Source organism: Engystomops pustulosus, chromosome 4, assembly GCF_040894005.1.
Source record: "Engystomops pustulosus chromosome 4, aEngPut4.maternal, whole genome shotgun sequence".
Classification (NCBI taxonomy): domain Eukaryota; kingdom Metazoa; phylum Chordata; class Amphibia; order Anura; family Leptodactylidae; genus Engystomops; species Engystomops pustulosus.
Window position 1 is genome coordinate 20225993 of NC_092414.1, and position 576716 is coordinate 20802708.

At 42.7% G+C, this 576716-nt stretch overlaps 2 protein-coding genes across 4 annotated transcripts; both read left to right on the forward strand.

Moving 5' to 3' along the window:
* The first annotated feature begins 960 nt into the window (after window positions 1-960).
* LOC140126223 (tetraspanin-11-like) lies at window positions 961-45539 on the forward strand. The gene is made up of 8 exons (XM_072145430.1): window positions 961-1119; window positions 7764-7861; window positions 14946-15137; window positions 34242-34316; window positions 36180-36284; window positions 37167-37328; window positions 38142-38228; window positions 40997-45539. Exons 2-8 carry the CDS (start codon window positions 7775-7777, stop codon window positions 41081-41083), a joined length of 795 nt encoding a protein of 264 aa, XP_072001531.1. The 5' UTR covers window positions 961-1119; window positions 7764-7774; the 3' UTR covers window positions 41084-45539.
* A 69924-nt stretch (window positions 45540-115463) lies between these two features.
* TSPAN9 (tetraspanin 9) lies at window positions 115464-443527 on the forward strand. Of its 3 annotated transcripts, XM_072145432.1 has the most exons (12): window positions 115464-115684; window positions 164416-164472; window positions 190417-190455; window positions 224203-224285; window positions 263293-263345; window positions 284136-284215; window positions 407400-407591; window positions 408704-408778; window positions 423359-423460; window positions 423556-423687; window positions 424737-424820; window positions 434383-443527. In XM_072145432.1, exons 5-12 carry the CDS (start codon window positions 263318-263320, stop codon window positions 434452-434454), a joined length of 765 nt encoding a protein of 254 aa, XP_072001533.1. In that variant the 5' UTR covers window positions 115464-115684; window positions 164416-164472; window positions 190417-190455; window positions 224203-224285; window positions 263293-263317; the 3' UTR covers window positions 434455-443527. The 3 variants fall into 3 exon arrangements, with proteins under 3 accessions (XP_072001533.1, XP_072001534.1, XP_072001532.1); XM_072145433.1 differs by lacking the exon at window positions 263293-263345; XM_072145431.1 differs by lacking the exons at window positions 115464-115684; window positions 164416-164472; window positions 190417-190455; window positions 224203-224285; window positions 263293-263345 and having other exon boundaries at window positions 283474-284215.
* The last annotated feature ends 133189 nt before the right edge of the window (window positions 443528-576716 follow it).

Genomic DNA, 576716 nt, shown 5'->3' on the forward strand with positions numbered 1-576716 from the left:
TTGCGATCCAGCGGAGCGTTCTCTGCGGAGGATTCGGGTCAGGCCGGGATTCACTAAGGCAGTTCCTCCGACGTCCACCAGGTGTCGCTGCTGCGCTGAAGACCATCGGATTGCATCGGAGTTCACCGTCCTACCCTGGGTGCAGGTAAGTGCGTGTCGAGCGACACTTTTTTTTTTAAAATGCGACGGTTTCTCCGAATCCGTCGGGTTTTTGTTCGGCCACGCCCCCCGATTTCCGTCGCGTGCATGCGCAACAATCCGATCGTGTGCGCCAAAACCGCGGGGCAATTCAGGAAAAATCAACGCAAATCGGAAATATTCGGGTAAAGCACGAATCGGGCCCTTAGTAAATGACCCCCATAGAGTTGTAGTTGATGGAGATGATGGTAAAAGGTTCTCCTTAAAGGGATTCTATGATAAAATTACAGGTAAGGGGGCAGCAAAAATAATAAATCATTTCTTTCTGGTCCACCATTTGTGGACATTAATTGTCCTCACTGCACTCAAATTTATAGAGGTCTCTTGACGCTCCGAGAAGATCTCATTGAGGTGATCACTCAATCATCACTCTGACCAGTGTTCTCCTTTGAGGTCCCAATTTTTTTATATACCATATATACTTGAGTATAAGCCTAGTTTTTCAGCACAAAAAAATGTGCTGAAAACCCAAATTCGGCTTATACTCGAGTAAAAAGAATATAGGTTTTACCAGGTTTTTATGGTAAAATTAGGGCCCTCGGCTTATACTTGGGTCGGCTTATACTCGAGTATATACAGTAATTTTATTTTTCTATTTTATTTGGTGGCAAATATAGACATCCGTCAACAGATGGCAGCAGTCAACTACCATCCGGGCCTTGACTCTACTTGAAAAAGTTGGAGTGCACCCAAGTAAAAAGTTCAATTAACCTTCCCCTTGATTCTCTCGTAACGCAGGATCTGCCTCCGTCAGCCTAATGATGAGACGTCCTCGTTAAAAGCCACTGTCTCATGCTCAATAAAGCCGCTGGCTCTCGGAAAAAAAAAAAAAACCTACAACATTGATTACACCACGTTTAGCTCAGTTTTCCGCGGAGGACACATAAAATCCTCCACTTGGACGGTAAACACGAGAAGACGGTAAGTAAAGACGAGAGCGGGGGGGGGGGGGGGTCGTAGAAAACCGATGTTATGACATTGTAATACTGGTTAACTGGTTATATCATATGTGTGTGTGGTGTAGTATGTTATGTCATTGTAATACTGGTTATATCATGTGTGTGTGGTGTAGTATGTTTTGTCATTGTAATACTGGTTATATCATATGTGTGTGGTGTAGTATGTTATGTCATTGTAATACTGGTTATATCATGTGTGTGTGGTGTAGTATGTTATGTCATTGTAATACTGGTTATATCATGTGTGTGGTGTAGTATGTTATGTCATTGTAATACTGGTTATATCATATGTGTGTGGTGTAGTATGTTATGTCATTGTAATACTGGTTATATCATGTGTGTGTGGTGTAGTATGTTATGTCATTGTAATACTGGTTATATCATGTGTGTGGTGTAGTATGTTATGTCATTGTAATACTGGTTATATCATGTGTGTGTGGTGTAGTATGTTATGTCACTGTAATACTGGTTATATCATATGTGTGTGGTGTAGTATGTTATGTCATTGTAATACTGGTTATATCATGTGTGTGTGGTGTAGTATGTTATGTCATTGTAATACTGGTTATATCATGTGTGTGTGGTGTAGTATGTTATGTCATTGTAATACTGGTTATATCATGTGTGTGGTGTAGTATGTTATGTCATTGTAATACTGGTTATATCATATGTGTGTGGTGTAGTATGTTATGTCATTGTAATACTGGTTATATCATGTGTGTGTGGTGTAGTATGTTATGTCATTGTAATACTGGTTATATCATGTGTGTGTGGTGTAATATGTTATGTCATTGTAATACTGGTTATATCATGTGTGTGTGGTGTAGTATGTTATGTCACTGTAATACTGGTTATATCATGTGTGTGTGGTGTAGTATGTTATGTCACTTGTGTTATTAGTCGTACTATATATGGATGTAGCAAAGCTGAATGTGTCTACTCATATAGTGACCTGCAGTCCTATGTAAAACTGCAGACGTTGACCTTGTCGGAGATCATAATGCAAATTATGTTAATTTATACGATGGTTGGCCATTGAGAAAAGGTTTTTTTTTATTAGGGTAAGATGTTACGTAGAATAGTTTGTCTGTGTTAATTAAAGGGATATCCTGTTTCTCATTGCCTTTAATTGTCTTATCTCAATGCCTCTATGGAAATGTCTTTAGAGCTGAATTTGTCATTCATCATTTTGGGACTGCACCTCAGTTCTCTAAGTTAAGATACATGCAGTAGGTTGTAACTCTATGTGAAGTCCCATGTAACATGTGAACATGTTTCTGTTATTCATGTAATAATGCTTAGTAGATTTTGCTAAAATATGGGATTCTGAATAAGATGGAGACTTTAACTCTCTAAATGAAGTATCTGAGTCAACATAGTGTTGGCCAGGGGGCTTGATATGTGCCTTTCCGTTTTGTGTATACAGCTCCTATGCAGACCTATGTGTCTCCATGGTTACAGACTGCAAACTCTGTGTGTAGTCTTATCCTGCAGACATGTCTGATGGACAATGTTGGACTGGCTTAACTCCAGGTGAGGTTGACCCTACTTGCGTTGTCAACCTAGACATAAATACACTATGAAGTCTTAAAAAGGACCTTTCACCCCCTCACACACTTGTAGATGTGCATATAATTTTAGGGGCTGCTTCACAGATTCAGGGGCAGTTGAATTTTCTTTCTAGCCCCCCACAGTTCATAGTACAGATCATAGTTTATACGGTTAAAAAAAGACACTTGTCCATCAAGTTCAAGCAAGGAAGTTGCTAAGATATCAGTCCTGGTATCTGACCATTGGGGGTCATTTACTAAGGGCCCGAATTGCGTTTTCCCGACGTGTTACCCGAATATTTACGATTTGCAATGATTTTTGCTGAATTGCCCCGGGATTTTCGTGCACGCGATCGGATTGTGGCGCATTGGCGCCGGGATGCACGGGACGGAAATGGGGGGCGTGGCCGAACGAAAACCCGACGGATTCGGAAGAACCGACGCATTTTTTAAAAAAAAGTGTCACTGGACACGCGCTTAGCTGCACCCAGCAATGGATCGTGGACTCCGGCGGGCCTCGGCGGACTTCAGCGAAACAGCGACACCTGGTGGACGTCGGAGGAACTACCTTAGTGAATCGCCGGAAGACCCGAATCCACCGCAGAGAATGCGCCGCTGGATCACTAATGGACCGGGTAAGTAAATCTGCCCCAGTGTCTCCTGTGTCAGAGAGGAGGTGCTGGAGCAGAGGAGGGGGCGTGTGTTAATCTTCTCTCACATTGAGCTACCCGGAAGATTACCATAACAAACTCCTCTGTTCCATCACTTCCTTTCTGACAGTACAGAGGCTTATAATGATCTGATACCAGTCCTGATATCTCAGCAACCGTCGGGGCTAGAAAGAAAATTCAAAGTACCCCTGAATCCGTGCAGTAGACCCTACAGTATAAAATGTTCATATCCACATGTGTGAGGTGGTGGTAAAGTCTATCTCTATTGTATAGGTGGCAGTAGTCAGGGCAAATCAAATACCGAAATGTAACATGGATGTGGACAACCTAGACAGATTTGCCCAATATTGGTGACAATAGACCTAGATGTTTGACGAGTGTGAGTTTGGTCAACATAACATATGGTCTGGTCAACCAAGATGGATGTGTCCCATCGTTGATGGTAATGGACAATTAGGAGAGACCACTGGTATTGGCAATTTACCCACTGGTGGTGTCAACCTAAACAAGTCTACACAATGGTTTCTCAAGACCAGTCTCTTTCCAGGTTTGGAAGTAGTATTGCTACCGAACTGGTTTGACTGTGTGAGACGCCATGGATGTCTAGATTATGGAGATTGCCTTTGCAGGCTACCAGCTTCTTGAACGTTAGACAGTGCTATATCGAGAGCTGCCTTATTTAAGGTAGCACTGAAGGCATAATTTTCTCCAACCCTGGAGAACTTATTTACCCAGAGTCCCCAGGAGGTCATCCATGGTCTTTAAGATGGCCAGCAAAGGCAATCCCCATAAGGAGAACTAACCCGTTCTTGAAGCAGAGTGGACATCTATTGACTAGATCCTTCTCTCTACTGGAGCAAATCCCACATAAAAATCATTATGGGGCAAATTTACTTACCCGGTCCTGTCGCGACTCCCGATCTGGATGGTCCGACAAAGATGAAGTCTGGCGCGATTCACAAAGCTCGTGCGTCCGAGTTCCTGCATTCGTCGCTTCCCCACTGAGTTCCGCTGGAGTTCACCTTCTTCTTCCCGGTGCTTGTAAGTGCGTGTCTTGCTACACAATTTGAAATGTTAAATCCCGCGCGTAGTCCGAATAAGTCGGGTTGCCGAACGGCCCGCCCCCCGTTTTGTGTCACGTACAAGCCGGTGCCGATGCCCCAAAATCCGATCGCATGCACAAAAAGTCCCTCTTAAATGTGGCACAAAACGGAAATTGTCGGGAAACCCAATGTAAATGCGCTCCGCGGACCCTTAGTAAATGAGCCCCTATATGTGAAAAATATAAGTTAGTGGACTCTAAAAAAAAAAAGGTCTAAATTTTTCTAATAACTCGAGAAAATTAGTTCATTTTCAGCCAATAAATTGGAAATATTTCAGCACGTAACAAAGTTTTAGGCCAGCCGAGTCTCTCGTTTCGGATGTATTTCACCCACGCGAAAACACTTATTGAGTTCATGACTTATTGAAATTGCAATTCCCCATGAGGTGAGATGGAATTGCACACAGATCTGGTAATTTAAGTTAAAAAAAAAGAACCACCAATTGAACGTGTGATTTTCTTTCTGCCTGTTTGAGCCTCCTTTCACTGCCGGAGAATAGGTAATTTAGCGGCAGTAGGTATGGCCAATTCAGGTCAACAGAGGCTTTATTCTCTCATCGTGGATTAGAAATATAGATAATTACACAGGCAAAGAGTCTGTACAATTGAGTTGATGATTGGTTAAACTTTGCTGCACAAGAATGTGAATTTTTCTTCTTACCTGGACATAAGGGGATCACACCATTACACTTTGCTGTAGGACCTCAATATTCTCATTTCTATAGGCAACTGGTCCACCAGAAGAACATTTGATAGTCAGAGTCTGTACAATTGAGTTGATGGATGTTGAGCTTTGTTGCACGAAATGTACAGTTGACCTCTTACCTGTACAAAAGGGGATCACATAATTACGCTGTGTTGTAGGACTGTGTTCTCACTTTTATAGGTAAGTGGCCACCAGCTCAACAGAAGACCATTTGATGGTCTAAGAGTCTGTACAATCGAGTCGATGAATGGTCAAACCTTGTCGCACAAAAATATGAAGTTGACCTCTTACCTGTCACATCATGACACTGTGCTATAGGACTTGAATGTTCTCACTTCTACAGGTAAGTGGCCACCAGAGCAACAGAAGACCATTTGAGGGTCAACGAGTCTCTACAATTGAGTTGATGGATGGTTTAGACTTGTTGCACAAAAATGTGTAGTTGACCCCTTACCTGTAGAAAAGGGGATCACATCATTACGATTTGCTGTAGGACGTCAACATTGTCTCTTCTTTAATAAATGATCCACCAGAGCACCAGAAGACCATATGATGGCCAAATATTTCAAAAACACCTGCTTGATGTTGTGCCAGACCCCCTCATGCTGATAGTTTTGTCCGATAAATCTGAAGATGTCCTGTGATCTGGAAATTCTTAGCAGATTCTTCAACTTCTTTGAGGGCCTCAATGAATTTGATCAGGTATGTAACTTGAGTCCTGAATGAAAATTTGTACCAGTTCCCCTGCTGTCATAGTACTGGTCTCTTGGGACCACATGCAACTCCACAACTTACACTCTTGAGCATGACCCTGTCTAAAGAACACCCTTTGTCTCTCTTTGGACCATCTCTCTTTGGTAGGTCCTAACCACAACCCTACAATATTTCTTCAATTTTTCAGTATCTCACCCATTGGGCTAGCCATCAAATTTTGGCTCACAAAACGTTAGATTTGCTCATTTTTACATCAAAATCAAAAATGTACCAGTTATTTTCTGCTTAATATAGACCACCACTAATAGAAGTGTATCTCTTTGGACCATCTTTCTTTAGTAGGTTCTAACCATGACCCTACAACATTTTTTGAACTTTTCAGTATCTTACCCATTGGGCTAGCCATCAAATTTTGGCTCCAAAAACTTTAGGTTTGCTGATTTTTACATCAAAATCCAAAACTTACCAGTAATTTGCTGCTTAATATAGACCACCACTGATAGGAGCCAACGTGGGAAGATCATGGTCAGTGTTTTTCCTGGAATTTCAAGCTAAATTAATGAAGAAATTTCATCAGGACCATCTTTCCATAACAAAAGGTTCCTATGGTTGCAAAAGATCTTTACCATCTAATTTTGATGTTGACCAACCTAGAGAATTTTTGGTCAACTTTTTGAGAACCAGAGCATCCAACGTTTTTGATGTCACGGATTGTTTAAAACAACATGGTCATTTCCAATGGGAAGATCATGATCAAACCAAGAAATGCTTCACCCTTTTTATGGGATGTATTATTTCTAGTCCGACTGTTCATGACGGAGACTGGTTCGTAGCCAAAGAGGACTTGGGTATCTCGAAGCTCGAAGAAGGATTTGCAACGTCAACCTCCTACACAGTTGATAAAGTAGGTCTTGCCGATTGATGTCCAAACCAATAGAAATGTCTCATTTTGCCTTAATGTTTTTTTCTCCTAACCAATTCCTAATGAATATCTATTAAGCAGGTGTTTTTTTTTTATATTTTTGAAAAATACCCCCTACTATAGTCTCCAGACCAAGACCCCACGAAGAGAACTTGCTACGAGGTTGCATCTTGTCTCAATACATTTCTGGGATTTAAGGTCAAAGTTCTCATTATGGAGCCCTCCTTGGTTTTAAAAAAACAAAAATCTCCCCAATTTTTGGAGGATTCGAAGACTAAAATAGAACATTGTAGAACATCTCTTCTTGAAATAACCTTCTGCTTAGTCCATGGCTTCACGACAAGAAAAAAATCTGCATCGGTTCTCAGATATGTATCGATCGCCCTGATGAATTATATATCAGCTGAAATGGTCTTTGGATAATTCTCTTCCATCAAGCTACAATCTGGAACCAAATTTTTTTTTTTTAGGTAAAATGCCAAAATTAAGTCTATTATTAATCAGATATTTAACTCTTCGAACTGATAGTAACGGAGCTGATACAAGACTCAGGACCAGTTCAGCAGATTCAGGCAAAAACACTCATAAGGTGAAAGCCAATTGTATCGGGTGGGCCCCATGGAACTCCAGTCCGACGGTGGTTGTGACGATGTGCTGAGGCATCATGGGATTGATAACAGACAGCACAATTTATCAGTAAAGATTTTGTCCAGGGGATTTGGAGTTTGTCTATAGAAAGTATATGAGAAAATGAGTCACTTGTTTATAGTAAATGACAAGATAAGAATGAGTGGACAATCCCTTTAAGACATTATTGGTCTTGGTGTATTTATCCTGCAGAGAAAAGGAGAATCAATTGTTTACTAGATGCAAATATTCTCCGTGAAGCGTTTACGAGATTGCCGGAGCGGTTACTAAGTCATTGACGGTTTTATTTTTAGATCCGGCGGAGATGGGGCACGATCTGGATGAGCAGAAGGATGACAGGGGCACCGTCTGTGTCAAGTATCTGCTGTTTCTCTTCAATTTCTTCTTTTGGGTAAGTTCACCCCCTTGGACGGTTGTAGTCCGGGGCGAGAATTGTCACCATTGTTTCGAGAATAGAGAATATGAAATGTTGAATTTTTGCTTTTTCCTAATGTTTTGGTCACTCCAAGGCATCTGAGATAAAGAACGAGCCAAATCCGCAGATATTATTCGTGAAAAGATTATGCTGCTATATACAGCTGGGTATACAGCTACTCTTTAGATCTATGTTTCTCCATGGTAACAGACCACAATGCTGCCCTGTGTTGTCAGAATCAATAGCATTTAGGTGGAAAAATAAGTAAAAACATAGAGATAGAGGTTACTGCAGCTAGTAGTAAGTTTCTATACAACCCCAAGTGCTTTATTCAACAGTACAGGTAAGTACAGTACTCCTCTATAATGTTCTACATGGTCTTACTGATGCTTGTGATAGAGACATAGCATAGATAGAGGTTACTAGATATAGCAGTAAGTTTCTATCCAACCCCAAGTGCTTTATTCAACAGTACAGGTCAGTACAGTACTCCTCTATAATGTTCTACATGATCTTACTGATGCTTGTAAGAGAGACATAGGCACAGATAGAGGTTACTGCAGCTAGCAGTAAGTTTTTATACAACCCCAAGTGCTTTATTCTGTACAGGTCAGTACAGTTGACTCTTCTATAATGTTCTACATGGTCTTACTGATGCTTGTGATAGAGATATAGGCACAGATAGAGGTTACTGGAGCTAGCAGTCAGTTTCTATCCAACCCCAAGTGCTTTATTCAACAGTACAGGTCAGTACAGTACTCCTCTATAATGTTCTACATGATCTTACTGATGCTTGTGATAGAGACATAGGCACAAATAGAGGTTACTAGAGCTAGCAGTCAGTTTCTATCCAACCCCAAGTGCTTTATTCAACAGTACAGGTCAGTGCAGTACTCCTCTATAATGTTCTACATGATCTTACTGATGCTTGTGAGAGAGATATAGGCACAGATAGAGGTTACTGCAGCTAGTAGTATGATTCTATGCAAACCCACGTGCTTTATTCAACAGTACAGGTCAGTACAGTACTCCTCTATAATGTTCTACATGGTCTTACTGATGATTGTGATAGAGACATAGCATAGATAGAGGTTACTAGAGATTGCAGTAAGTTTCTATCCAACCCCAAGTGCTTTATTCAACAGTACAGGTCAGTACAGTACTCCTCTATAATGTTCTACATGGTCTTACTGATGATTGTGATAGAGACATAGCATAGGTAGAGGTTACTAGAGATAGCAGCAAGTTTCTATCCAACCCCAAGTGCTTTATTCAACAGTACAGGTCAGTACAGTACTCCTCTATAATGCTCTACATGATCTTACTGATGCTTGTAAGAGAGACATAGGCACAGATAGAGGTTACTGCAGCTAGCAGTAAGTTTTTATACAACCCCAAGTGCTTTATTCTGTACAGGTCAGTACAGTACTCTTCTATAATGTTCTACATGGTCTTACTGATGCTTGTGATAGAGACATAGGCACAAATAGAGGTTACTGGAGCTAGCAGTATGTTTCTATCCAACCCCAAGTGCTTTATTCAACAGTACAGGTCAGTACAGTACTCTTTTATATTGTTCTACATGATCTTACTGATGCTTGTGAGAGATACATAGGCACAGATAGAGGTTACTGGAGCTAGCAGTAGGTTTCTATCCAACCCCAAGTTGGCTTTATTCAACAGTACAGGTCAGTACAGTTCTCCTCTATAATGTTTTACATGATCTTAATCATGCTTGTGAGAGAGACATAGGCACAGATAGAGGTTATTGCAGCTAGCAGTAAGTTTTTATGCAACCCCAAGTGCTTTATTTTGTACAGATCAGTACAGTACTCTTCTATAATGTTCTACATGGTCTTACTGATGCTTGTGATAGAGACATAGGCACAACTAAAGGTTACTGGAGCTAGCAGTAGGTTTCTATCCAACCCCAAGTGCTTTATTTAACAGTACAGGTCAGTACAGTGCTCCTATATAATGTTCTACATGATCTTACTGATGCTTGTGAGAGAGATATAGGCACAGATAGAGGTTACTGGAGCCAGCAGTAAGTTTTTATACAACCCCAAGTGCTCTATTCAACAGTACAGGTCAGTAAAGTGCTCCTCTATAATGTTCTACATGATCTTACTGATGCTTGTGAGAGAGACCTAGGCACAGATAGAGGTTACTGCAGCTAGCAGTAAGTTTTTATACAACCCCAAGTGCTTTATTCTGTACAGGTCAGTACAGTACTCTTCTATAATGTTCTACATGGTCTTAGAGATGCTTGTGATAGAGACATAGGCACAAATAGAGGTTACTGGAGCTAGCAGTAGGTTTCTATCCAACCCCAAGTTCTTTATTCAACAGTACATGTCAGTACAGTGCTCCTATATAATGTTCTACATGGTCTTACTGATGATTGTGATAGTGACATAGCATAGATAGAGGTTACTAGAGATAGCAGTAAGTTCCTATCCAACCCCAAGTGCTTTATTCAACAGTACAGGTCAGTACTGTACTCCTCTATAATGTTTTACATGGTCTTACTGATGATTGTGATAGAGACATAGCATAGATAGAGGTTACTAGAGATAGCAGTAAGTTTCTATCCAACCCCAAGTGCTTTATTCAACAGTACAGGTCAGTACAGTACTCCTCTATAATGTTCTACATGATCTTACTGATGCTTGTAAGAGAGACATAGGCACAGATAGAGGTTACTGCAGCTAGCAGTAAGTTTTTATACAACCCCAAGTGCTTTATTCTGTACAGGTCAGTACAGTACTCCTCTATAATGTTCTACATGGTCTTACTGATGATTGTGATAGAGACATAGCATAGATAGAGGTTACTAGAGATAGCAGTAAGTTTCTATCCAACCCCAAGTGCTTTATTCAACAGTACAGGTCAGTACAGTACTCCTCTATAATGTTTTACATGGTCTTACTTATGATTGTGATAGAGACATAGCATAGATAGAGGTTACTAGAGATAGCAGTAAGTTTCTATCCAACCCCAAGTGCTTTATTCAACAGTACAGGTCAGTACAGTACTCCTGTATAATGTTCTACATTATCTTTCTGATGCATGTGTGTGTGTGTGTGTGTGTGTGTGTGAGAGAGAGATAGAGAGGGGCCTAGAGTGGAGCAATATGTTTCTATCCCATTCCAATTTCTTTGTTCACATTAGTGCAAGTCAGTACTTCTCTTCTATGTGGCCCTCTTCTAAACAAGAGAGAGAAAGATGGACTAATAGTAAGTTGCTATCTCACCCCAAGTGCTTTTTTCATACCAATAGAGGTCAGTACATCTCTATAATGTTCTACAAGATCCTTCATGTGCTACATCTCCTCTAAATGAGGAGACAGGGGAGAGACACAGCCTGGAGTGAAGTTGTCAGAGCTAATTATAAGTTGCTGTTTCACCTCCACTGCTTTATTTACATCTGAACAGGATAGAACTTCTCTATAATGTCCTATATGATCATTTTAAGCTTCTAAATGAGCAGCGAGAGAAACAGAAAGAGAGAGCAGAGATACAGATCTGTATTGAAGCTGCTGGAACTAATAGTAAGTTTCTATCTTACCCCAAGTGCTTTTTTCACTCCAGTGCAGGTCAGTACTTCTTGATTATGTCCTATATGATCCTCTAAAATGTCTATTTGAGTGGAATAGAGAGAGGATAGACACAGGTCCGGAATGAAGCTGCGTTCCTCTAAATGAAGAGACAAAGAGAGGAAGAGACACGGATCTGGAGTGAAGCTGTCAGAGATAATCATAAGTTCCTGTCTCACCTCCACTGCTTTATATGATAGTACTTCTCTATAATGTCCTATTTGATCATTTAAGGCTTCTAGATTGAGAGAGCAAAAGAGAAGCGAGAGACACAGGTCCAGACTGAAGTTGCTGGAACTAATAGGAAGTTCCTATCTCACCCCAAGTGCTTTATTCACACCGTGTTTCCCAGTACATTTCAGTATTGGGGTAGAGCGAGAAGAGAGACACATGTCTAGATTGAAGCTGCTGGAACTAAGAGTAGGTTACTATCTCACCCAAAATGCTTTATTCACACCACTACAGGTCAGTACTTCTCTATAATGCCCTATATGATCATTTTAAAACCTCTATCTCACCTCCACTGCTTTATTCATATCAGTACAATTGAGCACTTCTCTATAATGTTCTATATGAGCCTTTTAAACTTCAATTTGAGGAGGGAGAGAGAGACAAAGGTCCAGATAAAAGCTGCTGGAACTAATATTAAGTTGCTATCTCACCCTAAGTGCTTTATTCATACCAGTACTGGTGAGTTCTTCTCTATAACATCCTATATGATACTTTTAAACTTCAAAATGAGGAGTGAGAAAGAACAAGAGAGAGAGACAAAGGTCCAGATAAAAGCTGCTGGAACTAATATTAAGTTGCTATCTCACCCTAAGTGCTTTATTCATACCAGTACTGGAAAGTTCTTCTCTATAATGTTCTATATGAACATTTTAAAAGATAGAGAGAAAAGAGAGACAAAGAGAGAGGAGAGATAAATGTCTACATGGGTTTCTATCTCACCTCAAATGCTTTATTCACACCACTACAGGTCAGTACTTCTCTATAATGCCCTATATGATCATTTTAAAACCTCTATCTCACCTCCACTGCTTTATTCATATCAGTATAATTGAGCACTTCTTTATAATGTTCTATATGAACTTTTCAAAAGATAGAGAGAAAAGAAAGACAAAGAGAGAGGAGAGACAAATGTCTACATGGGTTTCTATCTCACCCCAAATGCTTTATTTACACCACTACGGGTCACTACTGCTCTATAATGTCTTATATGATCCTTTTAAACTGCTATTTGAACGGAGAGAGAGGGGATAGACACAGGCCTGGAATGAAGCTACTGGAGGTAATTATATGTTGCTATCTCGCCACCACTGCTTTATCCACATCAGTACCAGTCAGCATCCCTCTATGGGGCACATTTACTTACCCGGTCCAGTTGCTATCCCGCAGCGCGTTGTCCGGCGCTGATTTGGGTCTGCCGGGATTCACTAAGGATGTGCGCCCGATATCCACCAGGTGTCGCTGCTGCGCCGAGGTCCGCCGGAGTTCACCTTCTTCATCCCGGTGCATTTAAGTGCTGATCTTGCGACACAAATTCTATTTTAAATTCCGCATTTTTTCAGAATTCTTCAGGTTGTCCGATGGCCAAGCCCCGCCCGATTTCTGTCGCGTGAAATCCGATCAAGTGCGCCAAAATCCCAGGGCAATTTGGCGCAAAACGCAAATATTCGGGAAAACCAACGAAAGTGCGCCCGATGGACCCTTAGTAAATGAGCCCCATTGTGTCCTATAGGATCCTGCTGATGCTTTTGAGTGTAAGAAAAGGAATGGATAAAAGAAAAATTGAGTTTCAATAGAATTTTTTTTTACAAGAAAGGCCGCATTCTGTGGGAGTTGTGTATCGAGAGGCTCCGACAGACGACTGCGTAACCACATTTTCACTGTATTCAGACAGAATTTGATCTAATCATTGGATTATTACGCACTTCTAGTCAGCACTAGACGCCTTCACAGATTCCTCTTGCTCCAGGCTGAAGGTGAAATCTAGAAATGTTCCCAACGTCCCCTGTAATCCGGTTATGGTTGTTTACTGGATGATACATGACTGTGAGCGAGCCGCTGCGCTCACATGTCTCACGTAGATGTATATTTAATAGGCCTCGCGAAAGATACACCCTGAGGGACTGTAAATGAGGCTGATAGTAAACCACACGGTCCACAGGCCCGATCCTCGCCTCGTAGGCCTCTCTCTATCCGCCGGACGATTTTGTAAAGGTTGAAATTATTCCGGCTGGATAATTCCGAGATGTAAAAAAAATCTTAGGCAGGGATAGTAGCATTTTTTTCTTCCGTGTGGTAATGAAGACGCGGGGCCAGTTACTTCTGACTGCGTTTGTTTTCTGACCTACTTTATCTGGGATTCGGTTCAACGCATTAATTATTCCTCGAGTAGTTATGCAAATTTTTGTACCCTATTTATGGTAATATTAGCAGCTGATTGAGAAGAGGAACCCTGCTAAGTAATCACTCGAAATAAATTGACGCAAGAATAAGCACAAAAGGTCACTACTCAGAAGTGCTGCTTAAAGGGAACCTGTCACCAGAATTTTACCCCATTAAACTTGCAGCCCCCTCAGGTAGGGGATGAAATGTCCTTTCTAGAATTCCCTCCTTAATGTGAAATCTCACAAAAAAAAAATCTCCCCCAAAGTCGTGACAATGAGCAGAGAAGAGTCATATTTTGCCTGAGATGAGTCAAGTTTAGAGGCTGCAGGGGCAGTGACACTTCAGAAACACCTATCTTTTGGTGCTCACCGGGGAGCATAGTCACAATGGGGCAAGGTAAGTAGATTCTTTTAAGGTAGGTTTTCAGAAATTTATTCAAATTAAAGCAGATGAAGAAGAAGAGTTGCCTAAGAATGAAGGAAGTAGTAACTAAGTGAAGAGTTTTTCTTCATTATTAAGTAGTATAATTGGACATGGAGTTCCCTGGCTATGAGGCAGCTGGCTGCCGCAAGAGCTCATCCAACTTCGATTTCTTCCCACATCTTATGTGGATATTAGTAGTAGTCACAGTCACTATAAGATTTCAAAAAATCTTCTCTTCATTTTTAAAGAGGACCTGTCATTAAATACAAAACTCTGACATATCATGACACACCTCTTTTCATTGCCGCTGTTCCCCTTTTTAATTTGGTGCTTGTTTTTTAAAAATCCGTCCACCCATTCAGAAGATACGGCCCTCTGTATATTACATGAGACACGCCCCTGAGGAAATCAAAGGTCACCGCCCCCTTGGCTAGGATGCGCTAATTCACATATAAACTTCCAGGGGTCGTATCTTTTGAACGGATGGACGGATTTTTAAAAAATTAACACCAAATTAATCAGGGACACAGCGGAAATCACATGATCCATGTCAGTAAGAATTTAGTCATTAGTGAATTGCTCTCTTTTAGGTGGCTGCATAAGATGTAGGATACAATTTTGTAGTGTTTGTCATTCTCCTTGCAGATCGGCGGGGCTGCAGTCATCGCGATGGGTCTGTGGACCTTATTGGAGAAAAGCAGTTACATCTCGTTTCTAGCAAACAGCACCCTCTCAGTGTCGGCGTACATTCTACTTTTCGCTGGAGCGGTGGTCATGATCACCGGATTCCTGGGATGCTGCTCTTTGATTCGGGAACATAAAACCTGCCTTTCTATAGTAAGTATAACCTGTCAATGGTGTCTCTGGGATTCTGTAACCATCCATGTTGCATCTGGTCTTCATCTTTCTCTTTTGTTGTTTCTAATGTGTTCATAAAGTTAAAGGGTTCAAAGTTTTTTTATTATTTATTAAAAATGGCAGTAAAAACAAAGAAAGTAAAGCTGAACTCTATCCGATCCACTGTTGTCCCCATACTGACACTTCCTGGGTTCCCTCCGGTCTCTACTTCCTGTTACATCACAACATACAGGAAATGATTGCTTGGCCAATCACTGGCTGCAGGGGTGACTCACCTCATCATGTGATTGGCTGAGTTGTGTTTTCCAGTGTGTCCAATGGAACCAGCATCAGAAGAGGAATGGTCAGCAAATATGGCCAGACAACCCCTTCAATGGTTAAAGGGGTTGTGATATTTTTTAATTTCTTCAAAATCGTAACATTTTTGAAAAATCAAGATCCATCATGATAAACTAATAGATCCAGGCACTGTGACTGTGCTAATCTTCTTATATTTGTTGTCAATGGCCTCCTTTGTTCTGAAAGCAACTTTTAAAATTGTGCTAATGAACCAGAATGGTTCCTAGAGGTGTTATCAGAGCACCTCCGTGCTGTGGCTGCTACAATGTCTCCTCCTCTGCTCCCTCAGCACTTTCCCCAAACTTTGCCTTTGGTAATCTCACTCCAGCAGGAGGAAGTTTCAATAGATGGTAGGAGGGGGAAGTGCTCCTGCAGAATGTAACAACGATAGAATTTTCCACAAGAAGGGGCTTTGTAAACACCCTCATAGCCCTTCAGACTCATTAGCATAATTATAAAAGTTGCTTTTAGAAGGAAGGAGACCATGGATAACAAATATAAGAAGATTAGCACAGTCCCGGTGCATCTATGAGTAAGTGTCCCTGTTTTGTCATGATGGAATTTGATGGTAGTGGCCTGTCCACCAAAAGATCCAGGGTTGTCTCTGTATCATTCTTTCCCAGATCTTCGTACATAACAAACATACATGTGGCCTCTCAGGTCATCAGTATCAGGTGATTGGTCGTCCGACTTCTGAACTTAACACCATAGTTGCTCCAATGGTTCCAGAGGCTACTCAAGAGATCTTGGGGATCTATAGATCTGCTCAATGGTGAATGTTGATCAGTAAGAAGTTTGGGTTCTTGAAACCTCATAATTACTCACGGATACATCATCCACATCAAGGATGACCCCCCAGCAGGAAGAACCCTAAAGCTTGGACTGTTAAGCTACTACTCTAAGGGTAACTGACAATCCTGCACCTAAGGCGGCATCTACAACCTAAGGCGGCATCTACACCTAAGGCAGCATCTACAACCTAGGGTGGCATCTACAGCTCAAGGCGGTATCTACACCTAAGGCGGAATCTACAACCTAAGGCAGCATCTACACCTAAGGCGGCATCTACACCTAAGGCGGCATCTACACCTATGGCGGTATCTACACCTATGGCGGCATCTACACCTAAGGCAGCATCTACACCTAAGGCGGCATCTACACCTAAGGCGGCATCTACACCTAAGGCGGCATCTACAACCTAAGGCGGCATCTACACCTAAGGCAGCATCTACACCTAAGGCGGCATTTACAACCTAAGGCAGCATCTACACCTAAGGCAGCATCTACAACCTAAGGCAGCATCTACACCTAAGGCGGAATCTACAACCTAAGACAGCATCTACACCTATGGCGACATCTACACCTAAGGCGGCATCTACAACCTAAGGCAGCATCTACAACCTAAGGCAGCATCTACAACCTAGGGTGGCATCTACAACCTAAGGCAGCATCTACACCAAAGGCGGAATCTACAACCTAAGGCAGCATCTACACCTAAGGCGGCATCTACACCTAAGGCGGCATCTACACCTATGGCGGTATCTACACCTATGGCGACATCTATACCTAAGGCGGCATCTACAACCTAAGGTGGCATCTACAACCTAAGGCAGCATCTACACCTAAGGCAGCATCTACACCTATGGCGACATCTACACCTAAGGCGGCATCTACACCTAAGGCAGCATCTACACCTAAGGCAGCATCTACACCTAAGGCAGCATCTACACCTAAGGCAGCATCTACATCTAAGGCGGCATCTACACCTATGGCGGCATCTACACCTAAGGCGGCATCTACACCTAAGGCAGCATCTACACCTAAGGCAGCATCTACACCTAAGGCAGCATCTACATCTAAGGCGGCATCTACACCTATGGCGGCATCTACACCTAAGGCAGCATCTACATCTAAGGCGGCATCTACATCTAAGGCGGCATCTACACCTATGGCGGCATCTACACCTATGGCAGCATCTACACCTAAGGCAGCATCTACATCTAAGGCGGCATCTACACCTATGGCAGCATCTACACCTAAGGCAGCATCTACATCTAAGGCGGCATCTACACCTATGGTAGCATCTACACCTAAGGCGGCATCTACACCTAAGGCAGCATCTACACCTAAGGCGGCATCTACATCTAAGGCGGCATCTACACCTATGGCAGCATCTACACCTAAGGCGGCATCTACATCTAAAGCGGCATCTACACCTAAGGCAGCATCTTCACCTATGGCGGCATCTACACCTATGGCGGCATCTACACCAAAGGCGGCATCTACGCCTAAGGCGGCATCTACACCTATGGCGGCATCTACACCTATGGCGGCATCTACACCAAAGGCGGCATCTACACCAAAGGCGGCATCTACACCAAAGGCGGAATCTATACCTAAGGCGGCATCTACACCTAAGGCGGCATCTACATCTAAAGCGGCATCTACACCTAAGGTGGCATCTACACCTATGGCAGCATCTACACCTAAGGCGGCATCTACATCTAAAGCGGCATCTACACCTAAGGTGGCATCTACACCTATGGCGGCATCTACACCTAAGGCAGCATCTACACCTAAGGCAGCATCTACACCTAAGGCGGCATCTACACCTAAGGCGGCATCTACACCTAAGGCGGCATCTACACTTCAGGCGGCATCTACACCTATGGTGGCATCTCAGCCTTGATGCCCTGTGGCAGCTGCTGTAACTGTACACTCAGAAGTCATTGTGATGTCACAATCGGGCAGAGTCGTGTCCTAATGGACCATCGTGATGTCATAACGGGCATTGCAATGTCACAATTGGGCAGAGTGTGGCAGCTCCCGTAACTTTACACTCAGGAGTCCGGTTACAACCCCCAACATCTCCTACAATGAGATTTTTCTGCTCTGCGGGTTTCTACTATAATTGCAGAATAAGTAAGAGAACGGGGATGTTTTTCTTAAGATAAAAGTGCATTCAGGAGATGTCTTACTCCTCCTCGGGAAGCCGCGCTTGTGTCCTGGTCCAATTACACAGTGAATACACGCTGTTATGGAGACAAATGACACCGGCCGGGCTTTGATGTCCCCCGAAATAGAAACTGTCAGAAATTCTTGTTTATTACAGGCGAAAAACAAAAAAACTCTGTCGCCCCGCGGCCACCCCCTCCCGTCCTGACCCATAACTGAAGCAAGATAGATACTTGCCACAGATTTTCCGTACACACCCATCAGTCTTGTACCGGTGATATATACGGTGTCACAAAGTAGAACGTATACGGCGCCACGAAAATGGAGCATCTCCTTGTACGTAGGAAGATTACGTTTACCGTCCTAGATTTGGACACCACAGTCCTGTATAATCGTCCTGGCGCCCCCCTCTGGCACCCAGCGCAGTTCATTTCTGTGATCCGAGCTTTGTATAATGATGTTTTTGTGGGAGGAGCTGACACTTTTACCGATACCGATTCAGGAACGGTACAACTTTGGCGGAATTTGGCGGAATCGCAGTGATTGGGAAGTTTTTGTTCCGTTACAGCGTTCACCGTACGTGATCACTTCTTTTAGATTTTTATAGATGGTTTAATTTGTTTATTCATTTATATAGGAGTTATAGAGAAAGTCGGGGCGGGGGTGAATTTTTCTCTATTTTAAAGTTTTTCAAATATTTTTCAATTCTTTTAAAATGTTTGTAGCCTAGGGGGCTTCCATCTTCTATACTGTATACTAGTAGATTGTGAATATCTATCACAGCTGTAATAGAAAATTCGGAATCGTATTCCTGGGAATCTCATGGTATTCGCAAGTGGCTGAAAGTGGACAATCCCTTTAAGGGAGAGCCTTAAAAGGGTTGTCCACTTTCAGCAAATAATTGATATGGTTTGTGAGCCGTTATCAAATATTTGCTGAAAGTGGACAAACCCTTCAATGTCATCAATATGGGGGCACTCAAGTGCTGCTACTGTGTAGGTTGCGTTTCACCATAGCACCTAACAGATTAAAGGGAACCTGTCAGTCAAATTAAACCCCCAAAACGAAAATATTTTCAGAAACTGCCAATAGAAAGCCTTACAACTACATGGTCCTTGTCTGCGCCTGTAAACTTAAACCTTCAGTTCCCAAACCTGTAGGCAGATGACCTGAGGTGAGTCTGATCAGCGTCTTCCCTGAAGCTCCAGCTAATTTCATGAGGCCCCCTATTGGCGAGCTGGTGCAGCATATGTCCTGTGTCTGTTGGAGAACTTTTAAAGATGGATCTTGAACAGAGTCGGATGTCAAGTTCAACACGTTTGGTGCTGGATTTTGTTTGTCTACGTTGTTGCCCCTGGTCCAAGGGAAAGATTTTGGCACATCTTTTCAAACTGGTGAGCTGGTTTATCTACTATATGAGCGGCGTCACACCTCCGATTGCTCAATTTACAACCCATCTGAAGATCCGAGATGCAGAACTCCCTTCAGTTACTCCCCTGAAGTTCCTCCACGTGTAAGAGGAGCAGAGCTCCTGGCAGTATGTGCTGAGGGCTTCCTCAATTATCATGACTGGTCTTCTTACCCGACTTCTTGCTCAGCTCAAGGTTAAAGTGGGGACAATAAGTTCCACCTGGATGATCCAGAAGAGGCACAGGAGAAGGTTGTGTGGTCAGATGACACCAATGTAGATTTTTTTGGTATCAACTTCAAACAAGGTGATTGTTTGGAAGGAGAAGAAGGATGAGGACAACCCAAAGAACAACATCTCCTCTTGCATCATGGGGGTGGATATCTCCAACTTTGGTGGTGCTTTTTGTAATGGGGACAGGACATGGCAGGATGGATGGGGCCATTTATTGTGACCCTCAGTAAGAGCATTAAATATGGGTTGTGGTTGGGTCTTCAAGCGTGAGTGACCACAAATATACAACCAAGGCACCTCAGGAACTCCATAATAAACATTTCAAGGTCATGGAGTGGCCTAGTCAGTCTCCAGACCTGATGCCAATTGGAAATCTTTGGAGGGAGCTGACATTCAATGTTGTCCAGCCACATTCCTAAAACCTGAAAGATCTTGAGAAGATCTGTATGTAGGAGTATGTCTATGATGAAAAGGATGGACCTCTCCATTCTTCGTAGATTGGCCAACTTGCCAAACTTTCATTGTATCAAATACTTTATTTTTTCCCACTGTAGGTCCGGTCACTCGTAGGGGTGCATAATGTTGCTTTGGCGTTGGCACAAGTTGGAAGGAGCTTAGATGATTTCAATAGATGGAACATAAGCTTTATGTGGTAGGACCATGAGCTCCTAGATCTGCTCCTGGCTGTTGGGTAAGATGGTGGCCAACTTTGGCCAGTTGGCCGTATCATGAGGTGATAGCTCTCTTTTGGACCTGGGTGACCCATAATAATGTTTTAGCCTGGGAGACCAGGAGGATCCTCCTAAATCTTGATGGGTCGGTCCATTTTTGTATATAAGTTTTCATCGACACAGACGCCATAGTTGACCATATGTCTCCGCAAACTTTTTGGCCTCTTTCCAGTGGAGAATTCTCACTATCTATAATTAAGAGAAACATCTGCTCTCCCAAAAATTACATATTTAAATGAATTCAGTAAAATCCAGTATCTGTACCCGCACGCGGAATAATTCCGAGACGGAGAAATGTTTGATGTCAAGATTCTATCTGGCTGCAAAGCTAATTCTGTGAGAAGTAAAAATAGCTGGCGATTTGGTGAAGATTATGTTGGATGTAACTATAGAAATGTTGTCGAAAAACTCACACCTTGTGCGCCTCGTACTTAGCGTTATTTAATACAGGAATATTGAAGCAAAGTGGGACAAATATTCAGAATACATAACTCTGAGTAGTGGGGGGTAATCACAAGAACATGTCCAGTTTCTATCGGTAAAATTCCCGTTTTCAATCTCTTTTTCACAGAAATTTCTGTAGGGAAATGTTCCATAATTATGATTCTAGTGTTTTAGACTCTTTTAGGCCAATATGAGGAAAAGGGTGTGGCTTTATCAGGAGGGGAGTGTCATAGCTGGGAGAGGGTGTGGCCTAAGATGCAATACCATAAATCAAAGGATGCAACCAACTTAAAGGAAATCTACCATCAAACTGAAGCAAGATAAGCCAAGATCACTTACTCATAGATCCAGGCAGTGTTGCTATGATAATCTTGTTATATTTGTTATCCTGGGCCTCCTTCCTTCTAAAATCAACTTTTAAAAGTATGCTGATGAGCCAGAAGGACTATGGGGGTGTTACCAGAGCACCTCCGTGCTGCAGATTCACAGGTCGTTACACCGTGCAGGAGCACTATCCTACAGACTTTCTACTAGAAGGTTCTGGGTAAACAGCCAATCAGGATGACGCCCTACTACCACGTGACAGATATACAGAATTGTATAAAAATAAACTTGTAAATCAACCCAAAGCATCAGCGCACATAGGAATAGGGTGTCTACAATACACCACAGTAGCCACCGTTTGGGTCTAGTGGATCAATCATATGTTCTCCTTCACATAGGGCAGTGATGGCAAACCTTTTAGAGACCGAGTGCCCAAACTACAACAAAGACCCGCTTATTTATCGCAAAGTGCCAACACAGAAATTTCATTTGTGATTTATGCTCCCTTCTCTGTCACAGTTTTCATTGATAGCAGCACGCTGAGGACACCAATAAAGCAGAAAGTAGTCCCAGGTACAGCAGTCACTTTAAAATAGCTCTGTGCACAGCAAGTCCTGGGCTGTCTGGGGCTGCAGGAAGATACCTGGAGTCCTCTCTGGTGATGGCCTGAGTGCCCACAGAAAGGGCTCCGAGTGCCACCTCTGGCACCAGTGCCATAGGTTAGCCATCACTGACATAGGGGGTCATTTATCTTATTTCCCCCTTCTCTGCGCTCTTTTTGTGCCTGTTATGAGTCTATTTTTTGCACTTCATTTGTCTTTGTCGTTTTGGCTCAAATTTTTGGCTCAAAAAAGGCGCAATTTGTTCGACAAACCACACCATTTCCTTTCCTAAGCACGGTCAGGACTGGCGCGTTATTGTGCAAATATTTGCGCACATATAGGGGTAATAGTATAATAAATCGGGCGCAAAAAACCTGGAAAGAGGCGCAATGTAATGAAAATGATGAATGACCCCCATAGTATATGTATTGCATCATTTCCCTGCCCCCTTTGCCCCCTATGCCCCCTTTACCCTCCTTTGATCTATCTCGGCAGGTCTTGGAACACTGCGTTCCCATCACAAGATATTTTAGCCTCGCTTAAAGCCTTCCCCGCCGCTAGTATTATAGAAGAAGTAGGGCACGGAGAGGAGCGCAATGCAAATGCATCACTCAAAATAGTGCGGAACAGATCTGATCCCCCGACTGTAACCAACCGCACGTGTTATTGGCTTTAGGCTTCTGTCCACTGATAGGGTGGCTCTAAATTTGGTTAAAAATACCAAAGACCTCCAATATCTTAAGATGTTTAAAGAGAACCTGTCAAATGAAATATCTGCAGGCAGAATGTTATAGAGCAGGGTGAGCTGAGCAGATTGTACATAGTGTCCTATCTGCAGGCAGCCTGTTATAGAGCAGGAGGAGCTGAGCAGATTGTACATAGTGTCCTATCTGCAGGCAGCAAGTTATAGAGCAGGAGGAGCTGAGCAGATTATACATAGTGTCCTATCTGCAGGCAACATGTTATATAGCAGGAGAAGCTGACCAGATTGTACATAGTGTCCTATCTGCAGGCAGCATGTTATAGAGCAGGGTGAGCTGAGCAGATTGTACATATTGTCCTATCTGCAGGCAGCATGTTATAGAGCAGGAGGAGCTGAGCAGATTGTACATAGTGTCCTATCTGCAGGCAGCATTTTATAGAGCAGGAGGAGCTGAGCAGATTGTACAGTGTCCTATCTGCAGGCAGCATGTTATAGAGCAGCAGGAGCTGAGTAGATTGTACATAGTAACCTATCTGCAGGCAGCATGTTATAGAGCAGGAGGAGCTGAGCAGATTATACATAGTGTCCTATCTGCAGGAAGCATGTTATAGAGCAGCAGGAGCTGAGCAGATTATACATAGTGTCCTATCTGCAGGCAGCATGTTATAGAGCAGGAGCTGAGCAGATTGTACATAGCGTCCTATCTGCAGGCAGCATGTTATAGAGCAGGGTGAGCTGAGCAGATTGTACATAGTGTCCTATCTGCAGGCAGCATGTTATAGAGCAGGGTGAGCTGAGCAGATTGTATATAGTGTCCTATCTGCAGGCAGCATTTTATAGAGCAGGAGGAGCTGAGCAGATTGTACATAGTGTCCTATCTGCAGGCAGCATGTTATAGAGCAGGAGGAGCTGAGTAGATTGTACATAGTGTCCTCTCTGCCGGCAGCATGTTATAGAGCAGAAGGTGCTGAGCAAATTGTACATAGTGCTCTATCTGCAGGCAGCATGTTATAGAGCAGAAGGAGCTGAGCAGATTGTACATAGTGTCCTATCTGCAGACAGCATGTTATAGAGCAGGAGGAGCTGAACAAATTGTACTGAGGTTGTAAAGCTGCACTAAGCACCAGCAGCATGTTTCTCGGTCCTATAGAACAGACCATAGGGGCAACTGAAGTGACACTGCCCCTGCAGCAAATACAACTGACTCATCTTATGTAAAATATGACTCTTTTCTTCTCATTTTCACATGATTTGGGAGGAGATATTTATATATAGGTAAACAGGTGAGATTGCAGATAAAAAAATTCTAGAAAGGACATTTCATCCCCCATCATAGTTTAATGGGATAGTATCTGATGACACTTTCCCTTTAAATCAGTTCACAAGGAATGAGCACAGAACGGGATCGTATCCTCATGGACGCGGATCAGCTCGCGTGCCCCATGGCTAGGGATTAGTGGGATCCTGCTAGGTTCTCCTCTGCCATGAGCTGAGGATTTTCTGTAGCCCTGTGGGACTAATTTGTGTAGGTTTACGACGTGTTGATAAGTTATAAGTGGGCAGAAAGAAATATATTTACAGGTAACATGGGGACAAACCTCCAGAACAAAGACGCCTCTCACACCTCATGTGGATCCGGTACAGGATCCTGTGGTTGGGATTAACGCTCTGCCTTGGTTTTATTCGTAGATTAACAAAATATCTGAAACATGTTCCAAAATATCCCTCCTTAAAGGCAATTTTTGTTGTTTAAAGGGGGTGTAACCGCTCCCCGATCACCCTACAGGTAATAGCGCCATTGTGTAGGGCTCTTCATAAGGTTTTCAGAAACTTCTCTCTTATTTTCCAATCATCTGTCGTTTTAGAGAAATTACAGTTTTTATCTTTATGCAAATGAGCATCTGAGTGCAAGGGGTGGGGCTTCTTTTAATCATGCACCCAATTTGTTCATTTTAAATCATCCTGCTCTAAAACTTTATACAATTATTGGCGTCTCCCGTAGAAAGAAGACATAGAAAGGAAAAATAAGATAGTAAGCTCCGCCCCTAGTGCACTTAGGAATTAATTTCAATCAAATAAATATAAAAATTGCTAAAAACAAATACAAATTTCTTTTAAACTGGGACAATTTGCAATGCTTGTGAGGATCACTATACGATGTTGGTTTTTCTCATAAGGTGATTCAGGAGGAGTTTAACTCCCTTTTAGGGGTCATAATAATCAGAAGTCTCCTATCTGCAGGCAGCATGTTATAGAGCAGGAGCAGATGAGCAGAGTGTACATAGTGTCCTATCTGCAGCTAGCATGTTATAGAGCAGAAGGTGCTGAGCAGATTGTACATAGTATTCTAACTGCAGGCAGCATGTTATAGAGCAGGAGGAGCTGAGCAGATTGTACATAGTGTCCTATCTGCAGGAAGCATGTTATAAAGCAGGAGGAGCTGAGCTGATTGTACATAGTGTCCTATCTGCAGGCAGCATGTTATAGAGCAGGAGGAGCTGGGCAGATTGTACGCAGTGTCCTATCTGCAGGCAGCGTGTTATAGAGCAGGAGGAGCTGAGCAGATTGTACATAGTGTCCTATCTGCAGGCAGCATGTTATAGAGCAGGAGGAGCTGAGCACATTGTACATAGTGTCCTATCTGCAGGCAGCAAGTTATAGAGCAGGAGGAGCTGAGCAGATTGTACATAGTTTCCTATCTGCAGGCAACATGTTATAGAGCAGGAGGAGCTGAACTGATTGTACTTAGTGTCCTATCTGCAGGCAGCAAGTTATAGAGCAGGAGGAGCTGAGCAGATTGTACATAGTGTCCTATCTGCAGGCAGCATGTTATAGAGCAGGAGGAGCTGAACTGATTGTACTTAGTGTCCTATCTGCAGGCAGCATGTTATAGAGCAGGAGGAGCTGAACTGATTGTACTTAGTGTCCTATCTGCAGGCAGCATGTTATAGAGCAGGAGGAGCTGAACTGATTGTACTTAGTGTTCTATCTGCAGGCATCAAGTTATAGAGTAGGGAGAGCAGATGAGTAGAGAAAATTGCTCCAAAAAATAAAAGCTCCCTCCCAGTCTTAGAACAGCCCAGTGGGTGGAGCTTAAATAACCGATTTTATCGGAATCAATGTCGATAAATATTAATACATTCAGTTTGTGTTTCACATATTTTTTATAAGGACTTCACAGGATGTCATACCCAATGTTCCAAAATCTCACTGTCCCAAATGTCGGGTGGTCTCGTCTGTTTTGGGAGACTCTTAAATGTTCCATGAGAGTTTGGAAGTATAGGATAGGGTGGTCTCTTCACTCTCCCCCCACTGTTCTTAAAAGAAGCAGTTCTTGAGTTTCAAATTTGAAATTCTCCAAAGATCTATATTATTTGCTCTTGATGTGCTGTTATACTTACATTGACCTGCGGGGGTGCTGTAGCAAACACCTACATAGATTTCCCAGCTCAGTGGTATGTTAAGCTGATCCTAGGGACCTGTATACATGTCTTACATTGCTTTTGCTCTTTATAATACTTCACAATTAATTCCGATGTGACTTGTGACTCCTGAAGAAGGCTTCTACGACAACAAAAAACTTAATTAATTGATTTCCTAATTACCCCGGAAAAATATGACTGACAATAATGTCTCAAAATTGAACCTCTAATTATCCTCGATAAAATGCGCATTAAAGGGAACACTCATTCCCCAGGAGTGTAAAATGTTAATAATCGCCCCTTCCGAATCTCATCGACTCTTATCAAGGGGCCCGTTCCCCCGACTAGGCGCAATCTCTTTTTGGAAGAGACTAATATTGGAAGCCGTTCCGGTGACAAATAAACCTTATACGGCAATTAACATATTAAAATAATAAAAACTACAAGCAATTACGAAATCAAATTTAGAGGAATAATTTATTTTTCGTCATTTGCATACAATTTTCCCGTGGTTAAATTGCTATTAACTGTAACAAAGCCGTTGATTGTCTGGGACAAAAATACCATTCCCCGGGTTCCCCTTGTGTTGGTATCTTCAGCTACTTCCTACATCTATGGTGTCCCACAATTTAATATAGGATGTTTAAAGGGATAGTGATAGTATTTTCTTCATATCCAGTAGGATATGCCACCATTGGAACCTATCATCAGTGGCCATCCTTCATCAGATATCACCCTTCATGATAGACCACCCTTGATCAGATATCACCCTTCATCATAGACCACTCTTCATCAGAGGTCACCCTTCATCATAGACCACTCTTCATCAGAGATCACCCTTCATCATAGACCACTCTTCATCAGATATCACCCTTCATCATAGACCACCCTTGATCAGATATCACCCTTCATCATAGACCCCTCTTCATCAGAGGTCACCCTTTATCATAGACCACCCTTCATCAGAGGCTACTCTTCATTGACCACCCTTGATCAGAGGTCACCTTTCATCCAAGACTATCATTCATCCAAGACCATCAGTCATCAGAGACCATCCTTCACCAGAGGCCACCCTTCATCAGATATAACCCTTGATTCAACTTCACCCTGGATCATGGGCCACTCGATCAGACTTGATCACCCTTTATCAGAGGCCAACCACCCCAATCCACAGCCCTTGATCAGGATCCACCCTTCATCCTAGACCACCCACGAACAGAAGCTCCACCCTTCATAATTGATTGGCCTTCATCAGAGGACATGCTTGATCGTCCTTAATTTAAAGCTACCTGTCATCAGATACCACCCTTTATCAGAGGTTACCCTTTATCATACACCTCCCGTTATCACACACTACCCTTAATCAAAGTTCACCCTTCATCAGAAGCCATCCTTCACAGACCACCCTTGATCAGAGGTCACCTTTCATCCAAGACTATCATTCATCCAAGACCATCCTTCACCAGAGGCCACCCTTCATTAGAGAGCAACCTTCATCAGAGGCCACCCTTCATCAGATATAACCCTTTTATCAACTTCACCCTGGATCATGGGCCACTCGATCAGACTTGATCACCCTTTATCAGAGGCCACCCATCCCAATTCACAGCCCTTGATCAGGATCCACCCTTCATCCTAGACCACCCACGATCAAAAGCCCCACCCTTCATAATTAATTGGCCTTCATCAGAGGACATGCTTGATCATCCTTAATTTAAAGCTACCTGTCATCAGATACCACCCTTTATCAGAGGTTACCCTTTATCATAGACCTCCCGTTATCACACACTACCCTTAATCAAAGTTCACCCATTATCAGAAGCCATCCTTCATAGACCACCCTTGATCAGAGGTCACCTTTCATCCAAGACCATCAGTCATCAGAGACCATCCTTCACCAGAGGCCACCCTTCATTAGAGAGCAACCTTCATCAGAGGCCACCCTTCATCAGATATAACCCTTGATTCAACTTCACCCTGGATCATGGGCCACTCGATCAGACTTGATCACCCTTTATCAGAGGCCACCCATCCCGATCCACAGCCCTTGATCAGGATCCACCCTTCATCCTAAACCACCCACGATCAGAAGCCCCGCCCTTCATAATTGATTGGCCTTCATCAGAGGACATGCTTGATCATCCTTAATTTAAAGCTACCTGTCATCAGATACCACCCTTTATCAGAGGTTACCCTTTATCATACACCTCCCGTTATCACACACTACCCTTAATCAAAGTTCACTCCGAACCTTCAACGGAGACCACGTTTTATCAGAAGTTACACTTCATCAGAAGACACTCTTGATCAGAGGTTACCCTTTATCATAAATCTCCCGCTATCACACACTACCCTTAATCAAAGTTCACCCTTCATCAGAAGCCATCCATCATAGACCACCCTTCATCAGAGGCCACCTTTCATCCAAGACCATCATTCACCATAGACCACCCTTCATCAGAGGCCACCTTTCATCCAAGACCATCTTTCACCATAGACCACCCTTCATAAGAGGCCACCTTTCATCCAAGGCCATCATCCACCATAGACCACCCTTCATCAGAGGCCACCTTTCATCCAAGACCATCATTCACCATAGACCACCCTTCATCAGAGGCCACCTTTCATCCAAGACCATCATTCACCATAGACCACCCTTCATCAGAGGCCACCTTTAATCCAAAACCATCATTCACCATAGACCACCCTTCATCAGAGGCCACCTTTCATCCAAGACCATCATTCACCATAGACCACCCTTCATCAGAGGCCACCTTTCATCCAAGGCCATCATTCACCATAGACCACCCTTCATCAGAGGCCACCTTTCATCCAAAACCATCATTCACCATAGACCACCCTTCATCAGAGGCCACCTTTAATCCAAAACCATCATTCACCATAGACCACCCTTCATCAGAGGCCACCTTTCATCCAAGGCCATCATTCACCATAGACCACCCTTCATCAGAGGCCACCTTTCATCCAAGACCATCTTTCACCATAGACCACCCTTCATAAGAGGCCACCTTTCATCCAAGGCCATCATTCACCATAGACCACCCTTCATCAGAGGCCACCTTTCATCCAAGGCCATCTTTCACCATAGACCACCCTTCATCAGAGGCCACCTTTCATCCAAGACCATCTTTCACCATAGACCACCCTTCATCAGAGGCCACCTTTCATCCAAGGCCATCATTCACCATAGACCACCCTTCATCAGAGGCCACCTTTCATCCAAGACCATCTTTCACCATAGACCACCCTTCATAAGAGGCCACCTTTCATCCAAGGCCATCATTCACCATAGACCACCCTTCATCAGAGGCCACCTTTCATTCAAGGCCATCTTTCACCATAGACCACCCTTCATCAGAGGCCACCTTTCATCATAGAGCATCTTTCACCATAGACCACCCTTGATCAGAGGCCACCTTTTATCCAAGACCACCATTCATCATAGACCACCCTTGATCAGATGCCACCCCTGATCAAAGACTACGTTTCACCATAAAGTCGTAGTATACAATATCGTGAATAACGAGCCTAGAGGGATACAATTTCCTGTCTCAGTGATTTTTTTTCTTGTAGATTTCAATACGGAATTTTCTGTCCTGATTAACCATGTACATAATGTGCTATATATACCGCCAGCAGCACTTTTATCCCTGCGGGGGGCTCCGCAAAGAGCCCGCTCCTTGCCTCTTTGAAGCTGAGTCCTACTGTTAGTCTGATCCCACTCATTTTCTTGTAGAGTTTCCAATATTTCAGATTTCCTTCTAAGATGTCGGAGGCGTACAGCATGAAAGCCGCCGGAAATCGGATCCCATAATTTTCCTTGATTAGTATCGAATGATTCATCCGTCTCATGGTTAAGACTAGACGCCCTCCCCTTTAAATTGGCCATTAACCACGACCGGTCAGAATGTCACCCAACAATTAACACTGTTTCATTGTTACAATTTTTTCGGACTTCATCTGGACAACCTGCTGCCGGAGGGTTTTACTCGCTTTGGAACGGCCCAAAATTTTTGCAAAGTCGGTGAAAGCTGGAAAGTTAGACGCCATTATACTGGGTTCATCAGATAATGAAGGAAATTAGCACCAGGTGCCAGAATAACACCAATAATTTATTTACCAAATTTTGTAAAATTTTACACCATGAGCTGTAATCATAATTCTGCTTTGTACTGGAGATCAAAATTAGAGAACAATCAGTAGGGAGGGCACACGCCTTTGCTTTGAGTGACCTCAGCACCGGTCACAAGACATCACAGGTCTCCCTACCGGTCTCTTCCACAGTTCTGTGACTGTTGTGGGTTTCTTGGCCAGAACTTTGTCCTCAAGGATATTCCAGAGGTTTTATAGTGGATTTAGATCCAGATTCTGGGTTGGCCGTTTCATTTTTTCAATGTTTTCCGTTTTTCACCCATTTTGCTGTGTGTCGGGGGGCATGGTCCTACATGAAAATTGCTGGCTGATTGAGTTATGGACACAAGAAAAGAACCACGTGTGTTAAAAAACATTCTGGTACACACTTGCATTCACTCTGTCATGTAGATGTATGAGAAATCCAACTCCTGCTGCAGAAAACATTCCCCAAACCATGACACTTCCTCCACTACCTGTCACTGACTTCTCTGCACACTTTGAGTTCAGTCTTTCCCCAGTTTGTTGACAAACATGATGTTTCCCTTCAGGCCCAAAATTAAATTAAACTTGCTTTCAGCACTAAAATGAACTGTGTATCACTTCTCCAATGTCCACACTACATTATCCTCAGCAAAGTTGAGTCTAATCTTCTAAATCTTTCTGCTAATGAGAGGTTTGATCACTGCACAGTGGCCAAATTTCAATCCAAATGCTCTTAAACATCAAGACACTGTATGACGAGACAGATCCTTACCCTGTTCCAGCTGCAGTGATGAAGCGATTACCCATGGAGATTCTCTGCATGATCCTGTCCTCTCTTGCATTTGTCTTTTGAGGGTGACCAGCATCAATTGATGGGCTGTCTATGTAATACATAGAGGCAGAGACACTATTTCGTGATACTCTCCAGTCTGAATAATGGAGGTTTCCACTGAGCAACCCCTCACTATTGGCACAGAATGGTTTAACAAGATATTAGCAATGGGGGGGGGGGGTGTTCAAATCTGGATAAGTCTTTTAAGTGGCTTCTGGGACTAAAGAAAGGATAGGTCATCAATGTAACATTATGTCGTTGATTGCTCAGATGCTGGAAGATGAGTGCTGCAGTCTCTTCACCAAGAACAGCGCCGTACATTGTATAGTGGCTGTGCTCGGTACTGCATCTTGGAAATGAGGTACAACCAGACTATGTGATGCTATATGCATCTGACCGATGTGGATATAGGGTTTCAAACTTGCACCGATACAACATTGATGACTTGTCCTAAAGGGGGTCTGCAAAAGGCTTTAGCTGGGTTCTTCATTTTTGGCTCTTAGTGGGTGGTCCTTAGCCGAAATCATTGTGTGTGTGGATGGGGCAGAGGTGAGTTGTAACCACTTCCTACTAATGGAGGATCCTCTATTATCTGCAGTGGTCAATGTAATATCTGCCTATGCTGAAAAAAGCTGAATGAAAGCTGAAAAGTGATCTCAACAGATCAGGAAGTATCAGACTAAACTTGGAAAACATGTGAAAACTGCTACATTTTTTTAACAATAATTTAGGTAAAAACTTAGAAAAAACGTTATATTCCTGGGGTAAAAACACCTTTACATGGCTAGGACGCTGCGCAATTTTCAAAATGAACGTTCTCCCCCGCATTCTCTTCCTCTTTCAAGCGCTTCCCATTTGCCTTCCGTCAGCCTTTTTTCGCACAATCCAAGCCATCCAGCATTCATTCATATGGGCCGGAAAACCGGCGAGACTGAAAAGGGAGGTCTTATGTAGACCCAAAGACCGGGGGGGTCTTGCTCTTCCGGAAATCAGATCCTACCATCGGGCGGCACATTTAGTGAGAGTGATTGACTGGTGTCGCCACGCTAAAAGTAAATCCTGGGTACCCCTTGAACAGCACTCCTCAACGGTACCGCTATCTGCCACCCCGTGGCTCGACAAATCCTTGACACTCGGACTGCGCAACCACCCGACTATATGGCTTACTCTAAAAGTATGCCATTCAGATGTTGTTAGAGGCCCTCTCATCTCCGCTCACTCGTCCATGTCCCCTATTTTGGGGCACCCCAAATTCACTCCGGGGTTGGAAGACCTGGTCTTCCGCAATTGGAGGACAGCTGGCATATGTAATGTTTCACATTTCCGAGCAAACAACTCTTGGCGATCCCTTCTAAACATAGCAGAGTCCTCAGGGGTTTCGGTCCTCAGGAGTCCTTGGCGCACCTTCGCATTACAGACCTTCCTGCACACCTTACCCCCCCCCAGACTCTTACGACGATACTCTTACTCCCTTTGAAACTATATGCTCGGGCACCGGACAGTTGAGACATGGCCTCTCCATTACTTATAACATCTTACAATGTCCAGAAAACCAACCCCCTCCTCGCTTCATCTCCCAGTGGGAACAAGATCTCCAAGTGACGTTTACACCAGAGCAAAGGGAGCGAATTTTCTCTCTATCACACGAGTCATCTATCAGCTCACGCTTCCAAGAAGCTAACTACAAATTGCTATCCAGATGGTATCGGGTCCCGTCCGGACTCCATAGCCTGTTTCCGGACGCGGACCCAACATGCTGGAGGTGTGGGGCGGCGGAGGGCACGTTCCTTCACACTTTCTGGTCATGTCCCACTTTGACTCCCTTTTGGGACGCAGTCCAATCTACGATTAGGCAGATTGATGACTACTCTCTGCCCCTTGATGCGGCTCTATTCCTTCTTCAACATAGCGAGATCTCACTCCAGGTGTACAAGCGCTCGCTTCTCCCCTTCCTCGTTATGGCGGCAAGATCATGCATTCCCCTTTTGTGGCGACAAACGGTTACCCGGTCTGTGTCCTTCTGGCTTTCGAAGGTTAATGAAATAATGCTCATGGAAGAACTTAGTGCCTCAATTCATGACACATTTGAGAAATTCCACAAGACCTGGCTTCCCTGGACTCAGTTCAGGCAATCAACCGAGTACAGGTCCCTCCTGGCCACTGGCGAATAGTGAGCCCACCTACATGGACGCCCATCCAGTCCTGGCTGCCTGGAAATCCCATAACCCCCCAACCCCACCCCACCGGTCCCTGTCTGTGGCCGGGCTCCCCCTCCCCCTTCTTTTTTTTTTTTTTCTCTTTCTCCTTTCTTTCTTTTTTCTCCTTTCCCCACTCTTCTCTGTCCTCCCCCTTTATCCCTCCTTCCCTCCACCCCATTTCCCAACCTCCCCCCACGTCCTTTTTCTCTCTCCTCTTGGAAAACACCTTGTCCCCCCCTTCTTTCTGTATTTGGCCTTCCTGGGCTCACCAGCGAACGTTTAGCCGCCCAGCGTAGCTGACGGTGAAAACCTAAGCCTGACCGTGTTTCTGCGGTCATGTCACATATATGCATTCTTTTGTTCTATTTGTTGTCCTGTCTTGCCTATATGCATATTCTACTCCACTTACTGTTAAAAATTGTTATATAAATAAAGAATTTCAAAAAAAAAAAAAGAAAAAACTTTATAAAATTTTATATTTTCACCTGCGTAGGGTTTGATGATGATTTTGTCAGAAAAAAAAAATTCATAACAGAACAATTGAAACAATGGATCATTGTCTGATAATACAATCCCCGTTACCGGTGCCTCCGCGTGGTGTCACATTGTATTTACACAGCGCCACCTACTGGACAAACAGAATAGTTAATGATTTTTGCTGTGTTATACAAAAAATATTTAAAAAAATAACCCAAATAAAAAATGGCAGGTCTGAGTGACAGGTAACTGTCCACATTGTTCCTTTTTCCTGCAGTATTTGGCTATCCTGATCTCAGTGTATACGGCAGAGCTGGCGGCCGGGGTGCTCTCTTATATGTACTATGAAACAGTAAGTATCATCTTTAGCATTGTCCAAAAAGGAGGAGCTTCTAGTGGAGGCCACCACAGGGTCACTGAGATCTTCTGATGTCCACCCCTGACCCTGACCATAGGCTTCTTTAGGCCATAAAGAAATCATGAATTGATATTCTGTGTGCTAGTTAATTAAAACCTTGTGTGTTTTAGTAGCAGCAGGACTGTGATAAATTCATTTATATTCTAGTATTGGGGTCGTCTCCTCCTGCTGTGTATTTAGCTCTCTGCTCCGAGGATCGGTGGCTTGTCCTTACACTTCTGTGCACTTAGCTCTTTGTTCCCAGGATTGGGGGCGTATCCTCACACTGCTGTGCATTTAGCTCTCTGCTCCAAGTATTGGTAGCATGCCCTCACACCGCTGTGCACTTAGCTCTCTGCTCCCAGGATTTGGGGCGTATCCTCACAATGCTGTGCATTTAGCTCTCTTCTCCGAGGATTGGTGGCTTGTCCTTACACTTCTGTGCACTTAGCTCTTTGTTCCCCAGATTGGGGGCGTATCCTCACACTGCTGTGCATTTAGCTCTCTGCTCCCAGGATTCGGGTGTGTGTACTGACACTGCTGTGCATTTAGCTCTCTGTTCCAAGGATTGGTAGCATGTCCTCACACTGCTGTGCACTTAACTCTCTGCCCCCAGGATTGCGGTCGTATCCTCACACTGCTGTGCAATTCGCTCTCTGCCCTGAGAATTGGCGGCATGTCCTGACACTGTTGTGCACTTAGCTCTCTACCCCCAGGATTGAGGTTGTATCCTTACACTCCTTTGCATTTAGCTCTCTGCCCCCAGAATTGGTGGCATGTCCTCACACTGCTGTGCATTTAGCTCTCTGCTGCCAGAATTGGGGGTCATATCCTCACACTGCTGTGCACTTAGCTCTCTGCCCCCAAGATTGGGGGCGTGTCTGTCCTCACACTGCTGTGTATTTAAAACACTATAGGACAGCTATATGAGTGACTTCTGCAGTATTTTACCAGAAACCTGCTACCATTTTCACTTAGATTACAGGGAAGGGTCTATTGAGCAGCTCAATACAGAGAGCTAAGAGCACAGCAGTGTGAGGACAGACACCAAGTCAGGGGTTAACCTAAACTCTCTGCTGCATGAAGCAAACTATAAGACATTGCCTCCTCCACCCCATCCAGAAGTAATATTGTATGTTATTATTTCAGTAGGTGGGATCTCCATGCCGTCTCACATGGGTGTGAAGAGAAACTATTTTTGTAAGGTTCTGCTTTGTGCCCCTGATTCAGCCGCCCACCTTTCCGCAGCTAGTGCCGCCTGAGGCAAGAAACTCCACTCTTCTCATGGCTGGTGGACCCTTGCCCCTAATGCACTAGGAGCTACAAACATGGACATTTGATGCTACTCATACCAAACACAAAGGTATGATATTGGAGATCTCCAGAGAGAATACCTCACAGTGGCTGCAGAGAGCACAGAGCACAGTAGTGTGAGGACACACCCACAACACAATTAGAGAAGCTACAATCCCAGAATGTAAATCCATTTTCACAGTCCTGCTGCTACTAGTAACAAACAAGTATGTTTACAGCTGGAACTGGGGTCACGGCTGATATACTGTGTAATGTGGGGAAATATGCTCCGCCCCTGATGTCACCGCTGACGTGTCGGGAGATCGCTGACCACACCCATCAGCCGAATAATCGATTCTTAATGTTATTAGTGTAAATATTGGGATCTCCTCAATTTGGGGAAGTCTCTGATTTACTTTCCAAATGATATCTCAAGGCTCTGGAATGGGTCGGACATTAACTTGAGAATTATATCAGGTCTCTATATGGCAAAAATAATCCACAAATTTGAACTTTCTGTTATAGATAAGTGAGGAACTTAAGGAAAGTCTTAATGAAACCATCGCCCATAACTATGGTCAACCAGAGATGAAGGACGTCACTGGCGCCATTGACCACCTGCAGCAGGACGTAAGCTTTTATACTGTCCGGACAATAAGCCCCCTGTATATGTAGCTTTTAGCAACATTTATTTAGATTTCAGTGACTTTTTCCTCTCCTCCTGACCCAGACCACTGTGATGACTTCTCCTAATCTCCTAATGAGTTTTATCCTGGGATTGAGTCTTAATTTCTGCAGAATTTAAGTACCATTTTTTTAATATATTTTAGTGACTTTTTCCTCTCCTCCTGACCCAGACCACTATGATGACTTCTCCTAATCTCCCAATGAGTTTTATTCTGGGATTGATTCATAATGCCTGCAGCCTTTTCGTGACATTTTCTCAAATTTCAGAGACTTTTTCCTCTCCTCCTGACCCAGACCACTATGATGACTTCTCCTAATCTCCCAATGAGTTTTATTCTGGGATTGATTCATAATGCCTGCAGCCTTTTAGTGACATTTTCTCAAATTTCAGAGACTTTTTCCTCTTCTCCTGACCCAGACCACTGTGATGACTTCTCCTAATAAGTTTTCTAATGGGACGGATTCTCAATTTCAGCTGTACTTCTAGTAACAAGAATAAATTTAGCCTCCCATAATAAATTGCAACCCTACTTGAAACCCCTGACTAAATCTAAACCCCAATATTGAAACTTACACACTGACTTACTCAACAGCCCAAACTCCTAACCTCGCTGACACCTTGCTGACACCCCTCTAGATCTGAGTCTGTCCATCAGGACCCACACAGATCCTGATGGACAGACGTTAATACTAACAGGTCCTGAAAGCATTTGGTCAGGTGACCTTTCTCCACTCACTGGGGGTGGTCAGATCAGAGCCATCATTACCAACCTGCTGATGGTTTCCAGCAGAATTAGTGATCTATTAGATTACCTCTATCTGCAGTTTAGGTGTTGCGGCAGCACAAGTTACGAGGACTGGAGTTACAGTCTCTACATCAGCACGGCAGAGTATAGCGGTCATAGAAAGGTGCCCGACAGCTGCTGCAAAACCATGACTACCACCTGTGGAGAGCGGGACCACCCCTCCAACATCTACAAGACAGAGGTAAGAGGCACATTGGGGTTTATGTGTGACCCTATCATTTGTGGGGTCGGTCACACAGAGAACGAGGGGGGGACCAAGGGGGTCTCTGCCACCTATTGTTTCTGCCCACCAAAGCCTACAACTGGACTCGGAGAACAGGTTGGGTGTGTAATGGGTGCCATGCCAGGGTGACATTTTGCTTGTGGACTAACGGGTACTGGTTCCATGTGATGACATTTTTACACCCACCTCTTCCAGGCTACAGGGTGGGAGGACTTGGTCAAGGAATACAAGCGGTCCCCTACTTAAGGACACCCGACTTACAGACGACCCCTAGTTACAGATGGACCTCTCTGCCCACTGAAACCCGGGGACTGCTTGTATGGTTGTAGGAGGCCCCCTGGGTCAGTAGAGAGGGGCACAACCATCCGTAATAGGGGCTGATTGCTTGGGGTCCAACCTATTGGACCACCAGTTGTTCCGCAGGATGGGAGACCGATAGTCCCCCGGACTTCTCCTAAATAGAATGGACTTCCAGGACTGGCAGTCCCATAGAAGTGAATGGAGGTCAGGACTGAGTTCCGTCCACTTGGATGAAACCTCTGAGCCAGTACCATAATGTATTGGGCAAGTCAAGGTCAACATCAATCTCCAGTTTGGAAATCTCCACTGGTCCCATAGGTCTTACCCCCAGTCATTGGACTCAAAGGGATCAAATTTAGAATATTCAATACTATTTTTAGCTTGTTTGTTCTAGTTTTGTAATTTTTAGAGCATCCATGTAATTCATGGTTCTGCCCCGGTGTCCTGATATTTGCCCCCTTCCTATCACAGGGCGGGTGCATTACTATACTGGAGAAATTCATACAGGAGCACCTTCTACTCATAGGAGCCGTGTCTATAGGCATCGCCTGCTTCCAGGTAGGATCACCGCCATCATGAGATCCATGTATCACAGCCAGTAGATTGTATTATGGCAGAGCAAGGAAACAATAATTGTATCGTGTCCTTAGGAAGTCCATATAGTTATAAAGTATGCGGCAAACTCATGAGCTCCCCCTAGTGGAGACTGAAGGAAGCTGAAATTTTAATTTTTTATTTAACTGTATTCTACAGAACATTTGGAACTTTGTATATAAATATACTATAATATTTATACGTATATGATAAATTAAGAATTTCATCATGTAAAATTTTTGGAGTTCTGATTGAAAAAGGGATTTACTTCTAGAAACAGCTCCACCCTGTCTATGTGGTTATGTCAGGTATTACAGCACAGCTTCTTTTATGTGAATGGGGCTGAACTGCAATACCAAATATATCCTACGGACAGGGGTGGTGCAATTTCTGGAAGAAGGCAGCTATGTTTATTCTAATCCTGGACAACCCCTTTAAGGTACATTGGAATAAGCACATTCTACACACTGGATCAATATCCCTTTAAAGCCAGAGAATCTTCCATCTCATCTTCCTCTGTGGAACAGCCGGGTAATAAGGCAATGGAAATATTAGCTCATTTGTCTTTGTATTGTAACAGCCGGGCTCCACTTCATGTCACATCTTGACCCTCGTTAAAACAATACGTTTTAAATCTTCAATAAAAAATTGTATTAAAGTGCCCCTTCATCCGGCAGCTTCTGCACTCATGCGACATCAGAAGAAATAGCGATTTAGCAGATGTTGGGTAAAATTGAGAATTTACACAATTTGAACTCAATGGGGAAGAAGTTAAGGACAATGTCGCCATCTGCTGGACAAATTGTAATACTACAATCTGGCTGTTATAAAACTTTCTTACGCATACATAAAAGGTGTAAATTTTTCGGGGATTTTTCTGATCGAAAAGAAACAGCTTTTCTCCATGGGAAGAATAAAATGCAAATTAGATCCAATGTGATGTCCATAGGGGGTACAAGTAAATTTCCCTTAAAGGGGTAATACAGGGAAGATAAAAACTCATTGAATATTGAATAACTTTTCGACCTCTTTTGGTTTTAAAATAATTGATCTGGTCTGAGGGACCAGGAAGCAGTGCCTTTACTCTGCCTTGCAATGACACTCCAACTCAGCGACAGGTGGCTGGATCCATGCTGCTGTCCTGAAGAAATCCAGTACCCTCAGTCACAGCAGTGTGCAGTGAGTTTCCACAAATCTGGCAGCTAGTGTGACTGAGGGGGCTGGAGATCTTCAGTACAACTGCATGAAAGCAGTCCCCTTCCCCTGGTCACATGATGTAATGATACTTCAACTCTGGGTCACATTATCTCAGTGACATGCGGCTGGATCCATGATGCTGTCCTGAAGAAATCCAGTACCCTCAGTCACAGCAGTGTGCAGTAAGTTTTCAAAAATCTGGCAGCTAGTGTGACTGAGGGGGCTGGAGATCTTCAGTACAGCTCCATGAAAGCAGTCCTCCTCCCCTGGTCACATGATGCAATGACACATCAACTTTGGGTCACATTGTCTCAGTGACAGGTGGCAGGATCCATGCTGCTGTCCTGAAGAAATCCAGTACCCGCAGTGTGCAGTGTATTTCCACAAATCTGGCAGCTAATGTGACTGAGGGGGCTGGAGATCTTCAGTACAGCTGCATGAAAGCAATCCTTCTCCCCTGGTCACATGATGCAATGACACTCCAACTTTGGGTCTCATTGGGGGTCATTTACTAAGGGCCCGATTCGCGTTTTCCCGACGTGTTACCCGAATATTTCCGGTTTGCGCCGATTTTCCCTGAATTGCCCCGGGTTTTTGGAGCACGCGATCGGATTGTGGCGCATCGGCGCTGGCATGCACGCGACGGAAATCGGGGGGCGTGGTCGAACGAAAACCCGACGGATTCGGAAAAACCGCCGCATTTAAAAAACCGAAATTGTTGCGGAGCTTACACTTACCTTCATCCAGGATAGGCCGGTGTATTTGAGTCCGTTCCGATGCTACCTTAATGAATCCCGGCCGGACCCGAATCCACCGCAGAGAACGCGCCGCTGGATCGCGAACGGACCGGGTAAGTAAATCTGCCCCATTGTCAGTGACCGGTGGCTGGATCTATGCTGCTGTCCTGAAGAAATCCAGTACCCTCAGTCACAGCAGTGTGCAGTGAGTTTCCAAAAATCTGGCAGCTAATGTGACTGAGGGGCTGGAGATCTTCAGTACAGCTGCATGAAAGCAGTCCTCGTCCCCTGGTCACATGATGCAATGACACTCCATTTCGGGTCACATTGTCTCAGTGACAGGTGGCTGGATCTATGCTGCTGCCCTGAAGAAATCCAGGACCCTCAGTCACAGCAGTGTGCAGTGAGTTTCCAAAAATCTGGCAGCTAATGTGACTGAGGGGGCTGGACATCTTCAGTACAGCTGCATGTAAACAGCCATCCAGTCCTCTCAGAAATTACTCGTTCACTCTCAGGACCTTAGGAGGTCCTAAACGTTTGACCATCAATCTTTTGTAGAATCTGTAGGTAGTTCCAGATGTAGCAGAGCTAGATTTGTCCCATACACTCCTAAGCAAATCACAGTACACACATCAAGATTTCATTGTGATGACAAACTCAGCTCTGCTACATCTATACTTTTATTACATATTTGGATTAGGTGTAGTTGAGTTCTGTAAGTTCTCTTATCAGAATTCCTTCTCGTGATGTGTGGACTGACATATTAATGGGATTTCTGTATTTTGGGCTATTTTTCAGCTGGCCGGGGTGATGCTGAGCGCCTGCTTCCTGCACATCCTCTACAAGGAAGAAAAGGAGGCCTACAATGCTATATCAGCCACCTAAGGGGGTGATGGGGGTTCACCAAAAGCACAATGCTAAAAATTGCTTCTCAGAGCTGGAAGTTTGTTACAGTTGCATCCAGCAATCCTCTTTGTAGCATGGATCTCCCTCCAGACCAATGTATTAGATAAGGTATGACATAGGAGGCTGCGGTCCATGTGATTATTTTACTTTGGAATATCTGTACTGGATACATTGTAACAAACACAAAGCTGTGAGAAAAACAAAATAGTTTTTTGACCATGTTTCAAGATTAAAGGGATTTATCAGAGGTATTGACAATGCAGGGCTGCAACCAGTGTTAGGTAATGTCCCTGGAGATATTTGTAATCATACCTCACACTGCTGTGCTCTGTGCTCCCTGCAACAAGTGTTAGGTAATGTCCCTAGAGAGATATGTAATCATATCTCACACTGCTGTGCTCTGTGCTCCCTGCAACCAGTGTTAGGTAATGTCCCTGGAGAGATATGTAATCATACCTCACACTGCTGTGCTCTGTGCTCCCTGCAACCAGTGTTAGGCAATGTCCCTAGAGAGATATGTAATCATATCTCACACTGCTGTGCTCTGTGCTCCCTGCAACCAGTGTTAGGTAATGTCCCTGGAGAGATTTGTAATCATACCTCACACTGCTGTGCTCTGTGCTCCCTGCAATAAGTGTTAGGTAATGTCCTTGGAGAGATATGTAATCATACCTCACACTGATGTGCTCTGTGCTCCCTGCAACAAGTGTTAGGTAATGTCCCTGGAGAGATATGTAATCATACCTCACACTGCTGTGCTCTGTGCTCCCTGCAGTAAGTGTTATGTAATGTCCTTGGATAGATATGTAATCATACCTCACACTGCTGTGCTCTGTGCTCCCTGCAATAAGTGTTAGGTAATGTCCCTGGAGAGATATGTAATCATACCTCACACTGCTGTGCTCTGTGCTCCCTGCAACAAGTGTTAGCTAATGTCCCTGGAGAGATATGTAATCATACCTCACACTGCTGTGCTCTGTGCTCCTTGCAACCAGTGTTATGTATTGTCCCTGGAGGGATATGTAATCATACCTCACACTTCTGTGCTCTGTGCTCCCTGCAACAAGTGTTAGCTAATGTCCCTGGAGAGATATGTAATCATACCTCACACTGCTGTGCTCTGTGCTCCCTGCAATAAGTGTTAGGTAATGTCCTTGGAGAGATATGTAATCATACCTCACACTGATGTGCTCTGTGCTCCCTGCAACAAGTGTTAGGTAATGTCCCTGGAGAGATATGTAATCATACCTCACACTGCTGTGCTCTGTGCTCCCTGCAGTAAGTGTTATGTAGTGTCCTTGGATAGATATGTAATCATACCTCACACTGCTGTGCTCTGTGCTCCCTGCAATAAGTGTTAGGTAATGTCCTTGGAGGGATATGTAATCATACCTCACACTGATGTGCTCTGTGCTCCCTGCAACCAGTGTTAGGCAATGTCCCTAGAGAGATATGTAATCCTTATCTCACACTGCTGTGCTCTGTGCTCCCTGCAACAAGTGTTAGGTAATGTCCCTGGAGAGATTTGTAATCATACCTCACACTGCTGTGCTCTGTGCTCCCTGCAACAAGTGTTAGGTAATGTCCCTAGAGAGATATGTAATCATATCTCACATTGCTGTGCTCTGTGCTCCCTGCAACCAGTGTTAGGTAATGTCCCTGGAGAGATTTGTAATCATACCTCACACTGCTGTGCTCTGTGCTCCCTGCAGTAAGTGTTATGTAATGTCCTTGGATAGATATGTAATCATACCTCACACTGCTGTGCTCTGTGCTCCCTGCAGTAAGTGTTATGTAATGTCCTTGGATAGATATGTAATCATACCTCACACTGCTGTGCTCTGTGCTCCCTGCAATAAGTGTTAGGTAATGTCCCTGGAGAGATATGTAATCATACCTCACACTGCTGTGCTCTGTGCTCCCTGCAACAAGTGTTAGCTAATGTCCCTGGAGAGATATGTAATCGTACCTCACACTGCTGTGCTCTGTGCTCCCTGCAACAAGTGTTAGCTAATGTCCCTGGAGAGATATGTAATCATACCTCACATTGCTGTGCTCTGTGCTCCCTGCAACAAGTGTTAGCTAATGTCCCTGGAGAGATATGTAATCGTACCTCACACTGCTGTGCTCTGTGCTCCCTGCAACAAGTGTTAGCTAATGTCCCTGGAGAGATATGTAATCATACCTCACACTGCTGTGCTCTGTGCTCCCTGCAACAAGTGTTAGCTAATGTCCCTGGAGAGATATGTAATCATACCTCACACTGCTGTGCTCTGTGCTCCCTGCAACAAGTGTTAGCTAATGTCCCTGGAGAGATATGTAATCGTACCTCACACTGCTGTGCTCTGTGCTCCTTGCAACCAGTGTTATGTATTGTTCCTGGAGGGATATGTAATAACAGGTAATGTCCCTTGTGTAATCAGACCTTTGTGTATGTTGTTAGCAGCAACAGGACTGTGAAATATGGATTAATATTCCAGGATTGTACTGGGGGTGTATCCTCACACTGCTGTGTTCTGTCCTTTCGCCAGCCAGAATTAGGTATTGTCCATGGAAAGATGTGTGGTTTGTTAGTAGCAGCAGGACTGTGAAAAATTAATTTATATTACAGTACTGTAGCTTCTCCAAGTGCACTAGCGTTTGTCCTCACACTGTTGTGCTCTTAGCTCTCTGCAGCCAGGGATAGCTATTGGCCCTGTACATCTGTGTAACCATACCTTTGTCTATGTTGTTAGAAGCAGTAGGACTGTGAAATATGGATTTATATTCCAGAATTGTAGCACTAGGGGAGTGTCCTCACACTGCTGTGCTCTGTGCTCTCTGCAGCCAGTGCTATGTATTGTCCCTCAAGATTTGTTTAATCATACCTCTGTATATGTAACAGCAGGAATTTAAAACAATGGATTTATTTCAGATGGTTGTAACTTTTTCAAGTGCACTGGGAGTTTGTCCTCACACTGCTGTGTTCTGTGCTCTCTGCAGGCAATGTGATCTTTTGGCCCGGGAAAGTTATGTAATTATATCTTTGTGTATGTTGTTAGTAGCAGCAGGACTGTGAACAATAGCATTAATATTCCAGGATTGTAGCTACTTCAAGTTCACTGAGGAAAAATGGGTCCTCACACTGCTGTGCTGTCAGCTCTCTGCATTGAACTCCTCTCCATTTCCTACCATTTGTGCTGAATAAAGCTCAGCACAGACAGAAAGAGCACAGCAGTATAAGGGCACGTCCCCAAGTGCTACAAACCTGGAATATAAATCCATTTTCACAGTCCTGCTGTTACTGACGACATATACAAAGGTGTGATTACACATCTCTCCAGGGACAATACCTGACACAGTCAAACCTTTGGTAAATCCCCTTTAAAATTATGTAGGATTAAAGGCAAAATTGAGTTTAGAATAATTTTCCAATGTACAATCATCAAGTGACTTTTCATGGTCTCGTCCTTTCTGTTTGCCACTAGGTGGAGTTAGAAGTGATGAGAGCATTGACATACAGAGACCAAATAGGTTAGGAATAGCCACGCCCTAATGTAGTGATGTCATTCAGATGGAAGGTTCCGGAAGGGCAGCACCAAGGTCAGGAATGGCCACTCCCTCATGTAGTGATGTCATTCAGATGGAAGGTCCTGGAAAGGCAACATCAAGAACGATCCTCTGACATCTCTGCAGAAATCAGCAAAACTCACTGCCTCAACGACAATCACTTTGCTACCTGTGTATAACACTAAGAATGTAGACAATAAAAAAAAATTCAATCACATAAAGAGTTCAGAATGCTGAATGACACACGTCACTGGCCAATTTGCTGTTTGTTTTTTCAAAATCCATCCAGCCGTTCAAAAGATACAGCCCACGGAAGCAACCTTTTATCTCCTCGGGGGTGTGTCTATGTATGTAAAAAAGGTTACCGCCCCCTAGGATAGTAGAAGGTAATTCACCTATAAAATATTGGGGGTGATATCTTTTGAATGGGTGGACGGATTTTCATGAAACAAACACCAAATCGATCAGGGGCACGGCGACAATCACTTGAAGTATGTTATGTAGCATTTTATACTTGAGGACAGGTCCTTTTTAGTGAAATAAGTTTGTCACAAGGTGTAGGTAAAAAACTGCCATTCCCAATTACTTTTTATAGAGATCTACATAGATGCCCCATAAGCCCTCCAATGGAGCATATATCCACTTTATAACTGTATCAATGTATAGATTTGCCATTCAGGAGTACGGGAGAGCTGGGTCATGTCTTCAGGCAGCTGTAATGGTAGTCATATTAATAGTTTAGGTGGATACTGCATTCATGTAATATGTATATATGATTATGATGTAAATTGCTGGTCTCTATATATATATGTATAGTGCATGTGATATATATATATATATGTGTGTATATACATGATGTCATTAGTATACTGGAAAGATAACATAATAAAACCAAAGTAATTTAACTGTTCACTGGCACAAATTTCTCCTCCTTGTGTTGGTTTTCTGTTTTCTTCCATATGGGCCCGGATTATGGTGGTGGGATCACCACAGCTACTCAACCTCTCAGATGCTGTGGTCAATTATGACCATGGTATCCGAGTGGTAAAGGGAACAAGCTCCTTCTAGTGAACAAACTCTAGAAGTTCATAGCTACTGCCTTGACTTGATAAAGTAAAGGGAAGTGTAGCAGGACCTTACAGGGAACCTGTCACCAGATTTGACCCCATTAAGCTACCAGACCCTTCAGGAAGGGGATTAAATGTAATTTCTAGAATTTTGTCTTTCATGTGAAATCTCCACCGTTTACGTATAAAGAATCTCCTCCAAAGACATGTGACAATGAGCAGAGAAGAGTCATATTATATCTGAGAAGAGTCACGTTTAGAGGCTGGATGGGGAGTCACTTCAAATACCCCTATCATCAGTTCTATAGAAGCTAGAAATATGCTGCTGGTGTCATATTAAAGATCAGAATCTTATCTTCCAAATTGAGATTCTGTGATCTACGGAACTGGAGATACAGGAGGTTAAATAAGGCGGGAATTGGATTTTTATATGAAGTTCCTATTTCCAACTACAAATTTAACTGCCTGTCGCTACGATTCTGTAGATCAATTCACGAACCTTAAGTGGTCTTAAGTATAAGATTTTTACATTCATTTTGACACCAGTCTGTTTCTATATGCTATAGAACAGAAGATAGAGGCATCTGAAGTGACACCCCCCTGCAGCCTCTAAACTTGACTCCTCTTAGTAAAAAATGACTGTTTTCTGCTCATTATCACATGACTTTAGAGGAGATTTTTTATGGGTAAACAGGTGACATTACGAATAAAAGAGGGCATTTTAGAAAGGACATTTCATCCCCTACTTGACGGGGGGGGGGGGGGGGGGAGGGGGGGAGGGGGTAAAAGGGTTGGGGGGAAATTAGTTCAAAGGGGTAAAATCTGGTGATAGGTTCCTTTTAATAGACATACAGTGGGATTTCTACAGCACACAACTTAATCCAGTGATCACAGGTTGAAATCCCTAGTGAAGGGCTCCAAAATAAAACAAAAATTTCAAGATTAAAAAATAAAAATGTAAATACTTACATTTTTTTAAAATAAATAAATAAAAATAAATAATAAATAAATAAATTATAAATAAAATTAAAATAAAGAATTTTACTGCCAAATCTCAAATATCCAAACAACTTAAATTTCCAAAAACGTGTATAAAAAGTGATTAAAAACTAAAGCATACCATAAAATGGTAGCAAAAAATAAATAAAAACAAATAAAATAAAAAAAATCTCTGTAACGAGAAATGTAAACAAAAAAAATCGCGGGTGATTCATTTTCAATTCATTTTGTGTTAGATTTTTTTATTTGATGCTGTTTTGCACACTTTGTCCACAAGAGGTCCTCAGCGTCCTGCAAATATGGGATCTAATGACACACAGTGACAACCCCTCTGCTGCAGAAGAGAAGACCGCGGCGCCTTCTTCGTCCTTATCGATGACGCAAACCTTGGATATTCGGGGGTCTGTGAAATATTCTGTAACGTGTGACATGTTTTTTCGTTTAATAGGACGACTCCGGACTAATAAATGTACAAGGTGCCCTCAATGTGCCAAGGAGAGGAGCGCGGGCATCGGGATACAGGAAATTAATTGTTACTATGAGGGAGGCCAGAGTCTTAGACAGACACCAATTAAGGTGAAAATATGGAAAATACGGAATTTATTAATGCGGGAAACGTCGTGTAGACGCCTCCCCCCTCCTCAGCACGGGCAAAGGCGAGATTTATTGTGTTTAATTGGACAGATTTTACCATTTCTGTCTGTGCTGGCGTCACTAGATATCCCTTTAAAGTTGACCTCTAACCTCTCCGAAGTAAACAATTGTGTTGCCCGTGACATGAGATTTCTGGATGATTGTCTTAGAACTTTCCGTTGTGTTGTCCCTCTATTATTCCTATTGGTAATTTATGAATAAATAGACATCAAGGTGTTACCAGCTGGATGCACCTCCCTAAAAACACTGAGACACCTCTTAGACATGTTGAACTGTAACACTGAGTTGTCAATATAATTACACATTCTCTTGTGGAATAAGAGAATGTGAATGAGAGAAATAACAGGAACGACACACATAAGGGGAACCTGTCAACAGGTTTTACCCTACAAAACTACCTGTGACATGTCAATTGATTCCCGCTGCACCCCTGACCAATTTGGTGTTTGTCTTTTCAAAATCCATCCACCCGTTCAAAAGATACAGCCCACAGAAACAACCTTTGTCTCCTCGGGGGTGTGTCTCTGTATGTAAAAATGGTTACCGCCCCCTAGGATAGTAGAAGCTAATTCACCTATAAACTATTGGAGGTGATATCTCTTGAATGGATGGATGGATTTTCATGAAACAAACACCAAATCGATCAGGGGCACAGCGACAATCACTTGGGGTATGTTGCAATTTATACTTGATGGCAGGTCCCTTTTAGTGAAAAAAGTTTGTCTCAAAGTGTAGGTAGAAAACTGACATTCCCAATGACATTTTATAACCCTCTCAGGTAGGGGATGAAATGTCCTTTCTAGAATTCCATCTTCTATGTGTAATCCCACCGTTTACCTATATAATCTGCTCCACGTTCAGGCAAATATGACTCTTCTCACCTCATTTTCACATGAGTCAAATTTAGTGGTTACAGGAGTAGTGTCACTTCAGAAGTCCCTGTCTTCTGTTCTATAGCACCTAGAAACATACTGCTGGTGTCATATTAAACATAAGATTCTCATATTTAGATCACATAAGGATTATGGTTCTGTGAGCTACAGAACTGGATCTTTATCTGCAGCTTGCATTTCTGGCCTTGTATTTAGCTGCCTGTATTTGTAGTTCTGTAGCTTACAAAGCCATAATCCTGATGTGATCTGAAAGATGAAATCCTTATCTTAAATATGACACAGAAAGCTTGACCTAGGTGCTATAGAACGGAAGGTACAGGCTTCTGAAGTGACACTTCCCCGCCACTAAACTTGACTCATCTCATGTGAAAATGAGGTGAGAAGAGTCATATTTGCCTGACTTTGGAGGAGATATTTTATAGGTAAATGGGTGAGATATTACATAAAAGAGGGAACTCTAGAAAGGACATTTTGTGAGGGAATGTGGGGGAGTATATGATGTCACCCCAAGCACCCGCTAAATCTATTATGAGGCTCCAGTTTGCACCTTTGTATGGTGGGTCCGGTCTGGAGTTGAATTGCGCTGTAGCCTGTGCCAGCTGAATATAGGTATTGTGCAGGCATGAGGCAAGAACACCCTATGCCGTGCCACTCTATCACCGGCCATACCCCCTTTAAGCCCCTCCATACCCACTCGGTGGACCTGGCACAGGGTACAGCCAAAGCCCTGTGGACCCGATGGTCAGGTTTGGCTGTCTAACTCTGGCAATATGACTGGGTCAGGCAGCCCAACTCGAATGCCAAACCCGACCATTGGTTCCGTCCATCTCTAGCTATAGCTAGTGTGCAGGAGTGCCCCCCCCCCCATATGCGTACTCCATGGGCAAGCACCGCCCCCTCCTCGCCCAGGTGTTTGGCAGCACAGTGGCTCAGTGGTTAGCATTACAGCCTTGCAGCGCTGGGGTCCTGGGTTCAAGTCCCAGGATCAACATCTGCAAAGAGTTTATATGTTCTCTCCGTGTTTGCGTGGGTTTCCTCCGGGTCCTCCGGTTTCCTCCAACACTCCAAAACCTACTGGTAGGTGATTAGATTGTGAGCCCCATTGGGGACAGGGACTGATTTGGCAAGTTCTGTGCAGCGCTGCGGAACCTGTGTGCGCCATATAAGTAAATTAATTATTATAGGCAGGAAAATAATCACAATTCCTGGCTCTGCAACACAACTCTGACCAAGTCACGGCTTGAACTCCAATATTCAGACGTACAAGCTCAGATTATATAGGGGGCGCTATTCAACCACTTGCATCCTAACAATTTCCTACCGAACTTTCCCGATGCCGCGTGTAATGGCCGCCCTCGTGTCCGCGTCTCTCCTCCAGTGGACAACACCGGGCGTCTTCCGACAATCAGCTCCTGCAGATAAATGATTCCTAATTGTCTTGTAGATATCAGCGAGTGTTGACATCACATCTCACAACTAAATATATCACCTGATAATACCTCGCGGGTTCATGAGAGGAGCACAGTGATGGAATTATGTATAATTTGCCCCCACCCCGTTATTATCCTGAGTGATGGATCCGATAGCGCTTCTTCCAAGAAAGGAACGTTTCAGCGCTCCGGTCGCTTTTGTTATGGTTTTCTATTGTGTGAAGCTTTTTATTCCATGTAAATTACCTAAAGTGCTTCATAGAAGTGTGTATTTCTAGAAAAATATTCCACGAAGAAGCTTTGTCCGCAGAATAGCATCATTATTCATGTATTTTACTAAAGCTGAAACATTGGAACAAGTACTAAAAACAATGCCTTGTGTAATAATGTGGCATTTAGCAGAGAATCTCTTATAAATCACTGTGTCTGCTCCTCAGGGGCGGGGACAACTCACTGTGTTTTTGTACCCTTTCCTTGATGTTCTGCATTTTAGCCCTCGAAAAGATTTGATAATTATAAAATACAATGGGGCACATTTACTTACCTGGTCCGGAGGAGATCCCGAAAGTGCATTGTCCGACGATAATGCACTGTGCCGCGATTCACTAAGATTGTGCGCCCGATATCCTGCATGTGTCGCTTCCCCGCTCAGGTCCGCCGGAGTTCACCTTCTTCTTCCCGGTGCATGTAAGTGCATTGTCTTGTGACACAATTTTTAAGTTAAATCCCGCGGTTTGTCCGAATCCGTCGGATCATCCGAAGGCCCCCCCCCCCCCCGATTTGTGTTACATGGAAGCCGTCGCGATTGCGTCAAAATCCGATCATATGCAACACAATCGCCTGCTTAATACCTGTCTCGGCGGTGCAATCTCCGAAAACGCCGGAAAACTTGACGAAAATGCGGCCGCGGGACCCTAACTAAATAAGCCCCAATGTCTGCTCCTCGGGGGCAGGTCCAACTCACTTACTATAGTTTCACAATACCTCTCGTCATGGTCATGATCTTCTGCAATGTATCCAAAAGAGATTTAGTGACTCTTACACAGTAGGTACTTCCATTTTCCTCTATGCCCATCTCTTGGACTAGATAGCCACTCAAATACATACCTATAGGAAGGTACATATACATATCTCTCTGCTAGTACACCATATACCCGGCTTTAAACATCTGTTTCATTAACCTTTGACCTAGCCTCAAATGTTTATGCTGCTCCCCTCATACCAATTGCCGATCCCTGGTCTCCCTGACTTTTTCTTGCCATGAAATGTAGTTAAAGTTAATGTATCTTCAGGGTCAGACTACATATGGTTTCTTTGTAGTCTGTTGCCATGGAGACCCATAGCTCTGCATACAACTATAGAAACAAAGTGATCGGTATCAATCGAAATGCTTAAAAGGAACCTGTCAGCACAGTTTTACATGGTGACAGGTTTCCATAGAGCCCTTTATGTAATTTTCCCTGACATCAGAAGGGGAGTGTCCTGCTTGACAGTCTCCTCCACTCTACTCCTCTCCGTTTCCCATGCCTCTTCCAAGTATTCAGCACTTCATGTCATGTGACCAGGGTGATGTCATCTAAGGTCCTGTTACATCTACAACATCGACCCAATGTATGTATCTGATCACATGAAATCACTGCAGCCTCCATGCAGGATGCCGAGGTGTAGAAGTCCATTATGGCATGTGAAAATTTCATGTGATCAGATAGATACATGAGGTAGATGTTGTCTAATGGCCCTGCCACTGCAGCCATCACCAAATATTGCACTCCCTTCAGATTGGAAATGTCCATAGAGCCGGATCACCTTTGTGCACCATCTTCTGTCTATATCTGGTATTACAGCTGCACAACACCTGCCTGGGAAGGAACTCTTTATATATTGACCAATGATGTAATGTTTGATATTTTCTAATCTTCTAACAAGGTTTCTGGTTGGATAACTGAACTCTCCACACCCAGTGGAAGTTTATAAAACCCTGTGTGGCTGGAAAGTTCCAGAGAGATGTGACAGGACCTGAGATAACATCAGCGTGGTCACATGTCTTTAAGTGACCAATGATGTAACAGAGCTCTCTCTCACTGTTCCACACAGCAGCGTGTCCTAGCAGTGAGACCTGTCAATCAGAACCAAGGAGGTGGGGCAACGCAGTAAAACACACAGCAGCCTGTCCTAGCAGTGAGACCTGTCAATCAGAACCAAGGAGGCGGGGCAACCCAGTAACCACTGAATATGCAGGGCCTCATTGACAACTTATATATCCGATCGGTCATAACTGGACACTACAGAACTCCACAGATAATTGGGGCAAACCAAAAATTGATCACTAATGCAGACATACCCTTTAAGAGGTCTATAGAATAAGCGAATTTTGGTAGAGTGGATGGGCGTTATTGAGCGAATCATTCCCTCTTTGGTAATGTGGTTGGAGAGAGCGTCTGGCATCGCGCCTCACCGCCCTCTAGTGGCCTATTAACTGGTCAGGAAAAATATAGCGCCCCCTGGAGACCTAATACTTAAACACAGTTGCCTGGTGTCATAAAGTGTTTTACAAGGGAAGGAATCCATGTTTCTTAATAAGTCATTTTCCATGTGGTGGAAGCCCGCGCCACTTTTTCTCATTTTCGGAGTCATTATATTGTTCCACACAAATTACTTTTATTTTATCGTTGACTTTTCCCGCCCGGATGAGGTGGAGGGCCGTAAATTACTGGAGCGGCGGATTGTTAGCGGCTATCATTACTTTCTTACCGGAGGATTGATGTCACTGTATGAGTGTAACAGACGCCTCGTAACTTCTCTCCTCTCACTAGAAAAACACAATGTTCCGAAAATCAGAGGAAAGAGCCGTCTATCCATCTCCTATTCCAACGTCACATCCAATAGGAAACTTCTACTAAGCCTGTAGGAGGATGGATGGAGAAACACAGATCATCTATCTATCTCATATCTATCTATCTATCTATCTATCTATCTATCTATCTATCTATCTCATATCTATCTCACATCTATCTCACATCTATCTATCTCCTATCTATCTATCTATCTATCTATCTATCTATCTATCTCCTATCTATCTATCTCCTATCTATCTATCTCATATCTATCTATCTATCTATCTATCTATCTATCTATCTCATATCTATCTATCTATCTATCTATCTCATATCTATCTCATATCTATCTATCTATCTATCGATCTATCTCATATCTATCTATCTATCTATCTATCTCTCTATCTATCTATCTAATATCTATCTCATATCTATCTATCTCATATATATCTATCTATCTCCTATCTATCTATCTATCTATCTATCTATCTATCTATCTCCTATCTATCTATCTCCTATCTATCTATCTCATATCTATCTATCTATCTATCTATCTATCTATCTATCTATCTATCTCATATCTATCTATATATCTATCTCATATCTATCTATCTATCTATCTATCTATCTATCTATCTCATATCTATCTATCTATCTATCTATCTATCTCATATCTATCTATCTCATATCTATCTATCTCATATATATCTATCTATCTCATATCTATCTATCTATCATCTATCTATCTATCTATCTATCTATCTATCTATCTATCTATCTCATATCTATCTATCTATCTATCTATCTATCTATCTATCTATCTCATATCTATCTATCTATCTATCTATCTATCTATCTATCTCATATCTATCTATCTATCTATCTATCTATCTATCTATCTATCTCATATCTATCTATCTATCTATCTATCTATCTATCTATCTATCTATCTATCTATCTATCTCATATCTATCTATCTATCTCCTATCTATCTATCTCATATCTATCTATCTATCTCATATATATCTATCTATCTATCTCCTATCTATCTATCTATCTATCTATCTATCTATCTATCGCTCTCTCTCTCTGATCTCCTCTACTTCCCTTTAGCTTTGTGAATCCATTTATCGTGACCTTCCTGACCTTTATCTCTTGGCTCATCTTGTCTGCATTGTATAAAAAGATCACACTCAAAATAAAATAATAAAATAAAAGAATAAATTCTATTACCCATAAACAATCCAGCTTTTGGGTGATAAATATATGATCGCTGGGAGTCTGATCTGTAGGACGTCTACTGATCACAAGATGTGATTGGGTGACCTGTGTGATTAGCAGCGTGTGACCTCTGCACTATTTACTTCCATGCAATGACCTAGATATATGGTGTGACTGACCCCCAGTAACATATGTCCTGTATACAATACATGTAGAGACCATGTACAGAACAGAAGGCAGAACATCGCAGCTCAGCCCGGGTATTGTAACATTATCCCCATTCATGGATGACTGTGTTCTATCAGCACAAATATCTTTCCAAATATAGAAGTCTATGTCCTGGCAGCCATCATATCTGAAGAACAAGAGGTGTACATCATGGATCCTTGGCCCCACCAGATAATTTTTTTTGACCATCATCCCCTAAAATATGGACACCATTAGCCTCCAATTTGGATTGTTCTTTTGGTGTCCAGTATTGGGTTAGATCATGAGCCCACCGGAGGATCCTCCGATTCTCTGGTGGGCCAGTCCGACTCTGGATGAATGAGGTCTTTCTAGCGTGTCTATAGATCAGCACTTGGCAAATCTGGTCAGAACACCGATGATGTCATCATGGTGGGCGCTAGATATTAAGGATGGGGGGAAGGGGTACAGTCAGGAGCAGAATTATCCATATAACAACCCAAGTAATTAATTAAAGGTCACGTGGGCCAAACAATGACATCCTCAGGACTATAATACAGACCAGATGTATGGCGGAGTAGGGAGCGATAGACTCCTTGCTCTGCCATTTGGAGTGTAGTTATGCATTAGATATAACTTTGATATGGATCCTTCAGAAATATCAACTCCAACCCTGGCTCAAATATTGCTACATTGGGGCTCATTTACTAAGGGTCCAAACGCCGCACTTTCGTCGGGGTTTCCCGAATATTTCCGCTTTGTGCCTAATTGCCGAATTTTGGCACGTCGGCTTGCACCCGACAGAAATCGGGGACGTGGCCGTGGGACAACCCGACAGATTCGGGACAAACCGCGGAATTTACAAAAGGATTTGTGTAACAAGATCAAGCACTCACATGCACCAGGAAGAAGCAGGTGAACTCTGGCGGACCTCGAAGGGCAGTGACACAGGAAGGAACTCGGACGCACGATCTTAGTGAATCGTGCCGGACCCAAATCCATGTCGGACAACGCACCGCGGGATCGCGACAGGACCGGGAAAGTAAATCTGCCCCAATATGTTTTCCAATTCTGTCTACAGACTGTGTCGGGTACTGCAACCTAGCAAGTCAAATGAATAGAGAAATGAATGGGGTGAAACTGTAATACCAGATATGATCATTTTTCAATGGTGGTGCTGTTTCTTTTTTCCAAATTTCGCACCAGCCCTTTAAAACAATAGCTGTAAACTCCCACCACCGTTTCTGGCTGTGACAGACCTCTTATATGGTGTTACGGCCACAGCTGGGGTTACACATCTGTACTCATCAGGTCAGGTGTCAGTATAACCCCCGACCTCGGGGACCACAAGCTCTTAGTTATTGGACTCCTGAGTAGAGGAAATTTCTGTAGACTGTATAGTAATACAAAGAGCATCGATCCACGCTGTATATGTGCATTTCTTTTCTAAAAAAAAAATCCAAATTTTATTACGAAATTATAATAAACCCGTAACTGGAAACATTACTATGCTCCATCTGGAAAGAGAAGAATGCCACCCAAACTCTGGCCGTAAAACGATTAGATTCTGTGGTGGTCACGTGCTCCGCGAGGCTTAAATGTTATATGGAGCATGCACACCGTTTCCTGAGAGGATAACCCAGCCGACATGGAGAAATCACTGTCCGCACAATTTATTTTCTGCCTTAATTTAATAAAAGGAGATGACAGCTCAGGAATGTATGAGGCAGAGTGCAGGAAACCAGATTGCCGTTTCCAAGCTTCTGTGGGACCGCAAGTTTTTCCGATTAAAAATATATCATCTAAAGGCCCTAACCAACCAACAAATATAAAGTTGAATTTTATTACTTAGTAAATACAATTTTAGAGCAGTGGGCAAAGTTTGGTTGTTGTATGTGGCTTACTTGCTAAGATATCTGTAGTTTTCTATACCATGGTGGCGGCCATTTTGAACCAGCAGCAACAGGAAGTGCAGCCTTATTGGTAGTCACTTTTGGATTGTTTTCCTTCTTCCGATATGACCTGGATAAAACTGATCATGACTAAATTGTCAAATATGAGTTTTTACCTACTTTGTTCTGTTGGTACCTTTTACCACTGTCGACTGGTTCCTTTATCTGTACAACACTGGGTTCTAGCACCAGTGAGGTTGCAAGGGATACAGAAGTTCCCTAACTGCATCTAACCCTTGTCTCTACCACCTCATAATGTCCCATTTTTCATCTCCTCTAGTTTTTTTTCTGACTCCGAAGCTGTTTCGCCTGACTTTTGAATGAGTACTGCATTGACTCTTTGCTACCAGCTCTGACCCTCTACCTGCCCTGACCTCAGCTTATCCATGATAATGTCTTTGTCTAACTTACTTGTTCCATGTATTCTGACCTTTGACAAAGTTCTGCCCTGACACCTGTCTAGAATCTTGCTATGTACAAAGTCTGATTGCCCTGACCTCAGCTTGTCCACAGACTAGGGTAGGATATATCAGTGTTTGTCCACCAGAATTCTGGTGTAAAATCTTAAAATCTTAAAATAGGTGCAATTCCTTGCATATGCCAGCGTACGATGCAGTCACCTTTCTCCCTGCACTCACCAGATCTATCAAGACGCTCCAGCCTTCTGATAAATTTGGGTTGAGCTACCAAGTCCAGGCGTGGCATAAAATTGCACCTTAGCCTGTCCCAGGGAACGACCCATTCCACCACCTCCCTCATCACCAATTAAAACCCCATAAGCCCACTTGGCATGGAGGTGGCTTGTGGGGGGGCTGGGGAATCGACTTAATTCCTGGTCTTATTCTGGGAATCGCACCTATTTCAGAGCTTGCAAGCCAGAATTTTGGTGGTCAAGCTGAGGTCAGGACATTCTCACCTATGTCTCTATCTACTTTACCGAACTCGAATCCAGAATCGTTTCCAGCTGTCCTGACTTTTAACTAAGTGCTCTATTGAGTCTGTGCCACCTTTCCTGATCCCTGTCTAGATTCCTGTTATGCACAAACTCTACTTGCCCTGACCTCAGCTTATCCACCGATGCCCTGTCTGTCACTTTAGTGCCATGAATGGACGTTCCTCGACCCATTGTCCCTGAATAGAGACTTTTCCTAGAGGTGGCCGCTTTGTGGTTCCTAATTCCAGATATGATCCAACATGGTCCATGTTCCAACATGGTCCAACTCTCCAACACCCATTCAAAATATAGAAGAATGTCAGACAGAGACAATGAAGCCTTAAAACTCGGAACTGTCTTGGAGTTACAACTTCGATTGAAGATTGAGAACATCGCTTAAGGAAAACCCCCAGACCTGATAACTCTCTTGACATGAAATTCTTATTAGTAGACCCTACAATATTGATGAAGTGGGAGAACCTAAGGTTTTAATCGTTCTACTCAAAAAACACTCCTTGAAGGCTTTGTTTATGATGACAAAGCCACTTCTTCCCAGATTATGGTGAGATATTCAGTGTTTGGAATGACTGCATACTTCTTCTCCAGCTGCAAGGACTCCGACATTCCTGTATCCATAGCGTGCTCCGGAGCCATCATTCCAGGGCTTTGCTCCACCACCAGTAGAGCCACTCTTTAAACAAACATGACAGACTGTAGCTGTGCTTTACTATCTCACCCTCTCTCTGTTCTTCGTTCAAGGAGATAAAATCAACTTTGTGACCTATAGGACAAAAATATAGTGAAAAATTTTTGACAATAAATTTACTGGAACCAATGTTTATAGGAGACGACGAGGCTCATTTCAGGCTGAAAATAAAAACCTATCTCTGCTAAGAACTCTACTTCGCCATTTGTTCTTTTTACTGTGTCTTTTTGTAGTAGTTTGGTCCCGAAAGTAAAGTTTTGGTAGCCATCTTGGCAGCTATGGAGGCTAGTATCTGTCACTAGATCGGGGATTCTTTAAAGTAAATCAATGAGAGTGTTCACAATATGAAGAGGAGATGAAAGGCCACAAAATGAGGAAATGAGGGGGCACAATATGAGGAGGAAATGAGAGTGTCCACAATATGAGGGGGAGATGAGAGGACACAATATGAGTGGGGATAAGAGGGACCACAATATGAGGGGGAGATGAGAGGACACAATATGAGTGGGGTTGAGATGGACCACAATATGAAGGGGAGATGAGAGGACACAATATGAGTGGGGATAAGAGGGACCACAATGTGAGGGGGAGCTGAGAGGACACAATATGAGTGGGGATAAGAGGCACCACAATGTGAGGGGGAGATGAGAGGACACAATATGAGTGGGGATAAGAGGGACCACAATGTGAGGGGGAGCTGAGAGGACACAATATGAGTGGGGATAAGAGGGACCACAATATGAGGGGGAGATGAGAGGACACAATATGAGTGGGGATAAGAGGGACCACAATATGAAGGGGAGATGAGAGGACACAATATGAGTGGGGATAAGAGGGACCACAATGTGAGGGGGAGCTGAGAGGACACAATATGAGTGGGGATAAGAGGGACCACAATGTGAGGGGGAGCTGAGAGGACACCCGACGGATTTGTATAAACCGCAAAATTAAAAAAAGATCAGCACTCACATACACCAGGACGAAGAAGGTGAAGTCCGGCGGACCTCGGTGCAGCAGCGACACCTGGTGGATATCTGGCGCACGGACCTTAGTGAATTCCGGCAGACCCGAATCCTCGGCGGACAACGACTGGACCGGGTAAGTAAATGTGCCCCAATATGAGGGGGAGTTGAGAGTGTCCACACTTTGAGGATGAGATGAGAAGCTGCAATGTGAGAGTAGATGAAAGGGGTCAAAATATGATGGGAAGATGAAGGGCCACAATATAAGGGGGAGGTGAGAAGCCAAAATAAGAGCTGGCAGAGGTGCCAGAGGTCCTACCTAATAATGGACTTTACATCCATGTTGCGTCACATAAGTAGTAACAAGATTTTTTTTTTTTAACATGGCAAAACACGTTACTACTTACCGAACACAAACTTTTTGGTCTAAACAAATCTGCGGAGGCAAACAGACATGGTTCACGGTTTTGTTTTTTGTCCCTAAGTCCAGTGTCCCCATCACATATATATTCAATGGGGGATATTTACCAGGGCCACTGCGCCATGTCAGTCGTGGCAGAGGCCCACTCCCAGTGTTACCCAGTGTTACTGTCCTCACCGTTGCGTACTCGCTGCAGCTGGAAGACTTTTCATGTGTGTAAAATTCACGGGCTGTGTTAATTTCTACGCCCGGTGGCTTAATGGTTAGCATTACAGCCTTACAGCGCTGGGGTCCTGGGTTCCCTCCAGGACAACATCTGCAAAGAGTTTGCGTGGGTTTCCTCCGGGTCCTCCGGCTTCCTCCCACACTCCAAAACATACTGGTAGGTGATTAGATTGTGACCCCCGTTGGGGACAGGAACTGATCTGGCAAGTTTTGTGCAGCGCTGCGTAATCTGTGTGCGCTATATATAAATAAAGAATTATTATTATTAATTTACCAGCTACGAGGCACATGTTCACTCATCTATTTGAGAGCATCATGTGATACCTTATTTCTCCAGCAGGGGCAGCAAACTTTCCGCTTCCTCCGTGATCTGATCGCCAGAGATTTTCAGAATCCAGAACTTCTAGAACTTCTAGATCAGCTTGTTAGCAGCCATGATTTCAGCTCCTAGATGAGACGTTTGACTCGTCAGACGCTTTGCTCATTATCTGTGCGTGTTAAGAAGGATAATTGAATGTCAAATCGTTCCTAAGATTCGTGTTGTTTCTACCTTGAAAGTGAGATCAAAGGCTTCTCTCCAGCAACAGATCAAACATTTCCAGGGATTTATACTGATCCATCCCAAACAAACAGACCGATTTTCTACCCCCCCTACATGACTCAGCGGGTGCGCAGGCTACATGTGGTCGTGTCACGTACAAAGCGGCTGCGCTGAAATCTAAGCCCTTTATCGTTAATGGATGGTACTTAGCACAGGTTAGTGCTTAAAGTTGGAGGTGCCTTTAAGAAGCTTTTAAGAGTTGTCTCTACAGTAATTTTAAGAGCAGAATATATTACGTGAGAATATTGTAAAGCGGATCTTTCGGGAGATGGGAAATCATGTTGTCTGGTATAAGGAAACCCGAAGAATTTTAACACAGCTCTGGATGTGATTGTAGAAGACATCTTTATATGATACGTAATAAGTCTTAAAGAGGTGGTCTGGGATTTTTTTATTATTTTTTTTATTATTCTTGGCCTCAAGTCGGGTAAAAAACAAAAGAACTGATACTTATCTTTCTCCCCCACTGCAATCTAGTATTGTACAGTGTGGGGACCACTAAAAAAAGGGCATTAAACTATGTGGGGGTCAATGATTTTATATTGATTTTACCTAAATGGTATACGTGATTCCCCCTTTCAAATTTAACAGAGTGATGCCCATATTGTGCTGCTCGCCCTTCCAGAGTTATGGCATTATTCTGTTCTAAGCGACTTATCAGAAATCTTCCTCTGCAGCAGGGAAGTAGGTGAAGGTCTAATCTCTTCCTGTCTTTGCCCTAAAACTGAGTCAGTTATAAGCTGCACTTACGTCCCATTATGCTTTGTTTTCTCTTATTTATGGGAACCTGTCACAACTTTTTTCACAAATACAGCTAGTGGCAGGTTTCCATAGGGCCCTATTAACTAACTTACACCCTTCTGTTAACAAAATTTTTTTCCTTCACATCTTCATAAAATCAGAGTTATAAACTTGCCTGGTATCCAGGGGAATCTAGAGCGAGTTGGGGGGCATGGCCTAATGTCATGTGACCAGGATGACATCATGTCAGGTCCTTTATCCTCATAACATTAATAAACTGTACACCATGCACATATCTGACCACAAAAAATCAGAGCATGCCTGCATCGGTTTCTAATCCTCTCCATGCAGGCTACTGTGATTTGATGTGCTCATATATGTGCATGATGTACAGTTTGCTAATGTTAGGAGGCTAAAGGATCTGCAATGATGTGACACTGGTCACATGACATTACTGCTGCATGCTGAGAAATCATGGGAAGGAGCTGCTGGATTCATCCCAAGGAGGTCACGCCCACCTTGACTTGCTATAGATATCCCTAGATACCAGGTAAAATTATGAAATTGAATATTTTGGGATTTGAGGGAAACAATAAAAGCAGGGTGTTACTAGGTCTCTTGGGGAACCTGCCACTAGCTTTATTTGTGAAAAATGTGGTGACATTCCCTTTCAGTAATGTAGTAGCATATAAAGTGAGATTCCTACAAGTAAATCCACTGAGCTCTGCATAGTGTGAACATAGAGGACTGTATAATGACTAACCTGGCAGCTTCGATCACATGGAGGAGTATGTGGCATTTAAAAAGTAGTAGGGATCAGCAATGAAACTGTTACATGCTGTATGTGCTGTGTGAGCACTTAGAGATAACAGCTTCCCTGCTGTGAAGATAGTGTCAGACAGCAGAGGCTGAGGTGTTGCAGAGGAGTATGTGACAGAGTTTGAGGTGCAGAGAGAGACAAAGAAAGTTCTGCAGAATCACAAATGTTGCTATCCTGGGTGAATACAGATAACTTTTTACCATCCTTCTTTTTGCACTGTTGTGGTGGAAGGACTGGAAAACCTTCTACCTCACTTTGTAGAAGTCTTCTGGATCCACAGATCTGCACAGACACAACTATTCTGCTAGCTACAGAGAGAATCACAGGAACTCCCTCTCCATTTAGAGTGAGCAGTAAGCGGCAGCTACTCCTCTCCAGCAGTTCCAATACATCCAGTTTCTTGGGGTGACAGTTACTGCAGGAATAGGTTAAACTGAGGAGGATAGCAAAGAAACTGCTCGACATAGGTGATGAAAGTAATAAGCAAAGTTATCCTACTGTACAAGAGCTATCGATTTGTAAAACAAATAACTTTGCTCGGGGGCTCCAGGAATACCAAATCCACCTTGTGTAGTATAGAGCAGTAGAGTGGTCCTCTCGTTGTCACATTCTCAATTGGTCCCAGCGGTCAGATCCTGAGGATAAGGAATAATTACCTCTTATTATAAAACTTCTTTCTTCCATACTTCAATGTTCCAAAAATTACCTACACGGAAGCAAATCTGAAGATTTCTCTTACTGCCTCCTTGTAGATCTGAACACAATGTACCAATCAATGCCATCAACAATAAGCATTGATTACCCCAACACACCGGATTCTCCGGGAACGGCAGAGTGATGTCACGATAATTACATCTCCGACTAATTACACTCATTTCACAATAAAATCAGATGCGCGGCTTTCACTCTGCTCCATTTTTATGATAAATACCAGCAAACAAACAAGATGAAAGAAGGAATTCAGCTACGAGACATCGCGAGGAGATACATAGAAACCATCTCCTAATTAGAGAGCCGCAGCTGAAGAAGAAGAAAAATTCCCTGATTGCTCCGAACAAGCAAACAAACAAACACTCGGATTCTTAAAGGGAGTTTACAGGTTCCCAAACCACCCCACAAGTAAAAACGGCAACATATAGAGCACTTTATCATCTTTCCAGACATAACTTTACTGTTTCCGAGAAATCTTTGCTTTGAGAGGAAATTCCGTTTTTTATTTTTATGCAAATTAGGTTCTCAGTGCACCAGGGGGCGGGGACATTCTTGCTTGTGCACCCGTTTTCTTCTTTCTACAATTTTTTTCAATAGTCACCTTGATTGAATTGCACCCTACCGGTCAGTCTCCTGCAGCTCTGCTCCATTTCATCAATAGTTAACCTGCTGTTACTGGCTGAATCTCCCTTCACTCACATTACTCCCTTGCTGTCTGGATTTCACAGTTCTGCTCCATTCATCTAATGGACCGAGACTCTGACATCACATAAGAGGTGTGGCTTCCTTAGGTTATTTGCCTGCTATAGACTTAGTACTTAGTAAACTAGCTGTGCATCCTCTTCTTCTGTGTTCTGGTATCTTGACCCTTGGCTCGTATTGAGACTATCATTTTGCCTTGTGATTTGGTACAGTGTTTCCTCTTGGTTCCAACTGAGTTCTATGTTTTTATTGTCTTATCTTCATTTCTGTGTTTTGCACTTTAATGCAGGAAGAGGCCATTGACAAGTTGTCTCCAACCGCATTGAGTGAGCAAGGCAATCAGGCAGGGACAGGGTAGTTTTCGGAAAACTGTCTCTGTCTGTGTAACTTGTCTGTTTTAAGCTCCAGCATTACAAGTTTATGTCATGTCTTGTGTAAAGGGGCAGTGTTGGGTAGAACAGAATGAAGTAAAAGGCACAGCCCCGCCCCCAAAAGCTCATCTGCATAAATCAAAAAATGTTCTTATATCCTCTAAAATAACAGATAGATGGGAAACAGGAAATATATGTCTGGAAAGCTTAAAAGGTGTCCTCCACAACGTTGTTAGTACTTGTAGGTTGATTGAGGAGCTGGTAGACTCCCTTTAAGGAGAGTTTACACTGTCAGCTTTATGCCGGAGTAGATAGAAAATAAGATAAGTGCCATCTGTTCTTTATATGTTCTTCATTCTCCACACCTGGCTCTGGCTTCAGAAACTGTGCAGGAAAACGTGAACATTGAAAAACAACCTAACCAAGGAGACGTTAGAAATTATACAATAATGAGAGAGGTTTCTTGAGTTTAAAGGGAACCTGTCACCAGCTTTTCCACTAGTTCAGATAGTGATAGGTACCCATGGCAGCCTTGTAACCGAACATGTGCGGCTTCCCTGAGTACCAGGGCAGGATTAACCCCTTAAGGACGCAGCCATTTTACAGCTTAAGGCTCAGTCCCATTTTTTGGATTCTGACCTGCGTCTCTTTATATGGTAATAACTTTTGAACACTGTTACTTATCAAAGCGATTCTGAGACTGTTTTTTCCCCACATGTTGTACTTCATTTCATTGGTAAATTTTGGCTGATAAGTTTTGCGTTTATTTACAAAAAAAGGAAAAAAATGATGAATTTTTAGAAAAATTTGCCATTTTCGAAATTCAAAATCACAGCGTTTTCAGGCAGATAGATTTACCACCTAAATAACTTGGCGAATAACATTTTCCATTTGTCTACTTTACATTTTCATAATTTTTGAAATGTTTGGATAATTTATTCTGATGTCACGCGGCCTACAAATCGAATAGCGATTTTCCGTATTTTCAGAATTGACTATTTTGGGGATAAATACTGTTTGAAATTAAATTTTACATATTTAGCATCAAAAACCCCCTATATAACCAACCCAATTTCAAATCTGCACCCCACAAACTATCAGAAACAGCATTTACAAAGATTGTTAACCCCTTGAGATCTTCATAGTAATTGAATCAAAATGGCGGTGAAATTTAGAATGGTCGGTTATACATTCATTTAGCCCTAAAATTTACACATTTCCAAAAGATAAAAAGAGAAAACCCACCATAAAATTTGTTCTACAATTTCTCCTGAGTACAAAGACCCCCCACATGTGGCCGTTACTTGTGTTATGGGGGCACAGCGAGGCGCAGAAGGGAAGGAGCACCCTGCAGCTGCCAGGATTTTAGTTTCCTCATTGGCCCCTTTTGAAGGCTATAAAATTTTCGCTTTTGCGTTATTGGGGCCATGTGATGCCATTTTTTTTGCGCGATGAGATACTTTTTCCAGTGTTACCATTTTGGGGTTGGTATCGCCTATTGTTGAAAATTTAGGAACTTTTTTTGAGGTCATGAGTAGAAAAGCATCAATTCTGTACTGGATTTTTTACTTTTTTTTTTGGTGTTCACCGTATAGACTAATAATCATGTTATCTTTATTCTATGGGACGATACGATTACGGGGATACCAGACATGAATATTTTTTCTTATTTAATTTGCCAAATAAAAGCCTAATGTGGGGAAAAATCTATCATTTTTGCATCGCCGTCTTCCAAGTGGCATAACATTGTTACATTTTTGGCTACGGAGCTGGTTGATGGCTTGTTTTTTGCGGGACATGTTGTTCTTTGCAACAGTATCATTCTGGAGTACATATGTTTTGTTGATCACTTTTTATTGCATTTTTACGGCGTTCATCACATGGGTTCAATAGTTATTTAGTTTTATTCTATGGATTGTTACGGACGCGATGATACTATATATGTGGGGTTTGTGTTATGATTTAGACTTTTTTGAGCGTTATATGTCTCTTTATATGTTTTGGGGCTTATGGGCATTTTTAGTGATTTATAAAGTTATTTTTTATTGAAAAACATTTTTTTTTACATTTTTTACTTTTTTACCATGGGATATGAACAAACAATCATCTGATTGCTTGTTCTTGATAATACTCTGCAATACTCATGTATTGCAGGGTATTAGCAGTGCCAGCCTATGCAGATGCATAGGCTGACACTTTGCCTTTAAGATGACGTCACAGACGCCATCTTAAAGGCACCGCCTTCAGGCTTCTCTGGGGTCCCGATCGGACCCCAGAGGTGCTAAAACAGCAATCAGCCCCCCCGAAAACGGCGCAGGGGGGGGGGGGCGATCGTGGGGTAAAGACCCCCGGAAGGCATGTTAAATGCCGCGGCTGCTATGCAGCGCTGAATCGGCATCGTCTCTGCGCAGTAGCTGTACTGCGCTGAGCGCTATTCGCGGGACTCAGCGCAGTACAGCTGCGGCGCAGAGCGCTAAGGGGTTAAGGTTGGTGGGAGGCCCCTGGGCACAAAATTTGGTGGGGGCCCCCATTGAATGTAGTCCAGACAGGGAACAGCAATCGCTATATACCTCCCCCCAGCAATCACTGTATACTGCTCCCCAGCAATCACTATATACAACCCCCAGTAATCACTAAATACAGCCCTCAGACATCACTATATACAGCCCCCCCAGCAATCACTATATACAGCCCCCAGTAATCACTATATACAGCGCCCCTAGCAATCAGTATATACAGCCCCCCCAGCAATCAGTATATACAGCTCCCCCAGCAATCACTGTATACATCTCCCCCAGCAACCACTATATACAGCTCCCCCAGCAATCACTATATACAGCCCCCAGCAATCACTATATACAGCCCCCCCAGCAATCACTATATACAGCCCCCAGTAATCACTATATACAGCGCCCCTAGCAATCAGTATATACAGCCCCCCCAGCAATCAGTATATACAGCTCCCCCAGCAATCACTGTATACATCTCCCCCAGCAATCACTATATACAGCCCCCAGTAATCACTATATACAGCCCCCCCAGCAATCACTATATACAGCCCCCAGTAATAACTATATACAGCCCCCCCAGCAATCACTATATACAGCGCCCCTAGCAATCACTATATACAGCCCCCCAGCAATCACTATATACAGCCCCCCAGCAATCACTATATACAGCTCCCACAGTAATCACTATATACAGCTCCCCCAGCAATCTTTGTATACAGCTCCCCCAGCAATCACTGTATACAGCTCCCCCAGCAATCACTGTATACAGCTCCCCCAGCAATCACTATATACAGCCCCCAGTAATCACTATATACAGCCCCCCTAGCAATCACAATTTACAGCTCCCCCAGCAATCACTATATACAGCTCCCCCAGCAATCACTATATACAGCCCCCAGCAATCACTATATACAGCTCCCCCAGCAATCACTATATATAGCCCCCCTAGCAATCACTATATACAGCTCCCCCAGCAATCACTATATACAGCTCCCCCAGCAATCACTGTATACAGCTCCCCCAGCAATCACTGTATACAGCTCCCCCCGCAATCACTATATACAGCTCCCCCAGCAATCACTATATACAGCCCCTCTAGCAATCACAATATACAGCTCCCCCGGCCCTGCTGAGTACCACTCCCAGTGCTTAGTAGGTAAACAATTAGCAGTGCACAGAAAATCATAACCTGGAGGGAGGAGTAGGAGGGAGTGAGGAGGAGGAGAGGGGCAGCTTGATTAGGCAGAATTGTATATGCCCTGCCTGACTCGCTGTATGCAAGGAAAGATTATAAACTTTTCTGGGGATCAGCAGCGCTGGTTTATTAGCCAGAAATTAGGTGCAATTTATGGGAACCTGGCACTAGATGCAATATTGACAAAGCTGGTGACAGGTTCCATTTAAGTAGACATCACTACGGCAACATTGTCCTTAGGCCTAATATACTTCAAAGGCACTGAGGTGTGTATGGTGAAAGAGCTCCCCCTACTACAGAGATCCCAAATATACCCTCGCAGTGGTGCCACTGAGGTCAATCCTTCCTCTCTGGACCTTATTTCTCCGGCAAATATTGCGACTTTTTGGGTGCAGCACACATGTACTCTAGTCAGTATCCAACAGAAGATGCTTTGACGTCACTATGCAAAGACCTGGTCTCTTCACAAAGACAACTGGTCAAGGTAGAAGTTGTGGAGAATTAGTAGAGGGCTGGGTGATGCCGGAGAGTCGGAAGAGGATTATGGCATCAAGTCAATGCCCAAGAATCACCAATTAAGTCTTTTCAAAGGTGTGAGGGTGTGCTTAAGATCTGTGTATGGGACATCTCTCTCACCATGTTCATGGTTGATTATGGCTGTAGGAGGTGGAAGACTGCCTTTAACGGCAACACAAAAGTTTGAAAGTTCGGTGGCTACTAGAGTAGTAATATGGCACGCTTTCATATGAAAATGCCTACTCAGCCAATCATAGGCTGCATTGGGTAGGCTAATCTTTCACTGATCAGCTTGGCCGTGTTTGTTCATAAGTGGAAGATCAGGACAGACATGAGAACCAACCCTAACCTTAGCTCTTTAGAAAAGTAGAAGCCAAAACATGAGCATCTCCAACTACTTGAGTTGGTCGTTGACCAGACTAGAATGCGAGGCATCAGGAAAGATGAAGTGGCATATGATGACTGACTGGACCTGAGGATACCTCAAAATGAAATTGTCTTCTATTATACTTTGGGGGCTGGGAGCAGAGGAGCTTTCCAGAACTTTTCCACACAAGACCCAGTTGATAACCAATGATAAGAAGATCCATTGAATGTAGTCCCTACTTTTCTACAAGAGAATCTTAACCACCTCAAGACCCTCAAATCCATAAGGAATCTGTAGAAGGATTAACCTGCTATGTTGTCGGTCCTAACTATACAAGAGAGGATACTAAAGATGGGCCTTCATTTCCTGGCCATTGTGTATACAATTTCACTTGAAATTACCCAGTAACATTTTAAAGCCTTCGCTAATCCTCTGTGCAGAGATACAGATGCCTCGCTATAAGCCTCAACATATATGTCACAAGAAGCTGAGCAGATTATCCAGAATATAGTGTAGTGTTTCCTATTATAAACCTGCCAGAAAAAACAAACCTGAAATACACATAAAAGTCGATTCTATGATCCTCACTTGCCCCTCATCACCGAGACACAAAAGGGTTACAGAAGATCAGGCAGACCAACAATACTGAATTGTTAGAAAGAGTTACTAGTAGGTACATAATACTATGGAACATTCGCCCCAGGGCCCAACCGTTTCACAAAAATACTAATTTATGCATTCTGACCCATAAGGTTGTCCATAGACAGTATATCATTTATTAAAGGAGTTTTCCAGAGGTGGCAAAAAACACCCAAAAACTCATAGGGGGTCATTTACTAAGGGCCCGATTCGCGTTTTCCTGACTTGTTACCCGAATATTTCCGATTTGGGCCGATTTTCCCTGTATTACCCCGGGTTTTTGGCGCACTCGATCGTATTGTGGCGCATCGGCGCCGGCATGCGTCGGAAAAGCGGGGGGGCGTGGCCGAGTGATAACCCGACAGATTCGGAAAAAACGCTGCATTAAAAAAAAAAAAAAAGTGTCGCGGGATACACGCTTACCTTCACCAGGCATAGGATGGTGCATTCCGGCGGACCTCGGGGGAACTTCAGCGCAGCAGCGACATCTGGTGGACGTCGGAGGAACTGCCTTAGTGAATCGCCGGAAGACCCAAATCCACCGCAAAGAACGCGCCACTGGATCGCGAATGGGCCAGGTAAGTAAATCTGCCCCATAGGGGCACATTTACAAAGGGTCCGAACGACGGGTTTGGGTTTTCCGAATATTTCCGTTTTGCACCGTACCGGACCCGCATCCTCGTCAGACAACGCACCGCGGGATCACGACGGGACCGAGTAAGTAAATCTGCGCCATAGATACCCTTCTCCGGCTCCACATTGCCCTGGAACTTCCATCTTTTAGCACTGCACCCTTCTGCACATTCCAGGGGATCACAGGGCCCTTGACAAACAATGGTGGTCATTTCGGATCATGGGATATCAATTTCTCTAATCATGGGATGTCACTTTCTTTAACATCCCTAGTCTGAGGAGGCCACTGCTTGGCCAAAGTTGATCTCTTGACCCCTTGGGTTGGTTTATGGCCGAAAAACAGAAGTAACACGGTAACATGGGAACCAGGAGACAGAGCAGGGTGCACTTACTATTTTTTGCCACCACAGCCCCCTTGAGGTTGTGTAGAATTTTCTGGAATTCTCAAAAAACCCTTTTGATTTGAATTAGTATGTAATGTAGTTGAGATACCAGAACATGGGCCATCTCATGGACAAAAGGGGCATTGATTTACAACCAGGTAGACAAAAGGTGAGGGTGTAAAAAAAGTGGTCTTGTAGGCATGACCAAGACAGCAGATACAGTGAAGTGTTGGAGGTGACTACATGAGATTAAAGACACTCGGTAATGAAAGGTCCCACAAATAAACAAGCTAGAGTTTAACCAGACAAGAATTGCTAAATCACATCCAGGAAGAAGGCACAAATCCAGAAAACTGGACCAAGTAGATTTGAGTATCTAGAAAAGAGTTGAATCTCCGATGAAGCAAAGCTGGTCCAGTGTTGTAGCATAGGTAAAAGTCTCCAGTGCTGTATACTTTGGGTGAGAGTAGTATAGTGACTGTAGACCAACCAATAAACTGGCTAGGCTTGGGGCAACTCCTGATGCCAAGCCCAAGTTGCCAAGTCTCTTGGTTTTTATTCTTTAACTCTCAAGCTGGGATCTGAGCTTTACTGCAAGGAACCACCAGGTCACAACCTCTGGAGTAGTTCTAGTTTAGTGGCTGCTAGCCAAGAAGTATCAGGATACTACAATGCATAGCATTGACAGGTGGTGACACTGCAAGTCAAAAAGCTGTGGGCTGTACACACGAACCCCTGTGTAACGATACAATTTAGCCGGGATAAGAGTGGGAAGAACAAGTTGGAACTTTTTGCTCATGCACCTAACCAAGATGCATTAACCCAGATACTCATGCACCTAACCAAGATGAAGGATGCATTAAGCAAACCTTGGATGCTAGGGATTGGTTGGCCTTCAATGTGGCACACCTTCCAACCATCCCGTATTACCAATCCTGGATTACCAGTCAGTTTATCCCTCCTGGGTGGCAGAAGGTGTGTCCGGCCTTCAACTTTCCCTCCTATGGACACAGAGTTTACTTCAATGGCCATCGGCTCCCCACTTTACAACTAATACTCTGCTGCTTCAGAACTGAGCAAAGAGGTGGCCAGAAAGAGAAGAGGAGATCTGCTATGGGGAAAGGGGAGTGTATATTTTGGAAGTGGGGGAATGGGTAAATGGGAGGTAATATAAATGGATGTGCAACAGGGAAGGGAACATAAATCAAGGGGCTACATTAGATAGGTTTTATAAAACGTTAAAATCAGGTAAACTGTAAATGATTAGTGTATCTATATAAGGAGGACACAGAGGGGCACATTTACGTAACCGGTTCTGTCACAATCCTGAGTTGTCTGACAAGGATTCGGGTCCGGCGCGATTCAATAAGGTCGTGCGCCCAATTTCCTGCAGGTGTCGCTGCTGCGCCGAGGTCCGCCGGAGTTCACGTTCTTCTTCCTGGTGCATGTGAGTGCGTGATCTTGCGACACAAATTCTTTTTTAAATTCCGCGGTTTTTCCGAATCCGTCAGGTTGTCCGATGGCCCGCCCCCTAATTTCTGTCACGTGCAAGCCGGCGCGGATGCGCCACAATCCGATCACGTGCACCAAAAACCCGGTGCAATTCAGCAAATCGTAAATGTGCCCCAGAGTGTAGAAGTTAATTAATTTGATGCAATTCTAAATCTCCCCAGTAGTGGCCGCTGTAGGAAAAACAATCACCTGATAAGAACTTTCTTGTAAAATCAACTGATCGCCATGTAGAGTCTTTCTCTTTAAATTAGAAATCTTTGCAGGCTGAAGCTATGCCTCCACTTAATATACAATCTTGGGAGCGTCAGCCTCTATCAAAGCAATAAGAATGAGATGGGATTTTTTTTTCTTACATTATCTTTTCTCCACTATGAAAAAAAAAATGTCTTTGAAATAAAAAAAGATGATTAAATGAGCAATTCTGGATGTTTAAGTTTGAAAAGAATATCAGCCTTTGGAGCAATGGAACTGATGGCGGCACCATCTGTCGTAGCCGGGACGCGAGAATAACAAGCCAGACGGCTCAGTTTAGAGACTTCACAGGTGATCAAATTGTTTTAGAGACAACTCAGATGTTATTACATGAACAACATTGTTACCGAGAAAGTTCTGACTTGAGATAAAACAACATATGCATCAAAATATGTCGACTTGTATTAAGAAAAACTCAAGAACTTGGAGTCAAAAACTACAGGAAAATCTGTCTGGAAATCTTGAGACCTGTTCAGCCAAAGATTCTGGATACTTGGTGTGGTTTTGGCCAAAGTGGGGAAAGACTAGGCTCTCAGCCCCAGTCCGTTCACCAAAATGAAATAATGGGGCTCATTTATTAAGGGTCCGCGGACCGAGATTCCATCGGGTTTGCAGAACATTTTCTTTTTTAGCGCCGAATTGCCCCGGGTTTTTGGCTCATGCGATCGGATTGTGGCACATCGGCGTCGGCTTGCATGCTACAGAGATCGGGGGCGTGGCCATCGGACAACCCGACGGATTTGGAAAAACATCAGAATTTTAAAATGAAATTGCGTTGCAAGATCAAGCACTCACATGCACCAGGAAGAAGAAGGTGAAGCGACACATGCAGAAAATTGGACGCACGACCTTAGTGAATCGCGGCAGACCCGAATCCTCTTCGGACAATGCACCACGGATCGCGGCGGGACCTGATAAGTAAATCTGCCCCAATATTGTGATGGTTAGTTCAACGCAAATTTTTTGGTTGGGTACTGCCAGTTCTGTCCCGATGATCACTCTCTATGTAGCAATCCCCTCGTAGGAAGAGGTGTATAGAAGAGCCACATGTAGCTGTTACTCCAAGGTTTTTGTAACTCAACACTAAAGATGATTCTGTACAGTAAACCAACATCAGTCATATAAATGGCACATGGTAGCCATAATGACATCATCAGTATGGTGACTAGATTTATCACTTGTCAACTTGTCAACACCCACCAGTGTCAGACTTGCCCACCAGAGCACCAGAAGATCTTCTGGTGGGCCCTGACTTGAACCCAATACTAGATCTTAGACAATCAGGAGAAGACAACCTAATTTGGAGGTTCCAAAGGTCTATTTACTACTATTTACTAGATCCTGATGGATGTTGAGCCCCACAAAATAATTTTATCTGGTGGGTCCAACACTTACTATATCTCCCATCCATAGAGGATTAGGATCTAATCAAGGTTAAGGCTTCTGGATTTCCCAGTGATCACAAGGACTAGACCCGACTAGCACCCCATGGAAATTGAGTGGTGGTGCACCTGATTAACGTCAAATCCATTCCATTGTTTAGAAACACCAGAGATTGTCATCAGGAGTCCTTAGTGATTGGATTGGTGGTCGAGCATGCCCACCATAGTTCCATTCATATTGTACCTAAGGTTGCACTTATTAGCTACCAACTCCAAGTGGGAAATTAAGAAGATAACTTCCTATAACAGACACTTATCCTTTGGTTTGTGGGTAAATCCTTTTTCAAGGGCAAATGTCTTGAAGTCATTCCTCTGCATGGACACCTTGAGGCTTTCTCATAAATGGGTGTCTAACCTTACCAACAAACCACTAAAATTGTTTCTTGGACTTTTGGAGATTTTGAAGTAGTAAATAAAGCTTCAAATTGGGGACTGTGGTAAAAGAGCTTGTGTGCGCAAGATTTTATTGTGAGAATATCAAGTTTTCGGCTGAGAATTTGGCCTTTCAACTGGAAAAGGATGTTCATCCCTGGTTTGTAAGGACAATGTAGACACAAAATGGAATAAATTTACTTACCTGGTCCTGTCGCGATCCCTGATTGGGACAAAGATGAAGTCCGGCACGATTCACGAAGCTCGTGCGCCCAAGTTCCTGCATCCGTCGCTTTCCCTGTAGAGGTCCGCCGGAGTTCACCTTCTTCTTCCTGGTGCTTGAAAGTGCATGTCCTGCGACACAATTCTCAATGATAAATCCTGTGCGTAGCCTGAATTCGTTGGGTTGCCCGACGGCCCGCCCCCCCAATTTGTGTTGCGTGCAAGTCGGCGCCAATACACCAAAATCCGATCGCGTGCGACACAGTCCCCGGCGCGATGCAGCACAAAACAGAAATCGTCGGGAAACCCGACAAAAATGCGCTCCGCCGACCCTTAGTAAATGAGCTCCAATGTCTCCAATATGGCCACAAATTGGGGTGACATATCTAAGGAGTCCATGAAATACGGGACAGAAGCAAAGCCCCAAGAATCATCATTGTCGTAAGATGTTAACAGTCCCTCGTATGATCATCGGTGATCCTTCATGGAGAAAACTGTGGTCAACTTTGGTCATCGAGATCACCACCATTAACATTTGAATACTGTTAATGGTGGTGATTTCGATGACCAAAGTTGACCACAGTTTTCTCCAAGAAGGATCACCGATGATCATACGAGGGACTGTTAACATCTTACGACAATGATGATTCTTGGAGCTTTGCTTCTGTCCCGTATTTCATGGACTATCCCAACACTTTTCCAGTTTACAACCATGTGGATACTCCCTTACCTGATACAAAAGTAGAAAGCTCCCAAACTATTGTTTCAACGTAAATTTCGAGCTTTTGGAAAAATTTTTTTTTTTAGGAAATCAGCATTTAATGAGACTTACGCACTTCGGGACATTATTTCAGGCGTTGTAAATTACCCTGTTAATAGTGTAAACTGCGATCTCTAGTCGCCGGGTTTACAGCTGTGCTTAAACTTTCAATTCCCAGAATTAATTAATAATTAATGGCTTCCCTGCCGCTCGGGTTTTATTTTATACCTCTGTGAAGTATTTTCCTGTCACCCTCCGATGCATCCCACCGGGTCTCCATGTTGTCACCAAAATTACACAATTCCTGGCTGAGAAAACGTTCCTTCGCACCAGGAAGAATTTAACTCCGGCTTTCTAAATCAGGCCGCACTTTGCAGCGAGCACTTAAATAATGAAGAAAACACATTTATAAGGAGGTGTCAATGTAAACACCTTGGAGGGAAACTTCATTCGCACTTAAGGGAACATAAAAAGTCAATTGAAAACGTACAACATGAAATGAAGAACAGTGTTTTTTCGGAATAAAGGGAAATAAATTCTGCCCTCGGTGGCAGGACGTGAGGAAAATAAGTACAAAACTAGGCAATAAATAATGATTTGAATGGCAGTGAGTCTATGTGACCACACACAAGGCCTAGAAGAAGTGGATTTTTGGTGCGCCTGAGCTTTAAAAACGTTACTAACACTTTGGTTAAGATTGGCCAAGCACAATGATTTTGGCTGGATCAGTTGACTATCTAATAAGGTAGTCCACCAACTGCAGATCCTATCGGGATTTCAACATATTGGGGGTCATTTACTAAGGGCCCGATTCACGTTTTCCCGACGTGTTACCCGAATATTTCCGATTTGCTCCGATTTTCCATGAATTGCCCCGGGATTTTGGCGCACGCGATCGGATTGTGGCGCATCGGCGCTGGCATGCACGCGACGGAAATCGGGGGGCCTGGCTGAACGAAAACCCGACAGATTTGGAAACACCGCCGCATTTTTAAAAAAAAAGTGTAGCGGGACTCGCGCTTACCTTCACTTGGTCCGGCTTGGTGAAGATCAGTGCATTGCGGGGAACTTCAGCGCAGCAGCGCCACCTGGTGGACGTCGGAGGAACTGCCTTAGTGAATCCCGGCCGGACCCGAATCCACTGCAGAGAACACGCAGCTGGATCACGAATGGACCGGGTAAGTAAATCTGCCCCATTAATTTAATTTCTATTAAAGAGTAAGCGTCATTTAAAAAAAAAAACTTTTGATCTGTTCTAGGACATGTAATTTTAAGCCCTTCTGCAATGAGTCTCCCAATTCTTGCTCCTTGCTCTTCTATTCAGCAGTCTTCCCCCTGCTATCAGCCTCTGTCAGTGATCCCTCAGATGGACAGAAAGGACAAGAGAGGGAGAGCAGTGATAATGTGCTTTTCTTCCATGTGCTGTACTGCAGTTTTAGATAGGTAGATGGATAGATAGATAAATAGATAGATGGAGTAGATAGATATAACATGTAGATTAAAAAAACTAAATCCAGAGCAGCACTAAAAAAATAGCTTGCGATAGAACACTGCTTGCGATGATGTCACCTGCTGTCGGCTTCTTAGCTACACACAGCAAGAGCAGAGGAGAGAGGAGATGCTGCAGGGGAACAGGGTAAGGTGAGTATATGTGTTTATTATTTTAATGTGGGGTCCCAATACGAGGGGGAGCTGCTGGGGGTGAGAATAAGTGGGGGAGCTCCTGCTGGCACAATATGAGGGGAGCTGCTAGGGAGGCACAGTAAGAGGTGGTGCAATAAAAGGGGAGCTGCTGGAGGAGGCAAAATAAAAGGGGGAACTGCTGGGGGCACAATAAGATGGGGAGGCAAAATGAAAGGGGTAGCTTTTGGGAGAGACACAATGGGACACATCTACTTACCCATCCGGAGGAGTTCACCGAAAGTGCATTGTCCGTGTATAATGCGCTGTGCGGGGTGTCACTAAGATCGTGCACCCTATACCCTGTATGTGTCACTTCCCCGCTCAGGTCCGCCGGAGTTCACCTTCTTCTTCCTGGTGCATGTAAGTGCATTGTCTTGTGACACAATTTGAAAGTTAAATTGCGCGCTCAGTGCGAATCGGTCGTAACGTCCGATGGCGCCCCCCCCCGTTTTATGTCACATGAAAGCCGGGGCTGCCGCGTCACAATCTGATCGTGTGCGACAAAATCCCCTGTTAAATACATGTCACAGCCGTGCAAAACCCGAAAAACGTCAGAGAGTCCGATGAAAGTGCGTCCACTCACCCTTAGTAAATAAGATGGAGATGGAGGGCACTAAGGGGGAGGAGTAATTTTTTCATGACACGTATAGCGCTTTGCATCTTTTGTCCCTGTTTCTCTGCTATAAAAAAGTTGGGTGGCTTATGAACGATATGGGCAGGAAGTGTTGGCAGTCACATGATCACTGCAGCCAATGACTGGCCTCAGCAGTCAGAGGAGCGAAAACAGTCATGGGAAATCCCTTAAAGGTTACCACTTACAATAGATTCTGGCAACACTAATCTGCAAGAAAGAATAGAGATAAGATGGCCGTAGATAAGAGGGTACCAAGAAGTCAACAGGGAATGTGAGATATAGAAGGAACAACAATCTTCTACCTCCTGGAACCACTGCCGTGTCTGTCCTTCATGGTCCTTCAGCTTCTGCATCTTCTACCACCATCTCTTGTTTCCAAGAAGAGCAAAGATGCATTAAGATTTTATATCACATAGGAACCTAAGGGAAGGTGGAGGAGCGCGTCACAGCAGCTAGACCTCCACCCACCGGCACAGAGACAACCGCAAATCCTCAGAGACTGCCGAAGGAAATACTGTTGAAATATGTATATTACAAGTCACGTAATGACCAGAAATGGAGTCATATCTCCTATACACACACTAGACTGCTGATTTCTGGAGAGTTTGTAGAAAGGAGATAATTCTCCTCCGATTTCATAAGCCTCCTATCTGTAATGAAGATAGGAGAGAGGGAGAGATAATCCTGGTGGAAATGGTGGTCAACCAGGTTACGAAGCTGCTTCTGATCAAACAGATAAACACGACGTTATCACGGTACCGGCGCCAGAACAAGGCGATATTCTGTGGACCGCAGCCGAGAGACGACTCCTTACATGCAACGTGTAAATATCACACGTGTTTGAAGTCGAGAATTTAGCAGATGTTTGGTGAAAACTCAGTAAGATTCATATTTTATTTATTCCCGACTTCTGAAGTGCAACCGCGGAAGCCGCAGAGGCTCCATACATGACCGTGTAAACAAATCCGGGATCCTGCGAGGGGGGGGTATTAATAATTTACTGCCTGTAAATGTTCTACATGAGAAGTGACAGCTCAGTGTATCCATAGCGTATGACAAGGAGACCTACGGTAACAAAAGACTTCCCAGCAGGGAAAGGGAAGTTCTGGAATGTTGGTTCAATTATAACTCTTATTTCTCGTACATTTTCGTAGATAATTCCATCATCAGGGAATGATAACTCGCAAAGGATGTGTTTGTACCCAGGTCGAGAAGACTTAGAGGTCCCATCATATGTCTCCTCCTTATAGGATAAGATACGAGATATGCTAAAATTACATTGGGGCACACTTACTTACCCGGTCCGAGGAGTGCATTGTCAGATGATAATGCCCTGTGCCGCGATTCACTAAGATCGTGCACCCGATATCCTGCATGTGTCGCTTCCCCGCTCAGGTCCGACGGAGTTCACCTTCTTCTTCCCTGTGCATGTCAGTGCATTGTCTTGCGACACATTGGGGCAGATTTACTTACCCAGTCCATTCACGATCCAGCGGCGCGTTCTCTGCGGTGGATTCGGGTCTTCCGGCGATTCACTAAGGCAGTTCTTCCGAAGTCCACCAGGTGTCGCTGCTGCGCTGAAGTCCGCCAAGGTCTGCCGGAGTCCACAATCCATTGCTGGGTGAAGGTAAGCGCGTGTCCAGCGACACTTTTTTTTAAAAAATGCGTCAGTTTTTCCAAATCCGTTGGGTTTTCGTTCGGCCACGCCCCCCGATTTCCGTCACGTGCATGCCGGCGCCGATGCGCCACAATCCGATTGCGTGCGCCAAAAACCTGGGGCAATTAAGGAAAAATCGGCGCAAATCGGGAAAACGCAAATCGGGCCCTTAGTAAATGACCCCAATGTTATAGTTAAATCCCGCACGTCACCCAATTTCGGTTCCACGAAAGCCTGCAGCCCACAGCTGCTCCAAAATCCCATTGCATGCGACACAATGCTAGTGCAGAGCCCTGTTAAATACCGGTCACAGCCGTGCCCCAAACCCGAACAACCCGAAAATGTCGGAAAGTCCGACGAAGGACTGTGAGCAGACCCTTAGTAAATAAGGCCCAGGGGTTGTATAGAGTGTAGGTAGGTTTTGGATGGTGTGTTTGGCACTGTTTTATGGTATTGGGTATAACTACCCCAAAATTCACCAAATGGAAGTTGGTCAGTATTTGGTTGCCGTGTATTTTATGCCTGCAATCTACTGATAGATAAGTTCATGTTTCAGACAACCATGGAGGAACTAAGAACATGATGAAAATTCAACTCTTAAAGAGTTTCCCCATTTATTATATCCATGCAATCTTATAGAGGGTGAAACAAAGGGCTTTCTTTACCCGCCCCCCGATTTCTGTCACGTGCAAGCTGCGGCCGATGCACCAAAATCCGATTGCGTGCGCCAAAATCCCGGGGCAATTCGGCGCAAACGGAAATCGTCGGGAAGCCCGGCAACCATTGTTGTCACGGAAGGATCTCTGGGGCACTCTTGATGTCCATCATGGCACACGTTGGGGGCTTCAGCTTTTTTTAAGTAATGAACAATGTTGAAAGTGTGACCCTGGCCTAACGTTGACCTAGTGTAACATCTCGGAGCTTGGAGGGGGTATCCTTCTATTATAGGGACTTAGAAATGCTAAGTTGTCCCCTGTTTATACAGAAAGCTGGTGTCCTCTGTGATACAGACGACTTTGAGCCCTTTAGGAGCCCAAAACCAGGTGAGACTGGTTCCACTCGAAGAAGTTTGATTTTTAGTAACTTGATTAATCTTGGAAAAGTTGTTATTACCAGTCACTTAGCGACGTCGCTACAAGTCAAGAAATACGATCATCTGCAGCTCCGTGCAGCAAGCGTAAATTATGACTATTAATGCTCCAACAAAGCCTGACAGGTCTGATAACAGATTTAATACCACCAGTTTGGTTAGAAGAAGCACAACACAAGAGGCTGTGTAATCGGATAAGGAAAAGGGGAAACAATTAGATGTATACAGCGCAAATGCTACAAGTCTGGGGAGTCCCGAACAGGAACTTCAACTCCCAGAGAAGCTGGAAGATTTGAATATTGTTTCGATTTAAGACCCTTCAGGGTATTAGACCTTTGTGCATTTTTAATAATAGAAATCCTGTCTTTTATATATAACATATCCTCAAGTCTGAATGAACATGATCTCATCATGTAAATAAGTCAATGCAGCAGAATTTATTGACAGAGCTTGACGGGAAAAATATGATTAAGTCAAAAGGTTTGAAAAGTTTGGGTTTCTTGGCCTGAACGGGGGATTATTTATGGCTTTGTGCTACTGAGAATTTGGAGATGTGGAGACTAGTAAAGTTATATATTTCTTAAAAGGGTCGGTTGTGATTCAGAACGTTATAAGAGCCTCAATGATTGTCTTTTTTTTGTAAGGGGAGTCCTAAGGAGTAGCTTGAAAGGAGTGGCTCATAGGACATAGAAGATCTCATTCAAAGGTTCACAAATAAGTGGCACGACCAACTTAAATGGTCTTCTCCATAAAAGACCTCAACCTATAAGGGCAACCGTTCAAGCATGAGCGATTCCCACGTTGGAAGTCTTTACATTATGGTAGTGATATACATAGGTATAAGGTGTCTTCTCCCCATCCTTTTGGTTTCCTCCATCCTATATGAGATACCACTAAGTTGGAAAGGACCAAAAGGAACCTTAACTTCTTTGAGATTCCATCAAGTTGGATTGAGTCAAGCCTATCTTACCATAACTCTATCGGTTTTGGACTACCCAATAGTCACTGTGATTACTAAGCCAGTACCTTGCAGTAATCTCAACTTTCTTGGACCCAATCCAAATAGGAGCATTTTGCACATTTTTATACAGTTCCTGGAGAACAAATAAAAGTAAAAGAGTACAGTCTCTTTTTAGAATACTCCAAAATGTTTTTAGTTTCTTAGGAGTGTTCTGTGGATAGGCACCTGTACCCCACCAGTTCAAGTATGAGAAGTTCCCACGTTGGATGTCTTTAAGACTATGGTAGTGACATATATAGGTATAAGGTGTCTTCTCCCCATCCTTTTGGTTTCCTCCATCCTATATGAGATACCACTAAGTTGTAAAGGCCCAAAGGGAACCTTAACCTCATTGAGATCCCACCAAGTTGGGTTGAGTCAAGTCTATCCTACCATAACTCTATCGGTTTTGGCCTACCCAATACCATTACATGTAATAGTCACTGTGATTACTAAGTCAGTACCTTTCAGTAATCTCAACTTTCTTGGACCCAATCCAAATAGGAGCGTTTTGCACATTTTTATACAGTTCCTTTGGTTTCCTCCATCCTATACTCTTCTTAAACTACACCAAAGAGCACCATGGAACATCAATACTGTTTTACCTATGTCACTTTAATTTTGGGAAGACACATTGGGCTCTACCACCGGACTCTATGTTTCCTGAAAATTAGTTTATATCATGACTTACCAAATAAAAAATTAGGGCACCATTATGGAAACCATCATAAAAACTACAAGTAGAGGGTGTTTGGGATGAAAACACTGCTTATATGAAAGACATGGTAATATTCTGTATTCCTTCAGCCACCGTCGGGGCAGATCTACACATGTCTTAGAGCTTATTCTAATGGAGACTGCAACTTCACATCTACGTAATATAAATTAATCTACAATTCTCAGAAATCTTTAAAAAATGAACACATTTGATCAAACTGTATAAGCCTGTTTGTCACATCACGATGCGCTTTGTTGGTTCTTACTTGATTAGGTACAGCACTGCATATTGATCACCACCACCACCAGAACCACCAAAGCACCAGTGCCTATGGGGGTATGACCCAACAGCACCCCTGCTTTCAAGAGTCTCTGGGCTATGGGCTCACCGGAAGTCTGTTGAAGTCTATTGGCATGGTATTTTGCTGTATGTTGGCAGCAGTTATTATGGTGCCCGCTCTTTGAAGTGGTGAGGACTGGAGCCTTGGAGACTGGCATAGCAGTAGGTGTGCTGTTGGGCTGCTGGGTTTCTCCCGTTCTACGCACTGTGTGGTAGTGGTGGCTAGAGATGATTGGACCCATTGATCGCACTCAGATTCAGCCATGCAACCCGGACATATTGCCGGGTTGGCGACCGCACAGCTAATACGGCATATTGACACCCCTAGCAACTAGCTATGGCTGACCAGGGGAACACACACAGTCGAACCCTAAGTGCGAACATTGGGTCCGCTCATCTGTAGTGGTGACCATCATCATGCCACTCCACAGCTAGAAGGTATATACTGTAGTGAAGTGGCTAGGGGGCTTATACAATTTGAGCTTAGAAACTTGTATTTTCTTCTTAGAAGCATAGATCAATCTTTAATACTTGGATGTGTAGACACATTTTATTCAAAATACTGCAAATTTTTGTTATTTCTTTGTTGAATTTTACCATATTTGATGGGAAATTAAAGCTCCTAATTAGTGATGAGCGGATCCAAATTTCAGCAAAAAATAGGAGTTTGACTTACCACCACTTCCCCTGCCCGGTAAAATTACTGGTGTTAACTCTTTAAATGGTGTCACGTCTCAGGGTTAGTGAACCCCCTGGACCACTGCGGATAATGACACAAGCCGACACCTGGGACCGGAATTTATGTGGCACCTGGTCTTCACCAGAAGCGGGATGGTCTTGCTGCGGCGTGGTGCCACCACTGTCCACAGGTGCGACTTGCCCGTGCTGGCAGCCAAGGTCAAGGTACAGAAACGCTGGGCAGTCTCATGGTCAGGAACAGACAGATGGTAAAGGCAATGATGCGAGGTTGGGGAAGGAGCAGAAGGTCAAGGCTGGCAGTGAAGGAGAAAAGTCAGGATCAGGTCCGGGGTCACAACGGGAGGTCAGAAAGCAGGGAACAAACACAGAAGGAAGCTTTCTCAGTGGCTTGAAGCTCGAAGATCCGCCGGGGGTTGCTGTCAGAAGCTGGCTTATAAAGGAACCCTGAAATGACCAGCATGAATCGGCGGCCTTTATATCTGCCAGTGCCGGCGCGCGCACACGCCCTAGGGAGCGGGGACGCGCGCTCTGGCCAGCCGGGATGGGAGCAGGAACGTGGAGAGGTAAGTGAGTCAGGACCGGGGTGCCGCCACAGAGAGGGGCACAGGTGTGCCTGCGATCCGAGGTGTGAATTGCAGGGGCACCTGTGATGTCCGGCGTGTGCGCACTTCGGCCGGTTGTCCACAAGCGAGTTGGATACCCAAACGCTCTGCAACCGGATCTGAATTTAGTATGTCAGTTCAGTTCCGTTTTCAGAGACGTTCCAGCAAGCACACAATGCAAGTTTGATGTGAGTTGGAGACAAACATGCTTGTGGACAATAGGCCTATACTTTTAATAAAGGCTTTTACAGGGTAAGACCCGTGATTGGTACCAGCTCCGATCTAGGGTGTTACCAGTGGTGGCGAGAGTCCAGATTTGCCACCCAGACCCGAAACAGGACCTAACTGGAGTGAGTTAGCTCATCCCAACTCCTAACCTTTTATAAACATACATTATTTCTTAATTTTGTAAGACCGGGAAAGACCTCAAAAAGTAAATTTATGATTTCAAAACAGAAAAACCTGAATCATGGGACTTTGAAAATTCTCACTCCATTAAATACAATTATTTCAATTTTGGAATTAAGTTGAAGTCAAAGGAATCGAATAAAATTCTTCTATTTCCTTCAAAATACACAATCCTTGTTTTTTTTTTTTTATAAAGTTTTTTTTTTTTTTATAAAGACACAATTTACTTATTTGTTAAGTGAAATTTTGTTATTTTCTCTCTACCTTCGGAGGAAATCTGGCGGTTATTACATAATATATTCCTAGTAAGTGGCGTGCGGTTACCCTGCTCCTCTGAAGGTATCTGGTTACCTTTTATACAATCTATAATTTCCTTCCCGTGCTGCATGCCACGGCGTAGATCATTCTTATACAAGAGCCGCCTATTTCAAGGACTTCATTATTTCTCTATCTCTTACGTCCCGCCTGGAACTTTTTGGGCCGTTACGAGGGGAACCCATTCTATTTATCTGACCAACCCTCCTCTGTGCTTCATCCTCTCATCCTCGTATCTCATCAGAGGACGATATAAAGTGGATTGCAGGTCCCGTTTTATGGGGACCACCTCCTGGGTCATTCTGGATTTAAACAGCTTAACTAAATATTACTTTTCCACTGGCGAATTTTACAAGACTCCTCAGCCCGTGCTGCACTTACATTTTCATTTAATTCCGAGGCTGAAATATATGTTTTCAACTCAACGTTAGTCAATATATTTCGATAAAATTTACCTACTACTACAGGCTCAGTAGCAGAGAGCAAACATAAAGTAGTAGGGGGGTTGGGCTCATTATTATCATCGTTAAAAATTATTATTTGACATATTTTATCGTGTCAAAGCTCGGGGTTAGTGAACCCCCTGGACCACCGAGGACGATTACACAAGCCGACGCCTGGGATTTGAATCTAAGTGGCACCTGGTCTTCACCAGAGCCCGCTGCAAAGCGCGTTGGTCTTGCTGTGGCGTGGTACCAGCAGGTCGTTTCACAGGCGCGACTTGTCCACGGTGGCAGCCAAGGTCGAGGTACAAAGTCGTCAGGCAATCTTGTGGTCGGGGACAGGCAGGAGGTCAAGACAGGCGGGAAAGGTTCAGGGTCGGAGACGGAGCAGGAGGTAAGGGCGGGCAGTGGAGGAGCGTAATCAGGAACAGGTCTGGGGATACACAGGAATAACTCACAGGAAACAGCTTTCTCTTAGGCATGAGCACAAAGATCCGGCAGGGTGTGCAGGGAGAGGCAGGTTTGAGTAGCGGTGCGCTGACTTTTTAAATTCCCTGAAGCCAGCGCACAAGCCCTAGGAGACGGGGACATGCGCGCACGGGCCGCGTTTAGGAATCAGGAGCAGGGAGAGGTGAGCAGCATGGGTGCCGCACCAGCAAGCACAGAGGGGCATGTGTGAGCACCCGTGACATATTGGGGCTCATTTACTAAGGGCCCGAATCGCTCATTCCCGTCGGGTTTCCCGAAAATTACCAGTTTGCGCCGAATTGCCCCGGGTTTTTGGCGCACGCGATCGGATTGTGTCGCATCGGCGCCGGCATGCATGCGCCGATAATTGGGGGGCGTGGCCGTGAGAAAACCCGACGGATTCGGAAAAACTGCGGTATTTTAAAAAAAAAAATGTGTTGCTTGACACGCACTTACATGCACCAGGAATAGGATGGTGAACTCCGGCGGACCTTGGCGCAGCAGCGACACCTAGTGGACATCGGGCGCACGACCTTAGTGAATCACAGGAAGACCCAAATCCTCGTCGGAGAACGCGCCGCTGGATCGCGACAGGACCGGGTAAGTAAATATGCCCCATTCTTATAGAATTTTTTGTTTTGTATAATGTAGGAATATGTGCAATCAGACCCCTTAGGGTTCGAAAACTCTAGGGGCCCTAAAAATAAAATTTAAATGACAAAAAGAGTGAAAAAAAAAGTTAAAATTCAAATTGTACTAAAAAGGAAATAAGAAATCATTACAATGAATGATATTCCCAAACCCTCAAAGACCCATTATACCAAATATATTTATAATGATTCTCATTGGTGGATGGCATTAAAGGAAACCTACCACCACAAATCTACCTATAAAGGTAGATCGGGTGGTAGGTGAATCAATGGGACGTGAGGATAGCCCTTTTAAGGGCTAATCCTCACGTCCCCGCACTGTTTTATAAACTTTTATTACCCTAATATGTTAATTTACTTATGCGGCTACTGGGGCGTGGAGTAGCCGCATCTGAGGTTACACGAGGCGGCTACTCCACGCCCCGGTAGCCACATTACCCCTCCTACTCACCATGTTCGGCGCGCAGCTACGAGCAGCGCGCGCCCTCGTAGCTGCGCGCCCTCGTCCGCCGATACTGCCGTCTGCGCATGCGCAGAACAGCAGGCCCGCGCCTGCGCGGTCACTGCTCTGAAGCCGGGGCTGCGCAGGCGCGGGCCTGCTGTTCTGCACATGCGCAGACGGCAGGATCGGCGGACGAGGGCGCGCAGCTACGAGCAGCTGCGCGCCGAACATGGTGAGTAGGAGGGGTAATGTGGCTACCGGGGCGTGGAGTAGCCGCCTCGTGTAACCTCAGATGCGGCTACTCCACGCCCCAGTAGCCGCATAAGTAAATTAACATATTAGGGTAATAAAAGTTTATAAAACAGTGCGGGGACGTGAGGATTAGCCCTTAAAAGGGCTATCCTCACGTCCCATTGATTCACCTACCACCCGATCTACCTTTATAGGTAGATTTGTGGTGGTAGGTGCCCTTTAAGGAAAAAAATTTGAAAAATATCCAAATTGCAGCTTTTTACCTTTTTACCACCCATTAAAATGTTATTAAAAAGTGTTCAAAATGTCACACAATTCCAAAAATGGTATCGGTGAAAATGATAGCTGGTCCCACAAAAAAAGACATGTTACTCAACTCCATACATTGGAGAATAAAAATGTTATGGGTGTCAGAATATGACTACAGGCAGTCCCCGGGTTACGTACAAGATAGGTTCTGCAGGTTTGTTCTTAAGTTGAATTTGTATGCAAGTTGGAACTGTATATTTTATAATTGTAACCCTAGTCAAAATTATTTTGGCCTCTGTGACAATTGGATTTTAAAAATGTTGGGTTGTCATAAGAACCAGGAGTAACAATAAATCTTAATTACAGACACCTTTGATAAATGTTGCTTATTGTAGCCTAAGGCTAAAGTACAGTGAGGTCCGTTTGTAACTAGGGGTCGTCTGTAAGTTGGGGGTGTTCTTAAGTAGGGGACTGCCTGTACATGGAAATTTTTTTCCGAAAGAATTACATTAATTAACATTTTATCAAAGTGATAAAAATCTCAAACAGTTCCCAAAATAAAATCAATGAAAACATCAGCTCCTCCCACTAAAAAGACATCTTACACAGCTCTATACACCGTAGTATTGAAAAAAACGATGATATAGGGAAGTTATTGACGTTATTGGGAATTTTGCTTCTTAAGATAGAATAAAAATTGTATTAATGACTTATCAAAAGGTCATACAGTTCCTATAATAATATCAATGAAAACATCAGCTCCTCCCACTAAAAAGACATCTTACACAGCTGCATACTCCGGAGAATAAAAAATGTATGAGTGACAGAATATGGTGAGAACTTTCTTCCTTCAGATTCTCATTAATAAAAAAATGTATGAAAAAGTTATGAAAAGGTCATACAGTTCCCAAAATAATATCAATGAAAATATCGACTTGTCCCGCTAAAAAGACACCTGCACATTCTGAAGAATACTAAAGTTTTGGGCAGAATATGGTAATGTGAAGAATAAAATGTATATAAATTCGGCATCTCTGTGATTGTAATGACCCACAGGATAAAAGGGGACATAACAACAAAAAAAAAACACTAAGAAGAGCCGCAATTCCCATCACTACTGTCCCGACCTGAGTATTACCGCAGGACCTAGAGTGATGACAGAAGCATGTGATTGATCACATGCTTCCCGCATCACTCCAAGGTCCTTAAACCCTCTCATGCTGCCAGGGGATAAGGACCAGAGAAGAATTTGTGTCTGGGACTGGGTATGAGGGAGAGCTGTGTGTGTTAGTGTGAATGGATGTATGTAGCGGATATGAGGGAGTGGATGTACCAGGGGTGTGTGAGTTAATGGATGTAGCCATGCAGCCATGCTGTGTGTGAATGAATAGTTGTAGCAGAGATGCTTGAGTAAATGGATGTAAAAGAGCTGTGTGTCAGTGAATCGTTATAACAGAGCTGTGTGTGAGTAAATGGATGTAGCAGTGCTGTGTGAGTAAATGGATGTGTCAGAGCTGTGTGATTAAACAGATGTAGCAGAGCTGTGTGTGAGTGAATAGTTGTGGCAAAACTGTGTGAGTCAATGGATGAAGCAGAGCTGTGTGAGTAAATGGATGTAGCTGAGCTGTGTGAGTAAATGGATGTAGTAGTGCTGTGTGAGTTAATGGATGTAGCAGAGCTGTGTGTAAGTGAATAGTTATAGCAGGGCTGTGTGAGTTAATGGATGTAGCATGGCTGTGTGTGAGTGAATAGTTATAGCAGAGCTGTGTAAGTTAATGGATGTAGCATGACTGTGTGTGAGTGAATAGTTGTAGCAGAGCTGTGTGAGTAAATGGATGTAGCAGAGCTGTGTGTGAGTAAATGGATGTAGCAGAGCTGTGTGAGTAAATGGATGTAGCAGAGCTGTGTGTGAGTAAATGGATGTAGCAGTGCTGTGTGAGTAAATGGATATAGCAGGGCTGTGTGAGTTAATGGATGTAGCGGAGCCTGTGAGTAAATAGTTGTAGCAGTGCTGTTTAAGTAAATGAATGTAGCATAGCTGTGTGTGAGAGAATAGTTGTAGCAGAGCTGTGTCAGTAAATGGATGTAGCAGAGCTATGTGTGAGTGAATAGTTGTAGCAGAGCCGTGTGAGTAAATGGATGTAGCAGAGCTGTGTGTGAGTGAATAGTTGTAGCAGAGCTGTGTGATCAAATGGATGTAGCAGAGCTGTATGTGAGTGAATAGTTGCAGCAGAGCTGTGTGAGTGAATGGATGTAGCAGAGCTATATATGAGTAAATAGTTGCAGCAGAGCTGTGTGAGTAAATTGATGAAGCAGAGCTGTGTGTGAGTGAATAGTTGTAGCAGAGCTGTGTGAGTAAATGAATGTAACAGATCTGTGTGTGAGTGAATAGTTGTAGAAGAGCTGTGTGAGTAAATGGATGTAGCAGTGCTGTGTGAGTTAATGGAGGTAGCAGAGCTGTGTGTAAGTGAATAGTTATAGCAGGGCTGTGTGAGTTAATGGATGTAGCATGGCTGTGTGTGAGTGAATAGTTATAGCAGAGCTGTGTGAGTGAATGGATGTAGCATGGCTGTGTGTGAGTGAATAGTTATAGCAGAGCTGTGTGAGTGAATGGATGTAGCATGACTGTGTGTGAGTGAATAGTTGTAGCAGAGCTGTGTGAGTAAATGGATGTAGCAGAGCTGTGTGTAAGTAAATAGTTGCAGCAGAGCTGTGTGAGTAAATGGATGTAGCAGAGCTGTGTGTGAGTAAATGGATGTAGCAGTGCTGTGTGAGTAATTGGATATAGCAGGGCTGTGTGAGTTAATGGATGTAGCAGAGCCTGTGTGTAAATAGTTGTAGCAGTGCTGTTTAAGTAAATGAATGTAGCATAGCTGTGTGTGAGAGAATAGTTGTAGCAGAGCTGTGTCAATAAATGCATGTAGCAGAGCTGTGTGTCAGTGAATAGTTGTAGCAAAACCGTGTGAGTAAATGGATGTAGCAGAGCTGTGTGTGAGTGAATAGTTGTAGCAGAGCTGTGTGAGCAAATGGATGTAGCAGAGCTGTTTGTGAGTGAATAGTTGCAGCAGAGCTGTGTGAGTGAATGGATGTAGCATGGCTGTATATGAGTAAATAGTTGCAGCATAGCTGTGTGAGTAAATGGATGAAGCAGAGCTATATATGAGTAAATAGTTGCAGCAGAGCTGTGTGAGTAAATTGATGAAGCAGAGCTGTGTGTGAGTGAATAGTTGTAGCAGAGCTGTGTGAGTAAATGAATGTAACAGATCTGTGTGTGAGTGAATAGTTGTAGAAGAGCTGTGTGAGTAAATGGATGTAGCAGAGTTGTATGTGAGTGAATAGTTGTAGCAGAGACTGTGAGTAAATGGATGTAGTAGATCTGTGTGTGAGGGAATGGACGTAGCAGTGTTGTGTGTGCTGTGCTTGTGTGTGCTTTTGTGTTTTTTTATGACAAAATCTGGGGTGTGTCCTATAGTGAAGTGCTTCTTATAATCTGAAAAATATGGTATAATAATAAAATAATTCTACTAATAAAATAATGTTAATATTTCCTTGTATTAGTCTATGACCAGGATGAGTTGATCCCTTTGTGTTACGCTTAGTATTTTGCTATATGAGGCCACACGTGCTTCTCACGAGTCCCCCGGCGCCATCGTCTGGTAATTTACTATATTGTTATTCTGCGCTGAACAATCACCTTTAATTCGTCTCTAGTTAAGATTTGGCAGTGGAAGTGTTGTTACCTATCTATGGCCTTGTATAAGAATTACATAAGTGCCTGCGCTGAGCATTGTGTATACACTGGGACAATTACTTGTTCAGCTTATGAGTCTGCTGGCAACATCATTGCCTGTGGGGGTCCGATCCGTGAAAGTGCGTTCGCTTTTTAAGTCGGGGGATTTATTCACAAGTCCTTCCAGGGAACAGATGTTCACAGATATCCGTAATTGAGGTTATTGTGTTGTTATTAAGAAATTAATTGCTAAAGGAACGGCGCCCCTCTTCTCCATAGGCAGCGTCTGGTATTGCAGGCTGGGCCACACCTGTTGCTATGAAGGACCCAATAATTGATCCCAGCACAAATGAAGCTTCTGAGATCCAGCATAAAAAGATGGACATTATAGGATAACGGGAAGAAAAAACAGGATTTATTACCTCTTCTATATACCACACTGTTACATTCTGTGCTTTTCTCTTAGCCAAATTATTGAATCCCCCAAATGTTCTGTGTGGTCTATGTGAGTGGAAGACTGATCGAAGAGAGAGGCCGACATCTGTAAAATATAGGTTTATAACATTAGGGATTTCTGAGTTAAACCAATTAGGACTCCTGGGAGAGACAGTAATCAGGACTCTCACTGTCAATCACTGTGTGTGGGCGGAGTAATCAGGACTATCATAGTAAATCACTGTGTGTGGGCGGAGTAATCAGGACTCTCACTGTCAATCACAGTGTGTGGGTGGAGTAATCAGGACTATCATAGTAAATCACTGTGTGTGGGTGGAGTAATCAGGACTATCATAGTAAATCACTGTGTGTGGGCGGGGTAATCAGGACTCTCTCTGTCAATCACTGTGTGTGGGCGGAGTAATCAGGCCACTCACTGTCAGTCACTGTGTGTGGGCGGAGTAATCAGGACTTTCACTGTCAATCACTGTGTGTGGGCGGAGCAATCAGGACTTTCACTGTCAATCACTGTGTGTGGGTGGCATAATCAGGACTCTCACTGTCATTCACTGTGTGTGGGTGGAATAATCAGGACTCTCACTGTCAATCACTGTGTGTGGGCGGAGTAATCAGGACTCTCACTGTCAATCACTGTATGTGGGCAGGGTAATCAGGACTCTCACTGTCAATCACTGTGTGTGGGTGGAGTAATCAGGACTCTCACTGTCAATCACTGTGTGTGGGTGGAGTAATCAGGACTCTCCCTGCCAATTACTGTGTTTGGGACTAGTAATCAGGACTCTCACTGTCATTCACTGTGTGTGGGCGGAGAAATCAGGAATCTCACTGTCATTCACTGTGTGTGGGCGGAGTAATCAGGACTCTCATTGTCAATGACTGTGTGTGGGTGGAGTAATCAAGACTCTCACTGTCAATCACTGTGGGTGGGCGGAGTAATCAGGACTCTCAATGTCAATCACTGTGTGTGGGCGGAGTAACCAGGACTCTCACTGACAATCACCGTGTGTGGAGTAATCAGGACTCTCACTGTATGTGGGCGGAGTAATTAGGACTCAAACTCAGTGTCATTTCCAATCTAATACCTTTTTGCACAATCCCGACACAGTTTTGAGAATCCTGCAGAGAACACAGGTTCTAATCTGCTTTGTCTTGATTGGTGGACTGCTAGATGGGTGGAGTTTAGCTGAGGGGCAGGGCTTAACACAACTTTGTCTTACAGTGTACTGTAGAAGAAGAAAAGGAACATGGATCAGCTTCTGGAACACTCAGGTTTTTTTTTACAATTCTTTTTCAGTTTTTATTACAAAGTAAAACAAAATAGGAGCAAAGGAAGGATGAGCTGATAGTTTTTTTTTCCCGATGCATTTTTTTCCCTGTATTTACTCTGTTTAGGACATTGGGTATGTTAAGTATTTTCGCTGGGTTACATTTTTATGTGTTTATTACATTTTCAATCACAAAAACTTTGTTTAACATCATAAGAAATGACAAGAACCCGACGCTAGCAGTCTCCTGTCACGCTCAGTGCCATCTCTAGTAACTTACATGCATGTTTGGTTTACACTCGTGATATCTTCACAAACAAAGCATTACACTTCATACGATGGAGAGCGCCGCTCAACGCATCAACGCACGGCTGCTATTATCTCACGGAACGCAATGTCTTGGCTTGTACACAGCGGCAGATGGTCCTCGTGTTGTAACTGACAGCCAGAGCTGTGGTCTACAGATGTGTATATATCATACATACAGGGAGCTATTATAGGAGGGCAAAAGGGGCAATTACTGCAAGTCCCTACTCTGCTATACTTACCGACCTCTATATAGATAACACTGACCCATCATTACATCACTACTGACAATAGATGTCACAGCTTATCTCCTCCCCCTCCCTGTACAATGACCTCTTTATAGATAACACTGACCCATCATTACATCACTACTGACAATAGATGATATCACAGCTTATCTCCTCCCCCTCCTTGTACAATGACCTCTATATAGATAACACTGACCCATCATTACATCACTACTGACAATATATGATGTCACAGCTTATCTCCTCCCCCTCCTTGTACAATGACCTCTATATAGATAACACTGACCCATCATTACATCACTACTGACAATAGATGATGTCACAGCTTATCTCCTCCCCCTCCTTGTACAATGACCTCTATATAGATAACACTGACCCATCATTACATCACTACTGACAATAGATGATGTCACAGCTTATCTCCTCCCCCTCCCTGTACAATGACCTCTATATAGATAACACTGACCCATCATTTCATCACTACTGACAATAGATGATGTCACAGCTTATCTCCTCCCCCTCCTGTACACTGACCTCTATATAGATAACACTGACCCCTCATTACATCACTACTGACAATGGATGATGTCACAGCTTATCCCCTCCCTCTTCCTGTACAATGACCTCTATATAGATAACACTGACCCATCATTACATCACTACTGACAATAGATGATGTCACAGCTTATCTCCCCCCCCCTCCCTGTACAATGACCTCTATATAGATAACACTGACCCATCATTACATCACTACTGACAATAGATGATGTCACAGCTTATCTCCTCCCCCTCCCTGTACAATGACCTCTATATAGATAGCACTGACCCATTATTATATCACTACTGACAATAGATGATGTCACAGCTTATCTCCTCCTCCTCTCTGTACAATGACCTCTATATAGATATCACTGACCCATCATTACATCACTACTGACAATAGATGATGTCACAGCTTATCTCCTCCCCCTCCCTGTACAATGACCTCTATATAGATAACACTGACCCATCATTACATCACTACTGATAATAGATGATGTCACAGCTTATCTCCTCCCCCTCCCTGTACAATGACCTCTATATAGATAACACTGACCCATTATTACATCACTACTGATAATAGATGATGTCACAGCTTATCTCCTCCCCCTCCCTGTACAATGACCTCTATATAGATAACACTGACCCATCATTACATCACTACTGACAATAGATGATGTCACAGCTTATCTCCTCCCCCTCCCTGTACAATGACCTCTATATAGATAACACTGACCCATCATTACATCACTACTGACAATAGATGATGTCACAGCTTATCTCCTCCTCCCTGTACAATGACCTCTATATAGATAACACTGAGCCATCATTACATCACTACTGACAATATATGATGTCACAGCTTATCTCCTCCCCCTCCTTGTATAATGGCCTCTATGTAGATAACACTGACCCATCATTACATCACTACTGACAATAGATGATGTCACAGCTTATCCCCTCCCCCTCCCTGTACAATGACCTCTATATAGATAACACTGACCCATCATTACATCACTACTGACAATAGATGATGTCACAGCTTATCTCCTCCCCCTCCTTGTATAATGGCCTCTATGTAGATATCACTGACCCATCATTACATCACTACTGACAATAGATGATGTCACAGCTTATCTCCTCCCCCTCCCTGTACAATGACCTCTATATAGATAACACTGACCCATCATTACATCATTACTGACAATAGATGATGTCACAGCTTATCTCCTCCCCCTCCCTGTACAATGACCTCTATATAGATAACACTGACCGATCATTACATCACTACTGACAATAGATGATGTCACAGCTTATCTCCCCCCCCTCCCTGTACAATGACCTCTATATAGATAACACTGATCCATCATTACATCACTACTGACAATAGATGATGTCACAGCTTATCTCCTCCCCTCCCTGTACAATGACCTCTATATAGATAACACTGACCCATCATTACATCACTACTGACAATAGATGATGTCACAGCTTATCTCCTCCTCCCCCTCCCTGTACAATGGCCTCTATATAGATAACACTGACCCATCATTATATCACTACTGACAATAGATGATGTCACAGCTTATCTCCTCCCCCTCTCTGTACAATGACCTCTATATAGATAACACTGACCCATCATTACATCACTACTGACAATAGATGATGTCACAGCTTATCCCCTCCCCCTCCCTCTATACTGACCCATCATGTCCATGACCTCAATTTTGCGGTAAAGCAGAGTTCTAAATGCTGTGAACAGAGTAGAGGAGAAGCTTTGGCAATATAACAACCCTCATAATCATGTACCGAAAATGTAATTGAAATATTTCAAATGAGAAATTAAAAATCGAAATAAATAATCCAGAAAATAAAACTGATATATTCATTTGAAAGGGAAAAAAAATGGAGGAATTTGCCGAGTTTCCTCCTTTAATTACAGTTTAATGCGAAACTCATGGCTAAAACAAACACAAGCAAACACGAGCGCCTCGTTACTTTTATGGCGACTCTTCTCCCCGTAATAAGCAATGAGACACTAAGCAGACGCAGCGTCCTCCGTAGTGCGCCGCAGCGCCACAAGATTAAAGGCCGCGTTTTATTACCGTTTTGCCAAATATTTACATTGCTGCCGGAGTGTGAAATAGAAGGAAAACCTCTTCTAGGAAAGAGCAGAAAATGGAAGATGACAAGTTTATAGAGAAAGAAACTGCAGCTGGAACATGGTGTCTCCTGCCGCCGTAGTGTGATACATGTATATTCATGCTCCGGGGGCGGGCGGCCATTGTGGAGGCATCTCACAGCTCGGATATATGGTCCTCGCCTTGTGCCCTCATTATTATTGTCACCATTTTAAGGGATTTTTAAAGGGGTAAAAACACCTGATTAAAATTTAAAGGAACATTCCAGAACATTCTAGGACAGTGATGGCGAACCTTTCAGAGACCGAGTGCCCAAACTACAACAAAGACCCGCTTATTTATCGCAGAGTGCCAACACAGAAATTTAATTTGTGATTTATACTCCCTTTTTTGTCACAGTTTTCATTGATACCAGCACCTGAGGACACCAATAAAGCAGGTGATAGTCCCAGGTAGAGCTGTCACTTTAAAATAGCTCTGTGCACAGCAAGTCCTGGTCTGTCTGGGACTGCAGGAAGATACCTGGAGTCATCTCTGGTGATGGCCTGAGTGCCCACAGAAAGGGCTCTGAGTGCCACCTCTGGCACCAGTGCCATAGATTCGCCATCACTGTTCTAGGACATTCCAGAACATTCTCAGAGCCCCTAATGCTTCAGCGCTCCCCACAATCAAGGTCCCTCACGTCTGCCCACCAGCCAAGGTCCAACTGTACCTTTATGTAGTATTTTGGCGCTAGATAGTAGATACCTCTATCATAACAACTGAGATACAGCAGCTCAGCTCTGTGTATGGTAGATACATCTATAATGGCAGCTTAGATACAGCAGCTCAATTCTATGTAAGGTGGATTCCTCTATAATGGAGGCTTAGATACAGCAGCTCAGCTCTGTATATGGTAGATACCTCTATAATGGCAGCTTAGATACAGTAGCTCAGCTCTATGTAAGGTGGATGTCTATATAATGTCAGTTTAGATACAGCAGCTCAGCTCTATGTAAGGTGGATGCCTATATAATGGCAGCTTAGATACAGCAGCTCAGCTCTATGTAAGGTAGAAGTCTATATAATGACAGCTTAGATACAGCAGCTCAGCTCTGTGTATGGTAGATACATCTATAATGGCAGCTTAGATACAGCAGCTCAATTCTATGTAAGGTGGATTCCTCTATAATGGAGGCTTAGATACAGCAACTCAGCTCTGTATATGGTAGATACCTCTATAATGGCAGCTTAGATACAGCAGCTCAGCTCTATGTATAGTAGACTCCTCTATAATGGCAGCTTAGGTACAGTAGTTCAGCTCTATGTAAGGTGGATGCCTATATAATGGTAGCTTAGATACAGCAGCTCAGCTCTATGTATGGTAGATAGCTCTTTAATGGCAGATTAGATACAACAGCTTAGCTCTATGTAAGGTGGATTCCTCTATAATGGCAACTTAGATACAGCAGCTCAGCTCTATGTAAGGTGGATGTCTATATAATAGCAGATTAGATACAGCAGCTCAGCTCTGTGTATTGTAGATACCTATATAATGACAGCTTGGATACAGCAGCTCCACTCTATGTATGGTAGATTCCTCTATAATGGCCGCTTAGATACAGCAGCTCAGCTCTATGTATGGTAGATATCTCTATAATGTCAGCTTAGATACAGCAGCTAAGCTCTGTGTATGGTAGATACAGTACAATATGGATGACACACCAGTTGTATACAACTCCAGTTACATCCTCAGTGATTGCATTGGTGGTGATAGAGTAAAATCTCCTATATGACTTCCCAGTCTCCTCCATATAGACATATGCTCGGAGAATACTGTAACCCTTGCAGCCCTTCTCCACAGTCTCCATTACTTGACTGTACACTAAGGATGTCCTACTGCTACTTCTGGTATCACCAGATGTATGATCTCCTGAGAGGGCATTGGAGCTTGTGTATCATAAATCTCAGTGCAGAGACAGGGAAGAATTTGTGATACTTGGACTGCCAGACATTAAAAGAACTCACTAGCTTTAGAACCACAGAAATGGAGTTTATATCTCCACAACCTGATGTGATTTGAAAGTGGATTTGAAGACCCTTTTCATGGGAAGACAAAGGTAGATGGTTCTAGTAAAGCCTTGGTACAAAAGTAGAAATTACCATGCATTTGGTATCAAATCAAAGATAAGCATATTTAATATATCCCCAAAAGCATGGTAATATATACTGTAGAGACCAAGATGTGGGAATCTGAAGTGACTCACCAGCCTCAAAAAGTGACTCTTTTCAGCTCATTTGCATTTGGCTTTGGAGGCGATTTTTTTTTTTAAAGTAGAGTCAGTGAATTTTACCCAAAAACATGAAATTGTGGAAGGTGTTTGTCATATCTTACCTGAGAGTGTTGGTAGTGTAGTGGTGCAAAAGCTTCTGATATGTTCCCTTTAAAGACATTCAAAGCTGTTGATAGGTTCCCTTTAAAGACAATCAAAGCCTGGGGCCTCCCTGACCTAAGGGCCCGTGACTGCTTCAACTATAGTTGCGACATTGCAGAGGAACCCAATCTTTTTTTAACTTGACTTCTGCTACTGGGGGAAATTGGGACAACCCTATAGTCAATAGATGGCCAGCCTGTCCCAGCAAAAAGGAATGGTCATCTGATACTTTTCTCAAATGTATGGTAACCATAGGCACTTAGGACGAAACAATAGCGAATGTCCCAAATTCTAAGCCATGGACATGAAGAAAGTAACTTGATCTAGAGGATGGGGAATTGTCCCCACGACTCCTCGATGACCATGCCTACAAGTTCCCGAGCAACCATAGGCCCATCCATCGAGGTTATTGGTCTCCAGCTTGGCCTATTAGCACATATCCATAGCGATTTACCATAACTTACATGGACGGGTGGTTTACATCTGTGTTTTGTTGCATATCCACACGACGGAGCCGAACAGGGGATGGAGCGAGTACACAACATCTGGAACTAACAAGTTCTGCAACAGGAAACACAGTGATAATACGGTGCACATGTTAGCTGCTCGCTCAGCTCTATATACACAAAAGTAAATTTCACGTATTGTACTACTGGGAGCAACGTATTATTTGTTGCAGTCGTTAATACTGTCAATCAATAATTTAGAGAGTCAATTCTACGAGAGGAAAAAGATGGAGTGCTGGGTAGGGTCTTTTTGATGACAAAATACAATCATGTAGCACATTTACTTACCCGGTCCTGTCGTGATCCTGCGGTGCATTGTCCGGCGCTGATTCGGGTCTGCCGGGATTCACCAAGGTCCGTGCGCCCAATATCCAGCAGGTGTCGCTGCTGTGCCGAGGTCCGCCGGAGTTCAACTTCTTCGTCCCGGTGCATGTAAGCGCTGATCTTGCGACATAAGATTCTTTTCTAAATTCCGGGGTTTGTACAAATCCGTTGGGTTGTCTGTTGCGTGAAAGCCGGCACCGATGTGACACAATCCAATCGCGTGCGCCAAAATCCCGGGGCAATTTGGCGCAAATCAGAAATATTCGGGAAGCCCAATGAAAGTGTGGCGTTCGGACCCTTAGTAAATGAGCCCCTATGTCTTGGTAGGACACCATCATGCTACCAACATGGGGGCTCATTTACTAAGGGTCCGAATGCCGCACTTTCATGGGGGTTTCCCGAATATTTCCGAATTGCTCCGAATTGCCCCGGGTTTTTGGCGCACGCAATCGGATTGTGTCGCATCAGCGTCGGATTTCACACGACAGAAATCAGGGGGGGGGGGGGCGTGGCCATCGGACAACCCGACGGATTCGGAAAAAATGCGGAATTTAAAAAAGAATTTGTGCCCCAAGATCAGCACTTACATGCACCGGGAAGAAGAAGGTGAACTCCAGCGGACCTCGGCGCAGCAGCGACACCTGCTGGATATCGGGTGCACGGACCTTAGTGAATACCGGCGGACCCGAATCAGCTTCAGACAACACGCCGCAGGATCACGACTGGACCGGGTAAGTAAATGTGCCCCATGGTGTCCATTCATTTTAGGTTTTGAGTTGAGTTTTTGGCCCAAAGTTCAAAAACAGGGATGACATACAATAACTCACAAAACCTATGGAAGAGTAATGGTTCCCTATCTTCTAAATCGCTGCAGCTGGAGCATCTAAATTTGTCCTCAATGTGATGGCCATCCTTAATCTTCCATGGTCAACTGATTTTGAGCAAATATTATTTCATATGAATCCAAGGAACTGGATGTTCTACTATTTTTTCATCTCATCATGAAAAGTCGTTTTGGCTTTTGAAGACCTTTTTCAGCTGAAGACAAACGTAGATGATCTAGTCAAGTTCTCGGTGCAGAACATATCTTTGTTCTACAAGAGGAACATAATGAAATGTATCTTGGTACTGAGTTGGTGTCTATTAATTTTAGGTTTTGAGTTGAGTATTTGGTTCAATGTGACATCATGTAGCCCAAACTTAAAAAAATAAGGATGAAATACAAAACCACACAAAGTGTAATGGTTCCCTTTAAATTGCTGGAGCTGGAGCATCTAATTTTGTCCTCAATGTGATGGCCATCCTTAATTTTCCATGGTCAACTGATTTTGAGTACCGTAAATATGACTTCATGTGAATCCAAGGAACTGGATGTTCTACAATTTTTTCAGGTGCCATAGACCTCAATGGAGAGCTGTAATCTGGCTGCAAATTGTGCCGTCATATTACAGCTTATAATACAGTCATGTGCATGAGACCTAATACATACTACCCAGTTTTTGCACAACATCTTGATCTCAGTGAGAGTGCCGGCAGGATGACATTTTGTGACTATTTCTAATTTCTACAAAGCCTTAAATTTTAATTTTGGGGTCTTAAAAAGGACACTTAAAAGCTGAACAATATAGTAAATATAGATTACAATGACAATATTTACTGGAGCGTCTATTTGGTGTCCCTCAAAGCTGCATTTTGCACTTGTATTTATCTGTTATTTTTTAATGTTTGCTTTATACATATTATATTCCCTCTAATTGAGTGTAAAAATGCAGTAAAGCGGTAAAAAAAAACAAGAATTGGATTTGTTTTCTGTCCCTTCTCTGTTGAAGTGAAACAGACTTTCTTTCCATTCTTCACCCAGCGAGAGCTCCGAATCATTATGTGAACCCCTGGGGAAGGATAAAGATAGCGCACAAACCTATAAATACTGAACACTAAATGAGAAGACCACTTCAACACTGCATGCGGAGGCGGCAATTTACCAGTGCAAGCTTTCCGTGGCCTTTAGGGGGCACTGTTCTACTGAACTCTATGATGATATCCTGTTTATAGTGATTTTAGGAGCAGGCGCCATGGATTGGGATTCTTGATGTACAGATGTGTCCTGCATGTGTCTTTCTCCATGGCTATAGATATCCCTGACGGATAGTATTTATTAGGTTCTTGGTAGGTTATAAAAATGTTGGAAATTCAATAAATTGTACTTGGTATTATAGCGATGTGTTGATCACTTTGTCGCTCAGTGTCAAGCAGTGAGGAGAGAAGGGGCGAGACAAGATGAAAAAGAGGTGAGATGCAGAGAGGTGAAGAGAAGAGGAGAGGTGAAGAGAAGAGGAGAGGTGAAGAAAAGAGGAGAGGTGTAGAGAAGAGGAGAAGTGCAGAGAAGAGAAGACAATAGGATAGGTGAAGAGGAGAAGTGAAGAGAAGAGGAGAGGTGAAGAGAAGAGAAGAGGACAGAAGAGGAGAGGTGAAGAGAAGAGTAAAGGTGAAGAGATGAGAAGAAAAGAGGAGAAGTGAAGAGAGGAGGTGAAGAGGAGAGGTGAAGAGAAGAGGAGAGGTGAAGAAAAGAGGAGAGGAGAGAAGAGATGAGAAGAGAAGAGGAGAAGTGAAGTGAAGAGAGGAGATGAAGAGGAGAGGTGATGAGGAGAATTGAAGAGAAGAGGAGAGGTGAAGAGGAGAGGTGAAGAGAAGTGGAGAAGAGAAGAGGACAGAAGAGGAGAGGTGAAGAGCGGAGGAGAAGTGAAGAGAAAAGGAGAGGTGAAGAAAAGAGGAGAAGTGAAGAGAGGAGGTGAAGAGAAGAGGAGAAGAGAAGAGGAGAGGTGAAGAGAAGAGGAGAGGTGAAGAAAAGAGGAGAGGTGTAGAGAAGAGGAGAAGTGCAGAGAAGAGAAGACAATAGGAGAGGTGAAGAGGAGAAGTGAAGAGAAGAGGAGAGGTGAAGAGAAGAGAAGAGGACAGAAGAGGAGAGGTGAAGAGAAGAGTAGAGGTGAAGAGATGAGAACAAAAGAGGAGAAGTGAAGAGAGGAGGTGAAGAGGAGAGGTGAAGAGAAGAGAGGAGGGGAGGTGAAGAAAAGAGAAGAGGAGAGGTGAAGAAAAGAGGAGAGGTGTACAGAAGAGGAGAAGTGCAGAGAAGAGAAGACTATAGGAGAGGTGAAGAGGAGAAGTGAAGAGAAGAGGAGAGGTGAAGAGAAGAGGACAGAAGAGGAGAGGTGAAGAGCGGAGGAGAAGTGAAGAGAAAAGGAGAGGTGAAGAAAAGAGGAGAAGTGAAGAGAGGAGGTGAAGAGAAGAGGAGAAGAGAAGAGGAGAGGTGAAGAGAAGAGGAGAGGTGAAGAAAAGAGGAGAGGTGTAGAGAAGAGGAGAAGTGCAGAGAAGAGAAGACAATATGAGAGGTGAAGAGGAGAAGTGAAGAGAAGAGGAGAGGTGAAGAGAAGAGAAGAGGACAGAAGAGGAGAGGTGAAGAGAAGAGTAGAGGTGAAGAGATGAGAAGAAAAGAGGAGAAGTGAAGAGAGGAGGTGAAGAGGAGAGGTGAAGAGAAGAGAGGAGGGGAGGTGAAGAAAAGAGAAGAGGAGAGGTAAAGAAAAGAGGAGAGGTGAAGAGATGAGAAGAGAAGTGAAGAGAGGAGATGAAGAGGAGAGGTGAAGAGGAGAATTGAAGAGAAGAGGAGAGGTGAAGAGGAGAGGTGAAGAGAAGTGGAGAAGAGAAGAGGATAGAAGAGGAGAGGTGAAGAGCGGAGGAGAAGTGAAGAGAAAAGGAGAGGTGAAGAAAAGAGGAGAAGTGAAGAGAGGAGGTGAAGAGAAGAGGAGAAGAGAAGAGAAGAGGAGAAGAGAAGAGGAGAGGTGAAGAGAAGAGGAGAGGTGAAAAAAAGAGGAGAGGTGTAGAGAAGAGGAGAAGTGCAGAGAAGAAAAGACAATAGGAGAGGTGAAGAGGAGAAGTGAAGAGAAGAGGAGAGGTGAAGAGAAGAGGACAGAAGAGGAGAGGTGAAGAGAAGAGTAGAGGTGAAGAGATGAGAAGAAAAGAGGAGAAGTGAAGAGAGGAGGTGAAGAGGAGAGGTGAAGAGAAGAGGAGAGGTGAAGAGAAGAGAGGAGGGGAGGTGAAGAAAAAAGAAGAGGAGAGGTAAAGAAAATAGGAGAGGTGAAGAGATGAGAAGAGAAGAGAAGAGGAGAAGTGAAGTGAAGAGAGGAGATGAAGAGGAGAGGTGATGAGGAGAATTGAAGAGAAGAGGAGAGGTGAAGAGAAGTGGAAAAGAGAAGAGGATAGAAGAGGAGAGGTTAAGAGCGGAGGAGAAGTGAAGAGAAAAGGAGAGGTGAAGAAAAGAGGAGAAGTGAAGAGAGGAGGTGAAGAGAAGAGGAGAAGAGAAGAGGAGAAGAGGAGAGGTGAAGAGAAGAGAAGAGGAGAGGTGAAGAAAAGAGGAGAGGTGTACAGAAGAGGAGAAGTGCAGAGAAGAGAAGACTATAGGAGAGGTGAAGAGGAGAAGTGAAGAGAAGAGGAGAGGTGAAGAGAAGAGGACAGAAGAGGAGAGGTGAAGAGAAGAGTAAAGGTGAAGAGATGAGAAGAAAAGAGGAGAAGTGAAGAGAGGAGGTGAAGAGGAGAGGTGAAGAGAAGAGGAGAGGTGAAGAGAAGAGAGGAGGGGAGGTGAAGAAAAGAGAAGAGGAGAGGTAAAGAAAAGAGGAGAGGTGAAGAGATGAGAAGAGAAGAGGAGAAGTGAAGTGAAGAGAGGAGAGGAGATGTAGAGGAGAGGTGAAGAGGAGAATTGAAGAGAAGAGGAGAGGTGAAGAGGAGAGGTGAAGAGAAGTGGAGAAGAGAAGAGGACAGAAGAGGAGAGGTGAAGAGCGGAGGAGAAGTGAAGAGAAAAGGAGAGGTGAAGAAAAGAGGAGAAGTGAAGAGAGGAGGTGAAGAGAAGAGGAGAAGAGAAGAGGAGAGGTGAAGAGAAGAGTAGAGGTGAAGAGAAGAGGAGAAGTGAAGAAAAGAGGAGAGGTGAAGAGAAGAGGAGAAGTGAAGAGAAGACAAAAGGAGAGGTGAAGAGGAGAGGTGAAGAGAAGAGGAGAAGAGGACAGAAGAGTAGAGGTGAAGAGGAGAATGCAAAGTGCTTCATCAGGTCTAGTCTTGTTGTGCTGGGATCATGCTGGGATACCCCTGTTGTTACACCCCTGACCAGGACGAAGCTGGTGCCCATGGTGACCAAGACGTAGCTGGTGTCCATGGATCACATCTCTCGTGGTTTATCTACGGAAGAACATCTTAGGGTATGTTAAACTATAAGGAAAGAAATGATCTGCACCCACATAAACTTTCGTCTAGTAGAAAATTACTTACCTGCCCCTTTGGATACTATGAATAAAGAGTAATAGAACAGATGGATGTTTTTGTTTCTTTCGGTAAATAGATGAATCAGTTTCCCGGTGGAAGTATGGACGCCGGCTGATTTACATTTTTATATTGTCTCTCCAATTGTTACATTGATTACAGGGAAATCGAGGTAACAGATGGGGCAATTCTAGGACACGGTGCATCAAACCGGTCCAGCTGCAGTCATCCAGCCCATCCCGGCTTCTAGACAGGTAGAGATATTTCTAACGTTCCGTCGATAAAATGCCTTTGTTTGCTTTTGAAATAAAAACCTCAGTCCTCGGCTTTTCCTAATCATGTGAATCGCGTAAACAACAAAGCCGCAAGCCTCATCCAGACACAAGCCTGGCGCTCGCCGCGGGCCGCCCGGATCAACCTTTGTCCTCATCGCACCTTTCCAAGACTTTGATCTTCTCTAATGATTTTTAAACATAGTCACTACATCTCTCCGACATGGAGTTATGTTACACATCAGTCACAGCCTCACGCCCGTCAGAGAACAGCTGGATACGGGGAAGGGGGGGGGGGGATCGGCAGCTCGACAGAACAGAGGGAAATTGTGTGTAAGTATAAATTATACGGATTTACAAAAATTAAAAATTTCTAAATAAACAGAAGTCTTCATCTGTCAAGTTTTTTCTTCTAGGGTTGTCCTTGCCAGAAACCTTAATTCTATTACTCTTCTATGTCCTAATCGGGGATTCTGGGAAAATATGTAAAGTTTTCCAGGATGGGATAAGGAAAACCACACTTCTTTTAGCTCCCTTGACATCAAGCATGACCTTCAGGAAGCCTAATGACATGATGTGGGATTAAAACCAAACCAGTTAATCTATTCCAGAAGGAACAGATTCCCAATTGTAGACAGTGCTGTTTCGACCTGATTGGGTCTTCTCAGTACAGTGTAGGAAACTGGTTTGGCTGAGTGAGAGGCTTGTGACTAGGGTTGGGAATCCTGCATCATGTCATAAGGCTTCCTGAAGGTCATGCTTGATGTAAAGAAAGTTGCCTTACAAGTTAGTTAAAAGAGGTGTAGTTTTTCTTATCCCATTCTGGAAAACTATGCATATTTTCCCAGAATCCCCTTAGTGGAGCATGAATGGTGGCCTTAATAGGGCAAAATCTGCCCTAGGGCCCCTACTATTACATCTCAATCATCCCGGATCCAACCGCACAGTTCCAGATTTTGGGGTCATGTCCGCTGTCTCAGGAGGTGGGAGGTATATTCTCCGAATGTAGGTGGCGTTGAAAGTAATGGAGATGCAGAGAGCTGTCGGCTCCCTGCTCCAACATTAGGACTCGCTGATGTGTGCCATGTGGTGAAGATGAGAAGGGAAGACTCTTGTGGGGGAAGAAGGAAAGGTAAGTATGTTTTTTTTTGGTGTGGGGAGAGTTATACACATGGGACAGATTTATCAGAAGTTCTAAAACCGTTAAAACTGAGGTAAAACCGCTCTAGTTGCCCATGGTAACCAATCAGAGCTGAGCTTTAATTTTAAAAAGAGCCGTGGGAAATTGAAAGCTGATCTCTGATTGGTTCCCATGGGCTTGTGATAAATCTCCCCATAATGCATTGTGTGTGTGTGTGTGGGGGGGGGGGGGGGTTGTTTACATTATAAGTAGAGGGTGTACATGAGCCCTCTCTATTCAAGCCGGGTTCAGCAACCACCTGCGATCGGTGGTGGCACTGATCGGGGGTGTGTTAACCATTTGACTGCTAGTGGCAAGGCCGCCGATGGCACAAGGTGGTGCCGGCATATTGCTTTGATTTGTCGCTCGCCATGACGTCATCAGAGAGCGACGATCAGTTGCCATGACAGCATGGAGTCTTTATAAGACTGTAGGACCTGTCATTGCTGAAGTCAACTCTCCTTATACTGCAGTACAGTAGTGTATCGTCCAATTAGAGAAATCCCAAATTGAGGATTCTGTTGTGAGCAGTTCGCCTATATATCTGTGTTTCACCCTCACACAATTTTCATAGAATTTTCTGGGCCTCTCGTGTCCCTGGGCATCAGAAGACGGTGCGGCCACCACCAGACACTTCAGCCAAATACAAATTACATGGATCAGACACTTATTAACTGGCTCCTGTGACAACCCTTTAAACAAAATTATGAAAATGACCACTAGGGGGCGCATTGATATTTAAAGAGGCCTGAATATTGAATGTGAGGTGCAGGAATCTGAACAGGTGAGGAGCCCGGGCATTCGGAGAAGCCAGTTGCAGGCCATAGACTATTGATTCTCCTCATTCCCAGCATCTGCTGTTTACTTTGTGTCTCAGACCATGTGATGGGACGGGACATGTGTGGGGTCTGTGTTTGTCCTGTGTTGGGTACCGAGGTTTCGTTGCCACATGTTCAGTTTTTAAAAATAGCCTCTGGGGCAAATAAAGAAAAAATGGTCTGCCCATCAAGTTTTCTGGTGATAGTTGATTTCATCCAGCTTTCCACAGATCCTGAAAGACGTAGGACTGCTGCTCCGTATTAAAGTGACAACCCCTACTGACCTACTATACCATTCTTGTCAAAAAATGAGAGCTCCCTGAGGAGTGGGGACGTCTCCTGAGCTTTGGTTTTTGGCATTTTATATGTGATTTGGACACAGTGGGGGTCATTTACTAAAGGCCCGATTCGCGTTTTCCCGACGTGTTACCCGAATATTTCCGATTTGCGGCGATTGTACCTGAATTGCCCTGGGATTTTGGCGCACGCGATCGGATTGTGGCGCATCGGCGCTGGCATGCACGCGACGGAAATCGAAGGCGTGGCCGAACGAAAACCCGACGTATTCGGAAAAACCACCGCATTTAAGACAAAAAATGTGTTGCGAAAATTACACTTACCTTCACCAGGTATAGGCCGGTGAATTTCTGGGCATTCCAGCGCGCCTCCGGGGAACTTCAGCGCAGCGCCACCTGGTGGACGGTGGAGGAACTACCTTAGTGAATCCCGGACGGACCCGAATCCACCGCAGAGAACGCGCCGCTGGATCGCGAACGGACCGGGTAAGTAAATCTGACCCAGTGGCGCTTATTTACTTAGAAAGTCGGAGAGTTCACTAAAAGTGCGTTGCCCGTGTATAATGCAGCATGCAACTTATTCACTAAGATCGTGCGCCAGAAATCATGAATCTGTCGCTCTCCCACACAGATCCTACAGAGTCCACCAACTTTTTTGTGGTGCACCTTTAACATAGGGCGGGCAATGCAATTTGAAAGTTAAATACGGAGCTCGGTCTGAATCAGCCCCCTAATTTGTGTTGCATGGAAGCAACGCAGCTGCGCCACAAGTGGGTCGCGTGCGACACAATCCCCGAGCACAAACTTCTTAAATACCTGTGCAAACCATTTTAGCCTAAAAGAACGTGCAAAGTCTGACAAAAGTCTTACAAAGCCCTTAGGAAATGTTCCCCTTTATGTGACAGTCATGGTTTAGTTTGGGTTTCCCCTAAAAAGCAGATGAGAGAGAGAAAGAAAGAAAGAAAGAAAGAAAGAAAGAAAGAAAGAAAGAAAAAAAGAAAGAAAGAAAGAAAGAAAGAAAGAAAGAAAGAAAGAGGGAAGAAAGAGGGAAGAAAGAGATATAGGAAGAGAAAAAAGAAAGAAAGAAAGAAAGAAAAAAAGAGAGAAAGAAGCGACTTACCTGTGTGAGTAGTACAAGGCTAGAGGTCCTTCTCTGTATTATATCTGCAGGGCAGTATAAAACCTGATGGATAGTTTAGGTAAACAGGGGCACTGGCGGCACCCAAATCACCCATATTCATCCATAATCCACTACTGAGTGTATCAATAAAATTATCTGCATCATCATTTAAAATTGACTGGGTCCAGACTCCTTACGAACTTAGACATTAGAAACTCCAAGGACCCCACGTGTCCATCATTACATGTACAAGGGTGCCATGTAATACCTTATTTATCCTGTGGTGGCGCTGTAGGGAAATTAAGCAACTTTTTCTTCCCCAACTGATGGTTGGTTCCTAGCAGAAGGACACAGTAATACGTTTCGAGGTCCCTTTGAAGTGTAGAAGACCTGTAATCCAGCTGATCATCGCAGGACACGCATTGTACCCTATATGCCTCTATATAAACAAACATGGCTCAGACATTTTTATGTGACCCCCCTCCCTCTACCACCGTCAGGTTGTTTGCCTTTGCTCTGAGCCATATTATGTGGAACAATGGAGTGGGATGAGGTGTGATGAGTGATACTCTGCAGGGTCTGGTGAAACCAACTGCAAGTGTCAAGTGATGGCAGCTACAACAACTGCGCGACCTGGAGAACACACACGTGTCCCACCGCAGCTTCTGTCTGCTCTCAGGGGGTCGTATTCTCATCCCGGCCATTCTACGGGCAGGATGCCCACAAGCTTTACTTCCAGGACTTCTGAGGGCGGGACCTGCGGGCTAATGGAAATTATTGGTGCACTTAAAATTTATATCATGTTTTGTGGGTTTAGTTTGGGTTTCACCAAAAAACAGAAGAGAGAAGGAGAGACGAGAAGAAAGGGGGAAAAAAAGAAAGAAAGGAAGATAGGAAAAAGAGAGATACAATGAGCGAAAGAAAGGAAGAAAGAAAGAAAGAAAGAAAGAAAGGAAGGAAGGAAGGAAGGAAGGAAGGAAGGAAGGAAAAAGAGATACAATGAGAGAAAGAGAGAGAGAGAAAGAAAGAAAGGAAGGAAGGAAGGAAGGAAGGAAGGAAGGAAAAAGAGGTACAATGAGAGAGAAAGAAAGAAAGAAAGAAAGAAAGAAAGAAAGGAAGGAAGGAAGGAAGGAAGGAAGGAAGGAAAAAGAGGTACAATGAGAGAGAAAGAAAGAAAGAAAGAAAGAAAGAAAGAAAGGAGGGTAGGAAAGAAGATACTTACATAGAAAGAAAGAAGGCTCTTAGATAGAAAGATAGAGGAGGAAGGAAGGTGCTAAGATGGAAAGAAAGAGAAAGAAGGACGACACTAATATCTAAGATAGAAAGAATGAGAAAGAAGGAAGATACTAACATCTAAGATAGAAAGAAAGAAAGAAAGAAAGAAAGAAAGAAAGAAAGGAAGGAAGGAAGGAAGGAAGGAAGGAAGGAAAAAGAGGTACAATGAGAGAGAAAGAAAGAAAGAAAGAAAGAAAGAAAGAAAGGAAGGAAGGAAGGAAGGAAGGAAGGAAGGAAGGAAGGAAGGAAAAAGAGGTACAATGAGAGAGAAAGAAAGAAAGAAAGAAAGAAAGAAAGAAAGAAAGAAAGGAGGGTAGGAAAGAAGATACTTACATAGAAAGAAAGAAGGCTCTTAGATAGAAAGATAGAGGAGGAAGGAAGGTGCTAAGATGGAAAGAAAGAGAAAGAAGGACGACACTAATATCTAAGATAGAAAGAATGAGAAAGAAGGAAGATACTAACATCTAAGATAGAAAGAAAGAAAGAAAGAAAGAAAGAAAGAAAGAAAGAAGACTGAAAGAAAAAAAAGACAGGAAAATGCTAAGATAGAAAGAAGCAAGGAAGACACTAAGATAGTAAGATAGAGATAGAAAGAAAGAAACATAGAAAGGGAAAGAAGGAAGGAAGGAAGGAAGGAAGAAAGGAAGGAAAAAGAGATGCAATGAGAGAGAAAGAAAAAAAGAAAGAGAGAAAGAAAGAAAGAAAAGGAAGGATGAAAGGAAGGAAGGAAGGAAGGAAGACAGAAGGAAGACGCTAACATAGAAAGAAAGAAAGAAGGAAGGCGCTTAGATAGATAGAAAGAGAAAGAAGGAAGATGCTAAGATACAAGGAAAGTAAGAAAGAAAGAAAGAAAGAAAGTAAGAAAGAAAGAGAAAGAAAGATGAAGAAAGAAAGAAAGACGCTGTTAATGAAAGAAAAGGTAGAAAGAAAATTAAAGGAAATTAAGGAAGAAATAATAAAGAGAAAGAGAGAGGAAAGAAGGAGAAGAAAGAAGTGAAGAGGAGAATGGAAAATGTTGAGTGAAACCAAGGAAGAGAGTAAGATGGAGAGAGTAATTAAGAGGAAAGAGAAAAACAAGAAATGAGAGAAGGAGAAAGAGTGAAAGAAAATGTGGTAGAATCAGTCTATGAGTTGTTGCAGCAACAGTTGTTGAGGCTAAATGTGCTGGGGTGGTGTCCTGGGTGCCTACACAGAGGGCTCTGACTGCCACCTCCGGGACGCGTGCCATAGGTCCACCACCAGTAGGGAATCGAAGTTCTATAATGTCCATCCCATAACTGAAAGACTTTATATATTGGATATTAGTGCGCTGTCACTTTAAGATGAGAGAATTGTCCCAAAATAACAAGAATTGAAAAATGATTAAAAAAATAACCTGTCAGCCGCGTGTATTTGTGGTAAATAGTGCGCCATATGTGAGGGGATAATCCATATTTATTACATTCTGGCCGGCCGCGCCTCTGCCGGTGACAGACACGTCTCTGCAGTCAGGGCAGGCATCTGGCCGTGATTGATAACAATTATCCATTGGTGATTCCAGATATTTCCAGGATTACAAGTCTGGGGAGATGACAATGACAATGATGTATTCAGCAGTCCCTGCTGTTGACTGGATATATATAGAGAGAGAACATTCTGGAGATCAGCGGCCCCCCCGATATTATCATATTTCACATATTGGGAATCAATATGGCTCCATTTCTAATGAAAAAAAAAAAATTACAAAAAAATAAAAAAATAAAAATAAAAAAATTAAATTAAAAATAAAAAATATTTGTAGAAGTTACAACAGAAGAAATATGAAGGATGAATCCTGTATGAACCTACCGATTCCGGTAGGATTGGCCAAGCACCTAAAATGTACGGAGATACCCGATTCTCATCTGATGACAGGTTACAGGGTCGAACTGTGGTCCTTCATCAAAACAGCTAAAATTATTCTGGGGCCCCTAAAAAATAGACCCGACTGGCCTCCAAAATTTTTCTGCTTTATCTCTCAGGTGTTAATCCTGAGTCCACCAGAGGATCTTCTGAATCTCTGGTGGGCCTTTTCATAACTCCCCACAAATATATTATACGCCCCTTTTTTATGCATATATCAAAAAGGACACCCATTCTGAGGGCCAGACCAGCGACAAACTGGATGACTGAGAGGCGTAAGTAAGGATTGGAGAGGTTGGTTGTGGTAGCTTTGTTGAGGAGAAACAGTAGACTTGATGCAACTGTGACAATGATCGTAGGCAGGGGAGTAGCTAAGAGTGGAGCAGAGCTAAAAGTCCCGCCCCTGAGGAATCCAAAGACTCATCATTCACACAAATATTATAAATGGTGCAAAGATAGTGAGGCAGGGAGTAAGGTGTGGCACAACCCAAAGACAGTGGTGGGACTTGATGTATCTGTGACAATGATCCAAGGCAGGGGAGTAGCTATAGGTGGAGCAGAGCTAGAAGTCCTGCCCATGAGGAGTCCAAAGACTCATTATTCACACAAATATTATAAATGGTGCAAAGATAGTGAGGCAGGGAGTCAGGTCTGGCACAACCCAAAGACAGTGGTGGGACTTGATGTATCTGTGACAATGGTCCTAGGCAGGGGAGTAGCTATAGGTGGAGCAGAGCTAGAAGTCCCGCCCCTGAGGAGTCCAAAGACTCATCATTCACACAAATATTATAAATGGTGCAAAGATAGTGACAGTGGTGAACTTAGTTTCATGGGCCCATGAGGAGTGATGGAGGAGGTGAGGGCCAACCCTCTTATGTATCTCCTATAAATAACCATTTCTAATATTTGTGAATCATCCAATAACAATGCATGATCAGCCAAGCTCCATAAATGGGGATTGGAGAGGTTGGTTGTGGTAGCATTGTTGAGGAGCCAAAAAAGGGACTTGATACATCTGTGACAATGATCCGAGGCAGGGGAACAGCTATAGGTGGAGCAGAGATAAAAGTCCCGCCCTTGAGGAGTCCAAAGACTCATCATTCACACAAATATTATAAATGGTGCAAAAATAGTGAGGCAGGGAGTCCGGTGTGGCACAACCCATAGACAGTAGTGGACTGAGATACCATGGGCTGACTGGGGGTCAGGGCCAACCCTCCTGTGCATCTCCTATTTAAAATAATTCATAATATTTGTGAAACTTCCAAAAATAATTCTTGCTTAGCCAAGTTCCTTGAATGGGGATTGGAGAGTTTGGTTGCCGTAGCATAGTTGGAGAGAAACAGCAGACTTGATGCAACTGTGACAATGATCCTAGGCAGGAGAATAGCTAAGGGTAGAGCGCAAAACAGAGCTAGAAGTCCCGCCCCTGAGGAGTCCAAAGACTCATCATTCACACAAATATTATAAATGGTACAAAGATAGTGAGGCAAGGAAAAAACAGATGTGGCATAACCCAATGACAGTGGTGGACTGAGGTATCATGGGCCCACCGAGGGTGTTGGCCAACCCTCCTATACATCTCCCATACATAATAATTCTTAATATTTGTAAATATTCCAAAAACAATAGCCCCTGGTATTGAGTTATTGTGCCAGTTCGACCCCGTTGCCTTGATTCGGAATAAAAACATCCATGTTCTTATAAGATCCAGACAGCCCCCTGAAAGGTAAAGAGGGTGCACTGGAGCTCCTGGCCCCGCCCATGGTGCACTGAAATACTAATTTCCATACAATGAAATATTAAGATTTCCTTGCACTAAGCATGAAATAGAATTCCTTGTTTATAATGCAGGACTCATCCCCTTGAAGGTCATATGTTTGGTTTATATTTGACCCAGGAGATGACAGGATCCCTTTAAGGCTAAGCATATGCCCTAGGTGAAGCAGAGGTCACTTACCACTACTTATATGTCTCTTCACAGTGACAACCACATCTGTGACTACCCCTAGAAACTTCACAGTAAATACCAGTCTCTTGTCAGTGTCTCTTTGGAAATTTCAATAGCATTTCTGTTTCTGGGAAAGCTGGGTGATTGTATGGCCATTACGGATTCCTGCATGTTAATTCTCACTAGTTGAGGCTAGTTTTCTACACTTGTAACAAGGTCACATTATACAGTCACAAGACCTGGAGATCTAATGAGTCAAACTTACAGGGATGGCTGCATCGCAGTCTCATTCCCTTGAAATCCTTAAAGGGATACAGCCCCACATCATCGCTCTACTGCCTTTCTCTATTGAGCCCTAATGCCAGGTACATAACTTAGAAGGTGTGGTCACACCTGCTTTATGCAGCGGGCTACTACCCTCTGCCTATTGGAAACACATGCACACTCAGCTGATCTATGCATGCATGTGAATGCAGGAATCTGGAGGAATAGCTGTTATTTGATCCAGCACATATGGGTCTCTTAGAGCCATAGCAAACCCTTCACAAGCTGGATTTCCCAACATCAGACACAAATGCCAATTATTTTCTGATTAAAAGGGGGTATTCCAGGATCTATACTTAGGATAGGTCATGCATAGCTGATCTGCAGTGGTTTGGTATATGGTACACCCAATAATACACTAAATCTGGCTGCTTGAAGTGAATGCAGCTGTAAGCAGACAGCTCCATCCACTGTGCAGTGGCCATGGTGGGGTAGTGCAACTCAATTATCATTTTCATGAGAGCTAAGCTGTAACAACCTGGCATGGCCACTCCAAAGTGGATGGAGCTGTCTGCCCTTAGTAGTCACAGTACTGAATCCAGTAGCCAATGCTGCCCCTAGTAGTCATAGTGCTGCCCCTAGTAGCCAATGTTACCCCCAGTAGTCACAGGGCTGAACCCAGTAGCCAATGCTGCACGTAGTAGTCCCAATGCTGCCCCCCAGTAAATAGTGCTGCCCCTATTAGTCACAATACTGCCCCCAGTAGCCAATGTGGCACCTATTAGTCACAGTGCTCCACTCAGTCGCCAATGCTGCCACCAGTAACAAGTGCTGACCCCAGTATCTAGTGCTGCCCCCAGTAGTCACAGTGCTGCCACCAGTAACAAGTGTTGACCCCAGTATCTAGTGCTGCCCCCAGTAGTCACAGTGCTGCCCGCAGTAACTAGTGCTACCCCTAGAAGTCACAGTGCTGCCCCCAGTAGTCACAGTGCTGCCTCCAGAAACTAGTGCTGCCCCTAGAAGTCACAGTGCTTCCTCCAGTAGCCAGTGCAGCCCCCAGTAGTCACAATGCTACCCACAGTAAGTAGTGCTGCCCCTAGAAGTCACAGTGCTGCCCCCAGTAGTCACAGTGCTGCCTCCAGAAACTAGTGCTGCCCCTAGAAGTCACAGTGCTTCCCCAAGTAGTCACAGTGCTGCATCCAGTAGCCAGTGCTGCCCCCAGTAACTAGTGCTGCCCCTAGTAATCACAGTGCTGCCCGTAGTAACTAGTGCTGCCTCTAGTAGTCACAGTGTTGCCACCAGTAGTCACAGTGCTGTCTACAGTAACTAGTGCTGCCCCTGGTAGTCACAGTGCAGCCCCCAGTAGTCACAGTGCTTCCCCCAGTAGCTAGTGCTGCCCTCATTTTTAGACCATGTTTGCAGAATTTCACTGCAATTAGGTTGGAGGTAACCAAATAGCAACCTATTGGCATGGGATGCCTAGTGTCAGCCCCACAATGATGACTGCTCAACTGATCAAAATCTTGAGGTCAAGTAAGTACATTAGATTGTAAGCTCTTTGGGTTCAGGATCAGTCTTCATTTACTGAGTGTCCAGTTAGCACACTAGATTGTAAGCTCTTAGGGTACAGTATTACCCGATGTATTATTAGACCCCAGTGAGTCAGTAGCATTGTTCCAAGTTGAATTAGTACACTACATTGTAAGCTCTTTGGGTACAGGGTCGCTTTGCATTTCTGAAAGTCACTAGATTGTAAGCTCTTGTGGGTACAGGAACGCTTTGCGTTTCTGAAAGTCAGGTTAGTACACTAGATTGTTAGCTCTGTGGTTCAGCATCTCTTCTTGTTACTGAGAGTTGATTTAGCAAAATAGATTGTTAGTTCTAAGGGTTCAGAGTCTCTCCTTGTTTTAGTTCTTGTTACAGTAAGTCAAGTTAGTACATTAGATTGTTAGCTCTTTGGTTTCAGGATTGCTTCCCGTGTCTGAGAGTCAAGTTAATACAATAGATTGTTAGCTCTTCGGTTCTAGTCACTTAGAGTCGAGCTAATACACTAGATTGTTATCCCCTTTGGTTCCGGTTATCATCTTGTTACTATAAGTTGAAATATTACACTAGTTTGTTAGCTCTTTGGTTCAGGATCTTTTCTTTTTATTGGGAGTAAAGTTAGTACATTAGATTGTTAGCTCTTTGGTTCAGGATCTCTTCTTTTTACTGGGAGTAAAGTTAGTACATTAGATTGTTAGCTCTTTGGTTCAGGATCTCTTCTTTTTACTGGGAGTAAAGTTAGTACATTAGATTGTTAGCTCTTTGGTTCAGGATCTTTTCTTTTTACTGGGAGTCAAGTTAGAACATTAGATTGTTAGCTCTTTGGTTTAGGATCTTTTCTTTTTACTGACAGTCAAGTCAGTATATTTGATTGTTAGCTCTTTGGTTTAGGATCTCTTTTTTTACTGAAAGTAAAGTTAGTACATTAGATTGTTAGCTCATTGGTTCAGGATCTCTTCTTGTTACTGAGAGTCAAGTTAATACACTAGATTGTTAGCTCTTTGGTTCCAGTTATCATCTTGCTACTATAAGTTGAATTATTACACTAGTTTGTTGGCTCTGCGGTTCAGGATCTCTTTTTGTTACTGTGAGTCAAGTAAGTACATTAGATTGTTAGCTCCTTGGTTCAGGATCTCTTCTTTTTACTGACAGCCAGGTCAGTACATTGGATTGTTAGCTCTTTGGTTCAGGATCTTTTCTTTTTTACTCGGAGTCCAGTTAGTACATTAGATTGTTAGCTCTTTGGTTCAGGATCTCTTCTTTTTACTGACAGTCAAGTTAGTACATTAGATTGTTAGCTCTTCGGTTTAGGATCTTCTCTTCTTGTTACTGTGAGTCAAGTTAGTACATTAGGTTGTTAGCTCTTCGGTTTAGGATCTTTTCTTTTTCCTGGGAGTCAAGTTAGTACATTAGATTGTTAGCTCTTCAGTTTAGGATGTCTTCTTGTAACTGTGAGTCGAGTAAGCACATTAGATTGTTAGCTTTTTGGTTTACAATCTCTCCTTGTTACCGAGTGTCTAATGACTACACTAGATTGCAAGCTCTTAGGGTTCAGCATCACTTCTAGTTCCACAGCAATAAGACAGTTCATTCATCATAAGCATCTTAGGTCTTAGCCTCACAATTTCGGAATGCCCCTTTAACAAGCCAATTTTTTCCCAATCCAAAACACAAAGCGTCCGATAAAACACGTCCAACCAAAACACGAGGCGAAAAGAAAAACTACATGTTAAATTTTGCAGATCTACAACAAAAAAACAGAAAAAAAAAATCCTGAAATTGAGCAGAAAGTCCAATCTAAATACAACGTTTTTGGATGTGAAATATTCCGGCCAAACGCGTTTCGGGACAATACTGGCAGGATGTAGATTTGGGAAGCGGTTGCCAGGCTTGGTATTCGGGGTTGTATTGGAAGTCTATGAACCGGGGCATTGTTTATTTCCTGGCCCAGGGGCTGGTTTTGATCCTGGAGGCTTTTAATCTTTGGGGAATGTGGCTGCTGCTGCTGCTGGCCAGGGAAGGAGGAGGAGGTCCAGGAGGAGGAGGAGGAGGAGGTCCATGCAGGCTCAGTCACAAGAAGAGGAGGAGCAGCTGTGCTGTGACCCTGCTACACTGTAACTCAATCCCAATGTGGCTGCACTTTTTTTCCTGCCTGTTGCTCCATCTCTCCCCCAACCATTTCCGCCTCCAGTGACTCCAGTGGAAATCCCAGCAAACATTCCCGAATTTTCATTTCATTTCTTCCATACTACCTCTAAATTCCCTCTTCTTCGTTTTCCCCTTTGGACTCTTGGAATACACACAATCTCCCCGGAGGTGAGTGATTACTTTTACATGGAAATTCCTTTCACGTACAGACGTAGTCGAGTTGAGTTTGCAAACTCTGCTGGAGCTCTGCTACATCTGCGCTACAGCTCATGGCTCGCGATTACTATTTTAGGAGGTTTACCTGAGTTTTTTAAGGAAAAGCTTTGATTTTTTTGGACTGTTGCCGCTGCTGCTACAATGTTGCAAGACGTAAGATTGTTTCTCGATTCTCGAGAGTTGAATCTGGTACACTAGATTGTAAGCTCTTCAGGTCCAGGATGACTTCTCGCTTCATCGAGTTGAGTTATTGCGTAGATTGTAAGCTCTTAGGTACAGTATTGCAGAATGTTCTACTAGAGACATTCTCATTGTACTGTATTAAGTCATCTGAGTGTAAGCTCTGAGGGTTCAGGATTGCTTCTCATTTCTAAAAGTTAGTACCCTAAATTGTCAGCTCTTCAGCTACGGGATCATTTTGCACTAGACTGTAAGCTCTTTGGTCCAAGATCAGTTCTTTTTACCAAGTGTCTCATCTCTGCTACATCACTGCTACATCTCTGCTACAGCTCTGCTTCATGTCTACTACATCTCTGCTACATCTCTGCTACATCTCTGCTACATCATTTATACATCTCTGCTACATCTCTACTACATCCTCTACATCACTGCTACATCTCTGCTACATCTCTGCTACATCACTTATACATCTCTGCTACATCTCTACTACATCACTGCTACATCTCTACTATATCTCTGCTACAGCTCTGCTACAGCTCTGCTACAGCTCTACTACATCTCTACTACAGCTCTGCTACATCTCTACTACATCTCTGTTACATCTCTACTACATCTCTGCTACATCACTACTACATCTCTACTACATCTCTACTACATCTCTACTACATCTCTGCTACATCTCTACTATATCTCTGCTACATCTCTACTATATCTCTGCTACATCTCTACTACATCTCTGCTACATTACTGCTACATCTCTGCTACATCTCTACTACACCTCTGCTACATCTCTGCTAAATCTCTACTACATCCCTACTACATCTCTGCTACATCATTTATACATATCTGCTACATCTCTACTACATCCTCTACATCACTGCTGCATCTCTGCTACATCTCTGCTACATCACTTATACATCTCTGCTACATCTCTGCTACATCACTGCTACATCTCTTCTACATCACTGCTACATCTCTACTATATCTCTGCTACAGCTCTGCTACATCTCTACTATATCTCTGCTACATCTCTACTACATCTCTGCTACATTACTGCTACATCTCTGCTACATCTCTACTACACCTCTGCTACATCTCTACTAAATCTCTACTACATCCCTACTACATCTCTGCTACATCATTTATACATATCTGCTACATCTCTACTACATCCTCTACATCACTGCTGCATCTCTGCTACATCTCTGCTACATCACTTATACATCTCTGCTACATCTCTGCTACATCACTGCTACATCTCTTCTACATCACTGCTACATCTCTACTATATCTCTGCTACAGCTCTGCTACATCTCTACTAAAGCTCTACTACATCTCTGCTACAGCTCTGCTACATCTCTACTACAGCTCTACTACATCTCTACTACAGCTCTGCTACATCTCTACTACATCTCTGTTACATCTCTACTACATCTCTGCTACATCTCTACTACATCTCTGCTACAGCTCTACTACATCTCTACTACATCTCTGCTACATCTCTGCTACATCTCTACTACATCTCTGCTACATCTCTACTACATCTCTGCTACATCACTACTACATCTCTGCTACATCTCTGCTACATCTCTGCTAAATATCTACTACATCCCTACTACATCTCTGCTACATCTCTACTACATCTCTGCTACAGCTCTACTACATCTCTACTACATCTCTGCTACAGCTCTACTACATCTCTACTACATCCCTACTACATCTCTACTACATCTTTGCTACAGCTCTACTACATCTTTGCTACATTACTGCTACATCTCTACTACATCTCTGCTTCATCTCTGCTAAATCTCTACTACATCTCTACTACATCTCTGCTACAGCTCTACTACATCTATACTACATTCCTACTACATCTCTGCTAAATCTCTACATCTCTACTACATCTCTGCTACAGCTCTGCTTGCTCTCTAGGATCTTTTCTTGTTCCTGAGAGTAGTCTTATTACACTAGATTGTTAGCTCTTCGGTTCAAGATCTCTTCTTTTTACTGGGAGTTTAGTTAGTACATTAGATTGTTAGCTATTGGGCCCAGGATATCTTCTTATTAATGAGAGCCAAGTTAGTACACTAGATTGTTAGCTCTTTGGTTCAGAATATGTTCTCATTAATGAGAGTCAATGTAGTACACTAGATTGTTATGTCTTTGGGTCAGGATCTCTTCTTGTTACTGAGAGTAGAGTTAGTACACTAGATTGTCAGCTCTTCAGTTCAGGATCTCTTTTTCTCACTGGGAGGCAAGTTTATACAGTAGATTGTTAGCTCTTCGGTTCAGGATCTCCTCTTGTTACTGTAAGTTGCGTTAATACACTAGATTGTTAGCTCTTAGGGCTCGGCGTAAGAGTCACATCTGCATTTTACGGAAAAGCCATGAAATCTTGTGTTGTGCCAGATGACAAACTCAGCACTGCTACAACGTTACGCGATTATTGAAAGGCGATTTGTGACTCATGCTGTAGGAATTGGGGAATGTGAGGTTGTTGAGTGAGATTAGATTGTAAGTTTTTAGGTTAAAGGATTTCTACTTGTTACTGAGAGTCAAGTTAGTACAATAGATTGTAAGCTCTTCGGGTACAGGTTAGGTTCTCGTTTCTGACAGTCTAGTTAGTACACTAGATTGTAAGCTCTTTAGGTTCAGGATCTCTACTTGTTACTGAGAGTTGAGTTTGTCCGTAGATTGAAAGCTCACAGAATGTACTAGTAGACCCCAGTGGGACAGGATCCCTTTAAATAAGCAGAGACATTGTCAGTGTATTATACAGAGCAGTATACGGTTAGAGTGTAAGCTCTTTGGGTTCTATATACCCATTTATTTCTGTAAATCGAATAAGTACACTAGATTGTAAGCTTTTTGGGTTCAGGATCTCTTCTTGTTAGTGGGAGTAAAGTTAGTCCATAGATTGTAAGCTCTTAGGGTATAGTATCACAGAATGTACTGGTAGACCCCAGTGTGACAGGACCCCTTTAAATAAGCAGAGACATTCTTAGTGTATTGCTTAGTGTAGTATACTGTTAGAGCGTAAGTTCTTTGGGTTCTGTAAACCTGTTTCATTCCGTAAATCAAATAAGTACACTAGATTGTAAGCTCTTTGGCTCAGGATCTCTGCTTCTTACTAAGAGTCCAGTCAGTCCAGATTGTAAGCTCTTCAGGTACAGTATTACATAACGTACTGTTAGATCCAAGCGGCACAGGGCCATTATTAGTAATACTGTACTGAATAGGATGTCAGATTGTAAGCTCTTAGGGTTCAGCATTGCTTCTTGTTTCTAAGAGTCCAATTAGTAAACTAGATCATAAGCTATTAGGGTTAGGTGTCAATTCTTGTTCCAAAGCGTTAAGATAGCCCATAGATTGTAAGCTCTTAGGGTACAATATCTGAAAATATACTGTATTAGGTTTAGACTGGTGGGACCGGACCCCATTGGGATGACAAACACTTAGGGTACAGCACCGGGATCGTCCTGTCAGCTTACGAGATAGGACCCCATCATGTGCTTTAGATTCCGACTTTAGATGATGAGTTTATAATAATAATAATTCTTTATTTATATAACGCACACAGATTATGCAAAACATGACAAATTGGTCCCTGTCCCCAATGGGTCTCACAATCTAATCAACCTACCAGTATGTTTTGTTATGTGAGTGTGGGAGGAAACCGGAAGACCCGGAGGAAACCCACGCAAACACGGAGAGAACATACAAACTCTTTGCAGTTTCTAGTTATATGAACCACTTGTTGTTGCATTTATGTATTGTGGTGTAGTAGATTGTGAGCTCTTAGGGTTCAGGATTAGAGATGTCGGACCCGTCATTCACATTCAGGTTTGGGGTTCGGACACATGACCCGGACATATTGCTTGATTGGCGGCCGAACAAAATGACACTTCTAGCAACTAGCCATGGCTATGATTGGGGTCTTATGAGTAAGGACCCCCTTAAAATATCTTACTGTACTGTAGTGTGTCAGATTGTAAGCTCCTGGGGTATAAGACTCCAATCCTGCGCTGTAGTTTAGTACTTATAATAGTATGCGGAGCTCATGGGAATGTACTGGATTAGACTCTAGTAGAGTGTCAGCTCTTAGGTTACAGGATCCATTATAGGAAGCTGAGATTTTACTAATATAATGTGAAGGGCATGTTAAGATTTGTGATTTTTCAGATTGGAAAGTTGATTGTAAGCCCATATGGTTTACGCCTCCTCTCTTCTGAACCTTCGGGACTGTAGATTGTAAGCTCTTGGGGTAAGCTCTTTGGAAAGTAGTGCAGTAGCCCTAACCTGAGTCCTTAGGACTTGTAAGTTCTTAGTATTTGCAGGGACTACATAAAGACATGTTCACACTGCAGTTTTCGGGTTGGTTGTGTTTCCCTGATATGACCTATATTTCCTACATTTAGGGGACGTCATATTTATTTCCTCGCTGGTGGAGAAACCTTTTTATAGAATACAGACCCAAAACTATGTCAATTTTTTTCAAAGATTTTTCCTGATGTTTGAACTAGCCCTAAGAGCTTACAATCTAATCTTCTCTCTACTGTTGTGTAATGATCTGTACATATCCTGAGAATATTTTTAGTTGTAGGACGGCCCAGGGATCTTGACGCAGATCTGTGCAACTGAGCGAAGATTCACATGATTATTGACGTGTGTAAAAGGGCATTAAAGGGATTGTCCTGCAATTGCCTCTCTCTTTTGCACAAGTCAGGTTTGTCCCCTTATGATCTGATTAAACTAGGCCCCTGAGTGGGGTGAGACAGTCGGGGGCTCCACAATTCACTTCTTTAGGACTGCTGCATCAGCATTTTCAGTCCCATAGAAATGAATGGAGTATTAGCCACACATGGACAAGGGCACTTGGAGACCCCCATTTCTATCATCCGTAAGGGTCCGACCGCTAAAGGCACTTGTCACCTTTACGAAACGTTGTTAATCCTGGCATACCCATCAAAGATAATGGCGTGTGATAAAACTTTTACCTCATCATCCAGAGATTCCTGACCATAAAATGGCCACTGACAGAGGGTCATTTGATCTCTAACTTTCCATGGGAAATCACCCTGTCAGGACCTTATGATAGTATTCAGGAATATAAGATCAAGGTCCTGACAGGGCGATTGATCATGGACAGTTAAAGATTACATGGCCCTCCATCGGCGGCCATTTTATGGTCAGGAATCTCTGGTTGATGAGGTAAAAGACATGAGGTAAAATGATGAGATAAAAGACATGAGGTAAAATGGTGAGGTAAAAGACATGAGGTAAAATGATGAGGTAAAAGACATGGGGTAAAACGATGAGGTAAAAGACATGAGGTAAAATGATGAGGTAAAATACGTGAGGTAAAATGATGAGGTAAAAGACAGGAGGCTTCATTTTACATATCAAGAAAGCGCAGCAGAACTATTCATAGATGTGTATTGGTAAATAACCTCATATCCTGCTCCCCCACACTTACACACATTACAAGAAACATGAGGTAAAGTGGCCAACCCCTTTAAGTATAATTTTGAGCACAACCCCTTTAATTGTCCATGTGTTAAGCCAAGGAGTTGTAACTGCAATGTATTATAGGGCAGGTTTATGCTGGGTGCAGTAGTCCTACCAAAACTCAATTGACAGAGCTATGTCACACATGCTCCACAAATATACTACAACATCATTGTATTGAGTCGTTCTCCTCAGGACGCGACACCCTTCTCCCCATTCTTCCTGCTCTGCTCTATTTCCTGTGTATTGTATTGTAAGGAGAAAACCAAACCTAAACATCTTCCCTCCGTCATACTCATGTTACTTAAAGGATCCAGCGACAATGTAGTATCCCTTTAAGAGACACATTCCTTTAAGTTATCTGGGAAAATTATAGTAGCCAGTTTTATATTATTATTATTATTATTATTATTATTATTATACTCCAGAATATTCCATCATTTCTCTGGTTTCACAGAATTTTGCAGACGATTTTTGTTATTATAATAAAAGGTTATTTTTTTTATTTTACAAATCTAAAGTCCAAATATTTTCAAAAATACGTTGAAATATGCCAAAATTAATCATGCAAGCATGCCATCCCTCCATGGCAAGGGTTTCGGATCTTTGTGTGAAGGCATTTATAGGGCGACGGCACCAATATTTGGATACTCATATAACAATCTGTTGTCTGGGATCATTTGCAGAAGGATTTTTATTGCCCATTATCTGTGTGTGACCCAGGGGAGCGACGGCTGTGAAATGCCATGTGCCACACGAGGGGGTCGTCCCTGCCAAGGATATTTATATGTGACGCCTACGGTTTTCAGAAAGTGATACATGCAGCGCATATATCAACCGTGATGCCCCATGAAATAACTTTTATAGTGCCCACAGTACAAGCCACAATGCCCCAAGAAATAACTTTTATAGTGCCCCCAGTGCCAGCCACGATGCCCCATGAAATAACAGTAATAGTGCCCACTGTGCCAACCGTGATGCCCCATGAAACAACTTTTATACTGTTCCCAGTGCCAACCGCGATACCCCATGAAATAACCTTTATAGTGCCCCCAGTGCCAGCCACGATGCCCCATGAAATAACTGTTATAGTGCCCCCAGTGCCAGCCACGTTGCCCCATGGAATAACTCGTAGTACCCGCAGTGCCAGCTATGATGCCCCATATTATAATTGCTATAGTGCACCCAGTGCCAGCCATGATGCCCCATGGAATAACTGTTATAGTGCCCCCAGTGCCAGCCACGTTGCCCCATGGAATAACTCGTAGTACCCGCAGTGCCAGCTATGATGCCCCATATTATAATTGCTATAGTGCACCCAGTGCCAGCCATGATGCCCCATGGAATAACTGTTATAGTGCCCCCAGTGCCAGCTATGATGTCCCATATTATAACTGCTATAGTGCCCACAGTGCCAGCCACGATGCCCCATGAAATAACTGTTGTAGTGCCCCAGTTCCAGCCACGATGCCCCATGAAATAAATGTAATAGTGCCCCCAGTGCCAGCCACGATGCCCCATAATATAACTGTTGTAGTGCCCCCAGTGCCAGCACTGATGCCCCATGAAATAACTGTTATAGTGCCCTCAGTGCCAGTCACGACGCTCAATAAATTAACTGCCATAAGACCCCTAGTGCCAACCATAATCCTGTAAATAATTACTGTTACAGTGTCCCCCAATGCCAGCCATAATGTCCTATAAAATCCCTGCTATAGTGCCACAATGCCCTACAACAGTGACCCTGGTAGTGTCCCAAGTGTGATTTACAATGACACATTCACTATGTCCCTATAACATCGACTATAAAAATGACTGGCACAGTACAAGCCACAATAGCCCATATAAAACCCACCACCTTAGTGCCCTCACAGCCTCAACATAGACCTCACTGACAGTGCCCATAAGCCCAGCGTCACTACTAACAGGCATAGTGCCCCCCTAACACATTCACTATGATGCAGTGACCCCAGGGCCATCCAAAAAAGTCCTAGAACATTGCCAGTCACGGCCAGAGTGTCCTTAGTCCAGACACGTGTGCCCTCGGTGCCATGCCCTATAACAATGACTGCCCAATGGTGGCCTCAATGTCCTATAAAATTGCCTTGCAAAACACCCCTATAACATTGACCATCCCATTCCCATTTAGAAAAAACCTACAAAAAAATCTTAAATCACTACATTCATGACTTGGTTGTCAATCAGGTTTCTGCTACCCCCATCTACACTGTTACACCCCCCACCACGTGTGACTCCCCCCCGGCCTTCCGCAGGTTATTAATTAAGCAGCAGCATATGACCTATAAATAGCCAGGATAGGAGGACGCACTCCCAGGTTCCTTGCACTTAAAGTGCAGCTGTTGTCCCCATGCTGTGCCCCGGCCCACCCCCCCACCATGGAACAATAGAGATTCATGATGTGGAGGGGTTTATGACTCTTCTTTTAGACATCAGGGGGCAACACATAGCTAATTGAATTTATTTTTTGCAGCATTGTTCATATCTAGTAGGGAGTACCACGATAGGGATTGTCTAATTTTTGTTAAAAAATTCTCTAGATCCACTACGGCCTAAAAAAAAAACTACCACCAGGATGAAGGTTTGTAAACCAAGCACACTGACATACTGGTGCATGCTCATTATGCAAATGAGCCTGAAGTGGTCCAGGCTCAATTAACAGCTATGGCTCATTTGCATAATTTTGAAAGCCTTTCAAAATTGGTTGTTTTTTTGTTGGCATGGGTACTAAAGACTAAAAGGAATTTACCACCAGGATGAAGGATTGTAGACCAAGCACACTGACATACTGGTGTGTGCCAACTCTGACAGAATCCGCTCTTCTATTAGCTCCTTATGCCCTTGTTTTCTAAAAAAAGGCTTTTAAAATTATGCAAATGAGCCTGAGGGGCTCTGGGCTCTTTCGTCTGTTATTTATGAATACCTTTGTGCAAAGTGTACTTTCCTCCTCCACCCTTGCCCAGACAAAGAGCTGGTGACGTCACCCGACACACTGGTGAAGGTGTGGTTATCTCAGACCCCTGCACGGAGGTGTTCACAATTAACAGATGACAGAGCCAGGAGCCCCTCTGGCTCATTTGCATAATTCTAAAAGCCTTTTTTTTTTGTAAAGATAAGGGCATAAAAAGATAAAACAAGAGTGGATCCCGCCAGATGGGGCACACACTAGCATGTAAGTGTGCTTGGTTTACAATCCTTCATCCTGGTGGTAGATTTCCTTTAATTTAGGTTCTCAACAAAGATATTCAACATGTCAGGTTATGTATGGAATTGCAGCTCAGGTGCATTCACTTCACTTCAGCAGAAATATTTTCCCAAATCTAGACAACCCCTTTAAGATCTAGTTGTTCAAACCAATTTTTGGGGAGAAACTGTTAAGCAAAAATGTTGTATAAATGGTGATAAATATTTGACCAGGAACAGAAGTGAAAGCTTTGGACCTTGTCATATGGCCCTTTTTTTTTGCTCCTGGGGGGCACAAATAAATAATTCATGTTTATTTGGGGAGGGGGTATTGTTTTTTCTCCAGTGACCTTAATGTGAACCAGCAGATGATATCGGCAGGAAGTCGAGTCACCATCGTCAAAACTTGTTTTCTTAAAATAAAACTTGCTCCAAATGTTTACAATGAAAATTTTTTGATTAATTATAGGGTTATTTTTTCTGAAGAGAGTTTTTTTTTTTCCAAATTTGAAAAGTTTTTCTTTACAATAGACTTTTCACAAAATCTGGGATTTTCTGCAATTAGCGTTAATCTATGTGGAAAACATTGTAGTGAGTAGTGATGTGCGGACCCGAACTTCCCGTTTGGGTTCAGGGTTCGGGTGCGCCCTGAACGACTCCGAAATATTACTGGATTGGCTGCCGAACAGCCAATCGGGGAAAATTAACACCCCTACCATCTAGCCTTGGCTTTAATTGGCCAGGGGTGTCCACTTGGCCAATCACAGCCATGGCTAGTAACTAGGGGTGTTAATAATCTCATCTCTAGTAGTGGGTGTTTGATTTTCCTACATTGCCACCACAGGAGACAGTAGGTATTACATAGGGTCTATTCAAATCAAAGGAGGACAGGTCCTCCAGAATGATAGAACCTCTGTGTTTCTAAAAAGTTAAAAAGAGAGGACCCCATAATAGGGTGTATCAACTACAGAATATATGATAGATAAAGGAGTTGTCTGGGGCATGAGGGTTTAAGAGATGATTGACTTCTCAGGGTAAGTTATCCATAGGGAAGAGCGGACATGTTCATCGTTGGGTTTGGCCAAGTTTGGCCAAAGTTTGAGTAAAGGTACCCTAATGCTCACCCCCAGCGGAGGACGGAGGGGAATTTTGACCCAAATGGTGAACTTCAGCATGGAGCTGAATATTGCGGTTCGGATCAGCTCATCACTAGTCATTTCTATGAGATCGGTGAAGGTCCCACATCTCACTACCCTTTTGACCAGTTTCTGGTGTTGGAGCTATACAATGGACAGAGTTAGAAGCAGAAGACTCCTTCTAATGTGTAGTGGTCTTTCTAGAGTACTGCACCTTAGGCCCCATGCCAGTTGACCATGAATGACCATGAATGATCTGATTTTGATGACCTATCCTTTATCAAAAGTCCCTCAAGGCTTATACAAGTCCTCCTCCATTATCATAGAGGTTAGACCCCTGGGACTGATTGGCTCAATGGAGTGGTCTCGGGAACTCTCTAGAGAACCTCTCTTTTTGATGACAACAAATAGGGCATATAGTCCTCATGGGTGTGGGGGTCTTATTGTCTTAGACCTAACCAATGAGCAGATATATGGCATGGTTCCCCTTTCATGTGTAACAAAGGCATACTATACTTTAGGGTTGGGTCCATTCGGGGTCTGTAATACATAACTGACGGCTAATGTATTGTTCCAAGTTATTTTCGGAATCTGGATTCCCCCTTGTCGTATCATATTTTAGGCGGATTGAAAAGCGGGCCTTAAATACCTCCTCGGTTAATTATGGTCTTCGATGTGTCTCGCTGACAGCTCACTTATTTATTTTTGACCCGGGAGAAGACGTACGACCATGTATAGAGCCAACGATTTATTTAACAAGTTACTTCATGGAACTCATCGGCTTCTAGAGATGCAACTTTATTGTAATGGAAACCCAAACTAGATCTGACTCGGAAAATGCAAAGATGGTGCAAAATTATGGATCTTGAAAGGTCAAGGTGGTTCCTTCAAAGTATCATGAAGAGAAAAATAGTTGTCCACTTATGATTTCTTGCGGAAAGTTGAGTTGACCTTCTAGGTTTTAAGTGATCCTCCTCCACCAAAAACTTATCTTGAATGTACTTGTGGCATGAGCAGTCCACATACCTGGTGCACAAAAAGTTTTTTGGGTTGAGGGCCACTTTAAGTTTGCCAAACATGCACCAACATTGGTGGAACTGGTTGACCATTTAGGACGTTTGGTGGCCTCCTCATAATCTCCTGATGTTAGGGAAGCAGAGGATTGTGGGTGTGGGATTTAAACATTCCCAATCTTTATGTTCTCAGGGGAAACTGTATATGCCCATTCTGCATGTGTATGGCAGGGGGTCAGTAGTTGACTGGTTCTGGGTAGAAGATCAGGATTTTCTTGCCATACTTGAGTATTTTGAGGTTATACGGGAGGGTCACTTCATCAGGGTCACATAAATTTGTAGATAATCCATATGGATTAAACAGACATGAGAAAACTGATCCAATGTGGATTTTTGTTGGAGTTTTTGAAACTTTTTGAGACTTTTTCTCACGTCTGACATAAAATCTGTTGTAGAATCCTTGAAATCCCATCATTTTACCTTAACCCAGAAGTTTTAATAACTGCTATGGACCCACACTGGGTCATACGGAGCTGCCAGTTTGTTACAATGTTTATATTAACTTTATTAAATTGGAGTGAAAGGACAATGACCTCCGACAGTATGGCCGCTCCCCGCTTCCTGTTTTACTGTTAATTAGGAAATATCCTCCAGGAGTCGATGAACTTCAAGTTATGTATCTAGATTCTTAACCTTCTAACTCCTCCACAGAACAAATCTTACGGCGCAGTTTGCTGGAACTTTTTAGACCTTGTATGCCAAGAAATAAGATGTAAATCTGTGAAATCAAAATATGTATCTAAGCAGTTATTATGGAAAATGTTGAAAAACACTGAATCATGCCGAATTTTATCAGACTGTACCTTGTTGGCTAAATGTATCATGAATACAAATTGCAGTGAAGCTCTGGATCAAAGAACACTTAAAGGGTAATTCCATTTTATAAAGTGATGGTGTTATTTGTGGAGGGGGTCCAGTCAATGAGACCCCACAAGTTCCAAATTATAGATCACTTAAAGGGTTATTCCATCTTATAAAGTGATGAGATAAATGAGACCCCCACATACACGCGGTTCCAAGGAAACACATTCAGTACTCAGTACTTTAGTACCTCCTTTTGCCAAATTGAGGGGTCCAAATGGCCAGTAAAAATCTTTTTTGCGCCCTCCTTTCTTTTTAATATGGTTTAAAAATAACTTATACCCAATATCTGTCATTTCAACATCTGCCAGGTCCCACAACGGTCTTTACATCAGGTCCCTCTTCACAAGAAAGTGGTCACTTCCTGTGTGTCATGATGGAACAGGAAGTAGAAATCACCCAGTGTTGGAACAGGATCCTTGAGAGATTTACCATCTTTAAAGTTTGTAGGATTGGGATTTTTGAGTGCCTAGTCCACATTGGAGAGGTGTTTTGAAGTACTGCCCTCTTTTCACACCACCCTCTAATCTTAAAAATTAGAGGCTGTTTTCACAGGAAAGGATTGGGAATGGTCGAGTATCATTGTATATCATTTACTAGTCATTTCTTAATATAATAGGCTTAGTGGCCTTCTATGGTGATTAGATACACTACTTAGATACAGTCTTTAGGCTTGCACTTCAGAAAAATCATTAGACTCGTAGATAATGAGGCGCAGCCCGTCGCTCTCTCATACGACGCCAAGGCTCATCATTATCTGCAGCTGTTGTGGCTTATCGATGTGGCAGACAGTAGCAAAGTTCCCAGCCCCAACCCCATCCAGTAGTCCCAACTCACTGCTATGGAATGTTCTTTGGAAGTGTTTGGAATATAAATCGGAACTAACTCCTTCTATTGCCATTAATGGCGATAAGTTGGCCAATATGATGTGGATCTACTAGTGGACAGTGCTTGGAGGTCTGAGATATTTGATGGCCATCAAATCTTCATCTAGACCTACACTAGTCATGGTGGCCCTACACTTTCAGTGGTTTCAGCCAAAGTAGTTGGGTGTAGTGGCTACTACACCCAAACCAGTGTTGAACAGGGGTTCCTTTGGCCAACAGATAAATCTGTTGAGGTCCCCAACTTCCATAAATCATAAGGAAGGTAAAACCTCACAAATAGAATCTTCCTTTGGACCTACACTAGTCATGGTGGCCCTACACTTTCAGTGGTTTCAGCCAAAGTAGTTGGGTGTAGTGGCTACTACTCCCAAACCAGTGTTGAACAGGGGTACCTTTGGCCAACAGATAAATCTGTTGAGGTCCCCAACTTCCATAAATCATAAGGAAAGTAAAACCTCACAAATAGAATCTTCCTTTGGACCTACACTAGTCATGGTGGCCCTACACTTTCAGTGGTTTCAGCCAAAGTAGTTGAGTGTAGTTGCTACTACACCCAAACCCAGTGTTGACACCGGGGTACCTTTGACCCACAGATAAATCTGTTGAGGGCCCCAACTTCCATAAATCATAAGAAAAAGTAAAACCTCACAAATAGAATCTTCCTTTGGACCTACACTAGTCATGGTGGCCCTACACTTTCAGTGGTTTTAGCCAAAGTAGTTGGGTGTAGTGGCTACTACACCCAAACCCAGTGTTGAACTGGGATACCTTTGGCCAACAGATAAATCTGTTGAGGGCCCCAACTTCCATAAATCATAAGGAAAGTAAAACAGTATCCTTAAATTTGGGTTGTCTGGGCCCACCGAAGGATCATCTGGTGCTCTGGTGGGCCAGTTTGACATTGTCCAAACCCCTATACACCTGGATCAGTGTATATATGTGTTCTGAATCTGGTGAAGGAAGTAAAGGTCACTTGGTGACCTAGAGGGATCCCTAGTGGGTTTAGGTCACCACTGATCAATGCAGAGAGCTCAATAGTATGAAGACTACTTCAGGTGGTGAAAAACACTGTGTAGGTCCCTTTCTATGACATCCATTTACCCTATAAAAGTGTATAGTAGTATTTTTGTAGTAGTATTTTCCAATGAGATGACTCACATAGTCTAGATCAATCTCAGCCCCTCTGATTACTACTTTCTCTCTGAAGGCTTCTCAGCTGCTTCACCTGCTTAAGTTGATGTCTACAGATTCTCCTCTGAAACTTGCTTTCATGACTGTGACAGTGATCAATGAGAGTACCACCTTTAATCAGGCCTGCATTCACCTCCGGAACTGTTTGTGTAATGGGGGAGAGTACAAAGGGACAATTCTATGAGGTGTGCAAATATCAAGGAAGATTCCTGGGGATGAGGGTCCTACCTTGTCTTGTCTGAGCCTTTGTCCCTTTGTCTATTTTGGGTAACCTGATCTGGACAGAGAGGAAAAGCAAAGCATTGTTCAAATGGGGAGAGCAGGGTAGAATTTTTTTTTTTACATTTTTTAATCATTATTCTAAAAATATTCTTGGTTACGTTTGAATATTTTTGAATTTATAAGTCGTAATAGAGTAAAGCTTTCTTATGAAGGCTCTCAATTCCAGTTTATGAGGTAACCTCACATATGGGCTCCTTATGATGTCCTTATAGGGGCTTTTGGAAGATGTTTTCAATAGCTTGGGTCTCCTGAGAGGTTTGACAATGGACATGAGAGACACAACTCTACGCTTCGAGTTGGTAGACTTCCTGTGGCAGCCATAGACTTCTCAAGGTTCCAAGAGGATATAAGGTTGTAAATGTTTTGTTACCACCAAAAGCTCCATGCTCACCTACAATAGGAGGATTTTGGTTTAGAAATGGGTTGAAGGTTCAAAGATTTTGGATAGTGGTGGCAGAACTTTTGGTTACATCTCACGTGGTTTGTGAAGTGGTCCAATGGCATCTACGTTCTTTATTAATTTGTCTTACCATGGATAGAAATAACCTCAACTTTAACCAAAATCTACTGTACATGTGTGAGGAATAACATTCCTGAACGCCTCCCCCAGCCTTTCGTAGCATGAGCAGCCAACTCGACCTTTGTGTAAACATACAGTGATAGCATATGGATGGACAGGTGTATCCCCTCCTGTAGGGGACCATTAGGAGCTTTTGACCCTTTTGGGCATCCCCTTTCTGGTAGAAGGCCTCCTACAGAGAAGCTCAGCACAGGTTTCCCCACTCCTAAGACCACCAGTGATCAACTGTACTTTATGGAAGAACGTTGCAGCAATAATTCAATTTCCCTGCACTGCCCCCACAGGAATAATGATGTACTACACAGATCCCTTAAAAATGAATGATCTATCTTCATAATGTATGTAATGTTGGGTCCTCCAATGCAAGAAATGCTATTTGCAGCTTCTGCTCACTGTGGAACATATAATAAAGATATTGATGACCTTGGGTACTCATTAAAAGATTGATGGGAGTCCTACATCCAAGACCCCAGAAAACAGGCAGCGGTGGAAACTATCCACTGCGGCTCAGCTGACCTCCAGTAACCTGGTCTGACCACTACACATTGAATGGAGATTCTCTTCTTCCTGATTTATCTACCTGTATTAGCTATTGTGGACCTGGATGTTGGAGACCTCCTAGTCTGATAACAAGAACCTATTCAATGGATGTTATCGATATTTTGGGCTGATAAAAATCCCCTTTAAGCAAGAGGTTGAACGTTATCTATTGTATACTTCTGTATAAGGGAATTCTGAGTCACTTATCAAGCATCTAAAAGATCATCTTTCCCTTTGGAGGACCTGACTTGTCCATTGATTTGAATGGACATTGTGTAATACCTTATTTCTCCTGTGGTGGCGCTGCAGTAAAATAAAACACTTGCTGTCTGATTCCTGCACAGATCAGTTTCATTACCGGGATAATTGGGTGCCCTAAATGAATCTAAAAGCCTAAATAATGTGACTTTATAGCGCCCCCTCTGGCATCTTGCACTCATGTGACCCCCTGATATAAAGATACAATGCAGCACAGGCTTCTACTGGTGACTAGGCCTCATTTTCTGTTTCCCGAAAGATGCTTTGGCTTCTCGGGGTGGATAGTTGTAATATTTGAAATCCCAGTAGCTTCAGTAATGTTACTAATAGGAACGCGTGTTACTCGGGATGACCCTGCTAAATTTGGAGTTGAGCAGAGATATGTGGGCGTAAGTAAATGTATATATAGTAGATGGGAATATTTATACAAAGTCCTTACGTCACGTTACCTAACCCTTCTTATAGGACATTAGGCGTGAGTCAGCTGGAAATCTCTTAGTTTAGATATCATTAGGTCCCGTGATTTTTTTTAGCTGCCATTTTGAAATCCCTGTCAAACGGGGCGGAGCTTAGCTGAAACTTGTCCATGTGCACCTGACAACTGACACCTGGATAGAGGATATTCATCTATATGTGACTGATATATTTCCTAGCATGGGAAAAATTTGTCCTTAAAGGGATCAGTCACTAGTTGTTACAATGTGGAAACCATACTGTAACAGGTAGGGCAAAATTAGTATAGCTAGGGCCAAAAGGTGGTGTCTCCCTAATGTTAAGTTCCACTTTGAATAATAATAATTCTTTATTTATATAGCGCACACAGATTACGCAGCGCTGCACAAAGCATGACATATCAGTCCCTGTCCCCATGGGGCTCACAATCTACACAACCTTATGGTATGTTTTGGAGTGTGGGAGGAAACCGGAGGAAGCCCACACAAACAACATACTAACTCTTTGCAGATGTTGACCTTGGTGGGATTTTAAACCCACGACCCCAGTGCTGCAAGGCAGTAGTGCTAACCACTCAGCCACCCTGCCGCCCTATTACTCCCTACTTTCCTATTGGTGTCCCAAAGACGTCACCGTGGTGCAAACCCCCCCCTGATCTATGACGTCCCAAGCAATTTTAGAGATGAATCCGCCACCTGGTAACATGAAATACTGAGAGTACAAAGGTTTTATTTTACAATGTACTTTATGAAAACGCCTACAAACGTGACGCTAGATTTTTTTTTAACTTAAGTTTTAATGAAGGCATTCCCCTTTAAGAAGGTCCAAAAAACATGGCTGCTTTCTGTCAACCATAGTCCCACCTTTTATTCATAGGACGAATTTGATATAAAATTTTTAATACCAGCCGTAGACCTAGTGCAGGACTGGCACTCATCTGGGAAGAAAGTAGGCATTTTTTTTCTAAGCCAGTAAATCCCTTTAAGAAACCTAATTCCCGCCCCCTTTAAATTCTTGTTGTCTGAATTTGCTTGTATATGCTCTCAGTGTTTTTACAGTTTCGGATGAAGAACTTCAGTTTTGTCAGAACAAAGGCCCCTGTGTTGGCGGCCGGTCCTTCCTCATTGTTTTTCTTAGAAAGAATCAATGTTTTTCGGTTGACAATGTAGAGAATGTCGTCAGTCGTAAATATGACATCGCCTTTAACAAAGTCTCACACACATTTTGGAATTAGCACCTAAGTGCTAAAAAGTATGAATCTTCAACCACGAATGGGTGATATTGTAGGTGTCTGAGGTAGAAAATAGAATGTTACTTTATAGTTTTCTTAAAGGGGTCGGCCATTTTACCTCATGTATTTTGTTATGTGTGTGTAAGTGTGTGGGGGGAAGAATATGAGGTAATTTACCATTATACATCTAGTAATAGTTCTGCTCCGCTTTCTTGATATGTAAAGTGAAGCCTCATGTCTTTTACCTCATCAGCCGGACATTACTGACCACAAAATGGCCGCAGATGGAGGGTCATGTGATCTCTGTGGGGGAGATTTATCAGAAGTGTCTGAGAGCAGAACTGTTCTAGTTTTCCATGGCAACCAACCAGAGCTCAGCTTTCATTTTATAAATATCTGTTGGAAAATTAAAGCTGAGCTCTGATTGGTTTCCATGGGCAACTAGAACTGTTCCGCTCTAAGACACTTCTGATAAATCTCCCCCAATCTCCCCCAGTAATCTCTATATACAGCTCCCCCAGCAACCACTATATACAGCCTCCAGACATCACTATATACAGTTCTCCCAGCAATCACTATATACAGCCTCCAGACATCACTATATACAGTTCTCCCAGCAATCACTGTATACGGCCCCCAGCAACCACTGTTTACAGCTCCCCCAGCAATCACTATATACAGCTCCCCAGTAATCACTATATACAGCTCCCCCAGCAATCACTATATACAGCTCCCCAGTAATCACTATATACAGCTCCCCCAGCAATCACTATATACAGCTCCCCCATCAATCACTGTATACAGCTCCCCCAGCAATCACTATATACAGTTCCCCCAACAATCACTGTATACAGCTCCCCCAGCAATCACTTTATACAGCTCCCTCAGCAATCACTACATACAGCTCCCCCAGCAATCACTATATACAGCTCCCCCAGCAATCACTATATACAGCTCCCCCAGCAATCACTGTATACAGCTCCCCAAGCAATCACTGTATACAGCTCCACCAGCAATCACTATATACAGCTCCCCCAGCAATCACTATATACAGCTCCACCAGCAATCACTATATACAGCTCCCCCAGCAATCACTATATACAGCCCCCCAGCAATCACTATATACAGCTCCCCCAGTAATCACTGTATACAGCTCCCCCAGCAATCACTGTATACAGCTCCCCCAGCAATCACTATATACAGCTCCCCCAGTAATCACTATATACAGCTCCCCCAGCAATCACTATATACAGCTCCCCCAGCAATCACTATATACAGCTCCCCCAGCAATCACTGTATACAGCTCCCCCAGCAATCACTGTATACAGCTCCCCCAGCAATCACTGTATACAGCTCCCCCAGCAATCACTATATACAGCTCCCCCAGCAATCACTATATACAGCTCCACCAGCAATCACTGTATACAGCTCCACCAGCAATCACTATATACAGCTCCCCCAGCAATCACTATATACAGCTCCACCAGCAATCACTATATACAGCTCCCCCAGCAATCACTATATACAGCCCCCCAGCAATCACTATATACAGCTCCCCCAGCAATCACTATATACAGCTCCCCAGCAATCACTGTATACAGCTCCCCCAGCAATCACTATATACAGATCCCCCAGCAATCACTATATACAGCTCCCCCAACAACCACTATATACAGCTCCCCCAGCAATCACTATATACAGCTCCCCAGCAATCACTGTATACAGCTCCCCCAGCAATCACTATATACAGCTCCCCCAGCAATCACTATATACAGCCCCCAGTAATCACTATATACAGCTCCCCCAGTAATCACTATATACAGCTCCCCCAGCAATCACTATATACAGCTCCCCCAGCAATCACTATATACAGCTCCCCCAGCAATCACTATATACAGCTCCCCCAGCAATCACTATATACAGCTCCCCCAGCAATCACTATATACAGCTACCCCAGCAATCACTGTATACAGCTCCCCCAGCAATCACTATATACAGCTCCCCAGCAATCACTATATACAGCTCCCCCAGCAATCACTATATACAGCTCCCCCAGCAATCACTATATACAGCTACCCCAGCAATCACTGTATACAGCTCCCCCAGCAATCACTATATACAGCTCCCCCAGCAATCACTATATACAGCTCCCCCAGCAATCACTATATACAGCTACCCCAGCAATCACTGTATACAGCTCCCCCAGCAATCACTATATACAGCTCCCCCAGCAATCACTATATACAGCTCCCCCAGCAATCACTATATACAGCTCCCCCAGCAATCACTATATACAGCTACCCCAGCAATCACTATATACAGCTCCCCCAGCAACCACTGTATACAGTTCCCCCAACAATCACTGTATACAGCTCCCCCAGCAATCACTTTATACAGCTCCCCCAGCAATCACTATATACAGCTCCCCCAGCAATCACTATATACAGCTACCCCAGCAATCACTATATACAGCTATATATACACTTATTGTTCCTTTGCTCTGCCATAGATGAAAGGCAGGCATATCGGCGAGCTTCGGCCCGGGGACCCCGGAGCCAAATACACTGTTGGCGATTTGGGCGGACATTCCCCCCTTATGCCCCTGGCAATCTGAATCGGTCCCAGTTCAGGACTGTAAATACTAAAGCCTATTGATCCTATTATTTGACAATGGATATTTCAATAATATTTTAGCCTAGAAAACCCCTTTAATGCAAAGTAAGGGTAACTTTTTAAAACTGATTTCTATACTTAGACATTACCATAACAAAAATGTAAGGATTTGCTGGAAGATTTCTTCTCCGGAGGCTGCAGCATTGTGAGTTCAGCTCCGGATGACGCACTATAGTTATAGATTCGCTCGACTTTTCATGTAGATTGAGGAAAAATACTTTCGTAGATTGCCCAATTTATTACAGTAGCCGCACACAAAACGGATGTAATGATCAGATGAGGAGGATTTTCTAGGAATTCAATATTAAGCTGTAAAAATAGAAAGTCTCGGAGAGTAATTATACAATTAGTCACTATCCGGAGGAACAGAACATTTAATGAGCATGGCGGCTAATGAGAAAGAAGATGCATTAAACGTAAAAAAAATTAAAAATTATACAATTTTGTTAATTGGTGTAGAAACAATATGGCAAGGGAGTAGTCACATTGAGATTTGTTAAAGGGGTTGTACCAAATTTGATTGTTATCCCCTTAACGAAAGATTAACAATCTAATTAGTGGGGGGTACAATTGCTGGGACCCCCATTGATCACAAGAATTGATCTACTGTTCTCACTTGCTTATGGAGCGCCCAGTCGAGCATGGCTCCTACCACTCCATTCAATACTATGGGAGTGTTACATTTTGCTGAGCTCAGCACTCTTGTCTATGATGTAACCAATTTCCAACACTCCAAAAATATTGAATGGTGCAGTAGGTTAGAATGTTCGGGCTCAACAATTAGTGAGAACAACATCTCCATTATTGTGTTTTGTTTGGTGTCTTTTCAGAACCCCCACAGATTACATTGTAATCCCCTATAGAGGTGAGTGGACTCGATGTTCAAGTTCAGCGTTTGGGTTTGCTCTCTTGATCCCTACATATTGCCAAATTGGTGGCCAGACAGCCAATCCGGCAAATGAACGCTCTAAGCAACTAGCCATGGCTACGATTGGTCAGGGAGACACTGTTCACGTCAGCTCCACTCATCTCTAATCCCCTATCTTGTGGATGGTACAACCCGTTTAAAGGGGAGTTCCAATGACCACTGATACAAAAATTAGTGACCCTACACGTAAATCATTTGGGTTCTGCTTCTGCCATAAATATGACCATTTGTTTAACAGTAATGGTTATTGGAGGATTCCACTCCTATCCTCAGCATAGACTTTCAATTCCTGATTTTGTGGGACTCCCATCCCGCCCTCTATGAATCGTCTATTCTGTACCTGGTGCCGGATGTTTACAAAAAAAATAGCAACTTTTATCCATTCTCTGTGATGTAGCTTTTCCAGGGTACTATAGGATCAGCTCCGACAGGATCAGAGACTGCAGTGCCTTTGATTGGCCACTAAATTTCATCCCCTATCCAAAGAGTTAGGTTCAAAATCTGATTGGTCCGGGTCCAACTCCTGTTCCCTGTCAATCACTGGAAATTCTGCTACTGTGTAGTGAAAATGCCAACTGCTCGTAGCAAACAACTTATCCAAGGAGGGGCCAAGTGTTGACTTTCCATGATCAGGTAGACCAGTGATGGCAAAACTTTTAGAGCCTGAGTGCCCAAATTTTAACCAAAAGCCACTTATTTATTGCTAAGTGCCAGAACAGCAACTTATTTCTCCTTGTTCTTTGACAACTTTCAATCGTTCAGCCTCCTAAAAACACCAACACAGTTGAAAGGAGGAGGGCACATTCGCCTATCATTGTAGGAAGATTCTGTAGGAAGATTCTGTGAGTCCTGTCTGGTGAACTTCATTCTGGGGTGATGGCCTGGGTGCCCACAGAGAGGGCTCAGAGTGCCGCCTCTGGCACCAGTGCCATAGGTTCGCCACCACTGAGGTAGACCATCTAAAAAAGGGTGGAAAACCCCTTCAGCCGATAGCGACTATCAATGGTCCTACACGTAGGGTCACTCATAGTTTCTTCAGGCATTAAGTGTCAGTACTCATAACCTGGCCAATCCCGAATATGTAGTCTTCAGCAGTAGGTTGTCTCATGTTTATGGGCGAACGCCAGATTTTCTTTGAAAAATGATGATGGGTGAAAGAAGACTTAAATCTAATTCGAAATTTGTTCTCCTGGGAGATGAAGCCACCACCTGAGATATCCATCAGTGGCCTAATCCTCATTGATTAACTCGAATATGAATGTGCATAAAGCTGATAGGAATAACTTTGGGTGGACCATGGAAGAGTCTTTGGTGAACCGTTATATAACAGTATTATGTCTATAACCAGTTTTAAAGGGTAATTTCAGGAGACAAGCAGAAGACCTTTAAAAAAAAAACCAGAATAGCCGGTGAGAGATCCCTTTAAATGTCTTTATAACATGTTCCGTATATTGAAAACATGATTAAAAGTGCCGAAAATCCGTTGATCTTATCAAGAAATTGCCAGCATAATGGAAAATTTTCAGTCCCGTAAGAGTTAGTCGTGATTAAATTTGTGCATGGCAAATGGAAATCAGCTGAGTTGCAGAAAAGATCTTGTCTTTACCCATGAGACGGCAGATAAATACACAATGTAAATAATCTGAAATCTGTCCCAGGGGAAGCCAAGGTGATGAAAAACCCGAGAATCCTTGAAGTGGAGAACCTTGGGGCTCAGCATAGAAAGTTATTCTGAAGGCCTGAAGCTACAGACTTTAGACGGGCTTGTGCTTGAATAAGGATTCGTGTCTACAAGAGAATTTAACCGGGAGTGGCATATGATCCCTACGACTATGGGGCTTTCCCACTTCGTCTTGAGGGCACATGCCAACCGAAAGAGGGTTCCAGAAATGTGCCATCAAAAGACTCCTCAAAAGATTGGTTGTCTCAGGAGAGTAACTTATCCTCATCCACAGAATAGGTGGTAAATTACAGCTGGATGGCAACGGCTGGGAGGGCAGGTTCTGAATCCCAATGTCAACTGGTCTCCTCTAGTTGTCTTCAGTCAATCCTTGCATGGCTACATATTGGGGCACATTTACTTACCCGGTCCAGTCGCGATTCCACACTGTGTTCTCCGATGAGGATTCGGGTCTGCGCCCGATATCCACCAGGTGTCGCTGCTGCGCCGAGGTCCCCCGGAGTACACCTTCTTCATTCCGGTGCATGTGAGCGCTGATCTTGTGACACAAATTCTTTTTGAAATTCCGAGGCTTTTCTGAATCAGTCGGGTTGTCCGACGGCCACGCCCCCGATTTCTGTCGCGTGAAAGCCGGCGCCGATGCGCCAAAATCCGATCAGGTACGCCAAAATCCCGGTGCAATTCGCCGCAAATCAGAAATCGTCGGGAAACCCCTGACGAAAGTGCACGATTCGGACCCTTAGTAAATGAGCCCCATTGTGTCCTACTAAAGGATCTTCTTAGATTACGGTAGGCCAACCTAACCCTCCAGTGCTTGTGATCATTTGAAACTCCTTGTAACTCCATGTGATGATCATACACTCTAGACAAAAATTGACCAAACCCGTGAAACTGGTGAACCCATCTTTGTCAAGTTCAGTTTGCACGTGTACGTTGGATCAGAAGCATTAGCTGTTGGCTAAATTATGTTAAGGCTATCTACAGCTGGTCAACATTTGATAGTCGTTGGCCAATCTCTTGGTATGCCTTTCATCATCAAAAAAATTGACTGGTCGTCATTCATGGATGTAGAGAGAAGGTTCTACCACAACGTTTTGGTAGACATTTATTTCACAGGAAAAATGAGTGATGGTCATGTTTCCCATAATTCCAGGCCTATTTTGGGTCTTGAAGCTAAATGAATCTATATACCGGTAAGTTTTTATTTTTAGAAGTTGGGCACATTAAGGAATTATATAGATCCCACTGAGAAACATGGCATGATATGACATTAACTAAGAAAGACAGCTCTACAAAACTTTCCTGACATACATTACTTGTACATTGCCTGGTCTGGGGCTTGTCTCATAAATAGCTCAAATGATGGTAAAAAATTAACAAGGATAATAGGACAATTACAAGTTGCCTCCGAGGGACTTGTAAAAGTTCATGGTATTTTGACTGTAAAACTCAGAGACATTCCTTATTCACATTCAGATTTGGTGTTAGTTCTATGGAAAGTGTCTGTAAGACCAAATATTGTTTGAATTTAAAAGAATAGAACTGGAACCTGGTGGAAGGTTCAGGTCTTGGCTGGTCATGGACTTTTTAAAGGTAGGATTATGGGGAGACTGATAAACCAATGTCCATCACAACTGACAGAATCTCAACCATGAACTGCTAGAAAACAATGGGGCAGATTTACCTACCCGGTCCATTCGCGATCCAGTGGTGCGTTCTGTGTGGAGGATTCGGGAGTTCGGGCGATTCACTAAGGTAGTTCCCCTGACGTCCACCAGCTGTCGCTGCTGCGCTGAAGTCCATCGGAATGCACTGAAGTTCACCAAGCCGGGCCGAGTGCAGATAAGCGCATGTCCAGCGCCACTTTTTTTAAAAAAATGCGGCGGTTTTTCCGAATCCGTCGGGTTTTCGTACGGCCCCACCGATTTCCATCATGTGCACACCAGCGCTGATGCGCCACAATCCGATCACATGCGCCAAAGACCCGGGGCAATTCAGGGAAAATCGTCGCGAAGCGGAAAAATTCGGGTAACCCGCCGTAAAAACACGATTCAGGCCCTTAGTAAATGACCCCCAATAGGTCAGGATCAATTTTTGTGTAGGACACCCCATACATATCAGTGGATTCAGTCAACATGAATTTTTTATATGAACTTGATTCTTCTTGCCCAATGTTTTACAAGTCAATCCTAAAACAGAACGACCTGTGCCCTAATCCTGACTCCTTTGGGTGTATTGATTAATACATGGAGAACCCGACTCCTCTGAGATCTCTACCACAAAATGGTTGACATTTATCTAAGTTATGTAGAACAAAATGTAATCTTTTTGCACTGGGCCAACAATCACATTGCCACTTTTGATATTCCATGACATAAAATGGTTCTGGCAGCCTATTAATAGCCACTCTATTTTATCTTCTTAATAGTATAAAATAATTGGTCTAGACTAGAGTATGAAATTGCAACATCCATCTTAAAAGTCTTCCTTATTATAGGATGGTAGAAGCTGCCCCATTCTGGCCAACTATCATAGGAGATATGTACACTATGGACCTCTTTCCTTCAAAGATGATGAAGGCATCATTGGCCGAATTGAATATAGGTGCAGATCCTTCTGTTCTAACGGGTGGTATCCCGCCACTTGGATAGTCGGGAGGATAATCAAGTTTCCCACCGACACTTATTGATGGCCTATGCCAGTGATGGCGAACCTTCTAGAGACCGAGTGCCTAAACTACAACCAGAATCCACTCATTTACCATGAAGTGCCAACATGGTAGTTCAAGCAGTAACTTAATGCTACTTGTTCTTCAACTTCATTCAATTTTATTGGCCACTGTGGCCACCAATACAGTTGAAATAAGGTGGACAAGTTCAGACCATCATTGTAGCTTCTCTCCAGGAAGAATGGTGGGTCGAGCAGGAGGACCTCCAAAGACAATGCAGTTCTGTCAACACCTTTTCACTTTTCCTGCTGTTCCAAACAGCCAATGAAATGTCACTCTGAGAGCAGCATCTTTTAAGTTGCTTGGGACTACAGGAAGATTTGGTGGATTTGGTCCTGTTTGAAATTGGGGCAATGGCCTGAGTGCCCACAGAGAGGGCCTTGAGTGCCACCTCTGGCACCCGTGCCATAGGTTCGCCACCACTGGCCTATGCCCTTCAAATTGTCTTCCATGTTCTCAAATTTATAATTCACACATGGAAGCCATTGTGCCGCCAGTGATGTGGCTTTCAAGACGCTACTTAGCTGTATTTTCCTAATTAACAGCTACTTTTGCAGTCCCAATTAACCAACGCGATGCATCCAAAACGACTTTGTTCATCACATTGAAACAATATTCATTCCACGTTATCACCAAGGGCACATCACTAAAGGCTTCCTACACCCCACTGCGTTCAAGGCAAGGGATATGGTTACTTTGATGTAGGCAAAAGATAATTAATTGTCTGAGTTACTCACTCTGACCACATCCCTTGTTTGCTTAATTCCTTATGCAAATGAGCATTCCAAATTTTTTTTTTTTTTTTTTTTTTTAGTTTTTTGTCGTATCTTTAAATGAATGCTATCAAAAAAGCAGAGCCATGTGTTTGTGGAGTGATATCATTTAGCGCTCAGATAATTATCACTGTAGATATTACAATGATCCGCTCCCCTTTAATTAACTCCGCCGATCTGAGTCATTTGTAGACTCTTGTTTTTGCGTTTTAAGCCGTAATGATGGGAAAGAAAATGTTTGTTTTGTTCATTTACAATATTTAAAGAACTTCTAAATCCTAAAGACTCTTTGAAATGTTAGAAACGCTCAATTTATAGGACTGTATTATGGCTCGGGACCATAACTGAGTTGTAAATTACCGATAGAAGAGGTGTAAAATAAAGCTTCAGGGCCTAAATACGAAGTCTACCCTGCAAGCCTCAACTATTATGTATAATACAAGTCTAAGACAGTGTATGGTCTCATCTAAGACTCATGGTACAACGGTACCCTCTGAACCCCCCCTAGTTATGGGATCCAGAAGCTCCTAAGATCTACCACCTCATTCAGTGTTCATCGTCTTGCCCAAGAGTACAAGAGAATTCTATGATGGACCACCAGCAACAATGAGCACCAAAGGTTGAGAAGAAGACAATCTTGTATGTTAGGGACTCTATGGGATGATTTTAAGTATCATTAGATCTTTATAATAATTCACGTTGTCAACAAAAAGACAATTGGCCATATACATGTTTTAAATAGAGGGTGGACCTTAGAGTCTTCTTGTTTGGTGGACCCAAATAACCCTAGTGTTATACAACTCCAGATGTTCCTCTTCATGTGGTTTACCAGCAAGGATGTAGCTATTGGGGGTTCAGAAATGGCAATTTTAACTGCTCAACACCAAATATCAAGTACGTCAGGTTTTAATTTTGGCTGCTCTTAGACATAAATAATAATACCAATAAAGGTATATAGGACAAAAGTCAACCAATAGTCACAGACCAAAACTACTATTGGGAATAAAATATTATCAATCTTTATTAAATACAAGTTACAGCAATCAAGACAAATATAATTAAAAACTACATTAAAGATTCCACAAAGACACAAAAGGATGTGGTGGTGGCCCAAGGTAAATCAATGTACATACATCTCCAATATCATGTCTTAATATGCAAGACCAAGTTTATGCAAATTCATATTACCCACTCGGGCGTGACATAATGCAAAACTGCAGGAGAGAGACTTGAGCACCACCACAGCACCCCGACGCACGTTTCGCCGTCGCTTCTTCCTGGGGTTGTGCTGTGGTGTGGTAGGGACAGCATATATATACCAAGTGTAACTTAATCATGTGACCCAATTTGAGCCAATATAGTTGTTGTTTACCTGAATTAGAGCGGCATGGCAGGTGTGCATATTAGCGAATTGCCGCGGTCGTCATACTCGCATCCGGGGGCGGGAGCCGGAGTTCCAGAAGACGAGTGACGCGCACTCTTGCGCATCATCATGAACCGTAAGTCCGGGACCTCCGCAGTTACTGGCCATGTCAGGTAAGGGCAATAGTATGGGCAAACTGTGTACTAGATTAAACCTAATACCACACATGGTCTGCAGTGATAATGCAAACGTTAATCAAGATCTAGCTATGGAGGATGTGTATTGATATATACTACATTATTATTGGTGACCATTTATGTATGGAAATTATATAAAACACACATAGCCTATTATCTCATCCACCCAAGAAATAAACATAGACCTTTGGATACAGAATTTAAGGATCCACTGACAAACTAACTTACGTCATAATTGGCCAAATCTCGAGAATAGACAAGAATGCAAGGATCCACTGACTAACTTCTGTCAGAAGTGGCAAAGTCTTGATCATGGACATCCACTGCTAGAACACATGGATCCGGTGTCAGAGCTGTCCATCCATGACAGAGGTGACCATTGGTGTCCATGGATGCCATCTCTAGTTTAGGTGTTTTTGGGCAAAGACTTGAACCACCCTTGACAACCCTTCAAACCTGTCACAATTCGGAATTCACATCAATCAAGAGATGGGTGACACTTGGTGGAGGGATTGGGATGTTGATGCTTAGAGTTTATCTCGTCACTTGACACTGTGTTGGGGCAGAGGAATCTGTCCTCTTATGGTCACTTCACGCCGCTAATGATCACCAGTCCCGCAACTGTTCCGGATTTGGAAATAACAAACATTTTCTACCTTGTGAGTTCCCGGAGCCCTGGCCATGTCGCCCAGTGTGTGTACATTATGCAGGATGTGTTTAGCGGCATAATTCTTGGTCTATACCCAGCACTTTGCCGTCTCCGGTGACATTAAAGAGGCTTAACATTTTGCAGGGAGAACAGAAATACATTTTAATGATATTCCGAGGCACTTTGCTCTCTCTGGGCTTCTGACAAAATCTTGCTTTAAGTCATCCTAAAAATACGAGTTCCTGGGTCATCCTCATCCATTCTTCTTACAGCTGAATACAATTATTTCATTTGGCTAATTTCCCAAAAGACGAAAGGGAGGCCAAGTTTTTGTTGGCATTTTTTGCGTTCGTTCTATTTAAAGGCTCATTATAATGACATATGGGGAAGATATCTTAATCATATACTGTGGAACAAATGAAAGCAAAGCTGCAATCTAAGGGGGTTCTTATGTAGACGTTCAATATCACTAAATGTGAAAGAGGTTGTGGCAATGAAATGGGTTGGGGGTCTATGGAGTATAGCTATGGATTGGTCAAAATCTTTACAAATGACCATCTAAGTTCTGTATCAGATGACCTTATTTTGGAACTCTCACTCAATGTATGGGTGGGGCAATCAGGACCCTCACTGTCAATCACTGTGTGTGGGCGGGGTAATCAGGACTGTCACTGTCAATCACTGTATGTGGGCAGGGTAATCAGTGCTCTCACTGTCAATCATTGTGTGTGGGAGGGGTAATCAGGACTCTCACTGCCAATCACTGGGTGTGGGTGGGGTAATCAGGACTCTCACTCCCAATCACTGTGTATGGGAGGGATTATCGGGACTCTTGCAACCAATCACTGTGTTTGGGTGGAGTATTTAGGCTTCTCGCCGTCAATCACTGTGTGTGGGCTGGGAAATCAGGACTCTTACCGCCAATCACTTTGTGGGTGGAGAAATCATGACTCTCACTACTAATTACTGTGTGTAGGCGGAGTAATCAAGACTCTTACTGTAAGGCACTGGGTGTGGGCGGGGTAATCAGGACTCTTACAGCCAATCACTCTGAGTTAAAAGAACAATTATGTTTTCTCATTTCAGAACTCTCACTTGATATGTGTGTGGGCAGGGTAATCAGGACTCTAACTTCCAATCGCTGTGTGTGGGTGGAGTAATGAGGACTCTTATTGTCAATCACTGTGTGTGGGCGGAGTAATCAAGACTCTCACTGTCAATCACTGTTTGTGGGCGGAGTAATCAGGACTCTCACTGTCAATCACTGTTTGTGGGCGGGGTAATCAGGACTCTGACTGCCAAACACTGAGAGTATTAAGAACAATTATGTTTTAGTATACTCTTTTTCCTCAGAAATCCTGCTCCAAAAAATATAAAAGAACAATTTTAATTTAAACTCCAGTTTTGTTGTTTTTATTATCATTTTACTAAATTTGGTGTGTGATAAAAAAAATCTGAAAAGGTGCCCACTTTGAGGGTCTTTTAAAGAACAGGAGCTTAGGAGGAGGGTCAGATCCTACATTGTATGAGGATGGAGCTGGTTGCACTGAGGTCGCTCAGACCTCCCTGGTTTCCTGACAGTTGTCTTTATTTAGTGTGTGGCCGGTAGATGGTGATTTGCACGGCGTGACAGCTGGACATACATTGGAAGAGGTTCCGACTATTTTTGGTATCTGCTGCACTTGAAATGAAGAGCAAATGGTGAATGATACGTCTGTAATAATAATTCTAGAGGGTTTCCTGACATTACTCAACAATTCTAAAAAAAAATTGGAAAATTCTTAATCTGGCAAAGTGTCATATGTTGAAAATTATACCAAATTTTGGACTCTTCATTCTCGATGCCTATGTGATCACTATGTTGATTGTTGTGATCAATTTCTCAGTGAGTACTGGTGGATCACTTTGACATACAATAGACACATAATAGACCCTAGAATTTGCAAAAAGTTTTAAAAATTTGCAGTAATTTATCATACGGCAAGGTTTTTTTAAGCAGTCTTACTGCAGCTCAAGGGGTTAATTGAGGCTGTTCCATTGAGATGTCTTGTGTCTCTTATGGTTGTGGGGCAAATTCTACAGGTTTTTATCTAGTGAATGGTTAAGGGCGGGGATGTGGAGCTCATGCTGGTGAGTTTAAAGGGAACCTGTCACCAGAAGGCTATACTTCAGTGGGGACAGGTTCCCATAGACACTCTAACGTGGATAGTAGACATGGTTTTATCACACCTTAGTGGTCTATAGTACTTGTAATATTCACAGGTAAAGTTGACCTGGCTCCCTGCCAGCAGGTCCTTCTGAGGTCCCGGGGCAATTCAAAAGGTAACGTGCACTTCCTTATTAGCAAATTTCCTGCCCTCATCCCCTGCTCGTCAATATTCAAGACTGCCCCCTCCCACATCCACCCTCTTCATCCCTCCCCCTTATGACTGTCTGTTGGCCCACCGTCATCAGGGGGGGGGGGGGTTTAGTGTGACAGTGTTCAGGCGGCCCCAAGGAGGAGATGGGGCCCTAAGTCATAGAAAACACTCCTCCCATCCCAGATGCAGGGAACTCACTGTGCACACAGGGCCGGATTATTATTCTTTGGGGTGCCCACAAAATTTGCCAGTCAGGGGCCCCAAACTTCATAGTAATGGCCGTGGTCACCACACAAGCCTTGCGCCTACGCAATGAGGTTTCTATCCCTGTCATGCGCAGTGGGCAGCAAGGCATCTCACTGCACCTCGCAGATCATTGCGCATGTGTCCCGCCGTTTTAGAGTGTCTATGGGAACCTGTACCCACTGAAATATAGCCTTCTGGTGACAGGTTTCCTATATTCCTATAGGAGTATTTAGTACCTTAGTACCTGTTTCCTTAATTATTGCTGTGCTCCCAGCTATCTAAATGATCGGAGACCAATGTCCTCCATTATCTGAACCTCCTTCCTAAGTTATTTCCAAGACTTTTCTCGTGCTGCACCAGTTTCCTGGAATGCGCTACCCAAGACATTCTGGTTTATTGCCAACATCCAGTGTTAAAAATCTGACCCAAAAGTACTTCAAGTGTATGCACACACATCTTAAGTCACACATCTTAAGTCACACATCTGTCCTCATTATGCCTCAGACCTTGGTGCAATGTATAAAGAAAACCTATTGTTTTCCCTAGCTACAAGGAAGAATTTTTAATCCAACGAATAACAAGAAGATAGTAATACCAAAAAAACTATGTGTGTAGTCAGAAATAGTTAAATCCAAAATGTTTATTGGTAAAGCAAAAGTACTGGTTAAAAAACTTGGCCCCAACACAGGGGGACACAAGGCAAAAAAGGTTGAATTCCAGACAAACAAATCAGGTAGATAAACAGCATGAATAGATAATAAGGCTACAATAGCCGTAACCATATATGCACAGTATGAAATGGGAAGCATAAAGAGGTAGCAACATAAATTACAAGCAAATGCCAGTGATGTAGTAATCAAAAAGTGGCTTACCCATGTTAAACCTGATCGCAGCCTGGAAGACAACCGCCCCGACGCGCGTTTCGGCTGCTTCACAGCCTTCGTCTTGGTGCAATGTATGTAGGACTGGGATAAGACCGGAACCACGCTGGCAATACATTACAGTGAAAATAGCCGAGGGATTTATGATGAATTGTATGCTTTGGTTTTACCTTCCATTTTACATAGGGACTTATGGAAAAAATTCCGATACTGCTAGAGTCTGGCAGAGGTTCAACCAGAAGCTTAAAGGTGACATCCCTAGCTAGGTTCTACACCTACTATGTACCATTATGGTGTCTTCTTATACCGCATAAATAGGCCCCCTATCTCTGTACTCTCTATATCTGTACCCATAGGGGCAGATTTACTTATCAGGTCCCGTCGCGATCCCGTGGTGCGTTGTCCGACGAGGATTCGGGTCCGGCGCGATTCACTAAGATCGTGCGTCGGAGTTCCTTCCTGTGTCCCTTCTGTGCCTAGGTCCGCCGGAGTTCACCTGCTTCTTCCTGGTGCATGTGAGTGCTTGTTCTTGAGACACATTTCATTTTTTAAATACCGCGATTTGTCGGCCACGCGCCCCCCCCTGATTTCTGTCGCATTCAATCCGGCGCCGTTGCACCACAATCCGAACGTGCCAAAAACCCAGGGCAATTCAGGGCAAAAGAGAAATATGCTAGAAACCCGACGAAAGTGCGGCGTTCGGACCCTTAGTAAATGAGCCCCATAGTGTCTATTACTTGATTGTATCCTGAAGAGTCATTGCAGTATTTTTGTACTGGGAAGTGATAAACCCGGCCAAAAATTTCAAAAAGTGCCAATTTTTTTCTACTTTGGGACAATTTTCTTTTCAATCAGTTCTTTTCATACCTTTTTTTTTTTGGAATCAGTCTGCGCATTCCAGGCAAGTTTTCCGTTTCTGCCTTTCCCAGCACTAGTCCAGACCTGCCGGAAGGTGATGAGCAGTGATGGATAGACAGATCCATTCAGCGCATTCCTACCTGTGCCATTAACACTCCGAGGTGAGCACACATCTGTTTGAAGTTTAGATAATAGCCACAGATACAAAGGAAAGTGCTGCGTACAAGAAACGAGCATCGTTCAGTTTGTGTCTATGGCAGGAAATAACTCATGAGCTATCTGCCCTATCATCAAAAAACCACTAACTAAATGGACAGTCTAGTCAGTAAGGGATTGACTGAACTTAAAGGTGATGTCCACTTAAGACAATTCAAAGTCATTTCATTAGAAGGTTCCCGTAAAGACATAAATCCCAGAGACCAGCTTTAAAGGACTGGTCAGTCAGTATTCTGTTACCCTATAGCACCTCCAGAGGAGAAATAAGGCATTACATGATGGCGGTAGAAACTGAATCATGTTATATCTACTGGTGCCACCACAATTTTCTCACAATTCTCTATTCTACGTGTAGGTAATGAGTGGTGTCTCCAAAAAATTACAGGTGACCACCAAGTTGGCCTCTCCTGCCCTGAAAAGAGGTAGAGTTTAAGTAAAAGAAAGCATTCTGTGCTCTTCGGGGGCTGGTCAAAAGGTGGGGCTTATATTCTCTAATTTTACCAATCAAAATGGCGGTTAACATTTTGCTTATACGTTTACAATTTTTTTACTTGGACATCAGAACTTTGGCCCCCTATATTAAGTGCCACACAGACTTGTTATCTTATCTCCTGGGCCTTGCTACCATCACTCCACTCCTAACTCTTCATGGTCACGACTGCCCTCTCAGCTCAAAGGCACATAAAGGGCCCGGTGCATCCATACCGTATATGAATCCCTCCTGTCTATGCTCTCACCATTGAGCTTTAAATGTACTTGTCTCTAGTTCTTTGGACCAGTATCTGTTCTGCGATCCAATGGCTATGTTCTGGATCTTAGCTTTGTTGTGTGACATCTTGACACTGCCCTATCTGAGTCACACAGATTTTTTTATTAAACACCCTGACTTGACCTAACTCTGAACTTTATCTGCCTGCCCTGACCTTAGTCTGTGCCTGGATGCACCTTGATTTCCACCTGCCCAGAAGATTCTGCTTGATTTCAACCTGCCCTAAACTTTGCCTGTGCCCAGATTCTGCTTGACTTCCACGTGCCATGACCTTAGCCTGTGCCCAGATTCTGCTTGACTTCCACGTGCCATGACCTTAGCCTGTGTCCGGATTCTGCTTGAATTCCATCCACCCTGACCTCAGCCTGTGCCTGAATTCTGCTTGATTTCTACCTGCCCTGACCTTAGCGTGTGCCCACATTCTGATTGATTTCCTGCCCTGACCTTAGCCTGTGCCCACATTCTGGTTGATTTTCACTTGCCCTTACTTTAGGCTGTATTGATTCTGCTTCATTTCCACCAATTCTGCTTGAATTTCCACTTTCCCTGACCTCGGCCTTTGCCTGGATTCTGCTTGATTTTCACCTGCCCTGACCTTAGCTTGTGCCTGGACACTGCTTGATTTTCACCTGCCTTGACCTTAGCCTGTGCCCAGATTCTAGTTGATTTTCACCTGCCCTGACCTTAGCATGTGCATGGATTCTGCTTCATTTTCACCAACCCTGACCCCAGCCTGTGTCCGGACTCTGCTTGATTTCCACCTGCCCTGACCTCAGCCTGTGCAGAGTGTCACCAGTGTTGAGACTCCTCTGAAAGGCTGCAGCCTTGTGAACCTCAGATCCATAAGGGGCTTAAAGGGTAAAAACTGACAGGGGCTCTCAGAAAACACCAAGGGAATAGCCCTTAGAATAACCAGTCTAGCCTTATATTAGATTCTCTATTCAATCCAAAGTGGCTCTCAGAAATCTCTTGAAACATGTTCATTATGCGTCAGGAAACTGTTCTCCGTTTTTTACAAATCGTCCTCCATATTTGCTTTCTGATAACCGGTTTGTTTATCTGCTCTGGAATATGTGAGGTTGTAGATTTATTTATTTTCCCACTTAACTTTACTGCGGATCTGATGTGATAAGGCGTTCTCTTCCGAGGGGGTTTTATGGCCGCCGTGGAGGCAGAATATGAAATGTGTTGATAAACATTGAGGCCTCGTTCCTTCTCCTAAGTACACTGGCTTCCTGTCTGATGTTTCCATCGTTGGATTCCTCGAACGCGGCTCAACAAAGCCATTGTCCGTCTGCCGTGTTTACCCTATAAAGAGAAATCTGTTATGACAGCGAGTTCATCGGCTCCCTACACAGATCACCAGGAAATAAGTAGAATAACATCACAAAATGGGATCGGCTACAGCTACAATAATTTAGATACTGCATAACTATTATGACATATGTCTGTGTTACACTCCAGAACTGTACTCACTATTCTGCTGTGAAGTCGTTGTTTACATACATGCCATTACTTATCCTGTATCTGATCCTGAGTTGAATCCTGTATTATACTCCAGAGCTGCACTCACTATTCTGCTGCTGGCGCAGTCACTGTGTACATACATGACATTACTTATCCTGTACTGATCCTGAGTTACATCCTGTATTATACCCAAGAGCTGCACTCACTATTCTGCTGCTGGTGCAGTCACTGTGTACATACATGACATTACTTATCCTGTACTGATCCTGAGTTACATCCTGTATTATACTCCAGAGCTGCACTCACTATTCTGCTGCTGGAGGAGTCACTGTGTACATACATGACATTACTTATCCTGTACTGATCCTGAGTTACATCCTGTATTATATTCCAGAGCTGCACTCACTATTCTGCTGCTGGTGCAGTCACTGTGTACATACATGACATTACTTATCCTGTACTGATCCTGAGTTACATCCTGTATTATATTCCAGAGCTGCACTCACTATTCTGCTGCTGGTGCAGTCACTGTGTACATACATGACATTACTTATCCTGTACTGATCCTGAGTTACATCCTGTATTATACCCCAGAGCTGCTCTCACTATTCTGCTGCTGGTGCAGTCACTGTGTACATACATGACATTACTTATCCTGTAATGATTCTTCAGTACAGTGGTGTAACCTATGGTAATTCACTCCAGAGCTGCACTCCATATTCTGCTACTTGTCATTGGAAACAGTCAACAGATCTGTTGACAGACACTCCCCTAAAAAAGTCCATATGTAATGGATTAAGGCAGATTTCGGGGTAGAGGGGCACTGAGCAGTTGGATTGTACAATCCCAGTCCTCTTGCTCTTACAGGAAATTTGAATAGATTAAACCATTGATAATCCTATCTTCAGGTAGGTCATCAATATCGGATTTGTGGTGGTCAGAAACCATCCCCACAGATCAGCTTACACCAGTACACCAGGGTCGGTTCTGAGAAATTAAAGTTGCATGTGAATGGATTTTTGAAGATTTTTTTCTATGAAGGAGGCCATATTGAGTTAGCAATGCATTCTGGTAGATTACAGCTCTGAAGCTGGCAAATTCTGGGACCGTATCATTGGTATCATGAGAAAAAATAACAATTGTGTAAATTTGGTTGCGTGAAAATTCTTGCTATTTTCCCCATTGACTGTGTTATATTTAGCCCTGGTACAACCCCCCAGCAGTTCGGAAAGGAGTCATGAACGGGTTAGAGTGGACAATACCCTCCAGCACAGTTGGATCTGCCTGGACACAGCTGGTCTATTACTTAGTGATCAGCTGCCATAAAGATGCGCTAGTTAATTGGTCTATAAAAATTGCCAGCCCATGAGAGGGTTAAAGAGGGAAGTTGAGTGATGAAAGTTACGGCTGATACTGTCCACATTCTCAGCTGCCGGAGGAGGCATCTGTGATACTTCTGTAGAATGTCCTCCTCATTGAAATGAAAGAAATGTTTTTTTCGATAAAGTTTTAACCTTTGATTACAATGGCCGCCGACCCCTTTACATTTGCGCTATCTATCATCGTTAACCTTGTCCAGATATTTACTCTGTTCCTTGTCCTCCTTGGATCATCCAGTGGGCCATCTTCCAGTCATGAAGGACATAAATATGTAGAAGGACCTTCTTCCACTCATGAAGGACAATACCAATAGTGTCTTCTGTTAGACGAGTGAGGCCCATTTTTCTCAGATCCAGTTTAGGGTTGTCCTTTGCTAAATATTTGGGGTCTGTTATGTCAGGTCCTCTTTGTGGTTGTCTTCTTCTTATGTCCATTACTGTGTCAGAATCTTGAAGGCCCGTTTTTATGTAAGGTCCACTAACATAATGGGGCAGATTTACTTACCCGGTCCATTCGCGATCCAGCGGCGCGTTCTCTGTGGTGGATTTGGGTCTTCCGGTGAGTCACTAAGGCAGTTCCTCCGACGTCCACCAGGTTTCGCTGCTGCGCTGAAGTCCGCCGAGGTCCCCCGGAGTGCACAAGCCTATACTTGGTGCAGGTAAGTGCGTGTCCCGCAACACTTTTTTTTTTAAATGCGGCGGTTTCTCTGAATTCGTCGGGTTTTTGTTTGGCCGGGCCCCCCGATTTCCGTCGTGTGCATGCAGGCGCCGATGCGCCAAAATACGATCACGTGCGCCAAAATCCCCGGGCAATACAGGGAAAATCGGCGCAAATCGGAAATATTCGGGTAACACATATTTTTGTAGGTGTCGGAAGTGCTGTCTTCTGTTAAAAAGAAGTAGTAAGGCAGCAATCCAAGTTGTACACGGTAACTTGTAAGTGGTGGTGCTCGCAGCTGAAGGTTCTGATGCTCAAACCCAAAATCAGGCACTATCGATGGAGGAGGCCAGGCCCAGGAGTTTGCATTCCAAAAAGCTTTATTCACATATCATCCAGGCATAGTTCGATTCCCACTGAATCTTTATCCTCTGTTAGTCCGTCAGGGTCCATCATAACGCCAAGTCCATTTGTAGCCCATTAATGTGCCAAGTTCACTGTCTCAAGGTTCACTGGGGTTGTCTTCTCATGAACCTTTTGAGTTTCAGGTCTTTGTTGTACTCTTTGGACCAATCACTCAAGGTAACTATGAAGTTGTCATCGGCTGGTACTTTAGGGCCTATCATTTATAAGCTCACTTATTCTGAATGTTTTTTAAGGCTAAATATTTTGTCAGTTCCACTTTGGGCTTATATTGTCATATGAAGCTGTTTAAGATTATCTCCTGCAAGAACCTAGGGACCCATATTGTTTCAGTTATACTTTGTGGTTGTCTTCTACTGGATATTCCAGACTCACTACTGTGACAAGCGGACTGAAAGGTCTTCTACTGGGGCTTTGTTTCTCATTAGATCATCAGGTCCACTTTGATGTTTTCTTCTGATGGTCTTTTTGAAAACTTTGTTGTGTCAGATGTACTTTGTGGTTCTCTTTGGGATCTTTATGTACCATCAAGCCCACTTTGAGGCCCATTTTGAGAGTCTTCTCCTGGTGCTTTGTTGATCATTATTGTATCGAGCCAACTTTCACGCTTCTTTCTGCTGGTCTTTGGGGGCCGGATATTATGTTAGGATCACTGTGAGGTTGTCTTCTTCTTGTTGTTTGGTGTCCATTATTTCATGAAGTCTCCTGTTAGGTCTTTAGGACCCATTTTTGTGCCAGGTCCACTTCGGCATTGTTTTGTCATAGACTTGGGGCCCAGTAGGCCAAAGCTTAGGTCCAGGTCCTCCACCGACGTCTCGGATACACCAGTCCAACCTTAGTTACTATACAGGCAGTCCCCGGGTTACATACAAGATAGGGTCTGTAGGGTTGTTCTTAAGTTGAATTTGTATGTAAGTCGGAACTGTATATTTTATCATTGTGGCTCCAGACAGAACTTTTTTGGTCTCTGTGACAATTGGATTTTAAAAATGTTGGGTTGTCATAAGAATCAATATTAACACTAAATCTTCATTACAGACACCTGTGATAACTGTTACAGCTGATTATTGTAGCCTAGGACTAAAGTACAGTAAATTATCAATATCCAGAGGTCCGTTTGTAACTAGGGGTCGTATGTAAGTCAGGTGTTCTTAAGTAGGGGACCGCCTGTACTTGATTACTACTTGGCCTACAGAACATGTCTGTACTATACTGTCCTCCTTATTCAAAAAGTTTTTTTTTAACCCTTTGGTTAACAATAACTCCAGCCCTTAAAAAGTAACTTTAGACAATGAAAAAACTAGAGAATTTTCTTCTTCTGCATCTCTTCATAACCAGTTTTCCCGTTCGGGCAAGTGACCAAAGGATTATAATTTATGAAACAGTTTTTATCTGCCGCTATTTCTGCCAAAAACAACACTGTATTTTATATGAAAGTAAAACGGCGCCTTTTATGGCTGACTTATTAATTTACGGCCGTCCTGTGGACTGTTACACATGCAGATTCTACAAGGTGGATTCACTTTCATTGTTCTCCGAAAACCAATTAAGTGTATTTTTGTGCTGTAATCCCGAGGGAGGGAGACAAAAATATCTATTTACTAGGACGGGAAAGTTCAGGCAGAACAACTTTACCATAAATTTACTTTCATATTTAAAGAGACGTTTCATCTTACATGTGACTTAACGGGTAGTGATGTTGTAAAATAGAATTATTAAATCAGGACTCTCACTGTCAATCACTGTGATTGGGAAGGGTATTCAGGACTTTCATTGTCAGTCACTGTATGTGGGTGGAGTAATCAGAACTCTCACTGCCAATCACTGTGTGTGGGTGGAGTAATCAGAACTCTCACTGCCAATCATTGTGTGTGGGTGGAGTAATCAGGACTCTCACTGCCAATCACTGTGTGTGGGTGGGGTAATCAGAACTCTCACTGCCACTCACAGTGTGTGTGGGGAATAATCAGGACTCTCACTGCCAATCACTGTGTGTGGGTGGAGTAATCATGCCTCTTACTGCCAATCGCTGTATGTGGGTGGGGTAATCAGGACTTTCATTGTCAGTCACTGTATGTGGGTGGAGTAATCAGAACTCTCACTGCAAATCACTGTGTGTGGGTGGAGTAATCAGGACTCTCACTGCCAATCACTGTGTGTGGGTGGGGTAATCAGAACTCTTACTGCCACTCACAGTGTGTGTGGGGAATAATCAGGACTCTCACTGCCAATCACTGTGTGTGGGTGGAGTAATCATGCCTCTTACTGCCAATCGCTGTATGTGGGTGGGGTAATCAGGACTCTCACTGCCAATCACTGTGTGTGGGTGGAGTAATCAGGACTCTTACTACCAATCACTGTGTGTGGATGGGGTAATCAGGACTCTCAATGCCACTCACAGTGTGTGGGGGGAATAATCAGGACTTTCACTGTCAATCACTGTGTGTGGGCGGAGTAATCGGGACTCTCACTGTCAATCACTGTGTGTGGGGGGAATAATCAGGACTCTCACTGCCAATCACTGTGTGTGGGCAGAGTAATCAGGACTCTCACTGCCAATCACTGTGTGTGGGGTAATCAGGACTCTTACTGCCAATCACTGTATGTGGGTGGAGTAATCAGGACTCTCACTGTCAATCACTGTTTGTGGGCGGAGTAATCAGGACTCTCACTGTCAATCACTGTGTGTGGGCAGGTTCCTCAGGACTCTCACTGTCAATCACTATAGGTGGGCGGGTTCCTCAGGACTCTCACTGTCAATCACTATAGGTGGGCGGGTTCCTCAGGACTCTCACTGTCAATCACTGTGTGTGGGCGGAGTAATCAGGACTCTCACTGTCAATCACTGTGTGTGGGCGGAGTAATCAGGACTCTTACTGTCAATCACTGTGTGTGGGCGGAGTAATCAGGACTCTCACTACTAGGAGTCTTGTCAGAATTTACTCTTACTCACTTCCGACTCAAATAAACCCATATATAACAGAGCTCATCTTCTCTTCATCTATTGTAAACTGCTCTCACATCAAAGGACACAGAAATCAAAGGACACATTTGCTCTAATAACTTATTTATATTCTCTCCTCCTCCCCATCGTTAGTACCAATTATATACAATTATATAGGATCCTGGCAGTGGCGTCTATATCATCATCCTTTCTGATTCACAAATAGAAGTCGAGGACTACAGTAAATACTGACACGTAGACACAGGAGGAGGACATAGTGAGCCTGTAGGCACATAATGGAACACTTACACATTGCAGCAGCAGGTCAGTACCAGGGCTTTACTATTAAATGACTCCCTTTGGGGGGTCGGGGTTAGATACTATTGGCTACCACATGTACGATATAACGATGGCGGGTGACTGCCATGTGTTATCAGGTTGTCCGTTTTTGATGTTACCCCTCACCAGATGCTAATAATTTCCCGGACCAATCCCTTCAGTGATGAAGGAAATCTGGATTCATGGATGATGAGACAATTTCTGCTGTCTCTATAGAAGAAATATAGCAGCCCCAAAATAGCACCAGGCACAGTGTAATAGAGACAGTCACAGTACCCTGTAATAGGGACAGTCACATTGCCCCCATAATAGGGACAGTCACAGTGCCCCCATAATAGAGACAGTCACAGTGCCCCCATAATAGAGACAGTCATAGTGCCCCCATAATAGGGACAGTCACAGTGCCCCCATAATAGGGACAGTCACAGTGCCCCCATAATAGGGACAGTCACAGTGCCCCCATAATAGAGACAGTCATAGAGCCCCCGTAATAGGGACAGTCACAGTGCCCCCATAAATGGGACAGTCACAGTGCCCTCGTAATAGAGACAGTCATAGTGCCCCCATAATAGAGACAATCACAGTGCCCCCGTAATACAGACAGTCATAGTGCCCCCATAATAGAGACAATCACAGTGCCCCCGTAATAGAGACAGTCATAGTGCCCCCTATAATATAGACAGTCACAGTGCCCTCGTAATAGAGCCGGTCATAGTGACCCCGTAATAGAGACAGTCATAGTGCCCCCGTAATAGGGACAGTCATAGTGTCCCTACAATAGAGACGGTCACAGTACCCCCATAATAGAGCTGGTCACAGAGTCCCCATTATAGAGCCAGTCATGTAAAAGACATACAAGCATTTTTGCTATTCAGGGAAAGTTGGGTGATCACCCTATCAGAAATTACATGCAAAAAAAAAAAATCCTCTCCATTGCTTTCCCTGGATATTCCCTAATTCAGATCTATAATGGATATAAATACAGTATTTCTTCCGCTGTTCTTAACTCAGTGTTAAAGTGGTGTAAAGAGATAATGTAGGCGTCGTAAAATGTGATGGCGTCTATTAATCTGTAATGACTCTCCCTATTCCATAATTATACTACTCGCTGATGGTGACTCCTGGCTTCACAGCTCAGGAAAATGTTATATTCAGGCTTCAATGTAAAGTCTTGTATCCATAAAGTTATACTGGTTTCCCCATTCCTGGGTGCTCCAGGGTTAAAATAATTCATCTGGTTTGAGGGACATGGAAGCAGTGCCTCTACACTGCTTTACAATGATGCAATGGCGTGAGTCACATGGTCTTCTCCTGCAGAGAGTCAGAGCATTATTGTATCATGTGACTAGGGGAATTATGCTGCTGTATGTCAGACATCCAGCCCCCTCAGTCACAGTATGTCAGACATCTGGCCCCCTCAGTCACAGTATGTCAGACATCCGGCCCCCTCAGTCACAGTATGTCAGACATCCGGCCCCCTCAGTCACAGTATGTCAGACATCCGGCCCCCTCAGTCACAGTATGTCAGACATCCGGCCCCCTCAGTCACAGTATGTCAGACATCCGGCCCCCTCAGTCACAGTAAGTCAGACACCCAGCCCCCTCAGTCACAGTAAGTCAGACACCCAGCCCCCTCTGTCACAGTATTTCAGACACCCAGCCCCCTCAGTCACAGTAAGTCAGACATCCAGCCCCCTCTGTCACAGTATTTCAGACACCCAGCCCCCTCAGTCACAGTAAGTCAGACATCCAGCCCCCTCTGTCACAGTATTTCAGACATCCAGCCCCCTCTGTCACAGTATGTCAGACAACCAGCCCCCTCAGTCACAGTATGTCAGACATCCAGCCCCCTCAGTCACAGTATGTCAGACATCCGGCCCCCTCAGTCACAGTATGTCAGACATCCGGCCCCCTCAGTCACAGTATGTCAGACATCCGGCCCCCTCAGTCACAGTATGTCAGACATCCGGCCCCCTCAGTCACAGTATGTCAGACACCCGGCCCCCTCAGTCACAGTAAGTCAGACACCCAGCCCCCTCAGTCACAGTATGTCAGACATCCAGCCCCATCTGTCACAGTAAGTCAGACACCCAGCCCCCTCAGTCACAGTAAGTCAGACATCCAGCCCCCTCTGTCACAGTATTTCAGACATCCAGCCCCCTCAGTCACAGTAAGTCAGACACCCAGCCCCCTCCGTCACAGTATTTCAGACATCCAGCCCCCTCTGTCACAGTAAGTCAGACACCCAGCCCCCTAAGTCACAGTATGTCAGACATCCAGCCCCCTCAGTCACAGTATGTCAGACATCCAGCCCCCTCAGTCACAGTATGTCAGACACCCAGCCCCCTCAGTCACAGTATGTCAGACAACTAGCCCCCTCATTCACAGTGACGGCAGTTGCCAAATATGTAGCAGCTACTGTGACTGAGAGGGCTAGATTTCTGTTGTACAGCATGAATCCAGCCCCCAACATGCAGCAATGAGCTCTCCAGGGAAGGAGACCACGTGACCACGAGTTAGAGTGTCATTGTAAAGTTGTGTAAAGGCACTGCTTCTGTGTCCTTCAGGCAAGAATAATTATTTTAACCCAGGAGGAGCTGGGAACAATGGAAAAAAAGTTAGTTAGGACAGTGGGAGGACAATGGTTAGGATTTCTGGTGGTCTAGTAAGATTGTAAAAGTCAGTGGAAGGGTTAATACTGCAAAACCGGGGTCCAGTGTGTTCCTCACTTCTCCTGTTCTGGCCTGACTGGATGCTGATGTTACAACTTTCTGTTACGTCCTCTTACTTATTATTTACATGGAAGGTAGGGATAGAGAAAACTGTGCAGCTGTCCTGTATGGCTGCACAGTTCTCACTATGATCGGGCAGATCAATTAAGGAGCAGTAGAAAGAGCTAAACTTATCTATAGATCTAGTACCTAATCCATATGCGTACTTCCTAACCATCCCACAATCATTGGGGCTGTCCCAGATTTTGGGCTTTGCACCAAATTTAAAGTAAACCTGTCACCAAGAAAGGGAAAGGGCTGTTTCTTAAATCCCACCATTTTTATATACATTAGGGGAATATATTGGAAAAGAGAAATGGGCCCAGACAATTCCTTTAACGTGGATATATACTGTATATTTAAAGGGGTTTTGTCAGGAGTTTTTATGTAAAATAATATCTCTGTACAGATGTGTAATTATACATTTGTGTATGTTAGTAGCAGCAGGACTGTGAAATATGGATTTATTCTTCAGGATTGTAGCTTCTTCAAGTGCATTGTCCTCACACTTCTGTGCTCTTAGCAGTCAGAACCGGAGGTATATCCTCACACTGTTGTGATTTTAGCTGCGGATTGAATCGCCTTCAAGTTCATTGGGATGTGTCCTCACACTGCTGCGCTCTTTCTGCATTGAGTTGCTCCACAGCCTCTTCCCATTCCTCTTAGCAACAAATGTAGCAGGCAGCTGGTTTAATAGTAAAACAGCCAGGCAGGAGAAAGGGGAGGAGCTGTGGAGCAACATAGTGCAGAGAGTACAGAGCGCAACAGTGTGAGGACTCCACTCCTAGAATAGAAATCTATATTTCACAGTCCTGCTGCTACTAACAACATACACAAAGGTCTTATTACACAGATCTCCGGGGAAAACACCTAATTTTTAAGATAACAGTCAAATTTTTTTTTTGGAGGGGACTTCCCCTTTAAGATCGGTAGTACATTGTTTAGATGACTGAATTGTTTCCACTTCCTTGATGCCTGGTTATAAATCCTCCGCTTGACTAATAAAAGCGACCATCCCTGCTGAGATATCCCCCCGCTATGTTATGAGCACATGAAAGCGAGTCTCATCTCCGCCTTTGAACGTCCCTTTTAGTTCTTCTGCGGTCCAGCAGAACATTTGTCACACTTAATAGGAATGCGTTAGTTCAGGGTCAGATGATCCGCTCCTTTGGACAGCGGCTCATTAGCAGAACCGGCAGACCAGGAGCAATTCCAGCGACTACTCAACCTCCATTCTGTAAAATATGAGTGTAAAATGATCAAAATACTTCAAAAGCCAAATATATATATCACATAGAATCACATATTTTCTTAAAGGGATTCTCCACCCTGCAGACCGGAACGGCTGCTGACGTCATGCAAGGTGTCTGTAGGTCATAGACACACCCCCTCTCCACCGTATTGGCCCAGGCCAGTGTAAGGGGGCGTGTCTGTGACTTACAGGTAGCTTCCCTGATTAAAAAAAAATATTTTATGGAAATGTGAGAATACCCCTTTAATAAGTCAGGATTCAGAACCAGGAATTCCAGACTGATATATTTTATTTTTGCTGATACATTGTAACTATCTATCAGAATAGGAAGGAGAGAGTTATGCTGTCCATATCTTAAACTCACAAGACAATTGTAGCATATTACATACAAACACATTACACACACATATACATTAGACACATTCATACTCAATACTCACATATACATACACATTATACCTATAAATGTAGTTAATATACACATTACACACCTATACATACACATTACATCCATACTTGCACATTACACCTATAAAACCTGATGCAGTTACCATACACATTACACACATATACATACACATTACACACATATACATACACATTACACCTGTAAATGTCCATGCAATTGTCATACACATTGCACACACATACATACACACACATTAGCAACATATACATACACATTACACACATACACATACACATTACACACATACACATTACACACATATACATGCACATTACACACGTATACATACACATTACACACATATATATATTACAAACATACACATTACACACATATACATGCACATTACACACATATACATACACATTACACACATATACATGCACATTACACACATATACATACACATTACACACTTTTACATACACATTACACACATACATACACATTACACACATATACATACACATTACACACATATACACATTACACACGTATACATACACATTACACACATATATACATTACACACATATATACATTACACATATATACATTACACACATATACATACACATTACATACATATACATACACATTACACACATATATACATTACACACATACACATTACACACATATATACACATTACACACATATACATACACATTACACACATATATACATTACACACATACACATTACACACATATATACACATTACACACATATACATACACATTACACACATATATACATTACACACATACACATTACACACATATATACACATTACACACAGGGACTTGACTCTAAAAAAATGGTCCCATTTTTGCATGAATTGTTGGCTTCCTTTTTTCTTATGTTTGCGGCAGGATTAGGGGTCTTCCATGCATCTTATAGGAGAACACCGCAACATTAGTCAAAACACAGGGGAGGTGCACAATGATCCCCTATTCTGGAAAACCCCTTTAAATTCTCTCGGTCCCTTCTTAGCAGCTGGGATATATCGCTTTCCATCTCCTTGGATTCCTGCTATTCTCCATTACCTTGCGTTTTGCCCTGTGGATGAGGTCCTGAGGCCTCCCATATGCTGCACTTTATACATGACCACCATGATCGGCGGTGGTCATGGACCTGGGGAGAGGACCTGGACGGACAGGACCTTATAACCACGAGGTGTTCTGCTTAGTAGGATATGTGACATGGAGACGGCCGGGCCCCATATCTCTCCCTTCTTCCTGACACATAATTAGAAGCCTAAACTATTTCCTATTGTAATTATAGGGATAAAACAAGGGGATGGGCCTATAAATATGACATGGCGGATTATTAAATTATCATCCCTTACTCTCTGGATGGGAGACATTGCAGCTCTTTTATTATGGAACAGACAACAGTCCTGAAATGTTAATAGGAATCCTCTCAAGGACAACAGTAATATGGATAGGGGGCGACACATGGTCCCATAACCAGATATGGTTTCTGTCAGTCCCAAAATTAACTCCTGAATAGATGGTCACTTTCCAGGACTACTACTTCTATATGTAAGCAGAGTACTGTACTACTACTCCTATCCTGTATATATGGGCACAGCACAGTACTACTACTCCTATCCTGTACATATGGGCAGAGCACAGTACTACTACTCCTATCCTGTATATATGGTCACAGCACAGTACTACTACTCCTATCCTGTATATATGGGCACAGCACAGTACTACTACTCCTATCCTGTATATATGAGCACAGCACAGTACTACTACTCCTATCCTGTATATATGGGCACAGCACAGTACTACTACTCCTATCTTGTATGTATGGGCACAGCACAGTACTACTAATCCTATCCTGTATATATGGACACAGCACAGTACTACTACTCCTATCCTGTATATATGGGCACAGCACAGTACTACTACCCCTATCCTTTATATATGGTCACAGCACAGTACTACTACTCCTATCCTGTATATATGAGCACAGCACAGTACTACTACTCCTATCCTGTATATATGGGCACAGCACAGTACTACTACTCCTATCCTGTATGTATGGGCACAGTACAGTACTACTACTCCTATCCTGTATATATGAGCACAGCACAGTACTACTACTCCTATCCTGTATATATGGGCACAGCACAGTACTACTACTCCTATTCTGTATATTTGGGCACAGCACAGTACTACTACTCCTATCCTGTATATATGTGTACAGCACAGTAATACTACTCCTATCCTGTATATACGGGCACAGCACAGTACTACTACTTCTATCCTGTATATATGGGCACAGCACAGTACTACTACTCCTATCCTGTATATGGGCACGGCACAGTACTTCTACTCCTATCCTGTATATATGTGCACAGCACAGTACTACTACTCCTATCCTGTATATATGGGCACAGCACAGTACTACTACTCCTATCCTGTATATATAGGCACAGCACAGTACTACTACTCCTATCCTGTATATATAGATACAGTACAGTACTACTACTCCTATCCTGTATATATGGGCACAACACAGTACTACTACTCCTATCCTGTATATATGTGCACAGCACAGTACTACAACTCCTATCCTGTATATATGGGCACAGCACAGTAATACTACTCCTATCCTGTATATACGGGCACAGCACAGTACTACTACTACTATCCTGTATATATGGGCACAGCACAGTACTACTACTCCTATCCTGTATATATAAGCACAGCACAGTACTACTTCTCCTATCCTGTATATATAGATACAGTACAGTACTACTACTCCTATCCTGTATATATGGGCACAGCACAGTACTACTACTCCTATCCTGTATATATGTGCACAGCACAGTACTACAACTCCTATCCTGTATATATGGACACAGCACAGTACTACTACTCCTATGCTGTATATATGGGCACAGCACAATAATGTAAACAGTTTATGGTTCTATGCAATTCCAATTCTCTCCTGTAGAGGTCACTGCAGGCAAAATGAACGGTTTTTGCTTTCATCCCCAGGTTGTAGAGAAACTCTAGTTGGGTCGATCCCTGTGGATCCCTGCATCACATGTACATCAGGTGTAGGAGGTGCTGCGCACTACCGTAATAACTACATTAAAGATGGCGTCACCCTCTGCGCAGCATATGATGAAAAATGATGCTCCCAGCGTTCCCTCAATATTCCGTGTCACGTCTTGTGCTCTAGGACTGAATTTTTTTTGCTGACTTTGTGACTTTTATGATAAATTGTTGATTTTTTTCATTTCTCTCTTTTACAGAAAGAATAAGAAAACGGATAGAGACGAGTCTCGAGGCTGCATTGTGTATATATCAGGGTAAGCAGGATTTTGGGGGGTGGGGTGTCGCTCCATACGCAACCATTATACCCATTTTTTGTTATAGGCTGAAGTAATAACATGCCTAGGACTAAAGATGGTGGCTATATTGGACCTGGGTAAAATTTTCCAAAAATAGCGCCCCCCTGGTCCACAGGTTGTATCTGGTATTGCAGTTTAGCCCTATTCAAATGGATAATGATAAACTGCAGTACCGGAACAAGCCTTTATACAAGGGTGGAGCCGCTTCTAACTAAAATGCACAATTTTTCCAGGAATTCATGAAAATCCCGAGAATTTAGTGATAACACTGTACAGAAATGATCCTTTCACAGATGTTTGTTAGTCTGTACGATTTTGTGCACTTGTAGAAATCCTACAAAGAACAGAGGGACTGTTAAATTAGGGGGAAAACTTAGAGGGCGGAGCTTATGCAAGTAGGAAGAGCTTAGAAATCCTATAGAGAACAGAGGGTTCATTGACTGTGAAAGAGGGGGAAAGCTTATGGGGCGGAGCTTATCCAAGTAGGAAGGGCTTAAGAATTTGTGGGACGGTCAGAGAAGTGGGGAGGAGGTTTCTGGTGCAGCCAGTTGTCTTACAGCTAAACACAGGACAGTGAAAAGAAGCAGGGCAAATCCCAGAAAATGATGGTATAAAAATTATGCCAACTGAAGCCACCACTAGGGGGATCTTTAGAGTTTACTGTGTTATTATACAGTTTAAAATAGTCTTTTATCATCTGTTTTTTAATAACAAATTTTTTCAAGAACCTTAAGACTCTGAACCCCCATTGATCCACCGAATCTCCCTGCCTCGTAGCCAGAACAACAGCTCCATTCACTAAATAGTGGGCAATCTGTGTTACTACATCTTCAATCACATTCAATTGAATCATAACTGTGTTGCAGTTACCTGGCCTGACCACTACACAGAGAATGGAGTTCGACGGGGGTCCCCGAGCGTCAGACTCTCCCAAACGTAATTGGTCTACATTATAAAGAAGGCTTTTAAAGGGGTTGTACCAAGTTTTATTGATTTCCACTATACTAACCTGGTCAGTAGGGACCCAACTACTAGGAGTCTGTCACAAATTGACGGTAGGCGAGTAAGCATCCCACTGTACCATTCAGTGTATGTGAGAGGGGTAGTCTCACAGTGCCGGAGATACTGGAGCGCTGTGCTCAGCAATTTACGACACTCCCTTATTATACCGCTTAATCAATTACTGAGAAATGGACCCCCACCAGTAGTCAGACCCCCCCATCTAATGGTGGATAGGGGATGTCGATCATACTTGGTAGAACTGCTTTAATACACAATCAGTATGCACTGAGCTCCACGGCTCCCCCTAGTGGTGGCTGCAGGTATTTGATACATGACTAAATTTTGGATTTCAGATAAAAGAACCTTTTTCAGCAGCGATCATTGGTATTACGGACATGACAGCCGCCCCCTCGGGCGTTATTTTAATACCCTGACATCGTGGAGTGAGTATCTTGTAGAAAATGTCACCCTCCTGTCTCGCAGTTTCGCTTACATTTGTAGGGTCACGCACCTCGCATGCAGAATAGGCGGCTGTCACAGAGGGAAGCGTCGTCTGGTGACACATCGTCTGCGAGGTTCATAAAGTGTGAAAATGACAAGTCAACAGCTCCATCTGCAGACCTCTCCGGATCACAGCTCCGGGTATTACGGCTTGTCAGGAGAATACGTGGCTTAGACTCTAGATTGGATTCTAAAATTTGAGAACTTTGGGGTGCCACTTATGGGGTAGTGTAAGGGGTTGTTTTTAAGGTAATAAACTTAATGTACCCAGCATATCCACACAGGTGGAGCTATGTTAGTTATTATCCTTCATATTATAATCATGAAGGTCCTGGGAGTTTAATACTCCATGCAAAGTAAGGGATCCTTCACTGGGGGTCTGACCACCCCCCAACAGTCAGCAGGGCCCCATGGGTCTGACCACCCCCCCAACAATCAGCTGGCTCCTGTGGGTGTGAACTTCCCCCCCAAAAATGTCCGTCAACAGCCTTCCCCAGCAGCAGCCCCACCCCTTTAATAAAATGTCCAGCAGCAACCTTCCTTCACTAATAACATTTTCAGCAGAAGCTTCCCCTTAAATATAAAATATCTAGCAGCCGCATTCCCTCATTAATAAAATATCTAGGAACCTCCCCTCAATAAAATGTCCAGTAGGAGTCTCCCCACAATAAAATGTCCAGCAGCAACCGATACTTATTAATAAAATGTTTAGCAACCTCCCCTCAGTAAAATGTCCATCAACAGCCTCCCCTAAGTAATAAAATGTCCAGCAGCCTCCCCTCAGTAAAATGTCCAGCAGAAGCCTCCCCTCAATAAAATTTCCATCAGCAACCTCCTCTAATGAAAATGTGTAGCAGCAGCCTCCTCTAATGAAAATGTGTAGCAGCCTCCCCTCAAGAAAATGTGTAGCAGCAGCCTCCACTCATTAATAAGATGTCCAGCAACAGCCTTCCATCACTAATAAGATGTCCAGCAGCAGCCTTTCATCAGTAATAAGATGTCCAGCAGCAGCCTTTCATCAGTAATAAGATGTCCAGCAGCAGCCTCCTCTTATTAATAGGATGTCCAGCAGCAGCCTCCTCTCATTAATAATAAGATGTCCAGCAGCAGCCTCTTCTCATTAATAACATGTCCAGCACGGCCTCCCCTCATTAATAATAAGATGTCCAACAGTTGCCTCCTCTTATTATTAATAAGATGTCCAGCAGCAGCCCCTTCTCATGAATAACATATCCAGCAGCAGTCTTCCCTCATTAATAACATGTCCAGCAGCAGTCTTCCCTCATTAATAACATGTCATAAATAAGAAGTCCATCAGCTTCCACTCAATAGTAAATAGTCCAGTAGCATACACAGGGTCCCTTGTTGTATAACAAAAAAAAACCTCAGTACTTACCTCCCATGATGCAGCTTCCTCTTCTCTCTGCAGCCTCCTGTGCAGTAGCACAGGCAGGGACATGTCTGTACAATCTGCCTGCACACACTATGTGATGCCATCAGGCGGCGCCACTGTCACATCGATTGTAATCAATAGTCATGTCTTTTGACTCTTTACTATGCAACACACCCTTGGCTTATGGTGTATTCTAGTTCAAGATGCGTAACTTTAAAGGAACGCTCCAGTCATAGTTTATTCATTGAATAATACATGGTGCGGGGCCTGAAGGGAGGAGCACGACTCATTATCATTGCATTCCTAGAACTTTGCTAGGACTTAGAGTCACGCTCCTTCCTTCAGGCCCTGCACAAGGTTCCATTAAGATTAAGAATGTCCTACTACATCTACCTAGTGCTACCTCTTCTTAGTTCTTCTATTGTGCACTATCCCCCAGCACCACTAGATGGCGCCGAGAACATATGTGACTTGTCTGTGACACCCCTCCAGCGTCTCTTATGTGAGCGCCGTCCTATGTTAAGTTGTAATAAATAAAACTCCATCCAATTTCCCGCATTAAGTTTGGAACAAAAGAAAAAAAAAATCACAAAAATCGATTCCTAAAGGATTGTACGTAACCTGAAAAAAAAAAATGTGGCGTGAATTTTTGTTTTAATTTTTATAGTGTGCGTCTACAAAAAACTGCTAGACTGGTGCAATACATCAGCGCGGAGTTAATGAAGCAAATCACAATTCATTTCATCTGCATGCAGAATTTGCAGTGAAGCTTCAGGAAGGTTGCCAGCTCAGCCTCGGCTGCCGCTCAGACCACGCACCTTCTACTAATCGGGAGATCACGAGGAATACGCCATAATAAATTATCTGTATACTAGGATTGTCCGGAGCACGTGATACAGACGTTCATTCACACAGCTCTGCTACATGCATTTGCCCATTCAGGTGTCCAACATAGATTCACTCACACTCACATGCTTAGCATTGCTATACACACAGCAACACAACTCAGCATTGCTATACACACAGCAACACACCCAGCATTGCTATACACACAGCAACACAACTCAGCATTGCTATACACACAGCAACACACCCAGCATTGCTATACACACAGCAACACACCCAGCACTGTTATACAGATGCATGGACAAACCCAGCACTGCTATATATACACACAGCAACACACCCAGCACTGATATACACAGATAGTAACACACCCAGCACTGCTATATACACACAACAACACACCCAGCGCTGCTATACACACCCAGCAACACACCCAGCACTGCTGTACACACACAGCAACACACCCAGCACTGCTATACACACAGCAACACACCCAGCACTGCTTTACACACACAGCAACACAACCAGCACTGCTATGCACATACATCAACATACCCAGCACTGCTATACACACACAGCACACACCCAGCACCGCTATACACACATCAACACACCCAGATCTGCTATACACACACAACAACACACCCAGCACTGTTATATACACAGCAACAAATCCAGCACTGCTATACACACACAACAACACACCCAGCACTGCTATACACACACAACAACACACCCGACACTGCTATACACACACAGACACTCAAACTTCGTCTTGAGACACCCTGCAGTGATTGATCAGTCACATGCTTCTAACATCACTTAAGGTCCTGCAAGGAGAGGAGAGCAGTGTGGAGGCTCTGCTCTCTTAGAGATCTGGTGAAGTGCTTCAATCAGTACTTCACTCAATCTCCAGGACAGCGGTCAGGAGTGTTTGGCAGTGCCGAAACCTCCTGACCTTCGGACTATTAGTCAAAGCCACTATTTAGTAAGATGTTTTTTGCTAAAAAAATGTGTCTTATAGTCCGCAAAATATGGTACCATTCACTGGCAAGACAGATCCAATAGTCTGGAACTGTGCTGCTTGATCCGGAACATTTGGGAAGTATATCATCGGGGTCCCGAGTGAGAAAGAACCAGTGACTTACTGGGTTACTGAGAGGCATACTGAGCCCCAATGCAAAACCCCAACTAAAATGTCTGTTTATATGACAAAATACAGCTTAAAGTTATCTATGGGCCATTTTCACTTCTTAAAGGGGCTTTCCAGCTAAGGATATTGATGACCTATCCATAAGATGGACATCTAAATCTGATCAGGGAGAAGTCCGAGCCGCCACTGAGTAACTGATTCCGGCATTAACAAAGGGAAGGACAAAGTCAAGCTCCATTCTCTGTGTAGTGGCCGGCTCTTCTTAGGGAGCTGGATCGTTAGGCTTCGCTCACTCAGGACCCGGCTCTTCTGGCTCCTGAACAACTCCCAATTAAATATATCATAGGGAACCTCAGGCCAGTTACTCACCGCACTCCATTCCACTTTTAACCCAATTTTATCGGGTTAAAGGGGCGTGGTGAGCTGATCTGGGGTGGGGTTAAGCGAGCCATCAACTCCCGGAAGGGAGCAGGCTCCTGTCATTGGCTGGCTCTTTCGCGAACGACCCATCACTAATTCTAAGATGAATTGCTGTCAGGCTAAAGGGGTAGTGGACCAACTGGACCACCGCAGACGATGACGACACCTGGGCCCGCCACAAAGTGGGTTGGACTTGCTGCGCCGTGGTATCACCAGGTCAGCCAAGGCGAGGTACAGAAACGGAAGGCAGGTTCATGGTCGGAGACAGGCAGGAGGTCAAGACAGGCAGCACAGGTTCAGGGACAGAAACAGAGCAGAAGGTCAGGGCTGGGACCGAAGGAGCGTAAAAGGGAACAGGTCCGGGGTCACAACGGGAAATCACACTAATCGCAAAGGTCATGGGAACAAGCTTTGGCTGTGAGCTGTGAACAAGCAAGGCTGTGAGGCACAAAGATCCGTCAGGTGTGCAGGAAGAAGAGGAAGATGCAGGAAGAGCATTCTGGGTACAGCCAGTGCCAATCAGCACCCTTTAAATTTTCTAAAGCCGGCGCGCCCTAGGAGATGGGGATGCACGTGCACAACCACCAGACCGGACACAGGAGCGGGGATAGGTGAGTCGGAACTACTGGGCACGGGGGCACCCATGACAATTGGGATTTTTTGTTTTCAATCCCAATCTAAACTTGAGTACACCTTATGCTTCGCTGCCTCAGATTTCATCCCCCAGATGATGTATCGTATTCTATGGTATCAATAAACAAAATGTAAATACATTATTTAAGAGAACTTTGGGGGAAAACAATAAAAAGTCACTGGATATCGCTATTCGGGACATAAAAGCCATATAACGAAGGATACGCTGGCTTGTAATATCCACACACAACTTTTGTAGGCGATGTATATAAGAAACAGCAGACTCGCGGTAGTATTTTCCTCCTTGGCATAAGTCATATGAACCCGTATAAATACCGATATAATGTAACAGATTCCTACCGGATCAGGGCAACTCTATATCCCCCGATGTGCCATACACTCTCCACACAACCAGACGTTTCCATTCAGAGGCTCCGTACTCATCACAACCCGATGGCGGGGGGGGGAGGGAAGGGAGGGGGGGTGCTTACTCGCTCCTATAATAAATCCGGGACATCACCAGTGGTATAATATAAAATCTCGTTTTACAGAGTCGGGGAAGGAGTTGTGCTCAGTAAATACCGTATATCTTTTTAATGTGAAGCATTTTTGGAGGATTGGATGTGAAAGGCCGAACATTCGTAATGGAAGTAACACAATTATTTAGACAGCTGCGTTGGAACTTTGTACCCCCTGCCGGGTACGGGTCTAGCGTTAATAGGAGGTATTTTCCGGAAAATATGTGGACATACTTAAAGCAGATGTCTAGCTGTGGATCATGTATATGGCTGTCAGCGATCTCCGAGACCCCGTATACTCATACATTTCTGGCTCATCGAAGTGTGAATGTGTCCTCTCCATGGTGAGAAGTGACTCTAGACACCACTGGGTGGCTCATCTCTTCGAGAAGAAAATTGTCAAATATGTTCACATGGAATCGCCCAATTCTTCTCTCCCTAATTTCTGCTATCGGAGGCCCCAGTTATTAATATGTATATGTGCCTGGAGGTTGGACCTCCACCTATCCTACATTTCACTAGTTTGTAGACTTCTATTGGAGAACCTCAACACCACAATAAAGAGAGGCTACGATGAGTAGTCTACTTTGGAGGACCAATCTTGGAGGACCAATGAATAGAATTGAATGGGTATCATTGTGTAATACTTAACTTCCCCTGTGGAGGTGCTGTAGGGAAACGTATTACTTGCTGCAACGTTTCATCACAGTATGAAGGTCCTAATATACTTTTTGTCTTGGTCTACTTCAATTTAATGGATTGTCCAAAGTGCACAAGAAGGATCTGAGAAACAATTTTCCAAAAAATGGTATATTTAAAGGATCGGACAAAATTGGGCAAAATCAATCTTGAGACTGGAGGTGAGCGGAACTGTAGTTTTAGTTTGGGTTCGGCCGTGCTACCCTGGACATATTACCGTATTGGTGGTTGAACAGCTAATCCGGCAAATTGAAACCTCTGGCTAAGAGCGATGGCCATGGTTGTCCAGGGTGTCCTCTAAAACTATGGTTCCTCTCAACTTTACTCGGGACCCGGTACTTTTGTATTACAAAAACATGAAAATCTATGAAACTGTGGTCCAGGACAAAAAATTGTGGCTATGCTGTTCTGTCCCGGTTCTTATGTTGCGTTGATATTTAAGAACCGAGAAATGGTGGAGGGTCATAGCACCTGCTTTGGTCAATCTGTGGTCTTCTCGAACCATGAGACATCAAGAGATATGACCTGTAGTCTGAGGTGGCCATACTTTGGCCTAAGTGACGTCCCCGGTACTTCCAGTAGGGTGCACCTGCCAAAGACATGAAATATTGGCACAACACAGGAACTAAGTTGGTTTTTGCCACCCCTATCCCAAGGGGATTTCCATAACGTCTCCGGCCATCTCAAAGTGCTGGTCCATCTTCGTGCTTGAGGAATAAATACCATTTCACAGAGAAACGTGACTTCCCGAGAACAATCCTTGAGCTGCTGATTGATCTTTTTTTTGGAAGTCCCTTGGTTTCTGCTCTGCTGATCTCTTAGATTTCCTACCATGGCTGAGCTTAGAGTCGCAGTCACACACGATATCCGCGGCAATCACAGCTGCTTCTCCTGGTGCTTGCCTCATCGCTGGACCATGCTTGATTACACTGGAGATGGTCACGCTAAATACTTCTGGGATTGTTTCAATTTTCGGGAGAGATTCACTCATGTTGGGTGCGCTGGGGGGGTAATGACTTAGGAATGCAATCACTTCTGACATTTTCTTTTGCTGTGTGACTTTTTCTTAACTAGTTCTGTCCCACGATGTCAACGCATGGTCCACTGAGGTTACTTTTTTCCACCAAAATATTGATCGCTGAAATTTCTTCAGGACTTTTTGGACATCACTAAGTTAGGAAACAATAGGATAAGGGCAACTATCTCCTTATTCACACCTCCCCATTTGCAGGATGGCGAAAGAGGTAAAATAAAGTTGCGGAAAATTCTGTTTTCTATGCTACACCCTATGCCCCACCCCTAACCTCACTCCCTAGAGCACTAACAAAGTGTAATAAGCCCCTCAGCGGCACCGGCACTGTATAATCTTCCCCTTAGATTCCCCAATGGGCAGGTTCCGGTCCGGCGTTTGAATCCCTGACATATTCCCAGTTTGGCAAGTTGATGCCCATAGCCCAGTGGTGGCGAACCTATGGCACGGGTGCCGGAGGTGGCACTCACAACCCTTTCTGTGGGCACCCAGGCCACTACCTGATCTACAAAAATGTGATCTCATTTGACATCTCACAAGTGTAAATCCTTCAACCCTACAGTTGATCTGCTGTATCTAAGCTTCCATTATATATACATCCACCTCACATATAGTTGAGCTGCTGTATCCAAGCTGCCATTGTATAAGCATTCACATTACATAGAGCTGAGCTGCTGTATCTAAGCTGCCATTACATAGACATCCACCTTACATAGAGCTGAGCGGCTGTATCTAAGCTCCCATTATATATGCATCCACCTTACATAGAGCTGACTGCTGTATCTAAGCAGCCATTATATAGTCATCCACCTTACATAGAGCTGAGCTGCTGTATCTAAGCGGCCATTATATTGGCATCCACCTTACATAGAGCTGAGCTGCTGTATCTAAGCTGCCATTATATAGGCATCCACCTTACATAGAGCTGAGCTGCTGTATCTAAGCTGCCATTATATAGTCATCCACCTTACATAGAGCTGAGCTGCTGTATCTAAGCTGCCATTATATAGGCATCCACCTTACATAGAGCTGAGCTGCTGTATCTAAGATGCCATTATATACACATTCACCTTACATAGAGCTGAGCTGCTGTATCTAAGCTGCCATTATATAGGCACCCACCTTACATAGAGCTGAGCTGCTGTATCTAAGCTGCCATTATATAGGCATCCACCTTACATAGAGCTGAGCTGCTGTATCTAAGCTGCCATTATATAGACATCCACCTTACATAGAGCTGAGCTGCTGTATCTAAGCTGCCATTATATAGACATCCACCTTACATAGAGCTGAGCTGCTGTATCTAAGCTGCCATTATATAGGCATCCACCTTACAAAGAGCTGAGCTGCTGTATCTAAGCTGCCATTATATAGGCATCCACCTTACATAGAGCTGAGCTGCTGTATCTAAGCTGCCATTATATAGGCATCCACCTTACATAGAGCTGAGCTGCTGTATCTAAGCTGCCTTGTTAGACAACTAGGGAAGCCTAGCTACGTCTCAGGTGTATAGGATGAAACATTAGTGTATCAGGTCCGGGATGTTTGTGGATCGGCGCGGTATCACTCTTCGGCTCATCTCAGATTCTTATTTGTTGTAGTAATTGTACATTTGTCGTCTGTGTATTTACGACGCAGCGGAGGACACATTTATAAATTCGCTAACGCAGCTTATTAGCGCACGTGCGGATATACACAGATTAAATATTTATGCAAATATTTGCTTTCCAGATACATCAACTCAAGAAAGCAACATATGTTCCAGGCACGGGTGAATTTTTAAGCGTTTGTTGCTAGATGGAGCCTCAGATATTCGGGAATGTGATCCTGGGACTGATTCTAAAACTGAGGAATCTGTGGAGTGGAGTTCTCCTTTAAAGGAAACCTACCACTAAGGATCTACCTATTAAGGTAGATCTGATGGTAGGTGCATCTAACATATGTAAGGATAGGCCCTTTTTAGGGCTAATCCTTTACTCCCCTCTATCTTTTCTAATCATTAATCAGGGTAATATGCAGATTTTCTAAAGAGGCTCCTGGGGCGTGGAGTAGCTGGAGCTGAGGCTACACGGCGTGACTACTCCACGCCCCAGTAGCCTCTTTGATCCTCCTACCCAGATATCTTCAGTGCGCAGCTACAAGGAGATGCGCACACTCATCCGCGAAGCCGGAGTTCTGTGCATGTGCAGAACACAGGTCAGTGGCTGCGCAATCTCAGCTCCAATGCCGGAGCTACTGCACATCCGCAGAACTCTGACTTTGCGGACAGGTGTGCGCATCTCCTTGTAGCTGCGCACTGAAGATGTCTGGGTAGGAGGATCAAAGAGGCTACTGGGGGGTGGAGTAGCCGCGTCGTGTAGCCTCAGCTCCAGTTACTCCACGCCCCAGTTTATTACCCTGATTAAAGATTAGAAAAGATAGAGGGGAGTAAAGGATTAGCCCTAAAAAGGGCTATCTTTACATACGTTAGATGCACCTACCACCGGATCTACCTTAATAGGTAGATCCTTAGTGGTAGGTTTCCTTTAAAGGAGTAGCACCGACAAGATGGCCGGAGCAGCCAGTCGCGCATGGCCCGGGCGTTCCCGTTGATCTCTATGGAGCTGATGGAGATTGCTGAGTGCCCTACTGCTTCGGCCATCTCAGTGATGCTACAGGGGGTGCGACGAGGGTACATCGGACCTCATCGGACCTCCGTTCTAGTGATCAGTGAGACGCACGTTAGTCCATATCCACAGATCGGTAGCATCTCACTGTGATCACTAGAACGGATCACTAACTTGCTTCATAAGAAAACCCCTTTAAAGAATCAAAGAAGATCAAAGACTAAACTTAAAGCAGAACTTATCTCACCTTCCTGGAACATATTGCTCAGGCAACCGCTTAGCCTGTAATTGGCTGAGCAGGCATTTCCTGTGAGGCGGAGCCAAGAAGTTGGGACTGGGGGCTCCATGTAAGCATCAGGACTGAAATTTCAGAGGGCATCAATCACACATCTTAATGCCTCTCCACCACCACCAGATATCCCCTTTAAGGCTACAGAAAAGTAAAGGTCAGATTTTTCTCGAGGAATTGTATTCTTCACACAGGAGTTGTCAGGCATTACAGTATACACCTATTTGTAGGAATGTAGATCTGAACTGTAGTACCTGAAATAGTCTTTGTATAAGGGTGGAGCTGTTAATGGTAAAAGCTGATCTTTTTCAGACCATAAATATCACTTTTTCAATCCGTTATGTCTATGTCTTGTTTTCTTGCTTCTTCATTCACCATAGATGTAGAGGTTGATGTTAATCTTATGCCCTGGTTCCACACAGAATGAGAAACAGAGGTGTAATGTAAAGTCCCTCGGCTCCAATACAAAAATCTGTAACTGAGCAACCTGCCTACCCAGGGGAGCACCATCTATGAGGCGAGTTGAGTATCTGGCCTCAGGCGGCACCAACTGCAAAAAGATGGGGGGCAGAATCAGGGTCTAGTAAACTGCTAGAAAGCAGAACCTGACACTTAAAAATAGTATATCTTCACTTGTAAGACACTATGTGGAGAGCTCACTTACTAAAAATATAACCTGATATATTACTGTTGGATTGCCCCATCCAAAAGGCAGGTGCTGTTCTATAGTTTCCTTAGGAAGAAGATAGTTTAGGTTCACCCTTGTACCTACTATTCTACCTTCTATTTATAATAAGTTGTAGGTGCCGAACAAACATTTGATGCCTAGATGTTACTGAGGACAACCATATCCAGATCTTATATATCTTCAAGATCTACCTTGAATAGACATGCTATTCTGTATGATAAACTCAAGGGCATGCTTGACATTTTGTGGGACCAAATTAAACTTAGAAGCCCCCTAATGCTAGACTTGGCATAACACACAGTCCCACTCAGGTCTGATCTCCTTCATCTCCTCTTCTAGATATTCATTCATCTGTCTCCCGCTAGAACAGAAGGAGGAGAAGACTATACACTAGGGAGGAGATAGGAAAGATGTCACTCCTCATTGGTTCCCCGAGCTGCACCTGGTCCCACCAAGGTCCCACCAATGTTTGGGGTTCCCCCAACCTTCTTTTTGGCAATTCTTGGCTCATCACTTTTTGATAATCCTAAAGGTGACCATCACTGTTCCATGTATGGACATGGAGGCCACCAAAACAGGAAGTAGGACCTGGTCCCACCAATGTTTGGGGCTCCCCCAACCTTCTTTTTGGCATTTCTTGGCTCATCACTTTTATTGACAATCCTACTGGTGACCATCACTGTTCCATGTATGGACATGGAGGCCACCAAAACAGGAAGTAGGACAATTATGTAGATAAAGGATTTAAGTCCAAATAGATTTAGGTCTTCTAGTGAACTCCTGAGTTTGCCCTGCACCTTCTCTGTCTTATTTTAGAAATATTTGATAAATATTCATGGTCGGTAACTCTAATGACTTTCACGCAAGATTGGGACGAGCCGCTCTTCGTAAACCCAGTAGATGACATGTGTCTTCACGCTAATAGCATCAATTGGTACATTGGCTTTAATGAGTGAAATTTTTGATTTACGAGCCCACAAACCCTTCTCAACGCTTGTGGCGGCCATAACCGCGCATGTTTTTCTTTTCCGAAGCATTTAATTTACTAGACGCTGTCTCCATTATGGTTTTATGGGTTTGCAAAACACATTTGTTTTCATGGCTTTTCATAAACTCGCCCTTGAGTACAGTAAAAAGAAATGTGACAGTACTGAGTATTTTCAATATTGAATTTTTTACAACAGAACGGTAAGAGTCTGTGGTCTCCGCTTAATGACGCCAAATTCTGCAGATGGCGGCATGGACGCGGTTTGGATGTAGAGCTTGCGATCACATGGTTAAGTCTGCTCTAATATCAATTACCGTTAGTACATTTGACAGCTGCTCCATCATAATTGTGGTGGCGGGAGATAAGCGTAGACTCTCCAAACCGGCTAACCTCATTATAGTCTTGGTAATAAACATTTATGGGATGGATTTTTCCCGAAAATTGAAATCAATGCTTCTAGTATGACATTCCATCCATCTGGTGTCCCCTGTTTTAGGTTTGGAGCACCTTTGGAAAGTATCGGTTGACATACTAAACTTGACACTATTAAGGACTGGTCAACCACTTTGAGGCACAAGAGAGCTACACCAATGCCAGAGGTGTGACGTTGGCTTACTCTACTTCCCCTACTGCACATTCAGAACTGAACTTTCATGAAAATAGAAGTTCATCAGTAACAACTGCTAACCAAACAAGCATACGTAACCAAACAAGCATACGTCTGTGATCCATCATTGCTTGCAACCAGAACCTACAGTATAATCAATGACCGTAGAGTGGATGAAAACCTATGGGCTAGTACAGCAATGACACTCTATGGCAGTGGTGGCGAACCTATGGCACGGGTGCCAGAGGTGGCACTCAGAGCCATTTCTGTGGGCACTCAGGTTCTCACCCCAGGACAGAGTTCACCAGACAGGAACAAATCCACCAAATCTTCCTGTAGTCCCAGGAAACTTAAGAGATGCTGCTCTCAGTGCTATTTTAAAGAAACACTCAATTGGCTGTTTGGACCTGCGAGAAAAGTAAGAAGGTGTGGAAGGGGCTACATTATCTTTGGAGGTCATCCTGCTGGACCCTTCATTCTTCCTCTGGAGAAAAGCTACAATGAGAGTCTGAATTTTCCCTCCTTCTTTCAACCGTATTGGTGGCCTTAGGGGCTGATACGATTGAAATATGTGGAAGAACAAGTAGTAATAAGTTACTGCTTAAAATTTTATGTTGGCACTTCATGGTAAATACGTGGATTTTAGTTGTAGCTTGGGCACTCGGTCTCTAAAAGGTTCACTATCACTGCTCTATGGTAACTTAGTAGAAAGTCTGTGATCTACTTTAGTAGAGGTCCCACAATTTTTTAGGTCGAGAACTTCTGCTCTTTTATAGGTTGAGACCCTGTAGCTTAGTTTATTAGTAAAAATGTGGTCTAGTTTAGTGGAAACCCTATGGCTTGGTTTGATGGGATGTATGGTTTAGCTCAGTGGAGACACTATGGTACAGTTTGGACCTATTGATTTCAGTGTTGACTTTATGGCTTAGTTTGATAGGAAACCTATGGTCATATTTATTGGAGACCCTTTGGTTGAGGCTGGTAGAAAACATCTTGTCAGGCTTGCAGGTGTGGATCCTCTGGACCACTGCAGACAATGACACAAGCCACTACCTGGGACCGGAGTCTAAGTGGTACCCGGTTTTCACCAGAGCCCGCCACAAGGCGGGTTAGACAAGCTGCGGCGTGGTACCAGCAGGTCGTTACTGAGGCGTGACTTGTCTGCAGTGGCGGCCAAGGTTTTAGTACAGAGACGGCAGACAATCTTGTGGTCGAAGTCCAGGCACAGGGTCAGGGCAGGCGGCAGAGATGCAACGTCAGAGTCCAATCCGGGGTCAGCAACAGGAGGTCCAAGCAGAAGGGTACGGGAACACAGCACACAGGACAGCAGCACGGAGGAACACTGGTACACGGGAACATGGAGGAGCTCAGGTAACACTGGAACACGGAAGAACTCAGGAATGCAGGAGACACAGGAACGCAGGAATCGCAGGCAAATAGCAGAATAGCTTTCTCTCAGGCTGTGAGGCACAATGATCTGGCAAGAGACACAGGAAGAGGCAGGTTTAAATAGTTTAGTTGAAAATGGCCAGCGCCAATTAGTGGCGTGCTGGACCTTTAAATTTACTGAAAGTAGCCCGCGCGCCCTAGGAGGCGCAGTTTAGTTTGGTAGAGAACATTTACTCTAGTGCAATGGATAACCTATGGCTTAGGTGTTCTTTGAAGAACATATTATTATGCTTGGTGGACAACATATGGAGGTCCGTGGAGTCCTTAAGGTTGGTCTTGGTTCCTGGAGGCCCTAGGGTTTAGTTTGGTAGACAAATCCTCAAGTTCTTTGGAGTCCTATAATTAAATTTGGTGGAGAACATATGCCCTAGTTTAGTGGAGAACCTTTGGCTAAGTTTGGTAGAAAACCTATCATTGGACACTTTATGGTTCATTTTACAAGAGAACTTGTGTTATAGAAGTTTCTTCTTTCAGATTCGAGACTTTAGAAGACTTCTGACTAATCGGAAACCTTTGCACCTTGTTAAATTCTGAAATATTCCAGCCTTTATCAAAAAAGAACTTTCTCTTCTCTTCAGTCTCTTAAGTTTTAGTTAAAAAAGAAAAATGGAAATATCCATAAAAGATCAAGGAAGGAGAACCAAGGTGGAGATGATGCAAATTGTAGAGTTACGCGGCGCTGGCCTTGGTATAAATGAATGTATATCAGCTGTGATTATCTCCCAAGAGGCCGTTGACCCTAATTAATAAGCAAGTAACCAATTAACTCTGCGGAGTATGAAAATTATGTATTGCCGTGAAATCCTGACCTATGGCTGGTCCTGGTGGCCGCCTCCGACACTTTGATTCATGTGATGAAGAGGTCGGGCAGTGACATTTGAAGGAAAAATAACCATTAAAAAGCAATAATTGACTCTTAAGTTATTTGCGGGTCGCAACCGGAGCAGATACTTTTATTCCGTGGCTGAGATCGGGATAATTGTCGGAAGATCAGGACACGGAGGAGTAAGCAGTAACATACTTAGGCCCCTTTCACACAGGCATTGTGGGGATTTACATCCGTACGCAAATACGTCCCCATAGCCGCCTTTGGCGTCCAGCGGTGGTGTGGTGTCCACACATGTCTGGCACCGTACCATACTGTCCACGAGCCAGAGATACCTGGGATAGGATGTGATCCAGAGCACCCCAAAAAGCAATATAGTACAGATGCAAGACAGACAGAGCAGAGCACAACCCTCGTGTGATACGGTAGATGCAGATTTTATAATCAATGCATGATTCAAGACTCTCACCTGATTTCAATGGATATAAAAGCTTTGAATGGTGTGGGAGTCCTCAATGACCACGTTCCATTAGGGACCAGGATCTCCAAACCATGTAGACCTAATGTATACACCCCGATAAGGAAAATGGAGTGGCGCTTCGAGACTCACTCGAAGGTCCAACATCAGATGTGAATGTTTTATTAAAAAGTGGCGACGCATTTCAGCTCCGGACTGGAGTTTTGTTTGATGAAAGCTCCGGTCCAGAGCTGAAACGCGTCGCCACTTTTATTTTATTTAATAATTAAAAACTGATGTTGGACCTTCGAGTGAGTCTCAAAGCACCGCTCCGTTTCCTTATCGGGCTGTATACATTACGTCTACACAGTTCCGGGAACCTAGTCCCTAGTGGAACGTGGTCATTGAGGATTGGCTTCTGCTCTCCCACCTACATCATATAAAGCCCATTTTCGGGCTTTATAATATACCGTCCACCAGGAAAGGATAGAGCAAGATCTATCTTTCCCCGAACATACAGCCGGCAATTGTGCATGGCTATGGAGAGGGGAGGGGTACGCAGTGCCCAGTCCTCCACCTCTCCAGCATGATGCCATGTGCATGGCCGAGCCGGCACCATAGCCTGCGTCTGGCACAGCCCACCACCTCCCCCTCCAAGACCAACTGGTGGAGAGGGAGGAGTAATCACAATTCCCGGCTCTACGCCTCATGATATCACCGGATGGGGGGGGGGGCACCGTCATACTCCGTACTAAGCGCCAGTGTATGATAAATGTGCCCCTTTGATTGTGGCTGTAAAGGGTTAACCATACGGCTCTGGAAAACTCGCGGCCTACATGTGAATAAATTCCTAATTCCATGGCGGTTCCAGTTACAGAATGTAAATAGTGTCACCGTCCCCGAGATATTTGATATTGGATCAAGAATGTCAACCACGAAACACTTAACACTTTGACCCTGTCATGACCTATGCCGGTATGGAATATACCATCACACCGTAGCCTTAGGTGACTGCCCGGGCCCCAGTCATTCCTCTAGTCCTCTAGCTACAGTCACTGTGATGTATTTCTATGATCAGATCTGCTTTTTATAATGTGTTTCTTGGAAAGATAGACCTGACAATTGACTTATCATTATCACCGGGCCTTGCCCACCGAACAAACCGGTCATGATGTGACATGTAATCGTCATTCTCTAGCAGCTCCCTATGGAGGAGAGTGGCGTACTTGCTGTGGTTAAGCCATAAGGGGGAAATATGCTCGATTCACACCAATTTCAGGGCTTGTCAGACCGAATTCTGGCGTTCATGCCCTGATTAATCCCCACCTATATTTGTAATTTGCAATTCTCTGAGCTACTAATGGTAAGGCCTAGCTGCTGTAACTCCGTAGATCCGTAGATAGATAGATAAGACATAGATAGATAAATATGAGATAGATAAATAGATGGATAGATAGATAGATAGATAGATAGATAGATAGAAGATAGATAGATAGATAGATAGATAGATAGATAGATAGATAGATAGATAGATAAAAGTAGGAGAAAGTAGGCAGCACTCCAAAAAGTCCAATTGATGGTGTTAAAGGTGAATTCTTTATTCCATGATGACAGGTATAATAAAGTGCAACGTTTCTGCTCAACTTGGAGCCTTTTTCAAGTTGAGCCGAAACGTTGCACTTTATTATACCTGTCATCATGGAATAAAGAATTCACCTTTAACACCATCAATTGGACTTTTTGGAGTGCTGCCTACTTTCTCCTACTTTTATCTGCGAGAGACCTGAGGCCTGGTCTCATTGTGCCTGCACCCACCTACACCTGAATTGTTTGTGTGCTGCTTACATTTTCTTTAAGTAGATAGATATATAGATATGAGATAGATAGATAGATATGAGATAGATAGATAGATAGATAGATAGATAGATAGGAGATAGATAGTAGATAGATAGATAGATAGATAGATAGATAGATAGATAGATAGATAGATAGATATGAGATAGATAGATATGAGATAGATAGATATGAGATAGATAGATAGGAGATAGATAGATAGATAGATAGATAGATAGATAGATATGAGATAGATAGATAGATAGATAGATAGATAGATAGATAGATATGAGATAGATAGATAGATAGATATGAGATAGATAGATAGATATGAGATAGATAGATATGAGATAGATAGATAGATGGATAGATATGAGATAGATAGATAGATAGATAGATAGGAGATAGATATGAGATAGATATGAGATAGATATGAGATAGATATGAGATAGATAGATGATAGATAGCTATGAGATAGATATGAGATAGATAGATATGAGATAGATATGAGATAGATAGATAGATAGATAGATATGAGATAGATAGATATGAGATAGATAGATAGATAGATAGATATGAGATAGATAGATAGATAGATAGATAGAAAGATAGATTAAATTAATGAGAAAGTAAGGCAAATGACTTGGTTCACACTTTTTTAGCATACACCCAGCTCCTGACATATACGCTGAGCATAGTTGTTGCCTCCATCTGCTCAGTATACGACATATTCTGTGAAAATCCCAGAAGGAATTTTGACCTACGTCTTTCCATCTTGCTCCCTCCTGATGAGTTACATACCGTAATACGTTCAGCAGAAGCAACAGAAACCTATGAGGAGCGGAGGCACCGCCCCCGGCCTCTGCTGAGCAGGAGGGAGGACGCCGGTGATGTCACAGTCCATATAAGGCCAGAGACATCACTGGGGAAACACCCCCTACATCGGCTGCTGCTGTTTTTCACTCTTCCCCCCACATTCAGGAGGTGGTGTCCCTGGGCAACTTATCCCACTTTATAAATGGCCATACCTTATAAGGACTTGTTGGGAATCAGTCGAAGTGTCCTTACAACATATAGCAAAAACAACGTGTGAACCCAGCCTGAAGAAGAACTTTTTTTCTAATAAGATTTATTAAAAAATTTTCTATTGTAATCACTTGATTTACACAAAGTTCTTTAAAAAGTTAGTGACCATTTATATTATACCTAGATACATTGAGAGAACTTATACCCCCCCCCCCCATTCTACTTGATCCACCTAGCGATCATATGACTTCTATGACCAATCAGTGGTCTTGGAGGTCACAGGAAGAATGGTAATGTCACTGCTGACTGATAGGCCCACCGCAGTCATGTGACCACTGATACTTCCTGCCCAGCCAGGAAATGAACTGTAAAACTTTATTAACTAGTACATACAAGAGCTCCTTTAAGCTGAGATCTCTGAAAATGAGTCCTATCATTTTTTTGTCCTTTACCCGATTCCCATAATGAAATCTTCGGAGTCTGTGGTCCCGCTCCCCCGCCTTCCAGATGATTTGTTCACACTTATTATTAATTGAAGCGTCCAGCTGCGCCGGCCCTGCCAAGTGCTTCCTAATTAATTCACATTAGAACCAGGATCAAGGTGAAGTATTTAAAGGTAATTGCATAAAAGCAATAGTGACCACAAATTAAAGTGATTTATATGGTAACATTTCGGATGCGGGGCCCCCGTCACCTCACTATTCCGCAGGTTAGCTCATAATTTACCTTAATATGCTAATCCTGGCGGAGGTGGCGGCTGTGCTGATAATCTTCAGCTGCAATTCTGCGTCTAAGTACCGGAATTAAAAGACTGCGACCTCCGCAAATCTCTTCAGGGGCGGCAACACTTTTGTTTTTTTCTATATATTGCAGACTTGTTGAAGATAAAGAACTTTATTAACCTCTTTTTTGAATTTATTCATATACCGGACGTCATAATAGAGTAAATGTAACATCCCAAGATGCTTTACAAAATAAAATTGTCACAAATTTAAACTGACTATTTATAATTCACTGAATCCATCTTGGCTTATCAAGACGGATTGAACTCACATATTTTATAATGGAGAGCAAAGGGAGAGTTAAATGGTAGAGGATGGACAAGCAAGTTTCTTTCTCATCCCAAGTGCTTTATTCCCCTCAGTACAAGTCGGTAGTTCTCCATAAAGTCCTATATGATCTCACTGATACTTCTCAGGGAGAAACTCAGACAGAGCTAGAAGTTGCTGGAGCTAGTACTAAGTTTCTGTCTCACCCCAAGTGCTTTATTGACATCAGTACATGTTAATACATCTCTATAATGTCCTATATGATCCTGCTAATGCTTCTCAGGGAGAAAGGAGAAACACAGGCAGAGATAGAAGTTGCTGGAGCTAGTATTACGTTTTTATCTCACCCCAAGTGCTTTATTTAAATCAGTACAAGTCAATGTTTCTCTATAATGTCCTATATGATCCTGCTAATGCTTCTCAGTGAGAGTAGTGATCCAGGCAGAGATAGAACCTGCTGGAGATAGTTGTAAGTTTCTGTCTCACCCCAAGTGCTTTATTGACATCAGTACACATAAGTATTTCTCTATAATGCCCTATATGATCCTGCTGATGCTTTTTGGGGAGAAAGGAGAAACACAGGCAGAGATAAAAGCTGCTGGAGCTAGTACTAAGTTTCTATCTGACCCCAAGTGTTTTATTGACATCAGTACACGTTAATACTTCTCTATAATGTCCTATATCAGTGGTGGCGAACCTATGGCACTGGTGCCAGAGGCGGCACTCAGAGCCCTCTCTGTGGGCACCCGGGCCATCACCCCAGAATGAAGTTCACCAGACAGAACTCAAAGAATCTGCCTGCAGAACCTTCCTACAATGATAGTTGGATTTGCCTCCTCCTTTCAACTGGGTTGGTGTTCTTGGGAGGCTGAAGGATTGAAAGTTGTCAATGAACAAGGAGAAATACATTATTGCTTAAAGTACTGCGCTGGCACTTTGCAATAAATAAGTGGCTTTTGGTTTAAGTTTGGGCACTCAGGCTCTAAAAGGTTCACCATCACTGTCCTATATGATCCTGCTGATGCTTTTCGGGGAGAAAGGAGAAACACAGGCACAAATAGAAGCTGCTGGAGCTTGTACTAAGTTTCTATCTCACCCCAAGTGCTTTATTGACATCAGTATACATAAGTATTTCTCTATAATGCCCTATATGATCTTGCTGATGCTTCTTGGGGAGAAAGGAGAAACACAGGCAGAGATAGAAGCTGCTGGAGCTAGTACTAAGTTTCTATCTGACCCTTAGTGCTTTATAGACATCAGTACATGTTAGTACTTCTCTATAGAGCCCTATATGAACACCCAGCAACATCACAGGTCACATAAAAGAATAAAAATCTGATCAATTGTGGTTTGTGGTGTCGGACCCCTAGAAATCGGATTTAGAGAACCGTTCCTTTGAACTAGGAACTAGGGATGAAGTAATGATTGGCCCAATAATGATTATTGTGCACCAGTAAACTTTCTGTTGGGTGGAGGCTATCCTGGCATTGACATGAAGACAGGCCCACAGTACAGCATAGACACCCCCCCGATAGCCGCCTTTGTTGGTAGGCAACTTACACAGAAAACATGGCACCACGCTAGGCTCCAGGAGCCTGCAGGTCCTCCTATGGAAACAGGACTATGAAAATGTTATATTGTTTGTTGCTAATGGTGCTGTATAAATAACACATAGCGACCCCGCACTCTATATATACCGTATACCTATTGTTAGGATATCGCCATATCAGAGCCATAAATATCCATTCCATGTAGTGGCTGTAAATCCTCCACCAGGGCAGTGCTGATCATCTGATACTAGACCCACTATGTCAGGTATGAGCATCAACTCTGAACTTGTCGTGAACCTATGCGTCTGTGTAGATGATAGTTCGTGTCATAGATAGAGTCTGTAACTCTAGGTTTTTATATCCATTGGCACAGGCGAAATCTAAGAATTAACCTCCAATCTGTCTTTAAAAAACAGAGTCCTCTATGATTTGACATTCAAGGAATACTCCAGTGAAGGCTGAGGCCTAGTGCAGGTCCAAGAGGACTTTGACCTTGAGTAGTGTCTTTGGTGCTCCTTGAATTTTTGAGTCCTACAGTATGGATAACATAGTGTAACACACTTGTATGGGCTGATCCTTCAAAGAACATAGACTATAAGACAGGCCATAATTGGTAGACGGACTGTGCCGTAGACCTTGACAAGTGTGGTACAGCTTATGATTGGACGCTGCTTCGTTCAAACTCCTCCTATCCAATATTTGTTGCTCCCTGGGATTCCCGAAAATAATAACATAGTGTAATACACTTGTATGGACTGATCTTTCAAACAAAATAGACTATAAGACAGGCCATAATTGGTAGACGGACTGTGCCGTAGACCTTGACAAGTGCGGTACAGCTTATGATTGGACACTGCTCCATTCAAACTCCTCCTATCCAATATTTGTTGCTGCCCAGGACAGTTCGTCAGGCTCCCCGAAAAAAGTGGAGACCTCTCGGACTCCGAGAAGAGTGGTCAAATCCAACCAACCTGGTGGAATGTCCCCCAATGGTCACCCCAGAAAAATTAGACAGGATAGCTTCTCAACTGACTCTAAAATTAAGGATTGATTGGCCTAGAAGTTGTGGTCTTCAAAGTGGTGTAGACCAAGGGTCCATTGTCACCAAAAAAGCCTCCCACCTTTCAAAGAACTGGAGATAGCAAGTACGTCCTAGCCATGGACACCCATTCTAGTAATCGGTGGAGGTCAGAACCTTAAGTTGGACCACCATAATCCAGTAGTGGATAGTTTGTAAATGCTCCTTGGATAATGGTTGACCCAGCGGAACGAAAGGCAATGGACTTAATGGTCTGTCTCCCAAGGAAATCCCAGGGCATAGCAATAGGGTACATGCACATAGCCCTAAATTTACTAGTACTCTCCTTTTTTCATTCTTCTTCTTGCCCAAAAATGGGGTGGAGTTTGTGTGACTCCCAACCACAAGTGGATGTTTCCAGAGTCAAAGGGGCAGACCCCAGGGCGGAGCTTAAATTCCATGAATTTTACTTTTACAAGTTGTGCTGGTCTAAGGTGTCCCAAAACACCTCGACAGGGGATCCTTTAACCGTTTTTTCATGGGACTATCTAGCAGAAACTCATGGACATGTGTCACCTCATATAATATTTAACTATAAAAGCTCTGGCCTCAGCTTTTGTCCTCTCAGTCTTTTCTCCTGCAGCCTTGTACATAGTGTCCTATCTGCAGGCAGCATGTTATAGAGCAGGAGGAGCTGAGCAGATTGTACATAGTGTCCTATCTGCAGGCAGCATGTTATAGAGCAGGAGGAGCTGAGCAGATTGTACATAGTGTCCTATCTGCAGGCAGCATGTTATAGAGCAGGAGTAGCTGAGCAAATTGTATATTCTGTCCTATCTGCAGGCAGCAAGTTATAAAGCAGGAGGAGCTGAGCAGATTGTATATTGTGTCCTATCTGCAGGCAGAATGTTATAGAGCAGGAGGAGCTAAGAAGATTGTACATAGTGTCCTATCTGAAGGCAGCATGTTATAGAGCAGGAGGAGCTGAGCAGATTGTACATAGTGTCCTATCTGCAGGCAGAATGTTATAGAGCAGGAGGAGCTAAGAAGATTGTACATAGTGTCCTCATAGAAAACATGGCACACACCAAACTGGATTTCTTTGATTTTTTTATTTTTAGTGAATATTTCACACAGTGGAGCCTTCACCGTAAAAAATAAACATAGATTATGTATTACTATAGAGATCAGAAGTAATTTACGACGTTTCGGTCATCTCGACCTTTGTCAAGTATGATCTGGCAATGTCTGCAGTAGTAGGTAAGAGAAAGGTGAGGCCACATCTGAGAATCCTACATTGAGCACCACCCCTACATGGTGTGCGGTCACTACTGTTTCTACGTGTACATAGTGTCCTATCTGCAGGCAGCATGTTATGGAGCATGAGGTGCTGAGCAGATTGTACATAGTGTCCTATCTGCCGGCAGCATGTTATAGAGCAGGAGGAGCTGAGCAGATTGTACTTAGTGCCCTATCTGAAGGCAGCATGTTATAGAGCAGGAGGAGCTGAGCAGATTGTACATAGTGTCCTATCTTCAGGCAGCATGTTATAGAGCAGGAGGAGCTGAGCAGATTGTACATAGTGTCCTATCTGCAGGCAGCATGTTATAGAGCAGGAGGAGCTGAGCAGATTGTACATAGTGTCGTATCTGCAGACAGCATGTTATAGAGCAGGAGGAGCTGAGCAGATTGTACATAGTGTCCTATCTGCAGGCTGCATGTTATAGAGCAGGAGGAGCTGAGCAGATTGTACATAGTGTCCTATCTGCAGGCAGCATGTTATAGAGCAGGAGGAGCTGAGCAGACTGATATTGTGTCCTATCTGCAAGCAGGATGTTATAGAGCAGGAGGAGCCATAACAACCCCAGAGCTGCCCATTATATGCTGTGGGGCCCTTTTCGGTTCTGTGTCTGCCATTGACTTGTTCTGTAGATTTCCCATGTCCCCTCACTGTACATCCGCAGCAGCTTTTATCACCGCTGTATTGTGCTGACAGAAGCCGGAGCCACAGGAATCTTCATAATGTTTCCATGTCATCTACAATCTCAAAAGAAAAAGAGAGAATAGAATTGTATATACGTTGATGAATGTGTCCCGGGGGAGGGGAGGCCGCTGCGTCCTCCTGGACCCCCCATGTCTTGTTATCTACATAGTTATAGAGCAGGTGACATTGTATCTTTATATTCTTGTGATGGATAATATAATAGCGCTGCCCTGATGGAGGAAGACCCAGCCGCTGTGCCCGGCAGAAGCCGCCACGTGTTCATTGTAGACTGTTCACAGCTGCGTGTGCGGCGCAATGTAGTCAGATCACTTACACACCAGAGTAACGGTGTGAAGAATGGGCCGACCCAAATATACAGACTCATAGTACCACCAGTACGGGGTCTCCTATCTCATATCTATCTATCTATCTATCTATCTATCTATCTATCTATCTCATATCTATCTATCTATCTATCTATCTATCTATCTATCTCATATCTATCTATCTATCTATCTATCTCATATCTATCTATCTATCTATCTATCTCATATCTATCTCATATCTATCTATCTATCTATCTATCTCATATCTATCTCATATCTATCTATCTCATATCTATCTATCTATCTATCTATCTATTTCATATCTATCTATCTATCTCATATCTATCTTATCTATCTATCTATCTATCTCATATCTATCTATCTATCTATCTATCTCATATCTATCTCATATCTATATATAAAAGGCAAAAAATCTCTGATATCTGTCTTTATTGTCGTTACAACATACTGTAGCTGGTTTATCTATAGAGGAGGACTAGTAGATTTATGGTTTTCGTAGTCTGAGACATCACAGATATCCGTGTACAGGCTGCAGGATGTATCATGTGCGCTGCGGAAAACACCCAAATGTTCTCTCTTATGTTTTATGTTAGGAATGATCCATGCAACTTCCCCTGTCCAATGATCTGTAAAAATTCTATCTATCTCATATCTATCTATCTATCTATCTATCTATCTATCTATCTATCTATCTATCTCATATCTATCTATCTATCTCATATCCATCTATCTCATATCTATCTCATATCTATCTATCTATCTCATATCTATCTATCTATCTATCTCATATCTATCTATCTATCTCATATCTATCTATCTATCTATCTCATATCTATCTATCTATCTCATATCTATCTCATATCTATCTCTCTCATATCTATCTATCTATATCATTTCTATCTATCTCATATCTATCTATCATCTAATTAATCAGTAATTTTAACTCTTTCACATGTTTTGAGATACATTTCTTTTTCCTTTATTTTCTAGACATTTCCCAGTGATACTTCCGCCTTCTTCTCATTCCAGGTAAGTTGTAGAAATGTCATTGCCATCTCCTTGTACTATTGTGTAGCAGGAAACATCCGGACGCCTGCGCTGACCTGGAAGACCAGGCACATGTGTCGTGTTTTGATAATGATTTTGTTTTTTATTTTGCTTTCTTTATTTTTGTAATCTAGACAGATATAGAAAGTGACATAATAACATAATAATAATAATAATAGATAATATTAAGATAGTGACCACCAAAATAAAACAAATGTCTTTTTTCGGGTGGTCTTCTGGAGAGGTGTCATTGTACATAGATATGTATATGTATACCAAAGGGGCGGTTCTACGTTCCTGGTGCAGAAACTTGGCCACTCCCTGGTCAGGCACGCCCCCTTCATACCCTTCTGTGCCCACTTGGGGTGAGGAGTGGTGTAAGGGGGGAAATTCCTGACCGCATTTGCACCTATTTCGGTGCTGCACCACAAAACTGGCACACAATCCCCAACAAACCCCCCATCCACCCGGTTATGTTTTTAGTTTTATGCAAATTATCTTCTTTGTGCGTTGGAGGCGGGGCTATGACTACTAGGTGCCTCTGTATTCCTCTCTCTATGCCGCCCATTACTATTCATCACTACCCCTGAGCACAAGGCTTGACGTTGTTCCTAGATATTTGGCGTAGAAAGTATAAAAATGTTGCACTATAATGATCCAGCTACGCCCCCCATGCACCAAGCAGATCATTTGCATAAAGTTAAAAATGGAATTTTCTCCAAGTGGACAGAGTTTTAAAAAAACAGGAAAGATATTTTCTTGGTGCTAATAAAATCCCCTACACAATGCTGACTTCATTTGTGTGGTGATCTGGGAGTGGGGACATTCCCTTTAACAAAATTTAAAGGGATACATTTCTAGAAGGGATAATAGAGGAACATCACAACCTACAAGGGATTTTTTTTTTCATGAGGATTATATAAAATTACTGAAACATACAAATCCAGGGGAGATCTTAGGGGGAGGGGGAGGTGGACGGGATGGGGGGGGGGGGTCGAGAAGTTCCCTTTAACATGAAATTCTGTTGGTTGTATTACTCGTAGAGGCGGATGACCCGACCTAACCACCAGATATTAATATGAACGTGGTGATACATAGCGGGCATACTTTATGTCCTGAAATCTATATGCCGTATGTAAGTGATCCCCCTCATACACAAGTTTCCACTGCCCCGGCTATATACATTCAGGACTGTATTTGGCCATAGTATCGCTATACACTAAATCCACATAATCCGTCCACCCCCCCACCCCCCAGTGCGGACTACAATCTCGTTTACATGTGTGATACTAAGAGGACACAAAGTTATCAAATATTGGATAATATACATCAGGGCGGGGCTACAAATAACTAATCATTTTATGCAAACCTAAGTGTCCATTTTCGAAAACCCAGTTTGTAGTTCCCATCCATTAGTAATAGATGGCACCCATGTTGAGGGGGTCAAAGGTCAGCGCTGGATTTATCCAAATCCTTATGGTATTTTTTTTTTTGTAATAATATTCCTTTATCATTTTTAAAGCATTGTTTTAAAGCATTTAAAGGGGTTTGCTGAGATTTGTTCATCCTGATCCACCTGGTTCATCAACGGAACGCGAAGGGGCACATTGATCATAGTCTGGCGCTTATTGTCAGGAGCTGTTCTACGCCGGGTCTGCTATAGGCAGTGTACAGGAGCAGGGAAGCACCGCCCCCTCCACGCCCACCTGGTGTAAAGGGGGTACAAGTTACAATTCGGGAATTGTGCAAAAATCGCTGCTTAAACACCTGTTTTTAGGCAAACAAACTGTGATAAATGTGCATAACGTCTTCCTTTTCCATTAGCATCGGATACCAGGAAGCTGCTACTGGACCTGCTCCTCATGGTCTATATTTATAGAAAACCTCCCCCCTGTGGGTGTTTTCTGTTGACACTAGTGATTTAGAATTCCATTTTCATGAACCAGGAGGAACTGGATGAATAAAAATGTAGCTAACTTGAAATCTGTTGTACATCGTTGTAGTTCAGTCAATGCAATAGGTTTTGGAGAGCTGCTACTGGAGTTGCTGTACATGTTCTACATCTATAGGTTAAAATTTATTTTATTCGTGTTAGTATTTACTGGGGTTCTAATATTATGCTTATGTGTTAATGAACCAGGAGGATCAGGATGAGCAGGAATGTAGCTAAGTCTATTTGTACTTATTTTTATCATTGTAGAGTGGTCAAAACAGGGAGTTGCTGCTAGAACTGCTCAACATGTTCCACATTTATAGAAAAACCTGCCCCCTGTGTGGGGTTTTCAATTCTTTTTTTTTTTTTTTTTGGTGTCAGTGCGCATTGGGGATCTAGTATTCTTTTTAAGTGTATTGTATTTATTTTAGTGATTGTAGATCAGTCATTACAATGGATAAAGTGGAGCTGCTACTGGAGCCGCTCTACATGTTAAGCATTTATACAAACCCTGCAAAAGTGTCAGTGTGCTCTGTGGATCTATCATTCTGTTCATGAACCAGGTGGCTTAGGATGAGCAGAAATTTAGCTAAATTGAAATCTATTGTACTTATTTTAGTCATTGTAGATCAGTTATTACAATGGATTTAAGGGAGCTGCTACTGGAGCTGCTGTCTATGCTTTACATCTATTGAAAAACCTGCCACCTGTGTTTTTTTATTCATTGTATTGATGTCAGTGTACATTGGGGATCTAGCATTCTGTTCATGCGTTCATGAACCAGATGGATCAGGATGAGCAGAAATGAAGCTAAATTATAATCTACTGTATTGTACTTATTTTAGTGGAGCTGCCACTGGAACTGCTCTACATGTTAAGCATTTATACAAAACCTGCAAAAGTGTCAGTGTGCACTGTGGATCTATCATTCTGTTCATGAACCAGGTAGCTCAGGATGAGCAGAAATGTAGCTAAATTGAAATCTTTTGTACCTTTTTTAATCATGGCAGATCAGTCATTATAATGGATATCAGGGAGCTGCTACTGGCACTGCTCTACATGTTAAAGGGCATCTACCACCAGGATGAAGGACTGTATGCAAATGAGCCTTAGGGGCTCCATGCTCCATAGGTGTTAATAAAGCCTGGAGCCCCTTCAGCTCATTTGCATGCAGTCTTTCATCCTGGTGGTAGATGTCCTTTAAGCATTTATACAAAAGTGTGCTCTGTGGATCTAGCATTCTGTTCATGAACCAGGGGGCTCAGGATGAGCAAAAACCTAAATTAAAATCTCTTGTACTTCTTTTCATCATTGGAGCTCGGTCATTCCGAAATTGTTCCAGAAAATAACCAAGTGACCTAATTTGTCATATGTAGACATCACATGCATCACTTATAAGAGACCCCCCCCCCTCTATAGACATTAATCAGAGCCTGTAATACCTCAGCAGCTCATATATCAATGGCTGACACTGACCATATGGCTATATGGTAACAGTATCTAAAAAACCTTGTGCGGTGATGTACTAAATAGCGGTATTATTAGACAAATGACGGGATTAACGCGCACAGTTCGTCGGATCACTCAAAACCCCAAACTACAAAGCCACAGAGTCAGGTCCGGGACAGCTGGGGGAGCGCTGGAATGTCCTCATCCCATGAAATTGATCCCGCCATAGGCTTTGATATACAACGTAATGGAGTCAGATGGAGTCATACCGCCACTGCAGGTGTTGGAGGCATTATGTATGTATATTTCCAGGGGTTCCTCCAAATGGGGCATAGTCCTAGTGCCACATAGTCAGGAACTGCCCTGTCTGGGGCTCTGGGGTTGTTTTGGGGGCAGGGATCAGCCTTGGGATATTCTCATCTCCCTTTATACAAGTCCAATTAATAAAAAACCCAGACCGGACATTAATACAGAGATGAAACCGCCACCCCATAGTATAGATCCAAGATGTGATCTCATGATCTCAGAGCACCTTAAACCAGACCCATACACAGCAAACCCCAGACCAGACAATAAAAACCTCATACCAGACAATGGAGACCCCAGACAAGACAATAGGGACCCCAGACCAGACAATAGAGACCCCAGACCAGACAATACAGACATCAGTTCAGACAATACAGACCCCAAACCAGACAATAGAAACCTCATACCAGACAATATAAACCCCAGACCGGACATTAATACAGAGATGAAACCGCCACCCCATAGTATAGATCCAAGATCCACAGCAAACATCAGACCAGACAATAAAAACCTCATACCAGACAATGGAGACCCCAGACCAGACAATAGAGACCCCAAACCAGACAATACAGACACCAGCTCAGATAATACATACTCCAGACCAGACAATAGAACCTTATACCAAACAATATAAACCCCAGACCAGACAATAGAGACCCCATACCAGACAACCCATACCCCAGCTCAGACAATGTAGACCCCAGACCAGACAAAACAAACCCCAGACCAGATGATACAGACCTCATACCAAATAATACAGACCACAGTCCAGACAATACAGAAGCCCTACCACATAATTTTAACCCCAGGCCAGACAATACAGATCTCAGATCAGACAACACAAACCCCAGACCATACAATACAGACTCCAGTGAAACAATACAGACTCCAGACCAAACAATACAGACCCCCTACAAGATAATTTTGAACCCCAGATCAGACAATACAGACCAAAGGCAAAACAATACAGACCACAGACCAGACAATACAGACCTCATAGCAGACAATATATACCCCAGACCAGCTACTACAGACCCAAGAGCAGACACTACAGACCCCAGACCAGACACTACTGTCCCAAGAACAGACGCTACAGATCCCAGACCAGACAATTCAGACCCCAGACCAGCCAATACAGACCCCAGACCAAACAATACAGACCTCATAGCAGACAATACAGACCCCAGACCAGCTACTACAGATCATAGTATCATAGTATATAAGGCTGGAAGGAGACGCAAGTCCATCAAGTCCAACCTTCAAGAATTAAATAAATGTTTTATCCCCATAACCCGTGATATTTTTTCTCTCCAGAAAGTCATCCAGGCCTCTCTTGAACATGTACATAGAGTCCGCCATAACAACCTCCTGCGGCAGAGAGTTCCATAGTCTCACTGCTCTTACAGTAAAGAACCTTTGTCTATGGTGATGGTAGAATCGCCTCTCCTCTAGGCGCAGAGGATGCCCCCTGTCTATGGTGATGGTAGAACCTCCTCTCCTCTAGGCGTAGAGGATGCCCCCTGTCTATGGTGATGGTAAAATCGCCTCTCCTCCAGGCGTAGAGGATGCCCCCTTGTCCTGGTCACAGGCCTAGGTATAAAAAGATCTTTGGAGAGATCCTTGTACTGTCCGTTCAGGTATTTGTACATTGTAATGAGGTCTCCCCTCAGTCGTCTTTTTTCTAAACTGAATAATCCCAAATTTTGTAATCTGTCAGTGTATTCTAATCCCCCCATTCCCCTAATAATCCTGGTTGCTCTCCTCTGCACCCGTTCCAGCTCTATTATATCCTTTTTATACACTGGTGCCCAAAACTGTACACAATATTCCATGTGTGGTCTGACCAGGGATTTGTATAAGGGCAAAACTATGTCTTTATCATGAGAATCTATTCCTCTCTTGATACATCCCATTATTTTATTTGCTTTAGCAGCAGCCGCCTGGCTCTGGTCACTAAAATTAAGTTTACCATCCACCAATACGCCCAAGTCCTTTTCAGCTTCAGTTTTACTAAGTAATTGACCGTTTAGAACATAATTATACTTTTTGTTTCCATGGCCCAAGTGCATAACTTTACATTTATCTACATTAAACCTCATCAACCATTTCTCTGCCCATCCCTCAAGCTTCCACAAATCCCTCTGTAATGCTAAACTATCGACCTCAGTATTTATTACTTTACACAGCTTAGTATCATCTGCAAATATTGAAACTTGACTGTGTAAACCCACTACAAGGTCATTAATAAAAATATTAAAAAGAAGTGGCCCCAATACTGACCCCTGTGGTACTCCACTGGTAACATCAACCCAATCTGAGAATGTGCCATTAATGACCACCCTCTGTTTTCTATCACTAAGCCAATTACTTACCCAGATACACAGATTTTCTCCTATTCCCAGCAGTCTCATTTTATATACCAACCTTTTATGTGGCACGGTGTCAAATGCCTTTGAGAAGTCCAGATATACAACATCCACAGCGTCCCCCAGATCCAGTCTTGAACTTACCTCCTCGTAGAAACCAATCAGATTAGTCTGACAGGACCGATCTCTCATAAACCCATGCTGACGCTGGGTTATAAGGTTGTGCACAGTGAGATACTCCAGGATAGCATCTCTAATAAACCCCTCAAATATTTTCCCCACCACAGCAGTTAGACTTACGGGTCTGTAGTTTCCAGGATCGCTATTTGATCCTTTTTTGTATATTGGTACCACATTTGCTATGCGCCATTCCTGTGGAACATAACCAGTCCTCAGTGAATCTTCAAATATTAAAAATAACGGTCTGTCTATCACGGTACATAATTCATGCAGAACACGGGGGTGTGTGCCATCTGGCCCCGGTGATTTATCTATCTTAGTGGTTGCGAGGCGGCGCCGTACCTCTTCCTGGGTTAAACTGTTGACATTATAAAAAGAATTAACATTATTCCTCATTGTGTCTTCCACCAGGGGATTTTCCTGGGTAAAGCCAGTTGAGAAGGCGACATTCAGTAGATTGGCCCTTTCCTCGTCTCCTTCCACCATGACCCCCATGTTATTTCTAAGGGGACCCACACTCTCTGTTTTTAGTTTCTTATCATTTATATACTTGAAAAATAATTTGGGATTATTTTTGCTCTCCCTGGCAATATTTCTCTCAGTCTCTATTTTTGCGGCCTTTATCTGCTTTTTACAGGATTTATTTTTCTCTCTATAATCCTGTAATGCCTCATCGCTACCTTCACGTTTTAGCACCTTAAACGCTTTATCTTTCTCGCTTATTGCTTTCCTTACAAGACTAGTTAGCCACATAGGGTTTTTCTTGTTCCTTTTATGCTTTTTCCCATAAGGTATGTGTTTCTCACAGGACTTTTTCAGAATATATGTACATACAAGACCAGACACTACAGACCCCAGACCAGACATTACTGACCCAAGAACAGACGCTACAGATCCCAGACCAGACAATTCAGACATTATAGCAGACAATACAGACCCCAGACCAAACAATACAGACCTCATAGCAGACACTACAGACCCCAGACCAGACACTACAGACCTAAGACCAGACACTACTGACCCAAGACCAGACAATACAATACGGACTCCAGACCAGACAATACGGACTCCAGACCAGACAATACAGACCCCAGACCAAACAATACAGACCTCATAGCAGACAATACAGACCCCAGACCAGACAATACAATATGGACTCCAGACCAGACAATACAGACCCTATGTATAGAGACTACAGACACTACTTCCATCCTTACTCCATTGTCTCTCCTCCACCCACCTTTTCTGCACTCGACATACTCAGCTCTGCTACATCTGAGCAGGACCCCCTCTGCTTCCCCTCTGTTTGTGAACACTTGAAATTCCCGTCAGTGGTTGGAAACTTGAGTGTTACTTTTTTTTCCCCATTATTTTGCCTTTTCAAAGCTCACAGCTAATTTGCAAATCATTTCCAATATTCAGAACGATGGTGTTTCGTGCGGCGGAGACAAACACCTTGAATACTTAATAGTTCTCTTTATGAAACAATAGTGAGAGTTCATAATAACCGCAGCCGGCGCTCCCCCCACACCCCCGCCGCGCAGGGCCCAATATTTCATCTGCTCTCCAGACGGCTCGGCACAAGTACTTATTAAGCACAAGACAATATTGCATTTCCCTGTAGCGGAGCAGAAGTCTGAAACGGGCTAGAAATGTGATAAAAAACTAAATTCTGTTTAATATGGAAGAGACACATGGCTCTGCACAGGAGCTGCATACACAAAACGGGCAAGCATAGAAACAGCTGGGCTGCAACAGTGGACATACAAAGGGGGGTCAGTCTATACCGCCTCTAACATTTGTGAGATAGAGACCCTGAACGCACGGAATTTTGGCGACGATTCTATAGTTCCGGATGTCTTCTCCAATTCCGATGGTGACTGTCTGTTCCTCGACGATTTTACTAATGGCGGCCATCGCTGATGTTATCACATACGTTGCCCCTGAAGATCTGTGCCAATCAGAGGCCTCAGTAATCATCTCCAATGGGAGCGGAAGCAATGGGGAGGGGATGGTTTCTGTGGGTATCAGGGAAGTCCTCCGGAGGAGGTAAGTATCATTTTCGTCAATTTTCATCAATTTCCCACCAATTGCTTGGGATTTTCTGCAAAAGTCAAAAATCCCTTTAAGGATATAAAGTAGACTCCCCTTACTAGTGTAAAAAATTGTGGGGAATGGGTTGAATTGTGCCCTCTTTTGGGTATCAGGGAACCCCTCCGGAGGGGTAAGTATCATTTTCATACATTTTAATGCAAATTCTAAGGAATTTCTGCAAAAGTGGAAAATCCCTTTAAGCATGAAAATCTGACTACCCATCACCAACTAAAGATTGGTGTGGAAGGATTAGAAATGGGTTGAATTGCGTCCTCTACTGTTTCCCCCCTTTGGGTGTCAGGAAAGCCCTCTGGAGGGGTAAGTATAGTTTTCATCAATTTTAATCAATTTCACCCCAAATGCTAAGGATTTTCTACAAAAGTGGGAAATCACTTTAAGGATAAACAGCAGATTTCCCTTATTGTAAAAAATTGGGGGGAATGGGTTAGAAATGGGTTGAATTGTGCCCTCGTTTGGGTGTCAGAGAAGCCCCCCAGAGGGGTAAGTATCATTTTCATCAATTTCCCTGCAAATGCTAAGGGTTTTCTGCAAAAATGGAAAATCCCTTTAAGGATAAAAAGCAGACTCCCCATCTCAGTCTAAAGATTGCTGTGGAAGGGGTAAGAAATGGGTTGAATTGTGTCTTATACTGTTGCCCTCCTTTGGGTATTAGGGATGCCCTGTAGAGGGGTAAGTATCATTTTCAGCAATGTAATCAATTTTGTCCTAATGCAAAAGTGGAAAATCCCTTTAAGCATGAAAAGCAGACTCCCCATCCCAGTCTAAGGATTGCTGTGGAAGGGTTAGAAATGGGTTGAATTGTGTCTTCTACTGTTGCCCTCCTTTGGGTGTCAGGGAAGCCCTCCAGAGGGGTAAGTATCATTTTCACTATTTTTCCCTGCAAATGCTAAAAAATTTTCTACAAAACTGGAAAATCCCTTTAAGGATGAAAGACAGACTCAACATCTTCACCGATTGGCGGGGAGAGGGTTAGAAATGGGTTGAATTGTGCCCTCATTGGTTCCTTATATATTTTAATCAGAGTTCACAAGAAAACAGGGAAATTGCAGCGTAAAAAAATGAATAGTTTATTCGGTAAATGAGATGTCGGCTGATAACCGCAGGTTCCCGAGGCAAATTCATGTTTGATTCGCCCTCATCTGCCGGATTTGTTATATCTGTCAGATTCAGTTAATGCAAATGCGAATTTGATTTCCGTACTTTATTGTAATATATTATTGTTTGTGCCCGGATAACGGGAGGGACACAGGACTGAGCTGATCCAGTAATTGAAAGTGATTGATTAACTTACCAGGGCTTGGCTCTTACTCAGAATTAGGTCTGGACCTTGAAGTGACTTCTTCAGATACACCATAAGGTCAGGACATGGTGGAAGGAATACAGTAAATATTTCGTATCTGGACAGCACATGGTTGTATTCAGGCTCCTCTAAGGCAGTCACAATGTAACATTATGTCTACTAGACTTAGACCCTCCCACGCGGTACAAACCAAACTTACATGATTGTAAAAAAAAGACCTGTTATAGTCCATAACATTCCAGACCCAGCCCGAGGCTACATTCAAACTTCTATATGGCAGCCATAATTTCTTATTACAGCTACAAGACTTAGCCCCTCCCCTGAGGATTAAATAAGACAAGTTTAAATCACTTGCCCGTGGTGTATTTGTTTTAATAACACAAGTAACACAAGTTTGTTTTAGTTCCACAAGATCTATACCCATTACAAGACTGCAATCAGATTTCTGTATTGCTTTTAGAATTACATTTACCAGATTTAGACCCTCCCCCGCATTTCAAGTAAAAATACCCATATTTATATTAAGTGCAATGTAGTCACTCTAAAGAAGACCTGGTATAGCCAATGAAATGCCACATCTGGACCCAGTCCAAATCTGACTGCAACTATAATTTAATATTACGTTTACAAGACTTAGACCCTCCCCTGAGGATTAAATAAGCCAAGTTTTGATCACTATAGTCTATAAAGTGTCATTTCACACAACATGTTTGACATAGTAAATCCAAATGATCTGTATCCTGACCAAGACTGCATTGAGAGTTTTATATCACTATAAGAATTACATTTACCAGCCTTAAACCCTCCCCCGCGGTTCAAGTAAATACTTACATAACCTATGTTAGTAGGGTAAAGTCACAGAAGACCTGTTATCAAGGATGACCTGTTATCGCCCATGACCTGATCAAAACCAAGACTGTATTCAAAATATTGTCTGGCAGCCACAGTTTAGCAAAAAGATCTGGACCCTCCCCCGAGGTTCAAGTAACCCAATTTTAATCTGCCATAAAACCATCTGTATTGCCAAGTGATATGTTTGTTTTAGAAAATCTACCACATATGGATCTAAGACATAACTTCATTCTGACTTCTTTCTAGCAACTACAATTCAAAATTATAGCCACAAGACATAGACCCTCCCCTGTGGTTCAAGAAGCACATTTAGATCATCATACGGTGCAGTCACCTAAGAAAGGACATGTTATTGCTCGATAAATGCCACATCTGAACTCAGCTCATCACTTCATGCAGACTCCGGCAGCTAAAAACATAGGTAGTCACAATTTGCACTACAATCCTAAGACCTAGACCCTCCCCCGAGGATCAAGTGAACCAATTTTAATCCGCCATAAAACTATCTGTCTTGCCAAGTGATATATTTGTTTTAGAAAATCCACCATATAACTTTATTCAGACTGCTCTATGGCAGCCACAATTAAGAATTATAGCCACAAAACATAGACCCTCCCCTGAGGTTCAAAATGAAAATTTAGATCATCATAGGGTGCAGTCACCTTACAAAAAGACCTGATATGCTACATCCGGACCCAGCTCATTACTTCTTTCAGACTTGGGCAGCAATAAACATAGGTCATCGCAATTTAGCAGTACAATCCTAAGATCTAGACCCTCCCCCGAGGTTCAAGTGAACCAATTTTAGGCAGTAGTTTTCTTCACTCAGTTTTCAATGTAATTTCTATTAGTGATAGTAGAGGAACAGTTCAGTTCACAGTTATAGGACAGGTTGCTCCAGAATACAGGTGCCTACTACTTTCAGTAGTTATGAGAGGTCCTCTCTAAGACCACAGTTTGGAATTTACAAATCCTCTTTAGTAACTGGATTCATATGGTAATAAATAATGTCACTAGTCACAATGCTATACGGAAGCTAAATGTGAATGTGTCTCAAGCTCCGCTTTATTCTCCGGTGTTAACCCTTTAAATTTTGTAGCCACTCAATTAGTGGAGGAGTAAGAGCGACAAAGGTGGAGGTATGTACTAGATGCCCCCGGTGTGCTGATCACAGCCCATGTCTTTACACTATGTAGTGTCTTGGCATAGTGTAGATTCCCTTGCGGTCACAGACAGACAGCCGAGTCCTGACCAAGCATCTGACTTGGTGACAAGGACGGATTTAGTCCTGTATGACGTCTTCTCCTGGGGCCTGACCACCCTGCGGGGACGTAGGGGGAGTGCACTTTATCTTTCTATTAGGGCTGTATGTCACACGTGGTACAATCTGAAGGGTCCTGAGACTGGAAAATCAGTATTTATGAGCGGCCTCCATGGAACCAACTGGTTTTTGTATGTTCCTCTGTTATTCCTCCTGGAAATGTACTAGAATATTGACTAATATTGACAAGTGTTCTTGGGACAACCAGAAACTGAATAGTCAGAGCTGAAAATATAAAACTATGCAGAGACGCACGAGATAATGCGGGTCATTTATTAAGGGCCCGATTCGCGTTTTCCTGACGTGTTACCCGAATATTTCCGATTTGCGCCGATTGTACCTGAATTGCCCCGGGATTTTGGTGCACGCGATCGGAGTGTGGCGCATCGGCGCCGGCATGCGCGCGACGGAAATCGGGGGGCGTGGCCGAACGAAAACCCGACGTATTCGGAAAAACCGCCGCATTTAAAAACCGAAAATGTGTCGCTTGGGAAGCGCTTGCCTTCACCTGGTCCAGCTCGGTGTATTCCGGCACGTTCAGATGATTTTCAGTGCAGCAGCGCCACCTGGTGGACGGCGGAGGAACTGCCTTCATAAATCCCGTCCGGACCCGAATCCTGTGCAGAGAACGCGCCGCTGGATCGCGAATGGGCCGGGTAAGTAAATCTGCCCCAATATCTGATATCTAATATATCTTGGCATCTGTTTATTCCGTCATATTCCCATTTTTTAGGTCACGAGGACCCGTCAGCTCTCCAGATATGTCACTTTTAGAAAAAATTAGCAATCTTTTAAAAAATATTTGCTAAATCATAGCATTCTGCATTGTTCTGTCCCTCTATTATTCCTCCTGGTATTCAGTTAACAACTGGTTGTCACTATCACCCTTGTCAATTGGGAAGCTTCCTACACATGGCTGTCAGTATAGAGACACACCCCACTGACACACCCAGTTGTCTAATATGACATTTCCAGGGGGGTCTTTCCAGGTCTATTCTGACATTTCCAGGGGGGGTTTCCAGGTCTATTCTGACATTTCTAGGGGGTCTTTCCAGGTCTAGTCTGACATTTCCAGGGGGGGGGGGGCGGATCTTTCCAGGTCTATTCTGACATTTTCAGGGGGTCTTTCCAGGTCTATTCTGACATTTCCAGGGGGGGGGCGGGTCTTTCCAGGTCTATTCTGACATTTCCAGGGGGTCTTTCCAGGTCTATTCTGACATTTCCAGGGGGTCTTTCCAGGTCTATTCTGACATTTCCAGGGGGTCTTTCCAGGTCTATTCTGACATTTCCAGGGGGGGTTTCCAGGTCTATTCTGACATTTCCAGGGGGGTCTTTCCAGGTCTATTCTGACATTTCCAGGGGGGGGGTTTCCAGGTCTATTCTGACATTTCCAGGGGGGTCTTTCCAGGTCTATTCTGACATTTCCAGGGGGGGGGGTTCCAGGTCTAGTCTGACATTTCCAGGGGGGTCTTTCCATGTCTAATCTTACATTTCCAGGGGGGTCTTTCCAGGTCTAATCTTACATTTCCAGGGGGGTCTTTCCAGGTCTATTCTGACATTTCCAGGGGGTCTTTCCAGGTCTATTCTGACATTTCCAGGGGGTCTTTCCAGGTCTATTCTGACATTTCCAGGGGGTCTTTCCAGGTCTATTCTGACATTTCCAGGGGGTCTTTCCAGGTCTATTCTGACATTTCCAGGGGGGGTCTTTACAGGTCTATTCTGACATTTCCAGGGGGAATTACAGAGGAATCGCACACAAAATTAGTTTCTTTTCTAAAGAAATTGGAGGTTGTGGAAGAATTGATTTACGATTTGGAGAACGGGGGACCTTAAATCCATCTGGGTTGCGTATTTGGCAATATAGCACAGTGCGGGGCAGCGTCTCCCTTTCTGGTAGCATCCTCATAGTCTTTAAGGGGGCAATTATATCAGCAAAGTTTACAGATTCCCCTTTAAAACCCATGAAGGTTACTTTTTATCGACTTCTGCTCCGACTCGTCTCTCGAAAGCCAAAATATGCAAATTTTTCTTTCCGCACAGCAAAAAAATCGTAACGATTATTTGCTTTATGCAGAACAGAACTAGGGAAATAAGGGCTTATTACCTCTATCCCTCCGTCCCGCGTCTACAACACAGGAAGGAGCCTCTGCAGGATTTTGTTTAATAGGGTTTTCACGTAAAGGATCGGATGACAAACATCTTGTGTAAGACTCGGTGCGAGGAGATCAAACGCTATTATGTGCGCAATAAAGCGGAATGGGATCGCCGCTCGCCTCGTGGCCCTGGATCCGCCGCTCCGTACAAGGCGGATTATAGAAAGCCAAAATTTTATTTCTGAGCCATCAGACTCCTCTTTTACATGGCTCTAATATAGATTGGAATGGAGAACGTACATTTCCAGATACTAATAGTCTCGCCATATTGCTCGCCTTTCCTCCACTTCTTAGTATTATCTGTTTCTGGGAAAGCTGAGTAACTCTGTATGGCTGAGAGTGTGCTGGGCAGCATTTTATAGAGCAGGAGGGGCTGAGCACATTATACACAGTGCCTTATATGCTGGCAGCATGTTATAGAGCAGGAGGAGCTGAGCAGATTGTACATAGTGCCCTATCTGCAGGCAGCATGTTATAGAGCAGGAGGAGCTGAGCATATATTATAAAGTGTTCTATCTTCAGGCAGCATGTTATAGAGCAGGAGGAGATGAGCAGATTGTAAATAGCGTCCTATCTGCAGGCAGCATGTTATAGAGCAGGGGGAGCTGAGCAGATTGTACATAGTATCCTATTTGCAGGCAGCATGTTATAGAGCAGGAGGCGCTGAGCAGATTGTTCATAATGTCCTATCTGCAGCCAGCATGTTATAGAGCAGGAAGAGCTGATTGTACATAGTGTCCTATCTGCAGCCAGCATGCTTTATGGTCCCTTTAAACCTTCCCCCCTCATGGAGGAGGGGTGCACTCTATATTTGCGGGACCAGTGTCCTTCGCGTCATGTGTCACACGCAGGCTACAGTCTTCATTCCTGCAACAGATGCTTAATGGATGGCCACGTGTAACGGATCACACTCAGCTCGGATCTATTACCCTGTGGGATGAGTCTGCAGGGCGGTGGTATTTCCTGACTGCGGCCTCCTCCGTTCCCCCCACATATTCCTCCGCGTATGACTAGTGGTATGTGTGTGATCACCTACCTGGTGCTGATGATTCATGTATCTGCGGACTGTGCACTGACATGATGGATGGTATACCTGGAAAGAGCTGACTGCTCGCCCATTTTTTTGGGGTCAATTAGTAAATTTAACCCTTAGACGTACTCATTGGTCCATTTAGCTCCTCCTAGTAAAATATCTGTTTGCATAGAGCCGGATTTATGCAAATCCAACCCCCCCGATCCCTGTTCTTTTCCTTTCAATTTTTTCCAATGCAATTCATTCCAGAGCGAGATCTGTGCTCGCTGCTTCATACAATTTTAAACTGGAGCCCCGGGCAAAGGGTAAAGAGCCAAAAATTTCCACCCCAGTCTTATTAAATCTCATTAGTACGAGATATGGATTTTGGCTCCGGAGCTGCAGAGCGAGATTGTACGAGTCCCTGGGCTAAGGAGTCTTATAGATTATAACATTGTACATGGAGACTCATAAAATATACAGAAGTGTCTGGTATTGGTTAAATAAAAGAGTCGCTCCGCACCCTACTGCCTCGGATATAGCGTTGAATGAGAATGGGGTCTTAAAGGGAACCTGTCAGGAGGTTTGAGGTCTGCAAATGCTTCTATCCAAGATCACAATGATGTCCCTATGTGTTCCACATACGGCGTAAGACAAATTCAGATTTTTTTGAATGCTGTATTCCAATGTGATGTAAGGAGTCAAGTGACTTTACTCCACCCCCGTGACTCCATAAAGGTCATTGGTATGCAGTATTTAAAGTTATTTTTTCTGCATAAGTTCAATCCTGACATTGGTCTTTATAACAGGTTGGAAACAACTTGTGGGTCAAAATCCTCATGACAGGTTCCCTTTAAGATTACTCTAATAGTGGTGGCACCTAGTAGAGGCTAAGAGGTTATGGGTGACTTCTTTTATTCCACAATGGACATGTTATTGGGTGCAGTTGCATCACCTTTAAGGGTACAATATGGAATGACTAAGTCTTAAAGGGGTTTTCCAAGAATTCTGGAAAGCCCGGTAAGGGATGTGGTGCCAAAAAGAAACAAAGTTTCTTACCCTGATCTAGCTCCCGTGTTGGTTCCCGGTGCTTCCCGACAAGCAACATCCCATGGTCCAAGGAGGCACTTAAAAGAAACCTACCATGAGGACTCTACTATCAGAAGTAGATGTGATGGTAGATTCCTCCTGCTTCCTCTGCCCTAATCTGTAATTTAATAATCCTGAAACCTAACCTAACTTGTTAAAAACTTTATTTTAATAATATGTAAATTAATTGCAGAGGCTACTGGGGCGTGGAGTAGCCTTAGGTCCCAGTGCCTGACCATGATAGTACACGCCCCAGTAGCCTCTGCAGTTAATTTACATATTATGAAAATAAAGTTTTTAACAAGTTAGGTTTCTGGATTATTAAATTACAGATTAGGGCAGAGGCAGCAGGAGGAATCTACTGTAATATCTACTCCTGATAGTAGATTCCTCATGGTAAGTTTCCTTTAAGGCCTTGTAGAGGCACCAAAGATTGGAAGTCCCGTTTCAACACAGGAACTGGACTAGGGTAAGTATCCCTCTCTTGCCTCCTGGGTGTTTTCAAGAATTCCTGGAAAAACCCTTTAAGAGAGTTTATCCTGGTGTAGGGATACACTAAAATTGGAAGATCTCTTACATTTAGAGTGTAAAAATTGTACTTTCTAATAGACAGATTTACCGATATTTTATCCTACTGGTATCTTGCATCCAGTCACAGTTTTCTTGATGGACACTGCCCTAAGAGTGGAGCCGAGCTCTTGTAATGCAGTGCATTCTGGGATATATAGGTTGAACTCTACCATAGGTTGAGCTCCTAGATAAATGGGCTACCAGAAAATTTGGGGAACTACCTGGGGGCTACAGAAGCCTTCGTAAAGGTAGGGACCACATAATGGTTGTGACCTATTTCTATAAGTCATCAGATATTTCTACACAATATTACTGTATAAGAATGACAAACCGAGTCCATGTGACCATCAGCCATTTTTTAAAGTGGTCAGCATGTCATACCACATTTGGCCTGTAGTGGCCACTGCATGGAAATATTAGTTCATGAGCGATCACTGTGATCTTCACTTTATTAGAAGAAAGAAGACAACCTGGGTGCTACAAAAGCTTTTGTAAGGGACTACATTAATGGTGTGTGATCTGTAAAGTGGGTGTGACCTATTTCCATAAGTTATCAGATATTTCTACACAATATTACTGTATAAGAATGATAAACCAAGTCCATGTCACCATTAATCAATTATTTAAGTGGTCAGCATGTCATACCACATTTGGCCTGTAGTGGCCACTGCAGGGAAATATTAGTTCATGAGCGATCACTGTGATCATCACTTTATTAGAGGAAAGAAGACAACAGAAGCTTTTGTAAGGGACTACATTAATGGGGTGTGACCTGTAAAGTGGGTGTGGCCTATTTCCATAAGTCATCAGATATTTATGCACAATATTATTGTATAACAATGATAAAATAAGTCCATGTGACCATCAATGACTTATTTAAGAGGTCAGCATGTCATACCACATTTGGCCTGTAGTGGCCACTGCAGGGAAATATTAGTTCATGAGCGATCACTGTGATCTTTACTTTATTAGAAGAAAGAAGACAACATGGGTGCTACAGAAGCTTTTGTAAGGGACTACATTAATGGGGTGTGACCTGTAAAGTGGGTGTGACCTATTTCCATAAGTTATCAGATATTTCTACACAATATTACTGTATAAGAATGACAAACCGAGTCCATGTGACCATCAGCCATTTTTTAAAGTGGTCAGCATGTCATACCACATTTGGCCTGTAGTGGCCACTGCATGGAAATATTAGTTCATGAGCGATCACTGTGATCTTCACTTTATTAGAAGAAAGAAGACAACCTGGGTGCTACAGAAGCTTTTGTAAGGGACTACATTAATGGGGTGTGACCTGTAAAGTGGGTGTGACCTATTTCCATAAGTTATCAGATATTTCTACACAATATTACTGTATAAGAATGATAAACCAAGTCCATGTCACCATTAATCAATTATTTAAGTGGTCAGCATGTCATACCACATTTGGCCTGTAGTGGCCACTGCAGGGAAATATTAGTTCATGAGCGATCACTGTGATCATCACTTTATTAGAGGAAAGAAGACAACATAAGCTTTTGTAAGGGACTACATTAATGGGGTGTGACCTGTAAAGTGGGTGTGGCCTATTTCCATAAGTCATCAGATATTTATGCACAATATTATTGTATAACAATGATAAAATAAGTCCATGTGACCATCAATGACTTATTTAAGAGGTCAGCATGTCATACCACATTTGGCCTGTAGTGGCCACTGCAGGGAAATATTAGTTCATGAGCGATCACTGTGATCTTTACTTTATTAGAAGAAAGAAGACAACCTCATTAAATAATTGTCATTTCCGAGCTACGTGGAGAATAGCTAAGTAATTTAGAAATACGTAGCCCCCGTGTATGGCAGGTTGTAGGCGTAATGTTAGTATGTTTGTCATTGTAATGAGGTCACCTTGGTGTCTCCTGCATCTCACAGAAGGCAAGAACCTGACAACAGATAGCGGTAGTATTTATAGCGTTGTAGCCCTGTAATTGTTCTCCTTATATACAATATGTCACTACAGTGGTCTTGTGCTGGAGCTGTATGAAGTCATTCGGAGAGAGACTATATTGTGTGACACCGGCATCGCAGGATATGAAACCAGCTTTCGAAAGTCATTATGGCTTTGACCCTGTAGTGTCATACGCTCCCGTGATTTCTATTCTTAGATTTCCTTTCTGAAACTGAAACACAGCGAACACAATGGCATTTGGTGTTTCGTTTTTTTTTTTACCTCGTCGGAGCAGTCACAAGTAGACCTTCTAAGTAGACCTTCTTCTTGTCCCAATGACTAAATTTCATTGTAGAGGAAACCATCATCGGTGGAGTTCATTGTAATTTAGGGCGTTAGCTTGGCTGTTGTTACTGCAAAGGTTGGCCAATGCAAGGGCTTAGTGGTTTTGTGTAGCCCATGATGACCCTTGTTCACATCAAGGTGTCCACATCAGGGATGGCATATGCTCCTGGAGTAGACCCTTTTTGTCACCTCGTAGGAAGAGTTGCAATTGAGTTTGGCCCTTGGGCATGGACCATAGTTATAAGGAGCACAAAGTTTGAGGCCCTGTTGACCCACGGGGCACAAAGACCTTTCTGCTACACGAGAAGTTACCTCTACTAAAAATAACACGTAGAAGAGTTATTATTTGGTTAGAAGGATCTATGAGCATCAGATTACAACTCTCTGTCCTCCTATGTGTATCTTCCAAACTCATCCTTCTCAACCTCACGTGACATAGAGTATTTGTGTTGTCCTGTGATTAGGTCCATGTTGTCCCATTAAGTCATTTTTGTCACTAGAAACTTAGAACATGGTTTTAAAGGGCATCTTGTAGGACATCTTATAGGACATTGGTTCTAGTTGGTCTAGATGACTCCTACCATTGAGTTGTTCCCACTTGTCATTTGGGCACCATGGACCAGTGGACCAGTGGCAATACCCTTCATGCCAAAGTTGCATTCCAAAGGGTATGTATAGTATATCCAAAACCAATCCATCCACACAACCCAACTCCATCCATGAACCCAACCATTCTGACCATGGTTGGAGCAAAAGTTTCTCCTAAACCTTCTATAGATAACATATCATAGATACAAGAAATTTCTCACCTTTAGCACAAGCAAAGCCAAAAGTTCTACTCAAATACACTGGAACCATTTTTAGGAAAATTCCAGGTTTATGTAAGGTACAGTAACTTGCGTTCCTCCTTGAGGACTCCATGAAATGTTCCGAGTCTTGCCTATGACTAATACTCTCGGTAAGGAGATGACAATCCACGACCTCCAATTGAAGCCACCTCTCCGCATCCTCTGTTCTTCATCTTGCTGCCTCTTAGATTTAGCTTGTTGCTTGTGACTAATAACTTACTCTATAACTATCTGTAAATTACATCATTGCTATTCATAGAAGAGAATTGTGAAGGTCCTTTGTGCATTTCCAGTCATTGCTTTCACTGGAGACATCAAATGATCTCTAATCGAGACAGGAAAAAAGTAGAACATTGTTACTTTGTAATATTCTGTTCTGTTTTGTGGCTATGTCCATTGTTACTACAATATATGATGTAGGTCCTCGTTATTGGCCGCAAGTAAATGAGAGAGAACTTCATGGAGGGGCCTGCGCATGCGCAACCTTCTCCCATACCTTTGTGGCCTCAAACTTTGCTTCACCAAATCTATGATGACCATGTACGAATTTTGTTACTGGATGGAAGGAGATGGTAATGTGAGCAAAAAAAAGTTTCAAACATCAAGTCGGGATCTGTAGTCTTATCGGGTCATAGACAGCCACTGGTTTGATGGCATTTGGGTAAAGAACCCAAGAACTCGAAATCCCCCTGGCATCATTCCCTACTCTATATTCAGATCTCTATCCCTACAGTTCCACGTTATATTAGGCAATGATTAAGTAACTATCCATTCAGCTTCCAAGTATTCTATGGGAAGTACCTCCAAACAGTTGGTACTCTCTAAATATATGATGTTCGGTAAGTTGAGAGTTGTATATCATATTTATAGTGACCTATTTCTTTGGGGTGGCTTTACTGCCAAGTCAGCACAGTTCTGCCCCAGTTTTGAACTAGTTTTATTGTCGTTTATCTTCTTCATCTCCTCCCAAAAATGGCAAATACAATTTTGGACCAACACATAGATTGACCAAAAAGATCAACTGGAGAAAATATTGAAAAATACTGGACCTTTGAAAAGTTGGAACATATTGAGAGATCGAGAGATCAAAAAGGTCATCTGGAGAAAATACTGAAAAATACTGGACCTTAGAAAAGTTGGGGCTTATTGAGAGATCGAGAGATCTTGATTTTGAGAGCAACATGACCTAGAAGCTGCTTAGCTGCTTGACAGCATACTAGTAGTGGTTTATTAGGCCTATTTCTCATGACGGGTTCACTCTAAATTCCTACCTAGGAACTGAGGGAATTTATACTGCCCCTGCTTAAAAGAGTTAGTTTACGCCTACCTACTGACCATTGCATGTTCTTCCATTCTTCAATTTTACTTCAGCCTATGGGCCCCGATGATTAACCACTTACCAGCTATGATGATGAACTTCAGGAACCAAGGGGGTTGAGGTGTATTATGATGAACTTCAGGAACCAAGGATGTTGAGGCATATTATGATGGACTTCAGAAACCAAGGATGTTGAGACTTATAATGATGAACTTCCGGAACCAAGGGGGTTGAGGCTTATAATGATGAACTTCAGGAACCAAGGATGTTGAGGCATATTATGATGGACTTCAGGAACCAAGGGGGTTGAGGGTTATAATGATGAACTTCAGGAGCCAAGGATGTTGAGACTTATAATGATGAACTTCAGGAACCAAGGGGGTTGAGGCTTATAATAATGGACTTCAGGAACCAAGGATGTTGAGGCTTATAATAATGGACTTCAGGAACCAAGGATGTTGAGGCTTATAATAATGGACTTCAGGAACAAGGATGATGAGGCTTATAATAATGGACTTCAGGAACCAAGGATGTTGAGGCTTATAATAATGGACTTCAGGAACAAGGATGTTGAGGTTTATAATAATGGACTTCAGGAACCAAGGATGATGAGGCATATTATGATGGACTTCAGAAACCAAGGATGTTAAGGCTTAGAATGATGAACTTCAGGAGCCAAGGATGTTGAGACTTATAATGATGAACTTCAGGAACCAAGGGGGTTGAGGCTTATAATGATGAACTTCAGGAACCAAGGATGTTGAGGCTTATAATGATGAACTTCAGGAACCAAGGGTGTTGAGACGTGTTGTTAAACTCCTGCCTTGAAAGTGAGAGAACTTGTCCGACCCCTGCTCAAGTGAACTGGCTTACGTTTTCATACTGTATTAGCCAATCCCACAGCATTTTCTTATGTTCTTCATTTTTGCTCCAACCTCTGAGGTTTCTAACATCCAACAATCCAACAGTGTTGCAAAAAAAAATTCTAAAAACTACCGTAATTGCCAGGTTTAGGCCTAGTGCGATCATAAAGTCGGCTCATCCCATAATAGCACAGCTATTTGATGAGGACATACACAGTTAATTCTCTACAGCAAGCCGCGTCTCTTCCTTAATACAAGTAAGGAAAGATGTTACAAACCCCTGAAACACGATTGTAAAATCCCTGCTTTTATTTATGGAATCTGGGCGCAATTTCTCATGCCAAAGTCTAAGTGTTAAAATCAAATACTGTTTTATGGATACTCGCTAATCCCCATTGCCTACAACCAGCTCATAGACGCAATATATTTCCAGAGCTCAAGCGGCTTTAGCTGTCCCACTGTACTGAGTCATACATCGTGTACCGCGAGCAGGGGATGGCAGTCGGCAGCTGTTTAAGGGCACTGAAACTCTATTCTGGGTTCTGCTGCGGTGGGAGGCAAAAGTGGGGAAAATCTATATATCACTTTAGCAGCTCTTCACTTTTACTCAAAGTTTAGAGGTGTGATATATATAACTATAGACGGCAAGGTACAATGATGTCAGGGATGGATGGAAGCTGCAAAAGAATATGGAATAAGATATGAACGAAACTTGCCGATCGGCTAATACCTGCAACCTGAATGGGAGCTTACTACACGGAGAACGGGAGAAGGAAGCTTATTGGTGGGGATATGGAACGTTGTGGATAGGTTGTCATGATTATTGGCCCTTTAAAAAGAACCTGGCCTAATAAACTATTACCAGTAGGCATCTGAACAGCTTCTAGATCATGTTACTTTCATGGCCAAGTGTGGTGACGTCATCCAGAAACTCAACTTTCAAGTGAGATGGTTGTATACAGTCAAGGAGGTGGAGACTTTAATACTAAAGTCAAGCTTTCCCCACCTTTCCCGCCTCTTTCCCTGTGATCGACATCATTTATCAGAATGCAGGAGATCTGGTTAGTGATGTCCCTGAATGCAGGAGCATTAGTTACAATGAAGGGGCTGTTCTGAGGGGAGGAGAGTTTGACTTCATCGTAAAACTCTCCGCCTCCACGACTTTTTACAACCAATTTATATCTCACTTCAACAGGTTGATTTTTTGGATTTTTTGGATAATGATGCCACCATACCAGGCCACAACAGAGACATGATCTATAAGGTGTTCAAACATACTGGTAGCGGTTTATTAGACCAATTTCTGATGACAGGTTCCCTTTAAGACTAAATTACTTTTGATATTCAGATTGGTCAATATGTACAACTAGATGAAGGCTCCTAAGATAAATCTATTGGATGCAACCTTGAGGAGATTTAAAATATTGACCCCATTTAGATGGCGAAATTGAGTGATTCTGATTTCTAGAACTAGCACATTATCATGGGAGTTGGGCATTCAAAGGTTTTTCAAACTTGGAGTTTTGTTCAGATGAGTTGTCGTTGGGCTTGGAAATTTGGTCAACAATCAGACCATGGCTCACAGTTCTGAATAGGGTTGTCCAAATGGGCCCCAAATAGGCTTTATGGAAGTGTGAACTGACCTTCTGATCTCATTGTTTATTTCAATGTCTTGGTGATAATTATTATAATTAATATTACGGTCTGATGAGTTCTATTGTTTGAAGGACCAGGTCATTTTCAGGTGATAGATCCAAAGCTTTTTTATTAACTTTTATAAAAGTATGACTCCCATGACATCACATGATTCACTCACTCTACAGTTTTAGTCAAGTCTTTTCTGAAGATCAACGTCCAACCCATGCATAAAAACCAAGAATCCACAAAATCTACACATTGGGGCATATTTACGTACCCGGTCCTGTCGCGATCCCGCGGTGCATTGTCCGATGAGGATTCAGGTCCACCGCTTCGTCGTTCCTGCATCCGTCGCTTCTGCCCCGAGGTCCGCTGGAGTTCACCTGCTTCTTCCTGGTGCATGTGAGTGCTTGATCTGGCGACACAAATCCTTTTTTAAATTCCTCGGTTTGTCCGAATCCGTCGGGTTGTCCACGTGCGCCAAAGTCCTGGGGCAATTTGGCACAAAACGTAAATCATTGGGAAACCCAACGAAAATGCGCCCGACGGACCCTTAGTAAGTGGGACAAAATATGTTATTGGTGAACCACCAAATAAATCGCCTTCATAATAATGTTTCAAACTGAAGGTGGTCTTCTTGTAGACCGAGGCAGGTTTGGCTTTGTTGAGTTTTTTAAGGCAAGTAGAACATTCGAGGACCAATAATGAAGAGACCCTTCCCAGATATCCATGTCCACTATAGAATCGACATGTCAAAATTACGTTGTCAATGTACAGGTAACAGTGACAACTCCGCAAAATAATGGAGGAACTCGGGGGGAAATTGTGTACATAGCACACAGTCATCATAATCTTTTAAGACGTCTTCTCCTTCCCACCGGCTTCAAGGAATGGAGACATTAGTAGGTTTTCATAAAGGCAGGCATTTGGCTGTAAATCATAGGCTTAATGTTGTTATATATTCATATTTTGAACCCATATGCCTCCATGAGAAAACTGCTGAGCTTAATTTTTTTTTTTTTCCCTTAAGTTATTAAAAAGGAATTTGTTGCCTGGCATTTCATTTCAGAAGGTGCAAATTCTTTTTCACAGCTGTTTTGCTTAAGCGACAAAGTGGCCGTATCTTGTCCACTGCCAGCAGAAAAGCAGTTTATCTTCTGACTCCACACCGTGATGTCTCTCTCTCTCTCTCTTTTTTTATAAGCAGAATGATTAAATCGTGGTTGGGTAATAAACCAATGCAGAATACAGCCAGGGAATAAATATCGGAGCTGAAGACTCCTTCAAGGAACAAATCACCGGAAAGATCTTTCCGACATTTCACTGCTATATTCATTGGGAGGGGAGATGAGACGACACTATCATTAAAGAACATTTCTCTGAGAAATCTCCAGTAAATATAAATTCTTGAGTCATCTACACGTCGGACAAGTTGTTGAAAATTCTATTTATCTGATTCTTAGTCGAGGGTGTTTTTGGAGAAACGGGATGTCAACCGTGATGTCCACCATTACTGCTCCGTAGACTTGTGATTGGAAAGTCTACAAAAGTTATACAGTTATATGTGCATAATGGATGTGGTTGTTTGTTCTAACTTAGATTAGGACTGTAGAAATCGGCCATGTTTTTATGGCCATGTCGATACATGAAGACATTGGTGGAAGAAGAATGAAGGCCACATACATACATTTTAGAAGGGGAAAATCCTATGACACATGAATGCTCCATTCAGTTGACGGTGCCCAAGGAGAGTGTTGACAATGGCACTGGCCTATCACCCTTGAGATGAGGATCGGCATGTTGAAATCTTCTAAATATTCCAAAGAACTTGTCATAGATACTAGGCTACAGATTGGTTTACCTATCTTATGTGTGATATGTATGAACAACTCAACAGTAACCTCAAATGGAACCTGTCAAGCTGTTTGGGACCTCTAAACCACTAGCATGGCTTTACATAACCAGAATATTTAGCTTAATTCTGGCCCTTTTGGTACCTTGCAGAAAACCAGGTGGAAAGATGCCATTGGGTTAAATGATATGGCATAAGCAAAGTGGACTCCCTAATTCAGCCGAGGGCGGTCCACCTCACTTCTCAGGTGCCCGATATCCAGAGCATAGACAGTGAAGCATGCCGACCCTATTGACCTTTATTTCGTATTGTATTACCCTATACAGTTGGTCAGTGGTCCTACTTTCAGTAGCCTTGGGTTCACTGATGTGGTAGAAGCAAAGTGGACTTTTTGGTTAAGCCCAGGGCGGTCCACCTCACTTCACTACTCGGACACCCAATATCCAGAGCATACACAGTAAAGCAGGAAACTTGTTGACCCTACTGACCTTTGATTTCGTATTGCATCAACCTGTCCAGTGGTTTGGTGGTCCTACTTTTAAGGCCACGTCATATGTTAGAAAATGTTTTTTTTTACAAATGATTTCTCTCTTGTTATCTTTTATAAGGTCCTGCATGGATCAGTCATATTTCACTTTGGTCCTACGTACTGTACTTTATTTTTACTTTGCTTTGGTCACTTTCCATTAGGGAAGGGCACGTTCCTAATTTTAGTCTGTTGCCCTACCCTGTGTAGAATGAGGTGCGTTCATGTTTTACAGCTGAGTAGCTGGAACAATAAAGTCCTAAAAGCATCTAAAGGCATCAGGAGGCTATAATAAACACTATGCATGCTGAACACGTGCTCTGCATCTTTGAAGATGAGCTTAAAGGGATAGATTCAAGAGAAACCCAATTATTTAGCGTGAGCCTAAAGACTGAATACATTTAGTGATTGCCCTGTCTTGCAGCCATGATGAGATCCATGTATCTGGGCTTGGAAGGCTGGGGGGCTTTAACAGGCTCAACCCTATGGATCTTGTGTCCAAGTTGGACTGTAAAAGGAGGAGGAGCTTGAAAGCAGTTATTTTCTTGTTTGGTGGTCTTTGTGGTAGACACGTGGTAGTCATGTGGTAGTTATGGTATATGCAATTTTCATATTCGTCCCTTTTAAGAGGAACTTTCATCTTGCCCACCACCTCCAACTCCAACACCAACCTCCTTTAATAGATTCCAACGCAGTTGAATTTTTTTCCTAATATCTCCGGTTCACAAGCAATCTTTTCTGATATGCTAATTAGGTTCTCTACTGTCAAATGGGTGGTGCCAGACTGGCTGATATAGTTCGGAACTACCCACGAGACAAAATAGAGCCTCTTTAGGATATTTATTGTCGAGACTAATTTAAAAAGTCTACTGGTGGCCTACCCTTCTTCATCCCCTACCAAATAGATCCTACTGACCTCGTTATTGGGTGGTCTTCTGCTATATCGCTGGGGTTCAATATTTGGTTGGTGTCTTGGTCCATCGGAGGATCCTCTGATGTTCTGGTGGGCCTGTCCAACACGGCTAATAATATTGTTGCTTGGGGATGCTACGGGCTACAGAAGAAATCTCAACTGCGCCAGTGGAGTAGCAAAGTGTTGGAGTACATTGAGGTCGTGAAAGATTAGAAGCGGTTGTCTATTTAAAAAAATTCTTTGACAACAATGTAGATATCAGCTGTTATCTGAAGATGTGTCTCCAGGGGTGAACCTAAACTCTCTGCTGCCTGAGGACAGCTATATAATGGCGGCCCCTCTGCCCCATCAAGTAGTAATATATCAGGTTATTTTTTAGTAAGCAGGTTCTCCATGAAGTGTCTCACACTCAAGCTGACCTCGTTATAGGGAGACAGTGCTCCTGATGTTGCCCCCTATCTTACAGCATGTGGTGCTGCCTGAGGCAAAAGGCTCAACACTATGGTTGGTGCACCGCTATCCGTCTCCACTAAGAGATTAGGATCCTGAATGGGATCTCAGGAGTTTGTATTTCTTGAAGGAGCTTTCTCTGGAGTACCGTAAGTCATTACCAGATGATTGATGAGATGGGGTAGTGCCAGTGGCACTACTCTACAGTCGGAGCTGCCAGCAGAAAGTGCCATCTGTAATGTTGTGGCTGTCCTGTGTTACTACTACTGATCTCATGGTGGGCAGAGACTGTCACTACACAATGGAAAGATCTCTTTGGGTTTCCAAAAACGGGCAGTTTAGGGAATCTGTAACCTAAAATAACCGAATCTCAAGAATCTGTGAAGCTCTGTTAAATACAAATGGCTTATTATATTTAAGTGTAATTTTTTTACTGTCTACGTTGCCCGTATTTGCATTGAGAAACCTGAATCCAATGTAGCGGCAGTGTTACATATTACAGGTGAGGGATCTCGCTGCCGCGTCGGGTCTAGTAGAACACAGATTGCTTCTAATGGGCTGTGAAACTAAACAGTTCCTGAAATCTCTCGGTGCAAATGACGGCTTAAAACTGTGCCATCGCCGTTCCCTCGTTTGCAATAGGATTAAACATTTTTACTCGCCTAATAAAAGAAGCGCTATCAAATTAGCCATGTCTATAAAATAAAATGTTTTCCTTCTTGCTCTTAGAGCACCATCTTTCGATGCATATGGGACAGATTTTTAAGTCAGCGCTGTGGTCGACGGTGAAGAGCAGGTCAAAGTCATGGTCTGTTAAATGGCTTCAAGAGTCATTGATCAACCCACTATGGGGATGACCCACCACCAGTTCAAGGGTCCTGGAACTGCTGAACTCAGATCACAAATGTAGCGAATACCCACAAATTTTAGAAGGTACTGTGGCTGTGGTCAACACAGTAGAAGACAATCCCATTTAGAGGTCACTTTACAGTCAATTACTTACGACTAAGGCCGTCAATTATTGTGAAGAGCAGGTCAAAGTCATGGTCTGTTGAATGGCTTCAAGAGTCAATGATCAACCCACTGTGGGGATGACCCACCAATTCAAGGGCCCTGGAACGGCTGAACTTAGATCACAAATGTAGCGAATACCCACAAATTTTAGAAGGTAGTGTGGCTGTGGTCACCACATTAGAAGACAATCCCCTTTAGAGGTCACTTTACAGTCAATTACTTACAACTAAGGCTTTCAATTATTGTGAAGAGCAGGTCAAAGTCATGGTCTGTTGAATGGCTTCAAGAGTCAATGATGAACCCACCATGGGGATGACCCACCACCTGTTCAAGGGTCCTGGAACTGCTGAACTCAGATCACAAATGTAGCGAATACCCACAAATTTTAGAAGGTAGTGTGGCTGTGGTCACCACAGTAGAAGACAATCCCCTTTAGAGGTCACTCTACAGTCAATTACTTACTACTAAGGCTTTCAATTATTGTGAAGAGCAGGTCAAAGCCATGGTCTATTGAATGGCTTCAAGAGTCAATGATCAACCCACTATGGGGATGACCCACCACCTGTTCAAGGGTCCTGGAACTGCTCAACTCAGATCACAAATGTAGCGAATACCCACAAATTTCAGAAGGTAGTGGGGCTGTGGTCACCACAGTAGAAGACAATCCCATTAAGAGGTACACTTTACAGTCATTTACTTACTACGAAGGCTGTCAATTATTGTCAAAATAACCCAATGTCGTTAAGGGTAGTGCCTCTTGTAGCCATATAGCAGAGGATGTCTCCAATAGAAGAAATCTAGCACATAACTGGCGTAAGCTGCACCTCAAGTACAATATTGATCAGGAATATGTTAGATGATAACATATCATTATGATACACTTGACCTTCTGGACGCTTGCTTCCAGAGAATACCCAATAGTATAGTTATAGAGGATGTAGAGGTGTCACAGCACGAGTGCCACCTAAACAACCAGTAGCATAATAAATGGCACACAATATGCTGTTACAGACTTAATATGGCCCAGGAACTTTAGGTTACATCTACAAGGGTCAAGTTGAGGTCCATAATTGACTCTTTCTTCTCAGGCAGAACCATGGCATATTGATATATTGATCTATTGATTGATACAGCTTTGAGGAACCTGTGACAACATCTGGTATAACCTTTAGACTATGTTCTGATGTCCATTGGTTTTTCGTCTGACCGTTAATAATATCCTTTTTAGACAACCATTTATAACCAGCCCACAAGTCTTTAAATACTATTGACTGTGATGGCCGTCCACTTTGAACCAGTTGACATGATTTGGAATCTACCAGATCCAGACTAGACTTGGAAGATTATGGTCTAAGTGGATCTACAATCGAGTTATAATGACTATTTTTCTTATGTAGACAAGGGGTCTCCAACCTTTTGCTCTCCAGCTTTTGACCATGCATGAGATTGTCGTTTCATCCCTACGAAGAGTTTGGAGATTACTCCAATAGATAATCCACCACAGTAGATGAAGGTTATGCTCCCAAAGCTCATTGAGTCAACAAAGGGTCAACTCTTTTTAAGAAAATCCATGTGAATTAGATTTTTTCTTGGACTCTTCTACAACAGAATAGATGACATAGTTAAATTCTTGGTAGCGATTGGTCGAAAGCTACCAGACAGGAGACATCTCCATCTCTCTGAAGGACAAAACATAACATTGACTTGCACCTGAGCTCTATGATTGCACATTGCAAGAATTTGGAGCTATATTCCCCCGGTAGACAGATTGATGTATTAGTAGCCTAAACTCTCAGACATTTTGGCATGGTTTCCACTATGTGTAGTGTCTGATCTGTAGCCACCTAACTCCCTGTAATTATTTTATTGTGTGCTTCATGGAGGGTCTGGGGGCTTAGTTACTGAAGTCTCCTTTGAGGGGAAGTCTGCTTTGTGTAACTTTGCATGTTCCCCTCATGGACGTAAGGCTTTGCTGTAATCTCAATAAAGTTAATTTAAGACAGATAAGTGCTAATGTTCTCTGTAAATTATGATCTCTTAAAGGCGAACTTGATATCCCATTTCCTCTACAGCATAGTCACCTGGGTCCAAGGAGCCGAGATATAGGGAGGTGTTTGATGGGCTGCTAATAATTTGGAGTTGTTTGAGCAGTTCCTATATTTGACTGTGACAAAGGAGAAACATTAAGTTATAATATATATATTTTTACACCACAGAAACCTAATTTTTTGGATTCAGCTGTCACCGAGTGTCCCATGAGGACTGTGCCCCACTGCAACCCTGTTGTCCTGTTGCCTTCATTGTAGGAGCAAGGTCAGTAGAAAGCAACTCAAGGATATTGGGACCTCAACAATCAACGATCATTTGCCGAATATTTCCATTGTGCACCGAATTGCCCCGGGTTTTTGGCGCACACGATCGGATTGTGGCACATCGGCGCCAGCTTGCACGCGACAGAAATCGGGGGGCATGGCCGTCGGAAAACCTGACGGATTCGGAAAAACTTCGGTATTTAAAGAAAAAAATAGGATGGTGAACTCCGGCGGAGTCCTGGTGGACATCGGGCGCACGACCTTAGTGAATCGCCGGAAGACCCGAATCCTCATCGGAGAACGCGAAGCTGGATCGCGACCAGACCAGGTAAGTAAAAGAGCCCACTACTGGCTGTGCATTTGTGGGTCAACTTGAGTTACTCCACAGAAACAAAATTTCACTATTCATTAGGTCTTACTAATCACGATACCTGATGCTCTCTGTTCTTCTCCTGGTGTCTCAGTAGCTTTAAATACTTACCCTATCTGGTTTCTCCTAAAACGGGTCTGTGGAAGTATCATGAAGGTCACACTGCCCCAAACCAGGGCAAGGGTGGTGTCTGTGATTTTTAGCACCCCTTTTATCAGAAACTGAATGGGGGAGATGTAGAAAAAACCCAATGGGGGGGGGGGGGGGGCACCAGGTATGTTGACTATTCATGCATATTGTATCATTACATTTTAGTTTTTAGCTTGTTTTAGGTTTGTTTTTTAACAAAGTATAGAGAGTTTTTTAATTATAAATCAGATTATTAAAAACATCGAACTATTCTTAATGTATCCCACAATGTAATTATGAGTTAATAACAAGATTGAATTTTTTCTTGTGGGGGCAGTGCAGTTCAATTGAACACTTACTAATATTTTCCCTATAGACCAGAGGTAGAGATGAACGGACCTGATGGTTGGGTTTGGTGTTGGGGTTCGGACGTCTGACTTGGACATATTTCTGGATTGGCTTCCAAACTTCCAAATTCTGGCCAATCATAGCCATGGATAGGGGTATCAATTTGCCAGGTTGTCTGTCCGGTTGCCAATCCAGCAACGTTTCTGGGCCGGGTGGCCGAACGTGAATGTCAAACACGTCCATCGGGTTGACTCATTTCGCAGGTGATCAAAAGTGGTCAGTACGTTGTGACCTCTAAGCTTCGAGAAGTTAACTGTCCATTTATCTCAGTGGTGAAAATGCATTTAGATAATTGTTCTGTATATTGTCATTTGTGCCCATTGTTGGATTTCTGCTGTACAAATCAGTGGATTACAGTTAATATTAGGTTGATATTTATATCCAAGGTTATGGAAAAGGACAATGAGTTGTAAATAAATGGATGAATTCATGAATAAAGAATCTAAGGATGATCACTTGTCAGAAGCCTTGGACCAAAGCCGTCTTTTAGCTCAGCGCGATGCCTAAGACTGTTCTTTGACGGTGGATATATATATATGTGATAGCAAAAACAGCAGCATTAAGTCAAATTCTGCTAAAAAGAATTATGAAACTGAGTGCGTTGCATATAGAGAATAGCTCAGGGTCTATAAAAGTAGTCAGGGCGTGCAGAAACTGGAGGCAAGTCATGCCACAGGTGAATGTTGGCCAAGACCATGGATGGTCCCCGGGTCGGATTGACTCCCCACCAAAACAGAGCTCATAGTCTATTGAACCCTAATAGACTTAGGACTCTAATTCAAAGGACTACTTTCAGTGGGTCAGGTGTCTTCATTTTAGGTTCTTCTGGCCCGGTAGGACTGTGGCTAGAAGGACATCAGAAGACATCTCCATTGAGAGGTGACTTTTTAGCCAAATACTTACCAATTAGACTGTTTGTAGCTTTAAAAAAAAACCTGAAAACACCTTTTACCTATTGTGTTATGTGTCCAAAAAAAGTCCTCAAAAATATTTTTTTTCCTGGTTCCAGACAACCCCTGTACGGTAGCCTAATGTGGTATGACCCCAACCTTAGGAAATGAGCTCCATGTGTTTTGCCGTAGTTTCCAGTTGCAAAAAAAAGATCTAGGTAAAACATTTTCCAATGTGTTATGAGAGAGTACACCATTTGGAGGCAACATAATAAAAAATACCTAAAAAAAAGTCCCCAAAAATAGTTTTTTTTCTGGTTCCAGACAACCCCTGTACGGTAACCTAATGTGGTATGACCCCAACCTTAGAAAAATAGCTCCATGTGTTTTGCCGTAGTTTCCAGTTGCAAAAAAAAAAGATCTAGGTAAAACATTTTCCAATGTGTTATGATAGAGTACACCATATGGGGGCAACATTATAAAAAATACCCCAAAAAATACCAAAACTACCATATAAAAAGAAAAAAAAAAAAAAAATTTATTGGTCCCTATATAGGAAACTATAAAAGAGTAGTTTGGTATACAAACTTTTAGGCTAGATGGTCAATTGAGATCTACAGGGTTTCCGGAACCCTTCCAACTCAACTGCCCTAGTTGGTCATGTCAAACTCTCTCAGGTCAGGTCAGTAATGGCACCAGATCAGTCACATAGTCAGTTTATGGCTCCATCCCATCCAGGTGGGACTATGTATAAGATGTGTAGGGTCTTCATTTTACTAGTCTTACCAGTCTTCAACAACCTCGTTAATAGAAAGTTGAGTGGTCCTCAAAAATTTGTGCCAAAATTTGGATTAGTCGTGGTTTTTGGTGGAGGACGCTCCTGATTTTCTTTGGGGTTCCCACAAATAATAATAACCCATAATAAATCTTTATATGAATAGGTCAAGGTTTTCGAGGACTTGCCAAAGACGAAGAAGCGTGGAATGAGAATTGTAGATCCTCCACTCGTGACTCCGGCCTCGAGCCAACTCCCACTCTGCAGGAAGCCGCTATATTTCTTCTATGACAGAATAATTTAGGGCCTGCATTACTATTTATTGTCTAAATGCTAAATAGTGGATTCATAAAGGGGAAATGTATATCTACTTCCATTTTCAACGCTCAGGCAATTCTTCTTGTATCTCTCGCTCTCTCAATAATAGAATCTTCGGCTTTTGTTCCGTGACCTCTTTTTTTTTTTTGTAACGCTTTTTTTTTTTAATCTTCTTTTGCAGGGAGGGCTCGGTGTGCATGCACATCTAAGCAGACTCGAGGATTGATTAATTTGTAACATCTGGATATCCAATTATAGAAGCAGGTGAGTCGTAAGAGCAAACAGAAGGTCAGAGCGAAAGCTTTGTTTAGAGGAACCATTCGAGGAAGATGATTTAATGAGGGGGGAAAATTTTAGTTTATTTTTACAAAAATATTAATTATGGTCTACAGATGCGGAAGGAAAATTACTTAATTTCATCCATTTAGTAATGAAAAGCTGAAATGTTCATTTTTTTTAATGTTTATGAATATTGCGGAATGGAAACCAGACTTAAAGCTCCATAAAAACGGAAAGAATAAAATGCTATATGATCAAGCATGGCCGTAAGACTGGAGGATTTTTTTGATTTTTTTAAAATGTTTACGTGAAACCTCTGAGTTGTACAAAGTGATAAAATGGCACCAATAAAAGTTTATAGTGTTTGCTTAATGTATATTATCCAATATTGTCCCACAATCAACGCTTTTCACTTAAAGAGGACCTGTCTCCAAGTACAACATGATGAAGGACACCCTGCTCATGTTATAGCCACTCTTTTCCTGATCAATTTGGTGTTTGTTCTATTAAAATCCACCCATCCATTCAGAAGATATGGCCAAATTTTATCTGCTTCAGCTCTTCGGGGGTGTGTCTCTTTTATTTCCCACCCCCTTGGCTAGTAAAAGCTAATTCACATAGAAAATTCCAGCGCCATATCTTTTGAATGGCTGGACGGATTTAAAAAAAATTAACACCAAATTGGTCGGGGGCAAAGCAGTAATCACATGAGTGTGTCATTTAGTATTTTGTGTTTGGGAAGGGAGAAGTGTTTGATTGCTGGGAGTTCATGCACTGATCAATGCAGACCCTGTATTTGAATGGGAAGGGGGTGGTGGTGAATGAGTGCTACTACTCTATTCAAAGTATAAGGACCTGATGAAGGTAGTCAAGTGAAGTCATTGACAAATTTAGTAGACCAACACAGACCATACTGTTGGTCCATTGAAATTGGGATTGCTTATGTGCAGCCTTATGTGCCCCCCTCCCCCACTGGCCCCCGACACTTGCCCTGTATGCCCAATGCTGGCGCCAGCCCTGAGTGAGCAGATCGGTGAACCCACACTTCTGGCTGAAGTCCGTTCATCCCTATTGGTGGTCCCTATGCTTTGGTAAGGTGATAAAGGTTCTTATTGTTGGACATCCCCTTTAAATATTCTTTAATACAACCAAAATAAAATAATCTCATAAGAAAATAAGTTTCGGTCTTTGGTCTACCGAAATAGAACAGAGAAGGGTAAATTTTGGAATCAAATTTGTCTTAGCTTTTTCTTTTTATACATTTAGGTTGTTGTGTACGTTTGTTATTCTCATTTCAAACATTTCTTTATATCGGCTTCTGAAGAATAAAAAAAACTTTAACGACAAGAGTATAGAACAATAACAACATTTTCAGTGTTCGGTCGCTCGGTCTTTTTGATTTGCAGATTATATCAGTAAGTCACAAATCACATTGTACCTGGTGCGGAATGTACCAATCCTTTACATTGTTTGCGGTGATGTAATAAGGACTTCATTACACTCGTAGCCCAGAGGAATGCTGGGTAATATTAGCATTTTTTTAAGTATTATTTCTTTTTACGCAAATACAAACTTTTTTAGAATTTTTTTTTAAAGACCAAAGTTTGTTGGGTGAATTTATTGGTGAAAAATGTGGAAACTAAGGGTGGAACTTGATACTGTGCAAGGGGGTGACCTGTAGACTTGGGGTTCCTGGAAATCCTTGTGGGGCTGGGACTGGTGTAAAAATAGAAAAAAAGAGTAGTCACCCTTCCATTTCCAGGGTCGCAGTGGTCTCAGGTTTTTCTCTTACTTGTTTGATATCACCGGTTGGCCAAAGCAGGTCCCATGACCCATGACACTGCTGGCCTAACCGGTGGAACCGAAGGACTGCAGACCATTCCTGAAACGGGTGTTGGAACCCTGTAAAAAAGGTTTTTTCTATTTTTTTTCTTAACCTGCCATCGTCCACAAAATACCCCTTTAAGAAACCTCTTTCCCAAAGAATGAGACTGATACTAAAAATAATAAATTACTAGTATAATTTTGTAATGGGTCCAGTGACTTTTGGTTGAAACTCATGTAATGGGGGAGTCCTACAAAGGTTTGGCTAAGGCTAATGGAATCATATATTTTACTTTGTACTCGTGCTTTATTATTTGTAGGGAGACCCTAAGAACATTTTTGGGGCCCACTCTACAAGATTTTTTATGAAGTAGATTCAAGTCTCCAACTTGGGTTTTGCTCTAATGGATCTAGTATTTGGTTAGAGCCTGGGCCCACCGGAGGATCCTCCGATTCCCTGGTGGGCCAGTCCGACATTGAGAGAAAAACTAATTTAAATTGATATATATATATTACAAGAAACTCCAATTATAAATTTTAAATATGAATCTATAAAAATGCCCCCCAGCGCTTTGACTCTCCGTCTACATTCCAAGATTAAAAGGGATTATTACCAAACAATTACGTCAAGTCGAAATTGTCTGGACCGGAGGATTGGTAGGGGGCTCGTATCAATTTGCCACAAGCTAAAACTACAAACGATTTTAAGTGCTGAGTCGTGAAAAATCCTTATTGTGAATGTATATGTGCAGATAATGAGAGGCGGCACTGAGATACCGAGGAATATGATGACATTGTCCTTTATAGGAAGATGGATCAAATATTCCCAATTTACAAGGGACCATGTATTTGATTTCTTCACGAGACGGAACAGTTTTTGGTGGACAGAGTAGCACAATCCCAGGCATTGGGACTCAAAAAGAAGTCGGATTGTTCACTTTATGAGTCCATTAGATCCACCAGCATTTTTTTAGTGTTTAGAGTTGGTGTGAGCAGAAATCTTGATGCAGCTCTAGTTGTGAATTGTGTAAAGTAGTGATTTGAGACCTAGCCACAGTATCTGATCCATTGGGGCTCGACAACTGGAAATCACATTGATCGGCCCTAAGGGAACCCAAACCTATGCAGGGCTAGAACCAGAAGGCCCTTTCCAGATTCCACCGACTTCTACTGGAAACTTTCTAAACGGTTTAGTTGTCGGAGCATCTAATTAGTGGAAGGTCCTTGTGTTGGACCCCAACTGATGATCTATCTTGTGGAGTAGTATCCAATCAGAGGCTTGCTGAAATTTTAACTCAGATCAGAGAGGAGGGGCAATGGAACATTTCAATGTAGGTGCTCAGAATAAAGCAGTGTCAGGACACACCCCCAGAGCACTGGGAGAAGCGACAATCCCAGAAAACGAATTAACTTTTCACAGTCCTGCTTCTACTAACAACGTACACAAAGATCTCAGAGGCCAATACATAACATTACAGAGAGCTAAGAGCAAAACAATGTAAGGACAACATCCAAATGCACTTCGGAAAAGCTACAATCTTAGAAAACAAATTCATTTTTCACAGTCCTGCTTCTACTAACAACACACAAAAGATCTCAGAGGCAAATACATAACATTGCAGAGAGCTAAGAGCAAATCAATGTAAGGACACCATCCAAATGCACTTCGGAGAAGCTACAATCTTATAAAACAAATTAATTTTTCACAGTCCTGCTTCTACTAACAACACACAAAAAGATCTCAGAGGCCAATACATAACATTGCAGAGAGCTAAGACCAATGTAAGGACACCATCCAAATGCACTTCGGAGAAGCTACAATCCTAGAAAACAAATTAACTTTTCACAGTCCTGCTTCTACTAACAACATACACAAAGATCTCAGAGGCCAATACATAACATTGCAGAGAGATAAGAGCAAACCAATGTAAGGACACCAACCAAATGCGCTTTGGAGAAGCTACAAACCTAGAAAACAAATTCATTTTTCACAGTCCTGCTGCTACTAACAACATATGCAACGGTATGATTACACAGTTCTCTGGATACAATACCTAACACTCATTTCAAGAGCACAGCAGGCTGAGGACACACTCCCAGTGCACTTGTAGAAGCTACATTTCTGGGATATAAATGCTTTTCACAGTCCTGCTGCTACTATTAACACACACAATGGTATGGATACCATTGGATACTTCATGCAATCTGCATGTTCCCTTTAATCAGCAGACACATTTTTAGGATTCTGATCAATCCTTTAAATTGTCCGATCCCCGGTCCATACTGAGTGGAGTAGTCCGTTGTCACGCGGCAGGCTGGGGGTGCATGCTCCCAGAGATATTCCCGTTATTTGGCAGCTCCTTCCCTTTTATCATTCTGTCGTTTTCTGTGGGAAATGAGAAGTGCCATCTCCCCCTGTGCTGCCTCCTCTCTGACAGACACCGCAGCGGGGGGCGCGGCCCCACACACATTATTCTGTCTCTGCAGATGGAGAGGGTTTCAGCATCACAAGGTGAGATTTTCGGAGGCTTCAGTCCTTCCTCCTCTCACTCCAGTGCAGCCCTCGCCAAGGCAAAGAGATAGACAATTATCCCAATGTTTACCTCCGAGAGGAGGACCTGTCACCGGGGGAAATCTGACTATTGCTATTACAGTATCTATATACATACCTATCTTACTATCTATCTATCTCATATCTATCTATCTATCTATCTATCTATCTATCTATCTATCTATCTATCTATCATCTATCTATCTATCTATCTATCTATCTATCTCATATCTATCTATCTATCTACATACCTATCTTACTATCTATCTATCTATCTATCTATCTATCATCTATCTATCTATCTATCTATCTATCTATCTCATATCTATCTATCTATCTATCTATCTATCTATCTATCTATCTATCTCATATCTATCTAATATCTATCTATCTATCTATCTATCTATCTATCTCATATCTATCTATCTCACATCTATCTATCTATCTATCTATTTATCTATCTATCTCATATCTATCTCATATCTATCTATCTATCTATCTATCTATCTATCTATCTATCTATCAGTAGATAGGTAACCCCAGTAAGCACCCCCAATAGATAGGTAGCCCCAGCACATGCCTCCCAGTAGATAGGTAGCCGCAGCACATGCCTCCCAGTAAATAGGTAGCCACAGCACATGCCTCCCAGTAGATAGGTAGCCATAGTACATGCCTCCTAGTATAAAGGTAGCCCCAGCACACACACCCGGTGGATAGAAAGCCGCAGCACATGCCCCCCAGTAGATAGGTAGCCATAGCACATGCCCCCCAGTAGATAGGTAGCCATAGAACATGCCTCCCAGTAGATAGGTAGCCATAGCACATGCCTCCCAGTAGATAGGTAGCCATAGCACATGCCTCTCAGTAGATAGGTAGCCCCAGCACACACACCCGGTATATAGGTAGCCGCAGCACATACCTCCTAGTAGATAGGTAGCCGCAGCACATGCCTCCCAGTACATAGGTAGCCACAGCACATGCCTCCCAGTAGATAGGTAGCCCCAGCACACACACCCGGTATATAGGTAGCAGCAGCACATGCCCCCCAGTAGATAGGTAGCCATAGCACATGCCTCCCAGTAGATAGGTAGCCATAGCACATGCCTCCCAGTAGATAGGTAGCCCCAGCACACACACCCGGTATATAGGTAGCAGCAGCACATGCCTCCGAGTAGATAAGTAGTCCCAATACATGCCTTCCAGTAAATAGGTAGCCACAGCACATGCCTCCCAGTAGATAGGTAACCCCAGTAAACACCCAATAGATGGGTAGCTCCAGCACATGCCACCCAGTAGAGAGGTAGCCACACCATATTCCCCCCAGTAGATAGGTAGCCACACCACATGCTTCCCAGAAGATAGGTAGCCCCAGCAGATACCCCCAGTAAATAGGTAGCCACACCACATGCCCCCCGGTATATAGGTTGCCACACCACATGCCCCCCAGTATATAGGTAGCCACACCACATGCTTCCCAGAAGATACTGTAGGTAGTCAGAGCAAAAAAAAAATAATATTCACCTACCTGCGCTCCCTGCAGCCAGCTCCTCATCACTCCAACGCTGTTCTCTAACCCAGACTTAGACAATGGCGCCTGGGTCGTACAAAGGACTTAGGCAGCGGTAACATCGCTTCCTGTATCCAGTGATCAGTCTATGACACACAGAAGCCATCACTATTTATTAAAGATCTGAGAGCCAGTTGCATCCAACAAAAGAGCCATATCTAGCTCCCGAGCCACAGATTCCCTACCCCTGCCTTAGCCTAATCTCATACCCTTGCCTAAATCAGTGGGTTCTGGTTAATCCTATCTGAATGGGCACCTTTAGAGTACAGAATTAAATGACTGAAATTCTTCTGATGTCATGAGAGGTCTACATAAATCGCAGAGGGCAGACACTTCCAACCATGCGAGAAGATACCATATCTCTGGAGGCTTTGCCATTCTCCAAATAGTTGGCAGCCCTCTACCTTGAACACTTGGATACCAGATCATCCGAGATTCCTAATCAGAAAGTACAGCGTGCTGCAAGGAATAAAATGTTATCATGCAGGATCAAGACTTCCAAGACGAGGTGCAACATGTAAAGCTTCGAAGACTCCTCTACATGGAGTTCAGAGTACTCCCCCCATCCCCCCACAGCAGATCAATTCCATAGGACAGCACAGTGATATGTATATCCTTGATGGTGGGGTTACACGGTTGTCTTCTCATTCACGACCATACATAATCTTCTATAGAAACCTGAGTGTTACTTCTCCATTAGGTTGAAAGGATTTATATCCATCTAAATCATAGAGGGCAGCACCTTCTTAGAATAAATGGTTAAAAATGTGGTTACTTCTCTCCCAAGATTCTTGCACCGTAATGTAGTTCGGTGTCAGGAAATCAATACGTTGTAATAAATTTTTAGAGATACAGCTCCAATTACATCCGATTCCTCGTTAGTATGTTAAATCATCAAGGGCTGGATGTCTGTAGAGAGCAGGAACATCGACTCGGGAAAAAAAACGCGGGATCTCCATGTGACATTGTCGTGTGGGGTCACAACTTATCGCCATTGACATAATGGGGGTCATTTACTAAGGGCCCGATTCGCGGTTTCCCGACGTGTTACCCGAATATTTCCGATTTGCGCCGATTTCCCCTGTATTGCCCTGGGATTTTGGCGCACGCGATCGGATTGTGGCGCATCGGCGCTGGCATGCACGCAACGGAAATCGGGGGGCGTGGCCGAACGAAAACCCGACGGATTCGGAAAAACCGCCGCATTTAAAAAAAAAATTGTTGCGGAGCTTGCACTTACCTTTACTCAGCCCAGCCCGGTGAACTCCAGCGCGTTCCGATGCTTTTCAGCGCAGCAGCGCCACCTGGTGGACGGCGGAGGAACTACCTTAATGAATCCCGGCCGGACCCGAATCCAGCGCAGAGAACGTGCCGCTGGATCACGAATGGACCGGGTAAGTAAATCTGCCCCAATCAGTCTAGACTTGTTTCTCATAGTATGAGGTCAGGACTAGAAGATGACGGAGGCCATGTATGTGGTGAAAATTTTAGCTCCTTAAGTAAGTTGGTTGAAGATGTTGGTCAAAATTGGAGAAGGATTGGGTCTCATAGGGCCCAATCAGCATTGCTGACACTGATTGTGGGTGTTAACGATTTACTCTATGATTGTCGAACCTCAAGGACATCACGGGAAGCAATGATCCTAGTGTGACAGCAGCATTTAAAGGGTAACACATGCGATCGATGCCGAACCCGATCAGTTGAACTTGAACACTCATCTATAAAATGCATCTACAACTTTCTAGTCTTGATTATAAATGAGTCTACTTGTACCAGATGTAGAGTCTGTGCAAACTCCATAGCATAGCTGGTTGTCCTGCAGCTCCTGAGATAGGTCTGATAACACATTGCTCTTTGCGATATCAGCTTTCTGTACTCTACCCATTGTTTTCCATAATACCAGGTAGAAGTAGAAGGTTGTAGAATCCATGTCTTCAAGGGTGGGGCATATACAGGAGTTTACATGGAGATAGAGAATCACACACAGACTGTGTATAACTATAAGGAGATAGGAGAGCACAAGCATTGAGGTAGAGCAGAGGGACATCAGTAAAAGGGAGAGGGTACCGTGCAAGCTGGACAACCCGGCATCCTTGACACCTCGGCATACTGGACACCTCGGCATACTGGAAACCCCGGCATCCCGGACACCCTGGCCTCCTGGACACCCTTGCATCCTGGAGACCCCGGCCTCCTAGACACCCCGGCGTCCTGGACACCCAGGCATCCTGGACACCCCGGCCTCCTGGACAACCTGGCCTCCTGGACACCCAGGCATCCTGGACACCCCGCGATCCTGGACACCCTGGCATCCTGGACACCCTGGCATCCTGGACACCCCGGTTTCCTGGACACCCAGGCCTCCTGGATACCCTTGCATCCTGGACACCCCGGCCTCCTGGACACCCGGACATCCTGGACACCCCGGCCTCCTGGACAACCCGGCCTCCTGGACACCCAGGCATCCTGGACACCCCGGCATCCTGGACACCCCGGCATCTTGGCCCCCCTGGCCTCCTGGACACCCTGGCATCCTGGACACCCCAGCATCCTGGATACCCCGGCATCTTGGCCCTCCTGGACACCCCGGCCTCCTGGACATCTCGGCATCTTGGCCCCCCCTTGCCTCCTGGACACCCCGGCCTCCTGGACACCCCGGCATCCTGGACACCCCGGCATCCTGGACACCCCGGCATCCTGGACATCCCTGCCTAACATCAAGGAGGTGTGTCCAAAAATGAAGAAAGGAATTGAAATGTCAGCCCTAAATTTAGTGTAATCAGTTAACCCAAGGTAATGACTTCCACGTGCAAAGATAAAGGGGGCCGTAGCCTTTAAGACGTGTATCCCACATGTATCCCACCCTGAGGCAGAGTCATGATTACCCTTATACTTACTAATTACTATTATTATATGCATTAATGAGATCATGTTCTGAATATGGCCTATTAACAAGGGGCAGTGACTCCCTTTGGTCGTAGGTTTTAGGACTTGTAACCTGCTGGTAATTATTATGTCCGCACTAGTAGTGATGATACAGAGGTGCCTAATACTCAGATAAGCCTCAGCATATAAAATAATAATATAAATAAGATAAAAATATTGTAAATGAAATGTTATTTCATCCTTTTCTTTTTTCTCTCTTTTCTTCTTTATCTTGATTTTTTGAATGTCTTTTTCGTCTTTTTACCCCCCATCTTCATACTTCATTCCCCTTCTCCTTTTTTCTGTTTCCTCCTCCTTTCTTCTTATGTTTCTTCTTTTTTGTGTTTTTTCTTCTTTTTTTTACTTTTCATTCTTTATCTACATATTAGGGCACATTTACAGTGCAGTGTCCTGTGTAGTGTGCAGAGGGCGCAAGATTCAGGATTTCTGGCGCCCGTTCTTAAAGGGACCACATTTTTTACAAATACAGGTAGTGGCAGGTTCCTATAGAGCCCTAGTAGTTATCTGACACCCTTCTTTTAGCTAAAAATAGTTTCCCTCAGTTCCCCATAAAATCAGAGTTATAATCTTGGATGCTATCTAGGGATCTTTGGAGGAAGTCAAGGGGCGTGGCCTAATATGATGTCATCAGGGTGACATCTTCAAAGGTCCGTTAGCTACTTAACATTAGAAAACTGTACCCCACATACATATCTGACCACATTAAACAATCACAGAAGCCTGCATGGACTTCTACTCCTCTCCATGCAGGATGCATGTGATACAATGGGGCAGATTTACTTACCTGGTCCATTCGCGATCCAGCGGCGCGTTCTCTGCGGTGGATTCAGGTCCGGCCGGGATTCATTAAGGCAGTTCCTCTGACTTCCACCAGGTGGCGCTGCTGCGCTGAAGTTCCCCGGAATGCACTGAAGTACACCGGCCTATTCCTAGTGAAGGTAAGTGCGAGCCCTGCGACCTTTTTTTTTTTTTTAATGCGGCGGTTTTTCCGAATCTGTCAAGTTTTCGTTCGGCCACGGCCCCCGATTTCCATCACGTGCATGCCAGCGCCGATGCGCCACAACCCGATCGTGCGTGCCAAAATCCCGGGGCAATTAAGGGAAAATCGGCCCAAACGGAAATATTCGGGTAACATGTCGGGAAAACGCGAATCGGGCCCTTAGTAAATGACCCCCATTATGCTGTGATTTCATGAGATATATGCTTGGTGTACAGTTTTCTAATGCTGAAAATCTAAAGGACCTGTGATGATGTCACCATGGTCACATGACATTACAGTTGCATAAAGAGATAGGATGGGGAGGAGCTGCCGGATTCAGCCCGAGGAGGCCACACTCACCTTGACTCACTGTAGCCATGCTTAGATATCAGGTAAAACTATAAAGTTGAAGCCCCATAGTCATAATTGCATAATTTTTAAAGCCTTTTTACGAAAAAACAAGGGCATAGGAAGCTTAAAGAAGAGCAGATCCTGCCAGAGGGGGCACACACCAGTATGTCACTGTGTTTGGTTTACAATCCTCCATCCTGGTGGTAGATGTCCTTTAAGATCAGCTTCACATTTCTGCCTCACAGTCCGAAAAGATGCAGTAAAGAGCTTTGGAAGATTTTTTTATAACTAGTAGACAATTGTGTAAAGATATATGAATATACATTAATAATAAACATAAATAACATCGGCCAACCACCAAGTAAGAATGAAACAAGACAAACACATGATAAATGCCCCCCATTCATATTCTTCTGTGGGCATGCTCTAAGACCTGTGCAGAGGTCATTGTGCAGGGAAGGGGAAGACACAAGGTGAAACCAATATTTATTGGGAATAATATGAAACCATGATAAAATAAAACTTCCTGTAACAATAATGAGATAACTTCTGAAAAGTGATCTCTACAAAACAGGAAGTGCCGGAATTTCATTGTGTATTTGTATTTATTCCAGTTGTACATGATAAAAATGTAAAAACATTAAACAGCCAACTATTGTAAAAGAAATACGGATCAGAATAAAATAAGACAGAAAAGTATAAAACTCACAGGCAGTAACTACAGACCCCGGAGCGTCGCAGCCCCCAATACAGCAGCATTTGTTTCAAGGTTACACGGTCCCGTCAGTGCACTTATCCTGTCTGCAGTTATTGATGCACTTTAGGGGAGAGACATTTACAACAGATTGATATTTGGAGAGCACATGACACGCACAAGGTGGAGGCAATTGATAGAATCTCGGCAGAAATCAAGGCTGTTCGAGAATATTTGAGGAATCGGGGAAAATAAACATTCGGTCTGGCGGCTAATTAGAAATGAATGCCCCGTCCGTTACTTCTTCGTAATATGTGACAAGAGTGTCTTGACGTGTGGAAGCTTGGATATGTTCATCATTCCCTAAAGTGGAGACATTTTGGATGGAAATAGGTAAATTCTGTATGTTCCTACAATGAATAGGGCCCAATATTTCCTTAAAGGGTGTCTGGCAACTCCTAAATCACCCAACAAGTAAGGCATGCATTGTGTAGGGCACGGCATCAGCTTTACAGGAGTAACATTCATATTTCCCAAAGGTCTATCATTTTAGAGAAAACTATGTTGGTATCTTTATGCAAATGAGCATACGGAACTACAGAATTTTCTGCAAAATGGTGGTGGATCAATAATGGTAGGTATGGAAAGTACCGTATTTTTTGGACTATAAGGTGCACAAAAAAATCCTTTGATTTTCTCAGAAATCAAAGGTGTGCCTTATAGTCCAGTGCGCCTTATATATTACCCGGACTTACAGACAACAGATGCCTTGAACTGTGCACAGGTCTGCCACCTGCTGGTCATTCATCCTTATCAGGTGCGACTTATACATGAACCTAGACGTTTTAGCAGGCATTTATTGATGGTGCGCCTTATAATCCGGTGCGCTTTATAGTCTGAAAAATACTGTATATAGCGAGCAATACACAATGCTGGTTTTACTTATAGGGTTATTCGAGAGCTGCTTGACTCCCTTTAAGGACTCCCTTATGGCATTTGTTGGCCTTGTGTAATATATATTGATATGGATTGTTTTTAGTGTATGATATAGAGCACTACCCTACTCAATATAGAGTCGTCATGTTAAAAAAAACCCTGAAAAACATGAGTTAAAGGGAGGTTTTCTTCAACCCTTTTCTGTGGGACATTAACTATAAAGGTCCAGAATACTTCAAAGACAGAAGACCAAGTTGTGATGTCATTAGAGCCTTATTGGAAGATGACACATCCTACAGGCCAACCATTTCTATACCATGGGTGGACAAATCATAAAAGACACCCCTTCAACTGGCAAATCAGCTACATCCACCTAGCCCATGGGTGATACAAACCTGTATAAAGTTGGCCTTATATTTCAGGTTGTCATCTTAATGATCAAGTTTGGTCAACCATGCTTATCTTCCTTATTTGCTAGGGGGAGATGTTACCGGTCAACTCTAAGATCAAAATGACATCCAACGCCAACATCCAACTGGCCAAGTTGTATCCCCCCCTCCCAAAAAAAAAACTGCTTTTCGAGAAAAGCAAGGTAGCTTATTCTCAGTAGATGGTTGGCCGGTCCCACCAAAATCATCAGTTTTGGTAGTAGACTTTAATGTTATGTATATGTCCAACATTGGCCTTCCTAAAATTGGACACTTTTGAGTACAAGGGGTTATCTTGTGTCCCCACCACTACAAGGATCTTAAAATTATTTGGACCTGCCAAGAAATATTTTAAACCCTGATTTTTGGAATGGGGCCAACTATAATAACTGTAAGGATTATTTTAATAGAGCTTTCCTGGAAGTGGTAGAAGTGTTGTCTATAGGCCGAGTATTGAAATTCACTAAAATTGGTGATGATTGGAGATGACTTGTCCTCTAGTGGCAGGAATTAAAGGTTCTTTATACCCTACCAGAACAGGATTGTCCTAATTCTACACAGTAAATCAATTTGTCCTTGTAAACTTCTCCAATCTATCCGTCCTCCTCTCAGAGCCAAGTGTTAGAACAACTTCTTTTCGGATAAGGCAGCCACAAATCAGGGTGTAATTCTGAGATATGATTAGCTCCTCGATCACAGAATTATATCCCCGTCTCTGGGTTTGCAGAGTCAATAATTGGTGTGTGTTTGATAGAACATCATGCTAGTCTCGGGAGTAGAGACCTCATTACCGAGAGTACGTGGGCCTGGTTTTTGGACGGCAGTCAATTGCTTGTTCTATTCTTCACTTTAAGTCCTGGGCGGGTGGTTGGTATCGCTGCCTTTGCATTTTCGAAGGCGCATAAATGAGCCCTGTCGTTAATGACGACGGGGTCATAAAACCGCAGATTAGGTACACCTGTAATGCTTTTGCATTTAGAAAGCCTCATTAATTTGATTAATCTAGAATAAAAAGCTAAACAACCCATTCAGTTATACTCCTGCTATTGTATATCGGGCGTCCGCTATAGACGCCTGTTGTGGTTTTTACGGAATAAGAGAAATGTAATCACCTGGGCAATGTTTCAGAACTGGCTGATACTGAACTTTCTTCCGAAACATTTCACACTGAGGAATAGTAGTAATAACCATAGGCCTTAGTTCCTTAACATGAACCTTGCAGCTGGATTGTACTTACATGGAATTCCTAAAAAAGTTCTCCTAGTATGGTCTTCATCCATGAAGTCAAGGTACTGGGTAGGCGACCACCAGAAGTTAGGCTGTGTGGGACCTATGGCTTGATTGACTTCCATCATCAAAGTGAGAAAAGCCAGATCCAGTTCAGGAGGTTGAGGCTAGCTGACAGGTTCCCTAAAAAGTAGTCAACATACCATATATACTCGAGTATAAGCCTAGTTTTTCAGCACACAAAAATGTGCTGAAACCCTTAACTCGGCTTATACTCGAGTAAAAAAAATATAGATTTTACCAGGTTTCTGTGGTAAAATTAGGGGCCTCGGCTTATACTTGGGTCGGCTTATACTCGAGTATATACTGTATATTCTACAACTCCCAGCATTTTGAAAGTTGATTTGTCCTTCTTCCTCTAGTGGCTTGTTATGGATGTATGTGGGGTCAATAAGAGGAATAGTATAACAATCTGTGCAAAATAGAACAACAATAAACATTTTATATTTATTACATTTTTTACCGATTTTTTACCGATTTTCCATCATGGCTCTATCTGTAATGTTTAGCCGTTGCAGCAATATTGGTGGAGACTAGTATGGAAGATGTCTTCCATACACTGCAGACAGAAAGTATTGGGAAATCTGTTCCATAACCCTTCCTCTCTTAGGGTTATAGGTATTAGAGGGTCATACAGGACATACAGGTCATACAGTATTGACCTAAAAGAGGTCTTTTGGGGTGAAATTAAAAAAACCCAATGGACTACGACTACAGTATATGGGACTATACCAGCACTATCCTGCATCACTGCACACTTAGAGAATAAGTGTATTCCGTCAAAGTCAGCTCTGATGGGGTATTGTACAGATATAAATCCTGTATGTTTCAATATTTCCCCTACTTGTTGCCACCTCTAGAGGGAGCTTAGGAGCTAAGCTCATTTAATTGGTGGCTGGAGACAATTTAGATGTTACATTTTATCTCTATGTCTATTCATGAGGTTTGGACCACCGTATTAAAAAAAGCTCCACCCACAATAAAGATATATTGGGAAATTAGTAAAGGGGTTTCACAAAAATATGGAAAACCCCTATGGGGCCGGGGCTTGCTCCGGTCTCCCTTGGGTATTTCCAGGTTTCCAGGGGGGGGTCACAGGACCTACTTCATCCTCCTCATACATAGGACATCCCTTCCGTTTTCCAGGGGATTTCCCTTCCTGTGTCAGAAGAGGCCACTGATTGGATGAAGTGAGTCCTGGCACAGGTCCAAAAAAATGAAATGTGGAAACCGTGAGTGAGAGTAGAGAAATTATGGGGCAGATTTACTTACCCGGTCCATTCGCGATCCAGCAGCGCGTTCTATGCGCTGGATTCGGGTCCGGCCGGGATTTATTAAGGTAGTTCCTCCGCCGTCCACCAGGTGGCGCTGCGGCGCTGAAAAGCATTGGAACGCGCTGGAGTTCACCGAGACGGGCTGAGTGAAGGTAAGTTCAAGCTCCGCAACAGATTTTTTTTGTTTTAAATGCGGCGGTTTCTTTGAATCCGTAGGGTTTTCGTTCGGCCACGCCCCCCAATTTCCGTCGCGTGCATGCCAGCGCCGATGCTCCACAATCCGATCGCGTGCGCCAAAATCCCGGGGCAATTCAGGGGAAATGGGCGCAAATCGGAAATATTCGCGTAACACGTCGGGAAAATGCGAATCAGCCCCTTAGTAAATGACCCCCTATATGTTATTTTCCGACCGGCCCTCAATTTAATTGAAAAACATGTTAAGTAGAGAATTTTAAACACAAAAAGGCTAAAGTAGTCAACTAAAACTTGACCTAACAGTGAAATAATGTTAGTAATACGTTTCGTAAAGTGTTTACTTAGCGTCTCTGAATCTGATCCCTACTCCCTTACTACAAGGCCATTTGTCTCCGTGATAAATGAACATACACCGGAAAACATAAGTAACACCAAATTCCTTTGGGAATTAAGGAATGACCTCTAGTTGTCGGAGCCGGAACAGTGATTGCATAACTTCTCCATTGACTAAGTGATCTATTTTTAATTTGGGCGTCTATAATACCCCTGCTCGGTATATCACGGTGTCCCAGACATAGAAGAGTAGGATGATCTATGTAGGTTTACCGTTCGGCGTGGTTGAGCGCTTGTCCGCTTTGATTAAGTGTTACATATCCTTTACCCAGAGACAGCGCGAAGATGAGACTTCTGTATCTTGACAACGGGATTCATAATACTCACTGCCATCTTTTATCTTCCAGATTCCAGAAACAGATCAAAACCCAATATCTAAGCTCGTGGAAGCGTCATCAAGTTTTATGATTAAATCTAATCCTGATAGATTAGCGGAAACAAATGCTTGTGGTCAGAAGTATTAAGTGGAATTCGTTTCATTATGCAGCATCGAAGGAGTCGCTTCCTTTTCGGTGGCTGCCGTAGACAGGATTGAGACATTTTTGTCACGTTCTGCATACTAGGTCACTGCTTTCGAATAAAGGGATGATCAGTTTTTGTCTCAGATGCTACGTTGATGCATATAGTCATGTAGTTACTTCGATGGCTTGGCCTACCAAAATATTCAACAACTCTACCAGTCATCGAGATCCTTGACCCAATAATTTCGATGACAACCTTTGTCTAAACTGATTATGTTTCTTTTGTTTTGGTCTTCTTGGTCCACTTCCATTTTCTTTGTAGACCATGGACCTTGTTCAGTCTGAGGGCAACATCTACATGGAGTAGATTATGTTTCTTTTGTTTTGGTCTTCTTGGTCCACTTCCATTTTCTTTGTAGACCATGGACCTTGTTCAGTCTGAGGGCAACATCTACATGGAGTAGATTATGTTTCTCTTGTTTTGGTCTTCTTGGTCCACCTCCATTTTCTTTGTAGACCATGGACCTTGTTCAGTCTGAGGGCAACATCTACATGGAGTAGATTATGTTTCTCTTGTTTTGGTCTTCTTGGTCCACTTCCATTTTCTTTGTAGACCATGGACCTTGTTCAGTCTGAGGGCAACATCTACATGGAGTAGATTATGTTTCTCTTGTTTTGGTCTTCTTGGTCCACTTCCATTTTCTTTGTAGACCATGGACCTTGTTCAGTCTGAGGGCAACATCTACATGGAGTAGATTATGTTTCTTTTGTTTTGTTCTTCTTGGTCCACTTCCATTTTCTTTGTAGACCACGGACCTTGTTCAGTCTGAGGGCAACATCTACATGGAGTAGATTATGTTTCTCTTGTTTTGTTCTTCTTGGTCCACTTCCATTTTCTTTGTAGACCATGGACCTTGTTCAGTCTGAAGGCAACATCTACATGGAGTAGATTATGTTTCTTTTGTTTTGGTCTTCTTGGTCCACTTCCATTTTCTTTGTAGACCATGGACCTTGTTCAGTCTGAGGGCAACATCTACATGGAGTAGATTATGTTTCTTTTGTTTTGGTCTTCTTGGTCCAGTTCCATTTTCTTTGTAGACCATGGACTTTGTTCAGTCCAACTGAGGGCAACATCTACATGGAGTTTGTATTTGTGCACGTCTTTTGGTTTCCTTCACCTCTCCAAAGCCATTTAGATGGTGAATCCTACTAGTGACAGTGAGTGGAATAAGTTGGCCCTTTGTAAGAAGCGAACCAGTAAATAACTCTGAGATATGATTTATTTGGCCATAGGTCTATTGTTTCACCTCAACTTTGCACCTACATTTAGATATACCATGTACTGTATGATTATGAGAGAAACTCTTGTGAATCTTGTGTCCTGACTGTGATGGTTGAGTGCTCAAGGAACTTGCTTCACCCGATACAACCAGGTTTCAATTTATTGTTAAAAGCTATGCGTTCTGGTCCAGAACTTGGACCTTCATCAGGCTTTCCTTGAGCAGCTTGAGGCAGTTTAATCTATGCCTGCTGGGAGGACAGTGTGAATATTCTTCACTCTACATCCTACATTTTACATCCAATATTTTAAGAGATTATATATACTTTTTGCCAGAATAGATGGACTTCATGGTCCACTGTATCTCTACAAGTATCTCTACTGTCATCTTATACATATTGGGGTCATTTACTAAGGGCCCGATTCGCGTTTTCCCGACGGGTTACCCGAATATTTCCGATTTGCGCCGATTTTCCCTGTATTGCCTGGGGATTTTGGCGCATGCGATCGGATTGTGGCGCATCGGCGCCGGCATGCACGCGACGGAAATGGGTGGGGCGTGGCTGAACGATAACCCGACATATTCGGAGAAAACGCTGAATTTAAAAAAAAAAAAAGTGTTGCGGGACACGCGCTTACCTTCACCAAGCATAGGATGGTGCACTCCGGCGGACCTCGGGGAACTTCAGCGCAGCAGCGACATCTTGTGGACGTCGGAGGAACTGCCTTATTGCATCGCCGGAAGACCCGAATGCACCGCACAGAACGCGCCGCTGGATCGCGAATGGGCCGGATAAGTAAATCTGCCCCAATATCTGTGTGACAGGAGCCTGTCTGATCATCAGCAGGAGCCAGTGTTGGAATGAAGTTTCTTGAGCCCACAGATACAATTATATTGTGGGTCACCATCCAACAACCTCGAGAAAATAGACTCTAGTAGCCTCCAAATTGGGTTGTCTACTGTTGCAATTCTAGAGTTTAGTATTGGACTCGAGGCTGGACCCATTGGAGGATCCTCTGGTATTCTGGTGGAAAAGTCCAACACTGGCAGTAGCTTTTACAGCTGTTATCACCTTCTGTGGAGAGTCTGTGTGGTACATTCCGAGCCTTTGTATCAGATGTTCATCCCTGGAGACAACCAAAAGGCAAGTGATTCACAGGGGTAACCGTGATCACATGACCTAAGAATAAAAAGAAGGATCCCATGAGTTTTGAGGTAGAAAGGGGGTATATGGACTGAATACATGAGTGATTCTTAAACCCATTTGGTCACACTAGCCCACCAGGGACTCTACTATTAACCTTTTCAGTAGTTAGGCATTGGAAGGCAGCACTATTTATGTGGTGAGTGGGAGTATAGTCTGAACATTGTATGGAAGTACAGCTTGGCCCTACTTGATTTGTTGGCCCCAATTATCTATAAAACAGGCCCTGCGGTGCTGTGCTTATAGATGTGAATAGTCCCTCTGGATTTCATCTACCTCTTGACCTGACTGTGTGGGATGCATCTAGTGTTTTCTGCGTTAACGTTATTAACTGCGGAGATCAATGTCGATGAAGAGTTCCTCCAAGTGTATTACGAGGGTTGTATCTGGGGGGTATGTTTTCTCTAAGGAGTTGGAGCAGTATTAGGATGCATGCAAACAGAGATTATGTGCTTTAAGGTCTACGTGGGGAACAGCTGGGTCATGCGTTGGGGGAATGCGTGGAATGCCTGGGAGAAGGTTGAATCCAATGAAGTTTTACAACAGGTGTAGGAAGAGAATACTCTACACAAGGACATTTCCCCCCAATTGTGTAACCTGAGATTACACCGGCTGTACTTCAAGAAAAGGACATTAGCACATCTTTTTTGGCTCCTTTTTATACCCTGCAATGGCCACAAACTCAATCATTTTTTTAAAATATTTTTGGTATTTTTACATTTACATCCTACAAGGTCTTAACTGATTGCTTCAAGGCATCAATGAAGCAATTTCTTTTTGTCCCCTTTCCATACATGGGCAACTTCTTATTTTACCTGTTGCTGTAGGATCTGTACAATCCCAATTTGTAGGGGCAATTCCATTGAAATGGATTAATTTACGCAAATTTGCTCCAAAATGTCTTTTGGGCCTTCAATCAGATCTGTAACATCTCTTGTGGTTTCATTATGAGCCAATTCCAGACTTTTTGATATGCTACATGAACACCTTCCCGTTGGAAAAACTTGATCAAATATGACAGCTTTCAAGATGGCGGATATGTTCCGGGATTAAGTTATGCAAATCTGCTCCAAAATGCCTTTTGAGACAACGTGGCAAATACTGGTGGTTGGAACCTAAACGTCCCAGTTTTTAGGATAAAAATGAAAGGCTTCTGAACTATGGTATATACAGTCCCTATAGTTCCATACTACAGACTCAAAAGTGCCAGGACCTTTTTATTTCAGAGCAAAAAGGGAAAATAAGATATCTGAATACCCCAGCAAGTAAGGGGTGAGGAGACCTTTTAGGTCATGTCCAGAACATGGCCGTCATATTGAAAGCCAACAAATTGTATCCTGGGGAAGTGTTTTCAATGGGAAAGTGGTCGTATAATAGGGTAGACCAGAATTGTCTCAATCAAATCGATTATCCCAGGTCTGTGTTCGGCACAATCGACAACTTTCCGTGTTGAATCCTTAAGAGATGTTACAGATCTGATTGAATTCTGAGCCAATTCTAGACTTTTTGATATGCTACATGACCACCTTCCCGTTGGAAAAACTTGATCCAATATGGCAGCTTTCAAGATGGCGGATATGTTCCGGACATATCCTAAAAAATAGACCCTTCCCTCACCCATTACTTGCTTGGCATTTTTATATTTTGATTTACCATTCATAGACCTTTAAGTACTTTTCAATATGCCATATGGTGTCTCCATATCCCATTTTGGTAACTTTGTCTCCAACAAAACTAAAGACGAAAGTAACTGCCAGTGGTATTGGGGTTAAGGGGGAAACCGTTGGCCTATTGAAAGAAGACACCTACAATGTATTCTGTCCTGGACTGGGTAGTTTGGAAAAGCTGGGCAGACAGAAGAACTTCCATCAGTCAGGAAGTCATTTGGTTGCTCGTCAACCTTTAGTAGATCAGCCTGAAGACTTTGCGTAGGCCGAAGAGTGTCAAAAATATTGATTGTGTAAAGTTGTGTCATTCAAATTAAACTATGTGGATGAAGATGGAGTCAGGTTTATATTTCTTTCAGTCAATGGGAAGAATGCTCCTTGTGCCAAGCTCAATGTAGATTTTTAGGCCAATGTTGAAAGCCATTATCGATCGGTGCAGATGCCTTTTCCTGTTTGGTCTAAGTGCTGCAGAGGGTTGTGTGTCATCAGCTTACATCTTAGCGGAAAGGAAATACTCTGCCTCCAGCCCATTATTTGTAAGCCGGGACTGGTGTCTCAGGGTATGCATAATGCATATTGTTTAGACTTACTGACAGCTGATAGTTGAGCGTCCACCTCGGTAACCTGACAGCGATGTCACATGAAGAAAATGTTCAGCCTGTGTACAATCTCTCCGGAATACTAGGTCGTAATAAAAAATGATGGTTTTAAGAAATCGGGAACATTTGCATATAAATACATGGGATATGTTCCAAATAAAAACATGTAACCTAGTATAAGATGATGTCCATGTATCATGTGTGTATGTGAATTATTATTTGTATTGTCACATTTTTTAGAAGTTTTCCCCTCTACAGGATCTATCTCTAATTTGTAGTTGTCTCAGGGCTGGTGGTGGAGACCAGTCGCTATGATGTCTCCCATACACATCTGGGTTATACAGGACATTATAGAGAAGTACTGACCTGATAGAACACTTGGGGTTAAAAACAACCAATAGCAAACAAAGAAATGTTTTGGTGCCCGGAGCCTTGAAGACCAAGATGGATTTAGCAGAGAATTCTGGGGGAGTATGTGCCCTTTATGACCAAAGATCCTTACCAAAGATTTGTGTCTATGACCACTTTTGGTCTCAAAGTGACCATAAATAGTATATCTCCCATTACTTCTATGTAGTCTGATACCTCTAAGAGCTCCTAGTCCATCTTGGAAGACCAATATGGATGTAGCAGAGAATTCTGTGGAAGTAGGTGCCCTTTATGACCAACAATGCCAATCCTTACGAAAACTTTGGTCACAAAGTGATCATATATAGTAAATTCCCTCATCGCGCCTATGTAGTCTGGTCCCTCTAAGAATGTAAGAGAATTCTGGTGGAGAATATGCCCTTTATTGCCAAAATGGACAACCTTTCTTTCTTTGACCACACTTGCTCACACAGCAATCAGAAGTAGCAAGCGTGTTTCAACTTCTATGTAGCCAGATACCTCTTTGAGATCACAGTATGTCTTGGAAGACCAGATGGATTCAGCAGAGAATCTGAGAGCATGCAAAACCTTTATGGCCAACCTTTACCAAAATTACTAAACAGCAAGTCCATCCCTACTTCTCCACAGGCTGATACTAATTCGAGCTCACACACCCTCTTAGAAGACCAACATGGATAAAGCAGGGAATTCTTAGAGAGTAAGCATCCTTTATGACCAACTGCGCCAATCATTACCAAAACATATGTCTTTGACTTCTTTTACTCAAAATGTGCAAAGTCCATCCCTTGTTCTCCATAGTGTAATACCTTTTTGAGCTCACAGTTGGTCTTGGAAGACCAAGGTGGATTAAGCAGAAGGTTAAGTGAGACTAAGAATCCTTTATAACCAGAAAGGCCAATGCTTACCAAAACTTTGTGTTGATGACCACCTTTGGTCAAAAAGCCATTAGTCTTGTGTGTTATTGAACAGTATCTGGAAGGAAATGGTTATTTACCACTTCCACCAACTTCAACTCTATAATAGGGGGTGATCTGCTGACTTCTTTGACTAATTTGGTCAGCAGAACTAATTTTAGTTAGTGTCAGAACCAAATATACTCTTCTCGACTGTCTTGGGTCAAAGCAGTGTGTTTGGACACGGTCCACCTGACAGTGGAGAGCCTAATTATCAAATGGGGGGGGTGGTCATATTTATCTTTAGTCAGGACATTTGTGCCCCTCTTTTCTTGTGTTTTTAACAGGTTTTGTCTGATTTATCTTAGAGGTCGATATATCAGGCAGCTGAGTCTTTGGAGTTTTCATGACTTTTTATTAAAAAAGTCATACAAAAGTCTCAAACTCTTCTTCAACTTCTTCTAAAGTTTTCCTTACGCCTGTTCAGGACTGGAGTTTATTTGAGACTTTTTAACCTCGATTTACGTGAAAATTGCTACTTTTTCATAGGGTCACTTCTCGATGTGTGCTGAAAAAACGGCACTGATTGGTCAAGAACAGTGAGGGCTACAGAAGAAGTCTCAAGAAAAGTCACAAACTCTTCTTCAACTTCTTCTAACGTTTTCCTTCCGCCTGGTCAGGACTGGAGTTTATTTGAGACTTTTTAACCTCGATTTGCGCCAAAATTGCGACTTTTTCATTGGGTCACTTCTCGATGTGTGCTGAAAAAACGGCACTGATTGCTGAAGAACAGTGAGGGCTACAGAAGAAGTTCTAACAGTTCTTCAATCAGAAAAGTGCCACCTATTTACGGATGCATGTGGTTGGTGAAAGGTCAGGTTAAAGTAAATAAGGTTAAAAAAGTTAACGGCACAAAGTGATTGTGATGGGTGATAAATCAGTGTAAGTGGTGAAGACATGGATGAAATTTTTCATGTAATTGAAACTATAGGGAGGATTTTATTAGTTGGTCATCTATAAGCCCCGGAGATGGGTCTGTGTGACAGCGACAGAGACAGGTCGTATTTCTCAAAAATGTTCATTTTCAGTGCAGGATCTAATAATGTTGCTGTGACAATGACAGCTCGATCCCAAAGACACTAATGAACGCCGTATTGAAATATGTTCCTCTCCGCACACTCTGTTAGGATTGATTTATGGACATGAGGACCTCAGCTGGAATTCACATGGGGCCTCATGTTCCTATAAAAAGTATGGTACTTCTGCCATTTCAAAAATGGCTTCTAATAAAATGTAAGTTGATATATGGATCAGATAGAGGTTCACGACAGGATGGTGGTTATAATACGTAGGTTTCTCCATCTATATCTCTACATGGAGCATGTATCAAACCAGGATTTTTACGGGACATGGATATCGATGACCTATTCTTGGGATAGGTCATCAATATCAGATCTGTATTAAGAGACTGTTGTGTCTAAAGTGGTTTCAGGTCTGGTATGTGACTTAAAGGGGGGATTACAAGCTAGCTAAGCTAAGTTCCTGATCGGTGGGGTCTCAATGGTGGTGCCCCATGGATCAAAAGCACGGGAGTCCTTTATACCTCTGTTGCATCCAAAATTACCAGAGTAGCCAGTTCCGAATGTTCCAGCAGCTTTGTTCATATCTATGGAGCTGAAAGAGATAGATGGGTTCAGCACTCGGCTATCTCACTGCCTTAGTGATGAACGGAGCAGCTGGCACATTGGCGACTGGCTGCTCTGGTCATCTCAGGTGCAACAAGGGTACTCCCGTTCTCATGATCCGTGGGGGTCCCATCACTGAGATCCCCACTGATACGCAAGTTAGGCCGCATCCTGTGGATAGGGGCTGACTTTCTATCACTGGTATTTGACCTACAGAAGTTGAGATGTGGACCATTTTGTTTCAAAAGTAGAGTAGAGTAGGAAGCACAGACTACCCCATTTATGGGTGGCATTTGCATCTAGATATCCTGGGATGGGTGATCAGTCAAGTCCATTAAAATATGGATGGTTTAGGCAGCAGCCAAGGGCACAAGGCTACTATGGTGTCTATGGACTCCAAAACCACCCACTCAGTATTGCACTGCTCTAAGAGAGGGACATGAAATCCTCATATATGTGTGCTGTCTATTGACACACATGTACAAGAGCCCTTCCAGGACCCTCGAAGATCCTCCAAAGGTTCAGAACTGAAAGCTGGCAGAAGAGATTTCCTCTCCTTTCCAAGAAGCTTGGTTCTGGTTCTGTATGTAGGCAGTAAATAAACCAATTTAACAAAGTAGACTGGCAGGTGCCCCATAATTGCCATACAGCCCAGGGCCCATGCCAGTCTTAACCCATCCCTGTCTATGCTGTCCATTGGTTTAAAGGACATTTACTACCAGGATGAAGGATTGTAAACCAAGAACACCTACATGCACGTCTGTGCCCACTCTGGAAGAATCCGCTCTTCTTTTAGCTTTGTATGGGCAGTTTTTTTTAAAGGCTTTCAAAATTATGCAAATGAGCCTGAGGGGCTCCAGACTACATAACCCCTCATTTGCATAATTTTAAAAGCATTTTTTTTAAACCAGGGCATAAGAAGCTAAAAGAAGAGCAGATCCTGCCAGAGGGGGCGCGCACCAGTATGTCAGTGTGCTTGGTTTACAATCCTCCATCCTGGTGATAGATGTCCTTTAACATACTTCCCCTTTAAATTGCTGATTTTGGTTGTAGTTCTGTTAGGAAGCAATTAACTAACCATTTACTTACATTTTCCTCATGCGATCAATACCCTGGAACGTAGTGCGGAAGGAAGTTATTTTGTATCTGTCAGGATTTTCATACCCGGCTTACTTAATTAAATCCACTACTTTACAGAGTCGCTGCATTAACATATTATGACTTTCAATGTTTTTTTTATTGGATGGGGTGAATTTTTCTATTTTTTTTTTTTTATTTTGCTCAGAAATCATAAGTTTTCCAAACCCGGAATGATTGGGTTGAGGTAGCAGATTATTGCAGTACGTTGAGTGATTGTCAGTGGAGAGTCCAGGCGGTGTTCACCGAATACACATCCCCCGAGCCGGGGGAGAACATATTTTATGTATGAGGACTGTAATGACATTTTTTTGCAGGCAATTTCAGACCCATCAAAACGAGTGCTTGGCATGGTGCCCTATAAAGGGCAACGTAAGAGTCTACTGCCAGGTACACGGACCCTCAGCACCTGGGGAGGTCCGAACCAGGAGCATTTTATTATGGAGTGTGCCGAATCACTCTCTGGAGGTGCAAGGTTTAATTTAGACCCAACGCTTCAGTATGTAGATGGCTATTGATATTCGCTGTATAATCAATAGACATTAACGGAACAGCCGCAGGAATTCAGGACATCGGAGAGAGACGGGACTTTGCTACTCGTGATTTTAAAGGGGTAGTGACCCATATAAAGTTGTCATCCATTTACCTAGTTCTCCAGCTTAGCAAGTCATTATGATGCTTAGGTATGGATAATTACCATGTGCAATGCATTTGTATTAGGGGGGGGGGGGGGATTGCCGAATTTTGGCTGCAAACCAGTGAAAGGATTTTCACGGATTCTCGAATTTAGTAGTAGTGATATACATGAACTTCTAGAAAACAGACCTTAAAGGGGTTATCCAGAGAATACAAAAACTCAGAGCATCATTGCATCATGTGACAGGGATCTGGATTCATACTGCTGCACTGAAGAATTCTAGTCCCCTCAGTCACAACAGGGTGTACTGAATTGTCCAGCACCCTCAGTCACAGTTGCAGCCCTGTTCACTGGATGAAATGACTCTCAATACTTGCAATATTATTTCAAGGCAGAGTCAAGACCACTGAGCTATAAAACATGATAGACAGTATACCAGCTATAAATTTAGACACCTGACTTAGAGACGACCCTTAGTTACAGACAAACCCCTCTGACCTCTGGTGAAGCTCTCTGGGTGTTACTATAGTCCCAGACTGTAATGATCAGCTGTAAGGTGTATGTAATGAAGCTTTATTGATAATCCTTGGTCTCATTACAGCAAAAAATTTTGAAACTCCAGTTGTCACTAGGTCAAAAAAATTTTTTTGTCTGGAGCTACAGTGATAAAATATACAGTTTCAACTTACATACAAATTCAACTTAAGAACAAACCTATGAAACCTATCTTGTACGTAAACTGCCTGCAATACTACTCCTAACCACTTGGGTTGCACTACTGTTTTGTAATTTGTCTCTATGAAATGATACACACTAAAAACTACCTTCTGTTATTGGAACAGCTGGAGTAACACAGGTTAGTGGCTTCCTGGTGTCTCAGACCAGATTAATTAATTTCAGTCTGGAGAAAACTTGGATAAGCCCTTTAATAACTTTAAAATTGCCTTCTGCTGGACCTCTGGGGTTCAGTGTTGGGTTTTAGCCTTGGTGCAGCGTAGGATCTTTTTTTAAACTGGTTTCTCTTTTGTCCCATAAAGAGGGACCCTTTTCTTTAAAAAATTTTAGCTCAGCTCCACTGAAGTGAATTGGGATGAACTGCAATGCCAGACACAACCTGTAGACAAGTGTGGCGCTGTTTGTGAAAGAAAGTAGCATCAAAAACGTTGTCTTTCTAGCTCCTGTGATAATGATGCCGTTTCTTACCGGAAATTATATAAACCCTATTGTGTTCTGTCCGTATCTGTACTGCCCCCTCCCTGGGGTATTGTATTGTGGGATCATTAGGACAGGTCAATAGGATTGACAGCTGAGCGTCAGTAAGAGATGAGATATATTAGGATGCTTAGGGGAACAATGGCTTCTGTAATAGATGACAGGACATGAAGACGAGTGATCCGAATGATTAGTGATTAGTGGAAATGATTGAAGGTTAAAAAAAAAAAACAACCAAAAATAATCTATTGTAATCTGAATTGTAATTTTTTAATTAAAATAAATCTAAAAAACAAAAATCAATACTCACTTGTCCATAAGATATCATAACAAGAAACATTAAGAACACCGTCCAATCAATTAGTCTACTGTAATGTTTGTAAATTAAGGCTGCAGTACCACTCCTGACCACTTGGGTTGCACTACTGATCAGAAATTTGTCTCTATGATAGGATAAACACCGTCCAATCAATTAGTGCAATGTAATGGTTGTAAATTAAGGCTGCAGTACCACTCCTGACCACTTGGGTTGCACTACTGATGAGAAATTTGTCTCTATGATATGATAAACACCATCCAATCAATTAGTGCAGTGTAATGGTTGTAAATTAAGGCTGCAGTACCACTCCTGACCACTTGGGTTGCACTACTGATGAGAAATGTGTCTCTATGATATGATAAACACAGTCCAATCAATCAGTGCAGTGCAATGGTTGTAAATTACGGCTGCAGTACCACTCCTGACCACTTGGGTTGCACTACTGATCAGAAATTTGTCTCTATGATATGATAAACCCCATCCAATCAATTAGTGCAGTGTACTGGCTGTAAATTAAGGCTGCAGTACCACTCCCGACCACTTGGGTTGCACTACTGATCAGAAATTTGTCTCTATGATGTGATACACACTGAATTATACCTGCTGTTTTTGGGACAGCTGTAGAAATACAGGTTAGTGATCAGCGTCTCCCCGCTCGCACATGTTTCCCACAGATGACATTGTAGGAATAGTAACAGCTGAACATTATCCCGGCCCCAAATCTCCAGCCATTTGTTATTTTGTCTTTATCTGCATTTACACAGACTGTGACCTGTTTCGGAGAATTAATGGTGAGATCTCGCATCCTGAAATCTCCAATTTTATGACACTTTATAAATTGGAACTGTTTTTTTTTCCTTCCCTTCCTGTCCTAATGACTCAAGTGTCGATCACGTTAACAAACACAAACACGTGTGACCCCCGAACTCGGGACAGCGGAGGGCCGCAATGTTTAAATAATCACAGGATGTTCAGAAAAAACATTATTTTCAAGGTGAGGGGAGATGTAGAGAAGCAGCTGATTTTGGAGGGTTTTCACAGAGGATACAAAAAAAATCCAAATTTCATTATAAAGAAAAAAAACTAGAAAAAATTCAAGAAAAATAAAAAAGTAAATAAAACAACAGTAATAATCTCTCAAAATGATACATTAAAATATTCAGCCAGACACGGTTTTTCAACCAAAAAGGGCAGTGAAAAACCTCCAACTGTGCAAAACTATTTGGGCAAATGTAGCAGACCACTTTTTTCTACTTCAACATACGCCTTAGTATGTAGTGAATATATATAAATTCTGTACATTTTGATATCTGTCCCTCAGAATGATGACCAATACAGGAAACAGTTGTTTATGCAGCTTTGGTGGAGGTGTCTGCTTCTCTTGCAGTGGTGGAGGCCCCGGAGTGTGCGCCCTGGGAGCCCTCCCTATAATCCAGCCCTGTTTTTGATACTCTACCAGATACCTACCAGAACAAACCTCGGTCATAACAAGAATGGGAGCATTTAAACACCAATAGAAATTTCTACATGATCCTATTTGGCTTAATAAGTGGGTTGGACTTATCAAAGGGGCGGGGTTGAACAATCATTTTCTCCACCTTAGTGTGGAGTCAATTACACTTTATAATCTTTCTAGAATTTCCTTTCCTCTTCACTAATTTAGCTAAAATTCCATTCAAATACTTATGCAAATCAAAAACTCAGTGCACTGGGGGTGGGGCCTCATCTATGAGTGCACTTGTTTTCTCTTTTCACGCACCATATTTCTATAATAGATGTCAATATATGTGTACAGGGGGAAGTTGGGTGGAAAGGGCGACAAAGAAAGAAGAAAGCACTTCTGCCAGAGAAATGGCTCCGCCTCCAGTGCACCGAGAATAAATGATTATCTCTAAAGAGAAAAAATTTATGGAATCTAAAACGAGAGATTTTTGGGATACAGGAAATATATATTTGGAAGTCTTATCGTGTGCCCTACACATTACCGTTTTTTTTTTCAGAGGTCATTTGGGAGAAGGTTGACCCCCTTTAAAGGGGAAGTTTTTTTTATTTTTTTTAGTTTTGAGAAACGAGTTGATTCACATAGAATATTTGTTGTAGAATATTTTTTCTCTGTGTATGGAGGGGGGGGGGGTTATTATGACGACGCTAGTGTCGCACCGCAGGATATCAATCAGCGGATGGCGCTGATACCGATGGAAATGAATAGCCCATAATGAGGAGATATCACTACTTACCCAATGTCACCTTCCGAATGGATTTCCTTTTACACTTCAGCTCTTTTTATGTTTAGTCGCATCTTGTAGAATCTCTCATCTCTTACTGAATAAAATTAAACCTGTTTCCATACCCCCCCCCTCTGCCCCCCCCCACTACCCCTTTGCTATAGTTCTTAGTCAAAAAGCCAAAATCTAAGTTGCGCTGTAAATCCTTATTGTAATTATGAGGTGCGGGAATGGATTTTGTGCATATTTAGTGTCTTTGCTTTGGTTTTTGGAAAGGCTGCTAAACTGCCTCAAGCTGTATGTACAAGGTCATGGTTCCGACCAAGTGTCTTAAGTTAGAACTGGGCTCACTTTGCTGTCCAATGTGTAATTTTGATATTACTTATCCTAGACCTGTCTTCAGTAACACCAAAAACTACTTGGAAATTGGACAGTTAGAATCTGACAACTTTATGTTGTCAGACACGCCCCTACAATTCAGAATATCTGTCAAAGTGCTCCACGGGCAAGAGTGTAATTTTTTTTTTTAAGATATTAAACCAGGATCTCCTAAGATGCAGAAGCCAATGTATTATGGGACAAACCTGGCGTATTTCTCATGGTTCCGACCCAGTGTTGTAAATTATAACGGGGCCCACTTTGCTGTCCAATGTGTAATTTTGCTATTACTCATCTAAGACTTGTCTTCATTTACACCAAGAGCTACATATACAATTTGAAACTTAGAACCTGACAACTTTATGTTGTCAGACACGCCCCCTACAATTCATCAAATCTGTCAAAGTGCTTCACAGACCAGAGTGTATATTTTTATAGATATTAAACCAAGATCTGCTAAGGAGCATAAGACAATGTATTATGGAACATAACCGTAGTAGTTCTAGTTCTGTATGTAAATTGAGATCAGGGATGATTTGCCTCTGAATAGCTGGACAAGGAATCTATTGGTCCCTGATGGAGTGGCCGATACAGTTTAAGGCATATGGCATAGCATTGCACTTCACATCAGTTCCCTGACTATCGGGTCCCAGCACCATCCCAGAGTCTCCATTATGTAATTAGCCCCAACCAATTGGGGTAAAAATGACAGTCCAGTTTATTGCTACTGGAGTCAACTGGATTCCAACTCGAGTCAACTGTTGCAAGACCTTCCCCTCATCACAAATTTCTGCGCTAGACCCAGAGGGTATTATGATCAGGCCACAATTACACAACCGTAATGGGCACCATGATCCAGCCGCACAATTTGCAGCAAGACCACGGCCCGGATTAAGGTCTATGGCACTAGAAGGAAATAGTGAATTGAATATAGTTCTAAATTAGAGCCGTGGTTCTTTAAGTGTTCCAATTTCAACAAGATCCCTTGTGCCAGCCCAAGATCCCTACAGATCCCTATAGACACAATGGGGCAGATTTACTTACCCGGTCCATTCGTGATGCAGCGGCGCGTTCTCTGCGGTGGATTCGGGTCCGGCCGGGATTTACTAAGGTAGTTCCTCCGACGCCCACCAGGTGATGCTGCTGCGCTGAAGAGCATCGGAATGCATTCAAGTACACCTGCCTATTCCTAGTGAAGGTAAGTGCAAGTCTTGCGACTCTTTTCTTTTTTTAAATGCGGCGGTTTTTCCGAATCCGTCGGGTTTTCGTTTGGCCACGCCCCCCGATTTCTGTCGCGTTCACGCCGGCACGGATGCGCCAACATCCGATCGCGTGCGCCAAAATCCCGGGGCAATTCAGGGGAAATCGTCGCAAATCGGAAATATTCGGCTAACACGTCGGGAAAACGCATATCGGGCCCTTAGTAAATGACCCCACTGTGTACAGATATGTCAGATCCTGAGCCGCTACAGACTGAGCGCCCAAAACCTGGTCATGGAGTCCGGGCGGCACAGACAGACATACGTGCCCAAGGAGAGGAGACTGTGCCAACAGTGCCAGGACCGAGGGTGAAGTCCACTTCCTGCTATACTGCTCCAGATACTCAGCAGTGAGGGACACTCATTTCAGGAGCCTCCCAGATCTCCTCCTGGACTTAAGCTCCATGAAGGAGGGGGAGATGATCTCCATCATGCTGGGGGAAGATGAGAGCACAAAGCCCATAGCCTAACAATATGTCTGTCATAGGCTGAGAGACATGTGACATACATTGGACTCCTATAACTCCACCCTATCACTCTGCTCCATCTCCCACAATTCCATATCCTCTAAATGTTTTGACAATGCTCATTTTTATTTGGTCCTGCCAATAAAACTTCTTTGAATTGAAATTGATATGAGCCCTACGTTGAGTAAGGAAGGCCCATCCCATGGTCAACGTAAATGGAGATATGGCTGTAGGTGTAGGTGACTCTCTTCATTCATACCAAAGCCTGCCCAAAAGTTTGAGGAACATCCATCAATGTTAATGATGTTGCCTTTGTAGGCCACCATGCCATGCCTTGCCTACGGTCTCTGAGATAAGTACGGACAAATAACTGCAACATTTATGACCCATCCTTTGTCCAATATGGGACAACCCCTCTAAGACTGGGTTCATTCTTATCACACAGGAGTTTACCCATCAGGGAAATCATCTTCAGGTTCACTGAAGGTGAACAGACCCTACATACAAAGCTTTATCAGATGGGTCTCGGAGACCCCCAACGCTTCTACTAATTACATTCATCCTAATGACTCCTTTGGGGGGAGAAACAATTAAAGCTACTGAAGATAATCCGTAATCCAAGAGCCCTGCATCCTCAACGTTAAAGGGGTTGTAGGGCCTCGCGTCTCTACCAGAAGATCCTTTGAAGAGTTTTCGATGTAATCTCGAATTCCTCTTTACAGTCAGTAAAATAGGTATAAAAATCTTTACTACTGTATTTCAGTATTTTCCCCATGCACGGTCCTACTTAAGAAGCCCGGAGTAAACATAAATTATGGCTGAAGAGAGCACAAATCTCCCGCTAATCTGTCTTGCAGGGAAGAAGATATCAAATTACCATACACATTACATTTGTGGACTGTGTGAACACCTTCATCAGGACGAATGACAAATTTAATGTATATAACAAATTCATATCTTCCCCACTGCCTCGAGATGAAACTTGGGGATCCGCGTTATTTTTCACTTAATGGTATGGTTTTTCTGTCTGCTCCAGGAATGCAGACATTCTTCGATCTTCCTAATAACTGCTCCTAATGGACACAAAGAGAGTCTACGAGTGACGAATGACCGCAGAATTTACGCGTATGAAAAAAGTTATTGTCCGACCGATCGCGTTCACAAAATTCAATGGCGCGCGGTGAGCACCTGCAGATCATTACTCATTTCTCGGGAAGTTTCTTAGGATGGTTGTCAGTCGGGCTGAGCTATAGTACATGCACTCTCATTTACCCTTTAAGAATAGGAAAAAAATCTTATAAATTGACTCTATTTGTCATAGTGTCTCTTCTTGCGTTGGACGTCTCCAAACGTTAGTGTGTTAGAGGTACAGTCAATTAATTTCATTTTTTTAACTGTGTAATGCTTACTTTCTCCTGCGGAGGCACTGCAGGGAAATGAAACACTTGCTAATAACTTTTCCTATAAGAAAAGCAAAAAAATCCCGCATGTACCCGAGTATAAGCAGAGTATTCAGCACAATTGTTATAAGGCGGTGCACAGGAAGAAAGAAAGGAGCTGCTGGGGCATCGGAATGATGAGTATTTTTTATGGGCTGGGCTTGCTGGCTATATTGCCCAGGGGGCTGGTTATATGCTACATGTGGATGGCTGACTATATACTACAGGGGGCTGGCAGGCTATATACTAAAGGGGGGGTTGCCTATATACTAAAGGGGACTGGCTATATATTACAGTGGCATGGCTATATACTGCAGGTTGCTGGCTAGCTATATACTACAGAAGGCTGGCTGGCTATATACTACAGGGGATAGCTATATACTACGGGGGGCTGGCTTACACTACTGGGGGCTGATTAGCTATATACGATCGGGGAGGCTGTGACAAATCCATTTCTCAGCTTAGGCTTATACTCGAGTCAATAGGGTTTTGCGGTTTTAGGTGGTAAAATTTGGTGCCTCGGCTTATACTTGGGTCAGCTTATACTCAAGTATGTACGGTAATAAAGTGATTCGATTAGTATGGTTGTCTCCTTTTGCGTTGGACATCCCCGAATGTAAGGGTATTGGAGGTACAGTTAATTAATTACATTTTTTAACTGTGTAATACTCATTTTCTCCTGTGGAGGCACTGCAGGGAAATTACACACCTGCTAACAATTTACCCTATAAGAAAAGGAAATAAAATGATAAATCAGTCATGGTGTCTCCTCTTGCATTGGATATCCCCAAACATTAGTGTATAAGAGGGACAGATTTTTAAATTGTACAATAATCGCTTTCTCCTGCGGAGGCACTGCAGGGGAATCAAACATTTGCTATTAAGTGCAGATTTCAATGGATGAATTTGAGATGGGCTCATAGAAAAAGCGATAGTTCAATTCTACTGAGGACACCAGGATAGTCCTCACAAATGGATGATACTTTATAATAGAATATGCAGTATCCCAATGTCCATTTAGCTATGTGGATGTAAGTCAGTAGGAATTTGCTGTTGGGAATCACCTCAGGTCAGGTATTGACCAGCTAACCATTCTTTAAAGTGATCACAGGCTAATATACATAAGAACATTGATCAATCTGTTCCAACCTCCTGCACTAATTGACCCCTCATTTCAAGTGATGTCTCACCTCTGGCAAAATTATTGACACTGGACCACGTTACACAAAATCAGTAAGTACCTAATTCAGTAACCCTGGAGATTGCTAGATCTTGGTGATGGGATCACCATTTTTCATACATTTGGTTCATTTTAAAAGAAGAAGCCATTGGTCTGTTGTAGACCAAGATTTAGGCCGATCAACATCTCATCCATGGATTCATAGAACTGAATAGACATTGCTAGATGGTGGTTATCCACTGTAGACCAAGATTAAGGCCAGTGGCAAAATTATTGACACTGGACCACGTTACACAAAATCAGTAAGTACCTAATTCAGTAACCCTGGAGATTGCTAGATCTTGGTTATGGGATCACCATTTTTCATACATTTGGTCCATTTTAAAAGAAGAAGCCATTGAAAGAGGTTGTCTGTTGTAGACCAAGATGTAGGCCGATCAATGTCTCATCCATGGATTCATAGAACTGAATAGACATTATTAGGAAGAAGTTATCCACTGTAGACCAAAATTAAGGCCCATAAATTTCTCATCCACGTAATGATAGAACTATATGGCTACTATTCAATAGAGAACTTCCACTGTAGACCAAGTGTGAGGCCTACTAAAGTTTCATGCATGGTTTCAAAGAACTCTTTGGATACTAATGGACAAAGGTTATCCTCTGTAGACCAAAATTAAGATCTATCAATGTCTCAGCCATATATTAATAGAACTTTATGAACACCATTGGTCAGAGGTTGTCCAGTGTAGACCAAGATTGTGGCTTATAGGTGTCACATCCAAGGAAACATAGGACCCTATGGACACACTCAACTAGAAATGTTATCTCTAGAAGGAGATTGTGTGTGGTCAAATCATTTTATCTATCATATATTTGGCCCTGGTGGATTAAAACTATTTATCATTTCAGTTTGGTAGCATTGCACAAAAATAGTCAATGGTAGCAAAGACTACAAAAATCTGTCCAGGGGCTCCAGAGCAGCATCTGCTAATGTATTATGATATTCTACATTACACACGTCTTTCCAGTATTAAAAACTGACAATTCATTCATCTACGAAGCTGTCGTATAATTTCTAACTCATAATTTTCAACGAGTAATCTGGGAAAATTCTTCTACACCTTTGTTGGGTCATATTTCTCTTCCTGTTCTCCTTCTTGCCCATAGGGATCATGTAGAAAAGTAATTTGTTCTATTATAAACTTCACATCCTGGCGACTGCAGTGAATTTATGTCCTACTCAGTCATGCAGAAGAAGGAGTGAAGAAGATACCAGATTTTTACTGCTCTTGGCAAAATGAATAAGCTGCTAATTGAGCTTGAAGGCCACGAGATGGTGTCTACAGAATAGGTCGTGATGATCTACTCTTTGGGTATTGTAGTCAATGACAACTGACGTGAAATATCAAAAATACTTTTTTTGGGAGCCAAAAGTTCATTGATCACCGTAATGGTTGACGGTTGACTGCATCCATTAAAGTCGAAGGTGATCATCTCCATATTAGAGAAGAGCTGAAGTCACCTATGGTTATAACTAACTGTCACGAGTCCCAACTTGTGTATAAGCCAGAAGGTTCTGAATGGGAACATGAGGGAACAAGAGCGAGGCAGAAGGTCTCAAAAATGGCAGTATTGGCTCATATTAACTCCATTTAACTTAATCTTTGTACTATTTTAGGGTTAGGTCTAATAATTTCATTATAATTTCGGTAAACCTTAAAATTTGTGTAAAGGGGTTTTCCAGAAATACTAGAATCCCTTCTTGAAGCTGGAACCCCTTGCTCCAGCATTGTGGCATACTACTGATCTTCTGAACCTACAGCTTAGAGCAGTGGTGGCGAACCTATGGCACGGGTGCCAGCGGTGGCACTCAGAGCCCTTTTTGTGGGCACCCAGGACTTAAAAGATGCTGCTTTCAGTCATATTTTGATACTTACTTTGCTACTTGGGACTGTAGGAGAAGGGAGAATTAGACAGGGTCAAATTATTTTTGGAGGACCTCCTGCTGGCCCCACAATTCTCTGTTTCATAGTTTCATAGTTTATACGGTTGAAAAAAGACACTTGTCCATCAAGTTCAACCAAGGAAGGGTAGGGATTGGATGAGGAAGGGATTTAGGGGAAACAATCCTATATAGCATAACAATCAATGTTATTTAGGTGTAAAAAGGCATCTAGACCCTTCTTGAAGCTCTCTGCTGTCCCTGCTGTGACCAGCGCCTGAGGCAGGCTATTCCACAGATTGACAGTTCACATAGTAAAAAAGCCCTGTCGCCTCCGGTGATTAAACCTTGGTTTCTCCAAATGGAGACAGTGCCCTCTCGTCTTTTGATTTGATTAAATCTGAAACAACTTACCACCATATTTTTTGTATGGACCATTCATATATTTATATAAATTAATCATGTCCCCTCGTAGTCGTCTCTTATCTAGACTAAATAAATCTAGTTTTTTTAATCTTTCCTCATAACTGAGACCCTCCATACCCCTTATCAGTTTTGTGGCTCTACGTTGAACCCTCTCCAGCTCCAGGGCATCCTTTTTATGGACCGGTGCCCAGAACTGGACAGCATATTCCAGGTGTGGCCGAACCAGTGCCTGGTATAGTGTATATATTACATCCCTATCACGAGAGTCCATTCCACTTTTGATACATGACATGATCCTACTAGCTTTAGAGGCAGCTGATTGACATTGCATGCTGTTATTCAATTTATGATTTACTAGTACCCCCAGGTCCTTCTCAACAAGGGACTCTCCCAGATTTACTCCCCCAAGGACATATTTTGCCTTTGGATTATTGGCCCCCAGGTGCATAACATTACATTTATCCACATTAAACCTCATTTGCCAAGTGGATGACCAAACATTCAGTTTGTCCAAGTCACCCTGCAGCCTATGAACATCCTCCATAGACTGTATTACACTACACAGCTTGGTGTCATCTGCAAAAATAGACACAGTGCTATTAATTCCTACCTCTATATCATTAATAAATATATTAAATAGTAGTGGGCCAAGCACAGAACCCTGAGGGACACCACTCATAACTGGTGACCATTCCGAGTAGGGAAACTGGAAAGGGAAACAGAGGGAAACTGGAAAGACACTAAAATGATGAAAAATTTCCATCTTTCTACTGTGTTGCTGTCCTCAGGAGGCCAATATGATTGAAAGTTGTTGAACAGGGAGCAATAAGTTACTGCTTTAATTTTTGGTTGGCACCTCGCAATAAATAAGGGGGGTTTTGGGTTGCAGTTTGGGCACTCGGCCTCCAAAAGGTTTGCCATCACTCGCTTAGAGTGTTTGGGAGGACACAAGACCTGCTTCAGCTAATGAGTGGTGCACAACAATGTTATTTGTGACATAGAAGAAGTGTTTTACTGGGCTGAAGGTGCTGAGGAGAGAAAGACTGGGACCTTGGGCAACTTGTATTATGTATAAGACTTCTTATTGTCACAATCAATGTTGGAATCATGAATGAAACCATATTGGCAAACTGGACCAATGTTAGGATGCATATTGGTCAAAAAGTTGGCCAAGGTCTACCTATAAATAATTTTAGTGGTCATAAGTAGTGGTCACCACATATCAGTAGCCATTGTACCAATGTCTACCAAGGTCTACCTATAAACGATTTTAGTGGTCATAAGTAATGGTGACCACATATTAGGAGCCATTGTACCAATGTGGATTGACAATGGTAATCTGTGTATGATTTGGATACTAGACAACCCTGCAGTATTTTACGGAATTGACCCCCAATTGGTAGTTTTAATCTGAATGACTACTTATAGTAACAATATACTTCTTGTTTGGCCTTACTTTCAACAAAGTTTTCGAAATTTTCATTAAAATTCTGCAAACCCATGAAAAACTCAGTTTCTTCTAATCACATAACCTTTGACCTTATGATCGGCCAAGATTAATAACACACGTATCTCTACTAGCCATTTCAAACACGCCTGCACTTTGCAGATCAAACCAATCAATACGGAGGCCTCACTGGGGACAGGGCTTGGAGCAAACGCATAGTGTATACTTTTCAATTGATTTGTGTTGTGATTGTCGTGGAATAGGTCTATACCTCTTTATAGCGTGTCAGAAGTGAAAAATGCCTCCGATTGGTAAAGTAACTATTTGGTAAAGGTCAGGCGATGCTGGGAGTGAAAAAAAACAAGTTTTTCTTACTTTCCATCTGTATAAGCTTACTAGGTGGCGGGAAAAAAAATCTACGTGTTATGTTAACTCCTTCATGAAAACCATTCTATTATTTTTTCCTTTTCTTGACCTCGGTCTTATAATTTTTTGTTGTCAACCAATTAGAATTTTTTGGAAGAATACTGGTCCCTTATATTCAGTGTTCCTCACCCACCCTAGGCCCGAGGCCAAACTTGGGATCAGTTAGTCTCTGGCCACAGAAGGAGGACGAGGCAGAAGAAGGAGTCTAGCAGTGGTCGAGCAGTAGACCTTCAGTCAATGACTGTTCCAGCTTCGTTCATCTCCAGTAGAACCTCAGGTGAACCCCCTTACTCTAAGTACCCAAGAAAATTAATAAGTATTCTACTGGTTCCTTGTTCAAAAAAGATTGGGGACCCTTATCTTGACAAGAATAAGTCTTACTGATACTGACCAAAAACAGATTATTTTGGAAGAAGTCTATCGGACATGTTGGAGCTTTTGGATCTTTCAAGGGCTTTGGAAAATGGTCTAAATCTCGAATGCATGGCCAACTGTAAATCGTAAGAAGTAGGGATGTCCAAATGAAGAACTGACTGCTGATCACAGGATGACCCATTGCTAGGACCATCAGTGATTGGGTTGGCAACGTGGGTTCAGTTTTTCTGCTGTTGGAGTTAGAAGTACTCTTTGAAACCATATTCCCCCGATGATATCTACTTGGTTGTCTACTTCAATTTTCTACTCACTTTTTGACAATTGACTGCTAAAATCTGCTTTATTCTGACTGGTGATTCAGCATTTGTGTACTTTTCAGCATTTTATCACATCATTTCCATTGTTCCTCACTTTTATAAGCTGTATCAGTTTCAATCTATATTCCATTTGCAGGTTTACTTCATTGACTTTAGAAATATATGATGGTTCCTATCTCATTTTCTCACTTTTTATCAGTTTCCAGGCTGAAATAGTAGAAGCAATGGCAATTAAGAAGGCAACATCTCACGGTAAAGCCTTTGCTCATGTTTTATGTTTTATCTACTGGTGAAGGGAGTTAAGATATTACCTAACGTGTATAATATTAGCTTCCATATTGTGGGCACAAAGAATATTGAGCTTGTGCATTCTAATGATCAACCAGACAAGTGTCCCACCATGACATCTGCTGCACAGTGGACCATGAAGCTGAATTTCATCCACACTGTCCAAAATTTCAGAAAATGTTTTGGCTTGTATGACCATCAGAGATGAATTGGGAGTTCATGGAAGTGGAGCTTATGTGATAAGCAGATATCATTGGGGTTTCTAGCAAAAATTTTCCATTACTCAATCCTAATTAAGTAATAGATGGCCAACTCTATGTTTAGATCTCCTTTCCGGCGAACTAAAAAAGTGTACTTACCCTACCCTGACTCCTAGTGCCATGGCGGTCTCACGGTCTTCAGATCAAATGGCTGAGCTGGGTATGCCCCGGGTCATGGGATCCACTTGGAGCCATCAGTGGTCTCCACAGTAAACAAGACATCATGGGATCCACTTGGACCAATCAGTGGCATCTACAGTACACAAGATGTAAAACCAGTTACTTCCCGGGTGCTGAGTTTACTGATTCGGTGAAGGGAATCCCTTGATCCACTGTACTGCTCGCTCTGTTGACAGTGCTGAAGACCGGGAGGCCACTGGAAGTGGGTGCAAAAGTAGGGTAAGTACAGTTTGTTTTTGGTTACACTTATCCTGACCTACCATGATTCCTAAAAAAAAGTTTTAAGGGTATGCCACTAGTGGGTTAGATGGAGCAGCTCTCAACTTAACCTATACGAAGATATCTTGAGTTTTCCCTACTGCCAATATGGGTCACCAGGTGATTTATGGGTCAATGGAGTAACATATTGACCAAAGTGACTAATATGTCCACCTTCATTAATATGGAAAGACGTGTTAACACTGATGTAATTGGAGAGATTTGAAAAAGCAATGAAAGGGTGTTGAAAATTTTAGTTTTTTAAGCTTTTTGGGTTGAATTTACACTTTTGTTTTAAAAAAGTCATTGGATGGTCAATTAGTAGCATGCAAATGCACTCGCCCATGGCTTCTCTTGCCGTATGTGTGATTCTCTTTATTAGTTCCCAGCAGTTGCTTAGCCGGTAGCTCATTCATGCAGTCATCTGGCCCCCCCGAGGATCCATCTCTAACCTAAGATGTTTCATTTGCATAAAGAGTGCACAATTAACATACCGCTCCTTGCCGAATGACAACACTAAGACCCTTGTATTTTTAATTAGAAAACACGTGTGAAACGTTCACAACAAATGTAATCCCTTTATGACGGGACGGATCACAATACAAATAATTGCGACGTCTGATCCGGTGGAGGAGGAAAGCGGGATAGTATTTTATCCCCGGCCAAATGGCTTCAGATCCATCTTCTGGACGTAAAAACCATAATGATGTAGCAGCAAGACACCACTCCAGAATGGAGCACCGTGAAATTTCAACCTTTTTTTTCATGATAACCTTTGGAGTAGTAAATTAGAGGTTTTATGAAAATCATATTTCTTGTTAAGCGTCTTGGATTACGCCAGGTCTTCAGAGGGAGAAAAACAATTTTGACTTTTTAATGACTCCGTTTTATTATGGGGTTTTGACAAAGTAGGACAGACTTGGTATTTCTTTTTATTTGCTTTTTATGTAGGAACCTTTTATCGTGTTTGTTGATTACTGTAGTAGTCGGGAATGGACGGCGGTAACTCGTCATTAGGGATGTCAATGTTTTATCGGTTGTGGTGGGGGGAGGTCCCTCGTCCTGGACATGACTGGGATTGAGATCTCCACTGTACATGTATGAACTATAAATATGTAGTTAATGTGACTGTTTATTACCATAGCATTCGGGAACGGAAGACCCTAACCCAGTGATGGTAAACCTTTTAGCGGCTGAGTGCCCAAACTGAACCCAAAACCCCCCTTATTTGTCGCGAGGTGCCAACCAAAAATTAAAGCAGTAACTTATTGCTCCCTGTTCAACAATTTCCAATTGGCCTCCTGAGGACAGCAACACAGTAGAAAGATGGAAAATGTTCATCATTTTAGCTTCTTTCCAGTGTCCTTCTGTATACAGAGAATTGTAAGGCCAGCAGGAGGTCCTCCAAAGATAATTCGGCCCTGTCTAATTCTCCCTCTTCCTACAGTCCCAAGTACTGAAGTAAGTATCAAAATATGACTGAAAGCAGCATCTTTTAAGTTGCTTGGAACTGCAGGAAGATTCTTTGAGTCCTGTTTGGTGTGCTGGGGCGATGGCCCGGGTGCCAACAGAAAGGGCTCTGAGTGCCGCCTTTGGCACCCGTGCCATAGGTACGCCACCACTGCCCTAACCCATCACTAGGCACATCAGTGGTTTATCGTGGTAGGGTGTCCATCCACCTGTATATGGTCGTGATATCACAACAGTAGTTGTATGGGTGATCCACCGTGCCCGTATGAACTATATAGAACTGTTGATTACCATAGCATTCGGGAACGGAACACCTTAACCCATCACTTGGCACGTCAGTGGTTTATCGGTAGTAGGGTGTCCACCCACCTGTATATGGTCGTGATATCACAAAAGTAGTTGTATGGGTGATGCACCATGCCCGTGTGAACTATATAGAACTGTTGATTACCATAGCATTCGGGAACGGAAGACCCTAACCCATCACTAGGCACGTCAGTGGTTTATCAGTGGTAGGATGTCCATCCACCTGTATATGACCGTGATATCACAACAGTAGTTGTATGGGCGATCCACCGTGCCCGTGTGAACTATTTAGAACTGTTGATTGCCATAGCAATCGGAAACGGTAGACCCTAACTCGTCACTATGCACGTCAGTGGTTTATCGGTGGTAGGGTGTTCACCCACCTGTATATGACCGTGATATCACAACAGTAGTTATATGGGCGATCCACCGTGCCCGTGTGAACTATATAGAACTGTTCATTATAGTAGGAGTCGGGAATGGAAGCCTGAAGCTTGTCATTAGGGCCGTCAATGGTTTATAGATGGTGGTAGCGGTGGTGGGCATTCGTCTAGACGTGACCAGGATTGTGTTTCAGTAGACGAGTCCCCTATAAACGATACTAAAAAATGAACTAGGTAGCCTTTCAAGATCACTGGTTACTGAGAGTGATACACGTGCAGCAGGCCACTGACCACGGCATCCAAATCATTAGACAACTTTAGCAAAATGCCACAATTTATTAAAACATAACTTTTAATTCAGATATATAAAAAGCGACCACCTTCAAGTCCGTGGTCCAATTCAACCACAATTCGTAAAAGAGAACACCTAGTGAAACAAACAATCACATACACAGACAAAAATTGCCGTACCATAACCAATATTTACAAAAACAGCATTAGAGAGGGCCACATGTATTAGTGCAGATATGCCAGTGTTGGGAAGAAAAGGTTGGATCTCACCCGTCTTCGTCCAGAATTGGCCGCAGTAGGGACTGTTCCGTCCAGTGATGACCTATTATACCCTACTGTATCTGTTAGCCTGGTCCCCCTTGTATTGCTCCCAGCCCTTACAAGGGCGGTCCCAAGACTGCCCCTATACAGACTGTTATGCCCTTACTCTGAGCTGCATAAGTCCATTAACTCCCTACGCGTTTCGTGCAGCGGTCCTTGTGCACTCCTCAGGGGAATCTAAAGTGGGTTATACTTGTGCTGGTATGCTTGCTGATGGGCTGCATAAGTATGCGCTAAGTAGCGCTAAGACTTTCTCCAAGATGGGCAGTGGCTCGTCCTAGGCCAGTGATGGCAAACCTTTTAGAGACGGAGTGCCCAAACTTCAACAAAGACCCACTTATTTATCGCAAAGTGCCAACACAGAAATTTAATTTGTGATTTATACTCCCTTCTCTGTCACAATTTTCATTGATAACAGCCCGAGGACACCAATAAAGCAGAAAATAGTCAGGTACAGCTGTCACTTTAAAATAGCTCTGTGCACAGCAAGTCCTGGGCTGTCTGGGACTGCAGGAAGATACATGGACTCATCTCTGGTGATGGCCTGAGTGCCCACAGAAAGGGCTCTGAGTGCCACCTCTGGCACCCGTGCCATAGGTTAGCCATCACTGTCCTAGGCTATTCCAAGAGGTGCAAGCATACACCTAGTCACTAGGTTGAAAGCACGGCGTCGGCGCCAGTTTACTGCGCATGCGCCAAATATATCTGTTCCGGCTCCGCCCGACAGAGTCGGCGCCAGTTTGCTGCGCATGCGCTACAATTAGCGCCAAAAATAGCCGTTCCAGCTCCGCCTATGCCACGCCCCCTCTGACGTTCGTCGGGGCTCATGTCATGGCGTGGGAGGAGTTTGTGTTAGGAAGCTCTCAGGGAGATACCCTTATGCTTCACTATAAACAGAAATCCAACTTCCCAGCTTGCATCCCCCATGGCAACGGGATGGCTCAGCTTAGTGTAAGCTATGGGGAAGAAGTGGAAAATCTCCATTGGCTTATTAATCCCGTCACTAAAGCGTCAATCGGGGTTGGAGATAAATTGGTCAAAATAGAAAACTAGTTTATGGCAGGTTAAAAGTGCATAGTGGCAACAGCTTGAATTTAAAGCGTATTGGACCACTTATTAGAGGTAAGAGGGGGACGGGGAAAAAGGGGAGGGGGGGTGGGGGTTTACCCAAAACGAAGGGAGGATGGTGCACATAGGAGTGACTTAGAGGAAACAAGCATAGCTAAGGGTCTCATTTAAACCCTTTGGGGCCACTGTGTCTAGGAGAAAGATCCATCTTGCTTCACATTGCAAGACGGATCTGTCCCAATTTCCTCCCCTAACTGGTCTGGGGATGGCCTCTAACCCATGGAAGCTGATTTTCTTAGTATCTCTGTTGTGGACCAGGTTAATGTGGCGTGCCAGAGGAGTGTCCCTCTTGTGCAGGATATCGCCCAAGTGTGCTCCTATCCTCCTTCGTAGTTGGCAGATAGTTTTGCCAACATATTCAAGTTTACATTCACAGATCGCCCTGTATACTACTCCTTCAGTCCTGCAGTTTATGAATTGCTTGATTTTGTAGGTGCTGCCTGTCACTGTAGACGTGCATCTCATCATGAAGGGGCAGGCAATGCACCCACTGCAGCAAAAATTACCCACAATTACAGTTTTGTCCAGCCAAGAGGAACGTTGTTCTTGCACGAAGTGACTATGAACTAGTCTTTCTTTTAGCGAGCGGCCTTTCCTGTATGTATTAGTTGGGTGATTACTGATAACCTCCCTCACATCGGGGTCCATCAATAAGATGTCCCAGTGCTTTTCCAGGACTCTCTTGGCATCAGATGCCCCATTATTAAAGGTGGTAATTAATCTGATCGTTTTATCCTCACTCTTCTTATCTTGTTTTTTGAGGAGGTCATTATAAACGATGAAAAAGATGACTTGCTCAAAGGCCTTTGCCCCTTTATGGTTTTAGGGTCTTAATGGTCAAAATATTACTCAAAAATTGATGATCTACTTTATGGGTGACCATGAAAAGCTTCACACAACTAGAGAGTTGTTTAATCAAAGCTGTGTGTATGTTGTAAAGAATGTAATCATATTCCACAGAAAAATATATCCTTACACTGCTGTGCTCTTAACTCTCTGCACTTAGGATGCTCCCCAGCTCCTCTACATCTCTCTGATCTGGTTCACTTCTGTAGTAATTAACCAGCAACCTGGTACAGATTTTCCTCAAAGCAGAGGATGGGGACTGTGGAGCAGTTCAATGCAGAGATTTAATAGCACAGCAGTGTGAGGATACGCCCCTCAGACACTGCACTAAAATATAAATGCAATTTTTTTTTCACTTTGCTGCTTCTACTATTAACATACACAAAGGTATGATCAAACATCTCTCCAAGTACAATACTAAACAATGTCTAGAGTCTTCACATCTGCTGACAGGTCTCTTTAAAGAAAATCAACCAGTTCAAAAGACAAAAAATCTCAGCTCCTCTTCATGTTGATCCCGGCACTGTCCTTAACTAGTCTTGACACACCGGGATAACCTAGAAAGAAACTTAGCAGCCCGTAAGCAGCCCTTAATTAGCAGCCCATAGCATGGGGACGAGATGTCCGGCTCTTCAGGCAGCTAATTATGCACCTCCCTTTCCTAGCATAATTAGCTGCCCGAAGCGCCGGACATCTCATCCCATTCTCCAGGCTGCTAATTATAAAGTTTCTTTTGGAGGTGATCCCAGTGTGTTAAGACTAGTGACGGATAGCGCCGGGATCAACATGAAGAGGAGCAGAGGTGAGTATTTGGAGGGTTCTTTTTGTTTTTGAAACTAGTTGATTTCCTTTAAGTTCCATCCAACCCTTTTAAAAATGGATAGCTGTGAAGGAACCATGTATGGTGTTATTAATAATGAAATGACATTGGTTGTTAATTTTTGATGCAATAGTTTTGCCATCATTTTTAGAAAAAATTATTTGAAATAATATAAAATAATAAAAAAATAATAATAATATTTAAAATAATCAAATTCAAAATGGCCGCTCACCAGAGAATTTTTTTTCCAAAAGTGTGAAGCAAACAGAATTACCAAATTTTTTTCAGTAATGTAACTTCTGATTTACTAATACATCACCAATTTTAAGTTATGGTAAGAAATTTCCTTAAATCCGTCCTACAGTCAACACCCCAAAAAATATATTGTCAATTTCCGATTAATTCTTAATAACACAACTTTTGTTCCGAGAAAATCCAATCTGTAATTTGCTCCTGGATCTCATATTTCTAGTAAAACCACATCAATTTAGCGTGATACCTATAAGAACATTACTTAGGTTCACACTCGCCTTCCAGGATTAACTATAATGCCTTATGGAACCTCATGGGATTAACCCAGTATGAACCCAAATAAATGGAATGAGTGTAGGGCCGGGCTCCGGGCCAAAGCAAGAAGCCCTTCAGAATATATTACACTTCACAATGGTTAATATATAGAGGATTTGTATGGAAAATGAGCCTTTTATGTGTAATTTTAATACCAGCTACTCTTATACATTATATTATATAATAATCTTTATTTATATGGCGCCATCATATTCTGTAGCACCTCACAAATCATAGGGGACATAAACTTATATAATATTACATTACAGAGCACAAACAGTCATATGGAACAAGAGCTTACAGTCTATGAGGATGAGGGAGTGACACAAGAGCTTACAGTCTATGAGGATGAGGGGGTGACACAAGAGCTTACAGTCTATGAGGATGAGGGGGTGACACAAGAGCTTACAGTCTATGAGGATGAGGGGGTGACACAAGAGCTTACAGTCTATGAGGATGAGGGGGTGACACAAGAGCTTACAGTCTATGGGGATGAGGGGTGACACAAGAGCTTACAGTCTATGAGGATGAGGGGGTGACACAAAAGCTTACAGTCTATGAGGATGAGGGGGTGACACAAGAGCTTACAGTCTATGAGGATGAGGGGGGGCAACAAGAGCTTACAGTCTGTGAGGATGAGGGAGGGACACAAGAGCTTACAGTGTATGAGGATGAGGGGGTGACACAAGAGCTTACAGTCTATGAGGATGAGGGGGTGACACAAGAGCTTACAGTCTATGAGGATGAGGGGTGACACAAGAGCTTACAGTCTATGAGGATGAGGGGGTGACACAAGAGCTTACAGTCTATGAGGATGAGGGGATGACACAAGAGCTTACAGTCTATGAGGATGAGGGGATGACACAAGAGCTTACAGTCTATGAGGATGAGGGGGTGACACAAGAGCTTACAGTCTATGAGGATGAGGGGGTGACACAAGAGCTTACAGTCTATGAGGATGAGGGGGTGACACAAGAGCTTACAGTCTATGAGGATGAGGGGGTGACACAAGAGCTTACAGTCTATGAGGATGAGGGGGTGACACAAGAGCTTACAGCAGGGGCGTCGCTAGGTCAAAAGATCCGGGGCTCGTGCCCCGGATCTTTTGGCCAGTGCCCCGAATCTCCTCGGGTCAGCAGATCATCTGCCCCGCTGCCCGGGAGATTCCTTCCCTCTCGTTCTCATCACGATCTGTGTCCTCAGATTGTGATGAGAACGAGTGCAGACGCTGCTTTCCCCTGCAAGGACCTAGCCTCCGGGAGTTCCAGAGGCTGAAAGACCTGTGATGATGTCATGATCACATGACCTGCAGGGGAAAGCAGCGCACAGAAAGAGAGAGAGAGAGCTGCATCTGTGAGGTGAGAAACATGATAGGGACTAGGGAAGGGGGAGAACATTGTGGGGCACATTATTTCCTGGGGGGCTGTGTGAGGCACATTATTTCCTGGGGGGCTGTGTGAGGCACATTATTTCCTGGGGGGCTGTGTCTGAGGCACATTACTTACTGGGGGGCTGTGTGTGAGGCACATTATTTCCTGGGGGGCTGTGTGAGGCACATTACTTACTGGGGGGCTGTGTGAGGCACATTACTTACTGGGGGGCTGTGTGAGATACATTACTTACTGGGGGGCTGTGTGAGGCACATTACTTACTGGGGGCTGTGTGAGGCACATTATTTCCTGGGGGGCTGTGTGAGGCACATTATTTCCTGGGGGGCTGTGTGAGGCACATTATTTCCTGGGGGGCTGTGTGAGGCACATTACTTACTGGGGGGCTGTGTGAGGCACATTATTTCCTGGGGGGCTGTGTGAGGCACATTATTTCCTGGGGGGCTGTGTGAGGCACATTATTTACTGGGGGGACTGTGTGAGGCACATTATTTCCTGGGGGCTGTGTGAGGCACATTATTTCCTGGGGGGCTGTGTCTGAGGCACATTACTTACTGGGGGGCTGTGTGTGAGGCACATTATTTCCTGGGGGGCTGTGTGAGGCACATTATTTCCTGGGGGGCTGTGTCTGAGGCACATTACTTACTGGGGGGCTGTGTGAGGCACATTATTTCCTGGGGGGCTGTGTGAGGCACATTACTTACTGGGGGGCTGTGTGAGGCACATTACTTACTGGGGGGCTGTGTGAGGCACATTATTTCCTGGGGGGCTGTGTGAGGCACATTACTTACTGGGGAGCTGTGTGAGGCACATTACTTACTGGGGGGCTGTGTGAGGCACATTACTTACTGGGGGGCTGTGTGAGGCACATTATTTCCTGGGGGGCTGTTTGAGGCACATTTTTCCTGGGGAGCTGTGTGAGGCACATTATTTACTGGGGGGCTGTGTGTGAGGCACATTATTTACTGGGGGGCTGTGTGAGGCACATTATTTACTGGGGGGACTGTGTGAGGCACATTATTTACTGGGGGGCTGTGTGAGGCACATTATTTACTGGGGGGACTGTGTGTGAGGCACATTATTTACTGGGGGCTGTGTGTGAGGCACATTATTTCCTGGGAGGACTGTGTGAGGCACATTACTTACTGGGGGGCTGTGTGAGGCACATTATTTCCTGGGGGGCTGTGTCTGAGGCACATTACTTACTGGGGGGCTGTGTGAGGCACATTATTTCCTGGGGGGCTGTGTCTGAGGCACATTACTTACTGGGGGGCTGTGTGAGGCACATTATTTCCTGGGGGGCTGTGTCTGAGGCACATTACTTACTGGGGGGCTGTGTGAGGCACATTATTTCCTGGGGGGCTGTGTGAGGCACATTATTTACTGGGGGGACTGTGTGAGGCACATTATTTCCTTGGGGTCTGTGTGAGGCACATTATTTACTGGGGGGCTGTGTGAGGCACATTATTTACTGGGGGGCTGTGTGAGGCACATTATTTACTGGGGGGCTGTGTGAGGCACATTATTTACTGGGGGACTGTGTGAGGCACATTATTTACTGGGGAGACTGTGTGAGGCACATTATTTACTGGGGGGCTGTGTGGGGCACATTATTTCCTGGAGGGCTGTGTGAGGCACATTACTTACTGGGGGGCTGTGTGAGGCACATTATTTCCTGGAGGGCTGTGTGAGGCACATTACTTACTGGGGGGCTGTGTGAGGCACATTATTTCCTGGAGGGCTGTGTGAGGCACATTACTTACTGGGGGAACTGTGTGAGGCACATTATTTACTGGGGGGCTGTGTGTGAGGCACATTACTTACTGGGGGGCTGTGTGAGGCACATTATTTACTGGGGGGCTGTGTGTGAGGCACATTACTTACTGGGGGGACTGTGTGAGGCACATTACTTACTGGGGGGCTGTGTGGGCACATTACTTACTGGGGGGCTGTGTGGGCACATTACTTACTGGGGGGCTGTGTGGGCACATTTCTTACTGAGGGGCTGTGTGAGGCACATTACTTACTGGGGGGCTGTGTGGGCACATTTCTTACTGAGGGGCTGTGTGAGGCACATTACTTACTGGGGGTGTGTGTGGGCACATTACTGGGGGTGTGTGTGGGCACATTACTTACTGGGGAGCTGTGTGGGCACATTTCTTACTGAGGGGCTGTGTGAGGCACATTACTTACTGGGGGTGTGTGTGGGCACATTACTTACTGGGGGGCTGTGTGTGAGGCACATTATTTCCTGGGGGGCTGTGTGAGGCACATTACTTACTGGGGGGCTGTGTGGGACACATTACTTACTGGGGGGCTGTGTGGTCACATTACTTACTGGGGGGCTGTGTGGGGCACATTACTTACTGGGGGGCTGTGTGAGGACATTACTTATGGGGGGCTGTGTGAGGACATTACTTATGGGGGGGCTGTGTGTGAGGCACATTACATACTGGGGGGCTGTGTGAGGCACATTACTTACTGGGGGGCTGTGTGGTCACATTACTTACTGGGGGACTGTGTGGGCACATTACTTACTGGGGGCTGTGTGAGGACATTACTTACTGGGGGCTGTGTGAGGACATTACTTACTGGGGGGCTGTGTGGTCACATTACTTACTGGGGGGCTGTGTGGGGGACATTTCTTGGAGCGTGTTCACACATGGCACTGGGACAGGCCTTGGTTTGATCACATATATTTTCCAGTAATACACATGTGATGGGTAACACGCACCTGGTTTTGTTTAAATGCAAGACAAACGTGTGAGCGCAGCCTTACAGTATTTGGGGAGATTGTTAGGGGCGGCAGCAGGATAACACTGCCCGGGAACCAAGATGTAGGAACAATGAGGAACATAAGATGTGGTGATGGGGATTTCTCCTTTGTTCTCTGTAGCTGTATATACCAGAAGTAACCTTGTTATTGGCACAACCACATGTGAGGGGGTTATGTACAGAAGGGGGCATTACTGAAAGTGCAATACACATGCATTGGGGCCCGTGCCCCGGATCTTTTACCACCCTAGCAACGCCCCTGGCTTACAGTCTATGAGGATGAGGGAGTGACACAAGAGCTTCCAGTCTATGAGGATGAGGGGGTGACACAAGAGCTTACAGTCTATGAGAATGAAGGGGACACAAGAGCTTACATTCTATGAGGATGTGGGGGACACAAGAGGTTGCACTCTATCTATGAGGTGTTTGTGGTGTGTTTGTATTGTGTATGTGTCTGTATATACTGTATAGGTGTGTATATATAAGTTTATATATGTCTATATGAGTGCATCAATGTGTGCATATAGGTATGTATGAGTGTAAGAGTGTATAAATGTGTGTGTATGAGCTCAGGACTTTATGCGTGTGTATATACACGTGTGTGATTGTATGAACATGTGTGTTTGCAAATATGTATATTTACTTTTTAAGGGGTAGGGGGGTCCCATGTAGAAGTCTGCTATGGGGCCCACAATCTCCTTGTTATGCCCCTGAACATCTCCTATTGAAACTGGTGAATGCGGGTTTCAGGAAGTGCGCCATAAAGTTTTCTAGAGACCACTTTCCTCAAAGACTGTCATTCCTAATGTGTTATTATAGAAATATATAGAAAATTCATCCTATTACTTCCGCGTCATGAACATAATGCTATCACTACAGTAAAGACTGACACTAACACAGACAAATTTACACAAATGAGACTTGTCATGGCCACTGGAGGTTTGGTGACAACTCCTCGCGCCCCCGTCAGATCTGCCGTTTGTCTGTGATGCCTTGTTACCCATGTAATAGACCATGAGAAGAGGATGACAAGGGAACCTCTGGGTATTTTTTCCTCTGACTAACATCTCTTAAATTTATTCCTTTAATGGAATAACTTGAAGAGCTCCGTTTTATTTAATATTTTTGACATTTTCAAAGTTTCAGCCTTCAGATTTATTTGCATATTACCATTTCCATTACACAGTCGACCAGCCCTGGTAATGAACGCATTATATACAGTGTATTCTTACAACCTTAACCTGTCAACTTAAGACACCGAACTATAATTTATGGATCCTTGTGATCCCTTTAAGACCAAGGGAGGTACCTACTGCAGGGACTGCTCTTGTAGAACCTTACACTGAGGTGCAAAGAGCTCATGTTGTATCAGATGTTCCTCAAGTATCACCTAACTACAATAGACTTTCCACCCAGGGGAACCCTACGTGATGGGTCTCAAAGGTCCAGAAGAAATTACCTTAGATGGAGAGTTGGAGAGACAATTATTTACCACAAAGAATTTTATATGATAAGGTTGACGAAAAGTAACTTCTTAATGAGGTCCTGACCCCACACTCAAGGTCTTGTTTTGTTTCCTTACCAACCTCATTATGATTCATCATGAATGGAAGAAGGTTGGTTTGAAGACCTCGATCTGTTTTGCTTGCCTATGGTTATGCAGAAGCTTTTGCAATAGGGTAGGTAGGTTTTGGCCTAACCAATATGTCATACCTGCAAGGCTGAATTGCCCCACCAAGTGGACATGAAAATGTTCTGTAAGTATGGAGGGTTGAATTTGCCCACCAGACTGGCATGGATGGAACAAATTCTGCATACACAGTGGAATAATTTTCTCTAGGGACCCGAGGAACCCTTTTATGGTTGAAGGGGTAGAATATTAGAAGGAAGGAGACCATGGATGACAAATATAAGAAGATTAGCACAGTCACGGTTGTCAGGAACCAGGGGTAATGGACCCACTGGACCACCGCGTAAGCCGACACCTGGGAGTGGAGTCTAAGTGGTACCCGGTTTTCACCAGAGCCCGCCGCAAAGCGTGTTGGACTTGCTGCGTCGTAGTACCACCAGGTCGGTCCAGAGGCGTGACTTTTTCGGCGGTGGTGACCAAGGCATAGTACAGAGTCGTAAGGCAAAACCGTGGTCGGGGACTGGCAGGAGGTCGAGGCAGGCAGCACAGGATCAGATTCAGGGACGTAGAGGAAGGTCAGTGCTGGCAGCAAAGGAGCGTAGTCAGAGAAAGCTTTGTTCCTGATGCCCCCTAGTTCCGTCCCTATGGCTGTGAGGCACAGAGATCCGGCGGGGTGTGCAGGAAGAGACTGGCTTATGAGGGATTCCGGGAAGCACCAGCACCAATGGCCCTTTCAATCTCCGGGAGTCAGCGCATGCGCATCCTAGCATATTTTATGACATGTTTTGTTCTGTGTCAGGCTCTGTTTCTTTGCTTCAGTGATGACCTATTGAGGCAAACATATGCCCTCAACAGCCAATCACTAGTTGTATCCGTAACAGGCCATTATCACTGGGGTCATCCTTATGCCAGTGATTGGATATAGCAGTCACATGTCTGTGACGGACATGTTAGAGTGGACAGAGGGAGTGGTTTCTTAGCACTCTTAGGCCTCGACTGTGTTCAAAGACCGCGAACTGACCGCATGAACTGAGCACGGCCAAGCTGGGTTTGCCGGCACAGAGGGTCTTTCACTCCCTTTTTCTCCCATTGTGTGTGTGGGGGGACATCACAATAGTTAAAACCCCAAGACCCCCATTTAACATATAACCTGACCTAAAATTGGTGGGATTAGTCCATTATAAAGATTTGTTTAGTCAAAAGAAAGGGGTTAAGTTTTTAGGGGGAGTTTTGAGTCTACTCGACTAACGTAGCCATATTTTTTTCTACTACTAGTTTTTTTTTTTTCTTTTGAGTAGAAATGCTTTTAGTATAATGTGTGGAGCAGACATCAAATATTACGCGGCCCCCGTGACCCGGGCCGACATCAGACACACAGCCAGTAATGGTAAATGAAATGACTGGTTACAGATCCCTGACACAAGTGTAATTATGATAGATAGAGCTCCGATCCTGACTACGACCCGACCCCCGGATCAGTCCAGCTGCCGGGAAATAGGTCACAGTCTTACGAGACTAACAGGTTGGAGAGAGGGAAAGAACACCCAGAACCTCCTGATAATTACAGACATTGCATTCTCAAAAAATCCTGTGTTATTATGGGTCATCTCCGGGCCATGCTGCTAGGATTTAGACAATTTTTTAGGTTATTTTTAGTAAATAATAGCAAGGATTCCAGGAAAAAGTAAACTTAGGGGTATGAATAGTTTTGCATTAATTCAAAGATGACCTGAAAAAAAGTAAATAATGTGAAGTTTTCTGTCCGGTTACCTTGGAAAGTAGCACATAGTACACTGGGCTACATTTTTAGAATAACTTACCGTACTTGACATTGAGGTCAACATCACATAAAGTGGTCATGCCACAAAAAATAATGGGCTATCCAGGGAATAGGAAAACTGAGTTAATTTTTATTTACCAACTTTTTCCCCGTTTCTGGTTGCCCATATTATAAAATAATTCATCTGGTCCAAGGGACTGGGAATCAGTGTCTTTACAATGTCTTAATACGACTCTCTTGATCACATGGTCACCCTCGCCTAAGGGTCAAAGCCTCATTGTATCATGTGACCTTGGACTGGATAAATTCTGCTGTCCAGAAGACATCCAGCCCCCTCAGTCATAGTAGTTGCTGGACATGGATGCATAGAGAAATGCTCATGCACAGTTTGTCAACTCGGTACTCCCTGCTGTGACCGAGAGGGTTGGGTCTCTTCAGTACAGCAGTATGAATCCATCCCCTAGCAGAGGCGATCTGCCATGAGGCGGAATGAAAATCCAACACGCTCTCTCTCTCGCCCAAGGGTCAAAGCCTCAAGGTGTCATGTGTCTGGGGGCTGTATGAATGCTACTGTCCCTCTGTCATAGTAGTTGCTGGATGGTCACGCATACAGAGATGCACATCCACAGTTTATCAACTTATTACACCCTGCTGTGACTGAGAGGGCTGGATCTCTTTAGTACAGCAGCATGAATCCATCCCTTAGCAGAGCCCATCTGCCATGAAGCAGCATGAAAATCCTGCAGTTTGCAGACCTCTGAGGGGGTGCGCCAGTAGGATGGACTTGCCAAACTCCAGAAAAATCAACAGCAGTATCCCTTAGTCACATGACACTTCGGACTCTCTGAAGAGGGAGACTTTGTGACTTTGTTCTGTTTCATTGTAAAGGTACTGATTCCTGATCCCACAAACCAGATGAATTCTTCTCACCATGAAGGAACCAGCAAAGGGCAACCACTTGTGAGTTTTTATATTCCCAGCATACCCACTTTATAGACAGACCATTACATACAATATATTATTTTATTTTTTGAAATGTGCGATAGTCTGCAGACACTTCTTCTATGTCACAGGACAAGCCTAGTTTCCAAGGCTTCAGGGTTACCAGAAAAGATGGCGATTACCGCTCGCTGCAGTTTACTGACAGTCCCAAGGTTATTTTATGTATAACCGATATGGAACATTTTCTTCTTCACGTTGCGGCTTAAAATGTACAAAATTCTGCAGATCAAGGTGAAAATTTTAAATTCCCCATTTGTTCAGTGACTGCAAATGCACCGTCAATGTAAAGGGACGACCTATAGTTCATGTAGCTGCAAGTGATACATATGTCTATGGAATTTACCTGTGTATTAGTCACTTAAAGGGGTTGTCTATTACCTCTGGATTAAAAGAGGGAGTCCTCATTGTTGGATGTTCATCACTGAGTCAGTTACTCTCTCTCTCCTCTTTATCTCTGGAGGACTGGATCTAACCAGTATTACACATGCAGCCCATTGATTTGAATAGACGCTGTGTAATTTGTCCTTTAGAGGCGCTGCTGGGAAACCAAACCCATTGGGGCAGATTTACTTACCCGGTTCATTCGCGATCCAGCGGCGCGTTCTCTGCGGTGCATTCGGGTCTTCCGGCGATTCACTAAGGCAGTTCCTCCGACGTCCCCCAGGTGTCGCTACTGCGCTGAAGTCCGCCGAGGTCCACCGGAGTTCATGATCCTATTCCTGGTGAAGGTAAGTGCGTGTCCAGCGACACTTTTTTTTAAAAATGCGGCGGTTTCTCCGAATCCGTCGGGTTTTCGTTCAGCCATGCCCCCCGATTTCCGTCGTGTGCATGCCGGTGCCGATGCGCCACAATCCGATCGCGTGCGCCAAAAACCCGGGGCAATTCAGGTACAATCGGCGCAAATCGGAAATATTCAGGTAACACGAATCGGCCCTTAGTAAATGACCCCCATACTGTCTCCCTGTCTGGTTTTCTAACAGATACCAGCTGATCACCAGGGGCTAAAGGAAGGGGGTAGTTTATAATAAAATTATTTCCATGATAACCTGAAGCAGAAAACCCCTTTAAGGAGTTAGAATGGACCCTGATAACTTTATCCAAATGAATAGAAGTTATAACAACAGAAGAGGGCCGAGCTCATACCTAGTGACTATTTTGTTGGTAAAATCCACACGTTTAAGCCCCACCCCCTAACTGGCTGACAACACCTACTTCTGAATAGACCACACCTTTTTTTAAGGGGATGGGGACAAACTATATTTCTAAAGTTCAGGACAGTCCTGGCAATATCTGTTAATGGGGTTGTCCGAGAGTTGTGAAAAAAAACTAAAGGTGGCCGGAGGGGGCTGCTTAAAAAAATAAAGATCTACTTACCTTTCGGCGCCCTCCGGTGTCCCGCGCTGCTGTTGCTCCGGTCCGGGCGCCATGTAAACAAACATGGCCGCCTGAGCAGTGCTGGATTCAGCTTCCGACCGGATCCGACAACCTTCCGGCACCCATACACAATGCTGTGAATAGGGATGGATAGGCGTGGCCGGCCACGGCCAGCCAGAAGCTTAATCCAGCACTGCTCCGACAGGCATGTTTGTTTACATGGCGCCCAGACCGGGGCGAAAGCAGCGTGGGACACCGGAGGGCGCTGGAAGGTAAGTAGATCTTTATTTTTTTAAGCAGCCACCTTTATTTTTTTTTCTCAACTCTCGGACAACCCCTTTAATCTGTGGAATAGCCTGCCTCAGGCGCTGGTCACAGCAGGGACAGAAGAGAGCTTCAAGAAGGGTCTAGATGCCTTTTTACACCTAAATAACATTGATGGTTATGTTATATAGAATTGTGTCCCATAAATCTCTTCCTCATCCAATCCCTTCCCTTCCTTGGTTGATCTTGATGGACATGTGACCGTATAAACTATGATAGTATGAAAATCGGAACTGTTGTTGGCAAATATTTCTCTAGTAGATATGATTAGTCCCTGTAAGGAATCGGATGGAACATTCCATTAATCTATAGTTCCATAGTTTGGGGGAATAGTGAAGTTTTGTCAAGTTCTACAAGAATCTATGAGTTTATTGTGGAATTTGACAAAACGTAACTATTCCCCCAAAATGAAAGTGGAGGAGAAAATTCATCATGTTCTGGTTTTGTACAACTCAGAGATATAAGGGAGGGGGGGTGACACTTCTGTTTGCAAGATTATTTTCACTAAAATTACTACAAGTGTTAGAATTCTGTGTTCCATATAATAACAATTAATGATAATTGCTTTTTTTGATTTGATGTAATTGAGTTCTATATAGAATATATAGGGGCACATTTACTTACCCGGTCCTGTCGCGATCCAGCAGCGCATTCTCCGTCGAGGATTCGGGTCTTCCGGCGATTCACTAAGGTAGTGCGCCCGATGTCCACTATGTGTCGCTGCTGCGCTGAAGTCCGCCGGAGTTCACCATCCTATCCTGGGTGCAAGTAAGCGTGCGTCAAGCGACACATTTTTTTTTTAAAATTCCGCGGTTTGTCCGAATCCGGGAAAAACGGAGCAAATCGGTAATATTCGGGAAACCCGACGAAAAATAGCGATTCGGGCCCTTAGTAAATGACCCCCATAGTGTATGACTATTACAGTGAAAATTCTCTGGAAGACCGCCCCATTGAGGAGACCGTCCTACCTAACAGACCGATTTTTTTTTTTTTCAGTATCCAATTCCCCCACCGCCGTTATATACTATGGGAGCTGCCCCCCTATGAGCAAACCACCCCTTAAAAAGACTGATTTCTCTATGCAAAATTGAGGGGTCTTCTCAAAGAGGTTTTACTGTATTTTTGAGAATTATTAGTATTATCTATTATATTATTATTCTTATATTAAATTGTTTATCTTTATAGCATTGCTACTATTATAATATATTCCATTTCACACGGTTATACAACTATTATTTGTATATAATTTTTTAATAATATTTTATACGATTATTTTTAAGTATAATTTTTTGGAATTGTAATGAGAAGTTGTATTTTGTATATTCTTACATTGATTATTCTTATATATAAAGATAAGTTATACTTTGTATATGATTATTATTACGGCTATTATTCTCAGAAATGAGGTTATATTTTCTATATTATTCTGATTTAAAGTCTTATTATTGTGTATTGCTTTTTTGCTCTATTTATCTTGTATATTACGCTACAGTATGGTTTATATTTTATTATTATTATTATTATTATGCCTGCTATTACTAGTATAGATTAAGTAAAAGTATTATTATTCTTAGTGTGCATATTGTTAAACTTATTAATATTATTATTATAATTATTATTATACATAAGTCAATGTTATATTTTGCATATTATTTTTATAAGCAATACTATCACTTTATATGAAATTTTACAATATTTTTTATTATGAATATTATTATTTTAATAGTATTATTATTTCTGTTATTATTTTTATGTATTAGCTCATAATGAGAGGGAGTATTATAGATGGGGCAAAAAGAGGGGGCATTATGAATGGGGGCATAATGAGATGAGGCATTATGAATGGGGGCATAATAATAGGGGTCATTATGAATGGGGGCATAATAAGAGGGGGCATTATGAATGATGGCATAAGGAGTGGGGACAATATAAATTGGGGCATAATGGAGGAAGCATTATACATGGGGCATAATAAGAATGGGCAATATGAATGGGGCATAATGTGAGGGGTAATATACATTGGGGCATAATAAAATGGGGCAATATGAATGGAGACATAATGAGATGGGGCATTATCAATGGGGGCATAATGGGAGAGGAAATTATACATGGGGTATAATGAGATGGGACATTAGGAATTGGGCATAATAAGAGGGGTTATATGTATAGGGGAGTAATAGGAGGGGGCAATATGAATGGTGGCATAATGAGAAAGGACATTATACATGGGGTATAATGAGAGGGGGCATTATACGTGGAGGCATAATGTCACGGGACATTATGAATAGGGCATAATAATACGGGACATTATTAATGGGGGTATAATGAGATGGGGCATTATGAATGGGCATAATAAGAGGGGACATTGTAAAATGTGGGCATTATACAAGTAGTATAATAAGATGGGGCATTATGTATGGGGTATAATAAGATGGGGCATTATAAATGGGGGTGTTATGACAGAGGGCATTATACATGTGGCATAATAACATGGGGCATTCTGTACTGGGGCAGTATAAATGAGAGCTTAAAAGAACTGAGTCAAGTATATTACTGTATATATTAGATTCTTTCACACTACTATGAACAATGCTATCATTTTCTATGTTCTGTTATAGTATTATACTAGTATCACAGTTACTGCCCCGGTACATCACCTCATTGCTTAGTTTCCATATAATAATCATCACTTCTATGTATATAAACAAATCCAAAATGTTACCCTCCTGTGATCCCCTTTTACTGTTTCTGTGATTTTTACGCCTGATCTGATCCCTATTTGCTCCTGATTCTCCTCGAGCAGCCCCCCCACCCCTACCCTGCGAGGTATTCTCTGCCCTGCACATGTATAGGAATAAGCCTTTTAAAGATATTATGTCATGTAGGCTGTGCCGGCAGTCTCCATTGGCTAATTGTGGATCCGGGAGGGGAGGGCTCGGCAGAGTAAAGCTGTATTACTTGAGAGCGGCTTGAGGGATTTCTATGGGATTGCCCACTAGTGCAGCAGCTGCTGATGCTGCTCTGTACAGGAGCTCCGCAAACCTCAACACACACACATCCAGCAGCAGCTACTGCTGCGGGGAGAGGAGTTCTGTGCCCCGGGGGCAAAGTCTTAGGTGATGCCGATAGGATTGGACATAGACCTATAGAGATTTTTTTCCATTGACCCTTGAAAGTTAGACCAAATCCTATTGTGTAATCCCATTATCTGGAGACCCCCCTTACTCCACCACCACCACCACCAGGTCGCCCCCTCCTCCAACTACTCTGGAAGCAGTGTGTGGCTTTCACGTTAGGACAGCAGTGACAGGCGGATAGTAGAAAAAAAAAAATTCTTTACTCGTGTGCCTGGATTTAATGCTGAGACATGCAAAACAATAGCTCGGGGAACGCTGAAGCTAAGGACTATGGAAAAGTCGAGTAGCGAAGACTCTTCTATACACCGAAGTCCATCGGTGGACAGCAGGGACTCAGCCAAACCTTCTACCTCAAGCAGGGAATTTGGTAGAGGATTCACAGCCGGAGCTTTTTATGGCAATGCCGGATCTCGTACACAGAGCCACGCCGGCGTAAAGAGGGACAAGTACTCTGCACCCAAAGGAGGCAAATATGTGGTCTTTTACCTGGATCTATCCTTTGTTTTTCTTCTAGAATTTAAGAAGTGCAACATGGCGCGAGGCTGTCTGTGTTGTTTGAAATATATGATGTTCCTCTTCAACTTGATATTCTGGGTAAGTCCCATTTTCCATACTACCTTAAGTTCCTGTGCGTGACGCCAAATTATACCGGAGCGTCGTCCTCTAAATAGGACTTGGCGCCCAAAGAGTTAAACAATTTGGAAACTGATCTATCACGTTTTTCGAATTTCAACCTTAGAGGCAACCTGCTATAATAGTATGTCATGGGTTACTAATTGGAAAATTTTGGTAAATTTTGACTATGTGTTGAAATTGTGTAGCCCTCCAATATATTTATATATATATAGAAAGTTAGAAATCCTTTGTAAGAGAAGTAAAAACCCCACTAGTGCTGCAGTACAAATGTGCTTAACCACTGAGCCTCAACATTATCATAATGGGTCAAATCAAAAATGAAGATTTTGGTGTATTTCTACGATTGATATTGTATTTACTTTGTGTTGTGCCTACATATTCTGGGGATCAATATGAAAAAGAAAGTTAGTCTCCTGGAGGGTTTAGAGAAGCCAAGAGCCCAAATGCTGAAGGACAAATGTGCTTAACCACTGAGCCTCAACATTATCATAATGGGTCAAATCAAATATGAAAATTTTGGTAAATTTATATGATCGATATTGTATTTACTTTGTGCCTACATATTCTGGGGATCAATATGTAAAAAAAATTGTCTCCTGTGGGGTTTAGAGAAGCCAAGACCCCAAATGTTGTAGGACAAATGTGCTTAATCAATAAACCCCTATAATATCATAGTGTGCCAAGTCAAATTTGAAAATTTTCCAAAATTTTATGATCAATGTTGTGTTGTACCTACATATTCCAGAGAACAGTATATATATATTTGGAAAGTTATTAGTCTATTGAGGTTTTTTTTAAGAAGGTAAGACCTCCCATTACTGCAGGACAACTGAGCTTAACCACTAATCCTCCATATTATCATAATGGTTCAAATCAAATTAGAAAATTTTGTTAAAATTTTTATGATCAATGTATTTGTATTTGCTTTGTGTTGTATATACATATTCCATAGAGCAGTATATAAAGAAAGTTGTTAGACTCTTGTCTGGGTTAAAGAAGCCAAGACCCCACATTCTGCAGGACAACTGTGCTTAACCAATGAACCTCCATATTATCATAATGTGTCAAATCAAAGTAAAAAATTTTGGTAAATTTTTATGATTTATAGAGTATTTACTTTGTATGGTACCTACAAATTTCAGGGACCAGAATATATAGCAGTATATACATATTTGTAGTCTATCCAAACCCCACATGTTACAGGACTTACCCACTGAGCCACCTTATTATTATAATTAATGGATGATTAATAGGTTCAATTTAATACGCCATGGGATTCGTAGCCTCCAAACCAAAGTCCACTTTGGAACCGTCACACAGTGGCCCCTCACCGTCATATTTCACTCCTGAGTCTTTGCAGCAGTTTTCTAGATATGGAAGTGAGAGTAACCCCAATCGGTGCGGGGTTTACGTGAGGATAATTACATAGCGTATACCCAGTAGGAACGATCTGCGAGCGCTGATCATGTCTTACCCTGTTACCGGTTGAGATAACTTTAGAAGTATTGAATATGAGAGGATGATTGCACCAGGGACTATGGAGAGGGGAGGGGGATATGCAGTTATAGGAGGGGGATAAAATCGGTAGGATGCAGTGAGACGAACACCGCCAGGTATTTGCCATAAATTTCCAATTTATGGCTGAGCTATAGGCACCGTTGTGAGATTCATAGAAGTAGCAGAGCTGAGTTTGTCCATTCCTAATGCCTCACATAGATTGGGTCCCACTTTACTCACTTTAGGGTACCCTTTCATGGTGCTAGTTGATGGTGCAGGACATATTAGACCCAACCCCCCTACCCCACATTACTATGTTAAGCCCACCCGTACCATGTCTTATGATAGTTGACACACTCAGCTCTGCTACATCTGCTGCACAACTAAGCGTCATCTGGCTTAATCTGCCAAAAGATGCAGAGAGATGGGAGTGCTTAAAGGGTTAATGGACTATGACCCCCCCCACCGCCCCCCCCTCCCTCCTCCTGTATAAACCAAGCTCAGTGCAGCAGCGCTGGTTAGCCGATCACGCTAATCACAAAAAGATAGATGTCCTCATGCCGCATTATTCGTTAGCCAATGCCCCTGTGTGGATCACCCTGGCACAGGCGCTGGCACGCCACATGGCGCTATAGTACTATAACACAGGTAATATCATTGTATAGCGCCTACATACACCATAGCGCAGTACAGACAGTACACAGTGGTCCCCGGTTCCCTGTACTAATGAATATGGGCTCAGTAAGTGGCGGCCTCTGTCTTTGCCTATAGCTCCCCCTGTGGCTTTTATGTGTATAATTATATCTATAGGGACATAAAATACATAGAAAAGAATATTCTGCCGTTTCTTCAAGAACAGGAGCAATGATCAAAGGGTCTAGAGTTCCCCCCCATGGGATATATCCTAGTTAGGTTAACCCATTGGATTCTGGAGGTTTTTATTCTCAGGTTGTTTTTATTATCTTTCGATGGATTTGTGGGCTATGTTATATATGAAGCGTTGGCGTATGGGAAGCGGTGTAAAAATTGCCTTTAAGGGGTTCTTAATTCATTATATAATCCCCTATTATAGATGTAAAAGAAACCTTGGTAGTTAGCCATTGATTTCAATAGGAATAATGTAATAGTGTAATACTCCATTTGACCTGCGGGAGTGCTGTAGGCAAACGATCACTGATTGATGCCGATCACTAGGAATTTGTGGAAGCAGTGATCAACTCAAAATGGCAATAAAGGTAATTGACTTAAAGTCTTGGATCTGTTTTGCTAACAAAGAAAGGGGGGGGGGTACATGAAAGGAGATATAGCCCTTTAAATTGTTAAAGGAGGAATCTGCCAGTCTAAAATAAATAAATATCTTCTTTATTTTCCAGAGTGGCGGCAGGTTGTATAGGTCAATGCAGCTCACTACTTTAACAAAATGAACTGGGCTGCAATACCAAACACAACCTGTCTGCAGGGGTGGCGCTGTTTCTGAAAGAAGGGGGAGATGTCTGTCTGATTCTGGACAGCCCCTTTAAAAATGTAAAATGGGAGGCATTCTATTGATTTTGATGGATATTATCACATTTTTCTTGGGGGTTGGTCATGATTGGGGGGGGGGGGTGGTTAAAAACCACCCCTTTAAATTGAAGTATCTTTCATAAAGCAGCACAATTTCTCTGCACAGTCTGCTTGGTTTAGTGTTTCTGGTGCCTTCCATATTACTTGTTTCTTTGACCATCTGTTGTTGCTCCTTCCACAGATTAGACTTGTCTGAGCCGGGGGTCGTACGCTTATGGCGTCTTACGCTTATGGCTTTTAATTATGTGGCCCCGGATTTTGATCTATACCAAACAAGGCGTACAGCATGGGATTAAGTCCATGGAGCCATGTGCTTTACACGCAGCCTCCTGGCACCACGTGGTGACTCGATCCCAGCGTGTCCTGTGATTACACTGTAATAGCAACAATTCCTGGCATCTCCTGATTGGCTACCTGATACCTATACTCCTAGCGGCTACTTACGCACTCACTTAAAGGGGACTCATAACACTTTACCAATGATATGAGTCTACAGGTTCATCTAGAAATCTGCGTTTCCCCGTTCCTCTGTTATTCCTCCTAGAAAATGTAGTTCTTAGTGATTTTCGGGGACATTTCTTTAAATATTCCTATAATATCCAATCAGTGCTTAACTCTGTATAGAGACACATGCCTTTAAAAAGCAAATAGTATTCATTAATTTATGCATTTCCAAGGGGAATAACAGAGGAACATTACAAGAAAACCTTCACCAGCATTGTCATTTTATGGGAAGTATTTTAGTATTTAATTATTTAATTTTTTTTTTTTAAGAAGTATTGATAGTAAATAGTCAAAAAAGTTGCAATTTTCGATGCAATGAAAGAGGAATTGAAGTATTTAGCTTAAAGGGGATCTGTGGCTAAGTACAAAATGTGAAATGGCTCAACTCATCTGATTGCCGTCGAGCCACTGATCAATTTGGTGTTAGTTTTGTTCAAATCCGTCCATCCATTCAAAAGATATGGCCCCTGGAAGTTTATATGTGAATAAGTTCATACTAGACAAGGAGGCGGTAACCCTTTATTTTGTTTAGGGGTGTGTCTGAACAGTTTCATCCCTCTTGGATAATATGAACTTTACACATATAAATTTCTGAGGGCCATATCTTTTGAACAGATGGACGGATTTTCACAAAATGAGTGCCAAATCGATCAGGGTCACTGTGGCAATCAAATGAGATATGACATGTAGCATTTTGTACAATATTTTTTTTAAGGCAATTACATTGTAAAAATATGATAACAGGGAGCAATAGAGTATACTGAATTTTAAGTATATAATCTATCAAAACGGAAGAGGGAAAGTAATGGTCTGTGGTTGCGGCTCAGGCTGCAGGATTGGGGAAGCTTCTATTGATTTTGCTATGGGGCTTTTTGATGGAATGGTTATTATGTTGCGCTCTTATGACTTTAGCTTTCCTGCAGGATGAATGCTCAGCTGTGCTGTCATTGACATACAGGTGACAGGAACCGATGTAGGAATTAGAGAGGGTGTGAGAGAGCTACAGATGAGGTTATTTGTAAGCAGAGGAGACAGCAGGCAACATACAGGGCGCCAGGACGTAGGGTTTTACCATGCAAACCAATAAAAAGCTTTATAGGTGGCATCACCATAGTGGTATTATAATGTAGTAATTGCAATTTTTTAAATAAAAATTAAAGGTATAGTACAGGATTAGATATAAATTGCAGGTTTCTTCCAAAATAGCGCCACCTCCATGTTCACAGGTTGTATGTGGTATTGCAGCTCATAAAAATAACTTATAATATACCCATTAAATAAGTTCTAAATGTTTAATCGATTGGGATTGGAACATGGGACCCCCATTCTAATGATAGGTCCAAAAACTCTTTGTTAGGGACAGCACCTTCAACTTTAATAGAAATGAACCGTAATACCAGACCCAACCCATGGACAAGTGTGGCGCTGTTTCTCAACATTGAGGGTTTTATAAAGTATCTGCTCTTTTTAGTAATAGCTCCACCTTTGTTCACAGGTTGTGTCTGGTATTGCAGCTTAACCCCATACACATGCAATACCAGACATAGCCTATGCACAAGGGTGGCGCTATTTCTAGGGAAATAAATAATTCTAATAAATTCTGTAATCATTTATCTTCATGAATAGATTCAATCTTAATATGTTCTTTATTATCTCATATATTATTCATATTAATATGTATCAGTCCCATGAATGAATGAAATAAAACAGCAAAATTAAAATGAAATAATAAAACTATTAAATAAGTAATATCATTAATAGATTTTTAAAATTTAAAATTATAATTATTAGAGATTTTACAATTACAATTATTACAGATTTTACAATTATAAGTTACAATAATTATAAATTTTTTCAGTGGTACTGTCACCTGTGCTTATAGGCTGTATGTGATTTTACAATTCAGTCCCATAAATTTAAGACAAATTGCAGTACCACAAACGGCCTATGCATAAAGGTGGCGCTGTGTCCAGGAAAAACAAACAAACATGTCAACCATTTTATCAAATAGAGATGAGCGAATCTATTTATCAATTTGTAGATTCGGTCTGAATTTGCCAATTGTCCAACACCCAATCAAATCCAATTTTTAAATGTTATTTATTTGTTTCAGACATTGCTCCAATCTTCCTGGAAATTTGTACATAATCCCCTCTCATCCTCCCAAACACAAACTTTTAATTTTGTTTAATTAAATATCTTGTTCCCTTTCATTTTCTATGATTTATTTTTACATTAGGGTTAGCATTAAGGCAGTATGCAAATAAGCCTCAGGGGCTCCAGGCTCCATTAAACGAGATCTACCACCAGGACAAAGAATTGTAAAACAAGCACACTGACATACTGGAGAGTGCCCCCTCTGGTAGGTTCTGCTTTTCTTTTAGCTTCTTAGGATCTTGTTTTTACAATAAAAAAAAAGGTTTCACAGATGATGCAAATGAGCCTCAGGGACTCCCGACTCTATATATGTCAATGTAGCTTGGAGCCCCAAAGGCTCATCTGCATAATTTTTAAAACCTCTTTTTCTTAAAAACAAAGCTGTAGGGGGCGCACACCAGTATGTCAGTGTCAGTATCAGTGTGCTTGGTTTACAATCCTTCATCCTGGTGGTAGATTTCCTTTAACACCTATGGAGCCTGGAGCCCCTCAGACTAATTTGCATGCAGTCTTTCATCCTGGTGGTAGATGCCCTTTAAGGATAATAAAATTGAACAAACAAGATAGAAAAACATTGATTTGGAGGACTTTAGGGGGTTCTCCAAATTCCAGGATGATTGGAGCAACATCGGTTCGGACAATTTGATCTTTGGAAAATTTGAGTCTCGAATAATCTCTCATCTCAAGCCGTGAGTACTATACGATACATACTTTCTCACACAGTGACTATGTCATGGCAGCTGCCCCCAGATGACCCCCGACCCCCCCCCTTACATAAACAATATGGTGATGCAGCATTTGGGGGGGGGGGCAGCTGTCCCCGTGAGTCAGAAATGACTACAAATCGGATCCCACCGGCTGGGGCGCAGTCGCTACAGGTGCGGGTCATGTTTGATAGGAAAACAACAGGTGGAGGGTCTTATGTGTGACGTCCTATTAGTGACTCAGGACTTTAAGCTTAAAGGCAAAGTCCCCTCCTCTGTGCTAAGATGCGACAGATGGCTGCGATCAAGTTGAGCTGTGGACGCCTCGGTCATGTCAGGGGATCACCAGCCTTGTAAAAGGTCCTGTAATGAAACGTTTGCCCTGTGGGGGGACGCTATACAAATTTATCCCCCGCCCCCCGGTATATAATTAATAGAAATTCTGGGTTAATGTAATCCGAGTGTAGACTCATTGTTCTCATGAAAACTGGATACATTTACAGGAGATTTTTTTCCCCGTTTCTGCCTCTTTTTATAGAAAGTTTTTGATTTATTGGAGTAATTTTACAGCTCACCCGACTTTAATGAACTATCGCGTCCTCATTACTGGGATCTCACAGAAAAGGCATAAATCAGCATCGAGGTGTTGGCTTTCTCGTCATAAATCACCCACTTGTGGTAAATGGGTGCTGCCAGTCAGCGGTGGTGGGCAGGGGGCAGCCGCGGGAGGACATGTACCGCATACAGTGCATCACACAGTCCATGTACCGCATACAGTGTGTCACACAGTCCATGTCCCGCATACAGTGCATCACACAGTCCATGTACCGCATACAGTGCATCACACAGTCCATGTACCACATACAGTGCATCACACAGTCCATGTACCACATACAGTGCATCACACAGTCCATGTACCGCATACAGTGCATCACACAGTCCATGTACCTCGTACAGTGCATCACACAGTCCATGTACCGCATACAGTACATCACACAGTCCATGTACCGCATACAGTGTATCACACAGTCCATGTACCGCATACAGTATATCACACAGTCCATGTACCGCATACAGTGTGTCACACAGTCCATGTACCGCATATAGTGTACCACACAGTCCATGTACCGCATACAGTGTATCACACAGTCCATGTACCGCATACAGTGTATCACACAGTCCATGTACCGCATACAGTGTACCACACAGTCCATGTACCGCATACAGTGTATCACACAGTCCATGTACCGCATACAGTGTACCACACAGTCCATGTACCGCATACAGTGTATCATACAGTCCATGTACCGCATACAGTGTATCACACAGTCCATGTACCGCATACAGTGTATCACACAGTCCATGTACCGCATACAGTGCATCACACAGTCCATGTACCACATACAGTGTATCACACAGTCCATGTACCGCATACAGTGTATCACACAGTCCATATACCGCATACAGTATATCACACAGTCCATGTACCGCATACAGTGTATCACACAGTCCACGTACCGCATACAGTGCACCACACAGTCCATGTACCGCATACAGTATATCACACAGTCCATGTAATGCATACAGTGTATCACACAGTCCATGTACTGCATACAGTGTATCACACAGTCCATGTACCGCATACAGTGTATCACACAGTCCATGTACCGCATACAGTGTACCACACAGTCCATGTACCGCATACAGTGTACCACACAGTCCATGTACCGCATACAGTATATCACACAGTCCATGTAATGCATACAGTGTATCACACAGTCCATGTACCGCATACAGTATATCACACAGTCCATGTACCACATACAGTGTGTCACACAGTCCATGTACCACATACAGTGTGTCACACAGTCCATGTACCGCATACAGTGTATCACACAGTCCATGTACCGCATACAGTGTATCACACAGTCCATGTAATGCATACAGTGTATCACACAGTCCATGTACTGCATACAGTGTATCACACAGTCCATGTACCGCATACAGTGTATCACACAGTCCATGTACCGCATACAGTGTACCACACAGTCCATGTACCGCATACAGTGTACCACACAGTCCATGTACCGCATACAGTATATCACACAGTCCATGTAATGCATACAGTGTATCACACAGTCCATGTACCGCATACAGTATATCACACAGTCCATGTACCGCATACAGTGTGTCACACAGTCCATGTACCGCATACAGTGTACCACACAGTCCATGTACCGCATACAGTGTGTCACACAGTCCATGTACCGCATACAGTGTATCACACAGTCCATGTACCGCATACAGTGTACCACACAGTCCATGTACCGCATACAGTGCATCACACAGTCCATGTACCGCATACAGTGTATGACACAGTCCATGTAATGCATACAGTGTATCACACAGTCCATGTACCGCATACAGTATATCACACAGTCCATGTACCGCATACAGTGTATGACACAGTCCATGTAATGCATACAGTGTATCACACAGTCCATGTACCGCATACAGTATATCACACAGTCCATGTACCGCATACAGTGTATGACACAGTCCATGTAATGCATACAGTGTATCACACAGTCCATGTACCGCATACAGTATATCACACAGTCCATGTACCGCATACAGTGTATGACACACAGGGACAGATTATATGAATAAGGTACCAGTCAGTACCGGGGATGGGGGGGGGATTATTTGAGGCTCCAGTCCTAGACGTCTCCCCCGTTCCCTCTTCAGGCTGAGGACTCTTCCCTCCTGCGGTACTCGCTGTGAGGTGTTCTCTCTGCTGATGCAGAAAGTGATACATGCAGAGATTTACAGATTGCTGAGCTTGTAGATGTGCGTGTACACAGGATGGGAGTAATATATAGCTGGGGGATAGCGCTAGGGCAGGATTATTCACCGCCGCAGTGTACAGCATCATCTTTGGAAATTGGAAGAGATTAGAAAAGGGATTATCTCTTTATAGACAGGTACCTCATCAGGGGCACACAGGGGGGTCCTGAGGGGGAGGCGGCTGTATTATATCCATATATAAGATTGTATGGAAACAGTAGTGATCCTGAGTACTTATGTGAGAAATGTATAGTGGTATCATATGAGTACTTTTTGGCGCTGCTATTAGAGCACTGTATGGTGGTACTACGCTAAATAAACACTGTATGTTAGAATTATCCGAGCACTGTATGGTGGTATTAACTGAGTACTTTAAAGTTGACTCACTGACGCACTGTATGGTGGTATTATATTAGTGTTGTATGGTGGTACTGTATGAGCACTGTGTGCTAGTAGTATCTAAGCACTATATGATGGTACTATCTGAGCACTGTAGGGTGGAATTATTTGAGAAATGTACAATAGTATTATATGTGTAGGGTATGGTGCTACTATAAGACCACTATACCAAATGAGCACTGTATGGTAGATGTGTCTGAGCACTGGTGGTATGATATAATACCGTATATAGTATAGCTTAGTATATGTAGTATCTGAGCACTGGTGGTATAATATAATACCGTATATAGTATAGCAGTAGTATATGTAGTACCTGAGCACTGGTGGTATGATATAATACCGTATATAGTATAGCAGTAGTATTTGTAGTATCTGAGCACTGGTGGTATAATATAATACCGTATATAGTATAGCAGTAGTATATGTAGTACCTGAGCACTGGTGGTATGATATAATACCGTATATAGTATAGCAGTAGTATTTGTAGTATCTGAGCACTGGTGGTATGATATAATACCGTATATAGTATAGCAGTAGTATTTGTAGTATCTGGGCACTGGTGGTATGATATAATACCGTATAGTATAGCAGTAGTATATGTAGTACCTGAGCACTGGTGGTACAATATAATACCGTATATAGTATAGCAGTAGTATTTGTAGTATCTGGGCACTGGTGGTATGATATAATACCATATATAGTATAGCAGTAGTATTTGGAGTATCTGAGCACTGGTGGTATGATATAATACCGTATATAGTATAGCAGTAGTATTTGTAGTATTTGAGCACTGGTGGTATGATATAATACCGTATATAGTATAGCAGTAGTATTTGTAGTATCTGAGCACTGGTGGTATGATATAATACCGTATATAGTATAGCAGTAGTATATGTAGTACCTGAGCACTGGTGGCATGATATAATACTGTATATAGTATAGCAGTAGTATATGATAGTATTTTCTGAGCACTGTAGGTTGATATTATTTAAACAACGTAAGGAAGTATTATATGAGTACTGTATAGTGCAAATATAGGCCCATTCTAGCTAACATTATACAAGCACTATATGGTGGTATTATCGGAGCATTGCAGTAAGGGGGGACTGTATGAGCATAGTATGCTTGTACTATATGGACTCTATTTGGTGGTACTATCCAAACACAGCATGGTGGTATTATATGATTATTGTTTGGTAGTACTTTCTCAGTAATGTTTGGTGGAACTATCCAAGCACATTTGAGCTTTGCATGGTGGTACTATGGGGGTATTACATGATTACTGTATGGTGGTGCTACATGAGCACTGTATGTTGGTACTATCTGAGCATTGTGAGATGATACTATCTGAGCACTGTATGGGAGTACTACATGAGGACTCTATGGATTATATTGTTTTTTAGGATAAAGCAACCCAAATTTATAGACAATCTTGGCGAATACTATCCCATTGACAACTATGGCATCTGAATACATCATGTCATCGCTTCTCTTCTCCAACAGGTTTCCCTCTTGCAGTATATGTCATGTATATTTATACAGTACATGGCGGTGTAATTTATTTATACACTTCGGTAACTTGTCTCCATCCAAGTCCCGCATTACATTTCCCTGGAAGAATGTGTGTAAACACGGGAGCCCGGGATACACAGCTCAATCTTCCTCGGTATATTGCACCATAGATCACAAACCATCTCTGGACGATGTATATCAGGCTGGAGATGGGATGACAGTCACTCAAGCAGGACACTTGTTCGCTGCATTACGCCCCTGTCTAGATTTATACCCGCCACTGTGTGAGCATAAACACTACATTATCTGCAAGATGTGTGAACAGGAAGGTGAAAAGTCAGCGGCGTGTATCCAGCGGATGGCTGTCACGTCCCACTTCCCCGTATTTCGATACTGAGCGGTGAGGAGTCTTCTCCTGATTTTCAAGAAGAAAAATTATTATTTATTAAGCTTTGTTCACACATCGGAAATATCGGAATAGTTCTGCCACAGAAAACTGAGGTTAAACTGTAGCCGTGTTGTGATTTCCCATTTTGACATGTTGAGGTTAAGCTGCGACTTTGCTGCAAGTTTTCACAGATGATTTTGACATGGATTTTCCTCCGGAAAAATCTTTCTCAAAATCCACCTCCTATTGGAAAGCCAATGCTACAGTTTCCCATGAGAAAAAAATGTGACTTTCCCTTCACATATCAAAAATCGATCTTACATTTCCACCACAGAAAAAAGGAGGTTAATCTGTGACTTTGCTGCAAGTTTTCACAGATGATTTTGACATGGATTTTCCTCCGGAAAAATCTTTCTCAAAATCCACCTCCTATTGGAGAGCCAATGGTACAGTTTTCCAGGAGAAAAAAATGTGACTTTCCCTTCACATATCAGAAATCTTACTTACATTTCCACCACAGAAACCAGGGTTAAGCTGTGACTTTGCTGCAAGTTCTCACAGAGGATTTTAAAATGAATTTTCCTCTATAAAAATCTTCCTCAAAATCCACCTCCTATTAAAAAGCCAATGGTACAATTTCCCATAAGATAAAATGTGACTTTGACTTCACATATCAGAAATCTTACTTACATTTCCACCACAGAAAATCGTGGTTAAGCTGTGACTTTGCTGAAAGTTCTCACAGAAGATTTTGACATGAATTTTCCTCAGGAAAAATCTTCCTCAAAATCCACCTCTTATTGGAAAGCCAATGGTACAGTTCTCTGGGAGAAAAAAAAAATAGGTGACTTCTTTCCGCTCACACACTAGAATTCTATTGTACATTTCCACTAAAGAAAACTGAGGTTAAGCTGTGACTTTGCTGCAAGTTTTCACAGATGATTTTGACATGAATTTTCCTCCACAAATTTTTTTGTCAAAATCCACCTCCTATTGGAAATCCAATGGCATAGTTTCCGCAAGTAAAGGAAGCTACTTTCGCTGCACTTGTCAAAAATCTAACTTATATTTCTGCTACAGTAAACTGAGGTTAAGCTGTGGCTCTGCTGCAAGTTCTCACAGAGTTTTTTTCCATGTTTTTTTCCATAAAAATCTTTGACAAAAATCACGTCCTATTAGAAAGCCAATGGTACAGTGAGAAAAAATAAGTGTCTTTCTCGTCACACACATCAGAAATCGAATTTATATTGCTAGCACAGAAAACCATGGTTAAGCTGTGACTTCGTTGCAAGTTTCTCAAAATCAACCCCCTATTGGTACCGTTTCCTGCGAGAAAAGAGAAGCAGATTTTCCTATATTTTATGCGGAATTGACTGAATTTGATAACAATACTTTATTTGTCCTGCGGAGGTACTAAAGGGAAACGGAACACTTGTTTTTGGTTATCTTTTGATTATATTGAATTTCTGATAAGTGTCACACACCTTGGTCAACTTATGGAACAAAGGTTAAATATTAAAAGCAGAAAACTCTTTCAAAGTTATTATTTTTTTTACCGAAATCTACGTATACACAGATTTTGTGATATAGATAGTCTTTGTGTATCTAAATGCTGATTACAGGTTGTTCCATTGCTGGGATCCCTTAGTGATTAGATATAAGCAATAGAATGAGCCAGCAGTAGGTGATCAATTTTCCAACAGCTCCTCCACAGGAGAGATAAGGTATTACACAGTTTTGTTGTAATGTATGGCCAAGATGGGTCCTCCAGAGAAAAATTCCTGTTAAATGCTTTAAAGTGCTCTTTGGAAGACCTAGGTTGTCCATACACTACAGGAATGTGTAATACTTATCCACGCCTGCGGAGGAGCTGTGAAGAAACTGAATTGCTCTACAAGTTATAGCTAATCACTAGGTACTATATGTGAGTTGAACTGTAATGTAATACAGAAGGTGATTGGTTTTCCTGCAGCACCTCTACAGGAGAGACTTAGTATTACATTGATCTTTTGTAATGCATGTACAGTCTGGGTCCTCCAGAGAGACCCTCTTTATAGCTGATTCAGTAAAATAATCTTGCACAGAGTCTCAGTTCTAGTGTATTTCACTCAATTAAAGGGATGGCCATAAAAAAATAATTCTCTGGAGGACCGAGCTTGTTCATACATTATGAGAAAGCTGTGTAATACTCTTAATATCCTGCGGAGGTGCTGTAGGGAAACAGATTACTTACTATTAGGTTATAGCTAATTACTAAGGAGAATATATGAGTTTAACACGAAGAAAAGAAGTGTTTAAAGACCTAGAAATTTTAGTAGATGAGTTACTTGAGTTACAGATCAGGTCTATGGACACGGTGGCTCGTCGCTGAGCCTGGTAAGGAGGAGTTGACACTAATATCATGTGTAGATGGGTCTCCAGCAGGCTCCCCTCCATCTCCACCTCAGTAACCACATCCATTGATGCCAGGCAGTCGTGTATAAGCGTCATGAGCCGGGAAGTAATGAGCATGAAGATTAGAGGAAATTGTCTTATTAAATTGGACATTGATGAAATGGAGCAGACACTGGGAAGGAGCTGAGATATGGAGGGCTCCCGGCCCCGAATCTGCTGGATAGAGGCATTAACCGTCACCTCCGAAATATGATCTACACACTGCACACATCATTGAGAGGCAGAAGAACAGTCTCCAGATGTACTTGTCACTTACACAAAATAGAGCAAACCCACCCATATACAGCCCATAAATTCTCTCCACCATAACAGTATGAGCGAGCCACGAGGCGTGAAGTGCCTCATCCTTCTTGTTATCACTAGAGGGAGCATAGATGTATACAGGCTCCCTGATCTGTCCATCACAACGAGTCCCCCTCATGGGAGTGTAGAAGATTAGCTGTGAGCTGTGCATGATCAGATATATCTTCCTACAGCGCCCCCACTGGGGAAATTAAGCATTACAAATTGTATAGTCAAATAGATAGGACATCTGCATTATACAGGACGGGACAGGTCCTCCAAAGAGAGAGACGCTCCTTGTAACCGTTGACTATCCATCTATTTATCTATCTGTTCATCATATCTTCTATCTATCTCATATCTATCTATCTATCTCATATCTATCTATCTATCTCATATCTATCTATCTCATATCTATCTATCTCATATCTATCTATCTATCTATCTCATATCTATCTATCTATCTCATATCTATCTATCTATCTATCTCCTATCTATCTATCTATCTATCTATCTCCTATCTATCTATCTATCTCATATCTATCTATCTCATATCTATCTATCTATCTCATATCTATCTATCTCATATCTATCTATCACATATCTCATATCTATCTATCTCATATCTATCTATCTATCTATCTATCTATCTCATATCTATCTATCTATCTATCTATCTATCTATCTATCTATCTCATATCTATCTCATATCTATCTATCTCATATCTATCTATCTATCTATCTATCTATCTATCTCATATCTATCTCAAATCTATCTCATATCTATCTATCTATCTATCTATCTATCTATCTATCTCATATCTATCTATCTATCTATCTATCTATCTATCTCATATCTATCTATCTATCTATCTATCTATCTATCTATCTGTCTATCTATCTCCTATCTATCTATCTATCTATCTATCTATCTATCTCCTATCTATCTGTCTATCTATCTCATATCTATCTATCTCATATCTATCTATCTATCTATCTATCTATCTATCTATCTCATATCTATCTATCTCATATCTATCTATCTCTCTATCTCTCTATCTCTCTATCTATCTGTCCATCTATCTGTTTCCATTATACCCATGTTATATCCTCAGTACATATATCTCGCTCTCCTCTACGTATCAGTGATATATATCCATGATGCAGCAGTTAGGTTGCAGTGTCTCTTGCACTCCGCCATCCCGGGTGACTAATACTCTCATCACTCACATCTCAGATATGTTTTTCCTCTCTTACGACACAAAATGACCAAAAAAAAACCACAACATGTGAAGGAAAAAGAAATTCTCCTAGTTTAGTGGGTTCACCTCAGACAGCTATAGGTGCTGAGGACATTAGACAGATGGAGATGTGCGGGCGAGGGATTACATCTCCGCTGATTGTACAATCTGCTGAAGGACAACCTCAAGACGTCTCCCAGAGTCTTACATGGACAGGGGGGGGGGGGAACTTCACGAAAATGTCCACTGACAGTTGGCACTTAGCCTAACAAGTAGAGATTGGACAGCTGCTCTGGCCGCGGCTCGAGGAGAATTGGCCATTAATCAGCTTTCATCTCTTCCCACCATGGAAGTTCACTCCACCTTCATCCAGTTACAGTCTCATTTTTCCTTCACGGTATACGGAAGGATTCCTATTGTTAAGAAGACTGAAGGAGACACATGTAGCCGGGGTTATTGTCCCCCTGGGTGGCGGTAATGTGTAGCAATATTTGGTGCGCCATCGTCGTTATCCTTTTGCCATCAATCACATTGTCGGGGACCTAACATTCCTAGACAGTCACACATCTACAGCTTAGCATCCAGCATAGTTTCTGTTATTCTTTACTTTAAAGGGACGGTCCTGTTCAGAAAACTTTTTTCAACTCATTGATTTGAATAGAAGAGATGCCATTCTTCCTTTTGCCTGTGGGGGCAGTGTAGGAAAATTGATCAATTACTTGATTACTAGAGATGAGAGGACCTGATGGTCGGGTTGGGCATGCTGGTAAATCAACACCCGTAACAACTAGCCATGGCTATGATTGGCCAGGGGGTCAATCATAGCCATGGCTAATTGCTAGACATGTCCCACTGACCTATTATAGCCATAGCCAGATGCTAAGGGCACCAATTAGTCCGGGTCAGGTGGCCGAACCCAAAAGCCGAAACCAACCACTCATCTCTAGTAATAACCTTAAAGGGCTTTTGGGAATGTGGAAAACCTCTAAGAGACCAGTAAAGAAGAACATACTGATCCCACTCTGGTTCCTGCTTGGGACCTGTGCCAAGTTTCAGGGGTCACAGGACCAACTTCATCCAATAAGTGGCTTCAACAGACTGTGGGACAACAAAGGAAATCCCCAGGAAATGGAAGTGACATCTTGGGGCAAATGTACTTACCCGGTCTTGTCGCGATCCCCGATCCGGACGGTCCGCCGAAGATGAAGTCCGGCGCGATTCACCAAAGTCGTGCACCCAAGATCCTGCATCTTTCGCTTCCCCGCTGAGGTCCGCCAGAGTTCACCTTCTTCTTCCCGGTGTATGTAAGTGCGACACAATTTTCGATGTTAAATCCCGTACGTTGTCCGAATCCATCGGAATGTCCGGCGGCCCGCCCCCGATTTGTGTCGCGTGAAAGCCGGCGCCGGTGCGCCAAAATCCGATCGTGTGCGCCAAAAACCCCTGTTAAATGCGGCGCAAATCAAAAAGCGATTGGAAACCTGGCGAAAATGCGGTCCGCGGACCCTTAGTAACTTAGCCCCCTTGTGTCTGAGGGGACTTCCAGCTGGGAATAGTTCTGAAAAGGGGAGCCGGGTCCCTGCCAGCTTGGGGTTTTCTAAACTGTCCTACGCAAAAGAATCTTTCACTCTTAGTGCTTAACACAGTAAGTGCCGACTGGGTGGTTCCTTTTTGACTTCTCCTCAGCCTACTCAGCTCAGATTGACAGGTTTCTATGTAAACTTTTTAAAAATATTTTTATGTTTAAACTTCTTACAATTTCCCTTTAAAGAACATCCACTGTGAATTGTAGGTCACTTAAATAGCCCTCGGCTACACAAGTAAGGGCCTCTTTGTATTGTTCCAATTCATTCTGACCATTGGGGGTTCTCTAGTTTGATGTAAGGTAGAGAAACCCTTCAAGCAGTTGGTCCCTGATGAAGGTCATTGGCAGAGTTGCATCAGCTCCTTAAGAAGAGAAGCACGATATCTTGTAGCACCTAAGGCAAAACATGCCAAGTCCATCTTATCACAAGGCCTGAGAACGTTGTGTATTAGTTAAGTGAAGATCAGGCTAAGGGATGTCCTTAGAGGTTCTTCAATCTTCTCAAGATGGTTCCATAATAGGACCAAGCACATAGTGCACAATATACAATACATAAAACCAGCCATGATTCTTACTCCTGATTCTTATGAACTGATTACACTGGAGAGAGAAGATTCTAAGGTAGTCTCGGCCTCCATTTGATTCCCTTCAGTGAATCTTGTCCCTATTAGGTTACCATCTTGATAAAGAACCTCTAGGACCTTCTCCGACTATTTGGGCCTAATATCTTCACCTCACTAATAGACAATCTCCTCAGGTCTCGTGATAAGATGGACCTGGCAAGTTTTGCCTCAGGTTCTCCTAGATATCGTGTTTCTCTTGTTAAGGAACCGATGTAGCTTTGTCCAAGACTTTCATCATGGACAGAACTAGAACTCTCTCCGACCGATCAGACGTACAGGCAGTCCCTGGGTTACGTACAAGATAGGGTCCGGAGGTTTGTTCTTAAGTTGAATTTGTATGTAAGTCGAAACTGTATATTTTATAATTGTAGATCCAGACAAAAAAATTTTTTGCCCCAGTGACAATTGGAGTTTAAATGTTTTTTGGTGTAATGGGACCAAGGACACCTCATAGCTGATTATTGAAATCTGGGACTATAGTAAAGCATTCAGAAAGCTTCACCAGAGGTCAGAGGGGTCTGTCTGTAACTATGGGTTGTCTGTAAGTCAGGTGTCCTTAAGTAGGGGACCGCCTGTAGTCATATTATCTGAAACATTCCCTTTTTTCCTTTTTTATTTCCGACAATCATCACATTCCAAGCAGTTTTAGACTTGTCCACCAGTGTACCAGCAGATTCTCGAGTGGACAAAGTCCATGACTTACTGTGAAAAAGAAAACCTAATTTAGAGGTTAGCAGGGTCTATGGAGGGTCTAGGGGAGGAGAGCAGATGGTTCCCTAGATTAATTTTATCTGGTGGTTCCAAAGAAACCCAGTTCGACGCTGATTCAAAGTCACTTTGATCCTTGGAGGTTCTCTAGTTCGACATGAAGGTCATTGGCAGAGCTGCATCAGCTCCTTAAGAAGAGAAGCACGATATCTTGTAGCACCTAAGGCAAAACATGCCAAGTCCATCTTATCACGAGGCATCACGAGAGTTCGACATGTTCAGGTAGAGTCATCCTTGAAGCAACTCACCGATGATGAAGGTCACAGCTACATCAGCTTCTTAAGAATAGGAACACATGAGATCTAATAACGCCTATGGCAGAACATGTGAAGTCCATCTAATCACGAGGCTTGGACATAAGGAGGTTGTGTACTAGTCAGACATAGACATATTAGTCCTTCAGGTTTCTTCTTCTTCCCAAGAAATAAACACACACTATACAATAATAAGGTAGTAAGGGCAAGATGAGATTAGAATCTTATTTTAAGTTCATTAGAATCATGAGTGATCGCTTCATCAGAATCATGGGCGGAGTTAGAACCCTCTGTAACCAATCATGTCTTTGATTGGTTTGCAGCAGAAGAGTATGAGTGTGTTTTATAGAGGAGCAGACAGTGACTTGTCCTATAATTTCTCCTCCCTCTCTATCTATAGTTACAATCCTCATATATTACTCCGTGTAGCATTAGAAGAATTGCATGTTGGGATTGACAGCTCTCGTACGGTAACATAACATGATGCAAAAGCAGGTCATTTATCAAAGCCGCTGTAATATTGAGCAAAGAACGGCGGCTACTGATTTATCGCAGGAGCTATTCCCATTGGTCCCGATGACGTTTTCCATCTTATTTGATAGATTTCTTGTTTCTGGGTTTATTACTTTGCGGCGCTGCAGGTAAAAAAAAAAAAGTTTTAACCCCACGTTTTTTGTATCTTTTATCATATAGTGGTCATTGCTTGTCTCCACCTGTCTGATGGGAAATTGATCTGTTCTCTATACATTAATATTATGGTTTTTTATTTTTTTTTTTTAATCTTTTTTTTTTTTCAAATTTTTCTCCATTAAGTAATTACTTAAATGTATTAATTTCCCTTTTATACATTTATATAATTTTCCATCCAATTTCACGGTTGTTCCTTTTGAAGAGTGGAGAGAAACGTTAATATGAATAATCATAGGTTTGAGAAAATTTCCTTATGAACCTGTCAGTTAAAACCCGTCTGTGTAGTAATTTATACATCTGAATTACCATCGGGATTTAAGACAAAATTAAGGGAATCTGTCATCTCTCAGGTCAGATATAAACCTAATATATGGCCTGGGAGTTGAAGTGTCGTCCACTATAAGCTGAAATTTTGAGCAAAAATTCTTAATACAGGCGGTCCCCTACTTAAGGACACTCAACTTACAGACAACCCCTAGTTAAAGACGAACCCCTCTGGCCCCTGTGACCTCTGGTGACCTCTCTGGGTGTTACTATAGTCCCAGACTGCAATGATCAGCCGTAAGGTGTCTGTAATGAAGCTTTATTGATAATCGTTGGTCCCATTACAACAAAAAATTTTGAGACCCCAATTGTCACTGCGGCAAAAAAAAAAATTTTGTTTGCATCTACAATTAAAAAACATACAGTTTCGACTTACATACAAATTCGACTTTAGAACGAACCTATGGAACCTATCTTGTACGTAACCCGGGGACTGCCTGTAGATATGAAAGTGACCATTTCCGATGCCTGATGGGTGTGGCCATAATATTCGATTCACGGTCTCTCTGTCTCCATTTCACCATCTACTTTGCCTTGGTGGGAAACTTCTTGCTCTGACAAGGAAAATGTTTAAAAGAGGTGCAACAGATGTCATAACCACACCCACAGTGCACCTAAATGCTAATTTGCATATAAGAGATTACAAATTTTCTCATGCTTGTAATGCAGGACTCTACATTTATAAGTGGCCCAGGAGGGACTCCCTAAATTTGTGTTTTGTATGAGACTGATGCGTATATTCGTTCTAGAAAGTGCACCACTCTTTTCCACAGGTCATATCTGGTATTACAGGTCATCAACAACTTTTACTTATTTAAGACCATGATTCACTGTTAAGTAGGGCTACATGCACACGATGTATGCCCTCCGTACCGTACGGCGGGCATACATCGGCGCCGGGGAGAGGAGGGGGGGGGGGTGCACTGCTCACCCCGCCCCTCTCCATAGGAATACACAGTGCATGGCGCCATAATGTGTGCGGCACCGTACCGCTTCCGTACGGCGGCGCAAGGCCATTGAAGTGTATGGGGGACGTATATATACACGCCGTATATACGTCAGCCGTTTATACATCCCTCCTAAGTTCGTGTGAATGCAGCCTAAGGATTACATTTTTTAATATAATAATATTTCTTTATCTTGTCTTTTATATCATATATATATATATATAATTTTTTATATATACTTTTATATATATTTAAAATTTCTTAATTTGGACAACCCCTTTAATAAGGACCTGGTGCTTCTTTCTCAATCGTGGTTTAGCTGTTACTTGTTTTCCATATTGTTTCTAAAATTCTGACCCCCTGTAGTAGTTGTTGAGAATGAGATGTGCGGCAGTGTAAAGTATTGGGAACCAAAAGATACTACTGCATTTCTTCATTGCGTTGGTCTTTGACTCGAAACATGAACGTTAATCCGCCTCCGACAATAAGGAGGAATAAGTACACCCCCTTTTTGTGTCTCTTCCCCTTTAAGTAATCATGGCCTGTACACATATCTTAAAGGTTTGTGCCGCTCAGCGAATCATATCGCCTTCTCTTATCTTGTAATTTACAACCTGTAATCTGTCTTCCTAACACCGTCCCCTTCGTCTATCTGTCTTCTCCCTGCTCATTTGTTCTCTCACCTGTGTTTTTTTTTTTTGGATGTTGTGATGTTAACTGTTTCGAATCATGGAAGGAAAAAAGTAGTTTTTTTTGTTTTGTTTTTTTTTCATTTTAGTTTTTAAAGCAACAGTACAGATAAACTGATGTCTGAAGGGATGGCGGAGGGGGCGGAGCATGACCTGTGTCATGTGTTTCCAGGGCGCGCAGTGGGTACAATGCAAAAATATTGAATTTATTTGCAGTGCTCTGGGACAGGTTTGAGGTCAGGAATATGATGCGGCAGGGGAAAGGGTAAGGAATTTAATGAGTGCCAAATAATCCTGAAGAAACCCATACAGTAAGATTATGGAAGGTCTCCAGTGTATAATGCAATTCCAGCCTGAGACTGGAGGACATGCGGCAGAACACCTTATGTAAAGCACTTGTAAGGGAACTTTAATAAATTACCTGTAACACCAAATATCAGAACAATTTAACTTCCAAAATATGACAGACACTTGTTGCTGGGTGGAAAATGAGATCACCGCTTTATTTTTTCTATATATTAGCCCGTTATATCCAAAAATCAGGCACTTGGGATAGAATCACATACTGGAAGCTGTATGCCTTAAAGGACTCCCAGCTGGCAAGTTGGTCAGCCGAGCAACCACCATTTAAAATCTTCCACCATTCCGCCTGCTGTGACTTGAAATGAACTATAAAATACAAATAAAAAAACATTACAAAAAACATAACATCCCAATAACATAGGGAGGGAGATCTTGAGTGTCTCATGAACAATGTGCATATATATTTACAAAATTCTTTGGTCACATGACAGAATAAGTTCCACCCACTCATTAATATTCATAATATGTAAACAATCTCTATCTATCTCATATCTATCGGGGCCTATAAGTAGGGATCGGGGCCTGGCATATCCTTCTCTCTAGCGTCTGCCTTGGATCGGCTCCAGACAATTATGTCTCCATTCAGGTGGAGCCGGATCCTCGTGTTTAGAAGGAGCGGATAAAATGCAAACGTTTGTTTTCAGGGCCGCTGCTCGTATTAATATTAGGCGATCACTAGGCTCTGCCTTATTTATTTATTCTATGGTTTTTAGGTCGTATAAAATTTCATGACTTTTTATGACACATCTGTCTCCATTACCAGAGACTTCATTATATGTTCCCTGGATACAAGTAGAATCTATATGGATCATAATAAGGGCTATTTATAGTCACAGAACCACGGAATGTTCTAACAGTAACAGGACTCCTACATATAATCTATCCTAGTCTGTCTATCTATCTATTCCTCTATTATCTATCATCTACGTGCAGGGTCTGCTCCAGGTTTATGAAGGCCCCTGGGCAACAGAGCCTCAGTGGGTCCCTTTGCATTGAACTCAGGTGACGGCATAAAAAATTCTAACTAAAACAGTCTCCTGTTCCCTAAAATATTCTGTAGTTTATCATCCTAAACAGCCCCCTCATAGTTATTTTAAATAAACCCCCCCTCACTCCCTATGGATTTACTAGATACAGCCCCCCTCATCCCAAGGATTCCCTATGTAAAGCCTTATGTGGGCCCCTCGAGCAGCTCTGGGCCCACATCTCTTGCCCTGGTGTGCTGGCGCCGGCCCCGTCTACGTGTTGTCTATCGCATATCTATTTATCCAGCAAACTATCAGGTTAGCTATGAATCTTTCTTTCCTAACTACGACTGCAGGATCAGACAACAATGGGCTTGCTTGTAGTCTGTTACTAAGGAAACACATGAGTCTGCATTAGAGCTTTACACACAAACCAGTAATGACCTCTCAATAAGATATTATTAGGTCATTTATAGTCAGAATGAGTGAGCAGCTATTCCTTCCATCCCCTCCATACACATAGGGCCACATTTACAAGCCACGAAATGGGCGCAATTCCTGGCTCATGGCCAGAAATTGAGCCTTTTACCCCCATTTCGCCACCTCCACTCCATGTAAAGGTGTATTGGCGTCGCAATGGGCGCCTCAGTGGGCCGATACCTGTGCACTGCCTATAACCTGTGCCAGTTGAGACCAGGGCATATGTGGAGTAGAAGTGCCCCACCGGGAACCGCACATCACAGCTTCCTACTGGGATTTATCTGGAGACTGGAACCACACCCTTAGCGCCAGTGTATGATAAATATGCGCCATACATGCGCGGCTTAGCCTGTTTATATGACTTGTACTTTGGGTTCTGCCCCCCCCCTTTTATAATCAATAGAAGGTTGTAATTTTTGATAAAACATCTTCCTCACATGTGATAATTCAGCCCTTTAGATGTTGGGTAAAATACGAGTCCATGATTATAAGGGACGCGTCTCCTGAATGAAACCAGGCAAAAGCAGCGCCCGTACGACGAGATATAGCGTCAATAACCGAACCGTAAACTGCTGTGTGAACAAGGGTGAATAATGTACAGCTCCGGTCATCCGCCATCGATTCCTCCTAACTAAGACGTAGAGCCGCCATTACTCCGCATCCAGGGGATACGCGGGAGGCGACATAATTGGCCACTTAAAATAGCAATAAAGAGCGGAATATAATGACATATAATAGTGGCCACACCGTGTACACCTATAATCTGCAAGATGGATGCTCAGGATGCCGCACAGGGAGCGAAAATAAGAGATTTGTAGCCAAAGTAACAGCGGAAAATTACTAGATACACTACACGCGCGTCCAGAGTGAGGAAGATGGAAATCACATGTTATAGCGGCAGGATATTCTACTTCTAGACACTTATATATATACACAGAGAATTATCTGAAGTGTCTGAGGTAAAACTCTGCTAGTTGCTCATGGCAACCAATCAGAGCTGAGCTTTCATTTTATAAACTATGGCGGGAAAATGAAACATGAGCTCTGATTGGTTGCAACTAGCAACTAGAACAGTTTTACCTCAGAGACTTCTGATAAATCTCTGCCTATGGGCCACATTTATCACATCTTGTACATCTGAAAACAATTTAGTACGGGGCAGTGTGCAGGCGCGGTGCAGCAACACCCCTTCCCACCCAATTAGCCAGCAAAACTGGTGGAGAAGCAAATTGCGGCTTTTACGCCTGTTTTAACCGTGATAAATGTGGTGTGAGCTATTTCTTGTCTTTTTCACATATAGGATTGATCAAGCTTAGGCCCCGTTCACATGACCGTATGGGGGACATACATACAACCGCACATATACATCCCTATGGGGAATTGCTCAGGTAGATGCCTGGTAGTAGTAGTGCAGGAGGCAGGGACACATGCAGAGTTAAAGTCCAAGTAAAGTGTTTTATTCACACTTCAGAAAACAACATAAATTCAGCCTTGGTTTTGGCACATATAAAGCAACACAAAAATAAATCCTGCCCGGGTGGGCATTGCCTAATACAATATCAGGTCCTAGCTATACGGGTACCAGGCTGCCTGGCACACGCTCTGGGCCAGCAGTAGCACAGGAGGCACTCAGTTACCTCTCCAGGTAGTGCCTCTCCTCCTGCTTCTGGCCTGCAGACTCTAACGAGGCCTGGGAACCTCACCTGTGGGCTATACAAAAGCCCGTGACCGAAGCCCGGGTGGAGTAGGAGTCCCACTACCAGCCTACCCCTACTCCATAATAAGCAGGCCCAGTACGGACATTACCAATGTGTCCACACCTATTACTTTCTCACAGTCCCCCATAGATGACAATTGCCGCACGGAGGGATACGGTTCCACATACCGCTACGTACACGGGGAAGAGATAGGATATGTCCTATCTTTCCCCGTGTACGGCCCATACGTCGTGCATTTCTATGGAGAGTGGAGGGGTCACCCATCATCCTCTCCAGCACGCCGGACGTTTGCCCTTCCAGCTACGGCCCGGGGTGCATACGATTGTGTGAATTTAGCCTCAGAGCTGGCACCCACAATATGTGGACTAGCGCTGCTGGATACATTTTCTAGTTCTAGATATATAGATAGAAGAAATAAAACAGCCATGCTGCCATCCATTAGCCTCCTTCTTCTAGACCGACTAGACTGATACGGGAGAGATATCGCTAGATAAATAAATGGATATGTGACACGCCTGATACATTTATATGGATATAGTGATGTTATGTAAAGAGGATATATACATGAGATGGTTGGATACGTAGTGACATAAGTATATATATATATATTTTACACCATAGGGTACATTCAGACGCCCTTCTATGAGTACATATGTGCGGCAGCAAATTTGCGATCCCCATACATCCCCATAGACGGCAATGGCGGTCCGGTGGCGGTACAAGTGTGGCACCGTTCCGCAACGTACACGGGGAAAAGATGAGAGCATGCTCTATCTTTCCCCCGTGTGTGCGCGGCCGTGCGTCGATTTTCTCTATGGAGTGGGGAGGGGTCACCTCCTCCTCGCCAGTGCACAGCTGGACGGGCATACCCTAAGAGTATATACCGTATCTGTATGACCCTGCACCCACACTTAATTTCTTTAGGAGACCATTCCAGAAAGCTGCAGCAATTACCATTCGTTAGGAGTCATTGGAGCACATTTACTTACCCGGTCGTGCGGAGTTCATGAAAGTGCATTGGCCAACGATAATGCACTGTGCCGATTCACTAAGATCGTGCGCCCGATATCCTTCATGTGTCCCTTCCCCACTCAGCTCCGCCGGAGTTCACCTTCTTCTTCCCGGTGCATGTAAGGGCATTGTCTTGCGACACAATTTGAATCTTTAATCCCGTGCTCAGTACAAATCAGTCGGATGGTCCGACGGCCACGCCCCCCAATTTCTGTCACACTGCGCCAAAAACCCGATTGCGTGCGACACAATCTCAGCGCAAACCTCTGTTAAATACCTGTCAAAGCTGCGCAAATCCTGACATCCTTTCCGACGAAAGTGCGATCCGCGACCCTTAGTAAATAAGCCCCTATATTTTCTATATATGGATACAATGTACAGAGCTGCAGGAAGATTCCCTAAGCTCCGGATGGAGACGTTACATGAAATCCCTCATCTACATGATCCTTTGTCGTCAGTGACTCTTCATCCTGAATATTTTGCCATGAAGAAGCTGCAGAAAGAGGATTTGTCACCACAAAGACCTCTGGAAATGAGGGCATCCGAGGGGTCCGCTGTGGGGTCCCTCATTCAGCACTGAGTGTTATAATGAGCTGCCATGTTATTACAGTTCTAATTCATATACAACATAGCGCCCCCCTAAAGTTATAAGATGGACACAATAAACCATGTCCAACGTCATTGCTTGACAGCGGGCAGCAGCAGTAATTTATAGCTCATCTGATGGGGCTCATCTTTGTGGAATGAAGAATTTTTTATTATTAGTATATGGAAATAGCTCCACCATCGTCAAAAGTGTGGGTCCGGTACTACAGCTCAATCCTATTTAAGTCACTGACAAAGAGCGATAAAGCCAGAAACCAAAAAGAAACAGCGCCACAGTTGTCCTTAGGTCATGCCTGGATAGGTAGTTACATAGAAAGATAGATCGATAGATACATATGAGATAGATACGATAGATTGATATGAGATAGATAGATAGATATGAGATAGATAGATAGATAGATAGATAGATATGAGATAGATAGATCGATAGATAGATATGAGATAGATAGATATGAGATAGATAGATATGAGATAGATAGATAGATATGAGATAGATAGATATGAGATAGATAGATAGATAGATAGATAGATATGAGATAGATAGATAGATAGATAGATAGATATGAGATAGATAGATCGATAGATAGATATGAGATAGATAGATATGAGATAGATAGATATGAGATAGATAGATAGATATGAGATAGATAGATATGAGATAGATAGATAGATAGATAGATAGATAGATAGATATGAGATAGATATGAGATAGATAGATAGATAGATAGATAGATAGATAGATAGATAGATAGATATGAGATAGATAGATAGATATGAGATAGATAGATAGATAAGAGATAGATAGATATGACATCCTGAATTTACAGACCAATTTGGTCTGTAGAGGGTAGAGGATTTGTGAAGCCCCTCCTAAAGTCGGTGGACTGGTTTAAGAGGTGGGGCTAGATAGTTCATAGCCAATTAGGGGGCGGTGCTTAACAATCGTTATTTTTTTAAAGTGTAAAATTGGTAAGATATAAAGTGCATGACTTGTGTATTAGGTAACATGCACACCATGTGGTGATCCTTCTACCGATGGCCTCGTCGCAGTAATTAATTCTCCATCCAGAACTTTTTTTTCCAAACGAGCGAATCTCCTCCTGTTCGTCATCCATGCGATTTCGCTGTGCGAGCGGGAAACGGTTGACATGGGCCTCTGGGGACGGGTTACAATGGGGGGGAAGCGTTCCCTGCTTCAGCAGTCTGCAGGAATTTTTTTGTGGTATATTGCGGTATTATGTGGCTGACCCGATCCTTAGTGACAGCTTGTCGGGCTGATTAATGCAGACTCGGGAGAATAGCTATCTGCTGTCTGATTGATTCACTGTGCCAAGGCAATCCTCTCCTCCATTCCCCTTCATGCCAACGATAAACAAATGATTTAATGACTAACCAAAAATCCACTCGCTTCAGCTGCTGATCTGAGAAATAGCCAAAAGGTAACGCAAAAATATCAGCCGCATCGGAATATTATTTACAGGACGGGAGCTAATATTCTGAATTTAAGATTTTACGACCATAAATGCATAGATAATTTTTAAAGATGATTAAACAGCGCCGCTCCTGTACACAGGTTGTATCTGGAATTGCAGCTTAGAGATATATTTATATTTAAACCATAATAACAGATGGGACCATTGAACAATAGAAGCTCTAGGACACCAGGCTGGGCATGTGCTCGCCAATAAATCCCATGTAACATGTTTTATATATCCTCCGACTACAGTAACTTCTTCCTTTCATGATATAATCCCTAATTTAACCTGCTGAGATTTCATTGCTAATTTTACATACTCTTTTGATAATTTCATCCTGGATTAGCTTTTCTCCTTTGATGATATCATCACTGATTGTACTTCCTGATTTGATGACATCATCACTGATTACACTTTCTCCTTTGATGATATCACCCCTGATTGTACTTCTTGATTTGATGACATCATCATTTTACACTTCCTTTTTTGATAATGTCCTTGCTGACTCCACTTTCTCGTTTGATGATGTCATCACTGATTACACTTCTTGATTTGATGATGTTTTCACTGATTGCAACTTCTTCCTTTGATGATATCATCCCTGATTGCAATTTCATGCTTTTACGATATCCTCAAGTGCACTTTCTCCTTAGATATCACTGATTGCACGTTCTCTTTAGATGATATCATCACTAATTGTACTTTTTGATTTGATGACATCATCACTGATTGCACTTTTACTTTGATGATGTCATCAGTTTACACTTCCTATTTTCATGATGTCATCACTGACTGTACTTTCTCATTTGATAATATTACCCCGGATTGTACTTCCTGATTTGAGGATATCATCACTGATTACACTTTCTCCTTTGATGATATCACCCCTGATTGTACTTCTTGATTTGATGACATCATCATTTTACACTTCCTTTTTTGATAATGTCGTTGCTGACTCCACTTTCTCCTTTGATGATATCATCGCTGATTACAATTTCTCTTTTAATGATGTTACCTCTGATTAGACTTCCTCCTTTGTTGATGTCATCACTGATTGAAGTTGCTTAATTGATTATGTCATCACTGATTGCACTTCCTCCTTTGATGATATCACTGGTTGATCTTTCTCCTTTCATGATGTCATCACTGATTGCACTTCCTCCTTTCATGATGTCATCGGTGATTGCACAGTATCAAGAAGGGGAGAGTGAGAAAATAGCTGGTAATCTCTTCTGACCCAAAGTACAGGAGGTGGCTGTACACAGTAGAGTAATGTTGGCCAATCCCACCAATTTTGGATTAGAGGGCCTCCCGACTCTCAGTTAATACCTGGGGAATGTAGATTGGGTCTCATACTTAAACACCCGATCCTTCTATTTTAAGGGGTCATAAATCACTGCCAGAGGTAAACAGAGACGTTTCTAGATTTCCACCAATTTCTTCAGGCGTGGCCAACCATATGGTTTCCTTCCGACCTTTTTTTCGATAAAGTTGACATCAAGAAAAAGAAGCATCAGGGATGTTGATTTCCAATACCCGATCCTTCTATTTTAAGGAGAGATAAATCACTGCCAGAGGTAAACAGAGACATTTCTAGATTTCCACCAATTTCGTCTGGCGTGGCCAACCATATGGTTTTCTTCCGACCTTTTTCAAAAAAGTTGGCTTCAAGAAAAAGAAGGATCAGCGAAGTTGACCCCCAACACCCAATACTTCTGTTTTAAGGGGTCATAAATCACTGCCAGAGGTAAACAGAGACATTTCTAGATTTCCACCGATTTCTTCAGGCGTAGCCAACCATATGGTTTCGTTACGACCTTTTTCATAGTTTCATAGTTTATACGGTTGAAAAAAGACACTTGTCCATCAAGTTCAACCAAGGAAGGGTAGGGATTGGATGAGGAAGGGATTTAGGGGAAACAATTCTATATAACATAACCATCAATGGTATTTAGGTGTAAAAAGGCATCTAGACCCTTCTTAAAGCTCTCTGCTGTCCCTGCTGTGACCAGCTCCTGAGGCAGGCTATTCCACAGATTGACCGTTCTCATAGTAAAAAAGCCCTTGCGCCTCCGGTGATTAAACCTTGGTTTCTCCAAACGGAGACAGTGCCCCCTCGTCTTTTGATTTGATCTAATCTGAAACAACTTACCACCATATTTTTTGTATGGACCATTCATATATTTATATAAATTTATCATGTCTCCTCGTAGTCGTCTCTTTTCCAGACTAAATAAATCTAGTTGTTTTAATCTTTCCTCATAACCAAGACCCTCCATACCCCTTATCATTTTTGTGGCTCTACGTTGAACCCTCTCCAGCTCCAGGGCATCCTTTTTATGGACCGGTGCCCAGACCTGGACAGCATATTCCAGATGAGGCCGAACCAATGCCTTGTATAGTGGTAATATTACATCCCTATCACGAGAGTCCATACCACTTTTGATACATGACAAGATCCTACTAGCTTTAGAGGCAGCTGATTGACATTGCATGCTGTTATTCAATTTATGATCTGCTAGTACCCCCAGGTCCTTCTCAACAAGGGACTCTCCCAGATTTACTCCCCCAAGGACATATTTTGCCTTTGGATTATTGGCCCCCAGGTGCATAACCTTACATTTATCCACATTAAACCTCATTTGCCAAGTGGATGACCAAACATTCAGTTTGTCCAAGTCACCCTGCAGCCTATGAACATCCTCCATAGACTGTATTACACTACACAGTTTGGTGTCATCTGCAAAAATAGACACAGTGCTATTAATTCCTACCTCTATATCATTAATAAATATATTAAATAGTAGTGGGCCAAGCACAGAACCCTGGGGTACACCACTCATAACTGGTGACCATTCCGAGTATGAATCATTGACCACAACTCTCTGGATACGATCCTTCAGCCAGTTTTCAATCCAATTGCAAATGATTTCTGCCAAACCAATAGCCATAATTTTACCCATCAGACGTCTATGAGGGACAGTGTCAAATGCCTTTGCAAAGTCCAAGAACACAATATCCACAGCTGCTCCTCCATCCAGGCACCTGCTCACCTCTTCATAGAAGCAGATAAGGTTAGTTTGACAACTTCTATTCTTAGTAAACCCATGCTGGCTATCACTTATTATTCTATTTGATGTCACATACTCCAGTATATAGTCTTTTACTAACCCTTCCAATACTTTCCCCACAATGGAAGTTAAGCTTACAGGCCTGTAATTGCCAGGCGAAGTTCTAGAGCCCTTTTTATGTATTGGCACCACATTTGCCTTGCGCCAGTCACTTGGCACCACACCAGACATTATGGAGTCCCTGAAGATTTTAGACAGTGGTACAGCAATAACAGAACTGAGTTCTTTAAGAACTCTGGGGTGTAACCCATCTGGTCCAGGAGCTTTGTACACATTGATTTTATTGAGCTTAGAGTGGATAATGTCTACATTTAGCCAGTCTAGTATATTACAGGGTGCATGACCTGCACTGGCACCACCCACGTCAGAAGTTCTCTCTTCTATTGTATAAACGGAGCTAAAAAACCTATTAAGTAACTCCGCCTTCTCTTGGTCTCCAGTCACCGATGCCCCATTTTCAGAATAAAGGGGTCCAACCTGTTCTGACCCATTTTTTTTTGCATTGATATACCTAAAAAATTTCTTGGGATTTGTTTTGCTATCTTTAGCCACCTGTCTTTCATTTTGTATTTTGGCTGATTTGATTTCTTTTTTACAGATTTTGGTAAGTTTTTTGTAAGTATTGAAAGTCTCTGGTGACCCGTCAGATTTATATTTTTTAAATGCCCTCTTTTTCTCATTAATTGCCCTTTTAACTGTAGCTGTAAGCCACGCGGGGTGTAATCTCGCCCGTCTATACTTGTTACCTATTGGAATAAATTTAGAAGTATAAAAACCCAGGATAGATTTGAATTTCTCCCATGTAACATTAGTATCACCATGTGACAGTATCTGATCCCAGTCTATATCCTGTATTGCAGCCCTGAATTTTTGGAAATTAGCCCTCTTAAAATTCAAAGTTTTTGATTTTCCCACCTGTTTCTGCTTTTTAAAGTTTAAGAGGAAAATAATTATATTATGATCGCTGTTCCCAAGGGGTTCCCTGATACTGACATTTTGGACAATCTCCTCATTGTTAGAAATCACAAGGTCCAACAATGCGTCACCTCTTGTGGGATCTTCTACAAGCTGCACCATAAAATTATCCTGAAGAATGTTCATAAAATGTCTCCCCTTCACAGATGAAGACGAGCCCTGACCCCAATTTATATTTGGAAAGTTAAAGTCTCCCATTATCACTACGGTCCCCCCCTGTGCAGCCCTGTCAATAAAGTTGACGTCAAGAAAAAGAAGGATCGGGGATGTTTATCTCCAACACCCAATCCTTACATTTTAAAAAGAGATAAACCACTGCCAGAGTTACACAGAGACATTTCTAGATTTCCACCGATTTCTTCAGGCGTAGCCAACCATATGGTTTCCTTCCGACCTTTTTCAAAAAAGTTGACGTCAAGAAAAGGAAGGATCGGGGATGTTGATCTCCAACACCCAATCCTTCTATTTTAAAAAGAGATAAACCACTGCCAGAGTTACACAGAGACATTTCTAGATTTCCACCGATTTCTTCAGGCGTAGCCAACCATATGGTTTCCTTCTGACCTTTTTCAAAAAAGTTGACGTCAAGAAAAAGAAGGATCGGGGATGTTCATCTCCAACACCCAATCCTTCTATTTTAAGGAGAGATAAACCACTGCCAGAGACGTTTCTACATTTCCACTGATTCCTTCAGGAGTGTTTAACCACCTGATGTATAGGGTCTCCTTTCGACCCTTTTCGAAAAAGTTGACACCAAGAAAAAGAAGGATCAGGGATGTTGATCTCCAACACTCAATCCTTCCATTTTAAGGAGAGATAAACCACTGCCAGAGGTACACAGAGACATTTCTAGATTTCCACCAATTTCTTCAGGCGTAGCCAACCATATGGTTTCCTTCCGACCATTTTCAAAAAAGTTGACGTCAAGAAAAAGAAGGATCAGGGATGTTGATCTCCAACACCCAATCCTTCTATTTTAAGGAGAGATAAACCACTGCCAGAGACGTTTCTACATTTCCACTGATTCCTTCAGGAGTGTTTAACCACCTGATGTATAGGGTCTCCTTTCGACCCTTTTCAAAAAAGTTGACACCAAGAAAAAGAAGGATCAGGGATGTTGATCTCCAACACCCAATCCTTCCATTTTAAGGAGAGATAAACCACTGCCAGAGGTACACAGAGACATTTCTAGATTTCCACCAATTTCTTCAGGCGTAGCCAACCATATGGTTTCCTTCCGACCATTTTCAAAAAAGTTGACGTCAAGAAAAAGAAGGATCAGGGATGTTGATCTCCAACACCCAATCCTTCTAGTTTAAGGAGAGATAAACCACTGCCAGAGACGTTTCTAGATTTCCACCGATTTCTTCAGGAGTGGTCAACCACCTGATGTATAGGGTCTCCTTTCGACCCTTTTCGAAAAAGTTGACACCAAGAAAAAGAAGGATCAGGGATGTTAAACTCCAGCACCTGATCCTTTTATTTTTAGGTGGTTTAGGTGGTCAGAGTCACCTAATACATGAGCCCTGGTCAATGGAGGATCCGTTGCCCCTCATGATGAACATTCAGTACCTGATTTTGTCGGTACGGTAATTTGCACTGTTTCAAGTTGTCTTTTTCAAAGATCTGTCAGTCGCTCATTGAAAAACCATCACGGGAAAAAAAAATATATAGCTCTCCCAGAATAGGTAATCTCGCTTCATTGTACGTGTCAATCATAAATGCTCCAGTGACAAAGAGACTGCAAAAAGTTACATCAGGTAATAATCAGATTTAGTGGAAAATTACCTTTAAATCTTCTTATTCCATCACGGAACATTTTAATGCAGTCAAATCACCGTACAATCTGCGACGGCGGAGCTGAGATTATAGCGTTAACCAATCTGCAGTCAATGCCAAAGTTTAATATGAAAAAAAAAAAATTAATGCAAAAAAATTTCCTCTACGGTGTGCTGTGAAGGTCAGGTCGAACATCTCCAAGATGACCTTTGCTGTGGGTCCACAGAGACAATTTTCAGGCTGAGCACGAATATCCTATCACCTTAAATAACTTCAGGTTTTGTCTTGTGCTCGCTCCTTATAGCTTACATTTTTCTAGCTTTCATTTCGGAAGAGGTACAAGACCTCTCTGAAGTTCGGAGCTGTTTTTAAAGTGGTACAGACAATCCCAACTTATTAGAATAAGCTGATATCAACGTTCCACCTGCTTGGACCCCATTGATCAGCTGTGATCGGTGATGGAATACTAGTAACAAGTGTTTAGTTTCCCTGCAGTGCCCCCACTGGTGAAATGAAGTATTACAGAGCCTATTATATTTAGTAGGCTCCCTGTGTAATTATAGACAGAACAGGTCCTCCAGAGGAAGAGAGACTCTAATTTGTGCAACAGATGAGGACACCTTATACCAGGTCATTTAAACTTGATATATATCTCTTAAAGGGAATGTGTGGAAATAGTTATTGATGGTCTGTCCCACAGAAATATCTAAAAAGTTGGAGGCCATAATATGACCACTCTATTCATCTGTTTGTCCAATATAAAAGCACAGGGCACAGAAGCAGTTGGTTCCATGTCCCTTGTAACCATCAAAAGCCACAACTGTTTCAGCAAAATCTTAAAGGGGCAATCTCAGTGTAGATTGCAGTTCCATCAAAATCCCAGTATAGTTTTTAGTTCCATCAAAATCTTTAAGGGGCAATTTTCATATAGCTTGCAGTTTCAGTGAAAATCTTAAAGGAGCAGTCTCAGTATAGTTTGCAGTTCCAGAATCATCCAGCAAAATCTTAACGGTGCTATCTCAGTGTAGTTTGCAGTTCCATCAAAATCTTAAAGGCACTGTTCCAGTATAGTTTTCAGTTCCATCAAAATCTTCAAGGGGCAATTTTTCATATAGTTTGCAGTTTCAGTGAAAATCTTAAAGGGACAGTCTCAGTATAGTTTGCAGTTCCGGAATCATCAAGCAAAATCTTATAAGCGCTGTCTCAGTAAAGTTTGCGGTTCAGTCAAAATCTTTAAGGGGCAGTCTTAGTATAGTTGCAGCTCCAGTTAAAGGGAGGCGGAGCTGCTTTTATCACTTTTCGTTTTATGTCCCGTGTTTCCCATGGGTGTAACAGATTATTGGAGCTCCGACCACTAAACAGATATTGACGACTTCTTCAAGGAAGGTCATCAACAACTAGTCCTAGATAATGCATCTAACCACCTCACCTCTTAAAGGGGTTGTGTCAAGTTTTAGATTTATATATCCCATATCCTCATGTATGATTGTGGGGGGTCCAATTATATTTCAATCTTTGGAAAGGGGGAGCACACTTTTCGGAAGCACCTGACACAGTTTTGACTTGGCCCACCAATGATCATATATGTACCACTATGCAATGGATAGAAGATAATTATGTTGCTTAATACAGCCCCTTTAATTTTATAGGATTTTTTTTTAAATTTAGCATTTTTAATACTCCTTTAAATGTATATACCCCCTTAAAGCCCATTTGTTAAACATCTTCTGAACCGCTGCATTTTATGGAAATTTTTTTCTTGACATTGAGCTCCGGCGACGAAGACGCTCAGTCGTTGGAAGATATGGTTTGATAATTACCTAAGAGTCTGCTAATTGAGAATTGATTATATTTTATGATCCCATGTTCCCAGAATAACTACTGAACAGCTGACCATAAATTTCGACAAGTCAACCAGAAGATTGGGAACATTTGTATTGTATAGCAAAAACTGCGCTCCGGCTTTTAATATTTAATTATAATGATCTCCACCATATAAAAGCCGGGTCTCTTAGACCTTTGTTAAGGAAGAAGCGAGGTGTGGAGTACACTTAAGGGGGCCTCCGCTAAAATACGCTGACCAAGATGACGTGACTTTGTATTCTCAAGGTCGTATCAAGCCGTCTCCTTAAACAGCCTTCAGCGCTGACAATGGAACATTATGGAAGTGCTCTTAGATACATAATGAGACATCTATAACTAAAGACATCATGGTTTAACTGTCAGCCATGATTATACATCTATTTCATCACTTGTTGTGATTATTCCCACGATGGAAAAGTTTAGGTAGACAGAAAGAAACTACAATATATAGAAAAACTCAGTTTCATTTCCCTGCACTGCCCCCGCAGGTAGATTGAGGTATTACAACATTCCAAGTTTTTGTCTATGTAATATATGAACATTACAGGTCCTCCAGAGAAATATTTATTCTTTGTAGCCACTCTTCTAGTTCTATAATAGATCTTAAGTCCTAGTATATCGGAATTCTCATCTAAAAAGTCCAAATGTATTTGAAAAACACTGTTTTAAAACCTAAAAACCACTGTAGTATATTACTGATCACCAAATCTCTCCATTTTTGTTTGAAAATACCATTGTCTGCTTTTTTTAAATTTGAAGTGATTGAGGTAGTAGGCAAGAGCATAGTGTTTCATTTCCCTGCAGGAAGATTGAAGTATTGCACTATTCCCAATTAGTTGTCTATGTAATATATGAACATTACAGGTCCTCCAGAGAAATATTTATTCTTTGTAGCCACTCTTCTAGTTCTATAATAGATTTTAGTTTCTAGAAGATTGGAATTCTCATCTAAAAAGTACAAATGTATTTGAAAATGTTAAAAAAAAAACTTAAAAACCACTTTAATAAACCAATGTTCACCAAAATCTCTCAATTTTTGTTTGAAAATACCATTGTCTGCTTTTTCAAATTTGAAGTGATTGAAGTAGTAGGTAAGAGCATAGTGTTTCATTTCCTGCAGTGCCTCCTCAGGAAGATTGAGGTATTACACTATTCCCAATTAGTTGCCTATGTATTCTATGAACATTACAGGTCCTCCAGAGCAAATTTGAAGTGATTGTGGTAGAAGGCAAGAGCATAGTCTGTAATTTTCCTGCAGAGCCCCCACAGGAGCATTGAGGTATTACACAGCAACTACTGAAATCAGTGAATGATACATATATGTTCCATGCTCCAATCCTGGAAACCCCTTTAAGAAAACCTTACTCTTATATAGTACTTGAAAACTGGTTATATAAACCAGACAAGAAGAGATAGTTACTGGAAGTGATGTATTTTAGCATTTACACAGGACTTCGCCTTCTGTACGTTGTATACCGTAAATATCATGACATTTAGAGTATGGACACCGGTCATTCGTCATACTAAGCACATGATTAATAATGATGATATTCACATGTGGATTAGTTGTTGTTTGTAAATTGAGACATTTTGTTGCCATTTATGCCTGTTTAGAATTCCAGTGTTAAATTGGTTCTAGACACACGGGGGTCCGTCATATAGCTTTGGGTCAGGTCTAAAAGAGGATATAATTCTTAAGATTTCCATACATATGAGACAAAGAATCATCTTAAAGCACCGATTCTTGGAGTAGCACCTACCTTTTGCGTATGGTGATGTGCTAACTCTCCCCAAACATGTGAATCGGGAGCGTTAGACTGGATGATAGCTTTTGAAGGTGCATAGTAAGCTCAATGGCCCATCATCCATCCATGCTGAAGAAAATGGGTCCTTTGGGATCCTTTGGTATTTTGATGGTCAACTGTTACTCAGCTCTGTATTATGGATCTACTTCTTAGTATGGATGTACAATCTCTTTGTAGGCAACTTAACCGGTGCCCCACTACCAGTAGGCACCTCTACCAGTCCCAACTTATTACACTGAATATCCACCATAAGACCCATCCACCAGTGCCACACCATTATAGGACTATCGACCTGTAGGAACCTATACCATTGTCAAGATATTATGTGGCAATTTACCAGTAAGGACTTGGACCATACCATTATTGGGCAGTCTAAGACTAAGGATCTACAACTAAGTTGATGTTCCAAAAAAGAAACAACTTGAAAAAAAGAGAAACAACACTGCTACCTGGTGGAAGGTTATCCTGAAACTAAAATAGTAGCGCTAGAGTAGATACACTAACCTTTTTTTGGTTGTACTGCAGTTCAGGAACTACTCTGCACAGGGCATAGGTATTTGTAGACTATTAGAGTGCTGCAGTCACGTCCTAGCCCTTGGATATGTCAGTATATCCCTGGCATGTAGCACATAACTATTGCTAGGGTGTACCCTAGGACAAGATTGTCAAAGGAACCCAAAGGCCCCAGCTACTAGTGACCGAATCGTTGCTGTTGTGGACATGACCTGATGAAGCGTCCGCAGCAAGGTTGCGAAACGTGTTGCCATTTGCTCTTATTTCCTAAAAACTGGAATTCATATCACCCGGAATTTGAACGTCCACCTTTTTGTCTTTGGGTTCATTTGACAATCTTATCCTAGGGTGTACCCAACCAATAGTTATAGGGATCTACAACTAGAGATGTTTACAATGCCGTATTTCAATAGTTCCATATTGGTCTTTGCTGAGTTGGCTGTGGTGTCTCGTTCCATGAAAAAAACTCAAAAATAGATTCAGAATATTCATCTTTTTGATTTTCCCAATGTTCCTAGGCTTAGTTTTATTAATTTAATGTCCTTAACCCAATGGACTTCCAAAGTCCAAAGAGGGTTAAAAAAGGAAATAAGAAGTCAACTAGAATATCGTCTTGAATGATCTTGGTGGACCAGGTGGCTCTCTTCTGTTGTCAACATCCATGCTAAGATTTCTCGGAAACAACTGTTGCAACCACCAACCCGAGCACCTTCTGTTTCCCAAGTGAACTGTAATGCAGCCTCCTCTTCTCGGGAAATGAATCAGATTTACACTTCCTAGGAGTTAGCTGCTGTGAAGACCAGATGGCTCGCCATCATCTCCTGTTACCATAACGTTGCCTTAAAATGTTCAGCCCAATTTAATCTTCCTTACAAAGCCAAGAAACCCCCAGGGACCGGTCATAAGCCTTACGTCAACGAGGACCTTAGAAGCCATAATTCTGTGCAGTTATCTTCATTGAGCAGTTCCCATGTGTTGCAGAATGTCACTCCAGGATATCGGGAAGACAATACCTCAGATTAATGAGTGGCCAAGTGGATGAAATCTAGGTCATTGTTTCTCTTTATTACTAGGCCTCTCGGAAAACCACCTGAAGTGCAATCGATTTGGTGGAAATACTGGAGAAAGCTAAATCTTAAGGTCATACAGTGACTCAAGAGCTTTAGCATATTCAGGCTACAACAAAATGGCAGCTTGATAATTTTTCCCTCTTGATTGATGTTGTTGTTGGGCTTCAAAGTGAATTTCTGAAGTATTGTAGAAACAGAAAGTTCTTAGGAATCTAAACACTGTTTATAATTCAAGGAAATTACAGGATATCTAGTAATAGAGGTTAAAGGGCTTCTTTAGAAAAAAAAGAAAATACTCGAATGGTGTGACAAATGATGACGATAAAAGGAGTCTACCACATGCCAAATTACCTTACAACCTTACAGTGTTGTGAAGGACACCTTATAAGCTTTTCTAGACATATATATATATTCTCTTTCTCGGGGATCTGTCATTTTGGAAAAAATTTAATTTTTATCTTTATGCAAATTAGATTCTTGGTGCACCAAGGGGCGGGGCCTTATCTGCTGTTGTTTGCACTTTCCCCAATTACGTTCCAAGACTAATACTTCATGTAATTATAGACATGTTTATAAAAAAGAAGGAGTACAAAGAAGCAAATGAGTGTATTGTAAGGCCTAGCTCTGTGCCTGATGCATTGGAAAGCTAATTTGCATACTCATAAAACCAATACTTTCTCGAAAATGACGAATCACTGAGAGACATGAAAGGTAAGTCTAGAATTTTGCAAGGTGTCATGCATAATGCTGTTTTTACTTGAGGGATAATTTCAGAGTTTGTAGACTCCCTTTAAAAATGACCTGTGACCACCCCCACCTACTTAAACTCTTTGGATCCTTGAATAGACCCTGTTCCACTGATTCTGGCGCAATTGGAATTTTTTCTCTAACCCCCACCATTCCTGAGCAATCAGTGTTTTGCTCTATACTGTCAGGTGGGTGGTCCTGTGTAGGTGTAGACTGCCCACTTGACAATAGAGAACCTTATTAGCATACAGGCGTCTGAAACTTATGTCAATGATTGCTCAGGAACGGTGGGGGCTAGAGAAAAAATTCCAACTGCTTGGGAATCAGTAGAGCAGAGACTATTTACGGATGTAGAGAGTTGGATTTGGTTGAGGTGATGAAAGGTCTTCTTTAAATACACTCTCCGTAGGTACATTTGAGTGCAGATACCTTGCAGATGCTTCCTGCACAGCTCTGGGAATTATACTGTGTTGCCTCATTGGTTTTTCAAGTGTTTTTTTTCCAGTTTACCTTTAACAAAGATATGGTATTTATGCTATTTCTGTATTCCTTGTCTCCAGGGAATAATATGCAATGCCGATCCTCCTGACTTAAGTGCTTGCATCCTCTTGTCATGGGGGAAGGGCTTAGTGAAATTTAATGACTTGATCTGGCTATAATTTCTTTGACCTTTGGTGACCATGCACGTGCTGGTTGCCATCGATTCCTGGTAGGATGCGGGATGTTAACTGGATTATTGCTGTGCGCTGCAGTGTGAGCTCAAGAAATGACAGACGTCAAGATGTAACTTAATAAAAGGGCCGCGGTTAACGAGACGCGCAAAACAACATTGTTCCGTGAGATTTTAATAGAAACTGTAATTTTGTAATTTCTATGAGAAGTCACTGGTCGGCAAACCTATATCTGGTAGTGTCACGCTGTAGGTTCTTATCCTTCCAGGTAGAATGATCTTGGTGGTCCACCTTCATCTATAATACCGGTCCATCTACATGTATTCTGGTGTTCAGCCTTCATCTATTCAAGTGGTCTGACTGCACCTCCATGTATACTGGGGGTCCATCTTCATCTATACTGAAGATCCCCTACATCTATACCAGTGCTCAGCCTTCATATATACTGGTGGTCCACATTCATTTATACCACTGGTCCATCTTCATGTATACTGGGGATCCCCAACATCTATGCAACTGGTCAGCTTTCATCTATACTGGTGATCCGAATTCATCTATACCAGTGGTCTATCGTCATGTATACTGGGGGTCCACCTTTATCTATACTGGTGTCCACCTTCATTTAAACAAGTGGTCAGCCTTCATCTATACTGGGGATTCCCGACATCTATACAAGTGGTTAGCCTTCATCTATACTGGTGGTCCAAATTCATCTATACTGGTGGTCCACCTTGATCTATACCAGTGGTCTATCTTCATGTATACTGGGGGTCCACCCTTATCTATACTGGGGATCCCCCACATCTATAAAAGTGGTCAACCTTCATCTATACTGGTGGTCCACATTTATTTATGAGAGTGGTCCATCTTCATGTATACTGGGTGTCCACCTTCATCTATACTGGAGTTCCCCAACATCTATTCAAGTGGTCAGCCTTCATCTATATTGGTGGTCCGAATTCATCTATATCAGTGGTCTATCTCCATGTATACTGGGGGTCTACCTTCATCTATACTGGGGATCCCTCACATCTATACAAGTGGTCAGCCTTCATCTATACTTATGGTCCACTGTCATCTTTAATGAGGGTCCACCTTCATCTATACTGGTGTCCACCTTCATCTAAACAAGTTGTCAGCCTTCATCTATATTGGTGGTCCGAATTCATCTATACCAGTGGTCTATCTCCATGTATACTGTGGGTCCACCTTCATCTATACTGGGGATCCCTCACATCTATACAAGTGGTCAGCCTTCATCTATACTTATGGTCCACTTTCATCTATAATGAGGGTCCACCTTCATCTATACTGGTGTTCACCTTCATCTAACCAAGTTGTCAGCCTTCATCTATACTGGGGGTCCACCTTCATTCATGCTAGTTTTTGTATCTTAATCTATATCTGTAGTTTGACTTCATCTATACTGGAGCTCCACCTTCATCTATACAACTCGTCAGCTTTCTTCTATACTAGTGGTCCACCTTCATCTAAATCTTTCTTTATCTATACTGGGGGTCCACCTTTTTCTATGCTGGAGGTCTGCCTTCACCTATATCGGTGGTTCGCCTTTATCTATACTGGCGTTCTCCTTCCATGTATACCGTCAGTCCACCTTCATCTATATTGGCGGTCCATCTTCATGTACACTGGTGGCCTACCTTCATCTAGATGAGTGGTCTACCATGATCTATACCTGTGGTCCACCTTCATCTATTCTGTGGTCTGCCTACATTTATAGTGGCAGTCCATCTCCATCGAAACTAGCATAAGGTTTAATAGAGTATTTGTTCCTCCACCCATAAAAATTAGACCCCAGTGGCAGGTGACAAGTTCCAAAGTGACCATCCAATTGAGGTTGTCTTCTGCTAAATTTTTGGCAACCATTAAGTGTCGAAGCTTAGGCCCACTGGAGGACCTCCTAGGACTCTGATGGGCAAGTTTGGCCTTGAGTTTAGGGAAAGAAGCTGTCAAAATGTTCCAGTAGCCCGTTACCCACTAATGACTACATGAGAACTATAAAATTTACTTGTCTAACAAAGATTGAGGTACAAACTTCCCAACATAGTCCGCTCTCTTTCAACTAAATTGGCTGCTTCCTACTAGACGCAAAGCCACCACCGCTGTCCATGAGTCTTATGTGGTATTGCATTTCGGCTCTCTTGAAGATAATGGATATTGCAATACCAGAACCAGTCAGAACCTATGGACATGGATGTTTTTGTGTCTTCCATAAAGTAGCCATGTTTGTGAAAACCTCAACAACCCCTTTAAATCTTATAAATCCCTCGCTTGGCTTTGCTCTTGATAACATATCCCGGCTCGAGCTTTTTGCTATCCTGGCAATCATTACATATTTAGTTGTGTTGCATCCCAACGGTAGGCACCAATTATGTCATGGTGCCTGGTCAGGCCGTAGCCACGGGCATCGTGCTAGATCCTCGCTAGATGACATTTCGTATTTGTTCTCCCCGTAGCAACCTGTCCACCCTTATGTTTTTCATGTCACCATCTTATTAGTATGAGGAGCAGTGACCCGCACCGTATGCCCGTACACCCGTATGTGGCATGCTAGTATCTCTCCCAGATTCTCAAACAGGATTCAAGGGGTATTCCAGGAATCAGCATAATTTATATATAAATGGGTCCTTAAAATATAAGCTAATATGTAATTAGTTGTTATTTAAAATTTTGCTCCTGTTAGCAGAAAATGCTGGTGACATAGACTGTAATGGAGAATTAAAATGCTACTGGCCCTTTAATCAGTCCGTTAATTATCTCCACGTGGTCCGTTGCAGAGCATACACAGGACAGAAGATGGCCGCTGGTCACATGTCCACATCACATGTCCTGCACCTGCCTGCGCAGGTCATGTGATCACCACTACGTTTGACTGTAGTCGCTTGGTTGCAGTGCATCCAGAATGACCAGTCTTGTGGTGATGGCAGTTACACATCATTACTATGGTAACAGAGCAAAAAAAACATGTTACATCATCACTGGGAGCAGAGCATAAGAGGGAGGAGGAGTTACTGAGAACTAAAGGATCATGGGTCTCGTAGTTTCCAGTGGCGGAGATCTTGGTGAAAACTTTAGAGAGGTCATAAAATTTTGTGAATCATAAAATCAAACTATTTAAGCTCCGTTTTGTGACTAATGACATTAAGTTTTGTTACATTCATTTATTTATAGCATTATGGATTTTTGTATCAGATGTCCCGGAATACCCCTTTCAGGATTTTTCAAAGTGTTGCCCTCACCAATTTTCTATTAAATTGTCCACTTTTATCTAAATGGATCTGTGACCATCCGAAACTCCGGTATTGTCCCTGGAGAGATGTGTAACCACACCTTTGTTGTTGTTAGTAGCAGCAGGACTGTGAAAAAAGGATTTATGTTGCAGAAATAAAGCACTGGGGGCGTGTCCTCACACTTCTGTGCTCTTAGCGCTCTCTCTTTCCTGAGTTAAAGCTGAGACAGGCTTCTACACTGAGTACTACAGAATTCACTTAGAGCAGTGATTGGTAAGCAGCTTTATGCTAAGAGAAAAGAAAGAGCACAGGAGTGAAACAGGGGCAAGTCCTCACACTGCTGTGCTCTTAGCTTTCATTTAGGAGTTCACAAAGCTTCCGGCAGCATTAGGTACTGTTCTTAGATATCTGTATAATTATACATTTGTATGTTGTGAGTAGCAGCAGGACTGTGAAAAGTGGATTCATATTCCATAATTGTAGAACTGGGGGTGTGTCCTGACACTTCTGTGCTCTGTGCTCTCAGTATTAGACTGCTCCACAACCCCTCTTCTTTGAGTTAAAGCTGGTTAAATGCTTCAGAAGTCACTTAGAGCAGAGACGGTGAATCGGCCTAATGCAAATAGATAAGAGCAGAGCAGTACGCCAGAGGCAGGTCCTCACACTGCTGTGCACTTTGCTTTCAATTATCAGCTTGGCCATACAATGCTGCAGATAGCATTAAGTATTGTCCCTGGAGACCTTTAGTAGCAGATTGTGAAAAATGGATTTATATTCTGGAAATGTAGCCGAGAGCAAGTCCTCACACCTCTGTTCTCTTAGCTTTCAGTTACCATTTTGGCGATCCAAATCTGCAGGCAGTCTTAGGTATCATCCATGGAGAGATGTGTAATTTTAGTTGTGCATATGTTGCAAGTAGCAGCAGGACTGTGAAATCTTGGATTTAAATTGCAGGATTGTAGCTTTTTGAGCCGTGTCCTCACACTGCTGTGCTCTTAGCTCTCTGCAAACATATACTATCTTTGCGTGTAACAGATTGTAACACTAGAATGCAGTAAATTCTTACATTTTTTCTCGTTGGCGCCCCTGACTGTCACAGTAACTGTGATGATTTTTCAGCAAGTGTCGCTTTACCGCCCGCAGCCCGACGTGTTATTTGGGTTTTTTTGGAATAAAGCGCTGGCTTGTGCTATAACTAGTATACACTGTCAGGCGATCGCGCTGCTCTTTTCTCCGTGCGTACTTTTAATTACTTCGGAAGATGCGATAGACAAAACACGGCAGATGTAAGGGAGAAAAAACTCGTTCTTGCATTCATAATTCTGAACAATTGGGCAATGACCTGATTCTAATCGCTGGAAATGGGAAATGTAAGGTTGTTGTGTTGCAGCTGGTTTATTAACATAAAAGTCCAATGTGAATGGGGACGAGGGGGGGGGGTGTTACTTTGCATTGCTACATTAACCCTTCAATATTAGAAGAGGGGGGGGGGGGGATGAAACAAATTTGCATTAGACCCATTTTATCACTATTATTATTAATATCATTTCATATTATTTATGATTTTTATTGTTGTTGTTGTTTTATTACTTTTTTTAGAATTTTTAAAATGTTATCCTCTTTTATTGACAGGGAATCTCTGTGTTGAATCCTATTTTATGTATGTTGTTAGTAGCAGCAGGACTGTGGAATATGGATATAGACTCAGCTTCTCCAAGTTCACTGATAGTGTGTCCTCACACTGCTGCGCTCTTAGCTCTCTGCAGGCAGGTTTAGACATTACTCCTGGAGATCTGTGTCATCCTACCTTTGTGTGTGTTGCAAGTGAACTAAGGTTGTGTCCTCACACTGCTGCGCTCTTAGCTCTCTGCAGGGAGGTTTAGACATTACTCCTGGAGATCTGTGTCATCCTACCTTTGTGTGTGTTGCAGTGAATTGGGGTTGTGTCCTCACACTGCTGCGCTCTTAGCTCTATGCAGGCAGTGTTAGATATTGCCTCTGGTGATCTATGTAATCATACCTTTACGTGTCTTGTAAGTGCACTGGGGTTGTGTCCTCACACTGCTGCACTCTTAGCTCTCTGCAGGAAGCTTTAAAAATTACCCCTGGAGATCTGTGTCATCCTAACTTTGCTTGTTGTAAGTGAACTGGGTTGTGTCCTCACACTGCTGTGCTCTTAGCTCTCTGTAGGCAGTGTTAGAGATAGCCCCTGTAAATATGTGTAATCATACTTTGTATGTGTTGTTAGTAGCTGCAGAACTGTGAATTGATTTATATTCTGGGATTCTGTTAATGTTTCCTTACACTGCTGTGCTCTTAGCTCTCTGCAGGCAGTGTTAGATATTGCCCCTGGAAATCTGTGTAACATACCTATGTGTATGTTGTTAGTAGCAGCAGGACTCTTTACATTTGCATTTATATTCCAGGATTATAGATACTCCAAGTTCACTGGGGTTGTGTCCTCACACTGCTGTGCTCTTAGCTCTCTGCAGGCAGTGTTAGAGTTTGCCCTGGGGATCTGTATAATCATACCTTTGTGTGGTTTGGGAGTAGCAGCAGGACTTTGAACAATTTTCCATGATTATAGCTTCTTCAAGTGTCCCCACACTGCTGTTCTCTTAGTTCCTAGTATGGAACTGCTTGATAGCCCCTCCACTCTGCTGTAGCATTCACTATAAATAGAAGGGAGTAGAAGGGAGACCTACAGAAGAGAACTGAAAAGAACTAAAAGAAAATCAGTGTGAGGACACACCCCCAGTTGGAGAAGTGTGATCGATTTTTCACAGTTCTGCTGCTACTAACAACATGCACAAAACTATGATTACCCATATCTCCAGGGACAATACTGAAAACGTCTTGAAATTAGTGAGAAATTCCATTCAAGGCCTTCAAAATCTGACGATCCCATCTCTTTTGGTGCAGCTGCTCCATGATTGGTCAATCTTTGAGGAGCATTGAACTATGGTTTCCACATTGTAGCAACCAGCGTAGCCAAGAATCCAATGGAAAATCAAATTAGCCCCTTTTAATTAAAGTCACCACAGAATCCCTGGGCTTGGGTTGAGATGGTTGAGTCGTTGAAGTAATGAGATGACTGGAATTTTTCTTACGGGGGGATGTAGACGGCGGCCATGTTTGAGCGGAGGAATTCTCATAACGCCGTCGGATATCTCATATGTGCGTCTTGTAGGGTGATTACATGCACTTATGTCAGTCAGGGAAGTCAGCTGTGAATGGCCGCCTCGGTATTGCTTTACCATATGGAATCCCCTCGGTGCAGACTGCGTGACAATGTGTTACTCACGAGCTACTAGGATGGCAGAATCTGTCTCCGAGCAGTGCCAGGATTTACAGAGCGAATTACATTGCATTAAAAATAGCTTAGTATAAGGGGATTAATGGAGACCATCAAAACTACATTGGACTATGGATCATGAATCGACTTAAAGGGGATTTCCAGAGACTTAGATATTGATGACTGTCATCAGATTTGTTGGGGGTCTGATACCTGGACAACTGTGATTAGATGTTTGAAGAGACCACAACATTCAGATGGGGCTTCTCCACTTTGGTTGGTGTTACAGCTCAGCCAATTCCATGAAATAGGACTGAGCTTCCACCAGTCAAACATCTGAAGAGCAGAAGAACGGTTGGTCAATGGGGGTGCCGATCCGATATCAATTTGTATTCCTGGTAGTAGGCCATCGTTTAGGCAAAATATTATATGACTCTGACACCACATCAAAACCTACGCCACCATTTGAGTCTCAAGTTGATGGAGATCTCATGACCTCCATCCTCTTGATCATGGGGTATCCACAGATCAAAATATCATGCCATGATCTACTCCACCAGAGGCAGTATACAAATACCATGTCCACTCCTAAACTTGGCCTTTGAAGATATTTACCGCATGATAATGCAAAGGAAGAAGGTTGAAGAATGAGTTCTTGGAGGTGGACCTTATTTTATGGCAAGAGTTGAAGAACCAACTCTGGTCCATTGTCTGAGGTCTACTTAAGAAGCATCATGAAGCTTCCTTGAAGTCACTTACAGTGGAAATCACGTAGGTTGTAACTCATCCCCATAGGTCAGGGTGGAAACCAAAGCAGACGGCAGGTGAGACCGAAATTGTAGCTTGGACCTCATAGACATTATTTATAGTTCTTTCATTAAGGGAGCAGAACAAATTTACAGTCCCCCGTGACCCATCTCAGACTTCATGCTACAACCACCACAGGTCGGGAGTCGCAGACCCATCTGTTTTTACTTTGTGGTCCCTTATTTATCAGGACGTTGTGGTCAAATTTTACAATTTAAACCTGGGAGCCAGATGTGGCTCTTTGGGACATTTAGCGTGTCCCTTGACCTCCATGACTAGTCTACACCTTTTATTGCAGTGTATAGTCATTTATTAGTGTCTTGGCCCGGCATCGTGAGCTGGAATAGGATAACACTGGAAAAAGTTTAATATAGTGAAGTGCTAAACTGAGAATCGCTCCTCAACCAACATCTCAACCAGAAGTATCCTTCAAAATATAAGATGGTTTCTCATATTTACAGTATTTTTGAATTTATTTGTAGAGTTCCAAAATATTTCACATTACTGTACCGAGTCGGTCATCCCCTAGATCACAATCTATGATCTAGTTGAATGTGGAAAAAAAACTCAAACACATGGGGGTAACACGTAAAGTCTATGCAGATGTTGACCTAGGTCAGATTCAACCCAGGGCCCCAGTGCCGCAAGACTACAGTTCTACCATTTGACATAGAATATACCCCACTTTGCTGGCACTTTCTTGATTTAAAGTTGAGTTAAGACGTAAAGGGAATCTATTTGGTTCAAAATGGCTTCCAAGTCAATAATAGTGTTGTGCAGGAGACTATAAGCAAAACATACCATTTTGAGAACCAACATACCCAATGCCACCTGTTTAGCCATGAATCAGATTTTCAGTCTGGATCATGGTTTCTTTTAGACACTTGCAAGCTAATTTGCATATGTAAATAAAAAATATGATTATCTTTGTATTCATTTTTTAGTTAGTGGCCACAAATATATATGTTTGATCCTCTTGAAGGCCTCAGGAGACATTTTGAACCTAAGAAAATCCCTTCAATATGCTCGAGCTCTTTTGGGACCTACAGGAATATCAGATCTTATCCTTTGGGTAACGTGGATAAAAAAAATATCAATAGTAACCCTTTCATTATTCTATGTTTTTCAATAGCTTTGATATTCTCCAGTACACCATTCCTCTTTATGATGGATCTAAACTTCGATCTCAATGGTCTCCTCCTGTGGTTGTCAGGGGGTGGTGGGAGTTGCAGTTTCGCAACTATTGATGTCTCACCCCTTTAAATTCCATCATTGTTAATGACATTCTCCGGAGTGACTTCCATGCTATTATACAGACATTACCATTGACATTTCGAGCAGAACTGATGCCATTACCACTCTTTGATGGATGACCTCCATGGATATTGTTGGATTTCTCGGCTCGGCAAACTGAAAATGTTTATTTGGCCTCCAACCACAAGGACTGGAATATTTGTCATGTGCGAAATGTACTATTTTGCTAAATCTTTGCCCGGGAACTGACTAAATGAAATAGAAGTGACTTATCTAAATGTGCGGTCTATGACTGTATGAATAAAATATCCGCGCTAATTCAATGAACTTTGCCGAGAGAGCCTGCAGCTCATTCTGCTGAACTCTTCTCATAGGTTAGCGCTTCTTAGCAAATACGCCTTTTATTGCTTCATATTAAAGCAATATGTTATGTGTTGCCTAAGAACTATCTCCCCTCTAGACCTGCGCCGAGAGGAACCTGAGTTATGGGATTTCGAACCCCAGTTGGGTCAAAGTATTTTGCATGATAATTCCGAGAGTGAATCATTCATTGTTTAAAAAAGCCCGTAAATTCTTGGAAGGGTGGTCGGATCCCTTTGCCATTGCAAATATTCTTCTCAAATAGATATCTCAAGGCAAATGACTTATCGAGATCTATCCTCCATTCTGAGCTTAAAGGGGTATTCTCGTCTGGGCATTCACATTCAGTTTCACTAATCTTCCATTTATAAATATTTCTTCAATTGGATGTTATTAAAAAAAATGTTCCTGTGTGAAGATAATTTCTCATAAATGAAGTCATTCTGTCCCTTAGAAACCAGATAGCTTCCTCGGTTACGACCACGTCACACTCTGGCAGCGGTGGCCAGACATGCGCTATAGAGTCCTGTCTGACCTCCTTGATTCAGCGATCATTACCACAGGACGGCTGTGCGACATGCAGTAACTCCCGGACACTTCATATACAAACACCTTTTGTTTCTTTGTGCAATCCCTCCAGCAGAGGTGGCCGTATCCGAGGAAGCCATCTCGTTTCTAAGGGACCATATGACTACATTTATGAGAAATTATCTTCACACAGGAACATTTTTTTTAATAACATCCAATTGAAGAAATGTTTATAAATGGCAGATTTATCAAACTGATTGTGAATGTCCAGACGAGAATACCCCTTTAAGTGTCCAGTAGGCATCCCTACTTAGTGATTGAAAGTGTTTTCTGTATGAGGGTACCTGGAAACCCTCCTAGGCACAGAATGAGATCAATAACTATACTTGCTCTGAACTTGCTGCTTGAAGAACATATGTTAAATAAAACTTTAAAATTCCCTTAAATGAGAGTGTCTTTTCAGGATTCCTGGAAAAACCTACAAGGGTTGGAGCAGTTTTGACGAAAACCTAGAACTTTCCATGCCCTAGCTCCTGGTCCCAGCATCATGTTGGTCGTCTGGTCCTCGGCACTGATCACTTGCCCTTAAGAGCTTATTCGGCCAGTTAGTGATTTCCTTGGATCACAGATCTCTCATGATGTAAGAGGAAGTGATGTCCCCTGGTCCCAGAAGTTGGAAGACTGCTGCAATGTCATCAGGTGCATGAGTTAGGGACCAGAGTAAGAACACTTTTTTTTTTCAAGAAATTCGAGAGAATCCTTGTTAGCCCCTAAGAAGTCTAGTCTACATAGTAAGGCTCCCCAAATTCTTTAGAACTTGATTACTACCATGTAAGAACAGCCCAAATGCAGAACAACCATGCAGAACATTTGACCATATTAGTTATCAAAGAATCCCAACAGCTAACATCAAACTTCCCTACATCTCCTCTTGTAGAGGTCTTGACTTTGATGGCCTTCAAGATATCTCGGACAGATACATCTGAAACATCAAGTTTATGGGTTTTGCTGATTTCACGATTGAGATGACGCTCATTACTGGTAAGATGTAGCGTTCTAGAGGAGAAGAATCGTACGTGCCACCACACAACACTATAAACAAGACCGGTTTGTGGTAGAATCTTGTGGTGACCTTCTTTGATTTATGGGATTTGTAAAAGCCACTTTGCGTTGCTATGTGGTCAGTATAGAATAATATATTCTTCATTTCCTTTCGCCCAATTTTGAAGAATTTTCAGAACTCAAGGCTTGAGTCTTAGAGTTGTCTACCGTACAAATGAATGAATTATAGTTACAGTCTTGGAAGGATGCTTCGTATAATTTGGACAGACTGTAACGTCTCCACTCTAGGAGTTTCGGTACTTGGAGAGCACTACAGGGATTGCATGTCTCTGTGAAAATGAGCAGCAGACTCAAGCCCCGGAACAAACAGAAGTATTTAAATATGTATAAATTGCTTGGCTTTCTGCAAACCGGGCACGTGGCGAGCCTCTCAACTATCAGCCCCTGTCAGCTACACAGTAGGACGTCAACGAAAAACACAAGATAAGCTTCTCATTATTGACAGGATTCTGTTGGTCTGAATCCTTTATACTACAACCAGGTTTCTGATTTGGTATAAAGCCTCTTAAAGGGGATGATATCAGTGACTATATTTAGGATACCCCTTTAAGTTGAAGATATACATCTGTCCAAATGTTTCTGAAAGTGTAGTCATCCATAACCAGACACCTTCAGTAAAACTCAACATGCCCAATTCTTCCCTTTTCCAACATCAACTCTCAGTGAAGGGTCTAACGTGTATGGACACTTTTAATTCTGTAAGATACTTGGTGGGGATTGAGTTGGCAATGTTTATTGTCGTAATTCCACTGCCAATAGTACCATCTTTCCCTGACAGCTATATAATGGTGACCTGATCACTGTTGGCCTGACCAATTGACCAGTTTTTGGTCTAAAACCCCCAAGATTGCTCAATATGTTCAGAACTGACCAATGAAAAGCAAGTGAACTTACCCCGTTCTGACTCTCAATTCCAACATTATAAAGATCTCTAGGTCTTTGACTTTGATGACTCGGCCAGAAGTCCTGAGGGTTACGGGACCTGCAGTGACCGATTGGTGGCCTACCGTAATCTGCTGAAGCCTTTTATTGGCTGAAGTGGTTTCCTTCACCGCCTCCACTTCCATCCAAACCGTTGGATCCCAAGACTGTGAGTCCTAAGGGAAACTGGATGCTGTGTCCTAATACTGCAGTACTCTCAGCTCATTACATTGAACTATTCTACTGTCCCTCCACTGTGCTTTAAGTAAAATCAGTAGGAGGCTTCTTGTTGTCTACTAGAGCGTAGAGCAAGTCTACTAAAGGATCTAAGAGTGGATCGGTTCAAAACGGTGAGCTAAGAGCACAGCAGTGTGATGCCCCCATGGATTGTGGATCCTGATCCTCGGGGGAGGGAGAGTTTCAAGTTACCCCTCATTGTCCCACCCCTGCTTAGTCTAGACAGCGCCCTTAGTGTGAACATTATACTAATTTTACCTTATTTTACCTCTTTTTTTCCAGTTTTTAGACCTTCCCCCTTTAGTCAGAGTTGGCAGCCAGAGCCTTTACTATAATTTATGAACTTTCAAAATACACTGATGCCAATAAATAAAGGATGATTGTAAAAAATGGTCATTTCTATTTAATGTCTCACCGCCGCAGCCTGACGAGCAGAAAGCCATTTTTCACACTTTAAGAACCTAATCAGTCTCCTCCGTTATTGACTTTCTGTTGTCGTCCCGCTAAGCGCCTGCCCTTTTTTTTTGCATTCTTGATTGATATATAAAACTGATGCAGTCAAATATGAGCTCGCGGAGTTAACAAATGAGGGGAAAACAGGCATCAGACATCATATGCATCAGATTAGTACATGGATTGTATTTCATTGGGGATTTTATATTTTATATTACAGTAGTTGAGTTGAATTTCTCATTCTGTATAACCTATCCTGGTATTTTGTTGGCCTTAACAAAAATTCCACTATTCCCTAACCTGTAGCAGAATGGTGGGAGTCTGACAACAGTCGGCCCTAGTGAATGCTGCCTCTGATTGTCCATTATGTCCCATCTATTGGTCACATGATTTGTTTGTAGCTCAGACCCGTTCATGTGAAATTAAGGTGAACTGCAATACCAAGCACGACCACTATACAATATATGGCGCTGGTCTTTATAAAAAGGTGATACCTGGGGATGTTGGGTGTCAGATATTTGATATATGATATCAAAAATTTGATATATTTAGATTCTTATCTAATAATATCACATATCCTAAGAAAATAAATCCCAGAATACCCCTTTAAACTATATTAAATGGGTCCTCATAGCTCCAGACAATTATAACTTAGTAGAAACTTGCAATTTGTAGTTTTAATTTTGCATAGTTTTGTTCCTCTGAGGCTCCAACTCTAAAGTGATAAATACATTTTCTATTGGATGTTACCCAATGTGGGTGTGGCTTGTACATTCTAACAGTAGCCAATCAATGGTGATAGATTAGACTGTGTCAGGAGACACTACAGCACACAGGAGGAATGGAAACTTTCAATTTATTTAAACATTTCTTAAAAACAAAGCAATATAAAATTCAAATAAAAAGTGTTTTTCTTGAGAGAATACTAGTATTTAGTATATATCAGGAGAGGTGAGATGTCTTTGTTGAATTGGACTAGGCCCTAGGGTTAGGCGGACCTAACAGGAAACAGGAAGTAATATCTACCATGAAGTCATCCCATATGACTGTTATTAGAGTGGAGGTTCTTTTTCTAACATATGCCTTTAGCTCCCTCTAGTGGTGCCTGAATGCGTCCAGAATTCAGAAAAACAGAAAAGTTTTTGCCACTCAGATCTAACCCACTATAAAGATAAAGATGAAGGGATTTTGTACATTATCTTAAATGTACAGTATATTTGGAGAAGTTATCAATGGGGATTGGGTCTAATTGAGGTCTTTATGGATAATACCCCCTAGTGGTGGCTGAATGCAACAGGAATTTTGTCATCGACCATATATACTCTAGTATAAGCCGACCCGAGTATAAGCTGAGGTACCTAATTTTAACACAAAAAACTGGAAAAAACTATTGACTCGAGTATAAGCCGAGGGTAGAAAATGCATTGGTCCCAGCCTGCCCCCAGTATACAGATAGCCAGTGCATGCCCCCCAGTATACAGCTGCAACCACCTTCCCCTCGAATATATAATCTGCAACCCATGCCCCCCAGTATACAACCTGTAGCCCCTGCCCCCAGTATACAGCCTGCAGCCCCCTGTCCCTAGTATACAGCCTGCAGATCCCAGTATACAGCCCCTGCCCAGCCAAAAAAAAGAAATTAGTGTACTCCACCTGCCGACGCCCCTCGGTCCTGTCCAATGATGTTCCGGCTCTGGCTCCCTCTCTCCCTGCATCAGTGGGGCTGGGCTCAGGTCTTTATGGTTTAATCCCCCCTAGTGGTGGATGAATGCAACTTAATTATTGTAATCAATGTTAATATAAGTTATGTGTAGTTTAGATGTAACCCCCTATAAGTTACATTATATATGGCGGAGTTGTCAGTGGGGTTAGGGACTGATCTATGTACATCCCAAGCTACGTGTAAGCAGTATATACAGGAAGGCTATAAATTGATGATATCATGTGAACCGTGTGTAGGGTTCATACCCAGTGACAGCTGTCAGATCAGATTTATATCACCTTTGTCCTTCTCATAAAAGCAGATTTGATTTGATCAGCGCTCACGACATTTGCGGATTTGTCCAGGTCATTGGGGAATTCGTTGTGTCATGTTTTATTTATGGAAGAAATGGGGTTTATTTCATGTTGTACATGGAGGATATGAATTGCAGGGGCCGTGGCATATGTAGCTTTTGGGAAGGGAGATTTATGGAAATCCATTTGAAAAGCGATTTCACTGCAGAGTTGCATTCTGGGATCAAATGCAAATGAGCTATTTGTACGCATTGATTGTAACTTTATCAATGGATTTTTCGTAAATGCACACAGTCTTCACGTCTGCTTCGCCTACACAGGGACATTAAATATTCACAGACCTCGGCTACTCTATAGTAGGACACGAAGATCGTTGACATTCAATCATTGGTGTCGATAGATTCACATTCGAAGCGGCAAAACGATGGAGCAGGGGGCGGTGAACCATTGGCAAACATTTTTAGATTCATAGTTTTGGGTTTTCTTTTATGCTTTCTTAAATATACTCTACTTATTAGGTGGAACTAATTCATAATAAGCTTCACAATTTATGAATACAATGCTAAAACTGCAGTAAGCACTGACATATTCCCAAGGTTGAGCATGTGGATACAATGGTTATGGGCCATATCGGAAATTTGTTTTAAATGACCCTCCTCAAAGCTATAATTACTTGATACCTACTGATCTGGACATCAGTAGGGTTGTCCTTCGGCTTGTTCACCCCTTTTATCAATAGTTGTCATGACCAATACTCCAGTAACTCCAGTAGTGGACTATAATATTGGCAGTTTGGGCCCAAACCATCTAGGGGGCCGATGACCACCCAAACCACCCACCAAATTCTATGCAATTCTTGTATATCTGTTCCTGCTCTCCATACACATGTACATGAGAGACATTTTATGACCTTTGAAGGTCCTGCAATGGTTCTAAAACCAGAGATTGAAACCAGGCAGGATCCTTGGATGTATATGAAAAAACTTTAGAGAAGGGACGCATCCTCCATTTTACAAGCAGCTTGATTCTAGTACCATATGTAGTAAGTGAATATCAGACTTGTAGGGGCTATATTATTCATACAGCCCAAAGCACATGGCAGTCTTAATCCGCCCATGTGTAACTTTCTTGAGGACCTAAGTATGCAGCCATACTAAAAGTGCCTCCTGGATCCCTCCAAAATTCTGGGATCAACTGTATGTAACTTTTTGATTTGGTAGGAGTTACCCACCCCATGATTTTTTAGGCCTTTGTGACTTTCCCTGAGACTGTATGCTGTGAGAGGGGACAGAGGGGCATCAACTTTCAGAAACTATATGCTGCAAGAGGGAAGAGATAGCTAATGTTCAGAAACATGAGTTTACTTCTTTTTCTGAGACTGTATGCTGTGATCATGGAGAGTTGCCTTAGTTTCCTTTGTTTCTGTATCTGGTTAGAGGAGAGAGAGAATGTTGGTTCAGAAACATTACATTATATCTTTCTCTGAGATTGTATTCTGTGAGAGGGGAGAGAGAGCTGCGCTTCAGAAACATTAGTTTCTGTCTTTTTATATAGAGTGTATATAGAGGGGAAATAGCTAGTAGTGTAGACTTGTACCGTCTTAGCCACAGAAAGCAGAGAAAAGTTTAGGGAATAAGGCGATACGTTTTTTGAGGTTGCGTTTATTTGATGGTGAGCTTTTTCGAGAATACTAGTTCTCTATATCAGACATGATGTAACCTCAACAGGTCTGACTTAAGCCTCAAAGAGGGGAAATAGAACTTAGGTTCAGAAACATTAGATTTTGTCTTTCTGAGACTGTATGCTGTGAGAGGGGAGAGAGATCTGAGCTTCGATGTTCAGAAACATGTAACTGGTTATCGGTTTGGACGTCTCTGATCAGACCCTTCTCCACTAGTTGGAATCTTTCAAAGTTATTTGGGGAGCTCCAATATGTATAGGGAACCCTACATTTCTGCAGAACCCTCTAGGTGTTGGAACATCACTGCAATTTTTGTAAATTTCAGTTCATAAACATTAGCTTTTGTCTTTCTGAGACTGTATGCTGTGAGAGGGGAGAGAGATCTGAGCTTTGATGTTCAGAAACATGTAACTGGTTATAGGTTTGGACATCTCTGATCAGACCCTTCTCCATTAGTTGGAAGTTTGAAGGTTATGTGGGGAGCTCCAACATGTATAGAGAACCCTACATTTCTGCAGAACCCTCTAGGTAATGTAACATCACTGGGATTTTTGTAAATTTCCCTTTTAAATCCCAAATGGCAATTGTATTGTGTTTATGTTCTTTGCAATGTGAATAATTCAGCACATCGGGTTTATTGAGTTTAATGTCATTGTTTGTTAACAGACTCGAAATGACCCTCTCAGAGTATTGTACGGCTTAGACATACATAATGCTAATGGCGCAAATCTACGGCCCGGGATACATTCAGACGGAGCAGTCTCAGGCAATTACGTGCCATTGATTTGCAGTTTATTATGTATATGGTGCCTTCACCATACTGGCCTCCTTAAACCGTTTATTCCCACCGGATCGTAGTCGGTCCTAATCCCAAGGACACGTCCAGATTAGACCGTCATTATCCGTCCTTGGTATACCGCCATTTACATAATAGACTACCGTGGCGCTATGACTTTTATTGATGAAATTGAAGGGCAGCTGGGAGGAAATATATTTTATAAGGTTTTTACAGTTATTCCGCTGCTGCTTAATGAAGCACGGGGATGATTACGGGTTTGGTTTGCAGCGGTTTAGAAAAGAGCTGAATATTCAGCATCGGAGGATTAGTTACTGTCATAAACCCATTTTGTTCTCCTGGCTGAGGACCGGGTGTGAGTTATTGAAATCCATAGTCTGCTTTCAGATTTAGGACACAGAATTAACGGAAAATCGTTAATAAACATGGCCGTCTGCGAGGAAACTGTGGTCTTTGTAAAGTTTGTTTGGGTACTTAGCTATAAATGTTTGCATTGTGTTGGATATTATATCTATTGGTTATTTAAGGGGCTGTTGGATGTTATTGGGTTGTATTAAAGGGGTTGTAGAAGGGTAGTAAAACATGGCCGCGCTCTACTAAAAACATCTCCAATGCTGCCTTCAGGTCGTCTGGGGCACTGAAGTGTCTGCATTACCTCTCATAAATTAAAATTCAGTTTTCGTTATCTTCGACAACCCCTTTATAAGAGTTGTATTGAGTTAAAATGTATTTCTTCACCACTGGTTAGAGGATCCATCAATAATCATGGGGGTCCAATAGCCCGAACACCCATTGATCTGCTGAAGGATTGAGTATGAGAATCCCAACCTCCTCAATATGAGGATGACTTCCCGGTTTTGGCCAACCTGTAAGCAGACACGGAAGCCACATAAAAGTCAATGGAACAGAGGATTTAGCTGTGTCCTGTGCTCGAAAGACTTTGAAACCTGGTGGCCCTGCTGGTAGGAAGCAGGTCCGGAGGACTCCTAAGGGGTTGAAAGAAAACCCTTTAAAGGGTTGACCTAAGTTTCATTGTTATTGTTCATCCACAGGATATAGGATAATAGCAACCAGGACAACCAATCCTGAGAATGGGGTTCCTCTTCTCTTCAAATGTCTATGGGAGTGCCAAAAATAGCTGTGCACAGCACTTGACTATCTCCGACTGCACTATGCCCGACATTCGCAAGTTTGACTCCATCAATTAGAAGAAAATGGGACACCTGTTTTCTTGATCGATGGTGATCCCAGTGGTCAGATTATCCCACCAATTCTGTGCCTAGAGGAAAACAATCAAACTTGAGACTACCCTTTTAAAGTCGTTAAATTTAAATAATTATGGTTGGTCTTCCATTACATTAATCTATGGTAAAACACATCCCCTGCAGCACCCCCAGAGGTAAAAAGGAAGTATTGCATGGTGTTAGAGTTTCCATTCTAAAGATTCTAATTTGATGTTTCAAATTAATTGTATCCATTTTCAGAATTCTTTTTTCCCGACCAATTTGTTTCCGATTAATTTTTTTTTCATTTCTCGAAAAAGAAAATTTCCATCTTATACATTTACATTACATTACAGGCCCTCTAAAAATACAATTTGTCAGTTCTTGCTTTTGCATCTTTTCATCTCAATTCCCAAATCATTGGAAATGTGAAAGTCATGGCGAGGTAAACGATAGGCATCAATCTCTGTGAGCGTAAATCTCCGGCCCTTTGCTTGTCTCATTATCTCTCTGCATATTGATTGATTAATTAAGCGTGTTACAAGCCGCCTCGTGACCCCACCGGTCGTGATGACTCCGTTCAGCGGAAATTCAGAGATGACTTAAAAGTAACATTTTTGTGCCTTATTATTGTATCACGGAAGAAATAATGGATATTCCCAAGTTGCCGTCCTACTGTTAGTGGAATAGAAGACCAAACGATGGCTTATTAGGAAGGAGCAAAGTTCCTCGTAAGATGTGTTGTAGGAACAAGACTCTACATGATGATACTCATTATGTCCCAGTGTTCTCGAAAGCAAACAGATCTTACAAGTGTTAACGTCTCAAGGATATGTTCGCTCCAAGGATACAAAAACTTCCGTGCCGAGAATAAAAATTTCAGACATGGAACCGAAACCCCCTGTTGAAATTTCAGATATCAGACAAAATAAGACATCAGTTGTTACCAGAGTATGTTTCTGAATAGACAAGAGACAATTTCCGGCATTGCTCCAGTTCTTGGTTCCCGCATTGCGCCAATACTTCTGAGCTTCGGCAATGTTAAGGGTTGCATGAAGTGTTGAGGGCCACCGGCCCCCTCTTTGGCCAAGCCCCCTCTTTGGCCAATCAGTGAACTACTCAGATCATAGGATATAACATGTATGAGGAAGTGTCATGCTGTGGTACCAGGAGGCCACTAATTGACCACTAATTGGCCATTATTAATGTTAAATACTAAGGAATATTAGTAGCTAGGATACAATAACTCAATCGCTTCTAAGTTTGGTAGGGTATGGTATCAAAGACTTATTTGAGGGCTTGTTTTTTACTTCCACGCCAAAGACCGGCCCCACCATTATTACAAGGACTGTCTTACTTCTTTATCTGTAATATTCAATACTAAAAAATATTACTAGCTAGGAAACAATCACTTATTTGAGGGCTTGTTTTTTACAGTAAGAGTTATAGGTTTAAGTAGTACACAATTGAGGCAAAAAAAAGACTTGTCTGATGACTGCTTTTGGCAGGAAAAGCTATAGTTCTCAATGTCATGAAATTGGCTAACAGAGACTTAGGGCTTGTTTTTTACAAGAAGTATTAAAGTTTTCAGAAGCAGACCAATAGGGTAACAAAGACTCATATGATGGTTTTATTTTTTTGTAGGAAGTATTAAAGTTTTCCGAAGCAGACCAATGGGGTTATAAAGACTTTTATCAGGGCTTGTTGTTTGTGGGAAGTTTTAAAGTTTTCAGAAGCAGAACAATGGGATAACAAAGACTTATACAATGGTTTATTTTTTGCAGAAAGTATTAAAGTTTTCTGAAGCAGAAATGGGGTAACAATGACTTATATTAGGGCTTGTTTTTTGCAAGAAGTATAAAAGTTTTTAGAAGCAGACCAATAGGGCAACAAAGACTTATACAATGGAAAGTATTAAAGTTTTCCGAAGCAGAAATGGGGTTACAAAGACTTATACTAAGGCTTGTTTTTTGCAAAAAGTATTAAAGTTTTCAGAAGCAGACCAATGGGGTAACAAAGACTCATATGATGGTTTTATTTTTTGCAGGAAGTATTGAAGTTTTCCGAAGCAGACCAATGGGGTTATAAAGACTTATATCAGGGCTTGTTGTTTTCAGGAAGTTTTAAAGTTTTCTGAAGCAGAAATGGGGTAACAAAGACTTATATAAGGGCGTGTTTTTTGCAAGAAGAATTAAAGTGTTCAGAAGCAGACCAATGGGGTAACAAACACTTATATGAGGGCTTGTTTTTTGCAAGAAGAATTAAAGTTTTCAGAAGCAGACCAATGGGGTAACAAAGACTTATACAAGGGCTTGTTTTTTGCAAGAAGAATTAAAGTTTTCAGAAGCAGACCAATGGGGTAACAAAGACTTATATGAGGGCTTGTTTTTTGCTAGAAGTATTAAAGTTTTCAGAAGAAGACCAATGGGGTAATAGAGACTTATATGAGGGCTTGTTTTTTGCAGGAGGTATTGGAGTCTTTAGAGGCACGCCAATTCCAAACTGTTTGCAGCATTCACTATTTAAGGAGTTAAAAGGCAGGATCATAGGACGTCAATTCCTGACTGTGCTATAAATAGGATTTAATATAACAATATGGTATTCTAGATCATACATGATTACCTAGTATTTATCTCCTGTGACATTTTTTTTCACATAATATTACAAATATAGTCATCAGGTTTCCTGTAGGACATTGTAGTGGAGATATTTAATGCCGTACGTGGGTAGTGCAAGCGATCAATATGCCCTAGAGAAAACCACCTTGGTCTGTGCAACGATGTGACCTGAGATGACAGGAGAGTCACATACAGGAGCCAGGATGAGATATCATGTTTAATTTTTAATAGGATTTAGTGGCTACACATGCAGTAAATATTGCTTACTGGTACAAATGAAATATACCGCTGGTAGATGATAAAGTGTAAGTATATAAGATTACGTGTCGTTAAATCGTTCTTATAGTTAATATATCTCCGATCCGGCAAAATATTTTAAGTGGATTTCCAATGAAGGCGCCGCTATTTACAGGAGTTTTTGCATATTTTATAACGTGACATAGAAATATACGTTGAATAATGTATTAACAATTCCATAACTTTTTAACATTCGTCTCTGGTTTTATTGTACTTTTGAATATTGATACGCCTAGCGTTTTATCGCCCATAACTCAAGGTTTCCGTGGCGTGGTTGTAAGGGATTTGTTAGTTAATGCAATCTTGAAGCAATGCTTCATTGTCTCGACGGAGAATGAGGTCGTTATGTTTGGGCTAAAAAGGCTAATACCTAGTTTTTTGGGGTTCGACTGCCATATCATGGGAGGGGCTTGGTGATGGAAATCAACAGTTCTACCACAAGGACACTGGTAAGACATGACTTCTAGGTTGGCTTTTTATGGGCAGGAGTATAGCTTAAAGGTCATCGACCCCAATGGGCCTCTACCAAGGGTATTCCCATATTTGGTATTTATGGATAGGTTCTTGAAGGGAGTGGTAGTTGGAAGTGACCAGGCACTGTTCACTGTCTTAAATAGAGAGTGTGGTCCATCACAACCACCAACCAGCCAGTGAGACAGATTTCAGGAGACCCTTGAATTCAACATAAGTGTAGGTCCTAGAGTTGGAATATGTCATAAAAAATTAAGACAGGACCTTTAAGGTACAAATTTAATGTGGGAGATTTATCTTACATGTGATCTGAAGTTTACCAACTCGGAATCCGACAGATCTATCAGGAATTTCTGGCCTCCTGATACATCTGGTGGGGGGCCGGACCACCAGGCAGTTCTACACCAGGAGCTTATAATAATAATAAGAATTCCTTTATTTATATAGCACACACAGAACCCACCAAATTGGTCCCTGTCCCCATGGAGCTCACAATCTAATCAACCTACCAGTATGTTTTGGAGGAAACCGGAAGACCTGGAGGAAACCCACGCAAACACAGAGAGAGAACATACACTCTTTTCAGATGTTGACCTGGATTGGACTTGAACCCAAGATCCCCAAGGTTGTAGTGCTGAGCACTGACCACTGAGCCACCATGCTGCCTGTAGCAGTTCCTGGTTTAGGCTATAGTTAATGAGCAGGTGCAGGAAAACGCTCATTACGGACCGACCTCACCACCGGTATGCCCCCTTCACTTACCTCCACACCCACTTTGTGTGAAGGTGGCTGAATATGGGAAATATGTGCACTTCCTGGCCATTTCAGGGGTGGCACTCCAGCCGATAAGCTGGTACATACTCCCTAAATAATCTATTTCCAGCAGTTGTTATTTAGCAGGTACGCCCACAGAAGTCGCATCCGCATAACTTTCCTTTGCCGAAATGACTTGTTTACATATCAGGAATTAGCAATAATTGGGACATTTCTATGTTCTAACTCCCAAACCATTTTCTACTGTTATTTTTAGAACTTCAGCCTAGAATTTTTTTTTGCCAATTAGTGAAATCATCCACAGTTGACTGTCTCTTTCTAGAAAGTAATGATACATTTGGTTTTTTTTAAGAAAGCAAAGTCATTATTTCTTATGCCAGGATTAAATCTACAAATAAATTTGATCATGAAAAAGAGACATTCTTTAAAAAAAAAGCAAATATACTTCAAGGATGTGTTCAAATCTCCCGTTTAAGTGTAGAATTATTTTACTTAAAGGGCATCTACCAACAGAATGAAAGACTGTATGCAAATGAGCTTGAGGGGCTCCAGGTGTTAATGGAGCCTGGAGCCCCTCAGGCTCATTTGCATACAGTCTTTCATCCTGGTGGTGGATGTCATTTAAGAAGTTGAGACATGTTGCATATACATTGTATGACTTATCTTCGTCTGAGAGTATGATACAGTGTGTATTCACTCCAGAGCTGTATTCACAATTCTGCAGGCTTCAGAATTTCCTGGGATCCTTCTCTTAAAGGACATCTACCACCAGGATGAAGGATTGTAAACCAAGCACACTGACATACTGGTGTGTGTCCCCTCTGGTAGGATCTGCTCTTGTCCCAGTTGCACCAAAATTTCTGCCAAAACCAAGAGTCTCTCAAAAATTAGCCTATGAGCCATGACCTGGTCTGGGGAGACCAGGTCCTCTTGCTCCCAGAATTCAAGGAAAGGGGCCGCCTGCCGGACTCTGATTGAGAACTACAGCTCTGGTTCACCAGTGGGAGGACCCGCTTTTACCAGGCAGAGTTAGGGCCGAGTCAAGGAGGTTATTTTTGGGCTGGGATGAAGCACCATGCCAAAAAGGGCTCCAAGGGATCGGTCACAACTCCCACCACCTCTCCCGTTCTCAAAACGATGGTACCACAAATAGCCAAGATTCCTGTAGAATCTAATATTTCATGAAGTTCAGATCTAATTCCAGTTCGTCCAATCCGATTAGTTCATCTCTAATGGTGAATTATGCGTGTAGCTCTCAAGTGTACTCAATGTTAACCTTACGGATAGGACAAGTTTATTGAGAGTCTTCTTACTTTAAAGGGGTTGGTCAAAGATTTCCTAATTTAACATAACCCTATCATGTGCTGTGTTCTATATCTCTACCCTACCTGCAAATGTTGTCTAGAACCTTAACCTATTAGTCAGTGGAAACAGCTCCTAGAAGTCTTGCCTTCTGGAGGACCAGGATATTGCAATACCTTCCTTCTCCTGTGGTGGTGCTGTAGAGAAATTGAACACATACCACAGAGTTCTTCTACAGAATACAGCTGACCGCTGCGATCCAGTGATCAACTGTTGATGATGAAACTTTCGAACATATAAAAGGGAAACACAAATAGAAGAACAATTAATAAATGACAATTATTTGATAGAAAAGAGACGCGCAAATGTGCATCGGCCGCCGATGGTGAGGAAGTAATTGCTTCTCCGCACTCCGCTCACCATGTAAGTAGATTTATTCCAGCTGTGCCAAGTTCAAACAGGCAGCTGTTACCGTAGAGTCGGAGGTTATTATTGCCTCCATATGCAGCTAATTCCACTTTTTTTTAGAATTTTTTAATTTTTTTTTTAAACGCATTTTCTCATCCTGTTTACGAGGCGGTGGGAGAAGTCTGCTTATCGTCGTAAACTACAAAGCCGCCAACGAAGAAGAAAAATCTAATAAAGGGGGATTAGTGATAAACACCTGTCACCGTCTCTCTCTCCGTTTTATTATAGTTAAATTATTTTTGAAAGACGCTTTTAGCGCAAAAAAACTGATTTCATAATTTGCTCATTTAAATTTGTTTGATTTTGCCGTCACGTTGAGTCACGTTTCTCCCCGTTTCGCTGCTTATATAACGGGCACATGTATGTTTTGTGTGCGCTGATAAAGAATGGAGCATTATACTCTGTGTCTGATGGTATAGCAATATAGTAAAATATCAAGACTTAAAGGGGTTTTCCATCTTGTATAGTGGGGACCATTCTATAGGATACAAGATCAATGGATTTTCGGAAACAACACAAGGAATGGAACAGGAAGCAGATAGCTCCGATTTCTTTGTAGTGGCCACATTGTGTTACTGCAGCTCAGTTCCTATTCAATTGCATGGGAGCTAAGCTGTAGTTACCAAACACAGCCACTACATAGAGATTGGAGCTATTTTTTCAGCTCTTTTTTTTCTACCAGTGCCTGAGCTAGCTGGGAAATGGCAATTGATGGGGGACCCAGGTGTTGGACCCACAGTTATCAGATATTGATAACCTATTCTTTGGATTAGTCATCAGTATATTTAACAGTATAATGCTGGGGTCCGTGGCATTGAACACCCAATGATCTGATATTGGTATAGGTCATCAATATATAAAATCTGTAAATCCCTTTAATAAGGACCCCTTTATGAGGACTGTCCTCTATTATCAGGAGTGGAGCCAGTTATAAACAGAATCTCTTGTTCTGGAGGACCCAACACCTCCAGTGATTGTAACGTGGACTGTGTAATACTTCATTTTACCTGTGGTGGAGATTCTAGGACCTGTGGTGGAGATTCTAGGACCAGTGGTGGAGATTCTAAGACCTGTGGTGCAGATTCTATGACCTGTGGTGGAGATTCTGTGACCTGTGGTGGAGATTCTAGGACCTGTGGTGGAGATTCTAAGACCTGTAGTGGATATTCTAAGACTTGTAGTGGATATTCTAGGACCTGTGATGGAGAATCTAGGACCTGTGGTGGAGATTCTAAGACCTGTAGTAGATATTCTAAGACCTGTAGTGGAGATTCTAGGACCTGTGGTGGAGATTCTGGGACCTGTGGTGGAGATTCTAAGGACAAGAACCCTATGTAGGGGGCTGGAGCGAAACCTCATTAGGATTAAGTGGGCTCCGACGTTCTAACATGGGCTTGTCTAATTTGGAACACCCTTTATGTTCTATAGTAAGACCATACAGGAAGTCTGGTGGAGTGTGTGTTCCATGTTGTTGGTGCATGGAGGCAACAAGGCATCCTAAATTTAGGGTCCATGCTGATTGTCTTCTGAGTTTGCAGATTTTGGTGGGGGAGACCATGTGATAAGTATGGGGGTGTCCAGACTCTTACTCTATGGGGATGTCCCAAGTTGTCCCTCAGGATAAGCTAATTGGTGGGGTCTAACAACTTTGACCTCTTTATATTATAAATTCTCCTTGTAAAGCTAAAGAAGGGTTAAACCTAAAATACACTGAGGAACGGTTCCGGTAACCACAACCTGAGAGCTTTTCTCAGAAATTGTCAAATTTTGGCAAACCCAATTAAAGTGTAAAACTTGGAAGCCTAAGTGCTCTGTTACCGCTGCTGTCGTGCTGAGCGGAGAGCGTTGGCTGGAATCACTCGGGTCACGCGCCCCGCTCCTACAATGGACTGAGATTTTATGGGATTTTGGCATTGTTCCATTATTCCTTTAACTAGTCGGCAAAATGGAACAATAATGGACACAACTTCCTGCAAAAATAGTTCCCTGGTTATTGTTCTTGTTATAGAAAAATTTACGGACAGTAATGGAAAGACGTCTGCTGAGCTGGAACAATAAATGCACCTGATCAGTGCGGTGACATCAGTTCTATACGGTGACATCATCAGGTAATAAATCTGGTGATGTCATCAGTATATAGACTTGGGGGAGGGGGCAGGTTTTGACTCCCTGAGTTTCTAGCACCGCTCTTGATGCCTTGTGACCTGGCCTGGCGTCCAACTAATAAATGACGAGGTGCCAAGGCCTATTTAATATTAATTAGACAGATATTCAATACCATAGCTTAGATATGAGATAGATACATACATATATAATAGATAGGCAGATACTGGAACTGAAACGTAGCACTTTTGGAATAAAAGAATTCCTTTTTCACAGAACTTGGAGTGCCACCATTTTTTGATCTTTATATGCAATAGGATTTAACAAACCTGAAGGTTGAGCACCCGATTTTTCCTTAACTGGTGCAGCTGAATTGTTTTAATTTAGATAGATAGATAGATATGAGATAGATATTAGATAGATAGATATGAGATAGATATTAGATAGATAGATAGATAGATAGATAGATAGGAGATAGATATTAGATAGATAGATATGAGATAGATATTAGATAGATAGATAGGAGATAGATAGATATGAGATAGATATTAGATAGATAGATAAATAGATAGATAGATAAATAGATAGATAGATAAATAGATAGATAGATATGAGATAGATAGATATACGATAGATAGATATGAGATAGAAATGAGATAGATGGATAGATAGATAGATAGATAGATAGATATGAGATAGATGATAGATATGAGATAGATAGATAGATAGATAGATAGATAGATAGATAGATATGAGATAGATAGATAAATAGATAGATAGATAGATAGATATGAGATAGATAGATATTAGATACATAGCTATGAGATAGATATGAGATAGATAGGAGATAGATAGATAGATAGATAGATAGATAGATAGATAGATAGATAGATAGATAGATATGAGATGGATAGATATGAGATAGATAGATATGAGATGGATAGATATGAGATAGATAGATATTAGATACATAGATATGAAATAGATAGATATTAGATACATAGATATGAGATAGATAGATAGATAGATAGATAGATAGATAATAGATAGATATGAGATAGATAATAATTTATAGATACAGACATAAGATACTACTAGGTGTAGATGTGATGTAGTTGTGCAGGCGGTCTGCTCATACATGTATTATAACACCTTAGTAATGGCTGCCGTGTATCACAGTAGAGCGATCTATGGCTGTGAGTTTATGACAAGTTAGCAGGCAGCAGTGCGGCACAACAGCTTTGTACTGAGGCTTTTCAGTAATCACTATAGAAGGTCATGGGAGAAGTCATGACAAGCTCCCGGCCGCCTTTAATTGTTTCATTTACATACTGAAGTCGTCTCTGAAGACGTGAATATACTGACTCTACAGTCTAATTACTACACAACGATCCAGTCCTATAGTTCAGGCCGATCCGGGGCCCATAAACAACAAGCTGAAGGCTTGTGGTAGATCAAGTGGAGATCTCCTTTAAGGGCCCGTGATGAGGGTAGATTATGACGAGCGTGCTGCTCATTATATATTATTCTCATTGACGGAAGAGGAGATAAAGACGCTAAAAATTAAAACGGTTTTCAAATATCTCGTTTCCTTGCTGAGATATGACTGAAGTTTCGAGCACAAGGCCTGAGGCGGCACTTCTGAGGAACTCGGATTTACAAACTGGGTTTTCACTGAATCAAATAGTGACAATAAAATGTGTAGATTTGGGAAGAGTTTATTCAAGGTGACTTCAAGTCACTCCTCGTAGTGTTGTCAATACATTCTGTAATACAGCCTCAGGCTTTCGGCCTTCAACTTTAATCGATCTTATCTCATGCTAGAAGTCAGATATTTGTAAGCGGGTTTCAGGTTTTTAGTATACACGGAAGTGGCAATGATATGATCTGCGGTATTTCGCTTTGGTAGACCCCCTAGTTATCCCTGCCGGGCTATCCTCCATAGAAACCGGATTACTTCTGTTCCCTATGTTATATGCTGTGACATGTCTGATCCCTGCCGCTCATAGGCTCAGACAGCACAGCACAGCGAGGGCTCCGCTATCAGGCCTTGCTTCTAAATGGTATCATATGGAAATGTTCATTTTGTAATTAAACTCTGAGCTTCATATGTTGTATGGACGCGGAGGAACAGTTACAGGAATGAATGTGCTCCCCGAGTGACTGCACAAATCTGTCTTCTTAATGGCTTCTGCTCCTCATTACAAAGAAACTCACAGTGATATCTGGCAAAATATGGAATTGTGATTTTCATCTACTCATCTATCTCCTATCTATCTCATATCTATCTATCTATCTATCTATCTATCTATCTATCTCATATATATCTATCTCATATCTATCTATCTATCTATCTATCTATCTATCTATCTCATATCTATCTATCTATCTCATATCTATCTATCTATCTATCTATCTATCTATCTATCTATCTATCTATCTATCTATCTCATATCTATCTATCTATCTATCTCCTATCTATCTATCTCCTATCTTTCTATCTCATATCTATCTATCTCATATCTATCTATCTATCTATCTATCTATCTATCTATCTATCTCATATCTATCTCATATCTATCTATCTCATATCTATCTCATATCTATCTATCTATCTATCTCATATCTATCTATCTCATATCTATCTATCTCATATCTATCTATCTTATATCTATCTATCTAATATCTATCTCCTATCTATCTATCTATCTATCTATCTATCTATCTATCTATCTATCTATCTATCTATCTAATATCTATCTCATATCTATCTATCTATCTCATATCTATCTATCTATCTATCTATCTATCTATCTATCTATCTAATATCTATCTCATATCTATCTCCTATCTATCTATCTATCTAGTTACCTAGTTAGTTGCAACTCCTATCACACATCCAGGAATTGTGCCTATTCCCCTATAACATCACCTCTATGCTACGTGGGGGTGGGAAGGGATGTGTCGGTGGCCAGTAACTGGCGCAGGCTATAGCACAGTTTTACGCCCTGGCCTCCCGATAGATCCCTATCTTTATTTCTTCTGAATAAATCTCTGTAATTTTGTGTCTGTTTCTATCTATTTTACATGTTATCATATCCTCCAATAATTATATTGGGAGCGGTATCTGGGAGGTCACCATATCTTCCAACAAATATATTAGGAGCAGTATCTCAGAGGTTGCCATATCTTCCCATAATTATATTAGGAGCGGTATCTCGGAGGTCGCCATATCTTCCAACAATTATATTGGGAGTGGTATCTCGGTGGTCGCCATATCTTCCGATAATTATATTAGGAGCGGTATCTCAGAGGTCGCCATATCTTCCGATAATTATATTGGGAGCAGTATCTCGGAGGTCGCCATATCTTCCAACAATTATATTGGGAGTGGTATCTCGGTGGTCGCCATATCCTCTGACAAATATATTGGGAAAGGTATCTCGTAGGTTGCCATATCCTTCGTCAATTGTATTGGGAGTGGTATCTTGGAGGTCACCATATCTTCCGATAATTATATTAGGAGCAGTATCTCAGAGGTCGCCATATCTTCCGATAATTATATTAGGAGCAGTATCTCAGAGGTCGCCATATCTTCCGATAATTATATTAGGAGCAGTATCTCAGAGGTCACCATATCTTCCGATAATTATATTAGGAGCAGTATCTCAGAGGTCGCCATATCTTCCGATAATTATATTGGGAGCGGTATCTCGGAGGTCGCCATATCTTCCAACAATTATATTGGGAGTGGTATCTCGGTGGTCGCAATATCCTCTGACAAATATATTGGGAAAGGTATCTCGTAGGTTGCCATATCTTTTGACAATTGTATTGTTAGCGGTATCTTAGAGGTCGCCATATCTTTCAACAATTATATTAGGAGCGGTATCTCGTAGGTCGCCATATCTTTCGACAATTGTATTGTTGGCGGTATCTTAGAGGTCGCCATATCTTTCACCAATTATATTAGGAGCGGTATCTCTGAGGTTGCCATATCCTTCGTCAATTGTATTGGGAGTGGTATCTTGGAGGTCGCCATATCTTCCGATAATTATATTAGGAGCAGTATCTCGGAGGTCGCCAAATCCTCCGATAACTATATTGTTAGCGGTATCTCGGGGGTCACCATATCTTCCTATAATTATATTAGGAGCGGTATCTCGGGGGTCACCATATCTTCCTATAATTATATTAGGAGCAGTATCTCGGAGGTCGCCATATCTTCCTATAATTATATCAGGAGCAGTACCTCGGAGGTCTGACAGTCCCTCCGCCTCCTGATTCTTGATGAGGAACTAATGATTGTATTTCTCCGGATACAGCTCAGTTCTATTAGTTGAATGCTCGCCTCTCCTATATATAGCGCCCCCGCCCTATAAATATTTTTACCTTCTGTAATTTTCCTATCCAGTGACTCGTAGATAATGATATTTGTACTGGGGCTGGTTTTTATTTTCATGTATTTTATGTTCATTATCCTAATAACATGTGTAAGGCTTGTTTGCATTCTGAGCGCTTGTCTGCAGATAGTGCCGTGTACTGACAGCTAAATTTCTCCTTGTATAATTGGAAAGCTGATAAATATCCAGAGACAAGCCGCGTGAGATTGGTTTTATTGGAGACCTTAAAACTAGAAAATTATCTTGTTGCTTACGTTCAATGCCTTTGCTCGGTACAATCGGGTTTTTAACAGATGTCACCACCTAGGGGGCGCTGTATCTGGAATCAATAAAACCAGGGAAGTGTCTATTACCATCAAGTATGAAGGTTTTACAAAAATGTTCCTTAAATCTAAGTATCTAGAGTACGTCCCTTTTAACAATATACACAATTAGTAAATTAAAGGGGTGGGTCATGGGTTGAATAGTAGAGGAAGTTGCCTCCTGGCCCCACACTGATCAGATGTTCAGAGGTCAAGTCATGGCCAGTTAGTGTAACTACAGCCATTTAATTTTGACAGCCTAATAGTTATTCCTGATTAATCCCTTTAAGAAGATGATGCTAAGTCTGTATATGAATGAAATTTTTGCACTGCATGGAGATCCAACCAGTCTGACATCCCACATCAGGACATAGTTACTCTTTGGAGAGTATAAGAATGCACTGATCAGTCTCCAGACTTGTTCAGTTTCCCTGCAGCACTACCACAGGTGACATAAGGTATTACACAGATTCAAGTGAAACCTATAAGTTGTGTAGTTCAGAAATATGGTGGGTCCTCCAGAGTGACTACACACTCTTACATTTTTCTTCACACTGGGTGATATTTAAGGGTCTTGAATGAAAAGTAATCCTCACTACACCCTTCATTAATATGCCTTAAAAAAGTATAAGTTAAGAATTAGAGGGCTTGTTCAACCGGGTTGAGGACTACCAAGAGGGGTGTAGAGAGAGGAACACTCAACCACTTTTCTCCATGCATAGCTGGTCTTGATTTCATAGGCCTAAAATCAAGTTTCAAGGTTCTTAAACTCATCACATGACTCTGCAGTTCACTTAAAGGGGTTTTCAGCTCTTCAAAAAACATATAATAACATATTAGGAATATTGAAGGTGCTATTTTCAATCCTCATTGATTTCCCTAATGGTGGGCATCTTTGTTTGGAGGACCTATCCTGAATTACCAATGTAATACTTTTTGTCAACTGTGGAGGTGCTGTATGGAAACCAACCACTTTCAGGTACCCCCACAGATCACAGGCAATTAACAAACAACCCCTTTAAGTTTTGTTTATTTTAGGGTGATAATGTAGGATCCTAATCTATTTTCTACTTGGGGAGACTGGTTACAAAAAGCATCTCATTTTCTGGAGGACTTGTATGACTCTGCACTAACCAGACAGTTTTTTTTATTTGACATGTAATTCTTTTGTCCACCTGTGGAGGTGCTGCAGGAAAACTAGCCACTTCCATTTTGACCCACCGTTTACATCCAATTGTTATTGTGATTATTGCTAGAGGATCTCTAATGTTCACATGATTCTATTAGGGATATGAAGGGTTACAGTGGACACATTGGTAAAAATTTCCTATGGATTATGGGGGAGTTGTCATTAAAGGTAATAGTCCTCAATATCTGCTTTTATTATTTGCATAAGTGCTCTACCCTTTAATTTACATCTTGGCAGTCACACATTTAGATTATTATGCAAAGTGTGTACGTCGAAAATATTCATTATCTCATTGGGGGGGGGAGTAGAAAGGTCTAATGGCCCCTTTGGGTAATGGATATTCCCAGAATTCTGTGTTGTGTTGCTTGTAAATATCTCAGGGATTGTAATCATGTAGTTAGCGACAAACACCAGAAATTGGCACTGTCTGAAAGTTTCGACACACACTCGGGCTTGATGGCGCAGGAGTTTCTTTAAAATAATAATTCCGCCACCCGCTTCCAGACAAAAGTGCTCTCGAAGACTGAAAATTAGAATTTCAAAAGGCAGGTAATGGAAAACAAAAAAAAACAGACGATTTTCCGAAGAGTAAACGGAAGTTTTCTTCCTTGTCCGTCTTATGTTCTGTCTTTACTTAAAGGGGCTCAGATTTGTGGTTGTTATATCAAAATTTGTGGGAGGTATTAGTTTTTATTTGTAGGCTAATGCTTCATGGGAAAAAATTATGCAAATTAGCTCTCCTCAAGCCAGAAGTAAGCTACACAACCATCTATAGATGGCTGTGTTGGGGGTTCTTGCCTAATTTGTGCTTAGAACATGGTACAGGTTGACCGAATATCTTCATTAAGATATTTATCCAACCCTGCTGTAAGGAGACCTCCTTGGTCACCTGCTCCTCAAGATTTTATTGAGGCTATAAGGTCAGCGATGAATGAAATTGACCTCACTAGCAAGTGAAGAGGAGCCAACGTTTACTGGAGTGTTGCAATCTGTCAATTGGAGTGGATGGATCTCTTATGGATGTGATTATTAAAACCTTGACCAGCCCTTTAATTATTGTACAATTGGTGGTATTGGATGACTTTCTGTCTCCATGTATTACCGAGATAGCTCTCTGGTTCCAATAGGTGCATTGTAATACTTTGTTCCACCACTAGTGGCACTGGAGAAGAAACGATAAGAAAATGATCCCTAGTGACTTCTTCATTGTGATCGTCTTATGACCAGATCTTTACAGAGATGGATTATCCAACTGGGACATTCCTACCTATTGTCCATCATATATATACACATATATATATATATATATATATATATATATATATATATGTGTACAATGATTCCTAAACAGCCCATAGTGACAAACGAAAGGACCATTTTAATGGGTAGCAGGATATTTATGAGGTCAGGACTCAATTATAATGAGGACAAGACTCAAATTCCTTTCGAAGAGCCACCGGTGGCCCACACCTTATGAGAAAAGAAGAAGCCATCTTCCCAATTAAGTTCCTTTGCATTCACAGCCTCCTTAGCTCTTTGATCTTTGTGGGAGTTTAGTGGACACCAAGATTCCTTAAGCGTCTACAACCGTAGTCTATGTCATAAACCAAAAATAGAAGGTAAAACCAGCCAGCGGGCAGCAGACCCCTTGTAGGTGTCCAAGAAAGATGCTACGTAGCCATTCAGGCGGCTCTATTGATATATGACCCGTGTCAGACAACCAGGGGACTGTCTTGACACAGGAAATTCCTGGATTCTCATAACCCTATACCTAGTATTCCAATAGGTAAATCTCTTTCAGCAGTGATTATGTCAGCAGGAGAAGCTGAGAAGCTTACTGCCCAAATAGATCAAGAGGTGAAATTACAGTAAGAAGCTCTTCCTAAAATAGTTCCATGTCTAATATATTTAATTTGTGTTCAACCTTGATGGACGTTCAGGTTTATTGGAGAAGGGGATAAATCAGAAATGGGTTGTCTACGATGTGGTAGCCTCTATATGGTTGGATACTTATGATGACAAGAATAGAGGAGAAATTGGCCAAAGATCAATCCATCAATCCTACCCTACAAGGGATGGTGAAGAGGTTGGTGACTAGATGTCAACTAGATGATCACGAAACATGGGGTCCCATTTTGAATTTTGTTACCAACTATCTTCTCTTCTGCATATACCCCTTAGGTATTTTCCTCAGTCTACATTCTCATAAGTTGTGTGGTCTGAGGTCTCCATGATTTTTTCTTTGATTTTGGATCTGTATTATTAGTTGGTCTGAGATATGTATTACTTATCGTTTGATTTTGGGGTCTTATTATTATTTATTGTTTGACTGGGATCTGTGTTTATGGTCTGGCCTGTAGTATTTATTGTCTGGTCTAGAGTCTGTATTAATAATTGTTTGATCTGGGGTGTTTAAAATGTATTGTTTGGTCTGGGGTGTGTATTATGTATTGTTTGGTCTGGGGTCAGTAGTATATGTGTTTTGTTCTGGGGCCTGTATTACTTATTGTTTGGTCTAGGGTCTGTATTATTGTCTGATCTGTGGTCTCTATTATTATTTATTGCCTGATCTGGGTCGTGTATTACATATTGTTTTGTCTGGGGTCTATATTATTTATTGCGTGGTCTGGGAACTGTATAATTTGTTGAGTCTGAGTTCTGTATTATTTATTGTTTGGTCTGGGACCTTTATTTTTTATTTCTGGGGTCTGTATTACTTATTGTTGGTCTGGGGTCTGTATTATTTATTGTTGATCTGGAGTCTGTATTATTTATTGTCTGGTCTGGGGTCTGTATTATTTATTGTTTGGTCTGGGGACTGTATTATTTATTGGCTGGTCTGGGGTCAGTATTACTTATTCTTGGTCTGGGGTCAGTATTACTTATTCTTGGTCTGGGGTCAGTATTACTTATTCTTGGTCTGGGGTCTGTATTACTTATCCTTTGGTCTGGGGGCTGTATTATTTATTGTCTGGTCTGGGGTCTGTATTACTTATTTTTGGTCTGGGGTTTGTATTATTTATTGTTTGGTCTGGTCAGAATCTGTATGATCAGATATTCATCCTCGATCCAAATGTATTTTTTGACATTCTTAATAGTTTCATTTTGGGGCTTTGTTTTTATTGTATGGTCTGGAGTCTGTATTATTTGTTCTCTGACTTATCTGGGGTGGTATTTTGTGCGGCACAATATCTTTGATTCTATTTTGTACTGTAGTAGCCGGCAAGCCGGTGCTTGTTCTATATGGTCGATAACCAGCTGGCTGGACACAAAATCTATCAAAACTGGTGCAAATACACTAAATCTCTTCCATAATGTAATGTTCTCTTCTATGTGAGCCGTCACATGGGATTACCCAACGGCAATACCCTTGTATTTCTCTAATGACCCAGTAAGCCAGGTCATTCACATATACTCCAGGCTTCCTAACGGGCACGAAAAAAGGACAAAAACATTATTTTGACAAATCCTATTAAAAATGTGGCAGATAATTACCCGCCGCTATTAGCTGAGCTAATGACTAATTAAAGGGATTCAGTAAGTTTTCATTGTTATCTCTTGTTTCCTAAAGCTAAACTCAGTGTTATTAGGCAGAATGAGACTGTTCTTCTATATGAAAGCAATTTATGGCACAGGAGAGCTCGGTCACATGCATAAATAAGGAGAGCCATCAAGAACGGCCTACACAGGGGTAAGTGCCATGATTTAGACCATATTACGGTGAATTATGGCTTTAAGAGCCGCCGCTTGCTTCTATCGGAGTCTTGTGAGAATAACCACTGTGCTATAGTAAAGCCGGATTTGTGTGCAGCTGTGATAAAGTGTGTTGTATTTATAGTGGGAGTCTAGCAGGGGTATATACAAAAAGAGAGAGGGAAAAAACAGCAGTACTTTAATTGGGTCTCCTTCTGGTACCAGCTAAAAGTATTTAACCCCCCCCCCCTTCCCCTTGAGGACTGAATGTTTGTTTGCCGCCCATCTCCTTCCACTCATACTTGACCTATTTTCCCACAATTTTGATACGGTATGATAATATTATAGGAGTTGTATATAAAATGCATGGTCCATGCTCCTCATGGGCGGTCTTTGTTGTAGGCCCACCCCTGAGATCTGCATTTCACATGAGTAAGGTAGTAAGCTCAGAGTGATGAGAGGAATAATGAGATTCTTGATGTCTTTGCCATCTGAATTTTTTTCGGATAAAAAAAACTGAAAACAAACAGTCTGACATCAGTTTTAGGGATTTTACTGGGTGTTAGTTTAAGGGGTTGTCCTTTGTTTCAGCAAATAATTGATATTGATCGTGTAATGAAAAGTCCTGTGTGACAGGAACCTCTCTAATTATCATTAGTAACTGCGATAGGAGTTTATCAAATTCTGAATATTTTTTTTAGTATCCTGCCTTTGTGTTATCTGGGTTTTTAATTTTATTTTTTTATGTTTATTTTGGTAATTACCAACTGTGTTAATGTCTAGACAATAAGCCAGTTCTACTGAAATCCGTCCCAGATGCTGGTTCATATTTTTGCAAAACTGTAGAAATCTCCTTTATGTAGTGCGGCAAGCGACTGCCAAAAATACCTGGAACTCCTCCATCAGACTCTTCTTCAGGGTTAAAAAAAAAAAAACATTTTTCATTGACAAATTTGCACCCAAATTCTGAATAAATTACAATAAAAAGTCAATTATTATAAAATATTCTTAAAATACTGCAATTTAGAATCTCGTAGTGTAATTTTTTTTACAGTTTTTATCATTTACTAATTTTTCGAAATTGAATTAATTTTTTTTTAAATATCATTTTTCTTAATATAATAAAAAAATTGTAGAATTTAAAAAAAAAGGTCTGTGGTTTCCAACATTGCGTTGAATCTCTACGGATTGCATGTGGTGGACTAGTAAAGTGTTAATCCGTTTGCCTATTGCAGACAAACATCTTAGATTTGGCTCAACAAGCAGAGATTCCGGATGGTTGTTTAGACAGGAGGGTTGTGCGCGGGGCATGCCAGTTTTTCTTACGCGACATCTGTCATTCGCAGCAGGCAGGGACAACACCATCCTACTTGTTGCAGAAAAACAGTTCTTCGGGCTGGGGATTAGATTAGACCTTATCGCCCTTAAAGTTGACCAGGGAGATTAAATTGCTTTGGTTGACATCAATCAAAAAACTAAATTGTGTACAAGTGGTTAAAACAGACGTAGAATTCCGTAAATTAGCTGTTTATTGTAAAAATTGAACATCAAGTCTTATTAAGACTTAATGTTGAGGACCTAACCCTAGGATAGATCAATTTTGGTAGTTCATTAGTGGTGGTCCAAAATTCAACACATCCACAAATGTCACTCTAAGTGGTCTAGTGAATGGGACGGAGATGCAATATCAAGCACAGCCACTATGCAACCTACTGGGCTTGGTGATCAATGAAGAGACTGAAGTATTCATCCAAGCAACTGATCATGGGAATTCCAGCTCTTGGACCTCAACTGATCTGAAATTGTTGACTATCCCAAGGATAGTCCATCCGTAGATATGTCTCTTTATCTAGGACCCCACAACCAAATCGCCCATTGTTCCTTTTTGTAAACTATTCTTCAGACATGAAGAGTCTTCCAGCTACAATTCCCTTAAGTTAGACTCCTCGTCTAAAAAACTGAGCATTTTGATGAAGAGTGATTTGGTTTTGGAGGTATCAGAAGTTTGCAATGCTTCATTTTTCCTTTAGGGGAGCTGTGGGAAAAATAAACACTTGTTACTGAGCTTCCCAAAGGTTCTTCTTAAATGTCTATTGAAGAGTCTTCCAGCCAAAATTCCTTCAAGTTAGGCTACATTCACACGAACGTATGGAGGACGTATATACGGCAGACGTATATACGGCCGATAAACGTCCCCCATACATTCCTATGGGCGCACGGCACCCTACGGGAGCGGTACGGTGCAGCACACGTGCGGCACCGTACCGTTCCGTACCCGGGAAAAAGATAGGACCTGTCCTATCTTTTCCCGTAATACGGGGCCGTGCGCCATAGGTTGCTATGGAGAGGGGCGGGGGTGAGCTGCGCTCACCTCCTCCTCCTCTCCCCGTACACTGCCGTTGCCCGCTACGGTACGGTACGGGCGGGCAACGGCAGTGTGAATATAGCCTTAGACTTCTCATCTACAACTGAGCATTTTTATAAAGAGTGGTTTTGTTTTGTAGGCATGGGTAGTTTGCAATGCTTCACTTTTCCTTAAGGGGAGCTGTAGGAAAAATAAACACTTTCTACTGAGCTTCCAAAATGTTGCTCAGAGCCCAAAGGGCAGGAGACCATATGATCAGCTTTTTACCAGAGAACCCTTGACCAGAAGGGACAGCCCATTTTAACAATGGGTGTCAATGGAGATGTTCAGTCTTTCAAGGCTTACTAAGGTGGTCTCTAATCTTTGAAAAATATTATTTTGGGTTTTTGAGGCTTCACTTAAGCCCCTTTGGGGCTACATACACCATTGCTCCACTTTTTGACTTAATCATCATTCTTCTTTCTTTGTTGTTGGGTAACAAATTCCATATTTGTATCCAAATCCTAAGGCGTAACGGCTAACAATTTGGAATATGTAAGTATTGGGACCAAACTCTCTCTCTTTTCATTCAGCCTTCAGGTCTACCACCTGTGTAATAATCTGTGAATTCTGTGCCAGGGCAACCCGTCACCATGAAATCACATCAATACCCGATTAACCATCCCATTTTGAAAAACGATTCAACTTTTTTCCGGCCATTTATAAACATGAAGTTTCATTAGTCATCTTTGAAGGATTTTTCTAGGAGGCCTCGTTGGGACTCGGTATTTAATATAGCCAACTATAAAGTGTTGAGCGGTCGGGACCGGCAGAGCAGCAGAACCTGTAATATAATTTAATTTTTGTTATCTGAAACAGAGGGAGATAGATTGGCTTGCCTAAGGACACACGAAGTTGGTCTTGGAACAATAGGATTTGGTTCTCATTATAAAATCTCGGTCAATGTATCGCCCTTCTGCCTAGTGATTAGAAAGCCCGCACTGTGAGGATACGCTGGATACGAACGGGGCTTTGTGCTTCTCCTTCTCCTCTTAGTTAACATTCACAAAGAATGTTATTTCTAAATTGAAAAAAAAAGTGCGTTTGTAACAAAACAATGATAAAATAATTTGGCCCTCGGCAAATATTCTCTTCGGCTTGTGAAGGTCCTATGGGGCCAGAAACAATGAATAATCTTAACGGCTTTCAAATATTTTCACTTGGTGATAAATGAAGATAGGAAAACCAGACCTGGGTTCATTATAACCTGTCTTGTTTTTGTAGGATAGAGGGCAGATATTTTTGACCACGGATAATTTTAGTTATTTGTTTTTGTTATTGTTTTTCGGGATCGGTAAAACCTTATTTATCATGGCAACAATCAGTGGGACTTAGTTCTGCTGACAGAATGATCTGGTAGACATTGAGGGGCATAGACATGGGTCTACGTGATCGTAATTATGGAATGTGTAGGATCTAAAAAGAAGATCCAACTTTTTTTGCAAGGTTGTTTTCAGTAATTTTTGGTCAGATCATGTCGGGTGTAGAAGATGCCTACAAAATACTTCATGCCTAGCCCTATAGCCTACAGCTAGTCATATATGAGCTAACACTGGGCTAAACCTGCCAGTTTTGACACAAGAGTTCCTTGGGTGTCCTTATAGGAGATAAACCACTTTCTGAATGATGGAGACTTCACTTCTGGCTCATCTGAGTCTAGCATGCATTTTGATTGGTGGTAGGTGCTTGAAGAAATAGTTGCCCAATTTTAAGCCCATTTTTTCATTTTAAGCCATGTACTTCTACAAGAGTCCTACAAAGAAGTTCTCACCTTTACGCACCTTGGAAGAACTTCAAAATACGAAGATATTTTAATGAAATGTAGGCCCTGGTAGTATTATGTGTTGTTTGACCCGCACAATCTAACTGTTTTATCTCAGAAAGTTTTTGTACATCATTGGGTGTTTTTTAAGGTTATATAATACAGTCCTCGGCTGAGTATAGCATGCATTTTGATTGGTGGTAGTTGCTTGGTCCTTTTTGACCATGTACTTCTACAAGAGTCCTACAAAGAAGTTCTCACCTTTCCTCACCTTGGAAGAACTTCAAAATACTAAGATATTTTAATGAAATGTAGGCCCTGGTAGTATTATGTGTGATTGTAGTTTGACCCTCACAATCTAACTGTTTTATCTCGGAAAGTTTTTGAATATCATTGAGTGTTTTTAAGGTTATATAATACAGTCCAATTTGATCATGTCAGTTCTAGAAGATGCCTACAAAGAACTTCTAGCCTAACCCCCTAGCAACAGCTGTTCATACTGGAGATAATACTGCCAGTTTTGGCACAAAGTTGCCTTGACCTTCGGTCAATGGCAGATATTGGTGAAAAGAAGGTTCAGGCCATAGGAGGCTCTTTAAGGAAATAAACCACTTTCTGAGGAAAACGTTAGGACTTATTCACTTCTGCTGATTTACAAAACAAATCTGCTTAGCTGAAGGAATAGTTGCCCAATTTTAGGTCTTTTTTTGATCATATCATGTCACATCAACAAGAGGCCTACAAAGAAGTTCTAACCAATGAAGAACTTGAAATACTGAGATATGGTAAACAACTGTAGATTGTCCCTGGGACACATACACATAGTATAATTTTTTTGGAGGGTACCTCACCTTTATCTGTATTCCAGTCACTTGCATAGGAACGAGAAGTTATCATTCGGTTCCTCCTCTGAAAGCCAAGTAAATCTTGAGAACAAACCAACAGCCAGGTAACATCTGTTTATATTCTGGATAGGCAACATAGTAATATATCTTTATCGAAGAGTTGTAGCTTAAAAACATTTTCATTTTCCTCCGTGGAGGTTTTGTTTCCCTCCCGCTTGTAAGCGGGGTGCTTACTGACAGATATTAATGATCGCACCGTAACACAAACAAGCAGATTGAGGCGGAATGAATATACTTGTTATAGTTGCCAGATACATTTTCACTTTCCCATATATTTGCTTTAAAAGCAACCGGTAATGGGATTTTTACACATTTGAACCGGAGCCTAATTTCTTAGCAAAGACTAATATAATTTTATCGTCTTCTAGAGTAGATCTGTAAACAGGCAGCGCTTTTCAATTAAAGCTAATTCTGCTACAAAAAAAAAAAACAATGAGGGACTGTAAAAGTTCAGGTCATAAATTTAAGGAAATGTGATTGCTGCTTCTATGTCCATGTAAAGAGGGTAATTATAAGGAGAATTAAGAGTTGTGTACGGCTTTAATGGTTGTTGGTTGAACATTGGGCCAACAGCTTTATCCATGCGACATCCTTGGCACCCTTGTGCAAGCCTTGTCCATGAAATGGAGAGTAAGTCACTGCCAGTGGTGGTCTCTCGACCTCGAGAACTGTTTATGGGAAGGAAGTTAGGATAGGTATACTAGGCTTGACATCTGGCAATACTGTGGCACCATATCATGGTCATACCACCTGCACATGGATGTGACCACGTGTCTACACTGAATCCCAAATCTACCGTAACTCTAAAGCTGACATATACCCTACATTCCCCTTGGCTTTTCCATGAACATCTGAATCCATAGATGGTACATGAAATTAATAAGAAGATCGGAACAAACCATCACCAGATACATCTAGAGGTTGCTTCAGAACAAAGGATCGAGTGTGTTGAAATGCAACATGTCCAATCCTTCTCTCGTCAAGAGAGATCCAGGGCATCTTGTTATTAGTAAACTACCACCCTTATGTAGTATTATAATACTATGGGTCCATCACAAGTTGATGACCTCCTGGGGTATAGGTGTTTTTGGCATATTGGTGGTTTTCCTAAATATAATTTCTTTGGAAGTTTTTCATCAAGCCATAACCAGTGTACCCACCCTTTTGCCGGTAACACCTTTTAATTGTCAACATACACAATTTTCTTGGGTGAAGTGATCTACTACTGCTTAAAATATTATAAATACTACTTAGTCAGACTAGAATAACACAATCAAAATTTTAATTTTGCCAACAGTATTTTCTATTCTTTTGGTGGATCATCTAGAAAATTGAAGATTATTATAAGATGGCATCTAGTTGGTGGTGACTTGACTATTGGTGGACCTAGGTTGTCGTACCAAAGAAAGATAGGGGGCAACAGATTCTTAAATTCTTGAAATAATCTCGAAATAAGATACCGGTAGTATTATTGACACATCGTGGAAGTTGATGGCACTGGTATAGATTTTGTCCAGGAGCTTCATGTTACGCCATTGCCCTTGGGAAGAGATACCTTAGACATTAGCCATGTCCAACTGATTGATAACTATCCCCATGAGGTCTTCCAAAATCCAGACCTTACTGTAGTGGAATTCACCCATTGAGCATATAATATGTAGTTTAGCTGGTAAATCACATCAGTGTGTGTCATTCATGGATGGTAATGTGAGACGTTCTTCTGAATAAACATCTAAGTGACTATTATGTCTCCGTTCAGAAGGCGAGCTATAATATGGGTAATTTGTGGGGTAGTTAAACGGAGTGCATCATTTTATCTTTCTATCACGCCTGAACACATCACAAAGCCGAATATGACAAGCGTCATTCTTTATTTTCTACTCAATTCAAGGAGTCAGATGTCTCCTGTTTTCGCATCGCGCATTATACCAATTGTCTCGCGTGTGACAGTGTACATTGATCCTTGGCACCCCGTAGAGTACATCACAGTTTTCTGTCAATATTAGCTCTAGCCAATGTTTTTTTCAGGATAACTGGCCTTAGTCTATCTCCATAATGTCCTGCTGCCTGAGCCTTCAAGCCTATTAGTGATATGTCTCCGAATCATCATTTCCATGACGAAAACCCTAGTTCTTGTTTTCGGTCTTCCTTTTTCCCCACTTTTGTGCCCAAATTTAGGTAAAGCTAGGCTTCAAAATTGAAGGTTGAGCTTGAATTGACCAAAGGTCTTCTTGTTGGTATCCTTGTCTATGATGGCGCTCTTCTCAACAGTCTTCAACATCAGCAAAGTTTGAAGCCATTGCTTGGGCTTTGAGGATCTTCACATGCATCTCATGGTACAGGCAGATCATGGTGGTGTCTGTTACTGAGCAGAGAGGTTATGTATTGAGTTTTTTTTTGGTGTTCTGTTTTTCAATGGCATCTGTTTTTTTAGTGTCCAAAGCCTTAGTGTTTGCTGAGTCTCCTTCTTTGACCAACTTGCACCATCCATAAAAGAAATATATGTTATATGAATGTCCTCCTTCAACTGCAATGAACCAGACCCAAAAAGCCATTTATCTAAAAAGGGTTGTATCTGTAGGGATACATTCTTATAAGTTTTTTGTTGAAGTTTATGATTTTGATGAACCTACTCTTGGAATAGGTCACCAATAGCAACTCAACAGACCCACCAAAAGCAGCTGTTCAAAAGTGGAAACACCACTACTGAGAACACTTCTTCCACTACCAAAGCCTGAAAGGTGATTTTTATTGGCTAATTTATGGAATTGTGCTTTCTGAGAAGAAGAGAGACCACAACGCGCGTCTAAACACTGCCATCTCCGATGAGTGAAGGGCCCATAACTGATCCAATATTGACCATCTATCCCAAGAATAGGTCAAAATAGTATTCCCGGAAATTACCTTGAGTTAAAAAAATTCTATTAAATTCATAAAATCTACCAAATTTGAATCAATTTGCTGAGTTCTCGATTCATTTTTCTTCAATGGAGGTTCAAAATGAAATTCTCTTTGCGTTAGTCATTTCATTGCCTGGTATTGGCAGGGCATTTGTCATATGAGTCCCCAGTTTTCTCCCCCTTGCCCGATGTCTGTATATATATTACTACTGTGCAGCTCTGTGAGAATGTTTGATACAAGCAACAACCCTATTATATTGCTGTACCGCACACATATCTGTGCCATCAGTCATCAAGTATTCATGGTGTCCCTGCCATGGGAATTTCAGAGTTATGTACTTCTCTTGGCATGGACATGCTAATCACCCACTTGGCATGGCTTTTGTTGTAATGTGCTCATCGTGGCAGCCAGACATGAAGCAGATGACATCAAATACCATGCACCAGCGCCCTCCCATTTTTTTAATGCTTCCTCAGAACATGTTGTCAAGGAATCCCTTGTTCTTTTTAAGTATGAAGCCCCCAGGCATCAAAGAGGACCATCTGAATGTTGGCTCCTTGATGTTGGCATTGTTGCGTTGGAGCCCATAGCGTTTGCCACTAAAGATCCCTTGTCATCGAGACTTCAAATATAAATATTGTAAGACTATAAGATCTGCAAGTGTTTAAAGGAGATTAAATGGCGAGAAGTCAATTCTTGTGGTGAGTAGAACCATATGTGTTTGGATGGAGTAAAAGCTTATAGAAGACCTTTTACCACCTTCATCAACCTCAACTTATGGTATCTTTGAATAGGTAGCACTCAACTAATACTGACATAGTTCACATTTTTCACCACTATTCAATTCGGGAGATTATTTTCAGATCTCTATTGTCATATGGGTGGATCCAAACTGCCTTGCCCAATCCAGAAACCATCTGACGATACCAGATGCCCAAGTCTAGAAACAACCCATCTGATAGTAGAGAGTCTAATTAGCATAAATGATATTTAAACTACCCTGAAACTACGATAATTAGATACTGTGGTCCAAGGCCAGAGTGGACAACCTGGCTCCACCCATCTGACAAAACAGAGCTGAAAATATGGACATTGATTGCTTAGGAACGGTGAGGGCTACAGGAATACTTCCAACTATGACAAAATCAGTGGAGCAATGCCTAGTAATGGATGAAGTTGGAGTTTTCCTGGTGGCATCTCTGGTTCTGGCCACCTCTTGGTCTCTGGTGCTACAGAATGATGTCACCGCTCACAGGATTGGTTAAGGTTAGCCAGTGATTTCGTCCGACAGCACAGCCAACTGGGGGAAGTTTCATTGGAAACGTCAAGTCCATAATTAAGACTGTACGGCAATATTTGCTTGCCCATAAGTCTTGTAATTCTTTCATTTATTTCCTCTGATTTTATAGACCAGTCTAGCGAGAGACTGTAGCATCTGTTTGTTTGGCTCTAGTCACAGCCTTTCCTAAAACGCATCAATAAATCATAAAAATCCACCTTCGAGGGAGCGGAGTATCTCAGTAAATCACGCCAGTGTGTTTTTGTTTTTTTCACCTAATCGATAGAACTGCTCGCTCCCAGCCTCGCTGTAATCCTGACTTTAACTGGATCAGAAGGAAGGAGATAACTTGCGGTATTCTGAAGTGGCGGCTGTGGGGAGCAGCACTCTCACTTAAAGGTCACATGGAAACATGGAATCTGCCGGTATCATTGGAACAATTATAACACTCTCTCTGCCGTCTATTTTTACTACAGTCATAAGAGGATTTTTGTTAGTCGTTGAGCTTTATGCTTTAATTATTATGATTAACAATTTGCTTATGTTTCGGGTAAAACAAGTTTGGATTTCATTGTCCATATTTACAATGTAACTTCCTCTAAAATGATCACGGATAATAGGAGACACAATTTTGTTTACATTACTCCCTTTGCGGAATGAATTCACAAGATAATAATTGTAACTAATTCCCATAGGAAATAATGGTTCTGGTTTAGGGGCACAGAACCCCAATCATAATGACTCAATCCTCTTATGAAAATGTCTTTCCTTCCCTCCTTACTTCCATCTTACCTTCCTTCTTTCCACCACTCCCCTCCCATCCTTTTTCCATTCCTTCCCTTTTAATCCTTACTTCTCTTCCCATCACGTATCTGCCTGCCTTGTTTCACTTCCCTTTGTTCCTTCTTTGCTTTACTTCCCTTTCCTTCGTTTCTTCCTTCCTTTTCTTCGTATTCATTTCTTCATTCATTGGATCTCATTCCTTCCTTTCTTCTTTTCTTCATTGCCTCTCTTCCCTTTCTATTCTTCCTTCCTTGCTTCGCTTTCCATTCCTTCCTTCCTTAATTCCTTCCTTCCTTCTCTTCCCTTTATATTCTTCCTTCCTTAATTCCTTCCTTCCCGCTTCCCTTCTTCTTTTCTTCCTCCTTCACTTTGATTCCTTTCCTCCCTTATTTTTCTCCTGTCTTCTCGCCTATGTTTCTTCCTTCTCTACCGTTTCTTCGTTCCATTCCTTACTTTTGATTCCTTATCTCGCTCCCATCCTCCCTTCCATTTCCCTTTTCTTTTCATCCTTCCTTACTTCTTTTTCTCAGTCTTTCCATCCTTCTTTCCCTTTCCTTCATTCCTATCATGACTGATGTTTAGAACAAATAGCTGTCAGCTACAAACTTGAACCCAACTTCACCCAACAACTTTTTTCCCAGCCTGCCACCATGAGGGTGCATGTGTTCTAAGTGGGTAAAGGTCACTTACTCACAAATTTTTGGTGGCATCTTATCTCCCTTCGGAAGAAAGGGCCAAGTTATTGGATTTTATCATTTTTCATACTGCGAATCGTTTAGTTTGATATATTTGCCTAGACTAGATGGTCATAAACATTAGCCACACTAGCCATTTTATGTCCACGTTAGATGTTCCACCTTCCCAATGTCAGGTGTTGGACACAATGTAATAATCCGTATCATTGAGATAAGTTGTTAACAGTTGTGTCTAACAACGACTTACTTCCATTTACCCATATATTGGCTGAGCACATTGAATATATGTGGGAAGGGGAGTCGGGAGGAATTGGCTAAATAAAAGTATGTTCTGTGAGAGCTATATAAAGTATATGGCCGTAGTTTGTTATACATCCCAGATCAGTTTGCCTTTGATGAACACAGCCCAGAGGAGCAACTAAATTGTATTAAGTTCTTTGTAATCCATATCTTGATGTCCAGTTTATTCCCATTTAGATTAGAATACCCAATGGTGACGGTCTGTCTGCCGTCCCATGTAACACTAGGCCTGCAGTTCCCTCTCTTAATCCTTTCGATGGAAGGAGTTTAATGTAAGTCAGCTGGAGAATTTGGAACTGTAATCCTTGAATCAAGAACAACGGGTAGACTCATCCTAGGCCGTGGGCTAATTGAACGTATAGGAAATTCGACAAGAGTTTTATATGTCAAGGACTGGGTGTCATGTCATGTAATTGGCTGCACTCTATATGAACTTACATTCAGGAACAATACGTTAGAAGCAACTGCTGTGGAGCCGTAACCTCTACAGGGCCTCGATGTTCCTACTGAACCAACGAGACGTTTTAGGAAGGCACGATGACTGCTGAAGATTGGCAGCTCCGCTTAAATCATAAAGTTGCTGCTGTAAAAGTCAGCTGTTCCGTACTGTTGGCTCAGGCCATCGTGAACTATGTGGTCTACTGGCCAAGAAGCTCACATTGATTTGGCAAGTCCTTCAATGTCTATGTTTGGAATCTCATGAGTCGTTTCAAGATGAGTTAAGGGAACCCAACGCTTGGGAAGTCAGGTGAAATGTAATAATATAGCCTAAAATTATAAAAATATATATATACAATGATCTTTATCAAAAATATTGGCTGCTCGCACCTGAAACGCTTCACCCTTGTGCATTGTCAACTTTTATTTTCAATTGACAAAGGCTAGAAATTTTCGGTTTACATCCAAATTTGCAAGTTTTAGCATAAATTACTTCACTTCTGTTTGTTAAACCCTGTCATTTTAATTGGATCTGGAGGGAAGAGGGGGAAGGAGATGAGGGCAAAAAAATAGTATTGCAGCATCTGTTTCAAAAACATATTTTGGAACAAACAAATAGCTACGTGATGTGAGTCTTGGCATTGATGGAAATAATTGAGGTTTGAGTGAAAAGACACATTTTTTTTAGAGATTTTACTGTTATCTCCAAGTACTGTTTTTAAACAATGTAGGCGAGAGGAATATAGGATTTTTGAAGGCCTGGATGACTATTTTTGGCTGAAAAAAGTAGCAATTTTTGTGAGATTTTGGAAATGTTCTCTTTAAAAAAAAAAAAAAAGTTGTTGGGGGCTTAGCTGAAGGAGTAAAGGCCATCAGATTATAGTACACAACTTTACCGCTTCATAACTTGTGTACATTTTCATTACTGTCATTTGGACTGGCCAAAGAGGTGCCAAATTAATTAAGAGTTGGACATCTACCTTAGTGGCCATTTCAAAACACAAAAAGTTGTTGAGAGGTCATCTTAAAGGTTGCAAAGATGTAAGTAGCACCTGAGCCTTGGGGACTAATTTCCGATTAATATTGACAAATAATTATTCTTCACCGCCCTCATGTGTTCTTGCAGTTGAGAACCTCTCAACATTTTGGGGCAGACTTACTTACCTGGTCCGTTCGCGATCCAGCGGAGCGTTCTCTGCGCTGGATTCGGGTCCGGCCGGGATTCATCAAGGTAGTTCCTCCGCCGTCCACCAGGTGGCGCTGCTGCGCTGAAAAGCATCTGAACGCGCTGGAGTTCACCGGGCCGGACCAAGTGAAGGTAATTGCGTCCCAAGCGACACATTTCTTTCTTTAAATGCGGCGGTTTTTCCGTATCCGTCGGGTTTTCACTCGGCCACGCCCCCCGATTTCCGTCACGTGCATGCCGGCGCCGATGCGCCACAATCCGATAGCGTGTGCCAAAATCCCGGGGCAATACCGGGGAAATCGCCGCAAATTGGAAATATTCGGGTAACACGTCAGGAAAACGCAAATCGGGCCCTTAGTAAATGACCCCCTTTGTCTCTACACCTGTAATAATCCACCATGAGTTCTTGAAGTTGAGAATCTCTCAATATTTTGTCTCTCTACCTGTAATAATCCTCCACCACGAGTTCTTAAAGTTGAGAACAACTCAATTCTTGTCTCTCCATCTCTAATAATCCTCCACTATGAGGCCTAGAAGTTTAGAACTTCTCAACTGTTTGTCTCTCGACGTGTAACAATTCTCTACCACCACAATGAATTGATTAACTTGAGAACCTCTCAATATTTCAAAAATTCAAGATATTGTTTGAATAATCTAACATCACATTTTGGGACCCTAACGATTATTATGTAAAGAATTAAAAAAGTTCCATTCAAGATTTGTAATGAGGACTACTGATAAATTCCGGAACCTTGCGACACGAGGTGGGGGGCTTTGTCACTAGCACCTTGATCAAAGGTTTTTCCATCTTTTTAGAATTCATTAGGATCTTCACCATGTATTAGGTACCAGTAATTAACTAGACCCTTCCCAGGAGGACCCTGCATGTCCATACTTTGTAGAGATAGTACATTAATTTCAGTGTAATGCTTTATTTCTCCTGTGGAGGCACTGTAGGGAACTCAAACTCTTACTTCTAGGTTTACCCACAGATAACAGCTGACATCCTAGTTGAAGGGTAGACACATAAAATGTTTAGTTGGCTTTTGTATGAAATAAGAGGCCTACAGAGGGAGAGTAGGGGCCTTGGATATAATACAGCTGTGTACATAAGCCCAGATGGCACATGCTAATGGCCAAATACATCCATCATACTACAAAAATCACTAAACGTTCTTGATTTCAAGGGCCATGGTTGAGTCTCCCGATATTAGATATGTACAAACAGACTAATGAACCAATTCATGAATATCATGACAGATAATAAAGGCCTAATTAATCAGATTAGTTTTTTCACATTGTTTATTCCTCAACATAAAAACATCAACATCGAAGGCCTACCCATCCCTGGATGAGTAATCTTTAGTTGAATCAATAATAAAATTACTTAATCGACAGATTTACTGTATAAATGTACACAATTTTTCACAATTCCGTTTTTATAGTTTTAATAGGACTACAAAAATAAGAATAAAAACACCATAAAATAGCAATTCCGTCCTGTAGGGTCAAATGATCAATTCTGCTACATCTGTACATGGTAGATTCTGTATGATAGTCAGACATGAGCTGTTTCATAACAATAACAGTAATCTTTCAGGTGAGGATAAGATACCATATTATAAAACATGGTCAATGCTCAAATTTTTCGCTTGAAGAGTTTCTTATCTTCCGAGATTTCATCTGTAAAGTGTATTTGAAATCAAATTGTTCTGGTTTCTTGGGTCAGGTAGGGATCTGTGGACCAAAAGGATTTGGCATATTGAAATCCATCAACCCAATCCAATTCCTGTGATGGTGTCTTTGAGTAGACCAAAGTTCTCCAAAGTTCTGGACAACCCCTTCAACTACAATGGATGTTTTACAAGTTTATATGGGCGTCTGCATACTGTAAATTTCACCATGTTGGGTATGATACAACCTTAGTCTCCATCTAACATGATCAACTGGAGTTGTGATGAGAGATGAGTGGAACATTTAAAATTTGGATCTGTGGATCGAAAGGATTTGGTATATTGAAATCCATCAACCCAATCTAATTCCTATGATGGTGTCTTTGAGTAGTCCAAAGTTTTCAAAAGTTCTGAAAAACCTTCAACTATAATGGATGTTTTACTAGTTTATATGGGCGTTTGCATACTATAAATTTCACCATGTTGGGTATGATGCAACCTTAGTCTCCATCTAACATGATCAACTGGAGTTGGTGATGAGCGGAGCATTCAAAATTTGATTAGCTGAAGATTTGCAAAATCTTTTAAAGGATTTAATTTGGGTTCCGAACCGTTGTTGCTTCAGTTGAAAATTTGTATATAACCCCCTTTAGTCCTTTAAAACACAATAGGGGGAATTCATTAAGACTGGTGTTTTAAACGCCAGTCTTGAAGGTCCCACCCTTTGGCACTCCGGCACCGGTATCCACTAAGAATATCTGTAAATGTGGGCACAAGCTGTAGAGCAGGTCTTAACTGGCAGAGTTTTTTACTATAGTCCATGTTGGTTTTCCGGAGGTGACTATGGCAAATCTGGTGGGCCGCTTGTTCACACCCCTGCCCGCCCCCCGCCGACTATCAGACACAGAAAAAGTGGCGTGCAGGTCGAGAAAACTGGAAAACCAACAGGGAGGTGGAGATTCATGTATCTTATCAACCAATGTTTTTATAAAAAATATGTCCTATCTCATTTTCATCATTAGCTTTAGTGTTAGGGATCATCCTAGTGGTAACCTTAACCCTAATTCTATCCCTAATGTAAAAATTAGGGAGGACCTTTTAGAGACCTACAAGAATGTATATAGCAATTTCCAACAATGGACCAACTTCCGTTTATCCAAAGCGAATCAGAAGAAATTGAGATTCGATTTGGTGCCGGAGAATCGGCAGACTTATACCAAATCTACAAATTGTTGTATAGTTTCGCTCATCTCTAGTAGTCCTTGGAAATGAAACTTCATATTTTGCCGACTTTGCACTTTAAATCCACTGCTTCCCCTTTAAATCAAGCAGAGGCTTTTATATTCTGCTTCAGTCCCCATCTCTGACTCATTAGAGGCTGATATTCTTATCGTAGGTGTTGCTCCGTAAGCTCTTAGCACCCAGGAGTGCAACAACAGAGGAGAACAGGCGGCAGACAATGCAATGTTAGCGGAAATATATCATGTTTTATCTAAAATCTGATGTTCTTTTCAGGGCTTTACTTGGCTTACGTCTTATGAAAGAAAATGTGATTGCGAGATATCACAAACAGGATTTCGGGTTTTATGGCTTCAATATTGGCCTTTCTCTTGTTTGACAGTGACAGGTTTATTGCTCAAATATTGTAATACATCTAACATGGAGATACAATGAATTGTGTTATGTCTTCTGCTGCTAGGAAATCACTTTAAAACCAGATCCCGACACGGAATATGCTGAATAATAGACATGGAAGATGAGCTTATGGAACTTGTGTCTTTGGGTAACTTTTTACATAGGGATTTGACTCCGCTTTGAAGGAAAAATAAGTTGCAGGTTGTAATCATTTACTATATTAAAGTATTGTACCCTCATGCGACTTTAACCCCCACAATGATCACTTCGAAAATAGTTACATAGACACAGTCTGGAAGAGTCTAGAAGATACTGAATGGTTGGTCATTGACTATGATGAGTAACCATAAACTCTTGTGGAAGATCAACCAAACCCTACCCTTTCAGGGTAACTGGTTGCCCCTCATATGTGTATGCGGCCTCCTCGTCTTTACCCCCATAGACTAAGTGGATAAGGCTTGTTGAGTTTCAATGCCAAGTCCTTTTGCTCCTAAATCAGTCTATTCGGAAGACCCGGAAGATATGAAAACTCAGACAAGTCCAGAATGCATGTATAGAAAACAGTCGTGAGGATTTTGAGTCCCTGAAGGTGTCATCTAATGAAGATGTTTGGGTCATCTCTAGCTGCCGAATGCCCATTGTTTGTAAGTTGATGAGGGTCTACTGGACGTATGACATTGGTGACTTATAGTGGACCTTTTACCATTTCCACCACCTCGACCTCCTTTGATAGATGTCACTCCACTGATTCTGGCACAATTGCATTTTTTTCTCTAGATCCTTCCATTTTTAAGCAATCGGTGCTGTTACTTTCAGTAACCAATATTCTAATTAGGTTCTTACCTGTTAGGTGGGCTTTCCCAGTGCAGGACTTCCCACCCATTTTTATCTCTAGCCCAACGTTCACTTAAATCACTGATTGCTCAGGAAAGTTGAAGGCTACAGAAAAAAAAGTTAACTTTACCAAAATCAGTGGAGTTGAGGACAAAAAAAAGTTGAAGTTGGTGTAAGTTGCTCTATAACTCTTTAAAAGAAGCCAAACAATAGAATACATCCATCTCTGTATATTGGGTTTTGTCAGCTACACTATATTACATTCCTTGTACCAAATTGAGGTTTTAGACTTGAGGTGAAAAGAGAATTCTTATTCTTCAGAGAGGAACGTTGTGCGAGAGATGCCGGGACTTATGGAGGAGGATTTAGCTCGGCTCACACCGTACAGTACAAGAGAAAAAAAATACACTAATTCCAAATCTCATCCAGGCACGTGGAGCTCCCGGACAGGCCCAGACTGGATGTCTGCCAGGAGGCGGCTTGAGATACTATCTCATCTTGAAACAAGAGGTCTAATAATCTCACTAAACACAAGGAGAGGAATCAAGTATAAACAAGGCAGAGATGCATCAAGGAATTGTCACTTTGTTGCGCCGTCCTCCTCTGTTTAGCCGACTCCGGTGCACTCAGCGCTGCTTTTGATTAAGTTGTGAGCCCCATTCATCTTGGATCTCTGCTTCTGCCGAGCAACCCTTCAAGGAGCGCTATCAGAAATTTCTCAGTTCGAGATGAATCTTAGGGGCTCCATGTATCAAGATGTGTTACTTTACCAATAAAGGGAGTATGGAGTCAGGGAAAGAAAATAATGAGAGGAGAGAAAAAACTTCTACTAGTTTCTAACATGGAGAACTAGAAATGTCTCCTAACATATCTATCTATCAGTAGTTGAGGGATTGTAAAGGGGGCGGGTCTTTAGTTAAGGGGTGTGGTCAATTAATATGTCTTGTATGTGCAAGAATGTATATTCATTCATGGACCTTGGTGGGGTAAAGTTGCCTCTTGGGTTTATTAAATATATTTGCAGAACACTTTCATTTTTTTTTAAGTCCGACCCCTTAGGTTTCAGGGGACTGAGCTGCAATACCAGACAGACCCCATGGACCAGAAGAGGCCATGTTTTCTGATCTCAGATGACCTTTTACTGAAAGTCCTTACTGACCAAGTGGCTGCAGTCACTCTGCAGTCATGAGTCCTCTACCTATATATGGCATAAGGGGTAGCCTTTGGTCTTGAATCCTCTAACATTGCCTATATATGACATGGGGGGTGGCCTTTGGTTCCGAGTCCTCTACCAGCACCTGTTATGACAGAGAGGATGGCCTTTGGTTCGGAATCCTCGATCAGTGCCTATATATGAATGAGGGGTAAGCCTTTTGTCAAAAATCCTCTAGCAGTACCTATATATGACCGAGGGGATGACCTTTGGCTCTGAGTCCTCTGAGTGCCTATATATGACAGAGGGGGTAGCCTTTGGTTCTGAGTCCTCTAAAAGTGCCTATATATGACAGAGGGGGTGGCCTTTGGTCTTGAGTCCTCTACCAGTGCCTAAACCACTACCTTTATATGACAGAGGGGGTGGCCTTTGGTTTGGAGTCCTCTATCAGGGTCTATACATGACAGAGGGGTTAGCCTTTTGTCAAAAATCCTCTACCAGCACCTATTATGACAGATGGGATAGCCTTTGGTTCTGAGTCCTCTACAAGTTCCTGCATATGACAGAGGGGTTAGCCTTTGGTTACAAATCCTCAACCAATGCCCATATGGGACAGAGGGTTTGGCAGACTAAACAAAGGATTTGCCCTGCCTGAAATCAGTAGGTCTTTAAACTAAACCCTTCTAAATATAATGGTGACATGAGAAAGTAGGAGACATTTATCATGTTTTCATGTTTTCAGGGTTTCTTCACTGTCTATAATTCATTATATTGTAAAGTCTTCTTAGATCTTCTGATCTAATTCAAAATGATCGACTCTGATCTGGCTTCAAGTGTTTAGTTCCCCAAGAGCACCTCCCCAGGAGAAATTAGGTATTACATGGTACTTAATTAAATCAATAGTCTGTCTATGTGATTCATTAGTATAATAGGTTCTCCAGAGAGAAGGAGATGCTCTTTACACCTTGATAATCAATGGAGGTCCATGCCAAGACCCACCTCTATTAGCTCCTAGAGCCCTTAAAGGGAAAATTACATGTTCTTTGAGTATGCAACTCACTAGTATGTTAATTATACAGAGATTATGTCATTCAGCAGTTCTGTTAAACATCTCATTTCCGCCGACCCCAGTGATATCTCCCGGCTACCTCCATGTTCTCCTGTATCCTCTATTGGTTTTACTGTACAATGTCTCTCTCTTGCACGTCTCCTAGATAGCGAGTAATGCAATTTTAATGTTTATTAAGGCACTTAGTTCATCACTTTGATGCAAAGGACTTGACGGCAGACGAGAACCAATTGACCCATCTAGCGTGCCGAGCTTCCTATTTGCTTTAAAAACCCTTCACATCATTAGATCGCTGGCCCCGGTTCACGTTCAATAGAGAGATGGGTAATGAGCTATTGCACCGAGCGTCTACAGAAAGTTTTAAAGGAATCTCTGTCCAAACAAAATTCTTTTCTGTAAGTTAGAATTTTCATCTTTGGAATACGTGATGAGCTCTGTATAATGTCGCTTAGAATGGCTGAGAGGCAACCTAACCGGTGTCACCACAATTCCGGGACTACTGGTAAACGAGCAAACCAAGATGAACCAAATTTATTATTTAGTGTTGAGATATGGTGTTAAATGGGTTGTCTCCAGGATAGGTTCTACACCCTGTGATCAGTTGTTAGCAGAAGACTCTGTCCAGTGTATAACGTAGGCACTGAGGAACCGCATCTCAGTTCTCAGTTGCAGTTCCCCTGCACCACCACTATACTATGACCTGAGTCACCTACTTCTGGTTTCGTCCCCTGTGTAGGTTTCGAGACACAGAATTGATTGTTGGGGGATTACCTTAGTAAAACAAAAAATGATTAAGGGGCTAGACAAGCCATTTCATGGATTTTCAAGACATTACAGTTGACAACCCGTCGTGAAGATGGGCAATTACTTTCAGAACTACTGATGATCGTCGTCTGAGGTTTGACCATCTACTCAATGCCAAGAAGCACAGCACCACACACATTTTAGTTGTGGTTATTTCAACCATCAAAAGAATGGAAGAGAACTGCAGTCACCAATATAGCACCACTATGCTTCCGGGTCTAGACACTGGGGCACATTTACTTACCCGGTCCAGTTGAGTTCCCTCGGCGCGTTGTCCGACGAGGATTCGGGTCTGCCGGGATTCACTACGGTCGTGCGCCTGATATCCAGCAGGTGTCGCTGTTGCGCCGAGGTCCGACGGAGTTCACCTTTTTCTTCCTGGTGCATGTGAGTGCTGATCTTCCGACACAATTTAGTTTTTTAAATTGCACAGTTTTTCTGAATCCGTCAGGTTGTCCGACGGCCATGCCCCCCAATTTTTGCCGCGTGAAAGCCGACGCCGATGCGCCACAATCCGATCGCGTGCGACTAAATCCCAGGGCAATTCGGCACAAAACGGAAATATTCTGGAAACCCGACAAAAGTGCGGCATTCGGACCCTTAGTAAATGAGCCCCACTGTAAGTGATGATCCTGGCAGTTATCAGAGAGAATGCTGGGAGTCGTATGCTATTGATGACCAGTCTTAAAGTATAGGTCATCAATAGTAAAGTCATGGAAAACACCTTTAAGATCCTCATCCCACAGTCTCTTTTATCTCACCGGAGCATGTTACTTGTATGTCGATTCTGATAACGAACGAGTTGGATTCTTGTTGTGATCCCATAAATCATTTAGAGGGTGACCTACTTACAGGAGAACTCTGGCGAAAATCCCAAACCAAATATCAGAACAAAGGTCTGACTTTTAAGATTCCAGCAAAGGACCAACATGGATGAGAATAACGGGGAAAATTTACATTGGCCTCTCAGCTAAAGGGGGGGGGGGGGCTATAAAATTAGAGTTACAAATTAAAGGGATAGGTAGAGCATCACATGACATCAGGTCTTCCTGTTAATAATCATAGACAGGCTGAAGTGGTCTGTCCAGTCATTGGAGAGTTGAATGTGAGGTCATCCTTGGTATTCTTGGAGGTCTCTGCATCTTCTACTCTCGAGAAGTTGACTTAAGAAAATAAGATCTTTTTCACTTTTATCCCAGGTCTGATAAATATTGAATTACTTGCTGGGAGGCAAAATAACTGGAGGACAAAACAAAGTAGTTTTCTATTCTTTTTAGCTTTTACCATTTGTTATTTAAGAGACCACCCCTTTAAGGTTGCAATCGGTGTGGCCATCAGCCAAACCAGACAGTTGATTTGCAGGTGGAAGTCACATGTGTTATGTCTGGACCTTGTTTTGGACCTCCAAAGTGTCAAATGGTATCACTCTTAAATGGGTTTTCTCACGAAACAAGTTTGGCTTAACGTGCTGATCGGTGGGTTTCAGTGATGAGACCCCCACAGATCACAATAACAGGGGTCCGCTGGGGTCTAAGGTACATCTTTTGGACCCCTTATCGCTCCTCAAGATGAGCACAGCAGACGGCCATTCTGCTCCATTCATCTCTATGCAGCTAATAGAGATTGCCGAGGGGCCAAGGGCTCATCAGACCCCCGCCACCCCACCCCCCCATTCTCGTTTTCTGTGGAGCTCTCATCACTGAGACCCGGCCCCCCTGATCAGCCAGTTAGGCCCTATCCTGTGGATAAGGCCCAACTTGTTTCATGGAAAACCCCCCTTAAGTGTTCTGCTCCGTGTTCCATCTCATAGAGGGTGTTCTCACCACAGATCCCTCTATGATGTCCATATAGTCTTGGAAAAATCCCATTGCTATTGGTTACTATGTTGATAAAAATAACTGTTACCTTTTAGGAACAGTGCCACTATAGTCCACAGGTCACGTATGGTATTACAGCAAGATTGTATTCCTCAAGCATACCAGACCCAGCCTGTGGACAAGAGCAGTGGTGTTGCTAATCTACTTCTAAACTCATCCCCTTAAAGCGATCACATTTACGAAAACAGTTGGTCAGGCACAGACAACAGCCAGAAAGGATGACTACAGAAAGTTACTTGTAGTCTGTTACCATGGTGACACACATCTATATATCTGAGCTGTGGACACAAAATAACTGATATTTATAAGATTATTTGCAATGTTTGGACTTGTATTTCATACTACACAACCCCTTTAAGGATTTTATAACCAAATCTTGTTAAGAATGGTTCTCAACAGGTCATGTCTGATATTACAGCTAACTCAAATTTCAAGTTGTATCACCAGACACACTTTGGCCCTGTTTACGATTTAACTCTAAACTCCTCCCCTTTGAACGCTCACCTTTAAGAAAACAGTTGATCATGGACAGATGCCGGTCAGGCAGTATAACAACTGAATCTGACTACACAAGATTATTTGAAGTCTGTTACCATAGTAACACCCAAATCTACATTTGAGCTGCAGATACAAAATAATGGGTCATTGCAACTACTGAGGTTGAAAAAAGTGGCTGCTTTCTTCCAAAAAGAGCGCCTCTCCTGACCATGGGTAGTGCATGGTATTGCAATTAAGGTCCATTCATCTCTATACAACTGAGATACAATACCGGGACAAACCATGGTCAGGAGTGGAGCTGTTTGTGGAAGAAAGCGGCCATGTTTTTCAACCTAAAATTCCTAATTCAAAGGTAGACCTACCCTTTAAATTTTACAAGACCTAGGAATAGTGGCACTCTTGTCCACAGGTCATGAGTGGTATTACAGCTAGATTTTATTCCTCAATTGCAAGGCGCAATACCAGACACAACCTGTGGCAAAGGGTGGCGCTGTTTCCACTGTACTAATCTAAACTCATCCTCCATCACAGTTAATAAAGATAGACCCGGACTCTAGTTAATAATGAATTATGCCCAAGGATGAGAGATTTCCATTCCTATTATTCATCAAGGTGCTGGTTATAATTAGCGGCTTATCTCATAAGTGTTCATCCACCATAGAAAACAATCCCGCCACGCCGCGCTCCGCGCATGTTAAACACGGGGTAGTGGGGACGCGTCTTGATTACAATGACAGAGAATGATTGCAATTAACAATTCCGAGCGATAAAACCAATGTTTTATTAATTCCGAGAGCAATGTTTCCCCAGGCAACAGCATGTGTAGCGCTCCTGCCCGGCGTGGCGCCTCCTTCATATTCAGTCCTTAAAAAGTCTCCGTAATTGAAAAAAAGCGAGATGAGTAAAGAGGAAGAAAAAAAAAATCAATCTTCATCAAACCATAGCGGAGTTACGATATTTAATGACTTGAGAATGTAGCTACAGACACAGGGAGCACCGGAGCGAACTCCGAGGAAAACCGCCAATACGTCCGTCATTTGTAATATTCCCTTTTCCTGCCGGAACGTAATGATAGTCGGGGGCACCGCCACATGTTGTAAATGAGTTATTTAAAGGTGTCAAATACGGCAAACAAATAGGCAAGCTATTATGATAATCAAATCACTGTTTATGACTCTCAGATGGGCTCCTCTAAGAGGGGAATCCATATAGTATAGTAATGGGCAGCAACAGCGGGAAATCGGCGTGTTGGTTTTGGGGAAGGCAGTGACCTGTGCTCTCGTGGGATTTTGTTAGTGAAGACGAGGTTGCATATTCTATGTGTGTAGTGATGAAGTGATTGAAAAAAAGGGCGCAAGAGTAATGAGATCAGACAGATAAATCATAACAGTAGGAGATTAATATATTGACTTTGTAGGAGACAGTGACTTAGTCATGTCTGTGGTTATATTATAGAATATAGGTAGGTCTAGAGTTATGAAGGGGAGATAAAGGAAGGTTAGAGCTATGAAGTGGAGATAAACCTTTTCAAGTCAGTAATATGACAGAAATTATGAAAGCAGGAGGAGAAGAGTGTGTTTATTTTGTAGGAGACAGTGACCCACAAGTGATTTTATTAAAGAGTATAGGTAGGTCTAGAGTTATGAAGTGGAGATGAAGCTAGGTTAATGATTTTAGGTAGTAATAAACCTTTTCAAGCTAGTAATATGACAGAATTTATGAAATCAGAAGGAGAGGAGTATGTTGATTTTGTAGATGACAGTGACCAACAAGGGATTATATTTAAGAGTATAGGTAGGTCTAGAGTTCTGAAGTGGAAATGAAGGTAGGTTAAAGCTCTGAAATGGAGATAAACCTTTTTCAAGTCAGTAATATGACAGAAATTATAAAAGCAGGAGGAGAAGAGTGTGTTGATTTTGCAGGAGACAGTGACCCACAAGTGATTTTATTAAAGAGTATAGGTAGGTCTAGAGTTATGAAGTGGAGATGAAGGTAGGTTAATGCTATTGGGTACAGATAAACCTTTTTCAAGTCAGTAATATGACAGAAATTATGAAGGCAGGAGGAGAAGAGTGTGTTGATTTTGTAGATGACAGTGACCCACAAGTGATTTTATTAAAGAGTATAGGTAGGTCTGAAGTTAAGAAGTGGAGATGAAGGAAGGGTAGTGCTATGAAGGGGAGATAAACCTTTTCAAGTCAGTAATATGATCGAAATTATGAATACAGGAGGAGAAGAGTGTGTTGATTTTGTAGAAAACAGTGACCCACAGGTGATTATATTGAAGAGGATAGGTAGGTCTAGAGTTATGAAGTGGAGATGAAGGTGGGGTAATGCTATGAAGTGAAGATAATCCTTTTCAGTCAGTATTATGCAGGAGAAGAAGAGTGTGTTGATTTTGTAGAAGACGGTGACCTGTGCTCTCACAGGATTTAGGTAAGGACAAAGCTGCATGTAATGTTCGGGTAGTGATGAAGTGAGTGACCATAGAGCACACAAAGCCCATAAGATCAGACAGACAAATGACATAACATAACAGCAGGAGATGGGTTTTTTGACTTTGTTGGGGACAGTGACCCAATTACTTAAACATTTTGTTACATGTAGCAGGTAGGTTTTCACAAAGTGGGTGTTGAATCTTTAAAGTTAATCTTATTACGAAAATATATAATAGCAGAAGAAGAGGAGATGAGTGTGTTTATTTTGAAGAAGACAGTGACCGGTCTACTGATACAGTTAGTCTACATGTGAAAGACCTACAACCACGAAGAGGATAGAGTACTCCCAACCATATTGCGAAGATTATAATAGCAAGTGATGAGTTGATCATGCAGCAAACAGTGACTTCTTCTCTATGTAATTATCTTAATGAAGATGGATACATGTGATAGAGAAATAATTATGAAGTGGGGCGGAACAAAGCAATAAACTAATCAGATTATTGAAATGACGCAGCAGCAGAAGATGAGTATGTTGACTTTTCTTATTTATTTAGGTTGATTTATTATTGTTTTTGTAATGATGTAAAGACTTTCCAAAATTTTGATTTACACTTTAATTTTGGGAGGGAAAAAAAGCACTGGTAAGCGATGAAGGACCACAAACCTACAACAATAATATAAATAGATGGCCTAGAAAACGTGTTCTGGAAAAGTGAGATAAAATTGCAGTATGAATTATTCTTGGAATTTCTCTGAACACTTAAGATCCTTTGTTTTCGTGAAGGAAATGTCAGAATTCCGTGTGAGAAGTGGCATCAGGTCCTAAGTGATTGACACATTTGATGTCACTGCTTTATATACAATAAGATTTTAGAGATTTGCTCAGGGAGAGGGAAAGGCAAAGCATATTATACTCAGATTCTAACTTGTTCGGTATATTGAAAGGTATTTTCAAGACTTGACTTTTATCTATAAGAGATTGTTGGAGGCTCCACCTCTGTGGCCCCAATATAAGATTCAAAAGAGACTTTTTTCTAGCCCCAACTGTTCCGGAGAAATCAATAGTTTTAGCCCCCACTATGTGAGTATGTTGAGTGGCTCCTCATGGGTGGGATAAGGGTAGCCTGGCGCCACCCATCTGGCAGTAGATTAGCATATTGAGGATGAAATTAAGAGCAATGATTGCTTAGGAACTGTAGGGGCTACAGAATAAATTCTAGCTGTATCGGAACCTAAGAAGGGGCAAATCAGATTCTTCCTTGTACGGCATATTTAAAGGTATTTTCAACACTTTATTTTTAACTATAAGGGATTGTTATAGGCTCCACCTCTGTGGTCCCTACTGGTCATGAGAATGGGGGGGGGGGTCCCATCATTCTTATAGACTTTGAATGGAGTGGTTATGATCACTTTTGCATGTACAGTGGACTCAGGACACATTTGTGATTGGTATTGCTCTAGAGGGTGGGGTTTGTAGCAATAAGATTAAAAATGACCTTCAATCAGTTCTGCATATTTGTATCCTTTAAAAGGTACTGATCCATGGATTCTTATGCTGTGGGAATGTTTTTCTAGCCCCCATTGTTCCTGAGAAAGCAATAGTTTCAGCTCCCAGTGTGTGAATATGATAAGTGGCTCCTCCTGGGTGGGATAAGGGCAGCCTGGCACCACCCACCTGGCAGTAAATTAGCAAATTAAGTTGAAATTAAGAGAAATGATTGCTCGGGAATGGCAAGGGCTAAGAAAAATTCTAGCTGTGTTGGAACCTATGGAGGGGCAACTATTTACGTAAGCAAAAAGTTGGGGCTTGTAGAGGTAGCGAAAGGTCCACTCGAAGGTGTATTTAAGGTCATGCAGTGCCCCACTGGGAAAAACTTTCGATAAATTAGCTCTTTTTAAAAATGGAGGTTGTGCCTCTAGCGCCACCTTTCAGTTGGTGATGATAGATACACAAAGAGCTCATTTGCATAAGAGTTCTAGCTCTATGTTCTGGGACATGGTCTATGCTATAACGCAACACTATCCAAAATAATACAACGCTCATTTAGCGTAATTTCTTGTATTTGCATTACAGTAATCGGAAGCATTTGCTACGTCGCGGCAGAGCTTTTTGGCAACCACGAGAAGGATGAACTTTATTGGCACTTGATGAAATATTTAGCATTAAAAGGAATAACAAGGAAGAGCCTAAATGCATCTGCTGTGCAATTAGATCGGATATCTACTCCGGAATACATAGCATGTGTCAGTATACATAGCTCAGCAGGGGGTCATTGTTAATACAACAGTTGTTTCGGAAGCACCGAGAGCTGGAATTTTCCCAGGATTGACACTTGTTGTGAAGTAGCCACAGTGGCCGGTGGTGTTATGTGCAGATGACTGGCTGGATAACTATCTTCATAGTTCCTTGATTTTCCACCAGATTCTAGAACAAGTACAGGACAATTTTGGCCAAGGCTCCACTACGAGGCCTCCCGAGTCCCTACTTGACCGTAATTGTAATCATCATCCTCAACGATCCGGATAATTACTTCTTAATGATCTGAGCAAGAGAAATTGGGATTTTTGCTTTTGGTTCCAAGTGGAAATCTGTAACACGGGTTAGAAAGAGTATCTATCATGCTTCAGAAAGTTCCCTGGTTGTTAATAGCAAATGCCATGATCTGCATTGCTAGCATTTGGCATTAGGCGCAGGTAGCCTAGTAATATTTTGGAGGGCCAGAAGTCTTTTGTGTAATTATTCACCTTATTTAGGAGAACCCTTTACAAAGAAATCCTTCCTCTCGAAAAGAGACTGGGTTGTCCCATACTGTACCTCCAGGGTAGCCTTCCCCTCTGATTTGTCTCCAAAAGGACACATTATAAGCCACACCCCTACAGCCGATCACATTCCAAAGATTGAACTGATCATCATCAGTCTTTGACAATGCAAATATCAATGACTTCTCTAACAACTTTCATTAGTGTAAAATGAACATAAAAAATACTAGCCTTATCCATCCCGGTGTGCCACGACTTCCTGGTTCCTCACCATTCTCCATATTCTGGCCTCCAGTAATGATGTTTGCATATGAACATGGGACCTCAAACAGGTCACAGGTCAACACTTGAGGCCAGGACACAGAGAACTTTGTAGACATATTGAGATATTACTACACCACCACTTAGTTTGGTAGAGCTGAGCAACCACATTATCTACTAATTTGTCCACATTGAGATAGACCTTGAAGATGAACATTTTTAACTCCCTTCCACGGAAGGCCACAAAGTCTCCTTAAGGAGAGCTCTTATATCCTTGCTCCAAGCCTCTCACTGAGCTAAAACAGTTCCCTACACTATACTGAAGAGATTCAAACACAACGAAACAGCGCTCTCTACAGTTGGGAATCTGTTCCTTATGGAATATATAATTAATGGTTTGGCTTTTATCCCACATCATGTCATTAGGCTTCCTGAAAAAGTCATGCTTGATGCTAAGGGGGCTGCCTTACAAGGTAGCTAAGAGGCAATGTTATTCTTATCCCATCCAGGAAATCAAATTTGCGTATTTCCCAGAATCCCCCAGTGGAACATCAATGGCTGTAAGTCTCCAGAGGCCTGCAAGGTGGCCTGTATTGGCAAAGTTAAAGCCAACACCATTACAGCTTGGTATGAATAGCTCTAGGTCACCCTGAGCGGCTCGTAATGACTTGTTGCCTAAAACAAGCCGATCATCATCCCATTGCTTTTCCCCCTCACAACGCACAAAGTTTATTTCCATGCACTGTTGAGTTCCCCCGTCAGCAGCTTGCCGTATCGATTTAATGAATTCCATACGGTGTAACGAGAGTTGCCGCAGCTGACGTCTCCTTTCGCTTTGTATCAGCTCAGATTTTGCTTTATTGATCTCGGCCATCCAAACTGTTCATCTTACTGCACATCCATTATTGGAATTGTGCTTCTTCAAGCTCAGACACATTTTAATGATCTTTTTGGCTATCGCTTCAAAGTTGCGCGCTTACCGGCCTGCGTAAAGGACATAGTATATAAGAAGTGGGTATTAAAGGAAAGATCTATGTTAACCCTTCTTACTGACCTGTGACTGGATAAATAACATGTAACCCCATGGGAAATCCATAGGAGAGATAACAGAGAAGAAAAAAACTTGGGAAAACTTTATCGATCTGAAAGATTCGAAATTTACGCAGGAGTTATGGTAGAGAACTAGGTATAATTCCTGGTTTATATATAATAAAATTCTTCATCAAACATGGAGTCTATGCAATTTTCATTTTTAGGCTTGTAAAACAATAGCTGGCCTACATATCCAGTTTTGGGCAAGAACACAGCCGTCTGAATGAGCCCATAGCAGAATATAGAAGAGATAGACTTACCATGTGGACATTAGTGCTCAAGAGAATTTTTGTGGGACTGGCCAAATGTTCCCAACAGATTATTTACCAACAGTCAAACAAGTTTCATCCAAGGTAGACAACAGGATACTTGAGATACCCCTTGTGAGGGCATCTGTGACTGTGTAAGTCCCGTTTGCTTCTGCTCCTGGTGGGCCATCAGTGATGATGTCAGGTTCATTGCACATGAAATCTGGTTCCATTCCTGGTCCCAAGTACTGAAAACAGGGATTGGTTCCAAACATGCACAATGAAAGTGACATCACCATCTGCCAGGAGCCGATGCACTGAGGAACCACAGAAGAAACACGTACAGGTGACTGGCTGGAGGGGTAATTATTGCTTTTTCTTCAGTCTCCTCCACAGATGTTGAATCTTTGGAGATTTTATACTAAGGTTTAAAACATTTGAGGTAGATTAAGCTGAAAGTCATTGTTTTGACCCAACTTTTAAATATGGTGGCTAGAGTTACATGACCATTACTTCCCCATGGCATGGTGTGGTGTAAGGGGGACCTTCCTTACCGCCTCGTTGAACAGTCCTGTCTTGAGTGAAGAGCCTAAAAAATAGATGGTCACCTACTTTCCCTTATGTCAATGAGGATAATTTGACCTCCGCTCTCTTTACTAGAAGATATGTCCTCGCTAGACCACATCTGAGTTTATTGAATGCTGCAGATCACCATGGTTTCATTCCAGGACCATGAAAATTTTGTTTTCGTATGGACCAGATGTTCCTCCACTAGGCCCTGGCTCTTGGACAATTATAGACCATTACCAGAAAAGGTCCTCTGTGTGAACCAGTCTGTCTCATCGTACTCAGATCTTCAGCTCAATGCCAAGTTGGCATCGGAAAGCTATCAGAGAAGGGCAGAGAGGCCTCAGACCATGGATTTCTTTCTCATTAAGCCATATTGATCATAGATGATGGACCTCTTTTAACTAATACTCATTATTGGACCTCATTTTTCATTGAAGGCCTCAGGCCAAGGACGCATGAGTACAGGTATGAGCTTAAAAGCCATCACCATAGCCAAAGAGAAGTCAGAAACAAATTTACGTCTTCTCGTCCCAATGCCAATGAACATAACCTCCCCAATTGACCTTGTTAAAAATGCTGCTCTTTCAGAAACGATGGTCTTGCTTCATAAAGCGGCAAATGCTTCAGGACGGGTAATGATGCAACCTGTTTACATTATTATTGCATATTCCACATGCAGTTTAGATTAATTGGCGGATGAATAAATTAAATAGCGAAGTTCCTGTTTAGAATAATCGCCTGGTGCCATTAAAACTTTATGATGTCATAAAATCCCCACAGAAATGCCTTAATAATAAATGGCGCAGCGGCGTAAACCGCTAAATTACAACCAGTTTTATATGGCCTGTCCGGCCCGCCTCTTGATGTATTTTACTTTATTCTTTCTTTTGTATATTGCCAGATATTATGTTTGGATTAGCCGGATTGATTTTCCCATATTCAATCCCTTTAACGTTTACCGGGATCGTTGTAAACCATTTAATATCGATATTGGTGTCTTTCCAGCTTTAGCGATTTTGTTATTTCGAGAGACGATGGTTTTCTTAAGTCTGCATACGATTGTAGCCTATGTTATGCCACCTATTTCGTTATTCGGTGACAGTGACACCTCCAACCTACTTATGCACAAGCATTCTCACATTGGACGAGCATGAACGTCCTCTATGTGAAGAGAAAGAATTACGCAGAGAAAACTCACCGGTGACTTCTCAATCCTTGCTTTTCTCAATCAGGGATGCACCAGCTAGAGGCGAGTTAAGCTTTTTGCCTCAGGCAGCACCACTTTCAGTAAAATGGGGGGCAGCATCAGGGACAGAGTAATCTGCTACTAAGCAGGACCTGACTCTTAAAATAGTGGCCCACATTCGTAAATAGAGAGGAAATGTGCACAGTGCGCCAGATTACTAAAGACCGGTGCACAGTCTTCAATAATCTGGTGCATGCGCCGATTATGCTTAATCTGAGTGCACTCAGTGTTTGTTTTCTGAAACACTCAGTCTAATGGTTGTGCGCCTCAATTATGTCAAGGCTTCCAACATAAATGTGAGGGCGAATTTGCATCAGAACGCCCCCTTAGGTGTTCAGTTTTCTGTCACAGCGTGCTCAGTGCAGCCGCAACACAAAACGGGTGCAAACGCCACATAAATACATGTGCAAACTGCTCTGTAAAAATGGGACAGCAGGTTTGATAAATGGGGTCCGTTGTCTCTTCATACCTGATGTCAGTATTCGTGTGAGACACTGCTTGGAGAACCCACTTACTAAAATTATAACCTGACATATGACTACTGGATGGGGCAGAGAGAGCTCCAGGATGTTTGATCCAACTCAGGATCACCCATCTGACAACACAAAGCCTAATTAGGGCATTGGGTACTAAAACTATGCAAATTAGGCCCACTTTTGGTCCTGGGGTAGAGCAGTAAACCTGACTCCACCCATTTGACAGCATAGAGTCAAAAATGACACAATTGATAGTCCAGGAACATTTGGGACTAGAAAGAAAATTCTAACCATGCCAGGATTAGCAGGATTTTAAAAGTTATAGTTAAAGGAGGTGGTGAAAGGTCCTCTTTAAAAATCGAAACATTTTGGCACCTCCCTAGTATATCAGATGTCCAATCATGTTCTGTAGCAAATTATTCTTCTACCTTTGAATTATTTCATTTGCTATAACTGTAGTTTGTTCTTCAGAGCTGCTCTTCTTACAGTTCCTGGCACAGGAAGTAGCAACCAAGGTCGGCCATTTTGAAGAATGTCATTAGTTATCCTGTCACACTACTCCATTAAGTATATACATACTTTTTCCTGCTCCCTCTTAGTTTGAAAGCTCTTAGCAATATAAGCTTATATGAACCATGGGGGATGTCATCGTAAACTCTTACTTCTAGTCATTAAAATGGAGGTCACATCCTGGTAACTGCACAATAGGCTTTCTTAAGACTTGAGTTTCCATTGTACAGAATATCTATTTTTCTGGAATATCTAGATCTTACAAGGTTATTGTTGAATACATATGTGTGATGTAACTTAATGCATATAGGTGACATTGTGGAGACCTTGACAAGTGGATATTAACCAGTCTACAGCCGGTGCCGCACTCTCATTCCCTCCGTGACTTTCTTTTGCCTTATTCTCATTTGCGATAGATGTGAAATGAAGGGAACCGAAAATGAGAAGGCATAAAAATTGACCCACTTACAATACCTGAACAAGTTATCGAGAGAGAGGCAGAGTGGATGCGATTCAACTCCCATACGCTAAAACTTTTAATGTGCCAGAGACAAAAAAAATGGATTCTACTTAATTAATATTTCCCAGGAAATGTAGATCATACAAATTCAGCCTTCAGCTAAAATTATATATAACCCAGGTGGGTTAACCATTGTCTTGGTGGGTCCCAGTACAACAAAAAAGTATCTGGAGCATTTGATGTGAGGACGTTATGTAATACCCCTTTTCTCCTGTAGAGGCCACTGTTGGAAAATTGTGCAGCTGCTCACAGCTTTACTTAGGTGATCTAGATCTGATCAGATCTAATCTCCAGCTGCTGTATGGATCTAATCTGATCAGACCTCCAGCAGAAACAGTGATTAGGAACTGATCAAATCTCATCCTTAGGCACACCAGTGATCTGGATCTTCTCAGATGAATTCCCCTGCAGTATTGATCTGGATATGATCAGATTTGGTCTCTCGCAGCTCCATTGATCGGGATCTGATGAAATCTCATCTCTAGCTGCACCAGTGATCTAGATTTGCTCAGATCTAATCTTCAGGAACATTTTTGATCTGAATCGGAGTTAATCCAGTCTCTTGCAGCACTAGTCATCTGATCTCTAGCTACACTAGTGATCTGGATATGGTCGAATCTGATCGATACCAACATTAGTGATCTGGATATGGTCAGATCTGATCTCTAACAACACAAGTGATCTGGAAATGATCAGATCTGATCTCTACCAACACTAAAGACCTGGATATGGTCAGATCTGATCTCTACCAACACTAGTGATCTGGATATGGTCAGATCTGATCTCTACCAACACTAGTAATCTTCATATGGTCAGATCTGATCTCCAGTCGCACCAGTTTTCTAGATCTGTTCAGATCTAATCCCTAGCAGTACGTCATTTTAATGAATGGGTTGTTTGGAAGGCACCTAAAAAAGTTGGATTATTCCAATCTTGATCCAAAAGCTAGGTATGGCTATATTATTCCTGATCCTCCATGATCTGGAACTGTTTAGATATGAACTCCCACAACATCAATGATCTAATCACCGGTAATCTGGATCTGCCCAGATCTCCTGCAAGAGCATTGATCTAATCACCAGTAATCTGGATCTACTCAGATCTCTTGCAAGAGCATTGATCTAATCTGGATCTGCTCCTGAAGGATTTTAGAAGGTCTTATCCACTTTATAAAGTTGGTTCATCCCAATCTTGAGCCAAGGGCTTTCCAAACAGGTCAGAGTTATACCTACCCAGTCTCTATGTTAAGGTTCAACAGAGGCATCTAGTTTCCAGATCACCTCCTCATCCAAATTATTGAAGAAACAGAAGCCATTTTGACCAACTGTTAAAGTGACAACCATCTAAATTTGTAATTTTTGAAGGGCTTGCCTAAAAAAACTCGAATTGACTCAACCAGACTTTTTTTGGAGGGGTTAAAATCAGGTAGGAACCAGAGAGGAACCATTTATTAGATGTCAAGGGTCAACAAAATTATGTTGACATGAAGAAATTTGAATTTATTACAAAAAACACCAGCGAAAATCCCCAAACTCTGAATATACAGTAATACAATATCCAAGGAACCACCATAACATTTATAGGTGGATTGTTTTGAGTCCTCCTAACACCTCGAATTGCACTTTAGAAATCATTTCCACCTTTACAATGAATTGTTATGGTCCTAAATAGAATTCAATACCATATTTTACGAGACACCACAAACCCAAAATTGACCTGTTTGGGGAGGCTTCTGCTAGTGAAGACGATATAACTCTTCTAATATGAGGTGTGTTAAACAAAATGGTAAGAGCGGGAGTAAAGTTCTATCATCTATCACTGTTCCCAGGCCGATTTTCTATTCCATTATATGGCCGAGAAATTTTAACATGGCATATAACAACATGGCAGACCTTTTATAGCCGCCATAAATATGTTATTCTATACATTAGCTGACAGAGGGAAATGATATATGATGTAATATGGGGTTCAACGTATTACTGGAAGTGCTTACTAAGCAGAATATATGGAGAAATGGCCGTTTCTTGCACCAGGTGCTGTGTACAGGGAAACAAAGCAATATCTTTGACACATTAGACATGCCCCAAACTTGATAGGTCGGGTTACGGAGTGTAACTTTCACCCAGTTCTGCTATTATGTAGTAACTCTTCATGTGTGGATAATGCTCTGGACTGGCCTGAGAGCTTGTCAGAGAGGGCAAATACATTGGAATTTACGGTTCTTAGACAAGCATAACCTCCTTTATTGACTGCTCCTCTGTCGTATCCCTCGCCCAAATCGCTCCAATTTGACCTCAACTTACACCACTAACTCCAACTGTACCTCCACTTCCATCCCTTTCTCCACCTCCACCTCTACCCCTACCGCCCCCTCTACTCACATCTACCTCACCTCGACCTCTACCTCCACATCTACCCCTACCTACACTTCCACCTCTTCTTCTACCTACACCGTAATCTTCATCTCCACCCATTCTTCTTCCTACAACTCTATTTGTAATTCTACCTTTACTTCTCCCTCCATCTCTACCCCACCCCCACCTCTACTTTTACCTCTACCTCCACCTCTACTTCTTGCTCTTCCTCACCTCCACCTCTACATCCACTTTTACTTCTTCCTTCACTTCTACCTCACCACTGCCTCTACATCCACCTCTGCCTCAACATCTACCCTGGCTCCACCTCTAACTTCACTTCTATTTTTTCCTCTACCTCACCATCACTATCTCCAACTCTACCTCAACATATACCTCTACCTCCACCTCTACCTCCACCTTTAATTATTCCTCTACCTCACCACCACCATCTCCAACTCTACCTCAACATCATCCCCTGCCTCCACCTCTAACTCACCTCTACCCCTACCTCCACCTCTACCTCAACCTTTACTTCTTCCTCTACTTCACCACCATCATCTCCAACTCCACCTCAACACCTACCCCTACCTCCACCTCTACTTCTTGCTCTTCCTCACCACCACCTCTAAATCCACTTTTAATTCTTCCTTCACCTCTACCTCACCACTGCCTCTACATTCTCCTCTGCCTCAACATCTACCATGCCTCCACCTCTAACTTCACTTCTATTTCTTCCTCTACCTCACCACCACCATCTCCAACTCTACCTCAACATATACCCCTACCTCCACCTCTACCTCAACCTTTACTTATTCCTCTACCTCACCACCACCATCTCCATCTCTAGCTCAACATCTTCCCCTGCCTCCACCTCTAACTCACCTCTACCCCTACCTCTACCTCTACCTCAACCTCAACCTTTACTTCTTCCTCTACTTCACCACCATCATCTCCAACTGTACCTCAACATCTACCCCTACCTCCACCTCTACCTCCACCTTTACTCCTTTCTCCACCTTTACCTCACCACCTCCACCTCTACCTCAACATCACGCCCTACCTCCACCTCTTACCCCACCTTCACCCCATACCTCCACATCCATCATCAACTGCATCAGCAATACCCTAGCCATTACTGCTTCTGCCTGAAGACATTTAGGTGATATATGAAGACTTAAATAAATACATTGATTTATATGGAATAGTATGCAAATTAGTTAATAGCCAACTAGACAGTAGTCAGTCCTGGAAAAAATAGTAGTTCGTCTGCAAAAGCAGACATGGCCACACCCCCAGAACACTTTAAATATTTGCATATAGTTAAAAATCTAATAAAAAACGTAATGTATTGGTCTAAAGACACTGGAAATGGGCTGAGTGCCCCGTCCATGGTAGGTCTGTAGACGTCCAGAGATAATGTAGCCTCTTATGTGACCGTCTCTTCAGAAGAAGTTTGTTTAATAACACGAGACGGTTTAATGAAGCAAAGTTTTCGCACCTTTTGATCGCCACTGTAATTAATTTGAACTCTGCGGCGACGCGCCAGGAACGGGAGAATGTGAAGGCCAAAGCTCACTGCTCCATTCTCTGCCACTTGTTCTAAAATCATTTATTAGAACATTTTCTCTTGTACCATCAAATCTAATTAAATTGCAGAATGTCGAAACGTAACGAGGAAAAAAAAAACCTCACTTTCAATTATTTCTCAAGGTTTCGAGATCTCTGTTACTGTTGTTTCGCTCCTGGACGATCCCTGGACCTTAGACATTGATTGACTTTAGAACATATGACCGTTTTACATAGATAGACAGGACTTAAAGGCGTTGTCCATTATTAGCAAGAAGGGGCTTTTTCCAGTTAAGAAACACAAGTCAATTCCATTTAAGAGAAAGGGGCTGAACTGCAATACCAGACGCAGCCTGTAGAATACAGTGGCGCTGTTTCTAAAATATGTTATGCTCTAAGGGTTTTTCAGATTTTTTTAACCAATCCTGATAATAGGGAATCATTTTGAGATTGATGGAGGTCCGAGGTCAATAAATCTGGATGCATCCATCGCAGTTCAGTAATATTCGTGAGCTGCAATACCTAACGCAGCCACTATACAACGTACAGCGCTCTCCATGTGAGGAAGTGAAGAAACTGTAGCCTTCGTCTGAGCTCTACAGTCTATTACATGGACAGATCCTTTAAAAAGGTCTCTTTAAAGTCCAGTTCAGCTCATGGCTCAGTGCTCTCCTTTGCAGGCAGTGATTGGCTGTAGGACTCTCTCCAGAGCTACGAAGACTTGTGGTGGCAGCACAAGGGCAATGAAGGGTCGGTAAATGACAAAAAAAATCTTCCTTTTAGTAAAAAAAATAACACTTTTGATGCCACAACCTTAGACACTACCTTTTGTTTCTGGTGTAATTTTAAAGATAAGAATCTTAGCTTTCAAAATGCACCAGAATCACAGTCTCCTGAGCTGTAGGAACATGGGCAGTTAAAGACAAAGTTGGAAATGTAAGATGCAGATAAATATCCAATACCTAACTATGTCTTTAACTGTCTATAGGGGTATTTATCATATGGGAATCCTACCCCCTGATAGATCCGTGGATCTATCAGGAAGCTCCGGTCTCCTGATATATCTTGCAGGGGTGGGGGGCTGTGTCGTTGGGCAGTTATACAATAAGTACAGCCTGGTGTAAAATTGCGCTGAGACCTATCCACAACTATGAATACCCCCCCTTGACACCAATTTAGGCTGGGAGGTGGTGTAAGGAGGGAAATAGGTGTACAAACCATGATAAATCTGCCCACCTCAAATCTCCAGTTTAGGGGTTTTATATCACCTTATTCCTCTTATCTTTAAAATTACACCAGAAGCATAAATTGGTGCTACAGAACGTACGATCAGGGCATCAAAAGTGATGCTCTACCACCTGTCTCTGAGTATGACTCATCTCCTCCAAAATGCGACTTATTTCATCACATTTGCATATAACTTTGCAAACAATAGTTTTTTTGGGGCAATTTTTTACCTAAAAGAGGGATTTCTAGTTAGAATATTTATTCCCCACCTGAGGGGGGGCTGCTGGTTTACTGGGGTAAAAACCGGTGTCCGGTTCCCTTTACGAGATATACTCAATTTTTGGGTGTCATCTGCATCTAAATTTTGGCTTATTGTTCCGAAAATCTCCCTCGTTGACTGTGCTAGCGATTGGCGGAGGCTCTGATACAGATATCGGCTGAATGACTATGACACAGTGAATATTCCTTTTGTTTAAGCGGAGTGACCTTGTTCTGGGAGCGCCCCGCTGCTGCCAAATCGTCCGGCGGAGATAAGTTACTGAGTAATTAATACCCTGGAACATATTCCTTTCAGCCGCGCGAGGATTTACCAGTATGAAGCGAACGGGCATAAAAAGCATTCTGCCCGACACATGCTACATATCTCCTGCCTCCTCGGTTTTTTTGCCGCTTTTCCAATTTGCAATTCACTGAAATGTATTCAGGTGGAAAGAAATGTATAAATCACTCGCCACCGAACCCATAGACTCCCACAATAAAGAAATAAATCACAAAGACTCCAAATGGAAATTAATATTTGAAAGATTTTTTTTTTTCTTTTTTTCCTCCGTGGAAGCAAATCGTACCTGTAATATGAACCTGCTCTGATGCGCCTTCATGCAACTTGTACTAATTCATGAGAAAGCTCTCCGAAACACCATTTCGGAGTTTTTAGTGCCACCTAGTCGCCAAGAACATCCCTTTAAATATGTTCCATGCGGTTTTACATGTACTCTTTAAAGAGATCCCTTTAAAAAAAAGAGCAAAGTTGACCAGGGTAAGTACAACCCCCTACTAGGGTCAACCATTATGTACTTACTCTAATAAGCTTTCCCCATCTTACATAGTTACATAGTTTATATGGTTGAAAAAAAGACACATATACATCAAGTTCACCCAAGGAAGGAAAGCGATTGGATGAGCAAGTGAGAAAAACCGGCTCTACGTGCTGCGGGCCGATTGACCTGCTATTGGGACCTACCCGCTTACCCCGGTGGCTGAGTTACTAAATGCATGCCTCCTTCCTCAACACCATTCAGTTTGGAGGGGCGTGCATATATCCTCGTGTCTCACAGCAGCTAGCACAGTCCTGCTGCTCCACCTCCTCAGTTAGCTCCTCCTCTTTCCAGTGTAACACTCACTTACTGCTCAGTCTCGCCTCTCCCGCTTCAACTGAAGCTGTGCTAGTTCATGTGAGATCCAAACAGACAGCAGATGACATGTGACCAGGGCTAAGAAACACCCTCAATCTATAAGCTGCTGCATTAGAGTAAGTTATGATTGCTTAATATAAGTAAAAATGTCATTGCAGTAAATATTCCCCTTCTGGCTTTACGGGTAGGTGTACTTTTGGTACTTCTGATGGTGTCTCATGTCCTGAGGGATTTCCAGTAGGTCAGGGGGGCAAGAACTAACTTGCACTGATAACTGAATGCTAGCATTCTCACTCAACATCACTGGCTTTCAGTCACATCTCACAGCAGCTAGCACAGTCCTGCTCCTCCACAACCAGGCCCCTCCTCCTCCCAGTGTAACTCTCACTCACTGCTCAGCCTTTCCTCTCTCACGTCAGCTGAAGCTGAGCCAGCTCATGTGAGATCCAAGACAATATGTGACCACGGAAATGTGTGAGAAGCTGCAAATTTACTACGGGAACTTAGTACTTTATTAGTACCTTATGTGTTTATTGACTTGCCTTCCACAAGGGCTTCCATGGCCTTGAAAGTTGAACTTCTGTATTACTACAAGGTATCGTAAGACTGATAATTACCCTTCTATTACCTCGTCTGAGATTATGACATCACACTGATTTATCGTTTTACGGTTTGTGTTACGAGGCTTATTAAACACGACTCCGGCGTCGCATCGGTAAAAGTTACTATACATAAGGGAGCGCCGCCTGATAGTAGTGCGGAGGCTTCACTTTCATCAAAAAGTAGATTTTTTTTTTTTTTTGTTAATGCTTGAGGGTAAAATTTTGCAACTATTATCCCAGGTAAAAAAGTGTTTTCCCTACATCTGGTAACAGTAAAGGGATTTTTACTGTGACACATAATAATAAAGACACTTTGGGAGCCTCCGAGGATTAACGACATTAAAGTTTTTACATTCAAAATCTGTCTATCCGTCAGCAGTGTAAATTACATGCAATATTACAAGAAAGTAACCAAGGAGATATTGTCTTATAGCGCTTTATGGCGTCATTGTGTATTAGTATCGCTTTATTGTTTATCTACTTCAGCTCCCCTTTAATTTAAGTATAGTTACCTAGCAACAGCTAGTCCTATTGTCTGTGCTGCTCCCTATAGATACACAATACAATGAACTGTAGTACTGTACTGTGTCCATATATACAGGATAGGAGTAGTAGTACTGTACTGTGTCCATATATACAGGATAGGAGCAGTAGTACTGTGCTGTGTGCATGTATACAGGATAGGAGTAGTAGTACTGTACTGTATCTATATATATACAGGATAGGAGTAGTAGTACTGTACTGTATCTATATATACAGGATAGGAGTAGTAGTACTGTGCTGTGCCCATATATACAGGATAGGAGTAGTAGTACTGTACTTTGTGCATATATACAGGATAGGAGTAGTAGTTCTGTGCTGTGCCCATATATACAGGATAGGGGTTGTAGTACTGTGCTGTGTCCATATATACAGGATAGGAGTAGTAGTACTGTACTGTATCTATATACAGCATAGGAGTAGTAGTACTGTACTGTGTGCATGTATACAGGATAGGAGTAGTAGTACTGTGCTGTGCCCATATATACAGGATAGGAGTAGTAGTACTGTGCTGTGCTCATATATACTGGATAGGAGGAGTAGTACTGTGCTGTGCTCATATATACTGAATAAGAGTAGTAGTTCTGTGCTGTGCCCATATATATACAGGATAGGAGTAGTAGTACTGTGATGTGCTCATATATACAGGATAGGAGTAGTCGTATTGTGCTGCGCCCATATATACAGGATAGGAGAAGTAGTACTGTACTGTATCTATATACAGGATAGGAGTAGTAGTACTGTACTGTGTGCATGTATACAGGATAGGAGTAGTAGTACTGTGCTGTGCCCATATATACAGGATAGGAGTAGTAGTACTGTGATGTGCTCATATATACAGGATAGGAGTAGTCGTATTGTGCTGCGCCCATATATACAGGATAGGAGAAGTAGTACTGTACTGTATCTATATACAGGATAGGAGTAGTAGTACTGTGCTGTGCCTATATATACAGGATAGGAGTAGTAGTACTGTGCTGTGCCCATATATACAGGATAGGAGTAGTAGTACTGTGATGTGCTCATATATACAGGATAGGAGTAGTCGTATTGTGCTGCGCCCATATATACAGGATAGGAGAAGTAGTACTGTACTGTATCTATATACAGGATAGGAGTAGTAGTACTGTGCTGTGCCTATATATACAGGATAGGAGTAGTAGTACTGTGCTGTGCCCATATATACAGGATAGGAGTAGTAGTACTGTGCTGTGCTCATATATACTGAATAAGAGTAGTAGTTCTGTGCTGTGCCCATATATACAGGATAGGAGTAGTAGTAATGTGCTATCTATAGGGGATCCGCTGTGCCCATATATACAGGATAAGAGTAGTAGTAATGTGCTTTGCCCATATATACAGGATAGGAGTAGTAGTACTGTGCTGTGCCCTTATATACAGGATAGGAGTAGTAGTACTGTGCTGTGCCTATATATACAGGATAGGAGTAGTAGTACTGTGCTGTGCCCATATATACAGGATAGGAGTAGTAGTACTGTGCTGTGCCCTTATATACAGGATAGGAGTAGTAGTACTCTTGTGTTCCCTTATGTACAGGATAGGAGTAATAGTACTGTGCTGGTTTCATGAGTTGCTCAGCTGCCCATCAACCAGCTTTTTTGGGTGAGCCTGAAAGCCGAGCCCAAACTTCTTCTGCACAGAGCTCAACATTACGGTTCGGGTCCACTCATCACTAGAGGTTTTTGCATTTGCATCTGAAGCTGATAATAACTGACACCCATGGGGCCGTGACAGAACCCTAAATCTGGGACTGCCCCGCCTCAATCCGGATGATTAGGAACTACATCTTTCCTTAGAATCCTGACTTTAAATAAAAAGCCTAAAGAACAAAGAGGGTCTAATTGGATCGGAGAAATGTAATAAAGCGAAGAGGAATCTGTATGGTGAGGATAAGCCCCCGGCTTTGCTGTAGGTTGCAGCACAATGGCAGAGCTGCAGTCAGTGTCAGATTTTATTATCCTAACCAATCACTGTCTCCATCAAACGGAATGCGAAAAACTCCTAAATGATGGCGGGTTTTTACGGAGGAGAGAGGGAGAGTGGACGGCTGTAAATATCCCCCCCCCCCCCCCCCGCTGCGCCGTGCTCCCTCTTCCGGGCCTCTAATTTATTATAAATTATACACATTGATCTCACATTGATAAAGCAGCCAATTTTTTTTTGCGTGTGGCGAAAGTGTAGAACTTCATCTTGTGGTTTGGGGACATAAATCTTTGGCGCCATCGTGTATGTTATACATACGTATACATTTTTTGCCCCCGGTTTTTTGATTAATAGAGAGGAGATTGAGTGGGGCAGGTGACAAATTCAGCACAATCGCCCGTTCAATAATTCCGCTATTGTGTCTGTGTAGCAACAATGATGAAGGAAATTGCCTTAAAGGAACAGTCCTTGAAGGGTTTTTGTCTTGTTTTTTTATTTTATATATTCATTGACAACTTAAAGTGGACCTATCACTAGGAATGTAATTTTTTAGCTGGTGACAAGTTCCAATAGCCTGTGCTATGCCGTTAAAAAATGCCTTTGTCAGCATTCTGAATTATTTCAGCACTTTAGAAAAGTTAATTTCACATTACCTGGCTCCCTGCCAGCAGCGTGTGGTAAGTCCTTGGGGAGGGGGCAGATGTAGCCTAAGTCAGTCTCCTATCCTCCACACACACCTCTCTCCACTTCCTGTCATGTGCATTAAGCAGGCAGGGGAGGGAGGGGGATGAGTGAGGACTAGAGGAAGAATGCATGAGGTGACTGAGACACAGGTTGCTGCAGCTGCTCCTTTACCCCCGGACTCACCAAACCCTGCTAGCAGAGAGCCGGGTAATGTGAAATAAACTTTTATAAAGTAGTGTCAGAATACAGAATGCTGACAAAGGCATTTTTTAAAATCAGTATAATATAGGCTTTTGGAACCTGTCGTCAGCTATAAATGACATCAGTTATGATCTAAATTAAGGAAGATCCATAATGCAGGTCTTTTTAATGCATAGCTATTAAGAAGTTGGATCCTCCAGGGACTGAGTCTCTCCACCCTGAGCATAGGTCATCTCTTTAGTAGACTTATCTCTTGACCATAGTATTGTGCAGCTAAAGAGGACATCTCCTGTGAAGGTAATATGGGTAATATGTAATGCTCTTTTTCTCCTGTGGGGGCAGTGCAGGGAATTTAAGTATCTGATTTGTACCAAGAATCAGCTTAATATTAAGGGATCCTTCAGAAAAAATAGGGATTTTCTTAAGTGAAGAATCCTTATATCTACCCATGGGTACCACTTCCTAAAAAATAGGGGTCCTTTCCCATCTATTTTGTAAACAAGACCCTTATACTTATTACTAAAAAATAAGGGACCACCACTATAGTAAGAGGGTCCCATTTCCCAATCCTTAACGTTATAGTTCGGTGGGAATACCTCTTTAAGTCACGCCCATTTTTGTTATATGGAGGGAGGGACACTGGGGCGACATCCAAGCCCTCAAACTCAAAATGTCCATCTACTCCTCTGAGGACTTGTTACATGAATCGGGCCCTTGGGATTTTTTTTTGGATTGTGTGTTGCTATTTATTTCATCGGGTAACGTTAACGTTCTGTTGCAGTTTTCCATTTTTTTCCCCATTTCCAGATAATAAAAAGTTAAAATCCGGAAAATAAACAGTTGTCTTAAATTTGATGGAACTCATTTTCTTTTTACTCTCGGAAAAAAATGGAAATAATTGCCGTAATATCCTGTGGTCTGTGTTTTTTACGCGTAGCTTCCTTTATAGTCCTTGTGGTCAATTACACCGGGGGTTTTACTTAAAATGAAGGGAAAATGTGCAGCGAAGCAGAAGGGCCACTTAGCGAAGGATATTAAAGGGCCATAAAGTGAAATAGACACTCGACTTAAAAATCCGTCGTCCCGTTTCCCGTGTCGTAATTTAATCAGAGTTTTATGGAATTTTGAGGGCTCCGCGTAAAAAAAGTCATCTTTCAGAAGGGCTATTTGACAGATTTGAGGTTCTTACAACAATTTCTCAGAGTTTAATATTCAACTAAAAAAAAAATGTGAGTGATTGAGTAGTAAATTAGAAAGCAATTGTAACTAAATTCCTACGGGGGCCATTACTTCAAATCCAATTCTCTCTTGATATACAGTAGACGATTTCTTGGTGATAAATGGCACATGAACTCGTAGAGGCGAGGACAGGATAAATGATGGAGGGAAAACTTCGGCCAACACGCAAAAAAATAACCGGTAAATAAGTTCTGAGAATTGTCTGAATCTGCTGGATTTCAGTGGTTTCGAAAATTGGATGTAAGGTCGAGAGCTTGGTCATGTCATTGTTTTATTTATAGACACAGATGCTTCTTTTTATGTAAGTTGGACGTGATCTGGGTTGTTCAGACATCCAGCCTACTCTACAACCACTTTCGACACATTTGTTTGTCAAACGCTCAACCTTCTCTTTATCTACTCTTGAGTTGTTCTTGGTTGGTCAGGTATCTAACCCACTCTGTATCTTCTGTCTTTGCTGGTCAGACACCTCACCTTCTCTGCATCTGCTCTCCAAATGTTCTTGGTGGATCACATTACCTTACGACACATTTGTTTGTCAAATGCCCAACCTTCTCTTTATCTACTCTTGAGTTGTTCTTGGTTGGTCAGGTATCTAACCCACTCTGCATCTTCTGTCTTTGATGGTCAGACACCTCACCTTCTCTACATCTGCTCTCCAAATGTTCTTGGTGGATCACATTACCTTTCGACACATTTGTTTGTCAAATGCCCAACCTTGTCTTTATCTACTCTTGAGTTGTTCTTGGTTGGTCAGGCGCCTAACCCACTCTGCATCTTCTGTCTTTGCTGGTCAGAGACCTCACCTTCTCTGCATCTGCTCTCCAAAAGTTCTTGGTGGATCACATTACCTTTCGACACATTTGTTCGTCAAATACCCAACCTTGTCTTTATCTACTCTTGAGTTGTTCTTGGTTGGTCAGGGTCCTAACTCACTCTGCATCTTCTGTCTTTGGTGGTCAGACACCTCACCTCTGCATCTGCTCTCCAAATGTTCTTGGTGGATCACATTACCTTTCGACACATTTGTTTGTCAAATGCCCAACCTTGTCTTTATCTACTCTTGAGTTGTTCTTGGTTGGTCAGGTGCCTAACACACTCTGCATCTTCTGTTTTTGCATCTACTTTAAAGATGTTTTTGGCTGGTCAGACACATAACTCACTATGCATCAACCTTTGAGATGTTACTGATGTGTCAGTTGCCCATCCTACTCCGCATTTACTTTAAAGATGATCTTGGTAGGTCAACTTACTATGCATCTAGTCTTGAGGTTCTTTTTGCTGGTTAGATGCTTATCATGCTATACACCTACTCTTACATGTTATTAGTTAGTTATAAACCAAATCTACTCTGCAACTGCTCTTGAGATGTTCTTAGGTAGTAAGAGGCCTAACCTACTCTGAATCCACTCTCCAGATGTTCTTGCTTGATTAGATTCCTAACCTGCTATCTTGAGATGTTCTTTGTTGGTCAGACACCTAATCTATTCTCTATCCACCCTTGAGATATCCCTGGTCTGTCAGATGCCCAACTTACTCTGAATCTAATTTCAAGATGGTCTTGGTTGGTCAGAGGAATAACTTACATTATAACCTATAATAGTCTTAGTCATAGACCTAACTTACTCTGCATCTTCTCTTGAGATGTTCTTGGTTGGTTAGAGACCTAACTTACACTGAATCTACTGTATTCTCAAGATGTTCTTAGTTGGTCAGAGGCCTAACCTACTCTGTCTCTACTCTTGAGCTGCTCTTTGTTGGTCAGACACCTAACCTATTCTCTATCCACCCTTGAGATATTCCTAGTTTGTCAGATTCCCAACTTGCTCTGCATCTAATTTCAAGATGGTCTTGGTGGGTCAGAGGAATAACTTACATTATAACCTACAAGGTTCTTAGATAGTCATAGACCTAACCTACTCTGCATCTACCTTTGAGATGTTCTTGGTTGGTTAGAGACCTAACTTACCCTGAATCTACTGTATTCTCAAGGTGTTCTTAGTTGATCAGAAGCCTAACCTACTCTGTCTCTACTCTTGAGATGTTCTTGGATGGTTAGAAGCCTAACCTACTCTGCCTCTACCCTTGACATGTTCTTTAATAGTTAGAAGCCTAACCTACTCTACATCTTTCCTTGAGATATATTTTTGGTTGGTTAGAGACCTAACCTACTCTGAATCTACTGCATTCCCGAGGTGTTCTTGGTTGTTCAGACGCTTAACCTACTCTGCCTCTACTCTTGAGATTTTCTTGGATGGTAAGAAGCATAACCTACTGTGAATCTATTCTCCAGATGTCCTCAGATGCCTAATCTGCTCCCCATTTACTCTTGAGATGTTATCGGTTGGTCAGACACCTAAACCTTTATCCTACTACCTAAAATCTTAGTCCTTAATACTAAGTTAACAATTTGTAGTACATTAGATTAATATTTGTAAAGCCTACCATCTTTGGTGAGCCTGGCTGAGAATGGTGATTGGTGGTTCTCCCATGTTTAACCCCATCGAGGTGCTTGGCATGCTTGACCAAAATGAAGAGGTATAGCTATAGGCCAACAATAGGGATCATACAGACCTAAAATATCTATTGGAGGAATCTGTTCACGATGATCAAATAATATGCACAGAGATGGAATCAACGCTCCTCAAACATTTCGGAAGTATCTTGTGGAATATTCCTTTAAAGGAAATGTCTCAGATGCCTTCCACTCTGTGGTGGCTTCTCCCTAGAGGGTTAAATACCGGCTCATTTTATTATCTTATTATAATGCAAATTTGAAGATTAAAGTTAAATTTTACGCAGAGTTATTATTTTGCGTTGTGAATAATTTACTATGTTGGTATTTTTGAATAAACTCCCTAAATCTCTCCCTCTTCTTCCTTCCAGCTCTGTGGCTGTGGACTGCTCGGAGTCGGGATATGGCTTTCTGTATCGCAAGGAAATTTTGCTACATTCTCTCCCAGCTTCCCGTCACTGTCGGCAGCAAATCTAGTGATTGCCATTGGCACAATCGTCATGGTGACTGGCTTCCTCGGATGTCTCGGTGCTATAAAGGAAAACAAGTGCCTCCTCTTAAGTGTGAGTTACTGTATATGACAATTTACAGGATACCTGTCACTTTTATCTACCAGATGTATGTTATAGAGCAGGAGGAGCTGAGCACATAGTACATAGTGTCCTATCTGCAGGCAGCATGTTATAGAGCAGGAGGAGCTGAGCACATAGTACATAGTGTCCTATCTGCAGGCAGCATGTTATAGAGCAGGAGGAGCTCAGCACATAGTACATAGTGTCCTATCTGCAGGCAGCATGTTATACATCAGGAGGAGCTGAGCAGATTGTGCAAAGTGTCCTATCTGCAGGCAGCATGCTATAGAGCAGGAGGAGCTCAGCACATAGTACATAGTGTCCTATCTGCAGGAAGCATGTTATACAGCAGGAGGAGCTGAGCAGATTGTGCAAAGTGTCCTATCTGAAGGCAGAATGTTATAGAGCAGGAGGAGCTGAGCAGATTGTACATAGAGTCCTATCTGCAGGGAGCGTGTTATAGTGCAGGAGGAGCTGAGCAGATTGTACATAGTGTCCTATCTGCAGGCAGCATGTTATAGAGCAGGATGAGCTCAGCAGATTGTACATATTGTCCTATCTGCAGGCAGCATGTTATAGAGCAGGAGGAGCTGAGCAGATTGTACATAGTGTCCTATCTGCAGGCAGCATGTTATAGAACAGGAGGAGCTGAGCAGATTGTACATAGCGTCCTATCTGCAGGCATCATGTTACAGAGCAGGAGGAGCTGAGCAGTTTGTACATAGTGTCCTATCTGCAGGCAGCATGTTATAGAGCATGATAAGCTGAGCAGATTGTACATAGTGTCCTATCTGCAGGCAGCATGTTATAGAGCAGGAGGAGCTGTGCAGATTGTACAAGAGTCCTATCTGCAGGCAGCATGTTATAGAGCAGGGGGAGCTGAGCAGATTGTACTTAGTGTCCTATCTGAAGGCAGCATGTTATAGAGCAGGAGAAGCTGAGCAGATTGTTCATATTGTCCTACCTGCAGGCAGCATGTTATACAGCAGGAGGAGCTGAGCAGAATGTTCATAGTGTCCTATCTGCAGGCAGCATGTTGTAGAGCAGAAAGACTTAATGTTTTGTTACAATTCCAAATATTAATGTACATTTTCTTCTTCCAGTTTTTCATCATTTTGCTGATCATTCTTTTGGCTGAGCTGATACTGCTTATCCTATTCTTCGTCTATATGGACAGGGTGAGTCATCTGCTTTTCTTCTATGGACACATATTATTGTATAGATAATATATGATTGTTTTTGATGAAACAGCGCCACATTTCTCCATAGCCCATGTCTGGTATTGCATCTGATTGTTATTCTTCATTGGGTGAAGCTAAGCTGCAATACTTGATATGTCCTTTTCCGTTCACTTCGAGGGGTTATCTAGAGTAAATATTTTAAAAATAGAGCCATATTTTAGGTCTTCACATGTGTGAGACCCCCACAAATCAGCTTTATATTAAACAGAGAGTGAAACAGGAAGTAGACAGCTCTATTTCCTGTTTAGTGGTCCGTCCAGGTCACTGCAGATCAGCTCCATTTATTTGAATAGGATCTTAACTGTAGTGACTCAGTGCAGCCACTATACAGTGGACGGCACTGTCTGCTTACTATTTCCTTCTATACTCATTACCTGACTTGTGGAAGTTTTGGTTATTGTACCCCCACCAATCTGATATTCATGGCCTTAGGAGCGGCCATGAATATATTTTAGCCTGGAAAATCCCTTTAAATACGAAGAAGTCCTTAGTTTCTATAAACCATTGCTGTTACTTTTACTTTAGATCGGAGGAGGGTCTATACTTTGTGCAGGTGCCTCAGCTGTCTCCAGGGGATTATTTTTGTCTCCAGCTGTGCGGATTATTACAAAAATTCCAAATTTAGAATTTCTATTTTTTTTTATCCCTTTAAATCATCACTCTCCTCATATTAATAACCTGGAACATTAGGGAAGACAGATGTTTAATGCCCTCAAATTGGACTCAAAACTTTCTTTCTCCATTCATTTCCAACACGCCGAAAAATAATAAACAGCTGTCACCGGAATATGCTTTATTGGGCTGTATCCGATGGATTCGGGGCCCCGTTGTTCGGGATGGTAACGGCGCACATTGTGCCGAGTGTTTTCGTTACATTTGCATATTAAATACCTATTGAGAGGATTAAACCGCTCCATAAAACGGAAGCGATCGCGAGATGTGGCGGCCGGTGACAGGACGTTTCATACGGCTGATTAATGGCCGACTGGAGCCATCTCGTATTAGAAGCGACGCTCCCGAAATCTATGTTCATCAGACATTAAAACCTCTAATCTGAGGCCACTGGGGCGACTCGGACTTCCTTATATCCAGTGAAAATTGAGAACATTTTAATCTAGGAATTATATTATATTTATAGTCAATTTCTAAAGTAAAATTCCTTAAAGGGGTTGGCCAGTTTACCTCATGTTTTTGTAACGTGTGTGTAAGTGTGGGGGAGCTGGATATGACGTAATTTACCAATATACATCTAGTAATAGTTCTGCTTCGCTTTCTGATATGTAATGTGAATCCTCCTGTCCTTTACCTCATGATTTTACCTCATGATTTTACCTCATGTCTTTTACCTCATCATTTTACCTCATGTCTTTTACCTCATCATTTTACCTCATGTCTTTTACCTCATTAGCCAGACATTCCTATCCACAAAATGGCGGCAGATGGAGGGTCATGTGATCTCTATCTGTCCATAAACAATAGCTCTGCCAGGGCCTTATGATAGTATTCATGAATATAAGATTAACGTCCTGGCAGATGAAGTAAAAGATATGAGTAGAGATGAGCGAACATACTCGTCCGAGCTTGATGCTCGTTCGAGCATTAGCGTACTCGAAACTGCTCGTTGTTCGGACGAATACTTCGCCCGCTCGAAAAAATGGCAGCTCCCGCCGTTTTGCTTTTTGGCGGCCAGAAACAGAGCCAATCACAAGCCAGGAGACTCTGCACTCCACCCAGCATGACGTGGTACCCTTACACGTCGATAGCAGTGGTTGGCTGGCCAGATCAGGTGACCCTGGGATAGACTAGCCGCTGACCGCGCTGCTCGGATCATTCTGTGTCTGGATGCCGCTAGGGAGAGAGCTGCTGCTGGTCAGGGAAAGCGTTAGGGTGTTCTATTAGAATAGTGTTAGGCAGGAGTGATTCTACAAGAACCCAACAGCCCTTCTTAGGCCTACAATAACGTTATACTTTTTTTTTTTTATTTGCTTGTGGCTGGGCTTTCTGGCACTAGTAGTGCAGCTAGTACCATATTGTGAGGAATTAGCAGGGGGACTTGCTACCGTTGTGTTTAGCTCTTAGTGACACACATATCCACCTCAAACACCAAAGTGGGAAAATTTATTAGGGGTTTGATTTCAATTAGGCAGAGTCTGCTATTTACTTTTTATTTTACGTTTATTTTTTCATAACTCAGCGTCATCTCATCAGTGTGCTTTCATACTTGGCTAGAAAATAGCCATAGGAGAATCCAAACGGCTTACTTACGCCTACAGTAGCGTTATATATATTTGATTTCTGGTTGATCTGCTGGTGGCTGTAGTTTCTGCAGTGCATGTACTTGCCAATTGTGAGCAATTTGTAGTGAGACTTGCGACCGCTGTGTTTTACGCTTAGTGACGCACATATCCATCGCAAAGACCGAAGTGGGAAAATTTATTAGGGGTTGGATTTCAATTAGGCACAGTCTGCCATTTCCTTTTTATTTTACGTTTATTTTTTCATAACTCAGCGTCATCTCATCTGGCATAGCAGTGTGCTTTCATACTTGGCTAGAAAATAGCCATAGCAATAGGATAGCATTGTTTGGTTTTAAAAACTAAAAAACACTAAAAAAAACTAAAAAACACAAAAAAACACAAAAAAAAGTAAAAAAAAAATTAAAGTTATAACTTTCATTTTCAAAATGTTTTACCCGAGGGCTAGGGGTAGAGGACGAGGGCGGGGACGTGGGCGTCCAACTACTGCAGGAATCAGAGGCCGTGGTCCTGGGCCGGGTGAGACACCACCTGCTGATGAGGGAGCAGGGGAACGCCGCAGAGCTACACTCCCTAGGTTCATGTCTGAAGTTACTGGGACTCGTGGTAGAGCACTGTTGAGGCCAGAACAGTGCGAACAGGTGATGTCGTGGATTGCCGACAATGCTTCTAGCCATTTGTCCACCAGTCAGTCTTCCACGCAGTCCACCCATGTCACCGAAATCGGCACTCCTCCAGCTCCTGCACCTCAGCCTCCTCCCCCCCAGTCTGCCCCCTCCCAGGAAAATTTGGCATTTGAACCGGCATACTCTGAGGAACTGTTTTCTGGACCCTTCCCACAGTCACAAACCACTTGTCCGGTTGCTGCTGAGCAATTTTCCGATGCCCAGGTTTTCCACCAGTCGCAGTCTGTGGGTGATGATGACCTTCTTGACGTAGTGGAAGAAGTGTGTAAAGAGGTGTCCGACGATGAGGAGACACGGTTGTCAGACAGTGGGGAAGTTGTTGTCAGGGCAGGAAGTCCGAGGGGGGAGCAGACTGAGGGATCGGAGGATGATGAGGTGACAGACCCAAGCTGGGTTGATAGGCCGGGTGAACACAGTGCTTCTGAGACGGAGGAGAGTCCTCGACCAGAACAGGTTGGAAGAGGCAGTGGTGGGGCCAGACGGAGAGGCAGGGCCAGACCTGGTGCATCAGCGCCAAATGTGTCAACTAGTGAAGCTCCCGTGGCGAGGGCTCCTGCGGCGAGGGCTAGATTTTCAGAAGTCTGGAGGTTCTTTAAGGAAACACCGCATGACCGACGGACTGTGGTGTGCAACATTTGCCAAACCAGGATCAGCAGGGGTTCCACCACTAATAGCTTAACTACCACCAGTATGCGCAGGCATATGAATGCTAAACACCCCACTCAGTGGCAACAAGCCCGTTCACCTCCGGCCGTGCACACCACTGCTCCTTCCCCTGTGTCAGCTGATAGTCAGCCCCCTGCCCAGGACCCTGCCACAAAAACCCCATCGTCGCCTCCACGATCCTCCACAGCATCCACCAGCGTTCAGCTCTCCATACCCCAGACGCTGGAGCGGAAACGCAAATATAGTGCAACCCACCCGCACGCCCAAGCCCTTAATGTCCACATCTCCAGATTGCTCAGCCTGGAGATGCTGCCCTATAGGCTAGTAGAGACCGAGGCCTTTCGCAACCTCATGGCGGCGGCCGCCCCTCGGTATTCGGTCCCCAGCCGCCACTACTTTTCCCGATGTGCCGTCCCAGCCCTGCACCAGCACGTGTCAGACAACATCATCCGTGCCCTGACCAACGCCGTTTCTGACAAGGTCCACCTGACCACGGACACGTGGACGAGTGCTGCCGGGCAGGGCCACTATATATCGCTGACGGCACATTGGGTTAACTTGGTGGAGGCTGGGACCGAGTCTGACCCTGCGGCTGGTCATATACTGCCGACGCCAAGGATTGCGGGGCCTACCTCGGTCCAGGTGTTTCAGGCCTACTATGCCTCCTCCTCCTCCCACCCCTCCTCCACCTCCTCCTCCGAACTACCATCCGTGGGCATGGCGCCATCAGTCGGTAGCTCTAGGCACAGCAGCAGTGCCGTCGCTAAGCGACAGCAGGCGGTGCTCAAACTGCTGAGCCTAGGCGATAAAAGGCACACCGCCCAAGAACTATTACAGGGCATCACGGCGCAGACTGATCTGTGGCTGGCACCGCTGAACCTGAAGCCAGGCATGGTTGTGTGTGACAACGGCCGTAACCTGGTGGCGGCTCTGCAACTCGGCAGACTGACACATGTGCCATGCCTGGCCCATGTGTTAAATCTGATAGTTCAGCGTTTCCTCAAGACATACCCCAATCTGTCTGATTTGCTCACGAAGGTGCGCCGCATCTGTGCGCATTTCAGGAAGTCCAGCACAGATGCTGCCACTCTCAGGGCAGCGCAGCGCCGCCTCCAACTGCCCGCTCACCGACTGTTGTGCGACGTGCCCACGAGGTGGAATTCAACACTGACCATGTTATCCAGAGTTTACCAGCAGCGCAGAGCGATTGTAGACTGCCAGATCTCAACTTTCACCAGAACTGGTAGTCAGGTCAGTCAGCTTCCTCAAGTCTACAATGAGGAGTGGACGTGGATGTCTGATATCTGTCAGGTGCTGAGTAACTTTGAGGAGTCAACACAGATGGCCAGTGGCGATGCCGCCATCATCAGCCTCACCATCCCGCTGCTTGGCCTGTTGAAAAAATCTCTGATCAGCATGAAGTCGGAAGCTTTGCGCTCGTCACAAGAGACGGGGGAAGAAGATTCCCTTGTTGATAGCCAAAGCACCCTTAGGTCTGTTTCTCAGCGCATATCGGAGGAGGTGGAGGTGGAGGAGGATGAGGAGGAAGAGGAGGAGAATGTTGGCGAGACACAAGAGGGGACCATTGTTGAGTCCTTCACTGTTCAGCGTGTATGGGCAGAAGAAGAGGAGTTGGAGGAGTTGGAGGAGGAGGAAATGGACAGTCAGGCCAGTGAGGGGAGTGAATTCTTACGCGTTGGTACTCTGGCGCATATGGCAGATTTCATGCTAGGCTGCCTATCCTGTGACCCTCGCGTTCAAAGAATTTATTCCAGCACCGATTACTGGGTGTTCACTCTCCTGGACCCACGGTACAAGCAAAATCTTTCCACTCTCATCCCTGGAGAGGAAAGGAGTGTGAGAATGCATGAATACCAGCAGGCCCTGGTGCACAAGCTGAAACACTATTTCCCTTCTGACAGCGCTAGCGGCAGAGTGCGTAGTTCTGCGGGACAAGTAGCGAGGGAGAGTAGGCGAGCAGGCAGCTGGTCCAGCACTGGCAAGGGTACGCTTTACAAGGCTTTTGCCAGCTTTATGTCACCCCAGCAAGACACTGTCACCTGTCCCCAGTCTCGGCAGAGTAGGGCTGATCTTTACAGAAAGATGGTGAGGGAGTACGTAGCTGACCATACCATCGTCCTAAATGATCACACAGCTCCCTACAACTACTGGGTTTCAAAGCTGGACATGTGGCACAAACTGGCGCTGTACGCCTTGGAGGTTCTTGCCTGCCCTGCCGCTAGCGTCTTGTCCGAGCGGGTTTTCAGTGCAGCTGGTGGCATCATCACCGATAAGCGTACACGCCTGTCGACTGACAGCGCTGACAGGCTGACGCTTATTAAGATGAATAAAGCCTGGATTTCTCATAATTTCCAATCTCCACCAGGTGAAGGAAGCTCAACCTGAATAATTTATCCACTCCTCCTCCTCCTCCTCATTTTCCTCCTTCTCCTCCTCTTTGTACAGTAAAGCAGAGGAAACTGGCTATTTTTTGACAGGGCCCACTGGCTCTAGCTATAGTACTTTATGCATTTAATTTTTCTGGAGGGCCACCGACCCGGTCCTCTGTTTTAAACAATTTTTGGGAGTGCCACATACAGGCACTCAATCTATTCAATTTTTCTGGAGGGCCACCTACCTGCTCCTCTGGTTTGAAAACTTTTTTGGACTGCCACATACAGGCACTCAATCTATTCCATTTTTCTGGAGGGCCACCTACCTGCTCCTCTGGTTTGAAAACTTTTTTGGACTGCCACATACAGGCACTCAATCTATTCCATTTTTCTGGAGGGCCACCTACCTGCTCCTCTGGTTTGAAAACTTTTTTGGACTGCCACATACAGGCACTCAATCTATTCCATTTTTCTGGAGGGCCACCTACCTGCTCCTCTGGTTTGAAAACTTTTTTGGACTGCCACATACAGGCACTATCCAAATTAAATTGTCTCCATAGCAGCCTCCACACGTTGTCTCCATTGCTACCTCCAAAAGTCGTCAATATAGCTGCCTCCATACATCGTCCCTTTATCAAACGAGGTGTGTCAGGCAGAATTTTGGGTTGTTTTCATGGCTTCCACAACAAACTTGTTAACTTTGTCGCCACCCTGCTGTGTTATCCACAAAATATACTGGCAAACTTTTATCATTTACCAATATTATTTCAGCGCTTCTTGCGCATCTGTTTACATTCCCCTCACCCGCCATATCCCAAACTTATAAGAACGCTACTACACTTAACTTGGTGCACGCTGGGACCGAGTCTGACCCTGGGGCTGGTGATATACTGCCGACGCAGAGGATTGCGGGGCCTACCTCGGTCCAGGTCTCAAAGGCCTACTATACCTCCTCCTCCTCCCACCCCTCCTCCACCTCCTCCTCCTCCGAATTACCATCCGTGGCCATGGCGCCATCAGTCGGTAGCTCTAGGCACAGCAGCAGTGCCGTCGCTAAGCGACAGCAGGCGGTGCTCAAACTGCTGAGCCTAGGTGATAAAAGGCACACCGCCCAAGAGCTATTACAGGGCATTCCACATCAAACTTGTTAACTTTCTCGCCACCCTGCTGTGTAATCCACAAAATATACTGGCAAACTTTTATCATGTACCGATATTATTTGAGCGCTTCTTGCTCACCTCCTTTGGTTCCTCTCTGCCACCCATTGGTTTGAAGCCTGAGTCCATTTAGGGTATGTCGCCATGCCACTCTCTAGCCTGCCGCTGCTGCCGCTGCCTCTGCATGCCGTCCCCTATAGTGTCAGGGTCAATTATTGGATGTTTTACATGCTATCTAGCTTCATTCTGTCACTCTGTCATGGCCATGCTGTTGCCCATAATTTTGGCATAATGGTGCGATTAAGCAGCCTCAGAGGCATCCATGCATGCTGCCCCTGCTGTTTCCTGTCCATTTCCGTGGTGTTTCCATCCTTTTCTGAGGTTCCCAGGTGTTTGGCCAAGCTTCCCTGTGCAGAGCCTTGGTCCCCTTGAAAAATGCTCGAGTCTCCCATTGACTTCAATGGGGCTCGTTATTCGAGACGAGCACTCGAGCATCGGGAAAAGTTCGTCTCGAATAACGAGTACCCGAGCATTTTAGTGCTCGCTCATCTCTAGATATGAGGTAAAATGATGAGGTAAAAGACAGGAGGCTTCACTTTATATATCAAGAAAGGGAAGCAGAATTATTAATAGATGTATGTCGGTAAATTACCTTATATCCTGCCCCCCCACATACACACATTACAAAAAACATGAAGTAAAGTGTCCAACCCCTTTAATTCTAATTATTCCTTTAGAATAATTCTAATGATATTGTCAGGGTCATCAAATTGGTGGGGATCCAACAGGAACAGGAAGCGGCTGAACAAAGTCATTGCAGCTTAGCTCTCATTCACACGAAGAAAGCTAATCTGCAGTAACCTGGACTGACCACTAAATACGAAATAGAACCACACCCGTTTTTCAACAAAGTGGGGCAGGGGCTGGAAAACCAATAAGAAGTCACGATTGCCTGCCCATGACACAGAAAACCCGGCATACAAGGCATGAAAAATACCCCCCTCTGAGACTTTTCTAGGAACGAGATGGTGCTCCTGACCTTGTGGCCACACCCATGTTGCACCATAATGCTAATTTGCATATAAATAAAAATGAAGATTTCTCTACAGCCAATGTAATACTAGTAGTAATATTCTACTCCATAGAAAAGCACCTTAAATACCAAATACATCCTAGAGATCATTTCTATCTATATTTTGGAAGCCAAATCTAATGGTTAACCTTAAACCAAAAGGGAAAATATATTTTTGGATCCAATCCCAGTTTTGACCTGAAGTAAGAAGCAGCATAAATAACAACCCGTGTGAACAAGAGATTATTGATTTAGTTTTCTTCTTTGAGGTTGATCACAGAACCTAATTTTTTTTTTTATAACATTTTTTTTTTTATTAACAGGGGGAGATTTTTTTTACCTAAAAATAGTCATCTCTGGCCGAGGGCACGAGAAGCGAAAATAAAACTTGAGTTATTACATTAAAGAGAATTGTCTAACTATAAAATTAATTTATATATATAATTTTTTATCAAAAGGTGGAGATTGAAAATGAAAAAATAAAATGAAAAAATTAATAAATAAATGTAAACAATAATTATATTTATGGGCATTAGGGGCCGAGTCATTGCTGCTGGGGCACCTGATTTCTGCTTCCTAGATCTTCTTTCTAAAAGGGATATAATTTATAGTTTAAAGAGTTGGTGCTGGGAAGCATATAAAAACAGGTGCCATGGACCTGCCCCTGATGAACAAAGTAGCTAATTTGCATAAATATATATTTTTTTTTAAATGACTGATCGAGAAACAGGGAAAATATGTCTGGAACAGTGATAAAGTGTCCTACACAACACAATTTTTACTTGTGTGGGGATTTGGGAACTGGTAGATGACACTTTAAGGAAACCTACCATCTCTGATCTAACTATTAAGGTAGATCCTGTGGCAGGTTCCTCTAATAAATGCCCTTTTTAGGGCTCATCCTTCAGTGCCCGATAAGTTTGTAAATCCTTTTTTTCCCTAATATCCAAATTAGTGAAAGAGGTTACTGGGCGTGGAGTAGCCAGAGCTGAGGCTACACGGCACGGCTACTCCACGCCCCAGTAGCCTCTTTCGATGCTCCTACTATATCTCCAGCTCCAGCTACTAGGAGCTGCATGTGGAAGATCTCAGGGTAGGAGGATCAAAAGAGGCTACTGGAGTAGCTGTGGCGTGTAGCTTAAGCTCCGGCTACTCCACGCCCAAGTAGCCTCTTTCACTAATTTGCATATTAGGGCAATAAAAGATTTACAAACTTATCGGGCACTGAAGGATTAGCCCTAAAAAGGGCACCAAAGGCATTTATTAGAAGAATCTGCCACCGGATCTACCTTCATCCGAGATGGTAAGTTTCCTTTAAGTGCTTAAAAAATGTTAATGAACAATTAATATGTTTAATGATTTCAAATAAAATGAAGATATCTATCTGGGGAATGTATGGCTCTGTTTGCCGTATATATAAAAAAAAAAACACAACACAATGACAGGGACCAGTGGCACCCAACAGACTTGTTAAAACAACAAAAAAATATTAAAATTTTTACATAATGGAGGCTCACATGCAAACAATAACTTACACTTCCAGTATTTTTTTTAAATATGTTAAAAAAATTTTGAACATATTTTTAAAAAATACTGGAAGTGTAAGTTATTCTTTGCACGTGAGCCTCCATTATGTAAAAATTCCCCTGTCTTTAAATCTCCCATACTGGAATGAAATGACTCTGCTGATCACGGTCTAGTCTACACAGCAAAGCTAATAGTCAACTTCAGAAAACTGTATTTTTCCACCTATTTTTCAGGGATATATTAAAACCTCCTCCAAATATATAAATAAATAGTTGATTTTTTTTTAGAGGGTCAATTCCATATTTTATTTTTCTTTACCTATTCAAAAATTCCTCAACATTTTTTTTTTAAAATTATCATGCTTATATTCATTTCCAAAAATGTTCTTAAATTTCAACGAGGGATAACTTTTTACAAACTCAACATTTCATTTTTTTAAAACAAGTTTTCGAACAATTGAAAAACAATTTTGAATTTTAACCCATTATGATTTTGAGTGCTGCCTGACAAGTCAGTGATTTCTGTTAATATAGTGCGACAATCACTTAGAAAAAGAAACAAAAGTGACTTGTGCTCATCATCTGTCTCTTACGCTTTTAAGATTTTTTTTTTGTGGGTAGAAAGCAGTGCGAGTGAATAACAAACATTTTTCTTATCATTACCGACGTTCCTTCGTTTAAGTAGTGGCTCATTTGCATATCAAAGTGGTAGGCTGCTTGTATGGATGTCTATTTTTTTTTTTTTTTTTTTGGGAGAAGCAATTGCCATCGCGTCTAACAGGATTTGAGAGACTTAATAACGTTGTAGAAGAACTTCAAAGTTATAGCAGCCGGTTCCGAATAAACGTAGAGTTTGCAATGACGGCAGAAGTAATGGGTCCCATTTAGACCAATTAAAAATCCATTAAATCTGTGGGAATATCAAAGTGTGCTCCTAAAAATCTGAATCCTGATGGTTAAAAGGGAAGTTCACCTCTTCAAAATACTAGTGAATAAGTAATTTTAGTAATTACAGAGATATTTTTTGTATTTCTGTGACCCAGTCTAAACAGCAAAGCTCATCGTCACCTGCAGAGAACTAGGAATTTCAGACTGTTGTTATCTTTCATCATTTAAGTCTCCGGAAGTTCTTTAGAATTGTCATTTGCCGTTAAACCCCTCCTATAATAAGTTTGTTCTGATTTATTCTGTTCCATTCTACACAGCAAAGCTTATAGTAAGGTGCAGGAAACAGGTATTATCAGCCTGTTGTTTATGCTTTAGTGCCCATTGTGAATATTTTTCATGGATATCTTAAAGAATTCATCCCACTATTACAAAAATGTATAGTAATAAGTTTTTTGATGACACAATAGTCAGACAATGTTTAGGAATTATACAAATTATACAAATTTTAATGTTACGATTCAGTTATCTGTTTTAATATTGGGGAAATCTTGCCGTGAGAGGAGATCCTTATGATAGCGCATGTATTTTTTATAAAATATTGAAGTCTTGTAAAATATATTCCTTCAGTAGTTAAATCGAATCTGTCATTATACCCTTTATCCACTAATAAAATTACTCTGCTGATCTTGGCACAGTCTACACAGCAAAACTAATAGTCTGGTGCATAAAACTATAAGTGTTATCCATTTTTTTCTGCATGATCTACACCCCACCCTTCAGGAGCTCAAGAGAATTGCCCTTTGCCACAACAACTCTTAATATCTATTGAGATAACTCTGCAGATCATGAAGCAATCTAAACAACAAAGCTGCAAATAACTAAAGATGTTGGCCTTCTTTTATCTTGCATAATCTATGCCTCCAATAATTCATAAAACACTCACTTGTCATTAGACCTAATGAGATGAATCTGCTGTTCATGTGCCAATCTATACAGCAAAGCTGGTACTCAGTGGCATATTTCTGTGTGTGCAATGTCCCCATTTTTTTTTTTTCATAAGCAAATAAAAAAAAGCCTACCACAAAATAAATGTTAAAAACAGCTTAAATGTAACCTACCATTACAATCAAGCACCAGGGACACATAATCAAAAATCCAGGCACCGTGACTGTGGTAATCTTGTTATTGTTATCCATGGGCTTGTTCTTTCTAAAATCAACCTTCAAAATTATGCTAATGAGCCAGAAGTGTTATGTAGGGTGTACCCTCAAGATGTAGCTTCACAGGCTGTTACACTGTGCAGGAGTGCACTTCCCTCCTACTGTGGAAGATTACAGAAGCCTGAAGGAGGGAGAGACAGTGTAAACCCCCCAGAGCCCTTCTTACTCATTAACATAATTTTAAACATTGATTTTATAAGGAAGGAGGCCATGTATAAGAAATATGAGATTTCCACAGTCACGTTGCCCAGATCTAGGCGTAAGTTTGATTTCCGTTAATTTACTCACTTTACTTTGCTTTAAATGTAAATATTCCCATTTACTCCAAAATAAATTCAATTTTACAAGTTTTTTGCCATGGACCAAAGATTCCCGAAATAAAATAATATATGAAATGAGAACTTCATAAACTCCAGATGTTTATTGTCCACAAGTTGAGAGCGATGCACAATTGGTTTTTCATATCAGGAGCGCTTGGTTCACAGACCTTGCATTAAGCGCGCTCCACTGCACATTAATTGAGAAACACTCCTCAGACGACGACGCAATTGAGAGCATTAGCCGGCAAGAAATGTAGGTTACATACAATTTTGGATGAACCGCTGCCCTCCTTTGAGCAACCGGTTTATTTTTAAAAACCCATTGTGGAAAGTATTCACGTCGTCACAGCTCATATATTTGACTTTGTCAAGTTGTGTAAAGGTCAGTCCATGCAGATTATTATTTTTTTTTTATCCAGTGCTTTGTTATCCCGGTCATATTTATGCAGATCGGGTCTGTTTTTCTCGTTTTTTTCCATTAAATCAGTTGATCAATTTAAAAAAAAAAAAATCATGATTGACTGCAAATGGAAAAAAAACGTATATCAATCTGGTCAATCCCATCTATCAGTCATCAAGGCCATTTTGGAATTATTTCTGTGACCTTACTGGCTATTAATAGGTCAAGGGGAAATTGAATTTTTAATGCATTTTTAGCTAAAGGGATTGATCACTTTTTAAGAACCTTAGTGGCTCATTTACTAAGGGCTCCGCGGCCGCACTTTCGTCGGGTTTTCTGAATTTTTCAGTTTTGCGTCGAATTCCACCGGGATTTTGGCGCACGCGATCGGATGATTTTCACACGACAGAAATCGGGGGGCGTGGTCGTCGGACAACCCAACGGATTCGGAAAAAACGTGGAATTTAAAAAATGAAATGTGTCGCAAGATCAATGCATCGGGAAGAAGCAGGTGAACTCCGGCGGAGCAGCGACACCTACTGGATATCGGGCGCATGACCTTAGTGAATCCCGGAAGAACCCGAATCCACGTAGGACAACGCGCCGCGGGATCACGACAGGACCGGGTAAGTAAATGAGCCCCATTGTGTCCTCTTGATAGTAAAGATGGTTCATTGCTTGGATCTGAGAGCAATCGGCTATGATATCTGCAGGAGGACCTAGAACTCAATTCTGTATTTCACTGCAGTGCCCCCACAGGTGAACTAAAGAATTACATGGTGTCAGGAGGATCGCCATGTAATATACAGAGTCTCCAAGAAAGACTCTTCAAAGTTCTTCAATGAGAACTCACTTTTGAATATGAATATGCCCCCAAAATAGCTGTCGTTGGCTTCCCCAGCTCCTTCTCTACTGCATTCAGTTCAGACAGAAAATAAAAACTTAACATTTTGGGATTTTGGGGGGTTATTTTGAAGACTGGTTTAAAGCCTAGAGGTGGGAATCTGCTTGTTGTGTTCAGGGGGTTTCCATCTGTGACTCTCTTGGATTAATGACCTAATTGATGGTTTACGTAGAAGAGGGAGGACTCCACACCAAAGATCTAATCGTGCCCTTAATATAGTTCTAAAATTTTTTTCATATGGGTCAGAAGAATTGGAATGTTGTTTTTTCCCTTAATTCCTTTCTATTGACCTTTGAACAAGTTCCCGTCCCTACTTTGCAATGTAGATTGTCTAGATTGGGGGGATATTTAAGAAGAAAATATCATGCTCCGGAGGCCATTCTGCAGATACTGCCCACTCCCAGTGGACCATTGTTGATGGAATCACATATATCAGTGAGGGCAAACCTTTTAGACACCGAGTGCCCGAACTACAACCAAAACCCACGTATTTTTTGCAAAGTGCCGATGCGACAATTTAAGCAGTAACTTATTACTCCCTGTTCTGTCACATGTTTAAATTGTATAGGCACCACAAGGACACCAATACAGTAGAAGGAAGGAGTAGAAGTTTGGATTATCATTGTAGCTTCCTTCCTAGGTCCTGGGCTGCCTAGGACAGCAAGAGGCCTTGAGTCCTGTCTGGCGAACTCTGCACTGGGGTGATGGCAAGGGTGCCAATAGAGAGGGCTCTGAGTGCCACCTCTGGCACCCGTGCCATAGGTTCGCCACCACTGACATATATTGTGCACATGATGTTTGGGCCAATGGGTGTCCTTAAACGTGATTTCGAGTACGTGGCCCAGAAGGCACATGTTCAATGAACATGATGTCCTCACCAATGACCCATTGGGAGTGGAAGTTCGGTAGAACATTTGAGAAGCCTCCTGTAGCATTTTCTTCCTTTCAGGCGTCGTATGCAAAATAAGAAAATTACTCTTGCACTCTTGTTCCCATTCAAAATTTCAAACCCTTTCATCTCTTCTTCTAGGTCAATGAGAACGCAAAGCAGGATTTGAAAGACGGTTTGTTGCTTTACAACACGGAGAACAATGTTGGGCTGAAGAACGCTTGGAACATAATTCAGGCTGAAGTAGGTTCCTTGATTTTCATGTGTTCGTTGTGTATGGCGTATTATTGTGTGGTTGTGTGAGGCGGTATTTATGGGGTTATTCTGGCTGATTTCAGATGCATTGTTGTGGAGTGACAGATTATACCGATTGGTATCCGGTACTGGGAGAGAACACAGTTCCGGATCGATGCTGCATGGAAAACTCTCAGGATTGTGGACATAATTCGACCAGCTTAGTATGGAAGACAGTGAGTATGATTTGGACGTGGTACAGTTATCCTGTACCTCAGGACGTAGGGTCAAAATCCAACTGCTCCATGACTAAGCAGACTATCAGTATGGGAAGTGACAACTAGTCTCTTAGGTCCCAAGTGGTAGGACCTTTGCCCCTGTTGAGAAACTGTAGACTCGTTGTCATCCATATTGTATGATCTGTATCTAGACATTGTCTGTCTCGAATGTTATCATTCCAAATGTGAATTTCTAAAGTACAGTTTCCTTAATATAACATAAAATATATCTATAGGTCATGGAATTTTTTTTTTAAACTAGATTCAAAGAAGATCAGATTGGAGGTTCCAGTTGGGTCTCGAAATGGGACATTTGCCCATCCTCCATGATCCTTTAGTCTAGCATTATAGAGGACCTGTCAGGGCAATTTGGGACACTTTACCAAGTACCTCTGTGGCTGCGATCAAAAATAAAAATCTTTATACTTAACTAGAGATGAGTCCGATGAGGTGCATCTCTTCTTCAATGAAGCCAGAGTGCTATACCTTGGCTTCATCGCGCAAGCTCCATAACTGCGACGCATGCGCTGTGAAGCTGGAGTACTTTCTAAAGGGAGATTTCAGACACTAAACCCCCTGTCCATAAGGACTTATTGGGGGGTTTAGTGTCTCAAATTGCCCTGACAGGTCCTCTTTAACGTTAAGTATATAGAAATAAAGGTGATATACCTACTCGAGGGGGGGGGGGTGTGAAGATGATAAACACCCAATTATTAGCACCTACACCTTACATGCTTACAACCCCTTTAAGATCCATCAAGACTGGTAGAGTGAGAGTATGAAAAATAAGTGATGTTTTGTTATTTTGCCCTTTCATATTATTTTTCTAGATTTTTTTTCATCTCCCGCCCGAGTGTTTGTTAGTTTCTTCCTTGTACACATGACATTTTCTTGAGCATTTTAAGCCTCTGCTTATACGGAAGTCGTATTGAATAAGGCAGATCAACGATGAAGGAGAAACTTTACATCTGATATCAATTAACCCCGATGTTTGCTCTTCTCCATAGGGCTGTTATGAGAAAGTGAAGATGTGGTTTGATGACAACAAGCATGTCCTTGGTACGATTGGGATGTGTATCCTCATAATACAGGTAGGCGAGCTGATTATGGAATATCTGGTCTGGTATTGTTAAAGAAGAACTCCGACAAAAATCTTTCAGCCTCTGGTACATAAGAGAGGTATAACTTTAGATCTTGTGACTTATCTGCTCCCCTTTGGGTCTCAACTGACCCAGTAGAGCATCATGTATGTGGACAGGAAGTCAGTTTCTATGCACATTCCTATTGGACCATGAAAGTAATTGTCAGCTTTCTGGGGTAGTGAACACCATGGACCACTGTGGACGATGGCACAAGCCGACACCTGGGACCAAAAGCACTCGTTTTTCACAAGAGCCCGCCACAAAACAGGTTGGTACCACTAGGTCGTTCCACAGGTGCGACTTGTCCGCGGTGGCAGCCAAGGTCAAGGTACAAAGTCTCCAGGCAATCTCGTTGTCGGGGACAGGCAGGAGGTCAAAACAGGTGGCAAAGGTTCAGGGTCAGAGACGGAGCAGGAGGTCAGGACTAGCAGCGGAGGACCGAAATCAGGAACAGGTCCGGGGTCACAACAGGAGGTCAGTACATGGGAATAGATCACAGGAAACAGCATTGAGTGCATAGATTTGGCGGGGAATGCTGGGAAAGGCCAGCTTTAACAGAATCCGGGGAATTGATCTGTGCCAAACAGCGGTGCGCTGGCCCGTAAAATTCACAAGCACCCTAAGAGACGGGGACACGCGCACTGGGAAGCCAGAGCATGGAGAGGTGAGTGAGGATGGGGTGAGCGGTGGCCGCCACGGAGAGGGGCACCCATGACACCAATGACAGTAAGTGACTTCCTGTTTACATGTAAGTGGCTGTGTTGGTCTCATGACATAGATGAGGACCAAAAGGGTGAAGAAACCTTACCTATAAAGCCATTACCTTGTCTATAATATATATTATGTGCTCTTAAAGGGTTAGAGCACAACAGTTTAGCTGGAGTGTCCCCTTAAAGGCACATATTCGACATGCATAGTCCATTGGCCCACCAGAGGATCCCCATTTGTACCAATAATAGGTCCCAAAGATCCAAAATAAGGGAACTGAATTTGGAGGTGACTTTGGTGCCACCGGTGTCTATTTTCCATGGACCTATTATTTCAGTATCAACCATCTTAATGATGATGTATGATACTCAGACCAGAGTTTGCATTTCGAAAGGGGATGACCTCCTAAAAAATTCCAATTACACTCTCCCCCCTAACAATCAATGGATCACAAAATGCCTAGTGGCTGTAACCCCAAACAATCCGCTGATATATTCTAAAATGGAATCAGGTAATAAGTGTTCAATTCTCCTAAAGCACCTCCGCAGGGAACACTTGGTATTACATCAATAGGCAATTTACAATATGCACAGATCGTCTGGGTCTTCCAGAGTGAGAGTCTTCAATTTGGCTAATATTCGAGGGTCCTAAAACCTATTAACCTGTTAATGGTCTCATTTCGCGGCTGTAATGATGCAGAACAACATAAGAATCTCCCTATTTCAGCGCCGCTCTGAGAAAATATAATCCCCTTTATATAGAAAACCCTGAACTGAAAATGTTAAAATATATCACATATACCCTCCCCGGGAAAGGTTTCCATTTATAGAATATTTTCCCAGAGAAATCAGTTTAGGGGAGCAATAAAATGGCTGCAGATATAATTTCGGATTGAAGCCAACACAGCTGCTGCACCAGCATGAGGCGGCCACTTATGGGACAGAAACGCGGTATTACAAAATATCATTATTGTTGCATTTAGTCAGAAAGCCAAGATTTATCACTGAAAAAGAGAAATAGATAAATAGACGTGTGATAGATAGAAAAGAAATGAATAGATAGATAGATAGATAGATATGAGATAGATAGATAGATAGATATGAGATAGATAGATAGATATGAGATAGATAGATAGATAGATAGATAGATAGATAGATAGATAGATATGAGATAGATAGATAGATAGATAGATAGATAATAGATAGATAGATAGATATGAGATAGATAGATATGAGATAGAAAGATATGAGATAGATAGATATGAGATAGATATGAGATAGATAGATAGATAGATAGATAGATATGAGATAGATATATAGATATGAGATAGATAGATAGATAGATAGATAGATAGATAGATATGAGATAGATAGATAGATAGATAGATAGATAGATAGATAGATATGAGCTAGATAGATAGATAGATATGATAGATAGGAGATAGATAGATAGATAATAGATAGATAGATAGATAGATATGAGATAGATAGATATGAGATAGAAAGATATGAGATAGATAGATATGAGATAGAAAGATATGAGATAGAAAGATATGAGATAGATAGATAATAATAATAATAATAATAATAATAATAATCTTTATTTATATAGCGCCATCAAATTACGTAGCGCTTTACAAATCATAGGGGACATATACAACTATATTACACTACAAAGAACAAACAGTCATATGGAACAATAGGAGTGAGGGCCCTGCTCACAAGAGCTTACAGACTATGAGGATGAGGGGGTGACACAAGAGGTTGTATAATGGACCAGCCATTCTTTATAAGGGAACAATATAAAATAATTTAATAAATAATTTACTAAACAACGATGTTGCTGCTTGAACCAGCCATCAGCCGCCATCTTATTTACAGGGTCCTAGGTGAAAAAGACTGCAGAGAAGCCTGGAGCTTGGTATGTATCTGCTGTTTGCCCGATAACAGATAGGATAGTACATAGAATGGATTAGTAAAGGGAGAGTTGACATTTCATGCAGTTAGCGAGTGTGATAGGCTTGCCTAAAGAGATGGGTTTTAAGAGCACGTTTGAAGCTTTGGAGGGTGGGTATTAGTCTCAGAGTCTGGGGAAGGGCATTCCAGAGAATTGGTGCAACTCGGGAGAAGTCCTGGAGACGTGCATGGGAGGTTCGAATTAAGGTAGAGATTAATCTAATGTCACTGGCAGATCGAAGAGCACGGGAAGGGCGATAGACTGAGATGAGAGAAGAGAGATAGGGAGGTGCAGCATTATTCAGAGATTTGTGGATGAGGGTTATTATTTTAAAGTGAATACGGAAGGAGACAGGTAGCCAGTGCAGTGATTGGCACAAACTGGAGGCATCTGTGTAGCGTTTGGCCTGAAAGACGAGCCTGGCTGCTGCATTAAGAATAGATTGAAGAGGAGAGAGTTTAGAGAGTGGAAGACCAATTAGTAGGGAGTTACAGTAGTCTAGTCGAGAGTGAATAAGTGCAACAATTAGCATTTTAGAAGTTTCAAATGTCAGAAACGGCCGGATTCTGGAGATGTTTCTGAGATGCATCCGGCAAGAGCGAGCAATAGATTGAATATATGGTGAAAAAGAGAGGTCAGAGTCCAGCACAACCCCAAGACAGCGGCCTGCTGCCTCGGTGCTATAGTGATCCCACAGACCGAGATGGAGAGATCAGGGGTGGTTAGGTTAGTAGATGGTGGAAAGACAAGAAGTTCAGTCTTAGAAAGATTAAGTTTCAAGAGGAGAGAGGACATGATGTTAGAGACAGCAGAGAGACAGTCACTAGTGTTCTGGATTAAGGCAGGGGTGATGTTACGTGCAGAAGTATACAGCTGGGTAGATAGATAGAAAGATAGATATGCCATATATAGATAGATAGATAGATAGATAGATAGATAGATAGATAGATAGATAGATATGAGATAGATAGATAGATAGATAGATATGAGATAGATAGATAGATAGATAGATATGAGATAGATAGATATGAGATAGATAGATATGAGATAGATAGATATGAGATAGATAGATATGAGATAGAAAGATATGAGATAGATAGATAGATATGAGATAGATAGATAGATAGATAGATAGATATGCCATATATAGATAGATATGAGATAGATATGAGATAGAAAGATAGATAGATGTGAGATCGATAGATATGAGATAGAAATGTGATAAATAGATAGATAGATAGATAGATAGATAGATAGATAGATATGAGATAGATAGATAGATAGATATGAGATAGATAGATAGATATGAGATAGTGCTGGAAATTGTGACTCCTCCAGCCTCTACACCGGTTTGGCATGGAGGAGGCGTTGCCGGGATGTGCAGTGGGCCTCCGTGGGGCATTGCTGCCGCCCCCAGGGGCACTGCCTATAGCCTGTACCGGGTGCAGACTATGACACAGTCCTTCGGCAGGTCAGACCTGGTGTAGAAATTCCCCTGTGGTGCAGAGCAAACGGAAATTTGTGATAGATCTGGTGAGTGCCGGGGGACGGGGCACTCTCAGAGTATGATAAATGTGCCCCAAAATGTCATAGCTGTAGACTGTGCAGCGGTCCACACTAATACTAGGCAGGTGGCGTCCTCCTTAATTACACTCCCGGACAAATTGTAGAGTGAACAGGTGCCTTGTGCTGGGAATTGCGACTTCTACCCCGTTGGGTTGGGAAGGGCCAGACCTGGTGTAGAAGCCAGAGGCCGGATATATCTGGCATGTGCTGGGGGGCAGGGGCACCATTGCCATCCTATGATCAATGTGCCCCATTGATTTCAATAATGGCAGTGTAATGCCCTTTTTCCCCTGTAGGTGGACTAAACACTCATTGAAGGTTCCTCGACCGGTTGGGATTTGAGTAGAAGGACATTGTATGATCACTTATTGTCAGGGGATCCTTCTAATTGGAATTGTCCAAGTACTTATTGCGACCACTACTTGTAATGTACAGGGTGTCTAAGTGCCCTTATCATCTAGGAAATGTTAGCTATTATTATAGTGGCCCCTTGAACTGTCTTAAGGGCAGATATAACCACATCTCTGTAGAATCATCCTTTACGAAATTGCTGACTTTCAATTTATATCCAAAAAAAATAAAAAAATCTCCTCCATTTTAAATAGGTCACTTGTCTCTTCCCTTGCAAATCATTCCCTGAGTTATGACTGCCCTGCAGGGTCCTCCGTGGCAATGCCAGAATGAGGAGCTCTAATAAACCAATACTATCATATACTACTAAACTGGGTCAAAATTCGTAAAATACATATTTTCTTATGGAAATATTTGGTCTAAAAGGAATTGGTAATTTTTCAAAAATATTAAAGCAAACTTACAGGAAAATTTCCTATTAGTGACTCGCTGGTGGCGGTATTTTACGACCGTTTTTCACCGTATTGGAGGTAATTGCTATATATTGCGGGGATATTTATATGGGAGGATTTGTCCGGTTGATTGGGTTTACGGCCCCTCTATGCAGATAGCGAGATCTAACTATATTTGGCCTCAATGGAGCAGGCAGGAGCGGAGATTTGCCTAAAGCGGCTCACTTTTTCTTTTATTGTTTATAAGCTCAATTAAGCTTTATTTAAACCCAAATACCTTTGGTGTGAAATGTATATGAAGCATAAGGCGGTCTACCGGGCGTCCGCAGCTCGTGGAGGGATAATGAATGCTTCGTTTAACCTCTACAAAGATGAATGTTCCCACTGATACGTTTTCTAAAGATAGAAACGGGTCTCTCTGAAGAGTTACGGTAGACGCCACTTCACCCCTGAGCTGTGACAACCAAACCGCAGCATGAGAAAGACGTATAACGCACCGGTAACGAGACCAGGTCTAGTCCAGGTTTCTCAACCTAGAAGCAAGATTAACGCTTATAAACCACTTGATCCAATCGTGTCCATGTATGAAGAAGGTCCATGTCTCTGCTCCATTGATTGACATGGATGTGTTCTTCAACTTCACATTCTGCATGAACTCTGGCACTTTCATATTATATATATTATATATATATATTATATTAACTAGAAACTGATGCATGGGCAATGTGTTTGTCCTTATGTGGTTGGGGTAATAAATTTTGTTCTGCAAATGCCTGATGCACCGTTTACCCAAAAGTAAGCTTAAAGGGGTTGTACAAAACTAACTAAAATAAGCAAGGTGGCCGAGGGTGGACTGTATAAAAAAGTTAACTAGTACATACCTCATTTGGCGACCCGCTGTCCCGCACCATGGTCCCTCGGAGCCTGTATGTTTACAGAGGCATGGAAGCTCCGCTCTGACTACTTCCGGCCAGCCGGGGATGCCCACAGGTCACCATTTCCCAGGCCAGCCGGAAGGTGATCCAAGAGGAGCTTCTGTACCCCTGTAACCATACAGGGGCATGGCACGGAGTGAGTGTGACCTGGAGTGCCAGACGAGGTAAGTTAATTCTTTTATGCAGCCTACCCCTGGCCACCATGTTTATTTTAGTTAGTCTCAGACAACCCCTTTATAGAGGTTAGCATAGGTGCTAACTTGCAGATCGGTTGGGGTCTCGGTGAAAGGAGCACCATGGATCACAAGAACAGGGATCCATTGTACCTCTGTTGTACCCCAGATGAATGGAGCAGCCAGTCAAGCATGTGTCCTACTACCCTATTTATCGCGATGGTGCTGGCGGAGAAAAATGAGGGCAGTACTTGGCTATCTCCGTTAGTTCCATGAACAGTAAGTGGAGATGCAGCGTGCCTGTACAACCGGCTGCTAAATTCGTTTGAAGTGCAAGTGTCCATTGTAACCCATGATCCATGGGTTTAACATCACGTCAACGTCACTGGAAAACCCCTTTAATGTTAGCACATGAGCTTATCAGTATGAAATCTTTACACAAATGTAGATATTCTGGAAACACACAGAGGACTTCTTCCGCTTAACACTAGGGTCTACTTCTTACTGGCTGAGAACTTTCTCGACCTTCTTGCTACATCTTGTCTAGATGAGCAGTTGGCCATATCCCTTAGGGAGACATTTTCAAATATAAATTGGCAGGATTCAGGGAATAATTTTTATAAAACCACCCTAATAGACCATGCGTATAACCTACAGAGATGATACTGACTGAGTACAAGAGACAACATACTTACAGTCACTCCACTTGTGCGCCCAAAGCAGTCACGGGCGTGAAGACATGGGGCCATACTTAGCATGTGACACATGTTTTCGAATGGTGTCCTGATCATCTCAGCATCTGAAATAGCAAGTATTAATAGATGTGGTCAGAGCGGATCAGGCCGGGAACGCTGGATGCGAGATTTCAGCACTTCTATAATACATTCGGAGGCTTTCGCTGTCTGCCTAGCCCCTTGTTCTAGCGCACTGTCAGCATTTGTAGCAATCAGCATTTATGTGCAGGAAATGATTCTAATCCCTCCGGCTAAGAAGTAAGATTTCAACACAACCACATTATTTTTTTTCCCTTCCTAATTTTTACCTTCTTAAGCAATCGATGCGGCCAGTGTGACTCTCTGCTCCGTCTGGAATATAGAGATTGTAGCTAATTTGAACAAATTACAAAATTAAGGGGATAATGGACATCAGTGTGCGTAGGTTGTTAATGAAATGATGCTGGCCATACGTGCAGGCCACACAGCAGTACTACAGTGTAAAAACCAAAAGAGCAATAATATTGTAAATATCAATATTGGACCAACCATAGAATTTGGTCTCCCACTGCTCTCGGTTGACCCGACGCCACCTATGCCGTTTCAAAAACTAGAAAGTCCCATAGAAACCATTTGGTGATAATATGGGTTGTCAAATCCAAGTTGGAGGTTTTTGGTCTTAAAGGACACCTACCATCAGGTAGACATGTTCTACTAAGATGTTCTTCAGGAACGTTTCTCAGGATTTCTTTTATAGTAACTATAAGCTGCAATTGCTGCAATTATGCTATGCAGTCTGGGATCATCAGAGTGTCTCATCTTTTAATTTATTCACTCCCCCTGTTCCAATACAAGTCCCGTCTGATCTGTCCACAGTGCATAGAGCATGTGACAGGGGGAATCGGGCGGGGCTTGTATTGGAACGGGGGGGGGGAATGAATAAATGAAAAGACCGCAGTGTCCCAGACTAATTAGCATAATTATATATTGTCGCAATCGCAATAATAGAACAGAAGAATAGAATAATAGAAGAAGTCCTGAGGAACATCATTCCTTGGGAACTTCTTAGTAGGACCCAAGATGGTAGATGTCCTTTAAGGTTTCCAAATATGGGCAGATCTTGAGAGAATGGGGGTCATTTACTAAGGGTCCGAATCGCGTTTTTCCGCCGCGTTACCCGAATATTACCGTTTTGCGCCGATTGTCCCTGAATTGCCCCAGCTTTTTGGCGCATCGGCGCCGGCATGCACGCAACGGAAATCGGGGGGCCTAGCCATAAGAAAACCCGACGGATTCGGAAAAACCTCGGTATTTTTTTTTAAAAAGTGTCACTTGACACGTGCTTACCTGCACCCAGGGTAGGGCGGTGAACTTCAGTGAACTCCGACGGACTTAAGCGCAGCAGCGACACCTGGTGGACATCGGGCGCACCAGGTGGACATCAAGCTCTCTGACCCCAACACCATTCCCAACCAAAATGGTGGTAAGGATGAGAAGCATATGTATATGAAGTGCAGAGGCAGTGGTTTCATTAAAGAGCTGGTGCCTGAAGTTGTCTAAGTATACACTTATGTATACAATAGATGGAGAGTATGAAAGGTATCCAGGTTGACCACTACTAAGATGGCCATACTCTATGAGGACATATGTTGATAGTACATCTACAATCATTTGTCTTCCCCAGCAGATATCATGAGAGAAAATTGTAGGTTCCACTGAATTCCAAAGCCTGATCTTTTTACTTTGAGGAAGAAGAGTCACCATCAGTGGTTGTTGGCAATGGTTGTCTCTTCTTCAATTACACATACAAGCTTGGGTGTGCATGTGTATGGAGTGATCCATTATTTGGAGATATAGCTATTGGTTGAATATAAGTTTGTGTGGGAGGTTTCTCCATAGAAGGTACAATTACTTACATAGTGTTACTTTGCCCCCAGTTCTATTGTATTGTGACTAGTCACAAACACATTAATGTAATTCGAAACCCTGAATGTAAAGTGGCTTCTCGTATATGATGGATGTTGGGGCCAGAACTTTAAAAGCTGCTCAACCTAGAGGAAGAGGTCAAAAATCCTCAAAACGTTAGAATTTCCCTTTGATCCAATGATCACTAAGCTGTATCTCTGCCACCATTGTAGTCCCTTCCTCAACAGATGCGCCATAAAAAGTCACTTTTTACGAGAGTGGCCGCCATACAAAAGATTGTTTTATCATTCCATTCTTACAGTCAGATATTCGAGACCCTTCGCTTTAATACAACATATACATTTCACTGAGGGGAGATACGATTACTGTTTTCGGGTCCCTAGAAGAAGTCATTCTCACGTATTGAGATATCAAATTTCAGTTTGTGAGCCAAGAGAGTAGTTATTGTTGCCCTCTATATTGAGTACTTGACATAATTGTGCCAAGGTCTTTCATCCGACCATCTCCGGATCAATATAATTACAGGCGTCGAGGGAATTAGCCAAACTTTGACGGCCGCGTCTTTTTTTAACCTTGATAAATACGTTACTAGGTAAACAGATTTACTGTGCCGTGGATACCAGTACCAGAGTAACAGTCCGTGAAATCCTGTTGTTCTTGCTACTCCACAGGAGGTGTCTATCTGCGGTGTATAAAATTGATCTAATGTTATATGTCGTCTTCCTTTTCAGATACTGGGAATGGCCTTCTCTATGACGCTCTTCCAGCAAATCCACAGGACTGGCAAAAAATATGATGCCTAAGGGCTCCTCGAAAAGACATTTGTGTGAATACACTTTGCCATAAACAATGTCAAGAACCAAGGAATCGGAAACTTTGGTCAACAGACCTCCGTCATAGACAACACTTTACCGTTACCGGTTTTTACACCTGCTATTAATTTGCCAAAGAAGAAAGGAAACGCTCGGAGCCCGTTTCCCGCTCTAACACTCTTCTTGAACGTCTCCAAAAAAAAAAAAAAGATTGAAAGATTGAGCTTTGCTTACTGTACTAATACACTTAAAACTTTTACCAATACATGACAGAATTGCTCACGCTTCTGGAACATTTTTGGGATTTCAAAAATATAGGCGAAGAACGCTCCAAAATGGACGACTTTATGAGAGCCATTGAAAACTGTAGCCCCTCACGTCGGTGATATGGGCCGGTTAGCATGGAAAAGACTGAACATTTTTTGTACCTTACGGGACATGTTTTTGTTACTCTGATTAGGACTAGCGTTTTCATTGCAATGTTTTTTTTTTTAAAACTTTTTGGTTTCCTTTCATCTTTTGCTCTTTTTGTTGGTTCTTTTTTTTTTCCTACAGATTATTCTTTTAACCACCAAAATACAAAGTTCTGTGTGATCTTTAAAGGATGGGCCTGCACCAAGTAGGTTTACCGGATGAGTATTAATGTCCATAGTTCCCATACAATGTTATAATCGTAAACCGATATTGTGTATACCGTAGCCAAGTCACCTTCAACTAACCAAAAGCAAGGTTTTTCGTCAAAGATGTTACTGTTTTTAGAATGTAAAGGTATATTGATTATATTTTGTTATTTTTATATTAATGTATTGGAATCAAATGTTACTTTGTCATTATGAAGTGTTGTTCCACCTAAACTATGTATATAAGACATCCACCCTCCTGGGCAATAGTTCTTTCCAACCTTTTACTTCCCAGTTCACTCCTGACTCCTGATTCGCCCAGACTTCACTCCTGATCCAAAGTACTTTGGCCAAGTACATTTGAGGTCCCATTTGGAAAGCCATATTTTAGGATCCATATTAAATCTGTAAGATCCTGATTTACAAGGATCAAGGAAACCAATCTTAGACCACCAAGAGATCTTATGGTAGGCTGAGGTCGGTCCAACTACATTGGAGGTTGACCTATGTCTTTTGGCCAAAGCTTGGACACTAAAATGTAGCCTTATAACAATGATCTGAAGGCAGTTTGAAGGACTCTTTACAGGTAGGCCTTCAAACACATAGATTGAAGACCATCTTACGCATAGAAAAGTTGTCTAAACCCAACGATTTTGAAGTAATTAACTTCTTATGTGCATGATGGTCTCCTGACTTACTTTTGACGTGATATGAGGAGTACAACAAATTGGGCCATTAATTATAAAAATTTTAGGTTTTGGGTTATACTCCGTTCTCCGTTGATGACACATGCATCTGCTGTCAAACATGGTCATACGTGTGTATGGAGGGGTCTTAAGGAATCAGTCTTGGCCCAATATCTATTGAATTTGTATAGCCACTTTCACGACAATACACGACTTATCTTGAAATCGGAGGTGATTATATCGATGTATACATAATGTTTGGGTGGAAATTCATTTCAATCAGCAACAATCCATTGGTAATATTTCAATTGATGGTTTCATTTTTATGAAAGAGGCATTAACAGTACAGTGGATACTTGTCATTATAAGTATTATGCACTTGAGGACAAAAACAATGCAAGTTATTATTCCAGAGGGACTCGGAACGTCGGTCTCATGAATTCGGACATGTACCACTTTTTTGGGTAGATGATATTGGCACTGATGAAAAAATACGTTTCTGTAAGTTGTAATTCATGATGCATTTATGATGCACGGAGCTGATGTTGCATTTTATGAAATATGGACTTCTACCTATCACCTGAGAACGCTTTAATTGGACGTCTATGTTTAAGGAACCTAAAGTAAGTTCATAACCTAAAAATGTGGTGGTAGGGTCTACCAGATGACTATATGGCCTGTCATGATGTAATTGTGACTGAACTAGTACTGAGGATTGTGAAGGCAATTTATTCTCTAGAACATCGTTAGGTAGACATTTTTTGGGACATTATATCCTATTCAATAACTAGTAACCAGTGGATGGTCTAGAATTGACCATATGTGAACCAATTCGATGTGGTCTAATTCTACAGCTAGACTGAGTTGGAGGAGGAGATTTTTATGATTCATGGACCCGTCATTCGGGCAGATGTTCTTTAGAATATCGAAAGTCCTAAAAATGAGGTTGTAGGCTTAACCAGATGTCATGACTACGTGGCCTATCATGAAGGATGTAATTCAGGCTAAGCTAGTACTGAGGCTCGTGAAGGCAATCAATTCTCTTGGAAATCGTTAGGACGCTGTTATGTTTAGGAGAATCGTCCTATCCAACCACTAGTAGCTGATCTTCTAAAGTTGACAATATATGGTCCGATTTATTGTGGACTACGTCTACAGCTAGACTTGACACACCAGGGTTTGTCTTGTAGGGAGAAGCACCAGAGAATGATCCTTCCCTCAAAGGAAGATCAAGATTTTCATAATTCATGGTTCCATGGTTCAAGCAGATGTCCTCTTGACCATGAGTTTGCAAGAGATATCTAACCTTGATACCTTGATGACCATGAGAAACTATGAATGCAACAGTTTGCATGGATTGTTGCTCTGCTAGATACTAGATATGTAGACAGACACTTGACCTGTTTCTTGGCACACATACTTTTCCGACGCTCTACAAACACTTACAAACCATGTACAATATTTCAATGGACATTCCTGCGAAACACTTCAGCACATACCTCTAGTCTCATTGCTGCTTCTTGTAACAATGCCCATCATTTGGTTCCATGGTGTGGGCATTGCTTATGTTGTTTGCTGCTTTACAAATTTGTGACAATGAACAAGAAGAAATAAGCCGTTTCTATTCATGTTCTTCTTCAGGACTTGTATCTACTAGAAGTCATGAACTACATTGAGTCATGTCCCATACAGAACACATGGGGAATAAAATAGAGATAGAAATAATAGAGTTTTTGAAACTATTGAGAATAGGACAATGGGAAGGTTCCAGTCACATGGTGCTCTAGGTGGTGATTCCTTTTGGAGGACAAAAAAATAAGCCACGTGACCCTACATGTAGAATCCGTGTATTTAATCACATTCCGACGTACAAGTGAATTAAAAACGTTTCTTAGTATCTAGTCATGTGCCAACCGGTACAGATGCCATAGTCTAAGTGGTCATTCTTCGATCCATCAGGTGCTTTTTGATATTGGTGGATGCTCACCTGACACCACCTATAAAGCCTGGTATAAAAATAAACCTTAGGTTTCTGATATTTTTACATTTTTTATATACTCTACTTAAAGGGGTCTTGCTCGATAAACCACTTACTTAGAGGAGGGGTTATGGAGCGTGTTTATGATCAGTAAGGGATATTGGACAAATCTGGGACACCACAGGAAGGGCTCCAATGAAAGAGCCCATGAGTCATGCTCCACCCCTCTGGTAAGGGCTCCAATGAAAGAGCCCATGTGTCATTCTCCACCCCTCTGCTAAGGGCTCCAATGAAAGAGCCCATGTGTCATGCTCCACCCCTCTGATAAGGGCTCCAATGAAAGAGCCCATGTGTCATGCTCCACCCCTCTGGTAAGGGCTCCAATGAAAGAGCCCATGTGTCATGCTCCACCCCTCTGCTAAGGGCTCTAATAAAAGAGCCCATGTGTCATGCTCCACCCCTCTAGTAAGGGCTCCAATGAAAGAGCCCATATGTCATGCTCCACCCCTCTGGTAAGGGCTCCAATGAAAGAGCCCATGTGTCATGCTCCACCCCTCTGGTATAGTAGTTGAGTAAAGATTATTAAGAGTAGTCAGTGCAAAGATTATCTATGATCTTTGAAATTTTGCCAAGTTATCTCACCTCTTCTATACAGAATCCATACTAATCACTGCCATGTAAAACTTCAAGTGACTGTCCCCTTTTAGCAGATCATGCCATTTTTAGATATGTTTTGTGGAGATTAATTTCTAAGTATATTTTTATAATGGTTAAAGCTTCATTTATCCCAATACAAAGCACTAAATCTTCTTCATAGAATTGGAATTAAGATAATATTTTCCCCTGCCTTCAGCCACCACTAGTGGGATCTTAGGAGCTTATTTAATATCGTTTTATTGTAAAAGTATAAACAGTCTGCAGTAAATTTTAGAGCTCCCTCTAGTGGTGCCTGGAGGAAGATTTTTATTATTTAACGGAGTCTCTGATTACTATATGGATGAATCAATCAAAATGTAGAAAATTAACTGTGGCTTTTAAATTTAAGATTAAAATGATTTTAAATTTAAGATTAAAATGATTTTAAATTTTAATGATTTTAATTCTTGCTAAAAATTACTTAACATATAACAATTTTAGAAAATACTCTGTTGTTTTTTTATTTATATATTTAAAAAAAAAAAAAAAGAGCTTAAGGAAAGTGACTGGGATTTCTTATTTTGATGTACGAGTCTAGCATTCCTTGGAGATTCATTATTCATCACTAGTGAATAGATTCTAAATTATTGATTATATATCTGAATGAATTTTGGACCTACCAATTAATTGATCTTGAAATGTACCAATTTTTAATCCCTACTCCATCAGACGACAGTGGGGGGGGGGGGGGTTAAACCTTTCTCCTCCTGCCACACAGGATCGATCTAGAGGCTCCTGCCGGGCAATTGTACACCAGTTCCTGGCACAAGTTATGGGCGGGGTGCACCAGCTATGAGGTGAGTTGAGCCTCTTGCCTCAGGCAGCACCACTTGCAGGAAGATGGGGGGCAGCTATCTGCTACAAACTAGGACCTGACACTTATTAGTAGTTTATCTTAATACCTTATGTTACACTACATGGAGAACCCTCTTACTCAAAAATTAACCGGATATGTCACCTCAGACAGCAGAGAGTTTAGGTTCACCCTGGTTATAAGTAGGGCGCCGGCCACTTCTGTAGCCATCACGCTCCCCCTTATTCCCCTCAATGCCAGAAAACTGGTGTACTGGTGATAAATCTGCCCCAGTGCGGCTATTTTTTAGTGATGAAAAAAGTTGGTCTTAGACCAAAAAAATAAAACAACAACATAGAGAAAAAAGTGCAATCGAAAAAAAGTAAAGAGTTTACTTCAAACGTTAATTTATTTTTAAAAAATTGTTAAAAAAAAAACGGGACCATGATGTCAGATGTACATTTTTACAATGGTAACTGACGTGAGCATATTTGCTGCTATCAAGAAATTTCTTCGCACAGGTCTGACTTTAAGACCTAATTCAGAGTCTTCTCTAAAATGGACAAAGTTTTTGCATTAATCGGTATCGTTGTGTATTCCGACCAATCATTCTTCAGAGACGTGGTCCGCTTCAGACCATACTATAGGATTCACTACAAGGAGCATCTTGCTCTCCGGTGAGCCTCCATTACATGGAGAGCCCATTCATGGGCACGGTGCAATTCTTCCTTTCTCCTGTGGTGGCACTGCAACCAAATAATACGGTTGCTTCTGATGTCATCAAGTGATCATAAGTGATCGCTGGTCACACCAGGAACGGGACATTCTAACAATCAAACACTCCGACATTTCTAAAAAAAAAATATCTTGATGCCCTTTATTTTTCTTTTGGTTTTTTTTTTACATTTTAATCAAAATACCTTTACATTTTTTTTCTAAAAATTACTCTACAAAATGTGTAGACTAGATGTTGTGGTAAACCCAGAAGGGGTAGTAAGACTTTCTTTCCCTTTTACCCCTATATATCTATACCTAGGGCTGCCCCCTACTTACTACACTCATGGCAATAAGTGAGCCAATTAGCATATTCTAATCGAAAACCACTGTTAGTATTGGCCATTGGCTCATTTAACACTTAAGGGTCATGAAATTTTAAATTAAAGGGGATGTAATGGGAAATAGCGCCACACTCATCGAGGGGCATTGACTGGTATTGCAGCTCAGCCCTATGTAAATGTAATTTTATTAACTTAACATCTGAAATCTGTAAAATTTTCTAAAAATCTTATTAAATCGGTCATACAGTATTCATCCTTTTAAAAGTTCATGCGAGAACCGTGAGAAATCTTAAGCGTACCTAGCGTTCGGTTTTTGTATTATGTATATTTATGTAACACATTCTTAAAATATTGTAAACTTACAGCGATTGAATTGCATTTCTTTGCAATAATTGTTTTTTTAATGTCTTTGTTATATATATTTCTTTTTGCTGTGGTGGCAAAATCTATTTATTTTTTTTGCAATTTTTTTTTTTTCAAATTAGATTTTCTGTTTGATTTTTCCTTTTTAGAAATTGTTATGACATAATAGATAGGTCACCAAAATGTATATTTTTTTCTGTTAAATCTTGGCATGTTAAAACCTAAAAAAAAATAAAAAGAGGTACAATAATACCGATATGCAGTGTACTGTACAATGGATAAAACAGATCAAAAATCACAAAAACCAACCACACGCCATATTGTAATATTTATCATGTGAAATAGAATTATTTCTTAGGTTGTCTTTAGTTTATTTTTAGATTAAGTAGCTTTTTGTTAAAAAAAAACAATTGCACCTTTTGCTTGTTACAACAGTCGTTTGTGCTTTTTAAAAAAAAATATATAAAAAAGAAAATATTCTTGGCATTTAATAGCAGTTTTTTTTAATTCTAGCATGTTTTTCAGTTAGCTGATCGCGTCACGTTATTTTACATATGCTGAGTATATATTCAACAGTAAAACTTAACTTTTAATTTTTGAGGGATATATTTTATTTTGAATTATTTAATAATCACGGCTCTGTTCGCAGTGGCACTTTTTCCCCCAATTTTTTCAAAGTCTCAATATTTTTGATGACGCAATCAAAAATATTAGAAATACCGACTGATCTATTTATAAATCGGTGTTGTCACGATTACTTTGACATTAGTGTGATCAGAGCCCTTATTATGCTTCCTGTAGTAAAAGAAAAATTAAAAATTATGGGGCTCACAATCTAATCAACCTACCAGTATGTTTTGGAGTGTGGGAGGAAACCGGAAGACCCGGAGGAAACCCACCGAACACGGAGAAAACATACAAACTCTTTACAGATGTTGACCCTATAATTCGATGTAAAAACTACAATATTTCACAAAATATTTTTTAAGTAAAAAAAAAAAATTTGTTCAGGAGGAATTTTCTGAAAAAAACTGTAGCCTCCTTAGAATTTATTGAATATCTGATGGAAATTTCAGGATCCCACATATTTGTATTCTGAAGAGTTATATTGTAAATATGGTTATTATTCGCGGTAATAGGCAATTTTTTTGATCACACGTTTAATATGAGTTGCCAGAGAGATGAGAGAACCTGGTGGTCGGGTTCGGTGGTCGCGTTCAACCTTTGGCCAATCATAACACACTCACTTGCGACAATAACGACCACCACCTTTGGGATAATGGGGTAGGTGATAAGGAAAGGTCTTGGAATACCCCCAAAACTCTGCTTTTGGACAGTCGTACTGCATTTTTATGAAAAAAATTTATCAAAAATATCATGTAAAAACACAATCTTACATCAACCAATCTATAAAATTTCGGATTAGAATATTATTATTTTTTTCCCATTGCTTACAGCTGCCACTTAATTATCGGGTTTTCCGTTATTTTGGCCTCTAATCATATGAATATCTATTTTCTTGCTTAAGTATATGTTGAGCTTTTAATACCTTACACACTGCCTGGGCTTTTTCTCATGCTATGCATGCTGTAACTATTTTTAGGCTATCCTGTCCTCACCTTGAGGTTATCTTTTCCTATATAAGAGGCATTGTTTTCTAGGTTTGTACTTGACCCTTATTTATTACCATTGAAAGGTCATCATGAAGATTTTTGCCAGTTTGTGATTGGCTGGCTACATGGGTGCATTGGTAGTTGGGTAGATGACTATGCCACGTTTGACATCTGCCTGTTGTGTTCTTTATATAGCTAGAAACCGGGCTGGTCGGGTGAGATAATTCGCCCATGTATTAATGACCTACTCATCGATTCGTGCTTTTTTTCAAAATGGCCGCCATTTTGGAAGATTTAATAGGTTGTAGACTACTACTAGTCAAAGGCGTTATGTTAATGAGGAAATGCAATCGTGAGTCAATTCCAATTATTTACGATGGGCGATGTTGCAAATAAATTGTAAATATTTTTTAAAAATGGAAGACTTTGGGGACAGTTGTAAAGTGACTACAGTTTCTTTCTTTCTATGGAGGGCGATGTCGGACCCAGATGGGTAAATTGAAACTGCTGGGTCCAGTGCATTGAGAATAGAGACTTTATGGACCTTTTTAAAGGCTTCTGGGCCTAGTTGCAGTTTCACCCCTGCTCTCGACCATGATTCTGCTACAATTTTTTTTTCCGGTATCTCTCGGCAATGAACAAAAAACTTTGATGTATACCACAAACAGTATTTGCACAAACAGGTATCACAATGCCTAAATTGCCTGATATCACTATGGATATTCTCGGTAAATTTTAAGAACAATTTTTTTTATTTTCAATTTTGACAAATTTTTAGCTCAACATTTCGGGGATCCTCTACAAATAGTTATAAAAATGTCAACAAAATCCCACATCATAAAAGAGTTGTTCTGTATATGTAGCACTGTGAAGAAAATCTGTCCCGTATAAGTGATGCATTGTACAGGTAACATTGGACTTGGGAGATCATTCAAAAAGTTTTCCCAAACTTACAAAAACATCAATACTATAGAGCTGAACTATCACAATTTTTTTTCTCTGTTCTTTACCTGGGTAGTATGTTTTAACCCTTGTATAAAAGTCGAAAATATTTTTGTATTCCCTGCCAAATTCAACCATTTTTTGATGTGGTAGATGTTAGAATCCCAATGTGCCATTCCATCCAGGTTTTCTTTCACTCCAGTGTTCCTTCTATGCAATATTACGTTAGCCTTTGTACAAATTATTTTGTATTAGTAATAATGATAAGAATTAAAAAAAAATAAATAAACCATGTGATATAATAAATTTGATGTTGTCAGAGTGGATTTTTGAGAAAAATTTATGGGTCCTCAAACTCCGACCTAAAAATTTGTTCAGGAAATTGCCCTTGTTTAATACCAGAACTAGGAACTAGAACTAGAGATTCACTATTCTCACTGTGATACAATTACAGGAAAAACTATTGATGCAGGATCCTCAGCAGAGACCATCGATAGTTGACCGGTGGTGGCCCAACACCAGAGTCGCACCAATTATCTGTCCAAACACAGGAAAATGGAGCTAAAAGCAGATGTCTTTGTGTCTTTGTTGAGGCCAGAAGTTGTAACTCAAGAAGTGGATCCGATTTTGGTGGACAGGTAGCCAACTAGCTGAGTGTAGCCCCCAACAATCAACTAATGATGGCCTACCCTGAAGTGTACCGTCTGTATACTAATCAAAACGAGACGTTGTAGCATATTTAAAAAAATAATTAAAATAATTTTGATTATTTTCTATTTCCTGATTTATTCTATTTTCTCGACAGGATTGGTGGGGGAGCCATCTTGCCCGATCCCAACCAAAAACTTTTATCCATCACTCCTTCCCTTAGAACTTTAGCTCTCATTCTTCACTGTCACTCCATTTGAACTCCAAGTGATGTGACAGGAAGGGAACAAGGTCCACTTTTTTATTAATTAGCAGGGGTCCCTGTGGTCAGCCCCAACCATGTATAATTAAGGACCTAAGTTATGAAGAACTGAAGTTCTTGACCAGAACACCACTGGCAGGCTCCGTCATCCAACTATCTTTAAGTTCTTTTTGGATACTACCTCGGAGTTCTTTTTGGATACTACAGCTACACTCTTAGCAGAGGCACATCAGAAAGACCACCTTCTAGACTTTTCTATAAATTCAAGTCCCAGTTTGGTCGATAGACTCATGCTGCCGCTAACCATGATGTGGTCATACCTCTCTTCAGGGCTTCCGATGAGGAAATTGATTGAAGAACCTTCTCTGTTCAAAGGATCCCCACCCAAATCCAAAAATTTCAAACTTAAAACACTTGATCAGAAGTTTGTTGGACATAAATCTACAGTCTCTATGGAGTTCCCCTTTAAGATTATATTAATAATTGTTGTTTAGTAAGCGCTTGTTGATATCACAGCCCATTAGCTTTAGTTAAAAGGCCCCTCACCATCAATGCCTAATTATTTATGGTCTCTACCTTCAAACAATTTATCTAATCCAGAAAATAGCACCGTTGATCCATATCGGGAGGCGGTGGGGGAGGCCCAGCCAGCCAAATTAGGATGAATGACACCGTCGTAAATAATGAAGATGGCAAACGCTGCCTCCATATAATTAACAAACAGTGTGATACAATCATAGACGCAACCGGCGGCATTATGGTTTCTCGAGAGGGGAGAAAATCTAATTTACTTCATGTACCCCGTCCTCATTCATGGAACGTGAGGCGGGGGGGAGCCTCGTGAAATCCGTTTGATGAGATCTGGCATTCTCCCAAGCTTGAGGCGTTTATGTAAACACGACACAATACGATGATGTGATTTTGGAGAGAAAAAAAAAAATTCACAAAATTTTTACACAACGTTACTTCCAGGCCACCTTTTCCCCTCTCTCTCGAGGATCAGCGATTTCTGAGAGGGATTTCCGTTCTTTCAGCTGCAGCTGCCTAATCAATTATATCTGGATCTCGGCCCATGGTAGAAACCCCCAGGTGGTTCGCCATGTGCCTGATGGCTGATTTAGAAAGCCTTTGACCGGAAAACTTGTCAATCATCTGCAGACTCTGGGGTTGTCTGTTCAGTTTTATGTTATATTCTCACTTTATCACTGGAACGTAATGGAGCTAAGTGTTACCTCATATTCTGTATCTGTGAAGTGAAATATAACCAGGAGGGGAGACCGGTTCATGTAAAAACTACGACTAAGAGGATAAGAGGATGCTAGAAATTAAACAGGTTGTATGGGATTAGGAAAACATGGCTGCCTTCTATCTATGGGTTTATGTCTGATATTGTGGATCAGCTACGTTGATTTAGGTGCCGGGGGTTGATCTGCAATACCATGCACAGCCTATGGAGAAGCGCGGCACTGTATTCGGAAGAAAGGGATCATATATTGGTTTATGATCCCAAACAGCCCCCTCATGGTTATTTTATATAAAGCCCCCCTCATTGTTTAATTATATACAATTGGATTCATTATATACAACCCCCCTCACCCCTTGTGGATTTATTATATATAGCCCCCTCATCCTCCATCTATCCATTATATATAGCCCCCCCAACCCCTGGATTCATTATATACAGACCCCCTCCCCCATGGATTCATTATATACAGACCCCCCTGGATTCATTATATATAGCCCCCCTCAACCCCATGGATTCATTATATACGGCCCCCTCACCCCCATGGATTCATTATATACAGCCCCCCTCACCCCTATGAATTCATTATATACAGCCCCCCTCACCCCCATGAATTCATTATATACAGCCCCCCTCACCCCCATGGATTCATTATATACAGCCCCCTTATCTTCTCCATGGATTCATTATATCCAGCCCCCCCCCCCGGTTTCATTATATATTATAGAATTTATATTAATTCTATACAGCCCCCCTCATACTCTATGGATTAATTCTACACAGCCCCCCTCACTCCCCCTCTGGATTCATTATATACCGCCCCCCCCTCATCCTCTATGGATTCATTGTATACAGAGTACCCCCCCGATTCATTATTTACAGCCCCCCACCATCCTCTATGGATTCATTATATACAGACCCCCCCATGGATTTATTATATACAGCCCCCCTTATCCTCTATGGATTCATTATATACTCCCCCCCCTCATCCTCCCTTGAACAAAATGTAAAATCAGTAAAAGGAAAAAGAACTAGTGCTCACCTCAGGGCTGCCCCTCTCCTGTCTTCATACTCCTCTTCAGCACAGAGAGCCGCAACATGCTGCCTAATATTTGGCCATATGGGGCTTGTCTGAAACTCTAGGCCACAGCACTTGCCCAGATAAGCCTGGTGCTGGCGTAGTATTGGGGGCTTCAGCTAGTAAGTTTCCTTCCTAGACCAGAAGACATCACTCGTGATGGAAAAGTAGTAATGTCCATGCACCGAGGTGTTATGAGGTTCCCCAAACTGAAATCATATAATGCCCGATTGACTTCTATGGGACCTGCCATCCAGTAAGCCCATTAAAGGTAAAGGGAGCACCGGTCATAGGACCTTGGGTCCTCACTCTCCTTTTTACTGAAGGTCTCATCGGTTAGACTTCTATAGATAAGAAACATTCTGCCGATCCTGGGTATAATGGAGAAGTCAATAATCTCTGCGGGTGATATAGATCTCCCCTTCCTTGTCGTTTTCCCTCCAAAACGTCTCGATATACTTGAGAATGAAGTTAGCACCGTTCAGTAGACGCACATAGGTGGTCGGGAGCACCTGGAAACACTTTGGGTTCATTGACCAGACCTCCATATGCTGAAGCCATACCCTCAATAGATAAGAGAGACTGGTGGTCCCTTTAGGTTTGCCTTGTTGTTCTTATCACTTAGGAAGTGCGGAATGAACCTCAAAGAGGATTGGACCAACTTTTGCAAGTTAGTCGTGGCAAGCTGATCGGTGAGGGTCCGATTGCTGGAATGTAATGGAACCCCCATCAAGCCAGACAACAGGGCTCCGATTTCCACTAATGGGAGGAGCAGCAGGAGGAGTGTGCGCCCTATTACTACATTTGAAGTTACTTAGCACAACCCTAGGGTATTTATTTTAGGGTATTTCCATTCGCATTAGAGACCGTAGATAGCAGAGGGTTGTGCTCAGCAATTTCCGACACTCCCTTACTATTGAATGGACATATCAGGACACATGTTCATCCAGTCACTCCCCCCCCCCCCCCATTAGTGAGAATGGGTTCTCTGAATCGCTAGTGGCTCCGCTCTCATGATCGGTGGGGGTCTCAGTTGTCGGACCCTCAAAGATCACTTTGTTATCCTTAATACTGTGGCTAGGGGATGGTACAGCCCTTTTAAAGGGGCTTATCAAGTTAACAATATTAATAACAGACCCTAATGTTAGGTCATTCATGGATATGGGTGGAGCCAGAAATGGAGACCTCAGTCTATAGTGTAACGAGAACCACAATCAGCTGATACAACCCATGGGGTAACGAGGAAAACCCCTTTAATTGCAATGAGCTGAACCTATGGTTGTTTCCTGGAAGGGAGCAGCCATAATTTTAAATCCTGTACAACCCCTTTAAACCAACTGACATCATTTAAGAAAAAATTTTCATCCGTCTCCAACATTTCACCTCTGCCCCCAACGAGAAGATTTACGGTAATTAAATCCGCCCTGGGTCCCTTTCTCCTGGCACCTTGTGGAGAGCGTTCATCTTACTGGAGATGATACGTAACATTTTGTATAGTCCTGGTTTAGCAATTACACGAGAACGAGACGAGTCCCGATATAAGGAGAGATGGATTCTGGGATGTGGAAGAATAATGAGCGGCAGGTAGCAGACCCCCCGCCCCCCGGAGAGGCCCCCGCAGATAAATCCCACCCGTCACCGCCTTTCATGTTATAGGCAGGAAGGTGAGAGCCAAAGAAGATGTCAGGAGAGGAGGAGATCCTTTCATCTTATATATATATATGGAATAGTCTGGAGAAGAGGGAGAGAAAGATCTATGCCAAAGCTAAAATAAATATCCATGGTAACCTAATAGCGAAATAAATCATATCTCACATCATAAATCAAATAATACACACCTCAGCTGCTGCAGAACATCATAATGCACACCTCAGCTGCTGCAGAGCATCATAATACACATCTCAGCTGCTGCAGAACATCATAATACACATCTCAGCTGCTGCAGAAAATCATAATACACACCACAGCTGCTGTAGAACATCATAGTAAACACCTCTAAGCTGCTGCAGAACATCATAATACACATCTCAGCTGCTGCAGAACATCATAATACACATCTCACCTGCTGCAGAACATCATAATGCACACCTCAGCTGCTGTAGAACACCATAATACACACCACAGCTGCTGTAGAACATCATAGTAAACACCTCTAAGCTGCTGCAGAACATCATAATACAGCCCTCAGCTGCTGCAGAACATCATAATATATAACTTGGCTGCTGCAGGACATACAGGTACTTATCTGGGCCACCAGTTTTACCTACCTATGGCGCCTAGAGGTGGAGGAGATGTCCTCAGAGCAAGACTTTTTTCTCATCTTTGAATTTTTTTAATTTCCTCCCTGGCTAGACTCAGTGGTTCTCATTTATGAAAGCCTTTGCGACACTTTTCTGTCGGACTTTGCACTAGAAAGAACATGCAAACTGCTTGCACATGTATTAAAGAAGTGTCCGCCTACCGATGCACCGTCGGTCCGCAAAATAAAAAGTTGATGCCCTCTGTCGGGGCAGTGCAGGGGGCACCAGATTCATGCAGAACGTGCTCCACAATTCATGAATGTGGCGCCCCCTGCACACTGCACAGGACACTGCACATAGTACACACTGCACTGGTTTTGATAAATATGGATCATTGTGTTAGAAACTATATGAGTGCGGGCACCAGGGGTCATAGTTTATAGAAATGAATGAGCAGGGACGCAAAGGTTAAAGGGGTTTTCCCACAAAAGAAAATTCTCACATCTCAATCCCCTAGTGATGTGAACACAATAAAGATCATTTTAACCCCTTACATTACAATTTACTCAGTTTTATTAATGTTTTAGCTCTATGCTGCTCAATGCAAAATCCCAGGGTGTGGGCGGGGACTCTCTAAGCACACACAGGGCAAGGGGCGTGGCTACAGCCACACAGAAGAGACAGACAGAAAGTCAGCAGCACAATCTCACACAGAAATCCAAGATGGCCGCCACCCGACCCTAAGTCAGAAGGTACAGGGTCGAGTCTATGGGAAATTGAAATTGTGTAGAGCAGGGCTGATAGAGACAGGTTGGACTTATATCTTTGAAATGCTGCATTTTTTGTTAATAACAGTGAATTAGAGAATGGGGCACATTTACTAAGGGTCCGCACGGCGCATTTTCTACGGGTTTCCCGACTATTTACGATTTGCGACGCATTTAAGTGTGGTTTCTGGCGCACGCGATCGGATTTTGCCGCAATAGCGCCAACTTGCATGTGACACAAATCGGGGGGCGTGGCCGATGGACAACCTGACTGATTCGGACTAAGCGCAGGATTTACAATTCAAATTGTGTCGCAAGACAATGCACTCACATGCACCGGGAAGAAGAAGGTGAACTCTTGTGGACCTCAGCTGGGAAGCGACACTTGCAGGAAAATGGACGCACGATCTTGAAGAATCGGGGATCCCGACAGGACCGGGTAAGTAAATCTGCCCCAATGTGTTATTTTGTTATGCTGAGTACATATAAGAAACTTGTCTTTGTGGGAATACCCATTGTCACCTCCTCTCAATAATTGGGTGGCATGGAAATTGGTTTACACCAAGATCCATGAGTATTAAGGAGATAGATGTCAGGTCGTCCACTAGGGCCATCGATGGCTGAGAAACCCCTACAAATACGGGACATATGGGATGAGTTTTTTGACTGTTTCTTGAAGTGAGTGCATGAAGGAGACCGGTTCCTTGTCTCGGAATCCTATATCATCTCGGAGAGGTGCAGTGGGAATCCAAGACTAATGGCTGGCATTGACTATGTTTGACATACCGAGAGGGAGCCGTAGACGGGAATGACATAACTGAGTATGATAAGTTGTCATTATCACCACATCATAAAGAGACACAAATTATTTTATGCAAATGACTGTTTACCAGCTGTTTTCCATGGCTGCCAACGAGACTTCCACCGTATTCCTCTCCCCTCTTCCGAAGATTCAGGTTATTTACGACGGCTGCACTTAACCTTTAAAAGCAGAATTTATGGGATCGAGACACAAGGAGGATCCATCTGTCTTCCCATTTCGGAGCGGGTAAATGAGTATACAAGGCTATGATTTGCAAATGAACTTATTAAAAATGTATAGTTACCTTGGATGAATTTATATTCGCCCTTTACTATGCTAATAGTGAATTAAAAAGTATCAGACGTTTGTCTTAGAATTCGTAAGTAATGGAGCTTCCTATGGGACCCTACAAAATGTGAAGATTACAACGGAGAAAAGGGACAATTTATAATGAGACCAGGTAAAGTTTTGGAGACAGTGGCCAAAAAGTTGGACCTCTTATGGTTGACCTTCAAATTAGATGATTGTGGTGGATCCTACTGAGGTCCACAGGGTCTTATGAAAGTACAAGGGCAATCCTACTCAATCCTCCTCTCATATCTACCTTTTGGATAATCAAAGATGACTCCAATCAGAAGTGGTGTCATAAATATCAGAAAGATGCTCATCACTTCCTTCAAACAGCCAAAACAATGGGGCAGATTTACTTACCTGGTCCAGTCGCGATCCAGCGGCGCGTTCTCAGCGGAGGATTTGGGTCTTCCGGCGATTCACTAAGGTAGTGTGCCTGATGTCCACTAGGTGTCGCTGCTGCACTGAATTCCATCGGAGTTCACTGAAGTTCACCGTCCTACCCTGGGTGCAGGAAAACGCGTGTCAAGCGACATTTTTAAAAAAAAAAAATACGGTGGTTTTACCGAATCCATCGGGTTTTCTTACGGCCACAACCCCGATTTCCGTCGTGTGCATGTCGGCGTCGATGCCCCACAATCCGATCGCGTGCGCCAAAATCCCGCGGCAATTCAGGGGAAATCGGCACAAATCGGAAATATTCGGGTAACGCGACGGAAAAACGTGATTCGGGCCCTTAGTAAATGACCCCCAGTGTGACTACCAGGTTTATTATGAGTATTGAAGGTGGTGGATTCTAAAAGACTGATACGTGGAGGAAGAAGCTCCATCTATGTGTAATAAAATTAGGGTGGCTTAAAAGGGAGTTCCACTTTTGTCAAATGAGAAATAAAACAATTTCGATTCCTCATGATTTTTGAAAGATCTTGTTGATGTCCATTAGGAATCTCCATTGTTGACTTCTGATGTTCCTGTAATGTTCCTTTGCGGTCATATGTTTCTCCATGATTACAATTCCTCTATGTTGTCCAATTGTGTGAAACTCTACTGCCTCAGCACCCATAGAAGGAAGGGTGGATGGTATCTCTTCTCTTGGGATGTTCTGGATCCCCTTGTAAACCTTCTTCCAATGCTTTACTTGACAACCTCCTATAATTCATCTGCCTTTTATGGGCTCTATCCTTTCCTCCTACCAAAGCAGTGGTGAAATAAACGATCTTCATCGTTCAAACGATCTTCAGATTGTTTATCTCCTTTCCTCTCCTTTCCTCTCCTTTCCTCTCCATGACCATCATTCGGAAACTCTAACTGCTGTCCCGTCTTTAGAAGAGAAGATTTTGAGAAGAATTATAAATACATGACTGTAGAATCAGACTACACAAGGTTTGTTTGTAGTCTGTAACCATGGAGACAAATAGATCTGTAAAGAAATTCTATACCTGTTTTTTTATTATAGATCACTCGAAAGCAATTTTATGATTTTCCCCCAACTTTTCGATTGCCTTATTAAAATTCATGTTTTGTATAACACATTTTACACTACAGCTACTTATACGTACTACAAAAAATAAGGATTATTATGTTTTCTCGTAGATTATTTTTAATCCACATTGTCATCTGATGACCCTCCCCCCCACAATGTCAATGAGTGACAATAATAAGAATGATTATCCTGTAACTTATCACTAACCACCTATTCGATGACCCGTTGGCCTGAAAATATCTCGTAATGAATATTAAAGACGTGAGATCTCACAGGGTCTGGAGAATCAATTTAATTAAGTTGTACATTGGTAACGGCCTCCTATTGATTATCCATTCCTACTGGAGTCCAAACAACGAAGGCCGAATTAAAGGGAACAAAAACACAAGAATAATCAGAAGAACAGGCGCTCCTTAATTTAACACCGACGAGATGTCATTTGTTTGGGTGATATGGAGGACTCGATGGAGAACGGGTACCACCATTTTAGTCTTATAAGGGCTCTTGAGTTAAGACTGAAGTAGGTTACTTCTAGGAGGTCAATAGGTGATAAATGCAAATCTGCTACACATTTGGTAGGAAGTCATGATCAATTTTTGGATTATGGATCCTATGGACAGACTCCACTCTTCTTTTTCTACATAGTAGAAATATTCTTTCAAGGATTGAGTTGTAAAAGTCACCTTCCTTCAGGCTAGATCCTCCCAAACACGAAATAGCAACCAATCCTATTTTGTAGACCTCAGTTTGATCAGTTTAGAAATCATTACTTTTGAAGGCCAACTTGGTGGCGAGTTACCATGACCTGATATGTGCTCATATTAAATTTGAATTGATGGTTATACAAATACAAAAAGTTTGTCAACTCTTCCTATTCTTCCTACCATGGCAAGAAGCCATTGCTCCCCTACAAACTTCTTCCAAACCAGGCAATGCAGTAACCAGATCATTACATGGTCTAGGTTTTTTGTCATCGCTCAAAGGCATAAAAACATTGTAGTGTTATGAGCTAGAGACCTTACTGATAATATACCAACAATGAATGGTAACAGATGCACCATCCTCACCACCATTACCATCACTTCCAATATTCCCCACCATCACCACGGCCATCACCATCACCACCATCAGCCATGTCAACACCACCAACCACCCTGACATCATCTCCATCATCTACACTATCACTACCATTACCATCACTACCAATATTCCACCATCACCACGGCCATCATTAGCATCATCACCACCATCAACCATGTCAACACCGTCATCACCACCAACAACCACCCTGTCATCATCTCCATCACCTACACTATCACTACCATTACCATCACTACCAATATTCCCCACCATCACCACAGCCATCATCATCACCATCAACCATGTCAACACCACCAACCACCCTGTCATCATCTCCATCACCTACACTATCACCAACATCACCATCACTACCAATATTCCCCACCATCACCACGGCCATCATCAGCATCATCACCACCATCAACCATGTCAACACCATCATCACCACCACCAACCACCCTGTCATCATCTCCATCACCTACACTATCACCACCATCACCATCACTAACAATATTCCCCACCATCACCACGGCCATCATCAGCATCATCACCACCACCAACCACCCTGTCATCACCTCCATCACCTACACTATCACCACCATTACCATCACTACCAATATTCCCCACTATCACCACGGCCATCATCAGCATCATCACCACCACCAACCACCCTGTCATCATCTCCATCACCTACACTATCACCACCATTACCATCACTAACAATATTCCTCACCATCACCACGGCCATCATCAGCATCATCACCACCACCAACCACCCTGTCATCATCTCCATCACCTACACTATCACCACCATTACCATCGCTACCATGATTCCCCCCATCACCACTGCCATCATCAGAATCACCACCACCATCACAACCACCATCAACCCTGTCATCATCTCCATCACCTACACTATCACCCCCATCATCACCACCATCGACCCCCCTCCATCACCACCAATTGTATGTCCTCACTCAAGTTGCATAGTCGCCAAATGTGAAGCAGAGTAGATTAGTGTTCGCAGTTTTGTGCCTATAGTCTTTTGATGAAACTATAACCTTCGTCATGCTCCAACTTCTGGACTTTTTATTTAATAAAAAAAACAAGTTAAAAAAATGTGCCCAATTTTATTCTAGCAAGGTCTCTAAGATGCTTATTCATTGTACCGAGAAACCCTCTCCCTCACCTACCTGGCCACAGACTAACAGGATTGGAGAGACAGCTGGAGGAGGCCATCACGCCTCACTGATGTGCCATAGTAACTGATTTGTCCCTCTGCAACCGTATATTATATGAATTATCCAACCAAGTCTAAAAATCTCCTAACAGGTACAGGATGTTCGATTGCCTAAAGACACGATTGTTACAAAAGGAAACATGCTTTAAATCCCTCACAAATTTTTCAGATTGCAGTTGACTGCACAAATGAAATAGGCCCTTGGGATGATTTTCTGACTATCCTCTAGACCCCTGGACTGATCTATAGTACATATGTTCCTATATGGAGAATGAGCTAGACTAGAAACATATGGAATTTTGGGGGAAAAAATCAAGCATGTTTAAATCCGTCTTATCCAGTCCTTCCGATTGCCTCCATCCATATAAATGATAGCGCTGAAGGCTTCTGCCAGTATAAAGGTTGTCCTGAATTTGATCTAAGGTGTAACTCTGTGGGCCATAGCTGATCTTTTATTTTGCCTTGGGACTGCATGCTTAAAACGGAAGCAGCTCACAAATTATATTCCTTTATAGAAAGAAATTCAGCCAGGTACATGAACTTCATCCAAAGCTACCTTACCCAACAGTTATGGTCAATAGTAAATTGACGTCCAAGGTCTGGTAGATTCTGTAAATTTAAGTAATCATTTGTAATACGGTCCACAATGTACTGCAATGTTGTGGTTTTTCTCCAGTGCAGATCAGTTTGAGCTTTGGACAGGGCCTTGGGCCACCCTGTATGTAGTTCCCATGTATCAGTGAACAGGTACCCTCAGTTGATGTCACAATGGGCATTGGATGAGAAAGTTTTTTCGCAAATCAATAGCTTTGATGTAGAACAACTTTGATTGCCTATTATCTTGATTGCCTATGCGCAACAGTTTCTTTGTTATCCTCCTCAGTTTAGACTACTCTTGCACTAGTTGTCTCCTGGCTGTGCTGATTTCTTTTAAGATCTGTAGAGTTGTAAGCAAAATAGGGATTGAATGTGGGGAGGGGCTGCTGCTCCCTGCTCACAAAGAAGGAAGCAGGGGGAGGTGATGTGACAGTGCTCTGTGTGTGTAACAGAGCTGAGTCTCTTCAGTGCTGTGGAAACAGAAGTATCCTACACAGAAAACTGAGGCACAAGATCTCCCCTGTCGCAGTCTTTGATTCTACAGAACTTTCTCCATCTTTCTCTCTCTCTCTCACTGCATCCCATGCTGCACCCATCCCTCAACTTATACGCTGCACTTTCTACACAGTGCATAGAAGCTATTAAACCATAATGATCACATAGAACATAGAGCATAGAACATATACTTTATGTAATGTTATGTTTTACAGCTGGTTTCTACTACTTATAACATTCTCCATGCTCCTCCAAGTCATGAAAACTGAGAGCCATTCAGTATTTAGATTCTGTATGTACACTAAACAGTGTCCAGTGGATTTACTTGTAGGAATCTAAGAGGATTTGCTGCTTAATTAACGAATGAGAGAACACAAGGTATAATGGGAAGTGAGGGCAATCTCAATTTGACTCAGGTTTAGCGCAGAGACAGGAAATGGCTAGAGAAAAAGGGAACCCTGGCACTCATTTTTGCAATGCTTTTTTTAAAAAATAAACGGGCTGTGTATAGGATGATGTTAGACTCCGCTTACTTCTCTGCAGCTGAAGGAGATTTTTGACAAGTATCTTCATAACAGAAAATGTCTTAACTCCGGAAATAAAAGGGTGAGGAACACAATGGGGCACATTTACTTACCCGGCCCGTTGACACCCCCGATCCAGAATGTCCGACGAGGATTTGCCGCGATTCACTAAGATCGTGCGTCCAATTTCCTGCATGTGTCGCTTCCCCCGCTGAGGTCTGCCGGAGTTCACCTTCTTCTTCCCGGTGCATGTAAATGCTGATCTTGCGACACAATTTGGTTTTTAAATTCCGCAATTTGTCCGAATCAGTCGGTTTGTCCGACGTCCATGCCCCCCGTTTTTGTGTCGCATGCAAGCCGGCACCGATGCATCACAATCCGATCACGTGCGCCAAAAACCTGGGGCAATTCAGGGCAAATCGCAAAACGCGACGGAAATGTGTCCAATGGGCCCTTAGTAAATGTGCCCCAATATGTACACTGTTCTGTTTGTTTCTAAAGGGGGAATCACATATGACAATTTGGTAAAATTATTATAACATTGGAGTAACAGTGACATGTAGATCACAGCCTACCAAGATGCAAAAGATGGTAGGTTGAGCTTCATCAGGCTACTAGGCAGTCAATTGGCACTGTGATAGACCCAAAAGAGCAGCCAGTTGGAAAAGCAGAAAGAAGCTAAAATTAAGGGACCCATGATAGTTATGAAGATGGGAACTTGTTAGGCTTTGAGACAAAGCCAAGTCATCACGAGAGTCGTAGGGAAGTCTATGGGTTCCATGGAATTCTTCTCCTATTTCTGAATATGCAACAAAAGTGAAGAGTTTGGTGGGCGCAGGCTCCATAATTGACAACCTTATTACAGTGGAGTCAAGTGGAGCCTCCTAGAGAGATCCAAACAAGTCCAAATTTAAAAGTCATATATAATGAATAAATATTCTGACCGGAACTCATTTTGTCGGTATTTCTCCACTTCAAAAGCACTTCAATCCAGCATTCTTAAGGTTCCACACGACCAGAAAATCTTCATCAAGAATAAGCCACCATTTAGACAAAATCACTAGCCTTCATCCTCCTCCAGCCTCAACAATATTCCCAACGGCTTACTGTACAGAGAAAATTTGCACATAGCGTAGTCTGTATTATCAAATCAGAAAGCCTTTATTGTATTATACTCACAAGTAAAAAGTTAAAATGCGCATATAAAACTCCAAGAGGACGTCAGTCATACATGCCCGACTGTGAGTTTTGCCTACAAAGCTTCTCCTGGGGAATGGCCTCTGTATAGAGATACATTTCCTCCATATTATAAGCCGTTGGGAATACTCTTGAGGCTGGAGGAGGATGAAGGTTAGTGTTTTTGTCTGAATGGTGGCTTATTCTCAATGAAGATTTTCTGGTCATGTGGAACCCTCAGAACGCTGTATCATTTTAAAGTGGAGATATACCGACATGAGGAATACCACGACGGATCCAGAGCTCCGGTCAGAATATTTATTCATTATATATGACTTGTTTGGATTGGTCCTTGACTGTTTGTAGCTCGTTTTGCATAGAGGAGTGCAACACTCAAAGTTTTTAGACTCCTCGAGAGCGCCAATTTTCTCCATGCACTTTGTACTACGGCTAAGATGGCAAAATGTCCAAATGTGAGGACCATTCTGTATCACAGTGTATTGGCAGAGTTTCTGTTCCTTCCAGTGGGCCTGAAGTGAATATGGCAACCACTGAGCACTACTGTTGGGTTATACAGCCTGAATAGTTTGGTAACACCAATTGTCTGAGCCTCCCGGGATGAAGACATGAAGACATCATCTTCATGTCTGGGATGTTCTTCAACAAATCTTAACATTAATGAACCATGGATGGTGTGGCTTCCCATTGATTGGTTACTTTTAGGAGAGGTCTACCTTATGCTCTGTCTGCATCCATACCTTGAACAGCATGGGCCACCAGGCATGGAATCGGTATACTAAATTGGTCCATATACCTTAAACACTACCATTATCCTTAGTGGTCGGTATACATGAGTGTTCATCTCCAACCTCTTCTTCTATTTTACATTGCGCATTTCACACATATGGAGGATTGCGTGAAGGATCAAAACATCAATATATTCTATTTTCTCGGACAACTAAATTTGTAGCCCCATCCACGACACAAGGTATATTTTTTCATCATGTAATTTACATAATTTCTGTTCCTCCCAGTGGGCCTGAAGTGAATATGGCAACCTCTGAGCACTACTGTTGGGTTCTACAGCCTGAATAGTTTGGTAACACCAATTGTCTTTGCTTCCCGGGATAAGGACATGAAGACATCATCTTCATGTCTGGGATGTTCTTCAACAAATCTTAACATTCATGAACCATGGATGGTGTGGCTTCCCATTGATTGGTTACTTTTAGGAGAGGTCTACCTTACGCTCTGTCTTCATCCATACCTTGAACAGCATGGGCCACCAGGCATGGAATCGGCATACTAATTTGGTTCCTATACCTCAAACACTACCATGATCCTTAGTGGTCGGTATACATGAGTCTTCATCTCCAACCTCTTCTTCTAGTTTACAATTCCTCACAAATGGAGGATTGCGTGAAGGATCAAAACATCAATATCTTCTATTTTCTCAGACAATGAATTTGTAGCCCCCTCCATGACACAAGGTATATTTCTCCATCAGATATTTTCATTACGTGTAATTTACATAAATTTCGTCTCTCTGGCTCGCTGACTTCACGCTGGATTCATTGAATGAACACGGCTCGGAGAGAAATTGAATTTTTCTCTCCTTGAATTAAATAAACAAGGATCTGTACACCGGGAGACAAATAAGATCATTGTACAGAGAAATACATTGCAATCCTTTTCTGCTCTGATAACTCCAAAAAGAGTAAATATGGTAACGTTATAGTCATGTATTATGATATTGCCGGGATTGTATTCTACATAGCGTACATCGATGGATTCATAGTGTGAGGCATCTATCAAATTGGATGTCATTTGAAGCTTTAGATTCCCAAGTGGCATCATTTTACCAGGTCTCATATACTCAGGTCCAGACCAGTAATTTGCCCCACTGGGAAGTTCCCCAGTGGGCCACTGAGTTGCCTACCATTAAAATAAAAAATTACAAATTGCAGTTATAGGAAGTGTCCTGATTTTCTAGTGGATTTGCTGATTCTAGAAGGGTTAAATAACGAGGAGTGACAGGTCCATGAGTGGCCAGGAAAGGAAAATGCTATTGCTATGGGTGAAGTGGTACAATGCTGCTGCAAGTGGAGGAAGGACGAGAGGAGGGACAGTGCTGCAGCCAGTGGTGAAAGGATGGGAGGAGGAACAGTGCTGCAGCCAATGGTGAAAGGATGGGAGGAGGAACAGTGCTGCAGCCAGTGGAGGAAGGACAAGAGGAGGGACAGTGCTGCAGCCAGTGGAGGAAGGACAAGAGGAGGGACAGTGCTGCAGCCAGTGGAGGAAGGACAAGAGGAGGGACAGTGCTGCAGCCAGTGGGGGAAGGACAAGAGGAGGGACAGTGTTCCAGCCAGTGGAGGAAGGATGGGAGGAGGGACAGTGCTGCAGCCAATGGAAGAAGGATGGGAGGAGGGACAGTGCTGCAGCCAATGGGGGAAGGGTGGAAGGAGGAACAGTGCTCCAGCCAGTGGAGGAAGGGTGGGAGGAGGGACAGTGCTGCAGCCAATGGAGGAAGCGTAGGAGGAGGGACAATGCTGCAGTCAGTGGCAGAAGGGTGGGAGGAGGGACAGTGCTGCAGCCAATGCAGAAGGGTGGTAGGAGGGACAGTGCTGCAGCCAATGGAGGAAGGGTGGGAGGAGGGGCAATGCTTCAGCCAGTGGGGGAAGGGTAGGAGGAGGGACAGTGCTGCAGCCAGTGGGGGAAAGGTGGGAGGAGGGACAGTGCTGCAGCCAGTGGGGGAAGGGTGGGAGGAGGGACAGTGCTGCAGCCAATGGAGGAAGGGTGGGAGGAAGGACAGTGCTGCAGCCAATGGAGGAAGGGTGTGAGGAGGGACAGTGCTGCAGCCAGTGGATGAAGGGTTGGAGGAGGCACAGTGCTGCAGCCAATGGAGGAAGGGTGGGAGGAGGGACAGTGCTGCAGCCAATGGAGGAAGCGTAGGAGGAGGGACAGTGCTGCAGTCAGTGGCGGAAGGGTGGGAGGAGGGACAGTGCTGCAGCCAGTGGGGGAAGGGTGGGACGAGGGACAGTGCTGCAGCTAGTGGAGGGTGGGTGGTAGGAGGGACAGTGCTGCAACCAATGGAAGAAGCGTAGGAGGAGGGACAGTGCTGCAGCTAGTGGAGGGAGGGTTGGAGGAGGGACAGTGCTGCAGCCAATGGAGGAAGGGTGGGAGGAGGGACAGTGCTGCAGCCAATGGAGGAAGCGTAGGAGGAGGGACAGTGCTGCAGTCAGTGGCGGAAGGGTGGGAGGAGGGACAGTGCTGCAGCCAATGGAGGAAGGGTGGGAGGAGGGACAGTGCTGCAGCCAATGGAGGAAGCGTAGGAGGAGGGACAATGCTGCAGTCAGTGGCAGAAGGGTGGGAGGAGGGACAGTGCTGCAGCCAATGCAGAAGGGTGGTAGGAGGGACAGTGCTGCAGCCAATGGAGGAAGGGTGGGAGGAGGGGCAATGCTTCAGCCAGTGGGGGAAGGGTAGGAGGAGGGACAGTGCTGCAGCCAGTGGGGGAAAGGTGGGAGGAGGGACAGTGCTGCAGCCAGTGGGGGAAGGGTGGGAGGAGGGACAGTGCTGCAGCCAATGGAGGAAGGGTGGGAGGAGGGGCAATGCTTCAGCCAGTGGGGGAAGGGTAGGAGGAGGGACAGTGCTGCAGCCAGTGGGGGAAAGGTGGGAGGAGGGACAGTGCTGCAGCCAGTGGGGGAAGGGTGGGAGGAGGGACAGTGCTGCAGCCAATGGAGGAAGGGTGGGAGGAAGGACAGTGCTGCAGCCAATGGAGGAAGGGTGTGAGGAGGGACAGTGCTGCAGCCAGTGGATGAAGGGTTGGAGGAGGCACAGTGCTGCAGCCAATGGAGGAAGGGTGGGAGGAGGGACAGTGCTGCAGCCAATGGAGGAAGCGTAGGAGGAGGGACAGTGCTGCAGTCAGTGGCGGAAGGGTGGGAGGAGGGACAGTGCTGCAGCCAGTGGGGGAAGGGTGGGACGAGGGACAGTGCTGCAGCTAGTGGAGGGTGGGTGGTAGGAGGGACAGTGCTGCAACCAATGGAAGAAGCGTAGGAGGAGGGACAGTGCTGCAGCTAGTGGAGGGAGGGTTGGAGGAGGGACAGTGCTGCAGCCAATGGAGGAAGGGTGGGAGGAGGGACAGTGCTGCAGCCAATGGAGGAAGCGTAGGAGGAGGGACAGTGCTGCAGTCAGTGGCGGAAGGGTGGGAGGAGGGACAGTGCTGCAGCCAATGGAGGAAGGGTGGGAGGAGGGACAGTGCTGCAGCCAATGGAGGAAGCGTAGGAGGAGGGACAATGCTGCAGTCAGTGGCAGAAGGGTGGGAGGAGGGACAGTGCTGCAGCCAATGCAGAAGGGTGGTAGGAGGGACAGTGCTGCAGCCAATGGAGGAAGGGTGGGAGGAGGGGCAATGCTTCAGCCAGTGGGGGAAGGGTAGGAGGAGGGACAGTGCTGCAGCCAGTGGGGGAAAGGTGGGAGGAGGGACAGTGCTGCAGCCAGTGGGGGAAGGGTGGGAGGAGGGACAGTGCTGCAGCCAATGGAGGAAGGGTGGGAGGAAGGACAGTGCTGCAGCCAGTGGATGAAGGGTTGGAGGAGGCACAGTGCTGCAGCCAATGGAGGAAGGGTGGGAGGAGGGACAGTGCTGCAGCCAATGGAGGAAGCGTAGGAGGAGGGACAGTGCTGCAGTCAGTGGCGGAAGGGTGGGAGGAGGGACAGTGCTGCAGCCAGTGGGGGAAGGGTGGGACGAGGGACAGTGCTGCAGCTAGTGGGGGGTGGGTGGTAGGAGGGACAGTGCTGCAACCAATGGAAGAAGCGTAGGAGGAGGGACAGTGCTGCAGCTAGTGGAGGGAGGGTTGGAGGAGGGACAGTGCTGCAGCCAATGGAGGAAGGGTGGGAGGAGGGACAGTGCTGCAGCCAATGGAGGAAGCGTAGGAGGAGGGACAGTGCTGCAGTCAGTGGCGGAAGGGTGGGAGGAGGGACAGTGCTGCAGCCAATGGAGGAAGGGTGGGAGGAGGGACAGTGCTGCAGCCAATGGAGGAAGGGTGGGAGGCGGGGCAATGCTGCAGCCAGTGGGGGAAAGGTGGGAGGAGGGACAGTGCTGCAGCCAGTGGGGGAAGGGTGGGAGGAGGGACAGTTCTGTAGCCAGTGGGGGAAGGGTGGGAGGAGGGACAGTGCTGCAGCCAATGGAGGAAGGGTGGGAGGAAGGACAGTGCTGCAGCCAATGGAGGAAGGGTGTGAGGAGGGACAGTGCTGCAGCCAGTGGATGAAGGGTTGGAGGAGGCACAGTGCTGCAGCCAATGGAGGAAGGGTGGGAGGAGGGACAGTGCTGCAGCCAATGGAGGAAGCGTAGGAGGAGGGACAGTGCTGCAGTCAGTGGCGGAAGGGTGGGAGGAGGGACAGTGCTGCAGCCAGTGGGGGAAGGGTGGGACGAGGGACAGTGCTGCAGCTAGTGGAGGGTGGGTGGTAGGAGGGACAGTGCTGCAACCAATGGAAGAAGCGTAGGAGGAGGGACAGTGCTGCAGCTAGTGGAGGGAGGGTTGGAGGAGGGACAGTGCTGCAGCCAATGGAGGAAGGGTGGGAGGAGGGACAGTGCTGCAGCCAATGGAGGAAGCGTAGGAGGAGGGACAGTGCTGCAGTCAGTGGCGGAAGGGTGGGAGGAGGGACAGTGCTGCAGCCAATGGAGGAAGGGTGGGAGGAGGGACAGTGCTGGAGCCAATGGAGGAAGGGTGGGAGGCGGGGCAATGCTGCAGCCAGTGGGGGAAAGGTGGGAGGAGGGACAGTGCTGCAGCCAGTGGGGGAAGGGTGGGAGGAGGGACAGGTCTGTAGCCACTGGGGGAAGGGTGGGAGGAGGGACAGTGCTGCAGCTAGTGGAGGGTGGGTGGTTGGAGGGACAGTGCTGCAGCCAGTGGGTGAAGGGTGGGAGGAGGGACAGTGCTGCAGCCAATGGAGGAAGGGTGGGAGGAGGGACAGTGCTGCAGCCAATGGAGGAAGGGTGGGAGGCGGGGCAATGCTGCAGCCAGTGGGGGAAAGGTGGGAGGAGGGACAGTGCTGCAGCCAGTGGGGGAAGGGTGGGAGGAGGGACAGTTCTGTAGCCAGTGGGGGAAGGGTGGGAGGAGGGACAGTGCTGCAGCCAATGGAGGAAGGGTGGGAGGAAGGACAGTGCTGCAGCCAATGGGGGAAGGGTGGGAGGAGGGACAGTGCTGCAGCCAGTGGAGGAAGGGTTGGAGGAGGGACAGTGCTGCAGCCAATGGAGGAAGGGTGGGAGGAGGGACAGTGCTGCAGCCAATCGAAGAAGCGTAGGAGGAGGGACAGTGCTGCAGCTAGTGGATGGAGGGTGGTAGGAGGGACAGTGCTGCAGCCAGTGGGGGAAGGGTGGGAGGAGGGACAGTGCTGAAGCCAATGGAGGAAGGGTGGGAGGAGGGACAGTGCTGCAGCCAATGGAGGAAGCGTAGGAGGAGGGACAGTGCTGCAGTCAGTGGCGGAAGGGTGGGAGGAGGGACAGTGCTGCAGGCAATGGAGAAGGGTGGGACGAGGGACAGTGCTGCAGCCAGTGGGGGAAGGGTGGGAGGAGGGACAGTGCTGCAGCCAATGAAGGAAGGGTGGGAGGAGGGACAGTGCTGCAGCCAATGGAGGAAGGGTGGGAGTAGGGGCTATGCTGCAGCCAGTGGGGGAAGGGTGGGAGGAGGGACAGTGCTGCAGCCAGTGGGGGAAGGGTGGGAGGAGGGACAGTTCTGCAGCCAGTGGGGGAAGGGTGGGAGGAGGGACAGTGCTGCAGCTAATGGAGGAAGGGTGGGAGGAAGGACAGTGCTGCAGCCAATGGAGGAAGGGTGGGAGTAGCGGCAATGCTGCAGCCAGTGGGGGAAAGGTGGGAGGAGGGACAGTGCTGCAGCCAATGGAAGAAGCTTGGGAGGAGGGGCAATGCTGCAGCCAGGGGGGAAGGGTGGGAGGAGGGACAGTGCTGCAGCCAATGGGGGAAGGGTGGGAGAAGGGACAGTGCTGCAGCCAACGGGGGAAGGGTGGGAGGAGGGACAGTGCTGCAGCCAATGGAGGAAGGGTGGGAGGAGGGACAGTGCTGCAGCCAATGGGGGAAGGGTGGGAGAAGGGACAGTGCTGCAGCCAACGGGGGAAGGACAAGAGGAGGGACAGTGCTGCAGCCAATGGAGGAAGGGTGGGAGGAGGGACAGTGCTGCAGCCAATGGAGGAAGGGTGGGAGGAGGGCCCTGTGCTATTGGTTGAGCACTGCTGTGTAGCCTAGTGACTGACACTTCCAGCAGGGATCTGTAGTATTTGGATTCCCGATAGTGATGCTGCATGTGGGTGTATGTCATTATTTGGTAGCTGCTGGGATGTATATGGGTGCTGCTCTAGAGTGTCAGGGCTGCATTTTGATTTTATAGCATTTTATAGAACAGGAGGAGCTGAGCAGATTGTACAGAGTGTCCTATCTGCAGGCAGCATGTTATATAGCAGGAGGAGCTGAGCAGATTGTACATAGTGTCCTTTCTGCAGGCAGCATGTTATATAGCAGGAGGAGCTGAGCAGATTGTACATAGTGTCCTATCTGCAGGCAACATGTTATGGAGCAGGAGGAGCTGAGCAGATTATAGATAGTGTCCTATCTGCAGGCTGCATGTTATAGAGCAGGAGGATATGAGCAGATTGTTCATAGTGTCCTATCTGGAGGCAGCATGTTATAGAGCAGGGGGAGCAGGGCAGATTGTACATAGTGTCCTATCTGCAGGCAGCATGTTATAGAGCAGGAGGAGATGAGCAGATTGTTCATAGTGTCCTATCTGCAGGCAGCATGTTATATAGCAGGAGGAGCTGAGCAGATTGTACATAGTGTCCTTTCTGCAGGCAGCATGTTATAGATCAGGATGAGTTGAGCAGATTGTACAAAGTGTCCTATCTGCAGGCAGAATGTTATAGAGCAGGAGGAGCTGAGCAAATTTGTCCATATTTCAGACAGGGGAGCGTTTCCTGCTCCAGGAACTTTTTAAACAAGTGAGGAAAGTTTTGACACAAAAAGAATCTTTCTACATCCGAGAAAATCAAAGGAGATGAGGAGAGCGATGTCTGCGGGTTTTATGTTCCTTGGAGATGAAGCTTTTGTCTGGGGACAGATGGAGGCAATCAGGTTTATTTATCCTCCCAGCTACTACTAAAATCTCTCTCCTTTGTTCTGACGTGATCCGAGTGTTCCGTTATCTTCCCGAAACTGACTTGTCCTAGAAGGTCGTTTGCATTAATAACACTTCAATGGTGTCAGGGAGATTTTCTATTCGGGACTAAACTGCGGGGAGATTAAGAGATTAACATTGGCGCCTATTAGCGTGGAAGGTTGTGAGGAGCATCTGCCTAATGCACTTAGCAGAGAGGAGGCAGATAGTGAAGGTTCTGCCGGATGTTGAGAACTTCATTGTACGAGCCGAGACTCGACCGCATTGCAGACAGCGAAATGTGACATGGAAAATACCGTCCACGCCGTCGTGTCCGTGAAAATGACTTAATACTTCATTGGAATCGCAGTGCGGTGGCTTTATGATGCCGCCGTCTCGGTGTAATGAATTGAAATTTTAAATTGAGCGACTATTGTATCCGTGAGGTCACCTTCATCTCGCTAAGTTGCTTTGTGTGTCAATGCGAAGTCTTCACAATGTTGTACTGGCACATTCCGTATGGAAGAGAAACCTGGATTTTCATGACCATTCCAAATAAATTTCATCTGAAACAGCGCCACTTTTCGCTACAGGACGAAAATAACATTACAAGTCACATTTATTTAAAGCATAACTGTAAAGCTTTAGTGATTTTACCAAATTATTATATGTGATGCCTACTTTGTGCTGCTACTCCTTCTCTTTCCAAAGTTGTGGAATTTCTGTTACGAAAGTGTTTGACAAAAATCTTTTTCACCAGAGGTGAAGTGGGCGGAAACTAATGTCTGTCAGTCTACACCCTCAACCTGAGGCTAGTTAGCTTGCCCACAGATCTCGTGATGCCTTGGGTTCACTATCAAAGTAATTTAGCATTAAATCCATTTAGTTTCCCACAAGTAAATCCACTGAACACTGTACAGTGCACATACAGGATGTATATGGTGACAGCCTGGCCGCTTCCATCACATGGAGGAGCAGGGAACATGTACAGTACATACAGGATGTATATGGTGACAGCCTGGCAGCTTCCATCACATGGGGGAGCAGGGGACATGTACAGTGCATACAGGATGTATATGGTGACAGCCTGGCAACTTCCATCACATGGAGGAGCAGGGGACATGTACAGTGCATACAGGATGTATATGGTGACAGTCTGGCAGCTTCCATCACATGGAGGAGCAGGGAACAGGTAATAAGTGGGAGAAATCATCAGTATATGAAGTCTGTGCTGTGTGAGCCCTAAGGGTTAATAGCTTATCTGCACAGAGCTGATACTGCCGAGTGTCACGGTTGCCAAAACTACATGAGAAAAAGTGATGCACAAAATGACCAATATCGAAATTTATTAAATCATGAAATTCATACAATACAACAACTTAAACTATAACAAACACTAAAAAGGTGCACAGACAATCGGCACCTTTATGGGTAAAAGAAAAGTACAAGGCAATGTCCCACATGTACACCCCCATTCCCTGCCACAATGAATCAATATAATGTAATACAGTAACAAATCCTTGCCAAACCATCAAATATACATCATAAAAAGTGTTCAAAAGAACATGCTACAGAACATTCTGCTACTTACCCCTGAGGAAGTCACGTGCAGCGACGAAACACGTGGGGTCTGCCTACCCCTACCCTGCATCTTTCTACTTGCCACCCATCTTTGTCCCCATATAGGTGCCGATTGTCTGCGCACCTTTTTAGTGTTTGGAATCATGGTCTGATGCTCGACCTCTTCCATTTCTTCAGCAGTGCCTGCGTCACATTGTAAGTGTCCGAGTGTCACCCGTGCCCCTCTCCAGGGCGCTGCGCCCCCAAAACCCACACTCACCTTTCCTGCTCCCTTCCCGGCTAGGCCGCAAGGAAGACTCCTCGGTAGAGTGAGTGGACTTGATGTTACTGTTCCTGTTTCGCATTCAGGCACGTGACCCCGACACATTGGGGCAGATTTACTTACCCGATCCATTCGCGATCCCGCAGCGCGTTCTCTGCGTTGTATTCGGGTCCGGACGGGATTTATTAAGGCAGTTTCTCCGACGTCCACCAGGTGCTGCGCTATAGTTCCCCAGACCGCACTAGAATACACCGAGCCAGGCTGAGTGAAGGTAAGTGCAAGCTCCGCGACACATTTTTTGTTTTAAATGTTTTAAAGGCGGTTTTTCCGAATCCGTCGGGTTTTCGTTCGGCCACGCCCCCCGATTTCCGTCGCGTGCATGACAGTGCCGATGCGCCACAATCCAATCGCGTGCGCCAAAATCCCGGGGCAATTCAGGGGAAATCGGCGCAAATCGGAAATATTGGGGTAACACGTCGGGAAAACGTGAATCGGGCCCTTAGTAAATGACCCGCATTGTTTGATTGGCGGCCCAACAGCCAATCCAGCATATTGACGCCCCTAGAAACTAGACATTACTATGATTAGGCTAGTTGTGTACCCCTGGCCAATCATAGCCATGGATGGTTGTTACGGGCATCAATTTCCCGGATTGGCTGAACCCAAACCCTGAACTCAATAAGGAATATAGGGTCCACTCAGCTCTACTCCTGTGAAATTAACACAAAGAAAATTCTCTGCATTAATTAAGCAAAAGCTTACATTGATGCATTGATAATTGAAGAGGCTTTAGGCTCCACATTAAAGGGAAGGCTGCACAGAGAGTAGAAAGCTCTTCAGGAGAACGCCCCTCCCAAGAAACACTTACAGAGCTGACTCCTAAGTGTCATAGCTGCCCTGTAAAGCTACAAACATAAGAGCTTTATACTCATTAGTAGCAATAAAGGGTGGCCATTTTGGTTGTCACTTGATTATCAATATTACAGGGGGCCTTCCTCAGGTAGAGGTCATAATGATAAATAGAGATAAGCAAACTGATTTGGGTGAAGGGGAATTCACCCAATTCAAGAGGACTAGGAGGTCATGGCCAACCTACTGAAGCCCCTTCCAGAAAGACCTGGAGCCTCGTCCAGGGGTGGCAGAATTCTGCTGAGACAGGTAGTGTCTCAAAAAGAAGCTGTTTTATAAAGTAGAGCCCTAACTCATCCTGGGGGCAGTAAGGAGGAGAGGCAGGGCCCCAAAGCAGATTTTTGCCTGGGACCCCCCATCCTCTTAGAAAAAAAATACATCTGTACATATTTGTAAAACGTGTGTATATCTATATACACACACATAAAGTTCTACACTCATACACACACATTTATACACTCCTACACACCTACATAATGTATACACTCATACGTACACATTTATACACTCCTACACACCTACATAATGTATACACTCATACGTACACATTTATACACTCCTACACACCTACATAATGTATACACTCATACGTACACATTTATGTACTCATATATACATTTATACATACATATGAGTAGATACAAACTCATACAGTATGTACACACATTTACCCACACATCCAATATATATAAATCATATACACACATAGTATATACACATCAAATTTGCAAACATACTGCAGTGAATGCGCAGGTGCGGGGACAGGAACGCCCTGCGCCGGCCCACTCCCCACCTGGCCGCGCCCTCCCTTCACTCCCCTCCATGGCCCTTATGCGTGAAGCTGGTGGATTGGGGAAAATTATTTTACGTGCTAGCTAGCTGAAGTGGCGCAGAAGCTCTGATGCGTATTCCCCATAGTATATTTACATCAAACACTTAGACATATAGTATAAACACTTTATATATACATACATACAGTATACACACACTTAAAGGAAACCTACCACTTAAAAGTGGTAGGTTTATACACATATACATGGCACCAGCTCAGTGTGAGCTGGTGCCAGAGCATATTTTTGTTAAGGGAACAAAGCCCCTATGTTAGAATTATAAGTTATATTAACTTATAACTCGGCGCACCGCACTTGGGCACGGCGCACCATGCGCGTGCCCGTGCGTGCGCCGGATTGTGAAGTGCAGGAGAGCCGGTGACGTCACCGAGCTCTCCGGCACACGCGCGCCTGCGCAACTTAGCACGGCCTGTTTCCCCGTGCTAAGTTGCGCAGGCGCGCGTGTGCCGGAGAGCTCGGTGACGTCACCGGCTCTCCTGCACTTCACAATCCGGCGCACGCACGGGCACGCGCATGGTGCGCCATGCCCAAGTGCGGTGCGCCGAGTTATAAGTTAATATAACTTATAATTCTAACATAGGAGCTTTGTTCCCTTAACAAAAATATGCTCTGGCACCAGCTCACACTGAGCTGGTGCCATGTATATGTGTATAAACCTACCACTTTTAAGTGGTAGGTTTCCTTTAATATACACACACATACTGCATATACATATAGCGTATATACACACCAACACAGTGTATAGACATCACACACACATACATACAGTATAAACACACTATACATAATATACACACACAGCATATACACATATACATACAGTTTATACTGCACACTCACATACAGTACATACACACATACATAGCATATATACACACATATACAGCATATACACACACACACCAAGCAGCATATACACACATACACACAGATACAGCAGATACACATAGTATATACACACCTGCTGATGTATATAAAGCTGAGTTATCACTGAGTTGTCACCCTGGCTGAATCTTCTGCATTTCAGGGGCTGTTAAAATAATTCCCTCCTCACTCTTGAGCCAATCTCCTCCTGGCTGCAGGGGGCGCACTCCGTCCTAGGTTTTTGAATATTTCTAACTTCATTCTAACTTTTTAAGAAAAGTGTTGGCCTCCTGGTATCGCTGGTGCCACGTGACTGGAAGGCGGCATATGTGGTAGGCGGCCGGTGAGGAGTTGGGTGGGTAAGGTTTTCACTCCTGTTTGTGTGAAGCGATGGACACTCCCGGGGAAACATACATTTAATAAACTTAGAACATTTAAGCTTCGTCTCCATCCTGGCGGGGGGCGGGGGTTGCTGTTCGGGAGTGTCGTTGGTGGTCACTCTTGTTGAGCTTCTTCCATTAATTATTCTTTGGCCACCTCTCCGCCAGGCAGTGGCCCCGGTGTCCTATGAACCCATGGAACTCGCGGTCCTGTAGCAGCCGCTGTAGTCACGCCTCTGCCTGGGGGTGGGTTGTCCTCCAACTGCACGCCCAAGGGAGAGGGTCAACAACAGGAGAAGAGGAGAAGAAGTTTTAGATCATCATTGTAGCTTCCTTCCAGGGTCCTGGGCTGTTCGGCAAACTCTGCGCTCGGATGATGGCACGGGTGCCTATAGAGGGGGATCTGAGTGCCACCCCTGGCACCCGTGCCATAGGTTCGCCACCACTGTTTTAGTGTGAACCAATTCCATTAGGACCAAATTCGACAAATAGGTTGAATCAAATTTTTCGCAGGCTATGTCCTCAGTTGGGTTCTGATACTTGGACTTTGTAAATACTCCTTGCTCGTGCACCAGTAGCAGAAGGCTCTGTCCGTTGGATAGTGGCCATGTTCAGGAACTGCGGCTAAGCTCTCTTTCAAGTGGTTATAAAACTTTCCTTCTCCTTCAACCTCAGTCCATGATCCAGATTCCGGTACCTCGAATGGCAAGATCCACCGATCACTCACCGATCAGATATTAATGGCCCTCCATGAGTGAACACTGCATGGATGGACCAAAAACTCCTTCCACTAATCTTTTTTTCGTTTATGTCCCGTTTTTTAGCACTAGTTCAGCTGGTATATTTTTTTCTTAATTTTCAACTATGATTCCAATTACAGATGTGAAAGTTCTTTAATAAAACCTCTTGTTCAATCTCAGTCTCCATCTCTCTGTCGCCAGGAAGAAGATTTCCTCTGACCGCTCGGCTTGTAGCTATTACTCAGCAATTGGGTTTTTATGGGACTCAGCTCTGATTTACCACTTTCCCTTAATTTCCAGCTATTATTTGGGGTGCCTGGAGACAATGGGAGTAAATCTGTTGATTCTGTTCTTAAGCCACAGACACTTGTGCAATCACTCAAATCCGGAACCGTACACAATGCTGATGGTTATGTGTGCGGCGAAAATAAAAAAATAAAGAATAACAATCACGGATATTAATCAGATGGCGCAATAACTATTAAATGCCAAGACCCTTCACCTCCTTCTGGTTAGACTTAACCAATGCAATTCTGTTACATTGAGTCGTGAATACTAATCGTACAAATATCAAGTCTAGGTTAATGACACTAATAAGACTTTTTGGTGCATTGGTAGAAGACTAGTTGACAGAGGATACATTGGGCTCCCCCTAGTGATGGCTGCAAGTAGCCAGTTTGATAAAATCTTATCAGACTTTGCCCAATGATGGACTGCCACCTCCACATGGTAGGTCTCCATGGTTGTCTCTATGGTCAACATGAAAGCCTCATTGATGGGACCGAAAAAAATTACTAAACACAAACACTATGCCCTGACCAAAAGGAGGATACACCTGCTCTTTTGGGCCACTCCTTGGCATAAGTTCCTTTGTATCAATGGTAAACTCTTTTTTGATGCCTACAATGTTGACCATCTGTGATCTTCAGTCTTCACCCAAAGGACCGCATGGACTTATTTGAAATGAACCCATAGGAAATAGATCCTTGTATCGATTGACTGGCTCCAAAGGTAGGTCCAAATAATCTTGTCTTGTCGGAAAAACCACGGCATTTAAGAAAAAAATTTGTGTCGTAAGAATAGCACTCACATACACTGAGACGCAGAACGTGAACTCCGGCAGACTTCAGCGCAGCAGCAACATCTTGTGGACATCAGGCGCACAACCTTAGTGAATCCCGGCAGAACCCGAATCAGCGTCGGAGAATGCACTGTGGGATCGCAAATGGACCTGGAAAAGTAAATCTGCCCCAATATCTGACAATGTTTTTCCAAATCCGTCGGATTTTCTGATGGCCACACCCCCCGAATTTTGTCGCGTGAAAGCCGACGCCGATGCGCTACAATCCGATCGCGTGTGCCAAAATCCCTGGGCAATTTGGTGCAAATCGGAAAAATTTGGGAAACCCAACGAAAATGGGCGATTCGGACCCTTAGTAACTGAGCCCCATTGAGTTGATCAAGGGATTCTTTTGTACTCTAGTGCGCCAGTCCAACCCCACTCTCTTACTCGATAGCCCAGAATAATTTTTGTAGATTCTTTGTAGAACTTTTGGAGATTCTTCCCACCACTCTCTAGTTGAGTGTTTTTCTGTCCAACATCTTCAGTTTGAGTTGTAGGAACCCACAAGTACAGTATATATAGAAGCAGACATTTAGCCCTTTAGAGCAGTGATAGCTAACCTATGGCACTGGTGCCATTGGTGGCACTCAGAGCCCTTTCTGTGGGCACTCAAGCCATCACCAGAGATGACTCCAGGTATCTTCCTGCAGTCCCAGACAGCCCAGGACTTGCTGTGCACAGAGCTATTTTAAAGTGACAGCTCTACCTGGGACTAATTCTGCTTTATTGGTGTCCTCAGGTGCTGGTATCAATGAAAGCTGTGACAGAGAAGGGAGTATAAATCACAAATTACATTTCTGTGTTGGCACTTTGCGATAAATAAGCGGCCCTTTGTTGTAGTTTGGGCACTCGGTATCTAAAAGGTTTGCCATCACTGCTTTAGAGGATCCTTTGGTACTCTGACAGGCCAGTCCAACTTTGATAGCCCAGAAGAATATTTGTAGGTTCTATGTAGACTTGTAGAATTTTTGTAAATCCGATCACTCACTAGTTGAGCGTTTTCCTGTCCAGCGTCCTCAGTTAGAGCTTTAGTAACCCTCTATAAGTATATATAAAAGCAGACAGAACTTTCTGTGACCACATTTTGGTAAAATAATAGTCAACTGGGCTGATTTCCATAGTAAAACGATTGTGTCTGCCATATCCTTGGTTTTCGGCAGTAAATTTGAACTTGTAAAAATACAATGGGGGGCAATCGGATTTTGGCATATCTGCGCCGGCTTCCACGCGACAGAAGGCGGGGGGCGGATTCGGGCAAGGCAAAGGATTTAACACTTAGAAATGTGTCGCAAGACACGCACTTACAAGCACCGGGAAGAAGAAGGTGAACTCCGGAGGACCTCGGCGCAGAAGCGAGGGATGCAGGAACTTGGGCGCACGATCTTAGTGAATCGTGACAGACCTGAATCCTCGTCGGACAACCGTGGGATCGCAATAGGACTGGGTAAATAAATCTGCCCCAATATGTTGTTTATAAACATGTTTGTTGTAAACAGCACACCATAAGGTCTGGCATGGTACTGCAAGTAAAATCATCACGGTTATAACTCTACAAATTTTTATGTATTAGTTAAAGCATTATACTCCTATACTATACTACAGAAAATTCTCTCCGTACATGAGGAGGGGCTCCAGTACAATTCCTGTGGGTAGGCTGTATATTTAGAATCTATATAAGAAAGAATAGGCCTTATCCCTTAGATGTAAGACTGTCACTGCTCTGCTGTATTAGTCATATAGCTAGAAATTAAAAGAAAGTACATGACAATTAGAGCCGGCATGAAGTGACAGGCGACGTCAAACCCAGGGTGAAGTGAATGTTCAACAAAAGATAAGGGGAAATTTGAGAGACAGCGCTAATTACATGCAAAATCCTTGAAAGGATGGGTAAATAAATATGATCTCATTTATATGACAATTATTCCTATTTACCATCATTAGGATTCTGAATGGATGTGTGCAAACTATAGGGAAGGGGGGGGGGGGGTTAAAGGGGACCTACGATACTCGATAGGGTAACAACCCATAATTACAGCAGCCTGACCCCCGACGATCCCCAAAACAGGGTAACCCAAATAAATAGAGCATAGCTTACCAATGTGACCACTTTTTGTGGGGGTGCTTTTGCAGAGGACAGGTCTTAGTTTGGAGGGGTCCCTGTAAGGAAACCTCATTCATTGTAATTACCCATTATCAGAATTACCTACAGCAAACCAATAGTATTTTTTAATATTTTTTTAAATTCTTTTAAGAGTGGTCAAAATATTTAACAGTAACACATTTTTCTGTATGGGGGCTTGTTTTTCGCTGGATGAGTTGTTTTATTTATGTCTCTATTTTTGGGGACATAGGGAAGGGGATAAAAGTAATTAATATTGTGGAAGGGCCTCAAGTCCCCCATGACCTGCTCCAGACCTCTACGAGTCCCATAATAGTCATTGGAGTGCAGGATACAACAAAGTCCTGCTGTTATGAACCTGGCCGTGCATTTAAGATCCCTCTCTCTACTAACCACAGGTGTCTTGGCTGTTCAGCACTCCACAATCAGAAATATATCCCTATGTTTTGGATAAGAGATACATGATAAGCCTGATATTGCCCTTTTGAAGGGGTTTTACCAAGTTTCTCTGTGAAAGTGCCAGAAATAGCCAAGCCCCATTCTCGTGACCAGTAGGGATCTGTTCTAGTAATCGTGGGCAATCCAGTAGTGGTTAGGGGATAACAACCAAATTTAGAAACAAAACACACCTATCGGTGATTAGCCAGTTCACCTAATGACATTGTCGAGATATCCCGTGTCTTTAGTGGTGCTCGGATTGAAATCCAAAATTGCCGGACATAAACCAAAAAACATGCGAAGCACTCATTAGACACTTTCGTCTTAGTCATGATCGAGCATCCACAAGAAATACAAAAGATCAACGTGTTTTGATGGCTTTCGTCTTAGTCATGAATCTCTGGATCATGACTAAGACGCAATCCGTCGAAACAGTTGATCTTTGGTATTTCTTGTGAAATCCAAAATTGCCGGACATAAACCAAAAAAAACACGCGAAGCACTTAGCACTCATTAGACACTTCCAAGACTTGCGTCTTAGTCCTGATCAAACATTCACGGGAAATCTCTGGATCATGACTAAGACGGACGCCGTCGAAACACGTTGATCTTTGGCAGTGGCGTAACTTAAATCTGATGGGCCCTGGTGCGAAGTCTGTACCAAGCCCCCGACTATAATGTAGGGTTTATAGTAATAGTCTTCTCATATGGGAAAGTGACACCTTATGGGCCTCCTAAGCCTCTTGGGCCCGGTTGAGACCGCACCCTCTGCACCCCCTCAAGTTACGCCCCTGATCTTTGGTATTTCTTGTGGATGTTTGATTTGTAAATTCAGATAAAGAAACCCATTCATCAAATTTGTTACAACTCTTTTAACGGCATTAATATCTTGCCCGTTTCTTGTTGTCCTTTGAAGGCCAACCTTCTATTTCACCACACAGGAACACCATTGCTCTATTCTTTGGGGAATTGTAGGGACCTACAGTTTTGGGATCAATGGGTGGTTCCATTGATAGATTGATCTGTACTGTATGGAATTGAAAATAAATCAATACAAGCGAAGGGGGTTTGTCAAAGAAAACCTTAAAACACTTAAATATGCAAAAATAAAATTCATTATAAAAATTGTTTACAGGTTACTCCCTAATCTTCTCATTTTTATCACATGACACTTGAGACATAATCTATTTGTAAGATTATACACCCGGCACATATATAGGGGGCCCTGGGGTCTATAAATAATGAGAAGACACAACATCTATGTGTTCCTCTAATATGATGTACCTGTAAATTATACATAACTAGAGGTATGAAACAAGATCAGTCTCTGCAGGGGGGATGTTCATGCGGTTAGGTTACATTAGAAGATGAGTATAATTAGGTTATATTAATTTAATGAACTTGAGTCCTAATTAGATTAGAACATGAACACAAATATTGTTGTTCCTTTCTGGTTCAGGAGCAGAGGAGGAATATTTTGGGTGTGTTTGCTATGTCATCATGATGATCATGTCCGGGTCGCAAGGCCAAACGCCAAATGGTAATGGTAGGCTCATCTCTAATGTGATGTAATGCTGCTGGGGAGTGTAGGCTAATCATTACCGGATTGGCTGTTCAGCCACCAATCAGGCAATGGGGCACATTTACTTACCCGTCCCGTTGCATCCGCCGATTCGGAATGTCAGACGAGGATTCCGAGCTGCCACCATTCACTTACAGCGCGCGCCCGATTTCTTGAATGTGTCGCTTCCCCGCTTCTTCCCGGTGCATGTGAGTGCTGATTTTGCAACACAATTTGAATTTTAAATTCCATGGTTTGTCCGAATCAATTTGGTTGTCTGACGGCCATGCCCCCCGATTTGTGTCACATAAAAGCCAGCGCTGATGCGCCAAAATGTGTGCCAAAAACCCAGGGCAATTCAGGGCAAATCGGAAATATTAGGGAAACCCGACGGAAATACGACATCCGACGTACCCTTAGTAAACGTGCCCCAATATTTCCGGGTCACACGACCGAACCTGAACACCAAACCCTTATGGCAGGTCTGCTCGTCTCTACATCACATTAGACAGGGTTAGGGTTACAACCTGGTTGATATTCTACCAGCCGGAACAGTATTTTTACGATTCGGTGGGTATTTTATGTTCTTTGTACTGCATTGTCCTCTCTGTTTTGCCCCGTATTTTGTACAACCATTCTTCTGGCCTTGTTTTCATCTCCATGTTTTCACTTTGATCCCGGAAGGTAACATTGGGCAGTATTAACTTCATCCCATCATTGGGAGAAGCAAGAGAGACTCCCAGTGCCGAAGGCTTGTCATGGCGGCCATTTTGAACTACAGATTAAAAAACTGAATGAAATGAATAAAATGCTTGACAGAACAAGGCAAATCAATGAACGAATAAATACTCTATCCTCATAATGCTTACTATATACTCTATACAGAGTATAGTAATATTTTTAGTAGTATATTTTTGCACCGTCACCTTTACAAACAATTCACTATTAACAAGTCAGTCTCCCAGTCCTATCTACCTGCATATATTCCAGCTGTATTAACTCAGATCCACAGTACTTATGTCATAAGCCCCCTCTATAATTTTATTTCTTTGGCAGGAGGGGAGAGCCCACTGGGGTATATTTGGACATTTGGTCCGTAGCCAATTTAGATTTTTTTTCCATCAGAAGTAATAGTCAGGGAAACAGGTGGCAAAAAGATTTAATATGAAAAGGGATTTTAAAAACTGGGGCTAAACACCTGTCTGAAACCAGATCCTTCCTGCACAAATCTGCTGATGAAATGGAGAAAATGTTCCATGATTTCCCAGGGTTTTTCAAGGCTTGTCACAAAATTTAACGGCGATGGAATTATTCACTGGTAATATAGCACATAATATAGAAAGAAATCAACATGAAGTTAATACAATAAATATATAGCACAGATGACTGAAGGGGTTCAGTATACACCATATACCTATATAGAGGTCGGTTAATTGTACATATTTATTGTGTAGATTATAGAAAATCAACATTATATTATAATTATATAGTATAGCGCCACCTCATGTTCTAAATATAAATGAACATTGACTTTATAAGTGGAGTACAGGTGGACTGGACACACGTGCTCAGTCAATCTCCTCTCTATGAATTGTGATCCATTGCTCACTCCATAGCAACCAATAGAAATAGCTTTTTGCCCTGCTTGTCAGGAAAGGAGCCAAACTTCTGCAGTGTCAGGCTTCTGGGGTATTGAACCCCCTGGACCACCGCGGACGATGACACAAGCTGACACCTGGGACCGGAATCTAAATGGCACCCGGTCTTCACCAGAGCCCGCCGCAAAGCAGGTTGGTCTTGCTGCAGCGTGGTGCCACCAGGTCGTTCCACAGGCGCGACTTGTCCACGTTGGCAGCCAAGGTTGAGGTACTGAATCAGCAGGCAATCTCGTGGTCAGGAACAAGCAGATAGTCAAGGCAGGCAGCAATGATGCAAGGTCGGGGAGGGAACAAGAGGTCAGGGCTGGCAGAGAAGGAGCGAGGTCAAGGACAGATCCAGGGTCACAACGGGAGGTAAAAACACAAGTAACTCACAAGGGAAGCTTTCTCATTGCCATGAAGCTCAAAGATCTGGAGGGGGATGCTTGGAGAAGCCGGCTTTTAAAAAATCCCAGAACTGGCCAGCGCCAATCAGCAGCGCGCTGGCCTTTTAAATCTGCGAGTGCCAATGCGTGCACTCCCTAGAGAGCGGGGACGTGCATGCTGGGCAGCCGGGATGGAAGCAGGAACGTCGAGAGGTAAGTGGGCCTGGACCGGGGTGCCCCCACGGAGAGGGGCATGGGTGTGCCTGCGATCCGAGATGTGGATCGCAGGGGCACCTGTGACATGCAGCCAATAGAAACTACTTTTTGACCTGCTTGTCAGGAAAAGAGCAAAACCTCTGCAGTATATGGTAAAATAGGAGAGAAGACTCCTTCTGCAGGGGAAGTAGAAAGTGTAGGTATTAGAGGAAGAAGGGGATTGATTCTATGTAGAGCCCTTCCCCAGCACCCAACACCTGCACAGTCACACGTTCCACAGCCAGATCTCTGCATAGTGATATTGATATTATTGCCCTGCTTGTCAGGAGAGGAGCAGAGCATCTATAGTGAATGCAGCATATACACACATACATACATCATACACACATATAGAGCATAAACACATCACAAATACACATTCAGCAAATATGTACATACATACAATAAAGTTGCATATACACACATACAGTACACACTTACTGCATATACACACCCAATACACACCCATTACCACAGATACCAGGGCCCCCTGACACTACGGGCCCCATAGCAGCTGCTATGGCTGCTACCCCTGTAGTTACGCCCCTGTATTGAATTATAGCTGAGAAGGATTTTTCTGTAGGAGAAGGAAGTTGAGACAAAATTATCAGCTGCCAGAAGGGGAATGAGACTGATTCTGTCCAGAGCCCAACCCGAGAGGCACAGGTCAGCAGCCCCAAGGAAACCAATATAGCAGAGGCTATATCCCACAAAACACCACCTATATCTTTAAAAAAACTGTTTTAAAATCCTTTATTAATTTTAGTTTTAGCAAAACGATTGACAAAATAACACCTTTAACTAAGAACTACATCTGTAGAAGACTCCTCCTGGTGGAGATCAGCAGCGATCATAATATGTGGGACCACAAAAAGGTCTCCGAAAACTTACAAATAACAATCCACAAACATTTTCCTAATTATTTACCTGGATCCAGACTCGTACCACAGTGACAATAAATCATGAAATAGTTAATAGCTGGAATTCATAGGAGGAAATATTGTTGAACCTGAAGATAACTCTACTGCCCTGCTATCAGACGATTAGACGCAATATGATTGATCTCATGTCTAGGTTTCATTTCCTGTGAGACCCTGGACATAGTTTATCTGATATCTTGATATTAATATAGATAACAGCCAATGGGAGACTCTAAATATAAGGGTTCGGGAAAACATCTTATCGTGGTAAGAAAGTTAGTTGTTGTAGAACGTCTAGTTATTCACCTTAATATCTCTTGGAAACTACATTGTATCATCTAGTTCTAGGTTTAATCCACGTTTATTGAAAAAGTTAAAGAAATTTAACATACAAACAGAGTTCTCAAGTGTGAATGGTGGTCACGCACGACCTGGCGAGGAGCCTAGAATGGACATAGGTCCAATGTGTCTGGACTTGCCCAAGAGAATACATTGTAGAACATGACCGCTGCACGTTCTCATGCTCAAACTAGTTGTCCAGGAACAGGCAGACCAGAGACGGAAAAGAAGAACTTAAGGAGGACCTCGAGGCCCATTGGGGATGAACCAAATCTAGAGTCCGAGTCGGAGCTAACATAGGAGGCCAGTTGTTGATATTCCAACCAAGATACCATATGTCAGGGTTGGAGGTTTGCAGAGAATCCCATGGGGGCAATGCGGATCCGCTTACTACTTGTCCCATACGTCCCACCACCACTACCCAGAACAGGAATCTACCCAACCCAGGAAATGCTAGGTTGTGAAGCAGAGGGGTAAGAGGTCCCCTCAATTTTTCCAGAGAGCCCCTGGGGACTTGTTAGTGCCATTTGTGAAAAAATTAGGGGAAGAAAAGGTAGTGCTCGAACCCCTTTGGTCTCTGGACAGGCCAGAGCCATGGGATGGTGTGAAGATGTGGATGGATAAGCTCAATCTCCAGACTCACCCACTACTTAGATGCAGAATGGTAATGCCCGTCTACAAGGCACTGACGCAAGGCCGCCGAATGGTAAAGTTTGGGATCTGGTAGGCTCATCCCCTAGATTTAGGCTGTGACAGAATAGCATAGCTCATTTGACAGGACTCTCCCCCCACGCAAATCTCCGAAAAACAGAGCATAGGCAAGTGAATAAGGAGCCGGGTGGGCAAATAGGCAGGGTTTCATACACAAATAAGAATCTGGGCATCACATCCATTTTATGGACATTGACTTAACCGTGTAGTCTAGTTTATATACATTTTAAAGGGTAAGCATTGATTCACTGACATGTGTAGGAATGTGCTTTAAGATATTTTTCTAATGTAGTTTTTTATGGAATTTTGTTAACTTTTATTAAAAAATGTACCTTGAAAGCTTCCCCTGCCCTGCTCTGTAATAGCCTGTTGCTTTGCAAAAGTCATCTCCATCCTGCGCTATACACTTGCTATAGAGAATGAAGACGGCTCATTGGTACAGTCTATGTATAATATCTGCAATCTCCTTGCTACTACCTGCATGTATATGTACAGCTAAATCTTTCCCTTCACTTAGTAAACGATTTATTCTTTGTTTATTTAGACTGTTAGCTCTGATAGTCAACGTCATCATCCAGTCACACACTAGCGATCTGCTGGGAGAGAGGATAGACCGAGTGAGTCTGATGAGGTCTCTGTCTCACATGGAAACTTTAGATTTACTATAAAATGTCATTGTAAATCTGAAGATTTCCTCTGACTGTGACACACCATGACCTCTGATGACTCACTGTCGGGCTCTCCCCTCTCCCGGCAGATCGCTAGTGTGTGAAGGGACAATGTCGGCTATCAGAGCATCTAAATAAAAATAGAATAAATAGTTTTAGCTGTAAATACACATGTAGGCAGCAGTAGAGTGCAGACATTATTCATAGACCATGAGCCATGTTCATTCTGTATAGCACAGGAGGAAGACAGCTTTTGCATAGCAACTGGCAGGGGAGGCTTTCAAGGTCAAGTTTTAATAAAAGCTAACAAAATTTCCTAGAAATTCCTAAAAAAATTGTTTGAAAGCCCATCACCTACACATATAAGACAAATAAGTTAAAAGACCTTTACGCTTTTAAAAAATTAGATCTCTGTGCTATTTTGAGCCCGAATCAAAGTATACATTTCACTATAGGATGAGACCTGAATTCCCATAGTCCATTTCTCTCTCTACCCTCCTGCTGCCAACCTGAATGATGAGTAAAAACTGACAGGAGCCAGTGATTGATGTCACTGTGCTTATATGGAGAAAGGGAATGTCGACCAGTTATCACCTACCACCTAGGGTAGGATTGGCAAGTAGGTAGGAACAGCTGAGGTGGTCTAGCTTTAGGGATCACTGTATCTGTCTGTCCTTTTCCATCTTATTCTCCATTCCCAGTGATTGGATGCTGTCGACGTTCTGGGTGTTTCCCTACATGGACAGTGACATGGACATGGACACTCAGTGGAGGCCAGGGAGGATGCAGTTGAGTGGCCTCTGCTGAGCGTACTTATTGATCAGCAGGAGGCAGCTGGATCGAAAGACATAGCTTGCTGTATCTTTCCATCCTGCTCTTTGTGAACCAAACCTTAAAGCGTGGCATGAACCTAGCCTTACCCAAACATTGAAATGAAAGTTTAGAGAACTTGCTAGACAATAAGGTCCTGTGATTACAGCAGCATAGGCAAGAAGCCAGTAGGAGTGTACCAGCAGTGTGAACTTCAAGTTACCCATAACATACTTTAATCCCACACTGTTTTAGGGCCATAAATCAAACCTACAGGAGAGAACCTATTAGTTTGAGCAATTTTTTTAGATTTACCAATTGCCAATTGTCCCCCTTTTCCGAGTTACAAAACGAATCATATTGCAATACCAGATACAGCCATTTTGTAATAGTGGCGCTATTTATAGTCTGAACCTGTTTCCAAAACCTCTGTTGTCACCATCTACAGGGAATATTCTAAAAGCTATAAAAAAAATCTTTGTTTGCAATAATTGTCAGGGATATTACGGCAGGATTGTGTGTTAATGGTCTTGCATGACTATATCAATGCCCTGGAGATGTCAGTGATTAGGCTGCGATCCTATGATGAATGTCTGTGGCAGGACTAATTGACTATTGTGATGTGTCATGTATCTGAATTTGTTAGCGTTAATTATTTATGTTGTTCATGTTCTTGTTTTTTTACTGATTCTTTATTTATCATGTCAATACGGTTAAATAATTCATTTGCTTGATGGCTCCTGCAGGTTAATGAAATACATGCATGTTAAATATCAGTACCTGGGGTGGGTGGTGTATATTAAAGGGAACCTGTCAGTAGAAATTGACTTAATAAACCACTACCGGTATGTTGTCAATCTGTTGAACAGCTTCCAGATTGTGTTTCTTTGATGACCCAGTGTGTTGACATCACATGGAAAATCTTCATTGAAGTGAGATGTAAAGTCATTGTATAAAGTCAAGGAGGTGGAGATTTTAACACTGAAGTCAAGCTCTCTTGCCCTAAGAAAGTCTCCTTCACAGTAATAGATGGTTCTGAATCCAAAGACATCACTAACCAGATCTCCTGAAGTCCGATCCATGAGGTCAAGCACGGGGGAGGCGTTCAGAGCTCCTCACCTTGACTTCAGTGTTAAACTCTCCTCCTCCTTGACTTTAAACAACCAATTTACAGCTCACTTTATAGTTAATTTTCTAGATAATGTCATTACACTGGGTCATGAAATAAACCAAAACTAGAAGATGTTACGATGCTTGACAGTATTCTGTTATTGGTTTATTAAGCCAATTGCTGATGACAGGTTCCCTTTAAATATGTGATGTGATGGGATTTGGCTTGCCAATAAGATTTAAAGGGGTTGTTTGTTTTTTAGAAAAAAAAAAAAAAAAAAAAAAAAAAAAAAATATATATATATATACATATATACATATATATAACTCAGTGGAGGACCCCTCAAATGTTTCCCAGTATCCATTGTTTCCATGCTCGTCATATCAAAACTGCGATCATCACATGGCCTGAGTGGTCACACTAAAATGAGTGTCACATGACTGGTTCAACAATCATGTGACTGGCTCAATGATCATGCGATTGGCACAACGATCACTTGTAGACATGATGGGGGTCATTTACTAAGGGCCCAATTCGCGTTTTCTCGGCGTGTTACCCGAATATTTCCGATTTTCGCCGATTTCCCCTGTATTGCCCCGGGATTTTGGCGCACGCGATCGGATTTTGGCGCATCGGCGCCGGCATGCATGCGATGGAAATCGGGGGCCGTGGCTGAGCGAAAACCCAACAGATTCGGAAAAACCGCCGCATTTAAAAAAAAAAAAGTGTCGCGGGACTTGCGCTTACCTTCACCAGGAATAGGCCGGTGAATTTCATTCCGGCGGGCCTCGGGGAACTTCAGCGCAGCAGCGCCACCTGGTGGACGTCGGAGGAACTACCTTAGTGAATCGCCGGAAGACCCGAATCCACCACAGAGAACGCGCCTCTGGATCGCGAATGGACCGGGTAAGTAAATCTGCCCCGATGTCTGCCGTTCCCTCCAACACTGGAAGCCCCAAGGATCATTTTTCTTCAGCAAGGTGAGATGTTTTCTTTCAATTTTTTTCTTGACCACAATCTGTTCCTTTAAGGGTTTTTAAGGAAAACTCCTCTGAAGGAAGTTATACACGAATATTCATCTGCTTATTCATGGGGGAAAATACTAAACCAAGAGAAGGAGGAGGATGTCGGGAGGATTCTATTCTTCATCTTGCTCCTCTCTGGTTCCTCACTAGTTTAACAGTCATCTTAGCCCGCCCATGCCCATGGTCTCTAGTGCCCAACAAAGTTGTGCGGGATGCGTTATGGGGAAATACACCGCTTGTCTGCGATGTTCCAATTACCTTCTTTGGCTTTTGCCCAACTATATAAAGCATACCAGAACTTCTTTCTTTACTATGGAATGTCTGTCTGTTTTGGCCGACTAACAATCCAACTATTTACCTACCTTCTGAGTCTCCAACTTTGGTCTAGTCGTCTAATGTGGGTGGCAAAAAAAAGTACTTTGACTGATGGTCTCACCGGTGAACCATCTACCGGCCCTAGACACTGACACTCTTCAGCACAAGTGATGTCCCATGGTCCAGGTAGGCCACTGATAGGTGAAGGGTGCCCCATGTCCTCTGGGACTTCTAGCCAAGTCTTCAGTGTTGAAGAGTAGAAGACCAGTAGGCTGGTAGACCCCCAGTATTACAGGAAAACCCTTTTAAACTTCACTCAACAAGTTATTGCACTTGTTCTATAGTTATTTTTTTACTCTGGAGCTGAAATATTGGCTTGTACCACTAAGGTTCTTTCACCTGAATGAGTCATCTCTCCATAACAAGAGCTGACGTTGATGTATGACTGCACACCCAACTGCACCAAAGGTTTTTCCCAGCTCCCCGTAGTTGTACTTTGTGCAGAACCTTGTTTTGACACAGTACGGTGGTTAATATCCCCAGATAAAAAGAATAGACTAGAAATCTATAGACTTCCATAGATGCTGAAGAATAACGATGGGAAAACTTAGTTTTCAGGCTAAAAATGTGAGAAAAAGTCTGTTCAGAAAAAAAAGATAAGAAGCCGACGCGTAAAAGCCTTGAAGACGTAATAAATCACTCTTTGTACTTATGATCTTAAAGGGAATGTCTCATCATGAAGTCAATGCTGGTCTCATTAACTAAATTTAGGAGCGGAATATTGTGGGTTTTTTCCTTGTAAAAATAGGGTCGGCCATATTGGATTGTCGTATAGACAGAACAGCAGAGTGTGTTTGCTTTACGGCAGCTAAACCTAATGGGGGTTGATGGACATATTTATGGGAATATTTTAGGCTTCAGTCCACAATTTTAAAAACCAGCTGTGTTGGGTTAATAAAAATGTTTTAAATGCATTATTTGGGGTCTGCCATCTGCTCTGACAGCCTACTATTTTATTGGGGCCTACTTAGAGTAGCATGGAGGGGCTATGGAGCTGCTGCACAGGAGCACAGAAGTGGGAGGTTACGCATCATTGGAAGTTACAGACTTGGAATATAAATCCATATTTCACAGTGCTGCTCCCAAAAGCGACATATACAAAGTTATGATTTCACAGATCTTGAGGGACAAAGATGTAAAAAGATGGGACATATTTATCATTCAATGGTGCTTTGTGCACCGGCCCCTCGACACACAGCTGGGATGTGCTGCATCGGCAAGGCACCTCAGAGCTTTTACTCCTTATTTCAGGCTCACAAGCGCTAATATATTCTCCCTATATTTTTACAGTAATCTATAAAAATACCTTTGATCTAGATAGATATGCGGTAGATGATTGATAGATAGATAGATAGATATGAGATAGATAGATAGATATGAGATAGATAGATAGATAGATAGATAGATAGATAGATAGATATGAGATCGATGGATAGATAGATAGATAGATATGAGATTGATGGATAGATAGATAGATAGATAGATAGATGCATGAATGGATGGATAGATAGATAGATAGATAGATATGAGATAGATAGATAGATAGATATGAGATCGATGGATAGATAGATAGATATGAGATCGATGGATAGATAGATAGATATGAGATCGATGGATAGATAGATAGATATGAGATCGATGGATAGATAGATAGATAGATAGATAGATAGATAGATAGATAGATTGATAGATAGATAGATAGATAGATAGATAGATAGATGCATGAATGGATGGATAGATTTATAGATAGATAGATAGATAGATAGATAGATAGATAGATATGAGATAGATATGAGATAGATAGATAGATAGATAGATAGATAGATTGACGGATAGATGATAGATAGATAGATGATAGATAGATAAATATGAGATAGATACATATGAGATAGATATGAGATAGATAGATAGATATGAGATAGATAGATATGAGATAGATAGATAGATAGATGCATGAATGGATGGATAGATAGATGATCTCATGTGCAATGAAGAAGGATATAAATATAGTAAGTAATAAGAAGGACACAGATATCTGTTTTTTTTCAGCCGATATTACAGATGATTATCACTTAACAACTAATAACTTGTGATAATATAACATCTATCTATGGTGACACATTGCAGTGATATCCGCAGATATCCATATAACACATTGTCAGAGGAAATGTGTCAGCGTGAGCCATGCATGGTGGTCATTAGCCTTGTAGCCATAACAAATCTATACTTTCCATGATGTATACTCGCTCTGTGAAACATATCAGCATCACCTAGGACTGACATGACCACCGGTGACAAGCTACCCTGTGACTAGGGGCCACACCATTTAGGGCTGGGTGTGTAGACATTATGCAACGAGTCGATACAGAATGGTGCATTATCACAGAGAAATGCAGAATAACATTGTGTAAATTGGTCGCCCACTGGATTTGTAGACAATCCACCCCACACATTAAATATATCCATGATGGAATATTTTCTGGGAAGTCTTTGTGTGGAAGGTCTTCCATTATTGGATTGGTAGCTCTTCAAAGAACACTATGGGAACTAAATTGGGTATCTTCCACAGTTAAAGGAAACCTACCACTTGTAGTGGCAGGTTTCAGATGGAAATACAGAGCACCAGCTCAGGGTGAGCTGGTGCCGGAGCTTATTTTCGTTAGTGTTTTAAACCGCGGTATCGCGGTTTAAAACACTCTATAAACTTTATAGCCGGCGCAGGCAGGTACGTGCTCGGCGCTTACCATGCGCGCGGCTACATAGGAAGTGAATGAGAGCCGCGTGCATGGTAAGCGCCGAGCGCGTACCTCCCTGCGCCGGCTATACCGGCGCAGGGAGGTACCGCGGTTTAAAACACTAACGAAAATAAGCTCCGGCACCAGCTCACCCTGAGCTGGTGCCCGGTATTTCCATCAGAAACCTGCCACTACAAGTGGTAGGTTTCCTTTAAGACCAAAAGTGTCCAAAGAACGCACTGGAAATTGTTCCTGACCCCTAATGTGATTTAAACTATCGTACCATACCCAACAACACAAAAATCACCAAGAACTATGATAGAGTAGTCAGAAACTAGTGGACGGGCATGGCAAAAAAATCACGTATGGACTAGGATGGAGCCAACTGAGCGCCTGACCAAGCCAGGCCAAGTAGAGATATGATCACCATGACCATCTTACTACGGCTCAACTCCATCACAATAAGCAGATTAAGATAGTAGAATATGGGTTATGGAGCAGAATATGAGCTGGAATATGAGATAAAAGTAAGCCTAGTGAGCGTTCCTCAACAGTATGAAGCCACTTGTGTCTATCGTGCTTATAGCTCCAAGCATCTTCCTATGATATCATTCAGTCACAATAAGAGGTGTATTGATAAGGGGGGAATTTAAGGTCTAGAAAAGAACTTAGGAAGTCCTACAAACTACTTAAACATTCAGAAATTTTGGACCTCACTACCACCTCCAATTCTTTGTGTCCTTAGGAGGTATTACTCCTAGTAAAGCTTTCTATCGTCGATGGGTAGATGGGCAGTACCAGGATTTTCCATTAAACAAACGAAAGTCTAATTAGCATTAAATACCCGGATTTAGAGCTATGATGGCTATAGAATGCTGAAGGCTTGGGAAAAAAATTTCCAACTGCATCCGAATTAGTAGAGAAGAGCTTAGATGCAAAGAGTTGGAGTTGATGGTAGTGATGATAGGTCTTTAAGTTCTTATGTCTTCAAATAAGATGGATGGTAGAAACACTACTACAAGTATGGCCATATTGCTAATAAAACAGCCCAAAACACATCTGTGAGTGGTCATTTTCCCTCATCAAAAAGTTATATGCCAGTCAATTAACCCAGTGGGGGTCATTTACTAAGGGCCCGATTCGCGTTACCCGAATATTTCCGATTTGCGCCGATTTCCCCTAAAATTGCCCCGGGATTTTGGCACATGCGATCGGATTGTGGCATGCACGCAACAGAAATCGGGGGGCGTGGCCGAACGAAAAACCCGACTGATTCGGAAAAACCGCCGCATTTAGAAAAAAAAAATCTGTCGCGGAGCTTGCACTTACCTTCACTCAGCACGAGCCGGTGAACTCCAGCGCGTTCCCGTGCTTTTCAGCGCAGCAGCGCCACCTGGTGGATGGCGGAGGAACTACCTTAATGAATCCCGCCCGGACCCGAATCCAGCGCAGAGAACGCGCCGCTGGATCGCGAATGGACCGGGTAAGTAAATTTGCCCCATTGTCTTTGGAATCTCGGGTGCCCTTATTTCACTGTTAATAAAGTTCTGTTTCACAATGTCCACATTTTCGATGCCGATACATCTAAAGCCATTTGATGTCCAAATTACATGATGCGTGCCTAAGGATATCCGATCTATGTAAAGAGATGGTCTTATCAAGGAGATGGTCTCACTATACGTAGTTGATTACATAGAAAGCATCAGAAGAAAAACCATTATTTGATCCAACCATTGGAAGGAAGTTTCATCTTAAATTATAATGTGGATCCCATAAATTCAAGATCTGCCCAATCTTAGTCAAGTTAAACAGTCGATAGGATTTCAAGAATTTTATTAACATGATATACAACTCTTGAGGGACTTTTTTAGCTCAGTTCTTCCCTGAGTTCTCAAGGGTTAAGTATAACCCGAGGTTATGAAATTCATTCGCTCGGTGGTTTCATCTTACCCCTTCACAGCATCCGATATTGTCAACGCTGTTTAATTAAAAAGTTTCACAAGCCGCAATTGATGTGTTGCGCTCTAAAAATATCAGCAGGTTGGTCACACTCAAGCAGGTGCACAGAACAAAGGAGCGAGTCGTCATTCATTAGAGTTTTCAGGTTCTTTTGTTTTGGCTTTTGCATCTGGATCAATAATTTCAATCGTCTTCTGTATTATTTCTGATGTTGGGAGAAAAACGGGATGAAAGAAAACAGTTAACAAATATGAACCCAATCATGTAAAAATATCACTTTTTTGGCCCAATATTTCGGTAAATTGTAATATATCTGTATATGTTCTTGTGTTACTGGTGGCAATACGACAAGTTAGAAGGTACGTCAAGTTAGAAGGTCCATAGTTTGTGGACCCACTGTAGCCAATTTGGCAAATGTCCATTAATAATAATAATATGGACTTTACTGCAGAAAGACCACCAGGTTTTCTCTTGAAGTCATCCCACTGTAGGTGACAACTGGCCGTGGGTCAAAAGACAGTGGTGCTTCAAAGCAGAGATGAGACTCATCAGATAGGAGTAGAAAAGGGCCAAAGGAGGACACTAGAGAGCCACTTTGAAGAAGGGTCCTAACTAAAGTCAGATTACTCTGAAACTGAGGGTGTTAGGAAGAGTATGTTAGCGTTCCCGAAATCAGTGCACCAATGACTTAATGGATGCAAAGAGTTGGAGTTGGTAGAGGTGAAATGTTCCCTTTAAATTTAGCAGCATGTCATTCTTGAACCCTTCTTGAGTGCTTCTTGTCGTGAAGTAACATCTAAGTTCACAGATTTCTCCAAATGAGCTAATTAGTTTGACTTGAGAACTTATGTTTTTTACAGATTGGTTTGATCTCCTCGAGATATCACATACTAACTGTGAATACTTTATCTGAAGCTATTCATAACATCTTTGGTAGACAATTTTGTTTTTGGATCTTTCTGAGATGTCACTTACCCTCTATAAATACTTCTGCTAAAACTTTTAACCTTATCAGTGGTAGACATCCTGCCCTACTTACAAAATTGTAGGTTATGTTTCTCAAGAAGAACTTGAGGATAAATCCTTGGAAAATCTGTATTTTAACTGTTTGATCCTCTTGTAAGCTTCTAGTAGATGGCCTCAGGAGTTAAAATGCAGTCTTCTTCCAGACTCAGTATTAGTTAAGATGAAGTCTTCTTCCAGAATCATTAACAGTTAAGATGATGAGGCCTCCTTAAGACTCATTATCGGTATATTACTCAACAGTGAACCAGAGTATGGGATTATCTAATCGATGGTCAAGTGTTGGAAGAGTGTCAGGGTTCTGTGGACCCTCTGGACCACCACGGGAGATGGTACTAGCCGACACCTGGGACTGGAGTCTAAGTGGCACCTGGTCTTCACCAGAGCCCGCCGCAAAGCGGGATGGTCTTGCTTCGGTGGGGTGCCACCAGGTCGTTCCACAAGTGCGCCTAGCCCGCGGTGGCAGCCAAGGTAGAAATGCAGGACCCAGTCCGAGCCAGGGGTGACAGCGGGAGAACAGTGCTGGAAGGAACACTGGAACTCACAGCAGGAACACGGGAGCAGGAAAACAGAACAGGAACACAGGAAGGGGAAGACAGGAGCAGGACCACTGGAACACAGGAACGGGATCACAGGAGCACAGAGGGGCTTTCATATTACAATGGCTTGAAGATCTGTCGGGGAATGATGGGAGCCGCGGATTAAATAGCGGACCCGGAAGTGGCCAGCGCCAATCACCTGTGCGCTAGCCCTTTAAATCTCCAAGTGCCAACGCGCGTGCCCTAGGGAGCGGAGACGCGTGCGGGGCCTAGGCTGACGGGAGTGGGAGCGTGGAGAGGTAAGTTCAGAGAGAGACCCGGGGCAGCGCCACGGAGAAGGGCACGGATGTTTCACGATTCGTGACATGGATGGCGGGGGAACCCATGATAAAGAGGAAGTACATGGTTAAACTAGAAGAACCTTTTCCAAAGTTCGCCATGATATAGTGAGGAGAGGTTGGCAAGTTTATGGTGTCTGCTTCGCGTTGTAAACCATCCTAAAACTATAAAACAACATCTGTATATCACACAAAAATCTGTATAGATCACGTGATGGAAGTATTAGAAATAAACTTTATCAGAGCATCATAGGCCCAATATTGTACCAGAGGCTCCTTGGACTGACAGAGACCCTAATAAATGACATGATTTTAGAAGAGTTACTTACCACTACGGTCTATATCTTATAGGATAATTAAAACAACACATTAGGCCATTTGGAGGATACATGTACAAAGAGGGGGAGATCCCAGAATCATTACTGCTTGAGGACCTAAGGACCATTATTCCTCTACTCCTCCTAGAGTTACAGTATATTTATGTATGGGAATTCAGTAAAGTTGTCCATAACTACTGGTTCCTGTGGATATGTTTCTGTAATTCCTGCCACTTAAAGCTTGACATGTACAATTTATGACACTTTAGTGTACAGTTTGCTTGAGATTTAGAAGTTTGACCCGTTGGTCGGACTTCTTCCTACCTCATTGGGCCTTGTTAGTACACTTGGAAGATGATAACTTGTCTAGACAGATGCTGCTCATCTGTAGTCATCTTCTCTGCACACACTACCAACATGTGCAAAAAAAAAATCAATTTTAATGGATCATTATCCGACATCATGGTCAATTTTGGACCCCGTAAGCTGTGATGGGGCCAGTTGGCTGCCTTCAGCTGTGATTTGCAGTATTTCTGACTGTAATGGTATTGGGCTGGCTGCCTCATATCCTTGGCATGTTCCCATTAGTAAGCTTCGTAGACTACTTACGGCAAAATCAGCTGTCTCAGTTTAAGGAATGCAGTTTTAGGATTCCAACCTCTTCCCACATTAACTCTCTTTAGCGTTGAATATTTTATTTCTCACAAGTTTACTTCGGTGTTAAGGAAGGGAAAAACAACTTGTATTATCCTTCATGCCCTCCGAGGACAAAGCAATAAAAACGTCTTGAGACATGTACGTTAAATGATGCATGACGCGTTTCGCAGCATCGCTTTTTATTCCATGAAAAGATGCTTCTTTTAGAGTAAAGAACTCAATGGTACGTCCTTTAGGTTTTCTTTTGCCTTAGAAGCCTCCATTGGTGGTTCCAGTAATAGTTGCTTCAAGAATATGATGTTTGTGTGGAACACAAGTGATTGGATGGCCGTAGAAGTCTCCTGGTTACTCAGAAACTGAATCAGGGCTCTTGATGTTAACAATCAAGACCAAGAGATGCAGGGGTGGCTTTTGGCCACTTGGTCTTCTCCATCTTCCTTCGAGAAGTTCTTAGTAGTTAGCATTTAATGGTGGTCTAAGCACATGACAAGGTACCTCAACCAAACATTGTTGGGATCCAGTACTTCTGGGTGGTTTTGCTCTCATTTCTAGATAAAAGAAAGTTCAATTAAATTTTAAGAAACGAAATAAAATGTCTCATACTTTTTTACTACTAGAATGACAGACCAGGCCTTAGGTGGGGGCGTTCTTCTATACACTAAAGCCATTTCACTATTTATACCTATGTAACTCCAGCACAGTAGTCACATTTTGCCAAAAAGTTCCTTTAGTAGCTACTCTCAGTACAGGCGGTCCCCTACTTAAGAACACTCGACTTACATACGACCAGTAGTTACAAACGGACCTCTGGATATTGGTAATTTATTGTACTTTAGCCCTAGGCTACAATAAAGAGCTGTAACAGTTATCACAGGTGTCTGTAATGAAGATTTAGAGTTAATATTGATTCTTATGACAACCCAACATTTTTAAAATCCAATTGTCACAGAGACCAAAAAAGTTCTGTCTGGGGTTACAATGATAAAATATACAGTTCCGACTTACATACAAATTCAACTTAAGAACAAACCTACAGACCCTATCTTGTATGTAACCCGGGGACTGCCTGTACTCATATTGTAAATTGGTAAATAAAATCTTTAAGTGGCTACCATGAATTGTGAGTGGTGGACAACATCTTGCTCCCCTAGATGGCACGTTTTTCATATGCCTTACATAGTATAAATCTTGGTCAGTAAACCATAGATTCATAAACCTCTGGGAAATAGACACTAGACAAGCTAATTTGGTTATATAGGTCCAGTCATTGAATAAAGCTTGGGCCTTAAGGACCTTTTACTGGGCCTCCTACTCTGGTAGGCCAGTCCAACTATAATCCTGGCATATGGTATGGAACGTAAGGGCACATTTATCATATCCTGAAACTAAGTGCTCATCCAGCACGCACCAGATCTCTCTGGACTCCTGATAAATGGTGGCAGTGTAGAGATGAGCTGTGTTGTTGGAGCACTTCTACACCAGGTGTGACCTCCATAACTTGCGCTTGGAAGTGCAACATCCCTCACCAGGGCTTAGGGGCATCTGGATTCCTTCAGTACCTGAGTTGCTGGCTTGATCATGGCCTAGCACTCGACTGGGTCATGGTTGCTTGGTCCAGGTGGAACAGGCCTCATCCACCCCAGACAGGTATCCGACACGTGGATTTTAAGAAAGAGGGAGATGTTCCAGATGGTTGCAAACATTTCTTCCCAGGGCACTCCCAATGTATGTATATGTGAGGATCCCCGGTAGAAGGTAGAGGGTAGGCCCTTGGTGTTACATGGCTTCCAGGGATCACACTGAGACAAGGGATATGAAACATCAATTCACGGTTCCTTTATTCCAGAACAACAACTTGACAGAGGCAACAGTCCAACTGGGCCGGGTCACAGGTCAATGTTTGGATTGTGTACGGCAAAATGTGCTCACAGCCTGGTTTCTGTAGCTTTAGGCTGGAGAGATGCGGAGCTGCTATAGTAGGTTCTGGTAGGGCTCAGAGCTGTAGGTCTCAGACACATCTGCTCATGATTGGATCTCCACTTAGCCTCGGGAACGTTCCAGCCACCAGGGAGTTGATATAAACTTCACCTGGGGCAGAGAGTTCAAAGCTTATCCAACCACGGACCTTCTTACAGATGTAATTAACATTAATTAACATGACGTCCTAGTCGTCAATATATACACATGGTAATGCAGCTGCAATACCAGATATAGACAGTAGATGGCGCACAGAGGTGATCAGGCTCTATGGGACACATGCAATTTAATAGGAGAAGTATTTCAAGATGGCTGCATTGCACAGGCCTTTACAGAAGTGCACAGGTGTGGGGAAAGAGCACCTTACACCGGCGCACTGAATGGTCCCTGCATAACAGGCACAGAGGCCGGAGGAGCCAAGTCTATGTAGACGGCTTATGCCCCTGCAAAACAAGCCATGATAAATGTGGCCCTAACACGTTTGTGGAAGGTGCCTAATCAAGAATCTAATAATAAATCTGATTGGTGGGTCTGTAGTACATGTAACACCGCAATCAAATGCCCATTTACCTCTATAAACTCTACAAATAAGGAGAATGTGGCTAATTTTAGTCTGGAGCACATTCTAATTGTGTTTTGCTAACAAGACTAATAAAGTTATGTTAAATGTTCAGATGGAATTAGGCCTAGGTGATAAAACCGGTCTCCATGGTTACCAACACGCACTGCTATAGCGAAATAATTCTAAATCAAATTAATAAGTGAAAAAACAATACACAAAAGCCATTTCCTCCGCCGTAATATTTCATCTCCGAGAGCTGCCGGGGTAATGAAAGAGCAATAAATACATTAGTCTCTGCAAATCCTCCAGATGTGATGTGAGGAAAGCAAACCGAGGCCTAGGAGGAAAGTCTCCCAAACCCCAGAGCCTAAGAGTAGTAATCACATCCACGGACGGCGGGGGCTCGACAAATAGCCGCTTCAGCAGAAAAAAAGCAATTTGTGACAGATGTGGCGACATCCGATATGACACAACCGCAGGAAACGCTGGAAGGATTAATGCGTCCGATCGACAAATGACCAATAAAATATAGAAGGACGGATAAAAAGAAGGATTGTGTGTATGTGGTATATACTATTTATAACAAATGCAGGGATAAATATGAGATAGATATGAGATAGATAGATAGATAGATAGATAGATAGATAGATAGATAGATATGAGATAGATATGAGATAGATAGATAGATAGATAGATAGATAGATAGATAGATAGATATGAGATAGATAGATATGAGATAGATAGATAGATAGATAGATATGAGATAGATAGATAGATAGATAGATAGGAGATAGATAGATAGATAGATAGATAGATAGATAGATAGGAGATAGATAGATAGATAGATAGATAGATAGAAGACAGATATGAGATAGATAGATAGATAGATAGATAGATAGATAGATAGATAGATATGAGATAGATAGATAGATAGATAGATAGATAGATAGATAGGAGATGGATATATAGAAGATAGATAGATAGATAGATAGATAGATAGATAGATAGATATGAGATAGATAGATAGATAGATAGATAGATAGATAGATAGATAGATAGGAGATAGATAGATAGATAGATAGATAGATAGAAGACAGATATGAGATAGATAGATAGATAGATAGATAGATAGATAGATAGATAGATAGATATGAGATAGATAGATAGATAGATAGATAGATAGATAGATAGATAGATAGATAGGAGATGGATATATAGAAGATAGATAGATAGATAGATAGATAGATAGATAGATAGATAGATATTATTGCCCACATATGCAGAAGGGAGAGACTTTTGAACATAATGGTGACACCTTCCGAATTAAACGCTATCTCAATTGTAACAGTAATCATGTTATATACTTACTCAAGTGCCCATGTGGGCTAGCATATGTTGGAGAAACCACACTTGAATTTAAAATCCGTTTTGCCCAACATAGGTATACCATCAGGAAAGCCAGGCAGGATCTTCCTGTCTCCAAACATTTTTTTGATTGTGAACATACGGAGACACAACTTAAATTTACACTCATTGACCACGTACCGATCTTACGACGTGGGGGCAATAGGGAGAAAATTTTACGCAAAAAAGAGCTACAATGGATATACAGATTAAATACTCTAAAACCCTTTGGTTTAAATGTTGATTTTAACCTGGGATCTATTATGTGAATATATCCTCCGTTCTGTGGTGCCCCTATTCTTTTCCTCTGAATTGACTTTGTTATATGCAATATTATAATGGTTTTCTATGTGATTTTAACATGATTATCTTTTATTTTTTAGATCACTGTTTACATTTCATGCACTTTCACTTGCACTTGAAGAACTGATTCATATACTGACGTCTCCTCTGGGCCATGTCATGGATTCTGCGTTTCGTATTTTCGACTTGGCGTATGGGTCATATGTATGTGGTGGGATTCACGATATATGGGACCGAAATGTCACTAACATTGCGGACCTGTTTCTGCATGGTGTGGGTGCCCGATCCCCCTTTCCTTGGGGGACTCGTATGCACCCCATACACCAGTATGTGGGTTCTGGCATTAAGCAGGCATTTTTGCCAAGCTTTTTCCAGTCCGGCCCGTAATGAGTGACTAGGTCCCTTAAGTTATATATACCACTGCACACTGTCGTCTATAAGACATTTTAGTACATGTACTGTATATTTACTGACCCGATTTTGCCAGTCGTTTATGCATATATGAATGTTGCGATTCCCTTTTTCAATATGGCCACTTCTCACTCCACTCTACTCTCTACGCATGCGCATACTCAGTTGACTTCCGGTCATGCGCAGTAGAGTCTTATAGACGCGAACAGGTATACTATCGCCATTATAGAGATAGAGAGACGCCGGACACGGGTAATCAGTCCTAATCCTTGCTAGTACTGTATACACATGAATTCTAATGTATATTTGATGTCTATTTATAATGCACTAGCACTTTACTTACGTCACTGCTGCTACTCTAATTAATCCTGTATTCACACATTTGATTATGATGTCACGTTTGTAAACCCTCCTACCAGGGGGTATATAAGTTTGCCTATTTGTATTTGCACATTGCTTGAAAAAGGTGATAAACACCGAAACGTCGCCGGTTTTGGAATAAACCCTTCCAATTTTTTCACTTTATATCTGGAGTGCTGCCTCTGTTTTTTGGATTTCTATATAAGTTAGTCTTTTACCAGGACTATAGAGCCTTTGCACCCCCCCTTTCTTTAGGGGTTTTTTCTACATTGTGCTGCTGTGAATTTTTTTTCGTTCCTAGATAGATATTAGATAGATATGAGATAGATAGATAGATAGATAGATAGATAGATATGAGATAGATATTAGATAGATATGAGATAGATAGATAGATAGATAGATAGATATGAGATAGATAGATATGAGATAGATATGAGATAGATAGATAGATAGATAGATAGATAGATAGATATGAGATAGATAGATAGATAGATAGATAGATATGAGATAGATAGATAGATATGAGATAGATAGATATGAGATAGATGGATAGATAGATAGATAGATAGAAAGATATGAGATAGACAGATATATATGAGATAGATATTAGATAAAAATGATATAGATAGATAGATAGATAGATAGATAGATAGATATGAGATAGATAGATAGATAGATAGATATGAGATAGATAGATATGAGATAGATAGATAGATAGATAGATAGATAGATATGAGATAGATAGATAGATAGATAGATAGATAGATAGATAGATAGATAGGAGATGGATAGATAGAAGATAGATAGATAGATATGAGATAGATATGAGATAGATAGATAGATAGATAGATAGATATTAGATAGATATGAGATAGATAGATAGATAGATAGATAGATAGATAGATAGATAGATAGATAGATAGATAGATATTAGATAGATATGAGATAGATGATAGATAGATATGAGATAGATAGATAGATAGATAGATAGATAGATAGATAGATAGATAGATAGATAGATAGATAGATATGAGATAGATGGATAGATAGATAGATAGATAGATAGATATGAGATAGGTATGAGATAGATGGATATGATATAGATGGATAGATAGATAGATATGAGATAGATAGGAGATAAATGGATATGAGATAGAAAGATAGATATGAGATAGATAGATAGATAGATAGATAGATATGAGATAGATAGGAGATAAATAGATAGATATGCAACACCCCTGCCAATGCATAGGCAAGGTGGTAGTTGTGAATAGCGCCCTCTCCTTGTCAGGATCTATCGGGTGAACCTGCGCAACCCATTCAGAAACTACTGCTAGGAGTACTTAGTAACTGCAGCTGTAGCCACTGCCTGGTAAGGCAAGAGTTAACAGTACCTAATGCTGTTGTCCAATGATGTTCTTGTAAAGCAAGCTGGAATACGGGTTAAGGCCCAAGTGTGATTGTGCCTTACAAGAAACTACCACGTGATGTGGAGCGCTGCTCCAGCACCTACGAGGGTAATTCCTGCTAAGAACTGTGTCGGCTCTGCTACATCTGCTGAAAGAGAGCCGCCGCAGCGCTAAAAGCATTAACCTCTACAAACTCTGTGCTGCATAGCCAGAGATTCGAGCCTGCCAAAACTCACTGGCTGCACCGGCTAAGCTCCGCCCCCTGAGCATATGGCGCAAATCCTACAAAAACACCAACGGAAGGAATAGATAAATGACCCCTAGCGTCATATATCTTTTTTTTCCTTGCTGTTGATGTTTTAGCACCTTTTTGCTGCATAATGGCTGTTTTGTGCCTATTTTGCCCTTTTTTTGGATTCTTACGCCTCAATTCGCCGTGTGTTGTTGCGCCCTATTTGTCATTACATTGCGCCTCTTTACCGATGTTTGCGGCCGATTTATTATATTGCGCCTACATGGGCGCAAATAATTGATGCAATAACGAGCCACTCCTGACCGTGCTTAGGAAAGACAATGGTACGATTTTTTTAAATTTGCGCCTAAATAGACTCACAACAGGCGCAGAAAGAGCGCAGAGAAGGGTGGAATAAGAGAAACGACCCCCATAAAGATGGATAAATAGGAGATAGATACACAATTAGTCCTGTAGCTTTCCCTCTCTGCAGATGACTCCCAATATTCCTCGGATTTACAGATTTATCCCTGGACCGGCTCTTCCTCATCCTCACAGGATCCCGCTGCTGCGGGGCTGAACACTGCTGCTCCCAGAAACCAATCAATACCGACGGATCTGACTTCCTCTGCAGATAGGGCAAGTAAGGGAAAAAAGCGCCTTCCTCGGCGCACGGCAGGGTTAACCCCTCGTGGACCGCCTCACCATACGTAGACCGCAGGCTTAGCAGGAGGAGATGGCCCAATCAATTTCGGCTGAATCTTCCATCTGTTAGATGTGTGATGTGCAAAATACACAGCCCATGTCTTACAAAACATCAATATACTTTAGAAGAGCGAGAAAAAAAAACCTAAAAGGAACCTGTCACCAGGTGTTACCCATTAAACTCGTAGTCCTCAGGTAGGGTACGAAATGTCCTTTCTAAAATTCACTCTTTTGTGTGAAATCTCAACCGTTTACCTATAAAAAAAATATCCTCCCAGGTCATGTGATAATGAGCAGAGAAGAGTCATATTTTACCGAAGATAACTAACTGGGATCACTAACCCACCACCATGATGCTCTCAATTAAGTGAATCCCTAACTCACCTTTTTCTCTATTATCTCCAAGTTTCTACATTCATGCTGATTTACTGAAGAGATCTAGTCCCCTTTGTCACAGTAGGGTGTCCTGAGATGACTGAGGGTCTTGATTTCTTCAGTACAACACAATGGGGCACATTTACTAAGGGTCCGCAGCCGCGAATCCGTCGGGTTTTTCCCGAATATTTCCGCTTTGCGATGTATTTCACGGGATAGTGGCGCACGCGATCGTTTTTTGGCGCCGACTTTCGCGCGACAGAAATCGGGGGGCGTGGCCACCGGACAACCCGAAGGATTCGGAAAAACCGCAGAATTTAAAAAGCCATTTGTGTCGCAAGATTAAGCACTCACATACACCAGAAAAAAGCAGGTGAACTTCGGCGGACCTCGGCGCAGCAGCGACACCTGGTGAATATCGGCACTCGGACCTTAGTGAATCCCAACAGAACCCGAATCAGCGTCTGAGAACCCGCCGCTGGATCGCGACTGGACCGGGTAAGTAAATGTGCCCCAATGGGGCAAATTTACTTACCTGGTCTAGTCGTGATCCCCGATTCGGACGGTCCGACTAGGATGAAGTCCAGCGCGCGCCCGAGTTCCTGCATCCGTCGCTTTCCCGCCAAGGTCCGCCGGAGTCCTTCTTCCTGGTGCTTGTAAGTGCGTGTCTTGTGACAAAATTCTAAATGTTAAATCTTGCGCATTGTCCGAATGGCACGATGCACCAAAATGCGATCGCGTGCGACACAATCCCCGTCGCGATGGGGCGCAAAACGGAAATCGACGGGAAACCCCACGAAAATGCTCTACGCGGACCCTTAGTAAATGAGCCCCAATGAATCCAGCTCCCAATCACATGGTGCAGTGATGCCCCGAATGAGGAGACCACATGACGCATCAGGAGCTAAGATGTTAGTCAGCAAATACCCTTCTGATTATCCATAGTCCCCTGATAGCCCCTTTAAGAACTTTTTTTCCATAAGCCCCCCATATCGAGGTACAGTATGGACCCATAGGGGGTCATTTACTAAGGGCCCGATTCGCGTTTTCCCGACGTGTTACCCGAATATTTCCGATTTGCGCCGATTTTCCCTGTATTGCCCCGGGTTTTTGGCACAAGCGATCGGATTGTGGCGCATCGGCGCCGGCATGCACGCGACGGAAATCGGGGGGCGTGGCCGAACGATAACCCGACGAGTTCGGAGAAACTGCCGCATTTAAAAAAAAAAGTGCCGTGGGACACGTGCTTACCTTCACCCAGGATGGCTCGGTGAACTCCAGTGCGTTCCGATGCTCTTCAGCGCAGCAGCGACACCTGGTGGACGTCGGAGGAACTGCCTTAGTGGATCGCCGGAAGACCTGAATCCTGCGTAGAGAACGCGCCGCTGGATCGCGAATGGACCGGGTAAGTAAATCTGCCCCATAATGTTCTGTATTAAGACATGGATTCAGTATATGGCTCTATCCATGTACAGTATAATCTCAGGCGTAGATAACATCAGGTCTCATTTACAACAATCTTCATGTTGTAATTATCTAATGAATCGTTGAGTACAAATTCATTAATTTGGCTTTTTATGGGTTTTTTTTTTTTTTTTTGCTTTCCACTGATGAGTATAAAACTCACAGCACAAAAGCTTCTGTTTCAAAACATTTCCAAAATTAATTTAACGAGCTGAAGTTAATGTCATAATTAGAAGGACTGAAGGATATTGCGGCTGGTTACTGCAAAACAACCGGCTGGTTGCTGGAGGATTTAAAGGGATAGTCTGGGGATTTTGGTAAAAAATTTTTATGGTGGTGCTGAACATGTCGGCTTTATATAAATAACTTAAAGGGGTCATCGGGATGAATAATTTTATACAATGGCAGGAATTATTGTAAAATTACACCAAAAAAAACTATACTTACCTTTCTCTTCTTCTATTCTGGCGTCTCCTATCCCCAATGGATACACAGAGGCCGGAGCACTGACATCACTGGCCTCAATCAAGCCCTACTGAGGCCAGTGATAGACCACAGAACAAAAGGAGACCAACAATGATGGAAGGTGTTGTTCTTGATCTGTTGTTACGTACCTCTGCCATTAGTATTAAAAAAAATATTATTCCAGGCAACCCCTTTAAAAAAGAATTTGAGATGGACCAATAATATTTATTGGGTTGACGAGGGATTCCAATCAGCAGAATTAAAGAGCAAGCAGCGTCCTAGCCTTGTATTCTGCTTTTTACTGATAAACAGCGCCGTACTCATTGTAGTGGCCATGTATGGTACTGCATCTTAGTCCCTTTCACCCTATCTTTCTGCTATTTAGAGTTAGGGGCATGAAACCACAGATGAAAATATTGATGATCAAAAAAATTTTTCCTGTCTTTATAACCTATATAATGTGTGGAACACAGACCTTAACAGAGATCCGTCGACACATTTTTCACAAATACAGCTGGTGGACAGGTTCCCATAGAGCCCTATTAATTCAATGCATCCCTTATTTTATCTTCAGAGGAGGGGTGTCCTGCTTGACCCAGCCCCTCCCATTTGCTCCTTCTCATATCACATGCCTCTTCTCATCCTTCAGAACTTTATTTAATGTTATGTCATCTACCCATATTATCATCAGTATCATTGTATCATTTGCAAAGTCTACCCCATGTATGTATCTGATCACATGAAATCACAGCAGCTTCCACAGACTTCTACTTGTCCCATTCTCCATGGAGGCTGCTGTGATTTTATGAGATCAGATACATACATGGGGCGGATTTTGCAAATGTTTTGGGGGTAAAGGACCTTTGATGACATCACACTGGTCACATGACATGAAGTGCTTAATGATGCAACAGAGGTCTCTCTCAATGTACCTGCAAGGTAATGTGTAAAACATTAAACACAGCTTATGCTACCCCTAACAACAAATAAACAGAGCTGTATATGTCTGTAGTTGAATATTAACAGACAGTCCCCCACTTCCATACTGCAGCATGTCCTAAAAGTGAGACCTGTCAATCAGGAACAAGGAGGGAGGGTAGTGCAAGTAAAATTTACTAAGAAGGACCTCAATAATATTATTGGACTCACATCAGGTGAGTTGCATAGAAGTTTACAAACTAACATTGCAGCTATGGGAAGGAAGCTTTTAAGGATAAGGCAATGCTTTTTAATCATAGTTTTTTTTATGAAGTATTTATCTTAGGTGGGTTAATTTAATTGGCAGGTTCCCTTTAAAAATGGTCCTTTTACTGCCACATTTATATGGAGATTAGCATACCATGCTGTAGGGGCTGCTACACAGATTCAGAGGCACCTTGAATTGTATTTTTAGCCCCCACGGTTGCCGAGATATCAGTCCCAGTATCTGACCATTATAATCTTCTGTCTGAAAGGAGGAGGTGGGGCTGGAGGTGTGTGTTATGCTTATCTTTTCTCATACTGTCCAATCAGCAGTAGGTAATGTCAGAGAAGCTGCTATGAACAGTAATGTGCACCGGACTGAGCACCAGAATGCCCCTTTCAGTGCAGAAATTTGTGTTGAGTCGGGTATAGTGCCACTTTATAAATACATGTGCAAGCAGTTTGCACTGAAAAGAACATGCAAAGTCATAGGCTTTAATGAATGTGGGCCTTTGTATGAACACAGCATCTAGATGAGCATAAAGAGATTATACACTCTCTATCACTGATTGGACAGTATGAGAGATTAGCATAACACATGCCTCCAGCCCCAGCTCTCTGACAGAAAACAGATTACAATGGTCAGATACTGGGACTAATATCTCTTCCCATCTCTACATGTATGAGGTTGTGAAAGGTCTTCTTTAGGGAACTTTCCTCATGGGATTATAGGCATTATTTATCTTACCTCAGAAATGTTTTAGGTGGGAAATGTTTACCTCCTAAAAGCTGTTGCCACCCTGGTTGGATTCTGCCAGGGTAGTAATGGGTCAATTGGATAATCTTTGGAGCTAATTGTTACCTATCTTCCTCTGCCCCTAGGTGACTGAATGCAGCTACCACTAGGGGCGCTAAAGATATACAGCAATATTGTAATGATTCTTTTTGCAGTGTGCTTTCCCTTGTGGTGACTGCAGGTAGCCATTATGACCATCACTATAACTTTAACCCTAGTGGTTTATGCCGGATGCCTCTTTAGGCACCTTGAATTCAGGGGCACCTTGAATTGTATTTCTAGCCCCCATGGTTGCGGAGTTATCAGTTCCTGTATCTGTCCATTACAATCTTCTGTCAGAAAGGAGGAGGTGGGGCTGGAAGCTTGTTTTATGCTTATCTTTTCTCATACTGTCCAATCAGAAGCTACCTAGGCCTGCTGCCACCGGTTATGGACTACTCAAGAGGTAGTGATCAGTGTTCAGTGCTAGAACTCCTACCATGAAGAACAATAGAACCGCTTAATTGTCATTAGTCCTAGATAAAACAGATTGTATGGGTATTTTTGTTTAATTTGAAAGGGGGCTGACAATTTGGTACAAATCATAATGAACCTGGAGGTAGACTTTAAGAGAATCAGAAAAACAGTGCAGGAGCATTGTGCAGAGAAGAAGCTGATCATTGCTGGAACTCTTCCCATGAGGATCCGTAGCAAAACATAACTGTCCCTGTCGTGGATAATCCTGGGTTTGTAGAGACAATGGGGCTCATTTACTTACCCGGTCCAGTCGTGATCCCGCGGCGCGTTGTCCGACGTGGATTCACTGCCAGGATTCACTAAGATCGTGTGCCCCATTTCCTGCAGGTGTCGCTGCTGCGCCGAGCTCTGCCGGAGTTCACCTGCTTCTTCCTGGTGCATGTGTGTGCTGATCTTGCAACACAAAACATTTTTTAAATTCCGCATTTTTTCCGAATCCGTCGGGTTGTCTGACGGCCACGGCCCCCATTTCTGTTGCGTGTATGCTGGCGCGATTGCGCAGAAATCCGATTGCGTGCGCTAAAATCCCGGAGGAATTCGATGCAAAACGGAAAAATTTGGGAAACCCGACGGAAATGTGGAGCCCTTAGTAAATGAGCCCCAAAATGGGTATTGTTCTGTTTGTTTTGAAGGTGGGAATCAAATATAATAATTTGATACAATTTTAATGAACCCATGAGAATCAGTAGAGAGATGTAGTGTAGGAGCCATGTGCAGAGAAAAGCTATTCAGTGCTGAAACCCCTCCCACGAGGAACCCCAGAACACCATAACTGAGTAAATTTGATTTATCCTAACTCAAAATGGAGTGAGAGGGTGCAAACCTTGCCCGAAATCAGGCAGTGCCGGACTGAGTTGTGGAGGCGTTTCTAGGGTTGAGACCTAAATGCTACGAGAGAAGTTAGTATGAGGTTAGTAAATACATATGGACAGTTTAGTCACAGTCATCAGAGGACAGAGTCAGCAGATGGCCTTGATGACTACTCCGCCTCCTCTTCTCTTACTTCTTATTCTGTCGACAATAACTTCTTATGTTCGGTATAAACACCGGCACTCGGCACTCTCATCAGTATGCAGCCTCCTCTACATTAAGTGCATGGAAGTTTTTCCTACATAGAATGAAATGCTTTCACATCGTATAAACCCGGAGCTTATATTTTAGCAAAATTTCCCTTGACCTTATGTTCTTTTACCAGATGAAAAGGAAAAATAAATACATTCCCTGATAAATTCCTTGATATAAAACATTCATGAGGGACAAAAGCCGCCATAGATATTATGATCCTGTAAACCGGCGGTGAAGATGAGAAATTGTGTATAAACAGTGAAGATAAGGAGGTAGATTAAAGGGATTGGCCACTTTACCTCATTTATTTTGTAATGTGTGTGTCAATGTGTGGGGGGTTGGCAGCATATTAGGTAATTTTGCTTCATGTCTTTCAGCTTGTGTTATAAATCTCAGTGCACAGAGTATGGTTGAAGGATTTTCAATACTTAAATTGTAAAATGTTTGAATGGGTTGTAGCAAGTAGCAGGACCCTACCAATCACAAGAGCAGGGGTCCCTTTCTTGCTTATTGATGGAGCTACATGTGTCCTTTTGCTCCGTTCAATACTATCATGATACCATCAAAATCCATCATGATAAACCAGGGACACTTACTCATAGATCCAGTCACCGTGACTGTTCTATTCTTCTTGTATGTGTTACCCATGGCCTCCTGCCTTCTAAAATCAACTTTTACAATTATACCAAAGAGCCCAAAGGGCTCTGAAACCATTACCAGGGTTCCTCTATACTGCAGATTCAAAGGCTGTTACACTATCTGCCCCTCCCCTTGCTCCCTCAGCACTTCCCCCTCCTTTTGCCTGATTTTACCAGTTGAGGAAGTTTCAGCATGTAGTGTGAGAGGCAAGTGCTCCTGCACAGTGTCACAGGATGTGAATCTGCCACACAGAGGGGCTCTGGTAACACCCACAGGAGCGCTTTAGGCTCACTAGTATAATTTTAAATCGGATAACAAATATAAGAAGATTGCCACAGTCATGGTGCCTGGATCTATGAGTAACGTGCCCATGGTGAATCATAATCAATTTTGATGGTAGATTTCCAGCAATCGGTGCCAGAATCGATCACAGATGTTATGAGTGGGGGTTGTGCGTGAATGCTGAACCGCAATCATGCTGAATCCTGAGCTCCAAGCTGAAGACTAGAACCACAATGTTCGGCACACTCATCACTAGTGGAGATAGCCTAGCATTGTACTATGCAATTCCCGATGCGCCCATAGCTCTCCAATAGCGAAGAGTCAACATTAGTGTCAGTTTGGGTTTGACGGTGCGACCCGGACATATTGCCAAGGCACACAGCTGACCCCAAATGCCAAACCCAAACTGAAACTATGGGTCCGCTCTTCCAGTGTCGGACTGGGATACCTTGGGCTCACCAGTAAAATCTGATCTTGGGGCCCACCACAGCTATAAGTTTGTTACATATTCTATAAACATAATCATATAAATACATAAGATAGTTGAGATGCTCTATGCTAAATATATGTATACATATCAGAGAAGGTATCTTGTCCAGCACTACTTATGCAGGGTCTGGGGGCCCACCGGTGGATCCACCTGTTCACCTGTGGGCCAGTCCGAGCCTGCGCTCTTCTCTACTCTCCGACAATTCTCGACCCTCGATTAGGGTTCCAACTATTGAAATGATAAATTATGAGCTAAGAAAATGTAGTCAGGTGTGTACTTGTATCGTGCAGCACATGAAAGGCTCCCCATTTTTATCGTGCTATAAGGAGATGTGCTTTTCCCTGATGATTTCCCCCTTGTTGTGTTACCAACATCACAAGTGCTGCAAGTCATAAGAAGCTTTCTCTGTTCTCCTTCCTCTCCTTTCTGCATGTGAAATATTTATAGAGGGAGATTTCATGAAAGTCAACCATATATTTGCTGTTTTATTAATGCAAATAACTTTTGGAAGTGTGCAATGAAGCCGGAGGCGGGCGAGCGCGGCGATCACTGAACCCTTTACAGCTAAATGTGTTCTTGTGCATAACAATTCTCTCACCTCCGTATTCATCCCGGGCAATGGACTGGATTATGTATTCTCCAATACAGTAAAAGGTAAAAAGCCATTAATATCATGCAAACACATTTCTGCAGCTTCAGGGAGCCGTGTTTGCCATTTTTTATGAATGAGATGAGCGGGGGGGTGTTTAGCCGCCTGGTAAAAGATACGGCTGTGGGAGAGATGATTTGTGCATCTACTGGTGGAAATTATATTATACCTGAAAATAAATAGATTAAATCTATTTAGCCCCAAATTCACATTACTATACAATATCCAGTATTTTTCGTCTTTGTTGTGTAGACCAGGGCACGGTCAGCAGAGTCTTTTCATTGAATTGCTTCATAATGTAGCATAGTTGTAACTGTGTAATACTTAATGGATTTCACTCCATCCGTCAGTCTCCTGGTGACTTTGTTTTGGGCTGTAGACGGTTAAGCTAACTGTGATGGAAAGATGCCAGTCCAATCACTCTCTGGACCATGATTATGAGATATCATAAGAGGATGGTCTACCCACTTCCCGGGAACTTGCTATTCATCTTGTTTGGAACTTGCAAGCAAGTTCTGGACTTATGTAATGTTGCCCTTCCAACCCTTGCTTGTCTTCTTACTATCGATTTGTCTCTTGGTTCTGTACTCCATTGTCCTCCATTGACTTATATTTGTAAGACTTATTACCTGTGTTTGTGTTTTCACTTTGGTGCAGGTAGAGTATGTCGACCAGTTGTCTCCTATCGTCTAGGGTAGAGTCTGCAAGTAGGTAGGGACAGCTTAATGTCCACACCTGTCTTTCTTTTGCTATCTCTTTGTTCTCTCTCAAACACCATTACATTAGTATAACATGACGCATACCACATTAGTTATAAGGAACTTAAAGGGGCTGTCCAGGCTAAAAATTGTGATAACTATTGATGAGTTGAACGGAAACTTGGGCCTGTGCTCAACATTGGCAGTTTTGGTGCCCAAACCGGAACTTCAGGCAGTTGTTTGGGTTTGGGGTTCTGGGTCAACCGGAAAAACTGGTTGATCAGCTCATCAAGCAGCTTTTCACAACCACCACTAACATCTGTAATCGGTGCTGGCACAGATCTCAGGTGTTAACTCCTTAAATGCCACTGGCAAACAAATAATTTTCTCTAGGGTTGTCATTCCCAAGCATTTAAATGTATGTAAACAGTTAACACTCACCGATCGAGAGTGTTAGCGGTGTGTTCGGGTTTGGGTACAGAACAAAACTTTTGTTCCGGGTTTGGCTAAACTTGCCTAACCCTCTGCTTAACCTGGTCCTGGGTCAAGTCCCGTCCAGAGTTTGTATGTTCTCTCCATGTCTGCGTGGGTTTCCTCCGGGTCCTCCGGTTTCCTCCCACACTCCTAAACATACTGGTAGGTTGATTAGATTGTGAGCCACATTGAGGACAGGGACCGCTATATAAATAAAGGAATTATTATTATTATTTAGCTTCTATGTTTCAGCGAATTATCAATGTGCTACAAGCCAACATTACAAAAACAGATCAATCCTGCATTGCTAAAATGTCACTTGCCCCCAGGTCCTCCTCACAGACTCGGGGCGTTCTTAAGTGATGAATCGGTTTGCTATAATACACAAACTCCTGTTTATTAGAACATATTAGCTTCATCCGGGGCATCACTCAGCATTAGTGACCACGGGGATCTCAGTGAAATCAATGGATGCTTGTAATGTCATTGATTTCGGCGAGCATTAACCCTCCAGTTTGTCCACTCACAGAGGCAGTCAATGCCAATCAGCTTTATGAAAGGGACCTACAAAGTGGTGTTTTTTAGTGTTTATTTTTTTTTAAAAAAAGGGCATCCACTGCCCATTGGATAATAACACTGAGCTGCTAGGACCCTGGTGCAAAAGTAAATCTTGGGCCCTCTAAACAACATCTCCTCATACATGGCAGGCAGTGTCCATCCACCCCTCTTATAACCACATCATATCACCAATTGATCCAGAGACATCCCCGGGTTTACTGCTATGGTGTTAAAGTTCAATTCACAAATCAATAGCTGTTGGGTTGTAGAACAAATTTGCATCTTATCTTGATTACCTTTATTTGCTATCCTCCTCAGTTTAGTCTACTCTTGCATTAAAACCACCAATTTTTCATGTACTATGGACTTGCCAGATTTTGTCACTACTACCGGCGGCAATCCACCGCCCCCAAAAGGGGTCAGCAATCTGCCGCCCGAGGCAGGAACTTCAGCCTTCCTCATGGAAGATGTGCATCTAAATTGGAATTAGTTGACATGCTTTAAGGCGTTTACATCGTGTTTTTAAACACATTGCAGAAACCATGCGTTTTACATTTTATCATGCGTCTGGCTGGTTAGAAAGTGTTGTTTCTTCATTGCTGGAAGTGTAAGCAGCTGTAAAAATGTCAACACAGCTGCTTACACTTCCAATGATGAAGAGAAGTGCTATCAAACGAATCAAATGTATGATAACATGTTAAACGCATGCGTTTCTGCGATGCTTTGAAAAACGCATCTCAAACGCCATGTGTGATGGCATCTTCATATGTCGTCATCTCCCTGGGGTGTGCATAGAGGGCTTAAAATGCAAATCCAAAATTTACAGCATTGTCCACTCCTGTACATAACCCGCTAACATGGCTTGTGTCCAGGTTCAGTAAGGTTCATCAGTAAGGAACCGTCTCAAATGGGAATGGGTAGTAGGGAGGAGTCACATAAGTAGCGTAATGGGATTTGTATTTTTATTATAAAAACATCTGAAAAGGCACAACGCATTTTGGGGTTGACAAAAAAAAAACTTTTTCAAGTGAAAGAGACTGGTTCTGTGAGCTGTCAGAGATTTGCCCAGAGCTGGTTCATTTGAGACGTTTGCAACAAAAAGTCTAAAAAAACTTAACATGTATCACAAGAAAAAAAGACATGATCATACATAAGGTGCAAAAAAACCTGGTTAGAAAGACATGGTCATACATAAGGTGCAAAAAAGATCAGTTGGAAAGTGTTTTTTCTTCATTACTGGAAGTGTAAGCTGCTGTGAAAATGTTAACACACAGCTGCTTACGCTTTCAACAATGAAGAGAAACGCTTTCAAACCCACCAAACGCATGTTAACATGGAAAACACGTGCATTTCTGCTATGCTTTGAAAAACGCATCCGAAACGCCATCTGTGACTACAACACCGTCGTCATCTTCCTGGGCTGTACCTGTAGCTAGAGTGCCTGAAAATCCAAAATTTACAGTAGTGTCCACTCCTGCATATTTGCAGGACATTTGCAACAAAACTTCTCTAAAAAATGCCAAAAGTTGTGCCTACCAGAACAGGAAAAACTAAATATGTATCATAAATAAGGTGCAAAAAAGACCTACCAAAAATCAGCAACAAACAAAAAAACTAAGATACATGTCCCTCTACGAAGAAGATGTAAGAGCCCCATTGTGAACTCAACATCTCTATGCAACACCCCTACCAATATATAGGCAGGCGGGTAGTTGCGAAGAACGCCCTCTCCAGGTCAGGAGCTGTTAGGGGGAGTCGCAAACCCTCTATGAAGGTTCTGGAACCTGGTCATTAGGTAATAACAGCTGTAGATCCTGTCTGAATAGTTAGCAATAGTTAAATGGGTGTAAGTTATTAACCAATCAGTTGGCTGTATTGTAAACTGGAGTGTAATTGGAGAGCTGCTACCACCTGACCAGGTAAGTATAAAACCCCTGGGCAGGGAGGAGCACATGGTCTGAATCCAGTCCTAGCTGGTCTTGTCTTTGAGCACATGCTCTTAACCACAGGCCTCTTGGACCTCATGCTCCTTCTCAGGAGCCTGCTCTTTAGAATCTACCACATGGTCTGAGTGAAGAGAGAGAGAGTGTTCAGTACACCTTCAGTGCTGGCACTTAACCTAATCCAAGGACCAGAGTCAAGAGACTCTAATCCAGAGCTGCAGCTTCCACAGTTTGGACACAGCTCCATCCAAATTCTCCCATCTACTACCAGGCTGATGCACTAGTCCTGAGGACCCACTCCAGTACCAGAATCAGTTGTTAACCATTTGGGCTGCTACCTGTTCAATAAAGAACCATGAATTAATTTGCACAACGTTGGCTACGTCTGATCCCTGGATACGGCTGTTACAACCACGGGATCCCCATCCATTACCCAGGGACCTATCTTGAAGACACTCAGGGGTTGCCCCAGGAAGAACCAGTACCACAGCCTCTCCCTCCATATTTCTTGCACACACCACCCACTGGAGACTTGCCAGGCTGTGGGACAGCCCTCCGGTCCCCATACCCAGCACCGTGACATCAGCGCGCCCTAGGCCGCAATCGCCAGCGACTCCGGTATTCTGGTACTCCGGTACTCCCGGCTGCCTCCAGGCCCCAAGAAAAGGCTAGACCCGGTGGAGATGTTGCATGTAAACCTTACAGCAAAAAAAAAAAGAAAAAGTTTGTAAAAACTTCTATACAAAACACATACAACATTAGAGACGAGGATGATAGCCGAGCAGCTGTATTAGGATGCGATTACGCGTCAGTATTACCTAGGGATTTATCATTGTATGATGATGCGTTATAGAAAAGACAGCAGCGCTCCATTTGACAACCGGACACATTTGACAGTGGGATATTATGGAAAGCGCTGTTATCCATACAAAACGCATTGTGCTGATGTTCAGGGACATTGTTCTTGAGTTAAGCACTGAGACATCGCAGAGCCTCATGTTTATTCTGGAGATTAATAGGCAATGTCCTGGAGAACTGTCAATCATCGGTTATGGAGAGCATATAAAACAGCATAAAACCCGCACTGCTAAAAGAACAGCATTTGTTTATATGTATAGTGCGGGCAGGCGGCCGCCTGGGGATAACAAATTGTCTCACCCGGTCACCAACGGGGAAAGCTCCAAAGGAATTTTCGATGAAATGACAAGTGCAAATATACTAACAGCGGGACATTATTGCAAAATAACTTATAGGGAAATAGTTATTTTGCATCACTGCATCGGTCATACAATATACATAACAGGATATAAGAGATATTCAAAAGCCTGCAGTGCAATACTTATTACCATGATGCTTCAGCACAGCATCACATGGCAGCTAGAAACTGACCAAAATCAGTTTGCCAGAAGGGGAGTGTAATTACACTTCTCTCTTCACACTCTTAAATATGTAGAAGATCTTAAGTCTTTATTTCTGTGCTTTAGATTATTACCATGATGCTTCAGCACAGCATCACATGGCAGCTAAAAACTGACAGAAATCTGTTTTCTGGGAGGGGGTTATTATTATACTTTTCTCTTTATACTCCTAAATATGTAAAAGATCTTAAATCTCTATTTCTATGCTTTAGATTATTACCATGATGTTCAGCAGAGCACCACATGGGCAGCTAGAGACTGACCTAACTTTGCCTGCTGGGAGGGCAGTCTGATTATATATTTCTCTACATCCTCCTAAATATATAAGAGACCATGGGCCACATTTATCACTTTTGTGTACCTAAGTGTAGTAGTTGCGCCTAAATTCGGGCGCACTGTTTTGCCAGAATTATCACAAGCTACAACCATCTGTGATAAGTATATTTTCTGCCTCTTATTAATCACTTTACTTTAACACAGTTTAGGTGCAGTTTAGGCGCAGTTTAGGCGCAATGTTAGATTCAGGCACTTACATGTGATCCTGCTACAAGCTCCTCTCTGCTTCTCCCACAGCCCAGAATGAAGATAACACTCACAGCAGCACCCAGGTGTGTGACACCCTGCACCCAGTGACCTCCTCAGCAGGGGCTTCTCCTGGAGGGGATCCCCCAGTGCTGGTCTCCTGCTGCACCCCTGTAATTCTGCACAGTATCCCCCTCAGACACTGTGCAGAATTACATGGGGGACACTTGTATGTAGTATCTGCAAACTTCTGCAACATTCTGCAAACTTGTGCAAACTTCTCTTCTCTCTTGCTTTGAGCTCAAGTTTTGCAGAATATTTTGTAAATAGAAGGTGATGAACTGTAAATAGAGTCTGCAGCTCCTGTCTGTAATGTATCTAATGTATCTATTATATGTTCCATTGTTTGGCTGAGCTTTGCTGCTAGAAATGAGCTCTTCTGCAAAGGGGCTCAGTGCTTTCTTCTCAGATAACGCCACCTTCGAGCTGGAGTGTTTTTGCGCCCGTTTTTGCGCCTAAATGCAAAAGTCGCACGTGATGAATATCATTAGGCGCAGCAAAACATCTGGAATTGAACGATAGATGAGGGAAAGGTGGTTATTTTTGCTGCGCAGCTAATTTGACGTTTAATCGCAAAAATGGCGCAAAAATGGCGCAAAAACGGTGCGCCTAAACGAAAAGGCGCAAAAACAACAGAAAAAACAAGTGATAAATGTGGCCCCATAAGTCTTTATTTCTATGATTTAGATCATTATAATTATGCTTCAGCACAAAATCACATGGGCAACTAGAAACTGATCTAACTCAGCCTGCTGGGAGGGCAGAGTGATTACTCTTCATCCTCCTAAATAGGTAAGAGACCATAAGTCTCTTGTCAGGATCAGTGATGGTGGATCCTCTGGACCACCGTGGACAATGACGTAAGCCAACACCTGGGAGCGGAGTCTAAGTGGCACCCAGTTTTCACCATAACCCGCCGAAAAGTGGGTTGGACTTGCTGCGGTGTGGTACTCCCAGGTCTTTCCACAGGTGCGACTTTGTCCGCGGTGACAGTCAAGGAGAAGTACAGAGTCGTAGGGCCAGATCATAGTTGGGGACAGGCAGGAGGTCGAGACAGGCAGCACAGGATCAGAGCCCGCGACTGGAGACATGGGTCCCAGGACCGCCAGTGCCATCTCTATTTCTCTGCTTTGGATTTTTACCATGATGCTAGAAATTGACCCAACTCTTCTGGGAGAGCAGTGTGATAATCCTTTACTCTTAAACCCCTATATAAGTAAGATATCATTAATTATACATTCAGGGAGGATACATTAACCTCTATATTTTTACTGTGTGACAGGAGCCAGTTTGACCATCAGCAATTACTGCTAGTTTGTACACATATAAAATAACACATCTGATTTTATGGGGAGGTGAGGGAAACCATCTACCATCTAGTGTGGTATTTAGTTAATGGGGTTCTATGGGAACCTGTCATTAGCTATATTTGTAAAAGAAAATTATTGACAGGTTCCCTTTAAGCACAGCGCCATCTATTTTGTAGTGGTGTATCTTGGTATTGCAACTCTACAAGTGAATGAGACAGAGATGCAATACCAAACACCACTGAATGAATTGAGAAGACTGAGGGGAGTATCTGATGTACATGGAATATCCCTTTAAGTTGAATAAGATTTATTGGCATCCCAAAATCTCGACAAATGACGGATGTCCACCACATCTGTCTTCATTACTATTGTCTTAGGTGGCTTTAAGACTTTAAGAGTAGTGGGGTAGCTTCACCTGTCCGGCAGTAGAGCTAAAAGCTTATATATATATATATATATATATATATATATATATATATATATATATATATATGTCCTCCGCTGTCATGTGTGTTTCTGACTTGATCTTAGAACCACTAACAGTAAATTTCATTGCAACAATAACAGTGCAGGTCACGAGTCTGTGATACTACATAAAGCTGTCTGCAATTTATGCTCTATATAAAGAGTGAAAAAAAAATGTACATAAAAGAGATAAAACATCAGATGGCGGAGGAAAATTCCAGGTCTAATTCCTATCATATTGATGTTTTAGTGCATTATAAAGGAGCACTCTGTACTTACAGAGAACCTCAAGCTGACGGTGTATTATCAAGGTTATGGGCTACATGTGTTGTATAATGGTGGAATATTACAGCGAATATTATAGCGGTGTATTGGCAATCTGCCAGCAAGCCTGCCACCACTAGGGGTCAACCTGTACTGCCGCCTGAGGCGAGCTATAGAATGGCGCCCCCTCTGCCCTGTCTAGTAGTGGTATAGTAGGTTATTTTTTTAGTGAGTGGGTTCTGAGGGCAGCGTATCACGGCAATAATAATAATAATAATAATTATTATTATTATTATGATAATTATGATAATTATAGCAATTTCTTGTCAACCAAGTGGGAAAAAAGTATGTAACATCCAAATAAAACACGTGATACATAAAAAACATACAATATACTTACAATATGTAAAAACAACATACATAATAAAATGTATAAAAGACATACAATATTAACACTTATATACCTATGCTGACATCAAGTGACATTGGGGGGGGGGTATATTAATCTGTACACAACAGAATTCTGTCATACTTTGTACTAAAAAAGTGTCTACACCACATTTATAAAGGGTTTTAGACAGTTTTCTGGCTCTCCTACGACTAGCTTGAACAAAAAGGATGTGGCCTATGAAAAGGGGGCGTAGCCTCGTGCCAAAAAAGTATGTTCGCCAAAAATACTGCTGACCCAAAGAATTTTGTCCTAGTTTTCTGGCGTAAAGTAAGCCAACTAATAGGAGGTGCATAGTACGACTAGACAATCACCAGACGCTTATATGAATCCGGTGCAGACAATCTAATCCGCACTGTCTAACCTTACGACACTTTTCATATATCTGCCCCATTATTTTTTAAAAGTCAGGTCCTGCTTTGTAGTAGGTAACTACTGCGCCCCTGATGCTGCCCCTCATCATGCTGCAGGTGGTGCTGCTTGAGGCAAGAGGCTCGACTTGCCTCATGGCTGCTGCTCCCCTGGCCACCGCTGTGTTCGATATTGCATAATAAGACTTAGGCTACATGCACACACACAGTGGGCACACGTCTGCGCCAGGGAGAAGAGGAGGGGGTGAGCGCCACTCGTGTGCTGCACCGTACTGCTCCATACGGCACTGCACGCCTATTGCCAGCCTATGGGGGATATATATCCGACATCGCAGTATATACGTCCCCCAATGGCCGTGTGAATGAGACTTTAAAGGGGTAATCAAGGAATTTTTTTTTATACTGATCACCTATTCCTTGGATAGATCTTCAGTGCTGGTTAAGTGGGGGTCCAACAGCTAGCACTCCCAAGAATCAGCTATTAGAAGACAAACATTGTAGCTGTTTCACCAAGTACAGCGCAGTGTATTGAACAGTGGCTGGGCTTGGTATTACAGATCAGCTTTATTGACTTAAATGGGACATATCTAGAAAAAGGTCATGTGACTGATGAATGTGACATCACAATATATAAGCTAGCCTAGAAACAACTAGCAATAAATGTGTGATTCCTGGGGGAAATACTTTTGGGACCCCTCACAAGAATAGGGGTCACACTGTCTATTAGATAAACATAGATGGGCATGTAGAGCGTTTGGTCTTCTATATCAGTCCTATACACAGTGAACAGAGCGGGATTGTTCTGGCTAGGCCACTGCTCCATTCCATCATGGGACTGGGGGTTCCCATTATCTTGACTAGTGGTCAGACTTGTGTACTGGTGTTAAAGGGGTTTTCCCACCAAAAAAAGTTATCCACAGGATCCTCATCAATGAGACCCCCACAGATCACGAGAACAGGTTGATGGGGTCTGAGGTACCTCCATCGGACCTCTCATTGATCCCCAAGATGAGACAGCCGTGCATGTTCGTTCTACTCCATTCATCTCTATGGAGCTGACGGAGATGGCTCCACTATTGTTGGGAATAAAACTTATCACACCCTTAACCCAACCTCCCCCATTGGTGGTTTTGTGTCTCTCTTAGGGTCCCAACTACATATATCTAGTGACTGATGTAGTTTCCTGCAACCAAACCACCAAAAAAGTTTGATACTGCCCAATAGAGATAATAAAGAGGGGGACCTCGAGCTCTGAAATCCTCATACTAGGGTGCTGGCTCTTCATTTTTACAAGAGGCCTTCCAGGGTCCTCCAAAGATCCTTAAACTAGAGAACTGAAAGCAGACAGAGGGTACCCCCTTCCTTCCCCAGAAACTTGGTTCTAGTATCGTATGTAGAGAGTTAATGTCAAACCATTAAAAGAAATTGACTTAACGGGGGCCAATAATTTTCATACAGCCCGGAGCCCTTGGATTAAGTCTTAATCTGCCCCTATACATAGCTTACATAAGTGGACCTTTAAGAGCCTATCAACCCCATTATCTCAGAATCTAAGAATCCAGTCAGATCTTTCAATTATACAACAATCCTCAAGAGACAAGATGGCCGCCTATTGGAAGCCTTGGATCTAGCGTCTGGTACTGGCTCACACATAAAGAAGATAACTCAGGGGACCTGGCAAACATTCAGACTGAAGGAACATAATACATATTTTAGGAATTTGCTGCACCCGTGAGATCAAAGAGTTCTCTTAGCTCTGTCTGACCTGGCATTCAGCCTGTTGAGTTCAATGCCGGCAAAACTTCTTTAATGAATTCCGAGCATGGCATCCTAACAGTAGTCAACAACCGCGACAGACACGGCTCTGCAAATTCACAGAATTACATTTTAGACGATGATGCTTTAAAGTTTTTGACATTTTAAAGGGATACTACTGTAAAGACGCTTGAAAAATATGTTTTCCCAAAATTTTTCACTCGTTGAAAGGAGCAATGGAGTAACTATTTTCCTTTCAGTGGTGCTCATTTACCTACCATGACTAATTGGTTTTAAAGGTATGAGCACAGTATCAACGTATCCCTTTAATGAATAGTCTTGACGTTTTGACAGTTATTGGCAAATGGAAAGAAGGTAAGGGCATAGACGTACACTCTACCAAGACGGTCATTGCAAAGGAAACACCGATGGTGGTTGACCTTACTCCCTTGCGTATGGTGAACCTTCTCATGAATTGACCTCTTTCGAAATCCAAATTACACAAACCTACCTGCAGATACCAAGAGGGTCATTGTAAAGGAAACACCGATGGTGGTTGACCCCACTCCCTTGCGTATGGTGAACCTTCTCATGAATTGACCTCTTTCGAAATCCAAAGAATGAAGATAGCTTACACAAACCTACCTGCAGATACCAAGAGGGTCATTGTAAAGGAAACACCGACGGTGGTTGACCCTGCTCCCTTGTGTCTAGTGAACCTTCTCATGAATTGACCTCTTGCAATATCCAAAGAATAAAGGTAGCTTACACAAACCTCGAGACTCTAGCCGAGGGTTTCATTATGGCTCAGTTTTGTAAAATAAGACAAATTTATAGAAAATCCTGTGAAATATCTATATTACAGTTTTTAGGAAGTGATGAGATGTCCAATGGTATAGAAGAACTGTCATACAATCGACATCCTGCTAATTATATTGTGGTAACTCTGTTCATTCTGTCCAGTTCTATACAGTAAAGCCGACTAGTGATCTGTGGAAAGCAGGAAATATCAATCTATAGTGGAGCCTGAAAGCTGCAAAAGGATTAAGGGTTTCCTTCAGGAATTTTGATTACTACATTTGTGTTATTTCAGGTTTTAGGTTTGATGGGTATCGCGCGCGGGGGGGGGGGGGGGGGTCACAGTTATTGATTGACATCCTCAGACCAGAGGATATCACTTCCTTTGTTGTGCCCAGGTCCAAGGAGACCACTCATTGGCTAAGGTAGGTCTGATACCACCATATCAATTCCACCTGCCAAAGGACTTAAGTCCATAAGTACCACAGTGAAGGAGGAACTGTAATTTCTGGGAATCCCTTTTAACCTTGCCCTTGTTAGGGCACAAGGTCATATTAAGGCTCCACTTCAAGAAAACAATGAATAGGTAAACCATAAAAGTGCATGTAACCTTTAACCTTTTTCTATTTGTCTCTAGTCCCATATAGGAGCATTCACAGGTTATTATCCCTGTACATGTGATTTAAGAAATGCCGGCATTGTAGGACAGAATCGGGTGTCCTTGGAGACAAAGTGAAGTCTAGGAGCCATGTAGACTCGTAAAGATGCCAGAAGATGTGAGAGGAGTGACTTTCACTCTGGAGGACCTGTCCTGACCTATATTACACAGACAATCCTTTGAACAAAGTGTAATATCACATTTCCCCTGTGGTGGCACTGTAGGAAATATGAACACTTATTACTAGGTTTTACACAGATTAATTAGTGGAGAATAAGTCTGGTGCTCTAGGTATACTACTTCTTGGTCTTATATTGAAGATCCATTCAGTTAAAATGATCCTTCGTATATATTATTTGTTTTGAGTCTTGGGGATGGTGGGGGGGGAGTCAACGTTAGTGAGATTCAGTGGAAACCTTTGGTGGTGTGTAGTCTTGCATGGCTGAAGAGATCAAACAAAATGACACTGATTAAAATTAATTGAAGAATACTCTTTGATCGTTCCTTCCTATGAAGGTTTCCAACCTGGTGACGTAGGTCCCAAGTTGTCCATTTTGGCTTTGGATTCTGTTCAACCATCTGTGGCTTTCTACAAGATCTCTATGATAACCGATGGAAAAGGACAATTGTAGAGGTGCCACAAGCTTACAAGGTTACAAGGTAAAGGATAACACCCAAGTCCATGGGGAAAGAAACAGGCTTAGATAGGAGTTATAGAGGTAGACACATATTTGACCCAATGACTAAGTGACTATGGGCCACATTTATCAAAACTAGTGCAGCCTGTACTAGGTGCAGTTTGCCTGTGGATTGTGCAGGGGGCGCCAGATTCATTAATCTGGCGCCCCTTGCACTGCTCGGTAAGTGTGAACCAACTTTTTTTTTGGGTGCCTCTCTAACAATTCTGTCGACTCTGCACCCTGGCCCTGGGATTTTGGCGCATCAGCGATGGCATTCACGCAACAGAAATCGGGGGCCGAGGCCGTCGGAAAACCTTACGCATTCGGAAAACATGCGGAATTTAAAAAACGATTTGTGTCACAAGATCAGCACTGACATGCACCAGGAAGAAGAAGGTGAACTCCGGCGGACCTCGGCGCAGCAGCGACACATGCAGGAAATTGGACGCACGATCTTAGTGAATCCCGGCAGACCTGAATCCTCATCGGACAACGCACAGCGGGGATCATGACGGGACGGGTAAGTAAATCTGCCCCATTGCCTTGCAAGCTTATCTGTACAGATTGAGACACAATAAGAAGTTTTAAGACTTGACATGAGCGTAGACAAATATAATTTTCGTCGGGTTTCCCAAAAATTACCGGTTTGCGCCGATTTGCCCCGGGTTTTTGGCACACGTGATCGGATTGTGTCGCACCGGCGCCGGCTTGCATGGGACGAAAAACAGGGGGAAAACCCAACGGAATCAGAAAAACCGCAGAATTTTTTTTAAAAAAGTGATGCTTGACACGCACTTACATGCACCAGGAAGAGGATGGTGAACTCCGGAGGACCTCGGCGCAGCAGCGACACCTGGTGGATATCGGGTGCACGACCTTATTGAATCCTGGCAAGCTGCGAATCCTCGTCAAAGAACGCGCTGCTGGATCACGAATGGACCGGGTGAGTAAATCTGCCCCACTGACTTGTATTTTTCAAAGAAAACATTTAGCTTTGCTTTATGGACTGGGACAGGCTAGCCACTAGATCAGACAAAATAGAGTTGTATATTTCAAAAACTACTTGATAGACTTGTTGTTCAGACTGGGACGTAACAGAAAGTTTTAGGGAATTACCTACAACAGACAAATAAGACTGGCTTGTGTTTTTCAAAGATAACTTGTCAGCTTTGTTGTACATATTGGGACAAGAGAAACAGTTTTTGGCTAGCCACTAGAGCAGATGAAAGTGACTTACTTGTTTTTTTTCACCTTGCCACGTTTGCTATACAGATTTCAACAGGTTTTTCAATTCTCAGACTAGCCACTAGAGAATACAAAATAAACTGACTTGCATGTTTACTTGTCAGCTTTACTGTACAGAATGGGACAGAATAAACCGAAATACCTCCTTATCATTACAGGGAAGTGACTTTCATAGCAACTTGTAGCCTTGGAAATTGTATAAGATTTGTCATACTCTATGTATGAATTCCCTTCTTCTAATTTACATCTAATTAGTAACACTCTAAGCCATTCCCTTTAAGGGATGTATTAGATAGTAATGCTCTAAATTTGTAGTCACTTATAATCTATTGAAAGTGTAACCGTTTGTGAGTCTTAATAGCTTCTGATACTGAAGTCTAATTACCATCTTCCAGAGCCTGATGCAGCCTGGGTAATCTGTAAGGTTTACTGCCAAGGCCATCTTATTGTGATATAAATCCTACATAACCGACATAGATCTACGCAGAGATTCGCCCGCCAAACGATTCGCAATTATTCAATGATTTCCTCCTAGTTTATGAGACTAACTGATTAAAGTTTTTTTTTTTTTTTTGCAGATCTACTTGATGAACACATCGGGAGAACATCATTTATTGTGCCTGGTGATATGTGAGATTAAATTCATGTCATAACCACCATATGCTGCCCGCCACTCTGTAAATGTCACACTAGTTTTTATGCAAATCAAGTCTGTCTACGTCTTCAAAACTCAAATAAAGATTATCGGGAAATTGCAATAACTTTGTTTACGTAGCAAAAAGAATCTGGGTACAAATGTCATCGAATGTATCTTAAATACTCAGTGTCAATCACCAAAATTGATGTGGAGACCACCCACTTGATGGTCTTCTAGTCAACTAATAGCACTGTTGAAGGATAAAGACTCAGAAAAAATGTCCCTAGTATCAGTGGTATAGTAACTTTAAAGCATAGTTGCCAAGAAATTCCAAGACATTGCTCCTGGGACCACCCCCAGAACGTCTACTTTGGAATTAATTGTGCCAAAAACTCAAACCCATTTGTGGTTGGCCATATCTCAGGAGAGGTGGAGCTATGAGGTTCACCGCTACCTTTCCTGCCACCATGACATGTCTACGAATACCCTTTGGTGTCCACCATTGTCCCTCACAAGAAGAGTTGGTCTTTGATGCAAAATCCCCTAGGTTATTATAATTGTTCAAGGTGTCACACTATAGGAGTGACCAGGTAATGACCTGGGAAATAACTCAAGGATGGAGAGGACCATAGACATGTTAGGAAGGTTCAGGGGTCAAATAAAGTAGAAGATCGGAGAAGTTACAACTAACTAGCCAAGCTTGAGACAATGAGACAGATTTACTTACCTGGTCCATTCGCGATCCAGCGGCGGGTTCTCCGACGCTGATTCCGGTCCGGCCGAGGTCCTATCCTGGGTGCAGGTAAGTATGTGTCAAGCAACACATGTTTTTTTTAAAATACGGTGATTTTTCCGAATCCGTCGGGTTTTCCGACGGCCACGCCCCAATTTCTGTCGCGTGCATGCCGGCGCCAATGGGCCATAATCCGATCACGTGCGCCAAAAATCTGGGGCAATTAAGGGAAAAACGGTAATATTCTGGAAACACATCGGAAAATCGTGATTAGGGCCCTTAGTAAATGACCCCCAATGGGTCTCATTTACAAAGGGTCCGAACGGTGCACTTTCGTCGAGTTTCCCAAATATTTCCGTTCTGTGCCGGATTTGGACAAACCGCGGAATTTAAAAAAGATTTTGTGTCGCAAGATCAAGCACTCACATGCGCCAGGAAGAAGCAGGTGAACTCCTGGCTATGGTGAGCTGACAGCCTGAGCTGCAAATCTTGGAACAAGTCCTATTCCTGCAACTCGGCAAGTACCTTTCTGTGGTCATTGATGCATGAGCGGACCTTACACTTCGATGACTGAGAGATCTGTTGTTCGCGACCTGATTTGTCTGCAGGTAGCCAAATGGATGGTCCGGATTTCCAAGAGTTGAGCAGTAGAAGCAAAAGTCAACATGGCAACATTAAAAGGGCATTACCCCTTTAAGGTTCTTGCCTACAATTGTCTACGCTTTTCTAGACAACCCGAACCATAGATACTTGCTAGGAACATCAACTTGCCGTTCGCCCGCCAATCTGGTAATATGTCCCGGTTGCACGGCCGAACACTAATGTCGGGTCCGCTCATCTGTAGACTTCGTAAGCCAGTCTCCAAGATGAGGACTCTGAACCTCCTTTATGCCCAACTAATTCCCTAAAAGGTTTTTCTTACGTGGACAACCCATTTGACAATCATAATATTGGCATTTCTAAAAACCGAGCCTGACCTTTGAAGTAGTCACAAAGCCAAATGTCGAGCAGGTTAAATTGTACCAATCGTAAAATCCTACAAAATATTCTTTTTTCCTTGATTTGTTTTCGGTTGCAGCGGGAAAGGCTAAAATCACATTCATTATACAAAAGACACTACAAGTGGTTTGTTCAGCTTTTTTTATTATACGCTTTACAACAGTTTCAATTGGTTTACTACCATGACAACAGTCTTAAAATGCTCTGCCTCGCTGATCAAAAATAGATATTTCTGAACAGCCAAAAATGTTTCAAAAAGTTCCAATAATAACGAATTGGAGGAAAAGTGGATTTTAAAATAAAGTTTTGCTTTTATATTTAAACAAAAACACTTAAAGAAAATCTACCTTCAAAATCAAACATAATAAACCAGGGACACCTACTCACAGATCCAGGCACCGAGACTGAGGTGACCTTCTTATATTTGTTAATCCTTCTAAAATCAAGTTTTAAAATGATGTTAAAGAAGTGCGTCAGGGTTTTTACCATTGCCCCTCCCTGCAGGTAGAGATTGCAGCAGGCAGAGGTAGGGGGAAGTGCTGAGGGAGCAGGTAAAACAGTGTAACGGCAAAGTGGTCCGTTTCAGAAATGTGGTCAACACAGGAAATATGTTTCTCATATAGGATGTAGAAGTCTGAAATTGTCATTGGAGCCTCTATATGGGGAAAGATTTAGCATTTTAGGGGCTCCAAACAAAGTTATGTCTTGGGGATCCCACAATGTTAAACTCTGCCCCTGCCCAGCGCCACTCTCCTCCTTCTAGTCTAGTTTCTATGAGAGGAGGATAGTCGGTCAAGGAAGCACTAGGTCACACCAAAGGGTTGATGTTGGTCTTCATCAAACTCTTTATCTCTGAGACTCTACACAGTATCCTCTATGGATACTATGTAAAACCTAAAAAAATTGGGAAAAAACCTAGTAAAAACGGGTCTGATCTTTGTTTATGAAAAGCAAGGTCTAGTACCCCAAAGCTTCTAGTTACTGTCCGAGCAAAAAACAAGTATTTATATAAATATATGTGTATACAGCACATGACTGAGGCTATTGGTTAAGCGGATACATAAACAATGGATGTTCCCTCTTATCCAATTGGAACCAAAAGTCCTTGAGACTCCTATTACGTATTACTGTCTAGAAGTCACAATAAGTTGGATAACATAATAAGGTAGATAAATATAGATAAGATAAGGAACATAAGGGATTGGTAAAGAAGGGTAATAGGGGATAGATTCTTATTTCTGGGTTTAGGTGATAGTTTTTAGTGTTTTGGACCTACAGGAAGGAGGTATTAACCCTGAACATAATTTTTTTACCCAACAGTCCTTTTCCTGTCAAATGTTTTTGACAGAATTACCACTAAATTACAAGACTTCCAACTATTCATTAAGATGCCCCCATTGGTTTTGATTGGGGAGGTTCATTCTATGGATGGTGAGGACTTATTTCAACATCCTGCCCTTCAACCTCTCGATAGGATATCGCAGCATCACGTCTCAATCGGAAATCAGATGACAAAAGCATGATGTCCCGATTCAATCCACAGTCCTAGCCCCTAAAAATGTTTACGTGATGGGTACAACCACAGCTCCCAGTGAAAAGCAATAAGAAATAAGCAACTTCTCATATTCACTTCCTCTGACATGAATTATTTCCTCTCCGACAGGAAGTGACTATGTCACTTCCTGTTGTGACCTGAGTCGTGGATTTTAGGAAGATCTACATCAGTAAAGGAAGTAGTGCCAGAAATTATGTGAGATCTTACTTGTCATGAGTGGGTTAATCCTGTTATTTTCTTTCTTTCCTTTGAAATCTCAGTTTCCTTTGAGACAACAAGACTGTATAGAGACAGGTCTGCTGACCCCCACATGATTTATACCTAGCTGTGTACTGCATAGCCTCAGATGTATTATACTTCTTATAGCTTCACTGAGATATTTATTTGAAAAAAAAAAAAGTCTTTTGTGTCGCAGCTTAAGATCTTGTCACGAATCTTAGGAGTCGAAACCAGAACCTCATGTAATGGGATTAAAAACAAATAATTGATTTATGTTTTCTATTCAATTAATGGTTTTCAAGGATTTAGACAGAATAATACGCATTGTGGAATTGCTGACACTGCGGGATAGGAGATAAATGTCTGATCCACAGGGGCCTAAACTCGTTGGAGCCTCTGGAGATCACTAGGAGATCACTGCCCTATAATGAATCGACCTACCGGATCGGATGCCCCGTAAGCCATCACATAAAATGTTCTGATTTTTGTTTCTTCGATTTTGGCCAAAATCTATGGCCAAATATGGAGCTAATGTTATAGTTTTTTGGTTTGTTTCTTCTTGTCATGGGTGCTCCTGCAACCTCCGCGCTGGCCGGCTGCCCTTCCTGTTTAAATCCCGGCCCTTGCTGGATCTTTGTGCCTCATACCTTTGAGAAAGCTTGTGACCTCGATTCCTGTTCCTGACTCCGATTCTCTGCCGCCTGTCCTGACCTTCTGCTACGTCCTTAACTCTGACCCTGTGCTTCTTGTCTTGACCTCCTGCCTGTCCCCGACCACAATTCTGTCTCACGATCCTGTACTTGGCCACCACCACGGACCAAAGTCGTGCCTGTGGAGGGACCTGGTGGTATCCCCCCCCCCGCCCACAGCAAGTCCAACCCGCCTTGCGGCAGGCTCTGGTGAAGGCCTGGTGTCACTTAGACTCCCAAGTGTCGGCTTACGTCATCATCCACGGTGGTACAAATGGTCCACTACCCCTAGAACCTGACACATATATAAATACATGTAAAAACAACCAAAAAAAATATTAACCAATTTAAAGTAATTGTTTTTGATCTGTTAGTCCAGTTTATTTTTATTTCTGTGCTGTATTCTTTTATTGGAATATTTTTGACATTCAGTTTTTTTATTCTATTTTTCTGCACTGTTTTCCCCTTCAGCCAAATGAGTAGTCTCCTCCTGGGGACAACAAAAGAAGTGACTCCCATGCTGAATAGAAGGGACATTCGGTGGGCTGGGAAGGCCACTCATTGGTCAAAGCAAGTTCATGATCCCCCAGACTTCTGGTTGGGGGCAGGCCCAAAAAAACTGGAAGTATTTGATCAACAAGCAAACCGGTAGCCAGAGCAGGGTAAATATGCTTTCATTTTTTTCTTACCCTTGCCCTGTCCTCCTAAGGGTTTTCAAGATTCCTGGAAAACCCTGTTAAAGCTGCAGTGACCCAATTAGAATTTTTTATACATGGTATTCCAACTATAATGCAGGAAATCTCTTGATCTCCCAAAATTTCATGCTAGGTTAAGTGCCAAAAAACAGAAATACCAGAGGAACGCAAGAACTGGGTAAGTGTGCTTCCGTTTTTTATTACCCCTGCCCCCAACTCTTTTAAAGCTGCTGGACCCCAATGAAAAATCTGTACCGAGCCCCCAACTATAAGGCATTGTTTAGGGGAACTGGTTTTGCCAACTTGTGAAAGGACTGCTTATAGGTTACCATGCTCAGGTGTTACCACCAAGGTGAACCACCCAAGTTACGCCCCTGATATAGGCCTAAAAGTTGCCCAATGGAACAAGATTTGACTACTTTCACTGATACATATCAGTGGGAAAAATTGGTGCCATGTTCCTTTGGTTGGGGTGCTACAGAGTTGTCCTCTGCTATAAGCGTTACCACACTGCGGTACAAAAAGTGCCTAAGGGTACATAGCACAATCCCACTATGTTCCCACTTGGTAATATCTTTAGCTGTTATACTGTCTCTATATAATGAACCATAAGTAAAATTCTCGACTATAACTCTCACACATCCATGTTCAGCCTCGGCTATAAATATCTATCTCTTCTCTGCTTTATACCTGGCTTTAGTATTACATGACGCAGCTGCTTTAATAAGTGAACAGCTGCCAGCCAACATGAAGCTGAATTATTGATGCTAGAAGGGATTTTTTTTTTATTTAGCAGGAAGCTAAAGAGTTCATTCTCCTGTGATGAAATATATAATACTTTTATATGACCTGGATATTACAGGGGTTTTCCACTATTACAAAACTTTACCAGGTCAAGTACAAGACCCTAACAGGGTCACCCATCTAGTACTGACCCTGGGAAAGAGTGTACGAAGTGCTGGGACTTCCTGTCCTTCCTGTCACGTCCTGTGTCCTGCTACCTTCCAATGGATGTAGGTTATAGTATCCGCCCCAATCATCATAACCATCACACCCATAGCAGTGCTTAAAGGGGCATATGTAGGAGATCCCCACAACCCTCGAACCATTAATAGTACAGTGGTTATGAAGGAGTGGGCGTGATATTAGCTGCACAATGTCCTCCATCCTCCAGAAACCAGAAGGACACAGGATGTTAAAGGAAGTCCAGAGTCCTGCTGCTAGCAGATCACATGACCTACTAGTCCAAGCTGCTTTACAGAATGTTTACCAGGGTAAGTACTATAGGTTTGAACCTATTAGGATTTTGTTCTTACCCTAGTAAAGTTTTGTAATAGTGGCCAACCTCCAGAAACCAGCAGGACACAGGATGTTAAAGGAGGTCTGAGTCCTGCTGTCAGTGGATCACGTGACCTACCGGTCCAAGCAGCTTTACAGAATATTTAGCAAGCTAAGTACTATTAGTATGGTTTTGTAATAGTGCCAAAAGCCTTTAGGTTTTATATATTTTTTATTAGCAGAAGATTCGTTTAGTTAGAATATATGATTTTATACCTAGAGCTAAAAATAATTTCAATTTTTTTTGTTTCATTTTTATTAATCTTAAAATATTACAAACTTTATTTAAATAGTAAACAAATTAGGTTTACAGTTAAACTATTTTGTCTTTAAATAATTGAAATAGGAGGTGTAGGGGAGGAGTGAAGTATCACCCATTTATTTTGGTTAAAAGAGAAATTCTAAAAATTGAGGAGTTTATCAAGAACGTAGGGGGGGAAGAGAGTATATGTACAGAATCAGACTACAAAGAATTTGTTTGTAGTCTGTTACCATAGAGACACATAGATTTGCACAGAAGCTGTAGAAAATAATAAAGACCACATGTAAATTTAATTACCTTTACATCTTAGATGTTTTTTAATAATTCAATGATACAATCAATATGTTCTGGATCCAATCAGATAATACAGGACAGTCCCCGGGTTACGTACAATTTTTTGTCCCAGTGACAATTGTTGTTTCAAAATTTTTTTGCTGTAATTGGACCAAGGATTATCAATAAAGCTTTGTTACAGACACCTTACAGCTGATCACTGCAGCCTGGGACTATAGTAACATCCAGAGGGCTTCACCAGAGGTCACAGTGGGCAGAGGGGTCCGTCTGTAACTAGGGGTTGTCTGTAAGATGGGTGTCCTTAAGTAGGGGACCGCCTGTAGATTGAAATGATAGGCACACTTAGGTCACAGGATGAAAGAACACCAAGGGGTATCATGAGCCTCCTACTTTGCCAGGATCCATGACACCCCCTTGGTCTTCATTCATCCTATAATCTAAGAATGTCATTTCTAAGAATGGATCATTTCAATCCATATTATCGAGTGGATCCAATAACCAGAAACCAATTCTATGGTTTTTGTTTCTTACCCAAAGCATATTGATTGGATCATTGAATTATTCAAAAACACAAATACATCTAAAATTACAAAAAGTAAGCAAATTTACGTGGGGTCTGCATTAACATGCATCTGTTATTCTGGATCTACAGCTCCTGTGCAAATCTATGTGTCTCTATGGTAACAGACTACAAACAAATTCTTTGTAGTCTGAGTCTGTAATTATACTCTACTTCTTGGTTTACTCCTAAAAGTAGATGGTATTTATTAGAAATTCTCTTTTAACCAAAATTAATGGGTGTTTCTTAATTTACTCCTCCCCTACCTATTTGAAGCACTGAAAAATGGCGACGCCTATATGCAAATTTCCCAGCCAAAGGCTTCACCCCCTGATCCTTGGCAGAGTGCAGTTGAGGTGACACTCTCAAACTGGAATTTGGGCCTCAGTGCCTCCAGTATTTCTTATGATATTAGCATTATGCTAACGACATGTGATGATGAGTGAATGCATTTCCATGTTAATTTGCTCCTTGTAGACTCCTTCTCCCTTATTCCTGTCTCGATTCCCTCTTATACATTACTATATTATTTCCTCAGAGCTTTCTCAGTAGTCACTATGAATAATTGATCCATAGTGTGTATGTTTTATCAAGGCCCAGCAGTGGGTTCCACATTGTTCTAAGGGAACCTAATTGACCCAAATGGAAATCGGAATTTTGAAAACAAATGAAACAATGGTATAGAAGCCGGAGCAGCGCTCGTTAATGAGGCATATTCTAATTAGAGCTGTGTGGTAAGTGCATCCGTGACAAGCTCCAGACAATTGTGCTGCATCTAACCTGCTCACTAATGGTCCTGAAACGGGAAGTCACCGTCTTTGTAGATGACAGCAAATTACATTACACTGTATAGATTTACCCCATGACCCCCATATCGATAGCGAAATATGTCGTATAAGACGGGTAATGGCATGTTACCATTATTGTATATAAATAGAGATGTGAAATCAGGACACAAACATCAAAGAAGTATAACAAGTGTATAAAGAAGGTACAGAAGATTGGAGAAGAATAATGGGGCCTCCAGAGATGAAAGAAGCTGTCATGGTCAGGTGCAATGGCCATGGAGTCCTCATTTGCCCTACATTATATTATTAAGTATTATGTGTCTGAAAAGAGTCTCCATGGTAACAGACTACAGATCTATGAAGTCTGACCCCATAACCCCTACTTATTTCTAACATTCTTAATGTATGTACCACCTATTAGATACTCTAATTAACACAAATGTATAAAGAATAGCCCAAATGATGTCTTCTAGGGTAGTTGTTCTCAACTTTTCTAATGTGGTGACTTTTTAATACAGTTCTTTATGTTGTGGCGACCCCCAAACCATAAATTTATTTTTGGTGCTAATTTTGCTACAGTTATGAATTGTAATTGTAGTCACAGTGATCGCCCCAGTAGTCACAGTGATGCCCCCATAAGTCACAGGAATGCCCCCAGTAGCCAGCAGTAGTAGAGATACCCTCAGTAGCAAGCAGTCTTAATGATACCCCCAGTACCCAGAAGTCACAGGAATGCCCCCAGTAGCCAGCAGTAGTAGAGATACCCTCAGTAGCAAGCAGTCTTAATGATACAGCAGTCATAGGGATGCCCCCAGTAGCCAGTAGTCACAATGATGCTCCCAGTAATCACAGGGATATTGCAGCAGTTGTAGAGATGCCCGAGTAGCCATCAGTAGTAGAGATACCCCCAGTAGTAGAGATACCCCCAGTAACCAGCAGTAGTAGAGATACCCCCAGTAGCCAACAGTGACATGGATGCCCCCAATAATGACAGTGATGTCTGCAGTAGCCAGTACACACAGTGATGCCCCCAGTAGTAACGGGAATGCCAGGAGTAGTAGAGATACCCCCAGTAGCCAGCAGTCTTAATAATGCCCCCAGTAGCCAGCATTAATAGGGATGATCCCAGCAGTCACAGGGACGCCCACAGCAAAGCAGTTGTATGCATGCACCCAGTAGCAATCAGTCAAAAGTACTTACCTACTTCTCCTGTCTTCTGTGGCTCTCCACTCCCCTGTGTAAGGAGGCTCAAAAATGAGGGGGTGTTCATTATGACTATTTGTAAAGTTGATCTAACCTTTTTTTTTTTTTTATCTTGGATGTATTTTAGCAATAAAAATGGTTGAGGGCTGAACCTTGAGGGCTTAACCTACCACCTACCTACATACTTCCACACAGTGTTGGTTACAAACTTTAAAGGTGTTTGCTAATTAGCTAGTTGGTCCAGCAGGTGCATTGACTTAGCTCCACCCTCTCTTAATACTTCACGCCTCCTGCCGTGACCTGGTCCCATATCACCAGTAACGCTGGTTCCTGTGCCATGCTCATTGGGTGCAACAAATGTGTCCTCCAGTATTGGCTGACCGTCCAGAAAAAAGCACGGTGCAGACTCCGGCCTTCTAAGTGGAGGCAGTGACATTGTAGCATCTGAGCAGTGGTTCTCCTTGCCCAACCAGCCAATACTGAGGCCAACGAGCACAAGACAGATTAGCTGGAGACGTAGGATGAGGTCACGGCAGGAGGTGTGGAGCATTAGGAGATGGGGCTCGAGATGTTGAAGAGCAAGAGAAGGGTGTAGGCAAGTCATAACCTGTGTCTATCAACTAGGTAATAAGTTGATGCCTACAAAGTTCTCAGTTGGGTTGATGTTTACTTATCTGCAGTTATGAGAGCACATTTAGGACCAGGGTAGGGGGTCCACCATTTACTACGCTGGTTGTTGGGGGATGTCGTAGACTCATTTAAAGAAAACTTCGTACAGTCCTATCCTATGCCAAAATGAAGACTCTTCCTGCTCTATAGGTCATTAACTGGTGTATTCAGCACATCTGTCTATGTCTTGGAGACTAACACCACGGAATAATAAGAGGCTAATAATTATCTTATTGTGAGTGACATATTCAGCAGAATTGGCCCCTAAGAAATCTGCACACATCTCCAGTCCTACAGCTCTTGGCTCCGGCCTACACCGTCATCTGACATGAAGTGCCTCAGGCATGACTAATTACATCATGACAGATACTCAATGTACCAGAAGACATTCATGTACAATAACATACCGCAATCACTCACTAGTGCACTGTCAGCGGCAAGGAACCACAGAGAAAATAGATTAATATTCCATTTCGGCTTAGTCTGTTGAGTGTTTTCACTCCCGTCCTCACGGCCCGGTTTACATGTATGTTTAATCCAGTCGTTTGCCTCGAAATCTGATCCAGAAACGGGAGAATCATATATCATTCCTGCCAAAATCAGTCAACTTTGCTCTTATGTGTACGATGCCTTAAAGGGGTTTGTAGAGAAACTGAAAACGGAGCTGTGTATTAACCTTAGAGTGACCAAGCCCTATGACTGAGGGGACTGGATCTCTTTAGTACAAGAGCTTCTATCCTGCCACCAGTTTCATGATCTTCAGAGAGAGGAGAGCGGGAGACTTAAAGTCATTGCGGTACAAGACATGAGTACAGGCTGTCCCTGGGTTACATACAAGATGGGGTCTGTAGGTTTGTTCTTAAGTTGAATTTATATCTAAGTCGGAACTGTATATTTTATCATTGTAATCCCAGCCAGAACTTTTTTGGTCTCTGTGACAATTGGATTTTAAAAATGTTGGGTTGTCATAAGAATTAATATTAACACTAAAGCTTCATTACAGACACCTTTAATAACTGTAATATAGGTTTATTGTAGCCTAGGACTAAAGTACAATAAATTACCAATATTCAGAGTTCCGTTTGTAACTAGGGGTCGTATGTAAGTCAAGTGTTCTTAAGTAGGGGACCGCCTGTATAGGAAACCCTTTAAGATCCTGGGGAAATCCTTAGAAATATACTGCTGAGTTTTCATTCTCTGGATGACTCCTTTAAAGGGAAACTGTCAGAGTGATTTTGGACACTGAACCCCAAATGGCCCTTAAAGGCCTGTGGTTTAGTGTCCTTAATTGCCCTGTAGGAATTTTTATGTGGAGCACCTAAAAAAATAAACATTTATACTCGCCTTGTACCTTGTTCCACTCAGCGCCTGTGCGTTCTGTCAAGTGAAGCCGACGTAGTACCATCTGGCTTCACTGTTCTTCAAATGCTGTAGGTAGGGCATGTGTGTAATGAAGCCGGGGTATAGTCATAGTACAATAGTATCATATGGAAAGGATTGGATAAGGAAGGGATTTAGGGGAAACAATTCTATATAACATAACCGTCAATGTTATTTAGGTGTAAAAAGACATCTAAACCCTTTTTGAAGCTCCCTGCTGTCTCTGCTGTGACTAGAGCCTGAGCTTGGCTATTCCACAGATTGAAAGTCCTCATAGTAAAAAAGCTCTCTGGTGATTAAACCTTGTTTTCTCAAGACGGAGACAGTGCCCCCTCGTCTTTTGATTTGATTTCATCTGAAACAACTTTCCAGACAATGGGGCACATTTACTTACCCGGTCCAGTCGCGATCCAGCGGCGGGTTCTCCGACGTTGATTCGGGTCCGGCCGGGATTCACTAAGGTCCGTGCGCCGACATTCACCAGGTGTCGCTGCTGCGCCGAGGTCCGCCGGAGTTCACCTGCTTTTTTCTGGTGTATGTGAGTGCTTGATCTTGCGACACAAATGGCTTTTTAAATTCCGTGGTTTGTCCGAATTCTTCGGGTTGTCCGGTGGCCAGGCCCCCCGATTTCTGTCGCGTGAAAGTCGGCGCGATTGCGCCAAAAATCGATTGCGTGCGCCACAATCCCGTGAAATACAGCGCAAAGCGGAAATATTCGGGAAAAACCCGACGGATTCGCGGCTGGGGACCCTTAGTAAATGTGCCCCAATATCTTTTGAATGGACCATTCATATATTTATATAAATTAATCATGTCCACTCTTTGACCCTCCATACCCCTTATCATTTTTGTGGCTCTTTGTTGAACCCTCTCCGGCTCCAGGGCATCCTTTTTATGGACTGGTGCCCAGAACTGGACGGCATATTCCAGGTGAGGCCGAACCAATGCCTTGTACAGTGGTAATATTACATCCCTATCCCGAGAGTCCATACCACTGATGATACATGACAAGATCTTGCTGGCTTTAGAGGCAGCTGATTGACATTGCATGCTGTTATTTAATTTATGTTCTACTAGTCACCCAGGTCCTTCTCAACAAGCAGGGCCGGACTAAGGTTGGTGGGGGCCCCTGGGCGCAAAATCTGGTGGAGGCCCCCACTGAGTGTAGCGTACACACACGTCCTCCTGCTTCCTTTCCACTATCCCAGCAGTAACACAGCTACATGCAGCCGCCTCATCCCCAGTAACACAGCTACATACAGCCGCCTCATCCCCAGTAACACAGCTACATACAGCCGCCTCGCCCCTAGTAACACAGCTACATACAGCTGGCTCATCCCCTGTAACACCGCTACATACAGCCACCTCGTTCCCAGTAACACAGCTACATACAGCTGGCTCACCCCCAGTAACACCGCTACATACAGCCGCATCACCCCCAGTAACACAGCTACATACAGCCGCCTCATCCCCAGTAACACCGCTACATACAGCCACCTCGTTCCCAGTAACACAGCTACATACAGCTGGCTCATCCCCAGTAACACCGCTACATACAGCCGCCACGCCCCTAGTAACACAGCTACATACAGCTGGCTCATCCCCAGTAACACAGCTATACACAGCCGCCTCACCCCCAGTAACACCGCTACATACAGCCGCCACGCCCCTAGTAACACAGCTACATACAGCTGGCTCATCCCCAGTAACACAGCTATACACAGCCGCCTCACCCCCAGTAACACAGCTACATACAGCCGCCACGCCCCTAGTAACACAGCTACATACAGCTGGCTCATCCCCAGTAACACAGCTACATACAGCCGCCTCGCCCCCAGTAACACCACTACATACAGCCGCCACGCCCCTAGTAACACAGCTACATACAGCCGGCTCATCCCCAGTAACACAGCTATACACAGCCGCCTCACCCCCAGTAACACAGCTACATACAGCCGCCTCGCCCCCAGGAACACAGCTACATACAGCCGCCACGCCCCTAGTAACACAGCTACATACAGCTGGCTCATCCCCAGTAACACAGCTACATACAGCCGCCTCGCCCTCAATAACACCGCTACATACAGCCGCCACGCCCCTAGTAACACTGCTACATACAGCTGGCTCATCCCCAGTAACACAGCTATACACAGCCGCCTCACCCCCAGTAACACAGCTACATACAGCCGTCTCGCCCCCAATAACACAGCTACATACAGCCGGCTCATCCCCAGTAACACTGCTACATACAGGTGGCTAATCCCCTGTAACACCGCTACATACAGCCGCCTCATCCCAGTAACACAGCTACATACAGCCGCCTCATCCCCTGTAACACCGCTACATACAGCCGCCTCATCCCCTGTAACACAGCTACATACAGCCGCCTCACCCCCAGTAACACAGCTACACACAGCCGCCTCACCCCCAGTAACACAGCTACATACAGCCGCCTCGCCCCCAGTAACACAGCTACATACAGCCGGCTCATCCCCAGTAACACTGCTACATACAGCTGGCTCATCCCCTGTAACACGGCTACATACAGCCGCCTCATCCCAGTAACACAGCTACATACAGCCGCCTCACCCCCAGTAACACAGCTACACACAGCCGCCTCACCCCCAGTAACACAGCTACATACAGCCGCCTCGCCCCCAGTAACACAGCTACATACAGCCGGCTCATCCCCAGTAACACCGCTACATACAGCTGGCTCATCCCCTGTAACACCGCTACATATAGCCGCCTCATCCCAGTAACACAGCTACAAACAGCCGCCTCATCACCTGTAACACCGCTACATACAGCCGCCTCATCCCCAGTAACACAGCTACATACAGCCGCCTCACCCCCAGTAACACAGCTACATACAGCCGCCTCACCCCCAGTAACACAGCTACACACAGCCGCCTCACCCCCAGTAACACAGCTACATACAGCCGCCTTGCCCCCAGTAACACAGCTACATACAGCCGGCTCATCCCCAGTAACACTGCTACATACAGCTGGCTCATCCCCTGTAACACCGCTACATACAGCCGCCTCATCCCAGTAACACAGCTACAAACAGCCGCCTCATCACCTGTAACACCGCTACATACAGCCGCCTCATCCCCTGTAACACCGCTACATACAGCCGCCTCACCCCCCGTAACACAGCTACATACAGCCGCCTCACCCCCAGTAACACAGCTACATACAGCCGCCTCACCCCCAGTAACACAGCTACATACAGCCGCATCGCCCCCAGTAACACAGCTACATACAGTCGCATCGCCCCCAGTAACACAGCTACATACAGCCGCCTCATCCCCAGTAACACAGCTACATACAGCCGCCTCATCCCCAGTAACACAGCTACATACAGCCGGCTCATCCACAGTAACACTGCTACATACAGCTGGCTCATCCCCTGTAACACCGCTACATACAGCCGCCTCATCCCCAGTAACACAGCTACATACAGCCGCCTCATCCCCAGTAACACAGCTACATACAGCCGCCTCGCCCCCAGTAACACAGCTACATACAGCCGCCTCATCCCCAGTAACACTGCTACATACAGCCGCCTGGCCCCCAGTAACACAGCTACATACAGCCGCCTCATCCCCAGGAACACGGCTACATACAGCCGCCTCAACCCCAGTAACACCGCTACATACAGCCGCCTCGCCCCCAGTAACACTGCTACATACAGCTGGCTCATCCCCAGTAACACAGCTACATACAGCCACCTCATCCCCAGTAACACAGCTACATACAGCCGCCTCATCCCCAGTAACACAGCTACATACAGCCGCCTCATCCCCAGTAACACAGCTACATACAGCCGGCTCATCCCCAGTAACACTGCTACATACAGCTGGCTCATCCCCAGTAACACAGCTACATACAGCCGCTTCGCCCCCAGTAACACAGCTACATACAGCCGCCTCATCCCCAGTAAGACAGCTACATACAGCCGCCTCATCCCCAGTAACACAGCTACATACAGCCGCCTCATCCCCAGTAACACAGCTACATACAGCCGCCTCACCCCCAGTAACACAGCTACATACACCCTCCTCATCCCCAGGAAGATAGCTACATACACCCGCCTCATCCCCAGGAACATAGCTACATACACCCGCCTCATCCCCAGGAACACAGCCGGCTCATCCCCAGTAACACAGCTACATACAGCCGGCTCATCCCCAGTAATACAGCTACATACAGCCGGCTCATCCCCAGTAACACAGCTGCATACAGCCGACTCATCCCCAGTAACACCGCTACATACAGCCGGCTCATCCCCAGTAACACAGCTACATACTGGGGCCAGGTATACATCCCCCACACTGATATATACACACCTTTATATACTTATATACACACAGATAAAGTTCTACACGCATATACTTGCACCCATATATATACACACATTTATGCACTCATACATTTATACACTAATACACAGAGTATATACAAACTCATAAAGTATATACACACACATACAGCAAATACACACACATTCAGTATATATAGCATATACCCACATACCATATACCCAGCATAATATATATATATAAATAAATTTAAATGTACACACATATATGCGTGTATAAATACAGTATATGCATCTTATGCATCTATACACAGTATATACACAGTAGATGCATATATGCCTATATACACAGTATATACACAGTAGATGCATATATACCCATATACACAGTATATACACAGGAGATGCATATATACCCATATACACAGTATATACACAGTAGATGCATATATACCCATATACACAGTATATACACAGTAGATGCATATATACCCATATACACAGTATATACACAGTAGATGCATATATACCCATATACACAGTATATACACAGTAGATGCATATATACCCATATACACAGTATATACACAGTAGATGCATATATACCCATATACACAGTATATACACAGTAGATGCATATATACCCATATACACAGTATATACACAGTAGATGCATATATACCCATATACACAGTATATACACAGTAGATGCATATATACCCATATACACAGTAGATGCATATATACCCATATACACAGTAGATGCATATATACCCATATACACAGTAGATGCATATATACCCATATACACAGTATATACACAGTAGATGCATATATACCCATATACACAGTATATACACAGTAGATGCATATATACCCATATACACAGTATATACACAGTAGATGCATATATACCCATATACACAGTATATACACAGTAGATGCATATATACCCATATACACAGTATATACACAGTAGATGCATATATACCCATATACACAGCATATACACAGTAGATGCATATATACCCATATACACAGTATATACACAGTAGATGCATATATACCCATATACACAGTATATACACAGTAGATGCATATATACCCATATACACAGTGGGGCACATTTACTTACCCGGTCCAGTCGCGTTCCAGCGGCGGGTACTCCGACGCTGATTCAGGTTCTGCCGGGATTCACTAAGGTCCGTGCGCCGATATTCACCAGGTGTCGCTGCTGCGCCGAGGTACGCTGGAGTTCACCTGCTTTTTTCTGGTGTATGTGAGTGCTTGATCTTGCGACACAAATGGCTTTTTAAATTCTGCGGTTTTTCTGAATCCTTCGGTGGCCACACCCCCCGATTTCTGTCGCGCGAAAGTCGGCGCGTGCGCCACAATTCCGTGAAATACAGCGCAAACCGGAAATATTCGGGAAAAACCCGACGGATTCGCGGCTGCGGACCCTTAGTAAATGTGCCCCAGTATGTACACAGTAGATGCATATATACCCATATACACAGTATATACACAGTAGATGCATATATACCCATATACACAGTATATACACAGTAGATGCATTTATACGCTGTACATGCATATATACACAGTATATGCACAGTATATACATATATGCACAGTATATGTATTTATATACTGTACATACATATATATACACAGTATATACCCATATACACAGTATATACACAGTAGATGCATTTATACGCTGTACATGCATATATACACAGTATATGCACAGTATATACATATATGCACAGTATATGTATTTATATACTGTACATACATATATATACACAGTATATACCCATATACACAGTATATACACAGTAGATGCATATATACCCATATACACAGTAGATGCATATATACCCATATACACAGTATATACACAGTAGATGCATATATACCCATATACACAGTATATACACAGTAGATGCATATATACCCATATACACAGTAGATGCATATATACCCATATACACAGTATATACACAGTAGATGCATATATACCCATATACACAGTAGATGCATTTATACGCTGTACATGCATATATACACAGTATATGTATTTATATACTGTACATACATATATATACACAGTATATACCCATATACACAGTATATACACAGTATATACCAATATACAAACAATATATACCAATATACAAACAATATATACACATATACACAGTATATACACTGTATATACACATATACACAGTATATATACTGTATATACACATATACACAGTATATACATATATACACACAGATAAATACATATGTATATACTTACCTCTTAGGGTGACCGGCCGCGGCTTCAGGCGGGTGTTCAGGCGGGTGGGGGGTCTTTTGGTTGTTGTTCGGCTGGGAGGGGGTCGGCGGTGCTTGTTCAAGCGGGGGGGGGGGCGGGGGGGGTGTCGCTTGTTCGGACGGGGAGGGGGGGCGCCGGGTGCTTTTTCAAGCGGGGGGCGGAGGGGGGGTGACGATTGTTCAGACGGGGAAGGGGGGGCGCCGGGTGCTTTTTCAAGCGGGGAGCGGAGGGGGGGGGGGGTCGCTTGTTCGGCCGGGGAGGGGAGGGGCGGCGGGTGCTTGTTTGAGAAGGGGGCGCGGGGTTGCTTGTCCTGGCGCGGGGGTTGATGTCACGGCCATGAATGGCGGGGGATGGGCGGGCCGGCAGGCGGTCACCTGTGCCGGGGCTCGCTTGTTCGGCCGGGGATGGGAGGGGGGGCGGTGGCTGCCTGTTCGAACGGGAGCGGGGGGGCGGGGCAATTGAGTGGGTTTCTTGTTTAGGTGGGCCGGCGGGGGTTGGTTGCTCGGCCACACATGCCTGGGGATGGGCGGGAGGCGGTAACCTGTGCCGAGGGGGGCGGCCTTGGAGGTGGAGGCGGTGTCACCTGTGCTGAGGGGGCGGCCTGGGAGGTGGAGGCGTCTCTGTCGTGAAGGGAGATGAGCGGGGAGGCGGTCACCTGAGTCTGGGAGCGGCGGGCATCTCAGACGGGTGGCGCGGGAGGTGCGATCTGGTGGGGGCCCCGGGGCTCGAGCCCCGGGAGCCCCGCCTGTAATCCGGCCCTGTCAACAAGGGACTCTCCCAGATTTACTCATCGCGAGAGGAGGCGCCGTTGCAGGATCTGCAGATGTGAGTCCAATGTGCCTCATTGGACTCACAAGTAGGCCAGTCCAAAATATATATTTTTTAATCTTTACCCACCCACCGCCTATCTACAGGTCAATTTAGGACTCTAAACTACAGGTCCATACAGACGTGTATTTGGTTTAGGGTCCCAAATCAATCTATTATGATCAACCTCAGTGCTATGTTACTTTAAAGGGGTATTCCAGGATTTTTCCTGGATTACCTATCCTGACAGTCCGCCGCCCCAATGATCACATATTGGAAGAGACTTCATTGTTTGGGTGAGTGCTGTGGTTTTATTACTGTCTACCAACCACAGCATTATATATTGTGTAGTGGCCATGCTTGGTACTGCAATTGAAACCCATTCACTTGACAAACAGGTCATCTGACCAATGGACGTAACATCACCGGTCTGATTGGTCGGGGTACCACCAATCTGGTATTAATTGTTTACTCCATTCTAGAATGGAGATTTTTTAAAAAAAACTGGAATACCCCTTTAAATTTGTTTTAAAATTTTTTTATTCGGAATAAAAGCAAATAATAAAAACTTTCCAGATGCTAATACAAGAAAGCAATACAGATCACACACGTCGAAGATGGCGAAGAAGAAGAAGAGCGGCAGATTGTAGTTGGACCGGCTCTCCTGAGACTCTTTGAAAGCATTAAAATATTTTATTCAGACGCAAATTTGAAGTTGTAAAGAAATGAAAGAAGTGATTTTAGTTAATCATTGATTCTATTAGCTCAGATAAAAGGCTGCAAAATTTCCAAAGGAGAGATTATGCAGTAGACGCAGGGCAGGCGTTTTGCTGAGCAGATTTGACTCTATGTGGAAGCTGCTCCTCTGTGACTTGTGTCTTGACTGATGTTTGGTTTTCTTAAACAACTTACTTGAACTTAAAGGCTTAGTTAAAGGGACGTTGTCAGGGAGAGAGCTCTGCTTCACATCAAAGCGTTCCTCAAATCACAAGAACTTGCCCTCTATTTATAAACCGTACAAACAAAAGTATCTCTAAGTATCTCTATACGGCACCAGGTTTATCAAAGTGTCTCATGCTGGATGAGGAACCTAGCGTAGTAGAAGATTGCACCTCCTCTTAGATGGCTTTGTTTATGGCAGAAAACTATCACAAAATTTGGGTTAATTTGCATAATTGTTACACACCCCTTCCCCCTTAAACCACACCCCTTCTCCAAGGCCTTCCCCCATTCAAATAGTTGCACAACTGCCTAAATGTTGTCCTGGTGGCGTCGTAATATTCTTCCCAGCTTGTATCCCTTTCCAGGTTGTTAAACATCACATGTCTACTGTGGTCTTCTGAGTTATTCACATCGAGGCTTGGTTGACATTGTTATCAATCTTTTTTTTTTTTACATTTCTCAGCAACTGCGATAAGTGTACCTTTATTTAATGGACAAAGCTTAACAGAAATAATCCCTTTATGTTCATCAAGTGATTCAGCATTCCTGCTACTTACTTTTGTGCTGTTTGCAGACTCCCTGTGATTCTTTGTTCACATGTCCGAGCACTAATGAATATGTAGAAAGAGTTATAACTCATCCTACTCCCTCCAGCTTCCTTCCATTCCTCCTGTCTCTGTCGATGAGGACGGACAGTGAAAAGAGAGACATAGTGGGTGACCCCATGAGGATGGGCTGGAGCAGGGATAGACAGGAAGCTGTGTTTATATGCAGAGGGCAGCATTGTGAGAACGGGGAAAGGAGACAAAGACATGTCTAATGGAAGAAATTTATTGAAAATTGGCCAACCTTTGTAACTTCCAGTCTTATGTCCTGAGCTGAAATAAATGATAGTTTCATATCATCTCTTAGAGAAGTCACTATCTATCTGTATTCTCACACAACTGTGAATCTTAAGACATTGGGACTCATTTACTAAAGATCCGCGGACTGCATTTTTGTCAGGTTTCCCGACGATTTCCGTGTTGCGCTGCATTTAGCAGGGTTTTTTGGTGCATGCAATTGGATTTTGGCGCATCGGCGCCGGTTTTCACGCGACACAAATTGGGGGGTGGGTCGTCGGACGATCCGACGGATTCAGTCAACGCGCGAGATTTAACATCGCAAATTGTGTCGCAAGACACGCACTCACATACACCGGGAAGAAGGTGAACTCCGGCAGACCTCAGCGGAGAAGCGACACATGCAGGATCTCTGGTGCACGATGTTGGTGAATCGCGCGGGACTTTATCTTCGTCGGACCATCCGGATCGGGGATCGTGACAAGACCGGGTAAGTAAATGTGATTGGAAATGTGACTTCATAATCAATGGAAAACGCCAAGTAATCCCAAAGGGTCCACTTACTTTTTCTTGCAACTGTATATAAAACCTTTGTAGCATCTGTTTTAACCTGCATTTCTTCATGACCTATGTGATTTCTACAACTACTTTGTGCCCATAACCGCCCACCCACTTAGCAAGCACGAAAAAGGGACTTAAAATAGGCAGGTGATACCCAAGAGAATATTCATATACTAAGCCTCATATAGTCTAAGCCTCATGATGTAACCGCCATGGCGGCTGGGGGTGGGGCTTTGTCATACAGAGCTCCGGCATATGTTAAATCTCCCCCGATATGGCTGATATTCTACATTTTATACCAGTTTTCCATCAACAGATCCTTTGGGTGATTTTCAGTTGTCTATAACCTGTTAGGTTGGTTGACCTAGCTGTTGTGACCCACTGCCAAACCACCCCCTCTCCATTGATGCTCAATGTGATCTGACACCTGGAAAGATAGAATTAAGGAGAGATTTCTGTTTTTGAAGAAAAAAAAAATTACTTTCGATGTCCAAATACCCTTAATTAGAGGATAGCTTTGTGACCTCTATCTAATATGCAAAATATGTGACAAAATTGATCAAAGCCAAAGAGGATAATGACTTGTTCCTATAGTTCACTCCCAATTTCAACATCTGAACATAAGGAAAGAAAGTCTATTCAACCTTAGGACTAATGGATGATGGACACATGGCTAATGGAACACCATTTGAAGTTGCCGACGTCTCCAATTTGGAGGGTTATCCATATAAAAAGCAGCCATCAAAGGTCAAAGTGAACATGATAAATCTCCAATTTGGGGCCTAGAACAGAAGACAATGGGGGAATGTTGATTTTGCTTCCTCCATGATGGGCTCTCTGCTGTATCTATTTACTGGGGGTATGTGCTGGGGCTACCTAACTACTGGGAGGCATGTGCTGGGACTACCTATCTACTTGGAGGCATGTGGTGGGTGTCAAGATTTGGAGTAGTGAACCCCTTGGACCCCCGCGGACGATGATGTAAGCAGACACCTGGGACCGGAATCTAAGTGGCACTCGCTCTTCAGCAGAGCCTGCTGCAAAGCAGGATGGTCTTGCTGCAGTGTGGTACCACCAGGTCCACGGTGGCAGCCAAGGTCGAGGTACAGGATCACTAGGCAGTCTCGTGGTCAGGAACAGGCAGACGGTAAAGGCAGGTGGCAATGATGCAAGGTCGGGGATGGAGCAAGAGGTCAGGGCTGGCAGCTAAGGAGCAGAATCAGGAACAGGTCCGGAGTCAACAGGAGGTCAACACTTGGGAAGGAAACACTGTGGAAAGTTTCCTCATAGACATGAAGCACAAAGATCCGACGGGGAATGCGGGGAGCCGTCGGTCTTTATAGGAACCTGGAAAGTGGGTAGTGCCAATGAGCAACGCGCTGGCCCTTTTAAATCTGCGAGCGCCGGCGCGCGTGCTGCCCAGCAGGGGAGGGAGCAGGAATGTGGAGATGTGAGTGAGATCGGAAAGGGGCTCCACCATGGAGATGGGCAAGGGTGTGCCTGCGATCCGAGACGTAGATCGCAGGGGCACCCGTGACAGTTAGACTACCTATCTACTGGGGGCATGTGCATATTGTACGGCTATTATGGAATAACATTTTAAAATATGTTGCGTTCATGGCTCTCACAAGGACAACAAGAGATCCTCTGGTGGGCCCAGGCTCTCGCTCAATACTGGACCATAGAGGTCAGCAGAAGACCACCCAATGAAGGTGCTCCTAACGTCTACTTCCTAGAGTCTGAATGGGGTGGGCGCAAGGAAACCCTGCCCAACAGTGAAGATTCATTATAATTGGCTAGATAAATGTCTTCCCTCTTCTCCAGCACCTACAGTCTGAGCCACAAAGTATGTCTTCTTGTCCGCTTTGACCAGAAGTGGTTACATAACTTACCATCAGTCACGTCTCTTAGCTTTGTATTCACACGACAGTAGAGGCCAATGATTTGCTGCGTATTCACGTTATTGGCAGATGTGATGTCATCACCAGTGGGCCAAAGGAGACCAAAAGTCCAATGGACCAGCACAGCAGCTCTGGAATGAAGAATGCTCCAAATGTGAATTACAAAATGTGAAACCTTGTGTAAAATCTCTTTAAACTAATCCATTTTAAAAAAGTCCATGTAAATTAGATTTTGTTAAACTTTTTTTTCTGGCAAATAAATAGATTTGATGAATTTTATGTATATTCTGATTTGTATCTTTTACAGCACATAAGACTTTTCTTTGCTGTACATTTTCCTTTTTGTATCCGAACAATAAGTTTGACATTATAAAACTTTACGGCTTAAACTTTATAAGAAGCTCCGGAGCTTTAAAATGTATTATTATTCCTGGCAGATAATCCCGGTGTACTGCACATGTGCGCACTTACCGATGGTTTGTCTTTTTTTTCTTTTTTTATTGGAAAAAACATAAACTGCTGTACAGCATGTGGATCTGGGGAAGGACAAAGCTTTTTAAAGTCAGGGTTCATTTTAGGAGAGCAACACACTACGAAAATGGATGTCTGATGGCAGCGCTAAGATTAAGAGATACATCTTCCGTACTCAAGGTCGTAGGATTGTTGGGCTATGATTCAATTATTTTTAGTGACTCGGAACGGAGGAAGAACATGTCAAAACTAATTTTTAAGACATTTTTATAAAGGTCCAGGCATACCCATTCTTTAACCCACTGAGCTCTAGACTATGCCATTTAAATTAGGACCAAGGGGCCCTCATAGAACCCGATGGAGATCATTGGAGGTCCCAGGGCACAGGTCTTTCAGAGGTTTTTGCAAACTCAAAGCTTTTTAAAGTCAGGGTTCATTTTTGGAGAGCAACACACTACGAAAATGGATGTCTGATGGCAGCGCTAAGATTAATAGATACATCTTCCGTACTCAGGGTCGTAGGATTGTTGGACAATTAATTTTAATGACTCAGAACAGGGGAAAAGCCAGTCAAAATACATTTTAAGACTTTATTATAAAGGTTCAGGTATACCTGTACCTCAATCTTGGACCATATTCTACAAATTAAGACCATGGGGTCCTCACAGGACCAGATGGAGATCTTTGGAGGTCCCACGGCACAGGACCAGATGGAGATCTTTGGAGGTCCCACGGCACAGGACCAGATGGAGATCTTTGGAGGTCCCACGGCACAGGACCTTCACAGGTTCTTCCGTACTCAGCTTCGTAGCAGAAAAGGGTAAAAAAAACAAAAAGATGAAGCACTCATAGAGTAGTTTAGTTTGTAAACAACAAATCGGTGCTCGTGAAGTGGTAGAAATAGGCTCACAGATAATGGTTGTGCAAGGCTTAGGCACAACACTAGTTTAGGCCTTAGGTCATATATTATAGGGCAGTGATGGCGAACCTTTTAGAGACCGAGTGCCCAAAAAGACACCCAAAACCCCCCTTATTTATGGCGAGGTGCCAACCAAAAATTAAAGCAGTAACCTTCTGCTCCCTGTTCTTCAACAATCACATTTGCCTCCTGAGGACAGCAACACAGTAGAAAGATGGAAAATTTGCATCATTTTAGCTTCTTTCCAGTGTCCCTCTGTAGACCTGTAGGGGCCAGCAGGAGGTCCTCAAAAGATAATTCGGCCCTGTCTATTCATTCTCCCTCTTCCTACAGTCCCAAGTAGTGAAGTAAGTATCAAAATATGACTGAAAGCAGCATCTTTTAAGTTGCTTGGAACTGCAGGAAGATTTTCAAGTCCTCTCTGGTGTGCTGGGGCGATGGCCCCGTGCCATAGACTCGCCACCACTGTTATAGGGATATGACATATATTGAACGTCTCAAAGTCACACCGCGTTTCAGGGTAGCAACCCTTTTCTCAAGTGTACAAGACTTGTTCTTTGGCATAGATGAGAGGGACCCAATAGTGTGTACTCAAGGTCACAGAATTGTTGGGCTGTATGCAATTTTGTATAAAATTAGAGAATATCGAGAATATGTCAAAATACATCACCCCCCACCAATGCAGTTATGGTCATGCCTGGGACCTCCATGCATCTTACAATAACTGAAATACAGCAGAAAATGACCGGTAATGACTGCTCAACCAATTGATTCCAACAACGGTCATTGGTCGGCTAAGCATGTGGCGGTGACCCTTCAATAAGACACACTATAAATGCCTAAAATATAAGACCCCCCACTATCTAGTATCCTTCTTCCCATGTACGAACAACAAGGGTTCTATAATCCAGGGAAAAACAACAAACAACGTATTGTTTACCCCCTACCTAAACATGCGTTGACCAAGCAAACAAGTGTTTGAATGAGAAGAGGGAGGTGACAAGTGGCCAGGTTCCTCTAGTGGCAAGGGTGCCCACATTTTCTTTGTCCCAACATCATCTGTTGCGGTAGAGTTGGTAAAACCAACTGGTCCCATCAAAATTGGTAGTTTTGGCTTAAAAATGTATGGCGACCATTATGCTTTCAACAGAGGCAGACCATGACACTATTATGGGGAGCACATACCCCATAGGTAGGTCAAAAGCTATTGGAAGGTCCATACTGGCAAAAGACGAACTCCATGGTGTCTGAGTTTTAAAGACTCCGATATCAATAATGGAGAGATCTTCCCAGCACGACAAGTACTGCAGACGCAGTTGTCTGGATGCAACATACTTATCTTAGCCCCACCTACACATGTAGACTAATTTTTGATAGTGACATGGGAATAGAAGAACCTGCAAAGTCCGACAGAAAATTGGTGCAAGAACCTTAGTAAATGTGTCTCACTGTGTCTGATGGAACTCTGATCCAATCACCTGCGGCAGAGTTCTGGCTGCCTATAGAGATCCTGAGGCTTATTTACTAATCGTTCGTGGATCGCACTTTGTTGTTTTTCCCAACGTTTTCGGCATTTGTGCCACTGGGACAGGTATTTAACTTGGGATTGTGTCGCACGTGATGGGATTGTGGCGCGGCTGCGCTGGCTTTCATGCGACAGAAATCGGGTTGGGACTGACCGTGGGATTTAACTTTCAAATTGTGTTGCAAGATCAAGCCAGGGAAGCGACACATGCAGGATATCGGGCGCACAATCTTAGTGAGTCGTGGTACAGTGCATTCTGGTCGGACAATGCACTTTCGGGGAACACGTCAGGACAGGTAAGTAAATGTGCCCCCTCTGTGTCCAGGTTCCTCCCCACCGGTTAAAGTTTATTGTGGCATAGGGAGGGACTGTCTTTGTGGTTGTCCCGTATCACCGAGGATATGCAGAGTCCATTGTCCCCATTACACTAACATTGGCATCTATGAGGTCTTCTACAGCAGCCTGTGCAGAAGAACTCAATGAGGCATACACCAGCACCGTCGGATAAGTGAAGCGGTGCACCAGCCGTGAGCTGAGCTTCTTGCCTCAGGCAGCACCCCCTACAGCAAGATGGGGGGTAGCATCAGGGGCACAGTAACCTGTTACAAAGCAGGACCTGACACTTAAAAATATAATCTTTTCACACCTGATGTCCTCATGGGTGTAAGACACTGGGTGAAGTGATATATTACGACTGGAGGGAGAAGAGGGGGCACCATTCTTGCCTTAGGTAGCAGAGAGTTTAGGTTCACCCCTCTATCACTGGGTGGTAACAAAGTTATCAAGCACTTAAGAGGGGGCTGTATATAAATATATAAATGGGGGTCCAGAGGTGACTTTTTCTTTGTGGCCCCATAATTTATGTGGACCCACAGTCAAGAAATTGAGAGAAGTCCAGGGGCTTCTTGAGGCAACCAGGTCTACAGTCAACAGTTTAGGTCAACAGTTTAGGTCCACCATCGAGGTCAACTAGTTACAACTTAGAAAAGTCTATCCTTCCAACATAATTTAAGAGGTTGGGTACCAAGCACAGTTAGATAAGTCTTCCTATAGCTGTGCCGCCTCTCATACCTGAAGGACTCACGTTGTCAAACACAGTATAAACAATACAACTCCACACAAGTCTCGTATTAAATATTTCATGGGTTGCAATGCATTAGGAATGAGCATAAATATTTTATCATTACTATACTAGCATTCTTGACATGGTGGACCCCCATTCTTCAACCTCCAACCGAGCATAGGGACTCGTTTGATTTGACCAAGGGTCATCCAAAATGGGCAAACTAATAGATGAGGGGGATGCCGGAAATAATTGTGATACCGTATGTGAACATATGCATAAATTGTCTACTACACCGTATAAAACCTTAAAATCTTACCACTTGGACATCATGTTGTTTTCTTATCTCGGCACATTGGGTCTACAAAATTCCGCATTGATTTCTAAAAAACTTAAAATTCAAACTTCAAAAGTAGAAGCAAAAACAATAAACTTAAATTATACTTAAAGGGGTTGTATCAAGTATTTAAGTTATCCCCTATCCACCTTATTCCTTAATGGGACCTTCGTTCTCTGTTAGGCTGGTGGTCCCGTTTTCATGATTAGTGAGGGTCCCGGTAGACAGACCATCAGCTAGTTATTCCATACCCTGAGGATAGAGGAAACCTTAAATACTTTGGGCAACCCCTTTAACTAATAACACACAAATGCATCCAGAATACAGGGTAAGTAAAGCAAGTAAGTGAACCTAGTCCTTAATCAATCTATATGTTATGTATATTCAGTATGTGTGTATATAATGTTTTTATACTGTACAGGCGGTCCCCTACTTAAGGACACCCGACTTACAGACAACCCATAGTTACAGACGGACCCCTCTGCCCACTGTGACCTCTGGTGAAGCTCTCTGGATGTTACTATAGTCCCAGACTGCAATAATCAGCTATAAGGTGTCTGTAATGAAGCTTTATTGATAATTCTTGGTCCAATTACACCAAAAATTTTGAAACTCCAATTGTCACTGGGGCAAAAGAAAAAAAATTGTCTAGAACTTCCATTATAAAATATACAGTTTCGACTTACATACAAATTCAACTTAAGAACAAACCTCCAGACCCTATCTTGTATGTAACCCGGGGACTACCTGTACTGGTCTTGATGCTACAAATTCTATCGGGGACCCTGGGTTCCAATAACTGGCACACAGCAACCCCTTTATGTGTGTTTATGTGTATACAAAATGTATGTATGTGTGTATGATTCCTATATACTTTATGTATGTGTGTATGTGTTATATGTGTGTATGATGTCTATATACTTTATGTATGTGTTTATGTGTTATATGTGTGTATGATGTCTATATACTTTATGTATGTGTGTATGTGTTATATGTGTGTATGATGTCTATATACTTTATGTATGTGTTTATGTGTTATATGTGTGTATGATGTCTATATACTTTATGTATGTGTTTATGTGTTATATGTGTGTATGTGTTATATGTGTTTATGATGTCTATATACTTTATGTATGTGTGTATGTGTTATATGTGTGTATGTGTTATATGTGTTTATGATGTCTATATACTTTATGTATGTGTGTATGTGTTACATGTGGGTATGTGTTATATGTGTTTATGATGTCTATATACTGTATGTATGTGTTATATGTGTGTATGTGTTATATGTGTTTATGATGTCTATATACTTTATGTATGTGTGTATGTGTTACATGTGGGTATGTGTTATATGTGTTTATGATGTCTATATACTTTATGTATGTGTGTATGTGTTATATGTGTGTATGTGTTATATGTGTGTATGATGTCTATATACTGTATGCACCATGAATTCTATGGTGTATTAAAAACTTTTTCAGAAGCATGTATGGATAGCCATCCATGACCTCTAGTCCTTGGGTTATGGAAGAGCACCATGACCCAAAGCACAAAAGTAAATCAAGTCAAGGAGTTATGGTTTTACCTAAACCTAAACAAATGAAAATGATGCACCCAGACCTAAAATTACTTGTGCATACAAGGCATCCCGGAAATATTGATGAACTAAAATACCGATACGGAGAGAAAATGGTCCAAAGTTCCTTCCAAAAAATTTACATACCGTATTTTTCGGACTATAAGGCGTACCAGATTATAAGGTGCACCATCAATAAATGCCTGCTAAAACGTCTAGGTTCATATATAAGGCGCACCTGATTATAAGGATAGCAGCAGTGGCGTAACTACCGCCGTAGCAGCCGTAGCGGTTGCTACGGGGCCCGTGAGGTTCAGGGGCCCGGGGATGCACGCTCCCTGCAGTGCTTTGCCACGGCCTGGGGTAAGTGGTCCGGGGCTGCAGTGCCGGATCGTGCCCCCGGGTCCCTCCCTCTCTGTGCATCTACACGTCTCCTGAGCCCGCCCGCCTCTTTCCGGGATCCCTGCCTGCTCATATCCTTGACCCGCCCCCCAGCCTCCTCTCTGACCCGCCCCCCTCATCTCCCTGACCTGCCCGCTCATCAGCCTGCAGGGCGGCACAGTTGATTCTCTGCCCCCCCCCCTCCCCCGCTCGGCCCCCCCTTCCCCCGCTCGCCCCCCCCCGGTCGCGCCCCCCCCCCCTCCCCCGCTCGCGCCCCCCCGGTCGCCCCCCCCCTTCCCCCGGTCGCCCCCCCCCGCTCGCGCCCCCGCCGTCTGAATGCATCTGGACACCCACCTGAACACCTGCCTGAACACCCATACAGCCCCCAAACTTCCTAAAAGGTAAGTATATACAGATGTATTTATCTGTATGTATATATGTATTTATCTGTATGTATATATGTATTTATATGCATATACTGTGTACATATGTATATATACTGTGTATATGTGTATATATTGTATATATACTGTGTATATGTGTATATATTGTGTATATACTGTGAATATGTGTGTATATGTGTATATATTGTATATATACTGTGTATATATTGCATATATACTGTGTATATGTGTGTATATGTGTATATATTGTATATATACTGTGTATATATTGTATATATACTGTGTATATGTGTATATATACTGTGTATATGTGTATATACTGTGTATATGTGTATATATTGCATATATACTGTGTATATGTGTATATACTGTGTATATGTGTATATACTGTGTATATGTGTATATACTGTGTATATGTGTATATATTGCATATATACTGTGTATATGTGTATATACTGTGTATATGTGTATATATTGCATATATACTGTGTATATGTGTGTATATGTGTATGTATTGTATATATACTGTGTATATGTGTATATATTGTATATATACTGTGTATATGTGTATATATTGTATATATACTGTGTATATACTGTGTATATGTGTATATATTGTATATATACTGTGTATATGTGTATATATTGTATATATACTGTGAATATGTGTGTATATACTGTGTATATATTGTATATATACAGTGTATACATATATATATATATATATATATATATATATCCTATGTATATGTATATATGCATCTACTATGTATACATGTATATACTGTGTATAAATGCATTGAAGCAAATACTGTATTTTTACATGCATGTATTTATATTAGCATATATATATATGATGTGTGTTTTTGTATGTGGTAAGTATGTATGCTGTATATACTGAATGTATGTTTATATTCTGTATGTATAGCAGCATGTGTGTATATGGTGTTTTTATCCTGCATGTATGTGTATATATGGTCAGTGTATACTGTATTTGTGTATGTATGTATATATGTATATATATATTTATGTGTGTGTATTGTAAATGTATTATATGTATATAATGTGTATATTGTATGAGTTTGTATATACTCTGTGTATTAGTGTATAAATGTATATGAGTGTATAAATGTGTGTATAAGTGAATGCTTGTATGTATAAGGGTGTGAGTATACGAGTGCAGAACTTTATGTGTGTATAAAGGTGTGTGTATATATCAGTGTATAAATGTGTGTAATTGTATAAACATGACTGTATAGGGGTACCTTCCCAAGAACATATGGGGGACGTATATCTGGCCGCAGATTTGCTGCCGGATATACTTCCCCCATAAGCTTCTATACGCCAGGGCTCGGCACGGTGAGCACAACGAGTACTCACTGTTTTGAGCAAAAGAGATAGAGCGTGCTCTATCTATGGCCGTAAGAACGGCCATGCGGCTCTATTCTCTATGGAGAGGGGAGGGGTGAGCCGCGCTCACCTCTCCTCCTCTCCAGCGCGCCCGACGTGTGCCTGCCATATATATATATTTTAAGGGGTAGGGGGGCCCCATGCAGAAATCTGCTATGGGGCCCAGCCTCTCCTAGTTACGCCCCTGGATAGCAGGTGGCAGACCTGTGCACAGTTCAAGGCAGCTGTTGTCTGTAAGTACGGTTCATATATAAGACGCACTGAACAATAAGGCGCACCTTTGATTTCTGAGAAAATCAAAGGATTTTTTGCGCGCCTTATAGTCCAAAAAATACGGTAAATCATTTTTTGTAAAAAGTACATTTTCTTTTACTCTTTTACCACTTTTACAAGTTCAGTAAAATACTTTAAAAAAGAGTTTTTTTCCCATTTTTTCCACGGTATTGTCCGTTAAAATGCGATTTTTCATTCTTTGTATTCCTGGTATTATATTATTTTTTATATATATACAATATATAAAATCTCTGTAATTTTTCACACCATGAAATTACAGAGCTGTCACTGAATCTAATACACTGTTTCTCTCTCGCCCAAGGGGTGCTGTGTACCAGTTATTGGAACCCTGGGTCCCCGATAGAATTTGTAGCAGCGAAAAACCCCGTACAACAACCTCGGCGCAAGAGTAACTGTGTTCTTTGTTCTCTAAAAATAACTCCCCTTCTGTCTGACACGTCCCCGGCGTATCCTCCATTCTCCTCCATATATACAGCATATATTTTTATCGCTATGTTAAAAAAAAAAGTAGACACCGACATATAAAGAGAGAAAAATGTGTGATTTTCCAGGGAAATAATATGATTATATGCCAAGAACAATAACCGGGGTTTATAGACCCTCAGCTACTTGCAAAGTTTGGACAATATAAATTTCACTGGGTCTGATTTATGACTACAAAGGCCTAGGTGAGCTGGATACACTATAAATAAAGGTGCGGTGGAGGGGGGGGTCGACGTTTGTTTTGGGACCTTCATTGAGCGTTTAGGGTGTATTTTGTGCCGGTGTTGCTTGTGTGTGGCTATTTTTAATCATCCGCTAGAACAAGAAGTTTCGACACGTTCTGAATTCTCCCCCGGTACAACATTGGTCAAGCTGTCACTTCTACACTTTGTATAATTATTCATACCACGCAAGCCGATTTTTTTTTTGTACTTTTGTCTTTCGAGAGCTCATATCTTATCACTTTTCAGAGCGAAATGGGAATTTCAGGGTTTTAGAAGTTTTCTGTTGAAACCAAAAACTTTTTTCTATTTGGTTAGGTTATTTATTTTTATGAACTTTTTTGTTGTTGTGGAGTTCCATGACATAAAACTTTTAATCTCTTACTCAAGAGAGTGATGGCTTCATGGCCTAACTTGACTCAATGGGGGAGATTTTTCATGGCTTGTACGCCAGAGCCTCTTGGTATATCGGGCAGATTGTGTGCCGATGGGGGGAGTACCATGAATGGGACACGATGCAACCAGTCATGATAAATTCTCCCTGATATATGGGTTGCTCCTTGTGGGCGGTGGAGGGGAAGCACCTGGTAGGAATTTTGGGGCCTGAAATATCATATGACTTGGATGTTGAACCTCTACTTGTCGAAGTGAAATGAAAACAATAGCTGGCAATAAAAGTGGCTTTCGTAAGTAGTCAACATGAAAACCTTCATGACTAAAGATACGTGGATATGATGGTCAGGTCCTGCCACCTGACCCGGACATATTGCCGAATTAGCAGCCAAACAGCCAATCCAGCAAATTGACGCCCCTAGCAAATAGCCATGGCTATGATTGGCCAGGGGGGCACCTGGCAATATGTCAGACGGCCGAACCCGAATTGGACCGCTGAGTCCTCTTCATGACCTCATGTGACTGAATGTGTTACTCCATATGGGGTTAGAGGGGAAGTAGTTGCCAAGATGTTTGATGGCTAAACATCATATGACTCATAACTTTATCTACTTTTCAAACTGAAATGCAAAAGGAGCTTAGGTAAGTATCATAGAAACAAAAACAAGTGTAGGGTTCAGCTCACCTCATGAAACAGGGTATAGTCTACACAAGGACACCACAGATGTCTGGATGGGGAAACAGCAGTCATCAAGGTAAGAAAAAAGATCCAGCTTCCAAGTCTTGTAGAAATAGATTGTAGTGAATTAAAAACCCATTTTATTTAGAAAAATTAAAAGCCAGGCTATGACTAAGAACCGTCAGGTTCGAAACGCGTCAGACCCATGCATTAGTGACCTCCTAACTTTTAAAATTCAGCTTAGTTAAGTAGTCAACTTTCTTGATCCCTTACTTGGTCAGGGGAGTGATGGTTTCATCTCCTAATTTCATGGAATGTATGTGTTACCCCTTAAGAAGGTCGGAGGAAGAGTAGCTGCCAGAACGTTTGGAGATTGAAACATATGATGACTTGGAACTTCTCTCTATAACGTAAAAAAAAAAGAGCTTCCAAAAAAGTGTCTCAGATAAGTAGTCAGCACTCTTGATTCTTTACTTACTTAGGGGAGTGACGGCTTCATGGCTAAATATGACTGTATGTATGTGTTACTACCTAGGAGGAGGAAGAGAAGTAGCTGCCAAGAAGTTTGGGTGCTGAAGCATCATAAGACTCTCTATTTGTCAGAATGAAATGAAAACTAAAATACTGGCACAAAAGTGGCTTAGTTAGTAGTTAAAAAGGGTTTACAGGAATTCTGGAAAACTATGTGGAGGCCAAGGTAGGGGTGGAGAAAAAAAAGAAAGTGTATTTACCCGGTTCCCAGTTCCAGTGTATCTCTGGTACTTCTCGTTTGTATCTGGCCAGAAGTTCCTAGACCTCCTCAGATGATGGGACAGCACTTCCTCTACCCACAATATGTCACTTCTAGAGATGAGCGAGTATACTCGTCCGAGCTTGATGCTCGTTTGAGTATTAAGGTACTCGAAACGGCTCGTTGCTCGGACGAGTATTTCTCCTGCTCGAGATCGAGCATTTAATTAAAAAAACACAGTGAAGAACAATGAAGAATAGAATAAAAACATTGAACACAGTGAACACAGGATCATTTAAGTGAAAAACACAGTGAAAAACAGAGTGAAGAATAGATTACAGATGTGCGGCACATCTGCTTACTTGTCGGGAGATACGCGCGGAACAGTGCAAACAAAATAGCATGTGAAGAACAATATATATGTGTGAAGAACACATTGAAGAACACGGTGAGCAGCACGGAGACATCGGGGAGCAGCAGCACGGAGACATCGGGGAGCAGCAGCACGGAGACATAGGGGAGCAGCAGAACGGAGACATGGGGCGGCAGCACGGAGACATGGGGCGGCAGCACGGAGACATGGGGCAGCACGGAGACATGGGGCGGCAGCACGGAGACATGGGGCAGCACGGAGACATGGGGCAGCACGGAGACATGGGGCAGCACGGAGACATGGGGCAGCACGGAGACATGGGGCAGCACGGAGACATGGGGCAGCACGGAGAGATCGGGGAGACTTCAGTGAAAGAAGAGCAGCGGATCCCGGGACATCGTATCTCCCGACAAGTAAGCTGATGTGCCGAACATCTGCAATCTATTCTTCACTGTGTTTTTCACTTAAATGATCCTGTGGTCACTGTTTTTATTCTATTCTTCACTGTTCTTCACATCTAACTTGTCGGGAGATAATATACGCGCGGAACAGTGAAGAATAGATTGCAGATGTTTGCATACATGTGCTAACTTATCAGAAGGCATTCTTTTTCAATTAATTAACACATTTTATTCCCGAACCATGGTCCCTTTGAAAAATGCTCGAGTCTCCCATTGACTTCAATGGGGCTCGTTATTCGAGACGAGCACTCGAGCATCTGGAAAAGTTCATCTCGAATAACGAGCACTCGAGCATTTTAGTGCTCGCTCATCTCTAGTCACTTCCTTTTTTGTCCCTAAGTCCGAGGAGGTCACAATTGAGCAAAGCCAAAGCAACTTCTTTCTTTACTCAGCCATAAGTTTCCTTATTGGCTTACTAGACTAAATGTATGTGTTAGTCTTTGGGGGTGAAGGGGAAGTAGCTGCTAGGAGCTTTGGGGGCTAAAACATCATATGGCTGTGAACTTCTCACTACTTGTCGAAGTGAAATGAAAAAAATATCTGGAAAAGAGGTGCCATTTTATTAACACTGGGGAGCCATGACTTCTAGCTATGGGGAAGGTGGAGAAAATACCTGCCAGGGAGTCTAAGGGTTGAAATACTGTGTAGGTAGACTTGTACCCCCTCTCTAATTGAGTGCAATGAAAAAAATTTAAGGCAAAAAAGTGGCTTGGTTCCCACCTGGAAAAAAATAAAGCATACTTACCATGCTCTAGTTTTTGATTCATGCATTGCTCGGGTTCATTCGGCATAGCACCAACTTTGCCCATTGAGTGCCCTCCTGTGACCACCAGACAACAAATAAAATGACATCCCTTGGGACGATGAGGTCACTAAGTGGCCGGGCGTAGAACTGAAAACCGGAAGAATCGGGGTGACGGGAATCGGGGGTAAAGAGCAGCAGGACACATTCTCAACCTACCCTCCAGTTCACGGAAAGAGGACCTCATTCTTGTGTTTGGTCGGCCAAGTGGATGATCCCCTACTAATCACATTGCTATCTACTGTAGTGTGGTTAGGGGATGACAATCAAACTGGGACAGTCCTTTTTTCCTAAAAAAAAAAAAAAATCTCCCTAATATATTACAATTGGGGTACCCCATTCATAAACATCATTTCCTAACCAGTATGAAGCAACTTCACAAGAAGTGACTTCAGTAATGGGCGTCTTACAATACATTTTTACAACCCTATATCCCCCCCCCCCCCAGTACAGCAGATGTTTAGGAAATAAGAGATTGCAGGAAGTCTCCCTTTGGGGCTATTAATAGTTTCTTAGAAAGGGATCCACAGCTTAATATGTCAGTATGTATCTGTCAATAGATTGATGGAACGAGGCCTTTTATGAGAAAAAACAATAAAAAGCGCGGATTGCAAATAAGAAATAATGAGATTCAATTATGCCTTTGACACATCACGAAAAAAAAAAAAAAAAACTTGCACCTGAGGATTTGTGAGAAACAAAGACCCGATGTTTAGCGTGAAATCCAATTCTTTACTGTAAGCTGTGTTAAAAGATGTTAAACTACTATTGAATCTGGCTACATGAATGTAGCCCCAGCAGAGGCTGGCACGGGCTGATGGCACAGTACAAAAAGGAAGCAAAATAAAAGAGCAATGAGGAATAAAATGTGTAATTAAAGAGAACCTGTCACCACATTTTTCACAAAATCAGCTACTGACAGGTTTCCATAGAGTAAATGTGATTCTTTATATAGCTAAAAATTGTTTCCCTCACATAACCATAAAATCAACTTTGTTATCTTACCTGGCATACAGCCAGATCCAGCAATGAGTCGGAGGGGGTGTGTCCTTCCATCTTCACTCATTTGTACTCCTACCTATACCTCCTTCTCACCATTCCGCACTTCATGTTTTGTGACCAGGGTGATATCATTGTCACGGGCACCCCCGCGATTAATACCACGGACCGCGGGTGCACCCGTGCCCCGGTCCTGCTCCCGTGCACTCACCTCTCCTGGCTCCCGCTCCCGTCCGGACTAGGTCCCGCACAGGTGATTGGCGCTGGCCACTTGCTGTTCCATATTTAACCCAATGGCTCCCATCATTCCCTGCCGGATCTTTGTGTGTACTCCATGGTGAGAGCTCCCCTGTGATATTCCTGCGTTCCTGTCTGTTTCTGCGTTCCTGTGTTTCCTGCGTTACCTGAGTCCCTCCATGTTGCTGTGTTCCTGTGTCCCGTGTGCCTGTCCTCCCGTTCCCACCTGCCTGGACCCCCCCGTTGCTGACCCCGGATTTGGACTTTACCTTGCATCTCTGCCGCCTGCCCTGACCTTCTACTTGGACCTGACACCGAGACTGTCTTCCGCTAAGGTACCTCGACCTCGGCTGCCACCGCGGGCTAGTCACACCTGTGGAACGACCTGGTGGTATCCTGCCGCAGTCCATCCTGCTTTGCGGCGGGCTCTGGTGAAGACCAGGTGCCACTTAGACTCCGGTCCCGGGTGTCGGCTAGTACCACCTCCCGCGGTGGTCCAGAGGATCCACTGATCATGAGAATCATTTTCGGTCCCTTACCCACTAATATTTGCAAAATCTACCTTATGTTTGTATCTGATCACATAAAGTCACAGCATGCCTCCATGGAGTAGAAGTGCATGAAGGCATGCTGTGATTTCATGGGATCAGATACAAACATGGGGTAGATTTTGCAAATGTTAGTGAGTAAAAGCATTTAGTTAATATGGTTCAATGCGCATAGTAACTGATGCCACTTTTTAACTCCATAACTTAACTTAATCACATTGGGGCTCATTTACTAAGGGCCCTGAGGACCGCACTTTCGTCAGACATCCCAGTGGTTTCCGTTTTGCGCCACTGGGACAGGGATTTAAAAGGGGTTTTTGGCGCAAGCGATGGCTTTCATGCAACACAAATTGGGGGGCGGGCCATGGGACGATCCGACGGATTCGGAAAAACCGCGGGATTTAACTTCAAAATTGTGTCGCAAACCATGCACTGAAATGCACTGGGAAGAAGATGGTGAACTCCGGTGGACTTGAACGGAGAAGTGACATGTGCAGGATATCAGGCGCGCATTCATCGTGAATCGCGGCAGAGTTCATCTTCGTCGGACAGTCCGGATCGGGGATCGTGCAGGGACTGGGTAAGTAAATGTGCACCATTGTTTTGCCCTATTCCTAGCCCAAAGTAAATACTTAAAAAACATGGATGGTACCATGTACATTCCAGAACTTTTTCACAGTAGACATAAACGAGTAGAAGTGAGTTGGTACCTTCCAGCGGAAAGCTGACGTTAATTTCCTTTGTTCCTATACTGGATGTAGATTGCTATCTCTGCAGTCCATAAAAAAAAGGCTTAAATATCATCCAGTTCATAAAGCCAGTGAGGTCACGGATGGCAGCCAGGGGGCATTGTTCATCCAGGACACCCATAAAGTTTTAAGGTGGAGAAATTATAGGACAATGTGACTTGAATTCAATATGACATCTTTATCGAGAAGAGACCTTAACGTGTAGTTAAACAAATGAATGGCTTTTATGTAGTCTGGGGCTCAAGCAAAAAAGTTGAGTTGAAAAGTTTTTATGTCAAAAAGTTTTGCGATTTTTAAAGGGTCATAAGTCGTGATGTTTTGATTTCAATACATAAATATAATGCAGCCCCCTTTAAGAACAACGGGACCGTATGCAGAGAAAGGCGGCTGGATAAACAAGTCGCCAATCACACTTAGCAGACTCTGAGTGACCGTAAATCCCATTAACATCACCCGCAGAAGATGGAGCTCAATGCACCAAAGTGAATCTCCCGTCTCCGAGCATCTCCCAGAGATGATTTAATGCCGCCATTTGTGTCGCCGGGCAATTTATCATCCCCGTTGTTTGTATCACGAGTCAGATATAAAAAAGTAATGGTAAATTTCACTCATCTGTAGCCAGAACAGTTTGTCCCATGCAAACAATGCACTTTGCAGAACATTTATGGCTTCAGATTTTTCCTCGCGAAATAGGTGGTACAATGTGATGTTACGGCACATAGTCCCGATCATGAACGGTAGGAGAGGGGGGTTTTACGACCGGTGGAGAAAAATCCTTCTACAATGTCTCATTAGACGCTACTACGGACATATTGAGCTGCAGATTAAAACTAATAACGTCCTATGTGTACAGCTAGGGGTTGCGTTTACTTCATTCAGTGCCCGGGGCATTACAGTGATCCTATACTCAGAAGACTGAATTTGGCTAAGGCATGTGTAGTCATGTAAACCCATTAAACTGGTTGTCTGAGATTGAAAAAAAAAACAAAAACAAAGGGATTTTGTAAAAATAATAGGGAATATAATATGTTTTCTTCTCTGAAGATCCCTCACAACTCCAGGAGCAGCTCTACGGTCTCCAATGCTCCCGGACGTGAAGACCTCAGAGACTTAGTGCAGATGACAGCCAAGCCAATCCCTGACCCCTGTGGTCATCTACTCATTCAGATGTGTCTACAGAGACCAAGGATTGGCTAAGTCAAAAATTTATGTTATTTATGTGAAGACCCACAGCCCAGGGAGCCCCCAAAACAAAGGGATTTGTGTAGAAATAGGGAATATAACATGTTTTCTTCTCTAAAGATCCCACACAACTCCAGGAGCAGCTCTACGGTCTCTAATGCTCCCAGACGTGAGGACCTCAGAGACATCAGTACAGATGACAGCCAGGCCAATCCCTGACCCCTGTGGTCATCTACTCATTCGGATGTGTCTGCAGAGACCAGGGATTGGCTAAGTCATAAATTTATGTTATTTATGTGAAGCCCCACAGCCCAGGGAGCCTCGACTGGAATTGTAGGTGAGTATAGGTTTTGTTTTTATAGAGAACATTTTGCCTGTGGAGTTTGGGTTTTGTTCTGTATTTTTTTTTATATAGAGCACATTTTGCTTCTGGAGTTTTTCTAAATCTCATAAATCCCAAACTTATGAAGTGAAATAGGATTAAAGGAAGTCTCATTTGATAATTTCATACTCATTTGAATGGTGCCTTGACAAGAAGCTGATAATAAAGTTTCCCCTTGTGCAGCATCGGCTCCAGGTTTCACTAGGCCCCTGGGCGACAGAGCCTCAGTAGGCCCCTTATCAGTGGACTCATGTGGCGGCATTAAAAATTCAAAAACTAGAACAGTCTCCTGTGTCCTAAAATATTCCCTAGTTTATGATCCTAAACAGACCCCTGATGGTTATTTTATATACAGCCCCTCATGGTTATTTAATATAAAGCCCCCCTAAACCATATGGATTCCTTATGTACCGCCTTAAGTGCGCCAGCCCTGCCCTTGTGTCAGAACTCTCTAAATGGATTCTTGATGAAGTGTTTCCAGACTTGTGACCACACCTGGGATATGCTCTGCTTGAGTATGTGATTGACAATCTAGCTGCTTCTGTGAGCTGGGAGTGTATCCCATGTGCACCAATAAGCTGCAGGGGCGGCATCCAGGCAATCAATGTAAACTCACTTGTGACATCATTCAGAGCCTGATAAAGGTTTGACTTCTGGCTCTTATGATTTTGTATATACATTGCTTTGCTAATGACCTTTCCTTTAGCTTGATGTTTCTTCTGCATGCAACAATAGATCAACTCACCTCTCAGAGTCAACTCTCCAACTTCAGTCCACACAGAGCAAGGGAACACCTGCGTATCAGGCAATATATCCAAGTCCAAACAAAGAAAACGCTCCAGATCTCAATCGGTGTGGTAAAAACATTAGAAATGTATTTCTCCATTTAAAAAGCATACAGTATAGCATAGTATACAATAACAAGAAAGACGCAGACTAGCTATAGCCTACACATTTCGATTAATTCATGGCTTAACATTTCTTCTGCCTTACAATTTTGTACCTCATTGCCATCTTGGGTCTGACCCAGGTTGTTATCTACATGTGTATCTACTTTGTATCTGTTTTGTATCAACTACTGTTGCTGTGCACTTACCAGTGTAGGGGCTGTCGCCCAGTTTCCGCCTGGATTGAGTGCAGGGCCGGCAAGTAGGCAGTAGCAGAGGTTGTGCATAGCTCAGGGATCAAACCGATGAACACCATCATCTGTAGGGGAATCAAGTAACAAGGTGAAATTAAGTGTTACACGTGTACAATCTAGTACAGGGGTAACGTTTTTGCTCTTCCTCTGTTTGTTCATAGTCTATAGGGTTTTTTCTTTTCCTAATCCTTCCCCCTAAATATTTTCATAGTGGGCATAAAATTTGACCAAATTGTGTGACCAAACAATTCCTCTTAATGTAACATGTTTGTAATTACCCAAGGCCATCATTTCCCTCTATTCCCTATCATCCCAATATCAGTACTGCTGAGGGCAACACCCTACTTAACCGACCCTAATAACAATGAAAATATTGCCTCCTCTCTAGTTGTTTCCTAGACTGCCACCTACCGATCTCTCATCCCAAGCTAAAAATTTGTCCCCTAAGCAGCCACCTGTTCTACCACAAGATTGCTCCTCTCAATAGTACCCTATGAAGCCACCTACCTGTCAACCCCTCATCCTGAGCCAAAAATTTTCCCCTATCTGTAGTGGTGTTCTTTGCAGATTCCTCATCCTAATCAAAAACTTTGCCCTTTCTGAGGTGGGAAAGGTTTTTGATTGGGATGAGGGTTGGAAGCCACCTACCTGCCAACCCCTAATCCTGAGCCGAAACTTTTACCCTCTCTGTAGTGGTGTTCTCTGCAGACTTCTCATCCTAATCAAAAACTTTGCCCTCTCTGACTGAGGTGGGAAAGGTTTTCGATTGGGATGAGGGTTGGCAGTCACTCATACCGCTACTAGGAGGCATCTACATGAGCTTCTCCCCAATAGGCGCCATTCTTTCCCACTAAAAGTTTCGATAGTCAATATAATATTTGACCAAATTATGGGTTGCCAAAACATTTCCCTTCACCGTAACATCAGTGTAATTATCCAAGGCCGTTAAGACAATCAGAGGCGGCAATGTAAAATATGGAGACATCATTTATTGAATAAGTACGCTATTTAATACCTTATTACCTCTCTTCACAGACGGCGCAGCCTTTGCACGTCCTTGAAGTTGATTAAATTTATCACCTTTTTAATTTAGGGAATACTTGACTTGAGAAGTAATCTCGCTTTGAATCTTATATCACTGGCCTGAGGGATTTCAGAAAAATGTGGTTTGACATGACATTGTATTGGAAGAACATTTTCTACAGGTGTAGACATTTAGTATGCCACTCATATGTGACTGCCCTGACAGGCCGCTATATACAGGGGGTATTTAGAGGTCTTCTTATAATGGAGGCGTGAACTTTTCCGTCCTTTCAAAGTCTCTTTGTACAGAACACAGTTTTTATTTTTAGTCTCCGGTAATAGTTTTCTTCCTTTGATCTGTCAGACGTTTCGTTTTGACTAGATGTTTCAGACTCGTAAAATAGAACAATTACTGTATATTTGAGATTATGTGGAAAATTGAGACTATGGTGGGGGTCCAAGGGTGCATAGGTTAATATCTGAATCCCTAGTGGTCTTGGGTAGTGTACATGTTAATACAGTTGAACATCTCCAAATGTTTATCGAGACCCTACCTGATTTTCTGAGTTCAGATTAAGTTCCATCATATATTATAAATAAATACAATTTTGGGTGGTCCTAAAGGGAATCTGTAAGACAGCTTGGGAACACTAAACCAAAACTATACAGCTGGGGCTTAGGGTTCTAAACATATTAAGTCCCCTCTGCTTGTTGGCTCAACCCAATGACATCCTGGTGGAAAGGTGTCTTGGTTCCGATGAGATGAGACTCTGGCATGTGTCCAGTGTGGCCAGCGAAGTCAAGGGTAGTACAACTCAGATACTGGGTGACTGCATATTGAAGCGAGGTGTGCTGCCCCCGTCATGGTTAGGCACTTTGCTCATGCACCGAAGCTCCCAAGACAACTTCCAACCAATATTTCTCTACGTTGCAGCATTTGGCAGAGGTGGGCTAAATATGTTTGAAACCCTAACCACAACCCTGGCTTCATATTTGTGGTTTGGTGGTCTGAAACTACATGACAGATCCACTTTGAATTGGGTTTTCACTGCATTTGATTTGGTGGTGGTCTAGGCTAACGTTTTCCTTTATTGGTGGCCTAGAATAATAAAGGAACAATACTTCAGCCATCAGTGATCTAAAATTCTGATTTTAGAAAAATGTAATTTTCTGATGCTCTGGGTGTAGTTCTAACTTTCTTGGTGGTCTAAGAGAGCAAAGTAATTAATATTTTTTTCTTGTGGTTAAGGTTAGTGTAGGGCTTCATAGTTCATTCCATGGACACCAATCGATACACAAGAGCCCCCATAGTTGGTGTTCCTGAGTAGCAAAAGGGTAGTATTTGAGCACCCTGTAGTGTAGATGGATACAGTTGAAGAAGTTGGTCATATTTGATTCCTTGTTTGTCATAATGGCTTCAACCTTGGTGGTGTTGGATAAAGTTGGGGTTAAAGTTTCTTGGTGACCTCCTTAAGCTTAACAGTTGATTACTCATTGGTCTTTGTTAATACCCTTGAGTGTCTTAACTACAATATAAGGTTTGTAGGTCTACAGTAGAAGTGGACAGTAGAGTTATGCTACCATCCTTGGTGATGCATCGTAGTATAGAGTCATTTAAGATTTTTCTGGTGGTCTAAGCTAGTCTGGAAATTTAGAATGTAGACTTTTGGTAATACCCCTTCCTGCATGGTCTGGGTAAACCAGGAGCAGTATATATTTCCTTGGTCTACAGTAATGTCCCCATCCATGGTTGTTTAGACCAATATAAAGCTTATAATTTGATTTCCTGGTGGTCTAAGGTAATACCTCCTTTCTTAATAATCTAGGGAAGAATATACGGCTCTTATCTTTGTTGTTCTAAGGTCGAAAAGGTGTTCATTACCTGGTTGCCTTGTTTTATCCCAAACTATTTGGACAAACATTTAAACATGATGAGGGTCATTTACTAAGGGCCCGATTCGCGTTTTCCCGACGTGTTACCCAAATATTTCCGATTTGCGCCGATTTTTCCTGAATTGCCCTGGGTTTTTGGCGCACGCGATCGGATTGTGGCGCATCGGCGCCGGCATGCACGTGACGGAAATCGGGGGACGTGGCCGAACGAAAACCCGACGGATTCGGAGAAACCGCCGCATTTAAAAAAAAATGTGTCACTGGACACGCACTTACCTTCACCAGGAATAGGATCGTGAACTCCGGCGGACCTCGGCGGACTTCAGCGCAGCAGCGACACCTGGTGGATGTCGGAGGAACTGCCTTAGTGAATCGCCGGAAGACCCGAATCCACCGCAGAGAATGCGCCGCTGGATTGCGAATGGACCGGGTAAGTAAATCTGCCCCATTGTGATATAGTGTCCCGAATAGACCCAACACTGTCTCATAGGGCCTCCATGTGTCCCCCTACAGGGTGAATGTACAAAACATATCAGATGCCCATCCCAAACCTATATTTTAGCCCTGTATAAATCCATATTCTGCTCAAACATGTACGAACTTTCAACCGTCTGGATTTTTTGGCCTTTTGTTCCTCTACAAATAAACCAAATCTCATTATTTTCTTATGATTTCTCTCAATCCCAAATCAATGGGAAAGGTTGAAGGAAAAAAAAACCATAGTAAGATAACACTACACCTTCAACTTACTGCCAGATAGTAAGCAACGGTCGACCCGAGGCCAGTATAGACCCAGTCCCCACTGGGAGCATGCTGGGAGATTTGGGGAAGGCATATTACATTTCATGGTTCTTAAAGGGGTCAGAGCTGCTATTAAGAGACATGAACCCGGGTAGGCGGAGGTTAGACGCCGCTATATGAATAAATGGAATGAGGATCTGTCAGTTTGTAGTAAGACAGGCCGATAAAACAGGCACAAGGTCGTCCTCGCACTGCGGCTCGTGAAGAAGCAATGACTTGGTGTTAATTTGACATTAATTTGGCAGAAGCCTGAAGCGAAATGTGGACAAAACTCTGGAGAATTTTTATGTAAAAGGTTCAGTTTCTGCTGAGGCATTGAGCGTAAACCTCTATCTCTGAGTCGAATAGTAATGAAGAACATCATTATTTAGCATTACAGGGTCGTAAAAAAAAAATGTTGGACACGATTTCTTGATATTTCTCTCTAAATGTCATATAACGTAAAGAACAACTAAAGGTCCTGCTCAAAAGGGATTTATCATTTACATAGGGAATATTCAAATGGTGCAGTACTGCGGCACAACTTTGGTAATTCACCCTGAGGACTCCCTCACATGGGTCCACAAGGACGCAGACTATCGATAAGGTCAGGATTATCTGCCTCCGCAGGACTAAAACCATTATCTGAAACAATTATGACATTTAGAAGCGTAGTCCCATGGGGTGGCAGGGCTTGTAGATGACTATGATGCCAGGAGTCCTGGTCCTAGGCAGTGTTCACTTAGGACAACAGAGGTCCACAAGAACAGGATTTGTCTATACCCGTCAGGGCCAGCATGGAGATGCAAGAAGAGGGGGGCGCGGTATAGAGAAAAGTTCTCCGTGTACTTCCATTATGTGGGTGGTAACGGATCCCTGGGAAAGTGGTAAAGGGGAGGCCCATGGTATTAGAGGCAGGCCAGGGATCACACTTTGAGACAGAGATTTTGAAAAGTAACTAGTCTCTTTAATGGCACACAGTCCAAGAAAGCAGGCTGTTAAATGGTCCTTCCTAAAGACACATACAAGGCAATGGATTGCTTGATAGTGGAACAGGCACATTCAGAGAATACAGTACCTTATCCCTAGTCAAGTGGTTGGAAGGCTGGCTAGCAGGAGCCAGATTGGCTCTGCTGCTTGGACAGCAAGGTGGCAGTCTCTGTGGAATCATCACACAAAGACCGACTCCATCCAAAACTAATCCCAGAGACTTGGAAGGAGTTCCTATTTATAAACTTTTGCAGAGCTAACTCCAAAGCATGCTGAGCCCCCAACCAATCATCCACCTGGAAGATAACAAATGTTGCAACTAATAAAAACATCACATCTTAACCCTTCAGTAGGCACATTGTACTGCAGGTGCAATACTAAATTTAAGCAGTAGATTGCAGCAAAGAATAGTGATTGGATAGATGCCAAACCAGGGAAACTCTGGCATTAAAGGGAGAGGAAGTCTAAAGGTAGCATGGGAGAGCTGCTCAGTCAACTAGAAGACTATCTGAAGCTTAATTTAGTGATTTATATAAGTACATACATTAATGAGGGGGCATTTTATATTGAACCTTGAGCGCGGTTTAGTGGGAGGACTAAAAGAAGAGGGGTAGTACAAGAAATTGCTTGGAAGAAGGGGGATGTCTTTAGATGTAATATAGTTTTCCATGATTTTATAGCGGTATTAGACACAGTATGATGGTATTATTATTGAGCTGTTTATGTTACATGGTGACAATATTATAAATCCAATCAGTTCTACAATGAAGGACTTCTGTTGGCTTAACATGGTGCTATGAAGTAGGTTCACCATATAGCACTTTTCCTCAAAGATAGGCTATTCAATATTCCCCTAAATAATAGATAATCCTGATCCACAATCAGAATATTTTACAGCTGTTTTTATATCTATCCGAGCCTGGGAAAGCTGGGTTATGCCAGTATAAAGCCTTTACAATACGTTACTCAGACATTCTGGATTTCAATACCTGTGGAAGATGTAATCACAAGTGTCACCCAACTTTCCCAGAACCAGATATAAATAGAATTAAAAAGTAAGCTTCAGGGCCCCAATACAGAATTAGATTTTACAGTCCCCTACATAGCAAGTTCTCATGTAATTAGAAATGTCTCAAGTTCTGACGCGGTATGAGATTATAGATAGATAACCTGTGAAGGTTATATTTAGATTCTTCTCCGACCTGTAATAGTTTTATTTCCCATCCTGTAATGCTATCTGCTGCACTGTATTCTGGGTAAGTTACTGCTCTGTCCATTATATTACTCAATGGGGTCCGGTTTGGAGTCTGCACGATCCAGTAAGCAAATCACCAATTGGAGCTGACACTGAACAAGGAAGGGATACTGGGAGATTTGAGCTCTGCCGATTACAAAAAAAGTGAATTCTGCTCTGGGATTTGCACATGGGTTGCATACGACAAGCAAAGCTGCCACCCATCCCAAATTTAGTGGGACAGACCCAGAGTTTGAGTTCTGTCCCACTGTCCCAGGGGGAAAGCAGCATGTCCCAACTTCAACTTCTATCTGCTTCCTCACTAGGAGGCGTAGTTGGGGTGCGGCTTAAATATGTAAATTTGCCTTTATTGATGTTTGAATATCAACATAACTCATTCAAGAGCTATCCTTACCACTACACGGGTAGAAGATGCTGGTGACAACCAATGATGTTGGTGACAACCAACCATTATAGTCAACATAGCAGTTATCACCAGGCTTTCTACCTTCAGTCACAAAATTAGTACTCAAGACCCTAAATGAATAGAGGAATATACTCTAGAAAAATACCCTAGAAAAATACAGACGAGACCTTAAAATTTAAAAAAAATGGGCAGACCAGTTACGCTATACAAATACAAGCCCGAGATCCTATATACTGTACATAAAAACAAAACTAACACCAGACCCCAGACCAGACCCTACATACATAAACAAAGAATTAATACCAGGCCTTAGACCCGACCCCCTAACATAATACAGACCCCTTACTAATATAGAGCCCTTGCTAATATAGAAATAAAACTCAACCCTAGACATCTACCAAGTGCAGACCCCAGACCAGACCATACATACATAAACAAAGAATTAATACCAGACCTCAGACCCCACCTCCTAACATAATAAAGACCCCTAACTAATATAGACCCCCTACGTAATAGAGAAACCAAACTCAATGCTAGACATCTAACAAGTACAGACCCCAGACCAGACCCTACATACATAAACAAAGAATTAATACCAGACCTCAGACCCCACCCCCTAACATAATAAAGACCCCTAACTAATATAGACCCCCTAGGTAATAGAGAAACCAAACTCAACACTAGACATCTAACAAGTACAGACCCTCAGACTAGACCCTGTAAAGCAATACAGCCCCCTACGCTAGCATATACCAAATTTAAGCCTAGACCTCTAAGAAGTACAGACCCAACATACACAAACTCAGAAATAATACTGGGCCTTAGACCCCCTAACATAATAGAGACCCCTTACGCTAATAGGGAAACCAAGTCCGACCCTAGACTTCTAAAAAGTACAGACCCCAGACCCTACATACTTAAACACAGAATTAATACCAGACCTAAGACCATCATACCCTCTAAATCAATATAGCCCCTTTACGCTAACAAAGAAGCCAAACCAGACCCTGTAAACCATTACAGATTTCAGACCACACTCCCTATGATAGCACAGACCCCAAACCAAGCACCATAATTTAGTATTCCCATTCTCATGCCGTACATTGGGCCTATGGATGCAAGTACCACCTTCGAGCGTTTTGGAGGTCTATTAGGAGAGAACCTCACTTGTGACACAAGAGTGACATCTCATGGTCCAAGGAGTCAACTGATTAGTCAAAATATCAGTATCGATTACCAGAAGACTGCTGCAACGCTGGCATCGGGAGCTGGAGCAGGGTAAGTACCCTGGACAGGGGTGTAACTTGAGGGGGCACAGAGGGTGCGATCGCAACCGGTCACAGGAGGCTTTGGGGTCCATAAGGTGTCACTTTCCCATATGAGAAGACTAGTACTATAAAACATACATTATAGTCAGGGGGCCCTGCAGATTCAAATTACGCCACTCACCCTGGATTCCTAGAAAACCCCTTTAAGAACCCCTAACCCGTCTTTTGGGTGCAGTGAATGGAAAGAGGTGGTGATACATACACGGCCTCCATTTACTACATCGGAATTTCAAGAATAGAGGCCATTTTTGAAAGTCCATGGCAGTATTGTGTATAGATGGTCAATTCTCCCCTGTGGTCTTGAGGGCCACAAAACCAAACATTTTAGAGGTATCGCCCCATTTTGAGGTGATTACCACAACTCTGAATTCTATCTCCATTCAGTTTTGTATGAATGTAAAAAGTCCCAAGGGAACATGGTGACAAACCACCACAGACACAGTAATGGCCGCCATCAGTGGTTATCACCACACCTCTGTTATCTGTGTTTTAGACAAATCACAAGTGACAAAAATGAAATATTCAAGCATTTCTCACTACAGGACGTCCCTGGGAATGATAGATTTGCCTGACTTTGAGGTAAAATCACCAAGAAATTAGTATTTTACCTCAGCATTACATCAAATGTCTTGCCTCCACATCAGCGTTAATCAGAATCATGAATCTAGTGTCAGGTGGTAGGTAATATAAGGGGAATATCTCGGGTATACCGGATTGTTTGTGTCCATTGAGGGATGTAATTACAGATTCGTTGTAAATGAAACCCCCGACGGTCGGATTTTGTTAAACCAATGCCGTCAGATTGTAGGCTTGATAAATACTGTATTTAAATGCAAATCTGTAATGGGCCGCGCAGGTAATGTCCCACATGAGCACCTTTTACAAATAAAAATAATACTTCAGCGAGGATAGTCGCAGTACAGAAACACATAATTAATCAGAATAGTTGCTGGAAAAGAAGGAAAAATTGAGACCTTTTTTATGGCTTCCAGCGTGGGAATCTAGCAAACTACAAGAGCGCCATCTAGCGCTTATACTATAGGCAGTGCAGTGGATAGGAGATGTACACAACACACATGGCCAAATCCAAAATCTGTGGAGATATATGAAGAACGCTTTCAAGTGTGAGGGGATTTTCTGAAACAGAGAAGTGTTTCTAATAGAAATCAGCAGAATTATGAATACAGCTCCGGAGTATGACAATGGCTGTAATAAGGGATAAATATAAGAGTCTGTTTGTGTCCTGGGATATTTAGGTGGCTACTGGATAACACTAAACTTGCCATGGTGCAAATTTTAAATTTTTTTTTTAAAAAAAACTTCTCTTCAAAACCTGTCAACTACAGCCTGTCCTTCCGTATGTTTCACGTGACCCATCACTGCTGTAATAGTAACCAGGTCTTTGAGAAATTAGGGATATACAGAATATGCCTGTACATATTCTGCACCTTCCCACAAAAATACACCCCAACTCTCCTGACACCTCCATGAAACTCCAAAAAAAAGGTAGGCTATCTGCACACATGGCATTTTACGTACAGATTTTGGTGAGAAAAATCCGCAGCGTAAGGCTACATTCACACTGCTGTATGGGGGACGTATATACAGCCGAAGTATATACGGCCAATATACGTCCCCCATAGACGGCAATGGGCGCACGGTGCCCTACTGGAGCGGTACGGTGCCGCGCGTGTCTTATCTTTTCACTGCATACAGCGCCCTGCACCATATATCTCTATGGAGAGGGGCGGGGGTGAGCAGCGCTCACCTCCTCCTCTCCCCGCGCCGCCGTGGTACTACGGTACGGCGGGCAACGGTAGTGTGAATCCAGTCTAATAAAGTAGAATTAAAATTTATTTTGATTTGGAAAAAGTAATGGAAATGATGCGTTTTTTATTCTGCGCAGAAATTGTTGCTCAGTGCGGAAAATTAAATAATGATCATGTTACTTCTTTTGTGCGTCCTCGTGGATATTTGCATGCATTCTTTTACATTGAAGTCTATGGGAGAGTGAAAATCTGCTACAATTCTGCATCAAATCAAATGACATCACATCAGATGAAAGTAAACAGTTTCAAAACCGCACATGTAAAATCTGCATAAAAACCGCACAGAGAATGCAACACTAAACAGACCAATCCGACAGAAATACACATAAAAAATGGAGTATTGGATGCAGATTTTCCGCATGCCAATCCGCAACTTGTTCTGGATGAGTGGGAAAATTTAGTATGTTCAGTGGCCATTTTCATAAAAGTGAAAAAGTAGACATGTTTAGTACCCATGTCACAAATAGTGGACATTTTAGGTGCCCGTAACCAATAGGGTATTATAATATTGGTGGTTTGGGTGTTATCCGAGGGGCCCAAGTCTTCTAGGGGGCCCATAGCCTCTGAAACCAACCACCAAATTCGATTCTGCAAAGTACTGTCACCCATGAAATCCTTGTACATCTGTTCCTGGTCTCAATACACATGTACACAGGAGACATCTCAGGCCCTGAAACCACAGATTAAAAACAGGCAGAATAGTTGCATCCTCCATTGCCCAAGAAGCTGATTCCTGTCCCATATGTAGGAAGTGATCCCAGACTTGTAGGGGCCATAATATTCATACAGCCCAGGGCCCATGGCAGTCTTATCCGCCCCTGTCCATATCACAAAATAAATGGGTCTCTCACAAAAGGTGGGCATATTAAAACCATGTTACCAAAACTGGGGTTATTCAACAAGGTTGGTACCACAAGAAAATCGTGTCTCACATAAGGTGTACATGTTAAGTGCCTATTTCACAAAAAATATTTGGCATGTCAAATTCCCATGAATTTCTTGGGGCCCCTGGAACTTATTATTGAAGGATACTTGGTGACACAATCCCTTTCCATGAGTATTTATATTTGGTTTGGTAGGGGAAGGGTGTATTGCTATTCTGAGGTAAATTCTACTTTTCATTTTGCCGCCTTTTCTGTGGTGTCCCTTACCGCCCTTTTTCTCTCAGTTTTCATTACCAGGTGCCATTACCGGATTTGTTTAAAGGCAAGATCAGCTGTTATTGGTTAACAGCTTGGACCAATGACAATGCTGTCACTAGGTAAGATATCACCAGTGGTCAACTGATTGGCAGCTGACCACATCTACTTACAGATAAAAGGAGATGTCAGCTGGGTTTCGGAGCTAGTTAAGAAGGTCTCAGACCTCAGCGTATCTATTAACTAAATGGGGATGTGTTAAGTTCCTGTGTCACAACAATGGGAATATCCTCAAAATTGCGTCATGGCGCTTTGACAAAATATTACGACACGCCTTATACTCTGGTCTCCTTCTACAACATTGTGATAGGTTGCCAAACATGCTTTACCCCAAGACAACGCTGTAGCTTTGCCTCACCAGCAGCAGTGGATTATAATTTAGGCGGTTTGGGCTGTAGTCCAGGACCCAAGCCTTCTAGGGGGCCAATGGCCACCCAAGCCACCCCACCAACAAATTTTATACTGAGAAGGATCTTGTCCCATGAATGCTCATACATCTTTTCCTGCTCTTAAAACACATGCACACAACATCCATTTTAGGACCTTTGAAGGTACTACAAAGGTCCTGAAACCTGGTCCAGAAAGCAGGCAGAAAGGACACATTCTTAATTTCCCAAGAATCTTCAAGTGAATTCCAGACTTGTAGGGACTATAATGTTCACACAGCCTTGGGCCCAGTCCTTAACTGCCCCTGCTCACCAGGGTAAATATTGCTACATTACCAAAGGTAAGCCCCGCCCCCCAGGAGTTCCAATTCCAGCTACCCCCAGGGTTTCTCTTCAAGCCCTAAAATTCCTCATTGTTTAATATTGTGTTGCTATATCATCCCAGATAAAACATAGACAAGAATGTGAAGCTTCTCACTTCGAGTTGTCTGTGGTCATGAAAACAGGCAAGCGGAAAATGGCTACTTATAGTGGGGGCTCCGGAGATCAGAGGCGCCATTTCAGAGCATGACCACGAGAAGCGGCAGCAGGCACTTACAGATAACACTGTGTAAATTGCCTCCACTCCTCAGCTGAGGGGAAATGTCAGACTGGATAACGTGAGTTGCCATTTCCCTTAATTCGAGTCAACAAGTATTTAGTAAAAGAGGAGGAAAAAATGCAAAAACGACTAATTAGCGACAACAAAGCGGCTGCAACGATCCATACAGCTTCTGTGTAGGGATGTAAATTACTTATTTTATCCAAAGAGACTAAATGTGCGAAATTCCATGTAGTTCTGGCCAAATTAAAGGGATTCTCCAAATTAAAATGTCTGCTTTTTATTTTGGGGAATAAACAGCGCCACCCTTGCCCAAAGGCGGTTTCTGCTATTGCAGGACCAATCCATTGCCATGAAGAGGACTAAAGTGTTATAAATGCACCAGAGTTGTAATTTCATGTAGAATGGGCGATTCATATCAGTTTGGAGGCGGTCTAACACCTGGCACACCCACGAGTAACGTGTCTGTATGAGATGCAATACCACTCACAGCCACTATACAGTTTAAGGCGCTTGACTTGGTGAGCAGTAAGGTGATTACAGCACTTATCTGCATCTGATTGGACCCGCCACTCCCAACTGATCTACTATTAATCCCCTACGCTATATATTGATTATGGGTATTTATTTCCTTAAAATCCCCTTTAAATAGGGCCTCCCTTCTAGATCTATGCATCGTGCATCTCGGTTATCCTTCCGGGGAATATTTGAATAAATTGGCAGCAGCCCAGGCTGTATCCTGCCTTGTATGACACTGACAACACACTGATTGGACAGTATCAGCACATGTAGGGACACGCCCTCCAAAGGTACCGCCCATGAGGAGCTGCATCACACAAACTTATATAAAATAGTGCTTCGGAATTGGTATTTCATGGATACTTACACTTCCGAGAAATATTTGAATAAATTGGCCAGCGAGTGTTGGTAGCCATGGCTCTATCCTGCCTTGTATGACACTGACAACACAATGATTTGACAGTATCAGCACATGTAGGGACACGCCCTCCAAAGGTACCGCCCATGAGGAGCTGCATCACACAAACATATCAAATAGAGCTTCGGAATTGGTATTTCATGGATACTTACACTTCCGAGAAATATTTGAATAAATTGGCCAGCGAGTGTTGGTAGCCATGGCTCTATCCTGCCTTGTATGACACTGACAACACAATGATTGGACAGTATCAGCACATGTAGGGACACGCCCTCCAAAGGTACCGCCCATGAGGAGCTGCATCACACAAACTTATATAAAATAGAGCTTTGGAATTGGTATTTCATGGATATATACACAAGAGAGGCATCAACACACCATGTACAAATGTATAATTAGCAACGTGCTGAAGATTTGATGCAGAGTCTTACTGTGAAAAGTTGTAAATTTTAGCCCGAAACAGAATTCTCCCTTAACTAAGTTTCCAGTCAATAGTCCATTATAAGGAAGCAACAGGTCAATGTTTCCACAGAAAAACGAATCAGAGGGTGAAATGTGGATTCCAATTAGGGAAATTGTCTGCCGCCGTTTTCTCTGATTGCAGTTTTGTGTATCGTTGGCGTCTCCAAATGTTCGCGCACCATCTGCAGCTCTCGTTTACAACTCCGCTTTTACAGTTTTCATTTAATTCATTAGATTTGAGGCTTAAATGAATGGATGTAGTCAAGTCTGACTATAAAAAAAAAAACGCCAATTATCGAGTTTTCTGCCGTGTCATAAATCACTGCAGCAGATCTTAAAAAGTCGGGAAGCTTAGAATAAATTTGAATGGAAAATACCACGCTCTGTGAATAGATTTGAGGTTTAAAGGAGGATTCTGACTTCTTATAACATGCAGCTGCAAATTTTAAAAGAAAAAAAATATATACATACATCCCGAATTTGTACCAAATACTTCTCACAGCCTCCACTAGGGGGGATTCAGACTGAGATATGTAACATAATCAAGCTGTATGCAGATAGTTTCTTAGCTCCCCCTAGTGGTGGCTGCAGGTAGTCATACATTTTTTGTTTAATGGGTTTTCAAGGAATTGGATAGGTCATTAATATCAAATTGGTGTAGGGGGTGGTGATATCGACCCACCACCCCTTACACACCGGTGACATGTTTACTGTGTAGCTACCATTCAAGTTATACAGGCATTTAGCTGCATTACCCTGCATGGCCACTACACAGTGGATGGAGTCTCCTCCTTCAAGCTCTTGTGGCTGCTAAATTATCAAGCCCAAATTTTCAAGTCAACAGTATAGAGAATAAGAAGGTGATTGGTGAGGGTCCGACTGTTGGGACCCCAACCGCTCACAAGAACGGTACCCCAGCAATCTGGAAAATGGGCGTTCCCTCTTCACTAAAGGGGTGGATCGGCTAATAATATGGAAGTGTGGAAATTGCTGAGCACAACGTTTACCTATCTGGTGTACTTGGTTTAATTTTTTACCCCCTAAAGATCCAGACCTATTGGCCTTTGAATATATATATGAGAAGGATCAAAAGTAGACTTTCAATTTTGGCCCCACCCACTTATACAAGACTCCGCCCCTTAGGGTCACACAAAGTATTGCATCGCTCTACTCCTCTTCCTCCTCTCAATCTTGATTAATC

Coding starts and splice junctions, on each gene's coding strand:
- LOC140126223 (XM_072145430.1), top strand. CDS start 7,775: ATGGGGCACGATCTGGATGAGCAGAAGGATGACAGGGGCACCGTCTGT. Junction 7,862..14,945: donor TCTTCAATTTCTTCTTTTGG/GTAAGTTCACCC, acceptor TTCTCCTTGCAG/ATCGGCGGGGCTGCAGTCAT. Junction 37,329..38,141: donor CCAACATCTACAAGACAGAG/GTAAGAGGCACA, acceptor TTCCTATCACAG/GGCGGGTGCATTACTATACT.
- TSPAN9 (XM_072145431.1), top strand. CDS start 283,892: ATGGAAAAGTCGAGTAGCGAAGACTCTTCTATACACCGAAGTCCATCG. Junction 284,216..407,399: donor TCTTCAACTTGATATTCTGG/GTAAGTCCCATT, acceptor TCTTCCTTCCAG/CTCTGTGGCTGTGGACTGCT. Junction 407,592..408,703: donor ACAAGTGCCTCCTCTTAAGT/GTGAGTTACTGT, acceptor TTCTTCTTCCAG/TTTTTCATCATTTTGCTGAT.